Source organism: Rhea pennata, chromosome 31 (assembly GCF_028389875.1).
Source record: "Rhea pennata isolate bPtePen1 chromosome 31, bPtePen1.pri, whole genome shotgun sequence".
Lineage (NCBI taxonomy): Eukaryota > Metazoa > Chordata > Aves > Rheiformes > Rheidae > Rhea > Rhea pennata.
This window is the reverse complement of record NC_084693.1, coordinates 299,827-827,911: the sequence shown is the minus strand read 5'-3', so window position 1 is coordinate 827,911 and position 528,085 is coordinate 299,827. Positions and strand designations below refer to the sequence as shown.

Here is a 528,085-nt window from a genome sequence, read left to right as displayed (position 1 = left end):
CAAAAACTAAGTTTTCATGATCCAGCATAATCACATACCTTAGTCAACAACAGGACAATGCAAATTCAAACTAAAGGGAATGAACTGGAACAGGAGAGCTTTATAGAGTTTCAGGCTTCAGTTGTGAGCCACTACTGGAGAATTGAGGCTTCATTATCCCCTGACCACAGCCATTTTTATTGGCTACCCTTGGTTTCTGACATTTACACCTGACTCACTCATTTTTTTTACCATCTTCTCTCTTTTATATGATGATAAAGTTAATCCCATACATGATCAAAGATTTCTAAAGGCTTTGCCTAACTGTGGTCTGCATAAGACTTTGCAACAGGGTATTTATTGGTTCATTTTTGCACATTGTGATACTGAAGCACAGGTGCAAATGATCTGGTTCAAGGGATCCCAGTGAGTCAGTAGAGCATCACTCAGTTGTGCCTGATGTCTAATCCCACAATGCCATTCCACTGTTGAAACATCCTTGACTTTTATGTGAAAAGAAAATGTAATTGCTGGGTTAGACGGGCATGACCTGTAAGCAGACATGGGAAGGAAGACCAGAGTTCATCCATGATTCACAGGAAAATTCAGATTCAGAAACATCAACCTCTATGGCATTACACTGTTTTGTTTATGTTTTCTTGAACTACAACCCTATCTAATGCATGTTTCCAGAAAAGTTACAGAAACACTAGGACTGAATACTGAAATCAGGACAGCAGTATTAGGAGAGCTCTCCATCTCAGCTAATAGTCCAAATATTGGCTTCACGATAATGAAATTAGAGAGCCTAAACCTTACTCTGGAGGCAGACACATGGCCCATTTTTTTACAACCACACTGGCAAACATTTCAGAAGGGCATAAAGGAATGAGCTCCAGATATCATTTAACTGCTTCTGAAAAAGTAGTTACAATGAAAATAAGTCCTCTATGACCTGTTGTGTATTTGAGACTATTAGAGCATGAAATTTGCTTATGTATTTCCAAAACTATAAGAATACATGGACTTTATTATTAAAAATTCCTTCGCTTTTAAAGTAGACCTCTTCAAATGAAGTTAAAGATATACTTTATTTAAAATCTTGGGGAAAAAATGGGAATACCTTAAAGAAGGACAAAGGAAGAGGGGAGCTGAAAGGAATCTCACCTCTGGGAGGTCAAGCAGGCTCAAACCTTTCTGTTCCAGGATTTGATATTACTGTGATAAACACAATATTGCAAAATTAGATTAAAACAGCATCTTTTGCAGGAAAAAAGCAAATCTTTCATAGGACACTCTGTGCAGATAGGTGGAAATTATAAGCAAGGGACTTCTTGCAGCTAATGCCAAATCTCTCATTAAAATATCTAGTACCATTGAGCAATTCATTGAGATTATTCCTGCCATAAGCATCATCCACATGAGTTGCCATTAGTAATCTTTTTTCTTTCACACAGAAGTGTAATCACATTTAACTCTTGGTCCATGTGACATCCCCGCACAGCTTAAGGAACTGGTACTTCTGAATCACAAACATCTCTTCCACCTGATACTTGTCCGTGACTAGATCTGTTAATATCTTCGGTATTGGCGTCACTTTATGTGAAATAGGTGTACAAATACCTTCCAATCTTTTTCATAGAGACATAAAAGAATTAACATGCTATTAATAACCTGTGGAACAATTATAATGCTAAAAACACAGGGCATCAAAGGGAAAATGTCGGAAGCTGAATACAGCGGGTAGAAATGGGCTGGTACGTGTAATTAGGTTACACTTGCTGAGAGATGTCTCATGTCCTAGATAACCCTTTGAAACAGTATAAAAGGTCTCTCTTCCCAGTTTCCTTCATTCACTTCTCTGCACTTAGACGTATTCCTTCCTGTCGCTGAAGGGGTAAGTCCAATTCTTCTCTTTCTCTTGAGTGATGATCAGCTGCTTTCATACAAACTTTGGCAGTGTTGGAGAACGATAGTTCACTGCTTACTGCTGGATATTGCTCAACTATGAGACAAAGTCCTTGTAGATAAGCTATTTTATAACTGCAAATTACATGTGGGATATGTTCTTAATAGTCAGAGGCGCAGACCAAATAAGAACAGCAGAAAGACTTGAAGCTACAGAGAGAGAAGCACAGTCAGAGGATTTTATGGAGAAGACACTTCCACAGTTTTTGAGGAGAGGGGACAGGGAAGTCTAAGTCTCGGTGTGGGCAATGGATCTTTGGATCTTTTCTCTCAAAAGCAAATTGTATCTATAAAAAATCATGTTTTTAGTAGGAGATGTGGGTCATCTTCCAGTACCTAAGTAGCACTGAAATTGCCTTATCCTCAAAGAACTAGAAATCAACAAGAACAGAGAGCATCCTAGGAGTTCCACAGCAAATTAGAGAAGGCAACAGTAGTATGTCCATGCCAGGCTGACAGTCTCTCTGTTCCCAACAGCTTTGTCAGTACTCCAGAAGGATGTGCTCTCGTGGGACCTGCCATGACTATGAATCCTCCTGCCACAGCTCCCGGTCCTCGTGCCATGGTGCTCGGTCCTCCTGCCACGACTCGGGACCCTCCTGCCATTACACCATCCAGAGGCAACCCGTGCAGAAGTACACCTATGTGTCGCCGTGCTGCCCCCCCGCACAGCACTATTACCCCCCCATGCAGCGCTATTGCCCCCCGGTGAAGCAATACTGCCCCCCAGTCCCATGCAGTCCCCAGTACACCAAGAACATCTGCAAGCTGCCCCCACAGTGCCCCAAGTACTAGCAGCTGGATCCAGCCCTGAGCCCGGACGTGCTGGCTCCCTCCTCCCTTGGATGCTCTCAGTGCCAAAGTTTGGATCATCAGTTCTCTGATCTCATTTTTTTTTGCGTAAATCTTCAAACACCTCTTCTATGTTTCATCGAAATACGAATTTGATGTATTTAAATGTATTTAGCATGCAAGTCCAAGTTTATGTTCTTACTGTAAAAGTCTCTGGATGATTTCTTCTGGCAATGGTTTACATATGATGATTCTATGTCAGCCTCAAAGCATACATATAAGACAATAAAATTTCATTTCCAAAGGTAGCAAAAGTTCATGGTTTTTTGATTCATTGACCTCTGTAGTTGAAAATTATCTCTATTTCTGACTTCTTATTTATAACTTCTTTGTGCTTTGTTTCTCAAACATATCGTAAAAAACCCTCATCCTAAAGTTTCAAAATGAATGAAAACAGGTAAATCCAGATATATTTCTATGGCAGGTGAATGTATTTAAGTATAGCATATAGGGCGTTCATCTATACCTTTGTTATCCAAGGATTCTCATTTTCAGTTCCCTCATTCAGTAGTGCCACATACTTCATTTGTCAGGCTGACTCAGAAGTACAAAGGTATTGAGTTGTCTGATAAATGCAAATAGATGCCTAGAAGATTTTCTAACCCTCCTTGGGTTCAAATTACAAATCTTCAGATTACAGTTTTCATTGAAAATTGTGTATACTTAAAAACAGATCCTAAATCTCTCTCCTTTTTGCAACCTAATACAATCTCTCCAGCTGTCAGCCATCTAGCTAGGACATCTATTCTAGAACAGAATGACTCACTCACTTCTGCCAGTGCCTGCTCCTCTCCATTAGTTTTAGCAAGAGGTAGACAACTAGCTTAAATTTAAACAACTAACTTTTAGTGTCTAAAATAAGGTGAAATGAATACAACACTACAAGACAGAGAACTGACACAAGGGTCTTCCCAAAAAATAGCTTTTTAACAACCTGGAGGAAACATTTCTACACTGCTTGCATTTCTACGCTACTTAAAACTCCCGGGGCTATCAAAATGGTTGCAGATCAAATTTTCCTAAACTAGGGCTAATTTTAGGACTTCAATATTTTTTGTTGAATCATGGCCTTGCAAAATCAAGAAGAGCAACTAGAACATAAATACATGCTCTCCTAGCATGTGTTTTCAGAATCAGAATTTATTATCATTTCATAAAAATGCTGGCAAAGTAGCAGATTTATTTTTTCAAATTTAACATGAAAATAAGCCCTGAAAGATATGAAGACCATCTCTATGAGAGTAGCTCCTGACTTGTGAACTCAGCAAGTAGCTTTTAGGAATCTTTTAGTTCCATCACATGGAATTATGACCTGGATGAAGGGACAGAGTGTCTCCTCAGCAAGTTTGCTGATGATACGAGGAGTAGCTGATACACCAGAGGGCTGTGCTGCCATTCAGAGAAACCTGCACAGGCTGGAGAGCTGGGCGGAGAGGAACCTCATGAGGTTCAACAAGGGCAAGTGCAGAGTCCCGCACCTAGGGAAAAATAACCCTGGGCACCAGTACAAGCTGGGGGCTGACCTGCTGGAGAGCAGCTCTGCAGAGAAGGACCTGGGAGTGCTGGTGGATGACAAGGTGACCGTGAGCCAGCAATGTGCCCTTGTGGCCAGGAAGGCCAGTGGTCTCCTGGGGTGCATTAGGAAGAGTGTTGGCAGCAGGTTGAGGGAGGTGATCCTGCCCCTCTCCTCAGCCCTGGTGAGGCCCCATCTGAGTACTGTGTCCAGTTCTGGGCTTCCCAGTACAAGAGAGACATGGAGCTACTGGAGAGAGTCCAGCGTAGGGCTATGAGGATGATCAGAGGGCTGGAGCACCTGCCCTGTGAGGAACGGCCATGAGAGCCAGGCCTGTTTAGCCTGGGGGAGAGCAGACTGAGGGGGGATCTTATCAATGTGTACAAGTACCTGAAGGGAGGGTGTCAAGGGGTCAGGGACAAACTCTTTTCACTTGCCCCGTGTGACAGGACAAGAGGCAAGGGGAAAAAATTAACCACAGGAAGTTCCACCTGAATACGAGGAGGAATTTCTTGACGGTGAGAGTGACAGAGCACTGGAGTCTCCTTCTCTGGAGATCTTCAAGGCCCGCCTGGATGCAGCCCTGTCTAACATGCTCTAGGTGACCTTGCTTGAGCAGGGCGGTTGGACTAGGTGATCTCCAGAGGTCCCTTCCAACCTTACCCCTTCTGTGATTCTATGACATCGGGACTGACCTATGGAGCATTCCCAAAGAATTCCAGCAGCACCAGCCTGAATAAAAATCATGGGAAAAGAACAATTACACGTTGCATTATCCTAAAATAAAGACCCAGGCCACTGTAAGAGAAGCTCAGTAGTAGATAGTGAAACACCATGATGAGTAAAAATTATGAAAATGCTTAAGTAAATCAGGAGCTTGAAGTTACTAGTGATCTGAAAACAGGATCCTAATATACGACTGTTTCCAAGCCCAAATCATTTTTGCTTAGGATTTGAAGTCCTCTTATTCTAGAAAGAAAGTAAATAGAATAATGTTGAGGCACAAGAAAAAAAAAACACAGCTGATGGTGAACTCAGAAGTTTAATAAAAATCTTTCAAATGGGAACATCCTTCTCCTAACATCATCTCCAGTGTTGAGGCATTAAGTGTGTTGGAGCTAGTCAGCTAGATTTCCACCTCCAAGTACAATCCATGTTAATTGCAGTTCCTCGTGTTATGAAAAGACATATCAATCAAAATGTGAGCCTGCCACGCAAAGGGGCAGCATGCAGGATAGGAGTCAACACTTCTGAATTGTGAGTTGATGCAACACTGGTTGCCCAACGGCAAATCACTTAATAACTCTAGGGTTAGGTTCATTCTTAAGATGTAAATATGCAGCCACCTTCAAAATCTCCATGTAAAGCAGATTAGAAAATCCATTGGCTATTACCGTGTTATGGAAAAAAATCATAATTGCTTTTCCTGACTGTGTCAAATAGGAAATGCTAAAAATTAGACACGGAAGATAAACATTGATGTGGATATGTAATTAATTATCATCATTACCAGGAAATGCATAATTTCTTGGACAACCCTTTGGAAGCATATAAAAGTTCTCCATTCCCTGTTCCTCCTTCATTCGGCTTCACTTCTCTCTGCTGTTGCTTGCTCCAACAAGAGGTAAGTTGGATTATGTTGATATGTACTCTGCTCAGCAGCAGGAACTCACCTTTTGGCTGATTAGTTCTATGTTTGACCTTATATTTGTCTTAGAAAAATTTTGTTCTTGCTGTGAGAATGGATGCCTGTATATTTAAGCTATGCAAAGGACACTTGTGGTGTGCTCATGCAGATAGGATGACAGAAAAATGGGAATAATTGAAAGACTGGAACTGCAAAGACACAAAACCTTGGGGCCTATTTGGTGATGGAAAGCAAGAGAAAGATCTCAAGTGAACCAGTGCAAAGTTTTAAAAGAAAACTCTACCTAACAAAAGCAGTCAGCAGCATCTTGTTAGGGAAATTCCCATCAGAGTCAGACCATGCAAGAGAGGAATGTGGAATATGTCCCAAAAGACAAAGCAGCATCACTTTCAGCGTCATGATCTCCTACCTATATTACAAAGCAGAGGAAAATGAACTTCCATAGAACCTTACAAAAAAAAATGATGAGGAAATTGCAGGTTATAGTAGTTTCTATGCCAGGCTGACAGTCTCTCTGTTCCCAACAGCTTTGTCAGTACTCCAGAAGGATGTGCTCTCGTGGGACCTGCCATGACTATGAATCCTCCTGCCACAGCTCCCGGTCCTCGTGCCATGGTGCTCGGTCCTCCTGCCACGACTCGGGACCCTCCTGCCATTACACCATCCAGAGGCAACCCGTGCAGAAGTACACCTATGTGTCGCCGTGCTGCCCCCCAGTGAAGCAGTACTGCCCCCCTTTGCTGCAGTACTGCCCCCCGGTGAAGCAATACTGCCCCCCAGTCCCGTGCTGTCCCCAGTACACCAAGAACATCTGCAAGCTGCCCCCACAGTGCCCCAAGTACTAGCAGCTGGATCCAGCCCTGAGCCCGGACGTGCCGGCTCCCTCCTCCCTTGGATGCTACGGCCACAAATCATCTTATTCTACTGAAACCCTTGGGTGTCTGCAACGTACCTCACCACTCTTCTGGGTGAAGTGTTTCCCTAATTATCATTCAAGATGTCATTCTTTCTAATTATTCAGGAAATGTCCTTTCTAATTATTCAGTGCATAATTACTGTTAGGAATCTTTTTATGCATGCACTTCTGGTTTAGACTCGACTGGGCATGGGAAACAATAAAGCTTACGATTCCTGAGAGCTGCATTGTCTTTCAATTTATTTATTCACTCTTCTCTTTAGACATTATTTTTTCTGGGTTCTTCAGTCAAAGTTTCTTGTATTCTAGAAACACCCTAATACTTGTTAACCAGTAACAACAACAACATCATCCGTTTGTGAAGTACACAGACACATTAGTAGAGGGAAAAATTTCTCATGTACCAAAAATCTGCATGGATCTAAAAGGCTGAGCAGAAAAAAGCTTTCCCTGTTTACACCAGATGATGAGTTGATCTACAGAGATTTTTGCCTGTCATTTTGAAAAGAACAAAATCAAAAGCAATTGAATGTAAAGACTTGGTCTTCTTTTCTGGAGACAAGCTCATTAAATGAAAGGAGGATAAAAAGTTCACAGTTGCTAATACTCTTATTCAATATACTCAATAATTTAAACTCAGCTTCAGAACTTTAGAGCTTGAGCATATTTATATTTAGTCTGTGCCTCTGAAAAACAGAAGGCAAGAACTTCCATTTTGTATTCCAATGTTGCTGTATCACTAGCATATACTTTGGAATAGAGAAATGGGCTAGCCCAGAGAAGGTCTGTCTCATGTAAGACTCTGCAGCACTAGCGTAATACAAATACTAACACCATAATATATCATTATGGAGAGATCATAAACCAAAGAGTGTTGAATATAACCAAGCAAGTCCTGACCTATACATCTCAAAAAAATACATTTCATCATTGCGGACTGGGCTTTTCTTACTTACTCCTGCAAAAAACCTGCAAGTAATAGGTGAACTCTTTGGAGATCACATTTTTCTTAGGACAACCTGTATTTAAAAGATTTGGAAACATTTTTGAGTAGGTAGAATCTGATGACACCCCGATTTCTCAAGTCTGGTGAGGAGGTGGAATGGTTTAGCAGGAGCATCAGTGTGCACGTCCATCACAAAGCAACCAAGGAATGGAAATGAGAACCACCACTGCAGGACAGGCACGGAGACCAAACAAGCACCAATTTCACTGACTTGACAGCTACAGCCTATTTCGGTTTTTGACCCACAACTGAGTCATAAAATGTGCCTGAGGAATTCATGCAACCCTTCTGAGCTACACAAAATGCACCACAAGCAATTATAGCACCTCTAGCCTGAAGAAAAGCTGTAGGACACTCTTATTTTAGAGAGAGGGAAGAAGAGGTTCCTGTTAGCAGTTAGTGAATTAGTCTAATGGGTAACATTTTCCAAAGCTGCTGAGTTAAGAGCTTCAGTTTTTACACTTCAAAGACCAAGTCAGACAGGATTATAAATGCCATAATTTTGCCAGTAGTGTCAGAGCCCCAAATTTGCTCAAACTCCAGCTGAAATGCATGCTTCCTCTAAATCCGTGGCTTTCCATACATCTCTGCAGATGAGGTCAGGTGAAAAAATTTCAGCTATAAGGAATCAGAAAGCAGTGAAATTAAAAAGAAACCAAATAGGAACACTTAAATACATAGACCCCAAACAGAGCTCAGTGCCATTCCTCTTTCCCTGATCTTAAGGACTAAATGACTTTCAATATATGGGGAAAAAGCTGCTGGGGTCAGTAATGTCATCTGGCAAACTGAGAAGAAGATGAATAATCAGAAATATTTTAGTTTTGGTTACATCAGGGAACTTAAAAGATCTAGCTAGACTTCCCAGAATCATGACAAACCCATCTATTGCAGGTGGTTATCCCATTTCCTCTTGGTATTAAGCAACACGTAAATTAAAATCTGGAGCTGTCACTTGCACAGAATGCTAGGCCTACTCCAGGAGTCAGCATTTGTGACACAAAAAGACAATTCTGTCCCTGATGCAATCCCAGTTATCCACTGGAAAGCTAATTAACATCTCTGAGATTAGTGTCAGTCACCAGCAAATGAGAAAGAAATACCTTCCTAAAACCTTATAGGAAATTCATTAGGAATTAATATAGGATGAAATACTATGCGTCAAAGCGGAAGCACTAAAAATAGGATAGTATAAACATGCAATATTGAATGCGTAAATAATTAAATTGTCATTGCAAAGAGATGTCTCATATCCAAGATAAACTTTTGAAACCGTATAAAAGATCTCTCAGCCCAGTCCTCCTCAGTCACTCATCCTCGCTTCCAGACGTATCTCCCTGTGGCTGAAGAGGGTAAGACCAATTTTACCATTTCTGCTTATGATCAGAGAGAAGATATTTCCATTAGAAGTTTTTATTGCCGTAAATGTATTCTCCCTCCCTAGAGCTGAGATTTGGCTTGCTGTGGTCTGCCTGTGCATTCACAGTGCTCTAAAAGTCAGGGATGGTGGGCACAGGCAGAGGGACAGCGAAATCGTAGCGTCATAGAGTGGTAAGGTCGGAAGGGACCTCTGGAGATGATCCAGGGAAGCTGCAGGGGGATAACGCGAAACTGGCAACAAAAGCTCAGCCCCGTTTTGCAAGGGCTTGGGGCTGGGGCTGGAGTCTGGGAGTAACCTGGGCCTGTTACATCTGCCTGCCGGGGCAAAGCTAAGTGCACAAATTGACAGAGCAACCCCTGACGCTTAGGCAGAAACAAGAGTGCGTTCGGACCTGAACTGGGTCGGGCAGGTGAAAGAAATAAAGAAACAGTTCCTTGGGGAACTTCAGAGAAAAATAAAAGCTAAAAAGTAAGAAGCAAATATAGGGCTCGTTTCAACAGAATGATCTTTTGTTCCCAACAGCTTTGCTGATACTCCGGAAAAATGTGCTCCCGTGGGACCTGCCACGACTATGAGTCCTCCTGCCACAGCTCCCGGTCCTCGTGCCATGGTGCTCGGTCCTCCTGCCACGACTCGGGACCCTCCTGCCATTACACCATCCAGAGGCAACCCGTGCAGAAGTACACCTATGTGTCGCCGTGCTGCCCCCCAGTGAAGCAGTACTGCCCCCCTTTGCTGCAGTACTGCCCCCCGGTGAAGCAATACTGCCCCCCAGTCCCGTGCTGTCCCCAGTACACCAAGAACATCTGCAAGCTGCCCCCACAGTGCCCCAAGTACTAGCAGCTGGATCCAGCCCTGAGCCCGGACCTGCCGGCTCCCTTCTCCCTTGAGGCCTCCAGCTCCTCTCCTGTTTCATCACTTGCTGGCTGTACAGCTTCTCTGCAAGCAAACGCTTTTAAAACAGCTAGTGGGTCGCGCAGTGATTGGGTGAAGTATCTCAACTTAACTATCTTTGAGTTGTTTATGTCCTTTCTGCCAATGCTAAGTGTAATGCCTGCTGTTAACGGTTTCTGTCTTGCTTTTCTGCTTCTGTCTCCAGCAAGGCAATAAAAATTATGCTTCAAGACTCCCGTACAGTTCTGAGTGTACTTAGTTGTTGTTCTCTGATACCTACCTGCCTAGTGGCATCCTGGGCATGTTCTTCCTTGTGGTTAGACCTGTGCTTTAGTCAGTGATTACAATAGCTAAAATTCATGGAAAGCAGTGGAAAAGAAAGCTGCAGAAAATGCCAGCAGTACCTGTCAGTGGTTCCAGGAATATCTCTCCACCTGTGGAGGGCTGGGAAAACATGCCAGATGTGAAAACAGGGTGTGCAAGGAACTCAGCAGTTGCAGCACGGGTTCGCCAGATACAGCCAGAGGCCTGGCTTACACATTCATGTTCTTACTGTAAATATGATCTTTAAAAGCCATTGCTATATTTGGAAACAAAACAAAGCAAATCCTGCTGGTTTTTTGACCTGACTTGGAACAACTTCAATTAAAAAGATTTTATGGTGTATAATGAGAGAAAGTTCCCTGAGCATGATTCACCCATCCCAGCGCAGGCATGTGAAATAGGCTAGTTGGATGGAGCTCTGAAAGTCCCTAGTAAATAACCAGTTGGTAAGTACCTAATTGGAATTGCTTATTTATAAGTTATGGGGAAAATTGTCATTATAGAGGAGCAGCCTATTAAAGAGGAAAAGCTGAAAATGGCATATAGAGAGTAATTAAATAAAGACCTAATTTGTGTTGTTACTATTACTAAGAGATAGCTCATTTTCATGCAGCCTTTGGAACGCTATGTTTTCGTTGCTCATTCTTTGCCTGGGTGCTAGTGGGTGTTGAGTCAGTAAGTCTTTCAAGCCACAGGAGTAGTTTTGTCTTTTGTGTTTGCTCATTTTCCTGCACTTTCTATTCCTGCACCAGGTCTAGAGATCTCTATTCTGTGACTAATAGAGAATATTTTATTTCCTCTTCCTTTTTTAGTCCCACAAAATCAAAATGCTCAGAACCTCTGAGGTGGTAATGACATCCACTGTGCTTGGATATGAAGTTTCCATTAACTTCAGGAGCCTTGTGTTAGCTTTATGCAGTTTCCACAGAAACTGTACTGACCGAAGCCAGTAGGCTATAAGATCACAGAAATAGCATGGAAAGAAGAAAGAAGCCTTTGTCAATCCTGAAAAGGTTCACCATTCGGAACAGCAAGAATCAAAACCTTTACCTCATTAGAATAATTTTAAAAAAATCAAAGACCATAAAAATTTTGAAAGGGAAGAAGTCCTCCACATCTAATGCTCTGGATGGCCAAGAGGAACATTTCTGCTCTAGTGGATATGTGTTAAATAATGTAATAGTGGATTTCCACCACCAGGATAAACCATGAGCAACTCCCTAAGGTTTAATAACAGAATTTGCATTTGCTGCTTCCCAGCAAGGATTGCTTCACCACATATGTGATTCTCAAAACCAGATGGATAGCACAGTATTACTTTGGGCAGCTTATGGAGGCTTCAAGAGTTCATTTACTCCTCTAAAATTTTAACTGGGATCTTTTTCTGGACATGGCTGGAATCCTTCTTTCATAAACCTCCTCTGATAAAAATGGTAATGGGCTCTAAGCTGTCTGCGGACTGGATTTCTCTCACATGACTTTAGACATCACTAATTTGCATATCAAGCCCTAAGGACAACAGTATATTTTTTGACTCAGCAGGGCAATGGATGAAGCAACGCACAAGATCTGTACAAAGTCACATAGAAAACTGCCTCATTTGGACCAACATCTCCGCCTTTATCTCACTGCTCAGCACCCTCCAACATTTCTAATGTTGGAGTCTCTAGTCATTTCTCAATACGCTCCAGGCTCAGAAATCCCCTCCAGGCCATCCTCTAGGCGGGCATGGGCCTCCTTTACTATTAGCTAAGATGCATGCATTCAGCTGGTATAAATCTGTATCATTAATTAGATTTTAATGTGTGGCAGTAACCTGGTCTAACCAGGTCATTAGCACAAAGCTAGACAAACTCAGTAGGAAATTAAGCCCATGTTTCAATAGACAGGAAAACTAACCTTAGAAAGAGCTTGCCCAGAGATACAGCGAATTTTTGTATGCTTTTGAGGAAGGTGATTCAAGGTCCCTTCAGTGCTCTTGTACCACAGATATGCAGACCCAGAGCAGTGGGAGCAGCCCTCCATCCCAAAATGATCTCAGAAATGAAACATTTAATGATACACATCATGATCCTGGGTCTCGTGAATTCCCTCTGACTGGAGAGAGACAATTTTTAAAAAATACGTAGTTTAATTTGAAGTCCTAAAGATGCTCAGTGTATCAAGTGAGGCCCTCAGGCTTTCATCCAAAATAAATATTAACACCATTAATGAATAACTGCAACATGATCATTAGCATCAGCACTAATGACTGCCAATGAGTGACTGAGAACTGACCATAGAGTTTATTCCAAAAATGACATCCGCAGGTAGATCCTTACTTGAGGGCATATTAGAACTTAAAAAAACAGGTGCTTAAAAAAATAAGAACTTAAAAAAATAAAATTCGCAGATCAAATTATGCTAAGCAGAAACAGGAGGTAAAGGTTCCAGAAAAGTTTTGTATTTTGCTTTTATTTAAAGATGTCAGAAAGGCATTGAAAAAAATCTGGAATCTGATTTGACCCAAAACTCTGTTCCAAATTTGACAAATCTTCATTTAAAATTTCTCCTATTGGCAAAGCCTAGAGCATGTGTTTTCCCATGCCCTGAACAAGGAATGAGATGTCAAGAGCTTTCTGTTCCGTATTTGCTCTTCTGATGACCAGACCCCAAAGAAGGCCATCAGGCTTTGCCATTTCTGCATCTAAAAGCAAAACACGGGGCCATGGAATTACTCTTGCTGGAATTCTGTTTTAAAAATCATATCAAGGTGTGAGAGGCCTCCAAAAGGCCTCCACATGCCTCTGGAATACACCACGTCTCAGTGGTAATTAGGATTTTTATGCTAATCTAGCACTCACTGCCTCTGAACAAGCTACCTAACATCTCTGTGTAATGACATTACCATACATGAAATGAGCAGAAACACACCTTTTAAGCAGTTCACAAGAATTAACTTGACATTAAAAAAAATTGTAGAAAATTTACAGAACAAATTGGTAATAATGCCAAATTGAGAGGGTGGTCAAAAATAATGAGGCAAAGACTAATAGATGAGGGCACATTCAACGAATAAGTATAGGTTTGGTGGGTAAAGGATGAAGTCAGAATTGCTATGGGGTATCTCATTTCCGGCAGGCAGATTTCGGGCTAAATAAAAGGCCTCCCATCCTTTTGCTCCTCACTCAACTACACCACTCCGTTAACACGGTAAGTCTCACCTACTGGCAATGTGCTTTGTTAACAAGGGCTGTAATAGGGTTTTGGTCAAGCAAGGAGTCTAAAAGTGTCTTTTGTCTGATCTATAATTCTGCCTGATATCCAGGCTTTCCTAGCGTATTGGTCTATTGCTTATTGCAAAAGACAGTTAGCAGAAAGAGCTCAGGCTTTGGGAGTAGAAAACAAAGGTTTTGCATTGGGAATTCAGAGAGTGATGTTCATGGATTGGCATAGGAAAGGCAGTTCCCAGGATAGTGCAAAAGGTGTACAGATATCCCTGGGATAATGCCAGGTGGCTTGATAAACTTACAAAGATGGGGTGTATCTGAGAGTACGCTGTGTTTCAGGTCTTCATTCCATCCAGCTTTGCCTACACTACAACTACATAAAACATGTGCTTTAGCGGATGCTGCTCCTCTGGAAAGACGGTGTGCTGCAGCCAGTCGTGCCAGCAGTCCAGCTGCTGTGACCCATGCCAGAAGTCCAGCTGCTGTGCCAAGCCATGCCAGCAGTCCAGCTGCTGTGATCCATGCCAGAAGAGTAGCTGCTGTGATAAGCCATGCCAGCAGTCCAGTTGCTGTGACCCATGCCAGCAGTCCACCTGCTGTGATAAGCCATGCCAGCAGTCCACCAGCTGTGACCCATGCCAACAGTCCAGTTGCTGTGTCAAGCCATGCCAGCAGTCCACCTGCTGTGATAAGCCATGCCAGCAGTCCAGCTGCTGTGACCCATGCCAGCAGTCCACCTGCTGTGTCAAGCCATATCAGCAATCCACCTGCTGTGACCCATGCCAGCAGTCCACCAGCTGTGACCCATGCCAACAGTCCAGCTGCTGTGTCAAGCCATGCCAGCAATCCACCTGCTGTGACCCATGCCAGCAATCCAGCTGTTCCAATCCATGCCAGCAGTCCAGCTGCTGTGACCCATGCCAACAGTCCACCTGCTCTGTCAAGTCGTGCAAGAAGTCCACCTATTGCAGCACCCAGCAATGCCTACCATGCAGCCACTGTGGCTGCATCTCCTGCTGTTGTGGATCTCTGCCTTGCTGCTCAACTGTGGTGAAGAAAAGGCCTGTTGTCGTGTGTTGCAGCCCTGTGCGTTACTGCTCTCCCATGAGAAAGTACTGCATACCCACGCAGCAGTGCTGCTACTCAACCAAAAAGTGCTACTGACCCCACCTTGGGTAGGAAAAGCAGCTCTGCCTGCTGCCATCTCTTGAGTGCAACAAGATCAGGCATGAGGAGGTGACAACCTGCCATTATTTTTTGGTTCACATGATGATGGAGTAAATACTTGATGATTTTCTTCTTGTTTTGAAAATTAAGCTGCCTTATTCTTTCTCTCTGTTCTTCAGTTATTTGACTTCTGTAGTATACTTGAATATATCACACATTGTATAAGGCAAAGAAATTTTACATATAAGTATGTCTTCCTGGTGTATGGGACATGGGATATATTTGTTGTCAATGGGATCATGCTTCATTTTCACTCTTGATTTGTAGACAATAAAACTTATTCTTAAGCAAATCCTAAAATATCTTGTCATTCAGTTGTTCTTACAACCCTCTGCCCAGAATGCCTCCTCACTCTGGTGTCATTTTCTCTTTTCTGTCAGACTGCTCATAACTAAAGATATGCTCCCATATCATGTCAGAGCCTTCAGGAAACCTAAAGATCTGCTCGGCCATGCTTTCCATTGGCATAAACTAGGTCATATCTAAAGGCACCAAAACAGTGTGATACTTTTTTTGCACCCACTGACCTTCTACCTCAGAAACTCATCGTAATTTTGACTCTGAAGCTAAATGTTTATTTTAAAGAAAACTTAAGGAACACAGTGGGAGTGAAGCATGCATAGATCTACCACCTGAAAATTCACCACTCCCCAAGATGTACAGGAGCTCATCTCTGATGCTGGAAATGAGAATTTCAATATGTACTGAAAGAGGATTTCACTACTCATTGAATATCAGGTTCCATCTTGTTGCACTGCCATCTTCAAAAATAAAACTAAGAGAACACTTTAAAATCGTTAATTATTTTTATATTAGCAGATCTTTTCATGTCATGCATGCAGCATTCCTGGATTACAAGAGCCAGAATAAAACCCAGGTGCTAAAATACAACTTAAAAGGTCCATTCTTTAAATAGCATGTGCATGAGTCAACAAAGTCTCTTTACCTGCCTGGGACTTCCTTTATTATTAAAATTCAGGACATAGTTCTGAATTGCAGTCTGTGGAAAATGCCATGTGCACTCTCTTGATTGCTTCCCTCAAACGTTAGTTCAGAGCATATCCAAAGTCTGGATTTAGATAATCTTCTCTGCTATGTTAGATTCTCATGAAAAGATTATTCAGGTCTTTAGGAGTCTTTGATTAATAAGCAAATAAGTTTCACTACAGTGGCAGAAATGTACCCTATACCAGACTATAACAGGAGCATATTCTGTTAAGGAAGTCTTGTGAATATTAATTTCAGCTTATGCTGAAAGAGTAGGGATCACAGATTGCTCTCCTTCAAAAAATACTGACATTCCCAAATTCGCTTGATTGCTGTGGAAGTTTACAAAGACATAGCATGTTGTAGAAAAGGAATTTAATGTGTAAGATGTTGTTTTTGACACGGATAGACATTAAATTCTGGGATCTCCACAGCATCAGCATAAGACCCTGATCAGCAACAGTCTTGCAGGGTTCACATGCATTTCTATCCAGAGATCATCTTGCCCAATATTCTGATAATAAAGCCTGATAAATGACTTATTCAGTGGACAGCATATTTGAGGGTTTACACAAAGAGGACATTGTCTTCTGCAGGCAGGTATCTGCCTGTTAGTGCATGATCAGAACAATGTTCCCCTGTGGATAATTCCAGGAGAGATGCTCAATGCCATAGGAGACTATATTCACATCTTGGGAAGAAACTACGTGTCCCAGCCACCGTGGATGACCTGCCCCCATTCCAGGCTCACATTCAGAGTCTGCTGAACATGACCTTTAACTGGCATGAATAAATGCTGCATCAGTATCCTGAGAGTCTTTTCTTATATTGATACCCCCATCTTGTCAGATGAGAACTCCATCAACATCTCATTCTTCTCACACAGACCAGGCCTGGCTCAGCCGGTAGCCACAGTTCCATCCCCATCCTCAATGCAGATAAAAGCTGAAATTTGTGTACTGCTGCCTGGAAAGCTGTTTAATATAGACTCAATCCACCCCTTCTATGGATGAAAATGGAAAAAATCCTTAACAGCATAAAAGAAATAAAAAACATGGTTTTGATGACAAAGCACAACAGCGGGAGACCCAAGCACAAGCCTGAGAAAGGAGAAATTCTTCAATCTTAACCTCGGCCACACAACTACCTCTCAGAGGCAGGAAAAAAGAATTTGCATTTGCCAGTAGTTGCCCCCAAAATCCCAACCACGTGCAGAGAAGGCATGTGAGCAGTGACATTTCCAAGTTCCAGTCATGGTTCTCCCACTACTTCAGCACTGGCCTGCCCTAGGCAAATTGTTAAGTGTCTCAAGGTCATTCCTTAGGAAGTGGATACAAATATTTTACAGCTATTTCCAGTTCCCCATAATGAAAATCCATTAGAAAATTCACACTTGCTGTTTATGTGTAGAACTAATCATAGTGCAGAATGAGGTGATGAGCAAATAGAAAGAGGTAAAGATTAAATACCGGAAGAGATGTAAAATGCATATACTGAGTGATAAACGGTGAAGTCAGAATTTCCAAAGAATGTCTCATTTCCAGGAGAATGGTTTTGAAGCATATAAAAGGTTGCCCATCACAATGCTCTTCATTCGCTCATCTTGACTTCTCCCCACCTCTTCTCACTAGTCAATAGGGTAAGTCAGAGTTACTGTCTGCTATTCCTTTTGCACTATGCTGTATTTCTGTGTGCTTCTGCAGGAGGTCATCCATGATTTCCTATAGTGCCTGATTTGGGACAGATTTTGAAACACTTGGGTGACTTCTTTCTAATGGGACCAGTGCTGGAAAATATGTCAAATGCACCAGTAGGTAATGCTGAAACATGGAGAACTCAGGGACAAGTTGTCATGGGATACTAGACAGCAAGGACTTCCAAAGCCAGCTTGAGATGCACTTAGGGATAATCATGGTTTAACTTGTATAAACTACTCAGAAATTCAGATAGACAAAAAGTATACTCTAGAGAAAAAGTATACTCTGTATCACAAGGCCTGTCTCTGTCCCTTCCAGCTTTGCCTACACTACAAACATCATGTCCAACGGATGCTGCTCTGGTAGTAACAACTGCTGTGGTGGGAGCAGCTACTCTGTGTGCTGCTACGGCCAGAAGTCTTGCTGCAAGACACCGTGCTGCTCGCCCATACAGTACTGCTGCCCCGTGAGGACCTGCTGCGTGCCCACGCAGGTGTGCTGCTACACCACGAGCAATAACAACAGCAGCTGCTGCGGGGGCAACAACAGCTGCTGCTGATCCTGCTCAGCATGGGGCAGGCAGCGTGGTCGCCCCCTCTTCCACCGCGCTGCCTGCTGCTTCCCAGCCAGCCCGGACGGTGTCGGATGTGGATATGGATATGGCCCTATGCTCTTCCTCCTTTGCTTAGAGACTTTCTTTCCTCTTCTTTGCCTGCCTTTCATTACCAAGTGCCTGTAATGTGCTTTTGAAGTCGCTACGCACTCAACAGTGTAAGATGTGTCTTTGTAAGCCTACTGTTAATTTTCATCTTTTTGTGTAGGATGTTAAATTCTTTTCATCGCTCTTTTGATTCAATCTGTCTGAAAAATAATAAAATCTGTAATTCATGACACTGCAAAACTCTTGGTAGTTATTTGCTTGTTAACTGTTGCTTCCAGAGTGCATCACCATGCCTGTTGCGTTTTCATTCCTTTTTCTTCTGGTGATGGACATCCTCCCGTCTAAGAGATGTTAACTAGGGGATTTGGGCTTCATAAAGAAAATCAGGGCATCCCTGATGCCTGGACCAGTATTTCACCTTTCACTGTAAAACTACAAAGAAATCAGAAGAAAATAATACAGGAACATGTGAAGGACTTGGATTTCTTCTGGAACGCTTTGACACAGGTGCATCATGACTAGGAAAGCTCTGTGTATTTCAATCAGCTAACAGTCTTCTTCAGAACATAAAGACAGTCCCTACAAATAGTTTAACACTTAAGAAATAAAGCGGTCTTGGCTCTGCTTAAATGTCTGGGCTAGCAGATTTTGAGCTGAGACATTAGAACAAATGCTGAGAAGATTCCACGATCTTCAAGGAAGGATTGGGCCAGTAAGAGCCCAGGTTTGAGTTTGTACCAAAGCATAGTATGCAAGATCTGCACCACAGCCCTCTTTCTGTGTCTAATGCCCTTTACTGACTCTGCTCCCTGCTCTGCGTTATGATCTGTAGCCCCTTTACCAAAGATCATTTGAGTACCTAGGTTACATGCACATCCGGACACTACTATCATGAGCAGGATGTGCCCACTTGTATCATTTCTTCTTGCAATTGCAGGATTTGCAGATGAGAACTGCCCCTCTACAGGCAGGAGTGAAGGGTGTCCTTTTGTTTCTGCCCAATTAATTCCTTGCAAATTAATCAGTTTTCATGGGCAGGCAAGTGTATGCTTCCTCAGTACCTGCTGGAAAGGAAATACCATGGATGTTCTTCTACCTTCTCTGGAGAAGTTGCCATTACATGTTTTGCTTCTTCAGCATTTTACTCGAGGAATTAGTCTCCTTCCAGGAAAGCCTGGAAAGGAGCTGACTGGATTTACTGCAGGAGCAATGTGGCATTAAAGGGAAGGACTCAATCTGCTCCCCCTCACAGCACGCAGAAAGCAAACGGTCCTAGCTTGTGTCTTTCAGGGCTGGTAGCAGGTCACAGTGGTGCAGCCGGCTTCAGGATCCTGTAGGATGTTGGGCAGTAGACAGGGAACTTGCCAGGCAGGATCTGCCATCCTCTCATTAGGCAGCTCTCTTCTTAGGGTAATGTGATGTCTTCAAACAAGAGCCACAATTTTAGACCATGGAAAAAATTCCTCCCAAATACCCTGTGTTCCTGCCATAATTCAGCCCCACAGCAAAGAGCATCAGAGGCAGTGACAGGCATTAAACAAAAATTCATTCACCATGGCTCAGTTGCCTAAGGCCCTGCCTCACCTTGACCTTCCTCCCCTCCAGGAAAATGGTTCCACTCAGCAATGTCTCTCCCTGCATCACTTCTGTGTTCCTGCCTCCCACCTAGCTCCATGGCCACAGCTAGGACTTGTTCTCTGCCTGCATCTATCATAGCTCTTCTCCTGCTCTTGCTTCCTCAGCCTCCTTTCACTCTCTCGGTCAATGTGGGGTTGCTTCATTTATTGCTTCCAACAGCCCCAAACAGTCCTGCACAGCCTTCAACCCCACACTCCCAGAGTGTGCTGCCCCGAGAGCTGGGGCAGCGTGGTCCCAGGGGCACCTGGGCTCTGATATGCAATGGGATTTTAGCTGGATGCAAGGAGAGCTGCTGGGAGGAACGTTGTGACTTGCAAAGCATCACAGCCAGCCCCAGAGCCTTGCCTGTTCGCATTGCAATTTGCACAGCTAATGCTGCCCCTTGACTTTTTAATTAAAATGTGAAAGATGCTGAAGAGATGCTAATTCAGTTCAGAGGCTTAGAAAATGCTCCTAGGAAAGAAGTCCCAGCAAGGCAAAGCAGAACTGTAGCACTCTTGTCTGGCCTGTGTCCACACACAAATCTAATCCACCCAGGATGGAGGATCTGCAAAAGTCTAGACAAACCCAAGGGCAACGCAAAGGCACTCTTAGCACTCAGGAGGGGACAATGATCTAGCACAGAGTCACCTGCAGGTGACTGAGACCCAGGAACCAGCATGAGTCCCACCATGTCCTGGACTCATGATTTTCTTGCTCTGTCCTCATGTGCGTGTCCTGTGACCATGAACAAGCATACCTATTTTCATGAAATCTGCCAAATATTTGTCTCAAACACCAGTCCAGTGAAACAACCCCTCATGTATCTCAAAGACACAGTCCATGGGTTGCAGCCTTGGCTCTTAACACTGATTCAGCACTATCCACCTCTGAGTAAGTCCCTTAGCATCTTTAGCTGTCACTGTCCGCATTTTTCAAACAGATACAAGGATGCATTATTTTCCTCCCATGCAAGATTGCAGAGAGGACAAATTCATTAGTATTCATAGAAGCTCTTTGATTATCTGCAGGCTAAATAATTATGAGGTAAAACAAAGGTGGTGATCACAAATAATAAGGCAAAGTGTAAATACCAGAAGACACGTAAAGCTAAGAAGTATGGGTTTGGATGAATAAACAGGAAAGTTCAAATGGCCAATGTCTGTCTCACTTCCAGGAGGAAGGTGTATGGGACTATAAAAGGGCTCCTGACCCAGCTCACTTCATTCGCTCGTCTTCTCTTCCCTTCAACTGTCCTCACTGATCAACAGGGTAAGTAAGAACATCTAAATCTTCCTTCTCACAAAAGAAAAATGATATGCATATATTTTAACAATATCTAAAATATAGCTGTGTATCTGGACTGGGACTTTGGCTAGAGGTTACGAGCTGTGTAGTAGGGATTATGGGGAGAAGCTAGAGGTGTTAAAGGTTGGAGAGGCTATGGGAGTGTCAGCGGGCCATGCAGGACATCTTAGAAAGAGCCGAGACTATGTGCACTATGCTGTGCTGTTCTTGCTAAGACATTCAGGATGCCCTAATGCAAGTAGATGGGCATCTACATTTCAGGGAAAAAGAGAGAAGTGTTATGAGCATGATTTACTACAAAACAAGTCAACATTGGGTGTTGATTTCTTGAATCTCCAAATTTAGCATAAACAGAGCTTTGACTGAATTTTGCATTTCCAAACACATTATTGTACTCTATATCACAGACTGTCTCTGTCCCTTCCAGCTTTGCCTACACTACAAACATCATGTCCAACGGATGCTGCTCTGGTAGTAACAACTGCTGTGGTGGGAGCAGCTACACTGTGTGCTGCTACGGCCAGAAGTCTTGCTGCAAGACACCGTGCTGCTCGCCCATACAGTACTGCTGCCCCGTGAGGACCTGCTGCGTGCCCACGCAGGTGTGCTGCTACACCACGAGCAATAACAACAGCAGCTGCTGCGGGGGCAACAACAGCTGCTGCTGATCCTGCTCAGCATGGGGCAGGCAGCGTGGTCGCCCCCTCTTCCACCGCGCTGCCTGCTGCTTCCCAGCCAGCCCGGACGGTGTCGGATGTGGATATGGATATGGCCCTATGCTCTTCCTCCTTTGCTTAGAGACTTTCTCTCCTCTTCTTTGCCTGCCTTTCATTACCAAGTGCCTGTAATGTGCTTTTGAGGTCCCTACGCACTCAACAGTGTGAGATGCATCCTCGTAAGCCTTAGTCCTGCTGTTGATTTTCCTTTTGGTGTACGGGATGTTTAATGCTATCAAACTCCACATTCTTGCTTTAATTTCCAAGTAGTCATGAAGGACAATAAAAGTTACAGTTTATGATTTTGCAAACTTCCGGTATATGTTCATTCATTCATGGTTTTTTTTCTAACTGTATCTCTGAGCTGAGACTTTTTTAGAATTTTCCTGGTTTCTGATTACAACGTATTTTCAATTATCCATCGTGGTACAGATGACTGCACTGGAGGAGAGGCAGGGAACAGAAACTTTTGGGTCAGTCTGTCTTGTGGGGACAAGCAGTACATCCTAGTGTCTGCACGTTATCTAAGCGGCTGGAGTATTCTTTCAGACATGCAGCTCCCCACTAGGTTTCCTCTCCTTATCACTTTAAAGTACAGAGTCCGTAGTAGAAGCATCTGAATGGGCCTAAGGCCAGCTCTAAAGGCCTTTTTTTGTTGAAAGAAGTCTTCCCAGTTAATTGGCTCAGCTTTAAATCAAGCTTCTTGAAAGGCCTGATGGATTATCAGTAAGATTGAATAAGCAAGCAGGCATCTTATCAGAATATAGATGATGCAGGGAAAGAGTCATGGAAAGATGTGAAGATATAAGTTCAGCCTGAAGGATTCAGAAATGATGTCTAATTTCATCTGGAATCCTATTAAAATCTGGCAAATTTTAAGAGATGCGATTCAGAAGTGACATGTTTGCACTTTATGGTTTTAAAACCCTCTAGAGGTAAAATGATTCCAAAATATCTTTCTAGCATGAAAATCCAAATTATGTGAAAACAGCATAATTTTGGGACTACGTTAGGAGTCCAAAGCCCTAGTACACCCTAAGCAGATAGCAAGCTCTTTTCTGTCATTCTGCACAAGTCCTGTGGCTTTCCGCATGGCAATTACGGTTTGGCTGTAGCTGAAGAATAAATTATCTCCGTGGCAGCAAAGTCAGCCGATGCAGGCCAGTGCCCCAGATTCACACCCCTGAATTCTGCACATGCTTTTCTGGGTGATTCAAATCCGACTGCCACTGGACAAATCTCTGAGCATCTCTTACAGAGTCGCAGCTGCAGAGTGACCAGCAGGGGAAATACCTTCTGCACCCGCTGCCTGGGGCTGCTGCGAGAGATACTCTGCTGGTACTTAAAAAATACCTTGGTCATCTGCAGAAATGCAAAGTAGAGCAGCTACATGGAGAATGAGTCAAAGCACCAGTGTCAGGAGGCGGACATGGTCCTTGACAGAGCTTGAAACTGTTAATTAGTGAAGTCATCACTGCACTGTGGCATCCTCGTTCCAGCGGGAGGCATAAAAGGGCTTTCGATGTCGTTGCTGCTTGCTTGGCTGAGCTGCTCCTCACTTGGAAGGGAAGGAATTCTTTTGAACTGTATCTTTTTTCTTTCCCTTTTAATCCATGAACAACCATTGCCATTCCCACCCCCCTGCCCCACACATTAGCAACGAGGTGCCTGGGCATGGGGCTGGCTGCCAGGACGCCTGGGCCTGCTTGCTGCTTTCCCAGTGCCACGAGAGCCTCCTCTGGGCACATCACTCAGCATCACGGTATTCCAGGTATCCTTATCCCGGGATCCCATCTGACTAACGTTATGTAACTCACAGTGTATTTGAACGCAACCAATGGAAGAACTAATTAGATAATGGCCACTGCCTATGCAAAGGGTTACACTGACATTACATCAAGGTAGATGCTAATTGCAGCTGATTAGTCCAATAGCGAGTGCCAGGGAACATCGCTGCATGCAGAAGTGGCACTCAGAGCTCAGCTATTAATTCCCGCGGCATGCCTCACTTCCAAGGGAGCGCGGCCACGTATAAAAGCTTTCGGCCCGGTGCCGTCCGCGGGACTCAGACTCCCCGCTCAGCCCATCCGTCACAGCTCGCAGGGTGAGTCGGATTCTCTCAGCTGCCTCCGATTCCGAGTGGTTTTCACAGAAAAAGGAAAAGAGAAGTCCTTGGCTTTTCTCCCAGGGCTTTACCTCCTCTGCCGCCAGATGCAGTACCGCAAAGGCGAAGGCGACCAGGACTCGGTCTGCGTGGAGCAGGGCTCGAAGTGCCCCGAAAGCCCGGTGGGCGCCGGGCGCTCCTCCCCCTGCCACGACCCCGGCAGCCTCAGCCGCGACATCGAGGGCTCCTGCCAGAGCGAGCCGCGGGGCTGCCCGCCCGGCGAGCCCGCGGGGCCGGCGTGGAGCTGCTGCCCCGCGCCGCGGAGCTGCTGCCCCGCGCCGCAGAGCTGCTGCAGCAGCAGCAAGCCCCGGCGGCGGGTGGAGCTGCGCCCCGAGCAGCCCCTCTGCCCCCCCGAGAGAATCCGCCGCCGGCCGCTGCAGCAGTATCGCCCCCGGCTGCACCCCGGCGAGCCGGGCTGCTGCGACGCCGGCCGGCCCCGGCGGAGAGTGGAGCAGCGCCCCGAGCCGCCCGCCTGCCCGCCCCTGAAAATGCCCCCGCGGGCGCCGCAGCGGTGCTGCCCGCCCCGCCGCCCCGCCGCCCCGCCGTGCCCCTGCCAGCGCCGGCAGCCCGCCGCGCTGCCACCCTGCCTGCTGCAGAAGTAGCGCTGGGAGCGGCGCGGGCGAACCCCGCCGAGGGTGCTCGCGACCCCCGCTCCCCGCAAACGCTTCGCTTCGCAGCAAACTGATGCCGCTCTGCACGCCGGCCCGGGAGCAGCCAGTTCTCTGCTCTCGGGGAAAGCTGAGACGGCTGAACCGGGCGAAGGAGCCTGAGCAAGGACGTGCAAACGGCCTGCCGCGCATCCGCCTCCTCCCACGGCTCCTGCGCACCGCGATTTTATGGTTGTTTGAAAACAGAGACCAGGCTGTAACGAAAAATAACCGCAGGGGCATCGGAGACTCCTGCAGTTTTACTTTCTCCCTTTCTCCCTATGTGTTCAAAAATAAAGTTGATGAAATTTAGTTGAAGTTTGATTTTTCTTTTACCTCTGAACATCACCACAGTACATATTAAAAGTTATTAAAATTCTTGCAAGAAAACTTGCAAAGCTAAAAACAAAATGACCGTTTGCACTTGCACCTCCGGCTATAGCGTTTGCACCAGGCCGAACGCCGGCGGCGTGCAGCAAAGCCTCCTCCGCCACGGTCATCCACCCCGGGACCGACGTCGGGGCCTCACGCCGCCCTGGCACGTGCCCTGCCTGCGAGCGAGCTACTGCAAGCAGCTTGCTTGGGCACGTGCACCGTGCTCTCACGAGCGCGACGGCAGCATCGCGGCAGGAGGGCCTCTCTCATATAAAAATTAATCCTGGCAATTAAGCACGTGTCTCTGCACGGGAGGTGGGTCTGCGCGCCCGGAGTGCCTTGCGCGGGGCGCAGGGGGCAGCAGGTTGGCTGGTCCCAGCCACGAGTGGGAAATCCAAATTTCAACCCAAAGGAGATCTACCTTCATTGAAATTCAACTCCCGATTTTATTAGCTGCTTCCCTCCAAGCCTCTTCTCCCGTCAGCCCCTCGGGGGGGGCTCCCAGCCCCTCCGCGGCGCCCGCTGCCGCTTCCCGTCCCGCTTGGCTCCATCCGTCCCACAAAGCGGCTTCGCGGACGGACCCGTGCCCTGCGCCCCGCGCCCAGCGCCACGCCGGAGCCGCCCGCCCCGCGCCGCGCCGCGGCTCGTCCCCGTCCCCTTCCTGGCGCCTCGGGCGCCTGGAGATGCTCTCGAGGGGCCGGCGGAGGTGGGGACGTCAGCGCCAGGCGCACGGCCCGTCCCGCGCCCGTCCGCCTCCCCTGGTGAATAAGTTCGTTATTACCCGCCTCGTGTAGCTGATGTGTGCCCTAACGAGGCGAGTCCTTTGTGCGCCCTGCTCCGTAACTCCTTTGTAATTAAGAGATGCTTATCAGGAATAATGAGCCGAGCAGAACGTGCCAAGCGCTGGGAACAGCACCCGAACGGAGGGAATGTTTTGTCGATAAATAATTTAGTCCTCGTTCCTACGGCGTGTTTCATTTGCGAGGGGAAGGCCTGACGCCGTATAAAAGGCCTCCCTCTCCCAGGCCTCTCACAAGCTGCTCCCCTCGCCCTCGCCGCCTTCCCGCGCGGACCGGGTAGGAGGCGCCCGGCGGAGCTCGGCCGCCCTGGGGGGACGCGGGAGGTCGGGGGGCCCCGGGCGCCCGCGCTGGCCCCCGGGCGAAGGCGAGGGGCAGGCGGCCGGGGGCTCGGACGGGGCATCGCCGCCCGACGCCGCGCCCCGGGGTTGCTCCGTTTGCTGGGAAAAAAACGGCCGTGGGTCGGGTCAGAAGGAGGGTTCGGACCTAAGCCGGCCAGCGGCCGCGGGAACGGCCCTCGGAGCCCCGCGAGCGGGGCTGGCCGGGGCGCCGGCGGCCGAGGCAGCTCTGTGGGGAAGCAAGCGAACGTGGAGCGGGTGCAAACGCGAGACGTACCCTATCCGGCCACGTGTCTTTCAGGTCTTCCCCTGCAGCTCGAACATGATCTACTCCTCCGGAAGAGAGTCCTACTTCAACCTGAACTCGACGTGGTACGGTCCCTCGGGGTCGTGGCTGGACACCCGGCGCACGCCCTTCCGCTACGGCTACGGCTCCTGCTCAGGCTGCGAGGGCGAAGGCGTCGAGGGCATGAGCGGGCACGACTACCGGCACTACGGCTACCGGCAGCCGGTCTGCTCGGAGCGGTGCCGCGGCTACGCCGACGCTGGCTCCTGCCACGGAGGCGGCGGGTCGAGCTGCGTCCGGAGGCCCACGTACAGCTACGGGCCGTCGAGGGGATGCAACAGCTACGGGAGGTCGGTGTGCTCCGAGAGGTGCCACGGCTCGTCCGGGGGAGGCTGCCACGAGGCGGGCAGAGCCGCGGGCGCCGGGTCGTCGTCCTCGTGCCACGGCTCGGGGTACCCGGCGGGGAAGCCGAGCTACGGCGGAGCAGCGCGGCGCGTCCAGCAGTGCTGCCCGGTGCAAACGTACGCCCCCGCGACGCAGCGGGGCTGCGCGCCCGTGGCCAAGTGCTGCCCGAGCCAGCAGCAAAAGCAGGTCTGCAAAGTGCCAGCCCGGAAGATAAAGTAACGGGCTCGAGGAGTCGGGGCGAACGAAGAAACCTCATTCCCGGATTTCCCCTCTCGCTGTCCCCTGGGCTGTAGCATGCTTTGAAGGTGCAACCCACCGTCCCAGCGCGAAGAACCAAGTGCTGTTCCTCATCCTCCTGGGTAATGTCACGCTCAAGCACGCTACGCTGTGATAAATTCGCCTCCTGTATTTCCATCTCAGTGCAGATGTGGAGACAATAAAAAAATTACCGCTACCATCCCTGTGTATCAGTGTTTTCTACTTCCTCCCTTCGAACTGCTTCTGTGCCCTTGGGGGCTGACGCTGACACCCGCGGTGTCCCCAGTCGCCTCATGTCTAGGTCACTGGTCGATTCAGCCCAGTGTCGCCTTACTCCAGTGCTAGGTACACCGAAAAGAAGGAAATCTTTGCTCTGAAAGAACTAACACACAGACCGCGTACGCAACCCCCCAGGTAAACACTACTGTAAAATAACCACACGCTTCATCAGAGAGGTAAAATAGGAGGGTCTGCTTGGCACATCATTTCACCCGCTGATGGAGCAACTTGCATCACACCTCCAAAAAAAAAAAAGATAAAGAAAAGAAAAAGAAAAAGAAAAAGCAGGAAGAGGGCTCTGGAAAGGGAATGCCCTGGCTGGCACGGAGGGCAGAGGGGGGTGCTCTGCTCCAGGGCCTGCTGAGCCCTCGGGAGCGGGAGGCGCTGCCGCAGCTCCCGCGGCCCGGGAGGGTGCTCGGAGCCGCACAGTGCCGCACCGATGCTCCGAGACCTCTCGGAGCCCCAGAACTGCCTCGAGCTGGGGGGAAACAGGGCTCGTGGGGCCGGTAACACGTGCACGAGGGAAACCGGCAGCAGGTTTCCGCTCGGAAACTGCGACCGAGCCAACACGCGCGTGAGCCCCCTCCCGAGAGGCGTCTCCATCTCCCAGCGAGACGATAAACATGTTTGTCGTCGTCCGGGGTATAATTAGTGCCGTGCTGTGAGTAATAGTTTCACGCGGGTTTTCGTTCTGCTGCTGCTTGTGAAACATCCCCGGACAGGCTGGGATTTCCTCACGGCTCTCCCCCTTCCAGCGATTCAGCCCCATTGCTCAGCGATGAGTCTCGTTGACGCTGTTTTTCTCTATCTGAGCGCTGCTGTTCTTAATATTACAGTGGCCTCTAGAGTCCTGCCTGAGATCAGGAGTGAAAATCAACCGCAGGAGCTGAAAACCGCCGCCGGCAAAAATCTTTACGGCCCGACAGCCTCCAGGACACATTTCCCTAGTTCCTTTGGGCAAAGGGAAACAGAGCCGTAACGCGCCCCGGAGCACAGCTGGCTGCCCTGAAACCCAAATCAGCATTCAATTCTCCTGTCCTTAGCTTCTAGGTCTCGGACTTCTTGCTTTTATCCCTTAAATAAAGAGCTGCCTGTGTCCTTTATGGGTAACGCACCTTCGGGGAGAAGGTGCAGGGCAGACTGCTGAAGCAGGTAACTCCAGATGGGCTTTTCAGTACCTCAGCCTCGCTTCCCCATCTCTGTGATTCAGAGGATGGAAATACCTGCTCTTCGTCGACGAAGCTGGGCAGGCTGGGGAGCTGGGCAGAGAGGAACCTCATGAGGTTCAACAAGGGCAAGTGCAGAGTCCCGCACCTAGGGAAAAATAACCCCAGACACCAGTACAAGCTGGGGGCTGACCTGCTGGAGAGCAGCTCTGCAGAGAAGGGCCTGGGAGTGCTGGTGGATGACAAGGTGACCGTGAGCCAGCAATGTGCCCTTGTGGCCAAGGCCAGTGGTCTCCTGGGGTGCATTGGGCAGAGTCTTGCCATCAGGTGGAGGGAGGTGATCCTGCCCCTCTCCTCAGCCCTGGTGAGGCCTCATCTCGAGTACTGTGTCCAGTTCTGGGCTTCCCAGCACGAGAGAGACATGGAGCTACTGGAGAGAGTCCAGCATAGGGCTATGAGGATGATCAGAGGGCTGGAGCACCTGCCCTGTGAGGAACGGCCATGAGAGCCAGGCCTGTTTAGCCTGGGGGAGAGCAGACTGAGGGGGGATCTGATCAATGTGTACAAGTACCTGAAGGGAGGGTGTCAAGGGGACGGGGACAAACTCTTTTCACTTGCCCCGTGTGACAGGACAAAAGGCAATGGGCAAAAACTGAAGCACAGGAAGTTCCACCTGAACGTGTTGGGGAATTTCTTCCCTGTGAGAGTCACGGAGCACTGGCACAGGTTGCCCAGAGAAGTTGTGGAGTCTCCTTCTCTGGAGATCTTCAAGGCCCGCCTGGATGCAACCCTGTCTACCATGCTCTAGGTGACCCTGCTTGAGCAGGTGGGGGTTGGACTAGGTGATCTCCAGAGGTCCCTTCCAACCTTACCCATTCTGTGATTCTATGAAGCATTTGGGGCTTTGCTGCAAGCACCCGGAGAGCCGGTGTGGGCGCAGCGGGGCTCACAGAGCTCTCGGGGTGACTCAGGAGCATGTGCTGGCAGCTCAGGTGCCTTCTGGGGGAGACCCACAGCCCCAAGGCCATGCAGGAGAGAAAGACCGAAGCCCGGAGACACGCCAGAGCACCACGGCTTTGGTGCAGCCAGGGCAGAAGAGGCAGCAACTTTCTGCTCCTTTTTGCCAGGATTTTTCCTGGTTTATCCCAATAGCAGGGTTTAGACTCCATGAGCAAAGCCTCACGAGATGGGCCACGATTGCGCCCAGATTTCATTTAGCAAAACAAACCCCAAGCAGACGAGCCCTCGGAAACCTGGGCACCCACGGGTTTTCCCATTAAGAGCAGGTGAGGCCGGCAATTAGACATTTATGTGGCACAGGAAACAGATAAAAAAGGGATGATATCCATCGGCAGTGAGTCAGGCGAGCCGTGTAAACAGAGGGTGGTTGGATCAGGACCGGGTATTGCGTTAAGCGATCGCTCTGACGGAGAGCTGTCTCATTTCCGGAAGGGGGATCTGGGATCCATATAAAGCTGCCCCCATCCCGGCCGGCCGCACTCGCTTCTCCTCTCGGCTTCTCCCCCGAGCGCAGGTAAGCCCGACGACACCGTCCTGCTTTGCTCTGGGGACGTGATTCCTCCGCCGAGCGGCTGCTCCAAGGGTGCAGACCGCTGCTGGAGCCTGCGTGGCCGCGGGTGCTGCTCCCCGAGGTGCACGGCGCCGGGCACGCGGGGCAACGGGTGCATGGGGCGATGGGCACATGGGGCAACGGGCATGTGGGGTACAGGGCATGTGGGGCAATGGGCATGTAGGGCACCGGGTACACTGGGTGATGGGCACATGGGATGATGGGCATGTGGGGTGATGGGCGCATGGGGCAATGGGCACGCGGGGTGATGGGCATGTGGGGTGATGGGCGCATGGGGTGATGGGCACGTGGGGTGATGGGCACACGCGGCTTGGGCTCACCCAGCGGGCACCGACAGCTCCTCTCCCTGCCAGCAGGCCAGCAGACGTGCAAGGATGTGCTCCCGCCAGGACAAGGACCAGTGCCACAGGCAGGAGCGCTACACCCGGCAGAGCAGCGGCGGCTGCCACAGCAGCGGTGGCGGCTGCCACAGCAGCGGTGGCTCCGGGTGCCACAGCAGCAGTGGTTCAGGATGCCACAGCAGTGGTGGCAGCTCTGGATGCCACAGCAGCGGTGGCTCCGGGTGCCACAGCAGCGGTGGCTCCGGGTGCCACGGGAAGCCGCAGGTGCCCTGCCAGCAGCAGCAGCAGCAGCAGCAGCAGCAGCTCCCCCAGCTCCCTGCACAGAAGCTGAAGTGAGCAGGAGCCCCGGGGCCGGGGCCCCGCTCCTGCTCCAGGCTGCACCCCGTGAGGCACCTTGCAGCCAATAAAACTCTAATTTCCCGAGATCTCCCATGTGTCGCCGCTTCCTTGAACTCGCCTTTCCCGCTGCGCGCCCGTACCGGTGCCGGCGGCATCGCAGCCGGGCGAGCAGCGCGCTCGGTGCCGAGCGGCGCGGCGAAGCGCGGCCCCCGCGCTGCTCCCCGCGGCACCTCCCGCGTCCCGGCCCCGCGCCGCCCCGGCTCCCTCCGCCGCCAGCATCGGGCTCCCAGCGGCTCTCGTGTCCCACGGGGTCTCCTGGCAGTCAGGCAGGCTTCACGCGGACGCTTTCGTTGCTTTTTTAATTGCATTACAACCATTTATGTAACAAAGAGAAAAATAACCCTAAAAGCCTCGTCGCCGTGCGCAGTGCAGGAGCTCGCAGGCCGGGGCCGACGCAGGGCCCCTTCCAGGCGGCCAGCGGCCCCCGTCCCGCGATGGGAACCACCGCCGCAGGCAGCCCCAGCCTGCAGCGCGGCGATCAAGGGACGCCTTCCCAGGGACACGTCGGCGGCTTTACGCAAAGGTGCAGATGAGGGTGGAAGCACTGCAGAGCTGGTCACTACATGCAATATTTTTTTCTGGTGGAACACATGGTTTCTACCCTGTTTTAACCCTGTTTGCAGCCAAGAGTGCTGCTGGAGCTGAGCATGGCCAAGAAAAGCCATCCCATCTCCCTGTCCACTCTCAGGCAGGATTTCTATGTGCAACTGGATCACGCAAAGACACAGATAAAAGCTTTCCCAAAATAAAAGTAAGAGCTGAGTTTTTCTCTTTCTTTAATGGAGAAGAAACCAATACATCACCCCAGCTTCATTTATTAGACCGAAACACTCTTGTAAACGTTGGGATGCGTTTCTGCCCCCTTAATTCCATGGGAATTTTGTCCTAGACTTGGATAAGCTGGGAAGCGCGCCCGTGAGACCCCCTGGGAGCAGCGCAGTCGAGGGAGAGAGCTGCAGCAGGGCAGGGGGGGGACCGGGGCAGCGCCGCACGTCCCCGCAGAGCCGGGTCCGGCAGGGCGACCTCGCTCCTCTGCCCTCCCGGGGACGCGGGCATCTGGCAGGGCGGGAGGGCGAGCACCACGGCCTCAGCACACGCCGCTCTCCGGCCGGTTCATCGGCTCCGCGTCCGCCTCCGAGCTGGAGATGCAGCGGGACTTGACGGTGGGCGACCGCTGGGAGGGGAGGAGCGTCAGAGCTGCCCCCGGCCGAGCCCGGCGCTCGCGAGAACCGGGCTCGGGGGAGCGGGAGGCTGCAGCACCCCCGCTGTCACCCAGCACCCTCTCGCCCACCCACGTCTGCACCCTGCGCCCGCACGGCTACCTTGGCAGGCGCGAGCTCCTGCTGGATCAGCTTTTTGAACTCGCTCCTGCTGAACGGCTCGGGTTTCTTCCCCTTGCTGCCGCGGCCCTGGTAGCCGCCCATCGCGTCCGCGATGGCTTTGAGGAGCCTGGACATGCCGGAGCGCCGCGGGGGCCCGCAGGGAGCCAAGGCTGGGCGCGCGGCCCCGAGGCAGAGCAGAGCAGCAGCCGGGCAAGGCAGGCGCTTCCCGGCGGGGCTTTTACCCTTTCAAGCGTTTTTCCCAACCTGCATTGAGACAAAATGTTGAAACCCCATAGAATTAATTACACTGAATCGGTTCCCACAATTCAGAACTTTTGTGGTTCAGTTTCAACCTTTCTAAATTTTCTCACCAGAAAATGCCCATTTTCTGCGTGCTGAAATCCGGGCTGCCCCAGCAGCTCTCGGGACTGTGCCCTGAGCTCACCCCTTTCCTGCACTTTCTCCCCACGGAGGTGCCTAAATTAGAAGGAGCTTCGTCCCCGAAGCCACCGCAGACACTCGATGGGTTTAATGAATCAGCTCCCGGCGCCGGTGTAAGGGAGTCTGGGCGGTTTAACCCCGAGCTTGTGCCTTTGCTCCCTGCCCCCCGAGCCTGGCTGGAGAGCAGCGATTGCAGAACGGCGCTGGAAACGTAAAAGCTCGTTTCAAGCACAGAAAGAGACGGGGGAGACTCCCCCTGCTCACCTGCATCAGCCGGCCGGCGGGCGCAAATCGGGCTGGCCGGAGCAGCTCCGCGCGAGCTCGGCGGCGGCTGCCAGCGAGTAGGCGGAGGGCGAGGATTTCTTCCGGCCAGTCCTGTTCTCCAGCTGCCTCTCCGCGTTACTACGCTTCCCCGGAGGACCTCCCTGGGAGGGTGTTTCTCCGTGGGAAAGGCGAATGTGGGTCAGCGCGGGGCTCCGCTCCCCGCGGGGCTGGAGTGGGACCGGAGCGGGGCTGGAGCGGGGAGCCCCAGCCGCGAGCGCAAGCCGAGGGGCTGGAAGGGAGGGTCAGTCCAGGCTGTAAACTGAAGGTGTGAAAAATCAAATGCACGGTGTTCAGTTTCACCCATCTGCAGAGTTTGGGGTTTTTTTCTTTTTTAACCCCAGCTCAGGCAGGAAAACCTGACAAATTCGGTGCTGCCTATGGCACGTGCTGGCGGGCGAGCGTGGCCGGGCAGGGCACACCGGTGCCGGCGCGGGCTCAGGCGACTCAACAACCCCAGGACGGTGGCACATCGCAACTGCACCCGCGACGGCCAGACTCCTGCCCCGCCGCCCGGATTAGTGCCCGTCTGCGTGGGGAACGAGGGCAGTTAGGAGGAAAATTGCCCTGAATCATTCCCAACAATTTTCTTCCAGCGCCTACTCCCCGCCAGCCACCGCGGTGCCAGCACAGCTGTGTCGGCCGCCAAGGCCGCCAGCTCGGGCTCGGCTCGCTGAGCGCAGGTTTGCTGGCAGTGAGCCAGGCCGGGGCACTTGCAGCGCTGCAGCAAGGCAGGTGCCGGGTGCGTCCCAGGTGTGGGCCCAGCTTGGCCCAGCTGGATCCCATCCCCTCGTTTGGGGACAGTTCATAAAGCCCAGCACCATGGGCTGGGGTGGTTCTTGCACTGACCCAGTTGGAGGGCTTGGAGAGGAGGTCTGTGGAGCTGCCCTAAGGGCATTTTGCAAGGGTGAGGGGCAGGCAGGGGGATGCATGGGCATCCCCAGCTGTGGGGCAAGCAGGAGACCTGGCCTGTGCCTGCAGCAGGGCCCCGCTGCTTGGAGGGGGTGCGGAGGCAGGCACCGAGCCCCTCACCGCCCCGCTGGGGCGATGCCCAGGCACGACGGTGAGGGGTTCGGCACCCCCGAGGGCGCCTCGTGCGTTTGCCTGCCTCCACCTCGCTCCTGTGCGCTGCGCGTGGAGCTGCCTCTTGCTTTTGCTGCCCTCGTGAGTCAGAGAGGTGGAAAAACGCAGCAGCACCGGGGAAGGTCGGGTTTGCCAGCAGAGCTGCGAGGGCTGGGAGCAGCCCCGTCGGCGGCAAGGCGCTCGCAGCCGCCTCGTCCTCGGCTGGCGGGGCCGATCCTGGCTGGGGGCTGCCGAGCGTCGACAGCAGCGGGTCCGGCACCTTCCTGCGTGCATTGCCTTGGGCACCGCTCCAGTGGAGAGCTTGGCCGGGGGATACACGTGGGGGCCGCACGAGGACCCGGGGTCGCCCCCGCTCGCTCAGCCCCGCGGGTGCGGACTGCCACGTGCGCCTTGCGTGGCGTGTTTGCTGCCCGCTGCCTCGGCATCAGCACCGTGAGCTTCGGGGCTGCTTTCCACCTTTATCCCGGCAGAAGGAGCCTGGGACAACTCGCGGATGTGCGCGGCTTGGTGCGTGCTCAGCCCCTGCGAGGGGAGACCAAGCGCCCTCCGGGAGCCGCTCCGCCGCGGGATGCAGGCGCGTGGCCGCCGCGCGGCCCCTTCCCCCGTGCGAAGGCGTTTGAGACACTCCGTGTGTCAAAATCGCCTCCGAAGGAAGCTGAAGCAACCCCGTGGCCGCCGTGAAGCAAGCCTGCGGCGGTCTCCTGCGAAACGGGGCCGCTTGCTTCAGCGCCACCGCTTTTGGGAAGTTTGCAGCGAGTTTCTTCACAGACGGGGCGATTTCAGGATTTTGACTCACCCTTGGGAAATCACAACTGTTCCTTTTTCCTCGTCGAGAACACCTCTGCGCATCGGCAGCCGGGACGTCCTCCGGCCCGGCGCTGCCCCTTCCCGAAAGCTGGGCTTCGTAAGGCCATCCGGCCCCAAGACGTGCCACGTCCCGGCCGCCGCAGCCCGGCAGGCGCTGGCCAGCACGTGGTACCCGCGGTGCTGCCCACCCACCGCCCCAAGCGAGCGCTTGGGTCTCTTGTTCCTGCTTCATCCGACCCGTATTAAAAAGCACTGCCTGGCCAGGGTAAGAGCTTTGGCAGTTTTCCCTGGGTCCGGGCCAGGCTCGGCAGAAGCGGCGGCAGCGAGGTGCCGCCCGCGCTTCCTCTCCGCAGGGCGAAGCGCGCTGGGAGGAGGCTTCCAGCCCGAAACGAGGTCGTGGTTTGGGGAGGTCTCTGCACTTCCAGTTATCCCATCTCCCAGGACAGAGGCTTGCGCTGCGGGTGCCCCCGTGAGCAGCCCTGCTCCTCCCTCACTCGCTGTCCCCAAGCTCCCACCTTGCCCTTAGAAAACCACATCCTATATCAAGCCTCAATTTGCTCAATTTAAACCATGGGGGGGGGAGGAGGTGCAGGTCTTTTGCCTTGAGGGGAAAAACCATGCAGACGCACAGAATAGCTTTGACAGCCTCAGAGCAAATCTTTATTCATCAGCGGCAAAACCATCAGACCGAGAGGAGGGAAGGAGGGAGTGGGGAGGCGGAGCGGGGTGGTGGGAGCAGCCCAGGTTTGCGGCTCGGCGGGTGCCGGCAAGCGCGACCCATCTCAATGGTTGTGCTGGTGGTGGTGGTGGTGGTGCTGCTGCTGCTGGTCCTCACAGAAGTGGAGGTGCTCATGGGTGGCGATGGTCACCTTGATGATGAGGAGCATCACCTCACCAAAGCTGAGCTGATGGTCCTTGTTGATGTCCAGGTCCTTGAAGATCTGGTCGACGGAGACCTGGTTCTTCACATGCTGCAAAGGAAGGGCCAGAGGGAGGGTGAAACCCCATCAGTCACAGCTGGGTCCTGCTCAAAGGCCCCCCACACCATCAGCCATGAACTGCTTTTGCTGTGCCTCTCTGCTTGGAGACAGCTTAGAAAAGCTTCACCCTCTGCTTCGGGCTGTGACAAAACGAGCATCCCCCTTCAGCTCCGACGCCTGCACGTCTGGGTGGCAAAGCAGCAGCTGGGCAATTCGAGCCCTGCTTCGTTAACGGCGCGGGCAGCCGCCGGCGCTGCGCGGCTCTGCCCCGTCCCGTGGGCCCCGAGCACCGCGCCGGGGCTCGCGCCGGTCGGGGCCGCCGGCCCGGCGCATTTGGTGAGCAGCGGCGCAGCCCGTTCCCTCCCCGTGCGGGGCACGCGTGCCCGGCGCTGCCGCTCACCTTCAGGTAGTTCACGAGCTGCTTCTCGATGAGGAGCTTCAGCTCCCCTTTGGTCAGGGTATCTTTGTCCCCCTCCCGCCTCGAATACTGGTGGAAGACATCGATGATGGTATCGATGGAGGTTTCCAGGTCGGAGAGCCGTCCCTGGGGCGTCTGACAGGTCTGGAAGGAGAAGGATTACGCGGGATAGCTTGAGGAGCCCCGAGAGCCGGGAAGGTCTGCCGATGTAAACCAGCAAGGCTGCAGCAAACCGCCGGCGCTGCGCCGGGCAGCCTGGCTTTATTTACAGTCGTGCTGCTGGCAGGACGGATCTGAGCCGTTTGCTTTGGTGTGCCCTGGCCTCGGGGCCGAGGGAGGCTGCAGGGCTCCACGGTCCTAGCCTGCATCTGCCCCGGGATGTGCAGCTACAGGAAGCGTCCGAGAGCTGCTTTTCCGAACGTGCCTTCTGCCAGGCAGGGCCCGTTGGGAAGAGCCTCCAGCCAAACGGGCGCGGACGGAGCCGCCAGCATAGCTGGAGGCTCGGAAAAAACCTGAGCAGAGATGCAGGTGCCGAGCGCGCGATCGGCTGCCTGCGCGCTCCCAGGAAAGAGCGCCGAGACCGCCGCGGCCAGCAGCCCTTGGACTCACCTGGCTCATGTTGACGAAGCGGCGAGACGGACTCGGGCTGCAGCGGAGACGCCCGCAGAGCGGCAGCTTTTATAGCCTGGCTGGCCGCGCCGTGACCCGCTTGTGAAACGTCTCTGTTTCATCCAGTTCCAGTCCATGGTCACGACACACTCGTGCGTTGCTTAAGGCCTGGAGGTAGTTCCTTAAAAGGGGTCTCTGCGGCTTTTCCCGCAACGTCGGTGTGTCACGGCCCGGCGGACGTCACCGCTGCCCGGCGGGAGGTGGCCGGGCTGCAATCGTGCCACCTCCCGGCACGGATCCCCTCAGCCGCTGCTGTAATTTGGCCCGTTTTCTCTCGCTCTGATTTTGGGGGTGCTTTTCACGCCACGAAGCCAAGGGGACCTGCGGGTCACCTCCCTGTTTCTGCTGCTTGCCGCCAGCTGGTCGAAGCGCGAGTGGTGCGGGGCAGTTCCCAGGCTGGCCGGGCTCCAGGAACGCCGCCGCAGCTCCGGGAGGTAGCGGCGGCCGGCGCCAAAGTCGGGTTTTCCCCACCCAAGGTGTTCCTCCAAACCACAGAGGCCAGGTGGGGCCAAAAGGTGTATTTTTACCCTGCAAAAAGGCAGCGCCCCGGCTCCGCGCGGCCGCTCGCCCGTCTCGGCGCTGCGGAGAGCCACTGCGGACGGCTCGGCTCCGAGCGGCTCGCATCAAGAGAAAAACAAGAATTTCCAGCCGTTTTATTGAAGCGCCCCGCCTGCCGGCTCGGCCGCCCCGTGCAGCCCGGCCGCCGTTCGGGACACGGGCGCCCGGGACGGGACGGGGCGTTTTGCAACGGCGCTTCGGGCCCCGTCGCGGAGCTCTGTGGCAATTTCAGGAAGCTGCAGCTCGTGTCACCCAAGCGTCCCGGAGACGGAGCGGCGCTGCCCCGGGCAGGGGACGGGACGGGGCTCTGCAGACCCCCGTGGAACGGGGGCCCCAGTGCCCCACAGCCAGCCCCACTGCAGCTCTGGGGCCAGAATGTTTTACTGCTGGTAACCCCCAAAATGGGAAACGCGCTCCCTGGCCAGCAAGGGATGGAGGCGGGAGGGAGCATTCCCAGGAGCTTGGCCTCATGGAAAACTGTGTTTTGAGTTTTCACAGGGATCCAGGGGGGAAGAGTTTGAAATCTCAGTTTCCCACGGGGTGGAAACTCTTTCTCTGCACAGGAAAAGCTGCACGCAGACCTCGCTAAGCACCACGGGGCTCGTCCTCGTGGGGATTAACGCCTCTCCCTGCCCACGGGTGACTGTGCCCGAGAGACGCTTGGTGTGGACGAGGGAAAAGCAGGGCGAGGACGAGCCCTCTGCACGTCTCCCCCACCCTCCCGCACCCCGGGGGGACGGATGCGGAGGGAAGCGCCGGAGCAGGAAGGACTCGGTGAACTCCAGCAGATGCTTTATTGTCTCGTGAGCGGGAGAGATCGAAGCCGACAGGCAGCAGCGGGAGGCCGGGTCCCTCGGAAGCGGGGCCGGTCGGGGTTTCCGGCGCGGGTCGAGCGCTGCCGGGCTCAGTCCGCCTCCGGCCCGCAGCGCTGGCTCCCGTGGGTGATGCGGTGGGCGTCGTCGGTCACCTTGGCCAGGACGATGCAGAACTCCTCGAAGCTCAGCTGGCGGTCCTTGTTGATGTCAGTCTCATGGAAGAGTTTTTTCAGGTAGTCGCGCTGGTTCCTGTTCTGCAAGGGGGGGGAACAGGGACGCGTTAGCCGGCCTCCCCCCAGGCCGCGGACCCGCCGGTGGGAGCCAAGCCGGCTGCGCTCTCGCGCGCCCGGGGAAGCGCGTTTGGGAGCCCCTGAACTTTGCAGTTGGCTCCTGAACAGCCCCCCGTGCGGGGATGCTCCCACCCGGGCGCCCTCGGCAGCACGCACGCGCGCCAGCACGGACGCGCTGCTTCGGGGCACGGAGCCGGCCGCAGTCGCCCCGCGGGGACGCGTGCCGCTGCCCCAGCCCCGCACTCACGCAGGCCGCCAGGAAGGTGGGCGCCTGCTCGGTCAGCAGCGTCTGGAAGTCGTTGTAGCTGAGCAGGTCGAGCTCCCCCTCCCTGATGCTGTAGCGGTGGTAGACGTCCACGATGCCTTTCAGGGCCGCCTCCAGAGTGCAGTTTCCCGGGAATTGCCGGGGCTGGGAAAGGGTGCTGGCGGACATGGCTGGGCGCTCGGGATACCTGCGCAGAAACCTCGCGGCTGTCGGGTGCGGAGCGAAGCCCCTTCCCCAGGTGGGCGCTCCGGCCCCAGGCACCCGCCGGGGTGGATCCCCTCCCCGCAGCGGCCGCCGAGCCGCTGCCGGGGGCTGGAGCATTCCCCCGCTTCCCGCCGGCAGCACCCGCGAGCCGTTAGCAGCTCGATGCCAAGTGCATAATGAGCAGTTTGGAAATATCGCTGTTTTATGGCTTCGCTCAGCCGCCTCTAATTTTAGTTTCACCCAAGAAGCGGCTTATTCCTGCTAACCTGGAGGCATTTTACAGGCAAGTTGGACAAACCCGCCGGGCTGCAGTCGTACATCTACAATGTGCCACTGGCAGCAGGGGCGGCTGGAAGTTAAGGGAGCGAAGGCGGCTCGGGACAGGCTCTGCGCATCTCCGTCTCTCCCGTCCCTTTGGGCTGGAAACTCTCCCGTGCCGGGGACGCGCGCGCAGGGAGCCCCGGGCTGGGTGTCACCGCGCAGGTGGCACCCGCGAAGGGCGCTCGCCTCACCGGCAGCAGCACCGGCACCTCCACGAGACCCAGCATGGAAACACCACTGTTTTTTAATGGCAAAAAGCCTTGTTGAAGCCAAAACCGCCTCCTCCCCCTAGATGGGAAGCGCAGCCCTGAGACAAAAACAGGCACACCATGGCCTGATACGCAAAACTGCTTCTCCCTCATCCTCTAGCGAGTGCAAGAGGCTTTGCAAAGTCACTTACCCTGGTCTCAAGGAGAGTTTGCAGAGGACAGGTCAGCTGCAGGGACCCAAGAGCCTGGGCTGCCCTTTTATACACCTCTGAGGCCTCTTTCATCAGCGAGCATGACACACCTGCGGCAAGCAGCAGCTTGAGTTAGCATTTCCCGTACCTGGAAATTACCGGTGGGAGATTACGAACCCCTCCCTGGCTTAGCCCGCTGCACCTAGTTCCTGGTAGCACCCGCCGGGCCGCGGAGCGGCTCCGCTCGCTCGCGCCCGCCGCCCTCTCGGAGGGGCGCGGGCCAGGCACGCCCCGTCGCCCGTGGACTGCGGGAAACGCTGGACGTGCTTTTGTAACCTCAAAATGAGCAAGTGTGTTTGGACAAGACTTGCTAAACTTTGCAGGTTTTGTAACATTCTCAGAATTTTTGTCCTCTCTGGCCTTGAAGGGCGGCGGGCTGCGCTGGGGAGATGCGCGGATGGCTTTATCCTGCTGCTGCTCTTGCAGCACCAGCAACCGTGAAGGCTTATCTGCCTTTCAATCAGTTACTTTCCCCAGGTGATTTTCTAGCACATTGCTTGTGGCACTTGGTTCCCTTTTGCTCTGGAAGCATTGCAGAGGAAACTAGGCTCCAAACAAGAAGAAAACCTGCTGCTGGGGTCCTTGTGGCCATGTTACCTAGCAAGAGTTTTGCAACAGCAAGTCAATGCCGCCGGTCTTGCAGGACATTACTGGAAGCAGAACAGGTATTGAAAGAATGATAAAGACACCAAAGAGATATGAAAATAACACAATAGGTTTCAGAAAGAGGGTAGGGACAAAGAAAAACGAGAGGGTCACCATTCCTGTTTTGAGGGTGCTTCCACAAGTCCCCAGGGGAGCACGAAAGTCTGTTGCATGAGCTTTGTCCTGGTTTCCCTGACTCATCATCTCCTCTTTTCGTCAGGGACTGTCGGGAATCCAAAATTGCATCCTCATTCCTCAGCTGGGCTTGCAAAGCCGCAGCCGGGGCTCTTTGCCTGACAGCCTCTGCACCAGCACCTTCCCACTGCAGCGTGGGCGGCCGGCTGGCATGTGGGGCCACACTCCCCTCCGCCGGCATCTGGGGCCTGTGGCGAGGGGAGCGATGCCCAAATGGCCCCAGCCCTGGGGCCCACCCCCACCCAATGGTGCCGCTGCCCACCGGGAAGGTGCCTCGCGCAGGCAGGATGCCCGTTCCCACAAGGAGGTGGGGGGATCCTGAGGTTTCCCTGTGGGGAGAGAGCTGCTTCCCGGTGGTAAAATGCGGAGAGGCAGGTCACCGGGAGCAAATAACCTTGCATGAGCCCCGCGCTTGCTTTCATGCCGCAGCGTCTCGCAGATTGGGCTCCTGGTTTTGGCCAGCGACAGACCCTCCTGGGCTGCGGCTTTCCCACTTGGGTGGCTGGCAACCCCCCAGGGGCAGAGAGCCTCCCCTCCGCCTGGGCATCCCGTCCGCCACGGGGCTTGCAAGTGTGTCCCCATCCCCAACAACCTGCACCCGGCCCCCGTGCAAACCCTCCCCATCAGAGCACCATGGTCCTTGCTCCGCGAGGAGACACGGCAGTGGTGGGACAGGGTACCCTGGCTCTGCGGGGAGCAGGGTCCCCCTCGGCCGCCTTCCCTTCCCTGCATGAAGGGGAAGGCTCCATGGGCTGGGGCGAGGTGCACAGTGCCTTCTCCCCCTCCCCCTGGAGACAGCAGGACACAGATGTGTTTGGTGCTTGGAGAAAGAAATTTTATTTCAATACCGACAGCAGAAGCAAACAACAGAGTGGGAAGAGCACAAGCCCGCGGGCACGGTCACCCCGGGAACTGCTTCAGTGGCCGTGGTCATGGCCATGGACTTGGCCATGGACATGGCCATGGCCAGGCTCATCAGGATGCTGGTGGGACCTCTTATGGGCTTCAATGACTATGAGAGTCAACGTGGTCAGGAACTCGGTGAACTTCAGGCGACCGTCACGGTTGCGGTCAGCTTTGGCAAAGAGCTGGTCGATGTAGACATTGACGTCCAGGCCAGGCTGCAGTAGGAGAAACCCAAAAAAGAGCCAGGCTGAAGCACGGCGGGGCGCGGGATCGCCGCGCAGGCACCCCGCCAGCCCTCACCGGCGCGGGAGGCTGCTGCGCAGCTTGCGCGGTCTCACGAAAGCCCTAGCGATCCGCCGGCCCTGGGGCACCTCTCGGGCTCCGCGTGCACCCAGGAGCCGGCGGCCCCAGGGAGCTCGTGCCCGGCGGTGGCCTGCCGCACTCGGCTCCTACCGGCTTGGTGTTGGCGAGGAAGGGCTGGGCGCTCTCCGTCAGCAGCGCCCTGAACTCCCCGCTGTCCAGGTAGTCGTCCAGGGGCTTCTTGACGGCGTACTGGTGGTAGATGTTGATGGCGCACTCCAAGGCGAGCTCCAGGTCGGTCTTCATCTTGCTGTGCCTGGGGAGGAGAAGGCAGCAAAGCGCTCGGAGGGGCCGGAGGAGCGGCGGCCCCCGCGCTCTGCGCGTCCCGGGCCAGGAGCAGCGAGCGGCTGGTGCTTGGCGCCAGGGACCTACTTACCCTCGGCGCGGTGCAGCGCGGGGAGGTGTGCGGAGACGGCGGTGCACCGAGAGCTGCCGGCAGGAGCGGTGACTGCGCGGCGCGGGAGACCTGGCTTTTATACTCTCCCTGAGCTACGATCTGTGACACCCTCAAATTTCCCGCAGGGCGATAACGCCGGCGGTTGTGCAAGGCGGCGCGGCACGCAGCACGCCCAGCCGGCAATTTGTAGCCTGGCTCCGGGAAGCGATTTTTCCCGCAACTTAGCGAGGGAGGTACTGCAGGAAGCACGAAACTCATCAGGGCAAAACAAGGAAACGCAAAGACAGAGACCTGGGGGAGCCGCGCTGGCGGCGGGGCCCATCCTGCTTGGGGAGCTGAGGACGGGCGCGCTTTGCGGGAGTGGGGTTTCCCACCGGGAAGCGTTGTGTGCTCCGCGCCTGGCCCGCTGCTGGCCGCCGGGGCGATGGGGCTCATGCCTCTGGGGTGATGCTCCCAGCCACCGGCCAGCACTGTGCAGCAGCGCTTTCTCCACAACTCCTCCATGGGACCAAGCAAGACGGTGCCAATCAGGGCACGTCCGTGTGCCGGTGATCAGCCGGACGCCCATCCGGGGTTCCCAGCACCCGTTGTTGCTGCCTGATGGAAACCGAGGGCACAGGCAGCTGCCTCCCCATTCCCACCATGGGATCCCGCTGCTGGCCCGGTGCAGCTCCGACAGGCACATGGGCAGCCAGTGTGGGAGGGGGCTCGGCCGGGGCTCTTGGAGGAACCTTTCCACCCCCAGCAGCGATTTGCCGTGCAGAGCGACATTGCAGGCGCTGTCACCTCCGCCGTGATGCCAGCCCTGTCCTTGCCGTGCAGCCTCGTCCTGGAAGGGGTGGGAAGGAGCCAGCCGGGGGACGTGCCCGCGGTGGCATCTTGGAGCCAGCTCCGGCATCCGCGGGCACTTGGCTGCCAGGCAGGCTGCCAGGGAGGAACCGGGAAGGGACGTGGGTGCAGGGGCTGGGCAGGCGCGAACGGACGCATGTGCGCTGTCTTCGGATGTGCGAAAGGGGACGTGCGCGCTGCCACACAGGCGTGAACGGACGCGTGTGCCGCCGCTGGTCTTGGTGCTGCCATCTGCCGTCGGATGTGCCGGGCACATGGGGTGCCTGGGCGTGCCGGGAGCTCCCGGCATGGGCCCTGCTCCAGGCCCAGCCGCAGCATTCCCAACTCTGGCACCGGCCTTTTGCACCGGTGTGGCCCGAGGGCAAGGCGGGAAGGCAGCGACCAGGGTGCGGATCCGGATGCATGGGGGCAGCCCGGGGTACCCGTGAAAGCTGCCCCATTTCCACAGTCATTCCAGTCTCCGACATGCAAAAAATCACAGAGCAGGCACAAAAGAGGAACCAGAACTTGAAAGGCAGCTGCGGGGCAGGGAGGGAGGGAGGAGGAGGAGGAGGATCCCCTTCATCCCGGATTCTCTATGCCAGGATGTCACCAGGGCTTTCCCCGGGTTGGGGGGGGAGAGGGGGAAGGCGGAGAGGTTTTGCTTCCTGATGCCAATGGGGATGACTGGGTGTCGGTTGCATCCCGGCTGCTGGGGCTTCCGACCCAGCCCCTGCAGCCTCCGCGGGAGCAGGAAGGGCACGCAGAGCTGGGAAAGTTTTCCCAGTTCTCCAGCTGTAAATCAACCCCATCAGATCCCCTCCTTGCCCCACAACAGACTCTGCTCCCGAGGCCCCCCAGACCCCCTCCTGGCACCCCACGCAGCCCAGACCGGGAACTGCATCCCTACGTCCCGGGAAGGGGCAGGGCATCGCCAGCACCCGGATGGATCAGGCCTTTTGGGACACGAGCCCGGGCTGCTGCTCTGCCAGCCCCTCGCTAGCCGTCCACCCCATCCCTCCCGCTTGGGGCTCCGCACCTCCATGCCGCCCCCTCTGCCAGGTCCCTCCCGCTCCGGGTGTCCGTCCCTGCCCGGGGCCTCTGCGGAGGCGAGGCCACCAAAGCGGAGTGGAATGACAACCACGAGGTTATAATTTATTTTGGATTCAAAAACGACTCCAAACACAGTAGTGAAACGTTACAAAAAGGAATTTTATTGGCGGCCGGGGAGCCCCCGCGCAGCCCAGCTCTACTTCTTGCACTCCTGCAGCGCCTCGTTGTAGATCATGGCCAGGGCGCCCAGGAAGGTGACGTACTCCTGGAAGTTCACTTCCTGGTCCTGGTTGCGGTCCAGGTCTGCCATGAGCCCGACGATCTCGGCTTCCTGCAGCTTCTGGAGCACGGAGAAAAGCGCGGGGCTGTTGGCGGCCGCGGGGCGACGTCGGGGCCGCCGCGGCGGCGAGGTGCACTGCGGCTCTGGGAGGTGCCCGGGACCCCCCCAGCCCCCGGCGGCGGGTGGGGACCCCGCGCTCGCCCCGGCCCCCTTGCAAAGCGCCGGCGTCCGCGCCCGGACGGCTCCGGGACCGCCGCGACGGCTGCCCCTGCCCGCCCCGGCGCGGCCCCGGCGCTGCCAGGAGGAGGAGGAGGAGGAGGAGGAGGCGGCGGCGGCCGGCACTCACCGGCCCGATGGTCAGCTCCTTCTGGATGAGCTCCTTCAGCTCCCTCTTGCTCAGCGTGCTCTTGTCACCCTCCTTCCCCGCGTACTTGTGGAAAATGCACACGAGCAGCCCGATGGCCTGGTCCAGGGGGGCGGCCATGGCTGGCGGCTGTGGGGCGGCTGCGGGGCGGCTGCGGGGCTCAGCGGGGGCCGGGCACAGCCGGAGGGGCTCGGCCGCACCTCCGGAGCCCCCCGGGGCGGGGGGGAAGGGGCGGATTGGGGGGAGGAAATGGAAAGGCACTTACCGAGGGAAGCGGGGCGGCAGCGGCGGGGCCGCCCGGCTCCTCCTCGCTCTTATAGACGTGGCGCGGGCCCTCCCCCGACGGGGGGGCCGGGGGCCGCCCACGAGCCCATCCCCGCGCCGGGCGAGGCCGGGCCGGGCCGGCCCAGCGGCCGGGGCAGCTCGGGGGGGTGGGGGGGGGCGCCGCCGCAGCCGCGCTTGTGCCGCTGCGCAGCGCCGAGCACCGCGGGGCCGCGCTCCCCTCCAGCGGCCGGGGACCTGCTGGGCCCCTGAGCTATTAGGGCCCGTCCCCGCTATCCCTGTTCGCAGACGTGAATCCCGGTGCAAAGCCCGCAGCGAGCCCCGCGGGCTGATGAAGGTTGGCGCTGGCCGGGAGCGGCCGGGCGCCGCGGGGCAGGGCGCCGCCGGCACGGCGGGCTGACTCACGCCGGCGAGCAGGGCCGCAGGGCTCGGCTCCCGCGCGAGCTGCGCTGGCGGGAGCGAGGTGCCCCACGGCTCCGGCTCCCCGGGAGCAAACTCCAGCTCCAAAGTGGCACCGTCCGGCACCACCTGCTCCTGCAAACCGCAGGTGGAAGCGTGCAGGGACGCGGGGACGCGACGGGGTCCCAGCCCGCGTCCCCAGCCCAGAAAACCTGCTCGCAGAGGGCTTCGTTTGAAACAAGCTTTATTTAACCATTTGAGGGACACGGTGCGGGGGTGACAGCAGCGAGGGAGAGGCAGCGAGCGGCAAGCCGGCCGCGCTCACTTCTTCCGTGGCATCTTGTCCGTGTAGCCCTGGAAGAAGTCGTTGCACATCATGGCCGCGCAGGCCAGGAAGGTCACGTACTCCTGGAAGTCCACCTCGCTGTCCTTGTTGCTGTCCAGGTTGCTCATGAGCTTCTGGAAGCCGGCCTCATCGGTTTGTTTCTGCAGAGGGGAGAGATGGGGAAAATGGGGGGGGGGGGTTGCACTGAGGGCCCAGGCGTCCGGGAGCCCGGCGTCGCCCGTGGGAGGCGGCAGGGCCCCAGCAGCCACCGGCCCCCGCGGCGCCCAGCCCCACGCTTACACTGATGAAGCTGGGCAGCTCCTTGGTGAGCAGCTCCTTGAGCTCGTGCTTGCTGAGCTTGTACTTGTCGCCTTCCTTGCCCGAGTACTTGTGGAAGGTGGAGACCATCACGGCCAGCGCCTGCTCCAGCGGCCAAGCCATGGGCACGCCGGCGACTCTGCGGGCCCCAACAGCCGGAGCGGGTGAGGACGGAGTGGGGGAAACCCTGTACCAGGGCCCGCGGTGCCCCCCGGGCGCAGCCCCCCATGCAGAGCGCCCCAGGGCCCTGCTCCTGCCCGGCACCCCCCACCCGCCCCACACAGGGGATGCATCACCATCTCCTTCCCGAATTCGCCCGCCGGGCCACGCTCGCGCCGGCAGCCAGGCCGGGCGCCGCCGAGGAAAGCCAGCGGGGAGAAGGACGGCGGAGCCGCCTCGGCATCTGGAGGAACGGCGGGGAGAAGGACGCTGGAGCGTCGTAGGAAAAAACAACTCACCAGCAGCTCAACAAACCACGCGGGGGAGGCAGGGCAGGGTGGGAGCAGGGCAGGGGCGATGCCGCTGCATTTATAGCCCCGCCGGGATGCCCCCCCCCCCACTACGGGGATGGAGAGGGCCAATGCTGCTCCGGCGCCCGTCCGGACATTGGCTGGCAGGAGAAGAGAGGAAACCCCAGCGTGGCCCCTCCCCAGCCCTGCTTTGGGTTAAAAAGAGCAACATCTGGGCCCGGGGCGGGGGCACACCAGCCGAGGAGGATGCGGGGGGCACGGCCAGGGCCAGGGGCGGCACGGAGCGAGGTGCCGTGCACGGGGGCTTCGGCAGTGCCTCCGAGCCCCGGGAAATCCCAGGAAAACGCCACCCCCTGTGCCTCCGCAGGGGGAAACGCCGATGCCTTTGCAGCGAGCCATCGCCGCCCGCATGCTGCACGCGAATGCTTATTCCTCCTTCAGCCACGGAAATCACAACCAAAACAGAGGCAGCTCAGCCCCCGCTGCCAGGAAAGGCGCTGAGCCGGGTGCCACTGAGCCAGGCCAGTAATCCCTGCTCCGGCCGCGCAGACTCCCGCGGGTTTGTTCGTGGTGTTGGGGTTCGATTTCCTTTCTTCTCCCTCAGTTTTTAACTACCGCTGACCGCCGGCTGCGGCTGTCTGCTGCCTGCGGAGCCGCGCCGGGGAGCGGAGCGCTGGCCCAGCGTCCGCGCAGCCTCGGCGCTGGCCCGGAGCCGCGTGGGAAAGCCACCGCCAGCAAAGCCGCCCCGAGCCGGGCCAAGCCCGGTGCCCCACTCGGGAGAGAAAACCAGGGAAAACCCCCACAGGAAAAAGAGAGGCGCGGGCGCGGGCAGGGGTTTCTGCTATGAACACGGTGGCTCCAGCGCCCTGGGTCCCAGCTGGCTCCGGAGCCGGGAGAAGCCGTGTCCCCGGGGAAGCCACGTGTCCCCGGAGCTGCCCGCCCTGGGGAAGTGAGTCACGGGCTCCCGCGCCAGCCGGCTCCCACCGCCCTTCCCTGGTTCCCGGCTCCCGGAGCAGCGCTGGGTCCTGCGGGGACCCGTTGGGACCGCGGGAAAAGCCACGCTGTGCGCGCGGCAGTGAGGACCGGGGCTGTGTCTCTTGCACAAGGTGGCCAGGATCGGTCCCCCCCCAGGGGTGAAAGTGTCTTTATGGGACATTTAGGCCAAAAAAACCCCCAAGCCTGGTGCTCGTCTTCGTTAAGAAGCGGGCGCAAGCTGCTGCTGCGAATTCCTGGGGCAGGGGAAGAGGCTCCCGGGGGCCGGGCACCTTCGTGAGGAGCAGGAGGGAGGTGGGACGAGGTTGGAGCTGCTGCTGGGGGAGCAGGGAGATGCTCTGCAGGGGGGTGGGCTCAGCTGCGCCATGGGGCAGGAGCATCACGGGGGCGTTCCCGGCCCCAGGGCTTCGGGGCCGCCGCGCACGGCCCCCCGAGCGGCAGCGGCTGCAACGCTCCCCGCAGGCGAGCCCGGACCTGCCGGCAGCAGACGAGGCTGCGAGGGGTGAGCCACATCCTGCCCAGCCGGTATCGCAGGGCGACGGGCCCGGACGCCGCCGTTGCCCGCGGTGCCTGGGGGAGGCCGAGGCGGGCTGGGGGCTGGCTCCCACCCGGCACGGGCTCGTCCGCGCCCCGAGGGGGTGGTGGGGAAGGGTCTCCTGCAGCCGCCGGGGACGGCTGCCCCCCACCTGGGGCACGCTGCAGCCCTCGTGCTCTGCGCAAGCCTCGGTTTCCCCTCCGGTTCCTCCCCGTGACCTTCGGCCCCCCGAGCCGAGCCGGGCTCCGAGAAGCCCACGCGTTTCGAGTTAAGCGCGTGCTAAGGCTCTTCCCGCAGGGCTGCGTGCGTTGCTCAGAAACAGCTTTGAGCAGCTCTGCTCAAATTTTTTCCAGCAGCGTCTCCCAGCTCCAAGCTGCAGCATGGAAAATCCCAGGGAGGGGAGGGAAGAACCTGCTGGAGAAAGCCGTGAGTCACCCGGCCAGGCGCACGGCCCGGGCGCCAGCGCCGCCTCCGCGCTCGCTCCGGAGGAGCCCCTCGCAGACGCGCTCGAGGCTGTGCAAAGCTTTTTTATTAGGAGCCCGGCAGCGAGGCGGTGCCGAGGGCTGGGGGCTGCTCGGGGCTCACTTCTTGCGGGGCTGCTTGGAGGGGCAGTCCTTGAAGAACTCGTTGAAGCCCATGGCGATGCAGGCCATGAAGCAGGCGAACTCCTGGAAGTCCACCTCGCTGTCCTTGTTGTGGTCCAGGTCGTTCATGATCCTCCTGAACTCTCCCTCGTCCATTTGCTTCTGCACAGGAGGAGAGCGGGGGGGGGGGGGGGGGGTCAGTGGGGCCGGGGACACCACCCCACCCCACCCCAGTTTGGGGTGCAGGACGTGCTTTGGGGGCTGCAGAGCTGCAGCGCCGTGCCACCCGTGCCCGCGGCGGTCCCAGCCGTCTGCCCGGGCTCCCGAGCCCCCCGCTGCTCGGGGGTCCCTTCCCCATGGGCTGGGGGTGTTTTCTGGACACGGCTAGAGCAAACGTCGCACTCAATGGTGGAAAAAAAAAATCTCTGCTGGGAGGTTTCACCTCTCCCCTCCCAGTTTAAGCGGGAAACCACAAGGGGAAGTGCAAAGAAAAAGGGGGAAGATAAAAAAAACGAAATCAGAATGCAACTTTTTTTGCCAATCAAAATATTTCTATGACGATTTGTGGCCCTGAGAAGAGCCAAGTTTCCCTCCCATCGGAGCCAGGGCTGCCGCGGTCCTCCCGGCCTCCCCCCGCGGCTATCCCGGGTGGAAAGGGAGCGCCGCCGGAGCGCCGCGGCCACTTACGCTCCCGAAGACGGGCAGCTCCTTGTTCAGCAGCTCCTTGAGCTCGGCCTTGCTCAGCTTGTACTTGTCCCCTTCCCGGCCGGAGTACTTGTGGAAGGTGCAGACCATGGCGGTCAGCGCCTGCTCCAGGGACGTCGCCATCGCCAGCTCCTGCCGGGCAGAGCCGCGCTGCGCCGGGAAGCAGAGCCGCGCGGAGGGGCAGGCTCGCGGGGGCGGGCGCGACGGCGGGGGCTGCGGCGGGTGCTGCAGCCGGCGCGGCGCGTGGGCACTTATAGCCACCCGGGGCGGGCTGCCCCGCGCAGCCCCCGGGCTTTCCCAGCGCCTCCGCGCCAGCGGTTTCGCCCACGCCTCATTTTTGCCTAGCGGGCCGTGTGATCCGGTTAGCGAGGGCGGACGGTTTCGGGAGATGCCGGTGCAAACGGGCACCCAGGCGCCGCGCGGCCCAGGCAGCCGGTGGTCGCGGCCGGGCCGTGGGGGCGGAGGAGCCGGCGAAGCCGCCCGCGGCGCTGCCGAGCCCTCGCGTGCGTTTGCTCGGCCGCGAGGCTGTTTGCTTAGGAGGAGGTAGCTGGGGTAAATACTCGTATAAAGAAATCCAAGCCGGAGGGCAACCCCGGGGGCTCCGCGCGTCGCGGGAGGGCTCCCGCCCGGCGATTCGAGCTCTGGCAACTGCAGAGCAAGGGTGATTTCCTTCTCTGGAGGATGCAGCACCCAGAGAGCCTGCGGGGAGCCCGGACCTCTGGGCCCCTTCCGAACCCTCATGGCACCACGCGCCTGACGCGGCACCAGGGCTCGGGTGGGCAGCAGCCGGGGCGATGCTGGCAGGACGCGGGGCAGGAGCCAGGGGCTGGGCGCCCGAAACTGGGAGCAGCCGCGGAGCCTGGCGGCCCCATGCTCGTCCCCAGGGCCCTGCGGCCGTTCCTCGTGGAGCGCCTCAGGGCTTTTGGGGAGGAGCACCCAGGGGTGCAGCCGGGCACTGCTGGGAGCCGGGCACCTGCCCCACTGCCGCTGCCCCAGGCTGCAGGCAGGTGACGAGCCCTGCTCCCGGGTCTGCGGGGAAAGGTGCATCCTAAAACAGCTCTATTGAGGGGCTGCCCGCGCCATGCACCCATGGGGCTGAGGGGCACCGCGCACCATGGCACCAAGGGGCTCCCTGTGCTGTGCACCATAGGGTCGAGGGGCTCCCCACACCGTGGGGCCAAGGGGAACCATGCACCATGGCGCTAAGGGGCTCCCTGTGCTGTGCACCATAGGGTCGAGGGGCTCCCCATACCGTGGGGCCAAGGGGAACCGTGCACCATGGCGCTAAGGGGCTCCCTGTGCTGTGCACCATGGGGCTCCCCACACCGTGGGGCCAAGGGGAACCATGCACCATGGCACTAAGGGGCTCCCTGTGCTGTGCACCATGGGGCTCCCCACACCGTGGGGCCAAGGGGAACCATGCACCATGGCGCTAACGGGCTCCCTGTGCTGTGCACCATGGGGTCGATGGGCTCCCCATACCGTGGGGCCAAGGGGAACCGTGCACCATGGCACTAAGGGGCTCCCTGTGCTGTGCACCATGGGGTCGAGGGGCTCCCCATACCGTGGGGCCAAGGGGAACCGTGCACCATGGCACTAAGGGGCTCCCTGTGCTGTGCACCATGGGGCTCCCCACACCGTGGGGCCAAGGGGAACCATGCACCATGGCACTAAGGGGCTCCCTGTGCTGTGCACCATGGGGCTCCCCACACCGTGGGGCCAAGGGGAACCGTGCACCATGGCACTAAGGGGCTCCCTGTGCTGTGCACCATGGGGTCGAGGGGCTCCCCATACCGTGGGGCCAAGGGGAACCGTGCACCATGGCACTAAGGGGCTCCCTGTGCTGTGCACTCTAGGGCCCAGGGGCTCCCCACACTGTGGGGCCAAGGGGAACCATGGCACTGAGGGGCTGTGTGCTGAGGGGCTGAGAGACTCCCCATACCATAGGGCGAAGGGGCACCTTGCACCATGGCACTAAGGGGCTCCCCGTGCTGTGCACCCCAAGGCTGAGGGGCTCCCCACATCGTGCTCCGCAGGGCTGAGGGGCTCCCTGCACTGTGCACTGCGGCACTGAGGGGCTCCCCACACCATGCACCCCGGGGCTCAGGGGCTCCCCACCCCATGCACCCCACAGCCACACACCACGGCACCGTGCACGGGCGCTCCGCACGGGCGCACGAACCGCCTGCGCGCGCTCTCCACCCGGCCGCCCCGCTGACGCCCCGTCTCCTTCTCAGGCACCCGGAGCGGGGAACGACGGGCGCAGCCTCGAGCGAAACGGGCGCGGGGAGCTCCGCGGCTCCGCGCCCTGGGTCCCACGGGGAGCGTGCATGGGGCGGGGGGACGGTCACGCCGGGCGCGGGGAGCTCCGCGGCTCCGCGCCCTGGGTCCCACGGGGAGCGTGCACGGGGCGGGGGGACGGTCACGCCGCACCGGCGGAGCGGGATTCCTCCGGCGTGACTCAGCCGCGGCCCTGCCCGGCCGGGACGGCGCGGGCACCGCGGGGGAGCCGCCGGCGGAGGGCGGACGGGAGGGCGGGAGCAAGGGGGCTGCGGCGAGGCGGATGGGGGCCTGGCCCGAGCCCTGGCAAACCCCTTCCTGCCCCCGGAGTCTCCTCCCAGTGGAAAATCCCCGGGCGGCCGCGGCCGGGAGCGGGATGGCGAGGGGGCTGGGCCGCGCCGCCCCCTCGGGCCGGGGCGATGCCTGGGGGCTCCCGCGGCGCCCGCTCCTCCTCTGCACGCCGGTGATCCCTCGGGGCGGGGGGGCACCAGGGAGGCCAACCCCCGCCCCTGCCCCGCTCCTGCCCGGCCCGAGGCGGCGCTCGGGAGCCGCTGCCCCCCGGGGACCCCCGGCCGCGGCGGTGCCTGCCGACCGCCCGCGGCTCCGCGGCGGCAGCCGGGGCAGGGCCCCCCCACCCCGGGAAGGCAGAGCCTCGGCCCGACCCGCTGCTCCTCCACGCTTTATTGCTGCAATAAATAACGAGGCAAGCGGCAGCGCCGGGCGCGGAGCCCGGGGTGCCGCGGGCGGGAGGGAAAGGCGCCGTTTTCCCAGGGAGCCGGGAAGGGGCTAAAGCCTCCCGAGGGGAGCAGGGCGGGGAGGACGGGGGGCTCTGAGGCCGCGCAGCGCTCGTGTCCTAGGTTGGGGGGGGGGGCCGCCACACCATGCTGTGCTGCGCCGCGCCGTGCCAGGGAGCGCGGCGAGGATGCGGCCAGCAGCAGGAAGGGCACCGGGGGCCGGGCAGCGCCGCGGCGCCGGCGGCTACTTGGTGTGCTTGACGCTCTGCTCCTGCTGACGGATGATGTGGGCGATGGGGCTGGCGATGCCGCCTATCAAGGTCCAGTACTCCTCGAAGCTGATGCGCCCGTCCTTGTTCTCATCCAGGTCGCAGATGAGCTTGTCGGCCGCCCGCTTGTTCCCGGTGTCCTGCGGGGAGAGAGCGGAGCGGCTGGTGGCAGCAGCTCCCCGCTGGTGGCACCGGCTCCCCCCGCGTGCCCCTCGCGCCGCCGGCCTCACCGTCAGCATGTGGTTGAGCTCGCAGCTCAGCATCTTGCGGAAATCCTTCTTGCTGATGCGCCGGGGCTTGCGGCAGCAGCAGCAGCGGCTCGAGTACTTGTCGAAGTTCTTCACCAGCACCTGGATGGCCCACTCCAGCTCCGTGCCCTCCGCCATCGCCGCCCGCCGCCTGCAGGGAGGGGGCTGTGGGTGCCTCCGTGGAAAAGCCTTCCCTGCCCCAGTGGTGACGGCCCCAAGCCCCCTCCCGCGCCGTGCCGCGCCATGTTGCACCGCTCCGTGCTGCACCGCGCCGTGCCACACTGCACTGCACTGCGCCACCCTGGCTCCCGCACGGCACCCGCCCCGAGCCGGGCGCCCCACCTGCACCCCAGGCCGGCCACCCACGCGCGGGGGCTGCGGCCCCGGGTATGGCGCCAGCTCGCAGCGGCCCTTTCCCAGGGCTCATTAGCCAGGAATGGGGCCGGGAGAGCAGCCCCGGGTGCGAGGGCAGGAATTACCGGCCGGGCTCCTCCGGCGCCCTGGCAGCGCCGCGGGGTCTGGCCCTCGTCTGGAGGGGGTTACCTGCTCCCGTCTGCCAGCGCTGCGTGCTGAGCCGAGCGTCCCCCCACCGAGCCCCAAGCCCCGGGATAGGATCCTGTCAGCAAACAGGGACGTCCGAGCCTCCCTCCGCAGCCCCGCGCCAGGAAGCACTTTTCTATGGATGGGCGCAGCAGGATGGACCCCGTCACGGGGTCAGGCGCCTGCATCCTGGGCAGGATCCGTGCAGACGGGAAGGGGAACTGCGCGGAGTGGCCTGGCCTTGGCTCTTTCCTGCACCGGCCCCGGCAGGCACGGGGTGAGCTCCAGAGCACCATGCCAGCGCCACCAGCATCGGGGCACGACGTCGCTGGACAGAGGTCCTTTTGCATCCCAGTCTCCCGGTCGCAGTGCCCAGGGCAGGATCCCCATCTGGGGCAAGATCGCTCCACACCAGGGTCCCCTGTCCTGCCCCAGCACCCCAGGGCTGGCTCCTGCCCGTGCCCAGCCCGTCCCCGGGGCGTCCCGGCTCAGCTCCGCGACGCGGGTGTCTCCCTGTGGCGGGGGCGAAGCAGAGCAGCCGGGCAAGCCAGGGCTCGCCAGCAGCTCCGCATCCCGCCTGCCGCCCCCGGAGGCAAAGGCAGGACGCGGGGTGTCCGTGCCCAGCATTGCTCCTCTTCTCTCGCCTCTCTCCTTCCTTCCTTGCAAGCTCCGGTGGCTGGAGCCGGCCGCTGCCACGGCCCAGCATTGCCGCGGGAAAGCCGGGGACGCAGCAGTGGTGGCTGGTCCCCGTGGGTGAGCCGCGACATTCGCCGCATGTCGAGGCTCTTTGCGTGCAGGAGATGCTGATGGTCGTTGCAAGCCACCAGCGTGCGCCGCGTCGGCCCCTGCTCCCCCTCCGCCTCCTGCCCGGCACCCGGCTCCGGGGTATTCCCACCCGACCTGCTCCGGCACGTCCCGCTGCGCTGAAGGATGCCACGGCACGCGGCTTTTCCCTGCTAAATACTCACCCGAGGGGCAATTCCCATCCCGAGCCCGGGACCTTACCTAGCCTTGTCCGGGGGTCCCGCTCCGTGCGTCCGTGCCCTGCCGGCTCCCTCCGGGTTTGCAGCGCGGGCACGACGGGGGGCCGCTCTCTCCTCACCTTGCACCCATACCGCCGGGGCCCAGCCTGGCTTTTAAAGAGGCTCCCGCCCTTCCGGGAGCCGCTGACGTTCCCGGGGCGTTCCCAGGCTGGGGCTCACCTGGGAAGCAGCTCCAGCCGATTGCAACACCCGGCTGGGCTCGTGCACGGGATGCTCCGCCGGGGCGAGGGGCTCGCTCCCCGTTTCCCCCGGCGTGGTGCAACCCCACCGGTTTTGCCCCACATGCAACCCCCCGCCGCGGTCCCGCTGCCCTCGCCTGCCCTTTCTCAGCTGTTAAACGCCCCGACGTCGCTGCAGGGGCGGCGGCGCTGCCCCGGCTCCCCGGTGCCCCCGGCCAGGGCCATGGACACCATTTCTTTTAACCGAAAGCAGCCGCTCGAGGGGCAGCGCGGTGGGAAGGGCTGGCTGCGGCTCCTGCCGCGGTGGGAAGCAGGGGCACTGGCTGTGAGCAGGGCCCTTGCCAGACGCGCTGGGGCAGACGAGGCACTTTTTGGCTGGTGGCTGCGCTTGTAAACTTACATCCATAATTAATTGTCCCAGCAAATTGTATCCCTGCGTGTCTGCTAGAGCAATGGCACGGAGATCAGATGCCGAGATTAGATATGGGGATTATTTGGAGCTGCTTATTTACAGGTGCAAAATTGGAGGCGATATGCTGTGGACAGAAGCCGCCTGCACGGATGACCTGGGCTCGCTGGGGCCGGAGCGCAGGGAAAGCGCCGTGGTCGTCCCCGCTCCCAGCGACTTCTCGCTGGTCTCGGCCGGGAGGAAGCAAACCTGTCCGCGGCCGAGATGCTCCGGTGCCGTTGCTGCAACATCCCAGCAGGGTGGGAATCCCTCCCGGTCCCTGCGGGCAGACAGCTCACCTCTGAATCACCGGCTTTCGTTACCCTCCTGGAGCTGGCAGATGTCACAACCGCATCCAGGCCCTTATTTTTACGAGGCATCCAGGGCGTGTGCGTGCGCTCGGAGCGGCCGCGGCTGCTGCGAACCCGGCGCAGTGAGGGTTCCCGGCCGTTTCGATTGCATCGCGGCGCTTTCTTCGCCCTCCCCTGCTCCCAGCCCGCAGGGTCCCCAGTGCTTGGGCTTTTCGCGGGGGGAGGGGGATGTCTTGCTTTTGGGGACCTTTTGGGGGTTGCTGAGCCCGGCTCTGGCCGCCCGGCAGGGGCTGAGCTGTCCCCTCAGCTCCGAGGACTTCCCGGATACAACAGACACTTATCACGGGTGGCTCACGCCGTCGGAATTGCCGTCGCCCTGGGAGCAGTCGCCAAACCAGACCGAGGGCCCAGGAGTCCCCGGCCCACGGCCCGGCGCCCTGCCCAGAGCGGGCGCGAGAGCCGGGGAGTCCCAGCTCCCCTCTCCCCCTCCCGCCGCTCCAACCATTTGACACATTTCCTGTCTCTAATTAAATGCACACCACACCTCTCTGCTTAATTTCCATGTATTTATTTCCAAAGCAGGAACAATAAATAGTTATTCCCGTTGTGAAATCCACCCCAAGGTGAGCGGAGGCAGAAGACGTCCCGTGGCTCTCGGGGCTCTGTGCCGGTGCCGCGGACCCGCCGCCCCTCGCCTTGCCATCCCATCCTGTCGGGGTTTTGCTTTTCCCCTCTGCTTTTCTGCCCGCGAGCGCTGCCGCGCGCCAGCCCGACCCGGCCCGACGTGGCGCCTCCGGCCGGGGTCCCTTGCGAGCCCGGCTGCGCTGCGCGTCCCCGCGGCCGGAGCGCAACTGCCCCGCGCCGACGAGCCACCGCCGCGCCGGGGTTCTCCTTCGCCGCAGCGGCACCGAAACCCCTCGCACTCCTGGCCCCGCCACGGTTTCGCCGCTGCCCCCCGGCTCCTGGGCCCGGCACGCGGGGCACCCGGCAAGGTGCCGCTCGGCCCCGCCGGAGGGGACCCGCCGGCGGAGGGGCTGGGCGCCGCGCGCACCCGCGGCATCCCCGCAGCACCCTGTGCATCCCCGCAGCACCCTGTGCACCCCCACAGCACCCTGTGCACACCCACAGCGCCCTGTGCACACCCACAGAGCCCTGTGCACACCTGCAGCACCATGCACCCCCACAGCATCCCTGCACACCCACAGCACCCTGAGCACACCCACAGCACTGTGCACACCCATGGCATCCCTGCACACCCACAGCGCCCTGTACACACACACAGCACCATGCACACCCATGACATCCCTGCACACCCACAGCGCCCTGTACACACACACAGCACCATGCACACCCATAGCATCCCCACACACCCACAGCACCCTGTGCACACCTGCAGCATTCCTGCAGCACCCTTGCACACCCATCACTGCACACCTACAGCACCATGCACACCCACAGACCTCTGTGAACACCCGCAGCATCCTGTGCACACCCACAGCATCCCTACACACCTGCACACCTGTTACACTGCACACCTGCATTGCCATGCACACCCGCAGCATCCTGTGCACACCCACAGCACCCCTACACACCTGCACACCTGTTACACTGCACACCTGCATTGCCATGCACACCCACAGCACCCTGTGCACACTCAGAGCATGGTACACCCTGGCAGCGGCCTGTGCACACCCAGAGCACTGTGCACATTTGCAAGGTCCTGTGCACACCTGCAGCACCCTGCGCACACCCACAGCACCGTGCAGCCTCCCACTCTACGCAGGGGCAGTGTGGTGGTGAAGCCGGGCAGTGAGCGATGCTCAGAGCTGGGATGGCTGCAGTCTCCATCCCTCTGTGCTCCCCCCTCTCCCGCTCTCACGGAAGAGCACAAACAGCGCTGCCCAGCCCTGTCTTTTCCAGTGTTTTCCTTTATTAATTTATACAAAAAATGGTCGCAAGTGATGCAAGCTGGTAACAACCCGCCAGCCGGGGAGGCCACGGCGAGGGGCAGGCAGGGGAGCCCCGCAGAGGGAGCGCGCCCCGGCGTCGCGCCCCGAAGGCTCGCCGGCGCGGGGCAGCAGCAGCGAGGGTGCCCCAGCTCCCGGCCGGCGGCGAGGCCGGGCTGGCGCCGGAGGGGGGAAGGAGGCTCCCGGGCCGGGGACGTGGAGGAGAGGACGGAGACGGGCAGCCCCGGGGCCGGGAGCCCTTCATGCCGGAGCTGGCGACGGGAAGGACGTTTCCTGGCGGGAAGGAGAGGCGGCCGCGGGCAGGGAGGGAGCCGGGGCCGGGGGGGCGCAGGAGTCCCGGGAGAGGCAGCGCTGCGCCTTCCCGGGCGCTGCCCGGCGGGGCCGGCACCTTCCCGGTGCGGAGCCGGGGGCCTCGCGCCCCGTCCCGTCCCCAGCGCCCGCTACTTCCCCCGGCAGCCCTTGGCGGCGTCGCCCATCATGTCCCAGTACTCGCCGAACTCCAGCTTGGCCTCGTCGGGGTCGCCCATGCACTCGATCTTCTCGTCCAGCGGCCCCACGCACTGCGGGGCGGCGGAGAGGGCGTCAGGGCACCGCGGCCCCCGCGCTCGCCCGGCCCCTTTACCTTGCCTTTACCTTGCCCAGGTGCGGCAGCTTCTGCAGCACCAGCTCGCGCAGCTCGTTGGGCGTCAGGAACTCCTTCTGGCCCTTCACCGCGTAGCAGTGGAACTGGTTGATGACGGTCTCGATGGCCCGCTCCACGTCGGTGAGCTCCTGGCAGTCCTGCGCGGGGGGAGGCGGTGAGCCGGCACCGCCGGCGGACGGGGCAGCACCGCAGGCACGCGGCACCCGCCGGGCAGATGCGCCACCCCACCACGCGGACGTGCCGTCCTGCCATACAGCTGTGCCGTCCCACCAGACAGATGTGCCATCCCATCACACAGGTGTGCCATCCCTCCTTACGGGTGTGCCATCTCGCCAAATGGATGGCATCCCACCGCACGGACGTGCCATCCCACCGCACGGACGTACCATCCCTCCGTGCAGGCTCCACACAGCTGCAGTGCGCCCCATAGAAACGTGATACCCCCATCCAGATGCGATGCCCCTCCGTACAGCTGTGGTCCAGCCCATGCAGCTGTGGTGCCCCTCCATCCAGATGTGGCACCTCCTCATCTCTGCTCCCTCCCGCGAGGCCACTTGGCCCGGCGGGACCTGTCGCCCCGGCGTCCCCCGGGCGCTGCACCCACGGCGCTGGGGCAGTTTACAACTGGTTCTTCCTCTCCCCCGCACCGGCGGCGGGAGGCGTGAGTCAGTGCCCGGGACGGGGCCGCGGCCCGCGCCCTGCCATCCCGGCTCCCTCCCCGGTGCGGCCCTCAGCCCCGGCGCGCGGCTCGGCCAGGGCTCCCCGGCGCTCGTGCTAATTAGCCGAAGCCAGGCAGCAGTGATTCACTCGGCGCTGCGGTTTCCCCTCTAAACCCCATTAAACCGCACCAGGAGGTGCCCATTAGGAAGAAACCAGCAATCTTCGGCACCTCGTCCCGGAGCAAACGAGAGCGCCGGGGCGGCCAGCCGGGGCCGGACCCTGCGCCAGAGCCGGGGGGGCCGCGGCGCCCGTCGGCGCCTCCCCTTCGCAGGCAGAGGAGCGCGGGAGCCTCGCAGCCCTCCGGGCTCCGCGGAGCAGTCTGCAAGAGCGCGCTCGGCTCCGGGGGGACCGCGGCTGGCCGCAGAGCTTGCAAGCGGCCCCCGGCCCGGCGCCGGGGCGGCGGCGCCGGAGCCCCCACCCCGCGCCGGGGCATCGCGGCGGCGGCGCGCATTGACCTTGCGCTTCTTGCGGCAGTGGCACTGGCCCATGCTGCTCCTGCCCGGCTCGGTAGCTCCGCGGTGGCGGCGGCGACGTTCTCCGACGGATCCGCCCGGGGTCCTGGGGTCCAGCCGGGGTGGGGAGAGGGGAGAAAACCAGGCTTAGCGCTTTTTCCCCCCCCAGCAGCAGCGGGGAGCGAGCGGCAGCGAGGGCCGAGCGCGCGGCGAGCTGCCGGGACACGTCCCGGAGTCGGGAGCGTGCCGGGGGCGGCGGGGGGCGGGCGAGGGGCCGCTTACCTGCTCGGCGGGCGGCGGGGTGTGCGCGGGCTGCGCCGCGCCACGGTTTTATACGGCGGGAGGCGTGAGTGGGAGCTCCCTGCGCGCCGCCGGCTGCGGCGTGGGGCAAGGCGTCGCGTTTCGGAGCCTGGCGCCGGGCCAGCGTGCGGCCGAGGAACGCCTCCTTCCCGGCCCCATCGCCTGCTCCCCATGGAGCAGCGGTGGCACGGCACGGCACAGTACGGCATGGCACGGCACAGTACGGCATGGCACGGCACGGTGCGGTACAGTGCGGCACGGCATGGCACGGCATGGCACGGCACGGCACGGCACAGCATGGTGCAGCACGGCTTGGCGACGCGTGGGAACGGCCCTGATGCCCCCAGCCTGGGCTGCGATTTTGGAGTTTCCCATCCAGGGCTGCGCTGCTGCAGGATGGGGATGGGGATTCCCATGGGGAGCCGGACCGGCGCCCAGCCCACTTGGGAATGGGAGCGCGAATGGCACGGCACGGCACGGCACGGCATGGCCACACGTGGGAACAGCCCCAACGCCCTGGCCCGGGCTGTCGTTCTGGTGTTTCCCATCCAGAGCTGTGCTGCTGCAGGGCAGTGATAGGGGATTCCCACAGGGAACCAGATCAGCACCCGACCAGCTTGGGATGGGAGTGGGAATGGCACGGCATGGCATGGTACAGCCTCGCGTGGGAACGGCCCCGATGCCCCTGGCCCAAGCTGCAATTTTGGCCTTTCCCATCTAGGGTTGCGCTGCTGCAGGACGGGGATGGGGGATTCCCACGGGGAGCCAGACCGGCGCCCGGCCAGCTTGGGAAAGGGAGCGGGCACGGCGCTGCACGGCGCAAGCCCCCGGCCCATTAGCCCCCGCTAATAACCCACGCGATGGCCCGGCTCAGAGAAAGCTCGTTTACTGGCGCTGCCGTCACTCGGGCGTCCCCGCGCCGTCCCGGCGGACGCTCCTGGCCGCCTCGCCGAGGAGCCGCCAGTACTCGCCGAAGCTCAGCTCCCCGTCGCGGCTCGTGTCCAGCTCGCTCGTCCCGGCGTCCTGCGGGGAGGGCCGGGCCGGGGCTCAGCGCCGCAGCCGGACGCAAAGCGCTTTTGCTTCCTCCCCGCGCCGGCATGCAAACCCGGGAGCGCGGAGCGGCCTCGGGGCGCGGGAAGCGCGAGCCCCCCGGGGCCCCGCGCGTCACCTGCGAGAGCTCGGGCGGCTCGAGCCGCAGCAGCCGCCGGAGCCGGGCGGCCGTCAGCGCGCCGCCCCGGCCCTCCCTCGCCGCGTGCCTGCAGAAGACGGCGACGAGCGTCTCGATGGCCGTCTCCAGCTCCGTCCGCCGGGCCGCGGCCATGCCGGGATCGCGCCGGGGGGCTGCGGGGCGAGAGCAGCCGGCGGGGTCGGAGCCCAGGCGCGGCGAGTTTGCGAGGGCTCAGCCCAGCCCCGGCCCGGCGGGGCCCCGGGATCGTGCCGGGGGGCTGAGCCGAGCCGCGCAGGGGCTGCAAAGTGTGTGTGGGGGGTGGCCGGAGCCGTTCGGGGACGGGAGACCCCCGGGCAGCGGTTCCTACTCACCCCCCCGCTCGCCGGCAGGCAGAGCGCGGCGCTTTGTTCCCGGCCCGCAGCGCGGGTGCTTCCCGTGCCGGCCGGACGCACGGACGCCGCCCGGCAGCAGAGCCGGCCGGACACACGGACGCCGCCCCGCAGCGGAGCCACCCCCCCCCTCCCCGCACCGTCCCCTCCCCGCCGGCGCGGGTGGCAGCCGGAGGCCGCGGCGCTGCTGCAAACCACCAGCTCCCGCCTCGGCACCCGCCTCGCCGCAGCCAAAAGCCGCCGCTGGCCCCCGACCGGGACAGTTTTGGGGAGCACGCGAGCGCGGCCGGGGCTCTGCCCCACGCCCCGGCTCCCGCCGCCCGGCCTCGGCCTCGGCATCGCGCCGCCGCGGCCCGCGCCGAGTGAGAGTGGTGACTCAGCCGCCCGCTGACACCATCCCTATTAATAGTGGGCTTCGTAAAAAATTAATTAATACAAATTAATTAGGGGGTGGGAATTGCCCAAGCATTTCCCTTTAATTGTCATATATTTTTAACGCGGGAGCCCTGGCGCGGGAGCCGGAGCGAGTTCCCACGGGGGCCGCGGGACACGACAGGGGTCCCGGGAGCCCGGCGGGGCGGCTTTCGCTGAGCCCGGACGCGCTCGCTCCACTCGGGCACGGGGACAGGAGCATCCTGCTCCCCGCCCGTGGCACCAGCTCACGGGGCAGGAATCGGTTTCCTGCAGTCCCATCCGGCCCAGCCCTCCGCCCGAGGGGACGGCAGGGGACGGAGCCCCACGTCGGGGCACGGGGACCGGCTCCGGGCAAGCGCCGGGGTGAGTCAGGCCCGGCGGGGACAGGGATGGGGACGGGGACGGGATGGGGCTGAATCACCGGCCCTGGGTGCCAGGCGGGCCCGTGACTCGCCGGCACAGGAATTCAGGGTGCCGGGACGGGGCCCCGCGGGAGCAGCCGCTGCGGCTGCTCCGGGGTCCGCCGAGGTCGCCAGCACCGCGACGGAGCATCCCGCGGCCCCCTCCCTCCGAGCCCCTTCCCGGAGCCCGCGGCGCCTTCGGGAAGGCTCCCGGCGAGCCTCCTCCGCGCGCAGCCCGTGGGCCGGGGAGACAAGATGGGCCCAGCCCCGGCACCAGCAACCGGAGCAACTGGTTTAGCCGGGGAGCAAGGGAGCCGCGGAGGCTGGAAGCTGCTCCAAGGAGTGTGCAACCTCGCTGGCACGTCCCCCGCTGCTCCCGGTTTGGCAAGAGCTCGTCCGGGGCACCGCCAGCGTGGACATGTCGGGCGTGCTTCCCCCGCGGCGGCGCGCCCCGGGAAGCTCCGGTCGGAGGCCGGTGCAACGCGGCCGGCCAGCGCTCGCCTTCGCTGGAAGGGGCTTTTGCACCGCACGGAGGAGCCGCAGGGACGCGGGACGCACGGACACGCGCACCCGCGGCGCGAGCGCGGCTGGGCGCACGCCCCGAGCGGAGCCCGCTCCCCTCCGCTGCTTGCAAAACCTCGCGGGCTGCACGACGGCTGGGGGGGGCAGCGGGGCCGGCAGGACCCCCAGCGCCTCCCCCCTCCCCTCCATCCCCGCGTTCGCCTTCGGAAACGGCGGGATCTCTCCCGTTCGCCCCCATTGCACAACCGTGGGGACAGGAAGCCGGCCACCGCACGCATGGTGGAAAGAGGAGGCGGGACGGACGGAGCAGGATATAATTAGCTCCGAACGCGGATCGGAATCTGGGATAAAGATTCCGGCACCACCCGGCTGTTGTGAAAAGGCGAGGGCCCCGGCGCCCGATCCCGATCCCGATCCCGGCGTGGGCAGCACCCGCCCGGCCCCCCGGGGCGCCGGGGCGCGGGACCCGCTCCGGGGCCCTTCCCGCGGGGACGCTGGCCCGTAACGAGAGCCGGGATTATCGGCCCTGCCGATGCCAGACGGGGAATCCGGTTTCTTGGCCCTCGCGGTTGCTGCAGCAACCTTTCCTGCAGGGATAGTTGGGCTTTTTTTTTAATTTAACAAAAGGCCTTTCTGCGCGCGGGGGCCGGGCGGCCCCGAGGGGCTGGGGCTGCGTCACCCGATAGCCCCCGCCAGCCCCCCCCCGGCCGCGGCCGGCTCCGAGGACACCGGATACCCCAGGTGCCGGCGGCGACGGGGGCCGGCGGACGGGGGATCCCCGCCGGGCGCCGCGGGGGTCCGACCCATCCGGCGAAGCCGGCTGGCGGGGGGGCATCCAGGCTGCCCCCCGCGGCGTGCACGCACGGATGGGCCCCCCCCCCAACCCGCACCCAGCTCCTCGCTCCCGGCAGCACCCGGCTGCTCCCGATTCGGGCGCGGGGCGCAACTAGGGACGGAGGTTTAGCAGCGGGGTGGGGGGGGGACACGGAGCTCCCGGCGTCCGTGCCGCCAGATCCGCGGGGTGCAAACGCCGCCGGGGCCGGAGCGGGCGCCCCGTGCGCCGGCCCCCGCAGCGCTGGCGCGGAGCACCCCGGCGGTGCCAGCCGGGCTGCCCAGCCGCGGCCATCGGATCCTCCCGGAGGGAGGGGGCTTGGAGCTTATTTAAGGTGGCCGGGCGGCCCCGGGCGGGCGCACTCGGAGCCATGGCGTCGCAGCTGGAGGGGGCCATGGAGACGCTCATCAACGTCTTCCACCACTACTCGGGCAAGGAGGGCGACAAGTACAAGCTGAGCAAGAAGGAGCTCAAGGAGCTGCTGCAGAGCGAGCTGGGCTGCTTCCTGGAGGTAGGGGCCGGCGCGGGCCGCGGGGCTGCCGGGCGCCTGCCGCGGGGGCACCGAGCCCCGGCGCTCGCCCCCTGCCCCTTCCTCCGCAGACCCAGAAGGACGCGGGCGCCGTGGAGAAGATCATGCAGGACCTGGACGAGAACGGCGACGGCGAGGTGGATTTCCAGGAGTACGTGGTGCTGGTGGCCGCCCTCACCGTCGCCTGCAACACCTTCTTCTGGGAGAACGCCTGAGCCGCGCCGGCTCCCGCCGTCCGGCCGTCCGGCACCCCGAAAAGCGGAGCCGCCACCCCCTCCCCCCCCCGCGCCCCCTCGTTCCCGGAGCATCCCACTGGCATCCGGCTCCGCAATAAAGGCAGCGACCCAGCCGCCAGCGTGCCGTCACCTCCTTGGGATGCTGCGGGGGCGGCGTGGGGGGCACCAAGGCGGGATCGGGGCCGGGCGGGGAGGGAGCGTCCGTGGGTCGGGACGGCGGGGGGCTGGAGGAGCTGGTTGCCGTCCCCTCCGGCGCGCGGCCCCCACCATCGTCTGCCCGGCCACGCTTCCCCGCAGGGTCGGCGCGTCCCGGCGGAGCGTCGGCCAGCGGCGCCCGGCCCGGCTCACCCCCGGGTGTCACCCCCACGAACCCCCCCACCGAAGGCAAGGGGCGGCGCGGGGGGCGGGGGGCCGCCATGAGCATCCTTGGGGGCCTGCCCCCCGCGGGGGGCCGTGCCCGGCCCCTGGGGCGGCGGGGGCGGCAGGCAGGGCGCCCGGGACTCCCGCCCCGCACGTGCCGCGGCCGCAGAGGGGCGTGAAAACGGGCCCCGACCTCGACGGAGCGGAGCGGGCCGCGGGCCGCGCCCCCCTCCCCCCCCCCCGCGCCCCGCCGCCGCCCCGCCCACTACGGGCCACGCCCGCGCCACGCCCCCCTGCGCCACGCCCACTCCCCCCTCGGACTCCGCCCCCTGCTCCCCCTGCACCAATGGTCGAGGTGGGAGGCCCGCGCGTCACAGCTCGTCCCCCCGCCCCCCCGCCGGCAGGGGGCGTGGTCAGGCGCGCGGCCTGGCGCCTGCGCCCTCTGCGGCGCTGCGGCCATTTTGCCCGTCTCGGCGCGGGCGGTAGGGGGAAGAGGGAGGGTGCTGCCGCTGCGGCTGCTGCCGCCGCCATTTTGTCGCGGGTGTTCGAGTGCGGCGGGAGCGGGCGGAGGGGACCGGAGCGAGTCCCGCACCGCGCCCACCCACCTGTCAGCTATCCAGCCAGCCCCCACCGGAGACCTGGCGACCGTCTGCTTCGGTAAGGGCGGCCAGCTCTGGCCGAGGCCTCTGCGGCCGAACCCCGGGGTCGGCCGCCTCTCTGCGGGGTGGCCTCAGGCGATGGGTCCCCGCCGCGTGTGAGGGAAATAAGGCGCTTTCCCCTGAGCTCGTCCCCCACCCTCACCCCGGGGCACCTCAGGAGGTGGCTCGGCTGGGGCCGGACCGGCAGGGCCAGGCCTCGCCCTGCTCCCCGGGCCCAGTGCTCGGCGGGCGCCGTCCACCCCAGCTGCTCGGTGGGCTCCTGTCAGCGAGGTCTCCTTGCCAGCTATCGTGTGGAGTTCGCGTGGGCCGGGGAAAAACGCTTATTTTGAGATACTTTTATCTTCTCTGCCTTGGGAGGGGGAAGTGGTGCTGCACGCTATTAGCTCAATTTCTGAATGGACTGTAGAATCGTAAAAATGTTATTTGTTACTAGTAGCTTGAGGGTAAGTGCTTTTGCCAGTCATCTAAGCGCTAGATGCATTACTAATAAAAATGAGCCACAGTTAGCGGGTTTGAGCTGTGGTCTGTAACATTTTAAGTAGTAGTCATCACTGCTAAAACTGGCAGTCTGATCCAAAGATAATAGCAGCTGAGTTTAAATCCCTTTGCTGCTTTCATGAGCAATGTGACAACGTTTTGTATTAGAGAGCTGCATTGTGACCCCTGGTGAGTTGCCTATTAGATTATCACATTCTTAGAAGCTGAAGTAACTGTGCAAACATATGTAGGTTACCCCTGTCCTGCTCAGCTATGGCAATCAAAACATAGTAAGAGGGGGATGTGACTAATATTTTGAAAGTATATAGGTCTTCTGTAGGAAAAAGAAGTCTTTGAATAAGCTTCAGATTTTATCGCTGAATGTTTGGTATGCATCTGTTTAAGATGGAAACCTGATTCTGTGTTTTACTGATGTTAACTGCTTAGAAGCTGTAGAAGTGTCACTAGGCACAGTACTAAACAAGATGTTTGGGTGCCATCTTGGCTGCTGATGGACTATATTTCTGCAGTATTACTTCTACCAACAGGAAATCTTTGCTTTCTGAAAAGAAAACCATAAGAGATAGAATAACTTGTTAGTTTATTAAGCTTACTGTGTCATGATAATAGCCTGGGAAACTGGAGAAAAGCATCAATAGAGTATTATTTGCCAGGTTCTTGGCTCTTTCCAAAAAAAAAAAAAAAAGATGAAAAGGAATGCAAGTTTTTGAATGTTTAACCAAGTAAATGCAAGTTCTCCTGCTGCTTTTTAAATCAGGCTCCTGTGTTTTGCAGATTCTCTTGATCTGAAGATGGCTGCACAGTCAGCACCGAAGGTTGTGCTAAAGAGCACCACCAAGATGTCTCTGAACGAGCGGTGAGGAAGCCAACAGCAGCTTCAGCTCATAAGAATTTTTTTACTTAATTATCACTGTCTGGTTTCCAAAAACCAGCGTGGTTTCTGCCCTGTTTTAACCTCACTATAACAAGCAGATGGCTATGCACCTCTGTCTTAAACTGCAGCAAATGTGGTACTCAAGGTTAAAAGGGCAATTGTTGTGGAGAAATTTATCCATAGCAGTTAATATTATACTATTCAACACGTAAATATGGTGGGATGTGTTATAACAAAAAAGAGGAACCTCACACCCTCCCTTTTTCTTCCACATGTTTTTACATTTATATAGTTAATACTGCAGTATGGTAGCATGTTACCTAAGCTGCAGTAGGCTTGCTGCTTTGTCCAAGGCAGACACACGTGTATGTGGTCTGGCCTGTAAGAGGCATGCAGCAGGCCATTAAACAAGCCCAAAGGCCCTTTAACAGTGTTTTGGGCCTTGTAAGAGGCAAACGCTTTGCTACATCTCCATCTCTCTCTTTTCTTGGTGCTGATTTCTTTATTTCTTCTTTTGAATATCCTTCTGCTTTTCCATGCCATTAAGCTTTTGTGGTTCTGTAATGACAACTAACAGTGGTGCATCAGTTTTATTTCACTTTCTCACTAATCAGTCTCCAATTAACTATGTTAATATCATTAAGCCAGGGAAAAATGAATCATTTGTATGCAGTTCCTGTTCCAGCAAGCGCTGCAGTGAGATTTAGTTTGAACCAGTACTTGCCTTTTATCCTAGCAAAGAGGAATAGTGAGGTGCAGTGAATGCCTGCTTGCCTATTGTGGTTTGGTCAGTCCATATTATTCATTCTGTAGTGCTTTATTTTGCTGTCTTGAGTAGCTCCCAAGACCCAGTAGGAAGCTGATGGGTTGCTGCTAAGGAAGCTTACGATTCTGTTTTATGTTCTAGTCCCTATAGCTCATAAAGGCAGAAGGTTCTTCATGCACCAAAGAAATTGCCAGATGAACTGGTTTTTGTAAATGAATACACTCAGAGGGTGGTGTGTCTTACGGCACCACTTCCATGGTGTGCCAGAGACATACCAGTCTGTTCTCAGGGCAGTTTCTTTTATAAAGATGTCTTTTGGCATTGAGTCATTAAACGGTTTTCTAAACTTAAGGTTATTCTGGATTTTTCAGTCAGATTTCAGTTTGCTTTTCTACTGATTTGCAGTGTCCTTTCTTATCTGTCATGGTCATCTCTGCTTATTGCTTGTTTTCGTTCCTTCTTCCATTTCTAAAATCAGTAACCTAAAACTTTATCGCTTCTGAATTAATACACCACATCATTTCTAAGTTTCCAGTTCTTGCACATTTGTGGAAAACAAGGAATACGTAACTCACATATGATGTGACCCAAGTACCACTCTTTACATAAGGTTCATGGGATCTGGAGATCCAGTCTTGAGAACCATGAAATGCCAATAAATGTGTATAATAAAGCTTTATTTAAACACCCATTTTATTCGACCTTGAAGCTTTACTAACATGCTGAAGAACAAACAGCCGATGCCAGTGAATATTCGGGCTACCATGCAGCAGCAGCAGCAGCTAGCCAGTGCCAGAAACAGAAGACTGGCCCAGCAGATGGAGAATAGACCTTCTGTCCAGGCTGCTTTGAAACTTAAACAGGTGAGAGAAAGTATCATATTCTAGTGCAGCCAGTTGATGATGCCTGTTGCCAGGTGATGGTTTTTCAGGATATGGTGGATTTTGAAAAACGTCCATGAAAATTAAAAGATGAGAGACATAGAAGGGGCTAACAGAAGATGCCATGTTTCACTTAAGTAATGCTTTGTGACTTACAGTTAATATTACTGAGTTAATCATTTTTGTGTTGGCTGTTCATTTCTCCTCTCTATTTTTTCAGAGAAATGTTCTCATTTCTGAGTTTCTGGATCTGCTGAGTGCTTCATCTCTCAATCTAGCTGCAGTTGCAATTCCTGCAGATTGTTTCCAGTATTTACTATGAAGCTGAGGCTGGTTGCTCTCATCCCCAACACCACCCTCTCTTGGTGCACTCCCTTGATAGCAGCTGCCTGCAAGGAGCAGATGAAAAAACTCTGGTTTTGATTGCACGCACATACTAGAATTCAGGGCTTGCTTAAACTAAGAAATAGTGTAACATTCTCCTTATCATTCCATATTTGGTGATTAGTACTGTAGGTTACTGTGAGGCCCTCATTGGCTTTTGTCTGTAGGACAGAAGACAAATGCCTCTGGCTTCTCTGCTGTACTCAATGTGCTTATCCATAGCTCTGGACTTAGGGAAGATGGGGAGGGGATTGATGTGAGCAAAACCATGCAACAGCAGTAATTAAAAATAATGTACAGAAGAGACAATTAGCTATTTTACTAGAGTTTTTTCATTGTGAGACTGAAAGGATTATTGCAAATTGTAAACCTTTGGTTTAATTGGAAAAGCTGGAAAGATTCTCTGAAAATGTACGTGTAGGGCACAAACTTAAACCTGCAGGGAAGTGGTATGCAGCTGTGTACTGTGTTTAAATGGCAGCACTGCATGACTTGACTACAGTGGTAGTTAAATACAGTTTTCTACATTATCTAGCACACCAGGAGAAAGCCCTCAGAGGTTTTTAGCTGAGCTGCTTCATCAAATAGCTGGAATATTTAAATCTGCCATACAGCCAGCATTGGGAACTCTGGTAAAGAGGAATGTAACTGCATTCTAAGATCTTTTGAGATTTCTGTTGGAAAACCAGACTGCAGTGCCAGTTATTCTTACAGAGTTTGTAAACAAATGCTGTGTAAATGGGTAGTCTAAATGACTGTTTAAAAAAAAATGTTGAAATTTTAAGAAAAAATGTCACAAGTGGTAAGTTAAACTGGATTCATAATGTAAAGTGACTGCTTGCTAAAGTGAGGTGCTGTGGAAGAAAAGGAAAGAACTAACCATTGGACTTAGCTCTGCTACCTGTTTCATTTGTACATCTGGCATGGGTGCACTTTCAGGATCTTCTAGAATTAAATACTGCCCCAAATTCTTCATAATTGCAAGGGAGGACTATGGAAGGGCCTTGTGGGGAAATCCAGTTAGGTTGTTCTTTGAAGATTGCAAGTTGCTTTGGTGCATAGTTTGTTTTTCCACAAGTAATATGCATGCTATTGCCAGGAATGCTACTTTTTTTTTTTTTTTTCTCCTCCTTTTTCCCCTTTGGGTGTGCTATGTGCAGAAGGGTAGAGGAACATTGATTTCAGTGATGTCACCTGTGCTTCAGAAAAGTACTACTACAAATTGCTGTGGAGCATTGGTTGTGCTAGCTTTGTGGGTTTATTTTATGCATCTTCCACATCTGTGTGCATATGTGCTTACATATACCTGCTGTGTTTATCTAAAATCTTTTATACTTACTGTGGTTCTAGACGTGCATTTACTTAGTAGCTGGGGCAAACCAAGACGCTACCATGCTGAGCACTTCTAGTAAAGCAGAAAGGCAAGCGCTCTTAGGTTCTTTCAGTGCAAAGTCCAACAACGTATCTTAAACTGCTGTGGTAAGTGATGTAAACTTAAGAACTGGATGCACATACTTTCCAGTTTCATTCTGCCAGCTAAGCTGGGGAAAAGAGATGCCAATATCTTAGACTGCTGCAGCTGTTGGAAAAGTGAATTAATGTCTTAAGCTCTGAGGCGGTGAAACTTAAATCTTATTACAGCTACCGAAGATACTGTTCTTAGAGGAACCAGTTCAGCTGTTCACAGACTTGGGTCAACTAGGCTTGTAAAGCTGTCAAACAGTCAATTTAAGTGAGTTTGAAACCTATGGTAAAGACTGATCTGTGTAGCCCTAACTACTTTGGACCAAGAATTGTAAAGGTTCCTACATGCTTCAGGGGGAGCTCTTCGTGAGGTTCAGCAGTTGCTACAGAGACTATAGCCTGCCATGCGAAGACAGACCAGATTGTTGATACCGGTGTATGTTAACATACTGAGATTTAAATTGGCAGTTTAGGTATCCTCGCATCAATTCTGGTACAGGCAGTTGAGGACAGGAGCAGCTATGCTGTCCCAAGGTAAGCCAGCTCTGCCTGTGAGATGGAGCCTGTGGTGTCTGGCTGTGCAGGGCACTAAGCTCCACTGTAAAAGCTGTACAAGCCAAGATCGTTATTGTGCTGTTGCTTTTGTGAGGATGACTTCCTCCTATATAGAGTTTTCTCTTTAAAGTGTGTGGAAACGTTCATGTGTTTCCTAGCAGTCCATTAGTCTTTGTGGAAGCATAGCCAGGAAAGGATTGTAGCGGTAGGTCAGTAGAGATGATGTTATGGCATGAGGTTGTACAAAAACCTGTCTCTTCAGAGCAGGTGATAAAGCTTGTTGTATACTAGGGATGGTAGTTACTTTCTGTCTCAGAAGATTACTTGAACTAATTGCTGATACTGCAATATTAGGCTGCCTTGTGGATTAAGTGTCTACCTTGATTTGTGCTGGGCAGCACTGCTGAAAATGGAGAAAAATACTTCAAGTTGTAGACTTCTTCTGGGAAAGGTCTTTGTTCTCTGACCTTCACAAATTATCCCTTAAGCGAGTTTGATTGTTTCCCTTTCTAGACTTGAGTATATTGTGGAGAGGTGGTGGCTCTTTATGTGCGTGCACACACTACAGACTTATTGCTGATCTGTGACACTTCTAGCTATACTGTTTCACATTATAAGTTTGGGATTGCTGCATGACTTTCCTGTTCTTTAAAAATCTATTCCAGAAGAGCTTAAAGCAGCGCCTCGGTAAAAGTAACATCCAGGCACGGTTAGGCCGACCAGCAGGACCGCTTGCTCGTGGAGCCATGGGAGGAAGAGGAATATCTATGGGGCAGAGAGGCTTGCCACGAGGAGCCATGCGTGGTGGGCGTGGAGCAAGAGCCCTGCTAAGAGGAGGAATCCCACTCAGAGGTGAGTACTGAGCAATCACAATTCAGCTACATGTGTGAGCAGACACTGTTGCTGTCCTCCTTTACAGCTTGACTGATTCTTTTCTCTTCTGACCATTGCTTAATACAACATCTTACTCAATGTTAAAAAGTTCTTTGTCTGACTTGAATTCCTTTACTCTGTTGAAGGTCAGAGTCTGCTTCGGGGAGGACGTGGTATATCCCCAAGGATGGGCCTGAGAAGAGGTGGCATTAGAGGTCGTGGTGGCCCTGGAAGAGGTGGTCTAGGCAGAGGAGCCATGGGCCGTGGAGGTCTTGGTGGCAGAGGTTAGTGTGCACAAACTTCAGGAGTGAGGGCATTGCTGCTGAGTTAAGTCAGAATAAATTTTAGTTCTTACTTTCCTGTTTCAGGTTAGCATATGTAAGTACATCCAGACTTAAAACCTCTCCATTCTTGAAGTGGAAGTGTAGTACTAAAGGAGGGCTTCCTTTTCTGAAGTATTTTAGCAAGCATTGTGCCTAAATAAGGCTGTTTCACTGTTGCCAGAGGGGTTTTGAGGAGTGTCAGTGAAGTTGTCTGCTGCTGCAGATAGCACTGTAGCTGCTTAATGCTTTGAATGGTAGTAGAAACAGTATTTTCGTGATTTGAAGAAGACTGCACTGTCTTTTCACATTTGAAAGAGCAAATTATATCTAGCCTCTGTAAACCATAAGGCTTTTAATATAGCTACTGGGTGATGGGGAAGACTAATACAGGAGAAAACCTGAATTCCTACATGCCAGCGAACAGCTTCCTTGATGATTATTCAAATTCAGACTTCAAATTTAAGTTGTTGATATGAAGCAAGTCTTGGGTAAATAAACTCTTCACTGTCAACAACGGAGAAGGGTTGGAGTAAACTAGGCATATAGGAGGAAGTACAGAAGACAGCTGCTGATGGTAGGATTGTTACTGCTTTGCACAGATGTTTGTTTAGAACATTAGCCAAATGCTCTTTCTGTTAAGCAAAAGTCGTGTGACTGAGATTGCTGTAACTCCTAGAAATATTTGGCCAATCTTCAGGAACGTGCATTTTCCTTGACAATTTTAGTTTGTAGCTTTAGCTATATTTTTTAGCCTGATGAATGAATACTCACCAATGTGGTCTCTTGCTGTCCTGCTTCAGAAGTAGTCTGAAACTGGCTCTAAATTTGAAGTATTTGTAGTAAAATTTTGCTTGTAATACTTGGGAGCATTACCACTTTGCCAAAAACTTGTAGCTGTCTCACGGGTCTGTAGGCATTGGATGACAAGGATGACCAGAAAGAAAAACATGCAAAGTGTAGGTGGAAATGGAATACAAGCAGATGAGATGGTAGTATGAGCTGAGAGCGTAGCAGATAGTTGTGGATCAAATGTCCATTTGGGTTTATAGATTGAAACAGAAGCAGCCTGGAGAGCGACTTTAACTCAGCAAAAACTGCACTGCTCAGGCTTTGGAGACAGACTGGAGTAGCTCCTTAGGTGGTACTATGTATGACTTTAGCTTAGAGATGCTGAAGCAGCACTTGCAAGCGTGCTGTGCTGTCCAGGCTCTGAGGAGCGACTGCAGTAGCTCTTCTGGAGGAACACAACTGTGCCAGACCCTGAGGCTCTATGTGGTGTAGTATGTAACTGTCATCTTGTCTCATTGTAAGGTCGTGGCATGGCAGGCCGGGGAAGAGGGGGCTTTGGAGGTCGTGGCAGAGGCAGAGGACGAGGAAGAGGATCAGCACGTCCTGCGTTGACCAAGGAGCAGCTGGACAACCAATTAGATGCTTACATGTCTAAAACAAAAGGACACCTCGATGCTGAGCTGGATGCTTACATGGCTCAGACAGACCCAGAAACAAATGACTGAAGGTCATTCTGAGAGACTGTTGTCAAAGTTAGTGTGTATGTCAATACCCATAAGCTAAAAATGGAAACCCTGATTCATGCTGGAAGGACCCACAGGAATAGGGAGCAGCCCTGTTCTACCAAGAGATCAGATGTTAGTGTGTTCCTCTAACATTTTGATACTATGTGTTGTATGAAACTTTTTGATTGTTTCTTTTTTTTATATATTTTTTTTCCTAACTACTCCAAACAAGAATGTGACAGATCTGTTGCAGTTAATCCACTGACATCAATGCTGGCATGTGTTCAATACTCCAACCAAGCAGCACTGGTTACTAAGGTTCTTTTTAATGTGCATGAAGGGAAACACTGCATGCATGCCACAGTCTGTGCTGCTTTAGGTGAAGTGCTCATTGGTGCTGAATATAAGGTGTGGGATCTCGTGTTTGTGCCTCTTACACTTCATGGTTACGTTTTGGGATAGGCATTATCCCTTAGTGTGACTGAATGGTCAAGTCCTACACCTGCAGTTTTGTTTTGACCCTTCTGAAGCAAGCCTACCAAAACTCCTCCCAGCAGGGCTAACAGTTAAGTGAGGTTTTAGGTATAGTGCTCTTCTGTAGATATTGCCAAGCTTATTGTTTGTACCAAAAGTTCCTCTTTGTTGATAGCTAGCATTCTGTTAATAAGTAGTGCAGAGGACTTTCAGGCTGAAGGCTTTTTTTGGTTTGTTTGTTTTAGATAAAGTTTGAATTTCTGTTGTATCATGTTTTGAATGGATGGCACCAGTGGTTTCTGTATGCTGATCTGGAAAAGAACAGATCTTTATTTAAAGAAATTAGAAGCAGGAACATAAAATACACCTTGTGAAAGAAAATCATGGTAGAACTGTCTCTTTAAAACATGAGGTCCAAAATCCGTTTGTTAATGAATGCTGTTACCTTTCGGTGTAACTAAAACTGAATCTTCAAATCAGACCAACTCTGTGTGCACTTAACCCAGATTGGTTTTGGAAATTAAGAAGGGGTCTGCTCCTCCCCCTGTCCTGAAGTTTTAAGTTCAGCCATTCTGTGAACTGTTCCAGTTTCAATGGAATCTTGTATTTCTGGTTTGTTGTAACAAAGAAATAATTATAAAAATTATGTGGACTTTTTTTTTTCCTCTTCCCCCTTTCCCCCTTGAACTGTTGCAAATCAAAGTAGTGCCTTTTGCTGCTGGTCTCTGATCCGGTACCCTGGGATGAATCTGCTTTACAGGGAGCAAAAGGAAGCCAGTGAGTTTATGTCCTCCACTGCAAGACGAGACATCACAACCACTCTTTGGAATGTGCTCCGGAACAGAGCAGTCCCTAATCTGTGCCTTCATCTGCGCTGGCTGGGAGGTGGCAGAGCCTGGCTGCAACACGAAACCTCGGTTCTCCTGGGGTGGGAGTGGTCAGCCCTTGCTGCTTCACAGCGTCCGCATGCAGGATATTGCTCATCTGCTGCTCCTGGCACAGGGAATACAGTACAAAGGGCTGGTGAATAGCTGCTCGCTCCTCCTCGACAACCCCTTGCGTCTGGGTGTTGTAACCGCTCTAGCTGGCGGTGCTGTTGGTGCTGCAGACCTGCTTGTTTCCTTACCCTCTCGTGCACGCTGATGCAGCTCCCTGGGTGGAAGTGCAGGTCGCCTTCCAATCAGCTGTGCTCTCAGAGGGCTGTTCTGCTAAATGGCCCTATCTGAAAAGGCAGGGAGAGCCTCTGTGGTCGTCTCAAATTTTTTGCTTACAAAGATGAAAAGCTTCACGAGATACTTTTAATGTTGCCTGCTTAGGAGAGGAGCTTTTAGCATCTGCTGCTGGAGCTGAGGTGTGGAACCTTCCAAAATTATCAGGACACTTTCAAGGGATAAGAGTAGCTCCAGGGAGTCTATTTGCCAGGTGTGCTGGTGTGTCCACCTTTATGGTTACACTGTTCCCTACTCTAAGGAGGACCCTGAGCTGCTGATACTTCCCTGCATTTTCCTGAAATACCTGTTAACACTTTCACCAAAACACCATGTTTTGGTCTCTTTCCTGAATTACACTTCCTCAGCCAAGTCTTAATGTTTGTAGATGTGAGTGCTCCGAAGAAACTGGGTAGTTAAAAATGACGGGAAATGAGAGGTGGGGAAAGTACTTGGGGCAAAGGCAGAGCTCAAAAGCTTACGCAGAACGCTCGCGGTGCTCTGTGAATCTGACGTTGGCCGCTGGATGGTGCTTGATGCCTCGGAGCCCCGCAGCCGAGCATCTCCCAGGGCTCTTGGCTGCTTGCTGTGTTTATTTCATTAGGCGCTGCGGATGAAGGCATCTTCCTGGCTCTTGCAAGCGCCTGTGTCATGTTACTCTCCTGCGTGCTGGCTGCCGCGAGAGCCCCCGAGCCCGGGGAGCCTCGGGTCCTCCTCGGAGACCTTCAGCCGAGGCAGCAGGGCAGGTTTCAGCGGAGCAGTCCGCGCCGGGAGGGGGTGCGCTGTGCGGGGCCGTGCCCCGGCTTCGCCTGCTGGCAGCGGGCGGCGGGAAGGGGGGTGCCGGGCCGGGAGCGGGTCCCGCCGGGCGGCGCCGCGGCGGAGCCGGCCGCGCTGGGCCGCGGAGCCGGCGGGGCGGCGGCGGCGCCCGTCAGGGGGGGCGGGAAACGGCTCCGCGCGGGGAGCGGCCCCCGCCCTGCGAGCGCGGCCGCCATTGGCCGGCGGCGAGGCCGCCGCCTGTCACGGCGCCTCCCATTGGCTGCGGCGCGCCAGCGCCTCACGCGCTCCGGCTTCGCCTTTTGTTATTGTAGCGAACAAGTTGCGGAGCGGCGGCGGCCGGAGCGGGGGGTGCGGGAGCGGCGGCGGCGGGCCCGGCCCGGCTCGGCTCGGCTCGGCTCGGCTCGGCCCGGCGCGGCCCGGGCACCGCCGCGGCGCGGGCAGGGCAGGACGGGGCCGGGCCGGCGGGCGCCGGGGGCGCGGGCAGGATCGGGGGCGCGGGCAGGGCCGCGCCGGGCCGGGGCCGGGGCCGGGGCCGGGGGCGCGGGCAGGGCCGGGCAGGAGCGGGGCCGCGGGCGGCGGGCCGCGGCAGCCGGAGGAGATGCGCCGGGAGCCGGGCCCGGAGTGAGGAGAGACGGGCGGCGGAGGTGAGTAGGCGGCGCGGCCCGGGCGCGATGGGCTCCCCCGGCCGCGGCGCCGGAGGGAGGCGGGTAGCTCCTCGCCGCCGCTTGCAGCCCGGCCCCGGCCCCGGCCGAGCCCGGCCCGGCCCGGCGCGGGGAGGAGGCGCCTCGGCGGCCCCGGGGCTAGCCCCGAGGTGGGGCAGGCGAGGAGGGAGCCCTCGAGCCGCCGGGGCGGCCCCGGCCGGCGGGGACAAAAGCCCCTAGCGCGGAAATGCCGCTTCCCCCCCGGAGCGGGCGGACGAGGCGCCCGGTCCTTCCTCCGGCTGCGGCCCGTCCCCGCGCGGCGGAGGCCGACGGGCCCTCGGGTCGCTGGCGCGGGGGCTTCGCCCTGCCCGCGGCCCGGCAGAGGCTGCGGGGGGACCGACGCCTTCCCCGGGAGCCCCGAGGGTGCCCCAGGGCCCCCGACGGCTGGGGGCAGCTGGAGCCGTCTGCGGCCCCCGTCCGGTTTCTCCCAAACTGGCCTGCCCTGAGTTTCCCCGGGGGCTGGAGGGGCGGTGTGGCGGGGACGGTCGCTGGAAGGCGGCGCGGGGAATCGTCTCTGCCCCGAGCTGTCCGCCCCCTCCACCCCGGGGGGCTGCAGGGCCGCCCCGGGCATCGCCCCCGCCGGGGTTGGCAGTCCGCCCCGCCGGGGCTGGAGCCCCATGGCTCGCCCCAGCCCCGGGGAGTCCCAGCCGCCGGCTGGGCCCTGCTTTGGCCTCAGGAACAAGCGCGGTTCGCGAGCGCGCCCGGGGAGGCTGCGGGCAGGGACGTGGCCGCCGTCGGACTGGGCCGCCCTGCCCGGCGGAGCCCAGGCAGCGGCTCGCCCGGGGGTCCCAAGGCCTCGTCCTTGACTGCGCCCTGCCTCAGTTTCCCTCCCTCCCTCCCGCCACAATCCCCACTCTCAGCTCTTCAGGGGCCGGCAAGGAGGTGAGGCCACCGCAGCCCTAGGGCTCCCGCGCCGGGGGCTCTGCCAGGTCGAACGAGCCCTCGGGGCTTTGCATTTCCCACCCCATCACTGCCCCGGGCCCCTGCCTGGGCTGGGGTCAACCTGGCCTCCCCCGGCCCCACCACGGGGCTGCAGGCACGAACACCCTAGCAGCCTCCGGCTCTGCTGCGTCGCCAGTGGGCGGGGAGCCCAGCCAAGCGCCCGCCGCCCCGGGACACGGGGCCCGTGGCTCCGCGCCCACTCGGCGGGGACGAACCAGCAGCATTGGCAGGCCGGCCCAGCTCCCGCCGCGTGGATAAGCCGGGCTGAGCAAGGGTTAACAGTTTGTTGTGTCTGCCACCGGCCCAAGGATTTTCCCAGGCCCTGAGCACTGCGTCCGCCTGTGACTCAGAGCCGGGGCCAGCTGCCACCGCAGGGAAATGGCCCCAGAGCCAGGCGTGGAGGGAGCCGCGTGTCCCACCGGCCCGGGGGGCAGGAGGCTCGCGGGGCCCCGGCACGCGCCTGAGCCCCTGCCCTTGGCACGCGCCCGGGGAGGCAGGAAGGGGAGACATCCCGGAGCGGCCGAGGCAGCGAGGGGTTAAGGAGCGGCGCCAGCAGCTTGCGGCTCTGTTTAGTCTGGGCCCCCCCATGCAGGCTGCAGGGAGCCAGGGCCGGCAGCGCAGAGCGTGTGGCTGTCGCACCAGGCCTGTGCCTAGAGCAAACACACATGTGCATGTGCTGTTGCACGCTGCACACACGCAGGCACGCTCACTTCGCACAGCTGATGTGCACGCACCATTGCATGCTGTGCACACACAGGCACGCTCCCTTTGCATGGCCGGTGTGCATGCACCATTGCACAGTGCACACACGCAGGCACGCTCCCTTTGCGCAGTTGATGTGCATACACCATTGCACGCTGTGCACATGCAGGCACGCTCCCTTTGCACAGCTGGTGTGCATGCACCCTTGCACACTGTGTGCACGTAGGCATGCTCGATGTCACACAGCTGGCATGTGAGCACCATTGCACACTGCGCACACGCACAACTGGTAACGTAGCTGGTGCGTGCATGCCTTTGACCGTCATCCCTGCAAGCTCCCGGCTTCAGGCCAGATGCTGCTGCCTTCGGAGCCAAGGGCCGGCAGACGACTGGGGACACGCTGCAGGGCATGGGGAGCCCTTGGGACACCCCAGGTGTCCCGGACATCGCTGTGACCCCCGCTGTCTGCTGCTGTCCCGGCCAGGGAGTGGGAACACAGATGCAGGGCTGCGTCGCCTCCTGCCAGTGTCAGCCCGCTGTGGGCCCAACCGTGCCGCAACGCGGCTAATCCCCGTTCGGTGGCCCCCCGGCCACGGCGGCCGTGCAGGCGAGGCCAGGGGGACGGCGGCCCCCCGCCGCAGGTGACGGGCAGGGCCGTGCCGTGCCGTGCCTTGCAGGGCAGCAGCGCCATGTCCCTCGGCGCGCCCACCAGCAGCGACGCCTGCCTGAGCATCGTGCACAGCCTGATGTGCCACCGGCAGGGCGGGGAGAACGAGACCTTCGCCAAGCGGGCCATCGAGAGCCTCGTCAAGAAGCTCAAGGAGAAGAAGGACGAGCTGGACTCGCTCATCGCTGCCATCACCACCAACGGCGCCCACCCCAGCAAGTGTGTGACCATCCAGCGCACCTTGGACGGGCGGCTCCAGGTACCCACGCTGCGCCGGGACCCTCCCCCCCCTGGCCCGGCGCCGGCAAGGGCCCAGGCATCCGGGGCTGGAAGGGGAGGGGGCCGCCGGGCGCCCCGGGGGAGCCTGCGGCTCCGGGCCCGCGGCCACGCTGACTTCAGCGTCTGGGCTCGCGGCGGCCCGGCAAGCGCGAGCCCCCCTCGGGCGCCCCGGGCGGCTGCGCCCCGCCGGCCCCCGCGGCGCGGCCCCCCTCGCCGGCGTGAGTCACCGTCTGGCAGCCGCCGGGCCGGGGGGTTGTTATGTCTGCAGCCGGCGCGGCTCCTCGGGAAGCGCGGCAGGAGCCCCCCGGCCGCGCCAGGATCCCGGCCCGGCGCCAGACCCCTGGGTGGGGGCGGGGGGGTGCAGGCACTGCGGGAACCAGGAAGCGCAGGAACCGGGTCTGACCCCCCCCCCAACGTGGGAAGGTGGGTCCAAACCCCCGTGCGTGGGAAACAAGGTCCGAACCCCCCACGCGGGAACCTGGGTCCGAACCCCCCCCTCCCCACCGCGTGGGGAACCAGGTCCAAACCCCCCTGTGGGGGAGCTGGGTCCGAACCACCCCGCATGGGGAACCAGGTCCAAACCCCCTCCCTCCCGCCGCTCCTGCGGGAGAAGCCGGGTCGGAGCCCCCCCTCCCCCACGCGGAAACTGGGTCTGAACCCCCAGTGCAGGAACCGGCTCCAACACCCCCCCCCGGCCGCCGCAGGACCCGGGTCCGAACCCCCCTGTTCGCCTTGCAGGTGGCCGGCCGCAAGGGCTTCCCGCACGTCATCTACGCCCGGCTCTGGCGCTGGCCCGACCTGCACAAGAACGAGCTGAAGCACGTCAAGTTCTGCCAGTTCGCCTTCGACCTCAAGTACGACAGCGTCTGCGTCAACCCCTACCACTACGAGCGCGTGGTGTCCCCGGGCATCGGTGAGCCCCCGCCGCGGCACCCCGGGCGCCCGGTCCCCCGCGGCGGCCCCTCACCCCCGTCTCTCCCCCCCGGCAGGTCTCAGCATCCAGAGCACAGGTGAGAGCCGGGCTGGGGGGGGGAAGGGGGCGGGGGGCCGGCACGGGGCCCCCGCGGAGCCGCCAGCCCGGCCCCCAGCGGCTCCCCGCGCCCCCCATGCTCTGCGCTGTGCCCCCCCCCAGTGCCCCCCCCGCGCCTGGTGAAGGAGGAGTTTGTCCATGACTGTGTGCAGATGGAGCTGCCGCCCGGCCGGGAGCAGGGGGCCAAGCGGGCGCCGCGGCTGCCCCCCGCCGAGCCCTATCGGCAGCCGCTGCCCCCCCTGCGGCTGCCCGCGTCCCCCCGTGCCCCCGCCAGCCTCTACCCCACGCTGCCCATGTCACCCCCAGGTGAGCCCCACTGCGCGGCCGTCCATCCGTGTCTGTCCCCTGCCGTGGGGCAGGGGGCCGGGCTGAGCCACTACCCCCCAACCCACCCTGTCTCTGCCCCCCCCGCAGTGGCCCCCGGCGGTTCCCTGCTTTCGCTGCCCCCCGGTGAGGGGCTGCTGCAGCTCGCCTGCCCCACGCCGCCCCCGGCCGCCCCGGCACAACCCCCCCCGCACAACGGCTACCCCAAGCCGCCCTACCGCAGTGAGTACTGGCGCTGCTGTGCCATGTCCTCCCGCCGCTGCCCAGGGACCCCGCACTGGGACACCCCCCACCGCCCTCTCTGCCCCCCACCCAGGTTCGCCGGCAAGCTGGACCGGCGGCACCGTCTACGTGCCCGGCCTGGGGGGCCCACTGCCGCCGCCTGGCCCCCGGAGCCACCCGCAGCCCCCGCTGCACCACCCCAACCACTACTGTAGGTCTGGGGGGGAGAGCGGGGAAGGGGATGGGGGTACCAGGACCGGCCCCACGTGGCCGCCGCAGGTCCTGGCCCCCCCCTCCCGCCCCGGCCCACTGCGGCGCTGAGCCCGCTCTGCTCCATCCCCAGGGCCCCCCCACCATAGCTCCGGGCCCTACCCACAGCCAGTGTCCACCCACCCTGGTAAGTGCCCCCAACCCAGCTATCACCCCCCAGCAACCACCCACTCCTGCAGCCACGGGTACGCTGACCCTCCTCCGTCCCCCCCCAGGGCCGGAGTTTTGGTGCTCCATTGCCTACTTCGAGATGGACGTGCAGGTGGGTGAGATCTTCAAGGTGCCGTCCAGCTGCCCCGTGGTCACCGTGGACGGCTACGTGGACCCCTCGGGGGGCGACCGCTTCTGCCTGGGCCAGCTCTCCAACGTGCACCGCACCGACGCCAGCGAGCGGGCCCGGTGGGGCAGCCGGCGGGGATGCCGGGGCACACGGCGGGTGGAGCGGGATGCGGGGGCAATGCCGGATTGATGGCGCTGCAGGGAGAAAAAGCGGGAGTGTGGGGGGGGTGCTTGGGGCAAAAGTAGGATGGGTGGGGGATGCTTGGGGCAAGTGGGAGCTGCAGGGTTGATACACGGGGTAGATGGGGGTTACAGGGGGCAGATGGAGGCAAAAATGGGGCAGATTGGGGATGCTTGGGGCAAATAAGAGCTGCAGGGGGGCAAATGGAGCAAGAACAGGGCAGATTGGGGTGCATGGGGCTGATGCAGGAGGGTGGATGGGAGATGCCAGGGAAAATGCGGATGCAGAGGCGATGCGTGGGGCAGAATTGGGTTGCAGGGGAGCAGATGGGGTTGCAGGGGGGCAAAAATGAGGTGGATGGGGGATGCTTCGGGCAAATAGGGGCTGCAGGGGTGACGCACAGGGCAGATAGGGGTTTCAGGGGGCAGATGGGGTTGCAAGGGGGCAGGAGTGGGGCAGATGGGAGATGCTTGGGGCAAATAGAGCAAGGAAAGGGCAGATGGGGGTACACAGGGCAAATGCAGGGGCCGGATGGGAGATGCTCAGGGAAGCGGCGATGCGGGGGTGATGCGCGGGGCAGATTGGGGTTGCAGGGGGGCAGGCGGGGCAGCGCCGGGGTGACGTCCTGACCCCTCTCCCCCCACCCCACAGGCTGCACATCGGGAAGGGGGTGCAGCTGGAGTGCCGCGGCGAGGGCGACGTGTGGATGCGCTGCCTGAGCGACCACGCCGTCTTCGTGCAGAGCTACTACCTGGACCGGGAGGCCGGGCGGGCGCCCGGGGACGCCGTGCACAAGATCTACCCCGGCGCCTACATCAAGGTGAGGGCATCCTCCACCCCACCCCGCCCCGCCTGCCCGCCCGCCGCCCGGCTCAGGCTGCCCCCGCTTCGTCCCCAGGTGTTCGACCTGCGCCAGTGCCACCGCCAGATGCAGCAGCAAGCGGCCACGGCCCAGGCGGCCGCCGCGGCTCAGGCCGCCGCCGTGGCCGGGAGCATCCCGGGACCTGGCTCCGTGGGCGGCATCGCACCGGCTGTCGGTGAGCAGCACGGAGCGGGGGGCGTCGGGCCTTGGGGGGGCGGGGGGCAGGACGCCTGGGTCCCCTGCCCACGGCCGTGTGCCTGCGGCAGGGCTGTCGGCGGCGGCGGGGATCGGCGTGGACGACCTGCGGCGCCTCTGCATCCTGCGGCTGAGCTTCGTCAAGGGCTGGGGGCCCGACTACCCGCGGCAGAGCATCAAGCACACGCCGTGCTGGATCGAGGTGCACCTGCACCGGGCCCTGCAGCTGCTCGACGAGGTGCTGCACACCATGCCCATGGCCGACCCCGCGCCCCTCAACTAGCCGGGGCCCCCGGCACCCCCCCGGGCGCTGCCGGCCGGCGAGGGCGGCGGCCCCCGGCCGCGGGGGAGAGGCCCTGGGCCCCGGCCCCACCCTCCTCCCCTTGGAGGCCTTTTTCTTTTTTTAATTTAATTTTGTACGAAAAAGCCAAAAAAAAGTGTAACTACCAAAAACCAGGGGTTGGGGGCGCAGGGCCAAGACGGTGTAGCTCCTCTTCTCCTTTTTTTTTTTTTTTTTTTTTTCTTCTTTTTAACCGTTATTTAATGAACAGAGTTGGGTTTTTTGCTGCCTGTCTGTGTCTGCTCCTTGCGCCCGGGTGCTCGGCGCTGCGCGGGCGGCGGGCGGACTCCCTTTCCCGGCAGCCCCCGCGGCGGCCCCAGTTTCCCGGCGGCCCTCGCGGCAGCGTTGGGCGGACTCCCTTTCCCGGCAGCCCGCGCGGCGGCGGGCGGAAGCGGTGCCATTTCCCGACGCGCCGCGCGGTGGCGCCAAGATGGCGGCGGCAGCGGGGGGCGCGGGGCCGGCGACGGCGCGGGAGCTCTTCGCCGAGGGGCTGCTGCAGTTCCTGCGGCCCGCGGTGCGGCAGCTCGACGGGCACGTCCACGCCGTCAGGTCCGGGCGCCGAGCGGCCTCGGGGACGGGCAGGGGGCCCGGTGGGAGCCTGAGGTGGGCCGGAGGGGGCGGGTACCTTGGGGGGAGGCATTAGGGCCTGAGAGGGGCTATGGGGCAGGTACTTGGGGGGGTTAGGAGTGGCTGGGGGGTAGAGAAAGAGGTAGTTGGTTTGGGGGGCAGAGAGGATTTCTGTCTGGCAGAGATGGAGAAGTTCTTGGATTAGGGAGCATTAGGGGCACCTGGGGTGGGAGAGCAGCAAAGTGATAAGGGGATGGGGGGGTCAGAGGGGCTGATGAATAAGCAATAAGTAGGGGAGCAGGTAGCTAGACTGGGGGGGCATTAGGGGCAGGAGGTGGGTACCTGTGCTGCAGGGTGAGGCTAAGAGGTAGAGGAGCAATTAGGTGCACTGGGGGGAATTACAGAGGCAGGGTGCAGAGGAGCAGGTAACTAAATTGGTAGCAGAGCAAGCAAACTGTTGGGCTGGAGGGCAACTGGGGCAGCAGAGGGGCAAGTACCTGTGTTGGAGAGGGACTAGGGGTGGCTGTGGGGCAGCACAGGGGCAGGGGTGCCTGGGAGGGGGCGTGGGGCCAGGGGCGAGCTATGGCCACGTGCCACCGAGCCTGTCTCCTCCGCAGGGAGAGCCAGGTGGAGCTGCGGGAGCACATCGACAGCCTGGCCATAGGTGAGCCCGGGACTCGGGGGAAGCCGGGGCACAGCACGACGGGCTGGGCAAGAGGCCAGGGGTCTGGGCTGTCGATCCTGCTCTCACCCATCACCCTCTCCCTAGAGCTGTGCCGCATCAACGAGGACCAGAAGGTCGCCCTTGACCTCGACCCCTACGTGAAGAAGCTGCTGAACGCCCGGCGCAGGGTGGTGCTGGTCAACAACATCCTGCAGAACGCCCAGGTGAGCGCGGGGCGTGCCGCACCACGGGGTCTGCAGCTGGGTCCTGGGAAGCATCAACGGCTTCCCAGCGCATGTCCAGAGCCTGCCGGTGCCACACAGCAGCAGACTGGTCCCTTTGAGGCACTCGGCGCGGGCAAGGGGGGCGGAAGGGCTGGGGCGCGTGGAGGGATCGCAGCCCCGGGGCACGCGGAAGGCGAGTTGCGCCCTGTGTCCTGACGGCCACCGCTCCCCCGCGCAGGAACGGCTGCGGAGACTCAACCACAGCGTGGCCAAGGAGACCATGCGGAGAAGGGCGCTGTTGGAGGCGGCGGGCGGCTACCCCCAGGGCCTGCCTGGCAAGTGAGGCCCCTGCAGCAGCGCCAGGCTGGTTCTGCCTGCACGACCTCCTCGGGACACGGCTGTGCCAACGGTCCTGAGAGTTACGCCCTCCCCAGGTTGGCTGGGAGCTGGGTCGGAGCAGGAGCTGCCCTGGCCGGTGGCAGGCACAACCCAGCACCTGCTTTAGGACAGTGAACAGACTGAGCCACCACTGAGCAGAGCAGATTCCTGTTCGTAGCAATGCTTTTCTTAGCGTCCGCAGCACTGCAGCAGGGGGGAAGTCCTATAAAGCGAAAGCTGCAGCTTTTCGACTACAGTATAACAAACTGGAGGCAACTTCCTGTATTGTATTTTGAGGCTTGTGGGCACTGTAATAAAAGTGACTGCATATTGCTTACAAACTGAGTGAGGTACCGTGACTGTAACACCATTGCTGAGCTGCAGACACAGTTCTTGTCTGGCTCAGCCCTACAAGCCGTGGTGAAAGTGCAGCCAGGCAGTTGCTGCTGACAGAACAGCAGCCAGGGCTGAGCAGCCCCAGAACAGGGGGTGTTCTGAAGTCCAGATCTCCACCCCCACCATCAAGCCCCAACTGTCTGATTCTTTTCCAACCCTTTTTTATAATGGAGGTTCTTCCACCTGAAGAAATAGAACACATTCAAAACAGGGAGCAGTTTAATATCAACCTATAAAAAACAAGACAAATACAAGGAATGGATCACATCAGCTCATCATGTTCACTAAGTTCTTGGTGTGGTTCTTCACTTGCCTCAGCCAGCAATGTTCAGAGGTAGGGAGTCAAACTACAGGGGAGAGAACAGGGTGCTATGGTGGGAGCACTGCCCCAGGGCAAGGACAGCCCACACACTTCCATCCCCTGTCAGGCCAACACTGCAGCAGAGCTACTTTAGCAGCCACTGCCCTGGCACATGCCCAGCATGGGGGAAAGGCATATTCCTGGGGCTCCCTTCACCCATGGGTGCTGTTAAGATGCCCCCAAGCAGCAGCAGACAGACAACTGCCCAGCAGGCTTTACCTGGGCAAGTCACTCTTGAGTCTCCATACTTTCCTCCTCCTCGCCTGTAGCAGTTTCTTCTTGATTCTCTTCCTCCTCTTCTCCTTCTTTCTTCTCTGGGGGCTTTTCATAAGCCTTCTCGGAAGGCGTCACTATCACTCCGTCCCACGTGGACATTTCAGAAGCCAGATCTGCAGACAGTGGTAGTTAGCAGGCAGCTCACAGCCCCCAGGCACTATCGAGGTAAGGCTGGGCAGTACAGGCAAGCGCCGTTCCCAGGGTGTGCAGCTGTGGTAGCTGCTAGCAGGGGGAAGCACAACACCCTGCATCAACAGCTAGAAGCTACCCTGAAGCTAAGCAGCTGCTCCTACAACTGCTGCTTGCTGCAAACAGCCATTATGGCCCTTCAGGGCAAGGAATCATCTGCTTCCCAGCAGCACTAGCTCTCCTTTCGGGGCAGCAGCCTTCCCTTTGGGGTTGCACAGCTGCTTGCGGCAGAAACGGCCCCTCCACTCTGTATCTGCGCTTCAGTGAGCAACACAGGAAACCAGTCCCATTCTCCTTCCTGGAGCGCTCCCAGGCAGAAGTGTCGGTAAGTCTGCACGGAGGAAGAGCCACGCATTACCCAGACAGCACTTACAGCTGGCGTCACCCTCTTGGCCGAGGATTTTCCTGTAACCTCCGTGAGAGAGGATCCGGACGAGTGTCTGCGCTGTGTAGCACACCATGTCCTATGGTATGGGGATGGCAGAGTCAGAGGACAGGCAGCATCCCTTCCCAGCTCGCAACTTGGGAGGCCTGCTGCTGCAAGAGCTCTGAGCAGCACTGGACTCCCCCTCTTCATTTTTCCTTCTCTCCATGACACAAGGTCAGAGAAGCTGGTATTCTGTACTCATACTCTGAAAGACCTAGCCAGGTCTGAGTCCTTCAGCAGCAGAGCTCTACTTCAGGTAAGAAATCTGCGCTGCAGGGCTTTGGAATATCAGCTTATGAAAACTGCTGCTAGTCTCTCCAGTGATTCTCCCAATGCTTTTCCCCATACCCACAGAAACAACAAGCTTTCAACAAATTAAACCTACAGTTTCTCTGGAAATTTGTTTTGTACATAATAAGGATGCAAGATATTCCTAGATACAGTTATCTAGCAGGGAGTCCCACCTCCCACAGCAAACAAGGTAGCTCACCTGCTGTTCAAGGGTCATAACCGTGTGGACTCTGAAGTTCCCACTCTCACAGGGATCAGTGATACCAACAGACCCAGGGAGGAAGAGCCCCGCAGCTAGGATCTGAAGGCAGCGCCTGTGGACAAGACACTGCATGTTAGGAACTAGCCCATAGCTAGTGCAGTAACACAGCCTGAAGATCTGCAAAACGGGCTGTGAGACAGGAATCTGGCTCCTGCTGCTGGTGAAGGGAGTAGATCACAGACAGACTTCACAAGCAATGGTACCAAGTTTGCTTTGTCTCCAGTTCAGGTCTCCTCAAACTGTAAAGTCCTGAGATGATGATGCTTTATATTTGGTAATTTAAGATGACAACAGGAGTTCATAAAGGTGAAGCAAAGAGGGTAACAAACCTGTAAGCGATGTTCAGAGCCAGGGGCTGCCTGGTGGGATTGTTCATCACAGCATAGTGCCCCTGAAAGAGGAGGGAAAAAGAGAAAGAGGGTGTGAGGGCAAGAATGGCTTTATAAAATGGAAGCGTAAGCATCCCAAATCCTTCTGCTGCTGGAGCTACAAGAAACTGCTTCATGCTGGAGCCCAGGGATGTCAAGGCAGTTACAAAACAGCAGAGGAAGGAGAGGCCACGCAAGCAACTTGCAGGTACCCAAGAGGGGGAATCTGCAGGTCAGAAGTACAATGCATTTGGCAGAAAGAACATCGGTGTCCCTTTCGTGCACTCACCAGCAAGTCGAGAATCCATGGAGTGAGGGGCTCGAAACCAGGGAATCGAATTCTCAAGTCTTTCAGCAGCCGGATTAAGACCTTCACTCTGGAGAAGATTGCAACAAGTGTTTATAATGTGTCACCCAGAGTCCTGCTGCAGGAACAGGAGCTCTCCTTGCAGTGCAGCGAAAGCACTGCCCTTTCCCTGGCAGTTACTGCACTACGCAGCAGGTACCCAACAGTGCAGTTCAGCAAGACCCCGGCAGAACGGCTACCATGTGCAGTAAGTGTGGGAGGGGACTGATTTGGGACATCTGAGTCTATCAGCATCACCGCGTGGCACAGCTTTATCACTGGATTTAAGACTGCGCTTGTTCAGTCACCATCCAGTTTAAAAGGAGCCTTCAGTATCACTAATGTAGGATGAATTATTGGTAATGTTAGCTCAGATACTGAGGCATTGATGGTGGGGAGAGGTATAAGATTTTTTTATTCTTTGTAAAGATTATTTTCACCAGGCTTTAGAGCTACAGTTCCTGTTTAAGCTCTAACTCACGTGGACTGAGAAGCATTCTCTTCAAACCAGCGAGCATGTCTGATGGCAGCCAGAGCACTTTGCAGCACTTTGATATCCACTGAAAGAAGCAGCAGAAACATTCATTCCAACCAGAAAGTGATTAGCTGCAAGCCAGGGAGGCCAGCTGGCTCCCCTCTCCTGCTAAAGGTTCACATTCAATGTCTAGGGTGACTCAGTGATTGTCCCCACTCCAAAATGGATCTGCAAAAGCCCCTCCACCCCCACATAGAGCACAGAGCAAGCTAAGCTCTTACAGTGCAGTTCTGGATCCAGTTTGCGGAGATTGGGAGGCACTGTGGTGATAAGGATCTTCACTGTTGCATCAGCCGAGCTGATCTCAAAGCCAGTCTCATTGGTCAACATGGTCAGGACTAGGGGAAAAAAGGCAAGAATTTCTCATAAAGGGGCAGGAATACAGTCCCCACGCTGATTGGGAACAGCAATAATCATGTCAGTATCTGTCTTCCTCAACTCTGCCCCCTCTACCTCATATTATACAGAAGAGTGTCCCACCTTCACTGGGATCCTGTGCTCTCAGGCTTTCCACTACTTTGTTTCCCAAGGCTGCCACAGCTTCCACTAGGGAGAAGCAAAAGAGGTGGTTAGAGCAGAATTGACTTATGCTCAGTCAGTAGCACCAAAGTAAATAATACTCACGTGTGGGTAAGATCTTCAGAATCACAACCAGATCAGCCACATTGTGCCCGGTTGTCATGGTGCCCTTCTTGTAGGAGCCTACCTGGCGAACCTCCTCAATTTGCTGGTTGAGAGAGCAAAGCAAGAATTAATGCAGCTGATGCACATACTACTTCTCTGGAAGAAAGCATGAACTAAGCAATCAAAAAAGAGTCACAGTGACTGTACTTAGCACAGAGTTTGGTAGCTAGAACACCAGTATCCCCATGTGCTAAGATGTCTCCCCACGTAGCTTTTTTTCCAAGTAAAAAAGCTTAACTTACCACTTCAAAAGTTCCTGGTGCTACAATTAGATTATCAATCACGTTGTTTATTTTAGTTACCAGAGAAAGAATAGAAGCCTGAAAAGGAATGAGAGGGGTGGTAGTACCAGTCTATTGCTCAGTAAAACCACGATCTTGAGATAAAGATAATCCAATCTCACACAGCATAATGCAGACAGCCCCAATGTAATATAACTATTAAACAGATAAAAATAAGCATGTTTAGAAACCATTGTTCAAGAAATGCCACCCATATTTCTACTGCAGTACCTCTTTTGGGGGCAAATGTCTGCTCTTAGACTAGTAACTACTAATACTATATAAGCTATATTCTCTTATCTAAGGAATAGATAAGAGAATGCAGCATGGTTTCTCTAATGCTGCAGTTAACATCTGTCTAGGAGTATTTAATTTTAAACATAAAACAATACAGTTCTCTTAACCTGTTCAGCAGCAGTTGGAGCAAGGTCCTGGTTTCTCTTCAGCAAGGCTTCGCTGAACGCAGTCTCATCTGCGGCAGGTTTTACACGTGGGAAAGCCATTTCACACTGAAACAGGATCAGATATCAGACTGCAACGCCCAAGTGAAAAACAGGCATTGGTTCAACCCAATCATCAGCAAGATGATAAAACATTTCAATTTTGTAATTCTCAGATGCTTGTTAGTTACTGAACCAGCAGCTGTTTGCACTTTCAGTGAACTTCTCTACTCCAGCTAAGCTAAAAGCAGTTAAACCATTAAATTAAGATTAAATCAGCAAACAAGACTTTAAGACAGCATCTTTAAACAAACAAAAGTCCTACAGCTGTTGCCTGCAAACAGCTCTGTAGGATACAATTACTCACGACATAGAAATCAAAGGGGATGTGCGGCACAAAGGGCCGGAACCTAAAGGGGGGAAAAAAAAAGACAACTTTATTCTCTGTAGCAGTGTGTACCTGCTCGTGGTAGTTTGTGTCATCACCACCTCCCGCTACCCCCCTCAGTCACGGTTCTTTTAAGATTTGTCCCCAGAATGAAGGAAAGGCCCTACAGAAATAGGAAAGCTTTCTTCATAAGCCCTCTAGCAATACCTAGTGCCCCAACACCCTGGAGTGATCAGGCAGTGGCTGCACTCCAGGGTTTCCCTGCACCGGCAGCGGTGAAGAAACTGGCCTGGAGGTGCCAGTGCCCCCCCAAACCCACTCTACTCCTCACAGTAATCCTATACTACACTGCAAACTAGAGCCCCGGCCTCTGTAAGCCCCGACAGCTTGCTCCAGGAGCAGCTGCAACCCACCCCCTAAGCCTGCAACTCTAGAGAGCCACCCTCGCTAAAGCAGAAGCCAGACTCGCCCACTGCCAGGGCCTCCCCTGGAACCAAAGCGTCCGCCACGGCCTCTGCCTCGATCGCCCCTGCGCAAGAGAGGAGAAGGATCGTTTTAGGGCGCGAGAAAGACATTGAAGTGCGCTTCGTCCCGCGGCATATCCACGCAGGCCGCCCACCAGCGCTGGGTCCCCCTGCCAGCCCTCGTCCCCACCTGGGACAGCGCCCCCGGCCCGGCGCCCCCCGGCCCGGGACAGCGCCCCCAGGCCCGGCCCGGCCCGGCCCGGGACAGCGCCCCCAGGCCTGGCCCGGCCCGGCCCGGCCCGGGACAGCGCCCCCAGGCCTGGCCCGGCCCGGCCCGGCCCGGGACAGCGCCCCCAGGCCCGGCCCGGCCCCCCCTCCTGGGACAGCGCCCCCCGGCCCGGCCCGGCGCCCCCACCCGGGACAGCGCCCCCGGCCCGGCCCGGCCCGGCCCGGCCCGGGACAGCGCCCCCAGGCCCGGCCCGGCCCCCCCTCCTGGGACAGCGCCCCCAGGCCCGGCCCGGCCCCCCCTCCTGGGACAGCGCCCCCCGGCCCGGCCCGGCGCCCCCACCCGGGACAGCGCCCCCCGGCCCGGCCCGGCGCCCCCACCCGGGACAGCGCCCCCCGGCCCGGCTCGGCGCCCGCGCACCTCATGGCTCCGCCGGACCGAACAATGAACCCCGCCGCCGCCGAGGAGAACCCGCCGGGCTACGCTCCCGCACCCCGCAACAACCTGGCCGCCAACTGGCTCCCGCCGTTCGCAGGGGCCGTCCGTGGGAGAGCTCTGCTTCAGGCCATTGGCTCGACTAACCATCAGTCCAAGCCCGGGGGCGGGAGTGGCCAATCACATGCAGCTCCGGACAGGGGTGGGAGGGGGCCAGTGGAAACGCTGCGGTGCGCACGCGCTGAGCCGCTAGCGGCCACTGGAGGGGGTACAACGCCCATGAATGGAGCTGTTCGCAGGCGAAGTGCGCATGCGTGTATGCCAAATGAGCAGTTGTAATGTATTCATATAGCACCGAGAGGAGTTTTATTTCAGACAGCAGAGTGGCGCAGCGGAAGCGTGCTGGGCCCATAACCCAGAGGTCGATGGATCGAAACCATCCTCTGCTAGCTTTTTTTTTTTTTTTCCGGGGTTTTCCTCCTTCTCCCTTTCATTTTAATATTTTATTTTATTAATTAATTAATTATTTATTTACTCCCACCCCCTTTCTTCATTAGCCCTTTAGTTAACTGCATTAATTGCTGCCACCACCTCTGGTGCAGCACCTCTGGTTCACCTCCGGGCTAATCCTCTGCCCAGAGCTGCTGTTTGCCACCCAGCAAGACACCCACCCGGCGCTGCTGTGCCTGGCCACAGCGTGCAGCGATGGGTGCTGCAGCGTGCAGCGGCGGGTGCCGGCACAGCCCGGGACCGGGCGCGGTGGGCGCGCTGCGGTGCCCCGGTGTCCGCAGCAGCCGTGCTGGTGCACCCGTGGGCGCTGCGGGAGGTGCTGTCCGCGCTCCCGGCACGGCTGGGGCGCAGCTGGGGTGTCGTGCGTGCTCGTGGTGCACACGGGGCGGCCGGACACGGGGTGGCAGGACATGCCGTGCTTGACCCCAGGGTCGCCGGGACCATCCGTGTCCCCGGCTGGCCGCGGCCGTGCGTGTCCCCGAGGTGCACAGTTTTGTGCATGTCCCCGGGTGGCCGCAGCCGTGCGGGTCCTCGGGGTGCACAGTCCCGTGCGTGTCCCCGGGTGGCCGCAGCCGTGCGGGTCCCCGAGGTGCACAGTCCTGTGCATGTCCCCGGGTGGCCGCGGCCGTGCGTGTTCCTGTGGTGGCTGTGGCCGAGCGTGTCCCCGGGGTGCAGAGTCCCGAGCATGTCCGCGGGTCTCCGGGGCTGTGCGGGTCCCCGGGGCCGGGGCAAGCGGGTCCCCGGGGCTCGGGCCAGCGGCGCCGGGCGCGGGGGGTCCCCCGGCGCCCGTGCTCGGCGGTGCTGGCAGCCGCTGCGTGGTGCTGGGACCCCGCGGGACGCCCCCGGCCCGGCCCGGCGACCCCTCCGCCGCGCGGCGGGACCGGGCTGGGGTGGGGGGTCGGGGAGCGGCGGGACGGCGCCAGGCGGGGGCGGGGGCGGGGCCTTGCCCGCCCTCCCCGCGCATGCCGTGAGCGTGTCCGGTCTCAGCGCGCGGCGCGGGGGCGGCGCGGCGCCGCGCGCGCGTGTCGCCGCCGCCTCCCCGCGGCGGAGCCGCTCCGTGGGCGCGTCCCGCGCGGCCGCGCACGGGCCGGCGCGGCCGGCGGCGGCGCGGCCGCGGGGGGGCCCCGTCGGGGCGCGGGCAGGAAGGGGTTAAGCGCGGCGCACGATAACAGCCCTCCGCCGCCGAGGGGGGAAGGAAAGGCGCAGCCGGCGCCGCGGTGCCCAGAGCCGGCGGGCGCGACGGCGCGGGCCATGCTGGCGGCGCTGGCCCTGCTCAGCGCCCTGGTGGCCGCGGGCCGCGGCGCCGCGCTCACGCTGACGCTGGCGGTGGTGCTGCCCGAGCGCAACCTCACCTACGCGTGGGCCTGGCCGCGCGTGGGGCCGGCCGTGCGCCTGGCCGCCGCCGCCGTCAACGCCCGCGCCGACCTGCTGCCCGGCTACACCCTGCGCTGGGTCTTCGGCAGCAGCGAGGACCGGCACGGCGTCTGCTCCGAGATGGCCGCGCCGCTGGCCGCCGTGGACCTGCGGCTGGCCCACCACCCCGCCGCCTTCCTGGGGCCCGGCTGCGTGTACACGGCGGCGCCCGTGGCCCGCTTCACCAGCCACTGGCGGCTGCCGCTGGTGACGGCGGGCGCCGAGGCCCACGGCTTCGACGACAAGCGGGGGCAGTTCGGGCTCACCACCCGCGCCGGCCCCAGCCACCGCAAGCTGGGCGAGCTGGGCGTGCAGCTGCACCGCCGCTTCGGCTGGACCCGCCGCGCCCTCCTCGTCTACTGGGACGAGAAGATGGACGACCGGCCCTGCTTCTTCGCTGCCGAGGGGCTCTACGTGCAGCTGCCCACACTGCGCAACCTCACCGTCCTGGACGTGGTCTTCTGCGACAAGGGCAACTACTCCTTCATCATCCAGGAGATCAAGCTCAAGGGCCGGAGTAAGAGCCCCCGGGGGACGGCGGGGCGCTGGGAGCGGCGGGCAGCGCCCGGGGGGACGGAGCGCGTCCCTGGGTGTGCATGAGTGTGCACGAGTGTGCTCAGGTGTTCATGCGTGTGCACGGGTGTGCATGCGTGGCTGCATGTGTCTCTGCGTGCACACACACGTGTCACGCCCCAGCCCGGCCCCCTGCACCCCGAGCCCCGCCGTGCCCGGGACACCCGGGCGCTCCGCACCGGCCGGAGCCGCTCCGTCCCAGGCTGGCACCGGCCACCGGCCCCGCTGGGCACTGGCCAGGCCTGGAGCCCGGCCCGCGGCCGGTTATCTCGGCCCCGGGGCCGCGGCACTTCCCTCTTTCCGGCTGCTTTCCCGGGGCACCGCCTGCCCCGGGCTGGCACGGCCGCCACCGCCTGCGGGGCTGGAGCCGTCGGGGCGCCCTGCCGCCGCTGCCGGCGCGGAGCAGGAGCCGCTTCGTCCCGGGCGGTGGCACGGCCGAGCCCCCGGTTTGGCCGCTATTTCTGGGACGAGCCCCACGGCACCTGGTGGAGCCGGTGCCCAGCGCACGGCGGGCAGCTGCGAGCGGCTGCGCCGGCGGCTCCGTCCTGCGCCGGCAGCTCGGGGAGCCGGCACCCGGCAGCGGGGCTGGGCGGAGGGGCCGCGGCGGTCCCAGTCCCACCGGGAATAAATCACCGCCGGCGATGGGGGCCATGCGGAGGAGGAAACGGAGTCAGGAAAACAGGAAGCCTGGGCGCTGGCGGAGGGGCAGGGGCCCGCCGGCAGCACGCGGGGCAGAGCAGCGGCGTGGGGACCCCCAAGCCCATGGCACCCAGCGTGGCCCAGTCGCGCTCCAGGCGTCTGGCCTGGCAGCTCTCCCCCTGCCTGTCAGCCCCACTGCCCGATGGGGCGCACGGCACAGCCCCGATGCTTGTCCCCTCCTGCATTAACGATGGAGCCACGGGACCCGGGAACCCCCTGAATGTCCATCTCTGCCCTTGCCGTCCCAGTGCAATGGGATGTAAATGCTGCCCCAGGCTCAGGCGACATTCCCAGCTTTCCACGAGGGGTCTGCAGCCTGGCGTCGGGGTCCCGTGGGGGCCGGCGCCATGAGCTGTGTCACCCCGCGCAGTCGTCTACGTGTGCTGCGCCCCAGACACGCTGCGGGAGCTGATGCTGCAGGCCTGGCGCGAGGGGCTCACGCGTGGTGACTACGCCTTCTTCTACATCGACATCTTTGGGGCCAGCCTGCAGGGCACCCGCTTCCCCGAGCCCCAGCGGCCTTGGAAGCGTGGTGACCGCGACGATGCCAGCGCCCGGCAGGCCTTCGAGGTGAGCTTCCCGCTCACGGGTATGCACCCACACGCCCACAGGCATGCACATCCACATGCATGCGTGTGCCAGGGCACGCACACGTGTGCCTGAGCGTGTGCCCACAGGCATGCACATCCACATGCACACGTGTGCCAGGGCATGCACGCGTGTGCCTGAGCGTGTGCCCGCAGGCATGCACAACCGCATGCACGTGTGTGCCAAGGCATGCACGCGTGTGCCTGAGCATGCACCCATGTGCCCACAGGCATGCACATCCACAAGCACACGTGTGCCAGGGCATGCACATCCACATGCACACGTTACAGGGCATGCACCTGTGTGCCCGTGCATGCACCCGTGCACCCGTGCAGGCATCCATGTGCTTACAGGCTGCACACATGCCCTCTTCTCCCCCGCGCGAGCCAAGCCTCCCAGCTCCCGTGAGCGGAGCCTGGCGTGGAGCCGGGGTGGGCGCCGGAGCTGGCGGAGCCGGCCTCCCACGCTGGCCCTGCCCGTTCGCTCTCTGCTGCTGGCAGCTAACGAGGAGGAAGGAAGCGAGATTAATTTCCCCAGGTCCCAGCTCCAGCACTGCCTTGAACGGAGGCTATTAATAGGCTGGGCGGAAAGCCAGGCTTCCCCGGACCCTGGGGTGCAGGCGACCCCATCCCAGGGGGGTGCGGGCAGGGGGGGGCTGGGGCAGGGTCCCCGTCCCCTCCGCTCCCAGCCGCTGTCCTCCCAGGCCGTGACCATCATCACCTACAAGGAGCCCGAAAACCCCGAGTACCGGCCCTTCCTGGCACGGCTCAAGGAGGAGGCGCGCACCCACTTCAACTTCACCATGCGCGACGGCTTGGTAGGGCCGCAGTGGAGCTGGGGACGGGGGGATGCACGATGGAGCTGGGGGTGCCGGGGACATGGGATGGAGCTGGGGATGCCGAGGACGAGGGGGCGTGGGATGGAGCTGGAGATGGAGAGGACATGGCATGGCAGTGGGGACAAGGGGACATGGGATGAGGACTCCATCCTGAGCCATCTCCGTGTCCCCAGATGAACTACATCGCAGCGGCCTTCCACGACGGGGTGCTGCTCTACGCCCAGGCCGTGAACGAGACGCTGGAGCGGGGCGGCTCCATCACCAACGCCACCGCCATCACCCGCCAGATGTGGAACCGCACCTTCTACGGTGGGCACCCGGCCCCGTTCCCAGCCCCACAGCGGCCCGGCAGGGCTGGCTGCCGCCTGCCCGGCGCCCGCCCCCCTCCCGGGCTGGTATTTTGGGATCGGAGCCGTCAAGGCGGAGATTTACAGCCTGGGGAGCGCCGGCGCCGCCGTTCCCGCGGGCTGGCTCTGGGCCCCGGTGCGGGAATGGGGCCACAGCCGGGGACCCCCCAGCCGGGGTCTCCGCAGCCCCTCACATCTCTGTCCCCAGGTGTCACCGGCTTCTTGAAAATCGATGAGAATGGGGACCGGGAGAGCGACTACTCCCTGTGGGACATGGACCCTGCGCGGGGCGACTTCCAGGTGAGCCCTTGCCCCGGCGTGGGGACCCCCCAGTCCCCAGGGCTGCCCGGGGCCAGCGTCCCACCACCTCTCTCCCCCCGGCAGATCGTGGCCAACTACAACGGCACCACCAAGAAGATCCACATGGTGCCAGGGCAGGAGATCCGCTGGCCGGGCAGCGTGGTGCCGCCCGACGTGCCCCCCTGCGGCTTCGACAACAGCAACCCGCTGTGCCGCAAAGGTGAGCCCGGCGCCGGCGTCCAGCACCGCCGCGGTCCGGCACCGCCGCGGTCTGCACCGGGGTCCTGCACCGCTGGGGTCTGCCCAAGCCCCCCCAAGCAGGCATCGTGCCCGGCGCAGCTCCTCACCGCTCTCCTCCTGCCTTGCAGCCAACCTGTCCACCCTGGAGATCCTGTCCCTCGTGGTCAGCCTCATCCTCCTGGCCATCACCGTCACCTCCTTCTTCATCTACAGGTGTGGGGCGCAGCGCGGTGCCGGGGGGCGGCGGCAGGTCCCCGGGGGGCCGGCGGCGCCGGGGCCCTCACGCCGCCCTCCCGGCGCAGGAAGCTGCAGCTGGAGAAGGAGCTCGCGGCCGAGCTGTGGCGGGTCCGCTGGGAGGACCTGCAGATGAGCAGCCTGGAGAAGCACCTCCGCAGCGCCGGCAGCAAGCTCACCCTCTCGCTGGTGAGAGGCGGCCCCGGGGCCGGGGGCCGGCGCCCGGCAGGCGCCCAGCACCGCGGCCGGGGCGCCGGGCTCACGGCCGCTCGCTTCCCGCAGCGCGGCTCCAACTACGGCTCGCTGATGACGGCCGAGGGGCAGTTCCAGGTCTACGCCAAGACGGCGTATTACAAGGTGCGGGGCCGGGGGGGCGGCGCGGCAGCGACGCTGGGCGCCCACCGCCCCGCCGGGCACCCACCGCCCCGCGTCCCCCCCTCCCCACCCAGGGCAACCTGGTGGCCGTGAAGCACCTCAACCACAAGCGGATCGAGCTGACGCGCAAGGTCTTGTTCGAGCTGAAGCACGTAGGTGCACGCCGGCTCGCCGCCGCAGCGCGATGCACCCGGGGGCCGCCCTTCGCCTCCCCTTTTGCGGGGCCCGGACGCCTGGGCCCCTTCCCAGGGACGCTGGCAGGGGCATGGCATGGGGATGGGGACCGGGACACGTGCCACCCCCCCCCCGAGGGCTGGGGGTCCCGGTGCGGGGCAGAGCCCCACGCACCACCGCCGCCACCCTTAGATGCGGGACATCCAAAACGAGCACCTGACCCGCTTCATCGGCGCCTGCACCGACCCCCCCAACATCTGCATCCTCACCGAGTACTGCCCGCGCGGGAGCCTCCAGGTACCGGGCGCCCATCGCCCGGCGTCGGGGCTGCAGCGGGGGCCGGTGGCAGGGTGGGGGGTGGGGGGACGGGCGGCAGGTCACCCCCTGCACCCCCAGGACATCCTGGAGAACGAGAGCATCACGCTGGACTGGATGTTCCGGTACTCCCTCACCCACGACATCGTCAAGGTAAGGGGGGGACGGCGGCGGGGCGCCCGCGGCCCCCCGGCCCCCAGCACTGAGCCGTGCGCGGCCCCCCCAGGGGATGCAGTTCCTGCACAACGGCGTCATCGTGTCCCACGGAAACCTCAAGTCGTCCAACTGCGTGGTGGACAGCCGCTTCGTGCTGAAGATCACCGACTACGGGCTGGAGAGCTTCCGCCTGGCGCCCGACAGCGAGGACTCCCACGCGCTCTTCGCCAGTGAGCCCCCAGCACCCGCGTCGCGGGGACCCTCGCCCACACCCCAGCACCCATGGCGGGGGGATCCTGCCCACCCAGACCCCCAGCACCCATGGCGGGGGGGTATCTGCTTGCCCGAACCCCCAGGACTCACGTTGGGGGTGTCCCTGATCGCCCAGACCCTCAGCACCTGCGCCGGGGGGGTCCCTGCTCACCCAGACCCCCAGGACCTGCATCAGGGGGTCCCTGCTCGCCCGGGCCCCAGCACCCGCGCCGGGGGGGCGCTGACCCGCTGTCCGGCGCCGCAGAGAAGCTGTGGACGGCGCCGGAGCTGCTGCGGATGGAGGCGCCGCCGGCGCGGGGCACGCAGAAGGGCGACGTCTACAGCTTCGGCATCATCCTGCAAGAGATCGCCCTGCGCAACGGCGTCTTCTACGTGGAGGGGCTGGAGCTGAGCCCCAAGGGTGAGCGCGGGGCGCGGGGCGCGGGGCGCCGGCACCGGGCGCCGCTCACGGCCCCGCTCGGCGCCCCGCAGAGATCGTCGAGCGGGTGAAGAGCGGGGAGCGGCCCAGCTTCCGCCCCTCGGCCGGCGTGGGCTGCCACATGGAGGAGCTGGGCCAGCTCATGCAGCTCTGCTGGGCCGAGGACGCGCTGGAGCGCCCCGACTTCAGCCAGATCAAGGTCCAGATCCGCAAGCTCAACAGGTGCCGCCGCGTCCCGCACCGCCCGCGCCGAGCCCCGCGGAGGGGCAGCGCGCGGCCGCTCACCCCCTGCCCGCAGGGAGAGCAGCGGCAACATCCTGGACAACCTGCTGTCGCGCATGGAGCAGTACGCCAACAACCTGGAGGAGCTGGTGGAGGAGCGCACCCAGGCCTACCTGGAGGAGAAGCGCAAGGCGGAAGCCCTGCTCTACCAGATCCTGCCCCAGTGAGTGCCCCGCGCCGGCCCCCTCCCGGCACGGCACGGTGCAGCGCGGCACGGTGCAGCACAGCACGGCGCGGTGCAGCACGGCACGGCGTGGCACGGTGCAGCACGGCGCGGCACGGTGCAGCACGGCGTGGCACGGCACGGCACGGCGCGGCACGGCGCGGCATGGTGCAGCACGGCACGGCGCGGTGCAGCACGGCACGGCGTGGCACGGTGCAGCATGGCGCGGCACGGTGCAGCACGGCGTGGCACGGCACGGCACAGTGCAGCACGGCGCGGCATGGTGCAGCACGGCACGGCGCGGTGCAGCACGGCACGGTGCAGCACGGCGCGGCGCGGTGCAGCACGGCATGGTGCAGCACGGCACGGCGCGGTGCAGCACGGCACGGCATGGCACGGTGCAGCACGGCACGGCGCAGTGCAGCACGGCACGGCGTGGCACGGTGCAGCACGGCGCGGCACGGTGCAGCACGGCACGGTGCAGCACGGCACGGCGTGGCACGGTGCAGCACAGCGTGGCACAGCATGGCACGGTGCAGCGGGGCATGGTGCAGCATGGCGTGGCGCGGCACGGCACGGCACGCCGGCCGATCCCGCGCCCACCGCTGCCCCGTGCCCCCAGCTCGGTGGCGGAGCAGCTGAAGCGCGGGGAGACGGTGCAAGCTGAGGCCTTCGACAGCGTCACCATCTACTTCAGCGACATCGTGGGCTTCACGGCGCTGTCGGCCGAGAGCACGCCGATGCAGGTGAGCGCCGGGGCGGCGCGGGGCGGCGCAGGGCCGGCACCCGCGGCCTCACGCCGCCTCTCCGCCGGGCGCAGGTGGTGACGCTGCTCAACGACCTCTACACTTGCTTCGATGCCATCATCGACAACTTCGACGTCTACAAGGTGAGCGCACGTCCACAGCGCGTGCCTGTGCGCTGGGCACACGGGTGTGCTCCGTGCACACATTCACGTGCGTGCACTGCGCATCTGCGCACACGTGCACAACCCTGCACGTGTTCACGTCCATGCTCACGTGCGTCTGTGCAGACATGCACAGCCATGCACACGTTCAGATCCATGCACACGTTCACATTGGTGCACTGTGCATCCGTGCACATGTTCACATCCGTGCTCACATTCACACCCGTGCACACGTTCACGTCTGTGCGTGCAGGTGGCCACGCACACACGGAGGTGCGCAGATGGCGTTGCAGGCGCCTGCGTGTTCACGGATACGCACACGTGCATGTAGAGGGCCCAGAGCCGAGCTGTAGAGCCCCATAGCAGACGTGCAAGCGTGCAGCAGGTGCCCACGTGCGCGGAGGCACCTGCACAGGCGCAAAGCCCCGGTGTCTCCCCAGGTAGAGACCATCGGGGACGCCTACATGGTGGTGTCGGGGCTGCCGGTGCGCAACGGGAAGCTGCACGCCCGCGAGGTGGCCCGCATGTCCCTGGCGCTGCTGGACGCCGTCCGCTCCTTCAAGATCCGCCACCGCCCGCAGCAGCAGCTCAAGCTGCGCATTGGCATCCACACGGGTCAGCGGGGACGGGGGGCCGCCGGCGGGCGCCCGCCGGGGCGGGGGGCCCCCGCGGCGCCCCCGGCTCGGCTCACTGGGTGTCGCGCAGGGCCGGTGTGCGCCGGCGTGGTGGGGCTCAAGATGCCGCGGTACTGCCTCTTCGGGGACACGGTGAACACGGCCTCGCGCATGGAGTCCAACGGGGAAGGTGGGGGCGCGGGGCCGGGCGCGGGGCGGGCCGGGGGGGCCGGGCGCCCGCCGGCGCTGACGGCGCCGTGTCCGGCCAGCCCTGAAGATCCACATCTCGGCGGTGACCAAGGCCGTGCTGGAGGAGTTCGGCTGCTTCGAGGTGGAGCTGCGGGGCGACGTGGAGATGAAGGTGAGGCGTAGCCCGGGCACGGCCGCCCGCGGGCTCCTGCCCGCCCCGGCCGGGCCCCGGCGGCGCCTCCCCGGGGCGTCGGGGTCCCCAGCACCCCGGCTTCGCTGGACGTGGGGCTGCGCCGGGTCCCCGGGGGCATCGGGGTCCCCTGCACCCCGGCTTCACTGGACGTGGGGCTGCGCCGGGTCCCCGGGGGCATCGAGGTCCCCTGCACCCCGGCTTCGCTGGACGTGGGGCTGCACCGAGTCTCTCAGGGGCATCGGGGTCCCCTGCACCCCGGCTTCGCTGGACGTGGGGCTGCGCCGGGTCCCCGGGGGCATTGAGGTCCCCTGCACCCCGGCTTCACTGGACGTGGGGCTGCGCCGGGTCCCTCAGGGGGCATCGGGGTCCCCCGCACCCCGGCTTCGCTGGACGTGGGGCACCCGCTGCGCCGGGTCCCCGGGGGCGTTGGGGTCCCCCGCACCCCGGCTTCGCTGGATGTGGGGCTGCGCCGGGTCCCCGGGGGCATCGGGGTCCCCTGCACCCCGGCTTCGCTGGACATGGGGCTGCGCCGGGTCCCCGGGGGCATCGGGGTCCCCCGCACCCCGGCTTCGCTGGACGTGGGGCTGCGCCGGGTCCCTCAGGGGCATTGGGATCCCCTGCACCCCGGCTTCGCTGGACGTGGGGCTGCGCCGGGTCCCCGGGGGCATCGGGGTCCCCTGCACCCCGGCTTCGCTGGACGTGGGGCTGCGCCGGGTCCCCGGGGGCATCGGGGTCCCCCGCACCCCGGCTTCGCTGGACGTGGGGCTGCGCCGGGTCCCTCAGGGGCATTGGGATCCCCTGCACCCCGGCTTCGCTGGACGTGGGGCTGCGCCGGGTCCCCGGGGGCATCGGGGTCCCCTGCACCCCGGCTTCGCTGGACGTGGGGCTGCGCCGGGTCCCCGGGGGCATCGGGGTCCCCCGCACCCCGGCTTCGCTGGACGTGGGGCTGCGCCGGGTCCCTCAGGGGCATTGGGATCCCCTGCACCCCGGCTTCGCTGGACGTGGGGCTGCGCCGGGTCCCTCAGGGGCATCGGGATCCCCTGCACCCCGGCTTCGCTGGACGTGGGGCTGTGCCGGGTCCCTCAGGGGCATCGGGGTCCCCTGCACCCCGGCTTCGCTGGACGTGGGGCTGCGCCGGGTCCCTCAGGGGCATCGGGGTCCCCTGCACCCCGGCTTCGCTGGACGTGGGGCACCCGCTGCGCCGGGTCCCCGGGGTGTCGTGGTCCCCTGCACCCCGGCTTCGCTGGACGTGGGGCACCCGCTGCGCCGGGTCCCCGGGGCGTCGGGCCCCCCGCGGCGATCCCCAGCCCGCGGCGCCTCTCTCCCGCAGGGCAAGGGGAAGGTGAGGACGTTCTGGCTGCTGGGCGAGCGCGGGAGCAGCGCCCGGCGCTGACGCCCACCGCGGGGGTCCCCGGGCCGGGGCCGCGCGGCGGCTCCTCCTCGCGCACCCGCAGCCCCCCGGCTCCCGAGCAGCCCCGGGCCGGACCCCGGCCCTCCCCGGCGGGGGGATCTGGGCCCCGGAGCGCGGCCGCCGGACGCGGCCGGCCGGCGCGGAGCGAGCGGCACGGGGGGGGGCCGGGAAGGGCCCCCCCCCCCCCAGCGGAGGGGCCGGTGCTCCCGCCCGGCCGGGGGGCGCAGCGATACAGCTCTAATTTTTGTAATAAAGCTCGTGTACTGCACCCGGCGTGGGCTCCGCGTCCCTGGGGGGCGAGAGGGGACCGCCACGGCGCTGCGCTGGGGCACGGCCCTCTGCCCCCCTGCACGGCGCATGGGGCATGGGGCGCCCCCCGCCCACAGCCCTCTCGGGGGCCTGGGGTCCCCACGCAGCTGGGAGGCGGGGGCACTCTTGGGGGGGGGCAGCGCAGGGCAGTGCACACGGGGGGGGGGCAGCGCAGGACAGCGCACTCTCGGGGGGGCAGTGCACTCGGGGGGGCAGTGCAGAGCAGTGCACTCTCGGGGGGGGCAGTGCACTCTGGGGGGGCAGTGCAGAGCAGTGCACACGGGGGGGCATGCACTCGGGGGGGGCAGTGCAGAGCAGTGCACTCTCGGGGGGGGCAGTGCACTCTGGGGGGGCAGTGCAGAACGGTGCACTCTCGGGGGGGCAGTGCACTCTGGGGGGGCAGCGCAGAGCAGTGCACACGGGGGGGCATGCACTCTCGGGGGGGGCAGTGCACTCGGGGGGGCAGTGCACTCGGGGGGGCAGTGCACTCTGGGGGGGCAGTGCAGAACGGTGCACTCTCGGGGGGGCAGTGCACTCTGGGGGGGCAGTGCAGAGCAGTGCACTCTCGGGGGGGCAGTGCACTCGGGGGGGCAGTGCACTCTGGGGGGGCAGCGCAGAGCAGTGCACTCTCGGGGGGGGCAGTGCACTCTGGGGGGGCAGCGCAGAGCAGTGCACTCTCGGGGGGGGCAGTGCACTCGGGGGGGCAGTGCAGAACGGTGCACTCTCGGGGGGGCAGTGCACTCGGGGGGGCAGTGCACTCTGGGGGGGCAGTGCAGAGCAGTGCACACGGGGGGGCATGCACTCTCGGGGGGGGGCAGTGCACTCGGGGGGGGCAGCGCAGGGCAGTGCACGCGGGTGGGCAGTGCACGCGGGGGGGCAGCGCAGGGCCGAGGACCCGCGGTGCCTTTGCAGACAGCGCCAGCCCTGGGGGGGAGGTGCGGGGGGTCCCCATGGGGGGGGGGGTCCCCTTGGGGGGGGGCTCTGCAGGGGGCCCCGAGGGCCGCGCCGGGGGCGGAGCCGGCCGGGGGCGGGGGGAGGGCGCGCGCGGCGGGGGCGGGGCAGCCGAGGGGGCGGGGCAGCCGAGGGGGCGGGGCAGCCGCGAGCTAGTCCCCGCCCTCGCCTCACTATTGGCCCTCGCCGTCCACGAGTCCCCGCCCCCTCGGACAGCCGTTGGGAGGGGCCCGCGTCTCCCCGCCGCGCTGTCACTCAGGGGCGGACTTGGCTTCCATTGGTCGTCGGGCCCGAGGAGGGCGGGCGCTTCCGGCCTCGGGGCCGCTTCCTCTTCCCCCCTGGCCCTGCCGTCCCTCTCCCAGTGACTTCCGGTCGGCGGCGCTGGGTGGGGGGTGCGGAGCCCTCCGCTCCCCTCCCCCCGGCACCGAGACCCCCGCGCCGCCCCCCCCGCGCAGAATCCCGCCCGCGGCCCGCCCGCCGCCGAGCCCGCGCCGGGGGGCCTGTCACCCCCCGCCGCAGCCCCCCCCGAGCCCCTCTGCACGGCCCTCACCGCACCCCCAGGGCTCCGCTACCGCAGCCCCCCCCCCCCCCAGGGTCCCGCTGTAGGGCCCCCCCATAGCGCCCTCCCACAGCCCTCCCCGCCCCATAGCACGGGCCGCAGGCAGGGGCAGGCGCCTGCCCCAGTCAAAGAGCAGCCCCCCCCCGCCCCTTGCCAAGGCGAGGCAGGCCTCTCCCTATCCCCCTCCCCACCCCCTTCCCACCACTTATCCCGGAGTGCCCCCCCATACCCCCCAGCACCCCCCCCGTGCTGGGCTGAAGTCCCGGAAGAGCAGGCAGGGGTGCCCTTGATCCCCTCCACCTCATCACTTCCCCTTCCCCCCCCCCATCGAAGGGGCTGGGGGCGCCTCAGGAGTGAGACGAGGGGGGATTTCTCGAGCCCCCCTCCTTCCTCCAGCGAGGAAGAGCTGGGTGCAGGGGCATTGCCAAGCCTGCAAAGGGGGCAAAGAGGGGGGGCTCCCCTCAGGCCAAGCCCCCCCAGAGAGGGGCTGCCCTCCCTTCCCCTTCCCCCCCAGCCATGGAGATGCAGAAGGGGAAGGGGGGAACAGCAGGAGGAGGAGGAGGGAAGTTGCTGGTCTCCACTCTTCTGGATGCCAAGGATGAGTTGGAGGAGGTAGGTGCATGGGGCTTGGGCTGGGGAGGCTCTAGAAGGAGGGTTAGGGGCACCACCACGCTCGGGGGCCTGGGGAAGGCAGGGTGGGCACGTCCTCCTGGTGCCTGCGAAGAGGGAGCACTTCACAGACCTCCCGTCAGTACGTGCGTGTGTGTGTGTCAGGCTCCCTGGATCTGGTGCCGTGCTGCAGAGGGCCACTGGCCATGTCCTGACCTGCCTCTTCTGTGCGTTAGCCAGCTCGTCCTCTCAGCCTGGGTCCCTCTGCCTGCCTTGCTGTGGCTGGGCTTGGGTATACTGGAGGTGCAGACGTGTGCAACCTGAACGTTAAACAGAAGGTGTGGAACAGGACTGTGAAGCTTGGCTCATGCTCCAGCACTGACAGGGTTCATCTTTCTTATAGCTGGGAAACTTTTTCACCTGCTAGCTGTTTGTATTTACCATCGGAGTATTTCTCCGGCCTTATAGGCCCCAAATTATAAAACTGTACAGCTGCATTATCCTAGTTCCCATTTAGGTTTTCTCCCTGTGTGATAGAAAGAGAGCTTGTTCTGTGGCAGTTAGGGAGAGCTGGGATCTCCCCAGGATGACTGGGATCTGTTCTTGGTGCTGAGGAATTGTGGAAGAGAGTTAGCAGGGGCCTGGGGAGCTCCCTGGGTGCGGATGCATCGCTTGGTCTCCCCAGGCTGTTCTGTGACACTGGTTTACACCTGTCTCACAGGATAAATTAGTAAGATGTTCAGGGATCACGTAAAAGAAGCTATTGCAGAGCAAACTTTCCTTGTGTCACAGGGAGCAGCTGGGCTCTCCTGAGCTCCTAGACTTGTGGGAGAAACTGATTATTTACTGTGCGATGGAAACAGATGTATTTGGAGCTTTTGAAGCAGTGCAGACAAAAATCGTGCTGGATTTCAATTATAGAAGAAAAACAGGATGGTAACGGGAATAACTAGGTCTCAAGGTCTGGAAGCTGTCCTTTGCCATTTAGAGTGTATTTATATTCCTTCAAAGCTCTCAGCAGTCCCCGTGTGTGTTTTGGGTCCTGTCCAGGTCTGAACAGAACATTCCAAACTTCGGCCCTGCGTAACATCATGTGCCTGGCACAGCCAAGAGCTTCGCTTGGCTTGAAAGTTGGCCTAGGACTTCCAAAGTGGATCTTCTGGAATACGTGTAGCACTAATACGTAGTGTTCTGGGGGGGTTTTCTCTGGGGACAGCAGACCTGTTCAGCTATGACATCTGACAGATCTAGAACAGAATTGCATGACTCAGCAAGCAGGATGGAGTGATGGGCTGGTGGAGTTCATAAACTCGAGTATCAGGATGACAAAACTTTCTAGAAGAATCTAATTAATGTTTTTAATAGGCCTTCCTTCTTAAACAGCTAAAATATTGGAAAGCATCAAAAAGTCCGGTCAGATTGAAGAAAGTAGTTTAAAGTAGTTTCAGGTATTAGTTATGGTCCTGAGTGTTGTATGGGCTGATGGACTTATTGTCATAAGTTTCAGGCTCCTTGCTCACTTGATTGTGTAAGACTCTCACAAACAGGAAATAGCCTGTACACAGGAAAAACTGTACGTGTTCATTGTGCATTATGTTATTGAAGTAAACAGACTGCCATGCTCAGGAAAAAAGCTCTTCTGGTCATTCCCTCTAGCAGTGGTGAGTTGCTTGTGACAATAGGCTGAATGCATCTGTTTTGGGGGAGAAAGAGGTGACTGGAAGGACTGGATCTCATCAAAACATATAAAAGGTGTTAAGCTAAAACAAAAGTATAATCTTGATCTGCTGTGGGTTTAGATAGAGGGAAACAGAGAGCTTGTTACTGGAATAAGAGCTGTTAGAGTCACTTTTAGAGCAGTTTGAGGCATACTACTTTCAAATAAATTGCTTGCTTTGCAGTATTGAGTTTGTACCTTTCCCATTTATCCCTAGAAGGGAGTACCAAAAACTGATGTAGTAAGTCCATCAGCAGGTCTCAGGGCAAAGACATTATGTGATGAACTTCCTTGCAAAGCTCTTCTGGTGGTTAGTTGGCTGCATTGTCTGCCAACAAGTTGTGTTATTTCTCAGTGGAACTTTTCTAGCTCTATTTTTCAATTGCCAGATCTTGTCCTCCCTTTCAAGTAATTCGTCTGCCTTAGATTTGTGATTTTTCATGAATTTTGTTCTATTGCTCTTTAATAATGCTATTGCTCTGTCTTGAACAAAGCCTGTTTTACAAAGGCATTATCTCTGCATTACTGACCAGTACATCATCTTTCATATTGCCTGGAGGGGAGAACTGCTGACCCCTTTCTCAATAGCTTCTTCACTGCAGCCCCTTTGATATGTAAAGGAGTCACTAATCAGTTCCATAATCAGCATGATGTGTTTGCATTTTAATCAAGAAGTGACTCTGTAGAAATAACCTTCTTATAACCTGCTTATTGCCTGTCTTGGACTGCATTTGCTGCTTTTCCCTGGTGCAGATAGGTCACTCCACCATTAACAGTGAGCACTCTAGAAAAGCGAGGCCTTCTTTTATGGGCAGCGGGTGACCCTGTAGTCATTGCAGAGGCAGAAGTTTCCAGCCAGGTCTGCAGCTCTTGCGTGGCATTTCTGGCACAGGCGAAGAAGGACTGAGCAGCCAACAGGGCGCATCTCCCTTCCAAGGCAATGTACCTGTTTATGGAAGGGTTAAATTTAGACCAACATCTTGCTGTGTAAGTTGTAGTGTGAGAAGAAGATCCAAGAATTAAAGGAGCCCTGCAGCGTCAGGTCTGCAGTCACGTTGCTCTTGCACTGGCAGACTAGGAATGCTTTTTGCCCGTTTGCAGGCTCTCAGGTGCCATTGCTGCTTCCAGAGCCTGTGGCAAGCCTGTGTATCCGTACTGTGGGTCTGTCACTGCCCGTGCGATTGCACGCGAAGGCAGGAGAGGATGCGGCATTCCCATGTATTCATGGCACTTAATGGCCCCGAGTCACTCCAGGTCTGCTCGCGCTTCCGCGGGGCCAGAGTTAGTCAGGAGCTAGCGCCGGGGCCCTGCCCGCCTGTGGAGATAGCCCTTTCCGAGCGTGGCTGCCCATTCCTTATGTGAAGAGGTAGGTGACGGATAGTAAGCACTAGCCTGAGATAAACCTGCCTTCCTCAGCGTGATCCTGCCGTGCATGTTTCTGTCGATACAGGCGCAGACCACAGCTTTTATGCAGAAAGGGCAGCTAACCCCTCCTGTCTCCCCCATGTTCTCCCAAACAGTGTTTGTGGGAGCTGGAGCCATCTTCCTCCCACACAGGGAACCTCGTGGAAGTCATTAGTGAGGGGCTCAGCAGGTGCTGCAGGAGACAAGAGAGGGCCTGCAGCTCCGGTGCTGGGCTAGTCAGAAATGTTAGTCGGGTACAGCAACGTGTTGGGTTTGAGTGAAGTGTTGGTGTTCGCTGCTAAAATAGCCAAAGATGTCAGTTGATCCTATTGGAGAATTAATTTGAAAAAAATCTTTAAAAAAAAAAAACAAAACAAAACAAAACAAAAAAAAACCCTCTGGTTTCTCTCAAGCTGGAGGGAAGCTTTGGCCATTTGCTTTCCCAGTTTTTCACCCCTGTGTTCATGTACCTTGGCTAAACGGCAGAAGTAATCCCTGCAAGGGGCTTTGAATTTCCTTGCAGCTGAACGCTGTGACTGGCTGACTGATGGTGATGTTCACAATTTGCATGCCAAGGCTGAGTGCCCTAGGGTAAAAAAGGCCTCCAGAAGTATATAATAGGGCAGTCCTCCCTCAGCTGTGCTGTGGTACAGGGCTTTGCTGCTAGAAGAACGTGTCTTGCACCTTGGGACTAGGAACCCTACTAACATTACCCTTCAGGCACGAGCATCCTGGGAGATGCATTAGTCAAATTCTGATGTTCAAAGTTATGAAGGTTTTGGTTGTTTGGACTATCTGGGTTCTACCATGTGTGAGTTTTAACTTCGTGGCTCTTTTCATTATTTCATTACTAGGACTACTTGCATGAAAAAATCTGTTCCTGCTGTTTATTCTCAGCCAGAAGTTTGCTTAGATGCTAAGTAACTAGGACAGAAAGCTTCTAGGCTGTTACCCCATGTTCTCACCTCAGCCCAGGATTCTCACATGAATGGAAGTGATGGGTCTTGCAGCAAACCTTGGAGCTGTTGAATTACAGCATCAAGCTCCAGTTTGCCTGTCGTGGGAGAAGGACCCGACTCTGTGGCTCCCATTCAGAGAAAGCTCATCAGCTTGGAGTGCAGCTCTCCTCTCAGAATGAGGATTGACAACCCTGTTTCAAACCAACCTCTGTACAAACGCATCTTGGCTTTGTGTCCAAGCGACATCAATATTAGTATCACGGAATAATACCATATATATTTTTTGGCTCTTCAAGCAGTGTCAGCAGAGCATTAAAACCCAAACAAACATTTATGAGGCAGCAGCTTCTCCAACTGGCAGGAAGTTCGGGGGCTTTGACACAAGCTGAGAGAGTCTCTTGCATCACTGGATTTTTTCTGTCTGTTTAGGTGTTTGTGTGGGATGTTGTTATTGCCTTACTTGTAACTTTTTTGCTAACCAGTTTAGGGCTCTTCCATCACTCTATGTTAGCAAGAATAAATAGGGGCAAGATTTTTAAAACTGCTGAGTTATTTTAGGGGTTGTTAGCTATTGCTCAAACAGGTAAGGCTTCAAAGGAGCCTTGTTCTTCGAGAGCAGGTACCCAATACATCTGGAAAACTAGGCTCCCAAATTGGATCTCTGCCTCAAAGGATCCTGTGCTGTGTTTTGTGTCTGAGAGGATGCGCTTCAAGTCTGCAATCTTGGTTTTTGTTTCAGAGACTAGAAAGATGCGTAGGCATCGTGACTTCACTGACCAACGGGCTGTCAGAAAGAGAAGCTAATGATGCCCTGAACGCTCATGTAAGTGTCATCTCCCTGAGAAACAAGAAATCCTGACTGGAAGAAGTAATTCATGGTATTCTGTACCTGCACAGATTTCTCTCTGAGAGAGCAGGCATGTAAGCTACTAACAAGGCACAAAGAAGAGGCAGGTATTAAGAGGTTGGGGAATGGAGCCTGCTGGGTTCTCACTGTTCTGAACTTGTCAAGGATCCCCAGAGCTATTACAGTTAAAAGACAAAACAACACCACAGTTGTAATCCTTGTCTAGTAACATATTTGGAAGCCAACCTGCAGTGCAATTTCTTACTGAAATCTGGCTGAATGTGTCTCTTTCCCATTGCACGAGTACTCTGTGAAGGGGGGGGCTGTGCACATACATATGCGTGCATGTACACGTGGATCTTTGTCACTGTGCACATACTTCTGATGTTTACAGAGCGTATATGCATTTCTTATATGTTTTTGTACATTTTTGTGCATTGCTCAGCTTAACTGTTTCTTGGCCTCCAAACAGCCAGACTCCAGACCACTGGAACGGGCTGTTTCACTCTTTCTATTGAGAGATGCAGCATTTATTTCTAAGTCTGCAAAGTCTTAAAATACTTGCTAGTAAGCTGCTGACGTTACCGTATAAGGAAGACTGTCGGGTGACATCTTAATGGCCTTTCAGGCATGTTGGTTGCATTTTTTACTCCCCAGGACACCTTAGGCTGTTGTTGGAATCAGTGGTACAAGTTGCCTTTCCCTTAACAGGAAATGGAAGGCAAAGCAGGCTGGATTTCAAGGCTCTGAAGCTTGTGAACCTTTCCCATTTTGATGAACAACTTATAGAAAAATCTTTAACAATCCTAATGTGCGCTGTGTTTAGCAGAGCCTGGGCAGGTCCCCAGCAGGAGGAGAGGGCTCAGAGGTTCTGCTGGTGTTCTTGATCAACTTGTTTGGGGTTTAGATGCTCGTGAGTAATTAAATATCCTGAAATCATGCAACTAGAATCACTGGAATGTTCTCTGTCACTTTGGAGGATAGGCATTTCTCAAATTATGTCTTCTAAATACAAAATACTTGCCAACTAATCCCTGTGAGAGGTTTGCAGCAGCATGGATTTTGCAGATGAATAAAAATGTTAGGGAGGCCCTCTACATTTTCTGTATCCATTTGTGATCCTATTGTGAGTTCCTCTTGGTTGCTCTTTGCTCCATTAACCATTCATTTCAGAGGCTCAAGGAGGGTTTACCTCTCCAGATGTTTATTGACCTTCCTCTAACATCATCTCTCATCTGCTCATGGATGTACTTGCTTTCTCTCACTCAGATATGTAAAGGAACTCCCCAACATGAGGAAATTTGCCTGGGTCTTTTCACCCTGGTCTTGACTGAACCTGCCCAGGCACAGAAGGTAAGGCATATGTGTTCCTGTCAGCAAGTGTTGAAGGTTTGCTTCACAAGAGATTTTGCTCTCCAGGCAACACTGGGATTTGGAGAGATGCTTCTAACTGGATAGGCCTTTCAGTCTCATGCAGGCATTGAAAGCTGCCTGGCTGGAATCTGCAGCACTCTAAGCAATGTTTATTGTAGCAGGGCGATGACTTTGCTTGTACCATTTCTGTTTTTGTTATGTCCACGTGGCACAGGCACTGCAGCAGCTGCTGCTCAGGGGAATGCAGATACTGCCACCAGAGAGTGGAACTTGGCTGGATTCTTTCACATCCTTAGAATTAATTGTTTTTCATTATGGGAGGTAAATGCTGATTCCTAAAGAAACTGTAAGGCATTTCCCAGTTTCTGCCTTGGAGGCCCAGAATGGACTTGCATGCTGAGGGCCAGATGTATATGCCTACAGACATAATCATTTAGACTCTGGAGAAGAAACAGATCCAATTCCTAAACAAAATTGCATCTTCGCAGTTCATCTCTATTAACTTTGTAGGCTAGATCTAATTTTTAAATATCTCCTTTTAATGATGCTCTAAACTGTGATTTTAAAATAATAGTCACCTACGTGAAGATGAATGTTTATATTTTAAAAATCTTGGATATGGGTTTGGCACTTGTGCTACAAATAGTGCAGAGCTTGATAGGGAGTTGAAAATGTTTTATTTTAGAAACCAGACCCATTTGTTACAGCTAAAATGAAAAAGAAAAGCATGGTGGAAGTGCTGTGCTTGGAGAGTGATACCTAGGGGATGTGTGCGTGTGTGTGGGGGGGGGGTCCTTGTTTGGATGCATTTCAGGAGACAGGTGTTGCATAGAATTTAAAAGGGCTGAAGTGGAGTCTCTTGAAGCAGGAACTTGCCGGGGTCGGCTGCGAGTGTGACTGTGTGGCATGCTATTAGAGATGTGCTGTAAATCCTGGCACTGCCTTGGACTGAAGGTGACTCATGCAATATTCTTCTTGATTTAATCACTACTATAAGGGCAAAGCTCTCTGTACCAAAGCAATAGATCCACATTAACTCCCAGAACTCATAGCTGTCTTGGCATTGCTAGATGGGACAGTCCTTGTCAATGAAGTTACAGTTCTGTTCCCCAGAAATCACACCTTAAAAGCAGAACACATTTCCCTGTAGGTCTTTACACTTAACTGTTTGTTATGCTGATGTAAGTCAGTTTTTTCTTATATGGCCGTGTTTTGTTTCATCTCTGTTTGTTCAAGGCCTTCCCAAACCCTGTCCAGAGTCCTCAGCTCTGCAGCTGTCAGGCTCTGGCCTGATACTGCTTCATGCACTAAGTGCACTTCAGTGTTGAGCTTGGAAACCCAGACAGGCTGAATCTGAATGGGACGTAGAGCACTGGTGAACACCTCTTTCTTTCTGAGAAACTGCAGCACAGTGTAGGAGCCAAAGAATATTTCTTGTTGCTGAATAGCAGCACCCTGCAGGATGGTCTGTCTAAAGGCTTGTACTGCTCCATGAAGAATGAAAGGCTCTTCTCTTCTCTAGGATGCGGTGGAACACAGCTGGGATGTGATGAGGAATATTCAAACACCATTAACTGTGCACAGGTAGCAAAGGACTCGTGGGACAGGGACTTCCTTGCCTCGGAAACAGAGGTTGAGCGATCCCAGCAGTCTCCAGCCTTCAATCTGAACGGCTCTCTCTGGCCATCCTACTGCGAGGGGCTGAGCTAAACCTGCCCAGCTCATTCTCTCTTCTGTAGTGTTCTCTGGCAAGTGGAGCAAGGGGACGAATGGTCCAGCTCCCTTGAGGCTGAGCTGCTGACAGGCATTGATGCGTCTCTCAGATGGCAGGCTGGGGACATGCTTGCTGCTCATGGCCATGCTAATTAGACATGGCTGGTCTTCCTGCTCTTGTCAGATCTGCTCTTAGGAGCACGTTACTTTTCTTAGGGAGTAATTGCATCTGCCAGTCTGCTGGCCTCTGATGTCATCTGTTGTTGCCACCTGCCTTGTATCCAGACAGCAGGGACAGGAAGTCAGTCAGTGATTTTCTGCCAGGCTTTGAGGGTGGGTTACAACTTCTTTCCACAAGCAGGGAAGCAAAGAGGGTTAACACTTGACCACCTGATAAGGGGCCTCATGAAACACTGCAGAGAGCCTTGAAACATCACACAAAGGACAGAGCTCTCTATACGTCCACAAGCAAGTAGCCCGCAGCCATAAGTGGTCAGCAGCTACAGTTACCACCTCTGGTCACTGGTGAAGATGCACAACCTCTGCCTGGCTGACCATCAGCACAGGAGCGTAGAGTCAGATGTTCCCTGACACAATGAGGTTGGTCTGGAAGCGGGTTCTGGCAATGTGTGCCAGGAGCACATGCTGAATTGAGCATACCCCAAGGGCTTTGCTTTCCTCCTCAAGCCTGTCTTTTTGCAAAGAGCTGGCTGTTGTAGCTGAGCGGGGATGTGCAGCATGTGCTCTGATCCCCCAGCATGTCAGCAGAGGCATTTCAAGCCATCTGCTTGGTCATCTTGTGTTTCTTCAGTGGATGTCTGTGCTCTGCAAGCTGAGCTACCTCCTCTCGCACTGTGGCCTTGCTGTCCCCCAGCCACATTGCTGGAACAGCTGCTCAGGTAGGAGGTGGAGGCACCACAGCTTTGTTTTCCTCCAGGAGGGCTTGTTTACAACACGGCCCCTTCCCTTTCCCCACTTCAGGAGGGAGCCTGGAGCTGCCCCTAGTACCTTGCTGGTTGATGAAAGAAATCCTAGCACAACCCTCCCCTTGCAGACAGAGGATCAGCTGAAGCATGCAGGTCTCCTCCTCCTGCTGTGCTGCCTTGACTGTCCAGCCAGGAGAGATTATCTGTGCTAAACTTGTCCAGCTGTGAGGAGGGACACTTGACCGTGTTCAAATATCAAAGTGACAGCAACTGATCTGTCAGATCTCCCTCCTCCACTCGGCGACTCTCACTTTAATTAACACTCTGCTCTGGGATCAGAGTGCATGGAGCCCTCCCTGCAGATGAGTGCGACTGTTTCCCTGACATCTCCAGCAGCTGCCGTGTGCCTCTTCTGCCCTGGTGCTGGCAGGAGGGGCCTTGCTCCCCCACTCAATTGCTATTTTCTTTTCTTTTTTTCTTTTTTTTCCTCTTCCCTTATTTAAAGTGAACATTTATCCTTTGTTCCTTCCTGTTAATTAAATGGTCTGTGCGAGCAGTGGCTCCAATCTGCCAAGAGCAGGGAGGAGATGATGGATTGTTTGCAGCCTTGGCAATAATCAAGAAATTCAGGTTCTCTCCCCACCTCCCTCCCTGCTGGAGCCCTGGAGATTTCCTCAGAGCACCTTTCTTCAAATTATCACAACCATCCTTGTGCCAGAGGGTGTTAAGTAGGGGTCCAGTCTGACCTGTCTGGGCAACTAATTAGTGACACATGATACTTCAGTGACGCTGACAAAACGTGCTTGTTCTCTTCTGCCCAGTTGTGCTTTGGGCCAAGCATCAGCTGCATCAAGCATGTGGTTTGAGTTCTGGCTTTTGCAGTGTTTGTTTCTTGGATTTGAGGAAGTATGCAGTAAGCGAGGTGAAGAGCTGCCAAACTTCTCTTAGGTAATAGGATTAGGGTGTCCTGCCCCCTGGGACTTAAATCCTGAACCAAAAGCTAAATCCCTTAGTGTCTCTTCTAGCTGTTTGTTCCACCCCTTCTCCTGAGGATTCAGCTAGTAACTGTGAGAATCTGCACAGCCCGTTGGGAACTAATCCAGGCTCTCAGGACCATGTCACAAAACCTCTTTGTGGCTTTAAATGCAGATGTGGAAATGGCACACCTTACATATGTGACGGAGAAAACCAAGAGCCAGATGTTCCACCTAGGAAAGTGTGAATTCTTTTAATGCAGAGGCAGCTACTGACCACTCAGAAAAATCACTCAGATGAAGCATATTCATCTTTTTGCTATTCCTAAGGGTGCAGAAATGCACCTAGTTGTGAGGGGGAATGCCAGGGCAATGAATGGTAGTTCTGACTCTGTAATCGAGCACAGGAAGAGGTAGGATCCAGGCAACGTAAGGGTCTGACGACATCAGCATTTTCCAAAAAATTAGGTAAAACTTCACCTGAGTCTGGGCAGGCCACCAGGGAATTAGCAACCAGGATGCTTCCTGGTGTTCTGTGCCCTGGATCAGCAGGTCCCATGTGTCTTCCCATCATGGTGATGCATATGTTTCTTTTGAAAAGCTGATGCAGTGGAGTGAGGTGTTGAGTATGCTCAGCTTTCATTAAAGCTCACATGCTAGGGCATGTAGCAGTCTGTGTGGAGGCTTGGGGTCTGGCTCTGCTTTGTGGGTGCTCATTTAGCATTTTGTAAGCAATAAAAGACCCCCCCAAAGTATATACCTGTTGGGTTCTGCCTTTTTTTTTTTTTTTTTTTTTTTTTTAAAAAAAAAACGGTGCTACGTGAAAAAAAGAGGGAAGAGAGCCTGAGCACAGGGAGTCTAATCAAAGTGATCTTTCGAGGCCTCATTAACTCTCCAAAGGAGGATGCAGAGACCAGACCCCTGCTCCCTGGAATATCATGACATTTAATGGCACAAATTAACATTCATGCAGAACCACTTAGCAAATTACTTCCTAATCACCCTCCACCCCCTGCTGCTGTGACCAGAGGGGAAGGGAGAGTCAGCACCTTTGCTCTCTGGCCAGCATTATTCCTGGCAGACAGAAGTGGAGAAAGTCCTTCGCTTTGCTAAGATGTCTACAGTTCCCTCTTCCTACTGCAGAGCCCCGTCAGCTCTGCTGATCTAGACTGCAGGTGGGATGTCTGAATTTCTAACCTGAAACAAGCTGATGCAGTAGCTTGGTCTTGAAGGTCTCTGAATTCAGCCTCAGTTCACCTCAGAATTCTTGTGCTAACAGGCATGAGCAGGAGCAGGTGGCATGGGAACAATCTGCCTTCACTTCTGCATCTCCATGGAGTTCCCATGCAGTAATGTTTAACCAGCATTGTGTTGTGCTTCCATTCATTAACGCTGTGGGTGTCTTCAGTGAGGTTCCAGTTGTCACTGGTCGCAGAGAAATGGGAATGGGCAACAGCAGGAAGCTTAAGCAATCTGGATGTGACTGATCACTAACTGATATTTGCCTTCTCCCTCCCCGCCACAGGATTGAATAATCATTATCTCTCTTTTCTCTCTAGTATTGGTCTCTCCAGGACTGTGGCAGAGTTCAGGGAAGGCTGGGATGAGGGAACAGGGAATATTGTTCTATAGCCAACCAAGGGCATCTATACTGGAGCGAGAAATCTTTGGTTTCTGGGGCTAAATCCAGTGAATCCAATTGTCATTTGTAATGCCCTAAAAGATAGCTAGCTCCCCAAACCCAAGGGAGCAGGCCCTTCAACCTCTAACTTTGCCTGGGCCTGGGATGATGGTTCAGGTCACCCCCTGGAGTCTGATGGTCTTTATGTTCTTTCTCTGACGCTAATTTATTTGGTGTTATCTAGTCAGATTTGAAATATCATTGTGAGTTTTCTGCTACAGTCCTTTTGCTCCTACTGAGCCATCTGTAACTATCTACTGCTCATATTCTCTGCTGCAGTGCTACCGGGACTTGGCACTGGTGAGCCGAGACGGCATGAACATTGTTCTCAACAAGATCAATCAGATTCTCATGGAGAAATACTTGAAGCTGCAGGACACCTGTCGGACCCAGGTGAGGAGAGGGTCTTGTCCTCAGAATCAGAAACCTTACATGCCAACCTAGCAGAAGATGAGCAGAGGGCATTTGCTTGCTCAGGGCTGAGTATGAAAGGCTTAGGGGACAGTCAGTACCCTTGGAGTCCTTTGCTCTCATGCCAAGGACCCACGTCTGGAAAGAAAACTGCAGCAGGGGAAAGTGACAGTGTCGCCTTCAGAGGCAGCTGGAGTATTGCTGGAAGTCTGATTTGCAGTGGGAGAGGTGTCGTGGGTGGGTCTGTAACAAAAGCTGCACTGATCTCTCTGTGTGTCCAGCTGGTGTGGTTGCTGCGGGAGCTGGTGAAGAGCGGGGTGCTTGGAGCGGATGGTGTCTGCATGACATTCATGAAGCAGATTGCAGGTGAGTTCTGCCATAGGCAGCAGGAGGAAGCTCTGCCTGCACCTCTGTGCGTGCGCCAGCAGGCTGGGCGCTGTCTGTGGTGTAGTAGGGTTGGCTCACAGTGTGTTACACATGAGGTCTGAGCTGGGGCCTCCTGACTCCACGCAAAGAGTCTGGGTTGCTGTGCAGCCAGGTCCTGGCAGGCTTTCGGAGTCTCATAGTACCCAGCTGACACCAGGAAGAGCAGGTCTCACTGACAGGCACCAAGTGTGTCCCAACCTGTCTGATGAGGAAATCTCTCCAGGGAATAAGCCTTGAAGAGTCTGTTGCTCCCAACAGCCTCTACAAGGGGTGAGTCATCAGAGGGAGCTAGGAGGCTTCTGACAAATGCCACAGCATTGCTGGAACAGCCAGGAAGTATATTGGTTCCTGTTGCTGCCAGATTCTCCCCACGTAGCACTGCACAAGAGCACCAAGATCATCTTTAATCTCAGCTCTGACCTGTGGGCTAGGCACTGCCATGCTTACTGCTTTCCTCTGTAACTCATCAGCAAGAAGGGAGGCTGTTTCTCCCCACGTGGGGTCAGTAACTCCCCAAGGGAGCTGGGGCTCTGTTCGGTAGCCTGTAGTCTGCTTCCATGGCCATCAGTGTAAGTGCCCCACACCCGTGCGTGCACACACACATATGCTCACGCCTTTCCGGATTCACAGGAACGGTGCCTCTTCCGTGTTCTCTATTCAGTGCTAGTGCTGGTCACTGACGTCCACGAGGAGGAATTAATGTCCTACACTAAAACCTGACATTGTGCTTTCATTGTATACATCTGCGACATGGGGCTGGGCAGCTCAGATTGGAAATTGCCATGTCTGCTTTTCAGCAGAGGAAGAACGGGGAGGGAGGGGACAGAGTCCTGAGCGTGAGCCAAGCTGCCCTGGCCCTGTTGTCACATTGTAAACACAGAACATTTTTAAAACCGCTGGTGAAGGCATCCCTGTGGATTATTTCCCCTTGGTTACGCTTCCCTATTCAGGGCCCCTTCTGTTCTAGAAGGGTGCTGCTGTCTTGCTACTTACCACTTTTATGATGCCTTAATTGTTATGATCCTATTGTAATGGCTTGCCAGCCATAGCAGCTTTCTGTGCTCCTGTGAGGAGGAGTCCATCTCTGCTCCCAGTGATGTTAGCCAAAGCTTTCAGCTTCGTGCTGCAGGCCTTTGTGGAGAAGACCTGCTCCGTTTTGAGAATGGGGCCATTTGCAGACACTCCATCCCATTTTTAGGCTCGGCAGCTATGAATGTTAAACCGTTTCTCCTCTTGGATGTCTGCAGATCATGTATTTCTGCAAATGTGAGATATTGTATCATTAGAGGAAGGAGCTTGGCCAAGGTCATGTCATGGATCAGTGAGAGCAGGGACAGTACCGAGGAGTATTTTGATGCTCTGTTCTGCCCACAGCGTCACGTTGTTGTTTTCTGTATTTTCATGCTGGACTTGCTTCCTTTACTATCCCAGACATGTTTTAAAGCACTTGGGTTTTCCTTCTTCCAGCCGCTTTTCTAACTACTGAATCTCATCCCTTTCTGGCTTCTCCGTTGCTTTCCAGAAGGGTAATTATTGATTCCTTGTTCCAGATGATTACAGTTCTTTTCCAAAAGCGCTGTTGCAGCAAAGACCCTGTTGATCTCCTTTGTAACAGAAAAAACAGTCTTGCTACACTTATGCCTAGAAATATGCTAGCTGTATATCTAGGAACAACCAAGCATACGTAGCTGGCAGAATGGGGCCAGATACAAGTACGTGCTCTAGACGGGGAGCAAATTCTTTAATTAGCTTTGCTTTACAGGGGGCATGAGGATTTAAATGGTCAGTGGTTCAGATGAATCTGAGAACAGAGAAAACTGCACCTATTAATCTAACTAACTTTTCTCTCCCATATTGCACCTTTTTTCAGGTGGGGATGTGACAGCAAAGAATATCTGGTTGGCTGAGAATGTCCTTGAGATACTGACTGAGCAAAGGTATGGCTGGTTGGAAAGTACTGGTGGAGACTGATGCAGTGTTTGGAGAGAGCAGTGGCTTGGCATGCAATGAGAGAGAGGGTGCTCTGCCTGCCTGCTCTTGGGAAAAAGGAGGTGTTACTGCTCAGGTGCAAGAGGGACAAATTTCAGGGTGGTGTATTTGTGGCCACAGGCTTAGTAGGAGTGTGTTGATGGGGTTTCCCTTAAAAAAAAAAAAAAAAAAAAAAAAAAAAAAAAAAAAAAGACCTTTCTGTTCCCTTACTTCATTAACAAGTGTATTTTCAGGCTGTGGCACAAAATTCTCGCTCTCAAAACCTTTTTGCTGCAATCCACAGATTTAAGTAGCTGTCTGTGGGAGGGTGTCCTGAAGTCCCGCTGTTAGCAAGCCTCCTCTGCAGAGTTTGGAAAGGAGCTGCACTTCATGTCAAATCAGATTGTCTGCCTGGACCAGTATTTTTGTACTGTGTCCTCCTGTGCCTATTTTGTGTTGTACTGTCACATAACAGCTACACCTGGTAGGCAGTCAGAGGACCCTCTGTGACAATGAGAAGTGGTCACCTTGCGTCGCTGAGGAGCACACATGGCTCTGGACCAGCATCCTTGAAATATTTTCTTCCTGAGTTTCCCAAGCTGCGGGGGAGGTGTTCCTTTTGGAGGAGTAGGACAGAGTTAATTGCCCAAAAAGCTTCCTGTGTTTAAACAGCTCCTGCTTCATTGGGGCTGCAACTTTAATTTGTTGTGGACAGGCCATCTGGGAAGTATTGTCCTATGGGCTCAGCATTGTCCTTTGTTGGCAAAGCAGCCGCTAATTGATGATAAGCAAAATTCCTAGCTGTAACCCTCAGCTGGGCAGAGTCATTATTTTTAAATAGACTACAGTTTTTCACCAACTACTGTCTATAATAGCAGTGATTCTCCTAAAATCACTTACTGTTACTGTGGTTAACAATCAAGTTTTTAAAGCATTTATTTGGCCCTAGCTAACAACAGTCCTACCAGTGATTTTTCTCCCAGAATAACTGTGCTCGTGCATGCTGCTGTGGAGTGCCATCTAGTGCCCCTGCTGTATATGTTTGCTCTAGGAAGCATGAAGGAGAGCCCTTTGGAGATCTTCTGGGCTTATCTGACCTTTGGTTCTATGTACTATTTGCCCAGCTCCATTTGTGCTAAACTCCACTGCTCTGTTCCCAGACACATCCAAGCCTCATCAGCTCTCTTGATTTGGTCTGCCTGTATGTGGGTGCTACTTGCTTCTGCTACTCTTAGAGCATCTTTGATGCACTGCTCATCTTGCCAAAGCACGTTATGGTTTCTGTCTTGCAACCAAATAACTGCAAACAGCTGGACTGGGAGAAACAGCAGCTTCTCACTTGTGATCCAAAGCCACATCTGGCCTCAGGTCTGCAGAAGAAAGCCCAGTGCACTAAATCGCAGCTGAGCTTTGTCACTGGAGGAGAAGAGTTTGTCCGAGTGGCAGATGGGGAGGAAAGGCTCAGTCCTTGTTAAGAGGTATTGCTGGAGTGTCAGTGGTACTGTAGCAGCTGACAAAATGTCTGGGCATGAGAAGAGCTGGGGATGGGGAGTGAGCCCAACCTGCAGCTCTTTGCTGAGATTTATATGCTTTGATTAGGGAAGAGCCAAGGCTTTAATTAAAGCCAAGCATGTGAAGATCTGATTCCATGTTCAGAGTGTTGACTGCTTGGTTTAATTAAAAACAGCTACAACAAAGCTGCTCCCCAAGCACCTCTCACCTTGGAGAGGGGGCAAGTCCCTGATCTCTCCTAGGCCAGATGATATTTAGCTGCTCACTGCTAATGGCTGCATGAATGTGACTCTGCCTCTGAGTGTTTTCATTTTCTATGCCTGTCAGATCAATGAATCCTGTGGCTGTGGGTAGCTTTTGACCCCCTTTGACAGCATTTTTATTTTCTGCAAAGCTCTCATTGGGAAAAGGGGGAGATGCTGACCTGACAGCCCACCGGGATCCTGGCCTTAATTATTTCCACATCCTCCCTAGATGTAACCTCTGCACAGTGCCGTGTGCTGCCAGGCCAAACCACCCAGCCAGCTAATTAATCTGCTAGCATCTAGCTAGATGCAGTGTGGAGAGCTGGGGAAAGCAAACACTTGTCACATCTTCCCAGGCTCCCTCCAGTGATTTAGGGCAGCTGACTCATTTGCCACTGGGCTGTTGTCTCTTCAGGTGGCAGTGGCAGTACAGCTGCTGCACACCGCAGTGGCCCTTGTGTGGGGTTCTGATTTACAGCTTGCTGAGCTAAGAGAGGCTGTGGGTTATCCATCACACTAAAGGCACTGAGCAGGCCTGGCCTGTTCCCAGCACTCAGCGCAAAAAAAAACCCAAGCTGACTGGGTTCTTTTTAGGGACTGAGAATATTTACTGTTGTGCTTAGATAAGGGAGATAAGTGGCACACCCGGCAACCAGGGTGCTATCAGGAAAGCTGCCATGCAGAGCAGGAGCACCTTCCTCTGCAGCAGGTGAGCATAGGTAGGAGCACGAGACCAGCTACGGAGCAACGGAGGGAAATGCTTTGGTAATCTGCAGTGGACCCTGCTGCCCCAGGGGAATGGGGGCCGAAGCACCAATCTGTGCTCAGGAACCAAAGCCAGTTGGCTGAAAAATACCACATCTGCCTCTAGAAGGCCAGCCCCAAGTGGAGAGACCCTGCACTGCTCAGAGCGCTGCTGACCAGCTCAGCAAGCTGCGTTGCCCTCGGTGGCAGTGCCTGCACCACCTAGAATCAAAGCCAGTAGAGATTCGTGCAGGAGGAGGGACATGCTGGGTCCCCTAGCCCCCTCCTTCCCTGAGGTGGGACAGAGCCCTGCAGTATCCACTGCAGTGTCTCTCCTGACACAGCTTCCAGACTGCCTCTACATGGCTACATTTGACTCTCACAAATCTCCCTAGTATTCAGTCTCCTCTCAAGCACATCTGTTTCTCCCTAGTTCTTTCCATTTCCCTCCCTTTTGGCATTTCCAGCTTCCTGATATTCTTGACTGCGCTTTTCCTTCTGCCCTGCATGCTGTTGCCTTGTCAGGGCAGGGGCAGCTCTTCATCTCCCCCCAGCACTGAGGATTTCCCCAGTGCTGTGGAAATCAATGATTTTCTGCTGTGTCGTATGTCTTGGGCATATGATGGGTGTGTGCGAGGCACCTGCTTTGCGAGCTATTGAGCAAGGCAGGCTGCGTGGAGCTGCTGCTTGAAAGCTGCCACATCTCATTAACAGCTGCCGTGTGTGACCTGCTGCTCAGGATGCCACCGACGTCTGCTAGATTAATCCTCTTGGCAATGGCTGACTGGCAGCAACAGAGCATGAAAATACCTCTCGCACGGGTGCGTCTGAGAGCATTTTGGGCCTGACCGTATGTGAAAGATTCTCTTTAGCTTAGCTTGTCCTGTTGCAGTGTCTTGCTCAGTGCTGTTCCGACTGAGGGAACTGGTAAAGAGGCTCTTGTGACGCTCAGTGCTGGTGTCGAGGCCAAGTCTATTCGTGCAACAGCTGCTCCCTGCACTTGCTTTGGACATGTTATTGCTTGCAGTTGCAAATACCTTAGATTGTTGCCACAGTGAACATCTCTGTGACCCTGGAAATCCACCCAACACTTCACGTGAGCGTGTCTGCCACCTCACTAGAAATCTTGGGGTGCAAGAACCCCGATGGTAGCCTGTCCACAGAGGAGAAAGAGGTGGAACAAAACATAGCAGGCAGCTGACAGAGTAAAATGTGAAGCGGGGAATGGCCTCCAGATGAAGAGTCTCCAGAATGGAGCGTGAACAACGGGTTCGGAGTCCCTGCCGTTGCTCACTTTGTGTCCCTGTCTCTGTGCCTCAGTTTCTTCTGGCCTAGACCTCCGTGGTTATATCACTTTTTACTGTGATTCTCTCAGGGAGGTGGCTGAAAATGGTTTTGTTTTGTTTTGTTTTTGCTTCCTTTGCAGAGAATGGGTACTGAAAAGCAGTATCCTAATAGCCATGACTGTGTACACGTATCTGCGGCTCATTGTGGACCATCATGGCACATCTCAGCTCCAAGTGCTTCGTCAAAAGGAGGTGGATTTCTGCATCTCCCTTCTCCGAGAACGGGTAAGCAAATCTGGGGATGGCTGAAGAAAAAAGACGCTGCTTCCTAGGTAGCCTGTACCTGTGCATGTGATGACACTGCCTGCGTTCATCTTGCAGTATTTGTAAGAAAAGCTGCTAGTGAGAGACTTGCTGGTTTCTCTAAGTCGCTGCTCAGCTCGCACCATGCAGGCAGTAGTGACTTGTTCTCAGTGCAGGTTGTGAATGGCTGGTGTAAAATGGTTCAAAAGCTTCATACTGGCGAAGGGAAGAAAACTGTTTTGACTGGGCTGTCTCCTTTTGGTCTATTTCTTTTATTCAGGCCACAACTTTTGAAGCCATTACCTTTCCTGCCAGCGGTTGTGGTGCCTCAGTGCTTGTCGTGGCCAACACTCTGCTGGCCCATAGCTTCAAGAATATCAATTCCTCCTGCAGTTGGTGTCTTTGTCAGGCTGGAGGAGAACATGATAGCAGTTCTAGGCTGCTGTTCAGCCATCCCTGGTAGTAAAAGCCACCAAAACCAGGTCTAGGCAGGCATCTTTGGCTTCACTGCCCTAGCCCCACAGCCCACGATGGCTCTGTAGCAGATGCGGGCAGTGCTGCTCCCTGTCCAGCAGTCTAAGTGCTGCACACTCTCCCCTTCTTGCTGGGTAAGAAGGACCAAATGTCAAGTCCTAGCTCCAGAGACTGGCTGCAGTCCTGTAAGGAAAATGTCAGATTTATGATCTGATTGTTTGCTTTACAAGGGAGAGAACATTTTAAAATAGCCGCTGACCTTCCCGCCTGTCACCCCGCCTCTTAGAACCTGCTAGCTTCAAAAGAGGGGCAGGCTGCCAGGGGCAGGAGTTTAGATATTGTGCAAAGAGTGAATCATCTGGAGCCGGCTGTAAGGTTGAAGGACTGACTGTTCCTCCCTTCCACCCCATCCCCCTAGTGCCTTCTCCCTTCCCCCTACTCCGGAGCAGGTAAACAGTAAATGAGATTTTTCCTCTCCTTTCCCGAGTTCATGGACTGCTTCATGATTGGCCGGGACCTGGTGAGGCTCCTGCAAAACGTTGCCAGGATACCTGAGTTCGAGCAGCTCTGGAAGGACATCATCCACAACCCACAGGTCCTCAGCACGCAGTTCACAGGTAGGTGAGGCTGGAGAGGAAAGGGCGGCCAGCTCCTGTCCTGCCGTGCGTATACTCGGGGCGCCGCCTGTGTTGGGGTCCCCCAGCCACAGACGAGCCTTGTGCGCAGGCATGCCATCACACACCCTTGCAACCTGGCACAGGGGTCTGCACCACTGCACGTCCGTCCTTGATGCAAGCAGCATTGATGACTGCCTGCTCATGCCAGGGTCAGAGGGAGATGTGAAGTAAAAACTCAGTACTGCAGCTGCCGTTTTGATCATGTATGCCCAGTCTAGCCCCAAGAATCAGGGCCGTTCTGAAAGCAGAGAGACTCCATTATAGTCCTACCAAGGCAAAACAAATTGGGTGTGTGGGTTCTTTTCAGATCCTCTCTTAGAGGAGAGGAGGCAGACAACTATAATTATACCATGTGATCCCACCTCCATCAGCATTGAAGCCCACATGTCTGCTTCCAGAGCCTTTGTCATCACTAACTTGAAGGAGATGCCTCAAAATGGAACTTTTTGCAGCCTGCAGGGAGCTTAGGAATTGGGGGAGGGATGAGACCAGTCTCCCATGATCAAATTGGGTGCTTGGCAGCTTTTATCATTGCTTAAATGCTGCAGAGGCCTTGTTGGCTTCTGGGCTTTAAACTGTCCTGAAAAACAGATACATCAGGCAACTGTAATGACGTATCATGAGAATACAGCTGGGCCGCAACAGGGGTTATGGAATTCTATGGCTTGTTCTGGACTTAACGCTTCCATAATTGAGATTAATTTTTAATTACCTGATTTATAAGTTGAGTTGAAGTTGGAGCCCAAAAATGTAAACTGTCCGAGTTCTCCATACTCCCTAGAAAAGAGCTCTAGGAGATTGAGTAATTCTAAAGTAGAAAGACTGGAAGCTGCAGTAATTGACACTTTCTAAATGGGATTTTATTTCTCCCTGTAGCCTCACACACTTGGTGTGCAGTAACACTTAGCTATGGAGATCTCTGCACAAATCTGGGTTGAAATAGACTTGACTGAGAGAGTGATATATTTATAATTTTTATTGGTATGAATTATTCACTTCTCTAGGGGCTGTCATGCCATTATCTGTCCTCATCAATTCTAATGAGCCTTTGGAAGCAGGGATTTAGAGTGTCCTCCCTCCTCACAAATGTCTGCCCTCCTCTCAGGGGCTGTGTTAAAGTCACTTTAAAGATCTCAGATTATGCTCAGGGAAACTCACAACACATCATTTGATTAAATGCTTGTTAAGGTCTCTGGCTTCTTCTCCATCTTCAGAACCTCTCCTGTCATTGCTGGCCTCTGCTGAGACTTGCCAGCTGAAGGGCTGCAGGGACTGAGTTCCCCAGGAAGATCTGGGAATCCGTTGGCATGTGAGGCTTATGAAGGCATTTTGTCCTACAACCAAGGAAGGCTCAGGTTTCCAGGGCTCAGCCCTGTCTCTTCCCCCAGCTCTGAATTCACTAGAAGCTCTTCTAAGCTTTGTCTGGATCTTCACAGTTGAGTGCTGAGCTTTCACATTCATGCTTAGTGTGTCCTGAGCACCTAGCAAATGTCCCTCTGGTTTCACTTACTTCCCACATCAGTAGGGGAAGCCAGTCAGGGCTATTCTATGTTTTGTTACCAGTTTTAGCCAGAGTAACCCAACAAAATGTTAGCTAAGTTGAGGCTGGCATCCAGCTTTCCTCTTCTGTTGGGCATCACAAGTAGCAAGCGGTCTGTGGTGTTGCCCAGTGATTCATAAAGGTGAGAGGACATCTGGGTAGCGTGTGTACATACGCAAGTGTGATTTCACTGCAGTTTCAGCTGCAGAGTGCTGGAACAGGTGATGTTAATATGTGTCCCCATGGGACACCCCAGCACACACAGCTCTGCAGATCTCTGCAAAGAGAGGCAGTCTGTGTCCGATAGTTTAGAGGGAGCAATGTTGAGGTTTGTCATTCTTCTGTGTCCCACAGAGCTAGTTCTGGGGGCTGGAGGGGAGCACTCCAACCAAAAGTTGATCTGTCCAGGGGAGCCCTTGCTAGCACTTGTTCTTATGGAGCCTGCAAAGTCTCCTCCCTGAAATCATTTCCCCTGCAGTTGGCCTTTTTCATAAGACTTATTCTTTGCCCTCCTGCCTGCTGTTGAGAGCCTGTAATAACGGCTCTGCGAGGTGGCTGTTATCTCTAGCAGCTGCCAGTCCACGTGCTCTCAGGTTTGTATGGCTCTGTAACCACTGACCTAAGTCAGCCTTGTTGAGCTGCACGCTCCTGCGACCAAGGCCAGAGCCCAGCAGCACTGGCGGGGGGAGCAGAAACTGCAGCAGCAGGAGAGCAGAGGGGGACTCTTGAGCACAGGACCTGTCCTTCCCTTTGGACAGCTCCACTGCACTGGGAGCTTTTAACAAGCAAGGTGTTTTTGTGGCTCTTTCCCTGATGTGCAGTGTGCTCCACCCTCTCTGAGCTCCACAGGAGCTGGCATCTGTTCTTTCTGCTTTGAAGCTTCCCTCCTCCAGCTGTCCCCCAGGTGTGACCCTCTGGGTGTGTGACATAACAGGAACTTCTAAATGGCGAGAGAGCAAAGCACACCTTGTGCCTGCAGTGTCCCCGGTGCCTGCCTGTCTGCGTCAGAGCTGACTGCCCTGTAAATCCTTCAGCTCTTGTCAAGCAGCAGCAAAGCTTCTCTGCTCAGGTCATAAATTCCTCCTCTTCCAGCCATTTGTGACTGAGAGCAGCTTTTGCAACCTCCACTTCTCCTTTTCATTTTCCCTTCCCTATGTACACGTGCACATGTACAGTTTTAGTTTTGTCTGATATTCCTCTTCTCAATTGGGTGCTTTCATTCCAGGGGAGAGATTGAAGCTAAATGCTGGTAGAGCCCAGAATGTGTCCTGTTTATACGGGTCTGGTCTTCTAGAGCCCAGCCTGAGTGGTCCGTCTGAAACCCTTGTCTGCAGTGGGGCAAGGGGATTCACTGTAGCAGAGACAAGTCTAAGATCATCTTTGTGCCCCCTAGTGAATGGATGAGAGATGGGAAACGTGCTGAGTTGGTTACAGCTGGTGTCCAGACTTTCTCATTTCTCCTTCAGATCTTGTCACTGCCGTGCTGTGTAACCTCCCGATGTTTCTCTGGGCTCTCCTCCCTGGCATCCTTCGTGTGCTTATTAGTGATCACTGATAAAACTTTCTATGGGTAGGAGATGCTCTGGGAGACCTTTTTCAGGCAAAATCTTGATCGCTTTCCAATATCTGTAGCCTTGGGGCAAGGCAGCTTAATACTCCAAACCACAGACAAAGAAACTAAACTTGCTGAGGTTGTTGGTGAATTTCTGCCTGGATCCTGTTTGGTGCTGTGTCTCCCACGGGCCTGATGGGGCTGGGCGAGCACAGAGCTCTGTCTGTCTGCCTCTTCCTAGGTGTCCTGCAGCTCCTTCAGTCAAGGACTTCTCGCAAATTCCTGGCCTGTCGCCTCACTCCTGACATGGAAACCAAGCTCCTCTTCATGACCTCACGGGTAACTGCCTCGTGCTCTCTTGGTGTCCTGTGCCCACACAGGGGGAAGAGGGCACTTGTCTCTGACTGGTCTGTCATGCCCTTGTCTTGTTCCCACGATGGCACTCGACATGGTGAGGGGGGCAGAGCACTCACACCCACTGCTGCTGTCATTCAGCTGAAGTTTGCTATGGAGTTCTGTGATGGAAAATGCTGTAAGCAGCTAAACACCCCTGTCTGGGAGAAGAGCAGACCAACGGGCAGAGGGTAGCATGTTTTACTTGTACAAATAATCTCTGCTTCTGGCATATAATGGCAACAGGAGAGAGAAGGGCTGCCCAGCGAAAGCTGATGTAGATGGTCCCAGGACATCCCTGGTATTCATTAAAAGACACAAAATGGCTTTGCAGGGGAATATTGCTCCTGGCTGGCTGTTTTCCAAGGCAAGCACTGTTTCTAAAGGGCTGCGATGTGGTTGGTTATCAGAGCTCCGACAACAGCAGCAGTATTCAGGAGAGGCCAAGAACTGCACAGTAACAACACCAGGGTTAACTGTTATCTGTGTTCAAACACCAGGCAGAGCCCACTCCCCCCTCGCTCTGTCTCCTTCCCAGTGACTTGCTGAAGGTGGTTGCCGGGGTTGTGCTGTGCACCACGTGGGCGCAGTGCAGGCGGGGCGGGTGGTCCCCTTTGCCCTGCTGGAGACAGGCCCTCCGTGAGAACAGTGCACAATGGCCTTTTTGGTTCCTTGGTTTCTCTGAAGATGCTGCCAACCAGAGGCTGATGGGGAGCAGGGCACAAACCAGAGACTGCCAAAAAGAGGCAACTTTAGGGTGGCAGATGCTGGTTCTAACAGCCTTTCCGAAGCTTCCCTGTGTCAAATCAGATGCTTCTGTGCCTTGAGCAGAACCTCTGTCTTTTCGTTTTCCTGCAGGTCCGATTTGGCCAGCAGAAGCGGTACCAGGACTGGTTTCAGCGACAGTACCTGTCCACTCCCGACAGCCAGTCCTTGCGCTGTGACCTCATACGCTACATCTGTGGTGTGGTACACCCCTCCAACGAGGTGCTCAGCTCTGACATCCTCCCGCGCTGGGCCATCATTGGGTGGCTGCTCACCACCTGCACGGTGAGTCGTGATAGGCAGAGGTACCCTCAGCAGCTTGTGCTGCCTGATGGCTCAGGAAGCAACCCTGTAATGAGTGTCTAGTTCCAACAAGTGAATAGCCGTTACTCTGTAGTTCCCAAACTCAGGCCAAGTCTAAGAGGGAGTCACATAATTGCCTGGGAGATGTTCCCTTGCAGGGGAGTGGGTAACCTGCTGGTGCTAAAAGTTGCCAAGGAGCCTGGAATTAAGTATTTGTTGGCTAGGCTGAAGGAGAGAATTGCAGAGCAGTGGTTAGGACATCGGTCTTTGTTCTGTGCTTTGAATTTTAGTCCTGGCTCTGCTGCACGTTGAATCCTTTGGGATCTGCTTTTCCAGCGTAAACCTCACTTTCTCGCTTCCAAGTACTGTCCTGCCTTTTTTTTGTTTTGTTTTGTTTTATGTTTGTGGTCTGCATACAAGTCTTGAGGCCTCTCCTGTCCAAGTGAAGTGCAAGAGCATGTGCAATAAGAGGCTTCATTACAGCCTTGCTCTCACATCCACTGCCCCCTCCCAGCTGGTCATTCCTTATCCCACCCAGTGCTGCAGTCCACAGTAGTTATCAAACAGAACAGAGCAGAAGCTGGAGAGGAAATGACTGTTCATGTGCCCCTGCAAGCATAACAGATAATGGCAAGTGATATGCAGGGTTTGATTATAACCAGTTCAGAGCTGTAGTCAGGCCCTGCTTTGCAGAACACATGGCTTATGTCTCCCAGGCTTAGGGCTGCCTCGGCCTCTGCTGCTGTACATATTGCCTGGCTACTTTCAAAGCAGGCAGGTTTGCCCTAGAATTTTCCTCCATATTTGAAAATTCACCCCTGCTCAGCAGCAGCAGGTACCCATGAGATTGGTTGCCAGCTCTGCACTGCCCTGGTGATGGGAAGAGCATCACATGTGTCCATCCATTCTCTCCTCCGTCGCAGCTGCCAGCTGGGCTTTCTCTGTCCCATAAAAAGACAGTATCAGGATCCAGTATGTTGGGCATGTACAAGCAAACAATACTCAGATCTGTACTCAATAATTTAAATTATTTTTTTTCTTCTCTAGTCCAACGTTGCTGCTTCAAATGCCAAACTTGCTCTATTCTATGATTGGCTCTTCTTCAACCCTGAGAAGGACAGCATCATGAATATAGGTACTCCATGGGAAGCCTTTCCCTGAATGGGCAGGAGTCAAAAGACAGGGTTAATGGCTTCTAGAGCTGGTAGAGATAGTGGGATCTGATGGGGAAGCTGAATATGTTGTCTCCAAAGAGTATCTGTTCCTGCCCTGCGCTCCTTCTGGCAGTTGCAAGCTGGCAGGAGAGCTGTTTTGATGAAAACCACAGTTAAAAGTGTCTCCACCACTGAGGTAGCAGCAAGCATCTTCTTTGAGGTTGACCCCAGAGCATTCCCTTCCTGTGGACATGCAGGGTTGTGTGCTCCCATCGCAGGGCTCGGGGCTCATGAAAGAGGACTGATACAGCTGAGGTCATTACTAGTAGCTCCTACCTGCAGGAAGCCTGGCTCTGGCCATTGCTGGAAGCCTAAGTGTTATTTGAGAGTGAGGGGAGTTGGATGAGGGCAGGGTGTGTAGGAGCCAAAGGGGGTTCTTTCCAGTGCTTCGGAGGAAGAAGGCTGGGTCTGCAGGAGCAGAGGGGGTGCAGGAGGTGCAGGTGTGTCTGATGTGTTTAGCATGGTGCTCCTTGCTCTTTCTCTTCTAGAGCCTGCCATTCTTGTGATGCATCACTCCATGAAGCCTCACCCTGCCATCACCGCCACATTGCTGGATTTCATGTGCCGGGTGAGCTATCCCTTGCTCTCCAGAGAATTCCTTACATTGCCAAACTGGTTGCATGATTGAGGTGGAGGGATGAAGGCTGTGAAAGCAATTACTGGGGTTCACATGGTCCCTCTTGTCATCAGTGGGACTGAGAAACCCCTCAACAGTGTTGGCAGAGGACACTGTAGAGGAAAAAAGCCAAGCAGGCCATTTTCCAGGAGGTGCTCCCTTAAGGCCTGCAGCCAGAGCCTTCAGCCATGCTCTCTGAGCACTCTCATCACTGGTGCTCTAGTGCTTTGGTGAGGGTTGATTTCTTTCCCTCTATGCCCCGTAGCATTCATCAGGCTACATAGCCTGTTCCTGCAGGCTGTACCTTGTTTTGTGCTAGCTGGTCGTGAAGGCACCGATAACATATGCTCAGGCAAGACAGATGTCTTTGCGCTAAAAGTCTCTGGTGAGTAAAGGCAAGTTGCTGCTCCATCCCACAGCAAGGGAACTATGTAAATCCCTGGGGACAGTGATATTTGAGCACAAAAATAGTGTCACCTCATTACTCATTCTTTAGAGCAAGAAAAATGTTTTCCCTCCCTCCCCTTTTTTTTTCCACCTTCTTCAGTGCATCATCTGATCTGTTCTGCCTTGAGCCTATTGATTGCAAAATAGTCTGCAGAATAGCTCACTATCTCCCAGCAGCCTGAGACAGCCCTTTAAAACTCCCTTTACCTGGGCTGAATTGAGGAGGGATTTTCCCTTCATTGCTCTGCCAAGAGCATAGTCAGGCACACGGCTACAAACACCTGTCTAAACTCTTTGCCTCTTAAACCCAGACACCAAAGATTTTGATGATCTTGCTTGGTACCTTGATAAATCCAGGGCCATTTCTAGAGATCTGAACATTGGGCCCATGTGTCATTCATTAATGGGAATGCCACTGTGGGAACATGTATGAGACTTCCCAGCTCTGCAAATAAATCCTTCCAGAATTATGAGCATTAGTAGGAAAAGGGCTTTTGAATTGTTCCCTTTAGTACCTAATGAAATGCTTGGTCTTCATCCAATTTCATCCCCTGAGGGTAAACAGAATCTCATTGCAACAGTCCCTGCTTGGGGACGAGTCAGACTCATCTCCCTTTCAAAGGAAGGCCTTCCTAGGGCAGAGATCATGGGGAGCAGGGTTGGTTGTACCCCTTAGTCCTTAAAGCAGTGGTGCCAAGAGTTGCCGATTCCAGTAATTTGGTCTCAAGGAGGGCTGATGGAGTTCCTGGAAGCGGGGTCTTTTCATAGCATGAGTTTTGGAAGTGCTCTGAGTTGCATTACTTTACTCCCTCAGACACAGCATGCTTTCTGTCCCAGGACTGTGTGAGTCCAAAAGCTGCTGCTGGCTTCTTCTGGCAGAGGAAATGAGTGTAAGGTTCATGGGATGACCCAGATTCCAGGGAGGAGCTGTTTTAGTCCCTCCAAAAGCAAAAGACTATATGTGGACAGAGCTGAAGGGTGGGAAGCAGAGGAGAACGTTTTAAGGTGCCCATCTCTTATTTCCCCTACATTCCCTTTGAGACACAGTGGGGCAAGGTGCTGGAGGAGTCTATTTCCATTTCCAGGGTCCTCTTAAATAACAACACAACTGTGCAAGAAGCCCCAGCAGTTCCTGCAGCAATCACTGCTGTTTGGAACATGGCCCTGGCAAGTCCTTGGGCTTGTCACAGCTCACTAAGTAGCGTCATCTTGTTTTTCTAGTCTTTGAGAAATGTTGCGGGCTAGTTCTGGGGAGCAAGGAAGTCAGAGGCATGGGCTATCCCCCTTCTGTCAGCATCCCCTCAAGATGCTGCACTCAGAGAGCTCTTCTGCTGCTCTTCTTGGTCAAGCACAGCTGGGATGTGATACTCAAGTCAAGGGTGACCAGAGATTAGCAGACTGATGGCTTTAGCTAGCCCTGCCTATGTCCAAGAACACTACTGGCTGACACAGGCTCAAAGGTGGACAGGATTCGGTAATGTCACACTAACTTGATCTTTCCTTCTTTTTCAGATTATTCCCAATTTCTACCCTCCACTGGAAGCTCATGTCCGGCAAGGAGTGTTCAATTCTCTCACCCACATTGTGGAGAAGCGAGTCCTTGCGTAAGACAGCCCTAAATTTTACTGCATTTTTACAACTGCTGTGCACCAGGCTTCCTGGGGACCAGTCTCACTAGCCTAGCAAAAATGAACTCCAGACTCTGGAAGAGCTACAGAGGGCATTTGAATTATTTATGAACATAAGTATGTTCATACTTAAGACACAGCCGTGTATTTATGGTCCTGAGGCTTGTCATGAGAGCTGACATGAGAGCAAGAGGAAGGGTAGGATAAATAAACTACAGCTACTCCACATAAATAGGAATGTCCCCAAACCTTTCTGGTCACCAAGCTGTGAGCTGAACGAAGCAACCTTGTTCATGGTGCTTCAGCCCTGCAGACAACTCCTGCATCAGCGAAGTTCCCCTCTCCTGGTGAACCCTCTTCTCCTCTTCCCATGAGCCTTTTGGTGCCACAGGTCTCACTGGTGACAAAGTGAAGGAACTCCAGTTGATCTGCAGGAAGGGAGATGGGAACTCATAACTTGTAGACCATAATGCAAAACAAAGTCTTTGCTTAACTGAGGAAATTTCCTTGCTATGTGCCGGGAAAAACCTATGCTGGGCCCCAAACTGAGTCTTTTCTGGCCCATTGCATAGTAGGAAGTGTTTGTGGCTTGCCCTTCTTGGCAGTGAGAGGGCAGGTTTGGGACAAGAGGCTTTGTGGAGCCAGCATACCTTTTAGGCTGGCAGGGAAAAGCCAGATGAATGAGGCTGTAGAAATGGGAGAATGGCCTTTGGGGACTGCCAGAAGTGGAGAAAGGGAGGGCTTGTAAAGACTGTGCACTAGCTGGAGGGTCTTGTAGGTCTTGCTTTGAGTTTCCAGCTCTTTAGGGAAGATGCTACTACTGAGAAGCAGAGCTGGTTGGTCCAAGCAGAGCAATGCCTCCCAGCTGTTTCTCATCCCTTTCCCCCCCACAACAGACATCTGGCCCCTCTCTTCGACAACCCCAAGTTGGACAAAGAGCTCCGTGCCATGCTGAGGGAGAAATTCCCGGAGTTCTGCAGTTCACCCTCACCCCCCATCGAAGGTAGGAGTGGGGCAGGCGGCAAAGGGAGACTGCTACAGGTACTGTTTTCACAAAGACAAGGGCTTTCCCTGGCTCTCCCAAAGCATTGGTTGGTGTTCAGAGGGTGGCTGGGGTTCTAGCAGGAGAGAGGAGAGCTCTTTGCTGTGAGAGTGCTGTGCTCAAAGGCATTGAACAAATAAAAGGTTCAGTAGGGTGCCTGTCTGTGCCAGGGAGCATATGTGCTTGTAGTAAGTTGTCCGTATTTACCTGGTAACCACAGTGTTGGATCTCTACAGTATCACAAGCTCCAGGTCTGGAAGGTCTTGAAGTCCAGCTTTAGGCACTTGGTAGGAAATAGCCTGGTTTCCAAAGGTCCTGAGCACCAGCAGGGAAAAACACTGCCTCCCGCAGGGGTTCTGTCTCCTCCCCGTTGGGTGTGCCATGAGATCTTTTGTCTCGGCATCCCTGACTGGCTCCTGGTGCCCACAGTTTCTGCTCCTTTGGTGCAGTGAATAGAAGCTACCCAAAGAGCCTGGCTAGGCTGCCAGCACTTCTGTGAGGAGGAAGGCATCAGCTGCTACCTTGCTGTCCCCATGTGCCGCCTTATGTTCTGCTGGTGTGAAAGCACAAACTCTGCAGTGTGTGCTGGATTCTCCCCACTTGCACCAATGCTTTCCTGCGTGCTTTTGAGGCATGAGCTCTGTCTGGCATCACTAGAAAAAGCAAGAGTGTAGGATCAGAGGATGTTCTACAATCCCCTGTGCAAACAAAGGGAGTTCACTGCATGCTAAAAAATCTGGATGCTTGAATTTATGTGGTTGTGATCTCCCTTCACCTCAACCCTGCAGTACACTAAAGATGCAAACTACCTATTTCCCTCTGTGCTCCACAGGGGCTACTTACCCTTTCTTCTCTGTAGACTAATTGATTAACATAATGAGATTAAACAAAGAGCTAGCATTTCTAACCTGTATTTAACCATAAAGTGCTGCTGATTTGTCAGCCTTGCTGAAGGACTGTGCCTGTTTTTCTCATTGCATCAGCTGGTCCAGCAGAAGCCACCCATCTCTCCAACAAACCTTACATCTTCAACCCTGTCTGACAGAGCTGACAAAAGTGATGCTCTGCTCAAGGCCTCAGGCTGGTGTGGGTGAGGGGTGAAACAGGAAGGATGATGGCAGCTCAGACCTTTGCCACTGCCCTGACAAACTTTGCACCAAATGGGGATGATTAAATAGAGTAGCTGTAAGTGCCATTCCCCAGCATGATTTTCAGAGTTCCTCACTTGCCAAGACTCTCTTCCTCTTTGCAGAGCACTTTGTTCCCTCACTGGAGCCTGATTATCAGTAGATGCAACTTGTAGGTAGAGCCTGTCCTGCCCCAAGGCTGTGCCAGGAGCCATCGTAACCTCACTCCTGCTCTTACTCCTTTGCGTTCATTCTTGCAGTCAAAATTGAGGAGCCTGTTTCCATGGAAATGGACAATCACATGTCTGACAAGGATGACAGTTGCTATGACAATGCAGAGGCCGCATTTAGTGATGATGAAGAGGACTTGAACAGCAAAGGTGAGAGATCCAGTCAGCAGGGCACTAATGCTCTCAAGTACTTCTGTCTTGATGTAGTGTGAATTAGCTGCCTTTTGCCTTTGTGCAAGCCATTGTTTCACTCCTGGCTCATGGGCCCCTTCCTTTCCGTGATGAAGGATCCTCAGAGATCCTCAGCTGTAAGCACAATTAATTCTCTTAAAGCCCCTTTCTCACAAGCAGCAAGAATTAACTGCAGTCTGGGCAGACCCTGTTGTTGAGACCCAAACTTCTTTCTGCAAGAGAGGGTACTCACTCAAACGCTCTACTGTTTCCCAGGCTTCTGACCCCAATAGACAGACTGTGGAGCTGATACAGTGACCTAGGCTCAATGGAAAAGGCCTCTTTGGCCTTTTCTCCTTGGCTGGTTGTTCCTTAGAGCTTAGTAACCTTCGAACATGGCACTTTCTCCACTCTTGGGTCTTCGCTAACTGTCTGGCTTGTCTCAGAGCCCTGATGCACTGGGGTTGAGAATCCCTGTGACAGATGCGGACTGGATGGTTTATTTGGGAACAGGGTGTCTCTGTTCTCGGGCAGCTGCTAATGAGGCTCAGGCCTCTTAATTGCTAAGGCATGGGGTTTTCATTATGCGCACAGGAGGCCTCCACGAGTCCACATCTAAGCCACCAGGCTGACATGACTGCTGCACAGGGCCAGAATCCCCTCTGCTAGCTCTCTGGAGCCAGAGGCATCTCAAACTGTTCCTGGCCTTGGTGGAAGGACTATTGTGGGCTTCCTGCCACATTGGATGGGTTAACCCTGTGGTGGGGAGGGGCCGTGAGCCCAGGATGGGGTAGAGGAGTATGACGCTGTATACTGTAGCACTGTCTTAAATAGTCCCATCAGTGCCCTACTGGCTGCTCAGCTTGCTTGGGGCCCCCAAAAGGGGCACAGTCTCAACAGTCATGTGCAGAGGAGGAGAGGACTCTTGTAAAGGAGATCAGCCACTTGTCTGATCCTGTAATCACAGCTCCCTTGCTGGTGCTTCTGCACTGGCTGTAGCACTTCTGGATTCCACATTTTTTTGTGACCTGGAAGGAGTCTGAAGGACAGGAGTGCAGAAAAGCAGCTGGAGTATCTCAGTCCTGGAGTCCTGAACGTTTGCCTGCCTCTGGTGTAGGGAGACTTGTGAGCTCTAGCTATGCTGAGCATCTTGAAGGGCAGACAGAGCATCAGTTTTTGGACTGAACTGAACTGAACTGGAACCACAGCTCTGGACATCATCTGCATTTGGATCCAGGCCTGCCTTCCAGGGCATTGTGACCTGGACACATCTCCAAATGTTGAAGGGAAGATCTGAGACTGGATCCCGTAGCAGGGGCGTGCTGCTTGCCTGAGGTTGTGGCTGCCCCAGCAGCCCCATGTGACTCCTGCTACTAGGACAGAGATTGCCTGTAATACTTCCTAGATGTAGCTGCTTGGGAAAATAGTGGAAAACTATTCCACTGTTGCTTTCTTTGTTGCAGGGAAGAAGAGGGAGTTCAGGTTTCATCCGATCAAAGAAACCATTGTGGAGGAGCCTGTTGATATCACACCGTTCCTGGACCAACTGGATGAGTCACTGAAGGACAAAGTCCTGCAGCTGCAGAAGGGAAGGTTGGTGTTGTTTGGTAATGTTACATTTCATGCTGGTCTCTTCAGGGCAGCCGCACACAAAACCTTTCAGTACTGTCAGGAAATGCTCTTTGCTCCAAGGGTTATTCTCTCAAAGTTTATGGCATCTGTGGTCCGTCTGTCTTTAACATGGACAGCCTCTGTGGGAGTCCTTTGGGGTTACTGCTTCTTGGGTGTTTCAGTATCTCCTTGCGTGGATTCCCCAGGGATGGAGATGTCCCTGTTCCTGGTGTCTGCAGATTCTCTCTCTGGTCTTCCCCAACTCCACTCTTGATTTTACAGCAACCTTGGATTTTAACTCAATCTAAAGCAGGTTAAAAAGCTCTTGCTTTTCAGGCCTTGGCATAGTAGGCTGATTTAATTTATATCTTTATGGCTTTAAGTGCATTTAATCTTATACTTTTAGTCATTTAATTTGTTTGTCTTGCTGCAGTCTGCCTCAGGCATTTATGTAAGTAGATGCTGCAGCAATGCAGTCTATTCTTTCAGGGCTGTGTCTCTGCAGTGTGTAGTTAAGGGCCTTGCCTTCCTCTAGTCATGGCACCAGCGCAAAGCGGGGCTTCTCTCGCTCTCGGGTCCTGGGGACTCCCAAGCATAGCGAGCTCAGCACAAAGCCCCCTTGTCCCTACTGTCCATATCTTCCTTTGTGACTTGTATTTCCTCTTGTTTTTGTGCTCCAGCGATACGGAAGCTCAGTGTGAGGTCATGCAGGAAATCGTGGATCAAGTCCTGGAGGTAACTGCACAGACTCGGGAGCAGTGCTACTGTGTAACCATGAAACCAGAGCAGCTGGAGTGGTGCGGGCCAGCCAACTCTGAGCTTGCACAGCTCTTCTCAGAGAGGTGACAAGGCAGTGATTAAACTAGGGCACAGAAGGCTGAGGAAACTCAAAACATAAGTGAGTTCAAAATGGTACCAGACAGCTCCATCTGTGGTTGTTAAACACAGATGTTAATGTCACCTCCACCTCAGGATAGCTCAAACTGCTAACTACCAGAAGGGTTTAGCAGGAGAAGATCACACACCCCCCGCCTAAATATCCCCAGTAGTTGCTGCCAGAGGCAGGATACTGCGGGAGGTGTTCTCATGGTTTGACCTAGCATGGCTGCTGTAATGCCTGCGAAGCTCTCTGCAGGTACTGTGCAGCCAGGACTTTCCCTTATTTTTGACACAGGACATTGTGCTCAGGAGAGCACAGGGTTTGCTGTAGCAAACCCTGCCCAGTGGAGGAGTTGTCGGTGTTATCCAGCAGCTAAGCGTTTGAAGGGAGGCAACATCCCCTCCCTCTAATCGGCTCTCTTTGGAGTCAAGTGGCCTCTTAGCGTGTGAGGGCTGCTTCTCTCCATGGGAACACTGAGAACGGGGTGTAAATCCTCATTACCAAGTGCTCTTGGTCTCTGCTATCCCTTATGCAGAGGGAGAGCTGAGCTCAGTGGATTACTAGCTATTAGAGGAAAAGTGCATCACAGTGGTTTTAAGTGTTTCAGAGCTGGGCTTGTCTTGCTGGTGACCAGCTCTGGCAGCTCCTGTCACTGCAGTATAGCAGCAGAACAATTCCTATGCAGCTTGGGCCATTTTCCTAGCAGGAGTGACTCCATCTGGGTTCCTTCTAGACCAGACCTGTACTGGGCAGGCAGGGTTTGAGCTCGTGCTTTCTCTTCTCATTTCTTCCTTTCTCTTCACCAGGAGGACTTTGACTCAGAGCAGTTATCAGTGCTCGCATCCTGCCTCCAAGAGCTATTTAAGGCTCACTTCCGTGGTGAGGTTTTGCCAGAAGAAATCACAGAGGAGTAAGAATTTATTTTTTTCTGTCTCATCCTTTCACAATGGAACTTGGACTTTTCGCATTAAAAATTCCACTATTTTCAGAAATTTGCACTGAAGGCACCAGCTTCTCTTAGGGTTCCAGGGTTCATGAGCAGTCAGCATGGATTTGATCAATAGTTGTCATATACTGCACAAAATTGACCATATTTCTCCTTCCCACAAATGCAGGAAGAAACTGCTGCTACAGGTCCAGACGTCTAAGCTCAGTTTAGCTGATGCTTTGGGGGCCCCTGGCTGCTAAATACTTCATCTGTCCCTGCTATACTGACACAAATCAGCGCCATACAGTCTTCCTCCTGGGTTTTGTGTCCAGGGCTCAGTGTCAGAGCTCTTGGGTTCTGTTAGCAGGACTCTCTCTGTCTCTCTATTAGCTAGGGTTAATCCTTAAGGGCCCCAAGGACTGCAGCTGACAATGTGCAGGGTTTTTTTATTGCCATTTGTTGATGCACAGCAGAGGGCAGGTACACATAGCACTCTGACCATTGCATTTGTCCTGCAGGTCTCTGGAGGAGTCAGTGGGGAAGCCACTCTACCTAATATTTAGGTATGTCTGTTCTGGTATTTTTGAGAAGTCTAGGGCTTTTTCTTTTTCCTCACCACCACAATGAGTGAATGCTGCCGGTCTAATTCTGCCATCCCCCTGCTTGCCAGAGTGCTCCCCAGGATCCTAAAGCCAGAAGAGTTTATTGCCTCATTTTGCCTACATTGTGTTTTGTTTAGTAGAAACTCTTCAAACACAGGAAAATCACAGCTTATCTGGTTGTTTGTGGAAGCTCAGGATCCCTGGGGCCTTTCCTATGTAGTTGAAGTTTGCTGCGGGCTCCTGACCCCATCCAACTTGTTGCTGTATGTCCCATTGCACTCAGCAGCAGCCCCTGTGTCCATTTAGGAGAGCAGATCACTGGGACCACCTGGTACCTGGAGCTGTTAGCTGTGTTTCCCTGAGAACTGCTGGTCCTTGGCATTAGCAGAGAGTTCTTGTGCTACATCTCATGTAATTTGGCTGTTTCCCTGTCCTGCGCTCCCCAAGGAATCTCTGCCAGATGCAGGAAGATAACAGTGGTTTCTCACTGCTGCTGGATCTCCTATCAGAACTCTATCAGAAGCAACCCAAGATTGGCTACCACCTTCTATACTACTTGAAAGCCAGGTAGGCCAGAGGGAGTTGTGGGGAAGTGTCCAAGCTCTGACTTGGTCCATACTGCCTCCATGGAACAGCTTGGTGTCATACCAACGCTAGCTCAGCCTTTGCTGCAGCACAGGGCCTGCAGAGCTGCTCTCTCACCAGAGCACATCTCCTTCTAGCAAAGCTGCAGCAGGGAAGATGAACCTGTATGAGTCCTTTGCCCAGGCCACGCAGCTGGGGGACCTGCACACGTGCCTGATGATGGACATGAAGGCCTGCCAGGAAGATGATGTACGACTGCTTTGCTACCTCACTCCTTCCATTTACACAGAGGTAAGGCCCCTGCCAAGCACCAGGAATACCAGGGCTCTGCACTATTCCAGTCCATTCAAATCCCCTCAACTTCCTGAGAGCGCACTTTGCGCCAGAGCAGTGTGCTTCTGTGTTTCAGGCCTGTTATGCAGTAGCAGAGGGGCAAGCAAGCCCAGAGCCTCTTCCAGGCTAAACATAATACAGCCTCCATCCAGCCACTTAGCCCAGCTTAATGGAGGTCAATGTGCTGCCTTTGAGATAGAAATTCAGTTGTCATCCTGCCTGTTTATGTTCCCATTAAAACCTTGTTCTCTCTGTGGATGGGAAGGCACTAACCTTGCTGTTCTGGCTGTGTCCCTTGCACATGGTTAGCTCCAAGCACAGTGTTGTCTGCACTTGCTGGTTGAGGAGGTTTTGCTCTCTGCTTCTCCTCTTAGCTGGGCTGCTGGAGAGCAGCAGGTGGGGAAGACTGAGCAAAAGTCTTGCCCCAGAGTCTAGGGGAAGCAGTACTCAGCAGTGCTGCTGCCCACTCCAAACCCTTAGGTTTAATGAAACGGTTTGTTGCTTTCAGCACTCTGTGCTGAGGTGGAGCCAGCTGGACTTATCAAAGCAGTTGATAGCAGAGCTCATTTGGAACAGAGAGCCCAGCATCTGCCCCAGATAGGTCACAGCTCAGTCTCAATTCACACAGGCCGTCTGAGTCTTGGACAGAGCTGCTGTTACCTTCGCACTGCCAGGATGCTGCTGGGGCTGTCTGTCAGCTCTCAGCTCTGCAGGCTGCATTCATTTCTTTAAAATGGTCACAGGGTGGAGGCTGCTTCCAACAAGTGTCCATCAATCACTCAGCTTCAGGGAGTGGTGGTGTGTGCCTGGGGGTGGAGAGAGGGAGGGTAACATCACGCACTCTGAATAGATGGCGAGGTCACAGTTCTGTGTGTACTTTCTCATTCCCTGGGAGGAATGAACTGGCCTTCCTCCTCCCTCCTTTCTGGCTGGTTCAGTAGGAACATCTGCTGGACGTTCAGGCTGTCCAGCCCTGCTCCCCATGAGCACTTTCTATTGGAGAGAGGGGCACAGCTGAGGGCACAGAAACAGCCTGGGAAGAGGAGGAAAACCTGTGCACGTGTAGCAGCACGCAGCAGATTTCTCACCTTGTGGTGCTGCACCCCTTTTTGTTTCAGAGGGATCCTGACTTAGTGGATCAGCAGAATCTCCTGCCTGGTGCTTCAGGCACTGGTTTTAAACTGCCACCCCACCCTCACACCTCCACGTGGGGGTCAGATTGTTTCTGCTCCTGTGGGCGTATTGACCAGCGAAAGTCAGGCAGAATGTCTCAGGAGCGGCATTCCAGCTGAGGCTGCTGTCTGAGCAGCCAGATCTGAACTGTGTAGGAATAGTTTGCTGCTGCCAGTTTTCCTGGCCTTTTGCCCTATGTGTTGATTTTGATTTCCTTGCAGTTTTGCATAATGCACAAGGCCCCAGAGCTGTTAACAAAGCTTGCAAGTGTAGGGAAAATGGACAATTTTAACCATTCTGACCTGGCTGACTTCTGCCATCAGAAATTGAAGGAGCCTTGTTCCTCCTGCTGCTCTAGTCAGTCCAGATGACAAGCATTAGCTGCATATCACAGATGTGCTGGGCACATGCTCTCAGCAGCCTGCCAGCAGCCTGGCAGTGGTCTGCCTTGCAGCAGTTGGCCTGCTTTCACAGTGAATGAACCTGTCTGTTCCAGACGGCTTGCAGAAAGTGGCCTGTCAAACCTCCTGTACTTTGGCTCCTTTTCCCACTCAGTCACTTCCCTCATTGCATTTAGGAAGTATTTCTGGTTCTGATCTAGCTGCTGGTGAACCTATGGGTCAGGCTTGGCCATGCTACCTCTTGCAAGAAGTAACATATGCATGTGTCTGAGCCTGAACTGGATAGGAGCTTTCAGGTGGCCTCTTCCTCATGGCCTCTTCCTCATGCCCTTCCCTGAGCCCTGCCTTGCTTTTTAATTCTTCCAGTTCCCAGATGAGACCCTACGAAGTGGAGAGCTGCTGAACATGATTGTAGCTGTCATAGACTCAGCCCAGGTAAGGGGGTCCTGTGTGTAGGGTGGGAGACAGCACGTTCTGGAAATGGCAGCATTTGGCTTCTCTATACCCATGAGATTTAAACCTGAAATGACAAAGTGGCCTGTCCATCAGGGCAGTAGTCTCCATTTTTAGTCCTTCTTGCCCATGTTCTTGAGTGAGGCATAGAGCCAGCCTCAGACAACACACTGGGTTTGGCAAACAGGAGCTCTGAAACCTCTAGGTATCTCTTTAGCTTAAGAAATTGCAGCACACAGTGTCAGAAGGCTAAATCTAAGCTGCTTCATTCAAGGGATTTCCTAGGCCACAGAGCTGTGTCAGTAGTGCTGAGAGAGATTTGCCTGGATTTGCTGTGATCCCTGTCAGGTTACTGGCATGATGTAACACAAAGACCCATCTGGGTCTGAGATGCCTGTGATGGCCAGCATTGCTCCAGTGCTTGGCGCAAGCTGCCTGCCTGGAGGGGAGGAATAGGGGTGGGGGAGAGGCTGGAAATGGTCAGGAACTCCAGGCTGATCTCTTGGAATCAGTCCCTTAGCAGGGAGGTGCTTAGAGCTATGAGGGCCATGTTCCTGGCTGCCCACCTGATGGGCAAGTGTACAGGAGGAGGGAGCAGAGGAGCTCTCCTGCCCTGGGGAACAAGGAGAAGTGCAAAGAGCAGGAAGAAAGGTGCAAAGAGCAGGAACGTGTTTGCTGCTGCACTATGGCCCCATGGGGCTAAGCTCACACCTGGCTACTGTAATCTCTCCCTGTCCTGGTGGGAGATGCGCTGCAGCCTCAGCAGACAAGTGAGCAGAAAGCGGAGCCCTTGTTTAGACCCTCCTGGAAGGAACCTTTCCCCATGGTCACACTGAGTTGCCATGACGCCAGTTCAGAGCAACCCAAAAATAGTCACGGCGAAAGCTGGGGGCAGGGAGGTAGGCACTGGCAAGAATGCTGCACTGCATGTTTCTGCCGTCTAGGCTCGTCTGGAGCGTGATCTGCTGATAACCCTTTAACTCGCCCTATTTATACACCATTCCTGGCTAGTTGTGCTTTTCCCAGCTGTGCAGGGGCCAGAATGCATGACCAGCAAGTTTTGCTTGGCAGGCTCTTGATGGTTGGGTACAGGAAAAGTTTGAGTCATGATGCCCTGACCCCCCCAGTTCAGCCCTGCTCTTACTCCTCTGCTGCTGGGCTTCTCCATGCTCTGAAATGCATGCAGAGGTTTTGTTTTTCCCAGCAGAGGCCTGTAGTGTTTCCTCTCCCCTCCCTTGTCCAATTCGTTTGTTCTTTCCTGTTATTCTTCACTTGTTTCTCTGTGATGCTCTGTGCAGCTCACGTGGGGTCTGCAGACAGTGCCCTAGTAGAGTCCAGGCCTTGGCTGAGGCCACAGGAATTCAACTTTGCTTGGGCTCTGGATGCCTCCAGCACGCTCCATCCTGCCAGTGTGCAAAAAGGCTGCAGTGACTTGGACCCAGAGGCTGAGGATTAACATGGGGGAAGGAGAATAGGAGCTGAGCCAAGGTGCACTCTGCATCTGAGCTCATGGGCCCAGAAATGGGGAACAGTGTTCGCTAGCCCTGATCTCTGTCTGGCCTGGCAGGCTCCCTGTGTGTCCTGTCCTGGTGCCTTCTCTTCCTACTGTCCAGAGATGAAGTGGGTGAGTCAGCACAGGAAGCACCATGTGTCTGGGTAGTGTCAGCTACCTCCTCGCAGACCAGGGAAGGTGCAGGGCCCAGGACAGAGCAGTCTGGGTTTGTCACGCTTTTCTAGCAGGCTGCCAAGCGCTCCCCACTGCCAGCCTTAGGAGTGGGCTTTGGGCATCCGTCAGCAAACTTGAGTCTGCAGGCGCATGGAGGGAAGGGCTGAGAGCAGGGCCTGGGGACAGGCAGGAGGCATGGGAGCTGGGCAGTGCTTGTGCAGCAGCTCTCTCTGGCCCTGGCAACTGAGCTCTTCAAAGAGGGAGAGGGACTATCCTTGTGCAGGATCCTGCCCAGCCTGTGAGGATCTGCTGTCTGTCCTGCTTGACACTCCTGCACCTCAGCCTGGGTGTTGATGTGTGAAGCCATTAACCTCTCGTTATTTCCTTGCCTCTGCTGGTCTCCTCCAACAGCTGCATCTCCCTGGAGCTGCCTAAACCAGCTCTGATTTATGAGCCACCTGCAACTCATGGGGTTTCTGGGATTCCCTGCTGGATCCCTGCTCTTGCAGTGAGGCAGTGGGTGTGAGAGGCAGGCTATGCAAGGAGTTGTGTGTCAGTCTTTAGCCTCCGTGCTCTTGAGCCCAGCAAAGTAGCCCTCACTGTGCTTTCTGAGCTTCCTCAGGCCATGTGCCAGAGCTTGGCATCGTCCATCAGCCGAGCAGCAGCAGCTTCTCCACTTGCTCTCTAGGTCCAGAAGTCCCTGTGCAAGAGGACTTAAGCACAGCCTCTCCTGTGGTCCTGGCATCCCACTGACCCTGCTTGCTCTGTTGTGCAGTTGCAGGAGCTGGTGTGCCACGTGATGATGGGCAACCTGGTGATGTTCCGAAAAGACTCAGTGCTCAACATCCTGAGTGAGTAGCATATCCCACAGCCTGGAGCATTCACAAGCATGTCTTGCGGAGGGTGGGGGGTGAAAATGCAGCTGTAAGTGGTTCCCAGGCAGCCCTAAGCCTTCCTGCCATTTGGGCCCTCAATTTTGGAGAAGCCTGAGCTGAAGAGGACCAATCCCTGGAAAGGGGGAATGCTGCAGCCCTAGCCAAGGATTTGCCCTTTCTAATCAGAAGGTCTGTGGTCTGTGTCAAGCTGCACTAGATCAGTAAGGCTGTATGTGGCCACAACACCACAAGGAGAGACCTGCAGAGGTTAGCTGCTTGTACAGCATCGGTGGGTGGCTCCTGGGCTAGCTGTGTTATGCTAAGGTCTGGATTTCCTCATGATATTATTGCCACTGCTTAAAGGATCACTGCGCTAAACCGGATTGTTAGATTTAACTGTGTGATCCAAGCTGTGAACTCTGGTGAGTTTTACCAGGCTTGCAGGATGATGGGTTAGGAGCACTGGCTCTTTGCAGTGCCAGGCAATGCATAATCTGGAGACGACACCAAGTCTTGCAGGACTTACTGCCCAGTGCCTGCCGCAGGCTGGGGCTCCACACGCCCGCAGCCTGCCTGCCTCCAGCCCTGCCAGGGAAACTCAGAAAAAGAGAAAAGTTCTGAAATCTCCCACAGCTCTACATGGTCCCAGCTGCTCCAGGGTCTCCAGGGACCTGAACTCATCTGTCTGCAGCTAGTGCTGCACAGCACGCTGTGGCCTGTCTGTTTGCAGTCAGTTGTCATCTGCGATATAGCAGCTGATAAAGTGGTGCTGGAGGCCAGGCCTTTCTTGGCACTGTGGTAAACTCTTTTCTCAGTGCAACAAGGGGTAGAGAGTGGCTGGGAGGTGATGGTGAAAGGGGACCAGTGGTCAGAAAGGTTAGAATCAGGATTTCCTGTCATTTTCTGTTGACTGTGATGCCTCAATGGGTTCCTTGAGAGAAAGAGCAAAAAGGCCCTGGCTGCTGTTTTGTCTGGCTGTCAGTCCACCCCGAACTAATATTCCTGTGGAGGCCACAGTAAGTCTCTTGGATGAACACCCAGCCCCTTACTGGGACTGTGGTTCCCTTGGTGGCTGTACAGGCAAAAGGCTATTGTCCGTTACGTCTCCATAGGAGCATTTCTTGCCTTTCCCCCCAACATCACCACAGGGTGACTCAGATCTTGTTGTTTTTTAATTGAACTTTGACATCCTTGGAAGCATTTTGCTTCTCCATGACTGACATCTACATGATCTACACAAGCTACTGGTTTTATCAGAGTAGAAAGGCACTTAAAATTTCCAGTGAATATTGCATTTTGTCTGCATGTGCCCTGTGGGTCCTAAGCAGTTGGAGGATAAATGGATACCGTTGGCAGTCTGTCCTGCACCCCACAGTACCGGGAACTCTTCCCACCTGCACTTGCTCCCTGAGTGCCACTGTTCAGGCACACGTACTGAGCTGTCAGTGCTGGCTGAGATTGCACGTGGGCTGTGGGGTAGTTTTGAGCAGAGCCAGCATAGAGAGCTCTGTGCACAGGGCTATGGGTGCTTCCAGCGAGAACTCTCATCGCCCTGATTTGACAGCTGTTTAGATCCAGCTTTGGTGTTATACAAGCTGCAAGTAGCAGTCTAAGCCCATTAATTAAAGAGCCTCGTTAATTCTCTTCCTCTGAGCCATGAGCAGCTGCTTTAGTGACTTTGCAGTTCTGCCACCCAGTTCTGCCTGAGCCAACAGAACATACTCCAGTGCCACCTGGCAGCTGCTAGGTCCCAGAGCCCCTTGCTAGAGCACAGCAGGGCTTGCAATGCTGATCACCCTTCTGCTGAGAGGGAAGGACACAGCAGCCCCTTAATCTAGCTGTGCCTCATACCCAGAGGGGCATGACGCAGAATGCAACTGCCCTGGCACAGTGCAAATCCCGCTTACCCCAGCATACACACAGGCATCTCAGGCACTGAAGAGACATGGTTCTGCCCTTCTCCCACCTTAGAGCTCTGCTCTGGGCTTGAGGAACGTATGTAATATGTCAGGCAGGAGTAGCAATGTGCCTGGATGCAGCTGGACCTTACAGAGGGACTGTGGCCGAGCTGCACAGGGTGCATGGGGCGGCTCTGGTAGGTCTCTGCTCACTCCTCCAAGGGCCTCGCAGTTCCCTGGACCATGCTGTGCTTCCTTCTAGTTCAAAGCCTGGATTGGGAGACCTTTGAGCAGTACTGCACCTGGCAGCTCTTCCTTGCTCACAGCATTCCTCTGGAGACCATAATCCCCATCCTGCAACACCTCAAATACAAAGGTGAGCAGTCTCCATGTGTGGGAGAGGCACATTGCCATTGCCTCGTGCCAGTTCAGGGCTATGTAGCTGAGTTCCTGTGCTGAGGATGTGCTTTCCATTGCAGAACATCCGGAGGCATTATCCTGCCTGCTGCTACAGCTGAGGCGAGAGAAGTAAGTACCTGGCATGGCTGGGCACAGGGCTATGTGCCGCATGGTAGCGGGTTGTGTGGCAGAAGGGCAAGACTGCCGGATTGATGGGGATAAAAGGATACCACTGGCTCTGGCCATGAGCTCCATGCTGCCATTTGAGACCACCAGTAGCAGCTGATGCCCTAATTTATTTCTGAGCTCTTGTGCAAAGCGCGGTCTCAACAATAGTGGTGTGGTGCAGGAGTGAACCCAGAAGGAAGCTGGCTGGGCTCTTCCCAGCAGCCCAGGGAATTCCTACTCCCAGGAAAAGGGGAGCTGCTGCTTGTCTGCCCTGGAAGCACAGTCCGTGACTGTGACTTGGCTTCAGGAGCACCGTTTGCCAAGTGCTCAGCAGTCACTCACTCATTCTTCCGCTCGGCGAGCTTTCTAGCCTGCTTAGCCCAAGTGCTGATGGGCTGTTTGTCTTTCACCTTGCACGTCCTGAAGCCCATTACTTAATGGAGAGCAGGCTGTCACCTGCCTCCCGCAGGGTGCAATATTAGAACTGCCTTGGCATTGATCTATGTTGTCTCTGCCTGCTCAGATGGATTGGCCACATCCCGCCACTCTGAGTGAAGAGCACTTTATTTGTTTTCATTAATGCAGTGCATGGGGCTGGCTAATCTAATCCCAGCTCTGAATTGCGTTAGTGAAAAGTCAGTGATGGCGGAAAGCTCAGAGACAAGCTCAGGCTCTGAGCATGCAACAGCACCTTTTCCACAGGCAGGTAGGAAGAGCCAGAGCACCCATAGGGGTTGGCATGGGTGGGTGATGCAGTGTGAACAGGGAGCTCAGTGGCAGCTGGTCCCCAGGAGGATTATTTGGCAGCAGTCTTGAGAAAACAGAGGAGGGTGACAGCTGCCCAGTGCCGGGGATCCAGCGCTGCTAGGGGTGCTGAAAGGCACATGCAGGTCCCAGCAAGAATGACAAAGAATGGTGTTTGTGGAGGCAATGGGGTGAAACCCTGCACTTTTTCCCACCCAAAGCACAATTTGCTTGACCTCCTGGATGCCAGGTCCATTATGGCATAGCAACTCCACGGCCTACTGCAGACTCTAATGTTTAGGTTTGAAACTTTCCCTCCAGAGGCTCAGATGGGCAGTGGCTGCAGGCCAGGCACCTCCCCAAATGTTTAAGATACAAACTGCTCTTCCTTCCTTTTTACTTGCCATTTCTGGTTTGCCACAGGCCCAGCGAGGAAATGGTGAAGATGGTGCTGAGCCGGCCCTGCCATCCCGATGACCAGTTCACCACGAGTATCCTGCGGCACTGGTGCATCAAACACGATGACCTCCTGGCTGAGCACATCAAATCGCTGCTGATCAAGAACAACAGCCTACCGCGAAAACGCCAAAGGTGAGGGACAAGGGCCAGGCATTGCATCCCCTGATGCTTTCACTGGGGAGCAGCTCTGCTGCTAGGAAGACGAATGATAAATTCTGCTTTGCCTTTCCGAGACTGGCATGGAGTCATTGCCTGCAGGAAGGGGTTAGGAATGGATCTTCTTTGTTGGACTGTCTTTTGTAAATGGATCCTGGTGCAGAGCTGGGATAGGCACTGCGAGACCCATCAAACTCAGCTGCCTGGGTGGGCTCGGCACTGCGTGCACCCAGATGGGTGAGGAAGCTGCTCACCATCTTTTGCAAGCAAGGGGTCCATGAGACGTCGTGTGCCACCAGCACAGCTCAGGCCCAGCAGCCCCCCTCGGGGCTCTCACATGCTGGCAGTTACTCCATCAGTTTCTTGAGGCTGCGGCAGTGCCACTGCCCACCCACGTGCTAACATGCAGCCAGAGCCCCGAGCAAGCGCCTCAGCTTTGGAGTTGCGCGGGAGGCTGCTCTTTGATCTCGCCTGTGCTGACATCCAGCCGGCAGGCCCCTTTTATTCTGAGCCCATTACCAGGCTGTTTGGGGAAGAGCTTTGAGCTGCTTGTCTTAGCAGTGCCAAGCCTTGGCGCTCCCCTACTGTGTCAGCATCCAGGAAGGCCTCTCTGCTCAGGTCCTGCTGAGCCCGCCTGGGAGGTAGCTTGATGTTTCCAGAACATCTTCTGGTGCAAATCATCTTCTGGACATTGCTAACGGGGCTCACTTAATCTCTGCTGGCACATTGATGTCTCTGGGATTGATGGAGTGAGAGTCAATCCGTGCAGTGAAATGAGCCTGGCGACGTGGATGACGCAGCTGGGCTGGACCTTGGTGTGGTCTGCCCATGCAGAGTTGGCTGGGATGGCAGGCCAGGCAGGCAGGGGGCATGAGCAGGGCTTTAGGGAGCACTTCAGCCAGCAGAGGTTAAATCCCAGCTGCTTGGTGCGAGGTTCCCAGGCTCCTGCGCTTGGAGGGAAGGGGCAGATGGCTCATGGCAGAGCTCTGGGCACTGGAGGAGGCGGATGGCCCTCGCTGCCATGCAGCCTGTGGGAGGTGAGGGGCATGTGCTCCTTGGTGCACTGCTCAAGTAGGCGCAGGGCCCCCAACTCCCTACACCAGCCTCCTGCAGCTGCTGCTCCTGCGCAGGTTGGCACACTCACCCGGGGCATTTCCTGAGCCCAGAGACTTCCCTTGGGATGACTCTTCCTCCATGCCAAAGCCGAGATGCGTGGTGGGAGCTGTCTGCTGCATTCAGCTCTCCAAATAATCTCCCAACCTTTATCCATCCACAAACACCAAACCGAGAACGAGCCTGTTCCCTGCTTTGCAGAGCCTGCGCAGTGGCTGGGCAGGAGCCCTCTGCCAGGCGGAGAGGCCGCAGGGCGAGAGGCGCCCACTCTTGCCACCTGCTCAGCCCCTCTGCGGCACTGTGTAAGGGCAGCTCAGCCAGGACCAGTTCTGCCAGCAGCCCATTGGCGCCAGGGCTGGGTTAGAGAGGGAGGAGGGTGCCCTGATCCTCTGCGGCCCTTTCCAGACTGGGTCCATGCAGCCCTTTCCTGGAGTAGGAAGGACATCTAGTGTCCTGGGAAAGCAGAGCAGCCCCTCGCACCGAGCTCCCGCGGCGGCGAGGGCCACGCATCCCAAAGGACCCTGTTCCCAGCTCCGCACCAGCACAGCACTGAGCACCTTCTAGGCTCTGTTGCAGCCAGCAGGCTGGACAGGGCCCTGCGGGAAGCTTCGGCAGCGCCTGGATCTCAGGCCGTGGAGAGCTGGTGGCGGGGCTCGTGTTGGCCCTGCTGGGCTCTGCTGGGAGAGCCCCCGGGCACAGCCCCACCGCTCCGCACTGTGCTCTGGACCGCTGTCGCAGAGGTGGCTCCCGGTGCCAGCCCGGGCTCCGCGTGTTGGTCGTACACCGGCACCAGGCGAGCGGCCGGTCCTGCCAGCTTCTCGGCCACCTGTGGGCTCTCCCCTCTCAGAAGAGGCTGCTGGAGAAGTCTGTGTGCTCATCTGTTCCCTTCTGTTCCTCTGCGTTAATTAACAGCTTTCACAGCTGAACAACACAGCTATTTTCATTGCATTTCTGTTCCGAGATCCAAGAAGTATCCAGGTCTAATCCCCGTTAATTAACCGGCAGCCAGCTGAGGCCCCTGCCGTTCATAATGCCCCATGAGCTGGCACCGTGCACCGTCCTGCAGCCTCAGCTCCCGCCAGCTCGGCGCAGGACACAGGGCTCTTAGTGCCCCTCAAAGCCACCAGAGATGGAGGCAGTGAGCACCCTGAGCAGGATTTATCCCTCTAATCCCTGGGATAGAGCAGCACAAGCAGAGCAGCCTCAAGGGGACCCTTCAAGCGCTGGAGCCAAAAGATAGATCCCGCGCTGCTTCCCATGCCCGAGGATGGGGCTCGATCAGCCCCTGCTCCAGCCTCTGGATGCCAGGGGACACGCTGGCTGCCGGGCAGCACGTGGCAGCGCATGCGTGGGCCTGCTTAAAGGGCTCCTGCAACCTGCCTTTGGGGAGACAGACTGGGAGTGGCCTGGGGCAGGGCCTGCACCAAGGGGCATCATGCGTGCCCGTCGACCCCGCAGTGCTGATGGCGCCTGCCTCCTCTGCCCTCAGCCTGCGCAGCTCCAGCAGCAAACTGGCCCAGCTGACCCTGGAGCAGATCCTGGAGCACCTGGACAACCTCCGCCTCAACCTGACCAACACCAAACAGAACTGTATGTACCACCGCACGGCTGGGGCTGCAGCCTCTGCCCGCCTCCGTAGCCCTGGGGAGGTGCCCTGGGATGCGCATGCTTCCCAGGCGGGAGCGGGGATGCTGCCTCTGGAGGCTTTGGAGCCCCTTTGCCTGCAAAGCCCTCTGCATCCAGCCAGGGAGGCCAAACCTCATGGCAGGGCATGAGTGGCAGCAGGTCCCAGACCCAGCTGTGGGGGCCCTGGCACCCACCACCAGGTCTCTGACTCCCATTTCTGCTGGTTCCTTGACAGTTTTCAGCCAAACCCCGATCCTACAGGCCCTGCAGCACGTCCAGGCCAGCTGTGACGAAGCCCACAAGATGAAGTAAGTGCAGCCAAGCTCTTAACCCATCCTCCATCAGGGAAGGGTTGTCCTGGCACTGCCTGACACCGTCTGCACTTGGCCTTCTTGCAGGTTCAGTGACCTCTTCTCCCTGGCAGAGGAGTATGAAGACTCCTCCACCAAACCCCCAAAGAGCCGCCGAAAAGCCACGCTGTCAAGCCCCCGGAGCCGGAAGAACGCAGCGCAGCCTGCCAACAACGAGGAGGAGTCGGCCTCCAGCAGCGCCTCGGTAAGTGCAGCCCGTCGGGCGCATCGGCACCCCGAGGAGGAGGCGCCCGGCGGGTGCAGCCTTTGCGCCGCTGCAGCGCACGGTGCCCCCGTGGTCCTGACCAGCCGGTAATGACCACCACTTCCCACTATTCCTGCACAGGAGGAAGAAGACACCAAGCCCAAACCCACCAAACGGAAAAGGAAAGGCTCCTCGGCCGTGGGCTCGGACAGTGACTGAGGGCAGAGTCCTGCCGCCGGGCGCTGCCCGGGCCCTGCGCTGAGCTGCAGCAGCTCTCAGCATCCTGGCGCAGCCGCAGCAGCAGCTCTGCAACTGGACAGAAGCCATTGCCAGGAAGGACCTGAGAGCACGCGTCCCCTCTCCGTCTCTGCATCTGCGCCCCATCGTACGCCTCCGTGCCCCCAGGACGCAGGGCACCCCACTTCCCGCAGCGGGCGCTGCCCTTCCACATCCCCCCCTTCCCACTTTGACTTTTTAGCTCCTTTTTCTTGGCAGCTGGGGGTTGGAGCGTGCACCCCTCCAGACCACAGGACTGGCTCCAACCCATGCCGGCTCCAGGGGCAGCATGGACAGATGTCCCCAGGTGGGGACGCAGCAGCTGCCAGGGCCCAGGGTGCTGGCAGGGGACTCGGGGCGGGAAGCCCCTGGCTGTATATCACATGCCTCCTATTTTCATATAAGAAATGTAAATAAACAGTGCGAACCAGCTTGCTGCCCTGGGATGCTTCTGGTGGGGGGGGGGGCAAGGCACCAGCTCGCTGCTCACAGGTGCCCTAGGGCTGCAGCACCCATGGGCTGGAGGAGGCCGGTGCGGCCCCCTGCTCGGAGCAGAGAGCCGGGGACGGGGCTGTGTCTTGGCCAGTCCTGCTCCGGCACTGGGCTCGGCCCCTCCGCTGGGGTGGCAGCGGGTTCGGCGACTCCGGCAGCGCCGGCTCTGCCTGCTCCAGAGCTCCTCGTGTGCACGAGGAGGCGGAGATGCTTTTAATTTTTACCCCCAGAGATACTAGCGTTTCTAAGCGTTTTTAAAAAATAAAAACTCTCAAACGTTTTGTACAAAGTGCTGCTTCCACGTGTCTTGTCTTGGTACGGGGTGGGGGGGATGCAGCTGCCCCCAGCCGGCCGGGGCAGCTTGTCCGTCTCTTCCGCGCTGGGAAGGGGCTGAGGGGACCCTGGCACGGCCGGGCACCGCCAGCCCCCCCGGCCCCGGCCGGCCGGAGGGAATCTGGGACGCGGCCGGGCCGGGAGCACAATGCGGAGGCCGCGGCGAGGGGGGACGGGGGGACCCTGGCCGGGGGGGACGGAGCCGGCGGCACAGCGGGAGGGGGGCTGGGGACGCGCCAAGGCGGGATGTGGCCGGAGCAGGACAAGGAGGCGGTGGCGAAGGAGGGGGGGGGGGCAGGGCTGGCGCGGGGCGGGGTGGGGGGACACAGCGCTGGGTCCCCCGCGGGGGCGCAACGGGGCCGAGCAGAGCCGGGGCACGGCGGGGAGACCCCGGCGACGGGCAGCAGCAAGGGGCGGGGGTGATGGGGGCAAAGCGGCGGCCGGGGGGCGCGGCGCGGGGGGCGGCGCGGCTCCTCCCGCGGGCCGGGCCGCGCCGAGCCGCGCCGCGCCGAGCCGAGCCGAGCCGCGCCGGGGCGGGCAGGGCGGCGCGGAGCCATGGCGCTGGCGGCGGCGGCGGCGGCGGCGGCGGCGGCGCTGGCGGCGCTGGCGCTGCTGCAGCGGCTGCTCTGGCCGCACCTCTGGGCCGACGTGGCGTTCGCGGCGCGGGCGGCGCGGTGCCGGCGGCGGGCGGCGGGCGGCGGCGGCGGCAGCCTCGCGGCGCGGTTCCTGCGCGCGGCGCGGGCGGCCCCGGCGCGGCCCTTCCTGCGCGCGGCGGGCGCCGCGGTGCCGCTGGGGCGCGCGGCGCGGCGGGTCGCGCGCGTGGCCCACGCGCTGCGGCGGCGGCCGCTGCGCGGCGGCGGCGAGCTGGGGCCCGGCGTGGCCGTGGGGCTGCTGGCGGGCAACGAGCCGAGCTTCCTCTGGGGCTGGCTGGGGCTGGCGGCGCTGGGCGCCCGGCCCGCCTTCCTGGGCACCGCGCTGCGCCCCGCCGCCCTCCGCCACTGCCTGCGCGCCTGCGGGGCGCGGGCGCTGCTCGTGGCCCACGGTGAGCGCCGCCGCCGGGCGGGGCGGGAGAGTCGCCGGGAGTTGCAAAAGCTCCCGGGGGGGGGGGGGGGTTGTAGAGGGTCTTGGGGGAGGGGGGGGCACCGTGCGGGAGTTGCAAAGACTCCGGGGGCTGCAAAGGCTCCGGGGGTTGCAAAGTGTCTGGGGGCACCGGGGGTGAGGTGGGGGTTTGCAAAGACTCCATGGGGAAACCAGAGTTTGCAAATGCACTAGGGAGCTGCAAAAGATCGGGGGGGGGGGGGATGCCACTGAGGGAGATAGTGACCCCCCCACACACACCCCGAGGGTCCCGGGAGGCTGTTCCAGACCCAGGGGAGCGAGGAATGGGGGCAGCTCCAGCATGGAGGGAAGGACGCTTGCAGGGGGGATTTGGGCTGTTCCGGATCTCAATCCCCTGGGATTGGCCTGGGTTTGGGGAGGGGGTGGGGGATATCCAGAGCCTGCCCCCATGCCAGCCTGTGCCCCCAGACCTGTTTGCCACAGTGGAGCCCATCCTGCCCAGCCTGCAGGAGGAGGAGGGCATCACAGTGTGGGTGCTGGGCGCGGGACCCTACCCGCCTGGCGTCGTCGCCCTCCAGCCGCTCCTGGATGAGGCCTCCGAGGAGCTGGCTCCTGAGGACGTCTGGGAGCCCGAGGACATGGACGACACCTGCCTCTACATCTTCACCTCGGGCACCACCGGTGGGTGCCCAGCCGGGCGCCCGCATGAGCCAGGATGGGCAGGGTCCGGGGCTCGACGCCGTCTCCCCTCTCTCCCCCCCTCCACCTGCCAGGGCTGCCCAAAGCTGCCCGCATCAGCCACCGCAAGTGCATCATGTGCCTGAGCTTCTACGAGCTGGTGGGTGCCTGCAGCGAGGACGTGGTCTACATAGCGCTGCCCCTCTACCACATGGCCGGCTCGCTGCTGGGCGTCGTGGGCTGCATCGGCATTGGTGAGGGCGGCCGGGGGCCGCACGGGGCCGTGGGGGCAGCGGGACCGCAGCCTGACCGGTGCCTCCCCAGGGGCCACCTGCGTGCTGAAGCAGAAGTTCTCAGCAAGCCAGTTCTGGGACGACTGCCGCGCCGAGGGCGTCACCGTCTTCCAGTACATCGGGGAGCTCTGCCGCTACCTGGTCAACCAGCCGCAGGTGAGTGGGAGTGGGGCTGGGGCCGGGGGGGGGGGGGGGGGGATGGGTGTCCAGCAGCACTGACGTGGCCCCCGCAGCGCCCCGGGGAGCGGGAGCACGGGCTGCGGCTGGCGGTGGGCAGTGGGCTGCGCCCGGACGTGTGGCGAGCCTTCGTGCGCCGCTTCGGGGCCATCCGCATCGTGGAGACCTACGGCATGACCGAGGGCAACGTCACCCTCTTCAACTACACGGGGACGCCGGGCGCTGTGGGGCGCAGCAGCTTCATCTACAAGGTGCGTGGGTTTTTTTGGGGGGGGGGGAGGGGCGTGGGAGCAGCCTGACCCGACCTTGACCTCGACCCCCTCCCCCCCAAAGCTCTTCTCGCCCTTTGAGCTCGTGCGCTACGACGTGGCCGAGGGTGCCCCAGTGCGGGATGCGGCCGGGCGCTGCATCCGCGTGCGTCCTGGTGAGTAGCCTGGTGGCACCCGGCGGGCTCGGACACGTCCCCAGTGGCCGCCCGGTCACCCGTGCCCATCCCTGCAGGTGAGACAGGGCTGCTCATCGCCCCGGTGACGCCGCGAACCCCCTTCCTGGGCTACGCCGGCAGTCGGGAGCTCTCGGAGCAGAAGCTGCTCCGGGGGGTCTTCACCGAGGGCGACACCTACTTCAGCACCGGTGACCTCATGGAGCAGGATGCGGCCCAGTTCGTCCGCTTCCGTGACCGCACTGGGGACACCTACAGGTGCCACCTGCCCCCCCCCCCCCCCCCCCCCGGGTTCCTCTCTCCCTCCCCGCCCCGGCGCCTGCTCAGTTCCCCCCCCCCCCCCCCCCGACGTCCCCCCCCCCCAGGTGGAAAGGCGAGAACGTGGCCACCACCGAGGTGGCTGAGGCCCTGGTGGCCCACGCGGCCCTGCAAGAAGCCACCGTCTACGGCGTCAGTGTGCCAGGTACCGGCCCCCCCCCCCCCCCGCCCCCCAAAACCTCCCCCGGCCACGCCCGAGCCGGCCCCGCCAGCTCTGCCTCCTCCCCGCAGGCCACGAGGGCCGCGCCGGGATGGCGGCCGTGGTGCTGCGCCCCGGCTGCCGCCTGGACGGCGCCGGGCTCTACCGGCACCTGGAGGAGCTGCTGCCGCCCTACGCCCGGCCCCGCTTCCTCCGGCTGCAGGTACCGGCGGGGGCGCGGGGCGGCGCGGGGCGGCCGCGGGCGCGGGTGCTCCCAGCCCGCTCGGCCTCCGCAGGAGCGCCTGGCGATCACGGAGACCTTCAAGCAGCAGAAGGTGCGGCTGGCGCAGGAGGGCTTCGACCCGGCCCGCGTCCCCGACCCCCTCTTCCTGCTGGACGAGGCCGCCAAAGCCTACGTGCCCCTCGGCCCCGCGCGCTGGGAGGACGTCGTCGCCGGCCGCCTCCGCATCTAGGCTCTGCCGGGGGCCCGGCCCCGCGCCTGCCCCCCACCCCGGGGCGCCGGGACCCGCCGGCGCTGCGCCCTGCGCCCGCGGCCGCTCGCTGTCGGGCCGGAGGGCGAATAAAGACGGTTTTGTAGCAAGCGTCGCTGCCTGCGTCTCCTGGCCTCGGGGGTCCCCGGGGCGCCGCTGGCCGAGCCTGGGGGCGCCGGGCTGCGAGGGAGGGTGCAGGACCCCCCCCCCCAACCCCTTCTGCCCCCCCCCCAAAAAAAGGGCAACAATTCAGGGGGACCAATCTCGCGCCCCCCCCCGGGGCTTCCCGCTCCGCCACGGAGCATCCGCCTGGGAAGCGGCTTCTCCCCATGGAAAGTGCCAGGAAGCGGCCTGTCGTGCCCCCCGCCCCCCGGGCTGGGGCACCGTGTCCCGCCGGTCGGGCGCGTCTCGGCCCCAAAGCAGCACACCAGCCTCGGAAAAAGTTATAAATCATTCCTTTCTTTATTAAACATAGCTTGCAAGTGATAAATATTACAAAGTTTTTTTTTTTTTTAATCCTTTCTTCAAAAATTAGCTTATTATTTTTAATCAGTCACTGCATAATCAGTTGGCAGTATTTAAACAGTTTTTTTTTCTTTTTCCTTTTTAAACCAGATTCCAAACACAATGCAAAAAAAAAAAAAAAAAAAAAAAAAAAATCAAAGAAAACCCTTTAAGTTGTGCAAAAGGCCTGGTTTCCCGGGCCCCCCTCCCCAGCTAGCGCGGCTGCGGGCGTGCGGCCGGCCCCCGGCGGGAAGCTGGCGGCGGCGGCGGAGGATCCCAGCCAAGCGGGCGAGGGCTGGAGGGGGCCGAGGGCGGCAGCCCGGAGCGGCGCGGGCAGCCGGACCCTCGCAGGGGGCGATCGCAGGGGCCAGGGCCCCACCGCCCCCCCTCCCCCAGCACCCCGAACCCGCCCCAGCGGCGAGGAGGGGGCGGCGCGGGGCAAACGCGGCCGCCGGGGCAGCGGGCAGGGTGCCGGGGGCTGCGCGGGGCCGGGCAGAGCCCCCCCCGGGACGGGGGCGCCGGGCGCTCGCCGCGGCGGCGGCCGGGGAGACGCCGCGAGCCGTCGGGGGAACAGGAAGGAGCCGCACACCGCAGGTTGTTATAGATGTATATTGTATATATGCCAATGCAATAATAAAAACAGTGCAAATACAGTTACAGTTTATAATACTCGTCCCCACCCCGGCCCCGCTGCCCGGCGCGGCGGCCCCCGGCGCGGGGGCCCGTCCTGCCTCCGCTCCGCCGGGGGGGCGGGTGGCGCGCGGGCTCCTGGCTGAGTGTGTGGGAAAGGCACAGATTTGGGAGGTGGCAGCTGCCACCAGTGCATGGCCGCGGGCGAGGGGAGCCGGGCCGGGGGCCGCGCCACCCCGGCCCGCCGCGGCCGCCCGCTCCGCTCCCCGGCCGCCCCCACCCGCCGGAAACCACCCTTTTGCACGGTTCATGTCATACACAAGAGGTCACACTACAAAAAGGACGTAACAACTTCCACAATATCCATGGCTAGGCTGCTTTGTTTTTTGTTTTTTTTTTTCGTTTTCTACACAATGTACAGTTTTTTTTTAATGTGTCAAGAAATAGCTTATATACACGAATGAGTCCTTGTTATAACATCTCGGCAGCAATATCATAAGCTAATTAAGATCTGGTTGGGGTTGGGGGGAGATGATGGGGAGGTTAGAGAAGAGACGGGAAGGGACAGGTTATGGTGTTGGAGGGGAGGAGGGGAAAAAAAATCCAGTAAGCATTTTCACAAGCAGATCTACAACTAGCTGTAAAAGAAAAGCTAACAAAAGCAGAAAAAAATCCTTATTTTTGTATTAAAAAAAAAAAAAAAAAAAAAAAAAAGACGATTTTCTACCATACATCACATCTGTAGGGGAGGGGACACCACACGGGGAGGGAGCAGGGTGTTCACGCGCTGTAGTCAAAAGACAAGGAAAAAAAAAAAAAAAAAAGATTAACCTGTGCAGGTCACAGACACAGCAAGGAGCTCGGCTCCCCCGGGAGCTCGCGGGCACAGGCCACGGCCGCCCCAGCACGGCGCGGGAATGCCAGCGCCCACGTTCCCACGCTGCGCAGGGCTCCCGGGCGCAGCGGGGACACACGCAAAAGCCTTTCTCGTGGCAGGGACGGGGCGCGAGGGGCTCCGCTCCCTTCCCCAGGGCGCCTGGCGTAGCACCACGGAGTCGCCGACTCCTTCTCCTGCCGCTCGCCGCTTCCAGCGACCCTGGCAGGGGAGACTCAGCCTGAAGTATTGCACTTTTTTTTTTTCTCCAAAGTTTTAAACTTTAATCTCAACCAACGCACCCGGGTCACCTCGTACCTCTCGGCACCACCTGACTGGGGGAGAAATGGCACTTGAATGAGGTGGGGAGAGGGGTGGCAAATCCGCCTGGGCTGCGGCAAAAGGTGGCGGTGGTGGGGAGAGCTGGGGGGATGAAGAACAGGTGATAAAAACCACCACCAATAAAAACTTCTCAGGTTTATCCAAGAAACAATGAGTCCAAGTACGGCAGAGCAATAAAGGAGATGGACAGAGATTTTAAGAGAATCGCTATGTCACGGAGGGGGTGGAGGAGGGAAGCCGACCAGCTAAACAAGATTAAAACAAAAACACAAAAAATATATATAGTATATATATACGCCACTACGCTTCACTAGTTTCCAAAAATTAAAAAAAAAAAAAAAAATCCTTTTTCCTCTGGCGGGCCCCAGGAGGGAGGGACGGGGTGCCCCCCACCCCGTGGGTACTAAGTGCTCATTGAATGGAGGGGGCAGGCACGGGGGGCTGGGGCTGGCGGCTCCCGCAGCAGAGGCAGGGGCATGCGGGAAGCGACAGCGCCTGCTGCGCAGTGGCAGAGGCTTCTGGGCACCCCAATAAAAGCAACTCCACACGGGTGACTTAAGCACTTAAAATTGCACAAGTTTTTTTTTTTTGTTGTTTTTTTTGTTGTTTTTTTTTTAAACATCAGGAAAAAAAAAGAAAACAAACCAACACGAAACTCTCAGGAAACTCCTTCCAGCCACTTGCAGGGATCTGCTCCTCAGAAGCAGCAAACCACGGCGCGCTCGCCTTGCTTCGTACCCGCCGGGCTGCCCGTGGCACCAGCCAGTGCCCGCGGCAAGCGGAGCCGCCGCTGCTGCGCCGGGCCCTCTTCGGCACCCGGATTCCTGCTCTCTAAAGTTCTCGTCTGCAGAGGGCAAGGAGGAAGAGGAGGGCGTGGGGAGGAAGAGGTGGGGAGGGCCGGTTAGTGTGAAGGTTAAGTGCAAATAGAGCATTTCTCAGCCGACTCTCACCCCTTGTTCTTGCTTTGGGGTCGCTACCGCTGCTCGGACCCCAGCTCTTGCCTGGGGGGGCCAAGGAAGGCAGCTCCGACCCGCACCACTGCGGCACCGGCCCCATCGCCCGCGAGGACCCGCTGCGGTTTCACAACCGGTGGTGACCGAGAGCTGCTCTGGAGCACGTGGTGGGGAGAGGAGGGGACTCGCCAAGGCCGAGGCTGCCGTGCCCTTCGGTGGATCACAGTCTGCTCTAGGTCTTCCGCTTGCGAGCGCCGAGAAGTGCCATCGCTACGTCAAACCAACACGCGCTCCGGCCAGCGCCCAGCCGCGGCGCCGGGGGCTCTCCAGGCTGCATCCGGACCCCTCTGCGCCCTGCATAGCTTATCCAGTTGTTGCACTGCACCCGCGGAGCCGGCAGGGCTCCCGGCACTGTCCATCGCCAATGCCCGCGCCGCAGTTGGCGCACGTGGACACCAGCGCCTTTGCAAACCAGGCTCCCTTCCTCCGAGGTGACACGCACGAGCTAAGACGTTAGGGACCAACCCTCAGCTAGACGTAGGGCGTCTCCTCGCTACTCCTGCCAAGCCAAGGAACATGAGCACCCTACCAGCGGCAGAGGACAGTTGTCCAGGCTCAGCCCACTGCATTTCTTTGCCCCAGTTTCCCCGTGAGTCAGCACAAGCTGCCTTTTTTTTTTTTTTTTTTTTTTTTTTTTAAAAATGGTCACTATGTAGAGTGGATGCCCTTACAAGTCTCTGGAAAGGAAAAAAAAAGTTTAACCGTCCATTTAGCAAAGGAGGAAAAAAAAACACAACACAATTAAAAATTCTATGCTTTGTCATTACAAAAAAAATAGCATAAAACAAGCTTTAACACATGTATAGTGCTGATTTCAAGCAGACATTGTTCTGACCTCGGGCAAAGGAAGTGACCTCTCACTGCTATAGAAAACCAAAGTAGTTAAGGTTTGGAAAAGGACAGGTCGCTGAAGGTTTGAAATGTTTTTTTTTGTTTGCTTTTTGTGTATTTTTGTTTCTTTTTTTTTGTCTTTTTCCCCGTGTACGGTAGGCACCAGTACAGGCACTGCATGCGACGGAAGTGGGGAGGAAGGGGAACGGTCAATAGGCGTTATTTCTGTCCGCTGATGGACTGCGATATAGACCGGGGTGGGATCATATCTAAAAGGTATTCCCGCTGCCGGTCCGCCAAACTCGACGCTTTGTGGCCTCCAATCCCAGCATTCAGGTATGCAATGTTAACACCTAGAGAAGGGAGAGAAAAGCAGGTGGGGACTCCTCTAAGATGCGTGAAGCTGTACAAACTCCCCGGCACAACGCGACACAGGAGCAAAGAGCTGGGCTCGTCCCTTCTCTCGCGCACGGGGGAAGCGCCTCTGTTAGCAGCGGTGCCCGCTCTCTGCGCAGGCCAGCACTGTGCTCACCCTGCACCAAGAGAAAGGCGTCTGCCCGCTGCCGTGCCGGGAAGGGACTCCTCAGCCCCTCATGCAGAAGGCCTTCCAGTGCTCTTTTTAACTTCCCTCTCAGTTTTAGTCTCTGTTTTCAGTTTGTGCTTCTGCATGCCTTGGGCATGCTGACCTGGAGAGCACCCTCCTCCCAGGGCCCTGGGCAGCCTCTGCTGAGCCCAGCGGAGGCAGGGTGCAGCCACAAGGCTCTTCCTGCGGCGAGCTCAGGAGGGGCACCCGCCCCACACCATCCCGCCTCAACGTCACGCCTCAAGTCACAGGCAACGGCGCAGCTTGCTAGGAAGCGCCACCGGCCCAGCACACGCTCAGAGGGATGGGCACTGCAGAGGAACCATCGCCCTGGGCGTGAGGCTGCATTCAGAGGTCAGCCCTACACCCCCGTTACAGGCCCACCTTTTGAGACCAAGCCCAGTGACTGCAAGAGGCAGTGTACCAGAGTCCTCTCAGCTTCCACCTAGCAATAGCACTTTAATCAGAACCCGCTCTCCTTACGGAGGTCTGCAGTGCCTTTGGGGCACGGAAGTACCATGGTCTCAACCAGCCTATGCTAGTGACACTAGCCCCTGCAATCAAGCCACTCCAGACTGCACAGACTGACCTGTTGCACAGTGTCTGGCCTAAAGCCCCAATCCTCCCTCCACGCTAGCGAGGATCAGGATGTTACCTGGCATACCAAGAAGACCACCTGCCACAGACAGCTGGGGTGCCTGAGCAAAGTTGGAAAGCATCGAGCGGGCAGAAGTGGGGATGCCACGCTGCAGAGTACTCTGGGGCTGTGGAGCCTGAGAAAGGAGAGAACAAACAAGGAAGAAGTGAACATAGACCACTAGATACCCCATCTGCCTTCTCCTGGAGCAAGGACCCCAATCACACCGTCATGGCTGCAGAAACCAGATCGAACTACAGCTCCCACACACAGGCAAGTCAGGCAGCGTTCATTTTCTTGGCAACAGTCTAGAGTATAATTTTGGACTCTAACTCTGATAGATCAAAATTCAGGAAGATACCAAGATGGCCTGGCAGTCAGCAGTAAGCCTGGAAGCAAATGCTAACTGAGCTATGACACAGGCTGCAGAAGAGCAAAGAATCAACCATGGCCTTTGCCCGGTATGTGGAATACATTGTTTGCAGATCGCTCTCAGATATGCAACCAACTAACATGGTCCTGGGCTGTGCTTCGAGCTCCCCCACCAGATGACCTGGGAGTAAGAGGCAAGAATTTGAAGGCTGAAGCAGAGGACAAGGAGATAGCAGCAAGTACAGTCACTGTTAGTACTAAGAACTGAAGTAAACAAGTGGGAGAAATGGAGACTGTGCCGCAGAAGAAGGTAGATATTCAGATGCCATGCCTGCTACCTAGCAAGTATGCTACCCTGGGACAAGGTGGCTGGCCAGCTAGTTAGCCACTGAAGAGCATCTAATTAACACATTGCATAGACTAGTCCTACCAAAGGACTATGGTTAAAAGAAACCTTAAAATGCAGAGGAGAAAGTAAAGTGCCCAAACTTCGAAGAGCAGCCATACCCAAAACCTTCTTTGAGAACAGAGAGAAGGCACCTCTTCCAGCAGCTTAAGATGCTCAAAGCCTCCCTTCTCTGCACAGAGCTCTCACTGTGTCCATCCAGATCCGAACCAGAAGAATGCTTTTGGCCTACAAACAGGGCAACTCATGCTCCTGCCTTGGCTGGGAGCCTCAGTTAGGAGCGCACGCTGCTCACCTGCCGGAGCGTGTGGTGCCTCATGATGTTCTCCTGTTTGCTGACACTGGATACAGCAGGAGCTGCAGTGGGAGACAAGGCTGCCTGCTGCTGTAGCCTCTGCTCAATCTCCTGAAAGAAACAGATGCATTTTAGAGGTGCAAGCAGCAGAGTCTGGTTAGACCTCACTCCTCTGCTGTTAGAAACAGCCTTGCCCCAGAAATGACCACTTTCTCCTCCATATCCACAACCTTTCTGGTGAGATTCGAACTCCTGCAATAGCAATGCAGGGAGTTAGGAATCATACATCAATTCCCACCTGTACCAACCAGGTCGGAGCTGACCCCTCTGGTGCCATGAACAGACCAACAAGACACTGACACAGATTATAGCAGGTAGTATTTTAGGAGAAGGTGAAAGTAGGTTCCTCCCACAGCCTGTCCTACTCATACTGTGCAATCACTGGTTTATTTGAAGTCTTGATACCCACTTAAAACTCTGTTGCTTTTCCAAGGTGTTACTGGAATTGTGGTCTTGCTACAGCCAACATGAACAGCTTTTTATCTCTGCACTCTCTTGCTACATACAGCCCAAAGATAATGACTCTTCTTACTCCAAAACAGGCCTGTCCTATTTGCCAGCAGTCAGATTCCACTTCACATTTAGTTTTCATAGTTCACAAATGATGATTTTGGGTTTATTCCTGTGATATCCTACAGCTTCTGAACACCTTCTCCAACATCAATTTATCAGATTCCCCCAGTTTTACAGACAAGTGAACAGGCAGCAAGCGGTTAAGTGACTTCCTGAGAGTTCCAGGAAGTCCGTGGCAAAAGTAGGAACAGAAGCCAGCTGTCCTGACTCAGTTTTCAACCCACTCGGCCTCCTACTGCTGTCAATGGAATGAGTTACAAATCCAGCGGGGAAAACATACCACACACACAAAGGGAAAGGAGCAGCCACTCTTGCAATGCTTCACTCACCGCAGGAGCGAGCGCTGCTTGACAGTTAGCGCCAGCATTGCATCGCATCTGTTAAAAGCTTTACATGCTGTACCAAGGCTGGGCATCCTAATGGAGAACTGAAACTCCCTACACCAATGCAAGAGGAACCCAAATCACCACAGCATACTGAAGAGCTGCACACAGCTGTTTGGAGGCACCCAAAGGGACAGGAGCAGCAGATCTGGGAACCCACGTTCAGGCTGGCTCCTCTGGAGACTACCCAGGCTTTCCTGGAGCAAGCGTGTTCTGCCATGCAGCTGGAAGGGCTGTGTACTTGCCTGCTCCTGCTGCAAAGCTTTCACAAAGGCGTTCTTCAGTCGGTTGGTGTGCTCTGCCTTCAGTGCCTTCTTCTGATTGGAAGTCATGCATTGCTCACACAGGATCTTCCCATTTTTCTCCTGCTTCCAGTGAGGGGTGAAGTCAGTGCGGCACTGAGCACAGACAAAGGGCTCCACACGCAGGAGGGATGCACAGCTTTTCCCTGAAAGTCACCATAAAGCAGAGTTAAGGCCAACATATAAACAGATTCTCTCAGGACAGCTTCACTTCAATTCACTGTGGGCGAGAGCTGGAATAACACAGCTCTGTGTCTACGGAGAGAAACATGAGCAGTCCTACACCAGAGACAGAACAACCATGGGGTGCAGCAAAATCTGGGGACCAAGTAGATGGGGAGCAGCTCTACAAAAAAAGGAGCTGGGGGTCCTGCTAGTCAGGAGATAGGTCTGCAGTGCATGCCTGCAGCAGGGAAGGTTAACTACACAGTGGGCGGTATATCAGCAAGAGAGCACCAAACAATTAAGAGAAGAGATTATTCCCCTCTACTCAGCCCTTCTGAAGCTGTGCTTGGAGTGCTATGTCCAAGTTTGCACTCCCAGTACAAAAGGGATGTTTACAAACTGGAGAGAGGACACTGAAGGGCCACCGGGATGGCCAGAAAGCTGGGGCACATAACATACAAGGAGAGGCTGACAGCATTTCTTTAGCCCAAAGAAGAGAAGGTTAAAGGAAGAAGCTAACTGTGGTCTTCTGCAAGGTGTGGAGAAGACAGAGCCAGGCTCTTTTCAGAGCAACACGAAAGGACAAGCGAAAGGACAAGAGGCAGCAGCCACAAGCTGAAGCAAGGGAAATACCAACTGGATGCAAAAAACCCCAACCATTCACAAAGCATGGTTTGACACTGAGACTGGGGGGGAAGGAGGGAGAGCAGGCTCTCAGCAACCTGCCCCTTCCTTTGAAGATGGCCCTGCTTTGAGCATGGGATTGGACCAGAGATCCCTTCACCTCAATTATTCTGTGCTGGAATAAAAGTGAAAGAGCAGAGACTCAGTCCAGCTTAGCTGGGAGGTTACAATGCCAACAGAGCAGCAAGGTGAGCGCTGGTGGGGTTTCCAAGGGCTAAAATCCTCCAAAATCCAGCTGAGAGCTGTTAGCTCCACAGCAGTAGTTCAGCAGCAGTAACAGCAGCCACAGCGCAGCCCTGGCACGGTAAATCTCACTGGGGGACTGTTGTAAGGAGCCTCCTGTCCAGAGCACTGTTACCCTGGAAGCCTCATCCCTGGGCACCCACCACGGCTGCTTCACAGCCTCTCCTCCCTTCTCTGCGGGAGATGTTGTCCCCAAAATGCCACCGGGGAATTTACATAACCAAGTTCCTACAACTCGGCCACCGGCTACTCTTCCCGTTCCCATGGTAACGGGCGCCAGGGCGAGGTGCTGTTCAAACCGTGTTTCAGGAGGCGGCACTGCAGCAGGCAGGCTGCTCGCGAGAGCCCCTTTTGCAGGGGCAGGAGCAGCGGCCAGACAGGGCATCTCTGAGCAATCACGGCTCAGCAGGGCTTCCACAACTTTTGCATTTCAGCTCCAAAACATCCAGGGAGAGGGAGCTGCCCAAAGACCCCTCCCTAGGGCACAGCTCCAGCGAGGCAGGCTGTGCTGCCCCACGAGCCCCAGGGCACTGGCTGCTCCTGGAGCTGGCTGCAGGCTCCACACATCAAGGCTGCTGCTGGGAGAGGCTCTCCCCACGCTCCTAGCTGGCAGAGCCAGGCAGCACAGTGCCGTCAGACAGGCTCCATGCCCGCAGGGGTCGGCAGTCGCACAGCTCGCTCGTGGCAGAGATGACCATACTCTTAGATTAGAAAAAACTGCAGCAAGAAGGAAGAGTCCAGAGCTATGCAAGAGTAGAAACCATTCTCTTTACAGCCTGAGCCACAGATTTGAGTGTTTTGCAAAGCAACAGAGGGGATTCAAAAGAGATGACATGATATTGCATTGTCAGTGTCAAAACAGAACGCAGAGGTCTGACAGCAGGACTACGTGTGGTCTCAGCAGCAGAGAAAGCTCACCACTTCATCTCCCCAGAGCTTACCTTGGCTGTCGATAACACTTTGTACTACCTCCTCCAACCCCACCATGTAGATGAACTCGCTGTTGGCTGCGCTGGGCAGGAAGTGAAGCAGGGGTGCAGGCGGCTTTGGGGGTGGAATCTCCAGCAGTGTCTTTTCCAGCTGCTTGCGCAGGGCAAGCTTGGCAGCTGCCTGCGAATTGGCAGCATCATTCAGAGCACTGGGGCTGGGGAGTGGAGACGACACCCTGTTCACAGTGCCAGGCTGGATGTGAGAGGCAAGATTCATATAGATGGCTGAAGACGACGTACGCTGGCAAGGAACAGAAGAACTTGATTGCTGCAGAGAAAGAGGAGATGAGGATTAATACAAGTCTGACATCTATGCCAGAAGAGAGACTTGTGCTCAATATTGTCCCTTGCTATGGCTGAGATATGAAAGGTAGCTTGGAGAAGCCAGATAGCTTTCTTACAATCCCCCTTCTGCCCATGAACATTACCAAGGGGACTTAGGGAGACAGGAGCCATGCGAGGATCCAAGAGCAGGGAGTACGCCTCGGGCTCTACAATAAAGTCATCAGCAACACCGATGCCAGGGAGTCAAGGACCTGGGATGCAATAAAATCAGCACAGAAGAGACTCGGCATCCAGAGCAGCCAAAGGAGTTCAACAGTTAGGGAATGTGTGTACAGAGCCCAGCCTGGGCCGGCGCTCAGGACCCAGCGTCAGCCTCGTGTGGCGTGTAGGCAGCACCAAGCGCTGTGATTCACTTGCTGGCACCATTGTTCACTGTCAAGTTATGCTCCTCCACCTTTTGCTTCATTGATCTGGCACACACCCAAGCAGCATCCCCACTGCCAGATGGTGTCCATCCCCTCCCACACAGGTGCTCAGAATGTGCCAACTCCCTCCTCTTCCATTTCCAGTAGCTTTCTTCTGCATCCTCCGTTCGCTTGGATTCTCAGTCCCTGGATTCCTCTGGCACATGACAGTAACAAAGCACACAGACTTCTGCTGACCTGATGATGCAGCTTCCGTAGTCTTTTGTGAAACGAAGCCATCAGCCTGCAACCTATGTAAGCACCGACACGGCTGCTGCCTGCCTTTCATGTATCCTGCCTATTTCTTGGGGTATGAACATTTTAGTGCATGCAAAGGGGAAAATCCCAAACAGCCACAAATTCACTCAGCAATTCAAACAGTGTCAATTACCAAGGCTGAGGCGACAACCTCATGGTGATCAAGAACAATACATAAAAGATTAGAAAGTGGTGGTGGTGGGGGGAAACCTGACTGAATAGAATACTGCTAATGCTTTGCTAATTGGGAAGAAGAGGCAGACAACCAAACTAATCCTAAACCTGTTAACCTGACATAGGAGCAGGCAAAATAATGGCAGAGCTGATCAGGGGTAACTGATGCAGACTTAAACAAAAAGATGATAAATTAACACCAATGAACTTAAAAACAAGTGTATCAATCAAACATGTAATTAGATTTGTTTGATAGTTGCTTAGATGCAAGACTTCTGAATTGTTGTATAGTCCCGTTTATAATTTTGTGCTATACAGGTTCGTACAAGTTACAAGTTTGTACTATACCATTGTTGGGACAAATTAGCTAGCTCTTAAGCCATTTAACTAACCTTAACAGGAATCGACAGTGGTTGTTAACCTGGCCCTATGTGAACATGAGGCATCTCAGACAAACATTACAGCCTGGGACAAGGAACAAAGACTAACAGAGAAGAGGGAAACACATCCCAGGAAACAAGTCAGTATGCTCAGGCCCAGAAGCAAGCTCTCAGGACAGTAATGGGGCAACGGGGCAAGCACAATTCCTGGATGAACAAGCAACAGGAAAGAGTAATGCAAGAGAAAAATTTTATGGCTCTATGCAGCATTGAGGCGGCCAGTGCTAGAACTAGAAAACACTATTCCTCTCCATTCACAGTCTTAAATGGTCTGACTTTTGAAAGAATAGTTTTAAGTGTCCTGCTCCCAGATTGCAAGGAGTTTACTGCACACTTCTGTCAGAAGCATAAAAAGAAACCCCACAACTCATTACTGACACACTACTGACTACACACCTACAGAAAGAGCAACTAGACCTTCTCGTAACTATTCACCGCTTCACTAGGGTCTTCAGAACTGTCATTTCAGCAGGAGACTAGTCTTGTGTTTAGTTTTGATGAACAATCACTTTGGTAGCTGGCAGCTCCACAATAGGAAGTTTTTCATTTATTTATTGTTCCATTCTTTCAATGAACATTTGTCTTTGTCTACGCTTCAGATATATTTCCATCTGCAAGCTTCACTCTAATGTCTTTGTTCTGAGCTCTGAACATCTCCATAGGATTAATCAGACTCATAAGGCCCTTCCTCTTTTCCTTTCGTACCAACCCACCATGCAACTAAGACCAAAACTGGCAGCAGAAGTAACCTACCGGTTGGTAGTTGATGGCTGGATTCATGCTTGGAGTTGTAGTGCGGATGAGGCCAGGTTTAGGAGGAACACGCTGCCCTTGTAATTGGGCAGGGTTGGGAGCAATCACACGCTGTGACATAAGCATATGGGGCAGAGTCGTATTTGTGGCAGACCTAATGACACTGTGACCCTGTTAAGAAAGGAAACAAGAAATAGGAAAACAGAAAGAAAGTCTCGAGTCAAACCAGGATTTTTAGTTCCCTGATCTGGTTCTGCAACAACTGAGCATTTCCAATAATCTGTAATCCAAGTTACCTTGCAGCGTGGCCTACTGAGATACCACTTGAAGAACTGAACACAATTTTTCATCTAATTGTTATTCAAATAACCTTGTTCCATTTTGCCTGTAACAAGGGCTTCTCAGATTAACATACTCATATTTTTTGTAAAGAGGTTGGAATTTCATGCAATGATACTTGGAAACAATCACTTCCAAGTAGCCAACCAGCTTACTAGAAACAGGACCTCCATGGTCTAGGCTGAGAATTTTCATCTCCTGAAGCATCCCAAGACACACTTCCATGGCCTACATTTCAAACCCTCTGCATTAAAAACAAACCAAATTCATTTGATCAATATGTAAAAATGCAAGGAGAAGAGGAAGAGGAAAAAAAGGCAAAAAAAGGCAAGAAGAAGAAAAAAAAAGCAGGTAGTTTGCCAGCTACACAAAAGCTATTAAAAGATTAAAAGCAAGTGCTAGAATTCACAATGCTTGCAATGGTGCCTGAACTGAGAGCAAAACGATTAAAGACTTCCAACTAACAGGAAGATGGGTTTTGCCTTCAGTACAGGAACACAGAGATACATTATAAATCTTGAATTGCAGTGTGGAAATCACATAGTCAAAAATATGATACAATGATTACAGCCAACTGACCACAGGTTGAGACCAGGAGACCTGCCCATGCTTCACGTAATATACATGGCTCAGAACAAGTTCTTCACATTTCTGAACATCACCATAATGGTTCAAAAAGGAAAACATCAGGCAGAAAGACTAGAACTTTTTGTCAAAAAAATTTAAGATTTTAAACATCTCATGGCTGACAATTTTTTTCCTACTTGTTCTTCATGAAGGTCCTCATTGTCACACACAAGAGAACTTTCACAAAGACTGTGCAAACAATGTATTTCCTCCTTCATTAAAGCTCATTTCCTTTACCAGTCTGATCCCACTGCGAAGTCACAATAGACTTGACCCCAGAATCGTTGCCATAGCAAAGAAAACAAATGTCCCAAACAAGAGAGATGGTTAACAGGGGAGTAAATGATCAGTAAGATCAAAATGGAAGTCTTTAGCAAAAGCATGAGAGAAAGCTACAGGCATTTAGACGCTGGAGTATCACCTCGATTACTTCACACAATTCCCAGACACCATCTTCCTAGCTCTCTGCCAGCATGTGATGGATTGCTGCTTCCCAAGTGCATCCCTGGAACTTTGTATATTCTAACACACAATCAAAGAAAGGCAACTGCCAGTCTCCTGATAAAAGACTAAAGTGCATTTTGCAATGCTCTGGAGCTCTGCTTTTCCACTGAAGACATTCATTCAGGTTGAGAATCTTGCTAAGGCTCTGCCAAGGCAAACCACTACAGTTCATCTCCTGCTCAAGTCCAAACCTGAACCGGGTCTAACGACAGGGAACACACCACACTATCTCCAACCCAGTGCAGGCAAAGAGCAAAGTGCAACTTTGCAAATAGTTTTAGATCCTGTAGCTACTCAAGGTAACCCCAGTCTAAGGGCACTTTTTAAGCAGCTACCTTGACCAGGCTATGAGGAATGCATGCCTAGAGCAGCACGCAGGGCTTCCTCCTGAAGGAGCGTGCATTCAACCCAGATTCAAGAGCACCTCCAACAGAGCAGGGCTGTTTTGCCTGAAGTTATCAGCTAGCAAACAGGAATACTTGGGGAGGGGGTAGGAGAGAGAGCCTCAAGATGGCAAGGAACTCCATGCTTTACAGCAGAGCTGGATGAAGTGCCAAGAAAAAAAAAAATCTCTATCACTCATTAGCGTAAACACCGCACTCCACACACACACTGAGTGCCCTCCTTCCAGTGAGCTCATACTGTTGGCTTTTTGTTTATCTGTGCAACATTAAACAACTGTGACATCTAGAATTAGCATTCTTCCAGCACACATACAGAAAGGTATCCGTGTCAGACAGCACCCTGCTTTGTCTATAGTACTTTCCCAAAGAAGGTAAACACTTCAATTGCATGTTTTGTTTGCATTTTTCTTCACCATCTTCCTCTGGCCATCCTGCACTGTCTCAAAACACAGTTCTGCTGACCACTTGTTCTGCTGCTAAGTGCAAGCTAAAACTTTTCTTCCTGTAAGCCCACAACTGGCACTTTGTATGCATTATCAAGCAGCAGACAACTTTTTTCAGGGTTATCACCATCACCTTTTCAACAAATTAACCCCTTTCATCTCACGTGACCCTGCATTATTGACAGTATTAACCTCCAAACTTCTCTACTGAAAAGCTACCACTTCTGAAGTGGCAGAGTACCAACCAGACCACCACATTCACATCATGCATTATGAAACCAAAAGGGGAAAAATCTGGGACAGGCACAAAGTATCAAGGATATGCCTCAGTCTCAGATCATCAGCTTTGAAAACTACTTTACCTGTAAAGAGATTTTCCCATATCAACTGTAAAACATCAGGACTGCAGCCTAATCTAGTTATCTGGTCTCTAACAGTGGTCACTGCTTTTACTTCCGTGGCTTTGTGACCACACAAGACAGACTGTTCTATTTAGAGTATTGAGAATCACCAACTTTTATCTTCCTCTTGGAAAAAGGATCTCAGTCAGTTGGGACAACTGACTTCAATGCAACAGATGCATTCATTTCAATTGTGCAGACACAAATGTGCAGCATTATGCATGCACCAAGCAGAATTATAGTCCTTTAAACAAAAAGGCTGCATTAACAGAAAATAACATCAGGAAGGCTCACCTGTAATGTTCTTAAGTTCTGAGGCTCAACCCCCTGAGCTCCAGGCCTGGAGGGAAGCTTGGACAGTCCCTGCTGTCCCACATGAGCAGGAGATGGCTGGACAATAGACGCTGCATTCTGGACAACAGGAGTCTAGATTGGGAGAGAATGAATACCAGCATCAACACATAGTGCTCAGGAAAGAAATCCATTGACAGACCCAATGCTGACTAGCCTAATCAATGATAAATCAAATACTAATACTTCAGAGCTGCACAAATTTACCCTCTCAGCTGACCTCAAGGTCAGCAAGCTGGGCTAGGCTATGGATTTGCTACAGCCACACTACAGTAATATCACTCACTGGCATCAGAACAAGTGCCTACTAAAAACAATGGAGTAAAAGAAGGCCCAACACCAACAGAGCGAGTCTTTAGCATGGGTCTGCTAACAGCCTTTCACAAGCCTAAGTAGCTACCACCCACAGTCCAGCCCCAATGATGCTGCTCAGAGCTTCACCTTCTGCACCACATTCTCCTTTTGCAGCTGACTTTGCCTCAGTTTCTTCAGCAACACAAGTCTGGCCTCCTCCAGTCGTAATTCATCCCGAAGCTGTTTGATAAGCTGCTGTCGCTCCTCTATGCTTTTGCCCTGCAAACACCCAGAAAATCATTCAAAACTTACCAAACTGAAACATGCTGCCATGGATTGGTAGCAAGAGAGCATCAGGAAGCATCGAACGAGCCAGGAATTTGTACTACGTACAACTGGACCTTAATGGCTGGACCATCACGGTCAGAAGCCACTGTGTTGTTCAGAAAGCCCCCTTAGCACCCGAGTCCCTCGAAAGCACTCCCTTCACAGTGGAAGGGCTCCCCTCTGTAGCAACTATCACTCTTCCTGAGAGCAACTGAGAAATTCCTTACCTTAAACATTTCAAGATTTGCTGCCTTAAGTCTTTCTTCCATACGAGAGCTGGAACGGGGACTGGAGGCCTCATTATCAGAGAGGACAATTATATCTGGTGAAGGGGTTAATCGACCCCTGTCCTGGTCACTGCATAACAAAACAAAGAAAAAAGAATGAGCCACAACATCAAAGCATGAATAGCAAACCTTGGAGTTGGAAACTCCCCTCCACCACTGATCCACACTGGAGTTTGGCACTTCTATTTACATCTGCTGAGACGACAAACATGAGCGACCCCAACCCCCCCCCCAGCTTCAGAGAAGGAAAAGCTGCTCACAAGCAATCATAGCTGGAATGGAAAAAGCTCTTTCAAAATGTTTTCTTCACCAGGATAAAAGGTGGACTGCTCTAAGTGCAAGGTAATCAAACATGTGATACAAACCCTTTCTGAGACAGGTCTATCCATGTGTTAATAACAAGCTATATAGTAACCAAATAGGAAGAGACAACTGCAACCAGGTGCTGAGATAAGAGAGAACGGGCAAGCATAACTGCATGGATACTTTTGCCTGTTATTGTTTGTACCTACTCAAAGAGATCACCACTACTTGCACGATGCTTGAGATAAGAATGGTGTACGTTCTCAGTTTAACAAAAATGTAAATATTCCAAAACCATATTAACACAATTCTATTTCAAAAGGTCATCTGTAAAGGAAAAAATCCGAAAAAATATCCTGCACAGAGTCAAAAGATCCAATTGAACTGTGACCTAGAAATCAGTAGATGATAGGAGCAGCAGCTACAACAGCTCATCACTGGAAAATCAATGCTGTCATCCAGCAATATCCAAGCACTGCATCCTTCATTGTGGCATCATTCAGAGTAAGGAGACACTAATAGAAACCCTTTAACTATCACCAGTTTAACGCAGTAGTGCTTGGAGAGCCTTGGAAAAATGCTAAATAGCCCAGTATAAGCAGTAACCGTAGCTATAAAGGTATCAGGCATGTTGCCACAGAGGCAGACAGACTTATCGCTCTGCAGAGTAGCTGGAAGGTCTTTGGTTTGAGGCTGCAGGGGGAGGGAAGAGATGCACAGATTATCTTATCTGAAACTCCTAGCTTTGAAAACTCAGACGGAAGTACGAAGCTGGATCCAAATTCCCAGGCTTGACTACTCTGAAGGCTTTGAATTCAGACAGGACATTAAGAGCCAAACACATGGCTCACAGAGGCTTTTATGCAAAAGTTATAGAAAGCTCTGCCCCAAGCAAGAATCGCATCCCGCACAGCCAGCTGGCTTCGCAGAGCCCTTGGTGTAGCAGCAGTTCAGCAAGACCGCTCAGCAGCTTCAGCTTCTCACCACTGCAGCCGCCTTTGTAGGCCCTTCTGAGCATCAGTGTTGCTTAGCTGCCTCCTCCTCCCTGTCCCTACTGACCAGCTCACCCCTCATTTCTCATAAAGAACTTGTCAAAGGTGGCAGACAGTAAAGTTTAAGTTCTGTGTTAGCAGTACAGGCCTGACCGTCCTGAACAGCCAGAGCACAAAGTCCAGTCTGGGACAGGAGAAGACATTCAAGACTGGTTTGCTCTCACTCCTGCACATCTCCAATGCTGCTGGATGAGCAAGTTTGGAAGCAACCTTTGCTGCTCTGCATGCTACAGTCATGACAAGCGATGTCCACATGATTTACTGCGCTAAGACAAGCTCTCTGCCAGCTCCAACAGAGTTAATAAGCCCTGTAAGATGAGGGTGGTTTGTCCACTGCAAATTCCATTGGTGCAAAAGAGTCTGTGGGTGGCTGCTCATCCAGGGAAATGCCCCCAGCAACATGGTTCCAAAGCATCCACAAAAACTAAAACAACAACAAAAAAGCACAAAACCACTTTGCTCAGCCCAAAAGAACTGGGGACACTGCTCTGCATGATATTTCTACACATATTAGAGTCCTCAATAACCTCTTTGTGGGCCATTACAGACCTAAAGTGTCATATGAACATAGCATCTTTTGATCACTGGATATCCTCCTCTTTTATAAATCTTATTTCAGTACCCTAAGGACACTGCATACACGATCCAAACCAGGAGCTTCTGAACTGCTGCTCCCTCTGCGGAGCTGTGGGAACAATTCCTCAGCTCTGCAGAGGCAGGAGGAAAGCTGGTGCCTCCCAGAGAGGCAGAGGCCGTGGCCAACCCCAGCCTGAATGGTTGCCACTCGGCGAGCAGCACGGACAGACAGAAAGATGGGCCACGCCTCAGCAACCAAGGAGCTGGAGAGCTGTGCAGAGCAGGAGGACGTGTTTCACAATCTGCCTCCATATTTTATACGCGTTCAGTCACCTCGCGTAGCTAAGAACAAAGCTTCTGGTGTTCAAAACCTTGCGTGCTGCACGCGCCGCCTGCCCGGCTCATTCCTGCAATCTGTTTGTGCCTTATGGCTTGCCAGTCCCCCTCGGTTCCCCGCAGCTGGCCTGTCCAAGACGCCGTCTCTGGGTGCAAGCCTCGGGGCACACCTCTAAGCAAGGGACACTTGCTTCTGACAGCTCCTGACTGAATTTCTAGCTGGCTGCACAGCCCGTGCCCTAGCAGCACAGTTGGCAGAGAAGGCCCAGAACAGCCTATGCAGATAAAGTCAACGCAATCCAGACCAGGCAAACGAATCTGCATCGAGACTTTCACATTCAGCCAGCTGAGAACAAAAGCTCCTCCGTGACGAACGCGAGACAGCCCTCGAGTTGTCCATCCCCAATGGTGCTTTAGTGGGATCCTGCTCCTAGCTACCCCAAATGCCTACTTCCAAACGATTGCTTATGGTCCATCTATACACAAAACTGCTCTGAAACAAATTCACCCTCGCAATCAACCGAGTATCCCAGGGGATCTCACAGCGACCATTCCCCAGATCAGGTTTCAAGTGTCAATACTTGATGACCAAGGGTTTGGACAAGAGGCTCTGTGGTATTCCAAGTGTTATAGGTCAAAAATAAACCACGTCAGGCTTCTGCTAGCACCAAAGGTCCCTTCTCCCTTCACGGCCGATCGCGACTCACAACAGCCAGGGCTTTGCGCACAGCGCTGCATCACGCGGGGCAGTCGCTAGTAGGAAACGGCGTGTTTTGATGTGGATCTCGGACGTGCTTGCTTTGAGCGACAGCACCCAAAACTGCTACAAGACTTGGAAGAGACGGGCTAAAGCTGATTAAACACTGAGCTTTTTGTTGAGTAAAGCCACCGACACCTCAGACTCACCATGCCAATGCAGTGACCTGAACCTGACCAGAGCCCTTGCCGGACAAAACCTGCATGTTACCTGGCAGCCGCCAGTTCCAAGGCCACCTCTAGCACCTCGTTCAGCTCCAGCCACAGCTCCCTCTACGAGAGAAAACGCGGGCAGTGTGACACGTTGGGGAGCTGTTAAAGAGCCTATCCACACTTCATGGCTGCCTCCACCTACAACAGTTTTTCTTGCTCCTGGAGAGTCCCCTTCCATCTCTGGGCGCATCTCAAGTATGCCCAGAGCAATCAAGATCTGCATTTTAGTTCAGACCTTGCCTAAATGCAGGCTGCCACTACTGCTTCTAGTGAGTATTTTGGACAAGTATTGAGATAGGTCTGGGCTGTTTTATTTACATTCCGTTGACAAAAAAAGCCAACATTAAAGCCAGACAGGAGAAAACAGGGCCATCTGCAAAGAGCTGCTGGATATGTCAGCATTGTTTTATTTACTTTTGTCAAGGCAAGGGCATAATTACAACAAAACTACTGGAAGAAAAGCTACACTGATGATGCAGGAGGCAGACAAAGGTGAAAAGCACCTTCCCCAAGAGAGCTCCTCTAGCATAACGACCCCTTATCATATAAGATCAATATATTATCATATCATATAATGACTGCTTAGCAAAGTCAAATATTACCAAATCAAATTTCTATTGCTAGACACTTTCATGCTAAATTATTTCAAAACTTCTGGCAGTTTTCTTCTCCCTCTTCTTAAGGCTGATTGAATTGGAAACACCACTTATTTCTGAAGGCAGCCGTCTTCTCATGGTTACATCTTTCATCCCCAACTTTTCCTTGAAACAATATATATTATGAGAAATTCAGGATTTCAAGAATTTGACCCAAGGCAACATGGCTACCTTCCATGTGGCACGTATCTATGTCCAATTCCAGCGTCTGACTAGATTCTCTGCTTCTTGTACAACACTGAAGCAACTCAACTGAACAATTTTAGGCGTGATGTCAGCACACAGACAGTGCTCCTCCATGCCAGAGGCCTGCTCGTTATTTCTTCAGGAGGAAGAAAATCCATGTAGTAACTTACTCAGAGCCATCTCCATTCCTACCCCCATTTAACACCTCTAGCCTAAAAACATATGTGAAGTGACTGAATGTTACCTGCATTGCACACACTCAGTCTCACACAAAAGCTGCAAAGCAAGCGAGCCAGAGAGCTGCGACAGGAACTCGCGATTCCTGGGTCCACCTTCACCAGGCCACACTGGCCACCCTCGCCTTCGAACTACAGAACAACACTAACCTTAAGTGAACAGACCAGCTATGCGCAAAGGTGCAGCTTAGCAGGACAGCAAGACTGCGCAACACGCTCACATCTGGCCATTGCTCCTGCAGGGCTGCTTTGGAGAACTGCACTTTTAAAAAGTGCACCATCACAACATTACACTTGCAACAGGACATGAATAAACCTTGCATGCTCAAGAAGGGTGTTGCTTTTATCTGAATGCTTCCACGAGTGCACAAGTATCACACCCTGGAATACTACAACAATGTTTCCGCCTGACCACATACAGTTCATCATATTTTAAGAGGCTAAACCAATGGCACAGGCAACTGGACTGAGTTAAGCCACATATTTTCATTAAAAAAAAAAAATATAAGCGATATTCTCCTTCCCATTTCTGGAACTTCAGGTCTCTTCACCACTTCTGATTCTCTACAAGCCAGAATTTGACAAATAAGTAAGTGTCAATGAAGGCATTAATCCTCTATAACATACAATACGCTAGGATGTACCCACACACTGCAACAGCAGAAAATCTTTGCCTTCAAAGCCCCCTTCTACCACCTGCACAGTTAGGTAGGCTCCTTTCCAGTTAGGAAAGGAGCCCCCAGACATTCAGAAAGCACACTGTCTTTATCCAAAAGCTACCATCAACACACAAAAAAAAAAAACCCCATACAATATAGCAATCAAGACAACTTAAGTTTTCCAGAATCACAATACAGTTCCTTTCAACTTGAAGAAAAGAGACTGAGAACAAACAATGCTGGCAACACCTGTCCTTTCACTAAACAAGGCATCTTTAAAGGAGCTATGAAGAGGAATTAATCCTGCCCTAACATGTAAAGCATTTCTGCTAAAGAAGCCAACCTTCCAGACCACATGCAAAGATATATCCAGCCAGCTGGGACACTGGCATCTGACCGGCCTGCAAAAAATGCTTCTGTCACTGCAGGTTGCATCTCTGCAAAGGAACTACTACTGCCTCTTTTAAACACACTTCACTCCAAGTCACTGCAAGCACCTGGTTCCTCAAAGTGCTGTCATTCATTTAAAGTATCAAGAAAACACCACAGGAAGGTCCAACACTGTGCTTAGTTCAAGTAGGACTCCTCCGTTCAGTTGCTTAGCCTGTTTGCCAAGTCTAGATTGAGTCAGTATCCAAATCAAGTAGAAAAACAAAGTAATTTAACATTTGTTTCTTTCTCCCTTCAAAGAGAAGCAAAACAAAAACAAAGAGGCAGAACGCATTAATGCTGCATAGCACAAGTTCTCCTTATGGCTCTACAAACTTGCACTCCTTTGCACAGAACATGACTGCAGGTGTTGATTGAAGAAGTAGCTAGAGTTCACTCATGATAAAAATCAGGTGTGTGCACTGTGCATCAGATGGATGCAAATACAGAGAACACAAGGAATACCAATGCTTCTCCCAGAAACAGACATAACTCACTAGCACTTGGTAACTCAGGCAATTGCTTTTCATGAGCAGTCTCAAGCTCAGCAGGGAAAAATAATTACTTCTTCCTCTCAGAGTCACTAGCCCAGCCAGGGTCAGCTTTGAGAGCGATTGTCCATGCACTTGCATTAGGCTGCCAGCTAAATAAAGGACTTTAGCTGTCACTTTTGTAGATGTTAATAAAAACTTTTACTGGAGTGGGATGCCTCCTCCTTCGCACTCACTGGCAGGGGTTATGTTGCTACCACCCAACCATTTTAAACTTACCATACTAAACGCATGGATAAAGAAAGAGAAGAAACAACATCCATCTGTTTTGGGGGTAGAATAAGAACGATAGCAGAAGTAAAAACAATACAAGTACAGTGCTGAATGTTTCCAGAGAAACTCTATTGGGATAGCAGCCTCTGTTGGTCAGATTTCAGCCAGAGGCACCTCACAGACATCAAGATACCAGGAAGACTCTCCCGAGTCTCCAGGACCATGAAATGTTGATTTAATTTCTGACTTGGGATCTCACATCTGGCTGAAGAGAGGATTAATAATATGCTAGCTGCAAACTCTAGTGATCCAGTGCTTACCTTCTCCTTGCACTCATATCCACTGGCTCATCATTAATGTTTTCCTTCCCTGGCCTCCCTGCAGTTCTGCCATCTCCATGGGGCCTAAGGCTCCCATTCAGCTTTTCTTCATAGACTTTCACACCATCCTGTTTCACTGGGAGCTCATGGGGCACATCAATGCCTGAGAGGTCTTTCCTCTTCAGCAGTGCCAGCATCTTCAGGCGTTCCATCGCCTCATGTCCTTCCATTTTCAATCTTTTTGCCAGGACATCATCCCGGTCATCTGCTTGGTCCAAGCTCCGTTTTAAGAGGTTCAGGCGTAAAGCATCTTCTGTCATTCTGTCCATCCTGCAGGGCAGAGGTTAGCAAAAGAATAAAAATCAGTATCATGACAAACAGAAAGCAGCTGTAGCAGACCTGCTCTAACTCATACATCACATCTTGACAAAGAGCAGAGCTGTGCATGGGCATTCCCCATGCAGCTTCATCCCCCAGCCTGCGTGGACCTCTATGCTCTCCTTTCTCAGGAAGGGTGTACCACTGATGCGGCACCTGGAGCACTGACCTCCCACGCGTGTGCATGCATTAACCTGTTAACAGCACGTTGTGTGCTTTTGTTCCCAATCCTGAACCAGCCAGACAGGGAGTTTCCCAAGCAGTGTAGATTAACTGCACACACCGGAATGGTGAGAGCACCCTGGAGCCCCTGACAGCAGAGACACAATCCCTCAGTCGACATTAAAAGGCGGCTGGCTGCTGCACAGTAAGACTTACCAGAAAGAGAAGCTGAAAAACACTAAAATCATTCAGACACACAGCCTGTGCTGTGAAGGAAATCAGATTTTAGGGGGTTCTGGTGGTGGGGAGGGACAAAATGCTTTTTTCTTTGAAAAAAGCTCCTCAGATGAGGGCCAAATATTTCAAATCTTCCTCTAACGAGAGGCAGGCAGCCAACTTTTCCTCTTTAAACTAAAGAAAACCCCCTGCCATGCCATTTTTCTGTAGTCACCTGCTCTTCAGGTAAGCGATCCTGCTAGTCTGTAAGGAATGCAAGGCACCTTCTCACTACAGAGTTTCACACACCAAGAGGGTCCCCACCCACTCTTACCGCTTGCTCCCCCCACTGACAGCCTGCCCCTCCTCCAGGTGCAGCAGTGCCCCGCGGCTAACAGATGTGCAGGGTGGGGGGCGCGTCACAGGGCCTATCATAACCTCATCTCCCCGCGGCCAGGCTGGCAAGAAGCTAGTTCCGAGAAAGTCAAGAGATCTCCACCTGCCAACAGGGCCCGTTTCTGACGGGCTGCTCAGACCCCCCAGCTCAGGGGGGTCTTTGCTTACTGACGAACAGACTGGGGTGGGGGTGATGACAAACCACGCAGAGACTTAAAGCAAGTATAGAAAGAAGGAATGGTGAGAATAGTGACAGCTTTTTCCACCGAGTTCTGCATGCCAGCAGCTTACAGTGGTGCACAGCACACAGAAAGACGCAAGCTGCAGAGACAAACATTTTGCTAAATACACGAGACAGACAATAAAGAACGAGCTGAAGGTGTGCCCCCGAGGGTCCTCCTCGGTGCCAGGCTACAAACGCAGGCCTGAAGACTCAGACATTTTGAGATCTCTGGCAGCTGCCAGAGGGAGCCCAATTACTTGGGCACACTGTAACATGATGCCAAGGCAGCTATATACAGCGCAGGGAAAGAGATTAGTTCACACATTTAGTCTCATTTCCAATCACTTTATTATTAATGTTTGCACGCTCTGAACAAAAAGATGATGCCGAAGTACCCAAATCTCAGCCACCTCTGCTACTACATACTCTTTTAAGGTGGAGCTTACAGCCATTACTAAATCTGGCTTCAAGTAACTCACGATAAAAAACTCACAAAGCCAAATTTCTGCCAAGACGATATTGCTCTGGATCGGTTATAAAACCCCTATAATTATACGCAATTAAAAGTACAGCCCTCACACAAGTTCAGCTACAGCATCAAGGCAGTGATAGGGTTTCAGGGATACAAGCTGCGCCACAGAAGCATTACTCTTAACGATGGGGCATGGTCACCTTAGGCAGCAAGAAAACAAGTAAAAATCTGCAATACAATAGGAAAAAAAAATCCAGTCAACCCTCTGGCACTGGTCTGATCTCAAGACAGGTTGCCATATTAAGGGTCAACACCTTAGATGTCTTCCTACTCAACAGTCTAGTCTCTCTGCAAGGAGAATTCACGTATACTGTAACCAAACATAGAAAGGCAAGCACAGGCAAGCTCAGGAAGTGCTCTGGAAGACTCACAAAATGTGTCTCTGCTCTCCCATCCCCAACAATTGACCCCCAGGTTAAATTGAAGATGTGAGTGCTGGTGGGTTATTTAAAAACCACAGGATAGCAAGAACCCTCCTTGCACCCAGCACTACAGTTTGGAGCCAGCTGCTGGGAAAACACCTTGCTCCAATTAATGCGGCAACGAAAGGGCCTCCATGATAGTTTCCTCCACTTAACACTCTTGGGAGATGAAAGAAGGTAAGGAGTAAGAAGTCCAGATACTTGGCAGCCAAAGGCTGAAGCATAGAAAGGGAGCATACATACTTCCTAACCAGCTGTCACTTAGAGCTGCAGCCTTCACTATTTGCTTTAGGACATATTAAACAAGCTTCCCTAGATAATGACACAGCCAGCCATGAGTAAAGTCACTCTGCAGGCACTTTCCTATTGAAAAGCCCTATCATCTCTATTAAATGGGCTCCACATTGGCATGTAAACTGGATGTACTGTTAAAACACACACAGCATAGGAAAGTTGATACCACCTTAACTGACAAGCAATCTGAAGCAATTTCACTGAATTATGTCTTGGTACTCAAAAACCTTGCACTGCTTCATGCACATAGATATTTCATGTCACATGTTCTGGCACTAAGACAAATATAGCCATAATATTTGCTGGCAAGCAGAAAAATAAAACAATGCTAGAGTGCACAGAGGAGAGTCAGACTTCCTGAAGACACAAAGGTCTGTTTCTGGACATCAGAAGGGCAGCAAGACATACCTATGCAAGAAAAAAACCCACTGAAGTGTCGTAAGAAATCACCCATTAAAAAAAAAAAAAAAAAAGAAAGAAAAAAAAAAGTTTAAGGCCACGTCTGCACCTCGAGGTGTCTCTTTTCCATGATGTTGTCATAGACAGACACTTGATTGCTGTGGTCAAAAAGTGAGTTCTCCTGTTCTGCAGATTATAATTTTCGCTGTGCTTTGATGGTGTTTCAGAAAGAACAACAGCCCTTTGGAGATGGTTATTTAAGCAAGCTGAAGCACAGCCTTGAAACACTGGAAGAGCTGTTTGTTTCCTTTAAAGATCTACCTCAGACACTGTCAGTTTGAACTGCTACATGGGAAAACAGAATGAAATTACCTGTGAGTAACTGCTATTCTGGAGCTGCCTCCGTGCACCTTTAAGTATAAGGAAGTTGTAAAGCGCTGTCTGCAAGAGCACAGGAGGCGCGGAGCATACCACCTCTCACAAATCAAAGTCTGTGAATGAAACGAAGCCAGCAATGGAAGTACTGGGAGCACCTGTCCCAAACAGCACAGGTGCTCTCATGAGTTACAGCGCTCAAGCTAGGCTCGGCAGTGGCCAGACTCCAGTGCAGGTCTCAGGACGGGAAGGGTGGTTAGCATCCGTTCATCCCAGTGCTTGTGTCATGCAATGGAGGAAAGAGCCATGCTGCTGCAGCACAGCAGCCAGGTGTCTTCTCCAGAGCCTCCAGCTCAGCTGGAGCATGTGTCAAAAGCAATGCTGCCACCAGCAAGTCCACAAAGGGCACACAGTACCACTGTACAAGAACGACACTTTTCCTGAGCAAGTCAGGTCTCCTTTCCATCTCCTGTTCCCAAGAGGAAAGGGCTGGCCCAGGCAGCCTACCTTTTCCATCATTTCAGAGTTGGGCAAAGTGAGTTTTGGTGTACCTCTTTTACACAGATCTAATAATCCTGCTCTATCACAAGAGTGCTACCACATCCCCAAAACACGCAGCTTTCCTGTAATTTTCCAGCTTTGCTTTGACCCACTCTTGGAGTAACAGAAATAGCAGTTTACCTTTTGGCAAGTTAAGGAAACGCTGTGTCGTGGGACCTGGAACTCAGCTGGAACACCTCAGGAGTGGGAGATCAATGTTTTGGCGTACAAGCACTGAAATGAAACCCTATGGCCAACAGTCAGCTGCATTTTGACAGTATCAGTTACCACACAGACACCCACTTGCTATGGAAGGAAAGAAACTTAGCATGCCAGGAACAAACCCCTGCTTGCAAAGACGTGAGTAGACGGTATCTCAAGGGTTTCAAAAAGACCTCCTCTTTAAAATAAGTGGCTTCTTTACAAGAAAGAAATCAAAACCTCCATCATCAGAAACAGGTACTGTAACTATTTAATCCTTTCAAGAGGAGACGTACCAGGCTTGGTAAGGAGCATGCACTTTCAGCCGGATTCAATAAAAATTAAATTAGGCTTCAGATTCTTTATTGAATGGGGCCCTTCAGTGTTAACACTCGGTCGTGAGGATGGGATGTAGGGGGGGCAGAAACTGCAGCTTTACTAGAAGTCCTAGGAATTTCCAGAACATCTTCCCCTTTCCTTAATTGAACTGCAGAAAAGGGCAAGCCAGAAAAGAGTGCTTCACTTGATCCAAAATTAGCAGAAATCGATAGGAATTCTTTAAACCACTGGCTATTTAACAAGTCTGAAGGTCAGACAGTTAGGGACTTCAGTACTCGTCTGCTTTGTGTCAAAGTAACCCAAATTAAAAACAGAGATTAAACCTCTCCAGTTTGACTTATGAGTGATTTTGAATCCAAGGACTGGCTATTGAAGAGCTAGCTCTTTATCAGTAATCTGGAATTACAAACTACAGCAACAGCAGAATTCCTCCCCTCTGAACTTTAGAGGCCTTTCAAAAGAAATCAGCTAAGTTGGACAGGACCACTCTAAAGGGATGTACATGCAGATACTTCAAATCCCATTCAGCTGCATTAGACAACATGCTTGCATTCAAGTCACACCTGAATGACAAGAGGCAATGGAGCACATCTTCATCAACACAGTAACACAAACCGGATGATTCAGACCCAGCTCCTGCCACCTACTCTAGCAATCCTCCAATAAATCACTTCCAATAAATCACTTCCAGAGTTCTTGCACATCCAAAGAAGCAGGCTCTCCATTTCATTTTCCTAAACGAACTTTTGTATGAAAATAAATAAATAAATAAATAAAATTAAAAAAAGAAATCAAAACAAACTTCTCAAATGGTGGCAAAATCCCCAAGGGAAAACAAAAGCACTACAAGACATGTTTTGTTTCTGACTTGATACAGACTATAATTATCTCCAATTGCACCTCTGCAGGTGAACAGGCTTAGCAACTACCTAGAAAATGCCAGTGTCAGTTTAGAACCAACATTCAGAAGTTAAAGGACTCTTCAGGAGAAGGAGGCTAGAGGAGAAGACAAGGCACCATGCTCAGCTCAGGCTGCAAAGGCACAGGGCAGAAGTCTAGAGGCGTAGCAAGTACTGACAGCGAGTCTCACCTCTCGAGTCTACTCCTCCTGCTCACCATGACCCATTTGCTCTTTTTTTGCTTACCATCAATCCTCCTCCCAAGGCACCGACTACACTCCCTCCTCAAGAAAAACTACATGAAACACAACATCTTAAGTTGGAGAGCATGCAAAACAAGATTGGCCATGTCCTTCCCCCTCCCTGGAAGTTGAAGGAAAAATTGCTCCAAAAGGGCTTTTTGCTCAGATTCCTAGAAGGCAAACCTGGAAAACAAGCCTCACAAAACTGTAATGGCATCATCATCATTGTTCTCTACCTACTGTAACTTCCTTACATAAAGGCTTCAGGATCCCACATCTTACACTTCATTATATGCCAAATATTGTCACCCAGTGTAACTCCAGAACTACTTCTCCGCTCTGTTGTCATCTAGCACCAGCTGGTTTGCACAACCCTTCCTAGCTTATAAGCACAGGAGCCTTCCTCTCTGCATTCCCTGCCACCTTGAGCCTTAGCTTCACTCGTTTTCAGCCTCTACAACTCATCTAGCTTCTCACAGTGTCCCCACAAGTGCGTTAGATACCAAGCAGAATATTGCCTTGTTCTGCACGGCAGTTCAGTACAAAAACGCAATAGCAGCTGGCAGATTTATGGGTGAGGGGAGAAGCAGAAGGAGCCAAGCTAAGCAAATTCTGGCTGAAGCGCACATCCAGTGGCCTAGTACGCAGAGACCCACCAAGGAGCCAGCCTGTGCAGAGGTGCGGGTCATTCAGCTGTGTTCAGCACAGTAAGCGGCAAGGCAATCAGTTTCAGCATCATGTTCTCTTCTATACGTTCTTTTAGCTTTAGGCAGTTTCACTTCTCTGGTGCTAGAAATACAGGTTTTCCATGGTCAGACAAACAAAACAGCAGCCCAATTTACTATTTATATTTGATACAGCACCCACAATTGCACACACCATGCAAAAAGAAAAAAAAAAAAACACACACACAACACTATTTTAAAGGTTGGAACAAGTGAGTTCAGCTAAAAAACGAATATTATACTAGAGAAGCAACTGTATCTAGGGACTAGTTATACACAATTCTTAACGTGCAATCTATATAAGGCTGTACAGATTAAGTGTCATTCTTAGATTTACTTGATGAAGATTAGCAACAGAAAGTTGGCAGCAATAGCAAAAGTTAGCTTCAACTTCAGCTTATTCAGTGAAGCTGCAGCTCCAGGACACCACAACTCCATCACACACTCTTTTCAGGGCTCCTTCATTTTGTTAACTCACACCTTTGCTTTCCTTGAGTCCTTCATGACCAACCACATCATTATCCAAACTTCAGACTCTCTAGAACTAACTGATGGGCTCCAATTAATAAACTTACACACAAAGCTGAAAGAGAACCATGAAAACATCTGTGCTTGACAGCCCCTGTCATCCTGTCTACCAACAACACCCAGAAAGAAAACTTTACAAAAAGGCATGTGATCAATGATCTCCTGTAGGAACGAGCATTGCCCAACCTCTCTAAGGGCAGAGAGTGAAGCTTCAGATCAGTGTTTGCAGGCACAGAAAAAATAGGGAGTAATTTTCCAATTTATACCTTTGAATATGATCCAGACTGCAAGGAGCAACCTGCATTTCCTTCTTATCCAAGGGTCCACAAACTGGTAGAGAGAAGCTGAGGCCAAGGCCAGGACATCCAGAAGCCACAGCAGGAAGCTGAGACACCTTCCACTGCAGGACTTCGAGGTCTTGGCTTTCCACTCATCCAGATGCCCGTCAGCCATGCAGGACCATGAAGCATGCATCAGCCAAGATCGAGGCATTGCTGCAGGCAGGATGCTCTCTGCTGCTCCATCCCCAAGCTGAGCAAAGCAAATAATTTCCTCTTTCTTTTTTTTCCCTCTACCAACTCTACACTATGAGGAATCTCAAATTTGCCTCCTCTCTAAACTAGCACGGACGAAAGCCTTTGCTTTGCAGAGCACTCCAAAATACTTTTGGCAATGTTACTGGTGCGCCTTCCTGCAAAGCTGTTTATACTGGCCGCAGTCATGGGCATCAGAGGTAAGACGGACTCTCCAACAGACGAAGCATGACATTTTTTAAAGGAAAAAAATTCCCTGGCCACGTGTTTCCAGTGACACAAGGTCTCACCAGTCCCTCCCCCACCCAATAACAAGCAGTTTCCACCTCTCTTAGTCATCCTTACTCAAGCAGCACAAGGAGTTACTATGAGCAGAGCTGTCGCACAGACGTCGCCGCCAGCCCTCAAACAGCAGGGCTGCCTACCTGAACTCCTGCCTCCCAGGCAGGGAACGCGAGCATCCGTGACGGAGGATAAAAGCACAAACCAGAGGCTGGCCCTTGCACCGTTCCTCAGGAAGTCACCGATCTTCCATAGAGGGAAGCCGCAAGGCCTCGGCAACAAGCGCCACGTCACCGGCCGGGCAGCACGTCCACGGGACCCGTTTGCACTGCAACGCGGAGCCAAGGGAAATATGCTATATACAGATCTCACATTTATTTTTCCTGTTGTTCCTTTATCATTCAGGTAAGGAGTCACCTTTATAAGCAGCAGATGCACAGACAGGGTTAATGAGACAACTTTGGACAGCTGCATCACTGTGGATGCCCGGCCCTGGCAGCACCAGGCCAGGTAAGTGGAGAAGACAGTGCTTGGGCCTTCAAGAAGGTCAGCTGGGCCAGCGCCACAAGCACATCTTTCAGCCCTCCCCTGGTTCAGGGCACTTGCAGTGTTCCACAGGACACAAGGAGACCACTAATGCACACTGAATTGTCAGCTCTTACAAAGAGAGTGAGAGCAGTAGCAAGAAGTTGTTCTGGATAGTTTATCTACACAAATTACTTGTCCAGGAGGCTGGTTTGGGCTCTCATAACATCATACCACTAACCCCACTCCGCATGACAATGCAATAGTCAGACCCAGATAACACTGAACATTTTATGGAAGCGATGAGTATGTGTAAATGTATTATACACACACATTTATGAGTATGTATATGTCCATATACACATAGGAGCAAAAATCCACAAGCAAGCAGGTCATTATGGTTTGGTTGAACCTTCACGTAAAAGAGAAAGGGGATTAGTACCAGAAGAAACAGAGCAACACTCAAATGAGGAAAAAGTTTGTACAGTCCTTTGAAAACGTTATCTGAAAACTCTGAGTAGGAAGTGGTGGTAAAGGACAACTGCCAATGCCATTAATAGAGAAGTGAGAACAGAACGTAACTATAGACAGGACTCTACAGTAATTTCAGGAGACTGGAAGCATCTTAAACATTTTGAGAAGGAGTATTTTGTAAAAGATTGGTTTCTGCTCTTCCCAAGTGCAGTGAGCATAAATTCATCTACGTGCAAAGCCTACAACACCTTAACAATGCCTGGGAAGAACAGGGCACCTTTTTTTTTATTTTTTTTCTCCCAAGCGTAATACAGAAGAAAGCACAGAAACATACAGCAACATCACTTCCAAAAACTCAGGCACTGCTGACTGAGTGACACTGTTTGGAAGGGTAGAGAAGCCCCTAATTTCCAAATAGATGAGAACAGGTTTCAGTCACCAATCCTTCAGCCACTGACATACGTGTAGTAAACAAGACTGCAACATTCGGTAAATCCAAGTATTTTTGCTGCTTCACGCTATCGAAGCAGACTAAGCATGCAGCAGAGGCAACCCAGGGGAGGCAGAGCGAGACACCCCGTAGCAAAAGTCTCCCTTCTACCACTTGAGGAGTGCCAGACTCTCAGCCCAAATCAGTGTCTCCGCATTGCTTCCAACTTTAGCCTCTATTTCAGACTACAGCATACAAGACTTTGCTACAGTTCACCAACAGGAACTACACAGCCAAATGGATTAAACCCCACTGGGACCAGAGACTGCAGAAGCAATGCATGTGTACACACACACGCGCACACACACACACTCATATGGCCGATTAAATAAAACCCAAGGGAAAACAGACACTCCAAACACAATTCAGAAACATTTGGAGCTGCATTAGTTCAAAAAAAAAAAAAAAAAAAAAAAAAAAAAAAAAAAAAAAAGCAAACAAGCTGGATTACTAGAACAAATACATTTATAACATACAGGTTTGGGGGAAAAGAACGAACCCACTTTGCTCACATGCAAAAGATCTAACACTGTGCTATAGCAGCTTCTTGACTTGGCAACTTACATAGTTGCACCAACATTCAACTCAAAAACTGCATCTCCCCATTATCCGTGATATTTGCAGAGAAAGAAAACTAGAACTGTGCACCTACTCAAGGTATAGGCTGGAGAAAAGTGTTACGTTTTTCAATGGTGCACATCTAACTGATTATAGAAATACTGATCCAAGAAGGTCTGCCACCATCTTGGTAACTTGAAACAACAAAACAACAAAAATTGTGCTGTATCTTAATATATTTAAAAGTAGTATATCAATGGAATAAAAGTTGTTTAAATCTTCTGTTGAATTTGGCCTATTCTGGTAAGCTTAGGGAGCAAAAATCATATTTATACACACTAATGAGACAAGGTCCAACTTACCTTAATATGCTCCACTCTTGCTGTTCAAAAGCCACTTTTGCACATCCGACTTCCAATATTCCAGTTGCACACTTAAACAGAACAAGTCCATATGTAAACTAGAGATTTCACACATTTTGGCTTCTCATTCTGAACCTGCCGGGGCAGCTAACCAGCACCGTATGATGAAATCATTTGTCTAGAGGCTCACGAGAGCCTGACATATGCAACGCTACAACATCTTAACTTCCATCTAGGCTGAATACAAACCAACATCTATGTCGTAAAACGCATTTCAACACAGCACACACAAAATGGCTGGCTCCCAAGACGAGCATTTCCATACAATACTATAAAAAGGATAATAACCTAAAAAGGTAATTATGACTTAACGGCTAGGCAGTCTGAAGAGAGATCTGCAAGAACACTGATAAAAAACGCTATCAAATAAAAATGTGCTGCTCTTTGAATCCTGATGCTACAGATTGTAAGTTGTCAAGAAATACTACACTCCGTTTGTATTATTGTGTAAGCTGCAAAGAGAAATACTATGCTACAACTGCGTGGAGGAATTTTTTTCTACAGGTAAGAAAGAAAATACATAGGCCTATCACAAAGATTTGATCAAGAACAGAACATGCATGAGTTAAGAAACACATAATCCTAAACAGACCCTTAACAAAGAAAAATAACTGACAGATTCTTTAAAAATCACCAAGTGTTACAGAAAAAAAAAAGTCATTCATAAATTGGAGGTTTAAGTAAGGGTTTTTTCCACTCCTATTTAGATACACAAGAGTCAAAAATAAGACAAAGAAAATATTTTAGAAGACAAACCGTGAGGCTAGTTTTCAACAGAATCAGGGAGCTGTCTCCAGATTGCAGCAGACCATAAATTCTTATAGTCATTTCAGCGCAAACTCGTTAAACAGTTCTGCTGTTCTCCCTTCCTAACCAGCTCTTCAGATCTGAATGATTGGAGCAAATGTAAGTACTCGCATAAAGACAACAGTAACATTACAACACTTCTATTCATTAATGTGCATGCTTAATTCTCCTTTCTCCCACAAATTCAGGCTCTGAGAGATACAACACATCCAGAAAGCAAATAAAAATGAATGGACAGAATCACCATGGTCAGTAAGATAATATTATAACTTCCAAATCGGCTTGGTCTCACTGAGCAAAATGCCCCTAACTGCAGTGGTGTCTAGGAATTGCACGGCAGTTAACAACTAATGAAACACAACACCAGCCCCAGCAGAACGAACCCAAATCGGCCCCGTCCAGGCGCCTGGAAGCTCAGAACATGCTATAATTTTGCTGCCATGTGTTGACTTCTGTACAGTACGAACCTAACTGTGTGGAGCAGATGGTATGCAAAAAAGTGCTTCTTTTCCAATCATGACAACCATCAAGGAAAAGGAGAGGGAGCAAAAGACAATATTTACGCTCTTATCTGCCATTCCCAAGCTCTCATTTTTAGCAAGGCTGATTTATTAGCAAGAGTTCCAAGAGCTCAGGTAAGCAGAGCTGCTGCATCCACCGCGCCACTACTTAGCATCGCCCCTCCAGAACACCAGCCGATTTTGGCAGATATTGGGAGTGGAGATGGTTTTTACCCCCACCTCCAAGGGGGGGGACAAAAATATATATTCCTCCTGCTTCCCGAGGAATTTGGCTGCAATGGCACGTTTTGGGGAAAGCCAGCCCTGCAAGCTCGGAGACACCTCCCCACCCTCGACAAAACTCGCCACTGAAAAATAAACCGGGGCAAAACCGGGGGCACGGGGGGAGCGTTCTCCTTAATCCTCCTCCACCTCTACTCCCCATCCGTCAGCCTGAGCAAGCAGGGATGACGCAGGCTCCCTTATATAATAGCCCGTGATTTCCTCGACTGCAGGCCTTCCCTTTGTGCGCTGTGTACACTGCACACGCACACGCAGCTCCCCGCCTGGCGCCGGGCCAGCGCTCGCCGTCAGCTGGCTGCCTCCATTCACAGAGAGGGGCTGGAGCTGACATGGAAAGGGGGGGAAGGGGGGGAGCTATTACATCAAACCATCAGCACTACAGACAAAAGAATTTTTTTTTTTTAATACCCGAAATAAGCCTTCCCGTGCAGCTTTAGCCCGGGGAGGGTCACATTCAGTAACTGCACGCGAATACCGATGCTAGTGCCGAGGAACCTGAGCGGAGGTGGGATTTTTTTGCAGGGTAGGGGGAAAGGGGGGGAGGGAACCGCTCCAACAGCAAATACAAGCAACAGTGCTAGTTTTCTCCTTAAAATATTCTGTAAAGACATTACATTTAGCTTCCAAACTCACGTTAGAAAAAGAAAAAAAAAAAGAAAAAGAGAAAAAGCAGATCTGATAATCCATAAAGAGCCATTTGTCTGTTTTTTGGTTTTTTTTGTTTTTTTGTTTTTTTAAAAAAAAGGACAGTCTAAAGAATACTTACAGGTACAATATTCCTGCTGCTTCCTCTAGTTGTCAAGAAAATTAGAGACAGAGAGAAAAGAAGGGGGGAAAGAGAGCGGAGAGTGAGCCGGGGAGGGAGGGAGGGAGGGAGGCAGAGCCAGGGAGCGCTTTTTCCCGAGGAGCCCTCTCGGAAGAGCATGGGCGGCCCCGCGTGCCATCCCCCTCCAGGGACCTGCAGAAACCCTGTCTCAAAACGGGCACTTCCCTGCCAATCATGCGCTGTACTGTTATATTAAACAAAAGAAAAGGGGGATGCTTACTTTTACCCATGATGCCTAGCGGGGGCAGGGGAAAAGGAAAAAAGAAAAAAAAAAAAACCAGTTGCAGCCGGTTTGTAACCTCAGGACATGGAATTATCTCTTAAAAAAAAAAAAAAAATTAAGTCGTTTGTGGTATAAAAGTCAGTTAGCTGCCACCCCCTCCCCCACCGCGCCAGCAGCGCTGGCACCGTGCCAAACTTTGTCTTCATTCATGAGAGCTCTTCCCCTCCAATGTTATTTTAACTGTTTAGTTCCCAAAACAGTTTTCCCTTTTTTAAAAAACAAAAAGGAAGAGCTTCCACCACCATGGAGAATCGGTTTGCAGAGGCGCCGCCCCGGGAGCGGAGCGCGCCGCCCCGGCGGCTGGCTGGCACCCCTGGGCCCCGAGGCGGGGGGCAGCCGAAGCACCAAACCGCGGGAGGCGTCGAACCGCTCTCCCCACCGCGCAGCAGCGGCCAGGCTCTTCCCGGCAGGCCTCGGCGGCGGGGCGACGCCGAGCTCTGCCTGGCGCACCGGGGACCCGCCGGCCCCGGTGCCGGCCTCCCCTCGCGCGGGGCCTGGGGACCGCTCGCCTTGGCCAGTCTACCGCCGCATCCTCGAAACGCCGCCCGAAGGCGGGCTCTCCGCTCAGCGGGATCACACCGGCTCGGCCAGGTCCTAGCTGTGCTCCTTGAGCTCCTACGCAGCAGCACGCCGTGCTGCTCCTCCATGGTCCATCTCGCACGCCCGCAGCCTCCCTTCCCTCAACGCCCGTGCACGTCGGCAGAGCTCAGAAACCTCTGCCGAGCCACGACCGCCCAAGCCACGCAACCACGGTCCAAAGGTGAACTAGCAGCCCACACAGACACATTCCCACTTCTCAGAGAAGGCATCTCCCAGAACCAAGACAACAAATGCAGCGTAGTCTGGAGTCTAATCCTCCCAAACCTCCCCTGGGCACTCCACCAGCCACTCGCCGACTGTACTATCCTGAGTCACCTAGTTTCACACATACAGGTGGTTCCAAATATCCCAGTTGTGGGTTGAACTTGATTTTCCTTCTTATCCAGAAATAAATGATCCAGCCTCCTCCTAGGTGGTCTACATTCCTCTCTCATCAGAAGTCCACCACACCAAGCCTCAAGGCCCAAGGTCTCCCAGGTTAGGACTCTGGGACCTTAAAAGGCTTCAGCTCTGAAGTCTCACCATTTTGCTGCTGTGTCCTACCACCAACCCTTCTCCATTGGTCTCTCCCACAACTAGAGTAGAGTTTTAGCCAGCAGGCAGCTGTCTCCCCGCTTGTTCAAATTATTGTACAGGACCTCAGACACCCCTTTCCCCTCTCATCGGTTTTCACTGCACCAGTGGTTTTCAAGCACATAGCCATGACATGGTTACCTGCCAGTCTCATCTTCTGTGGTCCTCCCCAAAGAGCATCTAGACCCAAGCTTGTCATCTCCCTTTGAGCATTCTCTTACTCAGACTAACGCACACACGGAGATGCAAACAGATGGTACCTGTGGAGTCTGGAGCATCGCCCAGGGTATCTAGTGATGCCCAAGTCTTCATACTTCAAAGAAAACACATACAGGTACCACTCAACTCAGCCACTTTACCTGAGACTGGACTCCTACAGAGAAAGCAGATTTAATCAACCCTTAAGCTGAAGTACTACACGTGTGTAAAACTAAGTTTCAAAGACGACAAATTTCTGTAGCTCCTCGTATTGCGGCACACCTACACAATGCTTCGTATAGGGCTAAAGAAAAGCAAGATCCCTACTTCAGGGAAAACAATGCTCTGAATTCTACCGGTGGAAGCAAACGACTAAAGATGAAATGCAAGAAAGGAAGCGAACGGAACCAAAGGCCAGACGTGACCTCATAGAGAGCGACTGGATGCATGAGGCTGGTGAGAACTTCATGATTAGGAAGCAATGTAAAATCAGTGGGCATCTGAGGAACCTCATCATGACAATCTACTCAGTGGTGTAAAAAATAATAATAATAATATTACTAATAAAATAAATTTAAAAAGGGGCTGGGAGATTGAGAACTGTAAGCCGACTTCCTCCAGTCACCAAACACCCATAAACCCTGTTCTTACTGAGACCGTTTCACTACCAGAATAAAGCAAAGTCCTACAATTATTTCCTACAAAAATAGCAAGGTAGCAAAAGAATATTTAGCCACCACGAGGCAACACAGTGCAAACTACAGCAGACTTGTTCTCAACAGCTGTTCCCAGAAAACATCTGCTGAGAGCTTCAGCCTATCAAAACCCACTGTCCTAAAGCTGGATGCAAATTCAGCAACATGATTTAGTTAAGAGGACATTAGCTTATCCTACATTTATAACAAGTCTTCATCGCTTTCATGATAAATACTGTATTGGCACTTTCAGGTTAACATCTACCAACAGAGGTTAAATACACTCCTGACATCTCGATCCAAATCATTCTCCAGAGAAAGAACCACCCACCAACTCATTTAGTGTGAAGGACAGTGGCACTGGGGCACATTTATTTTCAAATACTGGTGCACAGCTGCTACTGATATCAAAACACAGTCTGCATATCCAGATGCAGAATGAGATTCACTGTATTTGATGCTTTAGCTACTCTTACTTGTAATACACAAATCCAGTAGATTATTTTTACTCTCTTTTGTTGCTGAATGGCATTTCCAAAGCAGTGTCCAAAAAAAAGCCACTTTAAGGTCAGCTAGGCAGTAGGTGAGACGAGAAGAAAAACCATGAAACCCTCAAACTAATTGCTCAACCTATTCAGTTACACCAGCAACAGTTGCTCACACTTCAGCTCACCAGCCTTCAATTCAGAAACCTGCAGAGATCGGTTTTGATCAATTTCTAAAGAGACATATACCATAAGAAAGAGACTTGCTCCACAATTTTCACTGAACAGCACAAAAAACAGAAGTCTGCATGTCCCACATTATGTACGGTTTACTTTAAATACTACCCCCCCCAAAAAAAAAATTAACAGGGGAAAAACTGCTGCTCAAATGTAAGTTTCCTTCCTTGCATCCACCTAAAGCAAATCCATCCTTTTGCTGTTGTAAGAAGAGTCTTCCATATAGCTTTAATAACGGCTATTTCCATTTTATTTGCAGCCTCACATATGAAATTGAGCTATGACTAGCAGCACCCACAAACTGCGTATAATCATTTCTAATAAGACATTTTGACCATTATGCTTTATAGATCTGTGCAATTGTGTTGTACTTGCCTGATCTAGCCTTACTGAAGTAAGGTAGCTGAGCAGCGAGTGCAATCCTGACAAGTTTGAGGCCTCATTAAAGGATTAACATATATTTTAAGTTTCCAGCACACCAAGCAGTTCCTTGGAAAACAACAAGGACAGAGACAGGTCATGTTTGTCTTAGTGCAACTTTGTTGACTAAGCCACAAACAACTTTTCATAATCAACTTAAAAAAAAAAAAAATTCAATGTTCGCATCAGTTCTGTTTAAGCCTACAGCAGAACTAAAGCCAATGTTGCCCATGCCTTTGCAAGCCAGAATGGAGAGCATGAATGAGCCAGCACCTGACGCGAGAGCAACGCAGAGCTGGGCCACGCTGCTGCTGAACACAAACCTGTACTTTTACACTTCCAGCAGGCATCGGTGATGGGTTAAAAGCACGTTTGGAACAGATTTTAAATGCACTTGTTGTTTCCATAATATATTTCAATACATTTTATCACTTATTCTTGAAGTTCCTATTCCAAGTTAAAGACTCAATGCTCACCAGTCTCTCCATGCTGCACCCTTTACTGCAAATGGACTTGTCCAAAATCCACTCCATTAATAAGTATGTTCAAGTACTTTCCAAAGCCAATGAACCAACAGATTACTTCAAAACCTAGCACAAAGTTTTGTTTGCAAAACACAAAATAGGAATCCAGTGTGTCAACAGTTTGGATAGAAATTGTTTGTGTTAACACACAGCCAAAATGCCTTGTAAAATGGGACATTTCATTTTTGGTTGCAAATTACAAGATTGTGATAATCAAAGGTTAACAAGAGTGCTATAGTATATTTGGAGAGACTCTCTGAATGTAATTAAGTATTGGTACTATATTTCATCTATTTGCGGAGCAAGCCTAAGCGACCAACTTACAAATTACATCTCTTTCAAGATAGCACACACAGGTTTCACTGGTTTTACATACTGAAAGCATTATCAAATCATCTTCTAAAAATAAACCTATTACACAGTGCACAAATAACCATGTAATCTATAATAACCAGTAACTATCATATATTTAGTCAACCTATGGGCTGCAGAGAATCTGGTAATTAAACCAGAGTTCCAACACCACAGTAAGCAATGGTACTATCTGAGTTTGCCTTATTAGATAAAATGGAACAATTTAGTTTACAAAGGGGGAAATAACCAATTAGGCTTTAATTACATGGTAGTTACCATAGATTTATAAACTAATGAGATGGTCACTTGGGCCCCAATAAAATTTATTTTCAGGTTGCATGTCCACTAAAAACACTGAACAGCAGACCAAGTGCCAGGTCACTGAAGAAAGAAGGGAGGAGTGAATCAAGAATAAGAAACCACCACTTTAGACAATCACAAATGTTATTTAGAACAGTTCAGAATCCTTCAGAAATCTTGACCAAGATTCATTGTTCTGCTTTTGAAGAAACTTTTGAAGAAACTGTATGTTTTGGGAGTCTAGTCCAAGAATATATCATAGTAGGAAGCCTCCCTCCCGCACAGAGCAAAGGCTTCTAGAAGAAACCCTCAGCCCCCAACAGATGCCATGGTTCAGAGTCATCACCCACCCATGAAGCCCATCTACCCGGAGATGGGCTATTTAGAGCCTGCTGGGTGACTTCTCCCATGGAGCTCTCTCTCGCCTTTCATCAGCTTTATATCTTGCAGCACCTGCAGGATGCCATCTAGCTAGCAAAGAGTGCTTCCTTGAAGTCTCCTCCTAATTATAAGCCCTTATCAAAACAAGGACCTCCTCCTCCTCCCAAAGCATGCTGCAGCCACGCCATGGCTGTTCCTAGACAAGTCCCCGGGGAAACCTTCATGGCAGTACCCAGAAAACACTTCTGAAGTTCAGCCGGCACCAGAGGCTACTAGCCCTTTCACTGGCATTGCTTCTCTCATACATCACTGCCCCAACTTTTCATTTCCCTCCACAGACCATCTTCACCTGCAACAGAGCACTGCTTGGGTCCAATTACAGAAAAAGTTGACTCTCTCCTCTGTTTAAACTCTGAACTGAGATGTTTTGCTGTCTCTAAACACTCATACCTAAGCAATGTATTTTCAGCTGAAAGCCTTCACATCTGAAATTTATTTCCCCAAAACTGAGTCTGTATTTGATGCTTGATGAACAAGTTATTTTTCCATCTCACCCCCAGCCAAGGCTTTCAAAGCTGGGTACTTCAAGCTCGAAGGCTAAGTAAAGGCAGCTTGATTTTTAGCTATAATGAACACACACAAATCCTAACATGTCCTTCTGGAAGCTGCCGCAACATAGGTGGTTAAAAGAGACTAACGTCAAGGACAAACAGCTTCAAGCTAAAAAAAGAAGTGATCTATCTTTTAATGGCTTGAACAGTTAGCATTGTGTCAATTTACATGCAAGACTGTTTTCATGTATTGCATATCTTAGCTCTGAGTTTACGTTAGGCACATTGTATAAACTGAAATAATGCTTAAGTTTAATATGGCCAGATGATCAATGCACCAGTTTCTCATCCTCTGAAAGTTTGTTCTCATACTGGTTCGCAATGATATACCAGTATTTACCTTGCTCTCAGCTGCAGGGAGAATCTCGGCCTAGTCTTGCATGTGCAGCTTTTTATTTCTTCGCTATGTCATGGAAAAAAAGGTGGTTGGTATCAAGAAGGCGATTACACTACCTTGAACAGTTCCCCCTAGAGAAATCTCCATCCTACACTTGAGTCTTCTTTATCTTACCTCTTCATCTACATCAACCACCAAAGCAGGAAGTTTCTTCAGCAGTTTTCCCTGTCCTCAGCCATTTCCATTCTCTGATTTTAAACCCTGTTTCACACTTTTCCATACTCACCTTCCTCCAGACCTTTGATCATTGTTTTAAGGCTTGCAGAGATTTAGAAAAGATAAAAAAAAATATTTTCCACAAATTGGGGTTGGCTAAGATGCTTTACATCTCTCCTACCATCCCCTCCTTTATCCTGCCCTTCCAAGGTTTCTGAAAGATCTTTATGACCAGGAGGGGAAAGGTACCAGTAAAACATCACTGGACTATTCATTTAATTGAATTTTGGGGTCCTTTCATAAGGACCCATCCTCTGGGTGCTTCTATTCCAACTATGAAAAGGCCTTTGACTAAGTCTGCAAAAGCACTAACAATAGCTGCTTTTATGAAGCTCTGTCTCCCGAACCCAATTCATTATCTGCAGGTGATCCATAGCTGAGAAATCTCTCCTGATTCCTGCTTGCTCTGCTGGGTGATTAGCCGAGAAGTCCATGAATTCTCTTCATTTATGCTTTTACGGTGATTCTTACATATAATACACAAAGGACAGGTGGCAAGGGTCTTTAGCGTGACAAGCCTTCAAGTTTTCCCAGGTAACTAATCAGAAAGGTAAGAAAGAGGTAGCTGATCAAAAGAGTAGGATATACTGGATGTGATCACTTAGAGTTAACTTATTGGGACTAAATACTAAAAAGTTTAATTTATACAGTCACTTTTCAGAGGACCAACCTCTCATTGCACACAAGTAACAGCAGGACAAGAGTTAGCTCAATCTGGACACTGTACACCAGCCCAGAAAACAACAATGATACTACAAAAATTAATTACAACATTGCTATTAAATTTTAAATTCAATCAGAACAAAATATCCAGCCATAGATAGCTGGAAAAAAAAAAGTGTGCTGGTGTTCTAAATATAGGAGTAATGGTAAATTCAGTAATTTGAAACAATATCATTGATGTTTCACTGAAGGACAGGTACATGTCTCAAACACAGCAGGATCCGAGCAGGACGGTTTTCTGCAGTAAAGCAATCAGTAAGAATGGCGTGCATTGCATGAGAACTCTTCTGTTCCCTTGTTGCTTATTCCCCACCTGAGGCATCCTGAGGTTATAAATCTCATTTGAGCTGCCTCTCTCTTCCAAAACAGAGGGATCCCAAACCCCACTCCTGCCTTTCCTCTTCTTCATGGTTTTTGGACTTTTTCCTTCCTTGTCATTAACTAATAACAAGCAAGTGATCATCATCATAATAATAATAATAATAATAATACAGCTTCAGACTTGAATTAAGTAATTTGAAAAATGTTTTGGTAAACTTGGAACACAACTACATGAGCATAGAAATTTTTTTAAACTAGAAACCTAAATTCCAATTCAATACAACTTCAAAGTCTGACAATCTCAAAGTAAAGGAAAGGTTTCACCAAACAAGGTTTCACCAGTAAACTTACATGAAGTGGAACAATGTTCAGCAGGAACAGATAGCAAGGATTGCCTCAGCATAATCAAAGTTATTTTACTCTGTAAGGGCTAGTCATCACAGGCATAACTCTTATTATTTCAGTTCAGTTCAGGTCTGGGATTAACTCCATGGAAATTATAGATACTCTCCAAAATACAACATAAATGAGGCTTAAATATGTCCTTTAACGTGCTTATCTCCTTCGAAATTTTCAGCATAATGCCAATGTTACTTCCCCTCACGCTCTTGGTTTTAATATCCATCGCAATTTTCACGGACTAGCAGCAGTCCACAACGACAAGAACTACTAGTAATGTAATATTTTCATAGCAGTGTTATCCCACAAGAAAATGAATGGACAGCAGTCCTATTTCTATCCTCACCACAGAGTGTGGGAAGTTGACAACATCCAGTAGCTGCTGACTTTTGAGCCCAGTTGTTTGCAGAAAGGGTCAGCGCTGAAATGTAAAACTAGTCACTGGTGCACAGAGCAACAACACGGGTCCACAAACTTTGGAGCAGCAGACTAAATGAGAGTAAAAACCACCAAGCATCATTAACAAAAACATAAATGTGAGAGTAAAGAAAAAAAAGACCTACCACATAATGAAAAACGCGTACAGGACAGAGAAAGCGAGACGTCCGACAGCTGCTGGTGGTCCAAATGAACCCTATTCACAAGCCATCGAGAAAGGCAACACTCCAGCACACCAAGAAGAACATCAGAAACTGCCATGTTGTGCCCAGCAATTTATTAAGACATCCTTGGTGGCTTACAACAAGCCTCCTAACCTAGCATTGCTTCAATCTATCCAGATCTCACCAAAATACACTGACTAAATATAGCTGAACCCAGAAAATTAGTAGTTTAGAACTGCGTTGCTAAACAGCAGACTTTCAGGATCTGACCTTCCGCTAAAGACATTCTTTTAAAAGCAAGTATATCAGCATCTTTCCCCTATTTCAGTGTAAAGGTATATTGTAATGGACACACATCCTCTCATGCCTCTGCTGCTTGTGTCATTACAGGGCTACTAAATATACAGCGTTACATTAAACCAAGAGGAATTCTAGAAATGATGCCTCTGAATTCAAAGCATAGATACTCCAGTGACTGTATTTGTGCATATTTAAGTACAGCTTTTTTCCATACGGCTGCCAGTTTGTTGAAATTGTTGCAAACCCCGAAACAATAAGCTATTGAAATGCCAATTCAAAATCACACTGCACTAGTAGGTATTTAAAATTGTCAAGTCTCCAAGATTAAATTAGAATCAGGGACTTTAATAACAAGCAAGTTCAGGAATGATTCATAGAGGGGGAAAATGCATTAGATTTGGACTTATTCAGCAAGGGACTATTACTAAGCAACCATTTTGAAACTCTCTGAAAGTCAGCATCTGTCTGATGAATTTCCTTTCACTCAAAATTTCCTGTTAAAAACAACAAAAAAAAAAATCTGAAGATCATCTCTCCTGCTGGGTTACCAGTGCAGGTAAGGGCACTCTCCCGCGCGCGCCGCTCAGATGTTTGTTTCACCGGCCGAGAGCATCGCTCCCGCGCGGGAGCAGTATCTCCACCCGCGCTGGCTGCACCCAGCACTTCAGCCACAGAGCCCGCCTGACCAGCGCAAGCCACCATTTAAAGACAACTTAAAACTAGGGGCCGCTCAGCTGATCTGCGAGCATATTTTCAGATCAAAGGCCCCACACCCCAGCCTCAAAGCCTCGATACGGACCTTCCCTGGGCTACATAACTAAGACAATGGGAAAACGGTCCAAGCTTAACATGCACATTACAGCATTTTTCTAAAATTTCCCTATGATTAGATAGCAAGTTACTGCAGCATAAAGGAAAAACTTTTTCATCAAGTATTTTAGTCCATTACTAAAAACACTCGATAGCCAGAGCATAAAACTGGAAAACTACAACTGTAGATATCTAAATACACCACAGACAGTCTCATTAACTTTATACAGTTTGTTTCTGGATACCTGCACACAGCCCTCATTAACTGGCAAAGCAAAAAATAAATTAAAAATAAATAAATAATAAAAAAAGCATTTTACATAGGTATGTATGTATAAATCATTTTTAAATGGCAAAGTGTTTAAATTAGATTACAAAAAAATCCAAAACATTATGATTGGCAGAGCATATGGGGCCTTCGAGATAATGTCCTGTCCCCTTCCTCCCTCAACTGCTCTCAGCAGCAAGAAGTTTCAGTTCTTTTGTCTTTTCAGAGACTAAGTTAATTTTATTCTACTCAAACAGTGACTCTGCTGCAGACAAAAGGAAAAATGAAGACCCACTGCAGTGAAACAAGTTTTATAATTCATTAAAGTGAATTATCTTTCTTCTCATACAAGCTGTGTTAGGCAGTCAAGAAAAGAAAAAAAGACAAGCAAACTGTTAAACCAAGAACTTGTCAGCAATAAAAATCTTGTCTCCAGGAGAATTTCAGGTTATCCATCTCACTTAATGTCTCCCATACTCCTCGAATGTAGGATTCAATACCAAAGTAGTGCAGAGCACCACACACAGCCAGCGTTTGTGCAGGATGTTAACGAGAGTTTTGCACATACACTGCAGGACAGAGAACCAATGTAAACTCTAGAGCACTTCACCGGGTTGAGCAGTTTGGGGGGAAAAGGACAGTCAACATCAGCCTCAGACAAGAGTCATTTTAAGCACAGCACACCCTCTTTTCTTGCAGCAGAGCTAAGAAGAAGAAAATATGACTCCATGCATTTCCTTGCTGGAAAAGGCACAACAAAAAGGTTTTCAGATGCATCAGGGGAAGAGGGATAAAAAGCAGCCCAACCCCAATACATTAGCTTGACATGACAGCAGAGAGAGTTCAGGCCTCTTTCCTCCAGGACACTACTTCCATAGTTTGCTTCTTGGAACATCTCTATGTTGGGGAGAGGACAGGGGGCATCCGTCTGCTCCCTAAAGAAAGGCTATAGGGACTTGTGTGGCTGGAAGGCTAGCACGTCCATCTGAGATCAAATTTAAGGCTCCACCAGTTGAACAGAGAAAAGCACCATTTCAAGATACCCTACAGAGAAGGGTATCTTACTCCCTTCCAGTTGCCTGCTTGAAAATACTCATCTTTATGCAGATTTGATAATGTGCTAGTTCAGCATCATGCATTACAAACATTACCTTTATTAACTGAATGAAATGTAGTATTTTAATGTTTTAGCTTAACATATGAAAAGATATAGGTGTTCTACTCTGATATTTAGTACAGGGCATTACCAGAAGTTGCAGTACAAGAGATGGAAAGCAAGTAATAAACAGTGGTTTTCTTTTTTCCGAGATGACAGGTCAGGTCCAGGTTTGGTCAAGGACCGTTTTCAAAGAACTGGGACTCATTCATTTTTCCAAGATTTCTGAGAAAGTGAGGCCTACACTCAGGATTCTATGAAAAAAACCCACTAGTTTAAGGAGATTTGGGCTTAGAATCACTTTACAACGTGCCCTAGAAGGTCTTGTTGAACCATGGTGGGCTCAGGAGAAGCAGCACTACTAGTGACTTCAAGGGGCATGAACTTCAGGTGGATATTAAAAATCCACAGTTTAAGGCATTTTAACTCTTCAGTTAAACTGAACAGGACATGACTACAAACTACTACCTCCTTTCCCCACCCAGAAGAACAGGCTGTGGCTGTACAGAGCTGCTATTTCGCCACCAGTGCCAAAAGCCATGGATGCACAGCTCCGGCAGCAAGCATGCTCAGAGGGAGCATGCACCAGTCACTCCACCTACAGTACAATGCATTTGCATATTCAACAGCAGCAATGTTTGCCTTTAAAGAAAAGGCATGAAAAATTTACACAGGAAAAGAACTGCTAGGAGAATGCCAACTGCTGTGATGAAAACCAATAAAAGCAAGGAAATGTGCAGTTAAAGGCAAATTCTCCCACAACTCCTCCAATACCTTGCGCACAACAGGACACCTTTCCTCCTTCCTCCCTGGGGCGCTGGGGTACGGCAGGAGACACAGTCCATTTCAGCCTTAACCGAGAATCCCTTTAGCTTTCATTTTCTGTCACAACCTTAATGTTCTTTTAATGCATTTCTCCCCTCTTGCCACTCTTTCAATCATCCGGCAGGGTGCTGCGACCTCGAGGAACGAGACGGGCCTCACGAACACTGCTCTGGGGTTGTAAGCGAGGGCTGTCTCTAATCTAGCATTGGGACTCTGCCGCTGGACAGTTTCAGGCTCACCCCAAAAAAAGAAGCACTCATATCTGGACGGTAATACCCTACATCCAGAGCAATACTATTAAGCCATTTACACGTTTAAAAGCTTGCCTTAGTAGGCACTACCTAGCTGGAAATACCTGCTACCACTTTAAAGCTGAAAGACTTCTCTTAAAATAAAACAAAATGGATGCAGCTCCACAGAACTTCTAGACTAAGCCGTAGGACCAATATGAAATGGTCATATTGACTCCCACTTTGCTAAGGCTGTGTGGAAAAAAAGCCCCTGAGGTTCTTTATAGATTCCTCTGCACTTCAGCACAGTTCTTCATTCTAATTTTAGACAGGAGGCTTGGAAGCTGCTCTTCTAACACCCTCACATTTATGGCACTTGAATTCCAAATACTGATGCTAGTCTTCAGAAGGATTTCAGACATATTCTGGATACCATGATCACAAATAACTAGATAATATTCCATGTTCAAGGGACAGAGTTACAAAACTAATTGCAATCTGAAGTTTACCATTAAGACAATGTGTTAAGAAAGGAGAGATAAATAAACCCTTTTTTTCCAAGGGCTTAGACTGAGCAATTATAAGTGATATGCCATGTTTGTAAGAAAATCAAGGAGAATGAAAAAGAATGAATCCTAACACTGTAGTCCCTTCTACAACATTCCTTACACATTCATTTCCCATTGATGGGGACAAGCTTTCCCAGGATGATGCATCTAATGAAGCCCTTGACAAAGCTAAAGCATTAAAAAACACTACCTGGGATAACCACTGCCTCTTTGTTGTTGTACTGTACAAGACTGAGACGAAAGGAGGGAATTATCAGTCACAATAAGGAAGCCCCTGTATCTCAGAACAGTACTATCAGCATACAGGCCAGAGCTCTACTTGAAAACATGACTTTGTTTTGTTACAAGTAGCACCAAGAGTTTTTAAAACAAAGAGGGGGAGAACCTTACTCTTCTGTGTGCTGTGTGCATTTGCGTAGAGCTCATCTCCCCATTTATATGGATCATACAGCAAGGGGCGGGTGGTGGGGAAAATCAGTAAGAATACAACCTGAAACTACTTCAATGCTCCTTGATTCTAGCGAATAAGATTTTAATGGCGTTCTTGAAGATTTTCAGCATCTGATTAGGAGACGGCAAAGGAAAAGGAATCCCTCCAAGGAAATACTTAATAGATGAAAAAGCAGACCAGCTCAGCTATGGCACCAACGCTCTCACTGAGCTTTCCATCATGCCCAGAACAAAAGCCCTCGGCGGCTCACCCTTCCCTCCTGACACCTCAGCAGCATCCCTCTCCCCGCAAGGATCCCAGCTGCGCACACTCGCCTGCTTTACTCCCCAGATGATACTCATTCCTCTGAACAGCCCATTGAATTAAGCCACAGAATTGGGCCTAGAAAATATTATTACATTGGGGTAATATCTACCCTCTGCCTAATTAACCAGGGAAATTATTCTGCTCCAAATCAGGTTTGATATATTTTTAACATGGCAATATTTGAAGTTTACTTTTCAGTTTAGCTTGAGATCCAGAAAAGAGCACAAAAATGAGCTTCTCAGCCTATGCATCCAACACATAAGTGACAGCTTCCAGGTACGCTGTATCCAGTTAGGAATGCTGGGCGAAAGGGGAGAATCATTATTAGCCTCAGGTACATTATAAATAGCCAGAGCACACCAGAACAGTCACCAGGTATGTAATTCTGGTTTAGGTTATCTAAGCATTATGCTCATTAACTTTCAGCTAACAAAACAAAACAAAACAAAAAAAAAAGAGAAAACATTCCATATCCCTGAAGCTTCCTCACCTTCTCTGCAGCGGACAGAGTGGTGGCTGGAAGATCTGCTGTCTCAGTGGGCCACCAGCATCCCTCCAGAAATGACGTTTTGTTGCTCCTGGCCCGGACTCACTGACAAACTTGAAATCTTACTCTCCTGCTTCCACTGTGTCAAAAGCAAGAAGGTGGAGCAGGAGATCCATTACAGCAGTCACTTAAGGAGAGCAAGGAGAGAGAAGCCTGAGCCAGCAGCAGTAAAAACAACTTTCCTGGAGAGACACCAGATCTCCAGAAACAGTGTTGTCACAGTAAAAATACAGTTGTCCACCCAAATTGCACTGAGTGAACTGTGGGCTTTAGACACCTGGAGAACACTGGCAACCTGGGATGTCTGACTCCACACCACCATCTTGGCCAGCTTCAAATGCACAATGCTGATTGCTACACTGTGCAGGTTTGAGTACTCTGAAAATGCATCGGAATCTTTCACTACACTACTTTAAAGTCCCAATTTCAAATTAATGATGTTCTTCAATAAGTATTTTCTTCAAATGACCCAGATACATTTCAACTCCACCTCTTATACTAAGAATGTACCATGTCAAAATATGCCTTTTCCTACCCAAATGTATCAGCTACCCTGATACCCTGTTTCAGAGGCTGACACTCACATTCTCTTAATGACTCGTTCACATTTGCGAAGAAAATGTCTGGTGCACCTTGACAACATTTATGATTTTTTTAATAGTAAAGTTACCTGAATTACTATATTGACACTTAAAATTGATCAGGAGAAACTACTTAAAGTTTAGTCGATAATAGTAAAGGAAAGAAATATGGAATCATTGCAACATCCTATTGCCTAGGCCCTATTGTTTTGTGTATTGCACCGAGATTATGTAAACTAAGTTATGGAATAGCAATACAACATCCCAGCTGTTACAAATAAAACCTGCAAACAAAAAATCACTTTAAATCAAACTCCAGTGATCTCTAACTGGGCTTCTCTGAACTATCTCAAGATTAAGAAATGTGTAATTCTGGCTATTGTCTCTCAGTACTTTTGGAGCTACCAAAAAATACTGCTTTCTGTGAAGGGATTGCTAGTTGCATTTAAGAGCTACAGAATTAGAAGCAGCAAATGGATCCTCAAACCGTGTTCACACTTTAAATGTACACAAAGAAGTGCCAGCAAGGTTTCAACACAAGAGAAAGCGTTACAGCTATGTGCAAAAGTAAGTTTCTTATGCATCTTTCAGTGGTTTATCCAATGCTATAAAACTGCAACAGCATGTGGCATTGTCTGATAGGTTGAATTTCTGTGAGCAAGAGGTGGGTAGCCTTACACTGGGATTAGATTTATAGCCTTTTTTTTTCACAACAGAAACATTTTGCTGTTGTGCTTCAATACAAACATTATGTGGAGCTGCAGATTCAGTACTTACACATGAGCAGCTTCAAATGGCACCTGGCAACTCTCAGAGTAGAACAGTACTTTCTGAACCAAATGCCCCTTTAAAAATCATCCTCCTTAGTGTAATAGACTGGGCTGTTTAAAAAATAAAGGGGGGGGGGGGGAGAGTTCCCCTATAGCCTTAGCTCTTTTTATAGCCAAAATGTTTTAAAAATCCAATAGCAGCAATTCTTACAAGTTAACATTGCTCAGGATGCTGTGCAACAGGACTCTTTCCAACCTGGGACCAGTGGGACTGCTTGCCAGACAAAGGCTCACATTCCTTATAAACTAGCTGCAAAAAAAAAGGAGTAAGTTATAAGGTATGCACGGACCTCAGTATAACAGCAAGCCTTAAACATCCCCCTCCCCGTAGAGATCAGTGCATCCATGAGCAGTTCATTGTGCTTTGTTCTGCCCCCCACCAAAGAGCTGGAACTAGCAAGGAGTCACACAAAAAAGCCTCAACGGTTGTTTTTGCTGAAATGCTGAAGGGACAAGTGAGTGATGAAAGAAACTAAGTGAATGAATCCGGGAAACACACCTCTAATTTTAAACCCTGTGCATATTCTAAAGTGGCTTATCATAAGTCTTGTGTCTCTTCCGCAGAAGAAAACATTGGCAGAAAAAACACTTTCAAGAGCATCTTAAGTTTAATTAACTCTGCTGAGTAGATATTTCTGCTCTCCCCCTCCCAGATGTGTTTGAAAGAAGACAGAGCAGTCTCTCCTTTGTGCGAGCAGTCGGAGCCTAGCGAGAAGCTGGTTGTTCCAAGCCAATTGTCAGAATTCACAGAAACCATTTAGACATCTAAACAGGAAGCCAGGCCATACTAGGTAAAGGCAAACCGCAGCCCTGCAAAGATGGATGCTCCCTGTCAGCTGCGTGTCACACACGGTTTCATACAGCCTCGTGATCAGGAAAAGCACTGAAGCTAAGGTTGCACCTAGGGCTGAAGACCTTAACTACTCAGAAAGCAGGTCACCAGTCCAAAGAGGCCTTTTAAGCTCCTAAAGCTTCCATTTTCCATCAGCAGATGATTAGTAACTCTTCTGTGACCAAGAGAAGGAATGCAACAAATTCCAAGCATGCTCCTAAATCAAAGCTAGACACACCGATTCCTACAGACATCTGTCCAAGAGGATATGAACTCTGCTATGTATAACGGGCTGCAAGGCTGCTTAGATACACTGAAGATGCAGCTTTAACCCGAGGGCAGACAGGGCCCAAACAGCACCGCTCCAGTGGCACAAACAGCACCCTTGGCCAGGCAGCACCCGAGGTGCTCAGAGACCGTACCAAGCGACACAGATGTCTACACACAGATGTTTAAGCTGAAGTAGTATTTGCCAGCAATGACAGAAGTAGCGTGTGGGCCATTTAAAAAATCAGTTACGTGAGCAACCATGGAACAGCACGTGCAGACTACCAGAATGCCAAGGGAAGGGGAGCACTCCCAACACACCTAGGCAGATCAAAAACTACAAGCAGCCCTTCACTCCCTGCGCAGTCAAAAGGAGGAACACACTCATTCACCTTTAGTCAACCATGCACAATCCTTTAAAACCACCGTCCGCTCGAACCGCCTGTTGTTGCAATCCTAACCCTCCCCCCCACCCCCAAGGAGCACGAGAAATAAGAGTCAAAACCTCCCACACCTTCTTCCACAAGGACGCAGTTCCCCACATAGACTCACCCCCCTTCCTCCTCCAGGTTGTCACTAGTCAAGACAGGCTCAAAAAGATTCCCTTTGGGGGGGTGGGGTGGGGATTTAAGCAAACAGAAGGCGAGGAAGGCAAGTCAGTTACAGCAAATCAATAAGATCGCATCCATATGCTGTCGCTCTTCCTCCCTGCTTTCAGCTACCCTCCGCTTGCCCAAACCACCATCACCTCCTCCTCCTCTTCCTGTCAAAGTCTCCCCCTCCCCCCATCAAAGAGACCCTTATTTCTAACCAGGAATAGAGAAGAAGGGAGAGCAATTTTAAACTGCTCAAACACCCTTATTTTGGGAAACTGAGGAAAGGAGAAAGAAACTGTGCCACCCAGATTTCCAAGAGCCTAGGAAGGGCCTATGCCTAGATCTCCCAAGCAGCAGCTTTTTTAGCACTGAAGCTATCCTCCCAGCTACAGTCAGATCCTGAAACGAACCCAGCACATCCTCCCCACCGCTCAGCTGCCCCCCTGCTCCATATCAACACAGGCAGGGGCACAGGCACGGCTCCTTACACTGCCCGCGTGGAAGGGGGCAGTGCACAGCCAGGGGAAGAGAACTAGACAGTTACTGGTCTCTCTTGCTTCATGTTAAAGCAGAGAAGTGAAAGTTTTCTTGGCTGTCCCTCTCCCATTTTTAATGTGGGGAACCAACATCTGGAAGGGTGCAAAGAAAGAAGGCAGAATCTCTCAGGACAGAAAACCTGGATTTCCCAAATGAGAGCAGACTGAAGCAGGGAAAGAATCACCCATTCCCATCACCATGATTAACGAGGGAATAGGAAAATGCCAAAACAATAACGCAGAAGCAAATAATAATTGTTCCTGAAGCTTGACAGAAGGGAAAGGAACAAAGAAGAATGAAGCATCCCCCTGGACGAGGAAGGGGAGCAGTCTGCCCCACGGCCTTCCACCACAAAGGGCAAAGATCCCCAGCTCTCCTGGCAGGGCTGGAGTATCAGCTCGCACAAACGCTCCCCACAGAAGCAGGCTCCACGGCAAGCACTGAAGTGACCGTACCCAGCCCCAAACCAGCAGGAAAAGGGGGGAACCCGCATCTGTGACCCCCAGCACTCACAGAGGTGATGTGACAGGAGCAGACTGCTGCTCCCACCCCATCCTGCCACTCCTTATTATTAGGAGCCACCCACCTCCCTGTCCCATCTCCCCCGGGGACCCCACGCACACACACGCAACGGGAGCCAGACAGACACGTCCCGTCCCTCCCCACACACACACACACGCTTCCTCCAGCCCAGACAGACCCCAGCAGGGCAAGGACCTGCCCCCCAGCCCCGGAGGAAGAGCCGACATCCCGTTGCACCGGATCCTGCTCACCCACTCCCAACGGCTGAGAGAGCCCCCCCAAATGCCTGCACCCTGCCCCCCAAACCCCTGCACGCTGCCCCCCCCCAAACCCCTGCACACTGCCCCACACACCTCGGCTCTGAGCACCCAACCCTCCCCCCCCCGGGTTCTGCACGGCGCTGCCACAACGCTCGGGCCCCCCCACAGCCTGGGCCCTGCCCCCCCCCCCCCCCAAACCTCCCCAGCTCCGGGCGCCGCCTCGCTCAACCTCCCCACACCACCGGGCTCGGGCTCCAAAGCACCCCGGGGTCCGTCTCCCACGAGAAAAGCTCCCCAGCCCCCTAGGCTCTGCCCCCGAACAGCCGCGGCCCTTCCCCCGAAGGCACGGCCGCCCTCCAACCGTCCGGGCTCGGCCCCCACGCACCGCGCTCGACGCCCCCACGCACCGCTGCCCCCAGCGCCGGGCCCGCACCACGGCCCGGCCCGGCCCGACACCCCCGGGCCGGCCCCCCCCGCCGCCGCGGCCGCCTCACCTCGCGCGGGGGCGCCGCCGGCCGCCCCGGGGGCGCCGCTCGCTGCCGGGGGCCGCGCCGGGCCGGGCCGCGCCGGGCGGGCGGAGCAGACGCGGCGCCGCAGCCACCAGCGGCAGCGGGAGCAGCAGCCGGCACCACCACAAACAATGCCGCTGATTGGGCAGCGGCCCCGCCGCGCACGCCCCGCCTCCCGACCCCAGCAACGACGCCCATTGGCACCGCGCGCCAACGGACGCGCCAACGCACCAATCGGCCGCAGCAGCCGCCCCGGAGGGCCCCCCTCCCGCCTCTGATTGGCGGGCGGCAGCGAGGATTGGCGTGCGGCGCATCCAATCGGTGGCCGACCAGCTTCCCCGCGGGGCGCCTTTAATGGGTCCCGGAGCCTGGACATCCGGGAACCCGCTTGGCCTCGTTATGTGTCGGCGGGCAAAAAGCAACCGCCTCCCCGCCCCGGGCCGCTTCCCCCCCACCCCGCCCGCGCTGCACACGCGGGAGTTTAGGCCCAAGGCGGCCGCCGTAGCCGCCCTGCCCGCGCGGGCCGGCCCACGTGGCGGCCCGGCCCCGGTGCACGTGGCCCAGCACGACGCGGGGGACGGGGGACCCCAGGCAGGGCCTGGGGCTGGGCAGGGCCGTGCTCCCGCCTCCCCCCAGCCGGGGCTGGGCAGGGCCCTGCCCGTCCCCCTCGCCGGAGCCCCGGCCAGGCCTGCGAGAGGGAGGCCGGCACCAACCCCCAGGCCTCCCCCGGCACCCAAGATGGCCGCCGGGGCCATGGCTAACACTCTGGCAGCTCTTCCCCCCCTCTCTATGGTTCCTTCCCGCTCATTGGTTGCCGAGCGACACTGGGGGGCGCTAAGCCCTGCACGCTCATTGGCTGGCTATCCGAGAGAGACGCGCCCCCCCGGCCAATGAGCCGCTGCCACTCCCTGCCAGCCACTCTGGGCTGCGGCCTCCTGGCCTCGCTGGTCTCCCAGGAGGCCCCGCGCTGTGCCTGCACTGAGCTGCCCGGGCTCAGCGCCGTGGGGTGCCTCACGCCGCGGGGGCTGCCCCACGCTGCAGGGTGGCCCTTGCCGCAGGGTGTCCACGCAGCAGGGGCTGCCCCACGCTGCAGGGTGGCCCTCGCCGCAGGGTGTCCACGCAGCAGGGGCTGCCCCACGCCGCAGGGTGGCCCTCGCCGCAGGGTGTCCACGCAGCAGGGGCTGCCCCACGCCGCAGGGTGCCCACGCAGCAGGGGCTGCCCCACGCCGCAGGGTGGCCCTTGCCGCAGGGTGTCCACGCAGCAGGGGCTGCCCCACGCTGCAGGGTGGCCCTCGCCGCAGGGTGTCCACGCAGCAGGGGCTGCCCCACGCCGCAGGGTGCCCACGCAGCAGGGGCTGCCCCACGCCGCAGGGTGGCCCTTGCCGCAGGGTGTCCACGCAGCAGGGGCTGCCCCACGCCGCAGGGTGCCCACGCCGCAGGGGCTGCCCCACGGCGCAGGGTGGCCCTTGCCGCAGGGTGTCCACGCAGCAGGGGCTGCCCCACGCCACAGGGCGTCCACGCAGCAGGGGCTGCCCCACGCCGCAGGGTGCCCACGCAGCAGGGGCTGCCCCACGCTGCAGGGTGGCTCTCGCCGCAGGGTGTCCACGCAGCAGGGGCTGCCCCACGCCACAGGGTGCCCACGCAGCAGGGGCTGCCCCACGCTGCAGGGTGGCCCTCGCCGCAGGGTGTCCACGCAGCAGGGGCTGCCCCACGCCGCAGGGTGCCCACGCCGCAGGGGCTGCCCCACGCCGCAGGGTGCCCACGCAGCAGGGGCTGCCCCACGCCGCAGGGTGCCCACGCAGCAGGGGCTGCCCCACGCCACAGGGTGCCCACGCAGCAGGGGCTGCCCCACGCTGCAGGGTGGCCCTCGCCGCAGGGTGTCCACGCAGCAGGGGCTGCCCCACGCCGCAGGGTGCCCACGCCGCAGGGGCTGCCCCACGCCGCGGGGTCCCCCGGGGCCAGCTGGCGCTGCCCAGCCCCTGCCAGCCTCACTAAAGGTCTCCTTTGTGAGCGGCCGCCCGGCGCCTGGAGCCGGGGGGGGGCCGGGGGCCAGTGCACAAGGGGGCAATTGTGCGTCCGGCCACGGCGGCGCTTCCTGCTGCAAACCACCCACGGGGAGAGGACCGGGCACGCCGGCGGGAGGGAGCCCCCCACGCGGACAAGGACGCAGCCCCGGCCCCAGCAAACCCTGGGGCTCTGGGAGCGGTAGAGCCCCCCCCCCCCGGCCTGAGACCCTGCCCCAGTTGCCCCTCCAGCCCCCCAGAAGCGATGGAGAACACGTTCGCTCCCCTCGCGCCAGTCCGGTCTGCGAGCATCGCTCAGGCTTGGGACCGGGGGCCGGTCCCACAGACCCTCCGCGACACCCCACAGGAAGGCAGCGAGGGAGCCCGGCGGAGAAAATACTGAAGCGGCTTTATTTACACACCCACCAAACCCAGCTGAACCCCGGGGCGAGGGGGGCTCCATATTGCACAGTGTGAACGCCGGGGCGGCCCCTGGCCCCCCTCCCCGCTGAGGCCCCAAATTGCCCCTTCCCAGCCACTAGCAGGGGGAGGAAGTTTCCAGTGTGGGAGCAAGCGGGCAGAAGGGCATGGAAGGCAACTGGGTTGGGGCATTTCTTCATGCCTCAGCGAGAAGGACGGACACCCAGGCCCAGGACAGCCGTGCGGGAGGACAAAACACCCCCGGGACATCCCAGGACAGGGGCTGAGCGCCCACTCATTGCCTGGCTCCATCCCAGCTCTCAGCACAAGCGAAAAGGGGGCTGGGGTGGGGGGGGGAAGCAGGAAAATAAATAAATAAAAATATATTAACACTGACATAAAAAAAGACCTTCGTGACCCCAGCCATCCCCTGCTATAGCAGAACTGGGTGCTGAATAGAGGAGCCAAGCAGACAGCAGCCACCAGCTTGGCCCCTCTGTTCCAGTGTCTGTGCCGCACGCACGGCTGGACAAAGTGCCACCGCAGCCAGTGCAGGGAGAGCGGCCGGGACACCCCCGTCCCCGCAGCTTCCTCCGCCAGGGCCGAGAGCTTGGGAGCGGGGAGAGCTGCCCCTTGCCTGGCCCAGGGAGGGCAAAGGTGCCCGGGCTGGTGCCGGAGCCTTCCCTCATAGCCAGGCAAAACTAAAGTGCGGCAGGGAGGAGAAAGGGCCCTGCTCCCCCCGGCCCCAAAACCGCAGAATGCGGGAGCCTCCCTCTCTGCTGCTGCGTGGCGCCAAATCCTACTGCCTGCCCTGCACAGGGCCGGCTCTAGCACTCCAGGGTGGCTCCGAAGCTCTTGCGGCAGTCAATGGCTTTGGAACTGGGGGGCTGAGCCCGCCGCCGGCGTAGCTCCTCTTTGCCCAGGCTTCCCGCCAGCTTGTTGTAGGCTGACTTGTACTTCTTGTCGAAGGCAGCTGCAGGGGGACTGGCTGTCAGCGCTGCCAGGGTCCCTGCCCCAGCCAGCAGAGCCTCCCCCACCGCCCCCACCTACCAATGTCCATGTGGTCCCGGCCCAGTGCCGCCAGCGTGAGGAAGAGGATCTCCCGGTAGATGCTCCTGGGGAGGGAGAGGGCGGAGGCAGAGGTGAGAGGGGCGAGGAGCCCCACGCGGGCGCCGGGGTGGGGGGCCGGGGTGGTACCTCTGCAGGTGCCGGGGGCTGCTCTGCGTGGCCAGCGTCTCGAGGAAAAGGGCGATGGCCTTGTGCACCTCGCTCAGCCCCACGTGGTTCAGCACGGCCTCCAGGAAGGCCAGCGAGAAGGGGTGGTTGTGGTGGCGCCAGGACTGCAGCCGGGTGGGGATGTTACCTAGGGCCGGGGGAAAAAGTGGAGGGGGTCAGCGCTGCCCCACAGGCGCAGCCCGCCTGCGGCCCCCTGCCCTCCCCACGCCACTCACTGTGAAGCCGCCAGAGCACATAAAGTGGGGGGCAGCTGTCCGGCTCGGGGGTGAGGACGTCCCAGAGCAGGCGCACGCACACCGACAGCGTGTCCGAGGGCTGAGCCTGCGAGAGACGGTGGTGAGCACCAGGACAGGCCCACAACCCCCATCGCGCCCTCGCCAGCTCCCCGGGTACCTGCAGGGGTGCCACGACGTGCTGCGAGCCCAGCAGCAGCCGGGGCAGGTTGCTGGGCAGCCCCAGGCGCTGGAAGTACCAGACCAGGTTCCAGTAGATGATAGGGTGGCTGTCAACCAGCTCAGGCTGCGCCAGGAACTCGCTGCCCTCGTTCTCCAGCAGGCTCTCGAGCTCCTTGCGCAGCACCAGCGGGCTCAGGTAGGCGAAGGCGACCCGCTCGGACTGCCGCGGAGGGCCCCGCAGCGCCTGCGGGCAGCGAGGACGGGGCGCTGGGACACAGGGCACCGCCTGGCCCCGGCCACGCTCCGGCTCCCAGCCGCACGCCCCCGCTGCGGCAGGGCTGCACCGCCCTGGCCTCGAGCCATCCCATACCGTGGAGTCCACGGAGCCATTGCAGAGCCCGGGGGCCGCCCCTGGCTCCGGCTCAGCCTCATCCAGGGCCAGGCACCGGTGGCGGTCGCTGAGCACGGGCCCCAGCCCGGCAGGAGGCAGCACGGAGCCGTCCGCAGGGACACTGCGCGGCAAGGAGGCGTTTAGAGACACCAAGGGCACCGGGGCGGGCTGGGACAGAGGGGAGCCGAGCGGAAAGCAGGACACGAGGGCAGCAGTCTTCCCTCGGAGGACGGAGGGACAGGGGGATGCCAGGGTGCAGGCGGGTCCACGGGAGCCTCGCTGGACACCTGGAGCTGTTCTCACCTCAGCTGCTGGAAGTCCTGGATCTCAATGCTGAGGAAGGGCACGAAGGAGCGGCCACAGAAGGGGCAGGTGGTGTTAAGGTTGGAGTCATCGGACGTCCAGCCGGCCATCACCTCCTCGTCATACACCAACGAGTCGCAGCCCTGGCACCGTGAGCAGCTGGACAGCAGGACCTGGGCAGCGGCAGCAGCGTCAGCCCCAGTCCCTGTCCTGTGCCACCCTGGAGCCCCCAGGCAGGGACGGGGACCCAGCGCTCACCTCCACGGCGGGCGGCTCATGTCCGGCCACGGCCTCAGTCAGCGGGTCAGAGGATTTGTGGAAGCCCACACTGCAGAGCGACGTATCCGACAGGTCGAACTCACTGCCCAGTGAGACGGAGCTCTGGGGGAAAATGTGCCGTGAGCAGGGGAGAAGCCACAGCCCCCGGCTCAGCCCCCACACACTGCCTGGTGCTGGGGAGGGCGGGAGGCAAAGCACAGCCCTGGGCACCACCAGCATCTCCACGGCCTAGGATGAAACCTGCAGGGAACTGGGGTGTTGGGAGCCCATTTGGGGAGGGGGGTACCTCGGAGGCGGTGGATTCGGGGCGCTCTCGGGGATGTAGCAGGGTCTCCATGGGGCTGCGGCGCGGTGGAGGCTCCCTATCCCGCTGCTCAGAAGCCCGGCGCAGGGAGCCGGCATCCCGCAGGCTGCCGGGGTGCTCCATGCTGGCCGTGTGCCGCAGCGAGGGCCGTTTGGCGGGTGACAGCAGCTGCTGCAGTTTGGCCGCCAGCCCCCGGCGCGGCGTGCTCCCTGCCAGGCTGTTGTGGTTCTCGTCCCGCCGGCAAGGTTTGGCCCCTGGTGCGGCCGGCCCCTCCTGGCCCTCGGCACCCAGCTGCCCGTCCGCACTGTCCAGCGTCAGCCGGTCGCTCTCATCTGTCATGAAGCTGACGTCGGACAGGCTCCCGTCCTCGGAGCTGGGTGCCGCATCCCGCAGCCCTCGCAGCCAGGGGGGCAGCACGGGCAGGGAGTCCGCGCCGGGCTCCAGCACGCCCAGAGCTTTGATCACTGCGGGCAAGAGGAGGGCAGTGAGAAGCTGCCGCAGCCCCTGCGTCCCCCGGCCCAGCCCTGCCCCACTCACTGTGGGCAACGCCGGCTTCCAGCGTGGTGGCCTCGCTGTGGGGGAAGCTGAGGCTGCCGCTCTTCACGAGCTGGGGGGCCGGGGGGATGTCCCGCAGGCTGCGCCCTGCCCAGGTGGTCTGGCGCTGCAGGCTTGCCCGGGGCCGGGGCACTGGGGCTGCGGGGGCTGGTCCGTCTGCCGGGGACGGAGGGGCCATCAGGGGCTGGGAGGGGGCCGTCCGCGGCCTCCTGGCCGGCCCCAGGCACTCCACGCACCTGGCAGCGTGGCGGCGCGGCGCTCCCTCTCCCGCTGCCGCAGGGGCTGCCGGAACTGGGCCGCCCCCAGCACCACGTTGCGGAGCTTGGCCCAGCGCAAGCGCCCGCCCTGCGTGCTCGTTGGCCACTTGCTCTCCAGCACCGCCTGCAAGGAGGAAAGAGCCGTGGCGGGGATGGGCCGGACGCACGAGGAGGGACCCCGCACACTGGCACCAGCTGCCTGCGTCCCCCTAGACTGGTACCTTGTTGTAGTAGCCATAGGTGATGGTGTTGGGCACAATGCCAGCGCGTTTCATCTCCAGCAGCACGCGCACCGAAAGCACCGGCTCCCCATACTGCCCGCACAGCTGCATCAGGATCCGGTAGCAGACCTGGGGGCACAGGGTGGGGCCAAGGGGTGGCCACGTCCTCTCACTTCCCCCACCGTGGCCGGGGGGGTGGGGGGCTGTGTCTCTTACCTCATCCGGCAGCACCACTTTGTGAGCCTCCATCTTCTTGAGCACCTCATAGGCCAGCTGGAGTGCCCGGACCTTGGAGGTGGCCGCACGCACATACGTGGGCAGGTAGATGAACCACAGGCCATAGCAGTGCCCCAGCAGGCATTTGGCCCACATGTCGGGCACCGAGGAGTATTTCTGTGCCACCCGCTGGGCCACCTTCATCTCCTGGGTACAGAGAGAGGAGCAGAGGGAAGCTGGGACATGCAGATGGGGCAGCAAGTTGTCCCCATCAGCAATGACTGCCTCAATGGCCTCCTGACCCACTCCAGCTGGCACTGCAGCTCCATGATTCCACATCCCTCTACGCTCCACCCTGCAAGCCTGGCTCTGGCTCCCTCCCCGTCCAGCTCAGCTAAGACCAGCTCACTCATCGCACCATCAGCCTGAGTGCCAGGCCTTTACCTGCTTAGTCCTGCGTGGGGCAGGGCTGCTGGGGGCACTGCTCTTGGCCTGGCAGAGCTGGGCCATGAGCTGGTCCTGGGAGCGCTCGAGGAGATCGATGCGCAGGGTGGGGAACCCATCGTAGCTGGGGGGAGAAAATGCTGAGCTGGGGGCCACAGGGGCCGCGAGGCCAGGCGCAGTGGCAGGGGCTCACCAGTAGCGTGCGGGCAGCTCAGCACCGTCAGGGCCTGTCGGCTCCTCAGGGGGCATGATGAACACAGTGTGCTCACTCCCGTGCGAGTCATCCAGCTCCATCAGGGGAACGTCCTCCGGCTTCTCCAGGTCCACCTGCACCTGCAGGGGAGCAGGGATGCTCCAGCATGGCTCCCCTGGTGCAGCCCTGCTCCCAGGAGGAGCAGCCAGGCTAGGACTGCAGTGGGGGCGACAGCAGGGCTGACCTTGTCCACGCAGGTGTCGAAGAACTCGAGGCAGGTGTAGCGGTCGCTGGCAAAGGAGCAGTCCTCGATGAACTGCGTGAAGAGCTGCGTGCGCAGCAGCTGCCCATAAAACCTCTGGTATGCCCGATCCCGGGACTTGAGAAAGCCTGCAAGGAGGGACAGAGGGGCAGGTCAGGCCACCACTGGGGTTGCCCCACTGCCCCTCTAGTCTCTGCCTGCCCAAGACTCACCCTGCAGGAAGAAGAGGTTGCTGGAGTCACGGGTCTTCTCCGAGGGGGCCTGGGTGATGGGCTGCAGGTAGGAGCGATAGCCTTTGAGCAAGCAGGCCATGAAGCGCAGGAAGGAGGCCTGGATCTCCAGCTCCAGCTGCTTGCGCCGACCATACACCAGGTCGTAATCCGTGAGCAGGAACTCCAGTGAGGCTTCCTCCACCGGCTTGTTGTACACTGGGAAAGGGAGCAAGCAGGGGACAGGGTCTGTCCAGCTCTTCTAGGCCGCTCCCCAGGCTCTGCTCATCCTCATGGCCCTCCACGAGCTCCCCACTGCCCCCCAGCTCCCACTCACTCTCATCCAGCTGCTGGAAGTGGCTGTGCAGCGAGGCCAGCAGCACCTTGCAGGGCCGGCGGGGCAGGGCCCGCGGCGACAGCAGCTTCCGCTCCTCGCTCCTGGGGACAGGCAGACAGGCACGAAGGAGGGCTGCTGGGTGCCAGCACCACGGCAGGCAGCGTCCCATGACCCCAGCACCCTGGCTCAGCACCGCGACGCAGGGCACGAGAGCTCATTTGTACCCACTAGGTCTCGGTGCTGCCTCTGCCTGGGCAGGGAAAGGCTGCCCGTAAGAGAGGCCCAGTTAGGGGCCACTTACTGGAAGATGGTGTTGGTGTCCAGGTCAACAAAGATGACATCTTTTGGGGGGTCGTAGAGGTCGAAATAGCTGGAGTGGATGCCTACAATGAAGGGCACGGGAGCACACAGCACGTCAGCCAGCGTGAGCGGGCACAGCGGGATGTAGGGGCACTGCCAGCGCAGGGGGAAGATCATCTGGGGATAGGACAGGGGCGGGGATCAGCACCGCGGGTTGGAGCGGCCCAGCCTGCCCCACGCCACGCTGCAGCCCCCCCGGCACTCACCGAGACCAGGGCTTCACCCACACTGGTGAGCACGTCAGGGCGCAGCGAGTGGATGAGCAGTTTCTGCTCCGTGAGCACAGCCACGAGCAGCGTCACGGCGTTCTCAGGGCCCAGGTTCTGCAGCAGCGTCAAGAAGCTGGCTCCGCTGCGGTGGGGGCACGTCACTCAGGGCTGCCACGGCGGCTCGGCCGCCCCTGCCGCATGGCACCCCAGGTCCACCCAGCCCTGTAGCTGCCCCCCACAGCTCTACCTGAGCGGCAGTGGGGAAGACACTGGCTGGCAGAGCAGCAGGTTATCGTATGGAGACATCTGAGAAGAGACACGAGGCATGTAGGCAGCTTGGGGGGCCAGCACAGGATCCCCACAAGGCCTCAGCGCACAGCCAGGAGCTCAGGGACTTACCTGCACCAGGATGCGTGGCCGCTGCGGCGACGGGAAGGGGACATTGTGCATGAAGTGGGAGATGTGCCTAGAGGAGGAAGAGCCCATTGGGGAAGGACGACGGCCCCGTCACCCTGCCGTTCTCCCCGTGGCTCTTCACCCTGTTCCTCCCAGAGGCTAGCTCCCCTCTGCCCACCCACCCCAGGGCCCGTCCTGTGCGGGGATGCCCATGTGCCCTCCCACCCCTGGGCCCGGCGCTCACGTCTCCAGGGGCAGCACGTGGGGCCCCGAGATGGAATAGCGGTAGATAAACATGAGGAACTTGCGGAAGACGTCGAAGAAGGGCCAGTGGGAGAGGACGCAGATGCTCTTGCGGGTCTGCACAGACTTGCTGGCGATGGGGCGCCGGTCCACCACGCTGAGCAGGCCCAGGCGCAGGCTCTGCTTCTCGGAGAGCCGCTCCCGTGGGTAGGCCTCGTGGAACTGGATGGCCGCGCCGTACACCTGCGCGGGATGGCCCGTCAGTGCGGCCAGCCCCCTCCGCTCCCCCTCTCCTCCCCGCCCCGCTGCCCCCGGCCCCTCCTGCCTTGTCGCCCGAGGCACCGGTCAACACAAAGGTAGAGAAGACAGGCAGCTGGTACTTGGTGTCCGCCGGCCAGCTCTCGATGGTGGCACCCATGGGCAGGCAGAAGACGGGCACCGACTCAGGGAGAGGGAAAGACTCAATGTCCTGCTCAGGGTAGCGGCCCAGGAGCCCTGGGAAGAGAGCAGGACGGTGTGCTGGAGCCCACTGAGCCCAGGGCAGCTGGGGCAGAGCTGGGAAGGACAGTTCATCGCCCTCCAAGGGTGAAGGCTTGCATGGGGGTACAGTGACGCAGCAGTACAGCGATGCAGCAGCTACAGGTCTGAGACAAGCCCTCAACCCCCTGCACAGCCCCAGTGACTGCGAAGAGCAAAAACCTCCTGAGCAGGGACGTGCCACCTCCAGGACCCTACCTGCTTCATACACCAGCGTGTTGGCCTTGGCCATTGCAATCTTGTAGCACAGGAACAATGCGGGGCCCCACTGCAAGGAGGGAGCAGAGTGGTCAGCACGGGTGGGCGCTGCGGCAGCCAGGGACTCCTACCCACCCATGGGAGGACATGGCCAGCACCCCAGCACCCACCATGCTGGTGTTGAGGTTCTTGTCCACCCGGCAGAAGGTGTGGGGGGTGCTCTCGCCCTTGCTGGGCATGACGAGGCAGATGTCGGTGACACCCAACGTGTTGTGGCCTTGTGACTCGGCCGCCCGCCGGTACACCAGGAAGGTGCGCTGGTGGCCCGGCCCGCCCGAGTTCAAGTTGGCCGAGCGGCTGTAGGGCGTTGTGTCCAAGATCTTGTAGCCTGGCTTCGGGCGGTCCTTCCCCTCATAGTGCACCCTGGGCAGAGAGCAGGAGTGAGATGGGCACCAGGGAGGTCGGTCCCCATCTGCTGCTGCTGGGGTGAGGGGGAGCCAGGCAGGAGGGATGCTCTGGTGGCCCCAGGACTCACCCCAGCTCGATGAGGGGCAGCTTGTCCCGGCCCCGCTTGTAGCATATGTACATCTGAGGGTTGTTGAGCAGCCCGGCATTGAGGTCCACGGGGTGGCCGGAGGTCGTGGTCTCGATGCAGGTGAAGCCATGGGGCACCTCCTCGCCTTGCGAGCGGATGATGACGGCCACGTCCGTGATGGGCTCGCTGGGCCGCGCCGGGCGGTGCTGCTGGCTCTCCTCCTCCAGGGGCTGCGAGGCGTCCGTCAGCCCCGCCACCACGAAGTAGTCCACCAGCTGCGGCGGCTTCTCGTCCGACATGGCCGCGGCTCACGGCATCTGGGGAGGCAGCGGGACAGGTCAGCGGGCGCTGGGCAGGGATGGCGGCCAGCCCCGGCAGCACACAGATCCCCCGGCGCCGGGATCCCCGGCTCGGCCCAGCGTGTGGGTGGCCGCCGAGCCACAACCGCCACCTCCCCCTGGCGCCTCACAGCCCCATCACCGTGCTCCCGTGATCCCCGGGAGGGGAGCCCAGGGCAGGAGGGGCGGTGTGGGGCTGCCCCCCAGCGGGACCACAGCCGTGGGGAGAGGCAGCAGCGCAGCCCAGGCGGCACAGCTGCCCGCGATCCGAGCTGACGGGGCAAAAGCACCGGGGACGGGAAGGGAGGAGGCTTCCTGTTTGCCGGTCACGCTGCGGAGCGCTGCCAAACGCCCGGGGACGCCGGGGACCCCCGGCCTCGGCGGCCACGGGGAGCCGTGCCCCCACCCCCGAACACGCCTCCTGGGCAGGGACGCCCCTGGGGCCAGCAGCTCTGCGGCACGACCCCCGGCACAGCAGGCAGGCCCCCGGCGCGGCTCCCTGCCAGCTCAGCGCGCTGCCCCCCAGCGCAGACCCCCGCCCCTCTGCCCTGACCCCCCAGTGCCCCCTGTCCCGGCCCCAGAGCCCCCCGCTTGCCCAGGCAGGCCGTGGGCGCAGAGCAACCGGTGCTGCACAGCTGTCGGGGAGCTGCACAGGGACGGCTGGAAAGGGGAAGGAAGCAGGCGAAGGAGCTGCAAACACCCGCACCGCGTCTCCAGCACCCGGCCGGGACTGCGCGGGCGAGCGCGGCGGGAGGCTTGGCCCAGCCCCGAACGCCGCCAGCGCATGGCAGAGCCCGGTGGGAGGGAGCCGGAGACATCGTCGTCTCCCAGCCCGGAGCCGCGGCCCCGGTTCACAGCCTGGAGGAGGAAATCCCGCGCGCGCCGGCACTGCCCCACGCCGACGAGCCCTAGCAGCCCCCGCGCCGGGGCAGAGCAGCGCAGCACAGCCGGGCTCGGCCCCGGCCCCAAACCCTGCACTGGGGCCAGGGACCCCCATCCCGCTTGTCCCACTCCCGGCCACTTCCTGGCCCCCCTGGAGCCCGGGGGGCCGCACGCGCGGCAAAATGCCACCCAGGCTATTTTTATCCCCACACCACGTGACGCCCGAGGCTGCGGAGACACGGACTTGTTCCCGATTTAGCTTCCCGTAACCTACCTCGAGCAGGGGAGAAACTGCCCCAGCACCCTCCATCACCCCAGGAAAGGGGGACAGGACCCTCCATGGCCCCCAGGTAAAGGGGACAGGACCCCCCATCACCCCCAGGAAAGGGGAACGGGACCCCCCCCGCATCACCCCCAGGAAACGCGGGACGGGACCCCTGGGGCCGGGGCATCAGGGGTTCCCCATCTCTCGCCTGCACCCCCCAAGCTGCCCCCCGAAAGCCCCTCTTGGAGGGGTCAGGGTCACACGGGGCACCCTATGGCCGGATCCCCTCCACAGTGGGGCAGACCCCCACAAACAGCAGGGAGGCTCCGCGCCTGGCTGGGCTCCCAGACAGCAGGGCCAAGGGTGCCACAGCCCCACAAGGCCCCACAACTGTGGGGCACGAGGGTCCCCCATGGCAGTGGGGATGCAGCGTTGCAGGGCTCCCTACATCCCCCCACAGCATCGCAGCACTTTCTACCCCAACCGCAGCGAGACTAGGAACCGGCCCCACTGCGGTGCTGAGAAAGAGGAAGCAGCGAGCACCCGGGGGGGGGAAGGGGGGCAGGACCCCCGCCCCCATCTCCGTCCCTGCCATGGGACATAGCGGGCATTGGCCAGGCCCTGGGGCAAGCTGGCCCCACAGCGATGGCCAGGGGCTCCTTGAAGCGCAGGAGAGGCATGGGGGGAGGGGGGGCGAGGCCACAGCAACCCGGCCGCCCCACTGTGTGTCCCCACCCTGCCCCACTGGCTGCCTCCCTCGCCCCACTGCATGTCCTGTGTGTCCCCTCCCTGCCCCACTGCATCTCCCCCCTGCCCCACTGTGTTCCCTGCATGTGTCCCCCTACCCCAGCACATGTTCTCCTCTGCCCTGCTGCATCTCCTGCGAGCCCCCCCACCCCACTCTCCCCCCACACTCCCCGCACAGACCTGCCCCCCAGCCTCAGATCTGAGCCCGCTGCGAGGTGGAAACTGTGGGGCGGAAATGCAGGCGGCAGGAAACATCACTGTGGCCACAGAGCTACTCACAGCCAGCCCCACAGACCCCACAGCCAGCCCCATAGAGACCCTACAGTCAGCCTCATAGACCCCTTAACCAGCCCCATAGAGACCCTTCAGCTGGCCCCATAGCCCGCCCCATGGAGACCCTACAGGCAGCCCCACAGAGACTCTACAGCTGGCCCCACACAGACCCTGGAACCAGCCCCACAAACACCACAGCTGGCTTCATACAGACCTTACAGCAAGCCCCACAGCCGGCCCCATAGACCCCACAGCCGGCCCCACGCAGAGCCCCATGCAGAGCCCCCCACACGCTCCAAAGCCGGCCCCATAGGCACCACACAGCCTGCCCCATACGGACCCCAGAGGAGGCCTCACAGCCCCCACGGCCAGCCGGCCCCACACAGACCCCCCATGACCCCTAGAGTCCGCCCCACGCAGGCCCCGCAGCCCCACGGCCCGCCCCACGCAGCCCCCGCGCCGCCCGGTACCGGCCCTGCGCCGCGCGGCCCCGCGGGCCCCGAACCGCCGCCGCGCCCGCCCGGAACCGGCCCCGCGCCGCGCCGCCCCGGCCCGGCCCCCCGCCGGCGCCCCGGGCCCGGCGCCGCTACCTGCCGCCGGGCCGCGGCCCCGCGCTGCGCCGCGCCGCGCTGCGCCGCGCCGCCGCCAGCGGCCCCTGCCGGCGCGGAGGACGCGCTGCACCGCCGCGGGGCGGGAGGGGGGGGGAGCGGGGCGGCCCGCCGCCCCCCAAATCAGCCACGCGCCGACGCACAGGGAGGGCTTTAATTAACATAGAATATATTTTAAAAAATAATAATAATAATAAATCACTCTGGCTTTCTCCTCCTCCGCAGCCGGGAGGCCGCGGGGCGGGGCGGGGCGGGGGGCGGGGGGGCCCGGCGCTGCCCCCCTGCCCCCCACCCCCGACCCCCGGCGCGGACGCGGCCTCACCACAGACGAGGGATCAAAGTTACAAGTGCTTTTATACAGGGCCCGCGCCCCGAGCGGGGCCCCCGGCGGCGCGGCGGCGCGGGGCCGGGGGCACGCGGCGTAGCGGGAAACGGGGGCGCGGGGAGGGATTTCTCCTTAAACATGATGATTAGCTGGAAAAAAACGGAACAGAAGAGAAGCAGCCCCCCCCCCTTCCCTCCCCTCCCCCGGCGGCGCGGAGGGGTCTCTAGCTACGGGACATATGTACAGGGAAGAGCCGCCGGGCGCGGGGCCCCCACCGCCTGCCGTGGGGCCGGGGCGCCCCGGCTGGCGCCCCCGGCGCTCCTCCGCGCACTGGCGGCCAGGGCTCGGCCCCGGGCCCGCGCCGGCCGCCCTCGCCCGGGGTGTTTTACCGTATGGAAACGAAAGTAAAAGGGGCTGGGGGGAGAGCGGGCAGGAGGGCGCCGGGCTGGCGCAGCCGCGGGGCCGGGGCCGCCGGCCCCGGGGCGCGCGGCGGTCTGGAAGCCGGGCTTGTTTGCGCTGCTCGCGGAGTCTCTCCTCGGCACCCGCTCACTGCAGCCGGTCCGTCCGGAAGGAGTCCTCCACGGCCGGGTCCGTGAGCAGGGCGTAGGGGTCGCTCAGCATGTTCAGTCCGTCCAAGGTGAGTGGTTCGATTTTGAGATCCTCCTCCAGGCCCAGGGTCGACGTGTCCACCTCGAAGCCGGGCACCCCGGCCAGCGCCGTCGCGATCTCCTTGGAGATGCCGGGCGGGGAGTCCCCTGGGGACAGAGAAGACGGTCAGGACCCGCCGCGGGCGCGACTGGCCCGGACGGGCACCCCCTCGGCGCCATCCTGCACCTCTCTCCATCCACGGGCACCAGAGCCCCCCTCCCTCTCCCCATCCCCTCCACGAGGCGCTCAGGGTTGATTCAAGTCCTGCAGGCTGTAACAACCCACCCCGTCGCGGTGGCCAGGGCAGCTCGGGACCGGCGACCCGGAGCGGGAGGCGCTGCCTCCCGGCCGCGGCACGCACCGCCAGCCCCTCCGCACCCACCTGTGAGGATGATGTTGGGGATGGGGCCATGGCGGCTGCAGTTGCTCAGGTTCTGCCGGTTCAGGACGTGGGGGTCGTAGGCGTTGTCTGCCTGGTGGTAGTTTAAGGCACCCAGGTCCTCGGAGAAGGTGTTGCTGTTGCCCGTGGGGCTTTCCCCCATGCCAAACTGGTCGAACTGCAGGACAGACGGGTCGGGCTGTTACTCGGGTGCCAGTGCGAGGAGCAGCAGCCCGGCTGCAGCCCCAGTCCCCCCCCCGCCGGAGCCTGGGCGGCGCTCCGGGCCCCACCGCCACCTCCCGGCCCCGTCGCCCCGGGAGCACTCACGCTGCCCAGGCCGAAGTCGCTCAGGGGCTGGCCGAGCTGCTGCGGCTGCAGGGAGGCGTTAGGCTGGTACGGCGAGGCGTAGGGGCGCTGCGGGGCCGTGCTCTGCGGCACGGGCTGCTGCGCCGGCTGCGCGGGCGGCCGCGCCGGCGGGGCGGGGGGCAGTGCTGGCTGCGGCGGGCTCTGCACCGCCTGGGGCAGGGGCTTCTGGCTCTGCTGCGGGTGGGACTGCAGGAGCAGGCCCGGCTGGCTGTAGGAGTACGGCGGGAGCCGCTGGTCGGCCGGCAGCTTGCTGGTGTCCAGGGGCACCCCCTGCAGACAGAGCAGAGCGAGGGGTTAGCTCGCACCCGCGCCAGGGCCGGCGGCATCCGACCCCACCACGCGGCTCAGGCCGCCGCATCGGCGCCCGCCTGGGCCGGGCCAGCACGGTCGGACCCGCTCCCCTTGCAGGCCCCAGCCAGCCCGCGGGTGCCCTCCGCTCCCCGGCACGTGCGTCACCGGCCGGAGCAGGGAGGGCACAAATCAGCTCCCGGGGCAGCCTCAGCAGAGCACCGCGGGGCAGCAGGTCCGCGGTTCCCAACCGCCCAGGAGACAGCACCAAAACTGAGACCTGCCAGCCCTGGCCCCGGCTGGCCCCTACCCCCTCTGGAGCAGCCCCTGCACCCAGCCCTGCCCCTGCCAGCACCCACCACGGGCCGGGGCTCCCCACTCCAGCCTCCAGAGAGGGATCCCAGGACACAGCCCTCGTGGAGCAGAGCGAGCCAGGCCCTGCTCCGGCCAGGACGTGGGGCATCCTCCGCCTCGGGGACTGGCCCCGAGCGCGCAGGGCTCCTGCGGGGCCAGGGCCCTGCCTGGCTCCCCTTCCTGCCCACCGGCACGCCGGGGCGGGGGAGACGGGATTCCCTGGCATGTGGCGGAGATGAGGATGGAAACGACACAACAGAAAGAACTCAAGGAGGAGACGGAGCCGAGCGCGCGGCGCAGGGGCCAGCGCGGGCGATGGATCATGCATACCTGGGTGATGGAGGACAATGTGGGTGACATTGTTGGTGAGAACTGTTTGGGGTGCTGCCTTCTGGAGTCGCCACCCATTGGGAGGGTGAGGGGGCTGAGCGGGACCCGTCGGCGGGGCGAGGTGTTTATGGACGCCTGCACCATGGGGGGGTAAGAGGAGCCGCTAAAGCTGGACTGCAGGCTGGGGTTGCTGGGGGAGGACTGCATGGACTGGCTGCGGGGGGACGTGGGGAGGGACGGGTTGCTGAGCGAGGAGGAGAGCGAGGAGGGCAGGGACTGGTTGGAGAGCGATGAGGGGATGGAGGAGCTGCTTTGCGAGGACTGCAGCGAGGGGTTGCTAAGGGAGGACTGGAGCGAGGGGCTTCGCAGGGAGGCCTGCAGGTTGGGGTTGCTAAGCGAGGACTGCAAGGACGGGTTACTCAGGGAGCTCTGCATAGGTGAGGTAAGTCCTGTGGGGACAAAAAAGAAGAGACACCACCGTTACCCACGGAAACACCACGCGCCCCAGGCTTTGTTCTCCCCGGACTGGGCCAGGCTGGGGCTCCCCGTCTGCCCTGGATGGGATGGAAGGTGGTGGAGACCAAAACGATGGAGACAGCAACAAAAACACACACACCCCAGAAATGAACCGGCTTTGGCACCAACCACGGCTCCTGGCTCGGCCCAGCGAGGCACCACAGGCACTGCATCCTCAGCGAGCGGAGAGCACCGGGGTGGGAGAGGAGCGGGCTCCCAGCCGGGACTGTGATCCCACAACCCTCCCGGGGAGATCGGCCGGGCTGCTCCTGTCTCCCGTGGCCTGAAGCCTCTCTCCTGGCTCCCTGCACCAGCCCCGTGCATCTCGGTAGTTGGTCTCAGCCACCTAAGCCAGGAACTGCTCAGCCCTGGGCCTTCCCGTGTCGGGACTCCGGCTCTGGCATCTCCCTGCCGCTGGCCATGGGACGGGTCCTTCCTCAGGACAGGGCCTGCCCCCGGGAGGACAGGGGCAGGGGGCAGCCCTCACCTGGTGAGTCGTAGCCTGTCCCCAGTCCCATGCTGCTGCTGATGCCCAGGTGCGTCATAGTGTTGGCCAGGTTGCTGGTGCTGTTCCCCCCGCTCAGGCTGGGGTAGGCAGTCTCATCCGGGTCGAGGGGAGTGGGCAGCGGGGAGGGGAAGTGCAAGTTGGTGAGGTCGGGAAGGGAGCCGCCCGTGTTCAGGGCCGAGGGGATCAGGGGGACGTTGGCAGGCTGATCTGGGGATGGAAATATACTGGGAAAAAGAGAGAGACAAGCCGCTCAGTGTGGGAGCACCGCTGCCCTCCCCAGCATCCCCCAGAGCAGGCAGCCAGCAGCTCAGTCCCCTGGGGTCCAGCCCAGTTCTGCAACCACCCGCTGATCAGCCGCCCGCCAAGAGCGGAGCCCACACCGCCGAGCCCAGTCCAGGACTTACTGGATCCCGGGAACTTCGCAGGACCGTGGACGGGCTGAGGACGACGAGAGCTGGGAAATCAGAGAGAGAGTGAACCGAGGCCATGGTATTTATCTCCACTCCCCCCCCTGGCTGGCAGCAGTTTGAGGGCAGGAAGGAGATCGACTGCCCTGGTGTTGCAACGCTCCAGAGGCAGGAAGCCGGCAACCTCAGCACGAGCAGGCCGCGGGGCAGGGGGATGTGTTGGTGACTTCCTCAAGGACCTTCCTGCCCTGCCTCCCCAGCGGTCTCCAGGTGGTGTATCGCAGCACGCACCCGCCCCGGAGAGACTTCCGCAGCCCATCCGTCCCCTGCTCCCACACCGCCTGGCACGCAGTGTGGGGCTCACTGCAATTCAGCACTCACCTTCTTGGTGTCCCAGGGCTTCAGTGAATGCTTGTTGTCGTCAAAGTTCTCTTCAATGGGAGGCACTTGGAAAAGAAACACTGGGAATGGGGGAGGAGAGGATCAGGGTGGTGCAGGGAGAGCAGCACAGGCACACAAGCCCTGTCCCAAATCCATCACAGGGCAGTTAACTGTGTCCAGCACAGTCAACCTAGGGACACCAGATCAGAGCTGCTGGTGCAGGGGGGCATCAAAGACCCTCCTGCCCCAGAAGGATCTGTCTGCTCTGCACTGCTGGGCAGCAGGGACGCCCACAGCCCTTGTCCTGCAGGAAACCGGGCGCTGCCTCCTGTATCCCACCCTTTGGCATCTGCCCCATCCTAATCCAATCGCCCTTTGAAGACCACAAGGGGGAACGGATTTGTGCTGGCCATGGGCTCCCACAGCTCAGTGCTAAGCCGAGGACTGTCAGGTGAGGTGGGCACAGGCAGGCATTTACCTTTGCTGTCTGTGTTCCCGTCCAGAAAACCTGCAAGAGAGCAGTCGATGGTCAGCAGCAGCACACGGGCCCTCGGACATCAGCCAGGAGCAAAGGCAGGAATGCGGCTGCTGTGTGACCCCCAGCAGATGGGCATGAGGGCACAGGGAAATTCAAGGTGCTCTCGACTGGCACTCCACATGCTTGTCACTTGCCATGAAGCATCCTGGAGGGCAGCCTCCTGGTGCAGCCACGGTCACAGGCACTGCAGGGCTGGGCCGCTGGGGTGCAGGGGCCCCACGAGGCAAGGCACAGAGTGGGACCCACTGGGGAAAGTGGGCTGCCAAAGGCCAGCAGCCCCAAGGCAAAGGGCTACTCACCGCTCCTGCGGCTGGGCGGCGGGGCACCCTGCGAGGGGCCCAGGTACGCATCCTGGGGGTTGGGATTCATCACGCTCGTGTGAAGCGCAGAATCAGAATTTGTTCTAATTGCAAAAGAGAAGAAGCCGGTCAGCCGGCCGGTCAGCCGGAGCGCCCGAGATGCAGCTCGTGCATCCCGGAGAGCCGCCAGCACGCACAGCAGCGAGGATGCAGCCCCTGTCCCCAGTTTGCAGCCTCCTGCTGCGGTGCAGCTTGGCGACAGCCCGGGGAAGCTGCTCACAGTCAGGACTGCCCCGGGACAGTGGGTGAGAGCAGGGCCAGGAGGAGAGCGGGGAGCTGCAGGCAGGGCTTGGGGACTGAGCTTGGCATAGGCCAGGCTCCAGCTGGGTGTTCACAAAGGGGAAGAGCAGGGGGGAAGGGAAGGAGAGCACAGGGGAGCGGAGGGTTTTGCTAGAGGAACAACCATATCTTTCAAAGCCTTCTGAAACTATTTCACATCCAACACTTGCAGCGCCCAGGGCCCAGGACAAGTCTGTGCAGTGCTGGAGCTGCAGAGAGGCAGATGCCAAGTCACTACATGGGGAGCTGGGCTCTGAACTCCATCCCCTTCTGTCAACCCCTCTTCCCACATGATACTCTTTAAGTGCGCGGCATGGTGTGAAGGCATCCTGGTCCATCACAGAGAGGTTTGCTTCAGCCCTGAGACGCCTGCTGGACCTCTCTCCTCCAAGGGAAAGCTGCTGCATACCCACGTGCAGGGGGCAGCTCTGCCCCTTGCAGCACCAGGCCCGGAGCCCTCGCCTCCTCCTGGCACAGGGCCTGCGGGGAGGACAGGCTCCTCCGGGACCCTTTTGTTCCCCGGGGCCCTGGAGGGGCTGGGGGCAGAGGGCCCCAGGATATTACAACCACTGTGTTCCCAATTAGTTGGTCTGAAGCAGACGAGTGTGAGGAGGGGCTGGGAAAAGACTGCTGCAGCTAATGACACGTCCTGGGACGGCACAAGGGGGATATTGTTCGGCTGCGGCACAGCTGAGGCAGCTCAGAGGCAGGAAGCTCCCCCCGCCGCCCATGGGAGACAGCCCCCTCCCGCACGGGGCCCGGCCTGGGAGCTGGCGAACGCTCGCAGGACTCACGGAGCAGCGAGGACCCCGGTGCCAGCGCTGAGCCCTGGCGAGTCCTGCAGGGTGCCAGCACTGCTGAGCACCATGCAGGATCAACCACGAGGAGATGGGATGGGGGCTGCTCCGAGCAGCCCCCAGGCCAGGTACCCCCGACAGGGCCAGCAGGTGCTGCAGTATCGCTGTCTCCATGCCTCACTGGCCCTGGGCCCAAACTTGCCCTGCCAAAACCCCACTGTGCCCCACAGAAGAGCAGTCCCCACACCAGACGATGGCCTGTGCCAGGGCCCAAGCCCTGCCCAGCGCTCATACCTGGCTGGGAGCTGGCCTAGGGGTCCTAGCCATGCTAGCCCAGGCACATCAGCCCGGCGAGGCAGGAGAGCAGTCAGGAGAGCCTCCTCCTTGTGCCCAAACCCACCCACTGCCAAGGGTTGAGACCCCATCAAAAACCTGCTGCTCTTTCCACCTTGCCGGGGATCAGGCCACATCCCGGGGAGGCCCAGGCTCCACTGGCTCCCCACCACAAGGCTCTGCTCCATGCAGCGATCAAGGACAGGGATAAAACTAAACAGCCACAGCACTGTACAGAACCCATTTACCATCCCCAAGAGCCAGTACAGAGCCAGGGCTCCCAGGGAGATCCTGGGCTATGTTGAGCCAGTCCTGCACCAACTTCCTCTGTAAAGTGCCCTTCTGCACCTATGGGGGATACCCTGCCCTGGGTCCAGAAGCTCAGTCTCCCCACAGTTGTCCTGCAGCAGCCATGTTCCTTGGGGAGCTCAGAGACGTTGCACGACAGGACCACCTCCTCCCTGGGGTGTCCCATTCTGTTGACGGGGCAGCCCAAAGACCCCTTCCCCTCTCCTGGGAGACCAGAACTGCCAGAATCAGAGCTGTGCCCACCCTGGGTGTCCTGGGGAAGGGCTGGAGCCCAGCTTACAGACAGGGAGAAAGAGAAAATGGAATAAAAAAATCATTCACCTGTTCAGAGCCGACGGCAGCCTAAACAAATGTCCTTTCTCCATAGGAAAGTTACCCCAGGGCATAGTCCTTTGTAACAAAAAACAGCAGGGTTACTTGGGGGGAAAGGGCCAGGGAGAAGGGTGGCGCTGCCCCACCAGGGTCATAGGGAGGGAGGGCTAGTGGCAGAGATAGGGAGGCTGAGGGGCAGTGGGAGGGGACAGGCAGGCTGCCTTGCATGGATGAGCTTTGCAAGATGAAAGCTGGGGCATCTCCACTAGCCTTGGGAACACCCCTGCAGAAAGGGGTCAGGGCTGGCCTGAGGTATCCTCACCCTCCTCCCCAACTCAGCCAATGGTCCAAGTTGAGTAGCAATGGGCAGCATGACTCTGCATTTATTTATGACTTGCAGCTCCTGGGAAGAAGGAGCAGATAAGATCCTTCCAGGTGAAAAAACCCCAAATTACCAAAACAAGCAATTCTGGGGATGCTCAGCTGGAGGGCCTCCATCCCTGACCCTTCTCCAGTGCAGAGGAACCCATACGCTGGAGATCATCCTCCCCTCAGCAGCCCCACACAGACGAGACAGGCATCTCTACTCCTGGAGCAGGAGATCACGTCATGCCCTCCCCAGAGCACTGAGGAAGCAATGCCGAGCTCCTGCCCTTGCACAGGCTGACAAAGACAGCTGGCATGTAGTGAAGCGTGCACCTGAACCTCCGGAGCCAGTGCTGGAGAGAACTGGGGAAGACTGCAGACCCCCCCACCCAAAAAAAAAAAAAAAAGGAGATGGAGGCAGCTCCATCCCAGGACTTTCAAAGGACTCCCTCCTTCTCTGTCCCCTTCCTCATCTTCTCAGCTGGGAGCAGAGGCAGATGCCAAGGGAATTTGATGGGGATTCAGGTGAGAGGCCAAGCGGACTGACTGTGCAAAGGAACCAAAGGCAACTGGAAGAGGAAAAAAGCCCGCTGAGCTTGGAGTGAGGAGTCAGCAGCAGGACCTGCAGCAAGACGCCCCTGGGGAGCCTGTCCCAGGGAAAAGCAGGGCTGCAAAGGGCCTGCACCACACCACTCTCAGGGTGCCCATGCACCCTGCCAGGTCTGCTGGGGCAGCCCCTGTGCACTGCTCAGGCAAGGGCTGGGCACACCAAAGGAAGCCAGGGTAGGGCTGGGGACACAGCTGACCTTCCACACCTTGAGTAGTAACGTGCTGGCAGCATTGGTGGATACCCTGGGGGACACTGAGTGAGGAAGTAAAGCCAGGGCTGTGTCACATAGGCAGGGATGTTCCCTGAGAGTGGCAACAGGCCACAGTCACCTCGGGCAGCATGGCCAGGGATGGCTCAGCATGAGTTAAACAGACCTCCCGCAATGGATGAACTCACCCCCACACAACAAGTGCAGATGGCTCCCAAGGGCTGCCTGGGAGGAATCTCTGCCAGAAACTGCCCACAGAGCCAGGCACCAGAGCTGGGACGGGCACACAGCTCCCCACGTGCTCTGCTCCTCAGCTCCGGCACAGCCTCCAACATCCATCCATCCAGCTGGGAGAGAGCCTGGGGCAGCCAAGGCACCGCGTCCCGGAGCCCAAGCCCAAACCCAAACCAGCCCCTGCAAGCAGGGCCACTGTGCTTGATACAGGTGATGCACCCAGGGCTGGGAATGGGGTGGAGAGATTTTGAAACTATGTTCCTCTTTCGGGAAAGAGCAGCAAAGGCTTTGCCCTGGAAGATTCGAAAGGACCGCAGAGAGGGCACCTGTCAGCTGCACTTGGACGCTGCGGGGTCGGGGGGTGCTAGGAGATGAGGCCATGGCCCTTGCACTCTGGACCGACCTGTGCCAAAGCTCACCGTGGGGGGCAAAGTGCAAGACACAACATTAACCTCCAGGCTTCAGCAGAGCCCCAGCACGCCACTGAACAGCACAACACAACCCCAACCTGTCATCTGGGACCTGCAATCTCAGGCCACCCCCATGCTGGAGAGGTGGGACAGCAAACTGCACAGCTCGCTTGGGCATCCAGCAGGCCAAAAAGGCGGCCCAGCTGCACCAGGCTTCGAGCCGCGGCACTGACACGGGCTTCCCTTGGCAGGAGCACCAGCAGCTCCTTGCAGACCCAGGGAGGAGCCAGTCACCTGGGGGAAATGCTTCTCGGGTCTGTGAAGGAGAGCTGTGCTATACACGGCACTTCAGAGGAAGGGTAAAGGCTCTTGAAAATAGAGCCCGGGAGCCCTGAGCGACCTCTGAAAGTACTGAGTCACTCTGAACAGAGCCCTGAAGGGGCCCCTCTGCGGAGCTGCCGCTCAAAGGGATGTCTGCGTCCCCCTGACCGGGACGAGTGCCAGAGGACATTCAGGGCAACCTTGGGCCTGGACCCATCCACAGGGTGACCCAGACTTGGCTGGGCTGGTCCTTGCCCTGCTCCGAGGGCCGAGGGACAGAGTACTCGGGAATTCAGCCACCCGGTGATTCACCTCAGACAAGATCCTTCTTCCAATAGCCATCACTGCCACAGCAGCCGAGGCAGGCAGACGTCTCTGCATGTGCCAGAGCTGGCTCTTTAGCAGAAAAAAAATCATTCTGCCTTAAAAATACTCATCTGTGTGGCTGTGTTCTGCCCAGAATAGGTGTGGGTAACACCTGCAATTATAAGAGAGAGATCAGTCTGGCTCTTCCAGACTCACTCTCTGCATCTCAGCATTTCTTTCTGCCCCCTATGCCTAGTTTCTCCCTCACGGATTGGCAGGGGAGGCTGGGTAAATCCCCCAAGGCATGTAACATGCTAAGCATGTCTGCCTGCTACAAGGAACTCTCCCAAACTGGGCTTCTGCCAGCCCGTCTGTTTCCAAACTTTCAGTGCTCTTTAACACAGAGCAGGCCGCAGACTCCAGCGCCAGCAGCCCTGCCGGCACGGGGAGGGAGAGGGCTGGAGATTGGCACTCGGCAGCCTGCGTGCTGAGAGCCAGCATTAGAGGAAACACGGGGTCTTTACCTCCTCCAGCTGGGCTCTGGTGGAGGTGACAGGTAGGTCGGTCCGTAGGGAGAGCTGTCAATGTGAAAAGCGTGTTAAGGGCCAAACAGAGAACCTGTGCAGAGGGAGGGCAGTGTGCAGGGCTGCAACAGCAGCTGTGGCAACTCTGCACGTGGGCCAGAGCACCACACTTTGATAAGGCTCTCTAATCCCAAACAGATGAGCACTGGGGACACTGGGATCAGGGCAGAAGCCCCAGTAGCAGGAGAAGAGTGTCTGCCCGTGCAGCTGGAGCGGGGAGGGACAGGTGCTGCTAAAGGATATCTGGCGCACGTATCGTCGAAGAGGGGACATCATCCGGCGTGGATCCCGCTGCACTCGCTCCACTAGGCCGTGGTGCCGGGTGCTGCGTGTGGAGTCCAGCGGTGAGTGCAAAGGGCCCTGCAGAGATGAGACACGAGACATCGGGGGTGAACAGACTGCCTGTCTGCTAGGAGGGGGAGTCTTGGAAGAAGCAGTGGGAAGAGACGCACCTCACAATCCCTGAAACCACCCCATCACAGTCCGTGGGTCACACTGGAGGTGACAGTGGCAGACCTGGCCTGGCAGGTGCCCCCACACAGCTCTGGGAAGCATCTGAACACGCTGAACAGGCTGTCAGTACTGCCGGTGGGGGGGGAATGGAGCTGGGACCGGGGAGGGGGATTACAAGGGAACATCCATTTGCCCCCATCTGCCCCGACAGCAGCCTGCCCTATGGCTCCTCACTCTCCCCTCAACATCTGCCGTTACAGAACCACCACAGCCCACGCTGAGTCCGCAGGTCCACTGTACAGTGCCCAATCCCCCACTCCTCCTGCGCAGAATAAGGCCCTTGTATCACCCAGCACCTTTGCCCCTGTGTGGGGCAGCCCCCCAAGCCCACAGCCGGAGGTGCTGCTCACCTGGAACTCGGAGACGCCGCTCCCGATCTGATTGACATTGGGCAGCGAGCCGCTGTAGTAGGGTCCGCGGCTGTGAGCCAGCCTCAGCTTCTGCGCCTGCAGCTGGGCCAGGAGAGGAGAGGAGAGGCGAGTCAGAGAGGCCAAGCAACGCAGGCCAATCGCCCCGCAGCCGAGGGAGGCCGAGGCACTAGGCCTCCTCTGAACTGGTGCTTTACACCTGAGATGTGTCCGCGCCCCACTGAGGGCGAGTCATACTCATGGTCGCCCTCCACGTGGCATCCCTCAGCCGAGCCCTAGGCACTTCAAAGGCACATTTGCCCCACAGGTAGCATCAAGCTTCTGAGTGCCCAGCTCCAACTCCACACCCCAAATCCAAAGGAGGAGGCAACCCACAGCCCTCACTCCCAGAACTCGGCCCCAGCCCCTGTGCCAGGCACGTCAGACCCTCCTGACCTCACACACGGCATACGCAGTCCTCATCTAGCCCGAAGACATACGGGAGCAGGGCAAGGAGGGACCTGCCTGCCTCCTTGCTGTGGTTCAAGACATGCAGGACTGACTTTAGGGCTTCTCCACTTCAAAGACACTTAATGCAGAGGAGGGCCCTACAAGGGACTTTCCTTTCTTGTGGGTGCAGGGCAGGAAGATTCAGACAAGCCAAAACCTAAGCAAGACGCTGAGCCCCAGCTTGTTCTGGAGGCCAGAGCAGGGAAAGGCACAGGTCACCCACACGCTGCAGTGCCCAAGTCTCCAGACCAGAGAGTGAGCTCGAGCCTGCTTCAGCCCAATAACTGAGCCCCCAGGGCCCAGCCAAGTGAGGCGGGAGGACTCTGGGCTCCCCAGTTCTGTATGTCACTGTGCATCGGCTGTCCATACTTCATCCTGTCCCCTTCAAGACAGGGATGCCCAGTTCTCTGGCAGGGACCTTGTACAGGACAGCCCCGGGCTGCCAGGGGTGCCAGCACCACAGAAGCTGGGGGAGATCCCGGGCTGGGGCTGGGGCTTTGGCAGAGCAAGCAGGAAGGGCTGCCCGCACGGCACCGCCCGCGAGGTGCCCACATCCCCGGCGCAGCTGCAGCAGGGTGGCAGCCAGCCCCACGGGAGAGCGTCTGCCTCCCTGGAAAAGGCCCCTGAGACTGGATGGCGACAACACGCCGGTGGAGGGAATAAACACAGCTTCTCAGAGCGCTCCAGGCAGCAGCCCCGGGGCTCAGAGATAACCAACTGGCCTTCGGGCTGGAGCGTGCAGGGCCCTGGGCAGCTGGAGCCTGCGGCCCCACCAGGGCTGGGCTCGGCCGCGCTGGCAGCCCTGCGCAGAGGACTCGGCCCAGCCCCATGCTCAGACCCCCAGCGAGGGGAGAGCTCAGCAGCCCACAAGGTACCGCTGGGCTCTGTGCCAGCGCAGGGGCTTTGGCTCGAGACAGGGCCCAGGCAAACCAGCAGGTCGGCATGCTCTTCGGAGCCGGCTGCCCTGCGGGGCCGGGGCTGCCTGCGCTGCCCTAGACGCCTGGCCCTGCTCAAGGCCAGGCTGGGGGAGACTGAAGGAAGGAGCCACTGCAAACCACAGGCAGGAGATAACTGAGCCTTGGCACCCTGTGGAGGGGAGCACCCGGCAGCACCCTCCCCCCCCCACCGTGTGCCGGGCCACAGGGATCGGCCAACCTGCTCCTGGGGTGGAGGAAACCCCACAGCACAGGAAAGATGCGTTAATGCATAACCACACGGCTTCCCGATCCTGGCTAGGGGCAGTGCCGGCACAGATCATCAGCAGGGGCAGTCCTGCAAGCCTCCAGCAGCACCTTGGCCCCCTTCTACAGCAGGGCAACAGGCCAGACCTAGCCCACGGTCCAGGAATGCCCCCAGCCCCAGAGGAAGCTGGCAGAGCAGCAAAGAGCTTGTGACCAGGAGCATGTCTGTGGCCTCCCCAGGGCTGAGCCCTCCTGCCAGCACAGACAGTCACCTGGGCAGGGGACACGCCAGCCTCTCATCCATCCCCTGCCCAAAGCCCACAGCTGACCCAGCTCCCAGGCTGGCCTTGGTGCCTTCCAGGTCCCACACCTGGCCCTCCCCACCAGGTCAGAGCATTGACCTGCCACGAGCAGAGCGGACATCCTCATCCTTCCCGCTGATATCGCGAGGGACAGGAAGACACTCTGCAACCCCCTTCCCGGGAAACAGACCAGTCCTGAGGCTCCGAGCACAGCAGAGCAGTGCAGAGAGGAGCACAGCAGCACCCTGCCCCGAGCATGGCCCCTGGCTCGGCGGCGAGCCCAGTCTGGGCTGGCACCATCACACCACTCTGTTGCGGGTGCAGGATGCTGTCCCCACCCCGCTGGGAAGAGCCCGGCGCAAGGCGAGCAGCCTGCAGACGATCTCCTTCAACAGCATCGAAGTGGGACTCAAAGCCAGTGCACATAAACCCACTCCACCGCTCGCCAGCTGTGGCCCAGCAGACTCCAACCCCTCCAGGACAGGGCAGGCCTTTCCCTCCCTCCGGGAATCCCACAAGGGAAGGACAGGTCTGCTGATTCCAGCCACCAGTGGCCACCACAGCTGGCACTGCCAAGACCACCTGCACCACAAATCAGCCTTTTGGTTAGATCCACCAGGTGCCAGAGCAGTCCCAGACAACAGCAAGTGCCAACGTGCACATCAGCTTTCTTACAAGCCCTGGGGAAAGAGCTGCCAAAACACAAAAAGCAGCTCAGAAATGGTTGCAGTTAGGAAACCTGCAATAGCAAATTCCCAAGCTTAAAACCAGCAAAATCCAGATCCAGGGGGAAAAAAAATGGGAGATTTAGTCAACAGCTGTCTGCGCTGGCACTACAGGATTAGAGCGAGGAGCTGCACTGGGGCTTAAGGTCCTGGGATCCTGCTCTGTTCTCCAAGCCAGGGTCCCTGCGGGAGCCAGCAGAGCCAGACGAGGCTGAAGTCAGGCAGGAGCCTGCAAGCAGCCATTCGCTGCAGTAAAACTCCTCCTGGAAACACAGGGCAAAGCTCGAGGGGCTGCCACACTCCGGAGGCAGGAGATGAGAGCAGGAACAGGGGATCCTCCTGCCCTCGGAGCTGAGCAGCAGACCCAACACACGCTGACAGGAGGTGGAAGCGTTTCCTCCAGGGAAGAGCCCTGCCATTCCCTTCCCGAGAAACCCGGCTGCAGCTAGTGAGGTCGAGACGGAGGTGCCCATATGGGGCACAAGCTGCCACGTGACAACCTGCGAGTTCCCATTGGGGAGCAGCCTGGTCTGGCAGGGCAGAGCTCCTGACGGCGACCAGCCCGCGACCACGCTGCAAACTCCTTGCCAGCAGCCCCAGCAGAGGCCATAGAGACCACATACGTCCCTCTTGGAGGGCAGCTGGCACAAACACCCCATTATCTCGGGGGCCTGCTGCCCACCCACAGCACTGGGTGCTTCGGGAGCAGTGCTGCCAGAGCCTGCAGCCCCGCTCTGTTGGTGGCAGGCATCCAGCCCTGGGCACACAGGTGACAATGGAGACGACCCACGAGACCAGCGGTCTCATTCCAGCACACCAGCCTCTGCAGCTCTTGGGATAAGGTCTCGTGCAGGGGATAGCAAGAGCAACAGCAGCTGGAAGACGTCCCCAGGCTGTGCTGCTCCGTGCCTCCCTGGGGCTGCCAAGCTCACGGGCAAGAACGAACTTCTCAATGAGCTGACCCTGCCTGGGGCGGGCCAGCCCCACGGGCAGAGATTAGCAAGGAGGACAGTCCTGCTGCCTCTCCGCCAGCTTTGCTGTACATTAACCAGCTGTTTACTGTGCAAACATGTTGTGGGAGGCTCCAGCCCACTCCCAAACTCACCAGCGATGCGCAGGCCACGGCTCCCGCCTGCCACAGCAGAGTGCCAGAGAGCCCCCGACAACAGCGGGGCCAAAACCACCCGCCGAGATATCCTACTCGGGAATCCTACCTGCCTGTCGGGGCACCAGGCTCCGTGCTGACGCTGGCACAGCAAGCTCGGCGTGGAGGGAAGAGCAGTACATCGCTCCCTCCGAACAGGACCAGAGCCTGCTCGCCAGCTGCGTCCAGCAGGACCCAGCCTCCAGAGCACGAGTCACCCTCCGTCCTCATCACCTTCCCCGCGCAGCTCCTCTGACCCTCTTTGCCTTGCTGCAGCCTCCGCTCCGTTGATGTCAGGTCACTGAGGTGCTGCTGCCTTGCAGGACCTGAGACACCAGCAAGGGCTCTCTGATCCCAACCCTCTTTTAAAAGCCTGGTGGACTTTGCTTTCCTGTTCCCTCTGTTCCACTAACTCCAGGGGTGACACAAGAGCTTCCCCTCCAACAGTCCAAGGCACCTGGAAGAGCCTCTCCGTGTCTCCAGCTCCCTTGTTTTCTGATCTCACTGCACATTCCTCTCCCCGCACTCACCCATCCCTCCCCCGTCCTGCATCTGCTCCGGGAAGGACGGCGCTTGCCCGCTGGACCCCGAGGCTGCCAAAGCAGCCCACGGCACTTGCTCCCGGCTGCGGGGGCAGAGACTGCAGAGTCCCGCTACCGGACTGCAGACTGGGTTGGCAGAATTCACGTCTCCGGCAGCTGAACTCTGGCCAAATCCTAATCCTGGCAACATTCACACAATCCCCACTGACTTCACAGGGCCAGTGCAGAGCAAAACACAAACCGGAGCCGACCATCTCTTCTAGATAGCTTCCCCGGGGTGGGAAACCATGTTTCTGGAGGTACGTGGCTGCATTTCTGGCCTCTCTTCTTCACCACCAGTCCCCAAGTATCCAAGAGCAGCACCACTCAGCTCCACTCCTATGTTCCCTTTGGCCCCGTTCTGGGAAGCCTTGGGTCAGTGCAAAATAGCAACACTCATTCTCCACCCCCAGAAGCTGCCAAATGGGGAAATCTTGGCCACTGCAGGCACAGATGAGGAGACCAGACACAGGCGCATCCTGCAAGCCCCTCTCAGCCTGCTCGCCCAAGCCAGTAGTGCTGCTCTCAACGCTGTATTTTCTCAGGCTTTGGCCAATCTAATTTTAAGTGTCTCTAGGGATGAAGCTTCCGCACTTCCCGTGGGAGCCAGCTGCATGATCCTACAGATCTCACAGGCGGGAGAGACTAACACAGTGCTCAACCTAAAGCTCCCAGTACACTGAGAATCCCCGATGCTCATGGAGAAGCCTCCCGAGTCCCGAAGCTTATGAAAGATCGCTCGGCAGAGGTGACTTGCAAATGGCAGTGTTGCTACTAGGACATCTAGCTTGGAAACCGTGTTCCCAAGACAGGGCTCTCCCAGCACCCAGAGCTGACTGAGACCTGGTGGGCACAACCAGAACCTGAAGGCAACTGCCCATCCCAGAACCACAGGCACAGGGACCCTTCCTCTCCCCCACAGCACTGGGAAGACAACTGCCAGTAAGAGCTCTCGCGAACCTGCCAAGCCTTAGTCACACGGACGCCACAGGCAGCAAGAGTCGCTTTTTCCATCTGATTGCCAGGACGTGAACTCAGCACACGGAAACAGAGGACGCGCAGGGTGCACACCAAGACCCACACACGGCAGCCACAGACCAGAACAAGCCACGTGCAAACCCGTGCAGAAAAACCCAACAGCAAAAAAAAAAGGAGAAAAAAAAAAAGAAAGAAGGAAAGAAAGGAAAAAAAAAGCAGGCAAGGAAAAGAAAGAAAAGGAGAACCGGAGCCCAGCCAGACATCGGGAAGCAAACGCTACTGGAACAAAGCTTTCTGTGGGGCACCTGGCCCCCTCTGCACCTCCCAGCCCCCCCCCCCAAAGAGGGGCAGGACTCTGCCCACCCCTGGGGGCAAAGCCCCAGAGCGATGCCCCATCCAGCCCCATTGCCTGCCTTGCTGGGCACTCATTGACAGTGCCCCCCACCTCGCCACATCAACCATCCTGTTGCAATACCCCCCAGCCTGCATCTCATCCCTCAGCAACCCTGCATAAACCTCCACCTCCTCTGCACCCCATTATGCCCCATCTGAACACCCAGCCCCCTGCACCCCCATATAACTTCCCCAGTCCTCTACACCTGCTGCCCCACATGAACCCCCAACTCCTCTGCCCAACCTCTCTTCATTTCTGACCCCCCTACCTGACCTGCACTCACTCTGCACCCCCCTATGCCCCCTGTCCTCGCCTGAACTCCCTAGATCCTCTGCACCCCCCCCTTGTCCCCATCTGGACCCCCAGGCCCTCTACACTCCCTTGTCCCTTCTGTCCCCACCCGGGCTCCCAGACCCTCTGCACCCCCAGGTCCCCTTGGCCCCGCCTGGACCCCCAGACCCGCTGCACCCCGCTGTCCCCCCTGGCCCCACCTGGACCGCGGTCCCTCCACACCCTGTTGTCCCCTCCGGACCCCCAGACCCGCTGCACCCCGCTGTCCCCCCTGGCCCACCTGGACCCCCAGACTCTCTGCACCCCCTTGTCCCGCCCCCCATCCCTGCCTGGACCCCCAGACCCTCCGCACCCCGCTGTCCCCCCTGCCCCACCTGGGCCTCCCGGAGCCTCTGGCCCCTCCGCACCCCCCTGCCCCCATCCCCGCCGCTCCCGCTTGCGCCCCCCCCTCCCACGCAGCCCCCTGCCCCCATCGCCTCCGCGCCCCTCCGCGCCCCCTCGGCGGCCCCAGCCCCAGCCCGGGGCGGCCCCGGCGATGCCCCGCCGCCCCCAGCGCCGCCGCGCATCCGGCGGCGGAGGCCGCGGCCGTGCCTGCTCACCCGGGTGGAGCAGATCTCCATCATCACCTCCTCGAAGGCCGCCGTCTCCTCCGCCTGCCGCTGCTTCTGCAGCGCGATCTTCTCGCTGAACTTGCGCGGGTTGGAGGCGCCGGCGCCGGCCGAGGAGCCCGCACCGGGCCCGGGCCCGGGCCCGGCCCCCGCGCCCGCCGCCGCCATCTTCCCTGCTCGGGCCGCTCCGGCCGCCGCCGCCGCCGCCGCTGCCGCCGCCGCCGCCGCGCGGGGCACGCTGGGGCGGGTAGTCCGCGTGCCGGGAGGTGCCGCGGCGCCGCCGAGGGTCCGCACTACAAACCCCGGCGGCCCCCGCGCCTCCGCCGCAAGGGGCGGCGGGAAATGGAGTCCCTGCCCGCTCCGAGGGCGCCCCCGCACTGCGCGGTGGGAGCGCGGCCCGACTACAACTCCCGGCGTGCACCGCGCCCGCCCCCTCCCCCGCGGAGGGGCAGCGCTGCGGGAGGGGGCACTTGGCGGGGCAAACCCGGGGGCGGCAGCAGGGGCAAAAACTGCACGAGCGGAGACTGGGGGCAGACCTGGGGGGCAAGGCACGGGTGTGGGGCAATATTTCACACTGCAGGGGCAAATCGGCGCGGGGGAGGGGGACAGCACGGGGGATGATACTGCCTGGGGGCGACACCGGGGGGAGCAAACTGAGCAACAGGCAATGCTGCGGGGGGAGAGGAGGCGGCTAAGAGTACAGGGGGGCAACGCTGCGGGGGAGGCAGCGCAGGGGGCTGATATTGCACGGGGCTAATGCTGCAAGGGGGCAACGCTGCTGGGGGTGCAACGCTCCAAAGGGGGGGGGATGGTGCTCCGGGGCGGCAGTTTTGCGGGGATGGGGGACATTGCACAGGAGGATCACACTGCACACGCATGCACGCAGCAGGGCAAGGGGCCCCCAGCACCCCCAACCAAGGCCCTGTGCAGCCCCCCACTGAGGAGCCGGCCACGCGCCCCCCCACACACCTCCAGCCCGCTGGCACGATGGAGCCGGGCACCACTATCACTTTGAGTCCTTTATTTGCTTTTTCCATCCAAAATCTCTCCCCACCCGCAGGCACCGAAGAGGAGGGCGGCTGGAGACGTGGGCGCTGCTGGGCCTTGCCAGCGCGCTAAGGGCACTTGTGGGCACAGGGCAGGTGGGGGGGACCGCAGAGCAGGGGGGAAGGCGCCTGCCGGCCCCACGGTCCCACCGGAAATAGCACCATTCCCCCTTCGCAGACGGGGGGACCAAGGCACAGGGAAGGGTCTCACCCTCGGAGTGGCAATTTGGCACTTGCACACAGGATGTAGGGGGCAGGAGGTCCTGCTGGGGAGCTCCCAGTTTCACCCGGTTCTGCTCTCAAAATGGGACACGTGGGGCTTCCCCTTCTCCCACCGCTTCCCGACCAGGGGGCGGCCTCAGATCTTGATGAAGAGGATGGCGGTGACGAGGGCGAAGCCGGCAATGAGCAGGATGACCTTGAGGATGCGGTGCTGGGGGCTGCCCAGCTCATGGGGCAGGATCTCCAGGAAGGTGATGTAGACGAAGGTGCCGGTGGCCAGGCCCTCGAGCACGCTGCGCCAGAGGCGCTGCAGGGCGCCGGCGCCCGCCGTCACCGCCACACCGAGCCCGATGCCCAGCGGCAACATGAGGGCGAAGAGCAGCAGGCAGGCGGCCACGGCGCGGGGGCGCAGCCGGCCCTGCAGCAGCTTCAGTGCCAGGCTGAAGGCCACCACACACTTGTGGATGAGCAGGGCCAGGCAGATCTCCAGCACCTTGGCCTCAGCCTCCTGCAGCCCCACGGCCAGCCCCTCGAACACCGAGTGCAGCGACAGCGAGAAGACCAGCAGGAAGGAGCGCACGGCCGAGTGGGCGTTGAAGTCGACGTGCAGGTGCGGGCGGGCGGGTCCGGGGGGCCCGGGCGGGTGCGCGGGGCCGTCGGGCCAGCGGGGACCCTGGATGGAGCCATCCGGCGCGGCGGCGGCCCCCAGCAGCGCCCGCGTCTCCTCCTCCAGCGAGCCCGCCTGGTCCTTGTAGGCCAGCACGATCTGCTCCATCACCAGCACCAGGAAGAAGCCCATGGCCAGGATGAACTCCTGCAGCGGGAACTGGAGCTGCGCGGCAGAGAGCGGCGCTGAGGCCCGCGGCTCCCCAGCCCCGGGACGGCAAGGGAAACGCAGCCGGCGGCTGCCGGGAAGCCGTGGGCCGCCGGGGGGCAGAGGCGGGGAGGATCTTTCCATGAGTCAGGCTGGTGCCTCCCCGCCGGCCCCGGCGCCGCTGCGGGGGTAGCGGCCCCCCGGGACGGGGGCGCAGCTCGGGGGTCCGACGCCGGGGAAGGGGCCGTCGCCCCCGCAGCGCGTCCCCACGGCGGGAAACCGCGGCTGGGGCCGAGGTGCCGCCGGCCCGCCGGGAAAGGGGGATCCCCGCGGGCGCTCACCGAGACCCGCAGCCCCTCCAGCGCCGCGTTGATGCCCGCCAGGTAGTCCGGGAGCAGGTCGAGCAGGCAGGTGGCCAGGAAGACGCCGCCGGCGAAGCAGCTCACGAGGCTGAGGACCTTCCCGCGCGTCTCTGCCCGGGAGAGGAGCGTGGGGCGGCCGCGGGCGGCACCCGCCGCCTCGGGGCGCCCGCTGCGCCCCGCCGGGGCCCGGGGCCGGGGCGGCCGTACCTGCCGAGGCGCCGGCGCTCGGCGGGCGCCGGAAGAAGCAGAGGGGCCCCAGGCCGCTGGCCAGGGTCAGCAGCAGCAGCGTCGCGAGCGAGCCCAGCTTCACCTCCAGGCCGGTCGGGGGGCGAAGCGCGGCCCGGCCGTCGCCGGGGCTCCAGGCCAGCGGCCCGGGCTGGGCCATGGCGCCGGCACCGCGCGGCTGCGCCTGCGGCACGGCGGCCTCAGGAGGCGCCTGGCCCGGCCCGGCCCGGCCCGGCCCGGCCCCGCCGGCTCCGGCTCCGGCTGCGGCCCGCGGACGTGGCCGCGGCGCCTCTCGGCCGCGGTGACTCACTGCCTCCGGCCCGGCCCGCGGCGGGGGGCGGGGAGGGAGCGGACGGGGCGCGCGGGGACCCCGGGGCAGGGCCCCCCCGGGGGCGGGGACGCCGGGACCCCCCGCCCAGCGGGGGCGGGGCCGGGCGGGGCGGGGGCGGAGCGAGGGGCGGGGCCGGGCGGGGCGGAGCGCGGGGCGGGGCCGATCAGGGCGAAGGGCGGGGCCGGGCGGGGCGGGGCGCGGGGCGGGGGCGGAGCGCGGGGCGGGGCGGGGCCGATCGGGGCGGAGGGCGGGGCGGGGCCAGGCGGGGCGGGGCGGAGCGCGGGGCGGGGGCGGGGTCCCGGTGCCGCCCCTCCCCTTCCCCCCGCTACATTGTAGCCGCGGGCTCCCGGCGTTCTAAGGGGCGGGGCCTGACCCGCGCCCCTTGGCCAATGGCGCCGCGCGGGGCCGGGGCGGGGCGGCTGAGTGACGCTGGGCGCAGCCAATGGGCAGCGAGCGGGTGGGGCAGGGCGAGGCGGCCCGGGGCGCGCCCACGTGGCCGGCGCCGGGCTAATTGCGACGGGTAATTGCCGGGGGCCTGGAGCCGCGCAGGCAGCGCCCCCCTCCCCCCCGTCCGCGGGCGAATTAGCCGTCGGGGAGCCCGGCCTGCGCCCCCCAGCCCCGCTGCCCGGGCGCGGGTCGGGGGGCTCGTTCCTCCGCAGACCCCCCCGGAGCTGCTCCCTGCTCCCCCGAGGCCGGAGCTCGAGGCCTCGGTGCCCGCTGGCGGCTCCCGGGCGGCCCCGGCCCCGCTGCAGCCCCCTCTGCAATCACACCTCGCGGGCCGGCAGCACCCCCGTGTCACGGGAAGGGGGGGGGGCGTTTAAACGCGCTAGCCGGGACCCGCTGCCAGCCCGGGGCCTGGGGCTGCGCCAGGCGCAGGGAGCCCGGCCCTTCGGGGCGGGACTTGGCTGGGTTTGCCCAGGATGCCGGAGATCCTGGAGCGCTGCGCCCGGCGCCGGATCTGACGGGAGCAGCGCCAGGGGCAGGTTCGCTGCGCAGCGCCAGCCCGGGGGGAGCTCGGGGGCTCGGAGGCAGGGAATCACCCGCGGCGGCACCGGGGCTGCAGCCCCCGCCTGCCCTCAGGCCAGGCGATGGAGCCGGGCGCCGCCGAGCTGCTGGAAGCTCTCCTGGCACAGCAGGACGAGCTGCTCCTCGGCACCGCGTTTGGCAGCCCTGAGCCCTCCCTCCCCGGCTCGGCCCACTCGCCCGGTGGCTCAGAGCCGCCCTCCGAGTGCTGGCCCCTCGCCGAAGACAGCGTGAGTATGGGCTGCCAGCCGGGCTCGGGGATCCGGAGCAGAGGGCTGCGAGCAGGGATCAGGGCGGCGGAGAACCCCGGGCGCCCTTGCACGTCCCCCCCGAACGTCTCTCTCCCGCAGGGGCAGGACGAGAGCCAGGCTGAGGAACTGCTGCGGCTGGCGGTGAACCCCGACGACGTGTGCAGCCTAGGCAGCTGCCACGGCACGGGGGACATCTGCCCCGGACCCTCCCAGACCCAAGCCGCCAGCCACCAGGTCCCCTGTGACCCACTGCCCACCCTGTGCAGCACCAGCGTCGCCATCCAGCTCGGTCAGTGGGGAGAACACGCAGCGCCTGCAGGGCTTGGCCATGGGGCCGTGTCCCGCCACCGTGCTGCAGGGCGGCGGGTGCAGCGGCCCCCGGGGCAGACGTAGCCTCTGCACTGCAAGGACATGCAGGACCCCACTGCCTCCCCCTTGCAGGCACCTGGCTGTGCCCCACGTTGCTCCCCGACACCTGCATCATGAGCGAGCTGCCTGCTGCGCCGCTGTCCTTGCCCAGCTCGGGGCCTTCCGCTGCGAGCGACCTGCCAGCACCCAGCGCCCTGGTAGGCGCAGCACTGCACCCCCTCTCCGCTTCCCCGTCCCGGGCTCTCCTCAGCTGTCGAGGGCACGGGAAGGGGCTCCCAAGCCCTCCAGTTCAGCCCGGCATGTCGCCGCCTCTCCCCACAGCTGCAGCTCCCAGGCCTGCTCCTGACGGAGGAGGAAAAGCGGCTGCTGTCGCAGGAGGGGGTGACGCTGCCCAGCTGCCTGCCCCTCACCAAGGTGTGTGGCCGTGGCGGGCAGGGGCAGCTGGTGTGGCACCGCGCCGCGCTCACCCCTCTGCCCTGCCAGGCTGAGGAGCGGATCCTGAAGAAGGTGAGGAGGAAGATCCGGAACAAGCAGTCGGCCCAGGACAGCCGGCGGAGGAAGAAGGAGTACCTGGACAGGCTGGAGAGCAGGTGGGTGCCAGCAGCACCCTGCAATGCCGTGCAAGTGAGGCTCAGCGAGGGCCCTCACTCATCCCTCCCTCTGCCTGGGCAGGGCAGCCACGTGCTCAGCTCAGAACCAGGAGCTGCAGGAAAAGGTGCTGGAGCTTGAGAAATGCAACGGGTGAGCACATCTGGGGGGCCACGGCCGACCCCGCAGCATCAGCAGAGCCCCAGGCCAGCCCCAGCTCGTGCCAGGCACGTGGGGCACTGGGCTGGGCGCTCACCGACCACCATCACCCTGCAGGTCGCTGCTGAGCCAGCTGCAGGCGCTGCAAGCGCTCATCAAACCAACGTCCACCAAGGCTGCCCAGACCAGCACCTGCATCCTGGTACCGCCGCGTGCCGGGGCGCACGCCCACTCCGAGCACACGCGTGCTCCCCAGCACATGGCACTCGCCCTGCGGCCACGGCCGCTGCACCCAGCTGTGCACACGTGCACCCAGCTGCTCTGTCTGGCACGGGAACCCTCCACACTGCGTAACTCCCTCTCATCCCCTGCAGATCCTGATCTTCTCCCTGGGACTCATCATCTTCCCCAGCTACAGCCCCTTCCGCCGCAGCCCCGGAGGCAGCCAGGACAGCCACGAGCCCATGGGAGGTAACGAGGCAGGAGAGCTCAGGGAGCCTGGGAGCTGCAGGGCCCAGAACTGAGCCCTGGCAGAAAGGGGACTGGGCAGCGACCGTCCCACCCCGGCGTGGAGCAACAAGCCCTGCCAGCCCCAGCGCTCCCTCATCCCCACAGTGATTTCCAGGAACATCCTGACCTGGGAGGAGCTGCTGGAGCCGGCTGAGGGCCCCGCCACCGGAGCGGCCCCGCTCCCGGAGCGGGGGCAGCCACGGAGGGAAGAGCCGGGACCCACAGCTGCAGCGGAGAACGGTGCCGAAGGGAGACCCAGGGACCGGAGATCCGCCCCTCGTGGGGAGCTGAGCACCAACTCCTCTGGCCAGGCGGGCCCAGACGCAGGGACTCAGCCTTGGCTGCAGCCAGCAGCTCCAGTCGGACCAGCCGCAGGGAGGGCGGCTGGCACGGACAGGGAGGTGGCAAAACGGGTGCACGGGGAGGAGATGTGAGAGAGTAGTGAGCAGCCCACAGCCCCGGGTGCCACCCTCCTGGGGATGCAGCACCTGCTCCAGGCACATCCCCACGCCACAGCACAGAGCCCAGCTGTGCATGGGGACGGCTCTGCACTGTGTAAGAAAGCTCTGAGCTTGCCGGGCATTTTCCAGCTAATAAACAGCTCATTTCTACCTGAACTTGTCTTTGGAGGGGAAGAAATGCAGTAAGAAAAGGGCAACAGGGCTGAGCCACCTCTGCCACAGGTAGCTCTAAGCCACCCAGACAGGTCTCCCTGCACCCCTAGCCTTGGGGCAGGGACCCCCCGCTCTCACCAGGGGGCTCAGAAATGGATCCAGGCTGGGCAGTTAGTCCGGGGGAGTAGCTAGGCTCATCCCTTAGGCAAGGGCCACACAGTTGCAGGCACCAGGATGCACCCCCCCCCACATACACCACGCTGTTTCCCCCCAGCTGCGGCTCCCCCACGAAGCTCTGGGCTGCTCCAGGCACCCTGCTGCACCGGCAGGGTGAGGGAAGCGCTGGACAGACACCAGCACGTCAAAGCGCTGCTCCAGCAACAACAATCAGGATTTATTTCATGGCATCAGCTCGTGGAAAACAGATGCTGCATTGGCCTGGACCACCATGAGCATGGTACAGCAGGACTCCCCATGTGCAGAATGACAGGAGAGGCCACAGGGCAGGTCCCCACGGGCCCCATACCAGCACAGTGTGTGCAAAAGACTCCTCAGCTGCTTTCACAGGACTCCCCAGTCATGTCTCGAGGCAGCAGCAGAGCACAGGGCAGCTCCCAGCAGAGCTCCGTGTTCACAGATTGAAAGCAGGCAGGCTGCCAGGGCAGGGCCCCAGACAAGTGTTTCCTCTCCCATCTCTTTTGGGAGCAACACAGGAGCAGAGTCTTCGCAGTCCAGGTGCTCCCGGCCCTGCCCCAGGCACACAGGGCCCTGCTCCAGGGCAGGCAGGCAGTGCTAAATGGACTCAATCTGCTTGCGGACCTTCTCAAGGGCTTTTCTGTCCAGCACTCGCTGGCGACACACAACCAGCACAGCAAAGACCGCAGCCACACACATCATCGTGCCCACAAACTTCCAGAAAACACGTGCTTCCATCACCGCCGAGCGGCAGCTGCGCCAAGGGAGAGACAGAGTTACAAGTCTGTCGGCAACAGCCCCAGACTCAGCCCTGCTCCCCAGAGCTCAGCACCCAGGGCCTGTCAGTAGGACAGCACCCCACAGAAACCCGCGATACTCTGTCTGGGGGACCTGCCACCTGCCCAGTTCCACCACAGGGGCTTTCCTCACCTCTTGAACTCATCCCTCCTGGAGGTAGCGCAGCTGATCTTCTCGATGAAGCCTGTTGGGCTGCACTCCGCTATCGTCTTCTGCAACCAGAACCACCCAGGTGAGAGGCTGCGCTGGAGCAGGCTGTGCCAATCTCCCCGAGCTGCCCTGACACCAGGCGTGCGCAGGGGGGACCTGGCATCGCAGGGAGGGGATGACCACGGCCTACTGGGCCCCACCGCCTGCACTCACCACCTGGAAGCTGGTGCACTGGGTGCACTCCTGCGCCACCACGAAGTCCTCCACCTGCCAGCACGCCGTGGCCGCCACAGGGCTCGCTGCGGGAGAGAGGCCGGGCAGGGTGACCGTGGGCCCAGCACCAAAACCGCCCCCCAGACCTGCCCCGGGGCCGGGACACCCCTCGGGCCTCCTCCCTTCCTAAGGCCAGGACCCCCCCGACCTCCTCCACTCCCGGTGCCAGGGCCCCCGGGACCGCCCCGGCCTCGCACCCACCCGAGCGCCGCTCGTCACTCGCCACCATCGCCGCCGCCAGCCTGTGGAGAGAGGAGAGACGCCGTGAGGGGCCGGGCCGGGCCGGGCCGGGCCGGGCCGGGCCGGGCCCGGCGGTCCTCGCCCGCCCGCCCGCCCGCTCACCGCAGGCCGCAGGCCAGGGCACCCAGAGCGGCGTAGAGAACGCAGCCGCGCGGCCGGGCCGGGCCGCGGGACCCCATCGGCGCGGCGGAGCTACCGGGCCGCGCCCGCCGCCTCCCGCGGCGCCGCCATCTTGAGGCGCAGGGACTTGTGGGAGAAGCGGGGAGCGACGGGAAGGGCGGAGCCAGCGGGGCGGAGCTTCCGCACAAGGGGTGGGGCTTGCGTGGAGGAGGAGGGGCTTGCGCGCGGGGGCGGAGCCCCGGGCGGGGCTGGGGCTTGTGGGCGGGGACTGCGCGGTAGGGGCGGGGCTTCCCCGCCCGGCGCCCCGCTCCTCGCTGGCCCCATCCTGTTCCCGGCCCGGCACGGCCCCATCGCTGTCCCTGCCCCTTCTCCATCCCCTCCTGCCCCCATCCCTGGCCCCACTCCGGCCCTGCAGGCCCGGTCAGGGGCTTCGTACCCTCCACCCTCCCCTTAACATCGTCCCCGCACCCTCGACCCCTCCCCAGCCCTGTCCCCTCCCTGCAGCCCCCGGCCCCACTGCGCTGCCCCATAGAGACACCAGACACGGGGCAAGGCACAAGCTGGGCTTTATAGCACCGAGATGCGGTGGCCGCGCAGCGCCCAGCCCTGCTCCCGGCACCGAGCACCACTGCCACCCCGGGCTGGCTGGCTCGGGACATTCTGCGCCCTGGCAGGCGCGGTGAGGTCCCCCGGCCTGGTGCAGCCCCAGTGCCCGGCCTCTGCTCCGGGGAGAGGTGCCCGCGCTGTCCTGCAGCAGGCGGAGGCTGGTGGAGAGGAGGGGAGGCCGGGACCGTTGCACCATGCTCCGCAGTGTGCCTTCTCTTACACCACGGAGCATTTACTGCTGCCCTTCTTCTGGGAGCCCAAGTCCAGGGAGGGCTTGTTGCTTTGACCCTGAGAAAATGAGACGAAGAGGTTAGTGGTGGCTGGGGAGGGGACATGGGGACCCCCTGCCACCCAGAGCCCACTCCCGCAGCTCAGTCCTGGCTCTCCCGCCACCTGCACTCACCGCTTTCCGGGAGGTTTTCAGCAGGATGTCCCGCGCCAGGGTGTTGAAGGCCTGGGGAGAGGAGGCAGCTCAACACCGGCACCCAGGGCGCTGGTAGCCCCCGCGGGGACCAGCCCCAGTGCAGGGGGATGCCCTGGGGACCAGGGTCTGCAATGCACCCTCATGGCGGTGACACAGCCCCGGGAGCCCCCCGGCCCCGGCACAGCCCAACCCGGTGCCTCGGGCCTCCTTTGGCAGCCCGCTGTCCTCACCTCTTCCACATTCATGCTGGACTTGGCACTGGTCTCGAAGAAGCGGATCCCATACTCCTTCGCCAGCTGGAGGACAAGAGAGACTCTGCAACAGGGGCGCCAGGGCCCCTGTGCTCCCTCCCCACACCAGTCTGCCCTGGCCCCGCACCAAGGACAGGAAGAGCCAGAGCTGGGCCCCTCTGCTGCCTACCTTCTCAGCATCCTCCCGCTGCACCTTTCGCTTGCTCTCCATGTCACACTTGTTGCCGATGAGGAGACGCTCAACCCCGGCTGATGCGTTCTGGAGGCCGGAGAGGACAGGAGATGGGTCAGCTTTCCCCACTGTCCCCCTCCATACCCCAGTCCCAACCCCTCCGACCGCCCACCCACCTCCTTGATGCTCTTCATCCAGTTCTGGATGTTCTCGAAGGACTTTTTGTCCGTGATGTCGTACACAAGGATGATGCCCTGCAAGGACCGGGACGGTCAGTGGGGCAGGCAGGTGCCACCTCCTCCTGCCCATGTGGGGGTCTCCTCCCCTCCTCCGCCTCCTCTGTGGCCCCGGCAGCCCTCGCCCGAACCCTGCCGCCCCTCCCCGCCACGTGGCGAGGGCCTACCATGGCTCCGCGGTAGTAGGCTGTTGTGATGGTTTTGAACCTCTCCTGCCCTGCTGTGTCCCTGCAAGAGAGCAGAGGAGGGAGGTGAGGGCTGCCGGAGCCAGCACAGCAGACACAGGACGGGGAGCTCCTGCCTGCACTCACCAGACCTGCAGTTTGATCTTCTTCCCTTCAATTTCCACTGTCCGGATTTTGAAGTCGATCCCTGGGAGGGGAGAAGAGAGACGGGCTGGTGTGCAGGGCCTGCACAGGCATGGGAGCGCGCCAGGGCAGGGTGTCAGGAGCAGGGACAGCAGCAACGGGGGCTGTGGGAGGGGGATGCCAGGGCCAGGCAAGGAGCCACCGGTCACAAATGGCTCCACTCCCAGCAACAACCAGGCACCCCAGGAGAGGGAGGGGGGCAAAGTCCAGTCCTGTTCCCGGCCCTTGTCTCTGCACAGGCTGCCGGGAGTGGGAGCACGGTCCCTGGTGTCCCTGGGAACCCATGCAGGCTGGCAGGGAGGGATGCTGCATTCCTGCAGGATGGCATCACCCCTCGCAACTGCCTGGGATGCTGCTCGTGGGGGGCGGGATAGATGGATAGGGCTGCCACAGCCCTGCCCCCTCCCTGAAACCTGCCCCTCCAAGGCACTCTGGGCACTTCCCCAGCTGGCCCCAGCCACCAAACAACACCATGGGACAGTGGCTGGAGCTCTCTGAAGCACAGGGCTGCATCATGTCCCCCACCCCAAGCAGGGCCCCCAGCCCAAAAGTCCCTCAGGCAGGGAGCAACCAGCACTCAGGGCTGGCAGATGCTGCCCCCCAGCCAGGCTTCCCCCTGTGCTCCCAAATTCCTGCCCCGCTTCCCCAGCTTGGCCCTGCCTGGCATCCCACTGGCCCCGTTTCAGAGCGCACATTTGTTACGGTCCTGCGAGTGTGAGGCTGGGAATGGCGGCGAGGAGGAGGAGGATGGGGGCAGCTTCCTGGTGGAATTCCCCGCTGGAGCGCGGATCCCAGCCCAGCTCCCAGCTGGCAGCCAGTGCACGGGCTGCTCACACGCAGGGCCGCCGGCTGCCGGCTGGGTTTATAGCGCTCTGCAAACATGGTGGGGCAGGGGCAGTCGCTCCAGGCGCAGGAAATGGTTTTAGCAGCTCAGAAATTCCGGGGCGGGAGGAGGAGGAGGGGGCGGCCGGACCCAGGCTGATCCCTGCCCACCACACCAGGCTCCCCAGCCCTTCCCTGGCCAGGGATAGCTCCAGGGTAGTAAGGAGCTGGCTGCAAGCCCCGGCTGGGACCCACCACGCAGTAATTGCTCTTCCCTGAAGCGGTGGGAACTTTCAGCACACTTCATGTAGCGAAACTGAGGCACACTGTGCAGGAATCTGCACGTCCTGCTCCGTGACATCAGCCTGCACCCCTGGGAACAGCCCCGGCCCCAGGTTCACCAGCTACAGGACCCAGAAGGCACAAGAGCCTCAAGGCAGAGGCGTGCCCCATCGCCAGCAAACCAGGCGGCTCCTGTGTCCCATGTCCGCCAGGAACCCCATCCCCAGCTGTGCCAGGAGTCGGCAGGAGCCAGGCAGTGACCCATGGATGCAGAGGAGCGGGGACCGTTGCAACGCCCCGTTGGCGGCGGGTGCCCGTGGCCTCGCTCTGCCCAGACACCCGCAGGCAGATCCCTCCCGCTGGGCACCCTTGGGCCAAGAGGCTCCAACCCGGCCATCCCAGCCCTGGGGCGCTCCACGAGGAAAACTGCGATTGCAAAACTGATGGGATTTTTTTTCCTGCTTGTGCAAGGAAAGCAGGAAAAAGCAAACCCTTAACCGCTGCGTGGGCTCCAGCTGCTGTGCAGGGGGCCAGGAAAGGGGTCTTGGGCAGGGCACGTGGGTGGGGGGCAAAGCCGCAGGTGCTGGGGAGGGTGGGAAGCAGAGCGCGGGGCAGAGGGGGAGCCAGAAGGGGGCAGGGGGCCTTGAAGAGGGGTCTGGGAGCCCCAAAGGGGTGCCCTGGCATGGGGGGGAGGGTCTGGGAACCCCAGGAGAGTCCAGAAACCCCGGGAGAGGTCCCCGCACTGGGGGGGTTCTGGAGCCCAGGGGGTGTCCGGGAGCCCCAGTGGGGATGTCCAGGAGCCCTGGGGGGGAGGCTGCGATGGGGGGTGTGTGGGAGCCCCGGGGGGGGTGTCCAGGAGCCCCGGGGCAGGGGTCCCCGCGATGGGGGGTGGTGTCCAGGAGCCCCGGGGGGGGTCTCCGCGATGGGGGGTGGTGTCCAGGAGCCCCGGGGGGGGTCTCCGCGATGGGGGGTGGTGTCCAGGAGCCCCGGGGGGGGTCTCCGCGATGGGGGGGGTGTCCAGGAGCCCCGGGGGGTGTCCAGGAGCCCCGGGGCGGGGGTCCCCGCGATGGGGGGGGTGTGGGAGCCCCGGGGGGGTGTCCAGGAGCCCCGGGGCGGGGGTCCCCGCGATGGGGGGGGTGTCCAGGAGCCCCGGGGGGTGTCCAGGAGCCCCGGGGCGGGGGTCCCCGCGATGGGGGGGGTGTGGGAGCCCCGGGGGGGGTGTCCAGGAGCCCCGGGGCGGGGGTCCCCGCGATGGGGGGGGTGTGGGAGCCCCGGGGGGGGGTGTCCAGGAGCCCCGGGGCGGGGGTCCCCGCGATGGGGGGGGTGTCCAGGAGCCCCGGGGGGGGTCTCCGCGATGGTGGGGTGTGGGAGCCCCGGGGGGGTGTCCGGGAGCCCCGGGGGCCGCACGCACCGATGGTGGAGATGTAGGTGCTGGTGAAGTTGTCCTCGGCGAAGCGGATGATGAGGCAGGTCTTGCCCACGCCGCTGTCGCCGATCAGCAGCAGCTTGAAGAGGTGGTCGTAGGCCTTGGCCATGGCCCCCGCCCGCCGGGCCGCTCTGCCCCGCGGCCGCGACGGCGGCCCCGGCCCGGCCCCGGCCCCGGCCCGCCCCCGGGCGGGGACTCGGCGGAGCCCGGCCGCGGCCGCGCCGCCCCCCCGGCCCTGCAGCTGCCCCCGCGGCCGCCGCGCCTCACAGCCACCATCGTCGCGGGCGTGACATCACCGCCCCGGCGATGACGCCACCGCGAGGCAACCCTGCCTGCTGACGTCACACACCCTCAGGCGGGCACGCGGGGACCCTCCCAAAATGGCGGCGAGGCCGCTCCCTCCGGCGGCGTTGCCGACCTCCCTAACATGGCCACGCCGCTGCGCGCGCCCCGCCCACCCCCGCGGGCCGGGCGCCCTTCCCGCCATGGCGCCGCCGCGGGCCCGCGCCTCACTTCCGCCCGTGCGGGGAACCCCGGAGCGGATATAGCGGCCGCCGTTTCCGGCCCGGCCCCTTTTCCGTCGCGGCTGCCCGCACGCGAACATGCCTGTGAGTGCGGCACCGGCACCAGCCCGCCCGCGGCCCGGCGCGCCGGCCTCCGGCACCGCGGCGGCGGCCCGCGGCCAGGCGCGGCGGCGGGCGGGGGCGCGCGGGCCGTGTCGGCGCCCCGGCGGGGACCGGTCCGCGGCGCGGGGTGGGCCCTGTCCGCCGCCATCTCCTCTGCGGCGGGCGGGCGATGGCGGGGGCCCAAGATGGCGGCGGCGGCGGGGCGGGGGCGCGGGGACCGGTGCTGGGGCCGGGCGGGCGCTGACCGGAGCTGTCCCCGCAGTTGGCCAAGGACCTGCTGCATCCCTCCCCCGAGGAGGAGAAGAGGAAGCACAAGAAGAAGCGCCTGGTGCAGAGCCCCAACTCCTACTTCATGGACGTGAAGTGCCCAGGTAGGGGCGGCGCAGCCCGCTCGCCGCCGGGGCCCCCTGCGCCGAGGGGCTCCCTGCGCCGAGGGGCCCCGCTCGGCCTCCCTGCCCGTCGGGTGGGTGCGCGCTCTCCGCGTTACCCCTCCCCAGGCGGTCTGTACAGTCACCACACGCCACGCGTGCTTCTCCCCTCCCTCGGCACAAGTGGACTTTGCCCACTGGTGCGACGTGTACGTGAAGGTGTCACCAGCTTTTTATTGCCCTAAGGGCAAAGATGCCCTCGGCCGCCTCCCCAGCGCTTGCCTCAAAGCTATTCCTCTCCCCTCAGGTTGCTATAAGATCACCACTGTATTCAGCCATGCTCAAACTGTCGTTCTGTGTGTGGGCTGCTCCACTGTGTTGTGCCAGCCCACTGGAGGAAAGGCAAGGCTTACAGAAGGTGGGTAGCAATGGAAAAAGGCAGCTTACAGTTATTTTGGTAGTGCCTTTTATCTGTACTCTTAGTCTTATACACTGATGTAAGCATCACAGTCTATGATACTTTAAGCATGGGTAGCTCTTGGATCAATCCTGGATTGCCAGTGAACTGCAGTATCATGAAGAAGCTTCCTGTGAGAGCTGGAGGCCAGGTAATTTGCTCAAAATAGACATTTTTAACCTCCTCCAAAATTCACGTGTGGTCAGCTATCCTGGAGCTATTGGAATGCTATTGCTAAATACACTATGATAAGTCGTTTGCAATAGGTCTCTGTTGAGATTGTTGTAGCCTGGATGAACCCGATAAAGATTTTGGAGATGGACTATCTCTAGGCTTTCTGGGGAGGAGGAGAATGCCATTCAATTGCTGGAAAATGCTATTGCTTTCTCTGCTCATCTTGTGTGGGTCTTGCACTTAGCCTTGTAGTATCAGGATGCTTTGCAAAAAGTAATGACAGAAGCTGATATATCTAGGCTCATGAGTCAGGGATGTTCCTGTTCAGAAGGGCCTATAAAGAGGCATTATATGTTGCATAATTAACACTGTAATAGTAAAATGTTTTTGAAAGACATTGAAATGCTGACTGAGTTGCTTACTGCTCTGCCTTTTTCTTTACCTAGGATGCTCCTTCAGACGAAAGCAGCATTAAACTAAAGGAATTTGAGATGGCTGGGACTACTTGCACAGATGGCTGCACAGATGAAGAACATGGGATCTGATTCAGGTGTGACCTGAATGCTTTAGCCACATGTCCTTGGAATGAAATGAGGAATGTGACTATCATACTGTCCCTGTAGCCCCACCCATCTCACTGTTAATAAATTTTGGATAAAATACAAGCAGAATAGTTTGCTTTTGATGTACTTGCCCTCTGATTCTTTCTGGCCTGTGGAAAAAAAAGCTGTTTTTGTCAGTACTCTGAAACCAAATTTGCAGCTACTTGCAGTTCTGAAATGTGCTGTACTGGGTCAGCTGCAGAAGTGAGCGTGTGTGCTGTGAGCCTACCATTAATCCTTAACAACTAAACTGTTCTGATCTTCCCTGTATAGTTAAATGTGAGAAATTTCAGGTGTTCTGCTGAACTATGGTAATCTGCTGATCTGAAACTCAAAGGCTAACTAAACACTTCCATTTATTTGGGTCAAAACCATAATGACCTGTTGCACTTCACGGCCTCCCACTGTTCCAGTGTTTAGGTCTTCAGTTGTAAAAATTTATCTCTGTACACTCCAGAGCCATGACTGAGTCCTGTTTCTTCCATGTGAGGAACTTGCAGGAGAATAGGAGTATCCTGAAAAGAAGGAAATAAAGGGAAACTGGTTTGAATATCCACACATTCCTAATTCTTCACAAGGGAAAGTATGTTTTCTAATCCCCTCAGTGTCCCATGCTTTTTGAAGCTCACTGTAACTATATTGAACTTCATCTCCCCCAGTGATAGATTCAGAGGAGAGTCTGCACAATAGTAACAAAACCAGTAATTAAGTCACTGAGCTGTACTGCTCGATGCTGAACTGTTGCATGACAGCAGTGTTTTTCACTAGCTGGGAATACTAGTATTAGCATTACGCAATGTGACAAAACTGGTATCTGCCCAAACTGTCCCAAAACAGCCCCTGGCTTACCTGTTTGAGATGCAGCAGAGGTAGGAATGTACACAATAGGCACTGTTTGCACTCTGGTCAGGAAAGCATTGTATGCTGACAAAATAATAACCTAGTTAGATTACGGAGTCTGTTTACAATGTGTGCAAGAATCCGTAGTTTGAACTTCAGGTTTTAACCTCTGAATCTTTTTTTCTGAAATGGTCTCAAGCTCTCATTCATTCTAGTTCTGGAATATCTTACGCTGTTCTGATGGTGGCATCCATCCCTCCACTGTGCTGGTACAGCTGTCCAGGGCTGCCTAGTAAAACTACTTTTGCAAGCGGCCCAGATTCTACCTGAGTCTCCTGTGCATTTTAGCCACATGTGGTATTACAAGTAGCTTTAACAATGTAGGAGCAGCCATGGCCACCTGAAGATAATCAAGTTGCATTCTGTTTGTCAAACTCACCAGGAAAACAGACTGCCTACAGTTAGACAATGTTTCAGCTTCTTTTTTTCCAATTACAGTAGCTGATCTATAGAACATCTTCCTCCATCCTCTTCAATTCTTAAAATTTACAGCTACCCTCAGCTACAGTGGTACTGTTGCATTTGGAAGGTTTTCCTTTGCTGTCACCCTCTTTCCTCTGTCTGAGTTTCAGACCAACCAATACCTAAAGGGGTGACTGCTTAACGCTTAAGAAAAATCAAAACCATTGCTGTTAGAATAGATCTAACCCAGGAAGATTTGACCTAAGAATGACATCAAATTTTTAACACTCAAAAAGAATACAGCAGTGTGAAAAGCAGAGATGTATAATTGGCTTTAAAGATTACAGAAAAAAGAAATACATATTCTTGTCTTTAAGCTTTGGTTATTAAACTGTAAATCTTTTTCACTTACTGAGGAAGATAACAGATGTTGACGCTAAAACAGCAAACAAAGTGAAGAGAAGAATCTGGTAAGAGCTCATTAGCTGTTGAACAATTCCTATGTCACTGCATTGACCTAAGGTTTAAAGGACAAAGTATTACATACTAGTAGGTTCCACATGTTTGTAGCAACTTCACAGAAAAAAGTAGCATCACTTAATTGCCTGGTAAGGACAGTTGGTGCCAAGGGATGTTTGATGCCCTTTGGAGCTGGGGAATGGAAGATGAATACTGTCTCAACTTATTTTGACAGCAGCGGTAACTCTTTTGGCAAATTTGAATCTTGTAGCTAGTGCAGGGCTTTGATACCTTTATTGCACCACATCAGGTATATGAAACCCACTCTGGCTACTTACCAAATGTAAGCTGCCCTGGGAGAACTCTCACTTCTACTGCTACTCTTTGGCCTGTGAGAGCACAAGAAATGTTGATGAAGGCTGGTGCTGGCATCTGCTGGAGGGAGGTGAAGTTGACCACAGTGATGGGGTAGGAGACAAGTCCAGGCATGCCAGGGGAATATTCAGGATACCTCACTATTATAGCAGGGGAACTGGGCTGAACCTTTCACAACAGACAAAAACCAGTGTTTTAAAATGAAAGCAGTAATATCTCTAATTCAGTATTACCATGTACACTGATACTACATATAATCAGGAAACAGTGAAACAAGTTATTATGAAGGAAGATTTCTAAAAGGTAGCTTTATCTTTACTCATTTTTTTTTGTAATGATAGAATGACGGAAAAATGCAGAAGTACCCTCACAACCCACTGCTTTCAAACACGGAAACTATTAAACAGTCTGTTCCCCAGTACCAGTATTTTTTCTTCCGGCTATCAAAAAACTGACAGCTAAGACAGAGCTAAGTGCATACAAGACCAGATTCTCTCCACCAATGCCTTCTGACAAGTATGTATTTCCATTCCCAGGGATATAGACAGAGAGAAAGCTTTTCACATACCTCCAGCTTTTCTAATACTTTTTCAGCTCCCAGCACTCTTAGCATGCCATTTAGTTGTTTGATACTAAAAACTAATTCTGACTGGTTGACATAAAATGCAGGGAGGAAAGGAACTAGGATTCTTTGCATTTCACCCGTGCTCTGTTCACTGGAGAAAGAGACCATCACAAACACAGAGGCATCAGCAAAACTCAGAGCCAGAAGGACTTCGTCAGGCTGGGGCTTGGCAGTGATTATACAGACATAAAGACCTAAATTCAAGACAGTGGAAAACCAGTGTAAACAGACAGCTTGTGTTTGAAAGGTTCTTGTAAGAGTTATTTGGTGAGGAATGCAGGAAAGATACATGACTGAAAGAGATAACTCATACATCCTTAGCACCAGTAAATCAGCATGAAGTGAGAATTTGGCACTGTTACTTACAGTCTAATAGTAAAATGAAGAAAAAAAACACGGGGGGGGGGGACATGAAAATTCTCTGTATTCCATTCAGATTTGAAATGTCATACCTACCTTTTTGGATGCTAAATTCTGACCGCACAAGAAAGACTTCATTTGCTGATACATCCAACACTTTATTGCTGAATTCAACTTGACATATCAAGCAAGACTCTGGGAGAAGGAGATTTGTGATTGCACTGAACTGAATAGAGTTGCAAGGACCTAAAGGAGAAAAACAGAAACAAATGAATCGTCATCTTTCAGTGGATATCTTAAACAAAACAAGGTGAAACTTCCCTAACACACAAAGTGGTTCAGTTGTCACTCTGTAATTGTCACTCATTTTTCCTCATCAGAAGCTTTTATTTCCCAACAGTAGTCCATGGTTTTGTGTTTACTGGGACTGGGTTGTAGCTCAGGTAATTTAGTGTTCAACAGGCTCAAATTACACTTTCTTAATAAACTAGTAGGTAACTGTAATATGAATTGCAATTCAGTTTCTCATTTATGCACTACTGCAGAATAAAAATATTTCTAAAGTGCACAGTATAAACTTTACTGCAGAAAACTTCAGCATGAATCAATAAAGATGAATTTACAAATAGAGGTCCTACCCTTGAGAGTTTCTCTTCCACTGCCTGTGGCAACAAGAACTTGGAATGCAGAAGAATCTGGAGCATTTGTTAAATAGTTTTTTTGACCAATCTGGAGATTTAATCTTGAAGAACCATTGACAATTATCTGAAATATTAGTAAGAATAGAATTCTGTGTCCAATACAGACAGTAGGGAATTTTGCTGCTTAGTTTTTCTTCTGCTATTCTACAAAACTTTCTTAACCGGATGTTTATCATTAAACATCAGTCTTACACTAGTGAGAACACTGAAAAGCATCTTTAATAAAAATGAGAACCAAGCCCTTACTGCTTTATCTAGCTCTTTACTTGCATATGACTTTTTCATGTCTGGGAACAGAGCTGAGGTACATAACCTCTCATGCATCAAATTACAGTAAAGGCTCTGTAGTCTTTTGCAGTAACAATTTCAAATCACTACACTAACAATGTCTACCTAAATGTGCAACAGATGTTCCTATAAGCAAAGGAGTCAGAGAGAAAAGCTGACCAATTCTTTTGGTGTAAAACATAGCATAAATATATATAAAAACAGTTCTTGGTATACAGTAACAAGCTGGTCTTCTCCCAAGTATTGTGACAAATACCTCTCTGTATGTTTTCACTATCCCTGGGATATCATAGAAGACTGTAGCCGTTCCAGTATTCTTCACAAATGCTGCTCCACTCATAGTGTCTATTTCAAGCATATCACTGGGGGAAATATGCCACATCCCAGAATCACCTACAAATATCAAGTTACAAGCTAGATTTTGCCAAGTGGTCTCTACTGGAGAGGACTAGAGACCACAGAGGAATCTCTAAGGAAAAGGATTCATTTAATATACAGGAAATAAACATCAACATATCCCTTTTCAGGCATGTGTAGGAGTTCATACGGTAAACTGAAATTCTCCTTTTAGACCTCTTAGAATGAATCATTTAATACTCACATTATATGAGTGAAGCCCCCTACCCACATTTCTCAGTGAAATACACTGAACTGCTTATTCTTCAGGATAGAGAGCTTGTAACTCATATTTACTTGAACAAATTAGGATCATAAACTCAAATCTTATTTGTGGGGTTCAGCGAGTAAAAAGAGTGCTCAAATGAGCTTTCATAGAATGGGAGAAAAATTTTTTACATTCTTTAGAAGACTCTCTGGTTACCTTTTATTTTAAAAATGCTATCAAAGACTTAATTTAACGCATAGTTCTGATTAGATAGTAGTAAAACTGTAGCAGCAGGACTTGTATATATAGAGTCTTTTAATACAGTTACAGAATGCTTTGTTAAGCACCAGTAAATTCCCTAAGCAACCTGTCCTCTTGAATGGCTATAAAATAGCCATTCTGAAGATAGGGACAAGGGCGGGGGGGGGGAAACACTCTTTTTGTGTCAAGATAAAAGACAACAAAACTGAGCCTGCACTTGAACTCTGAAAAGATAACAAAACAAGTCTTCCCATAAATAGTAGGCCTGGAGCCTTTAAAAAAAAAAAGATTTTCTATGCACACAGGAAGCACCTAATATCCTAATATGCTGGAACAGCAAGATGCTCCATGCTGAAGGGGTTTTGAGGTCTCAGTATTTGTAGAGGTCTCCCATTAAAATACTGCCAATCTGATTTTGTTCCACTTCTGAAATCTAACCAGACAATATAACAAATCTCATTGCTTAAAAGCCTACTCAGAGGCTATGAAAAGAGCATACAAACCATCTTGGTTTACAAGGAGTGAGCTGAAACAGATTACATCTCCTATGGCAATGGACTTCAAGAGATCTGGCTTGATGGCATACTCCACAGGCAAAGGGATATAGTCAGCCACACCTTGACGCTTCTCATCCTGGATTGTCAACAGCGTCACTCCTCTGTTCACAGCCTGAGCAATGTATGTGTAATTCTTATTCCCAGGTCTAATGAGTAGCAAGTCATCTCTGGAAAACAAAGATGTCTAATCAAGAGAAAATTGCTAAATTTCACACATCCAAAGTTATGTATTTGACATACAAAAATCCATGGGCTGCTCTGGCACTGGCAATCAAGTTAAACAGCTCCCAATTCTGACAGCTGTTTTCAAATGGATTTCAGGTTTGAGGTGCAATTTTCCATCTGTATTGTGGAGTTGTGGTGTAAAAATCTCCATGTGAGTTCTGATCTCTCTACTAGCCACATGCCAATACTCTCAAGACTGTACCTGTTCACAGCTAGGTAAAGCTGGGTGTTCTGGGCATGGAATTTCTCCCCGATATTGTTGTAGAACTGGACCGTAAGGGTTAATGACATTCCAAGGGGAAGTGCAATCAATGATATGCTGCTGGTCGTATACAGTTTAGGACTGACATTTATCCTTAAATAGGACACAGGTGCCACCTGTAAAAAACACATTTTCTTGTTTTTTTCTTTTTTAAGTAAAAAATATATTTGGTCTAAGTATTTGTCCTTATCTTATTTTTCTATAAATGACTGTTGATTTAGAACAATGACAGCTATCTCCTCAACCACAGTTTCATCTTCTGGAGCTCTTGGGTTTTTTCTTGAAAATGCTCTATCAAAGGGTCTACAGGTGCTCTTATAAACTGATAAAGCATACAATATATTTATGACAAGCTGGTTGATACGGTTCCTTAAGTATTAAAAAGTTATAAATAAAATACTTAGTACTTCCACATGGATTTCCATACAATAAACATTTTATCACTATGAAACCTCCTAACATCTTTTTACATTTTGTAGATTAACAAATTAAGGCTTGAACAAGTAATCTTACCCATATACAGGATCAAAAAATTAGTTAACAGCAAGATGAGAACAGAATCCAGAAACAACTTCTAGTACATGTCTTTTACCAATCATACTCCCTTTCTTTCCTAGAACCAGCAACAGAACTGAATGATCCTTAGCATCAGCCCTTACTCCCACTCCTAAGAGACAATGACCCTGATAAAAAGACTGATAAAATGAAGTCTCTTCACATCAGTATGTTTTCAGTGGGCTGAGAAATAAAAAACTGTTACAAGTTTTTGCTTGCAGAAACATTGGTATATGTCTGAAATCTCACCTGGACACCAGTTATGACTGTCTGATTGATTCCAAAGAGTTCTAAAGAAGTCACTTCCAACACTGCAGTGCCTGTGATGGCTCCAGCTCTCAGGAGTCCTTGATCATGCCCCTCAAGGACAGAAGAGTTGGGGTAACACTGCAAGATTTGAGTGCTCACAAATGCAGCCCCTTCCCTTAGCCAAGAACAAAGGTGAAGTTCATGAGACTTTGACAGGCTGGCAGTTTGTTTCACTTTAAATGATAGCCACTAAAGCAATAAGAAACATCACTAGCTAATGCTTCTTTCTGACAATGAACTACATGCCCAAGATGCTTTAAGTTCTTCTAGTTCAATATTACACTAAACTAATGACCAAAAAGGTTCAGTGGCAGCAGGAGATCAGAGTATGGACTTAAGGCTATGTTTCAGCATCATGCTAAAAATACGATGATATCATGAAGACATGTTATTCTTTAAATGATTTGTTAAACTGCACGTAATGCCCAGATGCAGCCCTACTCAGCAGTCACTCTAATATACATTTGCAGACAGTGGAGTACCCAAAGAGAATTCCCAGAAATGCACAATGTAAACCTACTAGAGAAAAAGATGTCTATGAGCAGGCACCTTCTAAGACCTACATAAATACAAGACATCTGCTTTTGTAGGTATGTAGTTCATTCTCTCAGATTAATCATGTTGCTACATTTGCTAATGCTCACTGGTGAAAATTTCACCACTACAAAGCTATTGTTCTCTGCTTTGTGGTGAACTACATTTAATACAGACTTGTAGACAAGAATTTTAAATTGAGCATGCCTCAAGTTCTCTATAATGTAATAGGAAGTCCGTGTTGAGTATCTTGAGAGGGGAAAAATAAGAAGCGGACAGACAGCTCCCTGCACTAACAGGAGAGAAACACATCGTAAACCGTCTTTATGTTCTGGATATTCCCTTCTTTGTTTAATACCTGTTTGTGTACAGCTTGAGTTGTGAATTTGTAGACATCAAAATCTGCTGAGTGGAAAAGGTCGGAGAGAATAGTAGCAGCTTATCAAATACCTACAGGCAGAAAAAATATTAAATGGAGTAACTAAAAAGAAAAAAAAAATAGATTAAATTAATGACAGCTATAAATCGGGATGACTAAAGAAAATCAGTTATTGATTAACAGAATATACAGACATGAACAAAAGAAGATGTAAACATCTTTAGGCAAGTATACCTGAAATGAAATTTGTTTGATGCATTTGTCCATGCACACTGCTCACATATTTGTATCCACTCTCAAAATATGCCTGCTTCTATGACGAGCATAACCAGTGGCACTTACCAGGATTTGCACTTCATCTGACAGTTCGGTAAGGTTTCCTTCAAACTGTCCAGCAGATGTGTTCAGACACTGCACTGTCACTTTAACAGTAGTTCTACCTGCTGCTTTTGTATATATGACCATAGCAAAATTATTCTCTGATGGAAGCTGAATGGAAACCTGGTAGAGATAAACCACAGTTTTCACAACAGATCATCCAGTCCTTGGGTTAAATGGCTAGTTTTAGTACAGAGATTTAAAAAAAATGCTATGTGTGGAAACAGAAAGATCTTTTTTTTTTTTTTTTTTTTTTCCCTTGGATTCTACTCCTAATGGCAAGAACTCCTGTCACAGATGTGATTCTGTCTGTTCCGACTTTGCTGCTCTTCATAAGGCATACAGAAATTTCTAATGGTACATAGTCTAAATCTGGACCATATACAGTAGGTAAAAGAATTTACAACAATATCATTACAGTTTCAGAAGGTTTTGCAGAAGATTTTGCATAAGGCTTCCATGCTTTGAAAAAGATTTTGAGAGAGAAAAGATGATAAGCCATTAGATGCTCTAGCTTAGTATACTAACTGAATTAGATTGAGAAGTTAGCACTTGAACCACACAGCATTCAAGGCAGTGCTCATCTGTTAAGAATTTTAAATGTCGCTTGCCCGATCTCCTGATGCTTTCAGGCACAGTACTAGCTCTTAAAAACATTCTTAGAGGTTTATTCTGTACCTCCGTATGTCGAGGAAGAAGGTCCAGAACATCCCTTTTGCTCACTGACCACTGGAATATCAGTTCTGGGTTAGCATTACTAAAGGAAAATGGATTCAGCATGTTGGTCAACCCCATGACGTAGACTGGCATCTGCAAAGGAAGAATACTGTCACTACAGAAATTTGAAGTCATCTTATGTTTTCTGTTATCTGTGCTTCTCATCTCAATCACATATGACCAGTAGACAAAGGATTAGGGGTCATTTTATACTGCTATAAATTAAAAGTGAATTCCTACAAATTGGCAGAAGGAAGGGAATTATATGTGTATCATGAACTTTAAACCTGCAGTAACTTAGATATCCCACAAGCCTATTAGAGTGAGAACACTATTCTCGACTTCTTGCCAACAGTAGTTTTTACTATCAACCAGACACCTACCTTGGTGGCTGTTATAAGTCTTGTGGCAGGAACATGAATTCTTACTGCTCTTAACTGAATTACTTCTAATTCCACTTGATCCTGCAAAATAAATCAGTGACTAAGCTTTGAGACATCTCACTAAACTGAAGAGTCACAAGTAGTCTATAACTCTATTTTTGAAATAAACAGTCTATATACCAGTCAAGGGCTAAGCTGACAGCTTTTTGCCAAGCAGGGAAGGTTTAGCTAGTATATCTCCAGCAGCCTCCAAATAGGTGGTCACGTTGGCATGCTGGCCTAACACGTCTAGAAACTGTCACCTCTACAATGCTGGTAACTTCCAACAATCCTAATTCAGTTTGGTTTCTTTTAAAGCTTTTTGATTCCTAGCTACTTTCATAGATTAAATACTGTCTTCATATCCCACTAGGGGCGCCAGAAAGCAAGAGAAAAAAAAAATCTACAAAGAGATACTAGCTTCCCATACAACTTGTGACAGCCTCCTCTCTTGTTTACTGTAAGAGATAAGTTAAACTGAAACAGCAACTTTACAACCGCCTCTTCTTCTAGGTCATTACAGTACAAGATCAAATTATGCTGTTAATGGAAGTTTTCTCCAAGGCCAAGTTGATATTTTCAAGATCAAGGCTACCAATATGATTAAAAAGCCTGATGAACCATTAACTTACTTTCTGAGCAGAATGGAAATGATGAGATGATAAAAAATATAATGAAATGGTACCTGTGAAAAAACAGTAACTCTTCCTGTGTCTTCACTAACTGCCTGAATGGCACCCTGTATCATGGCTGTTCCAACAGTCCTTGCTGTTACTTGTCCAAGCCGGTTAACCTCAGCCACAGAGTGGTTAGTGATAGAGAAGTGGATGATGGACTGTGGTTGGGGACCACCCTCAGACATCACCTGCAGTATATTTAAACAAACAATACAATGTTCACTGAGGAAAAGACACATACATATATTAGTGAATCTGAACACTGTGTTTTAGGGAATTGATGCTCATAGTTGTTTGCTCCTCAGCTCTCCTGAACATGCTTTAGCCACTTCAATTCAAAGTATAAACATTCAATTTAAATCCATCTTCACATGCATTTCAAGCTAAAAGAAACCATATACTGAAATAGCTCAGCAAGCAGCTCCAGAACAGTGGAAACAGACCTGACTCTAAAAGGTAGGGCCATACCTTACATGTCTGCACCGTCCCAACTCCCCTGCTTTAGGACTCATACGCTAGCAAAAGCAATTGGCTCAATGTAGGTCAAGACAGAAGACGATACAGGAGGGCTGTGAAATCTATTCGTCACCCTGCTGCAGTTTACTGCTGAGGTGAGATCTGGCCTCCACTGAATTACCACAAGCCAGGATTTGGGAATCTGACTGATAATAAGATTCAGAGCCTTTATTTCTAGTTTAATCAAGCTCTTTTCAACAAGATTAAATATACCAATAATGAAGGAGGAAAACGAAGACACAGGTAAAGGGCAAAGAAAAATATCCATTTCTTCAGAAGAAATAATGCTCACCTGCATCATATTGTGTGGGATAAGAGTAATTTTCTTTGGAATCAGTTTAAATGGAGCAAAGACCTAGAAAAAGAAAAGGAGAAAAAATAATTCTGCTGTAAAATGTTACACACATTTCTTTTTGTTTTACATCACTAGATAGAACACAAGGATGCTCTACACTGAATTATCATAAGAGCTTTGCTAAGCACATCTTGGCACATCTTTCTAGAAAACTTACTACAGAATACAGAGATTTCTAGTGAGCAACTTGATCCTGCCTACCAAACCTAAGTACTATGAGAAGCCTTAATGGACAGATTGCTAAAATACAGAAATGTTATCAATGCTCACTGTCAATTATTATTTATATGATCCTTTTTAGATCAATCTGAGTCATAAAACACCAGGCCTTTAGAGCAGCATCTTGTAAGTGGGCTTTTTTCTTCCCCCCCAAAGAACTTTGAACTTTGGGTCAAAAACATTCGAAGATAAGTAGCTTTAAAAGCTATGGATTCTTACCTCTACTTTCCGAGGAGGAGAAGTAAATCTTCTTCCCATTTTGTCCCAGGCTGTAGCCACCACAGTTGTCTGGCCGACAGCAACAGCTTGGAGCATGTAAACTTCAAAATATTCTCCCTCTTGTTCCATTTGCCTGTGAAGACCCTTCATCATGATTTCACTTTTATTTCCTCTATTCTAACTATAAGATAACTCAGGTAGGGACTGTCTAATAGGTTAGTTTGTGACTATTATAATATTGAGGCTTGTACTCCAAGATAGCTGAAGTTCTAAATTTATGATGCACAGAGCTCTGAATGGCAAAATACCATGCAATCAGTATGATAAAAGTGAAGGATTCAAACATTTTTTTGCATCACATTAAAGTTCTGTTTTTTTGCTTTCCCATGGAAATTAACATCTTTCTCCACCTGTATTTTCTTGCTAAAATACACACATCCTCATCTCCATAGCACTGTGCAAAGGTTTAAAATCTGTATTTAAGCATCCTTCATTTAATTTTCCATCATATGCAGTTGTATCAGTCAAAAATAAATTCATTTGTTTTCCACTACCTCCAAAGCAAATAGCATAAAACCAATACAAAATAGTCCAGTGAAAATTACTGCCACCACAAGAGAAGTTTATGCACTGAGCTATCATGTCTGAAATAATGCAGAAATATTTAACAGCATTTCAGATGCATTTAAGAGGCTCATGTAGTAATACAGAAGAACAGGCAGTAGGAAATGAAAAAACATTTTGACCTGCAACCAAGATTCTCAAAGAGCTTTACAAATACAAATTAGATTCCCCAGCCTGCCAAAAGAGATATTCTCCTGAGACCCCTCTGATAAAGCTGATACCTGCTCATGCACTCTACCAGCATTTATGCAATTAAACAGTGAATAGCTAGGAGACTGCAAATCGGTTTTGTTCTTTAATTGTCAGTTCTGTTTTTCAATACAGGATGAATATTATCATTCATATCATTATCATATTATCTTAAAAAAAGAGTGGTCCAGCCTGCCAGCTGTAATACTCACACAAGTGTAACAATAGGAGATGCTGCTTGCACGTTCAGCTTCATGTACTTGAAGTATTTACTCTGGAATGGAAGATGCTGAAAACCCAGGACTCTAACAGTAACAAGAAGAGACTTGCCAATCTCGAGCTAGATTAAAAAGAGAAGTGGGATGGAGGTGAAAGAGTACTTCATATATTCTTTCCTGAGGGCTATCCTGCTCCGGAAGCTTGATCCTAAGATTTATCTTTCAGTGCTTCCTCCTCTCTGTGGGCAAGGAAGTATTTCATAACACATGAAGCTTTAGAAACATTTGAGTTTCCCTAAAACTGCATCACCTTGTCAGTGAGATCCACCTCCAACTCATACATGTCAGACACACGCAGATAGGCTGTAACTGGTCCCAAAAATTCCAAACAGAGATCATAAATTTCCAGGCTTAAAAATCCAGGCATCAGAGGCATGACCTAAAAAGAAAATAAAGAGGCACAGTCGTAACAGCTGAAGAGCACACACGTGTAATAAGCATATCTGTTACAGAGAAGTTAGATATATCTAAGTGAGGTATTAGTTCTGCTCAAAAGCCATTGCTCAGAGCAACTGTTGACAGTCAGCAGGCAACTATGTTCATCTGACATAAGAAAAGCTTCCCTGGGTTCAGCCCACACAGTTCATCACAAGATTCTTTCCTGTAACGAACTGAGTAGTGCATTGTCCGGCATAATTTTAAATGTCCCAACAAATCAGGCTTCAAAACTATGCAGCAGTCAAAAGTTCAAAGTGTTTCCTCTCTGACAGCGAGATTAAATCTCTCTGAAACAAAACCTGACAAAGGTTTGATTTCTTACAAGTTAATCTTACTAACTTGTGCCCTGGGACATGAATGACAATCGAACTACATTTATTGCTAGAGGATATAGCAGCATAGAAGGAATTTTGAATGTAGGAATTTTGATATGAATGTAGGAATTTTGTATGAAGGAATTTTGATAAGGAAACTATATTAACTGAAAATTTCAGTCCATCCAGAATGTGGAAATCAGCTATGTTCCAACTAAGGAAAAAAGAGTACATACATATAATTAGCATGGAATATTTGCAGCAAGTATCAAAAGCTACCTTAATTTAATGCTCACTGAAGCAAACATCTGGCCTACATTACATAATTGCTTATGATGAAGTGTTCTGGGACACTAAAATGAAATATATATAACCAGCTGTAAGGACAAAAGTGACTGAGACAAGTAAAAGAAGAAAATCATTTATTTCTTCCTTTTTCCAGAGGCTGAACCTCTCTTCAAAATTCTGAAGCCAGATTTCTCCAGGGCAAACCATCTTGAATGCGATCACCTCAACGGCACTTTCCACCTCCAGATACGTCATGTTTACTATTCCATCCTGACTGCTGTTGACCAGAAAATATCCAGATCCTTCTACTAAATCAAATAGCTCCTGTCAATGAAAATAAAATGAAATGAAACATGAAAGCCTTCGGTTCTACACTATTTTGAAGTTTTGCTAAGGAAAGAGGAGATCACCACTGGCTTTGGACTACTGAAAATCTGAAGTCATTACCATCTTTTATTAGGCATCAGCAGGAGTCCTGCTCAACTGAAAACTGAGTAAAAACTAGAATAAAAAACTCAGCAACTGGCTCCTAAATGATGACATCACCAAAAAATCCAGTCCCAGTCCAGGAGGTTGTGACTCCTTCCTTCTCAGGTTAAAATGACAACCTAGTAAAGGCACGCATCTGAAAAATGATGAAAAAATATCATTCCTCTCAAACAATAAATATCACTTGCCTTATTAAATTAGCTTGGTCTGGTGGTCAGTATTTTACATGCAGTAAGAAAACTGCATTTCGTTTTCATTGACTAAGCATTATTCACTGACTAAGCAGGACAGTATTAGGAATGCCTTGAAAATACTCAATAGAAACATTTTCTAGTGCAATAAACTGTGATTCCTCGTTACTATTGTACTGTTTCTTCACTGAGATAGCTAACTTCATGTGGCATACTATGAAGTATAAATGTAGATTGGCTTTCTCAACAGTCTTCTGGAACAGCCACCTGCTTTCCAGAAGCCCTGTTGTCACAGCATACAAGCTGCATTTATTATCCAACAATACTCTGGATAATAAAAGAAAATAAAGAAGCTTACTGTTTGAGGAAACAAAGTGGAATGAGTTCATGAGTTTTATGAAAGAGCTGTTTGTTGCTTTCCAGAAATAGTAAGAAACATCTCTTGATCGTACAAGGCCACACAATTTATCAAAGAACGATAAGGTACAAAACAGCTTTGATACTAGTGTTCTTACCTTTACAGCAGGATGATCATATATAGTGACATTATCCGGCACAACTGTCACATCTTCCACCAGTAAGAACTCCACAGAAGCAGAGATAAGTAAGTTAGACACTTCCTAAATATGCAAACAAAATCAGAAAGAACTTACATTACTATTCCTTCAGGTCACAAAAGCACCACGTTCTTCTCTCTCTTATACAGAAAAAAATGATGACTGCAGAGATAGCAAATGAGCGTTCCTCCCAAATAGCTGCACGTTCCTCCCAAATAGCTGCATGCTCTAAAGTAGAAGTCTCCTTGTGAAACTGCAAAGATTGGTATTTAGAACCAAAAATAACAAACTGCAATACTGCACCAGAAATATCGGTCTAAAAGTAAGCAGTACCTATTCTGCCAATAGAAGGGGTTTTCACTACTCACTTTTGGACTACCTCTTGCTGCATACTTCACAAAGCTGACTCCAATCTGAACAGTTCCTTTAATTTGGTGTACTTCAAGAAGCTGATGCCCTACAAGCAACAGATTACAAAAAAAAGGGGGGGGAGGGGAAAGCCCTGATGTAAACAAGAATAACTCCTATTGATTCCACAGGAATCCAGCATACAAAACTGAGCAGTACCATGCAGCCTGGTCTGTCCAGTCCCACCATCTTTTGCCACCATCTTCATGACTGTAGGATCAGGAATGTGCGCAAGGGTTTCATTGGATGATTTCCACTCCAACACCAGAGAACTGAAGTTGTCAAACTTTCGCTGCTGTTGATCAAACACAGCCAACTCCAAAACTGTATTCCTCAAACTGGATATGGGGATCTACATCCAAAGTAACAGAACTTCTGTTAATAACTTAGTGCCCAACTTAAGAAGAAACACTTCCTCTTCCTAAAGAGGAACCAATCAAACTGTGATGGACAGGTCTCTATTTAACAGTGCATCATTTCTTTCATCTCAAATACAGCTTTATCACCCCAAAATATTACAGGGCTCAGTCTGCGAGGATTCCCTTTTGGTGTTTTCCTATTCAGAAAGTCAATTACTACCAAACTGCGCAGAATAGAGAAAACTGTCAGCAAAAGGACTAGGCTGACTAGGCTGACTTCAAGTAATTTGTTGTGACAAAGATTATTTCACTATTAGGTAATAACTTTTCCAGTAAAGAGCTCTATACTACTAATTAATAATGCACAGTATTTTTGCATAAGCACAAGAAGTACCCTATACATACTGGGTTCCCATGCACCCCCGAAATTAATGTAGGATTATTAGCTCATTTAAAGTCTTACCAGTTGTTTGCTGTGCTGTGGCAAGGGACAAGGTCGAATACCTGTAGCTACTTCATACACTGGAGTTACAGACATACTTGCAGGATGAGCACAAACGAATGTCACCTGGATCACGTCTACAGCAGGACTAGGGTTCAGGACTCCTGGGTGGTTACCTACTCGGAACGTGAGTACCTACAAGGATACACAAGATGGTTACCCAGAAAATTCTTCCACTCTGGCTCTGCATAAAATCGGTATGTTGAACAGTGTCTCAAAATGAGATTAAAGTAAAGAACTGAAATAAGCACAGGCCAATATCAAATTGTGGAAAAGATCTAGTCTGTATTCTTAAAAAACAGACTCAAAAACAGATGATCTGTCAGAAGTTTCTGCAGCCACAGAGTGTATGCGAAAAGGTTCCATTACATCTCTCTATGCATATGAGACAATCACCAGATGAAATAGGTTCCATGCTTCTTTTCTAAACACAAGTCTGATCAGAGTAGACAGAGTGAAATTATGAACCAACACGGATAAAAAGAGTGAAACACATCTTTGCTTAGCTAAGGCTAACACAAGTTATGTGCTCTCTAGTCAAGGGAAATGACATCTGTGAGACTAAACATGCAACTTTATCCATATCGTTTGCAGCTGCTTATTAAATTGCCAGATAGATTAGATGCTTCCTTTACCTGTTCCCCCAGCTCCAGGCATACAACTCGATAAACATACTGGTTCAGTTTCCTTTTTGCTGGAAGCCGGACTTGTATAACCTCAATTTTTTCCTCATGCTCCATAGTTAGTTCCAAAAAGAAACGAGATGGTTCCAAAATCCACGGTCCTGGCCCACCTTCAAATATCATTTCCTTTGCTGACTGCCAGGTCACAAGTGCCACCTCTACCGGGTTTACTGCCTGATCACATAACAGAAAACAGTTGAAATTGTTATTTTCAATACAATTTTCCAGTGAGACACAGAAGTGAAAATAGACATTAAAAAGAACTACTGAAACTGACTATCATTTAGAGTAAGACCTCGTCTTACTCTATAACATAATGCATGTTTAAGGTAGAATCAGCTGATATGCATCTTAATTTACAACACTTTTTCATGCTGGAGCAGTATATGGGGCCATTCTCACATAAGAGAAGCAAGAAACTACACATCATTATAAAATGCAATCATTTGTTCTTTTACATGCATTCTACATTCACTCATTCTAAGCTACCAGAGAAGTCTAATTTTATCGACACCAAGTGAAACAGCACAATTCAGATAGAAGAAATGAAGATCACCCCAAACACATCGCTGTTTTTTCCACAACAATTAAATCAATAGTCAAGTTGACTGTTAAACTGATTTACTTCTGTTGGTAGTCTGACAAAATGAGATATTCATGATTTTGCAGTGTCAGTTAATTCCCAGTTGCAAATTTGTTTCTCAGGAAAATGATTCAGGATTTAGCACTGTGCAATACAGTCACTTGCAAGCAACTTAATAATTCAAAGGGGAGGGGATGAGTTAGTGAACAGAGCACCTTCTCACCTTTAGAGGTTCATAAGCAGCAAACACAGCACTTGTTTCAAAATACTGCTTGTATACTGTAATACTTGCTGTCACTAATGTATGTCCCAAAGATTTTGCTTCTAACAGGAAGCTGGAGCAGAATGTCTGGCCAGGCTTCTGATTACCTACAAATTAAGAGCATCTTTGCAGCCGATCTTTGATCAGTGATAAGCTGAATTGTAATGGAATCTTTAACCTCACCCAGTTTTCTGAAAGGTTTCCCAGAATGTCCCATCTTCACAACAGCTGTGATCCCTTTAGTTGTTGGAATAGTCAATTAAAAAGTGCCACAACAGACATTTCAACACAATGACTTTCACAGATTTTGTTAACGACTCACAAAATCTCTGCAAATTGTAACTGGGGGTGACTTCATGGAAATCATTTAAAACATTACTATGCAAACAAATGTTCTGGAGCTAATCTATCATACCTTCTTCAGCAAGGACAAAGACTCCTTGCTTGTCCATGTTTATGTCCAAAAGTAAGAGGGAACAGTCTGTAAAAGCAACGTTCTCCCTTGTTTCCCTGTCTGTGAAATACATCTTGAGAGGAGCTTCCAAAACTTGGCCAATCTCAACGTCTGCATGAAACGGCAGAAGTTCCATCTTCGTCAGCTGCTCCACAAACACCTAGATTAGCAAAGTCCAGTGAAACAGTCTGTGAGAGCAGAAAGAGCTAGCACAATGCTGTCAGAATTATGCCATGACCCTAATATTAAAGGTTGGAGAAGCAAATACCACCTCCCCCCCCCAAAAAAAAAGGAAAAGAAAATGGCTTGACAATCTGTTTACAGATGCTTTTGCAGTTGTTGTACAATACTAATAAAATAATAATTGTGCTGTATTCAATAGCTAAATATTACTACCTTAAGAAATAGCTGGTACTCAACAAATAAAAAATACTAAAGATGCGAGACTACTCACTAACAGCAAGATAAATGGAAATAATTCCACCTATACAGAAAACTGCAATAAAAGTCACAGTAGAATCAAGTCCAATACTTCTAAGCAGGAGCCTAACAAACTTTGATATTCAAACAGAAACTTTCAATTTATAAGCCTGGACAACACAGCATTCCTAACAATAATTTGCTCAGAAAAATACTTCCCTGTATTTCACCATAATGAAAGGGGTTCTGTACATCTCTGGCCTGAACAGTGCAATGCCCCTGGATCAAACCTCCAGTCACTACTCCTTTTATGGTGACTGTGACCACAGTCTGATTAGAAGAAATCCATGAGAAATTGCCACTACCTCCTCCAACCTATTTAAAAAGATAGAAAAGGTAAATATTGTAAGTTAAAAATAAACAGTGTCCTGGAAGCAGAAGGAGGATCACATGCTGGTATCAAACGAGCATTACTGATATGGCAAAAATGTAAGTTTGCACTATTTAGCTAGGGAATAACAGGAAAAAAAAACTCAACCCCCAAAACCTGACAGCAGCACTACTGTAATTTTTTCAGCCAAGGATCTCAAAATACTTTTCCAATTTTTAGTAAGTCTCCCAATGTACTGCTAAAGTTCAAAAAAAAAAAAAAAAAAACAAAACAAAAGCCCACCTATTTTACAACTCAAGTAAAATCGAAAATACTCAATTTTCCCAATCAAGACACAAGGGTGCCATTTACCCCAGATAAATATCCCAAGACACCCTAACTACCAAAGCTAGCAAAAGAGTACAGGAAAAAATGTGTATCTATTGCCTCTTACAACACACTTTCAACCCAGTTCAAAAATCTAATTAAGTCAATGCTGTATAGCCACGTGAACAGCAAGAGACCTGGGAAAAATCTCTATTTACTGCAAGTTGTTAACTAACTTTTCTTCTGAAAAAGACTTATACCAAGGAGGTCTTCATGGTTTTCCGAGTTGTAGTCTACCTTACCTGAACCTTATATCGATATGAGACTTCTGTGGGATGATGAGGAAATGCAAGAAAAGAAGGTGTCAGCTTGATGGGAAGGTAAATCTTCACCTCCTGTTCATGTCGGACTGGTACAGGAAAGTAAGCCTCAGACCCATCCTATAAACAAGGGAAAGAAAGCAAATATTCTTTCAAGCAAAGTGGCTTACCATGAAAAGGAAAGACTCTCACTTTTGGCTGTCAGTAAAAGAAAGGCAATAGAATTTTATGGTTTATGCAAGCCTGGACAGGCCATTCTGTGAAGATCTGAATTGATTACATGCCTCTTGGACTGTTCACAATTGCAGAAACTACGGTGGGTATTGTTTACAAAGACTTAATATAGGATAACCTGCTACGGCAGGATAAACACAGTATAACTTGAATCACAGAATAGTTGATTTCACATAGCTATGAAGAGTATTATCCTATGACCCGTGGTATAGAACAAAAATTTTGGACAAAAAAAATTACTATCACCTTTGCATCCTACCTGTAGAAGTACCGAAACCAGTTCAGCTTTTATTTCTGTGATGCCATCTTTTAGGACCTGAACTATATGGTAAGAACCATTATCAGAAGACATGAACTCTTCAAAATATTCCTTATGGAACTGGTGAGTTATTCTCAAGTTCTGTAAATTGACAAAGATCAGTGAAAAGTACATCCCCTTCCTAGAAAAGCCTTATCCACTTTCCACAAATACCCACAGAATTGTGTACTTCCTTAAGAGATCTGTAGCACATTTAAGAAGATTAGTACAGACAAAGCATGTGTGTGCGTGTGTGTACATACATGTGTGCATGCACATGCGTGAAAACACTAGAGGAAACAATAGTGCATAGGTTAAAGGAAGGGCATATACTAATAATCAAGAGCAGGACTGACAGCAGTCAAACTGGTCAATACTGAGAAATGTATTACTTATACCAAGACCAGAAGACCTGCGCAGATGATCTGTCAGCATAAGACATATTCTCAATAGGAATACATTCTGGACATCTATCTTATTACAGTTTCTGCACTCAGTTCAATTTTCTAAATACAATTATCTATGACGTAAATACTGCTATATTCACCCTGATTTTAAGATATACTCTCATCCCCATCTGAATGAAAGAGAAACTAAGGTGAAGGGAGCAACTTTCCTGGGGTCACACTGCGAGCTGATGGCACAGATTCTAGCTTCCAGTCTCGTACCGTCATCAATTCATCACACTACCTTTCCACTTGTAAATACTACCCTGAATTTGAAGCTGATTTAAATACAAAGTTATAGAGGAAATTTGATGTATTAAGATCTGCAATTTCTTAACAATGGTTATAGTTTATATTTTAAAACTTACTCAGTTCTACTACTGTCACATTAAGCTGTCCAAAGATTATATTATGTATTAGGGCTAAATATTTGTATTAGAACTTAGAAAGGACGTGACTGTTGTATTCATTCCACACTCTGACAGGAAAACAGTATGTGGCATTCCCTTTGGCAACTGTGCTTGTTTTTAAACAAACATACTCACATCAGATAAATAAACTTTAGTGCTGTCTTTATCATAAACTTCTACAGTGACCACATACTCTCGCTTCACTTCTAGAATCCACCGGTCTCCTGGATAGACAGTAAAACCTGAAATAAAATAATCTGGTTTGCTTTTAAGAATTTTAAAACACTATCAGCAACAACCAGTGGTGGTAAAATGTGTTTCATTAATAGCTTTTAATAATGAAGTTCTTTTTTTAATCCAGTGTAAGTGAATTCATACGCAACTGTACTGCAAATTTATCTGCAAAGCCGCTGACTCCTATTCTAAATTGTTTTTAGAAAGCCAAACTTTGTTTTACATTTTGTTCCAGATCAGTAAGACTGCAACTGATTATAATTTTTGTAATGGAGACATCTTTCTGCTGCCAACAAATGGAGTATATTTTAGTGTAGAACAGAGAATGTCAGTCGTGAGGTAGGGATCACTTATGATCACCCTGAAAGTTCTCTGGATAAGAATCAGTGATTGAAGCACAGAAGCTCTCATTATCCATCCTCAAAAATAACCAATATCATTTATAAAAAATCTTTGAATTCAAAACACTCACTCTTCAGCAAAAATAGACAGTTCAGGAAACAGCACAAAGAGGTGGTTTGTTAGGCAACCATGACACACTTTTTGCCATAGCTCTGAGGCCCATTCTTTCTTGGTAATCTTTAATTTAGTTAATTATTCAGAGCAGCCCATCAAACAGAGTTAAGCCAATTTCAATTTTCAAATCAATGCACTTGAAAAGACACAAAGTCTGCTTCTGCCATAAGATTAAGATGCCTGCTGTCAACATAATGAATGCAGTTTTTTAAAAATAAGCAATATTTTCCTGATCAAAAAAATGAAATGTGAGGGTTTTACAATCAAACTTTCATTTTCTCATTACCTAAAAATCCAGCTTCTACAACATAGATAGTGCAATTTGGAAGCCCAGATGCAGCTCGCATGTGAATATCTTTGTTCTTGTATAGGAAGTCTTTAAGGATTTCATTTTATTAAAATAAAATACAGACATCCTTAGTAAGCTATAAACCTCTAAGCTGTTTAAATATAAAATAAGTATGGGAATCTGGGTCTTGATCCAATTTCCACTGACATCAAAGGGTGTCTTTCTGTTACTGTCAATGGGAACTACATCGTATAATTGGCTAGAGGGGTCCTTGTCAATGCAGAAGAACAAGAGATAAAGAAATCACAAAGAAATTGCAATTGCACAGACTACAAAGTGATCTCTTGCTTAATGACAACACAGAAACAGTAAGGAAGTTCTTAAAGAGAAATACTGAGCATATTGATATGCTTACGTGGCAGAACAGTGCAGAATGAAAAAGGAAAAAAAAATTAACCCAAGCAAAGTAAATACCCGATGAAGTTAAAGAATTCAGAGAAACTGAAGATAGGACCTCACAAAAATCCTTTTCTGCATCTTTTACTATAACTTGGCTTGGTCATGCTTGGGAATAAAAATGGCCACATATTACGACAAAAGCTGCAGTTCACATTCTAGTCAGAAGGATACTTTTATGAACAAAGACAAGATTACTCTGTCCTAATTGCACTGCTGTCACGGTGGCTGTCTTCACCTCCAGGCTGGCCACTGGAAGAAGGTCAGATCCACCAGGTGCAACAACTTGATCACGAAGTTCAAGCTCATAATGTTCAAGAGGCAATTCTACTTCTGCAAAAAGTTTACCTTACAAATTACAGTAATTTTATAATCGCCTACACTTCCCTATAAAACATTCTCCTCACAAAGGCACAAATTCAAGGATCTGACAACAATGATAGCAGACTAACAGTTTAGTAATGTAATAAGTTGACAGATCTTCTCCATGCTGGCAAGCCCATATGTTAACTCAGCTCTCTGGTATATGCATACAAGTTCTGGAAGCGTTAGAGTACAACTTTAATTCATGACCAATCTGCCACCATAAGAAAGTCCTGTCATTTCCTCTATTTCCAATCATGCATCCTCAATTACCCTCTTTAATCAGCACTAGTAAGACCTACATAGTCAGGTATTTACTGTTTAATGGCACATTTTCACCATCTCTATGGTAAACTTCTCTGCCAACTAAAACTGCAAACTGTTCATGTAATTTAGAAAAGACTGCAAAAGATATGGTGAAATACAGAGGAACTAAGACAAGAATTTACCTGTAATCTTTCCCTGTATGATTTTAGCTACTTGGTATTTAATATAAGCACCAACCAAGAGGCAAATGTCATGAGAGGGTATCAAGAATATATTCTCTAGAACCAGCAGACGTACCAATGCCGCAGATACTTTCTAATAGAAAAGGAATAAAAAAGTTTAGTACTAGTATTCCAGCTCTGCACAGAAATATATCTAATGACACTTTCCATACACCTTTACATGCTAAATACTCTACATTTACCCCATGTTCCCTTGACAATTTGGAATTTCTTCAGTTACATGCTTACTTTTATTTTTTCTATTGCTGTGTGCAAGATAACCATGGAAGATAACCAGTAAGGAGAAAAAAGATGCTCATCATATGCTCAATATTTAGGGAGAGAAAAACAGCAAAATTGAGAATCCAAATACTTCTGCTAAATGTGGTAATAAAAATATTTTTCCTCTATCCTGTTATTTATGGTAGTCTTAGCTGTGCCTATAATGCAACAGGAAGAAAACTGATCAGATACGCGACTTAAGTACCCTTTTAAACTCACTTACTAAAAAGTGGATATAAGCACTACAGGAATTGATGCGTACTCTTTTGAACTGAAAAGAATCAGAATGGTGTTGTTACCTACAGCTATGAAAGGTAAAACCAGAAAACATCAAATGCCATAAAAAGTGCATTTCATGGGAATGGGGCTAAAACTGCATTTTATCTAAAACAGTAGTTTTGAAATTATAAAGATGGAACTTCACAGTAATTATTCACCTTGTAAGTTGATTCCCGTATTCGGACTTTTATGACTGCTGCACCAGTTTTGATTCCTGACACCAGAATCCTGTCTCCCTGTTTTTCTGCTCTTTCCAGCTGAACAATGTAGTCTGGTGGAGAATACTCAGCTTCTGAGTACTTTAAAATCCTGACAACATCAAAGTAACCTTTGCTAGGTAGACAAAGATCTCCACAGTTATTTCAGAATCATTTATATAGATAATGCAGATGGACAAGCATCCTATGGTACACTGATCAAGAAATAATAATCATAGAATTACGGAAAAACAGGTGGAAAAGATCTCTGGAGATCTCTATTTCAATCCTTGGTTCAAAGCAGGTTTAACTTCAAAGGCAGATCGGGTTCTTCAGGACCTTGACCAGCTGAGTTTTGAAGACCTCCAAGAATGGAGTTCCAGTGCTTAATCAACCTCACTGTGGTATTTTTTGCCCTTCTAGTTGAAATTTTCATTGCTGCAACTTGTCAACACTGCCTTCTGTCCTTTCATTGTGTTACTCCAAGAAGAGGTTAACTTCATCTCCTCTACCATACAATGAAATCAAAACCCTCTTCCCCTTTTTCCAGGTTAAACCAATCCAGTTCCCATGTCACAGCTTCTCCTAATAGGTCTTGTGCTCCGGATTTTTAACCATCTTTACGGACCTCTGCTGGACACTCTTCAGTTTGTCAAGCTCTTTCTTGCACTTTAGGGCCCCAAAAATGTAGCTTCTGTATTGCTCTACCCACCTCAGCTGATCATTGTCTCAGAACTACTGTGCTCCCTTATGACAAATATGTTAGTCTATCACAAACTATTTTAAACTCTACAATGCTTGTAATTATATTCACATTCAAACAGAAAGCCTTCTTTCAGCAAACTGTCCCTAGTACTAATTTTACTCACAGACTAATCATATAAGGCTGAAACATAATATATAGTATTCCTACTCCCACTGGTGGTACAGTGACACATCCCATCTCTGTCCCAATTCACTCATGCAATTCCTACTCATTCTAGAACTATCCAATGATGAAGGTCAGTGCTAATTATTCATTAATCATTTTGAAGTTACCTTATTTTGTTTGAAAGCTCTAAACTTTCCATATTATCATCCTTTGCAATACTCCACTCAAAAGTCATTCCTGATAAGCTACTGAATGTGTTTCCTACAGACAAAAAGGAAAATCAATGCAGAGAGTGAAAATCACTATACGTTTTTTGTAATGGATTTTTTCTAGCTGACACAGTAAAATTGACCCTTGAGTAGGGGAAATGATCAAGCATCTCAACACTGCCTGAATTCCTAATATTCTGACCAGTAATATCAACAATAAATACATAAACAGTATCACTAAGTATGAAAAAAGTCAGTAAGAAGCATTTCTTTCTCAGGAATAAGAGTTAAACTTGGAGTTTTATCAGGAGAATTTGTCTCACAAGCAATACCTTCAACATCCAGAGCTCTCACAGCTAACTCCAAAGGAGAATCTTCCACATAGATCTCTCGAGTTCGGGAAATAATTTCAATACTATCTATCACATCAACAATGACATCACAACGAAGTAAGTGGCCTGTCACTATAACAATAGAATGAAAAATCTTTAATTCAGTACCTGCAAGTTTATATTGGCTTCGAATATTGTGAAAAGCTACTATTGGGGGAGGAGGGGAAAGAGAACAGAAAAGAATCCCCCTGTTCCACAGCACCAAAATAAGATGTTACCAGAAACTGTGGGTTCTTCAATAGGATAAGCTTGATCTGGAACTCTTGAGATACAGCTGCTGCAACCTCACATATTTTTGCAATATTTAGGACAATTCAATAATGTCTTCCTAAAAATGTATAATGATTGAGTTCCCTAAACAGTCTCACCTCCTGAATTACTTCCCGCTTTATTAATGTTTCCCTTTTCCACCTACCACGTTCTTCAGCTATCACAACGCTGCTTAGCTTTGTGGCTTGTGAAGACTGAGCAGACAGCAATGCTTTTTGTGAACAAGTGGTACTGTTTTCATAAATGGGTTCAACGGTGACTATATCATAATGCGTGGAGTACCTGAAAGAAAGGAAGATTTTTTTCCCCCTTCTCCAATCAGGGCATCTACAAATGTGTGTTAAAAAAAAAAAAAAAAAAAAAAAAAAAAAAAAAGTGGCAGATGAAGAAATGCAGCTTGGTATTACTCTCAAAGTACTCCTTTTCATACTCACTCCTATAGTAACCTCTTTAAATACACTACTCTTGTTGTCCCTTTCTGTTCTTTCTGTCTCAGGACAGACCCTTGTACTCCCCTTTTATTTCCCTAGCCCAGGAGAACATACCACTGTCCCCTTCTTTTTAAACCCTCCCTTAGTCCCTTCCACCTCCAATCCTGTAATCCCCAGAAGACTCCCACTTGCTCAGCGTTCCCTAGCTCCCATCCTGCTCCCTCAACACAGCAACCCTCTTACTAGGAGTAATAAACTCCTTAGCATCTCCCTTTCCTCACCAGGAGTAACAGCCACCCTCAGCCTCTAGTACAAAAGGAATACGGAGCTCTCGACTGAAGGGCAACAACACTTTGGGCACATTTAGCTTAAAGGCGTGGGTGGCCGCCAGGAGGAGCAGGAGAAAGAAGAGGATCAGAGACAACCGACCCGCCCTCATGCCGACAGAGCTAAGTCAAAATGGCGGCGGCGGCAGAATTGCGTTCCCGCCTTCCAGCACGCAGCAGCAATGCGCATGCGCAAAGGATCGCCACGCAGGCGCACTGCAGCAGGCCGCCGCCTGCCCGCCGCCCCCCCCCCCCCCCCCCGCCCACTGGGAAAGCACTGCAGTCAGACACCACTGTGGAGGGCTCGGTTTTATTTCAAAAGACAGTAAGACAATTGTTTTTTTTTTGTTTTTTTTTTTTCCCAAATTCAGTATCAAAACACTTGATATGGTTCTTTTCTCCAGATTGGCCCCTGACACTGCTACAACCAAGCAGCATGCTTGAACCACAAGCTACACAGCGAGCTTGGCACATCTCCACACTCACACCTCACGACAACTACGCACGAACGCACTGCAGGATGGCTTGTACCTCATTAAGACATTAGGAGCACTCCTGGCTGGGAGGGAAGGCCTGGCCTCCCCCCAGGGCAGGCAAAACTGCTCAGAGAAAACAAGACTTTTGTACTTAAGCTGTTAAATTGAACCCAGTGATGAGTGATAAAGCTTGGTACATCAGCACTTAGTGAAGGCAAATTTAACCCCTGTGTAGCAACAGGTTAGAGGGGCCGCGGCTTCTCTAAGCCTGCGGGGAAAGGAAGTGGCCGATGCCGCAGGGAGGGGAAGGGAAACACCCCTGTGAAGATTCAAATATTCAGATAACACACTTGGCTTAAAAAAAAAAAAAAAGTCTCCTCCTGCTCAAATTGCTTTTCCACAACAGTGTTACCTTTAAAGCTGAGAAACTGAACTGTGCTTTTGGCAAACAGCTCCTGGAGAGGAGTTCCAGCTCTAACAGGCCACAGGGGATGAGGCAGGAAGGTTTCCCTTCCTAGCCAGGCTACTTCAACTCAGCAGCCCACAGCTAGGAACCATCACACCCTCCTCATTCCCCTGCTAAAGCAGGGCAGCCCTACGCTGATTAACAAAAAGTTAATACCAAATTTTAAAGCAGAGAGCTTTGAAGTGTAGCTCATGAGCCTCAGTTATTTGGAATGTTTACAATGGTTGCTACAAAAAAAGGTAGTTACAAAATGTATACATCTCAAACATGCTCCCCAAACATTATTGCATTGTTTATTTCCCTTAAAAATGCTGTTTCAAGCTCTGCCCAACCTGATGACCTTTAACCCTGAGGTGAAGTGGAAGATTAATGTTTGGTCAAGTTGGCAACAGAAGGTAAACTGTGGTCCCCAAGGGTTAGAAGTCAGCAGTGGCTGGGCTGGCCCCCACTAGCATCATGTGGCAGAGGCAGTGGCAGGGATCCATTACATTTCATTCAGGTCTAGCAGGGTCTGGTCCAGCATTCTTTGCGTGCAGAGATGCTCCTCTTTGGTGGATTTCAGTTTATCTGGTGGAAAGCAAGAGTTATACAGTTACAAGCCAACTTAAGACAACTAAGAAACCTTTGCCAAAGAAAGCTTGCACTAGCCCAATTCCCAGCACACTGCCATAGCTAGGTTCTCAGTTTCTAGGTGCCTGGCTATTTGCAGCTACAAGCTCTGGAGTTACCTGGCTCATCTGTAGCCCTCGTCTCTTGCGTTGCTGGTGTTCTCAAGTGGCAAGGTCATGATGTACCTTTAGCTAGTGCTCTAGGCAGTAGTTTGCATGCAGGTGCATCAGACTGCAGCTAGTTTTCCCCAGGGCTTCCACACTTCCAGACAGCAGACCCCAGTGGCCCCGCAAGCCACCCAAGAGCAACTCAGATAAAATACACATAGAAGTCACCCCCCAGGATTACAACTGATTGTGCCCCCATTTCCCCTAGCACAGGATAGAGATGCCAAGCTGGTCACCAAGACCATATACCTAGCAGCAGGTAGCAGACAACCATGCCTCAATGACAGTAGGGAAGAGGCATTTTTCAGTGAATGGCAAGCAGTGAGCAAGTAGGAGCAAGGGTGCTGCAACTCTGCCCAAGACTAAAGGGAGCTTGCACAGTCAGTTCTCACATGTTCCTTAAGCCAGGAGGAGACCTCAGACCAGCAACTAGCACTCTAGGTAGGCTTTACTCCAAGGGACAGCCCACCCTTATCTCTGAAGAAATCCACACGCTGGGACACAGGATAGACAGGCTGTGAAAAGATGTTCTTTAGGTACAGGCAGTTTCTCCAAGATAACTCCCCAGCACCCCCCCTCCTGAGGTCAATGCTGAGGGTCTGACCAGCAGCTGTTTCACAGTTCAGAGAGGATGCACTAAGCAGAGAGTGAAAAGCAGCCTTCCTAGGGCACTAGCAACAGCAGCATTTAAAGACTCCCTGGAGGCACTCAAGAGCTTTATGCCATGTATTTTGTGACTGGCTTTCAAGATGTCCTTTGGTTTCCCATCCCATCGTGGGACTTCACACCTGCAGTGGGGTCAGGCCCCAGGAACAACCTCTTCTCTCAAACTTTCTAGATTAGAGCTCAACTGTATGAAAGTATTACAGATTTGCAGTATCTTACAGACCACAAGGTCAGTGATTTATTGTTAGAAGCCATCATTCCATGCAGCAGGAAATCCTACAGTCATTCAGCTAACAGTAAAGTCATAGCACTTGACAGGTATCTAACAGACATAGGCCTAACTCCACCCCACCATTCCGTTGGTGGGCACCATTCTGGTTCCACAAAGGAGCCAGACAGGCCCCACTGTACTAGCAAACAAGACTGTTCAAAGAACAGCCATGTCCTAGGGTTACTTCACCAAGAATAGAGGTTACCTTTTTATAGAAAGCTTTTAAATAAAGTACATTAGAGGATCAACTTGAACTGCCCCATTAAATAGCAGTAACTGCATAAAATTTGCAAGTCTGCCAGTCTTAAGAGTGATCAGATTTCACTGTGGTCCACAGCATTGGTGGTCGCAATAAGCTTGTTTAATGGCATTAGTGGGCCCCCTTCTCAGTCACACAGATCATGCAGCGTTAACTTCAGCTCGTTAGAGAGCAGGCGATTTTTCTCAAGCTGGCTGTACAGGCGCTCTGCAGCAGCAACAGGAGGATTAGGGGAAACAAGAGGAAAAGAGAAAGAGAGAAAGGGAAAGTTAGTAGAGTATCAAGATGAGCACATAAATATTTTGTCTCGGTAACACATGCCTTTAAGGATCAAGTCTAGGCTATTACATAGATGAAGACAGGGAGAACAAAGGTTTGTCTTATTCTAACTTGCTTTTCTGCTCAGGAAGATCACAGTGGGAGCCAAGTGCAGGCAGAAATGCAAGTGCTGCCAAGGGCTTATGAAGGCAGAGGAAGGAAGAGGAGAACACCAGAAAAGGAACCTGCAGGCTGGGCTGCGCTGTATCCAGGTAAGGAGAGAGTAAAGATGTGCTTTAAGCCTGTGCAGCATTTTGCAGAAGGAGGTAGTCCACATACAGCTGAACCAAGACTACCTTCCAGGATGAACAATACCACAGAAAAGCGGAACTGAGGGAGTTACAGCAATAACAGGGACCCAGAGGGCTCTAAGGACAGCATAACTGAGAATGACAGCTTCTCATGCCTGACTTGGAGGATACACCTGCAAGACATGACTTTCTACCACACTAACAACTCACCATTTCATTAGAACAACTGAAGGCAGCATATACTTTTGATACCGGACAGAGGAAGTTGTAGTAGCCATAAAATAGGAACCTGAGCTCCAGAACTACCAGATGGGCAGGGCACAGGCTGACACTGCATCCAACATTCTTCACCTCACACCTGGTACCTTCCCTCTCAGGGCTCTAGCAGCCACACTCTTCCCCAGTGCTGGTACTTGAGCACGTGTTTTATCAGCAACCCCAAGAGGGAACCAATCTGATCTTCTCCCAGGACAGGTCACCTCTCAGGGCTGGACAGCCATACTCCTGCCATGTGACTTGTCAGCCAGAGCCAGCCAGAACACTGTATAGAACCAATTTAGTATCCATTTTCCCCTCCTGGTGGGATAATGGTGTCCTCATGGCCAGACAACTTCAATTCCTATATTTGGGAAAATTCTAAGTGGTGAAAAATCCTAGTAGTTCTGACAGGCTGTAGTAATACCCACAGCATGTTGCTACTGCTTGATCAGTCAGCATAAAGCAGAGCAACTCACATTGACCTTAAGGCTTCTTCTCAAATCCTTCTCATACTATGAGCACCCTAAGCTTCTAGGGCAGCCTTTGAGGGAGATTTACACTACTCCTTGTTGCTTGCAACCTAGGCATGTTTTACTCTTGAGCAAGTCCTGGCTAGATGACATTCAGGACACAGAGTCAAGCTGCTCATATGATATGGGCCACAGTACACACCCTTCCAGAGAGGCTTAGCCCAGTCCCTCTAGCCTGACAGCCACACAAAGGAGAAAGCACACCTTCACCTAGCTACCCTCAGCACGTGCTCCAGCTATATGCCTCAGCATGTAGGACAGAGCACATTAAAATGCTGACTATCCCTTCTTTAAGGCCACTGAGGGACTAAACAGCAAGAGAAGCTGAGTTGCTGCCCACTACAATGTAACTGGGAAGCAGAAGGAAGTTGTGGTTTGGGAGACTAACATTCCATCCTGCCCTATACCTGTGCCTGCCTTGCATGTAGGCTACTATTGCTAGGGACTCTCTTGCCTCAGTGCTGGCTCTAAGCAGGCAGGCTGCGCACTCTGATGTCAGTCTACAGCCCTAGGTGACCAGGGCTAGTCCTGGATCTCTAGGATAGCACAGGATGGGAATGAACTATGATTAGTAGAAGCATGAGTGACTAGGTTGGTGCAACAGCTGATAGCCTCCAACTAAGTGCCACATATTACTGCTTGTGGACATAGGGACCTGATTCAGCTGCATGAGAGTAGATTGACTTAAGTAATTAGCATAACCCTTCCTAGACCTCAGGAATAGCCTCTCAGTATTGAGCATCTGCTCAGATCTGCTGGGACTGAGCTTCTCCCTTCCCCACCCAACCTGCAGGGCAACCTCAGAGGTCATGTTTGCATCTCCACAAGCTCCAAGACCTCCTGGTCAGTTTATCTGCATTTGCAGCACTCCTGAGCCAACAGCCCAGCTCCTGGTAACCAGCCTATACAAGCCTAGCAATCCAGTCAGACCAGAAGCCTTTCAAAACCTCCTAGGGCACAAGTTGCATCACCCACACATCCATCTACCATCTAGTATGGAATTCTATCAAAACTAGCATCGAGAGGGCTTGCCAAAGCCCAGCCTTTGATAACATCATTCTCAACACTGCTGTGCAGCAGCATAGCCACCTGCTCCCTGCAATTCAGTAATAAACCCTTGATTAATAAGACCTCCCAATGAGGAGTGAGGCTATTTCACAAGGGCAGGGAATGTGGTGCCACATCCCTCCCAGGAAGGGCTGGCAACTGAATGCTAAGCTGGAAGCCTCCATTCCTCTCAGTATTTGTGACAGAAATGCTGCCCCCCTCACATAGGATCTAGACCCCCTAGTTAAACTGCAGGTTTAGTTACTGAAGAGTTGCAGATTCTTGCTCTTGGTTACATGGCACAGAGCTATTTCTTATACCCCAGGAAAGCCAGACCACCATCTGCCAGAGCTTTCTAAACTGTTACCCCTTGAAACCCCTTGCAGGAGTGCTCCATCCTTTCCTGCTCAGATCTGCAATAGTGTCCAGCAGAGAGGGTACAGCCCTGATACAGAAGGCAGAGTGAGAAAAGGCTGAGGCAGTTGTGTGTTTGGACTATGCATACTGCTAGTGCCATTTGTGTGGGAGAACTGAATGCAAACAAACCTGAGGTTCAGGAAACCACAGGGGCTGTCCCATTTCACCAAAACTTGGCTCATGAAGGGCTCTTCGGGCCCTGTGGCAGACAAACCGATTCAGGAAGGAAGAAATATTTGACAAGCCACCATGAGGCAGCACAGTTATGTTAGGCTGATCAGTGCTTATGGTACCAAAACAACTAGTAATGGTCTCAAATCAGCAGTGAAGTGTGCTTGCAGCCTGCTACCAGCTGCAGTGCTCAGTGTAGTGCTCCATGCCATGCTCCTCAGAAGGACCCTGCCAGCCTCAGCCCCTGCATAGGGAGCTGGAGGATTCTTCCCAGCTTGCATTCCCTGGCACCGATGCCCTCAGTCCTGCTGTGATGTAATTCTCATTCCAGAAGCAAGGGCCTCAGACAGGCTCAGGTTACTGCAGCACCTCACACTCAGACAATCCTAACTAGAATTCAGCAAGAATTTGCTTGATATTTATTAGCTTTCACATCCTGCCAGTCACCTAGTGGCTATCATGTGTGTTAACTTCCCACTGCAAGCTAGCATTTGGCAACTGATACCAGTGAATGCTACAGAGCAATCAAGTGTGAGGAGTATCTTTAGCCAGACTGAAGCAGACACAGCTTGAAGACTTTCTGCTACAAATCGAGGCATCCTATTTGATCCTACAGAGCATGCTGTGCATTGAGGCACTGTTTGCAGAGCTGCAATTCACACGTGAGCCAATAAGACATCCAAAGGGTAAAATCCAGTGCATTAATGAAGTCTATGTATTCCACCATCATCAATAAAGATTACACTGATTTGAAGGCAACATTAAACAGTTACTCTAAAGCAGCAAAAGGTCACTAGAAATCCATTTCTCAACAGCACCAGCCGTTCCATTCAATTTATACAAGAGTTGTTTTTCCTTAAAAAAAAAGTGACATCATGCTCAAGCAAGAGGCAAGAGAAATACAAAAGGAGCTTTATGGTTCTACACAAGATATGCAGATGAGAACACAACATACTCCCAGCTACACCCAGACATTGAAAGGGCAGCTCCTTAGAGCACAGCAGTGTCTGGCACATCAGGTCAAACAGAGAGCGCTTTGTTTAGAAACGAGTGCAGTATGACTAGGGGCTGCTACTGCTGTCAAGTTTCAGCATCCTTATAGCATTCGTTCCCAGGGATGCCCTGCACACAGTAACTGGAAAAAGGTACTGAAATTCAGAGTGAGATGACGAGAGCATGAATGCAGGGTGCAGACGCAGAACAAGCCATCAAGCAGAGAGGCAAATCCAAAGTGGAGCTTGGAATCACAAGACTTATCTGTGTGAAACAGAAGGAGACACTAATTTTAAGAGAGGCTTAAATGTTTGTGCACAGCAAACTGTTCAGGGAGCTTTCAGATGCTAGCATTAAGGCTCTTCCTCTACGACACAAGTACCTGGCCTTTCCTTGGTTAGTGGCAAGGACTGTGCAGAGCAGCTGTTAGCAGAATCCACAGCAAATCTGAACAAAAAGCTAAGTAGCAAAGTTGCAGAAACACACGAGTTCAGCTACTTCCACAGATCAGTTCATGATCCACTCCATCTCAAGGCTGTTATGGTAATTCCTGAGGAATCCACTTGAGCACTATCCACAGCCTCTTCCAAGAGGAATCCTGAGACCATGGCCCATTGCTCTAGCAGGCAACTAAGCAGCATTACCTTAGGAAGCCTTTTCCAGTGGGATTGGGAATTGCATTCCTTAACGCAGATCAGTGAGTTCAAGTCAGAACCCTTTAAGGCCAGCACAGCACTCAGAATTACACATGCAGATCACAAGGACCTAGAGTTAGAATACAGCATGCTGCAAGGAAGTCTTCACAATCCTAGAAGCAGAGATCTGTAGAAGTAACCTAGACAGTGCCATTGATTCACTGGCTATGGAAATCACAGCAAACCAAGCAAGCTCTGGCGGTCTAGCCTGCTGAAGCAAGAGGCAAACACCAGCCAGCTCATATTTACATGGAAGTCATGTCATTCAGGGCGTGGTCCAGTTCCTCACTAATTGCTTTGTACTTCAGTTTCTGGGCATAGAGCTCATCTAGAAGAGGTTTAGGAGGAGAACAAAAGGGAAACAATGAGGGAAGGCAGAGTTCTTCCAACACCCTGGGGCAGGAAAAGCAGTATGGGATTCATGAACAGAAGAAAATGAAGTCAGATGTGGAGACATTACAACTCTATTAGTTCCTGAGCAATGAATGAGAGGGTTCTGACAGCTTGAGGACAGGCTTACCAGCAAGTGCCTTCCAGATTACAAGCCAGCTCTAAGGTGAGCAAAGCCAAGAACTGAAACCACATTAGCTTGTGAGAACAAGCTGCTCTGCTAGGTCAGCAGGAACCACTGACAGATGGAGTACCAGGGAAGGGCAACTCCACTTCTTAGGGAGATGATCTGATTGCTAAACCAAAGGAAGACAGATCAATTAAGTGCTTTGTTCTCACCTTCAGTTTCAATACAAAAACCTGTTTGGGAGAAGTCAGTTAAGTAATAGTCCTGGGCATCAGAGGGAATTCCCATTATGCACATAACACAGGTAGGCAGGATAAGCTGAACAGACAAGCCACACCTGTGTTCTCCATCAGATAGTGGAGCCAACTAGCAGGTCCCCTGCTTTCAGCAGAGGGAGCAGTCTTGAAACTTGTACTGGTGTACTCCTTTAGGATTGTGCAGAGCTGGCAGAGACTTCTCCCAACACTGACTGCCTAGGCTACAGCACAGCTGTTAATGTTAACTGTTTTGCAGAGCCCAGAGAACTTTGTCAATTGTCATAAACTAGGTCACTTCATCAACAGGACTGTAGACTGGAGCCAACTTTCCCAATCTGTGTGTTTCAAGGGTAGCATGCATGGACTTAAGAGTTTTTGCAGTTCCCAATAAAGGCTTGTCCTGGATCACAAATTGGCTCAGACTGCTGCTTGGCTGCAATTCTGGAACAGCTCAGCTGACACCATTGCTATTTCTAGATAAAACTCCTGAGCAACTCCAGATGAAACAATGCAGCTTGGAATCTCCAAGACCTAGCACTAAAAGACTACCAAGGCACATGCTGTGGTCAAGGCAGGGGGTCACTAAGGTTTTTGGCTCGCCAGCACCAGCACTTCATCTGCAGCTGTCTACCAAAGAATCAGCTACAGCCTCAGATCTAAAACAGGTAGCTGGAACCTTCTCTTCCCATCCTTTGGAGACAGGTAAGATTCTGTGAAGTCAGGCATCAGGAGTGTTTAAGTATTGCAAAACCAGGAACAGGAGGAGGAAAGAAACCCATCACTGGCAAAAAGCAGACATCACACCGCATGGATGGGGCTTCAGGTAATTTAATCTCCAATCAGGACTGATGCTGGGCAGTCTGAATCTTTGTGGGGGCTGGCTCATAACTCACTAACTACTGTCTGCAACTGACTTGCAGTAAAGCTGTCTGCAGCAGCCAGCCACATGCATGCAGTTCTGCAGAGAAGTATGTTATTGAGGCCAGTTCCTGTTGAGTTCAGGTGGCTTCTCCTACCCCACTTTTTAACTTTGGCTAAACTGGAGTATAGTAATCCAGTCACACTCCTGAGGACATCACAGCCAAGATTTACCATCCATGCTGTCTGTTACTATGAGTCAGATATGGCAACCTGTTTAGATCAAGAACTTTGTTTCCTGGCTGTGCCGTGGCAGGCCTCATTTTAAGAGCAGATACATTGGGCACAGTTATTGAGCCTAGAGGCTCCAACCTCACCTTGAAGGCTGATTTTGACTGTGCTCCAAGTGCAGAGCAATATCTCCATTCCCCAGCTATCTGGTAAAGAGCCTTCCTCAGCTCCCCACTCCTCACCACGTTTTTGCTTCCCCATCCCCAGAATGTACCTTCCAAATCATCAATGGTCTTCTCCAGCTTGGCTACAGATCGTTCAGCAAATTCAGCACGAGTCTCCGCCTGCCAGACAGGAGTGAGTGAGTCAGTGCAACAGCTTTCAAATGCAGCAAAGGATCAGCCTGAGGATGTGGCATCTCTCATTCTCCATGTTTCTCCCCAGGCAAACGGAGGACTGAATCTCCATGGGGCCAGCCCATGTGACTGGGCTATCCTGGCATGGTCACTCACCTCTTTGAGTTTATCAGTCAGGATCTTGATCTCTTCTTCATATTTATCCTCTTTTTGGGAGTACTGTGGAAAAGGAGGGAGAGTCAGCAGCCCTCAGCAACCCCAGATATCTCCCACTCCAGAGATCTTAGAGCTATAAGGGGAGACAAACTCCTTGCTGCATAATACATGCCCACAGGAACTGCCAACTGATGGTTATTCACACCCCATCCTAGTCCAACAGGACTGTGTCAAGCAGCAAGTCCCAAACCACACACACAGTATACAAAGCTGGGCACAGATAAGTCACATCCAAGCAGCATAAATATCTTGGGCTGCTCGCATCTGCCTCAAGGCAGGGAAGAGCAGTCAGACTTCCTGCACTCCCAGCTTCTGGAAGTCAACAGTAGCTCTGCACTCAAATCCGTTAATTCTCCAGGGAGAACAAGCACTACTCTCTGCACTTGCTTAAGGCTGCGGTTTCATCATTTCCATCCCAGTGGGTGCTCTGCAGTCACATACTTCTAGCAAAAGAAAGGTTTCTGGCCCTTCAAAAAGCAGCCCTACCTTCTCAGCCTGAGCCTCAAGAGACTTGAGATTGTTGGTGACATTCTTCAGCTCCTCCTCCAGCTCGGAACATTTACTGTGGATTTTTGTAAAGAAAGGAGGAAAAGAAGAAAAGAAGTGGGAAGGGAAGACAGGAGAGATGAGAAGTGAATCCATGTGCAGGGAAGACCAGAGTTTTTTTTAGGGAGGCAAAATGATCAGACTGGATGAGACCTTGCTTCAAGGCACTTCTGCAGGAAGCAAGTTCCCTTCCAGCCTCCAAGTCTGCATTTTAAATAGCCTACTGCCATGGGCACAGGGCACTGAATTGAGCAGCTGAGATGTGGACACAGATTTGTGCCAGACCTAGAGTCTTCAATTAGAAGTTGCATGTTTAGTTTGCTGTAAGGGGAAGTTGTTCTGATGGATAGCTGGACAGCTGCCATCCATTCAGACAAATATTTATGATCAGAGAGGACAGAGCATTTCAAGAGAGAAAAAGATGCAGTTCAGCTGAAGGAAAGAGTGTAACAGGATGACCACAAGAGCTTTGGTTTAATGGTTTGAGAAGGGAAAGGTTAGTACCTTTTCTTCGGCAACAGACAGACACTTCAAGTTCTGGTCCATCACTCTGATCTGCTCCTGCAGCTCCCGGCAACGACTGTTAGTGACGGTCACATGATGGCACAAGCCGGGTGGGGGCAAGGGTCAAAAAGGACCACAAACAACACAATAAAGCAGAGCAAAAAAGGGGGGAAGGGGAAAAAACAAAAGTCACAGTCATGACATGCATGTCTGGGCAGGAGGCACAGCGCTACTGCTGCATACACACTTTGTTAGACAAGGCCCAGAAGACTGAGGAAGGGCCCTGACCAACTCCTTAAGGGTTATTTAAAACATCCAGACAAATGAAAGGAGTCCAGACAATGCAATTTATTCCTCTGCCCTGAGCAGAGGAACTTTAGCTTGCTGCTCAGCAATGCAGTGCAAAAGTCTGTTGGTTACTGCAGACTTTTCAAGAGGCCAGAGACCAGCCTCAGCCACAGATCTGCCTTTGGACATTCCACATGCCACTTCAGCTGCCTGGCTCAGTAGGCCTTTGTAGTTTTAGGACAAGCATTGTGCACGCAAGTGCCCCACAGCAACGTGTAAGGAGCTAGTGACCATACAAAGCAGTGCTAGTGAATATTGAGTGGAGAAGAATCCTTTGGCCCTTACTGCCTAGGAAGTCACTCCATGCAAAGAGGCAGAACATCTCCGCTACAAGGCAAATCACACAGACTTTTATGCACACAAACTCAACAGTCTCAGTGGACTTAATCCAGTTCATGGCAGATTATTTCCAAATCTCTCATCTAAAGATCTAAACCCACCTCATACCATGGGCCTTGTGTAACAAGGTTAGAAATGCTCTGTTAGTGTTAGTTTCCATGCAAAGATAGATGTGCAAGTTGTGTGTGAACAGATACACTCACGACTCCGCAAGCTCGGCTCTCTCTTCAGTACGCTCCAAATCTCCTTCTATGATCACCAGTTTCCGAGCAACCTGGAAGGCAGAGTCAGAGTTAACAGGAAGGAAGGTATTTTGTAGTCACAGGCAGAGTCTCTTGGCAAGGGGTAATACTGGTGTAGCTCTGCTGAAAGCCAATTCCCCTCTCCCGTTTGCAGAGGAAAGCACTGTCTACAGGAAGAGGAGCCGCCTCTCCTGGCCAAGGCCAGCTGGATTAGAGCATCCAAGAGCCTCACCTCCTCATACTTCCTGTCTGCCTCCTCAGCAATGTGCTTGGCTTCCTTGAGCTGGATCTCCTGCAGTTCCATCTTCTCCTCATCCTTCAGAGCTCTGTTTTCAATGACTTTCATGCCTCTGCCCAAGAGAAATTACAGTGAGGGGAGATGTATAAACCAATCCTGTACAAGCCAGCAGGAGTATAATGCATTTCAGAGCATTAAGAGTGCTCCCACTGGAACAACATTGCTTCCCCACAAGCTGTAAGATCTCTCAGTGCAGAGGATACAGTAAGACAGATATTGTTGGACGGATACAAACAGAGCAATCTCAATTGCTCAGAATTAACTCTTTCCTGGAGCATTATTCCAGCAGCTCAGTGGACTCCTTGACCAAGGGAAACACGGTGCTGCTGAAAATGACAAGTCAGACTCTCAGAGGAATAAACAGTTGAACTGAGCACTTTTCAAGCTGAAATACAGAGAGCCAAGTTTGTCATTATTGCAGGACATAGCTGGGTCGGGCTACTCACTACAGCATATGCACTGATGAAGAACATCAGCCAACTGGAAATGCTTTGTTGGGACCACTCCCCTCTGAATCACACTCCCAGGTTAGCAAGAGACATCATCCAGAATGGAGGCTTCTGGCAGAAGCAGCAGGAAGAAAAGCTTATTCCACTCCCAGCGGTGATCTTTACCCAATAAATGGCTTCCCAAAACTCACTGATTTCTCTTCTGTCAGAGGTGGGGATGCAGGGCAACCCGTGGTACTTGCTTGCTACTTAGCCTCAGGTTCCAAGAACACTCAAGGCCACAGCGTTGTTTTAGAGGCTCTGCATAAGCAGCTGCTGACTTCCACATCCAGCCCTGATGTGGCATTAACTTCCCACCCTCCAGGAAGCCCAGAAGGTTGATGGCTTGGGACCCTCAGGAACACATTTGAATGTGAGCAAATCCAGCTCACCTTTCACTTTCATCTGCAGCCTTCTCTGCCTCTTCCAGCTTTTGCAGAGCTGTGGCAAGACGCTCCTGGGCTCGATCCAACTCCTCCTCTACCAGCTGGATACGGCGATTCAAAGATGCCACTTCTGCCTCAGCCTAGAGGGAGCAGATCAGAGTGACTTAGTCAGTAGCAGGTTTAACAGCTATTGCAGAGCAGCTGAAGTCTGCCTTTAAGTCAGTGACAGCACACTAGAAGCCAAATCAAAGACAAGGTGCTTTATCCACTTTCTTACACTGAGACAGCACTCCCCATATGCTTGAGTGTTAAGCCTTGCAAGATTTAACATACAGCTTAGCAAGTACGGCAGTCATTCCGCAGGTTTCTCACATGTCAGCTTGAGCTGACTTGACAGTTTAGCATAAGTCATCTGCTTAGTGTTTATGGCTTGATGCTTCTTCCTCCACAGCTGCTGTAACCCCACCAGGCCATCAATCACAATCCTATTTATCCACCACACCAGAGCTCCACAGCAGCCTACTACTTAGCATAAAGTCAGTTTGCCCATGTGATCTGGACATGAGTGTTGCTTGAAACAAGTTCTTAGTAGCAAAGTGAGAAAGATTAATAGCTTCAGGTTCAGAGGTCTGCCAAGCTGCGTCACAGTGCTGGCAGATCGGGCTTTCTACAGAGCTGCCACAGACCCAGGGCAGCAACATGGTTCAGCCAATAGCTTTAGTGTCTACAGTTCCAGTGACTCAAGCCATAAACAGCTAAAGATGCTCTAGGTTTCCTTTCTCCTAGAAATTTACTCTCTGGGTTATTAGTGAAAGTCTGATCCAATCTTGAGAAAAGCTAGGGAGGCTGTTCCCCAGCCAGCTCATTTCAGCCTCACTACTCAGGAGTAAGTGAAACTGCCGAGAGCCTGTGAGGTCTGCATTTGCTGAAAGGCAGTACCCAGAAGCATCACCACAGGAACGATCAAGGCTTTAGTGAAATCAGCAGAGATCAGAAACTATCACACACACCCAATCAGCCAGTGTCATACATCCTTGACCAGAACTGGATGGAAGCCTGAAAGCTTTCGAGACACTAAAGTCCCATCAGAGACATCCCGAAGGAACATGGCATCCTGTTCTTCAGCAGTGTTTGTATGCCATTACAGAGATCTCATGGGGCTACAGCCATTTCAGGACAGCATTTTGATCTGCTACAGAGACACTAGTGCACATGCCAAGCATACATGAAATAGCCCAGCTACTCGTAACAAAGCAGCCTACAAGGACATGCTGCTTTAAGCAAGACGGCTGATGCCCAACAAGGGAGGAGCAGAGCTATGAAAGAGGCTAGTGTTAGAATAGGGTTTAACGCAAATCAAGTTTGGCTCTCGGGGCAGCTGTCCAGGCTCTTCCCTCCCATGCCAGCTCATGAACATCACTTTGTGGTGCACTGGCTGGCAGCAAGGTGACTAGCAGCTCCCAACAGCAGGTTTCAAAATGAAGGTTGTGAGAATGCAACTTGCTTTAAGAAGAGCTCCCATGCTGGCACACCCTGCTTTTCACCATGGAAACCTGCAGCACTCTGATGCTCAAACAAGCCAGCACTACAGCATGCTGCCACAGACCCAGCCCTGCCAGAGCAGCCAGCACATTCCTCCGGAGGAGGAAGTGGTCTGCTAGAAGAGGAACAAAATGATATGTTAAACAGAACTGGAAAGGAGACTGTTTGACACACATGAATATAGCCTATTAAAGAGGCAAGAAGCTGTGAGCCTCCCCTTCTCCCAAGAGGTAGGGGCACACCAGCCCAGCAGGCCTGTTTCCTGACCTCCAGGACCTCATCACTTAACCCTGACTTCCTGTAGTCAGAGCTTGACTCACCCAAGAAAATCCCCTTGCTTTTAAGGAACTGCCTCTCTCCTCCTTAAGGGGGCCTGCAGAAGGGCCCTTATCCTTTATTCCTGCTTTTCTTCACTGGATACATCTGAAGCTAGCAGGCTTCCCTTGAACACTGGAATGACACTTCCAGAGAACCTCACTACTGAACAGCACATTCACATTACTCTTTACTTCCCACAGACTCAGGAAGACAGCCCTGAGTCAGAGAGCTACAAAGAGCTCTGCAAGCCATTGGCAGAACTCTCAGTGGCATTCATGGTTTCATATCACTTCCACAGGCCAGGGAGATCTGCTAAAAAGGAAATTTCTCAGAACCCAGCAGCACACAATGGCCAGGCCACACATTCTGGGGTGAGCACAAGATGCCACTACACTGTAAGCACAAATTCTCTCTCCACATAACAAGGCTCCAGCAAGCTGGCGTAGAAGCATGCATGTTCCCATGACAACACTGCTATTGCAAGAGAATTCCTTATGTGGCTGCAAATAAAGAGCAGAACTAACATTTGGGAGTGGCCTCATTTTATTGTACAGTAGAATCTTCTACTATCAGACTTAATAGTAAAGCCAGATCTGTTCCAGGAATCCCACAGAAGCAGTGACGCACTGCTCCTTACGGACATCATCCATGCCACACATTGAGCATTCTGGCTTTAAAAGCCTCAAGCCTCGTGATTTGAGCAGAATTGGTAGTAAAGTCACTACGCAAATTTGCAGAGAGCCTCACTCAGATCTGAGTGATCCGAAGAGCCTTCCATGTCCACACCCCCAAATTTTCCCTGTAAGGAGCACCAGCATCTGCCTGCCTTACTGGCTTGCTGTTCACGAGTTACCTCAGTCTCTTGGTCTGAAGGAACTGCAAGATTAGGGTGCTTGCCAGCTTAGGTTTTGATGTGGTTGCTCTTTCCTTCCCTTCAAGCAATTCCAGCCCAGTCACTATCTGTTCCCCTTCCCCCATACTTTCACAACAAGGACACAAGTATTCGAGGCATTCTGCCCTGAACAGTGGGGATCCCTGCTCATTAGCCAGTATTTTAGCAGGATACAGAGTCTAGGAGTTTTCCACTGAGCTCCTGCACTGGCAGCATCACAAGTGAGATCACTTCCATTTTATCAGCACATGCCAAGGCTACTTACACCTTTGTGCTTGCAACATTGGGCCAGACAAGATGGCTGGGTTCCTCCCCTTCCTCTTAAACAGCTCAGAATGAGCAAACAGCCAGGAAACCTGACCAGAGAGCAAGAACCCTCTTCAGCTCCTCCCCAACACCCTCAAGTCCCTGCAGGAGCCAGTTCAGTTCAAAGCTGGTTTGTGAGACAAGTAACAAAAAAATAATAACAACTCCATCAGTTCCCTCCAATTCCTGATGCTTTTCAGCTGGCAGTTCCCCAACATCTGCTGGGTGGGAGGCAGCTGTTTTGCCCAAGGTATGCCAGGGCTCAGAAGCAGACCTGAAACATGTTACTAATCCCTCCCAGAGCCTGTTGCAGGGAGAACAGTAAGCGAAACCCAGAGCTATTCTGCAGCAGCAAACAGACAGTAGCTTTTGTACTCTTGCAAATACCGTGGCCTAGATGTCAGTCCTCCTCTTCCAGCCGTATCAACACCAGGTTTCAGATTCAGGGAACCTCAGCAGGAACAAGCAAGCTGCCTTGCCAGATAAGTCACTGTACAAAAACTCACTTTGCCACTAGCTCAGAGAAGTTGAACCTTTCCTAAACAACAGACACCATTTCAAGTAGCTCATCTTGTAGATGGCTGTGTGCTGAGGTAATGCTTGTATTTACAAAAAGCCGCACTAAGCTTACACAGATGTTCCAACAGGCCTAGATTTCAAAGCATTGCTGCCCAGACCTGGCTTTCCTGAATGGTTATGCCACACATCTGACCACTAGCAGCTAGCTACTACTCCTGCCCGAAGCTGCTTCCTTAGCTCCTGTGGAGCCCAGCTCATCATAACAAGCAAAACAGATGGCCCAACGCAGGGAGCAAGAAGTCAGTGCTCCAGGTAAGACCCCGGAATAGCAGGGTGCATCCCACACAGCAGATACAGGCAAGCACTCAGCAAGATAGGAGGTCTGTACGACCACCAGAAAACAAGGCACTGGGCTCCCTCCGCAGACCTTCTCAGACAGCTGGGGACACACAAAGCCTCAGCAGCGAGCGATTCTTGAGGGGGGAAAAAAAACCCCTAGACCTTGTAAGCACTAAACCTGACAGGCAGATTTCGAGCAGACAGCAAGGCCCGTTTTAAGGCCGGCCGGGGGCCTGGCAGCCCCGCTGCCCCCAGACACGCAGTCCGCACCTCGGGCCGTAGCCTGGAGACCCTCGGCGGGGGGCAAAGCGCCCCCGCCGCGCAGCGGCCGGGAACGCGAGCGCGGCCCCGAGCCGAGGCCCCGGGCCGCCGGGGGGCCCGCGGGGGCTCCGCACCGCGCGGCAGCCCCGGAGCGGGGTGACAGGCGGCGGCGACGAAGCCGCTCCCGCAGCGCCGGGCCGGCGCGGGCGGCCGCGGCAGCTCAGCCTCTTCGTGCCGGCGCTGCCGGCCAGCACCGCCCGGGGCCGCGGAGCTGCACCGGAGACCGGGAAACCGCCCCCCGCCCGCCCCGGGGCACCGCCCGGGGCATCCGCCGCAAACCGGGCGCCAGCGCCGCCACCCGGGAGCGGCATCCCGGGGCTCCCGGGGGACCGGCGCCAGCGGGCAGAGCGGGGCCGCCCCGGCGGGGCCGCCGCCGCCGCCGCCGCCCTCGGGGCGCGCCGGTACCTGCTCGCGGTTGCGGCGCTCGGCCTCCACCTCGCGCTGCAGGCGGTCGGCGCGCTCCTCGGCGTCGTCCGCCTGCTGCTGCAGCACCTGGATCTTGCGCTTCACCGCCTCGATGGTGGTGGCCCCCGCCATGGCTCCGCGCCGCCGCCCCGCGCCGCCGCCCGGCCCCGCCCTGAAATACCGGAACCCGCCGCCCCGGCCCCGCCGCCGGGCGACCGGCGTCACTTCCGCCGCGCGCCTCCCGCCCGCCGCGGGGCCCGGATGTGCCGCGCCCCCGCCCCGCCCCCGCCCCGCGTCGCCATGGCGACGGGGCGCATCCAAGCGGCTGCGGCCGGGACCGCCCACGGGGGGCCGGGCCGACCCACGGGGGACATGGCCCTGCCCCACGGGGGACCGGGACCACCCACGGGAGACCAGGCTGCCCCAGGGGGGACATGGCCCTGCCCCACGGGGGACCGGAACCGCCCACGGGGGACCGGGCTGTCCCACGGGGGGCCGGGCCGCCCCACGGGGGACATGGCCCTGCCCCACAGGGGACCGGGACCACCCACGGGAGACCAGGCTGCCCCAGGGGGGACATGGCCCTGCCCCACGGGGGACCGGAACCACCCACAAGGGACTGGGCTGCCCCACGGGGGACCTGGCCCTGTCCCACCAGGGACCAGGATCACCCATGGGGTACCTGGACCTGCCCCACAGGGGACCGGGACCACCCACAGGAGACCAGGCTGCCCCATGGGGGATATGGCCCTGCCCCACAGGGGACCAGGACCAACCACCAGGGACCGGGACAGCCCCACAGGAGTCTGGGACCAACCATGGGGGACTGGGCTGCCCCATGGCGTACTAGGAACAACCACGGGAGACTGGGACCAACCATGGGGGACCAGGCTGCCCCACTGGGGACACAGCCCTGCCCCAGCGGGGACTGGGCTGCCCCACGGGGGACTGGGACCACCCATTGGGGACAACCTAGACTGCCTCACTGGGGACCAGTGCTGCCCTATGGCGGGTTCGGACTTGGCACTGCCCCATGAGAGCTGGGTGCTGCCCCACAGAGGGGCTGGCACATGACACTGCCCCACAGCCACCCAGCACTGCCCCACGGGGGCGAGGACTGCCCCACAAGGGACACGGCACCACCCTACATGGGGCCAGGACCCAGCACTGACCCATGGGAGACCTGGCACTGCCCCACAGGGGCTGGGACTGCCCCACGAGGGACATAGCATTGCCCTGTGGGGACCCAGCATTGCCCCACGGGGGACATGGCACTGCCCCACTGGGGCCAGGCCACTGCCCCACGGGTGACCCAGCACTGCCCCATGGAGGACCTGGCCCCGTCCTGTGTGAGCCCCTGCGCCAGCGCCCTGCCCCACGGCGCTGCCGTCCTGGACCTGGACCCCGCAGGCCCCGGCAGGGCGAGCGCACGGGGCACCGTTCCCATTCCCGCTCCCGCTCCCGCTCCCGTTCCTGCTCCCGTTCCTGCTCCCGCTCCCGTTCCTGCTCCCGTTCCCATTCCCGCTCCCGCTCCCGTTCCTGCTCCCATTCCTGCTCCCGCTCCCGCTCCCGCTCCTGCTCCTGTTCCCGTTCCCATTCCCGCTCCCGTTCTGTTCCCATTCCCGCTCCCGCTCCCGCTCCCGTTCCTGCTCCCGTTCCTGCTCCCGCTCCCGTTCCTGCTCCCGTTCCCATTCCCGCTCCCGCTCCCGTTCCTGCTCCCATTCCTGCTCCCGCTCCCGCTCCCGCTCCTGCTCCTGTTCCCGTTCCCATTCCCGCTCCCGTTCTGTTCCCATTCCCGTTCCCGCTCCCGTTCCTGCTCCCGCTCCTGTTCCCATTCCCGCTCCCGTTCTGTTCCCATTCCCGTTCCCGCTCCCATTCCTGCTCCCGCTCCCGTTCCCATTCCCGCTCCCGTTCTGTTCCCATTCCCGCTCCCGTTCCTGCTCCCGCTCCCGCTCCCGCTCCTGCTCCCGTTCCCGTTCCCATTCCCGCTCCCGTTCTGTTCCCATTCCCGTTCCCGCTCCCGTTCCTGCTCCTGCTCCCGCTCCTGTTCCCATTCCCGTTCTGTTCCCATTCACGTTCCCACTCCTGCTCCCGTTCCCATTCCTGTTCCTGCTCCCATTCCCGCTCCCGCTCCGGTTCCCGCTGCCGCTGCTGCGGCCGCTGCCGGGCTGAGCTCCGCCGGCCCCGCGGCCCCGGCCGCCGCCGTCGTGATTTTAAGGCGAGGGAGACGCGGTGCTGCCCGGAGCCTTGCCGCGGCCGCGCGGACCGGAGCGGGCGCTCCCGCTCGGAGCGGCCCGAGGCGCCGGCGGAGCCGCGGGAGCCGGTAAAGCGGGATGGCGAGGGGGCGCGGTTCCCCCTCCGCCTCGGAGCGCCAGCGGCCGCCGGACCGCTCGGGCAGCGAGGGAGGAGGATGCGGCGGAGGGAGGGCGCGGGAGGCGCCGCGTCCGGCACGTGCCCCGCGACGGAGGGAGGAGGACGGCGCCGGCATCGCCGCGGGGCTGGCTCCCGGCGCCCCGTACGTACGTCGGCCGCCTTCTTCTCCGCCAGCTCCAGCTTCTCCTGGGCGTCCTTCAGCGCCTCCGAGTATTTGTCCAGCTCGTCCTCCGTCCCCTTCAGCTTCTTCTGCATGGCGGCCAGCTCGTCCTCCAGCTGCAAGGGCAGAGCCGTCACGGCGGCGGAGGGGCCGCGGCGCGGTGCCGGCTCTGCCCCGCCGCCGCGCCGGCTCTGCCCCGCCGCCGGCGCCCGCCGCCCCCGCCGACCTGCTTGCTCCTCTCCTCCGCCTGCTTCTGCTCGGCCTCCGCCTGCTCGGCCCGGTCCAGGGCGTTCTCCTTGTCCAGCTTCAGCATCTGCATCTTCTTCTTGATGGCCTCCATGGCGGCGGCGCGCGTGCCGCCGGGCTCCCCGCGGCCCGTTTATCAGCGCGGCCCGGCCGCCGCCGCGGGGGGGGCTTTGCCTTTCTTGGGCCGAGCCGCTTCCCGGCGTTCCCAAAATGTCCCTGCTCGGGACCTATTGTCCGGGCGCGGGGGGGCCCGGCCGGCCGCGGCCTTATTTGGGCTCCGCCGGGACAGCTGGGGGGTTATAAAAAGCAGCGGCAGGGCTGCGAGCGGGGGTCCCGCATCGTCCCGCGCCCGCCGCCCCCTCCTGCGGGACCGCCCGGACGCCTGGGCCCCCCCCACTCGGGGTCCCCCCGCCCCGGGGCTCCGCTCGGCCGCGGCGGGACGGGGACCCCCGCGCCCCCCCCCCACCAGCCCCCAGCCCGCGGCACGGGGCGCCGCGGCCTGACTTTCACCCGCGCCCGGGGGCGGCGGGCGAGGGCCGAGCGCGGCGCGGGGCTATTTTCGGCGCAGGGGCTTAGCGGCGGCCCCCGGCCGCGGCTCGCGGCTCTCGGGGGGGTGGGGGGGGACACGGCCGCGGGGTCCCCCGGGGAGCCGGGGCGGGGGGAGGCTCCGCGGCGGCCCCCCGCGCGCCCTCCCGCCCGGCACGGCGCGTCTCGCGCATCCGCCGGCGTGCCGAGGGATCCCCGGAGCGCGGCCCCGGGCGCCTCGGCGCGTGCCGCGGAGCCGGGGGATTAGCGGCCTCCTTGGGCCGTCCCCAAGGCGCTGCCGGGGTCGGCAGCGGGCCAGGCCGGGGCCGGGCCGGGATCTTCCCGGGTGAGAGCCGACGCTGCCGCCCGGGGAGCCTCCGCGGCGGATTTTGGGAGCCGAGCGGGGCCGGATCCAGCCTCCCCCCGGGCCCCGGGGGGCAGAGCGGGCCCCGGGGCCGGGGTCCCCCCCCCGCCGCGCCCCCTCCCTCCGGGAGCCGCAAATAGCCGCCGGCGCCGGGCGGAGCGATGCCGGCGGTGGGCACGGGGCCACGCGCCTCCGCGGCCGGCTCATTCCAGGCGCGAGCCGCGAGGGACAGGTGGCAGCGCCGACCCCGCGGCCGCCCCGGCCGGGCGCCCGGGCCGTGCCGCGCCAAGCCGAGCCGAGCCGAGCCGAGCCGAGCCGAGCGAGCAGCGGGCCGGCGCCGGGGCTCCCTGCGTCCTGCCCCGCGGCGGGAGGGCACCGGCAGCATCCCGCCGGCTGGGCGCTGCGCAGCCCTGCCGCTGTAAGAATATGTTTGATATTTAGTTGGTTTTGCAATAAAACAACCTAATATCAAACATATCAGACAGAGGCAGGGGCAGGCGGTGGCGGCGGGTCCTGGGGCCGCAGCTCCCTGCAAGAGAAAGGAGAACTGAGCGCGGGCACCGGCCGCGTCCTGGCACCCCTCCCGCGGCTCCGTGCCGCGTCCCTCGCTGTCCCGCGCCAGGTGTCCCGTGCAGCCAGCCGTGAGCATCGCCCCGGGCTGGCTCGCGGCCCGCAGCAGCGCTGGGCACCCCACACGCCTGCACCCTGGACACCTCGTCTTTGGCATCCAGAGCCGGGCTGGGCGGCTGCACTGGCCCATCAGCTCCGGGGATCCTCTGGGGTCTGGCACAAGCCCCCAGGACCAGGCTTTGCCTCTGGGCAGGAGGCGGCCAGGGAGCGGGGCTGGGAGCAGCGCAGTGCTGGCGCAGGGCCCCGGCACGCTGCAGCATGGCACTGCATTGCACAGCACGGCACTGCACGGCCAGGCGCCGCGTGGCATTGCATTGCATTGCATTGCATTGCATGGCACGGCACGGCATGGCACGGCACGGTGGGCAGCGCTGCCGCCCCGTCCCTGCGTGTCCGGGGCCAAGCGGGGCCCCGCATCGGGCGCTGCCTTACCTGGGCCGGCTCGGGGGGCTCCTCGGCGGCTCTGGCTCGGGCGCCGGCGCAAGACGCCGTTTATAACGGCGCTCCGCTGCAGCCGCCGGGGGGGACGCGGCCGGCGAGCGCCCCGACCCCGCGCACGTGGCCTCGTTCCCATCAATTACCACCCATCGACGTCCCCCTGCCCCCTCCGCGGACCCCCGCGCCCTTGGCGCTGAGCGCGGCCGGTCGATGCAGGTCGATGGCCCCGCGCCGCCTGCTCCTGTCATTAGTGGGGCCGTCGATAGCGGGGCCGCGGGGGAGCCGGCCCTGTCCCCGTCCCCGTCGCCGTCCCCGTGCCCGTCCCGGGCTCGCTCGGCGCCGCGGCCGCTGCGCGTGACCCTGCCCAAGGACGAGCCGCGGGGCCGCGGCCCACGTCCCGCGGGGAGCCGCGGGGCGGCCGGGCCGGGGCGCGGGGAGGGCGGCCGCGGCGCCGCGGGCTGACGTGATGCGACCCGACAGAGGAGCTAATGAGGGGCCGCGGCGGGAGGGGGGGTCCGGCTCGCCGCCGCGGCCCTGTCGATACGCGGAGCGGGGGCAGGCGCTGATGGGCCCCGGGGCCGGGAGACGCCAAGGTCGGGCGCGGGCGGCGGGGACGGGCGCCGGCGCGGAGCGGGTCGGGGGCACGCGGCGCCGCCCGCTGCGCCCGGCCGGACCGGGACCCGCTCCCGGCACCGCACCGCGGCGGGCGCCCGCGCCGCTCCGCGCCGGCGCGCGTTGCCGGACCTTCGCCCCGCGGGGACGGCTGGGAGACGCCGCCGGAGCGCGAAGAGCCCGGCAGTGAGCGGGAGCCCGGCACCCCGACGCGGCGGCCGTGCTGCCATCTCCTGGCGCGGCCGCGGCCGGGCCGCGGCGACGCTCCGGCGGGGCGCCCCGTCCCCGCGCGCAGCCGACGCGGACCCGCCTGGCTCGGCTCGTTTATTCTCCGCCGGGCGGCCCCGCCGCTCACAGCCGCTCCACGTAGAAGGCCTTGCCGAGCCGCCGCAGCTCCCGCCGCTGCTGCAGGTGCTCGCGCTGGAGGAGCCGGCGCAGGGCGGCTCGCCGGACCTGCCGGGGCACCGTGAGCCGGCGGCGAAGCCCGGGGCGCCCGCCGCTGCCCCACGCCGCGGCCGTGCCCGCCGCGCGCCCGGGCTCACCACTGTGCGCTCCTCGCCGGCGAGGCGCAGCTCCGCGGCCACGCTCTCCCGCAGCGCCCCGAGGGTCCTGGCCCAGATCCCGGCCTCCCAGCGCGGCTGCTCCCAGCTGCGGGCGCACGGAGCGGAGCGGGGGGCACGGCCGGGCGCCTGCCCGAGGGGCCGAGCCCCCTCTCTCCCCCGTGGCGCCTCCCTTTGCCAACTCTACCTTTCCAGCACGTTTGCGCTACCGGCCGCCTCCTCCTGCCCCTGCAACCAGAGCAGCGCGGTTCGGATGGCCCCAGCCCGGGGCGCAGGGGTTTAACCTGCGCGAGGGGGATGCGAGCGGGCAACGGACCCAGCCGCGACCCTCCCGGTGCCCAAGGGAAATGTTTCCCTCCCCGGCAGAGCCCAACCGCCGCCCGGCCCTGCCTGGCTCCAGCCCATCGGCCACAACCGGCTGCAAACCGAGCTCAACCCCCCGCAGGCTCAGGGAGACAAGCGGCCGCGGCCCGTCCCACCTCCTCCTGCTGCAGCGAGGGCGCCTGCTTGCTCGGCGCTGCCCCTGCCGCTGCCATGGCCGCTGCCGCCCGTCCGCGCCGCCGGACGGCCGTTACCGGGCGTCCCCATCGCCGCGGCAGCCGCGCGTTCCGCTCCGCTCCGCTCGCTGCGGGGAGACAAACCCAGGGCTGGGCCGGGAGCCACGGCCAGGCCGACGTCTCCTTGGATCCCCGCGCCCCGGCAGGGAGGAGCAGCCGGCCCGGCTGGGAAAGGTCCTTCTGGTGGGTCCACAGCACACGTCCACGCTGGGGGAACTGTCATTTTATTAAACAGCAATTAAAAAGAGTGCAGAGGCCCAGGCAAGGGGCACCGTGCCCTGCCCAACACAGTACACGCCGTGGCAGCTGGCGAGCAGCAGGTGCTGCCTTCAGCCTTGCAGGATGCAGACGTCAAGCCAAGGGCTGAGAGCTTTTGCCCGGAGCTGAGCTGCCCCTGCTGCCACCAGCAGCCCTGTCCTCAGGGCTTGGGGGTGACTGGCAAACCAGGCGCTGGTGAGAGTGGGAGGAAACACCCCCTTGGCAGGGCAGACAGGATGTGTAAAGCTGGTATTTGTCTGCCCGAGACATCCCCAAATGCCCAGTTGTAGAAGAGAGTCGAAACCACAGCCCACAGAGGCAGCTCATCCACGGCTACTGAGAACTGGCCACCGAACTATTTACACCCAGTTCAGGCACCCTCACCCACAGCCCCAATGCAGAGGCAGGCTGAGCACGCCCAGCTGAGAGCAGCAGGCAGCGACGATGCCACACTCCTGCAGCCACAGGGAAAATGGGAACATTCACCCTTTGGAAAGCTCCTTAGAGAGCCTGAGACAGCTCCCGAGACAGGTGAGATAGATGGACAGAATCATCCCCGCTGGCCATCAGGGGAGAGAGGACAGGTGGAAGAGAGCGCTGGCTGGGATCGATGTCTTTTATAAATAAGCTAAAGCTAATCAGAGTCTATTCACAGGGCCAGGACTCCAAGAAGTTGTGGCCTCAAGGACAGAACAGGCCGGAAACATGTCCTCAAGCCTGACGTAGAGGGGGCCCAGGCAGGCCGATCCCCTCGGGGTTGAGCAGGCAGGCACGCTGCTTTGGAAAGGCCTCCAGGAGAGGGACGGGCTCCACCAGCCAAGACGGAGCCTCCGCTGAGCTATTATATCCAACATCGTGCAATAGAGAGACCCAAGAGTGCAGCTGCTTCCTCTCAACACTGCCCACGCTGAACTGCGGCCAAAACCCACCCAGGGCACTAGCTGCACCCATCAGTGGGCTCTGCTCGTGGCAGGTCCCCAGAGCAGTGCTCCCTGCGTGGCTCACAGGGTGCTCTCCAGCGTGTTGTAGTTGTCCTTGAAGCTCTTCAGCTCCAGGAAGTGTTTGGCACGTTTGCTCTTCTGGCTGGAAGGCAGGTAGGTGACCTGAATGGTGGCTGGGTTGGAAATTTCGGGAGAAAGAGTGAGATCCTTTGCTGCCGACTGGTGCTGCCTCTGGCTGCTGCCTCCCCGCGCCTTGGTCCTGCAGAGAGAGGGGTATTATCAAAGCAGGAGGAGGAGGTGCCACCCTCCCCCCACAGGAGCTGTTCCACCATCGGGTCTCTGTCCAACTGAGGCAGATCCGCCCTCAGGAGACGGTTCTTAATGCAGTTTTGAAAACGGAGACTGGCATTTCTACGGGTTCTAGGCCTGAAGAGCACTTGAAGCCCTCGACTCAAAGCAGACTGTGTAGATGGGAATGCAGACTGTGACCAAGCTAGTAACCAGCCCAAAAGATGCATAAACAGATGGGCTGTTAAGGATAAGCATACCTGGAGGGACAGACTGTCCTAAGCAGAAGGAGCCCACTTCTCAGAGGCTGGGTGTTTGCCCCAGAGCCCCTCTCTGTCCACATCTCCTACAGCCCCAGAAAACAACATCCCACACCAGCTGTGTACAGCCCAGTAGGAACACTTACATGTTTGCTAGCTCGTTCAGAGCATCCTGGTACTTCAGATATTCTGGCTTCCCAAAGACCTAGACACAAGCAAAAAAGACTCTAGAAACCCTGGCCTGGGTTATTCTGCTATCTCAGTCCTGCCATGAGGCTGGAGAGCAGCACCCTGTGCTGCTGCAGAGACTGGGCAATGGCAGCGCTGGCGCTTACCCCTGTGCCATAACGGGCACTCTCATACCCATCCAGCAAGGTATCAATCAAGCTTTTGCGGATGCCTTTGAAGGAAGTGCTGGAATTCCGCAGTTCCAGCAGGTAGGCACAGAAGTTCTTTCCTATCAAAGACTTCGGGTATCTGCCTTCTGCATGAAACGGTATTTCTGGAAAACAAAAAGGCAACAGAATCAGCACAGTTTAAATGCCTCTATTCACCCCACAGACCAAGCTAGAGGTCCACGACTGACTAACTTTCTGCCATTTCTGCTGTCTCAATTTGCCTGAGCCTAGACGGAGAGATGAACCCAATCCATGCGCATGAGTTCACTTTGTTTCTAAACCAGCTTTGCTGACTGCTTCCTATGAATTAACAAAGCCAACCCTCAGGCAGCCAGGGCCAACTCCTAGACGGGCTAACTGACTGCTGTACTCAGAAGAGGACTTTGTGCTATCTCAAGACTGTTCGTCAACACACTGAACCCTTATTTTATACACACATGGTCTCTCCCTCCACTCTTTCCTCCCAGTGCCCACAGTGTGCTGCCTTACCAGATGTTCTAATTGCATCCAGTGCCTTCATTCTGTACAAGTAGTTATAGCAGCCTAGAAGAGACAACGCACAAACTGAAAGCTCTGCACAACTTGGCAACAGGAGACACAGTCACACTAACCTGCTGGTGCAAAGTGGGGGTCAGATGTATGGGAGCAGGGGGCAGAGTGCAGAGAGACCATCTCATATTAACCAGCCAAACATGATGTTGCAACGTGACAGCCAATGAAAAAGGCCACCAGTGCAGCTCAGCACTGGGGGCATGAGAGTGAGACCTGAGCCTGCTACAGGGAGAAAAGCACTGGATGGTCTCTCTGGTGTCCCCTGACTCAGCTGTGTGTTTATCAAGAGAGAGTACATAGGCTACCTTGTGTCTCCAGCTGCAGAAGTCTGCTGTCATCCTCAGCTAACAGTCGGGGCTCATACTTGATGTCTTGCACCCTTGACAGTCGAATGTCAATCTCTTCCTTTAAGTCCTGTACAAACAAAAAAACCACTGTCTTGAATTTACAGAGTATTTGCTTTTTTAAAGCCATGAGCATGACAATAAGCCCCAAGTCCTGGGGGCTCTTTAGAGCCCGAGGGAAACCCATTCTCTCTCAAACCGGAGTGCCCCAAGGTGGAAGCACCCCATTTTGAAGCAAGCCTCCCACGCTAGCTGGCACGGACAGGTCTGGGGGCAGAGGTGAGGGGAAACATGTCCCCACCCGCGGGGCCGCACGCACCGACCTTGGGCGCGTGCTGTCCGACAGGCACGTGGGGGCCGCGGCGGGACTTCATGGCGAAGCGCATGATCTGGCGTTTCACGAAGATGAAAAGCAGCACAAAGACCTAGGACACCACAGCGGGGGCGGGTGGTCAGACACCGAGCTGCACCCACGGGGTCCCACGGGCACCTGGGACCCACAAGGGGCTCACCGCCAGCCCAGGCCCAGCCCCACGGCCACCCTGCGCCCAGCAACCAAAGAAACCTACAGTCACCCCAAATCCAGCAACTGCAGGACTCTGGGGGGCTCCTGAACCCCTCCCTGGCCCCACAGATGGCCTAAGCCCAGTCCCACGTTGCGCACTACAGACACCATAGTTCAGCCCCACGACTGCTTGACTCCGGGCGTGCGGGGGCCCACAGACACCCTGCACCCAGCCCCACGGGAGCTCCACGGACACCCCTGCCCCAGCCCCACGGGAACCCCACGGACACCGCGTCCCTGGCTCCACCGGAGCCCCACAGACACCCTGGGCACAGCCCCACGGGAGCCCCTGGGCACCTCGGGCCAACCCCACGAACACACCGGCCCCAGTCCCACGGGAGCCCCACGGAGACCTCGCGCCCCACCCACGGGCACCCCAGGCCAGGCCCCACGGAGGCCGCGGGGCTGAGCGGGGGGCGCGGCGGGGCCGGGGCGGCGGCGCTCACCAGGCTGCCGTAGGCCATCACCAGCACCACGTTGACCCCCGAGAGCCAGTTGCTGCCGGACCCCGCCATGCCCGGCCCGGCCCGGGGCCCCACAACATGGCGGCCGCCGAAGCCGCCCCGCGCCCCCGCCACGTGACAGCGGAGGGGGCGGTCTCGCGCCTGCGCGCGGCGCGGCGGCGGCGAGAGGCGAGCGAGGGAGCGGGGGCCGCACCCACGTGACGCGCCGCGCGCGCGTCACGGCACGGCACGGCACGTCACGCGCGCGGGCCGCCAGGAGGGCGCGTCCCCTCCCCTCGCAAGAGCGCGCGCGCGCGCGAGGGAGCCGGTGGGGGGGGGGGTGTCACGTGGTGGCGGCGGGGTGAAGCCGGCCCGGCCCCGCCCCCCGCGCCCGCATCACGTGATGGGGGCGGGCGCCGCTGGGTAGTTGTCAGTGTGGTGGAGACTCAGGTAAAGTTGGCTGCGCGGGGACGGCGGCGGCTCCGGTAATTGCGCGCGGCCCCTTTAAATCCCGCGCCCTCCCCCCGCCGCCGCCGGGCTCCCCTCCGCCCGCCCGCGCGCCGCCGCCGCCGCCGGCCCGGCCGAGCCCGGCCCCCGCCCCGCCGCCACCGCGCGCCGCCGGGCCCCGCCGCCGCCGCTGCCGGGCGCCGCGCGGCGGGAGGCTGCGGCGCGGCCTAGTGGGCCGGGCCGAAGCCGGGGGCTGGCGTAGCGCGCGCGGCCGCCGCAGGTGAGGGGCGCGCGAGGCGGGCGGCGCGGCGGGCCCGGGAGGCGGGGACGCGGCGCGGGGGGCAGGGAGGGAATGGCGGCCACGGCCATGAGGGCGGAAGAGGCCCAGCCGCCCCGGGGAGCGGGCCGGAGCCTGGGGCGCGCGGCCCCGGGGCGCGGCGGCGGCGCTGCCCGGCCCATTGTGCCGCAGCGCGGCGGCTCCGTCCGCTCCCGTCCCGCCGCCGTATTGTTCTCCGGCTCCTCGGGCCTCGCGCGATGAGCGCGGAAACTTCCCCGCGGTCCCGCGCAGCGGCGCCGCCGCCCGGCGGCCGGCCCGGGCCGAGCCTCCCCGCGGCGGAGCCGGGCGGGCCGCGCCGCGGCTTTGTGCTGCCCGGGTCCCGCAGCCGCGCCGGCCCCTTCCCGGCGGCACCGGGCAGCGCCCTGGCTTCGCGGCCGGGTCTCTGCGCGCTCCGGATCCTGCGAGCTGCCTCTGCGTCCGCGCCGGTTTGAGGCACTCTCCTCTCGTGTGCCCGTGTCCGCAGTCTGTCGAGCGGTCTGGCCAGACTTCCTTGATAACACAGCACGTCTTGGTGATAAACTCAGCTTCTGTAATGGCTTATCTTGGAACCTTCCAAAAAAAAAAAAAAAAAAAAAAAACACCACCAACAAAAAACCCCCCAAAACAGCAAACTTGTATTCTTGTGTTCCACACATGTGTGCGTTGCTTGATTTGCAGCTGCCATGCGTTTGCTCCTGGGCAAAACTTGCAATGCTGATAAACCATCCCGCTGGCTCTGTCTGTATCGGGCTCTTTCTGGTGCTTGTTGTCCCCCACAGTGCAGAATGGCCATTCTGAATGGTTTGTCCTCTCCAGTCCTTTCACTTAAAACCTGAGAGCCTTTTGCAAATGTTAATTAAGCTTTGGTGGAGGGGTGTGGAAATACCACTTTTCTGCTTTAACAGATAAGGGAAACTGAGGCTGGGCTGTGACTAGCATAGCATCACCTGGCAGGTCTAACAGAACTGGAAATAGCAAATGTCATTGACAAATCGTTGTTCTAAAATTGTAACTTACCTGAAATTTCTAATAAAACTAACATTTTTGTTATATTTCTGTATTACCTCTTTTTCTAAAGACTCCACATGGTGCTTAGTATTTTGTGTGGACAAGAATCTTTTCTACCTAGAAAGTGAAAAGCAAATAGTGATTTAGTACGAAAAGGCAAAGAGGTATCTATAAAATATGTTAAACTTACTTGCAGCTTCTTTGAAGAAAAGGTTTTGTAACCTGTAGCTGTGAAATTTCTTGTTTTTCCTAAATCGTGTACAAATGTGTTGCTTTACAGTTGTCTTCAAATATAAAAGTCGGCCTGGTGTAATGTTATTTCTCTAGTACGTTTCATTCAAGAACTCACTCTGATTCTCTAGAACTGCTCTTTTTATTATGTGTGTTTCTGTATATTTGTCTGTTTTTTACTTGTGTTTTTTTTTTTAGAGGATACATGTAAAACAGTTTTGGTAAATACTTGTTTGAGCCAGATGTTAAAATTGAATTATATTTCCTTCTGTGCAGTAGCAGTTCAGGTCTCAGAATAATCAGCTAGTATTTAAATGTTGCCCGTGAGCTGTACAGTTAAGGAATAAGTTATCAGTAGACAAGACTTCTTCCCTCAAAGAGGCTTGTGGGGCATTGCGTGGACATGCACACTTATGTTAGGAGGTGCCTATTTTTTTTTCTTTTTTACATGTTTAAAAAAAAATACTTTATTGTTACTAAAATGCAGCTGGGGCAGGAGCAGAATGTGGCAGCTGTTGAACAATGCCCAGCACAAAGGTTTAGGACAGCACACTAATAGAACTATATCCTATTGAAATTGCAGATTAAGTTACTGCAAACATGCAGTATTGCTTCCCTCTGGGCCTGCAATTCTGCTGCCAAATTGGTTTAATATGACAACTTGTTTGTATGTGAAATACTTAGAACTGGAAGAGAGGCAGCAATTGGGAGCAAGAATTAATACCACGGGGAAGAATCTCGTATCAAGTGTGGGAGGGTTCACTACGTGTCCTAAGAGGCTTTTTGTTTCCGACTTTGAACATTAAGGTTTGGTACTCTTCATTAAAATTATTCTTTGTTGCATGCACCTTATGCTCTTGTTGAATGGATAGGTAGCACAGATTAATTTCTAATGAGCAATTTCTAATTTTGAGTTGTAGAAAACTGTATTTTTAAACTGCCATGAGGCATGGGTAGCCCCAAAGGGTGAATGTTTGAGGCTTCGTGAGAAATTATAGGAGCAATTGCATTTGAAAATTTGAATACAAATGAACAATAGATGCTGATGCAAGCTGGAACAGCAAAATAGTGTTGTGTGTATCAAGCTGCAGTGCAGAGGTGATGTTAGGGTCTTCGTGCTCTAAAGGAGAGGCTTCTGAACCTTCACTAATCTTTCTGCTCATGAACTTTGAAAAGAAAGATTCCCCAGTTTGTACAGTGCTTTTTACTAATGCTGCTTTTTAGCCTTTCTCACCTTCTTCCTGCTGCACGCTGGATCTTGCTTTCTTCTACAATATTGATCTTTATAGGCAAAGTTTCAGATCATGTCCTGGCAACTGGGTCATCTTGCGCAGGTTTCCCTCGGCCTGCATCTCCCACCTACTCAAAGAATTCTGTATGCAGCACTAGCAACTGGAGTAGAACCTGTTGCTTTGGAGGAAGGTTTATTAGTCCTATTAACAAAATCATAAAATGTTAAGTTTGTAATTATTTAGTTTTCAGAGGCTCGTTAATATCAAGCCCTGCCTAGTGCCTTGGAACGTACCTGGCATGCCTTATTCTTGAGAAATTTTTGGGTAGGGTAAGATTATTTGCTGTCAAATTCATTTTAACTATCAGTATTGGAACTTCCTTGGTGTAAGGTTATAAAATTTCACTTGCTTATACTTTTCTGTGCCCTAAACTCTTATTAGGTTTTTTTTTTTTTGCATCAAACACATAACAATATTACTAGCTGATACTTCTTGTTGAAATCTACTTCATTTTTGTAGCACTTCTCTTCCACTCAATTTGGAGCATTTTAGAGTAAATTTAACATTTCTAGATCTGGTTAATAATTGAGATAAGCAGAAATATGTCTTTCCACATGGACAGTAGAATACTGTATCTCACGACATCCCATAAACCAGTAACTCTATTGTTAGAATGTTTTTGCTCCCCCTATCCTACTTTGAAGGTGAAGGAAGTAGGAAGGGAAAGAGAAAAGCAGTTAGAAGTTCAGTTGATAGGTTTTGAGGCTTTTGAGATGTTCTACTTTCCAAGTGAAGTTTCTTTGGGGCTTTTTAAAGTGTTTTGAAGTGTTCCTTGCTAGAGCTCATTGCTCTAACCTCTTATGGCCCCTTTCATGGCAAATTCGTGCCAGTTCATACACTTGCTTGTGTTTTTAGCAGTGAATCATTAAACCTTTAAGACAAAGTACTTCTGCTCTTAGATCCTGATTGCTGACATCTGGGTGCAGGTTGTGTAGGTAAGGTGGGGGAGATGAGGTGATAATGTTTTGTTTGCAATGCTCTACTTCTGAGATTGTGTGTTAGTGATGGAGATTTTTTTTTTGAAAAAAAAGACAGGTAGCCTTTTTATCCTGGATGCATGTGGAAATTTTATGTTGGCCAGCAGTGGTTTGGGGGAGGCAGAGGGGAGGGTGAGGCGGTGATGGCTTTACTTGCTGTCTCACCCGCTTTATTGTTCAGTCTTGGTGCTGCCTTTTGTTTTCAGTTTCTAACAATCTGTTCTCTCTTCTCCCCTGATCCACCACAGAGTTCTACCTTGTAAATACTGTTATTTGTATATACTGTAAATGATGACATCGGTGGGCACTAACCGAGCCCGGGGGAACTGGGAGCAGACACAGACGCAGAGCCAGACACAGCACAAGCAGCGGCCGCAGGTAAGGGGAGCGTCCATGGAAACCAGCTAGCTTGGAGGTGGAGCTCTTACCTGGCCCAAGCATTTGTGGCTAAGAGCTGGGCTTGGCCTAACGAACTCCTGGAACCACTTCCTATGTGCTGCAGGGTACTACTCTTAGAGCAGGTTAATTGGGCTGCCTCTGACATGGTGAGATTTCTGCATCAGTGTCTCCAGGTGGGAGCTGGTGCTGAAGCTTTTTTTTTTTTTCTTTTCTTTCCGCTATCTCACCATTCCATGTTTATTTTAATAAATGCAAGTGACTGAGAAGCTGTGTGCAGAGTTTGCCATGACATTTTGATGGTGTTAAGATCAGTCTCAACATAGAAAAATAGTTTAGGTTACAGAGAGGCTATCCAGTGGTATTTCACTTCTTCTAGATGTCCTCCACTTGTTCTTCTTTTGTCCAACCTTCTTTCTGAAGAGTTCTTCTTTCTGACCCACATTTGCACCTTTTTCTTCATCGTATTGATTCCTTTTCAGTGTTTCTTGAGAAGCTGCATGACCTTTGGAGGATGGTTGGTTTGAAATGTGCTACTCTAATGGTTCTCTTTTTTGCATTCGATCTCCTTAGGCCACTGCAGAACAGATTCGACTTGCACAGATGATTTCGGACCACAATGATGCTGACTTTGAGGAGAAGGTGAAACAAGTGAGTATGGAAAGTGGGAGCGAGCCCTACTGGGAAGGCAAGATCTGTGGCGAAAGTACAGTTAATGCTGGGGAAGGTAGTGGGAGGGAAAGAGGCTGCTATCTGTTTCTTGTATTTCCTGGGGTAGGCCTAATTTCCAGGGGCTGGAGGGTCTGCTGGCACTCTGAAACAAGGAGGTTATAGGTTAGACTGTGGTAAAACACAGTAACTCGGAAATTCCTACTCTTGGTTCTGCGGATTAACTTTTCGTTCTGGGGCGTAATTAAGCTAGGGTGGGTAGGGAGACTGCCAAACCCTGTTGTGTGTGTGTGGGGTTTTTTTTTTTTTTTTTTTTTGGTAGGATTTCTGTTTTGGGATTAAATTTGAAAGCCCTTTAAGAGATCTGTAGAGATCTGGTGCTTTGTTCCTTTGGAATGTGTTGACTGTATTGTCATCTTCTTTACAGCTGATTGACATCACAGGCAAAAACCAAGATGAGTGTGTGATTGCTCTGCATGATTGCAACGGGGATGTTAACAGAGCCATCAACGTGCTGCTGGAGGGCAATCCGGACACGGTAGGATTGGGTCCTATAAATCTGGTGAGGCCTAGTTCAGTGTAACTGCCTATTTGGAGACAAGACCTACAATAATGTCTAGACAACCAGAGCCAAAAGGACTTGTTAGTTTAACAAGTAGCATGCAAAGTGTGATCATGTCCTGGCTTCTTAATGTTGATGTTTGTAGTGTTGCACAAAATATGAACATAGCCAACAGGCCCAAAGGAATAGAGGGGAAAACAGAATAAATCATTTACTTCTATTCCTTTTGAATCCTAGCACTTTGACACAGTACAGTGGATCTGTTTTATAGCAACTGGCCATGTGCAAGCGGTCACACTGCTGTAAGTGTGAAGTAACCAATCTCTTTTTCTGTGAGGGCTAACTGACCTCAATTGACTTGTGCGTGTGCACATCCATGGTTCTTGCCTATTAGTGTTGGAGTAATGCAGTTATGTATCTCTGGCCCTGGATGTTCACTTCTGGTACTCAGTAGTGCACTGACTGACTTGTGTGCCATTGTACGCGCCATGGTTTCGTGGGCCCCTTTGCCCCTCATGTGCCTCTAGTGTTTTCTGCTGAGCTAGGCTTGACTGCTGTCATTCATACAACTGCCTTAGTCAAGCTCAAAGTTCTTGCTTGGAAGAAACCTTCCATATGACATATGGGATATCTTTTCTTTTTTTTGGCATAGGTAGCAGAGATGCAAATTCTGTTACAACCTAGTAAGAAGCTTGAGTAGAATTAACTATCAGATCCTTCCAAACTGTGCTGCTGATCAAACTGGTCTCCCCTGGCATGTTGAGATTGACTGACACCAACTGAACTCTGTCTGTAGAGCTGCGGCTCTAAATATCACTTCAGAATGTTATGTGTTAACCCTACCCCCTCACCTCCCTGATTATTAGCTATGCACTGAGACTGAGCTGTCCAGCTCTTCTGTCTACATTCTGTGTAATGCAGCTCCTTTCCATCGTCAGGCTCTGGTGTGCTTTGCTAGCTTTGGCACAGATTAAGTTCTGCACAGCATGTATAGGGATTGCTGCCTTGCCTTCAGAGAGCCATAAGTGTTTATGGAGCAGCCTTTTCCATTCATTACTGAACAAAATAACTATTGGTTATTTGTAAAATCCTTTTGGAAAAGGGAATGATATGAGTGTGACACTAGTTTCCTCAACAACCCTTGTAATCAAGAGCTTCTGGTTTAAATGACAAACCACTGCTGTCCTAGCAATTGCATTTCCTAGATGAACACATTTCTTGTGAAAATAACATTCATGACAGCGTGCAGTAAACAGCTGCAGTAGCAGCATCTCCTTTATTCAAGCAGTCGAAAGACTTGGAGGCATGAGATGCAGTTACTGCAGAAGATTTGTAGAGACAAACAGTGTTGACAGAGTAAAGCCCTCCCAGTGTCTGCCACTTCTTTAGTCTGCAGTGCCATGGGGGGCCTGCAGGTTGGTACCTGCAGCACTGGGCGTAGTCAGCTTCTGCACTGTAATTGGTCAAACTTCTTGAAGCTGCTCCTGGTCTGGGTTCAGCTTGTGCAGCAATCCTGTGAAAACAGATTGTGTGATGAAATGGACTTGTTAATGGCTCATGTACCTCTGTGCTAATGGCAACAACCAATCTGCCAAGCTAGTTACTTGTAATTCACCATATTTCAAGCAATAAAGGAGCTGCCATGATCTTAGTGTTGAGTTAGATTTGGCTTAACATTACAGTATTCAAAGTAAATATTTTCCTAAATTTCCTTCTGAGCCAGATACCTATGAAGAGAGACTCCAGAAGCCTTTGGTTTGAAAGGCCATTTGTGCCTGAAAGGTTTTTTGTTACTGTCTCTGCCTGTTACCTTTCAAAACCAGCTGTTTGCTTGTCTGCAAGTTATGTTTTCAGGTGTTTGTCAATGACTATTTTTAATTGTTCTAACAGTATGTAGCATTGGTTTAGTAAGAATGTGAAATCACTGCAGACTGTCGTAAAACAAAACTCATGTGGGACCATAGCAGTAAGCTGGAGAAGCATTTAGCTTTTTACAGTCGAACTTGGGATGACTTGAACTTGCCCACTGGATAAATTCTGAGATAACTTTCTCCCTATGATCAGCATATTCAAGGAATGGGTTCTGCCTCATAGAGCAGTGGTTTTCAAACTGATAAACATGCCTCTGTGATACTCAAGTTGCTTCAAAATGATACACTCCTCTGGCTGATTGGCCTCACATCTTTTGCATAAATATGTAGCCCAGGGATACTGGTGCTGTTGCACCTGCTGCCACTGGCTCATCTTACTCAAACTAAGCCTGAGGTTCTTGCCCTGAAATTGAAGTCTAAACAGATACTACTTCTAGGGTTCTTTTGTCCAAAAGTGAGGTATTCCCTTTTTTTCACTTGCAGTTCAAATATATTTATTTTGTTGTTTTTCAGCAATCCTCTAATCCTTTCTTCTCTGGCATATAGCACAGATACTTCTTGAAGCCTTGTGGTAGTGAAATGGAAATAATCCCTGGAGCCTTTACAAAAAGTCCTTCTGCTTTTGAGAGAATAGCTTATCCTTAAAAGTTGACTGCAGAACATCATGGGCCATTTACCTGGGTCATTTTGAGAGCTCCTCAAAACAGTGACCTATGTGAAATAGTTTTATTCCCACTACATAAGGTAAAGCTATCCACCCTTGAAACAATGAGTTATGTCTGCTCCAGTCTCAGAGGTTAAGTAGATTATTGCAAAAATGGAATAATCCATCTCTTCTTCCTTCAAACTGCCTGCCGGTTAACTGCAAGAAAGCTTTCCTTGAAGGAAAGAACTACAATAGGTGTATGCAGGCAGAAAGTTTTCTCTAATAAAATGAGACCAGAAACATTTTTTCCAGAGTCCCTCATTATATTCTTTGTAGAATGTTTAAGTTTGTATGTCTTTTGCATCTAGTATTGATCAAACTATGATTAACTACTTTCCCTTTTGCCAACCTTTAGCATTCCTGGGAAATGGTCGGGAAGAAGAAGGGTGTCTCGGGACAGAAGGACAGTGGACAGACAGAACCCAGTGAAGAAAGCAAAGAAAACCGGGAAAGGGATCGGGATTTCAGCAGACGACGCGGTGGGCCACCAAGGCGGGGGCGAGGTGCCAGCCGTGGAAGAGAGTGTATGGACCTGCCCTTTAATAGCAACTGTAACTGTGCAGTGCATTAGGTGCCTCAGTATGAATCGTGACAGATTAGCAGTAAAGCTTCTAGGACAGGCAAATGTTTTTAAGGAGAATCATCCTTCTGTGTGTGTATGTGGAGGCCCATTTAATGCTCTCCTATCTGAGTTGATTCCATGGGTGACGCAATCAATATCACCAACTCGGACAAAATAAGTTACAGAAGTGTTTGACAGCATGATCTCCTGCACGACCACTATATTTTAGAATTCAAGATCTGGCCTTATAGCCTTCCTAAAGCAGGATGAACGTTGAAACTGTCTTTGCATTGTTGTCTTTCAGTTCGGGGCCAGGAGAACGGACTAGATGGTGGTAAGAGTGGAGGATCTTCTGGAAGAGGCACAGAAAGAGGAAGACGGGGACGTGGCCGAGGCCGAGGTACACACAGGGTTTGAAGTCAGAGGGTTGGCAGGAGAAGGATTGGGTTGATATACCTCTCTCCATGAATTTTAACAGCCTCTTGTATGAGAGGGTTTGCCAAACTGAAAATCAATACTTGTTTTTTCTGTTCTTGTCATTATACTTCGTACACTACATGTTTCTTCCGTGTTTCGAGCAGGGCAGAAACAGTAACTACTTCCTACCTCCAACCCCCCCTGGAGTTGAACTGAATTTTAATCTCTCCTCATTGTAAAATAAAAATAACGCATAACGTGGCTATCTGGCAGGTGGGCAGATTGCCTGTTAGCAACAGAATCCATATCCTCCTAGTCCCTGGGCTCATGTCTCACAGCACCATTACTGTGCAGAACACTTGGTTTGGCTTTTAAATACTAAGGATTTCATTTTATCCATGAAGCCTCTGCTGCTCAGGAATTGCTGCTTAGGACACAGTACAGGAATCAGAACCTGGAGTCCAGTATTTATTCTTTGTGACAGCTGGAAACCTAATCTGAGTCTGGAATCATGCATCACTAATTACACCCTGAGCCAGCTGAGGTCATTTACATACCTGTAAAGATGATGCTGGAAGTCTCATCAGCTCAGGAAGATCCTCGTCACATTTATATTCTGGGCATCGGAGCTCCATATGTTGTTCTAATGTTTCTTTTTCCAGTGACACAGAGCCAACAGAGGTGCTCAGTGGTCCATATGTACATATTTTACAGGTGGCTCTGGAAGGCGGGGAGGAAGATTTTCTGCCCAAGGCATGGGGTAAGTTTCATTGACAAAGCGCAGGCGCACCCCTGCCACACACACACACACACACACACACACAAACACAAAAAGAAATCAAGTCTTCATGCACAGACAGTATTGTTTGCTTTGAGTGACCTGTGGATTCAGTCATCTGATTCTGCTTTTTTTTTTTTTTTTTTTTTTTTTTTTTTTTTTTTTTTGTTAATAATAGCAGAGCTGCATCACACTCACTTAAATTTTGAATGGTTAGTGTAGCTGAACCATCCCTCTACGGAAGGAGGGATGTCTCCTGGGAATCTTCTAGCTATGTCATGGTCTGAATGAAATCAGCTGTTTTTGAAATGCTTGGAAGGAGATTTTAAAATGCCCTTCCCCATATTTATGTTACAGAACTTTCAACCCAGCTGACTATGCTGAGCCAGCCAGCACGGATGAGAACTATGGGAATAGCAACAACAACACGTGGAATAACACTGGCAGCTTTGAGCCGGATGATGGCACAAGTAAGTGGTCTTCATGCTCTTGTTTGCTGTTCCGTATTTAGATACAAATTGATTTTGGGTCCCTTCAGTCTTACTGAGGAGGTTATGAGCAGTAATTCTTTGCTTGGGACTGACAAAATGGGTTGTTGGTTCAGAGATGAAATTCAGTGGCCTGTTTTTTTTTGCATACAGAGGTACCTTTCTATTGAGGAGTATCCAGTGTATATTTGAATTTATTGTAAAATAAATTTGAGATCAGTTTTAACTGTAAAGGCTGCATCGTGTGATCTGTTACGGAAACTGTATTGGAAATTTGGAGGTGGATGATTGTGGTGTGAACTTGTGCAGGCTGTTGCCCGACAGAGGCACAGAATCACTTGCTTCCAGTTCATTTTCCAGCAGAAACCATACTGCTTCTTTAGAAGAAGAGTTTTCTGTTTCATAAACAGTGGTGTGACTAACACCTGCAGGTTTTCCTGATATTCAGTGCATCCTCCTGAGGATGCTTTTTGAGTTCAGATATTGTCTTGATCTTGATTGGGGGTACTGGGAGCATTGTCCTTCCTTTCATGGTGGTCTTGCTCAAACTGAGATGAGACCTTCCTACAGAAAGCTAGCTGAAAAGAAACCTGTTTATTGCTTCCCTGTTTATACCAGAAGCCCCTTGTTCACTGGGCTGTCTATGAACACTAATCTGCCCTTGCACATTTTCTTGCACTGGAAAAAGGTATATTGTGGGTTTTTTAAGTACACACACAGTGATATAAATGAACTCAAGATTTTGCAGTGCAATAACTGGACAGTGTGTCATGGGACAATCTCAAGTTTTTTCAGTTACATGTTTTTAGGTGTTTGGGTGGGATTTTTCTTTTCTCTTGGGTGTAGTCTTGCATCACCATTTCTACATGCCTGTTCTTGACCATTCAAGTAAATACCAAGCTTTGGTTATAAGAAGCATTCACAACCGTGTGTTATGTTGCAATAAACCATTTCCCTATTTCTTGTATACAGTAACAAACTTTGATTGCTTTGGAAGAAAAGAGGAATAAAGTACTTTGCTCACTTGTCCTCAGTTTGTAAATCTGAAGAGATCTGTGAGATCTCTGTGAAGAGAATTCATCTGCCACAGATGAATTTTTACATATAACTTACAAATACTTTTAAGCAATAATTCCTTCTACTATGCACTGCCAAAGTAGACTTCCATCTTCTTCAGAAAATGGAGAACTTATTGATGACTTTGACAAATAGAGCCATTTAAATACCAGGAGGCTGGTTTAGACATATGCTTGTTAAGGGCGGTGGGTTCGTTTGTGTCCCGGGAGAAAAAAGGGATAGGAATGCATGAGCTCTATATACTGTAAGTTTATAACTGTCTGTTCTACATAGGCTTATGTATGTATCTAAGTGCTTTGCAGAAACAAAGCAACTTAAGTACTGGTTGGGGTGAAATGAAGGTTTTTCTTTTCTGATGGAGCTATATAAATTAGCTCTAGTGCTACAATGCACCCATAAAGTTTATAGTGAAACTGCACTGTTCACCTGTCATGCATGGTCGTTTTGTTTCCATTTTAGTAGCCTCAAGCATCTCTTTAAAAATATCCACAGGTACAATGTGACTGATATACATGGGGGCAATGAAACTCTCTTTCACTTCCTAAGTCAAAATTTCACTCGTTGTCTGTCTTGTCTTTTTTTTTTTTTTTGTTTCAGGACTTGATTTCATTGGGGGTGAGGGGTCAAATTATCCCCGAAAATTTGACACTGCTCCTGGTACGATATATCCAGGTGCACTAACTGCCCCGGATACCTTTACTTTATAGCTTTTTTTTTTTTTTTTAAAAAAAAGAAATATCTGTGGATATGTCGTTCTTTTCTCTCTTAATTTGTTTGTTTTTAAGGAATATTTGATGTTTGTTCTGACTATGCTTCTACTAATGCTGACACTTTAAATATATCTTGAGAGAAGTTAACCCATATATTTTTGCAAATTTTGACTTCAGCTACTGCTTATCAGCACCCATAGCAACCCTGTGTTCACAGCAGTGATGACAGAGTATCCTACCCAAGGGGAGGAAGTGTTAGGCAGCTCAGTCATATTCTGCTTGCCTCGCATTCAGAAAGTTATGACTTGCCTTTGTCCCAGTGCTGTTTTCTTGATAGTGTGCTGTCTGCAGCAGTCAACTAAACTGGCCTTTGTAGTATGTTTCTGCATAGGGTTTACAACACTGCTGCAAGGGTAATTGGTCTTGCTAAACTCTCTCAGCACTTCACCTCTGCTTTCTGCTATCTCTGGATGAGCAATGCAATTAATGTCTGCTTTGGCATGTTGTTACTGCACAGCTGCTTTTCTTCCTCTGAACAAATCTGTCCTGCAATTGAAAGTTACCATATAGTTCAAGATAACCAGGATGCTCGATGGCAGAGCTGTTCTGTACCTCACACCTTTTCTTTCCTTCTTTTATATATTTCTCTTTGAAGCCAAGAGAACCCATGAGATGATCCCATCTGCCTTACTAAGCCTACAAAATTCCTTCAGCATCCATAACAAGACTAAAAACTTGGTTGACTAACAGCTTCTCCAGAAGAGCCTTTAACATTGATATCTAGACTTCAGATAGATGGAGAACCTGCTGCTTTGCGCTTGAAAGTCAAGAATGAATGAGGACTGTTCAGATTGTAGTGTGTTTTTCAGGGTGAGGGTCCTGCAGGCACTTGAATGCAGGCTTGTTTTGTGTGTTAATTGTTTTGGAGCATCTCCATGTTCTTACCTCTAGGTTAATCTTTAACTCCCACAGGCAGCACAAGGCCATCTGCTAGAGTTCTGCCATTATGCTTTTGCCACACTTGTGATTTTTATTGGTTTTGTGTTCTTTTGAGGATGCTGAGCTGTATTTTGAGTCCCTCACCCAAAGAGTTGAGGGAGGAGCAAACTGATTTTATGCTGATTGTGCTCTTCTCCCAGTGTAAAATGAAGAAATTGTGTAGACGGTGCAGTGTTTGCAGCAAGTACAGTTCACCACAGTCTGTCAAGCAGCTAGCTGCTTTTTGTTGTGGCACAATATGTATCTAATAAATTACTTTACTCTTTTTCTGTTATTAGATAAGAGAGCACAAGCCAGGCTGAGTAGGTGCCCAGTACTGAAGTAGACTTACCAGGAGATGTTCTGAAACATAGGGAAAACCCCATTAACGGCTCTTCGTTTGCAGGATACGCTTCTGCTTTCCTTGCTGCTTTGGTTTTCTTTTTTCCACAAACCTACTTAAATGAGCAAAACTAGAACAGAGTCTTGAGCCCATATTCCTCGGTGCACAGACTCTTCTGCAGGAAACGCTCCTGGCTTGCAGCTCTCCTCTGCCAATCGCAACTGGCTAAGTACCTCCAGCTCCTGCTTCTTCCCTCTGGGTCGGGGACTGAGATAGTAAGATCTTTCTGGTCCATGAGACTCTGGAAAGGAGCCTTCCTATTACTGCTGTGGAGTCACAAACAAATGTAAGAAATAGTGGAGCCCAGCTTTTTTAAACGATGGATGTGTTGTGTGTAGAATGTATTGTACATTCCTCATGCTCCTTCCTGGGAAGGAAAGACTAAAGCAGTGTGCCTTGAGGTTTCCAGGACCCAAGAATGTTGTTGTATTAACATTTGTATCTCTAAATTGAATTAAAAAAAAAATCCAGGAAAAGTTCTTAGGTTAGTTCAATTTGTCAGGCAAAAACATGAATTTGCTGGTAGTACATTTATTTGATGAAGTAAAGCTCCCATTTCTAGATACACAATTGCTTCAGCTTTTTAGCTTCATAATTAAAGTACCTATGGGAAGTTCTGCTATGTTCAGTTTCCCCCAAAAGTCTTGTGTCTGATTGCTTCTCTTAAAGAAGAGTCCGAAATGTTCTTGTTCCACACACAGTATGTTTTCATATAGTAAAAGGCTTTATGCTGATAAAGGGGCTGGTGCTGGCTTGCTCTATCCTTGTAAACATCTACAGAATTAACCCCGTTGGCTGTGTCAGCTTTTCTTTTTTTTTTTTTTTTTGTTTTTTTTTTTTGTTTTTTTTTTGTTTGTTTGTATGGACTGAAAATGACTGGCACAAAACAGCAGGCTGTTTTTGCGCTGTGAATTCCTTGGACGTGAAATTCCTCTGCTCTTCCCACACCAAATTTTAAGTTGTCTAATGGACTTGAAGTCAATGTGTAAAATTCAAAGTCCTGAGGTTAAACTGGGATGCAAGTGAGAGACTGAACTGGTCAAAGAAGACATGGTCAGGCAAATTTTTTTAAGTAAAATTTGCTATCTTACAAGTTGCACTGTGATAGAATGTGGCTGAAAATCTTGTGCTTTTCTTACTGATATTTTAAGCTATGGATTTTGTGCATGTCTGATACTGGGCACAGAAATTCATGGATCAGTTGGTCCTATCAGTTTTCCTTTCAGATTTGCATGAAGCATGCAAATAGTTCAGTTATTCCTGGGTTTTATATAAGGCTTATTTAGGTAAAATGGAACTTTATGCTAAGCTTAACTTGTAGTGCCCTATGAAGCCAACTCATGTGCCTACAAGGTTTAACTGTGCAGTAACATCCTGCACAAGAGCTGGCCTCTGGAGCAGGCTTTGTCAGGAGGCCCACGAAGGAGGTGCTCTGTCAGAGTTGCTGGAGTAACACTAACTGCTTGTGCGTGCAGAAACTTGCAGCTACTGCGATAAGAGGGGAAATCGGGGGGAAAACGGATGCCTCTAGACAAGGAGGCTGGGGAAGATGCCAGGGCTTCCTTGCTGAGCTCAGCTTTCCTGTTTGGTGCTGGGGTATGTGCTTTGCCCTAATTGCAAGCCCAGTGGTCCCTTTGTTTCAACTTAGCCTGCCTGAGCAAGGCGGAGGGGATCTTGCCCCTGAATCTTGGATTGGGGGCTACTGCTTCAACTTGTCTGGCAAATAAAAATTTGCTCAGCTGCTTGCAAAGCTCCCCAGTGCTTCCCTGACTTCTGTTAAAAAGTAGAGCTTTGATACACAGTAACTTCTCTACATGTTGTTCTTTGTAGGTGCGTGGAGGGCTGCGACAGAAGAATGGGGAACGGAGGATTGGAATGAAGATGTGAGTACTCTCTAAACCCCTTCTCAGCATGCCTGCCAGCAGGGTGGTGTCCTGTTTGGATATACACAGCTAGAAGAGATGTATAAAGTCTGTCTTCTGCGGGTTATGGGCATAGTCCAAGGCAGGCTCACAGTTCCAGGAATTAAGAAGAATGACTTGAAGTAAATATTGGTGCTTCTGAAATGCATGGATAGTAGAACCTGTCATGGGAGCCTGAGATGGAAAGGAACTTCTGGGGCGTTGAGTCTGGTCCTCTTATCTTCTGCAGCTGCGTTAGTGAGTTCTCTTATGAACTGACCTGGCTCCACATAAGGATTCATGCTCCATTCCTCTGGCTAAGTGGCATCTTGTAAAAGTTTGCCTTTGATCCACAGTGCACATAGTGGAGGAGGCATGTCTTGGGCCTCCATTGCCAAACATTTGGATCAAACAGAAACTCTGTGCTTTACCTTCTGACTTAATCTTTGGCTTACCTCACTGCTTTCTATTCTATACCTGTAGTCTTTCAGGGGAGAATGGGGCACTGTTATCACCTGCTTTAGTGCTGATGTGTCCATTTCTTCTGAACTGTGCCTCAGTTCGACTGTTTAAATCAAAGGAGAATTTCTGTTCTTGCAGCTGGGAGCAGTGTTGGGGTTTACTATTATTAGTTTTGCGTGACTGTTTTAGCTAGGCCTACGGAACTGGTACAAAGGGAAAGAAAGCTTTTGCTCTCTAGACACTATGTGAAGGAAATAGTCCTACTCTGGAGACACAAGTGGCTTCTGTATCTACTTGAGTCAGGTCTGCTTGAAGAAAGTCTTGATATCCATTCTTGCCTTTGGTGTATGTAACATGCTCTCAAAGATTCCTCAAGGCTGTGGGTTTTCTTTCTTGTTGTTTTGTTTTTACTGTTGCAGTGTAGTTGCTTGGCAGCTCCTTAGTCTGGAATGAAAACTGTTCATGTTCAGATGTGTTCTGGGTTAAATTACAGGTGGTGGTTAAATCTCCTCTTCATTCCTTTTTGAGAAGAATTATTTTCCTCTCCATAGTTTAAGTAATCTGTTTTCAGGTGAAATCACCTAGGTGATATCAGGATCACTGGAAACTTAAATATCAGTCTGAAGCTTTTCTTTTTTTCTTTCACTTCTCCAGCTATGTTTTCATTTACCTATGGAGTGGGTTTTGCAGATCAGTACTGCATATCCTGAATTCCTGAATTTGGAGCATCTGATCTGGAGTATCTGTAAGGCCCCAGACACCCTTGTGCATTGTGAACCACTAGAAATTAGTGGAGGGTTTTTTTTTTTTTTTTTTTTTGAAAAAGACTGTCAAATGATTTGTGCACTTGGCAGGGAAGAAACAAGTGAAATAAAAGCTGATTCTTATGGGAGTAAATGATTCTTGTGGGAGTAGTTAAAGAAACAAAGTGTTCAGGTTTAATGTTTCTATGGCTGTTTATCTCAAACACCTGTGTGCTTTAGCTGGAGTCCCAACACACTGTTCTTATGTTTGGATTCTGTTTCCCTCTTTTGTCTTCCAGCTTTCTGAAACTAAGATTTTCACTGCCTCCAATGTGTCTTCAGTGCCTCTGCCTGCAGAGAATGTGACAATCACAGCTGGACAAAGGTGATAGCCTGTGGTGATACTGTTTATCTGGCAAAAGTGACACAAAAGTCCCAGAGTAATTCACCATCCCATACTAACCCTTGTCAATTAGGTAAAATGCAGCAGTTGTGAATAAGCCAATACAGATTTAAACAGAAACAATGAATTAAGAATTTCTGGGTCCCAATCTTGAATTTTGGTTTTACTCTGGGTTCTGCCACTGGTTCTTCAGATTTCTTTGTGAAGCTAGTTTGGGTCATGCTTCTGTGTTTAAAGTATGCTTTCTATGAATGTAAATGGAAGACCCTGTAGAGTCCTGCTTTGTCTCTCTTCTGAGGTTGCTAGTGGCAGTTGTGAAAGTGTTCCACAGATTCATTGGGATATGTAAGGCAGAAGGTATATATTGGGAGGCTGGAGGTAGAATGCAGCTGTGATGAAAATGAGCAATATGTCAGTTCCTATGTTAACCTCAGTGGATTCATCTTTCTTTCTTTCCAGAATTGATCTTGCAGTACTGCTGGGAAAGACACCCTCTTCTATGGAGAGTGAGTCAACAAACCTGGAGTCTTCCCAGGCTCCTTCCCTGGCCCAGCCGCTGGTATTCAGCAATTCCAAGCAGAGTGCTATATCCCAGCCTGCTTCTGGTAACACCTTCTCTCACCACAGCATGGTAAGGAAAACGCTGTTCTCTGCCAATGTGACATTTTCTTTAAATGTTGGTTTCTCTTATGTTCTTGATCTACGTTTGGACAATATACAAAATGTAGTTCTGACACCTGCTCTATTTCTTGTGGCATAGTCCTCCACTTGAATGATTTGTGAGTCTGGAACTCTTTAATTAGAAATAATTAGGATAATTCCTCCCCTATTACCCTTTTCCGACTTGTAAGATGTGCTCTTTCCTGCTTGGAGAAGACAAAACCTTTTGCGGTCTGGAGGCTTGCAAATCTTGCAGTTTCCAAGAAGTGGAACTGGTTAGGAGTTTGGTATGAGATAAAATGCTAGCAGCTCTGTAGTGAAGGGTGAAGAAGGGAGGTACTAAATCTGCATCAGAGATGGGCACAGAACTGGAAAGATGCTTTGTTGTATAACTTTGGCAAAAGAAATAAATTGTGTGTTTAATGGTGAACACACAGTTCAGGAAGGGTTTTGAAAACCACCTTACTTACTGAAAAGCTGAATTCTACTGATGTTTGTCTTTTTTTTTTTTTTAAGTGAGATAGGATGTGCGTGAATACTTTAGTAGCTCTTTAAAGATCCTGTGTGTTAACTTTCTTGGTGAACTTCAATGATATTTTACAATATGTAGATTAGGCAACAAATAAATGTATTTGTGTTCACACCTGATAAAGGGTGAGAGAAGTAAGAAGTTTCTTTGTTAGTGGTGTCTGTGTGCATGTGTACATTTTGCTCCAGGCTTAAACTGAAGCATCCAGTGAGAAGAAGCACATTACAGTACACTTCAGCTTATATTAAAAGGGAATGTTAAAATCTGTCCTTGGAACTAAATCTAAGCCAAGAGAGACATTGACTTTGTTCTTTCATTGCTGAAACTGCAGGTGAGCATGCTGGGGAAAGGATTTGGAGATGTTGGGGAGGCCAAAGGCAGCAGTACCACAGGTTCTCAGTTCCTGGAGCAGTTCAAGACAGCCCAGGCTCTGGCTCAGCTGGCTGCTCAGCATACCCAGCCCGGTGGGAGCACCACTGCCTCCTCTTGGGACATGGGATCCACTACGCAGACCTCTTCTCTTGTGCAGTATGGTAAGGAAAAGCAGTATGGTTTCCCAACAGGGAAAGTATTCTCCGAGATCTGCAGAAACATGCTGCAGTCAGTGTGATGGATTCAAATGGAGGGGCAGATCTTAAAGCCATTTGACTAAATGCTCCTCAAGTTCACAACCAAGTTAACTTTGCTGGAGAAACTAAAAGAATCGCAGGTATGAGTTTGTGGGAAGCATTTCCTGACTAGAGTAGAACAATACTAATATCAGAATCTGTCCTTGTTCCTTTTATACTTAGCGCAGTCAATTTCAGTCTGTCTCTTAGTCATTACAGCCAACTTTTGGGCCAGGGATCTGGTGTTTCCAAGTCCCATACAGTGTGTAGAGCTACTTCTGGGCATAAAGCTATGAAACAGGGAGGAGATCTGAGATTCTCTGCCTCCAGAGAATATTTTCTAAATTCAGACACTTACGAGTCTCATCTGACTGTTGACCTGATGTCTTTTGTAATGGAATGTGATTCTAGTGACTGTTAAACGCCAAGAAGTAACTCTACCTCTGAACTAGCATGAGGGAATAAGTGATTATTGAGAGGCTTCTGCTTTTTGAATGAAATGCTGAGTCCTAGCCGAGTACTGATCCTGTTTCTTTCAGCTTGTGCATTTTATGCACTAGGTGGCTCTAGTTCAGATTTAAGCTGAAGAAAAATTGAGCCCTGACCTATTAGCAGTCAGTGTTGGCAGCTCCTGATCTTTTCAGACAAGGAACCGCAGAGGAGAGCTGGAGAGCATAAGAGTTTTTAGTAAGCTGTGGTATTGAGTAGGCTTAGGCAAAGAGAGAGGATGGTGTGGGGTGCTGAGAATGGGCAGCCCTGAGTGGTGGTGTAGCTCCCAAGATACTCAGTGCTTGCAAGGAAAAGACCAGGCAATGAAATGCAGCAGTGTTGGTAGAAAAAGGGAAGGAAGCAGTGTCAGGCCTTGCAAGCAGGAGTCAGTCATGCAGTGCTCCACACAAGAGACTTTGATATTCAGTCTTCATAGGAGGATAAATGACTTCTGCTGTCCAAGCTCACTTTGGCCTGTAGAGATGGTAAAAAGCTGACAGGAGAAGGAATTAAAAGGCTCACGTTGGCAATTAGAGCAGAAGATTGGGAGTGGAAATGCTAGAGTTTTCTACTCTGCAGAACCATCGGTTTGCTTTGGCAGAACACTAATGTGCTAAATGATGCATGCAGTTTGATAATTCTGTTTCTCAATATCTGATTTTTAACAGGTACCAGGAGAAGACATAGTGTGAATCACTCTGTTTATCTTGATACTGAGAAATTTTAGAAATTACTTGAATTTTAAGGGGGGAAAAAATCCTGATAATTTGACTTTCTCCTTTGGTAGATCTAAAGAACCCAACAGACTCTTCTGTGCATAGTCCCTTCACCAAGCGTCAGGCCTTCACATCAACTTCCACCATGATAGAAGTGTTTATGCAGGAGAAACAACCTGTGGTGACTGCCTCCACAACAGTGCCGGCACCCCCTTCTTCACCGCTGCCCAGCAAAACCAATCCTGTTCCCCAGATGTCCCCGGGGTCCTCAGACAACCAGTCGTCCAGTCCCCAGCCAGCACAGCAGAAGCTGAAGCAGCAAAAGAAAAAAGCATCGTTAACATCAAAGGTGCAGATTGGGGAAGGAGGCATTGTATTGTGTGTTAGAACTGCAGCAAACTTCCCTTAAGCTGATGAGGGAGAGGCTGGACTTGGCTTTTCTGATACTAGCATCTATCTTTGGGGGGGGTGATAGGGAAAAGCTTCTCTTCCTGGGTTGAACAGAGGCAAGCGGAATAGTTCAGAAGATGCAAGCCTGTAACTACCATCATGTGGGAAATGAGGATGGATGCTAAAGCTATTTTTGAGAAGCTCAGGCTGTTTGAGGACTTTCTCTGTTCCTCTGCAGTGGAGTAAGATGCATATTCCAGCCTGACATCAAAGGGCCTGCCTGTTTCTGTGCTAGATTCTCTGCCTGATTTTGTCTGCCCTTGTTTGAAGTCTCTTTTTTTTTTTTTTCCTTCTGTGCTCATCCTGAGGAGAGATTGACCTTTTGCATTTTCTCTCCCTTGCAGATTCCTGCGCTTGCAGTAGAAATGCCTGGCTCAGCAGATATCTCAGGGCTAAACCTGCAGTTTGGGGCATTACAATTTGGTTCCGAGCCTGTTCTTTCGGAGTACGAATCGACGCCCACAACAAGCGCCGCTGTTAGCCAATCTCCAAGCAGCCTGTACACCAGCACTGCGAGGTGAGGACCAGGAATGAGGAAGAGAAGAGGGACATGCATCTATTGCGGGCAGAGACTGATTCCATGTGCCTCGGACCGTGAGGGAGCAGTGTAACTGAGATGGGTTTGTTCTTCAGCCCGTCTCTGGTCTGGTAAAATGTGGGGTGAGGAAGTGAGATATGAGGTAGAGAGATTCCCTGTTAGCAGGTAAATGAGACTGCTATGATTTAATTCAATCGATAGCTTTGGAAGGTAGCTTGTTTGTTGGGCTTTAGTTATGATGCATAACAGTAGACCCTTTCTGACTGTGCCTGTAGTCATAAAGGGGGGACAGTGTATGCAACAGTAAAGCATAAGTTGCCAGCAGACTCATTCAGGCAAATCTGTGACTGATTGGCCTGTGGTACTTGTACAGAAAGTGAGTGTTTCCTGATGTAGTTAAACTGTTTTGCTGAAAATACTGACGAGGAACCCCCAGGAAAACTCCTCTTCCTTCATGGTGAACAGATTCTGTATGCTTTGTCCTGTGCTTTGCCTAGCACACCAGAACATAGTGAAGTAGATGTATCTAAGGTGAGGATATTTAGCCAAAGCAAAGATTTCCTGTCTTCTGTTGGACTACCCTTGATATCTTGCCATTCCTTTGAGTGTTATGAACTGACTGGTGACAGCTTGTGTAACATCACCTAGAATATAGCATTTTGTGATGGAAGGCTGCAGGTAGATGCCAACGCTCTCCTGTAGTTGGGCTAGCCTTGTTCTAGGTATGTGTCTCTGCTTGGTTTGGTTGACTGCTTTGTTTGATGCCTTTATGCTGATGCTTGGAGATCTTCATTTTGAACATTTGAAATGGAGACCCTACAGTCTGGGTCAACAGCTTGCAGCAGGGATGCTTTGAGAAAAGTGAAAACTCCTTTTTTCCTTTGTAGCGAATCTTCATCCACAATTTCGTCCAATCAAAGCCAGGAGTCTGGTTACCAGAGTGGCACAATACAGACAGCAACGTTTACCTCCCAGAACAGTGCTCAGGGACCACTGTACGAACAGAGATCCACACAGACAAGGCGATATCCAAATTCCATCTCTTCCTCACCGCAGAAAGATCTGACCCAGGCCAAGGTAGGAAAATGGCTTTGCTCACCATTTGTGCTGATTAAGTGTGGTGTGAGAAGCACTGCCTTGGAAGGAGTGAGGAAAATGGGGGTGTTTCAGCTATGTTTCTGTGATCCTGTAGCCTCATTAAGTGGCTTCTGGGCTCTTGTGAGAGCTTTTCTCTGGCAGATACTAGAGCCAGTCTATATTTACTTGCCAGGGATTGGGCCAGTGGAAGCTGGTGCCAGTTGTGATCCTCCTGACCCTGGCCTGACTGTGTAGCGTTGAGTTAAATGTGAACAGTAGTTAAGTTGACTGCAGGCCATGTTTCATGCAATGTGTAATTACCCTCCTGCAGAGTGACATTCGGGCCAAGGATTTAATTTTGTTTTGAGCCTTGCATACTTGACAAACGTTCAGTGCTAGGAATAGTTACAGTAACATGAGTTTTGACTAATAAACGTGAGTTCAGGATTTTAAGCCAGTCTGAGTACCAGCGGTAGTGAGACTTCTTGCACTTTTTTCCAGCTCACACTGGGGACCAGCTATAGCATTGGACTAGTTGAGCTTGGGACCAGTCCTGAGGCTGTCTGATACTTGTTGATAGCATGCCTTTTTCATGATTTGGGAGGGAGTATGGAATGAATTTGACAAGTGTGCCTCTGAAAACAAGCAGCTGCAATGCCCAATCTTTTTTTTTCCCTTCCTTAGAATGGTTTCAGTTCCGTACAACCCACACCATTACAAAACACACAGGCTGTTGAAGGTAAGCGTTTGTGAGGGCATGGGTATCCCAAGTTTCTTGTACTCCTTGTATTCCTTGCTTTGGGTGAAAAGCATCATCTATGCTAATAAAAGTCCTTTCGCTGCTAGTCTGATTGCTGCCATTAACATTAATTTGCTTACCCTGAAGTGTTCACCTTTCTACTGATAGATCCATGATGAGTTGCTTTAACATCATCTCCGTGATGACAGTTTCTGATTTTTGTCTGGAAAAGGCATCTCATTTGCAGATCTTGAAGCTCTTGGCAGAGCCAGTGGCCCTGTGATATTGGTGGGTGTAAACTGGGGCATAGAGCATAGTGGCATAGTCTCAGCTATGGAACTGATCATCAGCAGCGAGGGAAGGTCCAGGTCTCCCAGCTCCTCCAAGAGCTGCTAGTAGTTGCCCCTAACACAAAGACCTTGTTCACAGGTGCTGCAGGCCCCACGGTGAAATCTGATTCCCCCTCTGCTCCCAGTATTACTCCTCTAAATGATGGGGTGTCTGCATCATCCTTGCTGACAACAGCCAGCCAACACTCATCAGCTCTGAGCAGCCTGAGCCACAGTGAGGAACTCCCCAGTACAACCACCACCCAACTCAGCAGGTGAGGTTGGCAGATGAATTTTTACAGAAGCAGATGCCAGGCTCTGCCTGGTTGCCTCTACAGTCTCCCTTCCCACTCAGGGTCCGTACTCTGATACAGCAGTAGGATTCAGTTTACCTAATCCCTGGGATCTAGTAGACGTCAAAGTCTGTGTCTCACGTAAGCTCTATGCAGCCAGGATGGGGAGATGCTCCCAGATACAACTCGTCCTATCCAGAGATACCTTCTTGAAGAGTACTGGGTCCATCTAGAGCTGCTTGGCTGTTGCTGCTGCCCTGATGACAAACTTCTAAATATCCAGAATTAGATGAGAGGAATACATATGCAGCTGGAGTGCTGGTGGAGCTCATCAAGCTGCCAGGCCCTCCTCCTCAGGGCAACATAGGTGCTCTGTCTGGGAAGCCTTGCCAGTTCAAGTCCTGGGTTGTGAGCTGTTAGATTTGTTATGATGCATTCCTACTGATTGGGCGTCTTGGTACAGTTAGGCCTGATGGATTTCTCAGACGTGATCAGTGTCTTCAGGTAATGGAGCTGTCCTTCTTTTCGTAGAGTAAGTGGAGAGCCAGAAGTGGCAGTGGGCTTGGTGTTACTGTTACAGGCTTTTGCACCTGCAATTGATAGTGTTTTTTCCTTCTTCCACAGTACATTACCCACTCAACAGAACAGTCTGTCCTCATCTACATCCTCTGGGCGAACATCAACTTCAACTCTTCTGGTGGGTCTTGGTGTGCTCTAGCACTGTGTAGCCCTATATTCTTGCTGAGCTCAGAGAGGTCTGCTGATGTTCCTTACCTTGGGTGTGCAACTGGCAGGGACATGCAACATGCAAGTGACAGGAATTGCCTGATCGCTGGTTAGTGAGTGTGCTCTGTCACACTGGAGAGTGCCACTTGTCCTAGTGGTGTCACAGAGGACTTTGTATGCTGTGTACAGAGGGGAGAGAGAGAGAGAGAGAGTTACTTCAAAATACAGTGTGTGAACCGCCAGCCTGAGGCTTTCTGGTGTGCAGCCTGCTTCAGACTTAACAGCAGCTATCTTTCTAGCTTGTAGTAGATGTTGAGAGAAAAGTGCCACAGAAAAGGCAGAGTTGCAAACAGATATCAAAACAGACTAGTAGCTGGTAGTGTCACCAAGCGTATTTTGGGCTGGAACTTCTACAGAATGGAGTCCAGTGTGCTGACCTCGGCATCAGAATGAATCTCCCCACTCTAATTGTCTGTTTAGTCCTGCTTCTCCCAGCAGACAGACATGTTAAGACAAAGCTGCATGAGTGGCTTGGAAGTGTTAAGGGTTGGCTGCTATCAGGACTTTGGACTTGAGCCAGATGCAAAGTAGGTTTCTTTGTAGCCTGCAGCAGCCAAGCTCATAGCAGGCTCTCAGGAATGTCCGGCTGCACAGACAGAGCCATGTTCTGCAGTGTTCTTGCAGAGACTGTGCTGCTCAAGCCCAGTCAGTTGTATCTGCCTGATCTCATAACTCTCTCTTCCTTCCGTAGCACACAAGTGTGGAGAGTGAAGCAAGCCTCCATTCTTCTGCTAGCACTTTCTCCACCTCCTCCAGCACGGTATCAGCTGCTCCACCAGTGGTGAGTGTTTCATCCAGTCTCAGCAGTGTCAGCAGCCTGGGCCTCAGCCTCAGCAGTAACTCCACAGTGACGGCCTCAACTCGCAGTTCGGTTGCAACAACATCAGGTACTTTCTTGGGTACTGCTAAACAGGAGGAGGGTGTGGGGGCTCAAAAAAACAGCTTCGGCTGTTTGTTTCACTTTTCAACTTTTCCTTCAGGAAAAGCCCCTCCCAATCTCCCTCCTGGAGTTCCACCATTGTTGCCTAACCCATACATCATGGCTCCAGGGTTACTACATGCCTATCCGGTGAGTGGGGTGACTGCCGGCTCTTTGCAGTGGTACGGCATGCCACTGGATCCTTCTAGCTCTGTCTTTAGCTAGGACAGAGGGGTGAAACATACCAGAAAAGCTCAAGTTGGCACCAGATGCAGTCAAGCAGATTTAATGTGGTTGACCTTGTAATATAAACATTTAACACTGGCCTGCTGGGGGCTGCCTGGAATAGGAAGAGTTTGGATGTCCGATCTGCCATAGAAGAGGGACGGGAGAAATCCATGTGCCCATGGAGATAAATGTCTGTAATGCTGTTCATTACAGAGAGGGTATTGTCTGCTCATTTTTATGTGACCTCCTAATCTTCTGGGGAGGAACAAGCCTTTGTCAGAGTATGGCTTATGAAAGTATAGAACTGCATCAGCAGCATGGTATGATAATGGCCAAACAGTCAGAACAAGGGAGGTGACTGCCTCAAAGTCTTGAGCTGCATTGCAGTTCGTCCTGAAGGTAAAACAGAACTTTCGATGTTGGAATGATTTCTAGAGGGAAGATTATCAAGTGCCATTGCTTTAAGCAGTGTGAAGCAGTGATGCTAAGCATTGGTGCTCACCATTCATTTGGGTGACTCAGTAAAAAAACTCCAGGCTGTCTGTCTTGCAATTGTGAATGCTGGCTGCCTGTGCTTAGATAATTGCATAGCCTCTGATCACTTGCTTCTGGCTTTATCTAACAATGTGATTGGAACATTCACAATCTGTGTTCCTAACCTTGCCTCCCGCTCCTTTTCTAGCCACAGGTGTATGGATATGATGACTTGCAAATGCTCCAGACGAGATTCCCATTGGTGAGTACTGAAGACTAATGTAGGTACTCTGCTGCTGCTAGTCCTGGCAACTAGTCTGTTCTGCATGCTTTGGGTACTTAGACGTGCCAGATTGTGAAGTAGTCCTGAAGAGCTGGCAAAATGGGATGCTAAAAGGATATACCTCTTTAGGAATAGTGATGAGTTAATCAGTTGCTCCTTTGCATGAGGGAATTAATAGCACTAGTTGTTCAGACAGCAGTATTGATGGTGGAGCTAGGGAATATATTATCTAATGTAGGCAAAGCTGTGTTTTCTGACAGTGCTGTGAGGAGTTCTTGCAAATATTTTTCTCTGATTACTTGAAAGAGGCAGTGACTAAATGCTCTTCTGAGAATGCTTTCCTTTTTTTAAGGAGTATGGTGAGTCTTCCCTGTGTTGTGATGTGCTGGGGAAAGAAAGTCCAGGCAGTTTAAGGACTGCATACCAGTAGACCTTATCTGGTTCTTCTCATAGCCAGATGAGGGGGATGGTGCATGCAATAAAAACCTGGAGTTGCTGCAAGCTATCATCAGCATTGGTGTGACTGATTGAAGTGCGATACTCCAAATATCTAGCGGTTGCATCCCACAAAACCTTGTTTTCCAAAAGATGCATCTTGACATTTGTGGATAGAGCTTATGGAATTTCTTATCTTTTTATCCTTTAGGATTACTACAGCATCCCATTCCCTACACCTACTACCCCGCTGACTGGAAGAGATGGCAGCCTGAGCAGCAATCCATACTCTGGTAGGGAAAAGGATCAATCTGATCACGTATTGAATCAAATGTTCTTCCTGAACACATTGCTGCTTATTTACTTTGCAGTTGTCCACTGGAATTATGTCTGCACCAGCTTCCTGTGCGTGCTTTAGTCTGTAGCGCTTTTCCCAGAAGCTAAGTTCTTGACTTCTCTTGGATCAATCTGGTCCTGTCTAGACATATTACCAGAAAGATATGGACAAATAGCAGCTGGAAAGGAAGTGAGGAAGGGCTGGAAGAATGCATAAGGCAGAAAACTGGAACTGTCTTTCAGGTCTTAGTGAGACAGGAGTTGAGCAGTGAGCACTACTCTGCAGGTGCTTTGAGTAAAAATGTAAAGAAAACGTAAAATCCATGTTGAATATCTGGATAAATGAAGTTTTTAAAACTCTGCAGCAATCTCATGGTTAAAGAAAGCAGGATGCTTAGAATCTTTGTCAAATTTAAATCAAATGTCCAGTAGCTGACCATTTATTTCATTGACCTTAGTGCCTTCTAGCTGCTGATTCAGAGTAAAGCACTGAAAACTGTGAGCAGCAGTTGCTCTAAGCTTTCCTGTGCTTCAGGAGTTGTTTCAGTTTGTGGCTCACAAAAACCTTGCTTGAAACCCCAAGCTCAGGATGATGGACTGTTGCATACATAATGTGCCAAGTTAACTTTGGTGATAATTAATGTTTATAGTTATCCTTGTCTTGCCTGTGAGCTGGAGCAGAATTGAGAAATTCAGTGCCTTACTGTGTGAGCTCTGAATAGGGAGAGTGTTTGAAAGAGCCAAGCAGGTGCTCCTAAAGAAGAGCAAATGGAGGCTTCCCCAAGCCATCAAGCCAAGCCCTTGCGTAGTGCCCAGACTGCTAGCTAGGAAGAGAGGAAGTGATTCTCTGAGGGCTGCTGGGCCTCTGCAGTGCATTTGAGTCGGTGCCACACTGCAAAGAAGAGGAGGGAGACGTGAGCAGCCCTGTAAGAAAGAGGCCATTCACATCTTCAGCTGGAAGATATTTGACTCTTATCTTCAATGAGGAGCTGTTTGCTGGTAGGACAGGGCCCCCAAGCTGCTGCCTCTGGTCTGGTTCTGGAGTGTGTTTTTAGGGTTGCTGTTGATGCACTGAGATGGCTTGGGGAGAACTCTAGCATCTGGTCTCCCTTCTTATGCAGGTCACCAGTGGCAAGATTTATCTCATGCTGGATCATGGACTGACATCAGGCTGCACATCACTGCAGCTTAGCTGTTGTGGCTTTCTTTTCTTCTCTAAAATTATCTACTTTTTGGTCCTTCAGTAGTGCAAGAGATGTACAGAATGGGAAAGCAGTTAACAGCTTACCTTTATGTAGTATCTACCTGGCACTTGCATGCAGGGATCTGAGGGCAAAGATTGCAAATACAGCAGTTGTTCGTAACTGGAGGAGGAGTTGGCACAGCTTTCGATCAACAGCAGCTTAACCACTTCTAGATTAAAACAGAACAAGGGCAAGTAGTTGATCTATATGTTCTTCAGTTTTCCTTCTCATATATTCCAGGTGACTTAACAAAGTTTGGTCGAGGTGATGCCTCTTCACCTGCTCCTGCAACAACGTTGGCCCAGCCTCAACAGAGCCAGACACAGACTCACCACACAACGCAGCAGACGTTCCTGAACCCAGCGCTGCCTCCTGGCTACAGTTACACCAGTCTGCCATACTATACAGGGGTACCAGGGCTCCCTAGCACCTTCCAGTATGGGCCCGCCGTGTTCCCTGTGAGTGTTCCAGAGGCAGGGCTGGGAATCTGGGTCAAGAGAGCTATGCAGCAAGAGCTCTTCTCACTCTGCTCCTCTCCATCCGTTAGGTTGCTCCTACCTCTTCCAAGCAGCATGGTGTGAATGTCAGCGTCAATGCATCAGCAACCCCTTTCCAGCAGCCCAGCGGCTATGGCTCTCATGGATACAGCACTGGTAAGAGGCCTGGCAGTGTTTCTCCTTGACAGTTGCTATTGGCAGTGGCAGGGCTTGTTCAGTCTCACTGACAGAATGGGGAGATTGTTTTCTTGGTGTCTCCAGCAGCATTCAAAATGTATTGCAAGGGAAAATACCTTGGTGCAACTTGCATGTCACTTGGTTCTCCTTGAAATGGCCCAGACTTCTCCTGTGTTAGCAGGTCTGATGTAATTTGAAGAGTACAGTGTTTCATACCCTCCTCTGAGAGCCACAGTTGGACAGCTGAGGCCTTGGACATTTGTGTTGCATCAGGGTTTAGAACAAGAAATTGCCACATAATTGTATCTTCTACTGCCTTTGTGTAATCAATAGATAAAATCATTCCATATTTGAGTCTGGAAACTTATCTGGCTGTCTGGCTTGTTTGGCAGATGCATGTTTTCTAGAAAAGTGTCTTGTTTTAATTCGGAGATACCAGAAAGTTGTGAACTTGCCACTTCTCATAGTATTGGGATTCGCTGGTTAATTTTTCTACTGATTTTATAAAGGGCCTACCTTTAGGTCCTGTTTCCAGCTTTTTGGTTCCTATCATACCTTTTTTTCACTGCGTTGGAGCCTTTGAGGACTTTTTTTTTTCTCTCTTCACAAAGATACTTCACTTTGTAGTAAGTTATCTTAATCATCTTCCTGAGAAACCAAACACTGAGTATTTCAAATCTCTCATCGCAACACTTTCCAGCCCTCAAATGATTGCTGAAGCTTTCTTCTATCCTGCTACCTGTAGAAATTGTGGGCATCAGAAATGTGGGCTGTTTGCCAATGTTGCCAGTGGTTGCACCAGCCATGCCAGCCTATGGAGCTGAGTCACATTTACATGGAATTCCCTGACTTGCGGCCAAGGAGCTCTTCAGCCCTTCTTGCTGCCACATCAGGCTGCGAGTTTGTGTTGTTATTTGCCTGCTACATCTCCTTGGCTCCTCTGAGTTGCTACTTTCTCTGTTTTTCAAGAACAAGTCTTGGTGGCAACAGGCATACGTGTTTGTTTCTGTAGGCATTCAGCAAAGTACTGTCATCCAGACCAGGAGACCCTCAACACGTGTAGGCACATTATGACTTGGCCTTACCCAGACCGTGCTCTCTCAGAAGATGACTGTCTCCAAGTGTTACTTGTCTGCTAGGCTGCTAGAGCTCTTTACCTATGATGCTGCTGGGAGAAGCTCCTGCTGAACTGGTGGCTGTTGCCTATTTCCTCATAGTTTCTTCCATGTTTCCTCCTTCCCAGGTGTATCTGTGACATCCAGTAATACAGGAGTGCCAGACATCTCGGGCTCTGTCTACTCCAAAACTCAGGTTAGTGTCTCTGGGAAGGTGTAGCTTCGCTGGTGGGTGGAACCTTGGCTCTAATGCAGCGTCCATGGGTGGTGAGGCTTCTTCCCCTTGGAGCAGCCAGACAGGGAGAATATAGAGCAAAATATATGGCCTTTCCCAGCCTGGAGCAATTCTGAACCCATGCAGGCTGGGGAGGGTCGTGGGCAGAGATTGCTTCCATTCTCTGCACTGCGCAGGCTCCCCTGCCCTGTCTGTGACTGGTGCTGTTACTTGTAGCGCTCAGAAGGGGCAGACCCTGCCTGAAAGAGGCAGGGGAGCACAGCCCAGGTGCCCAGCTCTTACTCTGCCATTGGTGCTTGCTTGTCAGCAATCCTTCGAGAAGCAGGGATTTCACACTGGAACCCCGGCAGCCTCCTTCAACTTGCCTTCAGCACTAGGCAGCGGTGGCCCCATCAACCCTGCGACGGCTGCGGCGTACCCTCCCACCCCGTTCATGCACATCCTGACCCCGCATCAGCAGCCCCATTCACAGATCCTCCATCACCACCTGCAGCAGGATGGGCAGGTAAGCGACCCCCTCCCTCCCTCCCCCAGGCCCTCGCTGGGTGTTTCCTAGGGCTCTTGCTCCCCTGGCCCCCCTCTCCCTCCCTCCCTCACGCCCCACAGCGGACACATGCAGACACGCGGTGACACGCACATGCTCACACCTGCACATACACACAGGGCCTGTAAGAGCAAGAGGTGAGGAAGGCCCGGGGTGCACTCAGCTGGGGGGTACTTGGCACAGCCCCATTGCTGCTGGGCTGTACCAGGTACGTTCGGGTAGTGCCCCTTCACGCAGACATACCTGGTACGTCCGGACCTCCCCGTTCCTCGGAATGGTGGCTTCACAGGCCAGCAGTAAAGGGGTTACTCGCCACCAGCCACAACCCCGCCGTAGCTTTCAGGTCTAACCGTGGATTTCTATTGTCATAGTTTGTCCCTTTATTTTACATATCCTGGTACTGCAACAGCTTCCATATTTGCAGATGATACTGTGCTGCCAACGCCAGCAGGAAGACCAGGTAATGAACCTCTCTGATAATGCATTGCACTTGCCCTGGGGTCTCTCCCCGCCCCTAAGGCCCCCCAGGCTCACGTAGCCCCTTCCTTCTCTCCCTGTGGTCCTGCCAGGCGAGGAGAGAGGCCCTCAGTCAGTATGTGCACCACACACACCCGCGCACACAGACACACACCCCCCCGTGCTCAACCCCTTCCCCCTCTTCCTCTCTCCCTGCCGCGCGGCGGAGCGGCACGCAGCAGCCCCCGCAGAGCTGTCGGGGGCCCTTGCTGCCTGCGGTGTTGGATGCAGTGCTGGCCTGGAGGAAGGCGCAGAGTGGCTTGTGCGGCGGGGGAGGCTCCGTGGCTGCGGGGGCGGCAGGCGGCGTTGCGCGAGGGTCACCCGCAGGCTGCGCTGGGCGCTCGGTGCAGGAGGCAGCCCGGGCCGCGCAGCCCCAGGCCTGGGGGAGCTTGCGCTGGGCTGAGGCGGGTCAGCGGAGCGCCGAGGAGCCGCGGCTCTGCGGGCCCTGCCGGCCGGAGCTGCTCTGTGGGGATGGTGCTGCCCGCGACCGAGCTCGAGCCGCCGCAGGCACCGCGCAGGCCGGGGCTGGGACCCCGGGACCGGGGCACCCGTTTCCCTCGTGGTAACAGTCTGCTTCCCCTTCTTGCCCCCTCCCTGCAGAGTGGCTCCGGGCAGCGCAGCCAAGGCAGCTCCATCCCCCAGAAATCCCAGGCCAACAAGTCTGCCTACAACAGCTACAGCTGGGGCACCAACTGAGGCCTGAGCGGCCCCTCGCCCGCCACTCGCTTCCAGAAGAGAAATCTCACTGAACCTGACGCTGAAGGATCCCCGGGGAGGAGAGCGCCCTGCCGCGGGGCAGCGCCCAGGCCCCACAGCCCCCTGGGCAGGGCAGGCCAGCAGGCGGCTCTGCGTTGTTTTCAGCCACCTTTCCTGTTGTATGTAATATAGAATTTGTATTTTTTCTTTTCTTTTTTTTTTTTTTTTTCTCTTCCCCCCTCTCTCTGCATTCAGATTCTGAATCGTTTGCCGTAGGGGCCTTTTTTGGTTTTTACTCCTTGCTCCCTTCTCCCATGCCTCCTCCCCATGCCTCCTGCTGCCCTAGAACCTCTTGGATCCAAAGGAGTGGAAGCTGCGAGTCGCCTACAGCAAACCCCCTTTATTAGGAATAAGAACAGTAATTGATATGAACAGCATTGTAAGATGAATTAGTTGAAGTGTTTTTTTGTACCGTGTTCTAAATTTAATGGATAAATGTGTCTTGTATATAAAAACAAAAACCCCACGCCGTCCTGTAGTTCTCTCATTTCCTCACCCACACTCCGCTGCTCTCTGCATCCAGCCCTGAGGAGCCATGGAGGGCACCCCGTTATTTTATGTTCTCCATCTGTGCCCCTTCCCTGTGGGCCCCGAGTGCAGGTCCAGCCCCTGCCCCCTTGCACGCTGTAAGTATCTTCTGCTTTTGGTTTATTTTTTGGTCTTTTTTTCTATGCAGTCCAGATCTTGTATTTTTCAGTTCAAACTGGTCACTTCAAATGAAGCCCCCGTGTGGGTTATTTACTAAAGAGAATAAAGATCACAAAGTGATGTGTGTATTTTTTAATACCTACCTTCTGAGCCTTGTTCAGTATTTTTGGTGCAGGGTACGGGGAGCCCGGGGCAGTGGGAGGTTGGTTCCCTGGAGGCCAGCAGAATCCCTCTCTCTCTCTCTCTTTTTATTTTTTATTTTTTATTTTTTTTTTCTTGCAGGTTTTATTATTATTTTTTCCCTCCCTTCAGCAGCCCCCTCTCCCCACAGCCGGCGGGGCGCGGGCTCCGCACGGGCACTGAGCCCCTCCTGCCGGGGCGGGCCGGGCCCGGGCGCCCGGGGCGGCGGGGATGCAGCGCCACCCCGGGACGGGCCGAGCCCCGGGGGCGGGGCGGGGGGGCCGGGACGGAGCCCCCGCGGCAGCCCCGGGCCCGGCGCAGCCCCCCCCCCCCCCCCCCCCCTCCGCCCCTCGCTCGGCGCCGCGCTGCCGCCGCCCGGCCCCGGCCCTTTGCGACAGTCGGCGGCGCTTGGCGGCGGCCGCGGCCCGCCTTACGGCAGCCGGGAGGAGGAAGGTCGCGGCGGCGGCGGCGCTTTCCGGCAGGAGCGGGATGAGCTTTTACGACATGTTCCGGGGCTTCTTCGGGTTCCCGGGGGCGCGCAGGTACCGGCCGCCGCTCCCCGCCGCCGCTCGGCCCAGCGGCCGTCGCGGCCTCCGGCGGGCCGGGCCCGGGACCCCGAGTCTGGTCCTCGCGGTGCCGCGGCCGCCCCCCGGCCCTGCGCCCCGGTGCCTCCCGCTGTGTGTCGCCCCCCCCCCCGGGCCCCGGTGCTCCCCTCGGTGCCCCCCCCCCCCCCCGTGCCCCGGTGCCTCCCGCTGTGTGCCGCCCCCCTCCCCCCCCCGTGCCCCGGTGCTCCCCTCGGTGCCCCCCCCGTGCCCCGGTGCCTCCCGCTGTGTGCCGCCCCCTCCCCCCCCCGTGCCCCGGTGCTCCCCTCGGTGCCCCCCCCCGTGCCCCGGTGCCTCCCGCTGTGTGCCGCCCCCCTCCCCCCCGTGCCCCGGTGCCTCCCGCCCGGGGGGCTCAGCGCTGTGGTCCCGCAGGCCCCGGGACCCGCTCTTCGGCGAGGCGGCGTGGGACGAGGAGGACGACGATGGCGACGGCGACAGCTGGGCCCCGCCGCGGCCCCCCGAGCACTTCGGCTTCGGCAGCTTCGAGGAGCTGCTGCGCGACATGGGCGACATCCTGGGCTCCCTCGGGGGTGCCTGGGCCAGCCCCCCCCAGCCCTTCGGTGGGGAGGGGCGCGGGGCTCCGGGGAGGGGGCGAGGGCAGTAACGGAGCCCCCGGCTCCGCAGTGCTGTGGGGTGCCCGGCCCTGACCCTCCGCTGCTCCCCAGGGCCCGCCCTGCCCGGCCCCAGCGAGGACGGCGTGGGGCGGCCGCTGCGGGACTCCATGCTGAAGCACCCGGACGGTCCAGCGCCCCCGGGAGGCCCCGGCGCCGCCCGCGAGCCACCCTGGAGACCCTTCGTGGGGGTGGGTGAGGGCTCTGCCTCGCCAGGCCGCCGCTGCCTTCCCCCCGCAGGCGCCCCGCCGCCGGGCCGCGCTCTGCCCCCTCCTCACTGCGCCTGGCTTTTCCTTGCAGCTGGAAGACCCTCAGCCGGCTGCTCCTGGCCTCAAGGAAGATCAAGGTCGGTGGTCGAGCAGGGGGCAGCTCTCGCCCCGGCACCGCCGGGGAGCGGGGCCGCATAGCACCGCTCTGGCCGCGGGCGCCGGTGTCTCCTCCGCCGTCCCCGCTGCAGCAGTTTGTCCCAGCTGGGACCATCCCCGGCGCCCCGCTCTCACGGGCTTGCGTCTTCCGTGCAGATCTGGACTCCCAGGTCTCCTCTGCGGGGCTGGGGACCATCCTGCGACCGGACGAGCCAAAGCCCCGCTCTTATTTCCGGAGCATCTCTGTCACCAAAGTGACGCTTCCTGATGGGGTGAGTGTCCCTTGCGCAGCGTGGGCGACGTGGCCCGCTGTCCCCAGCAGCGTTCCTGCATGGCACAAGGGTCCCTGGAAGCGTCCCCGGGACACGGGCTCATGTGCTCTGTGCGCAGGCGGTGGAGGAGCGCCGGACCGTGCAGGACAGCCAGGGCCGCCGGGAGACGACGGTGACGCGCCGCAGGGGCGACCAGGCCTTCATCACCACCACCACGGAGGACGGGGAGAGCAGAGACTACCACGAGGAGGTGGTCAACATGGACGACCGTGAGTGCTGGGCAGGGGCGGCGGGACGCGGGCGGCGGGCCAGGCCGCTCAGTGCGCCTTCGCTGCCCCCAGGGGAGCTGGCGCAGTTCGCAGGCACCTGGCAGCAGCGCGACGAGCTCCGCGCGCCCGGCCCGAGCAGCTCCTCGTCCCTGCTGAGCCGCCTCTTCCGACGCTGGTTCTCCGGCTCGTAGCTGCGCCCTCCCGCCGAGCGGTGCTGGGAGCCTCCGTGCGTACGGGGCAGGCCGCGGCGGGGCTGGGCAGCCCGCGGTCCCGCTCTGCCCCACGGACCTGCTCCGTCGGGGAAGGCCAGGGGCCGCGGGGATGTGCCTGGGGGGCAGCTGCGGTGGACTCGCGGCAGGCGGCCGGGGCCGTGTCCCCCCGAGCGGTCACGTTGGGGGCCAGGGCTGCCCTGTGGCACACCCCCGGCAGGGTGGCGGGATGTGGCCCCTCCTCACGGCCCGTTTTCATTGCAGACGTGTCCGAGCCGGCTGGGACCCGGCGCCGGGGCGGGGGCTGCCTTCCAGGGTGCCGCTGAGCCGCTGCCCCGCGTGGGGCTGAGCGTGTGCGCGCGCGTGTGCAGAACAATAAAGTCTATTTATGCTAACGGCTGCCTGCGAGGCTCCTTCGGGCGCTGAGGTGGATTTTGGGGCGCGGATGGCTGCAGGGCTCGTCTGCCCTGGCCTCGTGTCAGCACAGCTTTCCTCCTCTGTCCTGCTGCCTCCTGCAGCTCTGTGCTAACATATCCCCGGGCCGCGCTCCAGGGCCCAGTCTGGGAGCCTTTCCAAGGCCATTTCATTGGCACCAGCACCAGGGGATGCGGCAGGGAAGGGCGGGGGCTTGCCGGAGGGGAAACCTCTGCACTGAGTGACGTGGGGCACCTGCTCCCCTGAGCGAGAGCCCGGCCCTTCCCTAATCTCCTCCTCTGGCCGTGGGGTGGGAGCCGGGGCCCGGCCGCCCCGAGGTGCCGCGGCTCCGGGTGGGACTCCGGTCCCTGGTCCCACGAGGTGCCTTCCCGCGGTGGCGCACGGCCCGGATTGGTTTAAAGTCTGCGCGTTATCACCCACCCCAGACAGGGGCTCATAAAAACGCCGCCGCGCCGGGAAGGAGCCTCACTGCCTCCGCGCCCGGCCGGCCCCATGGTCTTCGCTCCCTTCTTGAAGAGGGCTCGGACCCTGCTCCGCGTCCGCAACCAGCTTGTGCGGGAGTGCCTGGCCGAGCTGCTGGCCGTCTTCGTGCTCATCGTGAGCGGGGCGTGCGGGGGCGAAGGGTGGCAGCGGGCAGGGACCGAAGGCTTTGGGGACCCCGCCGGGCTCCAGCAGCCCCCAGATGCTGGTGTTGCCCCATCTCTCATCCTGCCCTGCGGGTCTCTGTGGGGCGGGAGGAGGGTTGCCCTGTGCCGGGGGACACCCTGGCTGGGTGGGGGCTGTGCTGGGCGCCCCGTGTGACTGGGTGCTCACCTGAGCTCCCCCTTGGGCCCTGTTCCTGCGGCGTGATAAGGACGCGGTGCTGAGGGAGTGAAGGTGGCAAGACTTGTGCCTTGACACCCCCCGCCGTGATCCTCCCCAAATCAGGCAAAGGTTGGGGCTTGCGAGCCGCGTTTGGAGCACCACAGGAAGGATCCCACGCGGGTGGACATTGGCACCTGCTAGCAGCACATCTTCCCCCAGCTTCCCGGCATAAAAGCAGTATACTTAGTAACTGATAAATTTTTACCCTGTCGTCAAAAACCAGGAGCGAGACCAGCTGCTCCGCATGTTGCCCAGTAAGCACATCCCCACGTCTCCCGTCCTCAGCAGAGAGTGAGAGCCCAGGGCGTAGGATAACCCCTGTGCTCAACTGGACCCAAGCATAGAGACGGCGCAGGAAGAGGCACCAGAGTGGTCAAGCCTTTGCCATGGCTTGCTCTGGGCAGCCAGTGTCATGGGAGGCAGGTGAGGGGTGGCGGGCACCTGCACAGAGCCACCTCCCTCTTCGCAGCTCATCACCCTGGGGGGGTCGGCGCAGACGGTCACCAGCTTGGGCACCAAGGGCGACCTCCTCACCTCCCACCTGGCCGGGGCCCTGGGCGTTATGGTGGCGATTTACATGGCTGGCGGGGTCTCAGGTGAGGCTGGTGCCGTCCCTGCCCTCCCCACTGCCCCGGGCTCTGCTCTGCCCTCGCTCCTCGCCGTCTCCTGGCTGTTCCCAGGCACTGAGCAGGATCAGCCCTGGCCTTTGCCAGCTCTGCACCCTGTAGACCCTTTGGCCCACTTCCAGCTGCACATGCCACCTTGCTGCCCATCCCCTCTGCCCCAGTCTCCCCCCTGCCCTTCTTTGCGGCTCTCTTGCAGGCGCCCACCTGAACCCGGCTTTCTCCCTCGCCCTGTGCATGCTGGCGCGGTTCCCATGGTGGAAATTTCCCATCTTCCTCACCGTGCAGACCCTGGGAGCCTTCCTCTCCGCGGGCGCCGTCTACGCCCTCTATTATGGTAGGCAGGAGACCCCACGCTCCCTGCAGCCCTGGCACCCTCGTTGGGATGCATCCTGCTGCCCGGGTGCAGTGGGGCAGCCGCGGGTGCATGTGGCGAACGTGGTGGGGAGAATGCTCGGCGTGGGGCTTGGTGCCGGCACAGCGTGCCACAGGTGCTCCCCGCACCCATGGGGCCCTGGGGCTGCATCCTGCTCCCTGCACCCATGGGACCCGCGGGGTGCGTCTTGCTCCCGGAGGACCCTGCCGTTTGCACCGTGGGCCGCGGCGGGTGGCCCCGGCTTTCCCCCAGCTCTGCCTTGCCTCCGCAGACGCCATCCAGAACTACAGCAACGGCACCCTGGCCGTCTCCGGCCCCAGGGAAACCGCCTCCATCTTCGCCACCTACCCCGCTGACTACCTCTCGCTCCGCAACGGCTTCCTCGACCAGGTGGGCGGCGGGGCGGGCGGCTGCGGTGTGGGGCGGGCGGCCGGCGGCGGGCGCTGAGCTGCCGCCCGGCCCCGCAGGTGATGGGCACCGGGCTGCTGGTGGCCGGTGTCCTGGCCATCGGGGACCCCCGCAACAACGGCGTCCCCAGGGGCCTGGAGCCGGTGGCCGTGGCCCTGCTGGTCTTCTCCATCGAGCTCTCCATGGGCTCCAACTGCGGCAGCCCCATCAACCCCGCGCGGGATTTCGGGCCCCGGCTCTTCACCTACGTGGCGGGCTGGGGCACCGAGGTGTTCAGGTGGGTACGGGGCGGGCGGCGGGCGGCCGCCGCTGCGGCCCCGGCCCCGCCAAGCCCCGGGATCTGTCCCCAGCAGGGGCAACGGCTGGTGGTGGGTGCCCGTGGTGGCCCCGCTGCTGGGCGCCGTGGCCGGCTCGGCCCTTTACCAGCTCTTGGTGGCCTTTCACCACCCGGCGGAGGAGAGCGACAGCCCCGGCGTCGAGAGGAACATCATGATCCCCATCGCCACCAGGACGCCCTATGGGGACAAGTGACTTTTGCGCCACGGCCCCGGGGAGCAGGGCGGCGTGGAGGGGGGCGGGCGGCCCCCCCGGGCACCGGGCTCCCGTGGCACCAATAAAGGAGCCCCGAGGAGGCAGGAGGTGTCGCTGGCGCCGTGTCCGTGGACCTCCGCGTCCCTGTGTGCCGCGGGGATGGCGCCTGTCGGGGGGAGCTGGCTGCGGGGCAGTTTGGTGGGCTCCCTCTGGCTGCGCCCGGGGCCCCCACCCCGGCCCCCCAGCCGTGCGCTTCTCCCAGCTCCCTGCTCCCATGTGCCCCCCGCCAGGCATGCACCCATCTCCTTGCATCCATGTGCTCCCCCCCAGGCATGCACCCATCTCCTTGCACCCACGTGCCCTACCCCTAGGCATGCACCCTGCTCCCTGCACCCACGTGCCCTACCCCCAGGCATGCACCCTGCTCCCACGTGCCCCCCAGGCATGCACCCTGCTCCCTGCACCCACGTGCCCTCCCCCCAGGCATGCACCCTGCTCCCACGTGCCCCCCAAGGAATGCACCCTGCTCCCTGCACCCACGTGCCCTACCCCCAGGCATGCACCCTGCTCCCACGTGCCCCCCCCCAGGCATGCACCCTGCTCCCCGCACCCGCGGGGTCCCCCCCCAGGCATGCACCCTGCTCCCACGTGCCCCCCAGGCATGCACCCTGCTCCCTGCACCCACGTGCCCTACCCCCAGGCATGCACCCTGCTCCCACGTGCCCCCCAAGGAATGCACCCTGCTCCCTGCACCCACATGCCCCCCCCCAGGCATGCACCCTGCTCCCTGCACCCACGTGCCCTACCCCCAGGCATGCACCCTGCTCCCACGTGCCCCCCCAGGCATGCACCCTGCTTCCCGCACTCGCGGGGTCCCCCCCAGGCATGCACCCTGCTCCCACGTGCCCCCCCAGGCATGCACCCTGCTCCCACGTGCCCCCCCCAGGCATGCACCCTGCTTCCTGCACCCGCGGGGTCCCCCCCAGGCATGCACCCTGCTCCCACGTGCCCCCCCCCCCAGGCATGCACCCTGCTCCCCGCACCCGCGGGGTCCCCCCCAGGCATGCACCCTGCTCCCACGTGCCCCCCCAGGCATGCACCCTGCTCCCACGTGCCCCCCCCAGGCATGCACCCTGCTTCCTGCACCCGCGGGGTCCCCCCCAGGCATGCACCCTGCTCCCACGTGCCCCCCCCCCCAGGCATGCACCCTGCTCCCCGCACCCGCGGGGTCCCCCCCAGGCATGCACCCTGCTCCCACGTGCCCCCCCCAGGCATGCACCCTGCTCCCCGCACCCGCGGGGTCCCCCCCAGGCATGCACCCTGCTCCCACGTGCCCCCCCCCCCAGGCATGCACCCTGCTCCCCGCACCCACGGGGTCCGCCCTGTTGTGCTCCTCTGCACCCGTGGGATCCCTGGGGACGGTCCCGGCACCCCCGGATCCCCCGGGGATCCAGGCTGCTCCCTGCACCCGTAGCCCCCCCCCCCCCCCCCGGAGCTGCCCCCGCCGCCATCCCCGTCCCCCCCCGTCCCGTCGGGGCGGCGCTAGGGCGCCCCAGGCGGCGGCGGCGGCGGCGGCGGCGGCGCGGTAGATCCCCCCCCCCCCCCCCCCCGCATCACTTCCGCCGCCGCCCGCGAACCGGCGCGGCGGCGGCGCGGGCCGGGACGGGGCGCGGGGGCGGCGGCGCGGGCCGCGGGGGCTGCGCCGCGCTGCGCCGGGCCGGGCCGCGCCGCGCGCCGCGCCCATGGGCCGCGCCGGGGGCCATGGAGCCGTGCGCCGCCCGCCGGGCCCCAGGTAGCGGCGGCGGCGGCGGCGGGGCCGGAGGACGCGGGGGCCGGGGCGGCGGGGGCTCTTTGGGGGCAGGGCTGTGGGGTGCTGGGGGGCTGTGGGGGGCAGGGCTGTGGGGGGCCGGGGGGATGTGGGGGCAAGGGGAGGCTGGGGGCTGTTGGGGGGCAGGGATGTGGGGGGCTGGTGGGCTGTGGGGGGCAGGGCTGTGGGGGGCCGGGGGGCTGTGGGGGCAAGGGGAGGCGGGGGGCTGTTGGGGGCAGGGATGTGGGGGGCTGGGGGGCTGTGGGGGGCAGGGCTGTGGGGGGCCGGGGGGATGTGGGGGCAAGGGGAGGCGGGGGGGCTGTGGGGGGCAGGGATGTGGGGGGCCGGGGGGATGTGGGGGCAAGGGGAGGCTGGGGGCTGTTGGGGGGCAGGGATGTGGGAACGGGGGAGGCTGGGGGCTCTTTGGGGGCAGGGATGTGGGGTGCTGGGGGGCAAGGGGAGGCTGGGGGCTGTTGGGGGCAGGGATGTGGGGTGCTGGGGGGATGTGGGGGCAGGGGCAGGCTGGGGGCCCAGGGCAGGGGATATGGGGAGCAGATGATTGGGGCTTGGGAGCCTCTGGGATGCAGCGTGGGGAGGTTGGGGGCTCAGTGGCAGGCTCGGGGTCTGGGGCAGGGGAGGCCGGGGGGCAGCGAGGATGTGAAGGAGTGGGCCTGGGGTGATGGGATGTGGGGTGTGCGGGGACACAGTGTAGCTGGAGGGCTTGGGGGTGCAACCAAGCAGGGCCATGGGGCGCAGGCAAGGCGGGAGCCTGGGGCAGCAGGGCTGGGGCTGGGGGTGCGTGTGAGGCTGCAGAGGTGTGGGGCAGGGCTGGGGTACGGAGGGGTGGATCTGGGGGCACAGCAGGGCAGGCAGGGGCTCGGGAGGTGCAGTGGGGCAGGCTGGGGTGTGGAGGGGTGGGTCTGGGGGCGCAGTGGGGCAGGGCTGGAGGCTTCAGCCCATGGCGAAGGCACCTGGCCGCAGCTGCAGCCCCCGCGGCGCCGTGGGGCAGGGTGGCGGTCCGGTCCCCGCGGCGCCGTGGGGCAGGCCAGCGGCCCCGTCCCCATGGCGCTGTGGGGCTGACGGCGCGCTGTCGCAGAGGAGGAGAGGCGGGTGCGAGCCAACGCGCGGGAGTACAACGAGAAGTTCCAGTACGCGGTGAGTGGGGCGGCCCCGGCCCCGCTCCGTGGGGCTGCGTGGGGGGACGGGGCCCCGTGGGCCTCGCGGCCGGCGCGGGGGGCTACAGCTAAAACCGGCTGCCATCGCGCTGACGAGCCGCCGGCGCGGCGGGGGGCATGGGGGGCTGAGGGGTGCCGGCGGCCGCCCCCCAACCACCCCCGTCCCCTCCAGAGCAACTGCATCAAGACCTCCAAGTACAACGTTGTCACCTTCCTCCCGGTCAACCTCTTCGAGCAGTTCCAGGAAGTGGCCAACACCTATTTCCTCTTCCTCCTCATCCTGCAGGTGGGCCGGGGGGGCGCCGGGGGGGGGGCGAGGTCGCCCTGGGGGCTGGGGCCCCCCTCACCCCCGCTGCTGCTCCCCAGCTCATCCCACAGATCTCCTCGCTCTCCTGGTTCACCACCATCGTGCCTTTGGTCCTGGTGTTGACCATCACGGCCGTCAAGGACGCCACTGATGACTACGTGAGCGTCCCCGCGCCGTGGGGCTGGGGGTGGCCGTGGCCCTGGGGGTGGGGTGCTGCGGAGTCGGGACGGACGGACAGACAGATGGACGGCTGCTGGGCTGCGCCCCTGTGACGCCGCCGTCTCTCCCGCTCCGTGCCCAGTTCCGCCATAAGAGCGACAACCAGGTGAACAACCGGCAGTCGCAGGTGCTGCTCAGCGGAGTGTGAGTGTCGCCGGGACGGGGCGCGCGGGGCGCCGAGGGCGCCCGCCCCACGTGGGGACGCCGGAGCCGGCGCCGCCCGGTCCCCCGTGACGCCGCTCCGTCGCCCCGCAGCCTTCGGCAGGAGCAGTGGATGAACGTCCGCGTGGGAGACATCATCAAGCTGGAGAACAACCAGTTCGTGGCGGTGAGTCCGTGCCCCGCGAGGGACGCGGCGCGGCCCCCGCGGCACGCGGGCGCTGGGGGGGGCCCGGCGGAGCCCGGCGCCTGCTCAGCCCCTCAGCGCCTCTCTCCCGGCAGGCCGACCTCCTCCTCCTCTGCAGCAGCGAGCCCCACGGCTTGTGCTACATAGAGACCGCCGAGCTGGACGGGTAGGTGCCTCGCGCTCCGGGGTCCCGGCCCCGGCGGGTGCCCGCGCAGGCCCGCCCGGCCCCGCTAACCCCGCGCGGCGCCCCGCCGCCCGCAGGGAGACCAACATGAAAGTGCGTCAGGCCATCCCCGTGACCTCGGAGCTGGGCGACACCAGCCAGCTGGCCCGGTTCGACGGTGAGTAGCGGAGACTGGCGGGGGTCGGAGCTCTGCCACGGGGCGATCCCGGCTCTCCTCCTCCTTCGCCTGGCTTGGATCTGGCTCTGCTCCTGGAGAGACCAGGGCCACCCGTGTTGTGGTCCCATGGCTTGAACTGGGTCTCTGGGAACGGAGTTGAGGAGCTGGGATGGCTCTGGGGACCCAGTATGGAGCTGGGGACCGGGTACGGAGCTGGGGACCAGATACAGAGCTGGGGATGGAGCTGGGGACCCAGGATGGAGCTGGGGATGGAGCTGGGGACCTGGGACGGAGCTGGGCCCGGGCCTGGGGACCCGGGGAGCTGCCGTGGGCCCAGCTCCAGGCCCCACGCTCCGGCGCTGCTGGGAGGAGGCATGTTGCAGCCGAGCTGTCTGCTGTGCCCAGGCGAGGTGATCTGTGAACCCCCCAACAACAAGCTGGACAAGTTTGGGGGGACGCTGTACTGGAAGGAGAACAAGTATCCCCTGAGCAACCAGAACATGCTGCTGCGGGGCTGCGTCCTGCGCAACACCGAGTGGTGCTTCGGCCTCGTCATCTTCGCAGGTGGGCCGGGGCGAGCCGAGGGGCGGGCCTCGGCTCCGCGGTGCCCAGGAGGCGGCGGAGGGGGCAGGCCCCCCTGACCCGCTGCCCCCTCCCCAGGCCCCGACACGAAGCTGATGCAGAACAGCGGCCGGACCAAGTTCAAGCGGACGAGCATCGACCGGCTGATGAACACGCTGGTGCTCTGGGTACGCGGGGGGGGGGGGCGGCTCCGGGGAGCCCTGCTGCCGGCGGGCGCTGACGCCCCGCGTCCCCTCCCCAGATCTTCGGGTTCCTGGTGTGCATGGGCGTGATCCTGGCCATCGGCAACGCCGTCTGGGAGCACGAGGTGGGCGTTTGCTTCCAGATCTACCTGCCCTGGGACGAGGGGGTGCACAGTGCCTTCTTCTCTGGCTTCCTCTCCTTCTGGTCCTACATCATCATCCTCAACACCGTGGTGCCCATCTCGCTCTACGTGAGGTAGGGCATCGCCGAGCGGGGGCCGAGGGCTGGGCGGGGGTGCGCGGGGGGTGGGCGCCGGGGGGGCCGGGGCTGCAGACGCAGGGCCGGGGTGTGCGTGGGGGGCAGGGACGGGCCGCTCGCTGGGGGGGGGGCGGTGGGGTGCGTCCGCCTGTGGGGACGCCCCGAGACCCTGCGGGTCGCTGGGGGCCCCGGCTGCGTCTGTCTGTCCGCTCGTCGCTCCCCGCCCTGGCTGCATGCCGGTTGTTTTGCTCTGCCCTCCTGCGGCTCCCAGGCTCCCGCACTGTCCCCTTCTCTCTCTCTTTTAATTTCTCTCTCTTTTCGTTCCCCAGCATGGGTTCTCTCACCCTTAGCCCCGAGGTAAGAACGTGTCGCCCCCACCCCTGCCACTAGCTCGTTGCTGTCTGCCGGGGGGCCGGGGCGCGCGGGGGGTCTGCCCCCCGGGCCCACGGCGTGGGAAGGGCCCGGGAGGCGGCGCGGGGCGCCCCGGGGGCGGGCGGGGGGCCGTCGCCGGCTCCGGCGGGGCCGCGCTGCCCTGCTGACGCCCCGCCGCCCCCGCGCAGCGTGGAGGTGATCCGGCTCGGGCACAGCTACTTCATCAACTGGGACAAGAAGATGTACTGCGCCAAGCGCCGGACGCCGGCCGAGGCCCGCACCACCACCCTCAATGAGGAGCTGGGGCAGGTGGAGTACGTCTTCTCCGACAAGACGGGCACGCTCACGCAGAACATCATGGTGTTCAGCAAGTGCTCGGTGAACGGGCACAGCTACGGTGAGCGCGGGGCGGCGGCGGCGCCGGGGGCCGGCGGCGCCGCGCGGCCCCCCCTTGACTCCGCGCCCCGCTTCGCAGGCGACGCGCAGGACGTGTTGGGGCGCGAGGCCGAGCCGGGCGAGGTGAGGGAGCCGCGGGGCCGGTGCCCGGCTGCGCCCGGCGGGCTGCCGCCCGTGACCCCGTCTCTGCCCCGCCAGAGGCCCGAGCCGGTTGACTTCTCCTTCAACCCGCTGGCCGACCCGCGGTTCCGGTTCTGGGACGCCGGGCTGCTCGAAGCCGTCCAGCTGGGCGACCGCCACGTGCACGAGTTCTTCCGCCTGCTCTCGCTCTGCCACACCGTCATGTCCGAGGAGAAGAGCGGAGGTGGGCGAGCGGGCCGGGCCGCCCCGCGCGGGGGCCGCGGCAGGGGCGTCGCGGGCCGGCTCCGAGCCCCGCGCTGCCGCCCGTCCCCAGGGCAGCTCTACTACAAGGCCCAGTCGCCGGACGAGGGGGCGCTGGTCACGGCCGCCAGGAACTTCGGCTTCGTGTTCCGGTCCCGCACGCCCAAGACCATCACGGTGCACGAGCTGGGCCAAGCCATCACCTACCAGCTGCTGGCCATCCTGGACTTCAACAACATCCGCAAGCGCATGTCGGTCATCGGTGAGGTCCCGGGCACGGCGCGGGGGGATGCCGCGGGGCTGACGCGGCGCGCCGGGGACCGGCCCCGCGTGGAGGGTGACCTGGCCGGGGAGGTGTTGCGGGGCCGTGGCCCTGGACCCGCTGCTGCGCCCGTGCGCCAGGCGGCTTGTCCCTCGCTCCCTGCAGTGCGCAGTCCCGAGGGCAAGATCCGGCTGTACTGCAAAGGGGCCGACACGATCCTGCTGGAGCGCCTGCACCCCGCGAACCAGGACCTGACGAACGTCACCACCGACCACCTGAATGTGAGTGGGACCAGTCCTGCAGAGCGGGCTGGGGAGGGCGGGGGGCTCGCCCAGAAACGCTCAGCCTGGGTCGTGCCTGTCCTGGGGGGAATTCGAGGCCTGGGGACGCCCTCGGGGTCTGGCTCCGCACCCAGCGCCGGCTGCTCGCAGGAATACGCCGGCGAGGGGCTGCGGACGCTGGTGCTGGCCTACAAGGACCTGGAGGAGAGCTACTACGAGGACTGGTCCGAGCGGCTGCGCCGAGCCAGCGGTGCCCCCGAGGCCCGGGAGGATCGGCTGGCTCGGCTCTACGAGGAGGTGGAGCACGACATGATGGTGGGTGGGCTGGGAGCGCTGGGGCGGGCCGGGGGCGCTGGGCTGGGGGGCCCGGGGCAGACCCTGCTGCCCGCCGGCTGCCTGGGTCCCCCAGCTGCTGGGAGCCACGGCCATCGAGGACAAGCTGCAGCAGGGGGTGCCCGAAACCATCGCCATCCTCACGCTGGCCAACATCAAGATCTGGGTGCTGACGGGGGACAAGCAGGGTGAGCCGCCGCCGGGCTGGAGGGGTGGGGGCCGCGCCGGCTCAGAGACAGGGCCGTTTGCAGGCCGCATCCTGCACGCTCCCCCCCGCTGTGCCTGGCTCAGCTCCTGCCTCTCCTCCGCCAGAGACGGCTGTGAACATCGGCTACTCCTGCAAGATGCTGACGGATGACATGACGGAGGTGTTCGTGGTCACGGGCCACACCGTGCTGGAGGTGCGGGAGGAGCTCAGGTGAGGGTCGGGGGGCCAGGGCCAGACCCAGGACACCCCTGGGGCACTGTGGGGCATGGCCATGCTCAGGGGGAGTTGGGGCGTACAGAAAGGCCCTGAGTAGAGGCCTCCTGACCTCTCTCCTCTTCCTTAGGAAAGCCCGGGAGAAAATGATGGATGCGTCATGCTCCATGGGCAACGGCTTCTCCTGTCAGGAGAAACTCTCCTCCTCCAAGCTCACCTCGGTGCTAGAAGCCATCGCAGGCGAATATGCCCTGGTCATCAACGGGCACAGCCTGGTAGGGACCCATGGCCGCCGTGTGGGACGGGGCAGCCCATCGCGGCGGCGGGTCTCGCCCCATGGCGCTCTCCTCGCAGGCCCACGCGCTGGAGGCTGACATGGAGGTGGAGTTCCTGGAGACGGCGTGTGCCTGCAAGGCCGTGATCTGCTGCCGCGTCACGCCCTTGCAGAAGGCCCAGGTGGTGGAGCTGGTGAAGAAGTACAAGAAGGCCGTGACCCTGGCCATCGGCGATGGGGCCAACGACGTCAGCATGATCAAGAGTGAGTGCCGGGGGAGAGGGGTGTCCATCCTTGCCACGTCCCCGGGCCTTTGGGAGTCTCCGTCCCTGCCCCTCTGAGCCTGCAGGGACGTGACCTGCCTGGGGCAGGGGGAGCTGCTGTCCCTGTCCCCATGTTCGTGGCAGGGCCCTACTGACTCTGTGCGTCTCTTCCCTCCGCAGCCGCCCACATCGGTGTGGGCATCAGCGGGCAGGAGGGCATCCAGGCCGTGCTGGCCTCTGACTACTCCTTCTCGCAGTTCAAGTTCCTGCAGCGCCTCCTCCTCGTGCACGGGCGCTGGTCTTACCTGCGCATGTGCAAGTTCCTCTGCTACTTCTTCTACAAGAACTTTGCCTTCACCATGGTCCACTTCTGGTTCGGCTTCTTCTGCGGCTTCTCAGCGCAGGTGCGTCGCTGGGTCCGTGCGCTCCGCGGGCAGGAGTCGGGGCGGGCTGGCACGCAGAGGTCCCCCGGCGCCCTGCCCACACCCCTGGGCCCTGCCGGCACCAGCAGGTAGAGCCTGGGCTGCCGCTGGCCCCCGGCCCCAGCGAGGCGAGGCGCCCGTGCCGCGGGGGCTGCCACGCGGTGGCAGCAGCACCGTGCGCTCCGTGGCGCGGGCGCTGCTCCCTCCCGGCCGCTCCGGCGGCCCCGGCTACGGCCGGCGCCGCGCCGGGCTGGCGCCCCGCTGAGCGCTCCCTCCCGCGCAGACGGTGTACGACCAGTACTTCATCACGCTGTACAACATCGTCTACACCTCGCTGCCTGTGCTCGCCATGGGCGTCTTCGACCAGGTGCGCCGAGGCTCTCGCGCGGTGGGGCAGCGTGGGCGCGCGGGGCCGGCGCTGCCGCTCCGCCGGGGCGTGCGGGGGGGCTCCGGGAGCCCGTCCCGGCCCTGCGGGAGAAGGGCTGCTCCGACGCCCCGGCTGGGTTGTGCTCGTTGCTGGCGAACGCTGGCCCAGCCCCAGCGCCCAGGCTGCGCTCTCCGGGGCTGGAGGGACGTGCCCGGGCTGGCCGCGTCCTGATCTCGCCCGTGGCCCCAGGACGTGCCGGAGCAGCGGAGCATGGAGTACCCCAAGCTGTACGAGCCGGGGCAGCTGAACCTGCTCTTCAACAAGCGGGAGTTCTTCATCTGCATCGCCCAGGGCATCTACACCTCCGTGCTCATGTTTTTCATTCCCTATGGCGTCTTTGCTGATGCCACCCGTGACGACGGGGCCCAGCTGGCCGACTACCAGTCCTTCGCTGTCACCGTGGCCACCTCGCTGGTGATAGTTGTCAGCGTGCAGGTAGGGGCTCCGGTGCTGAGCACTGCTGAAGTGGCTGTAGCACAAAGGGTGTTTGGGGCTGGGGGTCCTATCCAGCCCCACGGCCTTGCTTCGGCGGGTGCCTTGAGCCCCTGCCTCCTCCTTCCCCTCTCCACCAGATTGGCCTGGACACCGGCTTCTGGACAGCCATCAACCACTTCTTTATCTGGGGCAGCCTGGCTGCTTACTTCGCCATCCTCTTCGCCATGCACAGCGACGGCCTCTTCCAGATGTTCCCCAACCAGTTCCGCTTTGTGGGTGAGCGCTGGGGGCCGCGAGTGCGACTCGGCCCCAGCCCCGCAGCCCCCGCAGCCCCTGCTCACGCCGCCTCTCCCCAGGTAACGCGCAGAACACGCTGGCCCAGCCCACGGTCTGGCTCACCATCGCCCTCACCACCGTGGTCTGCATCATGCCCGTGGTGGCCTTCCGCTTCCTCAAGCTGGACCTGAAGCCGGAGCTCTCGGACACGGTAAGGGCGCGGGGGGCCGCGGCGCCCGCCGGGGCGGCCGGGCGCTGACGGCACCTCCCCGTCCCAGGTGCGCTACACCCAGCTGGTGCGGAAGAAGCAGAAAGCCCAGCACCGGTGCATGCGGCGCGTGGGGCGCGCGGGCTCGCGCCGCTCCGGCTACGCCTTCTCCCACCAGGAGGGCTTCGGGGAGCTCATCATGTCGGGCAAGAACATGCGGCTCAGCTCCCTGGCGCTCTCCGGCTTCGCCGCCCGCCCCAGCGCCAGCTGGATCGAGACCCTGCGCAAGAAGAAGGGCAGCGAAGGCAGCGCCGCCGGCAGCCCCAGCGGTGGGGCCGACAGGACGCTCAAGGTCTGAGATCGGGGGGGTGTCCCTGCAGGGCCAGGCCCCTCCGGGGGTCCTGGGGGGGAGCCGGGGCCCCGCGGGCCCCGAGCTTTGGAGTAGGAGTCTGGACTGGCAGCGCATAACCAAAAAAAAAAGAACTGTTCCCTGTCCCTGGGCTGGATGCACGGAGCCCGGCCCGGGGCTGTGCCCCCCCCGGGGGCACTCGTCTATCAGTGTTCACCTCCACCGAGTGCAAATACCCCGAGCCGCACGCGAATGTATCATGCCAGAGCCACCGTCGGGGTCGGGGGCGACGGGGGGCTCAGACAGCACCTTGCCCCCTGCCCCGTTCCCCCACCCACCACCCACGTGTCTTCTTTTTTATATAAAAAACAAACCAGAAACAAACAAAAAAAAAAAACAACAAAAAGGAAGAAAAAACCCTCCAAGTTTACAGAACGCCTCTTTTCTATCTGTGTTGGCACAGCTGGTTCTGGAGGGAGCGTGGGGGGCCGGGCCGGCGCGGGGGTGGCGGGGGGCCGGAGCTGCCCCCAGGCAGGGCAGCGTTTGGCCTCAGCCTTGGTCCCTCGTTTGTGCATGGAGCTGGGTCCTTGCAGCCTGGCGGCACCAGGGCGGGCTGGCGCGGGGGGAGCCCGGAGCCCCCACCGCCCCCCGGGTCGTATCCAGGCGCTCCGTGCGAAAGGGGAACCGCTCATCCGGCACCTTCCTGATTTCTGTGGAAACGGGCTCGGGGGGAGCTGCGGGCGGCTGCGCGCTGCTGTGATTCAGTCCCGGGCTGGGGGCTTGCACAACGCGCCGGGCGCTGGGCTCCGCTTCCTCCTGCCTGGTGCCGGCGCACGGAGGAGGGAGCCCGGGCTGGGCGCAGGGGCCCCTCCGAGCCCGGGGCCGGGCTCTCCCGTGCAAAGCCCTCGGGCGTGGGGCCTCGTCCCTGCAGCGCTGGGGGAGCCGGCGGAGGGGCGCCGGACCCCTGCCACCCCCTCGGCCGGTGCCAGACGGCCCGTGGGGCTGCTTGCGCCCGGCGGCAGGGGGGGCGAGGGGTTGCCAGGACACCTGGGTCCCGCGGGTGGCCGCTGCCCGCTCGTGGGTCCCCTGGGCTGGGTTTGTTCCTTTTCGTCCTTCTGGGAAGGCGCCGGCAGCCGAGCGGGCAGTGCCGGGGTGCGCCGGCCCCCGGGGCTGCTCTGGCCTTTATACCAAAGAGGAAACAGTGCAGGACTGGCTTTGGTGTGTTCTAGAGTCTATTTTGGGGGGCGTTTGGTTTTTTTTCCCCTGTTCATTTGGAGCTGGGGAGAGGCAGTGATAAGCAAGGGTCAAGGAAGGTTGCATATAATTTATTACACATTTCTATACTTGCAGAATTGTATCATTTTATGGGTATACAGAGAAAAATAACCAGCTTTTTATAAAAAAAATGCCTTTCTGAGCAGCTTCTGCCTTGTCTCTGTTTTCCCAGCCTGATGCAGGAGGGAGCGAGCGGACTCTCCAGGCGCGGGAGGTAGCCGAGCCCCGGGTCGGGGCTGCGCGGCCGCGCCGTGGGGCTCAGGCCCCCGGCGCCCGCGGGCGCTGCGGCTCGGCGCAAGCTGCTCCCGGCCCTGGGGCTGCGCCGGTGGTTTCCACGGGGCCGGGGGCACGGCGGGGGGGCGAGCGGGGGATGTGGGGCAGCACCACCGCGTGGTGTAAAGGGGTCTGGGAGGGGGCAGCGCCGTCGGTGCCCGCGGTGCGGCGGGGGGGGGGGGGGGAGGAGGGGTCTGGGGCAGCCCTGGGGGCGCGGGGGAGGGGGGAGCACGGCCAGGGCAAAGACGGGGGTCCGGGCGGGGTAGCGCCAGGGGTGGGGGACGGGCAGCCCCGAGGGCGCGGTGAGGGGCGCCGGCGGGCCGGGCCGGGCCAGCCGCGGGGGGGCGCGGGCGCACGTGCCGCCGCCGCGGTCCCGCCCCGCCGCTTTCACAACCGCGGGCACCGGCCGCGCCGGGCGGTTCCGCAAATGTTTTCCTGCGCGGGGCTCGGCCGCGGCTCGCCCCGGCCGCATGGCTCGGCCGCCGGGGCCGCCGCTCCCGGCGCTGCTCCCGGCGCTGCTCCCGGCGCTGCTCCTCGCCGCCGCGCCGCCCCGGCGGCCCTGCGCCCCCACGGGTGAGTGCGGGCCGCGCGGGGGGGGGGCGCGGCGGGGACACGTGCGGCGGCCCCGGGGCCGGGAGCAGCGCCGGGGGGGCCGGGGCCGGGAGCCGGGGGGTCCCCGGGGTCCGCTCGGAGCAGGTGGGGGCCGAGGGGCGCCGTGTCCAACCGCGTCGGTGCCGAGCCCCGTTCCCCCTCGGAAGCCCTGGTTCTTCTGTGGGGCCGCGAGTGCCGTCGGACCCCCCCGGTCCCGGTCTCCGTCCCCCTCCCGGTGCCAGTAGCGGCCTCCGAGGAAGGTGGGGGGCAGGCCCGGACGCCTGGGCTCTCTCTCGCCTTGCCGAGGGGCGGGAACGGGGGGCGGGGGGGTGGTCTCGGCCGGGGTGACCGCGGGTCCGAGCCTGGTCCGGACCTGCCCCGGGCGCCCGGCCCCCTCCGGGCCTCCCCGTCGGCTCCGCAGCCCGGGCGCCCCAGGGCCGCTCCGGCAGGGAGACGCCACCGGCCCGAGGGGGCTGCCGGGGGCCGGGGCGCAGCACGGGCACCGCCAGCCTCCCCGCCGCGGTGCTGACGCGACCGGGATTAGCAGGTCCCCGAGAGCCCTCGCGGGCGCCCGGCTATTCCTGGCAGCCAGAGCAGAGCTGCAGGTCCCGCCTGGCTGTTGACCTTTGCAGCGATCCCAGGAAGGGGCGAGCTGCCGGAGCGTCCTGTCCTGTCCCGTCCTGTCCTGTCCCGTCCTGTCCTGCCAGCCCCCCCCCCCCGGCCTGGCCCCCAGCGCCGGCCTTGGCGCTTAACCCTTTGCGAGGCCCTGGGGCGCGAGCCCGGCTCCCGCGCGCCGCCCAGCAGCAGCTTCTCCGTGCTGGGAGCTCGGCTGCAGCCGACGCTCGCTCAGGCTTGGCACCTCCTGCAAATATTGACTCGGAGCAGCCCCTCAGCGGCAGGTCTCCCGGCGACCGCGCGGGAGCAGATGGGCCGGAGCGTCTCCCGGGGGCCGGATCTGGGGGGGACGCGTGCAGCCTGCCCCTGACGCCCCCGTCCCGCCACGGCGCAGGCCTCCCGCCGGACACGGTGCTGGGGCGCCCGGGAGCCAACGTCACGCTGAGCTGCCGGGCTGCGGGGCTGGCGAATGACACCGACCCCGTGTCCTGGGAGCTGGAGACGCGCCGGGGCCGGCGGCAGGCGCTGGGGGACGCGCTGCCGCTGCGCGGGCTGCAGCGGGACGACGCGGGCCGCTACAGCTGCCGCGCGGGCGGCCGCCCGCTGCGCACCCTGCGCCTGCTCGTCCAAGGTGGGTCCGGGCCGGGCGGGGGGCTTCTGCAGAGCGCCGCCTCGGCCGGCGGCCCCCCGGCCCCCCCGCGCCCTCCCAGCACCTCCCTGCCTTGCAGAGCCCCCCGAGGCGCCCCGCGTCTCCTGCTACCGGCGCAGCCACGACCGGGACGTGCTGTGCGAGTGGCCGCTGCGGGCGAAGCCGGCCCCCGGCACGCGGGCGACGCTGTGGGCGAAGCGGCGGTGAGCGCGGGCCGGGGGCTCCGCCGGGCGCACGGCGGGGCGGCCGCTCGGGCGCGCACGCGCCCCGGCCCCAGCCCCGGCTGAGCCGTGACCCCGCAGGTTCGCGGCGGAGAACGCCACGGAGCAGCAGTGCCGCTATTTCTCCAAGGCGCAGAAGTTCGTTTGCCGGCTGAAGGTGCCGCCCGGCACGGACGACAACCAGCCCCTCGTGGTGTCCACCTGCGTCCGCAACGGCGCCGGCAGCGCGGCCGGCGAGGACAAGATCATCACGCTCAGCGGCGTCCGTAAGTGCCGCCCGCGCCGGGGCCGCCCCGGGCGCCGCGGGGCCCCCGGCACCACCGCTGCCTCTCCGCTCGCCCGCAGTGAAGCCGGACCCGCCGCTCAACGTGACGGTGCAGGCGCTGGAGCGCTGGCCCCAGCGCCTGCGCGTCTCCTGGGCTTACCCGTCCTCCTGGGACCCCCGCTTCTACTGGCTCCGCTTCCAGGTGCGCTACCGCCCCGAGCCCGCCCGGACCTTCACGGAGGTGAGCGCGGCGCCGGCGCGGCGCGGGGGCGACGGCCGCCCCGCGGGGGGGGGGCCCTGTCGCCGGCGGCTCCCGCTGCCCCCCGTGCCCCGCAGGTGGACCAGGTGACGCAGACGTGGCTGGACATCGCGGACGCCTGGCGGGGCACCCGGCACGTGGTGCAGGTGCGGGCGCAGGAGGAGTTCGGCCACGGCGCCTGGAGCGAGTGGAGCCAGGAGGCGGTGGGCACCCCTTGGACAGGTACCGGGGGGGGGGTCTGGAGGGGGGCTGGGCTCGGCCCCCCGGGGCCGCGGCCGTGCTGGGGCCTCACAGACGCTCCCTCAACGCAGATCCCCGAGACCTCACCTCGGAGCTGGCGCCCTTCAGCTCGCAGGTAGGACGGGGGCGTGGGAGGCAGCGCCTGCGTGGGGGCCGTGGGGCCGCCCCCTCCCACCACCACTCTCTCCCACAGTTCCCGGAGGGGGATGATGGCGCCTATGGCTATGGGGCCACACTGCCCCCCGAGCTCTTTGGGGCAGAACCGGCCGAGGAGGCCGCCAGCGGTGAGCTGTGGGTCTGGGGGGGGGGGGTCGCCCGCGGGGGGGCCGGGCCGGGCCCCGCTGATGGCCCGGGGTCCCTATGCCGCAGGGGAGCTCCCGGGGGCCGGCGGCCGCGCCGGGGCGGCCCCCTTCACCTTCCTGGTGGCCGGCGGGAGCCTGCTCTTGGGGATCGCCCTCTTCGTCGGCATCGTGGCGAGGTGAGTGGCCAGGGCGGGGGGCTTGGGGCACCGGGGGGGCTCAGCTGTCCTGGCCCCTCTCTGACGCAGGGCTGCCGTCCCCTCCATCCTGCAGGTACCGGCGGCGGTGGGGGGCAGGTGGGCGGCGGGGGGCCAAGCCGGCTGGCGCAGGGCAGCACGCGCTGCTGCCCCTGGCCCCCCCCAGCCCCAGCTCCCCGCTGAGCGAGACCCCGCTGCTGCCGCCCGCCAGCCCCCCGGCCCCAGCGCCCTTCCACGTCACCAACCTGGACTATTTCTTCTCCGGCAAGTAGCCGGGCTGGATGCTCGCTGGGAGCAGCCCCGGGGTCCCTGCGGAGAGGGGCCGCAGGGAGCCCCAGCAGGGAGGAGGCAGCTCGGGGCCGGGGCTCCGCGTGCCAGCGCGGGCTGCAGCCGCCCCTGCCGGGAGCGTGGGAACGGGGCTGGGCTGGCGGCCCCCGCGGGAAGGGCTGAGCCCCGGCCCCGGTCCCGCGCGGGGCCGCCGGCGGGCAGCGACGGGAGGGCCTGGCTGGATCGACCGCATCCCGCCGTGGCGCAGAGAGTTTATTTTTACAGCACGTGTTGGGGAAACGTGACAAACCGCGTCTCCTAAATAAAAGCCTTTTATTTTTAAGGGAGCGTCGAGGTGCCCGTCGCTTGGGGCAGGCGGGCCGGCCGGGCGCCGCGGGAGCGGGGCTGGGGGCTCGGTTCCCGGCGGCCCCGACCGTGCCACGTTGTGCAACGCCCCAGGGAGCTGCAGCTGCAGGAAACCGCAGGGCCAGGGGAGCGGGCGCCCGGGCTCCCTGGGGACGCCGCGCTTCCCCCGGGGCCGGCCCCGCGCTATAAAAAGCGCAGCAGGATGCAGATGTGTGCGGGGGGCCAGCACGAGGCCGGGGCCGAGTCGCCCGCTTCCGTCCTCCCGAACGGCACGAGGTGCCGCGGGGCCGGGTAGCCCCAGGGCTGGTCCCAAAGCTGCCTGCCCCCCCCATACTGCTGCCCCGTGGGGGGTTCTGCTCTCGCCCTCCTGTGCGCCAAAGCGAGGGGTGGCTGGGGGCTTGCCGGGGGGGCGGGGAGGCTGCAGCAAGCATACGGGGATCCATGGCGCCAGCGCGGCCGGCGGCACCCTGCCCGCTCCGTGCATGCAAAGCCCCACACCCCCGTACCGCCCGGCTTCCCCGGGGCCTGCGTCGGCCGCGCTGCTTGTTTTTCCTCTCCAAAAATGGCCTTGTCCAGCTGGTGACGTGCAGCTCTAGCCACAAGGTGGCAGGGACCTGACGACCACGATGTCCTGAGCCGGCCACGAGCACACGCTGCTCAATGCAGGGTGCCCAATGCAGGGTGCTCAGTGCATGGCCCAGGGTGCTTGGTGCATGGCCCAGCACCCTGCGCTGCAGCCACCCGGGACAGGAGGACCCTGTGCTTTGACCCCCACAGCCGGAGCAGTGGTGGTGGTGGTGGTGGGGGGGTCTCCAGACCTTTCTGCACCGCCGCGCAGCACCCTCGCCACGGGGGCCTGCCTTGGTCCCCCCCCAGGGCAGCACCGATCCCAGCACGGCCCCCAGCCCGCGTCCTTTCAGTCAACACCTTTATTTTATTACTCAGTTACACGGCCCCACTGAGGGGCTGGAGCCGGCCGCGCCGCGGGGCAGGCGGGCTGCGTGCCGGCGGCACGGCCCTGCCGGAGTCCAGCCCCGCGGGGGCCCGCGGCTCGCCGGCCGCACGGGCGCTAGTGCAGCTTGCAGTGCACGGGGTAGAGCAGGGCCATGTGCTCGGCGCCCTTGAAGGGCAGCTTCTCGGTGGAGTAGTAGTGCACAACCTCGGGGATGCTGGCGAAGACGCCGCTGGTCTGGCTCAGCATGTACTTGTTGTCCTTGGTCTGGGCCACGATGATGTGGACGCAGCCCTGGCTGGTCCTGCGGCGGCGGCGGGCGTCAGCGGGGCCGGGCGCCGGTCCGGCCCCGGGGCCGCCCCGCTGCCCGATCCACCCTCTATTTGTTCCCTTTCCCCGCTCCGATTGTTTCGGCTCCAGGGGCTCCGCTTCCTCAGGAAGGAAACGCCGCCGGCGCTGCCGACAATGCCGCGGCGGGGAGGGGGCCGCCCTGGCGCCGCGGCCCCTGCGCGGGCAGCTCCCCGGGCCAGGACGCCTGGGCCCCCCTGCTCCGGGGCGCGATCCCCCCCCCCCCCCCCGGGACGCCAGCGCGGGTTGCAGATGGACCCCGCAGGGCCGGGACCCCCCCCCTCCCCCGGGGCTGGGACCCCCCCTCGCCCCGGCCACTCACTTGAGGGCGATGGAGTACTTGCCGCTGCCGGTCTCGCTGGTCCGCACCAGGTATCCGGCCTCCTTGCACGGCTGCAGCCGGCTCTCGGCCTCGGCGCGGGTGATGGCCCCGTGGTACCAGCTGAGGGGGAGCCGGGGCGGTGCTGAGCGGCGGTGGGGCGCTGCCGGCCCGGCCGCGGCTCGGGGCGCCCCGACCCCCTGCGCCCACCACTCACGGCTGCTTCTCCAGCGCCACGGCCGGATCCACCCGCTCGCCCTCGCTGGGCTCCGCCGCCGCCGGCTTCAGCATCCTGGGGGTCCAGCTCTTCTGGCGGAGATGCTGCCGCGGCGCCGGCACCTCCTCCCTGGGCCGCTCCGAGCCCTCGAACTGGGCTGGGGGGGGGGGAGGCGGCGTCAGCGCCCCGCGGCCGCCCCGCTGCCCCCGCCACCAGCCCCGGCGCTCACCCGACAGTGCCTTGACGATCTGCTCCTTCTTCCACTCCCAGGGCTGCTCGTACTCGGCCGCCGGGCGCTCGTCGTCCGCTGGCAGCCGCCCCTCGGCCGCCCGCACCGCCGCCGCCGCCTTGGGCCCCTCGCCGGGCTCGTAGGGGGTGTCGTAGAGCTGCGGGCCCTTCCCCGGCGCCGGGCGCCTGGCCGCCGGCTCCGGCTTGCCACCGGCCTCGCCGGCCTCGCCGGGGCCCTCCAGCAGCAGGATCGCCTTGACCAGCGGGTCCTTGGAGCCGCGGCGGCGGATTTCTGCGGGGTGGTGGGGTTTGCACACGCCGGGGTGCCGAGCACGGCCGCCCACCCCGAGCCGCCCCCGGCACCCGGCTCCCTGCTTGCACAAACAGCCCCTGGGCGCCCCGCACGGAAAAAAACCATCAGCAGCAAATCCTTTATTTCCAGCTTCCGGCCGACTCGCTTCCTGTTATTCTGCCCAGCTGTGCGGGTGGAGCGGGGGGTCGCGGCGGCGGCACGGCCCCGGCACGCCGGGCGGCACGGTCCCAGCACGCCGCGAGCGCCCCGGAGCCACCGCTGGCTCCCGCGGGACGTGGCGTGCCGCCCCGGCGCGTGCCCGCGGTGCACGGCCGGGCAGCAGCCCCCCGCGCGCTCGGCCGCTGCTTATCTCTGCCGTGCAGCGGCAGGAAACGGGAGAGCTGCTTTCCTGCTCCCGAGGCCCGCGCCGCGCCGGGCGGATCCGCCGCCGGCCACCCCGTCCCGCTGGCGCCGGGGAGGGCGAAGCTCCTGGCGGCTCCGGCTCGGCAAGCCGAAGCGGCCACCGGAATGGGATGATGGGGATGGCGGGACAGGGGGCTGGGCGGTGGGATGGAGGGGGCAGCGGAGACGGCGGGCCGGTGGGGACGGCGGGATGACCACCCACCTGTGATCATCTGCTGGGCGTCGTAGGGCTCCATGTAGCCGTCGTTCTCGCCCAGGCGCTCGGCCTCCCGCTGCCCCTTGGTGCGCTTGGCGTCGTAGGGGTCGGCGTAGTCCTCCAGGATGATGACCTGTGCGGGGCAAGGGAAGGGGCACGGTGCCACCGGATCACCGACCTGGCCGCGGCGGCTCCCCCGGTGCCGGGACGTGCAAAGCCCCCGCTCCCTCCGCAGTCGGTGCCATCTTCCCAGGAAAAGCTCAGAGCGGGGAGCAGGGATGGGCATCCCCCCTCCCCGATGAAGGGTGCTCGGAAAAGCGGCCGGGTGCAGTGCCGGGGTGGCCAGGCTAGCGAGGCGCCGTGCTGGCCGCGGCTAGAGGGGGCGGCGGGACGCCGCAGGGCCATCGCCCCCCGCCACCGCACGTCCCGTCCCCCCCCCCACCCGCTTACCGTCTCCGCCTTGGCACTCTTGCCCTTGTCCTGGTCGGGGGCCGGCGCGGGGCCGGCGCTGGGGTGGCCCTTGCCATTCTTCTCGTGGGCCTCCACCTTGATGAGGCGGTTGATGTAGGTGCCGCAGCCCTTGGTGGGGGGCTCCGGTGGGCCCCCATCCGCCCGCGAGTTCTTGCGCATCCTCCCGGCGGCGGCCTGCAGCAGTCCCTGCAGGTTGTCCCGTGACAAGCGGCCGCCGCCGTCCCGGCCGGGCCCCGGGGCGCCCCGGCAGCCCCCCAGCTCCGCCGCCGAGTTCTTGCGGTTCTTGCCTGGCGGGGCCCCCCCGGCCGGCTCGCCGGGGCCGGGGCTCCTGCGGGACGGGCTGCACAGCTTGCCCAGGCTACCGCTGCCCGGCCTGGCCCGCTCCGACACCGTCTTCAGGTTGGAGGGGAACTCCTTGAACCACTTGGCCGCCATGGGGCGGGGGCTGGCAGGGCGGCCCCCCCGCGGGCCCCCGGCGCCTCAGGGCCAGCACAGCCGCGGGGCCGCCCGGCTCCCCCCGGCCCCAGGAGCAGGGGGAGCAGGGCCCGCGGCGGCCGGGGGCCAGCCCGCCGCGCCGGCGCCTCTCCCGGGGGGCCGCGGCTGTGGCCCCCCCCGTCGTGGGGTGGGCGAGGGGTCTCCAGGCGTCCTCGGCTCCAGAGGGGGCAGCCCCGGTCCTTCGCCCCGGGGGCTCGCGCGCCCCGCCGGGGCCCTCCGAGGGTCCTTTGCCCCAGGGACGGGGCGCCGCGGCGTCCCAGCGCCTTCGCTCCGGTGGGGCGGCGGCTCGGGGCGGGCGCGGGGGTCCCAGCGCCGTCAGCCCGGGCTCTCTCCGCGGGCCCTTCGCCCGGGGGGGCCCGGAGTCCCGGCCCCCGGCGGCGCGTCCCAGCAGTCCTTGGCTGCGGCGGGTCCAGCCCGGGGCAGCGGCGGCTCCGGCGGCGCGGGGTGGCCCGCGGGGGCTCTGCCCCGGGGCGGGCGGCCGGGGGGGCCCGGCCCCGCGGCCGCTGCCGTCGCGGCTCCTCGGCGGCGCCCTCCTGCGGGGCGGCGGGGCGGCGGGGCGCTCAGGCCGGCCCGGGGGGCCCCATGCGGCGGCGGCGGCGGCGCTGGACGGCACGGAGCCGAGCGGGGCCGCGGCGGGCGGCGGGGCCGGCGCTCCCCGCCCAGATCCGGAGGGGGCGGTGCGGCCCCCGGGGACGCAGCGGCACCGGCCCGGCGGGCGTCTCTGCGGCCCGGCCCCGGGCGGCGCCCCGGCCCGACGGGGCGGCCCCGGCCGCGAGAGGCCCCCCCACCCCCGGCCCGTCGACACCGCGGCTTTCCTGCCTTGCCGTCGAGGCTCGGGGCGGGGAGGGGGGGTCCGGAGGGGGGGGGCTCTGCCTTGCCGCCTGCCGGGCTGGTTCAGTTTGAGGGTCCCTGTGGCCCCTGCCTGGCTGCAGCATGCCAGGCCGCCCCACGGGGCACAGCGCTCACGGGAAGGGGGAGGTCTTCCACTTGAGCCCCCCTCCCGGCTTGCAGGTGCTCGGGGCGCAGGGGCTGCTGGCGCCTCTGCCACCCCACTTGCAGCCGTGGCATGTGGCCAAGACCCAGTTCTGTGAATCTGCAGAGAGCAGATTTGTGTTTCCTGTACGGCTGGCGCCGTGTGTGTGTGGTGCTGGGGACGGGTACACCGGTACCTGACCCAGTTGCCCCATGGCGACCGGGGTGGGGGTGGGGAGAGGAGGTTGCAGCTAAAGGTGCTCAGCAGCCCCCCGGCCTGGGCTGGCTCGTGGCGGGACATGATCAGGCTCCGGGGACCGGCCCACAGGAACCGCTGCCTCTTGGTGGGGTGAGTGTGGGGCTGGGGCCAGGACGGGTCCTGAAGCTGGAGCAGGGCTCCAGGCCGAGGAGGCGCTGGAAGCATCCGGGGAGGGGGCACGACTAGTGTGGGGGGGGGGCACGGCTGGCGGCCCCCGGCCCTCCACGGCGCAGTTGCAGCGGTGGCTTAGGAAGTGGCGGTGATTTCCACCTCGGCGCTGCTCCACAGGATGCGACTTGTGGTCGCGAGGCGCCGCACCTAGGCTGGCGCCCGAAGCGGCTCCCACGGCGCTGGCTGCTCTTTGCTTCCTCAACTTGCCCCCCGACGGCCGGGGGAGCCGGGCTGAGCGCGGCGGGCCGGCCTCGCGGCTCTCTTGCTTGGAAACTGCCTGACCGCAGCTGCAAACTGCTGGTGGGTCAAGGCTAAATTAAAGCAGGAAGAACCACTTAATCTGCAGCTGCCCCGCGCCAGCCCCAGCGGCTCTAGGCCCGCTGCCGGCGCGTGCTGCGGCTGGGCAGAGCTGCCAGCCTCAAGCGCCTGTTCCTCGGAGCAGCTCGTGCTCAGCGCGCGTGGCGGGATCGCGGCTCACGGCGGCTCCGCTTGCTCCGGGCCAAGTAAAACTCCGGGGCCCCACTGGGAAGGTTATGAACTAGACTAGGGGAAAAGCTACTGGTTCCTGTTCTCGCCTTGGCCTCGCACCAGATTTAAATCCCCCACGGGGGAGGGCACAACAGCAGAAAAACCGAGCAAGCCGGGGGGGGGGGAGCGGAGGGCTTGGGGAGCCTCCTCATCGCCAAGATCCGTGGCTGAGCGGACGTGGCCCCAAGGACACCGGCCCTCAGCACCGCCTTGGGGATGCTGCGACCAGCTGCCTGCAGCCCGTGCTCCTCAGCACCAAAGCCAAGCAGCTTCTTTTTTAGAAAGTCTCTGCTGCAGCCCTATCTTCTGCCAGATCCTGAAGGGGAAGGTGGTAGGAACTTTTCCGACGGAGGTAACAGATGGTGCCGAGGGCTCGTTTCCCGAGAAGGCAAAACAAGACAACTGCAAAGCCAGCGCGGTGGTGACGAGCGCTGAACCCGTCTCTGGAGCGAGGTGGATCCTCCCGCTCGGTACGCGAGAACAGACGGGACACGCAGCAGCGTGAGGCGGACGAGTGCCAGACTCCAGCTCGTGCTGTTCCTGCCGTGCTTCCAGCCTCGCCGCCTCGTGTTCGCCGCCCAGCCGAGGAGCAGAAATGTCCCCGAGCCGCCTGTGGGGCGCAGGGGGTCCTGGGGGGGACACGCACTCCCGCGCCGGGGTGAGACAAGCGCTGGCCTGCGCGCACGTCTCTGGCCGGGGAAACGCGGTGTGCCGAAGGAAGGGGAGCAGGAGGGGACACCGTGCAGCTGGGGCTGCTGTCGGGTGGCAACGCTCCCACATCGGGGTTCAACATTTAGACTCGTCTACAGAGCCGCTGCTCTCGGGGTAACATCTCCCGCCGGAGGCCTTAGCACCTGCAGCCCTCAGTTAATGTTTAATCTTGCCCGGGTGCATTATTCAGAACCAGAAAGCCCTGCCAGCCCCGTCCCTGAAGTTACTGATCTACTCGGAGGGGAGGCTGGGGCAGAATTTAAATGGGAATGCAGGCTGCTGAGAAGCCCTCGTGTCCTTCGGCTGTCTTCTGAATAGAAAAACGGCAGAAGCAAGGAAAGTTGCATTCAAATAATACTTCTGGTACTGTTGTGCCATTCTCCTGCCTAACACAAGACATCCCCAAGCCCCCGAATCCAGTCAGGCCTGTTGGGAAAGTAGCTAGGACCTGGGAGTGAGTGCTGCTGTAAGCTACCCAGACCAATTTGAGAAGGAAAATAAACCCTAAGTGCCAGAGCAGTAAGGAAGGTTCAGCTCAGACATCCCCCATGTGAGCAAATAGCCTGGACCTAGAGGGACAGCAATGCCGCAAAGCTGGGCAGTGGGTTCATCCAGCCTTCATCAAACAGACTTAACACCCCTGCACAGCTGGTGCTTCTGACAGAGGGCGCGAAGGGAGCCAGGAGAGGGCGAGGACACCTCCGCCTCCACCAGCCCGGCACAGGGCCAGGAGCTGGAGCCCCACACGGCAGCCCCCGGCTCGCTCTGGTCCGGGGCACAGGAAAGCTGCTCCCTTATGTGTATGACAAACCCAGGAGCAGCCCTGACTTCCCCAGTCCTTCAGCAAGACCCTGAAATGGTCTTAGAGGCAGAAGCCTCCCCTGAAGCAAGCACTGAAAAGCTATCAGTAATCCCCTCGCATATAGCTTGTTTTTATTCCAAGGCTTGAAGCAGGGCAAAGCGTAATGAGCAGAACAGCTGCTGGATAAGATAATGGACTTCTTCTGAGTCCCTTTGATTTTCTAATAACTTTTATTTAAATACAATGAATTAATACTGATAGCTGGATTTGACACTGAGTGAGTCAGCTATGCCCTACAGCCTAGGACTTTACACCAAAAGTTAGAGCAACCATGGAACCAAAATCTCTTTCCAGCAACCTAAATACAGGGTTGGTGAGATGCAAGCAAGGAACAGGACCTGAGCAGTAGGGCATGACTGGAGCCCTCTGTACAAAGGCTTTCCATTAACTGCTGCAGCTTAGCCCTGTATCGCTGAGCAGAGCGGGAACAGCAGGCTCGGAAAGATAGCACAAGATTCATGAGGAAATAATAAATAAAATCTACAGAACTGGTGCCACTTGCTCCAGTCTGATATTGCAGGTCAGGAAGCTCCCAGAAGACAGTAAGAGGCAGCACAGGCACTAAGCCCTTCTGAGCAAGACCGGCCTCTGCGCAGCACGGAGCTGCGGTTTACACGCAGTGCTCCCGGCCCGAGCCTGGTGCCCACCTTCATTCAGTAGCTGTCGTTTATAGTACGGCACTGCAGGTACTGAGCCAAGGGCTGATCTCGCATAGCTGAGTGCACAGGGTTGTGCCAGCGAAGGAGATCCCACTTTAATGAAATGGAGTCAAGAGCTACAGGACACTGCTTGGTATCGTAATTAACCAGTTGCCATGCTCAACTCACCAGCACCACAGTGCAGAGGCATAAATACAGGCTTGTCTTCTATCATATTCAGCTTGCTCACCCGCCTTTCCCACCCCACGCATTTAGCAGGGTGAGACAGGCAAAAACTGCTGCAGCTTGCTCCAGGTTTATCACAATCGAGCCTCTGCTCATCTCTATCTCACTGCTTAGCAACACAGGACACTGAAGAGAACAGTTGGTGGTGAGAGCTGGCAGCCCTTAGATGCACGTACAAACCATTCATCCACAGCAGGGCACAGGTAACTTACAGATCTTTCCATCTCTGCTTCCCAAGGTGTAAAAGTCTGCAGTTTATAAAGAGAAAAGTCTGGAAGCCCTGCTCCTTTGTTGCTTGGAAAGAAGGGTTTCTTTCTTCCAAGAGAGTTTGTACCAGACTTTCCCACTTGGCTTGTCCATGAAAATCGCAGAAGTGTTGACACCAAGCAGGCTTTGGCTATTCCTTTACCCCCACCGCCAACACAGCCCCTTCACAGGCCCTCCACTCCGTTTACTGCCTCGCAACTGAACCAGCCCGATGCAGTGTTGAAGATGTAGCATGGCAAAGCCACTGCAAACTGGTTTGCTCCATGCTGCTGCCAGCAGAGGGTAGAATTGCACCCGACAGCAGCTTGGAAAAAATTAGTCAGACCAGCATCTTCAAATTAACAAACTGTAATTTTTCTCCAAAGATACATTTTCCATACACATCCATCATACACTGTAACAAAAAAAAGCAGTGTACATGAAATAAGAAAATAAATTAAATCCATAGCATAGGTAAGGAGGATGCTCTAGACTGGAGTAGAGTCAAAAGTTTCCAGCGATACAAGAGGCTCAAAAGTTTGTTTTAATAAGAATGCCTGCTAGCAAGGGTCCAGCAAGTGTTTTAGGTCAGTCCAACTGCTTAAACAGTTTCTTTAGAGTTTATAACAGCCATTATTGTCCTGCAACAGGCAGAGCTATTACATCCTGGGAGAAAGCCAAAGAGGCATCTTAAGATCCAAGTACAGCATTCAGAAGATAATCAAATTGGTCCTGCAGTATCCAAGTATCAGTGCTAGCCATCTTCCTTGGGCGGTGTGTACCAGCCTGAAACAAGAACGGAGATCCATGAGAGACAAAGCTGCACATGTATGCAAGTGCTGCACCTAAAAACACACAGCTAGAAAAGCTGCAGAAACTGGCAGCACAAACATGCTGTGTTCCACTTCCAAGGGGCCTGGTACAAAGTCTCCACCTCTCCAAGAGGGCCTCCCAGATTACTGGGCCTCTCTCTCCACATTACTTCTTGATATTGTCTGAATACTGACATAGTATCTCCAGTTATACCAGAGGGACCCGAGCACCAATCACCAGGGCCAGGGTGCTGCAGAGGGATTCTGTAACAACATTTTCTGTGTGATCTTGCTCCAGATAGGGCAGAAAAAACTCAAGTAGCTTGTCTGGATGCTTCTTCTAGAGGAGTCCCAGACTAGCAGGAAGAAAGGTCACCACATACAGACGTCCCCTCTCCCCAGGCCTTACCATTTTTCTCATGGATCTGAACCAGGGACTTGTAGGACTGCTGTGCTCTTGTCAGGCTGTACTGATTCTGCAAGGGAAGCCAGGTTGACAGTCAGTCCAGCTAGAACCTGACATAACAAGCAAGACATTTCACACACCTTCCCTACACAAAGTACGCTGCCAAAGAGCTGGTAGGTTTCTCCATCCATATCCATTCTACTAACTGCTTCCTAAGCTTGCTTACATGGTACAAAAATGCAGTTCCCAGATGCCTGCCCTTCTCAAGAAAAATTCCTTAGACTACAGCACAGTCATGACTTCAGAAACAATCTTTGTGTCAGGCTCTCACAACCCCAAACACCCAAGAGCTTTGCCTTGTCTTAGATCCACAAAGCAGCTTGTGCTTGCCCTGAGGGATGAGACCCTGCCTCAGCTGCCCCAGACCAGGTCCTACCTTATTGGCTCCAAATTGCACTCTCGCTTTCCCTTTCACCAGGGTGGCGCTGATCTGCATTATCACGGACTCGATGGAGTACGCACTGCTCCAGCCCTGCAGGACAGAGGTCAACACAGTGAGGCCAGAGCGAACCGCTACCCCGGGCTGCGTTCGTCAACAGCAAAGAAAGGGCTGTTCCAAGCACTGCACAGGCATCACAGAGCCATGCCGGGTTACAGCTGCGGGGAGGAGATGCAAGCAGCAGCGGGGGCAGGGTACCGCCGCCGGCAGGCCCCAAACAGCAGGAACAGCAGGAATACGAAACACAGCAGACAGCAGCTGCTATCCAGACCACACCGGCAGCTTAGGAGCCCTACGTCTTCACAGGGCAGCTCTCAATACCCACCTGCTTTGTAAGCAGCTCCATGCAGATGGCACCGCCACCCAGAACATACCTTGGGGAAGGGAACAGGCGAAGTTATGTTAGAGGGACACGGACTCACCCATCTTCTGCTCCACAGATAAGCAATCTCCTCACAGTCCCAGAGGAGATCTCAGTAAAATAAACAAACAACCCTCCCCCCCCAACAACTCCTGCCTATACTGCTTGAGAGCGCCCAACTGCATGGATTTCTGCAACTTTCATTTTTCAATACTTCTACAATCACATCTCTACGACAGGGTTACGCTTTGGACCCCTATTCCCTTCCCACAAGCACCACTGCCTGCAGCAATCAGAACAGGTACTATTGCAAGGAAGATGGGTCACTGTCTCCACTGGGATGGGCCAGTCACTTCACAGGCTATTGCAGACCCATATTATCAGGACTACAGGACTACGCAGCACTCCTCAATAGACAAACCTCAGGAACTGTCACTCCTTTATAGCAGATATAATATGCCATACTGAAACTGCACCAAGAGGCAGTGCAAGAGACCCTGACGAGCAGAGACGGGCAAGCAGTTACTTACCCCCCTGAGAGCACAGGGGACACAACCCTTACAAACGGTGGGTCAAAAGGAAAGTTATCCTGGAAGAAGATAAGGGAAGCAAAGCAATTAAGAAATGTCTTCTCTTATGACTCACTGAAGCAGGCAAGTCTCGAAGAGGGGGAGGTACAGAAAACCTTACTTTAAAGGAGAAGTTTAGGAGGATGAAATCTGTTCCTTCTTTCTCTTTGAGGATCTGGAGATCATTGTGCAAAGCGCTATCCTCGTCAACCCTGTCAAAGGAAAACCCCAGAGGGTCAGAGACAAGGTTGTGCACATGAAGTCAGCCACACACTGCCAATGAGCCCCAGAGCTACTGTACCTGCACAACCTGGCTGGCACGTGGGCCCTCAGGTTCACACCCAGAGGGCAGTGACAGCATGCGCTGTCAGCTCCTGGTTTGCAGAGAAGACCATCACACCCTTTGCATGCTGCCAGCTTAAAAATAAAGACTGTCTGGCCCAAGGAAGAGACAGTACTTGTTTCTGGAGGGTGTGAAATCTCGGGGTTTTGTCTGATGCACCTCTTCCAGGTCTCTAGGAACAGCAGACAGACTTGCAGAGCCCTAAGATTATCTAATTTCTCTGGAAATATCATCTCCTTTCTGATGTGGAGACAGCAAGCAGGCTCTCCATGAGACTTAGAAAAGCTAAGCTAAGCTCTGCCAGATGCTCCCCTGCCCTGGTCACTTCCCCCCTTGCTCACAGGGATGTTTTGGTCCCACCACCAAGATCCACAACAGTTGCATGTTCCAAAGCTGTGCCACCTACTTCAAGAGTTTGACGTTCCAATCGTACAGGCTGTCATTCACTAGTTCAACTGCATAGTATCCTGCAAAGCAGAGAAGAGGTACGTTAGCACAGGGGAGTCTGAACAGCAATCCAACCAGGGGTCTGCACTATCATCCAGATTTCAAATTCTCCTAGCTTTGTAGCACAAACTGGCATAGGCCCAGCCCAAAAAAGGAGGTCTTATCTGCTGCCATCCTGATGGCAGCAATTTTGACTGCTCCTCCTTGAATCCTAGCGCTCAGAAAAGGAATAGGAGCAACATTACCAACTAAGGCCAATACATACAGCAGAATGGCATGTGCAACAGACAAATGCATCAGAAAAAGTAGTTTCTGTCTTAGAAATCCTCCTGCTCACAGCATGCTCCTTGCTTCCATCCGGTACTGACAGGGAATGGAGAAGGCAGGGCAGTTTTGCTCACTCTTGAATGAGCCACAACAACTTAAGGCCTAAGATCTTCTCCCTCATGATACAGCTAAGCAAAACAGAACAATTCAGCTCTGGGGCCCATTAGGTACCACCCGGCATGACAAGGAAAACCCCTGCAAGAACAGCATGGTCATCAGCCCCCTCCCACAAGATCCTTGAAGTACTTACCGCCTTTGAAACTTGGTGATCGGTAAATATCCCTGAGCTCCTTCATTAGCCGGTCAGTGGCCTGCACAGACCCAGACACTGCACCCTAAGAAGAATTTGGGAGGAGGGAGAATTGCATTGTTACACTGCCCACGCGGTGGCCATTGCTATGTGAGGCTAAAGCCTGAGCTAGAAGTCCTGTCCCGGAATACCTGGCCTCCAGAGCAGACCTTACTGTGTCCCCCATTTCTCTGTTTTCCCCTTTCACCCTCCAGCAAGTCCCCTTGTTCCAAACAAATAAGCTACCCCAGGCAGTGCAGCTGCAGCAGAGATTCCTCCATGTCCTCTGAACTAACAGGCTGGCTAAAAGTCTCAGAGCAGGAGTATAAGCACAACACACCAGGCATCTCCAAGGCAAAACCCAGCTCCTGAGAGCAGGGAAGAAATCAAGATCTTGGTGCAGGAATACTGCCCTGCATAGCACCAATATTTCAGGGGCACAAGGCTCACCCGAATCCAGCACTTACTTCCATGAGCCATAGGGGCAGTTAACGGCCTTCTCTGTATTAGCCACGCCAGCCCCTGATGGCCTTCGCTGTACCTTTGGCTGGAGACTGCCCCTTTGATATAGGGCTAGCAGGTGTCTCCATCACTCCCTTGGGTCCCTCTGCTTCCCCAACCCTCCGGCCCTCCAGGTGACACGTACATTTAAGTAATCTTGCCTCTGGTTCTTTTTTATTTTCTCTAAAATGGCGAGATTTTCCTTCCCAATGCCTTCATCCTCTGTCTTTTTTCCATCTGCTGGCTCTTCCTCTTTCATTTCATAGTGGTCCAAGTCCTCAGTGTCCTGGGAAGGGGAGAAGAGAACTAGTATGACATCCGCTCTCAGTGTGAGACCCATCTGCTGGTATAAGATCCTCCCTGCTCTGAGCAACTGTAGGGACCAAATTGTCTCTCAACCAAGTAGCACTCCTAGTGCTAACTTTCCTCCCAAAGAAATCCCAAGGCTTGCTTCTAGACAAAAACATTGGGATGGAAAAGAATACACAAGACTTCAGCACAGAGAGGTTGTCTGGGCATGCTCGAGAAAGATTCTGTCCTATAAGCAAGTTTCAGGTATGGGACCCCTGCAGCCCCCCTGTGCCAAACCCAGCAGGCAAAGAGGCACATTTCCCTTTCCAGATTTAAACTGGGCTCATATAAGCTCTTTCTTCACTGGATTCTTCACTGCCAAGTCTCACGTCTATTTATGACTAGTCATTAATCTTACATACACTCCTCAATGAGCCTCATGCAACTGTGGGGCAGGGCATCTCAACACTGCACATGGCTTAAGCAGCCCTGTGCTTCATTTTTGGAGGGCTGCAACAAAGCACAGATACTTGATGCAGTATTGTTGAGCTGTATTATTCCCCCCTTTTGAACAAATACTCAACAAGAACACAGGTCACCAGCACAGAAAGAAGAGATTCTTTCATACACAAAATTCAGTGGCTCAGGACGTTTTCCCTGAAAGAGATGTCACATTTCACTGTGTGTCTGCAGGCTCTTCTTAGATCACTTCAGCTCTCCATCCACACAGCAAGCTGCTTAAGTTCTCCCTAACATGGTCAGAGGCTCAGCTCCTCATCCCTTCCACAATAACATCGATCAGGCTGGCACATGCAAGACAGCTGATGTTAATAACCAGCAAAAATAACAGTTACTGCAATACAGTGGCCACTGCAGACATCTTTTCTGCAGCACAGTGCCCACTGTCACTGTGGAAGGCTGCATGTCAACATACAGGGCTGAGCTACGTGGAAACTGCCTGCAAACAGCTACAGATACGCACAGCTCCAACGCTAGTATTAAATCCTCCGAGCAAGTGTTTACTTTAACCTCTCCAGGCTTGTTGTTGCTATTCTGGATGAGCATTTTGGGAAGTGCTTTGACATTTTTAGACCTTCGCACAGGAAAATAGATCCCGCTAGAAAATCCCTCGAGTGGATTAACCTGCATAATGCATCTCCTCACCAGGGCAGGGTTTGGCTGTTCTGCTCTTCAGACACTGCACAACAAATCCAGCTGCACAACAAGAAACCTTTGCTTTAAACTATTCTGTCAGCTGTACAACAATGCAAGGCATGAGGAGAAGGCATGAGAGGGAATACTGCTCTCTCATATGCAGCTTATCACTTGTAGCCACTCTGTTCCCAAGGATCTGTTTTCCAGCCCACAGGAACGTGAGGACTTGCACATCACAGATTTGCCATGAAACAGCAAGTTTGTAGATACACAGGGTTATCTGTGGTATCAGTTCAAGCTTCCACATTTTCTTTGAGGATCCTTGCAAAGACTGGCCTTGATTTAACAAGCTATTAACTTTGTTGAAAACCCAACTGCTGTGTGTGCGCTGCTAAGTGACCTGCCCCAAGTTCTGTCGTGCTTCTAACTAGGTGCATATGCCTCACACGCCCAAGGAGAAGTGCATCGCAAAATATCACCATGGAGATTCAAGATTATTCCACCCACTTCTAGAGATCGCTAAACCACAAACCAAACAACCAAAGCCTGTGGGTTTTACAGCATGATATTCTCAGCCTACAGTGAAGTATGGCTGCCTCTACCTTTCCTGCCAATTATCTTGCTTGCACACTGAGCAATCCTGCCTAATCCTCTCTGCAGAAGTCAAATTTTCACAGTGTGATTTCCCTGCCAGCAATGGCAACTCAGCTCTGCACACGCAGGAAATCAAATCGCTCACAAGTAAAATTCAGACTCCAGAGAACAGCAGCACAAACTGAGAGAGAAACTAGCTGAGGAGGTCCACTCTTAGCTCATTTTATACATCTTCAAAGGCTATGGCAATGCTTCTTACTGCTAGTCCTGTGCATTTTGCTTTGTATCACTCTGACCTGTGTCCAAGGCCAATTGCCACCTGCGGCCCCAGTAGGAAAAATGATGAAAACAATCAAGCTTTTGACCCAAATGGGGTCTTCAAAAATTTAGACTTCAAAAGCTACTTCCGAATAGGATCTCTGTGTCTTAGCACCTTTTATGAGACATTTCATAGCAACAGACTATGAGTCCCTGTGCTCAGCTGTCCAATGTACTTCCTCATACAGTGAAGAGGCTCTTACCTCTGGCATCTCTTCATCTTCCTCTTCAGAGGACACTTCTTCCTGTGTGCTCTAAGAGGACAAAAGGATAGAGACAGATTGCATCATTAGCTTCCTGTGGCAGAGCTCCTGGAGCATATGTCAGCTGAGCAACCAGGTTCTTGCAGCATGTGCCTAGTAACATCTTTCTTTTGTTGCAAACTGCTGTTAGATAGACCAGTAGCAGCTCCAAGGACTTGGCAGTCCTGTGTCCCACTGACTGCAGAGGGGCCCTAGATTTCTCTGCTGCCTTCCAACGTGCTTCTGAGGAAAGGTTAAAAAGGGATTTACAGGGAGAATCAAGCTAAAAGCAGGGTGAAACCAAAACCCTTTACAGGCAACTACACTAGGAGAACTAATGTAGCAATAAGGTCAGAGATGTAGTCAGGATAAGTCAAAGAAGCAACATCTGAGAAACTAGCGTGCGCAGGTCCAGAGAGACAAAAAACAGACCACCAAGCTGGCCACAAACAACAGTGCTGGGTACAACAGACCTGGCTGTCATTACCAAGGAGACAAAATAAATGCCTCATTGCTCAAGTTCAATGGGAAGAAAACCCAGCAATACTGGCCAAGGTTCAGCACAACACTAGATGCAGCGAAAGGGGCACATCACCACACAAGATGGCACATATAGCACACCAGGGTGAGAACACTGCTAGTTCATATGCTGTATGTGCCATCATGTGTGGTGACACGGTTAGGAAGCTTCAGCCTTCAAAGCAAAAACCTGAGAATTCATTTTGCAAACTTGGGAAATCTCATCCAACGTTACTCACCTGTTCTGCCGGCAGAGGCTGGTCCAGCATTTCAACATCTGGATGTTGGGGAAGGTTGTAGAGTTTGCACAGGTCTGAGATTATTCGCTTCAGGTGCTGCAAAAGCTGTTCAGAGAGTAGGTAAGTGTCACAGGAACACAGAGATCCCACATATGAAGCTAAGCTTCAGCTGTCCTCAGAACTGTAATCACTCTCCTCCACAAACAAGTAAGGCTCTCAGTGAAGGCCTAAAAGACATTCCTTTCTGCACAGCACCACTTCCCGCACCAGTGAGCGCACAAGGGAAAATCGTGTCCAGCATCAAGTAAGAGCATGTGTAAACTCAAGTCAGAGTTGCTCATTCCAAATTTCCAAGCCCCTTTACGACAGCAGAAGTACCCTCCCACCTCGGGCAGTTCCCTAAACACAGCAGGAATTTTGCTTTCAAGAAACAGCCTCTATTCACCCCTCCCCTTTCCCCATACAGTGCCCCCTCACCAGCGTATTTCCTTTCTTGACTTCCACCAGCCTCTCCAGGATAGCTGCCAGGTTTGGATCATCTGACTCCACAGACCATATTGGGGGAACAGCTGGATAAGACTCCTAGAGGAAAGGAGAAGGTGGTGTTTCAGCCACTGTTAACTGTCTCAGTCCCACCTACGCAGACTGAGGGGAGCAGAGCAGGCATCCAACCAGGACAGGGAGCTGCAGCCCTGTATCTCCCACAAACAGATCCCTTCAAACTGCACACATCAGCAGAACAACGTCCAAGCAAGTGCACTCCACCCACTAGACTAATCCCGGACGGAGGGCAAAACAAACAAAAGCTCTGACCACACTAATCTATCTCAGCTATGTGCTGCTTCTCTCCCCCAGCCCCTGGGAACTGGACGCAATAAGGGAGGTTATAACACTTTGATCATCCCTTCAGCTGTCTGGGCATGTGGGGCTGGAGAACGAGAAAGTAATTAATACAGAACACCAAGGGCATTTCAGGCTGCCACACAGGCCTCCCACGTCACTAGGTCTGGAGCAGAAACGCTGTTGGAGGAGATTACATATGCGTTACCACTGATGGCCACATCCAGCACCTATTCAGAAGCAGCACGAGGGGCCAAGCCGATGCCTTTTATTCACAGTAAAGCTGTCTGACAAGCTTTGTCAACTTTTCTTCTAAGTCACCCCTCTGGAAAATCCCAAACACATCAGTCCCATCTCATGGCTGTACACTTCTGCATTAGGGGTTTTCCAGATACTGCTGTTTCTTGTCTCAAGCTGCAATACCAGCTTTAACCTGCCTTGTGAGATCAGATCCCATCACACGTGCTGTTAACTTCACTGAGCTGGCTGCACACACACAGGTCATCCCGGAAGACTCTGGAGATGCCAGCACTGGCAAACTGATCCAAAACCAGGATCCTGCAAAATCCACCCCAGGACTAGTTAGAAGTCCCAGAAACATGCAATCCTTGCTATCATACTTTGTGTGTTTCACACTAGGCCAAACAAATGTTTGTTTTTTAAAAATGTCAACTCATTCTGGGCCACACGCAAAGATCCTGGGCAGAGAGACAGAATATGTGTGGGTGGTTGGTGAGAGGGCATGAATGTTATAAACATTAACTCCAGGAGCAATAATCTCTCCTGAGATACAGAGCAGCATAACAAGCCTTGAAATATCCAACACAATCTACCCAGGAATATCTCCTCTGGAGTTGCAGGAGAGGAAAGCTCAGGCTTTAAGAATTCACCTTGGTCAGGGACTGCAGCTACTTGTCACTTTCCCCTCCAACTTCAGAAATCCTAGAAGCATTTCCATTTAAGACAGCATCCACTCCACCAGCCCATCAAGCATATCTGCAGTCACATCCTGTTTACAGAGCAATGACCCAACTCATGCACCACATCCGTGAGCAGGCTGCTCTGGACCGCAGCTCGCCACCCCACTGCTGCTCCACGACCTGGTGGCACCCATGCATTCAACACATTTTTGCATCCATCCTCTCTGCGAAAAACAGAGCAGTGGGAGAAGATGCTGATGCTGTCAGGACACAGCAGGGCAACATGCAGAATGACCAATGCTCACGCGGGGAGATTCCCCCACTGCTCCATGGAACGAGGAGCTTGGCACCAGTGCTGCGGCCCAGAGGAGCACTGGGGGCCCCTCCTCCGGGTGGGAGCGCTGGTCCAGGCCGCCCAGGAAACCCCATGAACTGTGCGTGGCACGAGGGGCACGGAGACCCTCGCTGTAGCTAGGGAGGCAACGGGGTTTTGGGGAGCAACCTGTTCCGCCCAGCCAGTGCCACAAGGCGACCGCGATCCAGGCTCCGTGCACGCCTCAGCCAGCGCTCGAGGCTGAAGCCTAAAGGGTAGCGGCTGCCGGTCTTGCTCTGCCATCAGACGCTTTCCCTGATGTGGGCACAGGGCAGCGGGGCGGCTTCAGCCACTACTCGGACGGCCCGCACCGCCCTCCCGGAGGGGCTAAACGGGAAACGGGGACGCGCCAAGGGCGTATCGGGGCCGTCCGTCCCCGTCCCGAGCCCCGGCGCCGGGGACCCCGGGGCGCCCCGGGCCCGGCGCCGCCGCCCCGGCACCGCCCGCCGCGGGCGCCCCCCCGGCCCCGGGGCCCCGAGCGGGCCGGGCCTCACCGTGATGTTGCAGTGGATGCGGACGGGCCCCGGCGGCGGCCCCCGGGAGCCCGAGCCGCCGGCGCGGGCCCCGGCGGCTCCCGGCACGAACTCGCAGCTGATCTCGTCGGGGCAGGCGCTGCTGATGCGGAACCGCTCGTGGCCCCGGTGGAAGATGGACTCGAGCAGCCGCAGCTCCCGCCTCAGGAGCCGCCCGGCGGGGGCCGCCGCCACCCCGGCCCCGCTCCGCCCGGGCCCCCCCGCCGCCGCCTGCGACCCCGCCGCCTCCTCCGCCCCCGCCCGCTGCATCTTCCCATGGAGGGACCCGCTCCGCCGCCAACGGCTCCGGGCCCCGCCGCCGCCGCCGCCGCCGCAGCCCCCGGAGCCGGCCCAAGATGGCGGCCGGGACGGGCCCCGCTCTCCGGAAGTGACCCCTCCCGTCGCCAGGGGAAGGGGGCGGGGCCGCGCCGCGCCGGAAGCGCCCGCCCCGCCCCGCCCCGCCCCCTTCCCCCTTATCCCGCCGCCGCCGCCGCCGCCATTGTGGGTGGGGTGGGTTTCTCGCGGGAAGTGACGTATCCTGTAGCGCCCCGGAAGTGAAGGCGGGCTGGACCCGGCGCCTGGTCGCCTCCGGCGGCGGGAGGCCGGAACTTCCCCCCCCCCCCCCCCCATTCGACAGCGGGGGCGGGGCCTGAAGGGGAAACGGGGGGGGGCAGAGCCCGGGGGGGCCTCGGAGCCGCCGGGGGGCAGAGCCCGGGGGTCCCGAGCGACCGGGGGGTCCCGGGGGAGCGGGACTGGCGGGGCCTTGGGGGTCCCGAGCAGGCGGGGCCAGCAGGGCCCGGGGGGGTCCCGAGGGACCGGGGCCGGCAGGACTCGGGGGGTCCCGAGCGGACCGGGGCCGGCGGGGCCCGGGGGTCCCGAGCGGACCGGGACCGGCGGGGCCCGGGGGGTCCCGAGCGGACCGGGACCGGCGGGGCCCGGGGGTCCCAAGGGGAGCGGGACCGGCAGGGCCCGGGGGGTCCCGAGGGACCGGGGCCGGCGGGGCCCGGGGGTCCACAGCGGAGCGGGGTCGGCAGGGCCCGGGGGGTCCCGAGGGCCCGGGGCCGGCGGGGCCCGGGAGTTGGGCCTGTCCCGGGGGTCCCTCTGGCCTCGGCCTGGGGGCTCTGCGGGTCGCCGCGGGTGGGGCCTGGGGGTCCTGAGGGTCCCCACAGCCGGGGCCCTCCGCGGCCCCGGGGACCGAGCCCTGCCGGAGACCCGGCTTGTGCCGCCGGCCCTGGGCGCTCCGGTAAAGCGGAGCTGACGGCGCCCTGTGCGGGGACGACGGCGAGGCAGGAGGCGCCGCCGGGCAGCGGCCCGGGGAGCCAGGGCTGCCGCGGGCGGCGCGGAGCCGCTAGGCCGGGCCGCGGAGGCAGAGCCCGTCCTGCCGCCACGCGGGCCGCGGGGAGCCGACATTTCCCCGCGGGAGCCCTCCGCGCCCGCCTGGGGACGGTCCCCGGTGCCCCCCGGCCTCCCAGGCCGGCCTTCCTGCGGGGGGCCCGGGCAGCTGCCCCGGGGGCCGCGGGCCCTGCGGCAGCTCGGGGCCCCGCCCGCCCCGGCGAGGGCAGAAGCAGCCGGGATTTGCCCCGCCGGCCCCGGCCGCGCTGCCCGCCTCGGAGCCCCTCCCGGCCTCGCTTCGCCCGGCCGCGGATTGACCCCGCGCGGGGGCGAAGCCCCGGGACGCCACGGCGAGGAGCCCCGGCAGGAGCGGCCGGGCTGTCCCGCAGCGCCCCCGCCCCCCGGGCCCCTCTGCAGCCCTCGTTCCCTGGGCCCCCAGCGCCTCCGGACCCAAATCCCCTGGGCAGCCCTGGCACCCCCCCATCCCCCCCCCGGCACCCCGGGCTCCCCTAACCCCGCCCCGGAGCCCCCCAAGCCCCTCTGCAGCCCCCAGCCCCCTGCATCCCGGAGCCCCCAACCCCCCGCGCAGCCCCGGCTCCCCCCGGCTGCCGCCGGCCCCGCTCCTGCCGCTGCCCCGCCCCGCCGGTGCCGGTGGCCGGGGGGGGGGGGCGGGGGCGGCCGGGGCACTGACGGCGGCGCTGACGGCGGCGGAGCGGAGCGGGGCGGCCCCGGCGCAGCGCCCGGCACCGCCTCCCGCCCGGGCCGCCGCCGCCGCCGGCTCCAGCACCGCGGAGAGCGCGGGCAGCACCGGGGACAGCGCCCCGGGCACCGGCACCGGCACGGGCACCGGCACCGGGCCGCCCCCATGGCGCTGCTCCGCGTCCTCTGCCTGCTCGCCGCCCTGAGACGTGAGTGCCGCCGGGGGGCGGGCACCGGCACCGGCGCCGGCACCGGCGCCGCGGGGGGGCGGGGGGCGCTGCCGGGCCCGGGGCTGCGCCTGTTGCACGGCACCCGCCGGCGCTGCGGGGGCGGGAGGCTCCCGGTACCGGCCCGGCTCCCCCCCGCTACTGACCGGCCCCGCTCCCCGTACCGGCCCGGTACTCACCCGGCGTCCCCCGGTACCGGCTCGGTACCGGCCTGGCCCAGGCACCATCCAGGCTGGTCCGCAGCACCTGCCCGCCGCTGGTCCGATCCCCTCGCCCCGGGCCGGTGCCGGTGGCTGCCCCAGCCGCGCCAGCCGAGGGACCGGCCCCGCCGCTGCCCCCGGTCCTGCCGGGCTGGGCCGAGCCCCACCGTGCCCGGCCGCGCTCCCGGTGCTCCCAGCGCTGCCGGAGCTCCCGGTGTTCCCAGTGATCTTGGCACTGCCAGGACTGGGGCTGTCCTTGGGACTGCGGGAGGGCAGGGCCGGCAGGGACACCCGTGCACACGCGAGTGCACATGCATGTACCTGTGTGCACATGCATGCACACACACATGTACACACATGCACACACGTGTACATGCATGCACGCACACATGGAAGCAGAGCCCTGCTCTGCATGCATGCACGCATGCATGCATACTCAAGCACACACATGCGTGTACATGCACACATGCACACACATGTGCAGACACACACACACGCATACTCAAGCGCACACATGCATGTATACACACATGCACACGCATGCACCCATGGCCCTCACACTGCCCCAGGTCCTGCAGAGCTCACAGGGCTGGTGCAGGGCTGCAGCCTGGGGAGGTTGCAGCCCCCCCCCCCCAAGGGGAGCCCGGGCCAGGGGCACATGGGGTCTCATCCTGCCCTGGCGCCCCAGGGAGCCTGGGCACCGACACGGAGGAGCGGCTGGTCGAGTACCTGCTGGACCCGGCCCGCTACAACAAGCTGATCCGCCCAGCCACCAACGGCTCCGAGCTGGTGACCGTGCAGCTGATGGTGTCGCTGGCCCAGCTCATCAGCGTGGTGAGTTGCCCAGGGCTCTGCTTCCACGGGAAGCGTGCCGAGGCCGTGTCCACACAGCCGGCCCCGCACGCGCCGCCTCCGCGGCTAACCGGCTCCTGCTCTCTCCACAGCACGAGCGGGAGCAGATCATGACCACCAACGTGTGGCTGACTCAGGTGAGCCCCCGGCTGCACCGCTGCCTCCTGGCGCCGGGGCCACACGGCGCCCGCCCTCATCCCTGCCTCTCCGCAGGAGTGGGAGGATTACCGCCTCACCTGGAAGCCCGAGGACTTCGACAACATGAAGAAGGTCCGTCTGCCCTCCAAGCACATCTGGCTGCCGGACGTGGTGCTCTACAACAAGTAGGTGTCGGGGGGCTGCGCGCCCCCCAGGCCTTGCGGGGTATTGCGCAGCTGGGGCAGGGCCCAGCGGGCTCCACTGACGGTGCACCCCTCCGCCTCAGCGCCGACGGCATGTACGAGGTCTCCTTCTACTCCAACGCGGTGATCTCCTATGACGGCAGCATCTTCTGGCTGCCACCCGCAATCTACAAGAGCGCATGCAAGATCGAGGTGAAGCACTTCCCCTTCGACCAGCAGAACTGCACCATGAAGTTTCGCTCCTGGACCTACGACCGCACCGAGATTGACCTGGTGCTCAAGAGCGATGTGGCCAGCCTGGACGACTTCACACCCAGCGGTGAGTGGGACATCGTCGCACTGCCGGGGCGGCGCAACGAGAACCCCGATGACTCCACCTACGTGGACATCACTTACGACTTCATCATCCGGCGCAAGCCGCTCTTCTACACCATCAACCTCATCATCCCCTGCATCCTCATCACCTCTCTGGCCATCCTCGTCTTCTACCTCCCTTCTGACTGTGGCGAGAAGATGACGCTCTGCATCTCCGTCCTGCTCGCCCTCACCGTCTTCCTGCTGCTCATCTCCAAGATCGTGCCGCCCACCTCGCTGGACGTGCCGCTGGTGGGCAAATACCTCATGTTCACCATGGTGCTGGTGACCTTCTCCATCGTGACCAGCGTGTGCGTCCTCAACGTGCACCACCGCTCGCCCACCACGCACACCATGCCGCCCTGGGTCCGCACCCTCTTCCTCCGCAAGCTCCCAGCGCTGCTCTTCATGAAGCAGCCGCGGCAGAACTGCGCCCGGCAGCGCCTGCGCCAGCGCCGGCACACGCAGGAGCGCGCCGCCGCCAGCCTCCTCCTCCGCGCCGGCGCCCGCGCCTGCGCCTGCTACGCCGACCCCGGCGCCGCCAAGCCCGAGGGGCTCAACGGCTACCGGGAGCGGCAGGGGCAGGCGCCGGCCCCGGCGGCCCAGTGCTGCTGCGGGCTGGAGGAGGCGGTGGACGGCGTGCGCTTCATCGCCGACCACATGCGCAGCGAGGACGACGACCAGAGCGTGAGTCGGGGTGCGCGCGGCGGGAGGGAGGGTGCGGGCGGCGCGGCGGCCACGCGCCAGCTCCAGCCCTGCCGCCAGCCGCGCTCGGCGGCGGCCGCGCAGCCCCGAAGCGGCTCTCGGGAGAGCTGCCCCCGCGGCGGCTGCACCGCGAGGCTGCGGATTGCAGCAGAGCCGGGCTGCAGCGGGCGCAGGGCTCGCTCCCGCTGCTCGGCTCACGAGCGACACGAGCTCGCCGGGCTCGGCCGAGGGAGACCCAGGCTGCGCGCAGGGCGCGGAGGGGCGGCGGCGGCGGCGCGTCCTGCAGCCGGCGCAGCCGTTGCATCAGCGCCCCGACCTCGCGGCTCGGGCTCGCCGGCGAGGCGCCGCGGCCGACCGACCGTGCCTCCGCCCGGCCCCACGCAGGTCAGCGAGGACTGGAAGTACGTGGCCATGGTCATCGACCGCCTCTTCCTGTGGATCTTCGTCTTCGTCTGCGTCTTCGGCACCGTCGGCATGTTCCTGCAGCCGCTCTTCCAGAACTACGCCACCAACTCCCTGCTGCAGCTGGGCCAGGGCACCCCCACCGCCAAGTAGCCCCCGCCGCCGCCGGCACCGCCGCCGCGGACCACGACCGCCCCAGCCCTGGCACCGCCCGCGGGGCCAGGGGGGCCAGGGCCAGGCCCGGGTTTGGCCCCCTCCCCGGCAGTGGGGCCGCGGACGGGTCCGGCCGTCAGAGGCGCCACCCGGGCGAGCTGGACCGGGACCGCGACGCCGGGCAGCCGCTGCAAACCAATAAATGCTCACACCGGAGGGGGCTGCGTCACTCTGGTTTCATTGAATCCTGCACTGTTCCCCGCAGCCGGGGCTCCGGCTCCCTGCGGAGAGCCCGGGGGAGGAATCGTCCCGGTAAGAGAAAAGAGCAGAAGCGCCGAGGGAGGGAGCGCGGCCTCGCCGGGACGCGCCGGGCTGCCTCCCGCGTCCCTGTCGGCACCGTCCCCCGAAGGCATCTCCTCCGTGGGGACAGAGCCGGTGGCAGCACCGGGTCCCGGTGGGCAGTGCCGCGCTGGCGAAGCGGCGGCCGCCCGCCCGGCAGGCGCCGAGGTGAGAGCACCGGGCGGCCGGCTGCTGTTTTTGGGTCCCACCTGCGGGCAGCTCCGAGCACCGGTGGCCACTCCAAGCTCCAGTGGCTTGGCCGGCCCCTCTGTCACTGCAGGCTGGGCTCACTGGAGCCTAGAACAGCCATGAGACAAATTGCACGATGGAAATAATAATAATAATGAAAAGCAAATGCACGGCTCCAGCTGGAGGCTGGGGGAAACGCAGCCTGCTGTGCTGAGCAGCACTTGGTGCAGGCGAGCGGGAGCCGGGGCGCTGGGGCGGACGCCCCAGCTGATTGCTCAGCAGCAGCGGCGCTTCCCGTGCTGCCACCAGGCAGCAGTGGGCTTTGTCAGGGAAAATTTTAAAGCAAATGTTTTCTATAAATACCACCAACCCTCCGCGCTGAAGGGAGCAAGGAGCAGAGGGCGGCCGCCAGCATGCAGTGCGGCAGGAGGTCGTGCTCCAGAAACCAATTCAGCCGCTCACAAATTAAACTCGGGCACTTCAGCAGGTCAGAGAAGTCCCCAGGGCTCCCAGCTGCCTGCCCCCTTGCAGGCTGCGGCCCCACCACCTCCCCTGCCTTAGGAGCACGAGCTGCTCCTTAATTACTGACAGCCCTGATCCCCCTCCGACACAGCACCTGCGGCGGCCGGGTTCCCATCGCGCAAGGACGGCTCCTGCCTCCATCCTTGCGCTGCCAGCGTTGCACAGCCTCTGCTCCGCTCACGCACGGCCGCGGCACGGCGCTGGGCACGTGCTCTCCCTTTTGGCTCCACACTGCGCACGGCAGGCATGGGGCTGGGGCGCAGGATAGCCCGGGGCACCCCAGACTCTGCCAGTCCCTCCCCTGCCTCGTGGCGGGGCAGGTGCTCAGCCTCTCGGCACCGCACGTGCAGGGAGAAGCGCGAGCCTGAGGCGCAGCAGGAGCGAGGGGCTCGCTCCTGCTTCAGCTCCCCACGCTGGGCTCCCCCAGGCTCAGGCCCGTCTTCCTCTTCAGTCTGGGGTATGCTTCCACACTACCTGCGCTTCAGTGTCACTAGTGTCAAACTGTATCACCCCAGTACAGGCGGAACAAGCCGTGCTCTGCTCCAAAGGCAGGCTGTAGCTACTCTGGAAAGTATAATAAAACTGCTGTGAGATGGGGCTGCTGTCTTCATTTCTCACCTAGGAGTCTGATGTACTGCCAAACTCGGGTATGACGGAGCGCATGCCCACAGCAGCCCCAGTCGCTTCTAGCGCCGTGTACAATAAGCACCTCAGCAACCTCCACTGCGGCCAGGGCCTCCACTAAGTAGCTCGCTCCAGTGCCAGGGAGAACCCTGGACTTCTCATTTCAGAACAGTCAGGCTTCCTGAGGGCCTGATTTTTGCAACCAGTAACCCTCTGCTTAAGGCAGAAAGCAGAATTTACAACTGTCCCAGTGTCAGCAAATGACACCACAGCCCAACTGTGTAGTAAAGTAGATCATTCGTCAGGGCTTCATTTAGCAAATAACTCGTCTCCACTCCTCTCTGAAAATTCACCATCTCTAGCCAGGGAATACTCCTGTCAGTCTGCAGGAATTAAAACACTCCACTGAACAGACCATTTAACAATACAGAAAAAGTTTTATTAAAGTGGAATGTAATGCTGGCTGTCCTGCTGGCTGTCTAGTAGAGATCACATCAAGAATGTGCAGTCCTGTGTCCCAGACTAGATGGGCTGCCAGCCATCATCCGGGAGGGGGTGAAAGACGTACAGCCAGCCCATAAGCTTTCTCAAAAGAGAGAATTTGCCTCAAAACCTGCCAGAGGGATCTGCAGTGCATGGTCCAAACATTTTGAGCTTGCAATCCCGGAACCTCTCTGGTTTCTTGTGCCTTCTTTAAAAGAAAAAGAAAAAAAAAAAACACACGAGGAAGATAGAACGTAAAAGCAAAAGGCGACTGAGTCTGTTCTAGATAAAAAAAGACACAATGATTTTCATGCACATTTTAAAAAGGGAAAGGCCAGGGTCTCAAAGTAACAAGAGCTGCTCCAGCATCACCAGACATGGGTTCTTCAGAAGACACTCCAAAGGACTAAAGCAGAAACTGCTGCATAGTCCTGACTCCATCTGAAAAAGGTGGTAGTGAAAGATGGATGCACACACTCACCCACCCACACGCCTCTGCACACTCACCCACACACACAGGGCAGCACACTATGCATTTGAGAAAGAGAAATTATCTTCCTCTTGGGGTTTGCGGATCCAGCTGCCATAGCCCATCTCTTCTAGTGCTTTGAAGAAGTACTGCTTGGCTTCTTGGTATGCAGTGGCGGTCTCCTTAGCATCTGCATATGTAGAGAGGTTCTGTAAGTCTTTGCAGTTGTTCTTGGCACATAACTGCTGGAAAAGGGCAAACGTTTTCCTCTTGGACAGACGAGACACCTCCAGCTTTGGTCTGAAAAGCAAGATAAAGGCAGTAAGGAAAGCCCTGAAGACAGGACATAAAAAGAAGCAAATAGGAACAGGGGACACAGGGAAAATCATGCAATCAGATGCCTGTGAGATCTCTTGTGGGGCTCTGCTGTCAGGTCAGGGTTGTGAAGTATTTTGTTCCGCTTGAAGAGTGCCACTTTCGCTAACTGCTCTCTCCAAAACTCCCCACATATAAGGTGCTGTCACAGTGTATTAGTAACTTCAGAACTGATCCCCGCCTTCCCCAAATGGAAAAAGCAGTGTCATGAAAGGCTCTTCTTACCCATCTATTTTTCCTTTTGTGCCATCTAAGACTTCAACTTCGCTTTCATCAGCAAGACACCAATTCACTGAAGACTCCTTGGTCTTGCCTGTCTGCCTGGCAGAGTCGTATACACTGACTCTTCCAACCTGCACCAGAGATAAGAGGGTTTCTTAACATGAGTCTTGCTGCGTAAGCTCACACTGCTAAGCGGATCCTCCTGCCAGGGGACTGGGCATACTGTATCAGCTACTACGTGCTTGCCTACGTCAAAGCCTAGCATTTGTTTTACCAGATACTCAGGCTTCGCACACATTAAAATGCCTTCACCATGCTTAAGGTCCCCTGCTGCTGCTCCTTTAGAGAGCTGGTCACTCCATGTCTGACCTTATCTGGAAGGTGTGAAATCTGAGGAGTTTCCATCCCCTGCAGACAATGGTCGAGCTCATCCCAAACTCCTGAGAGCAGCAAGCATTAGATTCTTTCTTTCTAAAATAAAGTACTAAACCGAAGGCTAAGTGGGCACAGAACAGGCTTGGTCTCTTTGTTCCCATACCTAGCCATTATCAGTAACCCAAACATATTGTGGGATGATAAAAGAAGGCAGGATTACTGGCCATTAACCTTCTGACCCTGAGGGATAGCTGTCTGCAAGGTGACACTCCTACAGAACACCTTAGTGGAGCCTGAACCCATCGCAGAGATGGAAGAGGGGATGGAAACATGAAGAGGTGCCAAGGCCACAGTACCTCAGGATGGTTAATGCGATATGGAGCCTGGAGCTTTGCCTCCAGCGTGTTCCTGTCTCTTGCCATGCGACAGCAGATTGCACGTGTCAAATGACCCTGACTGTACAAGTAACCTGTGAAGACACACATGAAGGCATTAGGAAACAAAACTACACTGCTAATGGACAGGACAACACCTGAGAATTGCAGCACTTTTCACAAGCTCTAGAAACCCAGTAGCCATGTAGAACACAAACAGCAACTTTCTCATTGTTAGATGTCACCTAGATGTGAAAGATGAAGTTTTACAGATGGCAACATTTATTACCAAAGACGTACACAATTTTTGTTCCACCCTCTAGATCAGATGTGCCTCCTAAAAAAATCAAGAACCCTGCAGAAAACACCCACTCCACCTATTGCATGAAATCCAGATTCCCATTTCACTTCAAAACAGCACAACTCTACCAAGAGCAACATTTCAGTCTGTTACTCCTATGTCATCCACAAATAAGCTTTTCTATTCTTGCAGGAGGGAGGTTATTTGTTACTACAGCCCAGTTCTAAGGAACAGTGCAGCACCTCTACCGCAGTCCAGGAAAGACCATGGCTCTCATACCAAGTGTAACAGAGCTGAGATAAACTGGCTCTATGAAATGTGTCAGCAGTGCTCCTTGCAAGCCGAGTATGTTCCAGCGTAAGATTTTGTCACTGCAAGACATGGTGCGCAACCTCTCCCCATGCTGGATACCATCCCACGTTGGCACAATATCACTTGATTCCACAGGAATGGTACCTTCCCCTGCATGAGAGAAAAAGGTTTTCTGTGAAGTCAGATACAAAATAAATCTCAAAATGCCATCACCTACCCAGGGCACACGAAATTAACTTGCACGCCTTCAAGACAGAACAGGTACAGAATGGCCTCTGGAGGCAGTCCAGTCACCAGGTTCTGGGATCATTTTAGTACCAAATAAAAAAATGGGAACTCTATACTGATTAGAGACAGGTCATTTTTCACATGACTGTAACAAAATTAAATGGTGCTTGAAAGGGAGGTCAGAGCAAAATAAGCTTTGTAACAAACCTGCACTGTACTTTTGCCAATGCGGCAGTCAGACAGAAAGAATGGGGAAGTAAAAAGATTCCCTCTAATGCCCCCCATCCCTTTCACTCCTCTTGGTTTCAAATCCCATGACAGCACCACAGAGGGCTAGGAAAGGAAACTGTAGAGCTCTGGTGCTGGGAAAGGTTCAGATCAGAGGATTAGAGTCACCTCATCATATAAGGAGTGAATGCACTAACCATTCTCCACCTTCGTGCGCAGCTTGCCTTGTTTGGGGTTCTCAAAGAGAGGCTGATGCCGGGCTTCCGCTATCATGCTTGCCTGATCGCTGCAGGATTTGTCAAAAAGTGCCCCATCTCCACATGGTGCCGTGCTAGAAAACAGAAGTCCCCACATTAGCAAAAATCCCCAAACTAAACTAAAACAAACAAAATCACAGACAGCACCCAAGACCAGTGCAACAGTGCATTAGCCCACTTACATCTGCAGCACTGACCCTCATGCAAAGTAGATTTAGTATTAAAGTCAGCCCTTGTCTGGGCTCTTTCAGGCCGAACCACTGTTCTCCAGCAGGACTTTGTATACAGCTGTCAGAATTACAAGGCAGTCTGCTTGTCATAACATGCACATTGGGAAGATCAGGCCATACACAGTTGAGAAAGGAGGCTGTGATCTGACTTCTGGCTCTGTCATCACCTCCAAAAAGACAGGGGTGCTGCTGATACTGGCCACTCCTTGTGGATGGAGCCATAAGCCCATACAAACCTGACATATAGATGAAAGGTGATATTGCTCTTTATTCTGAGTCTCTTCCCTCCTGCTGGCTCAAAAATGCTCTCTTCCACAGAGGAAGGATTTGATGGGTCATACTTCAACAGCTCGCTATATAGAAACCTGAAAATGACAACGTAATGTCAAAAGGCTGTTCTGTTCCTCAGACAACACTGCCTCAATCCAACCATGGCCTGTGACCATGACAGGCAGTGCCCCAAGTGCTGCCTCTGTCGCACAGAGTCAGGAGCTCCTGGTCCTGACATGGGAGAGTGAAGGCCAAGAGTCACAGCTGAGACAACCTGGAACCCAATAAATAGCATCTGACACTACTGAAAGAGTAATGTAACAAAGCAAGTTTCCTGCTGTTCAAAGGAAGGGCAAGAGAAATTAAGTATTCTATCTGGTGAGCAGAGGGAAGCACTTGTAGGAGAAAGCAAGAAGCCTGTCTGGTTGCTGTTCGTGCATATCTGATCCGAGTGAAGAAGACCAAGGTTGCTAGCCTAGCACCTCTAGTCAGCACCAAGTTTGCATTAAGAGTAAACAGTCCCACAGGCAGCTGAATGCAGACGGTATTATTAGCACAAACACACGATCTGTTTACGATGACTAGGTTTTTGTTCAGATGCAGGAAAAAAAAACTTGAGCTTTTCAAAATACTGTCAAGGACTAAAGGAAAACTTCTGCTTCACAGAGACTCAAGCAGAGCCTGTACAAGGACTTACTTTATGAGAGAAGGCAAAGCTCACCACCCTCATTCCCAACAGACTCTGCTTTGTCAGAGTGACAGAGTGGCTCAGCAGCCGTGATTGTTAGGATTAACAGTCAAGGCAACCAGTAAGCATAGACACAATTCTCCAATTTTACGGGGGGGGGAGGGGGCAATTTGAGGGGCCTGCCCTCAACCTCCTAGTGCTTGGGAATATATGAAGTATAGTGGTAGCACACAAAGGCTTTAAAAAAGCACCTGGCTTTGCTGTTCGTAACTGGAAGGGTAGGCACAATACTACAGCTAGTCTGATTTCAGCTGATTATTTCACTTCAGCTAAAAAAAAAAAAAAAAAGTGCCATGCTAAATGTGTAAAAAGAGAACAGAAACAACATTTATGTGGTCTAGTTTGAGAAAGCCCTTCCCAGCTGATGAAAAAGGATTTCTCACTTAACATAAGCACATCTGCAATAAGTTTTCCTGAATGATGTCTTCTACACCTAGATCCAAAAAGGCTAAAATGGTGGGATTTGGCCTGCAGATTCCCCAGACTATCAGGCAGCACTCTACCTTGGCTCAGACAGGGCTGTGCTTAGACTGAAACAGTCCTCTGCATGCTGGCCAAGCAGCTTCTGCAGGATGCTTTATTTTAAGAACATCAGATGTGGCCCTTGGGCTCTTGGCAAGTCTCCAATTCAGTACTAATTCAGGCATCACTCAGGCATGGCCCTTTCTTACCAGAATCATCCCTCTATTCAACAAAATATGGATAAACTGTAGTGTTAGAGGATCTCTCAGCACAGCAGCCTCCAAAGAAACGGTCAAAACTACTTTCCCTTAGAATGGGTCAACATAGGGCAGCAGCACCTCCTGGCAGCCAACTCTCCCTCTCCTTGGGATTTGTTCTCATCTTACCTCACAAAGCCTCTTCGAGAAATGATTTCTGCATGACAGTCATTAACTGTTTCCCCTTTCAAGCTCAGCTCTTCTCCTTTCACACAACGGTTACCTGGTAAACAAGGAAAGCATCATATAATGCCAACACACAGCTCCACTGAAAGAGGGAGGGTTTCAGCTTATCTCCAGTTTTACTCCGAGTTTCTGAGCAGCACCCTGACTATTAGAAGGTTATCATCATGATCCAAGCAGTTAGGAAACTAAAGGGACAAAGAGCACACACTACTCTAGGGTCACCAGAGATCTAAATTGCCACAGGCTTAGGGCAAGTGCCTCCCCACTACTCTGAGGGGAAGCATTAGCAGCTATTTAGGAAGAGGGCTAAGGTATATAAAGCTGAGAGAAATTGGAGGATCCTGTGCTACATGATGTAAGGAAGAATCCATGCTCTGATGCACAGACTAATATGTTGCAATGCAAGCAAAGATTAGGAGCAATATAGCTGAAGGCATTTTCACTTTGTTCTCTCTCTGTAACTAGATCACTTGTGACACCATGTGAGCCCTGGGAATGTTTCTTGCCCTCCCTGAAGAAGCCCTCACAACAGCCATTTCCTATTCCTAACTGACTGGGAATCCAGTGGGGAAGTTGTTCATACCTGTTCCAATGCTAACCACAGCTCCCAGGCCTTTGCTTCCTCGTCGCATGATGATGGCAGCCAGGATCTTCCGTCCAAGCAGACTGTGTTGGATGCGAGCAGTGAGGGCGTTGAAGCGCTGGTGACTCAGCATAGCCATCTGATCATGTAGGGTACTGCCACTTACAGGGAGCTGAAAGAGGGACACAAAACCAGTACAGCTAAGAGATCCTGAGCAGGTCAGTGAACAAAACTATTCAAGAAGTAGCTAACCTGAAGCACAGCCATCCAAGCAGAAGCAGGAATGCAGCAAACGTGAACTACATGCACTAGAAGAGACCAGTGCAGTTTTGAATTGAATGCGTGGACACTATCCTGTCAAAGAGTGGGTAAAGTGTCTTTCATATATTTCTGGGAAAAATCCTGTTCAGTGTTTTGAGTTCTGCTTTAAGGACATCGTTAACAGACAGCAGCAAGCTGTCTTTCTGGCAGCAAGCTAAATGGGCTGAGGAATGGCCTCCTGTGATTGCCAGGGGAAACCCCCATTGCAGAAAACCAAAAACAATCCTGCCCATTTCGCTCAAAGATTCAGCCAAAGAAATCTGTTACTGGTTTTGGAGGAATTCCTTCTCTGGCTGGCTGTGAGGAGGCTGCACAGTTGCTCCCATCTCAAATGGGCACTTGCCTCTTCTAGCACAGCTCTGACTGACACATCCTCCCTGACGGCTTTTCTATTTAGAGCCACAGCTGCTGTGCTCAGCTGTGCAGCCTGGAACACAGCTTTTAAGGGATCACAGAACTCAGTGTGATTTAAAGTAGTATAGATTTGGGACTGCCATTCTGCCAGCACCAGCACTTTGTTCTTATTTGATGTACTGTTTCTTGAGTTGACATGTAATTTTAAAGCTGTACCAAGGAATCTGGAAGGGGAAGTCACAAAAGAAAAATGAGTGTGTTCCTGCTCCACCACAGGAGCATATTTCAGTAGCTCGTGGACGAATCTGAAGATAATTTAGCCCTAAAGCAGACACCAGTAGGAGAGAAGAGTACATGTGTACCCTGAGGAAATATCTAACCCATTTCAGGAAAGCATAAACGTAGCTACACCTTTAAAGAACAATGATCTCAGTTTAATCTTGGAAGTATGTTTCTGCTGGGCTGAAGGGCACAGAACAGAAAAGGCTACAAAAGCAGTCCCAGCTTTTGGGGAGGAGGATTTACCTCTGCGATATTCGTCCCTTCCATGCGCTCAGCCTTCTCCATTTCCCCAATAAGGACTCTGAGTGCTGCATCAGCTGCCTCCTGCTTGCCCTGCTTTTTGCTGTGTGCAGTTACAGCTGGGAACCAACGGCCTCCAACCTTCGCCTGATAGACGAACCTACAAAAATAGCATTGTACCACTGAGAAATTTAGAAACTAATGGATTTTACTCCGTTTTTTAAATTCTCTCAGTGAAGGTAGCTCACTGTCATCTGGACATAAGGTTTGGCAGAAGCAGCAGCTTGGTCTGTTGCCACCTCTAACTGCATCAAGAGTTCTGTGTTTTCTTCATGAACCTGCCCTTTCTCCTGGACAATAACAACAATGTGAATTTCCTCATGGACAGATAAGGAAAGCTACTTACTTTGGGTCATGGGGAGGTCCTGACTGATCAATAAGTTTGAACTCTGCAGCAAACCCATTGGTGCGGGCGTATTCCAGCAGGCCACTGACAGGATTGACATTAAGATATTTGATGAGCTCCCCAACACCTTTTGCTTTTGCTGCCTTGGATTCATCTGGAGTGGTGATCTGTGCTCCATAGTTTTCCACAGGCTGGTCATCCTGGGACTCCTTGATAGGCTAGAGCAGAGTTAGACAGGAGAAGGCTGTTAAATACTGAGCAGCTGGTAAACAGTTGGTAAGCAGGTAGGAAACCTGACAGAGCCAGCACATGATGTTGTGGGGTCCTATTCAATGGAATGCAAAATAAAAAGAACAATACACATGGATCTTATAAAGAAGCTCACTGTACCTGTTCATGCAGGACATGTGGTCCAGATTCTCCAGAAAGAATCTTCACAGCAACTTCTGCTGCCATTTGCTTTGCTCCCTTCTTGCTGTTGCCTACCACAGCAGGGAAAATTTGGTCACCCATTTTCACACAGAAGCTGAACCTGACAGGACATTACAGCATATGAAGAATGTTAAGCATAGATGCTTCAGTCTGTTTATTATCCCCTTCCCTCAGTTCAAGTTGGACCCTTCTGGGGAACTTTAAATTATCCAGTTTAAATCTATCAGGATGGCCCTGAACACTCCAAAATTTCAGTCAATACTATCAGGTTGGGTACAGGACTAGAACCTGTTCCTGGCTTCACAGAAGAAACAGCATCCTGCCTCTCTAAGAAAGGGCACTATTTTTGATCCCTCTCTGGAGACCAACATGCTGGAGGAGCCATGCCCAGATTTTCTGGATAAGAGAAACACTCAGCTAGGTCAGCGACAGTATATGAATGTAGGTAGCATGCTAAAGATAGGATAATAAAGAAAGAGTCTCTATTCTTCCTGAAGTTTACAATAATTTGCCATACTTAGGATCATGAGGTGGGCCTTCCTGAGAGAGTAGCTGGAATTCAATTGTGTTCCCCGATTTTTGTCCATATTCCATTAATATACTGACAGGGTTCTTCCCAGGAAGTAGGTGCAGGTGAGCTGGCACAGATGGCAACTCTGGTTCTGGGTGCAAACGCTATGGCAAGAAAACAGAGAAATTAATTTTAGCCTAACTCTGGTTGACCAACTGTAGAAATGAAGAATACAAGACTTACCAGTTCTGATTCAGAATTGTCCGAGGGAAACAGCTCTTCACATTTAATTTGGTGTCTTCCATCCTCTGCTTCATTCATCAGAATCTTCATAGCATTAGCTGCTGCCTCCTGCTTCGCCAGTTTTTTACTACCTGCTTCTGCTGGTGGGAATCGGCGTCCATTAATCACTGCCTGGAACTTAAATCTTTGAAAGAAAAGAGAAACCAAAAAAGGTTAATCAAGAGGTAAAAGCATGATCTGCTCATAGCAAGCAACTAATGCTGTTCTTGGAGTTCAAGTGAGAAGGAACAGCTAGCTCCTAAGTATGAAAGCAAACCTTGATCACATTGTGCAGAAAAGCCAAAAATATCAAAGTAGCCCTGAAAACTCTGCATCTGGACCTCATTTTAGTGTTTCACAGATGTCCATGACAGATACAGCAACTACAGATTTAGGTCCTAAATAACATGATGTCTTGCTCCACAGTTGCCTGGAACATGTAACGGCTGTTTGCAAAGACCCGTTCAGTTGTGTCTCCTGCACATAGATGAAGAAAGCTTAAAAGCTTGCATTACTGCACTCTGTGCTGTTCCATCTGCACCTGGTCATTCAGGGTCATTTGTCCCTCTGGCAGTGTTTTCTCCAACCATCTGGAAGTGCTTGTGAGCTTTCCAGCGTATTCTCACCATCTCAGAGATGCTGCCTCACTTAAAGCTCTTTTGCCTTTAATGCCTTTGTCCCTCCTGAGCTCCCAGTGAACTCTTAAAAAAAAAAAAAAAAAAAAAAAAAAAAGATGGCTTCTCTTCCAGCCCCCATAGCCCTACATAGAGAAAACCTGCTTCCAAAGAAAATGAATCAAACTGGATCTGGAGATGGATTGCTGGGGCTAAATCCATTCAGATCTCCCCTTATGAGAAAAGCCTGAGACTCTGTCTTTAGAAATTAGGCCAATTTTCCTGTCTAGCGGGTCTATTGACATATTCCAGCATGGCACACATGGTGCTTTTCACCGTCTCACTGGTGCTCAGGAATAGCCACAATTTGGCAAGGGGAGGCAGGATGCCCATGTTCACCCACAGGTGTCATGCTCACACAGAGGCTGCTCTGACCTGCCAAACCACACAGATGTTCAGTGTTCACCTCATCTAATCTGAGACGTTACAATTGACATATCTACACCTGAATAGTTTTGTTCTGGGCTACTTTAACACTTCCAGGGCGAGAACATCTTGACTGCATTTAAATAAGGTCAGAAGTGCCCTAGAAATACTAGTCTCACCCCACATGATATACATGAAAGTCAAGTGATTAAATCAGACAAGAGAGCTACTCAAATAGATGAATCCTGCCACTGCCCAGAATGAAGTGTGGGGTTGCCCAATCCAGGCTTCACGGGGTTAAATTTTAGCTGTGCAAATGGAGAGACTTGACAGTACAAAAAAAAGTTGTTGCAAGGAATCAACCATTTCTGGGCAGACACATCAGCATCTGTACACCTCTCTCAAAGGGAATGCATTCTTCAGCAGCTGACCTGGCATTTTATTTTTATCCCATTCCTCATAGCAGCAATTCCTGGAGTCAAAACGAGTTGCAAATAAACAGGCCAAAGCCTATCTGCTTCCTTCCAGTTTGCCAATTCCTTACATTGCTGGCCAGAGCAATGTCTGTCCGCAAATGCTAACTCCCACTCCTCCAGCCCTACAGCTGTACCCTTTTCCTTGACTCTGGCCCAAAGTATGTCCAGCAATGGGAAGTGGTAGGAAGAACAGAACAGTGCATTCCCTTTCTGCTCTGCTCTCCAGGGCTGCAATGTCTTCTTTTTGTAATCTGCACTTTCCTGTTTTAGTTAAGGCATGTACAAACCTTTGGGAATGGAAACTGTTTTTTTAGTGAAACCTAGGCTAATCATTCCAAAACAAAGGAAATATTAATGAGTAGGCCCTTCAAGACAAGGCTGAGTGAATGAAGCTAATGGAAGTCAGATCAGTTTGAACAAAAAGACAGCTCGGAAAACTTCTAAATTTTTCTTACCGTGGTTCATGAGAGGGTCCACTCTGCTCCAGCATGGCAAACTCACAGTGCTGGTAAGTGTACTGGGAATATTCAGTAAGGCCGCTCACTGGGTTCTTCTCCTGACAAGCAATCAGTTTCTCTTTGGGTGTACATGGGAAAGCAGTTTCAAACTGAGCAGTGTAACTGGGGGATGAGGGCGAATTCATGATACATCTTGATTCATCAGGCTGCTTGTTGATAGTGTTCAAGTTATCTGGGATATCATCTGTGGCCCACTTGCCATTTTCAGAGTTATCATAGTTAATGAAATTGAAGAATTCGGACTTAGTGTCGGGCAAGGCTGCTTCTGTGTCACTGGCATCACTCTGATCAGTTTGCCCCAATGACTGCTGCCCATTTTCTGTACTTTCTTCCTCTGATGTTGTTACTGCTGGTGAAGCTACTGTCATCTCCCGTGGTTCTGGAGGAAGAGAGGAACGTGGAAAATCTGACTCTGGTGTGCGATCTGCTGTTTTTGTTGCTGCACTGGCCTTCAACCTCATCTGCATCCGCTCGCGCTTCCTGTCTGTAAGAGACCATCGTGGGGGACTTGTGTTCTGTTTGCGGACATCTCCCAGCTTTTCCAAAGCACCAAGAAAGGCATTAACATCTTTGGCCCTTGAAAACCCAATGTTTTTGGCAAGGTTGAGTGCTGTTGTGTCTGCCACGCTGAACAAATAGTTGCAGATTTTATCCTTAGTCTCAGCCATTATGGGATCAATGTCTCCTGAGCCACTTGCTCTGCTTTCTTCTTTGATCTCAAAAGTTGGATGTGTGTAACAAACCCTGTGGTTAGCAGGGCTTCTTTCTCTCTCTGCAATTGGACAGGCAATCCTCCACAGTGGCGGTGTCTCTTCGCCTTTGTGCAGCTTGCCTTCTCTGAGCAGTTTATACAAAACACGATTGACTTCTTTCTTTTTAGTTTTAAGTTTACGTGCAAGATCATAAACTGTACAAGTCTTCCCCTGTCCAAGCTGTCTGAAAATAGTCAGAATTTCTTGTTCATGGCTTTGTCCAGCAAGAGACAATCTCTGGAAATTCAGCCTGATGATGTCAGAGTGACTTTCTGACTTCTGACAGTTGTACTGAGGATGGCAATAACGTGGTAAAGTTTCTACACACTGGCTCTTGTCGGAGGATCTAGGCCATCCTGCTTGGTTGCAGCTGACTTGCCATCTCTCTGTAGAAACTCTTGTCACAGTTTGAAAGCCTCTGGTGTGTGGTTCGTAGGGAAGCCTCTGCCCCTGAAGTAAATAGACAGGAGCTTCACTGACCTGGCCTGTAAGGAATTGCCTCTGCTGATTTAGAAAAGTTTCCCGATTGTTTCCTTGTGGGGCAAGAGGACGGTTAAAAAAACCTTGATTGATGTTGGGGCAGTTACGTCTTGAATGGGTAGAATATGAGCCTTTGCCTCGACCAATGCCTCTGTTCATAGCGCACTGCTGGAATGCAAGGATGAATTGGGCTACTTGCACACCAGAAGAAGGGCAGCTACGTTCACTCTTCACTCGCAGCTCCTGAGGACAGGCCTGCTAGAAAGGAAAAGCAGGAATTCAGAACCTAACCACACGATTACAGGAGTTCAGAAAAGCAATTTAACCAGCCTCCTTGCTACCAAGACATTTCAACCATCTCTGCCTCTTCAGTACTTTCCATTCTTCAACCAAGTCTAAATTATTCATATAAACATAAATGGCAAATTATGTGTCTGCCCTGCATAAAACAAACTGTCAGGAATCACAGATGAACTTAACTATAAGAAATAGCTTTAATAAGAGAGACTGACCTCCCGTTCCTATTGGAGTGAATTTCAAGCTAACTGCACAGAGCTGATTTTATTTGTCTTTTCACAATGCCTTCTCTCTAAGGGTCACAATGTGCTTCGAAAATGTAAAGGAGCTTTACATCTTAGCCCTCAGAGAGGCAAAAATCACGGCTCCATTTTGCAGACAGAGAAACAGAGACACAAGGAGATGGAGCAGCTTGCAGTCAGACAGAACTGAACAGAGCTGCAACAGGTTCAGAAATGATTTTAGACTCACGACCCAAAGTCTGAAACCCCAAATGTCCTTTCCTTCATGGACAGCACGTAACCTATAAAGCCTTCTGAGTGAGAGAAGTAAAGTGATAACATACAGAGAAACTGGATAGGTTTCCAATCGGTAATGGCATGAAAAGTCTTTCAGGACCAGAAACCCAATTTCTCTCACATAACGGACAGGTGTGCCACCTCCAGAACTACAGGGGTTAATGTATGAGTTTTCAAAGTTAATTTTCTTTTTTAAAAAATAGCAACGTATAGGATATATGCTAGCCTTTCAGCAACAACTGAATATGAAACTGAGTGGATACAAACATGCATCTGATACCTTCTTCTAGGCATCCTATCCTACTTTTTTCCAGGTGACCTGTTTAAGCCACCTATCTTCATAAAGAGATTACTGGAGAATGTAAAAGGAGCTTTGCAGCCAGATGCTAAGTGTGATCAATGGGTGAAAGGTAAGAGAACCAACAGTTAAACACTGAAAACAAGGAGAGAAATAAGGCAGGCTCTAAGGGAACAGCTAAGCACTGGAGCATCCCAAATGTCTGCAAATTCCACTCCGTATGCAGAATCAAACAAAGCTCAAGGCCAGCTTTAATTTCACTTTCAATAAAGCGGTCTACGGTCTCCAGTCGCGCAGCTCCCACCCCCGCGATGGGTTTTACCAGTCCGAACAGCAGCGATGCTGCGGCCGAGACGCCCAGCGCAGGGAGGGGGGAAGCCGCCCCCAGGCCCCTCCCAAGGGGCTCCAAAGCCAACCCCGAGCCAGGCGGAGGGCAAAGGCCCTCGGAGGCAGGGAGAGGGATTCTGCAGGGCGGCGCTCACCTCGGTTTTGTCCGTGGGGTTACGCGCAACCCGTTTATTTTACCGGAACCGGCGCAGAGCCTGGGCGGCACCGGGGGCAGGCGGCACCGGGGGCTGCGGGCAGATGGCTTCGAGCGCGGTTTCGGTTTCGCTTTCCGCAGGGCCGCGGCCGCCCGGGGCCGGCAGCAGAGGCCCCGCCTGGAGGCGGGCAGCCCCGGGGAGCGCGTCCCCGCCGCCGGCGGCGAAGGGGAAGGAGGGAGGGAGGCGCCCGGGCCGCCAGCTCCGGTACCGGCCCGGCGCCCCGCACCGGAGCCCGCGCCGGTCCCCCCCAACCCCCGGCCCGGCCCGGCCCGGCCCGGCCCGGGACCCCCTCCCCCCCCGCCCCGAGGCTGCTCCTTACCCCCTCGGCCGCTGCCGCTAATTGCGTCGCGCCCGGCGCAGACTGATGACGTGTGCGCCTGCGCACCGCGCTCCGGCAGTGCGCGGCAACCATCTTTGAGAAGGGCAGCGCGGGCCGTGTCCGCCCTGCGCCCGCGCATGCGCCCTGCGCGGCCCCGTCCCACGCGGCGCCGGGCCCCGACGGCCCCACCGGGGCGGGCGGTTTGGGGCGCCAGAAGCGCCCCCCGCGCCGCGGTTTCCGCGTGTTCTTTCCTGGGGGGCCTGGGAGCGCAGCAAACACCCGCCGCGGGCGGGAAGGCCGCTGGCAGGGCTGCAAAAGCCGAGGCCGGCCTCCCCGGCGCCGGTCAGCGGCGTTTCACGCCCGCTCCGTGGCAGCGCGGGCGGCTCCGCTCTCTGCCGCGGCTCCGCCGGCCTCAGCCCGCTCCTCGGCGTCGCTCCCGGTGGCTCTGAAGCCGTCACCGCGTCTCGCCGCCTTTCATTCGCGCTTGCCGTCCTCAAAGCAGAACCGCCGGCGGCAGAGCTGCCGCCGCCGCCCGCCCGCGGGGCCCGCTGCGACAGCCCAGCCCGTTTCCACGGCAACGCGACTCGGGACGCCGCAGACTGGCGGCCGCCGAGTCGCGATAGAGCAGCGCTGTCGCGTTCAGCGCCGCCGCGGAGCGGGAGCCCCGTCGGGGGGCCCTGCTCCTGCCCCCATCGCGGCGCCCCCCGTGCTCGGCGCCCCCATCCCGGCTCTCCCCCCCCTCCGCCCCGCCGGCCCCATCGCCCGTCGGAGCCGCCCGCTCCCCGCGCGGTGGCGGCATCGGCTCAGGCTCCAGCCCCGGCGCCGCCGGCGCCTGCTCTGTTTTCCTTTCTTCCCTTCTGGAATGAGCCGGGATGAGACGAGTCGCAGCGCGGCTCCCCCGCCCGACTCCCTGCTCCGCGCCAGCCCTTGCATCAGCCTCTTGTGCCACCGAGCCTCATTTCGCGCGACGTTGTATTAGACACTAAAATATCGCTTCCTTGCTCCTGGAGCCAGACTGTTCTTACGAGGCGGATAAAAGCTGGTGGCTCGGTTGCGAAGGGGACGTTTTGTTACTCTCCTAAATCAGCCGACTGCATTTTTTAATTGAATGTAGCCTGGGAGTGGGGTGTGTTATCAGCCTCGCTAGTGCCCGCTCCCTCCGCCCCAGAGGTGAGCTCTGCTTTCACACTGCTGAGACAAGAGGTACAACTAGTTTGGGACCTTTTTGCAGATGTGCTCGTAAAGCCCTCAAGGCCTCTTTTATGTAGAGCAAGGAACTGGGCCGAAGTCACCGATTCAGTTCCCGCGTGCTCCAAACATTGCCTCTTTATTGGGTCTGTCTGGGTGCAGGTGCAAAGCCGTGAACCAGCGTGGAAAATCTCCAAAAATCTTGCGCCTTCAGTTCACCTTTAAATTTTTTTCCCCAAGTATTTTTATTATAGCTATAAACACTGTGAAGGTAACTCGATAGGTCCACCCAGGAGCGTGTTTATGGTGCCACATTTTTAAACATGAGCTTGGGGCAATTAATCAGCCCGAAGAAGAACTATTATTAGTACATGCTTGTTCTAGCATCACGGGGCACACGCTGAACTCGGCGCGGACGAGCTGGTACACACTATTGGCCGGACCGCGCGGGCGCAAGCCTGTGCAGCTGCGTTCGGGGTAGGTTGTGCCTGGAACAGCCCCGGCTGGCCTGGTTTCCTCAAATAGGGAAAACACGGCCCCATCCTGCATCTAGGGCACTGCTCCTGGCACATCCTCACCAGGGCTCGAGTCCAGGCACTGGGGGAAGGTGCTGGTTCCTGCAAAGTGAGCTGTGCCCCCTCCAAGCCTGCTCCTGCCTCCAAGGGCTGGTTCCCAGGCTGGGAAAGCAGCAGCACTAGCCAGGGCATTGCATAAGCTTTTCCTTTGGAGGCGCCTCGCTGCTCAGCAACGGCCTGAACCTGAGCTCTCATAATGCCAAGGCAGCTGCCACGTCTGTTCTCAGCAGCAATTACTCATCCCAGGAGCTCAAGGTGTGCAGAGGAGGGGAATCGGGAAACTCCATGCCTCTCCCCACAGCGCTGCCGTCCACATGCTGCTCAGCCCCCGGCGCGTTGGCGGGCTCCTGCTCCAGCACCCCGTGACATTCCCACGCACGAGGAAACGTCCTCCGTGCGGCGTCGCTTTGCAGCGCGGCGCGGACAGGCAGGTGCGGACGGCACAGCTGCGCCGGGAGAAGGAGCCAGATCTGACTCCCGCAGCAGCTGCAGCGGTGGGAAGCGCCAGTTCTTCTCGCTGCTACCAAAGGCAGCGCAGAGCTTTGGAAAGAGGTGGCCGAGGAGTGAGCGCTGGGCAGGGGATGCCACGCGAGTGCAGCGCGCGGCCGCCCTCGCCACGAGCTCTTGCCCGCTAACGGTGCCGTCCGTCAGGTTTGCAAGCCATCCCGGCGCTCCCCTGCAGCTCTCCGCTCCCGGGCCTGGCGCTGCGACTGCCGCGGGGACAGCGCCGCCGCGGCAGAGCCCGGGCTCCTCCCGGGCAGCGGCAGGGCGAAACGCGCCCGCCGGGCCGCACGGGGCTCCTGGGCTGGTCTCTCGCTGCAGGAGCCGCCCGGCCGCTCCGGCTGAGCGGGTTCTTGGAGGGGGTCAGCAGTGGGTCAGCATCAGCCCGCTCCGGATTAGTGCCCGAATGCGGCAGCTCCCGCAGCGGGAGGCGGGGGCTGCAGACGGCGCTGCCCTACGTGCCGCCGGCGTTGGTCCCTGCCTGGAGGGCACGAAGCCGGCACCTGATCCGCACCCGCATCGCTTGCCCCGGAGCCCAGCCGAGTGGCCTCCCCGCTGCCCCTCGTCCCCAAGGTCGGCATGGCGCAAGCTTTGGGAGCCGCCTGGAGAGGCGGTGGGACCGACGACCCGCTGCTCCCAGCTCTGTTTCATTTTTGCAGCTACTGAGCACAGAGTGACTGCATGATGGATCGTCTAGCGAGGGGAAGACTGGCACAGCCGGGGCTCCGAAGGGCTTCCTCGCAAGGAGGACTGCTTTGTGCCTCCCACGGGATCCCATTACACCTTCTTCGCCGCTTATTCTTTATTCACTGTAGATTATTTTTTCACACAGCTCAAACCAACAGACAGAGCCAAGCACTGTAGATCAGTGGCGTGCATAGATGGATGGGCAGGAGGGTGGCTGCAGGGAATGGTAGATGGCACAGAAGATAGCTCTTTGCAAATCTCAGGGACATGTACAGTGCTTTAATTGCTTGGTCTGCACAGATTTCCTCATAAACAGCATTTTTTAATCTAAAAGAAAGCAAGAAACTGGAACGTGTCTTGTTTCTTTCATGACTTCCCTGGAGGCAGCAGCAGCACATTAAGGAAAAAAGAGAAGGAGGAGGAAAAAATAGTCAGAGGCACCAGGTGGCTGAATATCTTGCAGCCTAATTGATTCCTCTTTAATTAGTACAAAACCTGTTGCTCTCCAAAACATTCAGTGCAAGCTTTGGAGCAGGCAGCATCCTCCCCGGCCCCCTGCCAGCTGCGCTCAGTGCGGTCCAAGGAGGGAGGGGAGCAGCAGGGAGCAGGGCAGGGCTGGCAGTGCCTCTTCGGTACCTGCAAACGGGGGTTACGCTTGGCTTCTGCAGCCATCTGCCACGCAGCGAGCGCGGGCGGTGAGGCGAGGCGGCCACGTCGGTGCCAGGTGCGCGTTGCACGTGCTCAGCCCCACGAGCAAGGCTTGGATGCAACCACCTAGACCGACAGGATGCTGCAGAGGTTCCTGTCTCTGTGCCCAGGCCTGACCTCGTCTGGAAATCGCTCGCAAGTTATCATCCACAGTGCGGTTTTAATGGAAAAGCGCTTAACTTTGTTAAACAGTGTGTCAGACATATAGGGTTGCCGTAAATACAGTTTTCAGGCATGTGAGTGCTGTGCAGTCAGCAGCGGGGACAAGGGACCTGACTGTCCCCTGTGGACCACTTTAAGCACAGACACTGACATATAAGAGCTGAGAAGATACTTAACATTGAAGGTAATAGCTTCCTTTTTTGCACGTTACCGGAATGGGTGATGCTCACAGGCTCATTAAAATCTCAAGTCTAATTTTCAGTGAAGTTATTTTCCGTGTTTTCTCCCTCTTGACCCTCAGAAGGATGTTCAAGCACTCGCGTGGTTTTAAGAACAGGCCATGAGTCTGCACAGGCTGCTCTGCACAGGGCTTGTGCCGCTTTCGCTCTCCAGGGATAGGCGGTGACTTAGTAAAGCACATTAAAACTCAGCCCCTGCAAACCCCTGGCCAGACCACGAAGCACTTAAAAATAAAATTAAAAAAAAAAAAAAGGGGGTTTGATTCTTTGGTCTTTCTGATGCGTGCAATCGCTGCCATCGGTGCAGAGTGGGCGTGAGTGCTGCATTGTCACTGAGTGGCTTCTCCGCAGCAGCTCAGGAAGCAGACTCAGCTCCTAGACCTGGGCCTCCTGCTCTGTCTAAATATTATTGCAGAAGAGGCAACAGTTTGCTCAAAGGTTTTGCAGTGAAGCCCCCACCACTGGCCGGTTCGCAATGGTTGCCGTCACTTCAGCACGGTGCTTGCTACTCAGCAGGAAATTCAGAAATACCCATTTAGGTAGAAAAGTGTAATTTACCATTGCATTTTACAGCCTACCCCTGCTGAGCAACCCTTCTTATTGTGCAAGCGCCAGGCCAACAGACTGCGGGAAAAAAGATATAGCTCTTTCATTCTGACAACCGAAAACGGGACACAAACGCCATTAACACAAGCCTGGCGTCTTTGCAGGCAGATGCATCCCCCACGAGAGCTCCTGGGAATTACAGGCGAGTTTGGAGGAGAAGAGGAAGCTCGCAGGCAATGCTGGCCTGAGCAGGAGATCTGAACGGCGCAGAGATGTTGGAAGTGATGGAGCAGGAGGGAAGGGCTCGTTCCTCGCTGTCCGCAGGGCTCTCGAGGGAGCAGAGCAGTTTTCGCAGTGCTGAGCCCTTGGCTGGGGCTACACTGATCCCTCCTGCAGCAACGAACCACCCCACCAGCACCCAGAAACCCCAGACCGAGGGGATGAAGTTAGCAGCTAAACAGCCATGATTTTACCTGCAAAATGAGCATGTCCGTGATGGAAATAACTGCAGGGAGACAGGCCCTCGGCTCATTTTATTCCTGCAGCAGAGTGCAGCCTTAGCTGCAGGAGACTTTTCTGCCCCGGCTCAGGAGCCCCGGCCGGGCTCTGCCCAGCTGCTTCCCGTGTGCTGCCCAGCAGCTGTGTCGCCCACTTCCCTCGCCTCCTGCTGAACCCTCTGGAAAATGGAAAACTGCTTCCCAAAGGCTGCCTGCTCGGTGCCCTGCAGCAGGGAGGAAGGCTGCAGCTGGCGAGTCCGGAAAGCCGTGCCGCGCAGCAGCCGGGGCTCGGCACTGGGGCCCTTTCCCTGCTCGCTGCCAAAGCCCGACCGGGTCCTCGGGTGCCCCCTCGCCCGCGGGGCCTGCGAGCTGCCTCCCGTGCTCGCCTCCCTCCGAGCGCTGCTGCTGCTGCAACCAGCGCTCTGCAGAGCTCTTCCCTTCTTGTGCTTTTTCCTCCCCCTGTTGAAGGCCAGAAGTTCCCCAATCCCTCTGCTTCTAAGAAACTGCTGAGTGAACCAGTACGCAGCTTCCCGCTCCGCCAGCGCCAAGCACAGGGCATTGCCCCCGCGGGGATCACCACGTGTGCGGCACGTGGGGATGGAAACCCTGCCCCAGGCCCTCGCACCGGCACGCTGCCTCCTCCTCCAGCTGCAAAAGCAAAGTGCTGCAGGAGGCCAGAGATCCAGTACGGACGTTATTGTCTTTCTCCTTGGAGAATCCTCAGTCCAAAGCTGTTAATAAAAAACAGTTTTCACACCGCATGCAAAAGATTAAATAAACTTTACCTAATCTCAATGTGCAATTTCTAGCAGTGTCAGAAATGCAGCTGTGCTCATATATTAGGGCTCTGCTCTACTAAGCCACTAGTACTGGAAATACAGTTATACAGCTTTAATCTCCTCCTGAAGAGTCCCCCAGACTGCTGGAGGTATTTTTAGAATTTACAGATAATAACTCAAAAGCAAACCAACATTGATGCAGCCCTTGTCAACAGTCACTTCACCTGTGTTCCTCCTCCGCCGTCCCCACGGCACCCGCACCGGGGCTGGCCGCAGGCTCCCACTTGGCCGCTCGTTCGTGCCTGCCGGGGACCCAGCTGCAACCGAGCGCCTGGTTACGGGGCTGCTACTCCCGATTTCTAGGACTGCTGCTCTGGTGCCTGTTTGCTTAAGCGCTGAGCTGGAGCTGACAGTGCAGCTGCTCCCAGGCTGCAAACAAGGCTCTTGAGCCATCAGCTGGATTTAGCACCCTGCACTGGGTGGGAAAGGCTCCGACCTCCCCTTGTCTTCACCAGCAGGTTCCCTCTGTGAAGGGGCTTTTATCCCCATTTCTTTAGAAGTAAGGGAAGAACCAAGCCACTAGCTTAACTGGAGGGAACAGGCCAGGTCTGATGCACTCACTTTCTCTATTGCACTTAGGTAGGAGGGGAAGGTGGGACCTTCCCCAACTGTCCCTGACCCGCTTGCACCTTCCTCATTACCTGGAAAGCAGTTTGGCTTCACCTGCGGAGTCCCTGGCTCGCTCAGCGCCTCGCGCGGCAGAGCTCTCGCTGCACGTGAAGCGCCAGAGCACAGCGAGCCTCAGTGGAGCCGGAGGAAAGAGCGTTTCCAACACCGGCGCAGACCCGCTGAGCAGCATGGAAAGCCCCAAGCACCTGCAGAAGAAAATCCTTGTTCTTCTGGGAGCTGGTGGCTTGGAAATGCCTCAGGGCTGGCGCAAGAGAAAAGAGGGAGCTGGGGCTGGAGATCCCGAGGGAGCGGGGAGCACACGGGCTTTGCGGTGTGCTGAGGAGCTCCTGCGTGGCCGCTGCAGGCGGTCTGTGTGTCCCTGGACACGTCCCTCTCCTGCTTGCTCCCCTAGATCCCACGCGGAAGAGGCGAGCCGGGCTCGGATGGCAGCCGGGCGAGTGCAACCTCAGCTGCCGGGAAGCATCTGGCAGATGCAAGTGAAGCTGGTGCCTGGCAGTGTCGCGAGGAAGCAGCTCCCACTGCTCAAGGTCGAGGCGACCTGCCGGGAAGTTTTGTTTTTTCTGGGAAAGCGACAACTTCTGAAGTCACCAAGAAGCCGAGTGCTGGCGGTAGCCGGAGGTTAGTGGCTGGAGGAGAGCCGCGTCCCACCGGAGGCTCCTGCCGAGCCTCGCCAGCCGTCTCCGCCTCGGCAGACTGCACCCACGGTTTCCCTCTCCCTGCACCTCCCTGGAGGCTGCAAAGCACCTAGATGGACTGGGGTGGCCGGGCACGGCCCCGAGCACCCGGCAGGCGCAACGCGGCTCCCTGGGATGCCCGCCGGAGCTGCCGGAGCCGCTCCAGGGAGCATCACACGGGAAAACACCCCCCGCAGCAGGCACCCTGGGGCCGGCGCCGGAGGAGGCGGCAGCCCTCGCCCAGCCGGACCCGGCAGGCTGCCTGCTGCTTTCCTGCTCAGCCTGCAAGGCAAAACACCTCGTTCCTTCGTGTACAGAGCTCTCCCGCAGGAGAGCGCGAGCTGGCGCTCCCCTTGGGCACGGCTCCCGCGCGCCACGGACCGACCGCCTTCCCCGGCGGAAGAACAGAGCTCCGGAGACCAGCACAACAGAGGGTCTGAAGCTTTTATATAGGTACGTAGATATATATTTGTGTGTGTAACTATACATAGGTATTTGCATACTTACACACCCGCGCAGGTAAATATTTATAGATACTGACCTCTTCAGATTAAAGTCCAAGGCACTTTTTACAGTGAACAGGTTAAAGCCATAGTTTAAAACATGCCTGTTTCTGGGTACAGATCGGTTTTATGGCAATGCTGCGGGAGCGGTGGGCTCCCGCTCCCTTCGCCCCGTGCAGGGGCCCGGCCGCGCTCCCAGCGGCAGCAGGAGCCCGAGCCCGAGCCCGGGCCGGTCCTGCCCGCGTGGCTCCCGGCGGGGCTGGCGGCCGCGAGCCGGTGCACGCGGAGACCACGGCGGAGCCGAGCCCGGCCCGGCGGGAAGAACACTTTGGGCAGAAGCAGAGCACCGGGGCCGGGGGCGGCGCGCTGGAGACCTCCTGGCGCCCCATCGCCAGAGCCCGGGCAGCACGGGCCAGGCTCGGGACACAGCTCGTCGAGCAGGGAACAGCTAATCCCAACGAGCAGCTTTTCCTCCTCCCACAACAGCCTCTCCATGGCCCCGGAGCCCTCGGGATGCCTTCGGGCGAGGGGAAGATGGGGCTGCAGCCACAGCAGAGCCCGTCGGTGGCAGCAGCAGCAGCTTCCCCTCCCCTCCCCAAAGCGCCCGGGGCATCGCCCCCCGGGCAGCTCCCCACAGCAAACCGACCCGGCAGGTAGCGCCGGGCTCGGAGCCGGCAGGCAGCTGAGGGAGCCCTCGAAACCCCACTGCCCTCCGGAGAGCCGCGCAGAGCGGCAGCCCGGGCCTCCCGCCGGCTCCCGGCCCCGGACGCCCACCTCCGCCTCCCAAACCCGCCCGCGAGCGGGGCAAACGCGGCGGGCGCAGCACCCCGGCGGGGCAGGGGGACTCCCAGCCCCAGGCTATCGGCAGCCACCGTCTGAGCGAGCGCTCGAGCTTCACCTGCCTTCTCTGCACGTAACCGCTGCCCTTCTGGGCGGGAGGCAGCCAGCAGAGCCAGCCTGAGTGCCAAGGACTGGGCTGTGCAAAGGCAAACCCCGAGTTGTGGGAGCAGCTGCTTCCAGCAGCAGGATTTAATGCTCCCGATGCCGGCACGAAGCCATCGGAGCCTCGTGGGCAGAGCTCTGGGCGAGGTACAGCTGCTGGCTTGCGTTGCTGGTGGGGCCTGACTCTAAAGTCCTTTAATTGGCCTGGGAGGGTCAGGTCGGCACAACAGGGACAGTAATAGCAGTGATTAATAATAACAGCACAACAGCGATAACTATTCTAATATAGATGAGTCAGTGTAGGGGCTTTTACACACACGCTACTCTGGAAGAAAGCAGCAAGAATTGGTCCCATGTGCTCTGCTCGTTCCTGGCCATTACCACTAGCAAGGCCTCGCTGCACACAGGAAGACTAGCCAGGAACAAGAGTCAGGGCTGCAAAAGAAAATGTTAAGACTTATTTGCCCACTAATCTTGTCCTACACACAATGCAGATCAGCTCCAGCCAACCCAGGGGCTGGACATGAGGAAGAGATGCTCTCTGGGTACACGAGGCCATAAACGTCGAGTACGGGAAGGCTGAGACGGAGAAGCACCTGGAACCCTGCTGTGCCTCTCCCCCGCGTTTAGGGATACCCCTTTGCCATCCTACAGTCTCAGTCTCAGCCCAAAAGGAGTGAAGATGGGCCGGCCCGGGCTGCAGCTCTTTGGAGTGGGGTGCGCAGCCCCGTTCCTGGCCAGGTTCGCAGGACTAGCTCCTGCTCGGCCCCCCCAGCGCTGGCATGACCTGGGCATGGAGAGCTTTGTTCAGTGCAGAAACTCAGTGCAGCTCCTCACTGGTGCAAGCACTGCCAAAGAGGGAGCATGAGCTGCACTGACTCAAAGGATAGCACAAAAATTTCCAATTCCAAACATTACCCTATGACAGCAGACCTTACCTGCAGCTACACAGGTCACCCAAGCATGCATGTCCTACACCATCACCCAAGAAATTATATGTTGACCTGAGAGGAAAAAGAGAGAGCACTGTTTCTGCATATCTTCTTCCAAGCCACCTGCACAACTGGAAGTCTAGGGAGCAAAAGCACACAGGAACGATCCTTCCCTTGCAAGACCCCAGGCCAAAGGCAGAACAACGTATTGAAGCGGCAAGTGCGCAGTCGACCGGCTCTGTCGGAGATGTTCACAGCCTCCTGCTTTCTAGGCACAAGCGAGCCCTAGCTCTGAGCATATCTGGGTCCTATCTGTGTCACTTCGTACTGAGCCAAGTTTGATTATTCTCTACTAGAATAGCATTGACTATGCTGCAAGTCACATTTGAGGTGAGGAGAAGCACTCCTTCCACTGCTTATTCCACAAAAACCTCAATTCCAGTGGGAAAACATGATTTGCTGAATTGGAATTTCAGGTCTCATACAGTTTTCACCCAGTTTCACCCAGTGAGTTGGACCCCACCTTCAGCTAAAGAAGACACCTGAGGGAGGAGATGGCTTTCCAGAGACTGCTGGGAGGGCTTGTTGTCACCCTGGGGGAAAAGGAGGGCACACCTTTCGCTAGGAAGAAGCAAAGCTCCAGTACAATCAGGCTACATTGACTTTAGACCTGGTAAAGGCAGCCTAAAGATAGCTTCTAGGTAATGTGAATTAATACTCAAGAATTTAAAGGGTTAGAAGCATGTTTGCCTGCTTTCCAGATGAATTTCAGAAACTCTCAACTACTAACCCTTGCCTCGGTCCTCATGTGGAGCAATGACTGTACTCAGAAACAGACATTTTGGCAGTAGGCTGACATTGCTGCCTGCTGACAAACTAGTTTGATACAAAAACATAATTGAAAGTTACAATATCCTTTATAATATAGCAATATATTTCATAGTTAAAATAAACTATTATGCTTTCCCCTATTATTAAAAAAGAAGCGAGCAGTACAGAGGCAAGATGCAAATCCATGGTGAAGCTCATTGTTTTGAGTCTGGACAGAAACACTTCAGTTCATGAGTTTGCAGAGAGGATGTCGTATTTTTCTTGTGTTCTGCTTCTAGGACATTTCCTTGCAGGCAGTGCAGGGAAGAGGTTCGTGGAGCAAAAACTGAGGCTATGCCAAAAATGGGACTGGTTGTAGTTGGATGGGTTGTGTAGGGGCTTCAGGATGAAATCATCTCTCTGGCTGTAGCAGCTAGAGAATATATATATATATGTATATATTTTCCCCCCTTTCCTTATGTTGCAAAACCTGGGTGCTGGCTGTTTGGTCCGGTTGGCATGTGGTGCCTGACAGCTTCCTGGCTATGGAAGGTCAGCGTCTCTTTGGGTTTATAACTGTATGCTTGAGTTTTGTTCTTGTGCTTTTCCTCCACGGCTGTTGCTGGTCTCAGCTCTTCTCTCCACATGTCCTGATGCAGTTGGAGGGGTATCCTCTCAAGGCCCATGGCTGCAGGCTCCGAATGGACTTTCTCAGGTGTGTAAACAGTACCAGCTCGGGAGCATCCTGCCATGGGGAGAGGGAGACCATTCACTGGAGATCTGCCAACCAGCTGCTCGAAAGGGAAACTCCAGTTTGTGCTGGCATGTTGCAGTATGCATTGTGGCTGCTGTGCGTACCAAGGCTATTCAAAAGGTCTTCACTGAGATCCGCTTGCAGGGAGCAGGGCCGCGGCTCCCGCGGTGCTGGCCCACCCGAGCCCCGCGGCGTGCTGAGTGGCAACGTGGCTCGGGGCACCGGACCGCGCCCGGCCCTTGGCGTGGCGGGGACGCGCGGGGCCGAGCCGGCACCGCCGAGCCCGGCGGCGCTGGAGCCTCCTCGGGGCCCGGCGGCTCCGCGTCCCGGCGGCGGCGGGGCGGAGGGTCGGGGCCGCCCGCGGCGGCGGCGCCCGGCTGCTGTCCGCGGTGCTGAACGGCCGCCGCCGGCGGGTGCGAAGAGTATGGGGTGTGCAAGGTGGGGGGGCGTGCAAAGCGGGGGTGTGTGTGCAAGGCGGGCTGTGCAAGGGGATGATGAGAAAGGGGAGTGTAAGGTGGGGGTGTGTGCAAAGGGGGGATGGGAAAGGGGGATGTGTGCAAAGGGGAGTGCATGCAAACAGGGGTGTGCAAGGTAGGGGGACATGAAGGAGGAATATGAAAGGGGGGATGTGAAGGGAGTGTGTGTGCAAGGGGGAGTGCAAGGTAGGAGTGTGTGTAGGATGTGTGAGGAGGAGAGTGTGCAAGATAGGGGGTGTGGAGGGTAAGGAGTGCAGGGTGTGCACACCACGCAGGGTGTTGGGTGTGTAGGGGGTGAGGGTTGTGCAGGGTGTGCAGGATGCAGGGTCTGGGATGCAGACACAATACTAGGAGATCAGGGTGTGGGGTGGCAGCAAGTGGGGTGCAGGGTATGGAGCATATGGTGCAAGGCACGAAGGGCAGGGTGCCAGACAGGGGTGCAGGACTCAGCATAGGGCTGCAGGGCACGGGGTACAGATCATAGGGTGGAGGCTGTGGGGAGCAGGGCTGGGGCCGCAGCGGTGCTGCGAGCTGAGGACCCTGGCCCACACAGCAGGACACAGTCTGGCATGGCCAAGCTGCCCAGGCAGCACCGACACCAGCACGATGCCTCCCCAGCCCAGCCAGAAGCTCCTGTTGGGGCACTAATCAACTCTAATAAAATCACTCTGAATCAGACAGCCGTGCCTCTTGCACAGGTTGTGATACTGAAGCTTTCACCACTGGTATTTCATTCCCCTTCAGAGCCCCAAGTCCTTGCAATTTGACATTTGCTGGTCTTGTCTTACCCAGTTTGATTTACCAGAATTGATTACGAGCCAGTAAGGAGGACCCTGCTGGTGATATCGATTCTTGGGCATCAATACTTCCCTCAGTTAGCTAACGCTCTAGGAAACATTTCTGCATCTCTCACCACTGCTTAAACCACAAACCGAACACGAGTCCCCGCAGGACATGTTGTACATGGCAGTTTGTGCCTACACGAACCACAGGAGAGGCGTGAAAACGTTTTTCTCTGCTGGCTGCCTGGAGTGGAGGCTCTGTATTTTATGTTCATTCTTAGAACTTACAAAGTTTTCTTCATTTCCATGCTTGAAACCTCCTTACAAAGACCTGCAGAAGCTTCTCCATCCCCATGTTGTAAGAGGGGCAATAGGGCCAAGGGGTCTCTGTAGGCACACAGGGGTCAGCAGCAAGGCTAAGAAGAGACTTTGGGTTGCTGCCAAGGCAGTGACAGGACGGCAGGGTTGCTGCCAAGACACGACACTCTCCCAGCAGTCCTGCCCACTCGGCAATTATACTAATAAGATCTTCAAAAAGGGGAAGAGCAGCTCATTCACGGAAGCTGAGTAACTCCTGCTGGCCAAGGAATAGAAAATGCTGGCAGTGATCTCTGTGCACCTCCTCGCCTCCCTGAATGCAAAGCGCGCTACAGGAACAAACACATTTTGCTACCGTGCTACCAACAGGCTCAACGCGCAGCGCCAGGACCTCGCGCTGCCGAGCTCCTGCGGCGCCCGCCCGGGGCCGGCGGCGGAGGAGCCCTGCTCCTCCCCGGCGTGCGGACGGCGGGAGCCGGCGGGTGGGAGTGTTCCTCGCTCACTACTGCTTGTTTTCTACGTAATTTTAATTGTAGGGCATAAGGAGTAAAACACCTACCACCAGCAGTAAGTGGAGTTTCGCACAGAAATTCCTATGCATCAGGCTGATATGTCCCTGCCTACGTGCATATGAAATCCAGCGTTATTTATGGAAGTGAAAGAGTTACAAAGGAGAAGATTACAGGCTAAGTATACCTGGAGTAACACAGTGACTTTGATTACAATTACTGACACTGCTGGGTGATGTGTAATTAATATCACGGAGTAATTACATGGTTACTTCATCTGTTTAAAAATATATAAATATCCTCTGCTGAGTTTTCACTGAAAGCAGCAAACACCATCCCCAAAGCGCTAAGACACTAAGCTGGAGCCTTCCGGCAGCAGGAAGCTCCGAGCAAGGACCAGGCAGAACCAGGAAATCACGAAGGGGCCGAACGAAGAACTACGCAGGGGACCAGCGAAGGGAGGACAGACCACCGCCAGGAGCACCTCGGTGATGCCCAGGCACACGCTGCAAAGGTGAACACCAGCAAAAACCAGCCGCCCGCCGCTGCGGCGGGCTGCTCGCCGGCGCCCAGCTCCGCTGCCGGCGAGCGCGGCGCCGCCCCGGACGGTGCTGCTGTCCTCCACCAAACCCAGCAGGATCAGTGCGAACAAGACGGTCTTTGTTTTAAACAGATGAAGCATCCCACTCAGTGCTCGTCTTCCCCAGCACTACATCACTTTACAGTGAGCCCCGTTTGACCCAGGCGAATTCGGTGCTGTCAGCTCAGTTTGAACGCGTACATTCATGTTGCCAGAGAAGATGGTGTTTGCAGCTAATTTGATTTTTTCATCTGTCAGTTCTGAGGCCTCTTCAAAGAGCACCAGGACGGGAGATGTGCCCGGCTGCTTCCCGAAACGCGACGGCGGTCCTGGGCGGGTGGCGGAGCGGACGACTCGGGATCCATCGCGCGACCCGGTCTCCCCCGCGTGGCACCGCGGGCCGGGGCCGCTTCCCGGGGCCGCCCCCGCGGAGCGGGCGGCACCGGCACCTGGATCTTACGCTCGGCAGTTTGCACGCGGCTTCCCTCGAGCGGCGGCACCGGCCTCCGGGGCGCCACCAAACCGTGCCCACGGCGTCGGCTCGCGGCACGTTTCCTCGGGCACGAGGCGGGTGCCGGCTCCCGCGTGCCGCGCACCGCTCCGATCCCAGGGGACCGGCGTTCCCGCCTGCTTTAGGCACTGCTTTCTGGACTCCAGCACTTGGCTCCAGGCAGAATATCACACTGAGGGCCAAAAAGAAGAGCTGTCACTTGCTCTGCCTGAGCAGAAAACACTCACTACTCTGAAGAAACTCAGGCTAAAGTGAAACATCATCACCTACCCTGGAATGCAGCAGATGTATGCATGTGCTCGTGGGTATGTCTTGGCAAGGAGATGGGATGAGCATGGACATCTTAGGTCAGAGCCTGTGCAAGAAATTACGATATTGGCATCTGCCCGCCAGGGCTTTGCAGTTGCGAGCGGAGCAGAAGGCAAGGGGAGCTCTGCGTCTTGGCAAGCGACTGGTCCTCCCGCCCCAGGCGTCCCCACGAGGCGAGCGGGCTGGGAGGAGCGGGGCTGGCCGCAGCCCCGGCCCCGCGCGTGGTCCACACAGTGGAATACTCTCCCTCTGGTGTCTCCGTTGCTTCAGTGCTTCTGACGTGATTTTTTTTTTTTTTCAATGTGAAGACCTGAGATTGAGTGTGGATTTCTGTCCTCCACCGAACACTGCAGCACGGGCCTTGCCAGAGGCTTCGCCTCCTGTCCGCTTCCTTCACGACGTGTAGAGGCACCTAAACAGGGATTAGGTTTCCGACTCCAAGGCGTTATCAAACCCCGAGCATCAGCTCGGCAGCGCGCGCGGCACTGGCTTGGTCCGAGTGTTCCTGTGGCGGTCCGAGAACCAGGAGAAAGTCCGTGTAGACGGCGGGACCCACACGCACGCCGCTGCGCGTCCCGGGGAGGGGGGCTGAGGGGCTTGTTCTGCACTTTAGCAGCTGCTGGAGCTGGTGTAGGGGGTGGGGAAGGAGGTGGAGCTGACGCCGATGGGGCTCTCGGAGAGCGGGGTCTGCGGGGTGCCCGCGGCCGCGCTGCCCCCCCGGGCCTCCACGACGGCGGCGAGCAGGCGCTGCTGCTGCTGCCGCAGCATGTCGGCGATGAGCAGCGGGAGGGAGTTGAAGCTGGCGCTGAGCTGCTCCAGCTTGGACTCCAGGCTGCCGATCTGCTTCTCCAGGTCCTCGCTGCGGTCGTTGAGCTCGGTGATGAGGTCGTACATGACGTTCTGCATCTGCAGGGACAGGGTGGAGGGGTGAGCGCGCGGCCGCGGGCGAAGGCAGCCGGCGGGGCCACCTCCCTGCGCCGGCGGGCCAGCTCCCGCCACAGCCCCCGCCGCCGGGGCGGCCGCTCTATCGACCTGACCGGGGCCCCTTGGGGCTTTCCACCCCTTCCCGCCGACCGACCCTCCGCGCCCGGGGCCCCGAGAGCTCGCCCGTGCGGCCCAACGGAGGAGAACCATCAGCCGGCAGAGACGGGACGGGCGCTGGGACGAGCGGCGCGCAGGAAGGGTGCAGCGGGGGAAAGGAAAACGGGAGAACGCAGCTCAAGGGGAAACACAGCCAGGAGGGGAAGCGTGAACACCAGAACCAAGAAGTAAAATGAACTTTCTGCGCGTGGCCCAAGCGTCCTTCCCGCAGACACGGGAGCCGGGCGCAGACCCATCGCTGGCTCGTCCCGAGCGCCTCCGCGGGCGGCGACAATCCCTGCAGCTGTGTTCGTGCAACAGCAACAGAGCTACCGTAACATCTCTGCTTGCTCCTGCTAGCAGCAGCAGCAAAATGAGAGCGGGGAGCTGCGTTCTGGTCGCAGGCAGCTCCCAGCCCGTTCCTGGGACACGGGCAAGAGCAGGGATGGCAGCCCTGACCGACGTGCTGCAATCCGGGACGCTGCTGTCTGCCTCGCAGGATAATCCCCTCTGCCTGCCCGGTGCTTTAACCCGCTCCTGCCGGCACCGGCAGCCCGTGCCTCGCGGGCCACCCCGCTCCCGCCGCGCTCGGGGAGCGGAAGGGGCTGCCGCGCTCGCCGGCCGGCGGGACGTGGCGCGGCCACGCCGAGCTCCCGGGAAAATCCAGCCTGAGGCCGAAGCCGCGAGGGACAGCAAGCAGCGTCCGCTCACATCCGCGCGTCCGAGCACAGCCGGTGCCGAGGGCTGGCTCCGCAGGCCGGGAGCGTGCCGGAGGACACGCACCGCCACCGCGGCTTGGCTCGCCGGCTCTTCCGCCGCCAGGACATTAAAATGATGAAAACCTGCCTCTGTGCAACACAGGCAGAGGGAAGGGGAGAAAGGGGCTGCCAGGAATGTGCTGCCGAACAATGAGGATCGTCGGCTGGAGGCTTCCTGGTGGTGTCCAAGGGGCGTAAGAGCGCAGCGAAGGCAGACCCTTACAGGAAGCGAGGTGCCCCCCCTCCCCGGCTCGTGGTTTGTCTGCACTTTCCGCTCCTCCTCTGCAATCCCACGGCAGCTATTCCCAGCTGATTTTTCAGGGGCTGGTGCATTTTGCGGTCAGCCAGGTCTGCTTTTGGTTTTTGAAAGTGAAGAGAAACATTTCCGCAGCCTGGCTGGGCTGAGGGTCCATTGCAATGACTTGCCTTTGAGAGGTCAACCAGCGTGTTGGCCTGGTCGCTCAGCTTCCTCTGCTCCATCTTCACGCTCCGCAGCCTGTGAGAAGGAAACAGCAGTACGGATGCAGCCCCTCCCCAAGGCACGGTCACCGGCCGTGATCAGAAAATGCACCTAGAGACACTGCCCAGGAACTGCTGCTTCCCGGGAAACAGAAACAGTCCCTGCTCTGCGACCGGGGCTGGCTCGTCCCCCCGCCCCGGCTGGGCTCGGCAGGGCCCCCTCCCCGCTGCAGCCCCCCCGGCAGCGGCGGCCGGCGGCTCCACTTACTGGTGGATGGCTTGTAGGAACTTCCTCTGGTGCTTCCGGACTTTTGCATGGTCGATCTTTTTCAGCAGCTTGGTGTGCTTATAGATGAGCCACGTCTCCCGAAGGACGTTGGCGGCAGCATTCTTGATCTGTAAGAGAAGAGAAGCAGCCGCGGGTCACTTTCCCCACCTGGGCCAGCACATGGGACGTGTTATTTTGTGGAAACGATGGTTTGGCTTCGGCTTGTGCTGCTTGTCTGCCATCAGAAATAACTGCTGTTGCGAGAGCACTTGACTCACCCCCAGCTGGAAGCAACGCGCTCGCCTCCGAGCTCAGCGGCCGCCCTGGACGGCGCTTGCGCTCTGCGATTGCACAGGATCCTCCCTGGCCTGGAGGCAGCCGTAAGGGCTGCGCGGAGCGGAGCGGGCGCGGGGCAGAGCCCCCCGCGCCGAGCGGCAGCTCTCAGCCCTGCAGGACCCGCACCGCAAAAGAGCCGCGTCCCCGGCAGAAGCGCTCGGGGGATGCGGTGCCGGGGAGAGCTACGGCTGTTTCTTGCTCTCCTCCCGGCTCGTTAAGCTCTCCTAATGAAGCTTTCCACCTCAGGCGCCCCAAGACCAACCAGCGAGCCGGGCTGCCACGGCGGTTTTCCCTCGCATGCCTGGGGCAGCCGGAGCCGGAGCACGCACGCCTGGACCGTGGGGCTTTTCCCAATGCGCTTTCCTCTCTACAAGCGCATGTTCCTCCCCGCTTCGGCAGCGCGGGTGCAGGCGGCCGCCGCGGGGAAGGCTCTGACGGCCGACACGTGCCCGTTTGAGTGCTACCGCTGCTTTGCACAGTCTGTTTTCCATCCAGTCTTGCACAGGAGCGAGCAGACCGTCTCAGCACTGAATTCTCCTTTTTTTGCAGCCCGCAGCAGCGGCAGGATGGGTCCCCTCGCTGCGCAGTCATGTGTGTCCCCCTGCACCAGGACAGGTCCTCCCACTGCCAGCGCTGCCCCGCTGGGCATGGACACGTCGAGGGACAGCCTGTTCCCGGGGCCATGGGCCAGGGAAGCCTTTCCTCGCGCTCCCAGCACCGGGCTCCTTGCCCATGCGCGAAGCTTTACATTAAGCTAATGTCCTTGCATTGAAAAAAAAAAAAAAGAAGAAGAAGAAGGTTTTCTCACTTCCTGACTCAGAGCCTCGGCAGGAGGCGGCTCTCCGCGCGCAGCCACGCACCGGCGGGGCGGCGGAGCACGCCAGCGCCGCGTGGCTCAGCCCCGGCGCCTGTGCGGGAACGCGGCTCCGGCAGGTTCCCCGCTTCCACTGCGGCTCTGCTGCTCGCTTTGCAATTAATTGGCCCCAGGCTGCCTGGCAGCGAGCCGGCAGATCCATATCCCCAGGGGGAGGAGCAGGGCCAAGCGGCTGTTTGCTTTTCCAGCCTGGCCGCAAATGCTGTCGTGAGGCACCTGTGTCCCCGGCTCTGGCTCCTGCCGCCGCTTCCATGCGGGAGTTGCTGCTGGTGACCGAGTGGAGAAGGACACGTTCCCGCAGATCTCCCAAACATGCCCTGCACTGCGCAAGGGCTTGCGGGATCCTTGCCGTGAAAACAGGAAAGGGGTTTGGGATTTAACTCCCCGAGAACGAGGGGCTTTAAGGCAGTCACCAACGTGCTCGCGGTCCCCCGGCTGGCAGCCTGCTGCCCTGGAGCCGAGCAGCTCCCTCTGGATCAGGCTCCCTTCTTCAGGAGACATTCCCAGTGCACGCCCATCGGGGGCAAAGTCGGAATAAATATCATCTCCTCCAAGGAAACCCCCCGGGCGGCTCCTCTTGCCCCCACCCCGGGCTCCCGCCGAGCGCCCGGCTGCACCTTACCCGCTTCGTCAGCTGCGTGTCCATCATGAAGTTGTGGACGTGCTTCTCGGCTTTGGTGAGCTCCAGCTTTCTGGCCACCACGGCCACCACCAGGGCCGTGCAGCCGGCACCCTGCGTGGGGACAGCAGGGACCGGTCAGGCGGGGACGGGGCGCCGGGCCCGCGGGCACCCGGCCTGTGCAAAGCGCTACAAAACCTGGCTCCGCCGCCCTTACCATGATGCCGGTGAGCAGGCAGACGCCCTTCCCGCAGTAGGTGTGAGGCACCATGTCGCCGTAGCCGATGGAGAGGAAGGTGATGGAGATGAGCCACATGGCGCCCAGGAAGTTGCTGGTTACGTCCTGCTGGTCGTGGTACCTGCCGAGGGACGGACGTCAGCGCCGCGCCGGGACGCCCTGGCTGCGAGCGCCCCAGCGCCACGCTGGCTCCTGGGCACGAGGCCACGTACGGGCACGAGACCAGGGTGCAAAACAGGAATAAAGACGAATAACCCAACGGCATGTCAGCAATTTCACAACTTCCAGCTAAAAAAAACCCACATGCACCAAATCAGAGAGAAAGCTCAACAGAAAGTGCTTCTGCTTTTGGTCGGACAGGCCACCACGTCCCCATCCCACTGGCCACATCCACGGTGCCACGTGGCACAGCGCTGGGAGCTGCCGGAGAGGCCGGGCCGGCGGAGACCCACGCGGGCGGGTTTGCAGGGCTCCTCTGCCACGGCCGCCGCTGCCGGCTGGGAAGCGATCAGCTCCGGGCGAGCCTGGGCTCGTGCATCCCACCCGGCACCGTGGTCTCAGCGCCCCAGCGCCGCGCGAGCGCTGCCTCCTCGCAGAGCGCACTAGCGGTTTGCAACGCAAACCCGGCAGCGTCCGCTCCGCGCTGCGGCTTCCCTCCCGCGTTTCCCTGCTCCGTGCACGCTCGCACGCGAGCGTCCCTCCAGCCGCCGGCCACCCCTCCGCGGCTCCTGGCGCCCGGGACAGCGGCGCCGACGGGCTCCGCGGCAGGGATCCCGCCGAGGCTCCGGCTGTGCCGTGCGCAGAGCCCTGGCGCAGGGCTGCTGAGGACCGGCGGACTCATCACACGCTTAGAACCCAGCCTGGAGCTTCCGCCGGTTCAGCGATGCCGTGAACTCTGCACGGCCACGTCGCCGCTTTGGAACGCGCGAGCGGCAAAATCCGGCGCCGTTTCCTGTCCTGACAAGGTCGGCGGCCCCTGGCCGGCCCCGGCACCCAGCTGCGCCGCTCCGGCGGGGCGCAGCCGGGAGCCCCCGGAGCCGCCGTCCCGGCCGAGCGCAGCGCCGCGACGGCCCCCGCCGCCCCTCGGCAGCCCCCGGCCGCGCCGCGGCTCGCTCCCGCGGGGCCGGGCCGCCGCGCGGAGACGCGGATCAGGCGGGCGCCGCGGCCGCGTCGGCCAGCGCCGGCCGTCTCCGCCGAGGCGGGTTTCTCACAGCCTCCTCGTGAAATCATTAGAGGAAAAACAGATGGAGCTTTTGGCAATTCCCTGCAAATCAATTCGTCCAAGCTTCTCAACTCGTAATTCTCCGAGCAGTCGGGTTTTCTTCTCTTCCTAGTCTCCCCCCCGAGTAACTAGAGACTCATGAAGCGCTGCGGCGCGGCCAGAAACGCCGCGCTCCGGGCGGGACGGGGCGCAGCAGAGCGTCGCCCGCGGCGGGAGCGGAGCCCCGCGCCGCCGGCCCGGCCGAGCCCCCCGCCGCCGCCGCCTCCCGGCGCGAAGTGCCCCCGCGCCCGGCGGCTGCGGTTCCCTGGTGAGGGCCGGGGGCTGCCGCCGGAGCCGCGTGCCAGGGCGGCGGGAGGAAGGGGGCTACGGAGCGGCCGCGGGACCGGGGCTTCCTTCCCCAAGAAGCGCGGCAGGAGCTCGCGCATAGGAGCAGCTGGCAGGCGCCCCGGCTCGCGCGCGCCGGGGGAGCGGGGAGAGGGGCCGGCCGCGGGCGCCAAGGGCTGATGCAATTGTTTAGACCCGAGTACCGACCTCCCTCGCCCCCTCGGCCGCGTTCCCCGGGAGCGAGCAGGGCCCACGGGCACCAGGTGTCCCCAAACCTGGGGTGGGAGGGGGCGCAGCGCCAGCACACGTGCGTGTGCACGTGCGTGCGCCCGGCGCCGGGCCGCCAGCGATGCCGCTGCGCCGCAGCGCTCCGCGGCGCTGGGGAGAGCGTGCCGGGGTTGCTTAGCAACTCGCTGCCTTTTGGAGAGCTGCAGCCCACCCCGAGAGCGGGCGGGGGGACGGCGGGGAGCGGCGCTGGGGCTGCACGGCACCCGGGGACGAGGGCGAGGAGGGAAAGGCAGCGAGGAGGGACGGGCATCCCCCTGGTCCCAGCATCCCCCCCGCGTCCGTGCACCCCTCCACGTCCGTGCACCCCTCCACGTCCGTGCACCCCCGGGGTCCATGCACCTCTCCGGGGTCCAGGCACCCTTCCACGTTCGTGCATCCCCCAGGCCCACGCGCCCTGCCATGTCCACACAGCTCTCCGGGGTCCGTGCATCCCCGGGGTCCATGCACCCCCAAAGGTCCGTGCACTCCCCCCGGGGACCCTGCCTCTGACATAAGCCAGCTGGGAGCTGCCCGGGTTGACGCTTGCTGCTCCGCAGACGCACAGGGGAAGCGGCCGTTGACAGTAGCTCTTGTGCCTCTGAGCTGCAGTGGCTCATCGGCCTTCGTTGCCATTTTTCATTACTAATAGTTATTTATTTACATTGCACTTTTTAGCTTGAGCCCCTCCAGGTGCAGAACCATTCCCCTGGGAGCCTGTCAGCCCATCCCAGCCATTTCTCATTTCAGAAGTAAAAAGAAAAATCTCCCCAACACAATCAAGCCGCATACAACTATCCAGCACATTCTAATAGCATCATTAAGAGAAACAGGAACATAAATGCACCCTGTAAAAGCTCATAAAACCTAGCAGTTCCAGTCCACTTCCACGTTATTTAAAGCTGCTCTGCTGCCCCTCTGTGCAGCCTCAGAGACCCAGGCAAGGCCTGAGACGGCAATGCACGGTGGAGCGGCTGCCTCGCGGCGGTCCCAAACACAACGCCAAGGGCTCAGTGGGCCCGCGCGCCGTCACCCGAGCATCGTCCTTCCTCCCCCCCTTCCTTCGGTCTCACAAGGATGCAAAAGCAATCGAGGCGCCATGGAGCCAGAGGCGCTGGGCTGAGCCCCAGCGGTAAAAACTTGCACCTTGTTTCTAAAGACAGCAACAAACTGCTACAACAATTTAGAGGGATTTAATGCGATTTAGCTAATCCACTTAAAACAAATAATAACGTGCATTTGTTTCCTTGAGTGGCTTCCTGCAGACAAACCTGCATGGCCCCGGCTCCATCGCCCGCAGCCCGGACGGGAGGAGGAAAGGAGCCGCCGGCGTCGCAGCTCCTGGCAGCAGCAGCGCTCGCTCCGAGGGGCTGGAGCCCACGCGGGGGAGCGCGGCGGCGCGGAGACCCACGGGGCGAGCCGGGGGGGCCGGCGCTGTCGGCACCCGGGCGCTGGAGCCCTCGGGGACAGGATCCGGGCAAGGCTCAGCCCCGGAGGGCCTGAAAGCCGGCGCGTGATCCAGCAGCTCAGAGATGCGCCCGGGGGAGGAGGCGCGCAGCGGGAATTGGAGATCATCACCACTGCAGCAATCAGATCCTCGCTATTGCACTGGGGCCAGAGCACCAGGGCCCTGGGGCACCCCGCTCCCCAGAGGGACCGCGGCACCCCCGGCACGGGCGCGCTGCCCCCGCCGGGATGCCGTCCGGCAGCGGGCTGTCGCGGCAGTAGCTGTCAGCAGCGCGGGGAGCGGAGCCAGGCGCTGTGGCACCCCTGGGTTTTGGTGTCCCGAATCCCGCCGGGAGCAGAGGCGGGTCCAACCCCCCTGCCTGGAGCCAGCGCCTGGCCCCTGCCGCGGCGCAGCCCCTCTCACCTCTCGCACACCCGCACCGTCCAGGCGGCGATGATCCAGAGGGAAATGCTGAAGACCAGCAGCACCGTCCCAGGGCAGATGGTCATGAGGGTCTTCATGACGAAGCGGGTGTTGAAGTTGATCTTGTTGAGCGCCCCGATGCTGCGGGACGAGGCGTCGGTGAAGAGCTTGCTGTGCAGCAGCATCACCCGGGCGATCAGGTAGAGGCGCAGGAACATGGGGATGGACAGGATGATGTCCACGTCCGCCTCTGCCCGTGACGGCGTGTAGGAGAAAGCCAGACGGGCTGTCCAGAAAAATTTGTACTCCCCGGGGATGGGGTGTATGGCACAAACCAGCATCTCCAGGCTGATGTAGAGGATGCGCTCGTACGTCATCGCTATCCGCCAGTCATCGGCTCCGTTGTCGATCACGAAGAGCTGTCGGGATGCAAAACCACATGGTCACGGCCACCGGGAAGGGGCAGCGCCGCGGAGAGCCCGGACACGGGAGGGACCAACGCCAGAGCCCGCTCGGACAGGGATGCCGGGGAAGCGGCTCCAGGGGCCCGCGGGGACGGGGAGGGAATGGCAGGAACGGCACGTGCGCGCCCGGGAGCCCGCCGCCCCACTCCGGGCACGGCCGCGGGGCTCGGCGCCGCGGCAAAGGGCTGCAAGGGGCAGGCGCCAGCCGGGGCCACCGCGGCGGCCGACTCCGCGGAGCGCAGAATAACCCCGGCTCGTCCTCGGGGCTGGGAACTCCCCGGGCTTCTCCCGGCCGGGCGCAGCTGCGCGGGCGGAGGCCGTGGGCGGCAGCGCGGCACCAGCTGGCGTTGCTCGCTGGAAGAGCCCTCCGGCGCGGCGCTCCGGAGCCGCCCGCGAGACGGCACCCGGGCGCCGCGGCGAGGCTGCGCGCGCGGCGGCCCGCCGAGCCCACGCGCCCGCCCCGCGGCCGGCGAGACCCGCCGGCCGGCCGCCTCCCCTCGGGAAGGCGCCGCTGCTTTTAGCCGCTTTGTTTAAGCGACTGTTTATAAAAACGCTCGGAGCTGTCAAGGGAGATCCTCAGGCATTCAGCAAGCTGACAGCCCATCCCTTCCTGGAAAAGGGTGTTAAAAATAAACAAATTAGCAGGAGGGAAAAGGCAGGGAGCCTTCTGCCTGCAGGAGGGCGGCCAAGCCCGGGGAAGGGGGCGAGGAAGGTGGGGGTCCGGGCCGGCTCCCCCTCTGCCAGCCCCTTCCAGCGGCGGCTCCGAGCGGAGCGCGGGGCTGCTCCGCGGTTTCCATGGGAACCGCATCCCACCCGCGGTACCCACGGAGGCATCCCCAGACCGGCCTCGGCTCCGGCTGGGAAAGGAGCAGGTGCCGCGGGGGAAAGCGCCCGGCGGCTCCGGCCCCGGCAGGGCTCCGGCGGCTCCGGCCCCGGGCCCGGCGCGGCGCCCGGCCCTGCGCTCCGTCACGCGCCGTGCCCGCGTCACGGGCGCCAGCCGGCCGGATAAACACAGCGCTGCCGGGACGGCACGTCCCGCGCCGGCGGCCGCGGCTGCGCCCTGCCTCCGCGCCGGGACGCCCGGAGCCCCCCGCTCGGGCTCGTCCCAGCCGCGCGGGTGCAAAGTGCTGCAGCCGGGGAGGCCGCCGGGCACCAGATGCAACAGGAAAAGAAAGCAGCACCCCAGGCAGCTGCTCTCGCTCTCGCCCGGGTGCTGCTGAGCCTATAAATCCCGCAGAGGAAAACATCTCCGTGCTCTCCCTCCTGCTCAGGCCGAGCCCCCGGGCTGCTCCCGCGGCCTCCCAGGGAAACTGAGGCAAAGGGAGAGCCAGGAACGCTGCCGACGGGCTTGGCTGGAGCGACACGAGCCAAAGCTGCCACCGAGGCTTTCCTTGAGCCCCGGGGCTGGGAGGCGCCGCAGCAGGGTATCTGCAGCCCTGTGTGGGAGCAGCTGAGGATTTACGGCTCCGCCAGCCCCGCTTGCATCTCAGCAAAGATCCTGGACTAGATTATCCACAATCCCTTTATAAGTACCTAAAAGATAATAGGACGATAAACAGCCAGCACGGATTTGTCAAGAACAAATCAAGTCAAAGCAATCCAATTTCCTCCGCCGGCAGAGTAACCAGCCCAGCAGAGAAGGGGGAAGCAGTCGCTGCAACACCGCTGGACTGCGGCTTCGCTGCGCGGCCCAACGCCAACACGAGGCATTTGCAGGCCCACTCGGGAAACGCGTCGCCCCGGCCCCGCAGGGTGCACGGACCTGCCGCGGAGCAGCAGGATCAGTGCAAAACCGTCCGATGGCTCCAGCCCAAGAGGCGCCGTTCAGCGAAAGCAAGGGCAGAGCGGGACAGGACGCGGGACTCCGACGGGGCCTGGTGCTGAGCGCCGGCCGACGCCGGGACCCCGCTGCAAGGGAGGCAGAGCCCACGGCAGGCGGCGGCACGTGGAGGGTCGCGGGCAGCGCAGCGGAGGGAGTTATTTCACGTTGCTCATTGCTGCCAAGAGCTCGTATGAAATAACACATCCAGCTCTGTGCATCATGCGTCAACAGAGCAGGAGGACTGGAGAGGGCCCGGAGGGGGAGCTGCAAGGATGCGAAGACCTTGGGAGTCCACGGGAAGAGGTGGAAGCAACCGAGCTGTTTACTTGGCAACGAAGCCTCTCAGAGCCGGGGCCGTGTGGCCTGCGGCTCGGTGCGGCGACCGACCGCGAGACCTCGCTGGAGCGCTGCAAGCTACAAGCAACCTGCTGCAGCGGGCCCCATCCGCGCGCGGGTCTCCGCTCAGCACAGCGGCTGGAGCACGTCCTCGAGCGCCAGCCTGACACGGGGCCTGGATTAGCAGGCGCCGGGTGCTCGCAGACCATCAGGGTTCAGCTCCGGCTGCAGGCGGAGCAGGATGAGAGCGGTATAAAGCCCTGCGCCCGGGTCAGGGTGGACGCTGTGCTTGCAGAGCCTTCTACCAAGAACAACAACCAGAGGAAGCCAGAAAGAACAGGGGGTGCAGCTCGCCTTGCTGACCGCAAACAAAGCTGCCCCGGGGGTAAATATTATTCTAGCAAAAGCCTGAACTCTCAAATATTTGCTTTGAGCAGTCCGTCGCCCGTTGGCCAGCCCCTCCAGCTCCGAGGGCCAGGCAAGACCAGGGCATCGCCGCAGCAAGGGCGCCGCGGAGCTGGGGCAGAGCTTGGCTTTTCGGAGCCAGCCAGGCACGGGCACCGGTGCCTCCGCTCTGCTCAGACACCGGCGGCCCCGGGACGCGGCGCTTCCCGCGCCGGAGCGCCAAGGCCGCGCACTCAAGGCCGCGGGCTCCGGGCGTCCTTCCGCGAGCGCGCGGGGACGTAGGTGGCTTCCTGGCCCCGCTGCTCGGAGGCCGCCTTCCCAGGCGCCGCCTGGCCCTGAGCCCGGGCAGGAAGTTTGCTTTTCCAGTGGCCTTTCCTAGGTCTGTCGGAGGCGGCCGGGCAGCGGGACGGCCGGGGAGCGGGAGCCGGCGCCGTGCTCGCCGGCCGGGCAGCGGCCTCTCCGTGGCGAAGCCGGGCAGGCGGAGAGGAAGAGAGCGCGCAGAGGCTGGGGAAAGCGTTTCCCGGCGTTTCCCGGCGTTTCCCAGCATATCGGCTGCTCGGCAAAAGCGGAGCGGGCTCCAGCCCACGGCACGCTTCCCGCGCCCGGAGCGGCGGCACGGCCCCGCGCAGCCCGCGAGCCGGCCGCAACGACCCGCGGAGCCGCCGGCACCCACCTGCACCTCCCGCGTGTGGTAGGCGACGATGAGGCCCAGCAGGATGACGGTGGACAGGCTGATAAGGCATTTCAGGGCCAGGGAGAACATGGAGTCCTGCAAGGCAAAGGGCAGGGAGAGCGTCAGCAGGGCCGGGAGCGCGGGGGGCCGCGCCCCCGCCCGGGGGTCACCCCGTCGAGTTCGCTTCTGGAAAGGGCAGCGCTTCCCCCCCCCCCAAAAGAAAAGAAAAAGAATTTTTTTTAATCCAATTCTGCCAAATGTAATTACCAGCCTCCCCTCGGCTGGGATGAGTGACTCCAGCAATCTATCCACATTCACATTAGCCCAATATTGTGGCACCCTAATGGATGGTCTAATTAGATGCTCCTGCTAATTAGCTCTATGTAAATTAAACCAGCCCCTGATTCACTGGTGACTAAAGCAAATGCTCCCTGGCTCCCCATGGGAAGAGCCAGTTTCACCTTTCCCTCCCAGGGGCTCACGTCCGCGCCGGTGCCTGCTGCCGGCAAATCCCCGCTCCTCTCCACTGCCCCAGATCCTGCTCCGGGCCCGGGGCACCCCCTCGCCAGGGCTCCGGGACACCCGTTCAGCTGGGAGCGGACCTGGGGACGGAGCAGGGCAGCCAGGGCGGGGAGCAGCTCGTTCCCAGTGCCGCGAGATAGCGAGGGCGGCAGGAAAGGCAGCACTGCCGACAGACGAACAGACGCAGCGCCGGCACCTGGGAGGCTCCGCGGGACGGGACCGGCCCCTTCTCAGCACCTCTGAGACCCGGCACGCTCGTTGCACGTCGCCGCCATCCAGCAGCAACTCGCATTTCCTACAGCCCCGGCCTGGCTGCAACCTGTTGCTTGTCCCCTTTTCTTTCTCTAGGGAGATTTTCCTCCCAGCGCGGGCATTTAACAACGGCGAGAGGAAAATTTTCATAAAAATAGGCCGTTGGCACCGGAGAGGGACGCCGTGGGCGCAGCGAGCAGCATTGTTCCCCACAGCCCTGCGAGGCCGCACACTGTTAGCGGCTCCACAACTTGGCAGCGGCCTCCCAATTGTTTGGATATAATAGCTGGTGTTGAGAGAAGTGCCGGGGACCAAACAACGCTATTAATAGGCGGCTTCCAGAGCAGGGCTTGCGCCAAGGCTGCTGCCGCGGACCGGCCCTGCCGCTCGCCCGGCCCCGCAGCGCTGCCGCCGCCACCGTGCTCCGCTGGGAGAGCTCCCGGTGCATGCTATTTTTAGCGAGCCGGTGTCTCAGGGGAACACCAGGATTAATTGCAGCAAGATGTCACTTCTGCATCGGCTCTGGCATCCTTTAGGGCCAATTTCAGTTGCCGTCTAGACATCCTTAACCCTCCTCCTGCCAGGGAAGGCTGCAAGGCAGCCGGCTGGGAGCACGGGAGCTGTGGCCCTGGCATCACCCTGGGAAAAGCCCTGGGTGCAGCCAGACCACGGGCACGAAGCTTCAGCGTTGCCGGCACCCGGATATGCTCCGGGAACAGGTCCTGGCAAAGATGTGCCGTGGGCTGACAGCGCAGGGCACGCCAGGCTCAGCCAAGATGCCGGCGCACCTCAGACAGGCAGCAGAGCCAGGAAACCCCCGAATGTCCCTGCCTGCTCCGCGCTGCCACCCGGGCAAGCGGACGCAGACCCTGGTGCCGGCGCTGCCGGGTCCAACCGTCGGGAGCCGCAGGTGCCCTGCCCCGCACGTAGTGCGGCGTGCCCGGAGCGACCCGCAGCAAAGCCGGAGGGGAGCAGCCCCCGGGGCTGCCGGCGGCGCTGGGGAAAGGCTGCCGCACACCCACCGCGTTTATCGAGGGCTCCTGCCAACGGCGGCTCCGGAGGGGCCCGGCAGGAAGAGCCGCCGGCGCTCCCACGCTCACGACAAACAACAGTGCGGGGCCTGGGACACCGCGTCCAGAGCGGAGCAACGCCTCGGCCTCCCGGGACCCGGCGGCCGGGCGCGCCGGCCGGCCCCGGGCACCCAGGGAGCCCGCACCGGGCTGCTCCCCGGGCGCCATGCGAGCACCCGGCACCCTCACCGCGGGGGCGGCCCTGGAGCCGGGCCAGGGCCTGATGCCGGCGGAGGCACCCGGAGCGCCGAATTCCCCTGCTGCACGACAGCTGCCAGTCCCCGGCACTGGGGCTCCTTGGGCACGGCCGCGTCCCTGCCGGCGAGCTCCGGTTTCCTACCGGGGGGTATTTATAGCCAGGCACCTCGCCACTGCATCCCTGGGGCACAGCCCGAGCCGTGCCGGGTGGCACCGCGCAGCCCGAGCCGCAGGCGGTCGGGCGCCCCGAGGCAGTGCTGCCGCAGCCGCTGAGCCCCTGCGAGCCGGCGGGGGCGGGCGGCAGCCTCGCCACCCGGCCAGCAGAGCCGGCGGCTCCGCGGCGGCCAGCTCTGCCGCGGGCACGGCCGCGCCGCGCCGCCCGGGGACGGGGCTGCGGTCGCCAAGCGAAGCGGCATCCTCCCGCCCCGGAGGGACGCGCGGCTCGGGGCCGGAGCATCCCTGTGCCGCCAGCGGAGCGGCGAACGCTGCTGCCGACAGCGCCGTGCTCCGCGCGGGAGCCCCTCGCCCGGGAGTCTCCATGGGGACGGCGCGGGGTCCCGCACGCCCACGGGGCGCCCAGGCGCGTCCCTCCTCCGCCACCCGCCGTCAGCTCCAGTGTCGCCCCCGCCACCCCCCGGGCTGCGGGAAGCCGCCCGCGGCCCCTTTCCCGCGCGGCCCCGGCAGCGCGAGCCCCCGGCCAGGCCCTGAGCCCCCTCGCCATGCCACGCACGCCCTGCCAGCGCGGATGCCTGTTCGCTTCCCCTCGCTGGATAGGTATAAATAACATGACAGATGTCTATACAAAGAGTTATTCATATCGCTGCCAACGAGCGCAGCCAGGGAGCAGGAGCTGAAAGGGGCGTGTGGGGGGCGAGCTCTAAATAAAAGAGGCCGTCCCCCAAGAAAAGAGAAATGAAGCAGCACAAAGGGGTGTGGAGGAGGACGGAGGGCTTCTTGCACCGGCCAAGGGCACTGCTCCTCAAGGGTCCCCCCGGGACACCCCATCCAGGCCGGCGGGATGGGTGCTGCGTGCTGGAGGCAGGGGGGATGCGGGGGATCTGCCAGCCCCGGCGGGGACTGTGCCCAGGTTGGGTCTCGCCCCAGCTGGCCCTGGTGCCATGGCCCTGGCAGCAGGTGCCAGCCCTCATCTGGGGGTCAGGCGCGACCAGGGGGCTTGCGGGTGACAGGAGCCCATGAGGGGCCACGCAGGGGGCTCTGGGCAGGACAAGCCGCAGTAGGCACCATCGGGGCAGCTCGGCACCACACCTGACCCGGTGGCAGGCCTGGCCCCGGCATGCCACTTGATGCACAGCCTTGTGGCCACCAGCCCCATCAGCTCAAGATCCCTGTGAGGCCCCGGGTCTGCACTGTCAAAGCCCGGCCGGTGCACGCAGCCCTGCCCGGCACAGCCCTGCGCCTGCCCCGTCTGACGCTTTCTGGTGCAAATTGTCCCTTCCAGACACTGGCCGGCACAAAAGGCCTCGCGCTCACCTTGTTGGGCACCAGCGAGTGCAAACGCCCCACACCTGCACCCTCGGACAGCAGCTGGTGCAGACACCCCACTCCTGCATCGACAGCCCTGCACCTGCCCCGTCGGACATCAGCCAGTGCAAACGCCCTGCGCCATCAGACCCCGACCCACGCAAACGGCCCCACGCCCGCCCATCGGAGCCAGCCCCACACCCACCACGGAGGCCCCGTGCCGGCGGCCGCTACCTTGGAGTAGAGCCCCCAGGAGAGCTCGGTCTCGATGACCATGACGACGATGCCGAACATGCCGAAGATGAGCGCGTAGTCGCTGAGGCGCTTCCTCTTCTCGAAGAGCGCGCGGCGGTGGCCCAGGCGGTAGCCGATGTTCTGCGCCTTGCGCTTGGGCCCCTTGGCGAAGGCGGCGGGGGCCGGGCGGGCGTGGGGGCGGTCGGCGTGGGGGCCGCGGCGCGCAGGGGGCCGCGCGGGGGGCGCGTGGTTGTCCTCACGCGAGACCACGATCTCGGGGGGGCTGCCGGCACCGAAGAGCTGCAGCGGCTGCGCCTCGGGCTCCGCCTCGATGAGGTTCCTCCGGGAGGCACTTAGCCGGCTGAGGGGCTTCATCACCCCGCCGCTGTACTTGCAGGAGCTCATGGCGATCTCGGTGAAGGGGTTGCTGTCCCGGCGGTGCACCAGCGGGCTGGGCTGCCGGTGCTTGCCGCCGCCCGCCGCCGAGCCCGGCGAGTGGCCGGCCAAGTGGTCGCTGAGGTTGAGCTGGCTGCCGTGGCGGGAGGAAGGGTGGAGGGCGGCGGGGGCGGCGGGAGGAGGGGCCCGCAGCGACCCGGGCGACGAGTGCAACAGGCTGTGCTGGAGCGGCGGCAGCGCGGCGGGCGGCGGGCGCTCGTCCCCCGACGACGGGCAGGGGCAGCGGGGGTCCTCCTCCAGGTCCCCCACGCCCGAGTCGTGGAAGTGCCCCGACGTGTCCATGGCGGCGCCGCCTCACCGCCCGCCGCGCACCTGCCCCGCGGCGGCCGCGGGCACCGGCCCCAGCCCCAGCCCCGGCGCCGGCGGCGGCCCCGGCCGGGCGCGCCCCGCTCCGCTCCTGGGCGCCGCGGCCGCCGGCGGCAGCGGCAGCGGCCCCGGCCCCGGCGGCGGCCCCGGGGCGGCGGGCGCGCGGCTGCTCATGAATGGGCGCCGCGTCCCTCCGGCGCTGCGCGCTCGCCGCCGCCGCCCCCGCCGCCGCCGCTGGCCCGGCCCCGCCGCCAGCACGGCCGCGCCATTGGCCGCGCCGGGGCTCCCCGCAGGCTGACATCATTCCCCGCCCCGCTCCGCGCCCCCGGCCCCTGCGCCTGTGCGCGCCGCTCGGGACTTGTAGTCCGCCGGGGCGCCCCGGGGCCGCGAGCGGGCGCCGCGCCCGCCCCGACGGCGGCGGCACGGAGCCGCTGCGCCGCGCCCCGCCACCGGCCCCGGCCCGGGGGCCGCCTCCCCTCCCCTCCCCGCCGCGCCCGCCGGCGGCGGGGACGGACCCCGGGCCGGGGCGCGGCGGCGCCGTCGGAGGAGCAGCGGCGGGGCTGGGGCCGCCTGGCAGCACCCCCCGACGGGGCGGGGGAGCAGGAGCCGCCCCGGCACCGGGGGCTCCGCGGCCGCCAGCGCAGGAGGCTGAGCCGCCCAACGGGGGGGCCTGGGCACCCCCGGCGTCCTCGGCCCCCTCGAGGCTCCTCGCTGGCTGCCGTTATACAACGCTCCCGTAATCTCCTTACTGCCTCCCCCAAGGCCGGGGACCTCAAGCGAAGGCTGGAGATTAGGGGCAGCAGCTGGGGCTGGAAGCTGGCGGGGTCCCCGCCAATGCCAGGCCACCCGCTGCCCCCCACTGCAGACACCATTCCCCCAAGGAGCCTTCCCAGGCGGGGGCCCGGGGCTCGCACACCCCAGGCCTCCCCAGCTCCTTGCCCCAGCTATCACCTCTGCTCACGGCACGCTCAGCTCTGGGAGAGGGGCCGGGGCAGGCTCCCGGGCAAGCGCCTGCTCCTGGCACGACAAGCCCTTGGCTATTTTTCTGACAGCAGCTCACGTACAAAAGCGGGAGAGGGCTGAGCCTCCCCCCGTCCATCGTGGCTGCGCTGGCCCCTTTCACCTTGGGCTGCCCCCCAGGACTGTCCTCCCCCCTCCGCTCCCGTCCAGCTGCTGCAGGGGCTGAGCGCCCAGCAGGCAGGTATTAGGACAGGAGCCTTCTGCTTCGGAAGCAGATAATCCACAGGGAATTGGCCCCTGCAAGCCTATTAAAATACAACAGGAGACATCCAGCTGTCGGGCCCCCGCCCAAGGCGGCGCAGGAATTAAACTACACCTCACGCAAGCCCCAGCTGGAGAGGCCAGAACAGAGCAGGGGCCTGGAGAGACAAGACCCAGCCTGCGAGAAGCAAAGGGACGAACCCAGCCCCCCCTCGAGCCTCCCACCGGTCAATGAGCAGCAGACGCAGTGCAGCAACACGTCTCACCATCTGAGTTTATTCCTGGGGCAGCAAATGGCCAGCAGGAGGGCTGGAGCACGGCAGGGCGGCAGCAGCCCCCTCCCAGAATCGCCGAGCTGCTGGGCTGGGAGAGGGGTGCTGGCCGCCCCCAGCCACGGGCAGAGGGTCACCGAACGGCAGCGCCTTTCCTCGCGCGCTGTCCCCGCCTTCTCGCCTCTACCCGCTGCCGTGGCAGAGCCGGGAAGGCGCCGTGCCGTGCCGGGAGCCGCCGGGCAGGGCTCTGCGTCTGGTGGGGTTGACACTGGCCTTGGCGAGGGCTCGTGGGCGAGACAGCTTGGTCAGCGCCGGCCGCAGAGCGAGCCTGCGGGGGCCGTGAAGCAGTGCAGAGAGGAGCAGGGAGACGGGGCAGGCACCGCGTCGCCTGCTCCAGGGGTAAGGCACGTCCGCCCGCCCCGCGAGGGGCAGGGGGGTCTGGCCAAGGCAGAGGCGAGGTGCTCACACGTGACGGGGGGACCCGACCCCCTTCCCCTCCCCGGCGTGGAGGCGTGCTCCCACCAGCGGGGCTGGCTAACCGGGATGCTGTGGAGCGGCTGAGGAGGGGAGAGACGCTCGCCCACCGGCGGCACGAGCAGGGCCAGGCGCAGGCCGCGGGTGCCCTGCCCCCTGGCGGCACCGGGGGGGGGGACGGCCACGGCCACCGGGCCACGGGGCCACGGCCACCGGGCCCACGCTGCTCGCTCCTGCTCCAGGCTCTGCTCCCCAGCCCCACCGCGGCGGATGGGCACTGCCCGCACCCGGCCTCGCCGCAGCGCCCCCCGCACGGGGGTCGGAGCCAGGCTCAGCCCCCGCAGAAGGATTAGTCCCCTGCAACCAGCTGTTAGCAGCAGCTGCACCCCCCCCCAGCACCCCGCAGCCCTCTTTGGTCCACGTCCCGCTGCCACGGGCTCGCTCTGGCACCAGCGGTGCGGCTATAGCTGGCCACGGACGGACTGCAGCAGCGTCTCCAGCTGGCTGTCTAGGGACAGCTCGTCCCCATCATTGGTGATGACCCAGTCGAAGGCCAGCCCCTGGTCCAGGCCACACTCGGACTCCGCGTCGTCCACCCCTGGCGAGGAGCGGGGCACTGGGTGAGGTCCCCGGTGCGGGCCCGGCCGGAGCCCCCTCCCCTCGGTCAGCACGGCCGCGGTGGGGGCACGGCCGCGGGAGCCGCGGGAGCTACGGGGCTTTTCCTTAACCCAGGACGTGCCCCAGCAAGCCGAGCCCCTCAGGGACGTGCCACTCACCCACCACGAAGACCCAGTTCCTCCTCTTCCTCGTCTCCTCAGTGGCCACGACCCTGACGGTCCGCACCACGTCCCCATAGACGTCCCGGAACCACTCCACGTCCGAGAGGCGCCGCGTGTCGCTCACCACCTGTGAGCCGGGACCCGTCAGCGGCCGCCCCACGCGGCCCCCGCCCCGGGCCCGGCCCTGCTCACCCACACCGGCTGCACCGCTCCCTCCACCACGATCCTGCAGAAGAAGCCGGGGTCGGCGCGGCGCTTCTCCTCGCCCCAGCGGATCATGTCCTGCCGGTAGGTCTCCTTGTAGGCGCTGGCATCCAGGAGCCGCTGGAAGTCCAGGCCGTGCTCCTGCGGGGAGAGGGGGTGAGCGGGTGCCAGGCCCATGTGGCACGGCGCGGCACGGCACGGCACGGCACGGCGGTACCTTGGCGTACTGCTCCTTGAGGGGTCCGGACAGGCGGAGGATGGTGCACACGTCGGGGCCCAGCCTGCGGGAGCGCCGGCTCAGCGGGACGCGGACGGCCCCGGCCAAGCGGCCCCCGACCGGCCCCGCCGCCGCGTCCCACCCGGCACGGCCGGGCCGCTGGGACCCAACGGGCCGTTCATCGCCCTCCCCTGGACCCGGCACCAGCCAGACTCCAAATAAGTGCTCCCAGTACCAGCCCAGTTCCCCAGGACCAGCCCAGAACCAGCTCCCCAGTACCAGCCCGGGCCCAACTCCCCCAGTTCCCAGTACCAGCCCAGCCCTGGCCCTGCTCTGTCGGTACCGGTGCGGGCCTGCGCCCAGTGCCCCCAGGACCAGCCCCACTCCGCTGGTACCGGCCCAGCCCCGCCGGTACCGGTGCGGGCCCGCGCCCAGCGCCCCCAGTACCAGCCCCACTCCGCTGGTACCAGCCAAGCCCCGCTGGTTCCGGCCAGCCCCAGGCCCTGCTCCACCGGTACCGGTGCGGGCCCGCGCCCAGCGCCCCCAGGACCAGCCCCGCGCCCCGGTACCGGCTCTGGATCTCCTCGGCCACAAAGTCCTTGCCCGACTTCCTCTTGCCGCTGAGCAGCAGCACGGCGCGCGGCGCCGCCGCCATGGGCCCGGCGCGCACCGCCGCCGCCGCCGCCGCGCGGCCGGGGGCGCCCGGGGCGCCGGCTCGGGAGGGGCCGCGGCCCGGCCCGCGCGGCGCCGCCGTTCGGGGGCACCGGGGACTCCGGGCGGCGGAGGCGGTGCCCTGCTCCGGCGGGCAGCCCCCCCCCTTCCGAGGAGCGGGATGGTACGGCCCGGAGGGGGCGTGGCCAGAGGGCGCCGCTGGCTCCGCCCCCGCGCGGGCGCCCGCGCGATGCCGCCCCCTGCAGGGCGGGAGCGGGCGCAGCGCCGAGCCCCGATGGGGCGGCCCGGGGCGGCGGCGGCTCCCCGCGGCCCCGCCGGCGTTCGCCTCGGGGCCTCCAGCCTCTGCCCGCCCGCGGCCATCCCTGCCCCCGGTCCCCTCGGCCTTGACCCCTTTGGGCAGCCCCAGAACCTCCCCCACAGCCCGGTCCTTTGGGCAGCCCCAGTGCCCCCACGGCGCAGTTGCCCCTCAAGCAGCCCTTGTGCTCCCTGCCCCCCCCCCGCACGTCTCTGACCCCCCACGGCCCGGACCCCTCAGGCAGCACCAGCTACAGCCTTGACCAGCGGTGACTTTATTGCATCTACGGCAGTGCAGCATCACACAAGGTGCGGTAGTGCCTGGGCCCACAGCGCCCGGCCCAGCTGGGACGGGGTGGGGAGAGCCCAGAGCTGTGCGGCCTCGAGGCTGGAGGTGTACAACTGCATGTGGAGCAACCACAGCCCAGCCAGCCCCACTGACCCCCAACAACGGCTCTACTGGGGGCCACTGCCCCCCACACAGGCTGGGGGCCCGCGGAGCAGGACACAGTGCGTTAAACAGATACCTGCAACAAGCCCAGCTGCCCCCTACACACTATGGGGCCTGCCTGGCTCTACCCTCGTGGCCGGCCTTCATGGTCCTGCGTGACACTGGCCCTGCTGTGCTGCTGGGTGCCCTTCCTGTGGCGCTCCTTCTTGAGGACACTGCAAGAGAAGAGGGGCTGTGAGGGGGTCCAGGGGCTCTGGGACCCGTCCCTGCATGGCCCCCCAGTCCCGACTCACCTGCTATCCTCAGCATAGTGCCGCAGCACAAATTCCTCAAAGCCATCGGCTGCCTTCTTGTCGCCCTGCTCACGCCTCGCCAGGTCTTCCAGCAGCTCTTCCACGTCATCCACGAAGTCCACGAAGCGCAGGCGGTCGTGGGCGAAGGTGCCATCAGCCCCGAAGACGCCCTCCAGCAGCACGGCCAGCTCCGCAAAGTGCCTCCCCCAGCCCAGGCGCCCCATGAAGCCCTGCAGCAGCTGCAGGAACTGCGCCTTCTTCACCGGCTCCAGCGCGGCCCCCAACACCTCGCGGCCCTCCTTGTGGGCGCAGTCGGCCACCCCCGAGCAGCCCTGTGGCGCCCAGTACTGGCTCAGCGGGGGCAGCTCCCGCAGGCCACGCTGGGGCGCCCCGTGAGACGCCTTCCCCCAGGCCTTGCCAGCCTTGTGCTCCCGCGGGGGACGGGGGTCCTTCCTGTGCCCATGGGGCTTGCCTTGCTCCTTCTTCTCTCTGCCGCCCCCCTCGCCTAGCTCGTGAGGGGCCTCCCCAGCGCCGTGCCGCTTCTGCCGCTTACTTTCCCTCTTATCGGCTTTGAACGGCTTCTTCCAGTGCCTGGGGAAGGGTTCAGCCCCCTCCGCCTGCACCTCCTGGCCCAGATGCTCCTCCAGGGCGCTCAGCTCCTCCAAGAGCCGCTCAAGGTTCCCCGAGGCCCGGGCTCGCTCCAGCGCGCCTGCCAGCTCCTGCTGCACTGAGACCAGCAAGCTGCGCTGCCTGGCCACCTCCTGCCGTACCGCGGGCTCATCGCCGGCTGGCGTACCTGGGCCATGAGGCTGCCCAGCCTCCGGTGCCTGGGGCTGGGGGCTGCCCCGGGCCCCCGCACCGTGCAGGCGCTGCAGCTCAGTCTGGGCCGCCCGGAGCGCGGCGGCCTCCTGCTGCAGCGCTGCGCGGAGCTGCGCGTTCTCCGCTGCCAGGCTCTGCTGCTGGGCCCCGGCAACGGCCGCCTCGCCCTCTCTCTTCCGCAGCAGCGCCTGCAGCTCTTCCTTGTGCGCCTGCGGAGAGGGCGTGGAACTGTGGGCGCCGGGGCCACAGCACCAGCGCCACGTGGGGGGACCCAGGGTGCACGGCAAGGGAGAGAGCATGTGGGGGACCTCACAGTAGCAGCGCTGGGGCTGCAGCGCCCGGCTCTGCCTGCTCACCCACCTGCAGCTGAGCCTGCATGAGCCGGATGTCCTGGTTCTCCTTGGCCAGTCTGTCCAAGAGGAGGCTCATGGACTGCATGCTCTGGGGGTCCCCAGCATCTGATGGGGACTTCTGTGGTGAGTCCTGGGGGAGAGCCAGGATGCAACCCTGAGGGTGCTGAGGACAAAACTTCCCCTTTGCCCGCTCAGCAGGAGGGCATGGAGCCCCCCAGTCCCGCTTACTGTGCCATCAGCAGGCAGCGGCGACTCCTGCTCCCCTTCTGCAATGTCCCGGGTCACCACACTCTCCACGGGGCCTGGCAGAGACCAGGGACATCAGGCCACATCTGCGTGACAGGCTGCACCATGCCCGGGGCTGATGCCAGGCACGGCCCCATGGCAGAGCAGACCACGGTCCCCCTGTACTCACCATCTGGCAGGTCATAGATGCCGCCTAGGGAGAGGAGCAGGCAATGAGGGAGGCGTCGGGGGCCCCCTCCTGCCCCTGCCCAGGCTCCCTCACTCACCGGAGAGGAGCAGCAGCCCCACGGCCACCAGCGCCAAGGCGCCCAGCAGGTACTTGCTCATGTTGAACTCATCCTCGTTGTTGGCGTCCTGGGTCCCCCAGCGTGGGGCAGGCCCAGGGGGAGCAGGCCCAGGACGGGGTTCGTGGACCTGCCGCCTCCGAAGCCCCTCCACATCGTCATCACTGCTGGTGCAGCTCCCCTCCTCCGCCAGCGGCTCTGGGGAGGGACAGGGACCTCCAGGACTGCTGCACCCCTCAGCCCTGGCACCGAACCTCTGCCCGCAGGCCCTCCGGGCTGCACCAGCACAGACCCACCCCGGCTCTGGGCTGAGCTGACCCACTGCAAGGGACTGACCTGCTTTGCGGGCGTCAGGCCAGGGTCCCGGCTCAGCCTCGGCATCGGGCTCCTCCTGGGCGCAGCCATCCGGGGAGGCGCTGTCGGGGGTCTGCACGGGCACTGCCCCCGCTGTGGGGCCCGGATGCTCTTCCAAGTCCTGAGGAGACGGACACAGCGGGGCTGCCTCCGCCCTGCCCTGGCGCCACGGCCCAGGCCCCGCTGCGCGCCCGGCCCGCGCTCACCTCGAGCTCGCCCTCCTCCGGGCCCTGGCTCTGGCCCGGGGAGGAGGCCTCGCCACTCCCGCTGAGGGCGGCCACCGCTGCGGAGAGGCCAGGACCGGCTGCTGACGGGGACTCCTGGGATGCGGCCCACCCCTGGGATAACCGTGCGCCTGCCACTGTGTCTGCGGTGCTGTCCTCTTCCAGCTCCTCATCCTCCCGCGTGTGGGAGGCCAGTTCCTGCTCTGGGCCCATCGTTTCAACAGGCAAACCCTGGGAGCACGGGCAGCAGCTGATGTGGTTCCCGCTCGGGTCTCCAGGCACCTCTCTCCTCCCACCCAGCCCTGCGGGCGCTTCCCTCCGCACCAGGCTCCCGGAGAGGGCGAGGGAACCAGGCTGCAGCTGGGGAGCTGCCATGAGGCTCCCCCAGCACTGCCCCCCAGGGTCTCTCCAGCCAGGGCCACCCTCACCTCGGTGCCTGCCATCACCCAGCTGTTTTCTGAGTCCCGTGAGTCGGATTTCTCTGCCATTCCTGCTCCTGCTGGGGACATCCCAGAGCCCACCTGGGGGGACAGACAGACAGGCATTCACCCTGCGGCCCAGGCCTGTTCCCATCAGCGCACGGAGACCCAGGTGGGCACCAGCTGGCACAGAGGGCTCTGCCCTTTCCCCTGCCTGCCAGGATGTCCCCAGTACCAGGCTCAGGCTGGGCTGATTTGACTGGCAAAGTGACTTCGTGAGCTGGAACAAAGAGGAACACACGGGAGAGCTGCGGTCTCCGTGCGGTGCCAAGCCACAAGCACCAGGTGGTACCAGGAGCAGCGGCCAGACCCCAACCCCTGTCCGCCTGGCAGAGGGCCCTGGCGTCCAAGCTGCTCTGACCTTCACGGAAGGGTTGGGGTGGCAGTGCCAGCAGTACTAGCCCCAGAGCCAGGGAGAACAGCTCCGGCATCCTTTTAGTGCTCCCAAAATACTCTTCTTCCCTTGGGCAGACGTGCTGCCCCCGTGCTCCAGGCTGGCGGCACGGCTGCCTGCCGCAGGGGCGGGCCAGGGGCATTCCCAGAGGAGATGCCAAGTGCCGGGAATGGGAGCGGGGACAAGGCGAGACGCAGCACCCGGAGCCGGCTGCTTCCTGGGATTCTGCACATTCCCAGCGCAGCTGCGGAGGGGCCCAGCCCCCTCAGCCTGGCACTGGCCCAGCAGCGAAGGTGGGGGAAGAGCCCTGGGAGCTGCAGGGAGGAATCGGAGAAGCTCCCAAGGTGACAAACAGCAGGAAAGCCTGCACCCAGGCAGAGGCCTGGCCTGGGACCGTAGCCTTCGAGGGCCTCCACCGCAGCCTCATCCTCCCAACCCGGCCCTCCTCACACCCCTGGGGCAAGACCCCCCCGGGCAGCAACGCCAGTTGCCAGCGCAGGGCAGTGACCCTGGGCGATATTTTTAGCTGCCCGTGATGCAGCCCAGCAGGTGGGATGGGGAGGAGGTGGCGAGGCCCCAGCTCGCCCAGCAGCGCCCGGCCCGCTTAGCAGAGTGCAGCCCAGCTCGGGGCGCTGCGGCCGCTGTGGGCCCTGCAGGAAGGAAGCGGCTGGGTCTCGGCACACGGCCGCGCGCGGAGCTGCGCACGGGAAGCTCTCCCCCCTCGGAAGCCATGGCAACGGGCGATGGCAGAGCTGGCGCAGCCGCAACGGGAGCGCGACTGCGGGCAGCCCAGCACCCCGTGCCGGGGGCCAGCTCCCGCAGAGGGGCCGGAGGCCTCCTCCGTCCCTTCCAGCGGGGGCGGCGCCAGACACGAGGGTGCCGGCATCACCGGAGGGCGCCTGCCCAGGAGAGCCGCACCGTGCCCCGGTCCAAGCCCCTGCTCCAGGTCCCCGGCGGAGCCCGTCGAAGCCGCAGGGCCAGGGCACTCGCCCCCGGCAGCTCCCGCGCCGCGGCGCCCAGCGCTGCCGCCAGCCAGCCCGGCGGCGGGGCCCCCGCGCTGCCAGGGCCCGGTGGGCCGCGGCCGAGCCCCCACCCGCCCGGCCCGGGACGCTGCTGCCGGGGCACGGACACGGCGACACGTCGCGCCGGGCCGGGCGGGGCTGCTCCGGGCCGTCCGAACCGGGCTGAGGGGCGGAACCGCGCCCGGGGCAGCTGGGGCGAGCCGGCCGGCGTGCCGGGAGAGCCGAGGGCGAACGGGGCCGGGCGGGGAAGGGGGAGGGGGCCGGGGCGAACCGGGCCGGGCGGTACCTGGCGCCGCTCCCGGGGCGATGTCGCGTCCCGGCGCCTCGCGGCAACTTCGGACCCAACTCCGCAACTCGCTACATCGGCAACGGGGGCGCACGTGACGCGCGCGGCCAATGGCGGCGCGCGGCGCTGCGGCCGGGCCAATAGGACCGCCCCCGCCCGGGGGCACGTGGGGCCCCGCCCCCAGCATGCCCCGCCCCCGCCCGGCGGCACGTGGGGCCCCGCCCCCCGCCCGGGGGGGCACGTGGGGCCCCGCCCCCAGCATGCCCCGCCCCCGCCCCGGCGGCACGTGGGGCCCCGCCCCCCGCCCGGGGGGGGGCACGTGGGGCCCCGCCCCCCCGGGGGGCATCTGGCGGCCCCGGCCCCCGCAGGCCCCGCCCCGCGCCCGGACGGACACACGGACACGGCCGATTTCGGAGTTTTATAGCGACGATACAAAAGTTTCCGTTAACGCTCCGTTACAACGGGGGCGGCGGCGGCAGCGGCGCCCCCCGGCCCCGCACAGAGCTCCGGGACCGCGTTACAAAAGGGGGGAAGTCACCGAGCGGCGGCGGGAGGGGGGCGGGGGCCGCCGCGGCAGCGGGGCCCCCCCAGCGCTGCCCCCCGGCCCGACCGGCTCCTCCGGCGTCACCGCTCCGTGCCCAGGGGCGCCCACGGCGTCGGGCGCTCGCAGCTCAGGCGCCTCCCCGGGGCGGCCGGCGCCGAACACCGCGGCCGGCCCTGCTCGGGGTGGCCTGGGGCCGCCGCCGCTGCCCTCCTCCGCCAGCCCAGCCAGCGACAACGACCAGCAGCCTGAGCAGAGCAGAGCCAGGCGCACACGTTCGCTCCCGCCCTGCTTCGGCCCTTGCCACACGGACGCTAAAGGCAGGGAGACCAGGCAAGGGCAGCGCCTGGGAAGCAAAGGAAGCCCCTGCCCACAGCCCAGGCCAGCACCTCCTGCGCGGCTCAGTCCTGCGGCCAAAGGACTGCAACAGTAACGCGAGCGCAGCCAGGGCAGCTCCGAGCTCCAGAGAGCCCGTGCGGCCCAGAGCACGCGGCTGCACAGCCCGCACAGTGCCCAGGGCAGCCGGCTCCACGCACCGTGACGTCCCCACGCTCCTCTGCTTCCGCCTGCGCAGCTGTGCTGCCTCCAGGCTGGCGGGCTCTGGGGCACAGAGCAGAGGGTGCAGCTGCAGGAATCGCTCCGGAGCTGCGAGCTCCCGCCGTGCCCAGCGTCTGGGGTGGTCAGCGCCTGGCTGGGAGCAGCAGGGATGGGGAAGGAATGTCAAAGCCCAGGCTCACGTCTCTGTCTCGCTCGCGGGGGTAGGTGGCTACAAAAAGGGGTTTGGTCCTAAACCGAGCAGGGATCTGTACAAGGAGAAGGCAGCGCCACCAGTCCCGCGGGGCAGGAGCCCCTCAGCCATCATTGGCCGCCACTAGCTGTCCCATGCCCTCCCGGATGTACACCGACTGGATCTCCTTCGTCTTCAGGCAGTAGTCGCAGGCCCAGACAGCTGAGGCCTCCGTGGTGAGCAGCCCGTAGGCGTTCTCCGTCATGCCTGTGCACTCCCGGTGGAACCACTTCTGGCACGACGCCTCGCACAGGATGGCGTCCTGGTCGTCGTTGACCTCATTGCGGCAGGCCCCGCAGGGGTACACCAGGCCCGGGGGCGGCTGGTGCCCGGAGCTGCCGGCCGCCTTGCTGGAAGGCGGGAGGCTGTTGCCTTCAGGAGTGCCGCTGCTCCGGCTGCCGCTGTTCGGGGCGAAGCTGGGCTGAGCCCCATTGACAGCTGCCGGGGAGCCTGAGTGCTGCTCCTGGCTGAAGGTGCTGGGAGGGGGGTTCAGGTTCTTGCCCCCCTCCTCTGCACCAGCTGGAAAGCCGGAATCTGCCCCAGGGAACGGGCTGGTGTTTGGGGGCAGATTAGGCATGTTCTGGCTGGGCCGCTGCATGGGAGACTGTCCAAAGAGATTGCCAGGCTGGCTGAACCGCGGAGCCATGGCAGGACCCCCAGGGGGGTTGAGAGCAGGCCCCGGGCCCATGTCACCCCGGGGTGGCTGCCCCATGGTAGGGGAGATCATGGGCCCAAAGCCCCCGACCGGCCCCTGCATGAGCTGCCCCGTGGGAGGGCTGAAGTTCTGTCCGAGGGGCTGGCTGAAGGGCTGGCTGGGGAAGCTCATGCCACCAGGCTGAACGTAGCTGGGGTTCTGGGGGGGCATACTGAAGGCTGGGCCCATCTGGCTGGGGGCGAAGGGCGGGGGCTGCCTCCTTAGGGGCTGGGGCCCTCCGCCGTAGCCGGGGGGCACCTGGGGCGACATGCCGCCGCCCTGCACGCGGAAGCTGCTGAAGGGCACGGGGTTGCCCAGGAAGGGGGCGGCCGACGCCCCCACCTTCGGGGCGCCGAAGTCATCCTCGAAGGGGTTGGAGGCCACCAGGTGGTCCACCATGGGGGTGGGCGGCGGGGCGAACTCCGAGAGGTGGGAGTAGGCCGGGCCCTGCAAGGAGAAGGCGCGGCGGTGAGGCCCGGCCGGCGGCCGCCCCCGCGCCGGGCTCCCGGGGCGGCGGCGGGCGGGGGCCGCGGGACCCTACCTGGGTGTTGGATTTCCGCCGCTTCTTCTCGGGACTCTTCATCTGCAGACCTGCGGGGAGAAGCGGGGCCGCGTGAGCCCGGCGACGGCCGCCCGCGCCCGCCGACCCCTCGCCGCCGCCGCCACCCGGACTCACCTGCCTTCCCCTGCTTCCTGCCGGGCCCGCCGGCGGCGGCGCTGCCCGCGGGGTGCGGCGGCCCCGGCGGGGGCGGCGGCGCCGGGACGCCTCCCTCCAGCTTCTCGGCGTGCGGGGCCGCCATGGCCCGTCACAGCCGGCGCGGCCCTGGCTGCGCCATGGCCCGGCGCGGCTCCTCCCGCACGGCGCGGTGCACCGGAACCGGAACCCGCGCCCGCCGCCCGACCGGAAGCCGCGCGGGGGAGCCGCGGCGCCTGAGGGGGCGGGGCGAAGGCGCGGGGGCGGGGCGAAGGCGCGGGGGCGGGGCGAGGCCCAGCAGGGGGCGGGGCGAGGCAGCGCCGCAAGCGGAGCACACCATGTGCCGGCCGCGGAGGGGCGCGGGATGGACCATACGCCTGCGCGGGGGGGAGCAAGAGGAGGGACGGTGTCCCTGGCCCCGGGTGGCGGCGGGGGAACGCGGACAAACCCTGCGCAGGACCCCGGGGGAGGCCCGCGGTGCTCGGCCTCCCGCTCCCGGCCCCAGCACACGAGGCAGCCCCTAGAGAAATACCAACTTTAATACCAACCGCCGGTTCCTTTGGTATAGCAGGGCCCGGGGAAGGGGCCCCGGTGGCCCCCGGGCTGTGAGACGAGGCAGGGCTACGCTTTGGCTTCGGGGTATAACAACGTGCATGCAAGGGGGCTGCCGGGCTGGGGCTACCAGCGGGGCCCCACAGCTGCTGGGGCCGGCCGGGGCCCCGGGGGCACCCCAGGGATGTGTCCCCCAGGATGCAGGGGGCAGCAAGCAGGTGCGGAGCAACCTGAGGCTCCCAGCACGGCGGGGGCTGGTGCGAGAGGCCGCGCTTTCGCCCCCCAGCCCGGCTGCATTGCATAAGTTTGTTGGACCTGCGGGGGTCAAGGCACAGAGTTAACACATAAAGTGATCAGGTACATTTGGTGGGCGGCCAGCCGGGCCTTGTGCTTCAGGGGGCAGAGCACAGGGCCCAGCCCTGGCCCAGGCCCCCTGGCCAGAGCCCGCGGGGGTCCTGCTGCTCCTCTGCCGCTCCTCCACTGTGTCGGTTGTGTGCAGGCAGAGCCAGCTGGTTCCTGCAGCAACGCTGTACGGCTGCCCGTGCACGTGGGGCAGGCCCCACTGCACTGCCTCCCTTGGCTGAGGGGGAGGCGGGGGCAGCTGCTCAGCCATCATGGAGCACAGCTCCCCCAGCCCCAAGCGAGTGCAGCAGAAGAAGGTCTGCGCCCACGCAGGCAAGTGGGAGAGTGCCACACTGGAGTGACACTGCAGCCCAGGCACCAGCCAGGTTTTGGTAGTAGCTGAGCTGCTGCGCAAAGGCTGGAGCTGGGAGGAGAAAGGGGCTTTGGCAGGAGCAGCCCCCTCACCCTGCAGACAGCTCATGTCGTGCTGCCAACCCCCCACTGGCTTCACACGACAGAGGGGGACAGGCCCATGCCCAGCCAGTCCACACTCAGTCCTGGGCAGAGCATCTCCACCTGCCCCAGGAGGACAACTGAGAGTCCAAGGGCTCCCTGGAGCAGGGAGTGGGGCTGGGGGCAGCACACCCAGGCCCCCAGGTGCCTCACAGTCTCCTCTCCACTGGCTGCTGCAGGCACATCTCACTGCCAGCCGAGATGATGGGCAGGTGATTGTCCATGTGGTAGCTGATGAGGTGGCTGACACTCTCGAAGCGATGGTCTTTTGTCCGCACCTGTGGAGCCAGGGAAGCAGCACTCAGGAGGCAGCAGGACTGCAAACCTGCCTGCACCCCACACTGCATGGCACCCACTGCACCCTGCCCATGGGTGTGCGTGAACCAGAGCAGAGATGCCCACTAGGGGCCAAACCTTCAGTTTGGCTATGTACAGACCCACGGGGAGCAGCCCTCACCCCACTGCTCTGTGGGGCCCCCTCCTTCCCCCAAGCCCACTCAGTGGTGTCCCCAGAGGAGTGGCTAGATGCCCTGGTGGTGCCAGGCTCCTGTAATCCATCCTCATCCACAAGAACCCCGAGGCCAAGGCATGGCCGAAGACCCCTCAAGCTTTGCAAGGCCTTTCCCAAGGGTGTCAGGCAGACTCACCACTCCTTCGGGATCGACGAGCAGAAGGTGCTTGGGCTGCCCGCCCTGCAGGCCAGTCAGCACGTACTGGCCCGGGGTAGTGGTGCTCTCCCGCACCAGGAAGTCTCCATTCACCTTCAGCAGCTTCTCAGCCTCCTTGCGGTTCATCTTTCCGTGGTACCAGGGCTCCCGCCTCAGCTGCTCCTCCATGGAGGCCACCACCTGGGCAGGAGGCAGGCCCACAGGCACAGAGGGGGGAGCACGCAGGGCATCTTCAAAAGGCTCTAGGGGAAACAGAGGAGCAGGTCAGTCACTGGCTTCGCACTGACAGGCAGGCAAACAAGCCCCCAGGCCAGGATGAACCAGCTGCAGCCTGGGCACCGCTGCATGGCCAGTTTCCCACTTACTCATGTCAAAGAGGTCTCTCTGGGTGCTGCCGTTGGCAGTTGCTGGGGTGGCAGCAGCCGATACTTGGCGTGTCTTGTCCATGTTCTGCACGTTGACATAAGATGGGTCATCAAAGAGGTCTGTGCGGCCAGAGGCACCTGCTGCAGCAGGGTATTTCTCTCTCCCTGCTGGAGAAAGCACTGTGGTCAGCAGGGCCTGCCCTCCGAGCCACACATGCCAACCTCCAGCCCTCCAGGGTGGGCAGGCTGATCTGCCCAAAGCACAGCACGATTAACACAAGCCTCAGGGAACAGCACATCTGCCAGGCCTTTGGGGCAGCAGCAGCTACGGACAGTGCAACAAACAACTTGGTCCCTGAGACGCAGCCCAGGAGCAGCTACACCTGGCTCAAAGAGCCCTCCGCAGAGCGAGCTCAGAGCGATTTGGGATGGCCCGGTCCCCCCACCTCCCGCCAGGCCCACTGGACAGCCTAGGAGCACGCAGTGCCAGAGGCCCCATAGCTCGAGGCATGCAGATGGCAGAGTTGCTTCCATTACAATACCTTGGGCAGGACCAAGTTGCTTCCGTGGGTCGTATTCCCCTCCGGACATCTGGCCCACAGGCTGCGGAGAGAGGGGTATGGTGAGTAAATGCAACGGAGCCCACTGTGCTTCCCTGGCCCCCCCCTCCTTCCCACGCATGTCTGCCAGAGGTGCTAACAGCTCAGGCTCTCGTGCCCACCTTTGTGCTCGAAAAACTGCCGGCCCTGACAGCAGAGAGGGCCCAAAGCCTGCCCGGGTCTCTGCGCCTCTCCCCTCCCCCTAAGTGCCCTGGAGGGGCATGCCCATGGCCTTACCAGTGTGGCCCCCAAATGATTGGGGGTCTGAGCAGCCCCCTCCCGCAGCCGCATGTCCACTACTCCCCCAATGGGAGGCTCCTTGCCAGGGAAGTCATTGTAGTACTGGTGATCCGGGGCTGGTTCCTCCTCTTCCTCATCCCAGGCAGAGCCATCAAACCCAGCCATCCTAGGGGAACACAGCACAGATGAGCAGTCTTGGGGCTGGAGCCCGGGCACCTTGCTTCCTATCCCATCCTGCCCAGCTCTCAGCTGGGTGCATCCCTTCCTCTCCAAAAACAAGCAGTCTCAGACATCCCCACGTTCCCACACAGTCCTGCTATTACCTGTCATGGGGTGTCACCAGCTTTGGGGGGTTCTTCAGGTACTGCTTGAAGCGCAGCTCAAAGGCCTGGCCAATGGTGCTGATCACATCCTGGGCCAAGCCCTCAGGGCACTCCAGGATATGGCAGGCTGTGAAGGAAATAGGGATGGAAAAAAGGAACACCAGCACTAAGTTTCCAAGCCTGCCCACACACACCCACCTCCAGGCCCCAACGCAGTCCCTCCCTGCAAACACAAAGCTGCAAAGGGGGCTGTGAGGCAGCAGAGCAGCCACTCACTCTCCACCTAAGCATCCACGAAATGCAGCATAGAGCTCTGGAATTTGGGGCATTCAGCAACAGCAGACCTTACCTCTCTGGTTGACGGGGTCTTTGGCAACATAGGCGACGTACTCAGCTGTGTCCTGTGGGCAAGACACAGGCAATAAACTGGGCTGCCAGGGGAGTACAGTGCTGGAGACTGCAGGGAAAGGGCAGGCACACCCCTCAGGACAGGTACTTCTCCCCATCACAAACTCTCTTTCTTCAAGGAAGAAGGCTGGGGTGAATTTGGGGGAGGGCCTGGAGTGCCAGGAAGGGCACAACCAGGGCCAGGATGTCAAAGCAAGAGGCCCAAAGGCAATCTCCAGCACAAGCCAGGGCAATGCCTGGACACGGACCCTGTATACTCACCGGGTCTCCCCCAGAAGCGAAGGAGATGGACTGCATGTGATGGTTGGCGATGATCTGCAAGGCAGAGGCGTTGTTAGATGCAACCAGGGGCTCCTCTGTGCCCAGCAGGAGGTGGCACCTCCTGCCTGTCACATCCCTCCTGGGGCTAGAACTGCAGTGGGACTCACAAGCTTCTGGAGCCCTGGTTATGAGCCACGGGGCACTAGCAGAAGGGCTGGGACACAGACAGGACCACGGGGAGTTGGTTGAAAATCAGGAGACCTGGCTCCAGGCCAGGATACCTGGGTCTCACTGTCTGGAGGACAGGCCAGGCAAAGCACACGGGGTATTGCACAGATCTGCCGTCAGAGCTGTGCGCTCTTTGCCCTGCAGGAGGGAGAAGGCAAGCTGGTCTCTTCCTGGGGGACCAGGGCACTCGGGCAGAACATGCTGTGATTCTATGCAGCCCACCCCAGACAAATCCCTTATCGAGGCTGGGGGCACCCCATGGACATCCCAGGATACGGATTCCTGCTTCTTTCAGGCCCCCAGCCCTTCCACGCTCTCACCTGCTTGCAGTCAGAAGCCATGAGATTGAGGCTGCTGGTGGAAATGGTCAAGGTGATTGGCATGCCAGCAAACTTCAGGTTGCTCTTGCCCAGGATGGAGTTCAGGGAGCGGCCACAGGGCTGGGGGCAAATGGCAGCATTGAGAACAGGCTTCCCCCAGGCCCTGTGCCTGACCCAGCCCATGGTCCCTGGGGACAGGGGTGTCCTGCCTTCTTCTGTGGCAGGCCTGGGCAGTTTGCCCTCACCAAGGCTCCTGCCCAGCTCTGCTGGGCACAGACCCCAGCATGGCCTGGCTGAGCTCCTGGTGGAAGATTTCAGCCTGGCACCTTGAAAACCCTCCTGGTCCAGGTGGCAACTAGCTCAGGCGCTTCTGAGTCAGGGCCAGCACTGGCTGGACTCGCTTCTGGCTGTCGGCCACACACTGCCCAGACAAACAAGCCTGCTCCCACAGCTGCTGCCGGCAGCTCCCAGCCCTGCCCTCTCCCAGCCTCACCTTCCTCCTCCGCACGGCTCCCTTGGCACCGGGCACTGCCTCGCACACCAGGCCAATCGCCTCCCTGCAGGGAGCACAGCCGAGATGTCAGCTCTGGCCCAGGGGCTTCCCACTCCACCTGCCTTCCCAGATTCTCCCATAACCCCTGCCCTGGCACACGGACAAGGCTCCAGACCCCTGGATTGCCTGCTATGGGCTGGCTCTGCTAGCACTGCCACACTCACTGGTTACCTTGGGGCCAAGGACACAGGGACCAGTGCAGAACAGACAGGGTTACAGATCAAGGGAAAAAAAGGGGATCCCTCAGGCAGTACAGACTGGCTCCCAGACCCTAGCTAGGGCAGGCAAAATACTCTTCAAATAGGGGAAGAGCATTCCTGTTAATATTTGATAGAGCTGCAGGAGTGCTTCCTGTCTGGTCAAGCTAAGAAGCCCATTGACAGGTGCATTGATCTCCAAGGAAGCTTCCTCCACAGCTAGAGACAGCCTGGCCACCCCTTAAAGCCCCACATGCTGCTGGGGGCTTGCATGGGCCTCAGGCTCGCCTGCACAGCTCCAGGCTGCAAAATCCCCCCAGGCAGCCCCACACTCCCTGCCCCGGGGGGGGGGGGGTTGTCAGACCCACAAGCAGCAGCCCCTGCAGAGATGCAGCTTAGGTCACACAGAGCTCACCTGGTGACCTGAGTCCTGGTGTTGAAATCCAAAGCCCTCATGGACTGGAGGACTTCCACACAGCCCATGTACTGCAGGAGAGAGCAGGCAGGGATGTCAGTGCCCAGAGTGGGTCCAGCCCCTCTGGCGACCCCAGAGATTCAGTCCTGCCCCGGCACACAGATACCATGCACGCAGTCAGCCCAGTGCTAGCTCTGCTAGAGCCCCTTTCCCCCTGCTCCCTGGAGGTGAGCTGCCAGGCAGTTTGCTGCTGCAAGCTTCCAGCTGTCACCCCAGCTGCAGTGACTGCTTTGGCTGCGCAAGAACCACCAAACTTCCCCCTTAGCTTCCTCTAGCAACTACCCTAACCAAGGGAACAGAGGGCTGTTTCTGAAAAGAACTGCCTTTTCCGAGCAAAGCCAGCCCCAGCCATGTGTACCTGTGATTAGAGGTCTGCAGCAACACAAGAGCAGGTTGTCCACAGTCCACGTGAGGCTGCCTAGTCCTCCTGAGGTGCACGTATGCCAGGCAGCTCAGCCAGAGCCACCCCAAGATGTGCCACACACCCCTCCAGCACCAGCCCTAGTGTTAGGAAGCTGGGTGCTTCCTCCTGTCCCATCTCAGAACATTCTGAGTACTTTCTCGGAGCTCTTCTGCACTAGAGCTGTGATGTGCCACATGGACTGCAGTTAACAGGATAGCCTGATCCCAGCAAAGCCACCCAACAGGTTTGCAGGCCCAAGCTCCACTCAAACCACACACCCAACAGTGAACCTGCAGGCCCCAGACAGGCACCTTGGGGCACGGAAGGAACCTCTACGGAACAAACAAGTCTGGAAATGGAAGCAAAGCCAGGGAGACCCCATGGAATGTCCCAGGAAGTTTTCCCTTCCCTTGGGAAGACCATAAGCTAGCAGGCCAAATGCCAGTGGGCTCCTTCCATCCTAGACAGGAGAGAGCCCAGCTGCAGAGCCAGGCAGACCAGGCACCGCAGAGGTGCCTCCTACCCCGCAGAGTTTGCAAAGGTGAGCATAGAGGAGACAGCCCCAAGTGCGTCAGTTCTACAGAGGTGACCTCTCTGGGGATCCCCCCCCCCCACTCCATTATCCATGGAGCATTACAGAACCAGAGTTCCCAGAACAAACGTGCTCAGGAAGGCGATACCCCATGGGCCACAGCTCCCTTCTTGGCACTGGCTCTGCACAGGTCTCAAGAAGGGCAAGCTGCCTTGCAAGGAACACCCACAGAGCCACCCGGCACTCCCAAGACCCCTCCATACCCCTTCCTGGGGCACCCTGCGCCTCCCCTAAACACTCACCCTGACGTGGTAAGAGACTCCGGGGCCCATGACCTTGTCATCAGGGTGCAGCCAGCCACGGGTGGGCTTATTGACAAAACTGCCGTGGCGGGTCCATTCATCACCGCCAAGTTGGCCACCTTCCACCCGCGTCTTCTTCCCGCAGCTCAGCTTGTTCATATCCTGGGAACAGACAGCGACAGGCCCCGCTGAGTTGGGGCTGGCAGCCCCCCCCAAAGCCGGTGCAAGCGGCCCGCCCAGGACGGGCTCCCCTGGGCTCCCGGCCTCCTTGAGGCTGCCAGCCGAGAAGCCCCGCAGGCTGAGCAGGCTGGCGGGGTTAGAGAGCTTCAGGTTGGCCATTTTGGGGAAGAAGGAGCAGAGGGTGGTGGGGCTGTCCTCAGACTCAGACGAGAGCTCCCCAAGAGGCAGCATGGGGCTGAGGGAGGAGGATGACAGGGAGCCAGGCAGAGACTGCGTGCCTGCAAAGGACTCCTCTGGAGAGGCTGGGGCCCCCATGCCTCCCGCCGTCTCCTCCAGGGAGGAGACGGACTCGTCCCGCAGGTGGCTGTATTTGCTCTTCTGCAGAAGATCCATGCTGGAGAGGCTAGGAGGGCTGGGACATGCCAACTCAGCGCAGGAGCAGGGTGGAGGCAGCTGCCCAGTTCTTACAGAGGCCCCATCGAGAGTCCAAGAGCCGACAGCAGCCGGGACACCAGAGAGCAGAACTGCCCACACAAGCACAAGCCTCGGGCAAACTTGTTGCTGAGCCCTCGCCCGCCCAGCATGGCTCGAGGGCAGGAGAGCTGACCCCGGGGATCCACAGAGCTTCAGTGCGGACAGGACACCACGCAGTCAGGAGCCAGGAGGGTGTCGCAGGAGCAGCTCACGTGTGGGTGGCCGGAGCTCGTCTCCTAGCACTGCGCAGGGCTCTCCCACCCCTCCCGGCACGGCCGTGCAGGCGGGTCCGAGGGGCTGCCCAGCTCCGTGCCGTCGCAGCCGATCTATAGCAGTCAGCGTCAGTAGGGACGCACGGATCCAGCCAGATGGAGAGCGACCCCTGGTCCTTCCACAGCCCCCGCGCTCGGCAGAGAGGAAACGGGGCCGTGGCTACGCCCTGGTGCCGGGACGCTGCGCGGAGCAGCTGCGCTCGGGTGCTCCGTGTGCTCGGCTCCCAGCTTGGAGATCCTCAAGCCTTGCTGCCCCAAACTGCTCCCAAACTCAGCTGGCAATAAATCCCATCGTCTTCAGTCAGGGCCCGATCTGGCCCTCTCTGCCCCACAAACGGTTCAAGAGCTGCTGCCCTGCCGCCCCAGCTGGCTCACTCCAGCCCCTACGCTCCCAAGCACTCGCCACCAGCTAAGAGGAAATCAAAAGCATGAATATTTAAAGCCCTGAGACAAGGCAGCCACAGAGCACATCCAAGCCCAGCCCAGCCCTGCTCCAAGCACCGTCCAGGAGCAAACAAGGTCCTTCTGTGGTGGCCAGCGCTATGCAACCCACATGCCAGCTGCAGCCAGTTGCCGTTAGCTCCCCAGGCTTCGCAGGGGGCAGAGACGCCCAAGGATGGGGGGCAGCAATGCAGCTCGCCTCCAGTGCACGCAGCTGGTTGGGATGTCGGCACATCCAATCCTTCAGGAGCGCAGCACAGATCTAGCCCGGAAGATCGGCTGGGAGGAAGAGGAGGATCCCCGGGAGCAGGATACAGGTGGGCTGTCCGGGGTGGCTGCGGAGCCTTTGGGCGCAGCGAGGGCTCGGTGCAGGCTCCCCACTGCTGCAGCTGGGAACCGGGAGGAGAAGCGGCTGCTGCTGCTAATCGCTGCTGCTTCCCGCATCCCGGCCAGCGCTAAGTGACTGCACCTCCCGGGAGAGGAGAAGGGGCTGCTGCTAATCGGAAGGGCCGTGCTGACTCACAGGCACCGGAGCAGCATCTGCCTGCAGCACGGGGCTGCAAGCGGGGCTGGCGAGGCAGTGCAGGAGGGGCTCCCGCCGAGGGGTGGGGACCCAGCGCGGATCTGGAGCAGAAAAATCAAGGTCACAGGCGGAGCTAGCGGGAGCCCAGGGAGTGGACGCGGCAGCCTGCGGAGCACGGGGGCTCTGCTGGTGGTGCCGCTGGGCAAGGGCGAGAGCGTGCTGACTCGGAGCCGGGAGCAAAAGGCGGGTGTAATGCTCACGCCTGCCCCGCTCCTGGTGGGATGGGGGAGCGCCGGGAGCAAGGCTCACTGCCTCACTGTGCTCACACCTTCCACATCAGACCCTCTGATGCACCAGCACTCAAACAGGATCAGGCCAATGGGACCTCAGGCTGCCACAACTGCGCAGCACGCACCCTGGTTCCCGCATACGCCCGCTCCGCTGTGTTGAGCGGGCGTTGCTCTCTGCAGCCTCATGCTACGCACCCTACGTCTGCCCCGCTGCGAGGCAGGAGCCATTCCCTTCTACCTGCCGTGGCTGAAGCAGCGATCTCGGGCTGCCCCGCGGTTCCCTACCCCTCTGACCCACCGCTGGGCGCCCGCTCACTGCTGCTATACAGCACGGGGCGCTCCCAGGTGCCACGCGCTCTGCCGGGCTCTGAAAACAGGACACCAGGGGATCCGCCACCCAAAAACAGAGGAGTCCAGCCCAAGGGACAGGCACTCCCTGCTCGGACCCACCACAGGGCGATACTGGAGGAGAGCCCCAGCACAGCACCAGCTGCCTCCTGCCCGGCTTCCCAGCCGCCCTGCACACACTGGCACGCGGCCACAGGCACGGCGGAACGGACGCCAGGCCAGAGCTGGAAATAGTCTCCCGTGCGGAGCGCGGCGTCGCGAGGGGCTGCTGCTAACTATAGCAGGTCGGTTTAACCTGCCTCCTCCCGGAGCCCAGCAGCAGCAGGGCCGAGGCGCCCTGGGGCAGGAGCCTGCCCTCGCTGCTCCCCTGCCGCCCAGCGCCCCGGCTCCGCGAGTGCCGGCCCCCACCTTGGCTGCAGAGCGTCCCGCGGGCCCACGGAGACTCTGCCCGGCGTCCCGCGAAGCGCTTGTCCCTGCCTGGGGCCCCGCCGCCGCTCAGCGCTGTGACCTTCCCATGGCCTGCAGCACAACTGCTCTAAAGAAACGCAGGAAGCCAGGGGCCAGAGAGCCAGGAAGCAGGGACCCAGCAGCCCCGCCGTTCCCTGAGAAAGGAGCCCAGCTCCCCAGCGCAGCCACACGTTTCTGGCAGGGAAAGGCGGCGGAAGCCCTCCCCAAGGCCGGGTCGCGGCGCTGAACCCCCCGGGAAGGCCCTGCTGCCTCAGGATCTCTCCTGTCGCCTCTACCCCGCCGACAGGAAAGCTCAGCCCTTCCCCAACCAAAGGGCCGCTCCGCGGTGCCACGTGGGCCAGCCGCAGCCTGCTGCGGGGAGAGGAAGGGGCACAGGGCGGCCGGGCTGGCCTGCGAGGGCCAGCGCCGGTACGCAGCCGGCGGCCCCGCACCGAGCGAGGGCTCCTCCTCCTCCTCCTCCTCTGCGCCGCCAGCCCGCCAGCGCTGTTTATTGCCTGCCCGCCACCTCCCCAGGGCCCTGCAGCTTCCTCCAGCTCACGGACTGCTGCTCTCTGCCAGGATAAGGGCTGGTGGGAACGGCACAAGGGAAGGCTCGGCTTAACCCCTTCCCTCCCACCGTGCGCAGGCCCCAGCGGCGGCAGGAGGATCCAGCCCAGGCACCCAGGGCCCGGAGCAGCCGTTCCCAGACACGGCCACCACGCTGGCGCACCCCAGGAACGCGCTACGGCTGCGGCCCCCTGTTCAGACAGGCCCCTGCTTTTATAAGATATCATAATTTCTGATTTTATCAGAAGCTCCTGCACCAAGGCTGAGCCCGGATAACCCGCTCTGCACAGCCCACGTGACCCCTGCCAGCCGGCAGTGCCTATCCTGCAAGCCAACACAGGCACCGGACAGCGACAACACGTATCACCGCTTCCACTTTTCAAAGACAAAAAGCTCCCAGCATGAATAAAGAGGCTCACGGGAGCCCCTCTGAACAGCGCGGCTGCCATGGTCCCACCAGCCCAAGAGCCCACCCCGGGGAGTTACGGATAACCTCTCCCCTGCCACCCACGGCCTCGGACATACAGACCCACGGAACAGCAGCCCTGTCTGAACAAGCCACCCTGGAGCCCCATCCAGCACTCGGCAACCCTCTGCCTTGCCAGGCAAGCCGGCAGCAAGCTCCTGGCCCTGCAGCAGAGCACAAGTGGAGCAGCCAGAACAACTGCCCCTCAGGAGCTCCCAAGACGCGTCCCAGCTGAGCCGCTCCTTGTGCCCTGGAAGCCAGGGGAGGTGCTGGATCAGCCAGATCCTTCCAGCGCCCAGGGGAGACAGACGGATGCAGAACGCTTTCAGGTGCCTGCGGCTGGGACTTCGCGCACACTCCAGGCGAGGAAGAGGAGCGAAGGGAGGATGCAGCCTCCAGCACAAGCCTGCAGGGAGCCTGCAGCAAGGGTTGAGGCAAATTGGGACCCAGCCACATCCCTCTTCCCAGCACAGCACCACAGCCCTGCTGTTCTGTACAAAGCTCACCATGGAGCGCAGACCACATCCCCAGCGCATCGGTGGGAAACAAGTCTCCCTCCCGCCTGCCACAGCCAGAGGCTCAGACCACTCCAGGGAAGCGTGGGGTGATCCGGGGGCCTGCACGAGGGAGCGCGTCTTCTGTCTAGCCCAGGATGGCACAGCGGAGCCTGCTCTTTCCGCAGGCGCCAAGCAGAGCGGCTCTGCTCCGGGCCCCTACTGCTGGGCCAGTGCCCAACATCCTCCCAGGAAACACAAACTCAGGAGCTGAGTCAGAGATTTGGAACACGCGAGTGGTTTGGCAAGAAATCGCGCAGAGCAGAAAGGCGCAGGCAGCTGCGTGCACGCAGAAACGCGCGCAGGCAGACAGCCACTGCACGTCCGCACCTCGCCAGGCGTACGCGGCGCTCGCGCAGCCTTCTGCGTGCGAGGGCGTGCACAGGCTGCGGGAGGCTGAGGGAACTCCCACTCGGTCTGCACTGCCTGCCCGTTCCCCCACGCAGGGCCTGCTGCAGCCAGACGGACGGTGCTTTGGGGCCAGTAACAAGCAGAGAATGCAAGATCCAGCTCTGCGCCAGCAGCTGTTTCTCTGAAGCTACCCCATGTTCCCCCAGGACACGCAGCGCGAGCAGTGGAGGCAAACGCCCCTTCCCGCCCCAAGACCTCATGCGGAACTGGGTGCAAACCAAAGAGAAATGCTGGCAGTCACCCAGCAGCTGGGTTTTTTCCCAAACAGTGCAGGAAGAGTAGTCATCGCTACAATATCACTTGGCATCTATATGTTCCTGCGTGCTACCTCCTCCTCTGCAGCCCTGAACATCCCCTCCCAGAGGGGCAGGGAAGGCTGCTAGCTTGCAAAGCCACGGCTCAGCAGTCAGGAAGAGTACTCTGGAGAGGAGCCACCGTAGACCCCTCAGAAGAGAGGCAAGGAGAAGCCAGCGCAAACCAGGAGAGGAGGCTGGGCCCTGCCAGCGAAGGGAGAGAGGAGGCACGATCCATCACCAAAGCCACCTAGCCCTCCACCGAAGTCCCGAGAGCTGGCCGGCCTTACCACGTACTCCATTGCGGCGGGAGAGCAGGGCAGGCCCCAGGCAGGGAACAGAAACAGCCCCTCTCGTCTGGCAATCCAACCTGCGGTTCAGGGACAAACAGGGAGTTAGCCGGCCCTGCCCCAGCCTGCCAGGGAAGCGGCCCTCACACCAAGGGACAGACCCCACAGCGTCTGGCTGACCACATGCAAAAAGGGGCTGTGACAGACGAGAGACAGAGGAGACGGTGCTGCCAGCCCCCAGGAGCAAGACACTCAGGGACAGCCCCCTCCTTCCCCAGGGCCCGTGCTCCAGCGCCAGGTGGGAGGACGCGTGACACCATCCTGAGGAGTGCGAGAGCAGAGATGCTCTGGGGCACTTCTCACCTAGGCCAGGAGCACAAGACCAGCACATGGTGGGCCAGGGACAGATCCGGGCAAACAGTGCCAGGGACTCTCTGCCAGCCGAGCAGGCAACGCCACAAGCAACAGACCGAGAGCACCTTGTCTTTGGAGAAGCTACGACCAGAGACAGGCCCCGGAGCCAATCCCCGCCCCAGGCAGCTGCCAGGCCCCAGTAAACAGCGCCTGGAGGTGGACACACCCTGGGAGCGGGGGCAAACGGAGAGAGCAGAGGTGCTCCAGAGCCCTCTGCTCTTTCCCATGTGCCAAGTGCTGAGCCACCCCCTTTGCTGGCACCCCCACTTTGAAAGGATGCCCCAAGCCCCCACAGCACAGCCACCTTCTCCTCAAGGAAGCAGTCCAAAAGGAGCAGGAATGCAGCCACTGCCTCAAGCTCCACAGGAGCGTGCAAAACGGAGCCCAGTGCTAGGAAGGAGCAATGGGAAGAGGCTACAAAAGAGATGTGTGTAGAGCGAGGAGGGGCAGGAAGCTCAGGGAGTAGGGCAGCAGCTAAGGAAAAGGCAGGCAAGAGGAGCAGCTCCCTGGGAGCCCCTGCCCTTCCCACCCTGTCTCCCGCCTGCCCTGCCCTGCTCTGCTCCAACTCCCACTGCAGAGCAGACGTGGTTGGCTCGAAAACGTGCCAGCCAAGCAGAGCAGGGAGGCAAACATGATTTACTTCCTTGTAGCAATTGTGCCCTTATCTGGGGCCTGCAAAGCTAGCGCTGGAGCCCAGGCGGGAGCTAATGTGATTAGACCAGGAGGCAGCAAGATAAGGAAGGCCCCTTTGGCAAGCGCAGCATCGCAGACCTGCCCTAGGCAGGGCCAGTCTGCAAGCACCGCGCCAGGTCACTCACTGCAAAGGAAATGCAATAACAAGGCCTTTGTATTCCAGGAGCCACGATTATCGGCGGGGTCTGGCGGGAGGAGGGGAGGGAAGGCGAGGACGAAGGCAGCCTCACTGCAACTGGTGGGCAACACAAGGCTAAAAAGAGGTGGGGGTGACTGACCGAAACAGGGGACACAGTTGCCCTCAAGGACAGGGCAGCACAACATCCAGCTGGCATCACCACTGTCCCTGCCAGGACGCAGCAACCCTGCTTCAGCCTAGCTGGGCCAAGGGACCCCGAGAGGGCTCCCAGCCAGCAGGCAGCACAGCCACAACACAGCAACCATCATGCACAGCATGGACGGGGAAGAGCTCCCAGGCACAGAAAAAGGGGCCCTACGGGAGGGCATCGCCCCACCTGGGCGAGCGACGCACAGGGAGGCTGCGGCAGGATCAGGACGAGACACCACGTCACCCAGCTCCCAGACACAGTCCGTCCTGCCTCCAGCCACGCAGGAGCAAGCCTGCCAAGACTCCTGGATCCTTAGCGGAGCACCTGAGGCAACACAACTGCACCAGTCCTTCGGCTGAGAATGAACCATTGCCCCGTTCAGCCCCCAGGAACACGGGCTCTCCTGCAGCACAGGGTGTCCAGTCTGCGCTCTGGGAGCAGGCCGGCCAGCCCATGGCGCTCCTCCCAAAAGGCTGCTGGGGGGCAGCAGACCGCAGGCACGGCCAGGCAGAGCTGCAGGTTCTTAAGACAGTTACTGCTAAGCTGGGAACAGGCAGCGTTTTGTACAAGCCACGTGATGCAGGTCAAGCCTCAAAAATCTCTGCGGAGCGCTTGTGACCAGAACTGTCCTTTGCACAACCCCGTTAACCCATTGCACAGGACCAGGGTCACTTTTCCTCCATGCTCAAGCCTGTAAACGCAGCACAAACGACAGTTCATCAGAGCCGGGGCTGCCCCGGCGCAGCGCTGAGCTCCAGGGCGCCCTGTGGCCTAATTACAGGAGTCGGCTGGCGTTCTGGGAACGGCCCGGGAGGCAAGCACATGGCCGCAACGCGGAGCAACACCGCCGGGCACCGCCGGGCCGCAAAGGCAAAGCCCTGCGAGGAGCCGCAGCGGAAGGCAGCGCAGCGGGAGGCGCCGGGGCGGCTCGGGCGCCTCCGGACGCGCCTCGCTCAGGGCGGCGCCAGCTGCCGCCTGGGGACGGGGCCTCCCCGAGGCCGCGGCAGCACCGCTCCGGCCGGGGCTCGGCGGGCCGGCGGCGCAGCCGCGGGGGCCACGAGCGCGGGAGCTCCGCGGCGCTGCAGCCGCCCGGGAGACCCGCTCCGGCCCGCCGGGCGCCGCCGGGACGGGGCGGCCCCGCGACCCCCCGCCGGGGCCGGGCCCCGCACGCCCGGGGCCGCCGGGCCGCCGTCCCGCGCCGCGCCGCGCCGCGCCGCCCCTGGGGGCCGGGCCGGGCCGGGCCGCGCGCGCTCACCGGGGCACCATGGGTCTCGCGCCGGTCTCCTCCGCTGCCGGCGGCCGCGGCTCCGCCACCGCCTCGCCCCCGCCCTCCCGCCGCCACTCGCTTCCGGCCCCGCGGCCTCCGGCGCGGCCTCACCGCGCCCCCGTCACGTGACGCGCCGCGGCCGCCCGGCCCGCCAGGCGAGGGCGCCCGCCGGGCCAATGGGAGCGCAGCGGCCCCGCCCGGCCGCGCGGGCCACGGCCAACCCGCTCCCGCGCCGCCGCGTGACGCGCGGCCCGCCCCGCGGCGCGGGCCAATAGGCGCGCGGAGCGGCGGCGTTTGAAAGCGCCGGGGGCGGGGGGGGGGGGGGGGGTGCGTGAGCCCCAACGGCCCGGGCGGTGCGGTGCGGTGAGGAGCGGGGCGGGCGGGGGCTGCCGGGAAGGGGGCGGACCGCGGGTGTCATGGCGCACAAACAGATCTACTACTCCGACAAGTACGACGACGAGGAGTTCGAGTACCGGTGAGGCTGGGGGGGACGGGGGTGTTGGTGCCAGCCCTCCGGGAGGGAGGCCCGGCCCGGCCCGCTGTCCCGGTACCGGCTCCCCGGGAGGGAGGGCCCGAGGAGGCGTTGGGGGCGATCCCATTAGCGCCCCCCCCCCGGGAGGAAGGCTGGGGGGCAGCGTCCTGGCCGCAGGGCCTGCCGGGTGGGGTGCGCCCTGGCCGCGGGTACCTGCTGGAGACCCAGGGGGTGTCCTGGTGCGGGGCCCCGGGAGGGGCATTAGGGCGAGGGGTCCTGGTACCGCATCCCTGGTGAGGTGCCCGATGGGGACACTGCCTCACTGAACATCTCTGGCACACCAGGCACGTCATGCTGCCTAAGGACATCGCCAAGCTAGTGCCCAAGACGCACCTGATGTCGGAGTCAGAGTGGAGGAACCTGGGTGTGCAGCAGAGCCAGGGCTGGGTCCACTACATGATCCATGAGCCAGGTGAGACGTGCCTGGGCAGCTGCCAGGGTACCAGCCACAGGGACAGCCGGCCCCTACAGGAATGTGAGGGGAGGTGGCAGCATGCTCTGGCTGACACTGACCCTAATATGCACTTTTCATCCTTCCTGCAGAGCCTCACATCCTGTTGTTCCGAAGACCGCTGCCAAAGAAGCCTGAAAAGTGAGCCTCTCTGGACCAGGGCTGTACATAGACCTCCCTCTCCTACCTGTCTGAGTCTCTCTCTAAAAAAGCACCTCTCTCCTCTTCTTTCTTGGCTCTTACAACTCTGAGAAGTGTATCCACATGTGGCTGTGCTTGGAGATGTCTAGCAGGTGTGGCTGGTGGCAAAGGCTCTGCTTCGTGCTCTGTCCCCTGCGAACTTCCCGCCGCGCAGGAGCGGGCCGCTGTTTCTGTGGGATGTGCGAGGCCGGCTAGAAGGGACTGAGCTGGCAGTTACTCAAGCAGGCACCAGCTACCTGCGGCGTCGTCTGGGCGCGTAACAGCAGCCGCTTGTCCCTGGGCCGGCACCGCTCCTGCGGGCATTTCTCTGCTGCAACACCTGAGTTCTGTCCAAAGCTTCAATAAAAAGGACGTTTCAGAGATCCCTGCCTGCCCTCTCTCCTTGGGGTGCTGCCAGGGGACCGCGGTGGGCTGCGCGGCGGGGCCTGGGGGGCTCCCTGGGGGGATTCCCAGCGTGGCACGTGTCACCGCCCCCTACCGGCTGGGCGAACCCACGGCCGCGGGTGGGCGTCCTCTTCCCCCCCCCCCCGCCGCCTTAATGGTGCAGTCCGCCCGGCCACATGTCTCCTGGCCAACCGGCGCTCTGGCCGCGCCGTGACGGGCATCCCTGCCGGCCAACCGAGAGCGAGCGGGCGGAGCCCTCCGTGCGGCGGGCGCCCAATGAGCCGAACGCGCGGCGCGGCGCGGGCGGGGCGGCGCGGCGCGGGCGGCCGGGTCGCGTCGGGCAGGGTCCATGCGCGGGGCGGTGCGAGCGGGCGCGGCCCTGCGCGCTATGGCGGCCCGGCGCCCCGCCGCCACTGCCGGCATCATCGTCATCGGGGACGAGATCCTCAAGGTGCGCCCGGGGCCGGGACGGGGGGGGCCGGGCCCGAGGGGGAGCCGGGCTGGCGGGGGGGGGCGAAGGGGGGCCGGGCTGGCGGGGGGCCTGGGCCTGGGGGGGGCCTGGGCCCGAGGGGGGGGGCGGGCTGGCGGGGGAACTGGGCCTGGGGGGGGCCTGGGCCCGAGGGGGGGCCGGGCTGGCGGGGGAACTCGGCCTGGGGGGGGCCTGGGCCCGAGGGGGGGGCCGGGCTGGCGGGGGGACTGGGCCTGGGGGGGGCCTGGGCCCGAGGGGGGGCCGGGCTGGCGGGGGGACTGGACCTGGGGGGGGCCTGGGCCCGAGGGGGGGGCCGGGCTGGCGGGGGGACTGGGCCTGGGGGGGGCCTGGGCCCGAGGGGGGGCCGGGCTGGCGGGGGAACTCGGCCTGGGGGGGGCCTGGGCCCGAGGGGGGGGCCGGGCTGGCGGGGGAACTGGGCCTGGGGGGGGCCTGGGCCCGAGGGGGGGGCCGGGCTGGCGGGGGGCCTGGGCCTGGGCAGCAGCCGTGGCCAGGAGCTGGGCGGGGGGGGGGGGCAGGCCCGGGGGTGACGGTGTCTCTGCGCCCCCAGGGCCACACCCGCGACACGAACTCCTTCTTCATGTGCAAGCGGCTTCGCGCCCTGGGCGTGAGGGTGGCTCGTGTCTCTGTGGTGCCCGATGACGTGGAGACCATCGCTGGTGAGGTGGCCGCCTTCGCTGCCCGCTTCACCTACGTGCTCACCTCTGGCGGCATCGGCCCCACGCATGACGATGTCACCTTTGAGGCTGTGGCCAGGGCTTTCGGCGAGGCCCTCGCTCCCCACCCAGAGCTCGTTGCCCTGGTGCACAGGTTCTTCGGCAAGACAGATGCCTCATGCCCTGAGATGAAGCTGGCCCGCATCCCTGCCTCCTCCCGCCTCAACTACGGCACCGACCAGCGCACCGGCAGTGCCTTTAAATACCCGCTGGTCAGTGTGCACAACGTTTACATCTTCCCGGGCATCCCAGCGCTCATGGAGCGGGCCCTGGATGGGCTCTCACACCTCTTCCGCAATGAGCAGACCTGCTTCCACTCCCGTTCCATTTATGTGGCAGCCGATGAGATGCTTATTGCTCCCATCCTGGACCAGGCCAACACCAGCTTCCAGGGCCGTGTGAGCTTGGGCTCCTACCCAGACTGGGCCAGCAATTATTACCGCGTGAAGCTAACCCTGGACTCAGAATCAGAGGAACACCTGGAGGACGCATATCGCTTCCTGATGGAGAAGCTACCACCAGATGTGGTTGTGCCTTTGGTGACAGACCCTGTGTCACAGGCAGCCACGGATGTTTACGCCCTGGCTGAGTCAGGTACAGGCATGCTGGGAAAGCGAAGCTGCAGCAAGGCTCAATGCCTTCCTCCCTCAGAGACTCCACAGCCCAGGCCGGCAGAAGCAGTCCCAGAGGGGCAAGGAACTTGCTGCTCTCTGTAGGGGCTGGCCTGTCTCGTTCTGGGCCTGGCTTGTGCCCAGCAGACAGCAGAACTTCCAGTGGGAAGCGCCAGCTGGTGAGATGGGAGCTCACTCTCTGGGGACCTCTGGGGAATTCAGGCTTTGCTGGTACAAGAGCTGCAGTGGGTTTCATCCCACACTGGTGAAAACAGGAGCCTGTAACCCCTGTTGCGGCTGGCTTGGAGCAGTTCCTCCCCATAAGCGAGGGGAGGATACATTAGGATCAATGGTGGTGTGGTTCTGCCTCACTGCTGGGCCTGCTCCGCGGGTTCGCAGTCATGTCTACACTTAGATCTCTGGGTTGTGCAAGCTCCTGACTTCGGGGTGCGATGCCAGCGATGGCTCTCAACATGCTTTGAGGCACTCCCTGGAGACGAGACGTGCCTGGAAGGTGAGGAGCTGCAGGAGGGCTGGAGGCAAGGGCAGAGCAGTGCTCACAGCCCCCAGCCAGAGACACCTCCTCGCAGCTCCCCCTCTCCAGGGCTGCCCCCAGCCTGCAGGGAGCTGTGCCATGGGGCAGAGCCGAGGGAGCGCAGCCCTGAGCGGGCACAGCCGCCAGCAGCACTGATGGTCTCTTCCTGGCAGGCTCGGCCCTGGGACAGAAGGTGGCAGCAGCACTGCGGACCGTGGAGGAGGCTTTGAACCAGTACAGCCTGGACCAGCTCTGCGTGGGCTTCAACGGTGGCAAGGACTGCACAGCCCTGCTGCACCTCGTCCATGCTGCCGTGCAGAGGTACCCTGGCCCCAGGGCCCTGCCAGCACAGCTCAGGAAGGGCGGGAGCATCCTCCGTCCTGCAGAGCGGGTCGATCAAGCTAGCCTGGAGCAATGAGCAGGGTGCCAGGGTCTGCTCTGGCTCTAAGCAGCTCATGGGCTGTGTGCCCCACCAAACCTCCATCCGTGCGCTGCGGCTGAGCCTGTGACATATTTCTCCTCAGGCGGTACCCGGAGAGGCAGGAGAAGCTGAAGGTGCTCTACATCCGCATTGTGTCCCCCTTCCCCGAAATGGAGCAGTTCATCCAGGCGACCGTCCAGAGGTACAGGGTGCAGAGGGGCAGGCTGCTGGGCCGGGGGTGAGCAACTTGCCCTCGATGCTGCCCCGAGAGGTTCTCTGTGCTCCCTCTGTGGCTCCTCCAGGACTTGGCTGGTAGCAGCGAGCACACTGGGTGCTCTCTGTGGCAGAGCAGTGTCTTCTGCAGCCTGACTGGCAGCTGCTCGTTATGTGTGCGCAGGTACGACATCCAGCTCTGCACCGTGGAGGGCTCCATCCGAGAGGCCCTGGTCCACCTGAAGAAGCAGCAGCCCCAGCTGAAGGCTGTGCTGATGGGGACACGGAGGACAGACCCCTACTCGTGCACCCTGACGCCGATGTGCATGACTGACCCTGACTGGCCCCCGTACATGCGAGTGAACCCCTTGCTGGTAAGCTGTTTTGTCCGTCTCTGCCTGCTCTTGGGACAGGGCCAGGGTTCTCCCTGCTCGGCTTGGGGAGCGAGCGTAGCAGGTTAAACAACGGGGCCAGAAACCAGCCTTAAGCTGCCCTTCCCCTCAGGGGCTCTGTGTCCTGTTCCACCTCTCCCTAGGGCATCTCCTGCCTCCTTGTCTGGTCTCAGCAGGTTGCAGACCCTGCTCGACTCAGCCAATTGTCTGGTGCTTTCAGACATGGCTCAGTCTTCCCCCCTGCTCGCTTTTTCTGTGCCCAGGACCCTAGGGAGGCGCTACGGAGGACAGGTGTGGGGACAGTGCTGAAGCCATGGGGGCAGAGGTGGTGGTGGATTGCAGTAGGGACTAGCGGGCTCTCCCGTGTGCTCTTGGCTGGGGGCCAGCTGGCCTCCCTGCAGGACAGCAGGCAGTCGACACTAGCCTGCCTGGTGCTGCAGCGATCCCTGCCCAATTCTGCTTGCAGGACTGGACGTACCGGGACATCTGGGAGTTTCTGCGCAAGCTCTTTGTCCCCTACTGCATCCTTTACGACAAGGGGTGAGTGTCTGGTGCTGCTGTCACTGCTCAGCAGAATCTCGTACCCCTGAGTACAGCTTTGCTGCCTGTGCGGAGCAGCTTGGGGGCCCAGCTGGGGCAGGTCAAGGTGGGAGCTGAGCCATGAGCTGCCTTGCTCACAACTGCCTTGTCCCTTTGCAGCTACACGTCTCTGGGGAGCACAATCAACACGCTGAAGAACCCAGCACTGCGCTACACCAACGCACAGGGCCAGGAGAGCTACCGGCCTGCCTATGAGCTGGAAAACGAGGAGGACGAGCGCACCTCCCGCCAGTGAAGGCCTGGGGACCTGTCGCAAGCTATCCGAGGGCAGCCTGCACTCCAGGAGGCTGGGACTCTCCTGGCTGCAGGTCTCCAATGGATGGAGGGGAAACCCAACCCTGCCACCGTTTGCAAGAGACAGCACCAAATAAATCCGCTGCACTCGTTTGCATCTCTTGCTCTTGCTCGGCTGCACTGCTCCACAGGCACCTGGGCTCTGGGAGGGGACAGGCTGCCGCTAGGCAGAGGAAGGGAGCGAGGCCGGCTCTGCCAGAACAAAAGGCTGTGCTGTGCCAGCAGTGCCCCCTCCCCGGGGGTGTTTATTGTGGAAGCCTTTTGAAGCCAGAGAATGGAGCAGGTTCGAGCACTTGCATGGGGCCCCGGCTATGTCTGTGCTGCCTGCCACCCCACTGCTGCACAGTAGACGCTGCTGATCCCTTGGCCATGCACCTCCTCCGGACCACAGCAGCCCGGCAGGCCCAGGCATCGCGCTCCCCAAAGCGAGCAGTTCGAGCTGTGGCGCTGCCGGGACCTGCCAAGGCCTCTCTGGGGCTGCGCCTCGGCTACTGGCTCCTGCAGTTGCTGCGGGAGTGCGTGTACGTCCTGCTGTGCAGCTGGTGCATCAGGGAGCTGCTGGAGTAGGGCCGCAGCTTGCACCCAGGGATGTCCCCTCCCTCTCCCCACCACCCTGCGCCTGGTGGCCACCGATGGGGGTGAGTGTCCAGCTCTTGGCCATGGCCCTTCACTCTGCTCCAGGTGGGCTGATGGGATGCGGGGGCCAGGCATGGAGCTCGTGTGGGTGATGGGATGCGGAGTGGCAGGATATGGGGTGACAGGATGTGGGGGGCCAGCTGTGGGGCTCGCAGTGGGGATGGCGGGTTGTGGGGGGCCAGCAGTGGGGCTCGCAGTGGGGGTGTTGGGGTGCAGGGGGCTAGCCGCGGGGCTTGAAGGGGTTCCTCGCACCCCATGCCTCTCTTCCCTCCTCAGGGCTGCCTGTGCTCCTGCGATGGCTCTTCCCTGCCCGTCCCGGCCCTGCTGCTCCGGAGCTGACAGACCCCCAGCGCCGCGACCTGGCGTGACGCCTCTGGGCCCCCAGCACAGAGCCCCCAATAAACCTGGGTGACGCGTGACCGGCTGCGTGTGTCCAGGGAAGGGCTTGGGTCGGGCGGCCCTCCACGGGCTTGGCACCGCCAGAGCTGGGGGGCATCGCCCCAAATCTCCCTTCGCCTTACCTGCCACCCGCCCCGCGAGGGCCGCAGGCGTCTGCATCTTTGCAACATTGCTCAAGTTTATGCCCCGTTTGCCTCCCTTCCCATGGCCAGACCCCATTTCCAAGCAGGAGAATGCCAGCTGGGCAAAGGCTGATGGCAAAGGGGCTGGAGAAGGGGGTCCCGCTGGCCCCGTTCCAGCGAGCCCTGGGGAGGGGGCTGTGCCCCAGCCCAGCCCCTTCACCGGGGTTGGCGGTGAAGGGCAGGACCCGGGTGTCCGGGCTCTAACCGCCGGCTCTGGCTGCCCATCGTGCTGCCCCCCCTCCGCCAGGGTTTATCTATGTCTGTGACTCAGATCCTTGTTTAGAGAGCGCCTCTCGGCTTGTCTCCGCTCCAGGCCGTTTCCTGCCCCCGGCCCCGCGGTCCCCACCGTCGCCGTCTCTGCCAAGAGCCATCGGGAAGCGGCAGGAGCAAAATGTACCCAAAGGGCCCAGACTGGCTGGAGCTGCGGCAAAGGTCGCGGGCTGGCTGGCCGCCGCAGGGGCTCGCGGGGCGCTGCGGCTCCCCGCTGCAGCCCGTGGCGCCGGGTCCCGGAGCGGGCTGAGCCCGCCGTGCCTGGGACCGGCTGGCGCTGCCCCCGCCGGCGTGGAGCCCGGGCGGCGCACGCCGGAGCCTGGCTGGGCCGGGCGCCTGCCTGGGGCGGGGGGCCGCTGCAGCACCGTCCCCGGCGGCGGGGAAGCTGCTCTCGCCCGGCCGCGGCGGGAGCGCCTGGCGCCAGCGCGGCCTCCCTTATCTCGGTGGGAAGTTGGGAGCAGGAAGCGCGGCCCAGCGCGGGATAAGGGTCCCGTTTACATTAGCTGCTTTGTTGTGGAGCAGGCTCCTACCCCTGCGGGGGGGCCCGGCCTAGGCGCAAGCGGGGGGCCCCGGGAGCAGGGGGTCCCCGTGCTGGGGGTGCCAAGGGGGCTCGGTGGACACCGTGGCCCCCGGTGACCCAGCCAGCGGCTTGTGGCAGGCTGGGGCCGGGGGCTCGTGGGACCGTGCCCTGGAGCTGCACCTCGGGGCGCCCCTGGCCCGGCGCCACCGTGGCCCTTGCCCTGGGACACATGCCCTGGGGGCACGCAGCTCCTGCGGACCCTCGGAGCCGGCCCGGCGCCCTGCTGGCCGCCTGGGCCGTGCCAGGCTGGCTGGAGGGGCAGGTCGGCTCCGGCAGCCCCTGTGGGCATCCCTGCCCCGGCCGAGCCCCCGCGGCTGGCGGCTGGCGCCCGCCCTGCGCTGCCCGCCCCCAGCCCCGGCTGCAGCGCGGCCCGAGGTCTGGGCCACGCAAATCAATGAATTCCCCAAACGGGGAGGTCCGGGGGAGGGGAGAGTCGCCGCACAGGAAAAAGTCCTGGCTGCGGCGCGCCGTGGGCAGAGCGGTCCCGGCCGCCCGGAGAGCGCGTCCCCATGCGCAGCCCCAGCGCCTGGCGCCCAGCTCCGCCGCCCGCCGTGAGTGAGACCCCCCTCCCCGGGGCCCCTCTGCCAGCGCCGCGCCGGGGGGCTGCAGGCGCGCGCGCCCGGGACGGCGGCCCCACGCGTGTCTGTGCGAGTGTGTGAGCGTGCAGGTGAGTGTGCGCCGGTCACAGCTCCTGTGACCTCCCCGTGTGCTGTGTGTGTGCTGCGCGTGTGCACGCTGGTGCAAATGCAGCCCTTTCCCTCCCCTGCATGCTGCCCAGCACCGCTTGCGCTTGGCGGAGCACCCGGGATTACGTGCCGTGCGCTGGGGAGCCGGGACGCAGGCGGGTGCCTGCGGGGCGGGATGGTGCGGTGGGCAGAGGCACGCACGGCCGTGCCCTCCCCAGCGGGACAGGCCAGTTCCCTTGGCGCCTCTTTTGGGGCGACCAGACCCCGAGGCGGGCAGGCGTCCTCGGCTCGCGGTGTGGCATCCTCGCGTGAGCCCGGGCGCGGCGGGAGGGGACGGGCAGCCGCGGGCACCAGCAAACCAGGGCCGAGCAGGCCTCGCCGTGCCGGCCGGGGAGGGGGAGCGGGAGGACGTGCCGGCTGCCGCCGCGAGGGCGCCCGGCGCGTGACGCCTGCGCCCGTCCCGCAGGTCAGCCCCGCGGCCCCATGTTCCGCTCGCGCCGCGCCGGGCTGGTGCGGCGGCTCTGGAGGCAGCGCTGCGCGGCGCCGGGCCCCGAGGACGGGCACGGCGCCCTCAAGCCCGCCGCCCACGCCCTCTTCAAGAAGCTGAAGGACGAGGAGCTGGAGCTGCTGGTGCAGGCGGTGGAGAGCCGGGGCGCCCGGGAGGCGGGCTGCGTGTGGGTGGCGCGGGGCGAGCCGCGGGGGGCCAAGCAGGCGCTGCCCCCCCAGGTCCTGCTCTGCCGCCTCTACCGCTGGCCCGACCTGCGCCAGCCCCACGAGCTCAAGCACCTCAGCTACTGCCAGAGCGCCGGGGGCCGCGGGGGCTGCGGCGACACGGCCGCGCTCTGCTGCAACCCCCACCACTTCAGCCGCCTGGCTGCGCCCGGTGAGTGGCCCCGGGTCCCCGGCCCGCCGCCCGCCCCGGCGCGGTGCGGGGTGCCGTGGGCTCCCTCCTCACCCGCCGCTCTCCCCCCGCAGAGACCCCACCACCCCCCTACTCCAAGGCGTCCGGGGGTCCCTCCTGGCCGGCCGTGCCGCAGCTCCCGGAGTTCAGCTACAACCGCGCGGAGCGGCACGGTAAGGGTCCCGTGGGCGGGCGGGCGCGATGCTCCGGGCTGTGGCACAGGGCGTGCGGGACGGTGCGTGCAGAGCACAGGAACCTGTCGCTGGCTCCCGCCGAGGAAGAGCTGCCGGCGCGCGGGGCCAGGGGTTCCTGCCCGGGCAGCCAGCCCCCCCTCCAGCGGCTCCTGTTATTTTTGGCCGCGCCGGACTCCCCGCCGGAGGAAGCGCTGCCCACGGGGACACACACAATGTGCCTTGACGCACAAAGCCGCGGCTCCGGCCTGGCTGCCGGCCACGAGGCCGCTCCGCCGTGCGGCTCCACCTTCCACTGTCGGAGCCGGGGCCCCCTGCTTCGGGGTCCCCCTGCGCCGCAGCCCCCGGCGCCGGTGGCCGGGCTGCCCCGGGCCTACGTGCCGGCGTGCAGCAGCTCCCAGTGACTCACGGCCCATGCGCTCCGGGTGATCGTCCGGCCCTGCAGCCGGCGTCCCCGCCAGCCTGGGCTGCCCCGGGACATCCTGTGGGGCTGGGATGCAGGGCGCCGTGTCCGGCCGCCGCGGCGGCAGCCGGCTGCCCCGCATGTGAACCAGCCACTCTGGCCTCCCAGCAGCTGCCTGGGCTCTGCTCCCTGGGGAGCCTCCCCCCCCCCCCCCCACCGCCGGCGACCCCTGCCCAGGGCTTTGCCCCACTGCCTGCCGGGGCCAGCGCCTCCGGGCGCACCAGGCGGCCGTGCCGGCACGGGAGTCCTGCTGCTCCGCACGGTGCCAGCAGCTCTGCTCTGCTCCCGACAGACACCAGCCTCTCGCGGAGCACCGTTAAGGACGGCTACTGGTGCAAACTGGCCTACTGGGAACACCGGACGCGGGTGGGCCGCCTCTACGCCGTGCACGAGGCGTCGGTGAACGTGTTCTGCGAGCTGCCACAGGGCAGCGGCTTCTGCCTGGGGCAGCTGCGGGCTGCGAACCGCAGCGAGGCCGTGCGCCGGGCCCGCGGCAAGATCGGCCGGGGGCTGCTGCTGAGCCGGGAGCCCGGCGGCGTGTGGGCCTACAACCGCAGCGAGCACCCCATCTTCGTCAGCTCGCCCACGCTGGGCCCCCCCGGCACCCGCGGCCTCGCCGTGCACAAGGTGCTGCCTGGCTACTCCGCCAAGGTGTTCGACTACGAGCGGGCGGGCTGCCTGGCCGGCTGGCGGCACCCTGCAGACGGCCCCTGCGACCCCAACAGCGTCCGCATCAGCTTCGCCAAGGGCTGGGGGCCCTGCTACTCGCGGCAGTTCATCACCTCCTGCCCGTGCTGGCTGGAGATCCTGCTGAGCCAGCCGCGCTGAGGGGCCGTAGGCGCCCCGCGCCTGTCTGCACCCACTGCCCCGGGCCCACACTGACACAGGCCAACATTTAATCTCCTCTTTTTTTTTTGTAATGGTTAAATTTATTTTAAGTTATCTTATTTTTGTATAAAAAGAAAAGTAAAAAGGGGAGTGAGCCCCAGTAGAGGCAGGACGCCCAGCTCCGTGCTACAGGGAGGGCAGCGACAGCAGTAGTGGAGGTGCCGAGCCGTCTGCAAGGGAAGCAGGAGGGTGGGAAAGATGGGACGTCCCAGGACCATGCGGGGCCATGGACACTCAGCCAGGCTGCAGCAGGCAAGGGCGAGCATCAGAGCAGGTCAGCACAGCCAGGGTGAGTGTTGGAGCAGGTTAGCACAGATGATGTGAGCATTGGAAGAAGCCAGCACAGCAGGGATGAGCACTGGAGCAGGTTAGTGCAGTCAGGGTGAGAGTTGGAGCAGGTTAATGCAGTTAGGGCAAGCGCTGGAGCAGGTTAGCACAGCCAAGGCAAGTGTTGGAGCAGGTTAATGCAGTCAGGGTGAGCACTGGAGCAGGTTAGTGCAGCCAGGGCAAGCACTGGAGCAGGTTAAGGCAGCCAGGAAGAGCACTGGAGCAGGTTAGCGCATCTGGGATGCGCATTGGAGTACGTTAGCACAGCTGGGGTGAGCATCAGAGGAGATTAGAGCATCCACAATGCACATTGGGGCAGGTCAGCGCAGGCAGGGCGAGCATCGGGACAGATTAGTGTGGCTAGGAACGGGTTATTAGTATAGTGCAGTGAGAGCACAGAGCAGTAGGGATGTGAAGAGCTGGAAGCTGAGCTGTGGGGCTCGGGCAGGTCTAGCCCTTGGGGCCAGAGGGACGGTGTGAGGGTCTGATGTGGGCAGTCCCTAGGCCATGAGGACCCTGGCCCCTTCCTGCTGCCTGTGGTGGGCAAGGGGCTGCGCTGGTGCCCTGCAGGATGAGTGCAGCCCGGGGGGACCAGGCATTTCCTGGCCCCAGGGTGCCTGGGCTGTGTCCGTGTTTCCGTGTTATTTATATCTCCAATAAAGGGTGTCACCTGGCACCAAAGAACCTGCTGTGCCCAGATGTGTCCTGGTACTGCTCCCACTTGGGCGCCCGCGGAAGCTGCCCCTGCCGCGGCGCGTTTCGCCCCCCGAGGGCCGGGGCTGCGGCGGGGGTCGGTGCGGGCGGCAGGAGGCGGCTCGGCTCCGTGCGGCATCCCGCGGCCGCGGGCTCGGCGCCCGGGGCTCCCGGCCGGGGACCGGCAGTGCCCTCTGCAGGCGGCCGCCGCCGCGCCGCGATGACCGCCCGGTCCTTCCTGCCACGCTGCCGGCCCGGCTTGGACGGGCCCGGCGGCTCCCCGGCTCCGCCCGGCCCCGCCGCGCCCCCGCGGGCAGAAGGTGAGTGCGGGCCGCGCCGTCGGGGCCGGCAGCAGCGGGGCACCGCGGGCTTCGCCGCCGGCACCGTGCGCTGAAATACCATAGCAGCTAAAATAGCGCCGGGACCTGGAGCCCGCCGGGGAGCGGTGCGACATGCCCCCCCCCCCCCCGGGGCGCCGGAGGGCCGAGCCCGGCCGGGGGCTGCACCACCGGCTCCTTCTCCACCCGCGAGTCCCTCCCCAAAACCATTTCCCTTGCGGGGGCTATAAATAGGTGGCAGTGGCGGGTGCGATGTTAGGCCTGGTGCAGGGACTGTGGACCTGCAGCCCGGTTCGGTCCAGGAGCACTGGGCCCCGCTGGGAAGCGGAAGCCAGCGGCGTCGTGGGCGGCAGGTTTCAGGCTGGTGGGCGGTTGTGCTGAGGCCGGGTGCAAGCCAGCGCTGAGGGCCTGTGAACCGGTTTTGGTAGCAGCGCCTCAGAGGGGATTTTCAGTGGATTTCCCCCTTTGCTGCCGCCCCCGCGCCCTGAGCCCTGGCAGCTTTGTCCCCTCAGCACCCCGGGGGACCTGGCCCCACTGCGCAAGAAGCACCGGCTGCGTGGAGAGGCGGGTGGATGGAAAGGCGGAAGGGAAGCAGCCAGATGGCTGGATGGAGGTTATGGAAGGAGGTGACAGGGGTGGGGGTATGGATGGAGGTGAGGTGCCTGGCTGGATGATGAGATGGATGGATGGATGGAGGTGAGCTAGCTGGCTGGCTGGAGATGAAGCAGGTGCATCGATAGGGGTGAGCTGGATGGCTGGAGATGAAGAATGTGGATGGACCAATGGATGGGGGGTGAGGTGGATGGAGAGACGGAGTTCCTGGACCGAAGCCTGGGGCTTGGCTAAGCGGCAGCGCAAAAGGACAGGGTGTCTGAGTCGGTGCGGATGGACAGACTGACAGGCAGGCAGGCGGCGCCGGAGGCAGCGAAAGCACGGGCGCGGCCCAGGCGGCGGCTGGGCGGGCAGAGGCGGCGCGGCAGCTGGAAGAGGTGGAGCGGCGGTCGGCGGCGGGCGCCCCCCCGGGGGCGCAGGAGCGGGCCGGGGGGCGGCCCCGGCGCTGGACCGGTGCCCCCCGGCGCGGCCCGCGCCCGCCCGCTCCCCGCTGACATAACGTCTGCGCAGGGCGGCTGTTTGCCTTGGCAGCCCCCGGCGGCGGCTCACACTTTCCACCAGCGCCGGGCAGCGGCCGCGGCCGCGGCTCTGACTCAGGAGCGCGGCGGGGGGGCCGGGGTGAGGCGAGGTGAGCGCCGAGCCGCGCCGCCGCCGCCGCCTCCCCGGAGCCGCTGGTGGCCAAACAGGTTGTGCGGGGCCCCCGCCCAGGCACCTGCGCGGGGCCGCTCCGGGGGGCCGCCGCGCCCGGGCCGAGCGCGCCGGGGCTGCCGGGCCCCGCGGCGCTGCCCCGCCGCAGCCCCGGGCCCGGCGGGCGGGGCCGGGCGCGGAGCCCCGGCGTCCTGGCCGCCCGCCCCGGCCTCCCCCGGGCCGCGCCGCAGCCTGGCAGCCCCGGCCCAGCCCGCTGCCCTCCCGGTGCCCGGTTCTCCTCCCCGCGGCCGGTGTCCGCTCGACGCTGGTCCCCTCCCTCCGCGGCCCGAGCAGCGGAGCGGAGCGGAGCGGGGCGGGCCGGGAGCGCGGCCCGGCGGGCGGAGCGCGCTCGGCAGCGGGGCGCGGCGGCCGGGCCGCGCCGGGCTCCCGCCCCCCCCCCGCCCCGGGGCCGGTCCGAGCGGGCCCCGTTAATCATCCTTCCCAGCTGCGGCTCCTTCCTGCGCCTCTGACTCAGCTCTTCCTCCCCCCGCTGCCCGAGCCGGCCCCGCTGCCGGCGCCCCCCGCGCCCCCCGCGCCCGGGGGGGGGCCGCGCCGCCCCCCCCACCCCGCAGGGGTGTGCCCGGGGGGGTGAAGGGCGGCCCCCCCGCCAATGGGAGGCCGGGGATGCGGCCCGCGGCCCAATGAGCGCGGCGGGGGGCGGGCGCTTCCTGGCGGCGGCGGCGGCGGCGGCGGCGGCGGCGGGGGGGGGCGGCGCGGGCGGGGCCGGCGGCGGCAGGTGAAGGCGGCGGGGGGCGGCGCCGGGAGCGGCCGGCGCTGGGGCGCGGCGGCGGCGGCGGGGCGGGGCGCGGCGCGCAGGTGAGCGCGGCGCAGGTGAGCGGCGGCGCGGGCGGACGGACGGACGGACGGAGCGCGCGGACCGACGGGTCGCACTGAGGCACTGAGCGACAGCGGCCCCGGCGCGGCGCCCGTCTGCAGCCCGGCCCCGGTGAGTGGCGCGGCTCGGCTCGGCGCGGCTCGGCGGGGCGCCCGGCGGGACAGCGCCGGCTCCGCTCCCCGCGGCGGCCCCGCCGCAGGTGCGCGGGCAGGTGCGCCCGGCTGCTGGCGGCCCGCGGAGGCGCTCGCCGCCGCCGGCCGTGCCCGCTCGCTGCCCGCCCCGGCGCTGCGCGGGGGCTGGCGGACGTGGACACGTCGGCGGGCCGGGTGCCAGGCGGGGGAGGGCGGCCGGGAGCCGGGCACGCGTGGGCTGCTGGCGGCGGCCCGGGCACGGAGAGTGCAGCTGGGGCGCCGGGCGCGGCAGCCCCGGTGGGGAACAGTTCCCCGGCGGCCAGGGGGTGCGGGGCGCTGGTGACAGGGCTGGTCCCCACTACAACCCGTCCCCCCCCCCCCCCCGGCGGTGGTGGCCCTGCGGTGCTTGGTGCTGGGGCAGCTCGGCGGGGTGGTTCTGGGAGTGGGGCACCGGCCCGGCCCAGCTGGCTGCTGCTGCCATCGCCGGAGTGCCCCTCGGCCACATCCCCGGCGCATAGGCAGCGGGGAGGGGAGGGGATGGTCCTGACACGGCATTGAGGCTGCTCGGGAGCCCCTGCCCTGGGGCCAAGGCTGGGCCCGGCCGAGGGGGAGCAGCAGGCACCCTGTCCCCCTCCTTAGCCCTGGCACGGTGCTCCGTGCTGCAGGGCCTGCTGGGGACCTGCCCGGGCCTGGCATGTTGGCAGGCAGCCGTGGCGCCCGTGATTGTGATGGGGACAGGCCGCTGCTGCCCCAGGGAGCTGCACACCTCGATGTGTGCCTTGGCAGGGACTCCCCCTTGCCCACCCCTGGTGGGGCTCTGGGGAGGGGGAGCAGCCGGCCCTGCTGCCCGCCTGGGCGCTCCACGGCGCCCGCTGGGCGCTGGGGCTGCTGGACTCTGCCCCGCGCGCACCCAGCCCTGCTGTAATTGTTCCCACCCGGGCTGGCTGCCCCCAGCCTGGTGTTTGTCCAGGGGGCGGGGTGCGGTGTTTACCGTCCCGCCGCCCCGACCAGCGCCAGACGAGTGCTGCTGTATTGGGCTGAGCTTGCCCTTGACCCGGGGCTGCTCCTGTGGGGCGAGGGGACGTGGGGCTGGGTTTGGCGTGGGCCAGTGCACGGGACGCCCGGGCTCTCTCCCAGCAGCACACAGCAGCGAGGCCGGTGGTCTGGGTGCTCCCATTCCCTTGGGATTCGGTGTCTTGGGGTGAGTCTCTCCATGCCGCGCTTTCCCCACTCCTGCCTGCGTTCGGCAGGGCTGGCCCAGTGGGCTGCCGCTCGTAGGGGTAGGCTGGGACCCCCACACCACCAAGGCAGGGTATCAGCCAGCGTACGCCAGCTCCCGTGTCACGGCTGGCAGGGCCTGGCGGCTCGAGGCCGCGAGTGGTGACAGGCCAGGCATGGAGGGAGGGGCTCAGCTCAGGAACTTGAACTTGGTACAGGGAGAAGGGGAAGCTGTGGGGCTGGGGGAGGGGTGCAGGGCTGGGGGGTAGCAGGCACCTGACTGTGGTGCTGGTGCAGTGGCCTGGGGACCCGGTGCGTGCCGTGGGACTCGCCCGGCTGGGGGGTGCCCGGTGGGAGGGGAAGTAAAGCCTGGCCGGGCTGGGGGCGGTGGCTGGACAGTGGGGGCTGGGGGCAGCTGCGCGTGGCCCTGCCAGCTCCGCGTCCGAGGGAGCGCGGAGGCCGCTGGGGCAGGGCAGGGTGGCCCCCCTCCTCCCCCCCCCCCCCCCAGGGCCGCTGGTAGCGCCGCGGTGCCGAGCCGGAGGCTCTGGAAGTGCAGCTCTGCCAGCTGGTGCTTTGCACCCTCTGTGCACACGTGGCACCAGCGTGAGGGCCCCAGGCTGGGAGGGGGCGGGCAGCGGGTGCAGCTGGGGGTGCAGCTGGGGGCACGGGGGCAGCCCAGGCCCGCGTTCCGGCCCTCGAGGGGTGGCTGCTGCCCCATGCCGGGAGCAGGAACTTCTCCTTTGGGGCGGGTGGTGGATGATGAAACTGCAGAGAAATCTCTCCTGGCAGCGCTCTGGCTGCTCGCGGGAGCCCCCGGGAGTGTGTGCTCCCCCTGTGCTGTGGCCTTTCCATGGTAACCCCACCGCGGGAGCCAGCGGGGCGCTGGCGGGGCAGGCTGCCGCGCGGCGTTGGAGCCCGGCTCTCCTCTCTGCGCCCTCCTGGATCCCCGCGGCCGCACGTGCGTCCCCAACGTGCCCCAGGAGCCGCGTGTTCGTGCCCCGGGGCGGCTGGAGGACCCGGCGAGGGGCTGGGCTGAGACCCGTCAAACTCGCTCTGTGCCAGGGAGGTGACGCTTGGGTGGCCGCGAAGGCAGTGGGGGAGGCGGCCGTGCCGTGCCTGGTGCCTGAGCCGTCTCCTGCCCTCCAGCTGCGGCTGGTGACCTTCAGCGCGCGAGCGGGGCCCGGCTGCGCTGCGGGGCCCGGCAGCCCCTTGGCGTGCCCGGCCAGCCGCTCCGTGCGCCGCCGGCCCCCGGGAGCTGCTGGTGCCACTTGGCAGGGCTGTGGGCGGGCGGGGGGACTGAGCCGTGGCGAGGGAAAATGAAAGCAGGTGATGCGGAAGGAGAAGTAGGTCAGGCGAGCGCTGGCCTCTCCCGGCAGGCTCGGCTGTGCTGCGTGCTCAGTGAGCCCGGCTGTCCCCGCCGCTCAGCGCCGGCCCCATGGGCAGCGGCCGCAGGGGGCGGTGAGTAGGGGGCCGCATTGGGGTGGGGGGCCGGTGGGCCGTGGCTCCGGCGCCTTGGCACGAGTCCCCGCTCGCCCCGCACAGCGGCGCGGGCCAGGTGCCGGGGTGGCCGCTGTGCCGCGAGGGTGGGCAGGAGGCTGCTCCGTTCTCGGCCGGTGCCGGGGAGAGGAAGGGGATTCTCGTGGGTACGGGACCGTGCGGGGAGCGGACACGGGGGCCCGGCGCATCCCGCTGACCTGGCTGGGGCTCCCGCCACGTGCCGCGGCCCAGCTCCGCGCCTGGGTCGCCCCGGCGCTGCTGCGGAGAGGGGCCGCTGCCCTCCCCGGGGACAGGGGCGTTGCATGCGGGGAGGCCGTGCGGGGCCGGGCGGGGGGATTAGAGTCACCCGCCCCCTCCCCCCCGGCCTCGGCAGGATCATCCGTGGGCAGCGGGGAGCTGGCGGGCAGCTGCTGTGGGGGCGGAAGCCGGGCTATTTCGGTGGGCGGGGGGCGGAGGCTGTCCTTGCTGGTGACCCCCGCCGGGAGCAGTGCTGGGCCCATCCTGCGCTGGCTCCACAGCACTGCTGGGGCTCCATTCCCGGGGATGCTCCCGGGACAGGGTCCTGCGGCCCCCAGGCCATGTGGTGCGGTGGGACCTGGGGGTCTGGCTGGCTTCCCGGAGGCTCCTGCGGCCGGCAGGGAGCGAGCCGGGAGCTGAGCTGCTCGGCGCGACCGCCCCAGAGCTGGCGAGCCTGGCTAATGCCCGTGCTGCTCTGCGGCCGGGACTTGGCCTGCTGCACTCCCCGGCCGCTCCTCCCTGCGCGGGCCGGGTCTCGTGGCCGCCCGGCGAGGCGGGAGACGGGTTCCCGGAGAGCAGCAGGCCGCAGGCCATGCCGTGCCCTGCGCTGCCGGGGCGCAGGGGGCAGCTGGCTGCTTTGGGCACCCAAGGGTGAGGGGGGGTTCGCTCTGCTCCTGGGGTGATCAAATATAGGGTTTGCTGCTGACTGTTTCCTTCCTTTTTCCTCCCGCCGAGCTCCGTTTCAGTAACCTTCCTTCCTGCTGGCTCCTGTGCAGCCCCGCGCCCCCCGGCAGGGTGCACCTGGGGACAGCAGCCCCTCTCCGCCTGGCCCGGCCTCGTGCCTGCCCGGGGGGCCGCAGCGCTCAGAGCCGGGCGACCCGCAGAGGCCGCAAGCCCCTGGCCGCGTCCATCCCGCGGGGCCACCTGCCGCGATGCCGTGAGCCGGAGGGACGGCCATCCCTGCCGCGTGCCCCACAGCCGGGGTGGCCGTCCTGCCTGGCGGAGGCAGTGTGCTGAGCCCCGTGGGGCCCGGCTGTCCAGCATGCTCCTGGGGGATGGCCCTGTCCTGGCCGCCCGTGGGCTGGGGCTGTGCTGGCCCTGGGTCCCGGGCGCCTCTGGCCAAGGCAAGGACAGAGCGCGGAGGAGGATGGATGCGGGCCGGCGCCGCGGCAAGGCCTCCCCGCGGCCAGGAAGCCCGGGCTGCTCGGCTGGCTCCCGCGTGGCGGGCGGTTGGGGTGCCCTCCGTCCCCCCAGCTGGGGAAGAGGCAAAGCTTGCGGCCGGCTCTGGCGAGGGCGCGGGGGAGGTTGCAACACCCCCAGGGTGAGGGGACGTGGTGACTCACCCCGGCAGGGCCGGCCACCAGCGGGAGCCCTGAGTCAGGGCTGCGTGCCCGTGCCGTGCCCCTCCCTGCCCGCCTCGCCCACCTTATCTCCCGCCCTTGGCACCTGGCACACCTGGGCTGGGGGGGCTGGTGCCCTGCCCCTCCTTTATGGGGAGCAAAGGGCAGCGCGGGGCTGGCAGGAAGGTGCCGCGCTCCCTCCTCCCGGGGCCGCCGGTGTGGGACTGCCCATGCCACGCGGGGCCGGGCATCCCGGCGGCCGGGCGTCGCGGCGATGCTGCCGCACCCAGCGGCCGGGTGCCGTGAGCTGCTGCTGCGCTTGCCCGGCCCGGGGAGGCCGGTGTCCGCCTTTCGCCCTGTGCTGCGGCAGTGCCGGCGCACGGCTGGACCACTGCCCCACAGCTGTGGGACGCGGGCGTGCGTGTCCCTGCGGTGGGCGCGATGCTGGTGCCGCAACTGCCACCCCTGCGCGCCCTCCTGCCCACCCGTGTGGTCGGGCTCTTGCACAACGCGGCCCGTCTCTTTCCGCTAACGTTGCTGGGGCCCGAGGCCCCCTCCCTGCCCGCCCGGCCGGGGCGGCCGCGCGCCCCGCGCTCTTCCCCTTTCTGCCCTCGCTGCCGCGGCCCCGCGCGCATGCCCCGCTGTGGGCGGCCGGGCGGGTGCCGGTGCTGCCGGCGGGCGTGGGGAGTGCTCCTGGGGCTGTAATTGCAGATTAGCAGGGGATGCGCAGGGTAATTATGGGGGGATTGGGAGAGCCTCGAAGCTGCCCAGAGCGGGGGTCGCGGGGTGCTGCTGCCCGGTGCCGGGGCGATGCCGGCGGGCTGCGCTGGGGGCCGAGCGGGATGTGCGTGCGTGGGGCTGGGGGGCGGCCCCGGGGCCAGCCGGGCACGCTGCAGCGAGCGCAGGAGCTGTCCCGGCACGGCCACGGCCGGCACCCAGCGCCCTGCCGCAGGGCGGCGAGGGGCCGCAGCGGCGAGGGGCCGCGCGCCAGGCCCCAGCGCTGGGAATTTCCTGGTGCAGGAGGGGGCCGGGGCCGGGCCGGCTGCGGCAGCGCCCCGCGGCGCCGGCTGCACAAGAGTTAACGCCGTGTGTTCTGGGAAGCGGGGCTGGGAGGTGCGTGACCCGGGGTGTGGGCGTCAACTCCTTTTGAGGTGGGATCCGCGAAGCGCAGCGGGGAGCGGGGCCAAGTTCGCGCGGCGCCCTGCCTTCCCCTCGGTGCCGCGCGCGGGCCGCGGACCCAGCGCCAAGCCACGCGGCAGCGCGCGCCAGGTGAGCGGGAGGGCTCGGCCGCCCCCCCGGCGGGGCACCGCCGCGGCCCGGGGGGCACCGCCGCCCGCCACGGGACGGGGCGGGATGGGCGGTGAGGTCCGGGTCACTGGTGCAGCGAGGGCCGGGCCCAGCTGAGCGGTCCCCAGAGCCCCGGCTGCGCCCGCCGGGGGATCCGGGACCCGTTTGCGCATCGGCTTGGTGTCGGCAGCGGGGAGGGGGGGCCTGGGACCGGGAGCGCAGCTGGGTGAGCTGGGGCTGGTCCCGCTGCAGGCGAAGGGCGCGGGGCTGCGGGCGCTCCCGTGCCTCCCCGGCCGTGCCAGCCTCGGGCCCCGGGAGGGCTCCTGCGGTGGCCATGGCTGGGGCGCGGGGTCGCGGGAGGTTCCCAGGAGCGCCGGGTCCCCACCCCAAGGGTGCCCCCCCCAGCAAGGAGCCAGGCAGCCGCTGTGGGGCTGGCTCCTCATGGCCGCGGGATGGGTGGGTTCTGTTTCTCCTCTTTTTTCTCCCCCTTCAAACCATTTCCTTTCTCGGGTGCTTACTGTTTTCTTCCCTTGCCAAAAAGCGGGGCTGCTCCCCCCGCCATGTCCGGGCTGCTGCAGCGGGACCCCCTGCGCCCCCGGGCACGTGCCCCCCTCGGGGCGGTGAGCCCCCCGCCTGGCCAGCCCAGCCGCGGGTGCCCGTGCGGGCGCGGGGGCCGCTGCTCCCTGCTGCTCTCACCTTCCCTGGTGACTCATTCTCCCCGCACGGCTGTGAAGTCCCTCGACAGCGCCGGCGCCGCTTGCTCGCGGGAGCCGGGTGCAGGGGCTCCCCGGGGACACCGGGGGTCCCGGGGCTGGTGCGGCCCCCGGAGCGGGTGGGAGCAGGGGGGCAGGTGGCGCGGTTACGGCGGCGGCTGCCAGCCCCCGGCATCACCCCCGCTTTTCCCCGGCTGCGGAGGGCGAAGCGGGCCCGGCCGCAGGCATTGACGTAACCGAAACCGCCGTGGCACCGCCGACCCCCACCTGCGCGGTGGGTCCGGCGATGGGGTCCCGGCACAGCGCGGCCTTGGCAAGGGCTCAGCAAAGACAGGAGCCTCCGGCTGCACCGTGGGGCTGGGGGGGGGGTTCCGGCACCCTCACACCTGCCCCCCCCGTTTCCTTATCGCCGCTGCGATCGCCTCGATGGCAGCGCCCGCTCGGCATGTGACTGCGCTCCAGCGGGGAGGATGCGCAGGGGGTGGGGGTGTCGGGGAAGCGGCGGCAACGGGCGGTTGGGTGCGATGGAAAATCCCCCTGCTGCCGCCTCCTCGCCCCCGCCCGGCCCCGGCACGGGGCGCTCTCTCCGCAGACATCCGGCCCCACTGCTCCCGGGGGGTCCCGCCGCTCCCGGGGGGTCCCGCGGCCCAGCGGCTTCGCCTGGCGCCTCCGCCAAGCCCTACCGCAGGCAGGTGCGGGCACCGGGGCCTCGAGCATCCCCGGCTGCGGGCGCAGCGCAGCACCAGGCACCCAGCCCCGCTGCTGCACGCAGAAAGAGCTGCCGGAGCGCACCATGCCCGGATGTCCCGCAGGCCTGCTGCTGCCAGGGTTTTGCCGAAGAGGACTGTGCTGTGCAGCGTGCACCAGGGCAGGGAGCGTACGAGGGGGCTGTGCTGGCTGGCCCATCACTCGTGGCCCCTTGCGGTCCTGCTGCCCCGTGCCCTGCTTCGCTCCCCGGCGCAGCGCTGGTGGGAGGAGTTGCGGCTGCGTCACTGCTTGGAGCAGGGTGCCCGCTGCCACCGTGTCCCCAGACCGTCTGTGTCCTGGGTCCAGCAGCGTGCAGCGAGGCTGCCCGCTCCCCCGGTGCCCCCCGAGCCCCCGCGCAGGGCACTTGCCTCCCCTAATCCTGCCCCCACTGCTAATCCTGCCTAATCTCATCGGGGGCTGTCACTGCCTGTTGGCTCCCGGGGGCCTGATGGCTTAATCGTCCCTAATCCGCTCGCCCCCGGCCTTGCCCGGGCAGGCAGCGGGGACCCAGGCGTCCAAGGAGGGGCGCGGGCAGCGGGCCCCGGCGGCGCCGGCGTCCCGGGCGGTCGGCGCTGCCCAGCTCCCAGTTTCAGGGGCGGCTGCCGCCTGCCCTGCCGGTCGGGCCTGCTCGGCAGCGGCTGGGGCGGCTCCGCAGCCGGTTGCTCCGGGGCCGTTCCCAGCCGCCTGCCGAGGCAGCCCCAGCTGGCGGGCGCCCAAGCACAGGGAGCGGCCGGCGCGGGGATGGGCCCCTGCACCGGGGGCCGCGGCCGCGCCGCCCCTCCGCAGGCAAGAGGGGGCACGTCGCCCGCGCCGCCGCCGGCACAGCGCGGCTTGGCATGGTCCGGCTCGGCATGGATTGACCCTGCGCTGCTGTGCCGGCCTGGCCTGGCCGGGCACCGTCTGGCGCTGTCCCTTGCGGCACGGCACCAAGCACTTGGTGCGGCGGTGCCGCGCTGGCAGCTGTGGCTGTGCCAGCGCAGCAGCCCCAGCGGACGCTCCCGCCACCGGGCAGCACGGGCGAGTGCGGGGCCGGGCCGGGCGCCTGGGGCTGGGGAGGGAACGGGGCTCCCCTTTCCCATGGGCCGCCCTCTCCTTCAGGCCGCCCGGGCCTGCCTGTGCCGGAGCCAGGGGCGCGCGGCACGGCGGCTCCGCGCCGGGAGCCCGCGGCCCCTGACGCGGCGCCGGGCGAGGGCCCCGGGCGCCGGGGGCTGTGCTGCGCCGAGCTGGGCGCAGCCTGCCCCGGTGGTGCCGCCGGCCCGGGAGCCTCGGTGCCGGGTTTATGGCTCCGCTGACGCAAAGCGCTGCCAGCCGCAGCGTGGGAAAGGCCCTGCTCACGCAGGCAGGGCTTGGTGGGGCGCGGAGCGGCCCCGGGCTGGGGCAAAGCGGCAGGGAGGGGGCCGGGCCCCCGCTGCCAGCGGGGGCAGGAACCGGCGCTCGCACTGATCCTAATCTGCCGTGGCAGGAAGCGCGGCCTGCGTTCCCAGCCCGGCCGGGCTCCGTGGGGCGGCCCCGGCCCTCGGCGCCCTCTTCCCGGCACGCGCCGCCCACCCGCACCCGCCACCGGCACGGCCCGCGCTCCTGGGACACGGCGCCGGGAGCCGCCGGCTCTGGCCGTGGGGGGCGGCAGGGGGTGGAAGCGCTGCGCCTCGGCACGCTTCAAACACTCCGCGCTGAGATTTCCCCCTTTGCTGTGGTCGCGCCGGGGGCCCGCTGTGTGCGGCGCGGCTGGGTGCCGGCGGGAGAGGAAGCGCGGGCGCCTGCCGCGGGGCCCACCCACAGCAATCTCGGCACAGGGGGCACCAGCGCCTCTGGAAGGGCTCCGGCCGCTGCGCCCTGCCAGCTGCAGGGGCTGCAGGTGCGTCCCGCAGGGGCATCCTGCAAGAGCATCCCACGAGAGCATCCTGCAGGAGCATCCCGTGGGAACCCGGGGAGGGACGCAGCGCCCGGCCACCTGGGGTGGTGGGGACCCCAGCAGCAGCGTCCTCTGCTCCGGAGGCCAGTTCCCTTGCAGCCCGGCTCGCAGCAGCGTCGACGCTTCGGGCGCAGCCTCTCCCGGCAGGCAGCCTGCCTCCGAGGGGGCGGCAGCGCGGGGCAGTGACCGGCGCTCCTGGTTCCCGCAGGTGAGGACCATGACGAGCCCGGAGGACGACCTCATCGGCATCCCCTTCCCCGAGCACAGCAGTGAGCTGCTGAGCAGCCTCAACGAGCAGCGGCAGCTGGGAGTGCTCTGCGACGTGACCATCAGGACGCAGGGGCTGGAGTACCGCACGCACCGGGCCGTGCTGGCCGCCTGCAGCCGCTACTTCCAGAAGCTGTTTGCGGGGCCGGGGCCTGGGCAGGAGGTCTGCGAGCTGGACTTCGTGGGGCCCGAGGCACTGGGCGCGCTGCTGGAGTTCGCCTACACGGCCACGCTCACCATCAGCAGCGCCAACATGGGCGAGGTGCTGCAGGCCGCCCGGCTGCTGGAGATCCCCTGCGTCATCGCCGCCTGCGTGGAGATCCTGCAGGGCAGCGGGCTGGAGGCGCCCGGCCCCGACGCCGGCGACCGTGAGCGGGCCCGCCGCTACCTGGAGGCCTTCGCCGCCCTGCCCGACGGTGCCGCCGCCGCCGCGCCGCCCTCCCGCCCTGTCGCCCGCCGCAGCAAGAAGACCCGCAAGTTCCTGCAGGCCCACAGCGCCCGGCTCAAAAACCACGCCGAGGAGTTGCCCCCCGCGGCCACCGCCGAGGCGGGCGGCAGCCCCCCGCCAGCCCCCCAGCCGCCCTCGCCCCCGCTGCCGCCTGCGCCCCGGGTGCTGCTGCCCGCCTACGAGGGCTACGAGGCGCCCGAGGAGGAGGAGGAGCTGCCCCCGCACGCTTTCCCCTTCCCCTACCAGCCGCCGCTGTCCCCCGAGGAGGCCGCCTCCGATGAAGACGCCATCGACCCCCACCTCATGGCTTACCTGAGCTCGCTGCACCACGAGTCGCTGGCGCCCGGGCTGGACACCCCCGACAAGCTGGTGCGCAAGCGCCGCTCGCAGATGCCCCAGGAGTGCCCTGTCTGCCACAAGGTCATCCACGGCGCCGGCAAGCTCCCCCGGCACATGCGCACGCACACGGGCGAGAAACCCTTCGCCTGCGAGGTCTGCGGGGTGCGCTTCACGCGGTGAGTGCCCGGCCCCGGCCCCGCGCGCGTCCCGCTGCGCCCTGCCCGGGGTGCCTGGCTGCCCGGCAGGGATGCAGCCTCGTCCAACCCGTGCTGTCAGGGCACCCGGTGCATGCCCGGGACGTGTTCCCCCCACGCTGCTGGTGCACCCCAGCGGTGCCCTGGTCACGTCCTCCATGCACCCTGGCCAGGCAGGAGGGACACATCCCTCTGTGCTGCCGGAGCGCCTGTACCCGGTGTGTCCCTGCTGGGATGCCAGTGCTCCCCCAGTGCAGCCCTGCCCGGTGCACCCTCGGCTCCTGCTCCGGGGGGTGTTGGGGCTGCTCCCCTAGTGCTCTGCCATGCCCCGGTGCCCGCTGTGCTGGCTTGGGGTGCTGGCAGCCCCACTGACAGGTGTCTCCCCCAGGAACGACAAGCTGAAGATCCACATGCGCAAGCACACGGGCGAGCGGCCCTACTCCTGCCAGCACTGCAGCGCCCGCTTCCTGCACAGCTACGACCTGAAGAACCACATGCACCTGCACACGGGCGCCCGGCCCTACGAGTGCTACCGCTGCCACAAGGCCTTCGCCAAGGACGACCACCTCCAGCGGCACCTCAAGGGCCAGAACTGCCTGGAGGTGCGGACGCGCCGCCGCCGCCGCGACGAGCCACCGCCGCTGCCCACCGGGCCACCGGGGCTCGACCTGTCCAACGGGCAGCTTGAGGAGCTGCGCTTCTCCCTGGCCCGCTACTGGGGCCCGGCGCGGCCCGACGAGGAGGAGGAGGAGGCCGAGGCTGAGGCCGAGGCCGAGGCTGAAGCCGAGGACGGGGACGGACCGCAGCCGGACGGCGTCGTGTCCGTGGAGACAGCGTAGAGCCGGCCGGGGCCGCCCCGTCGGGAGGCGGCGCCAGGACGCCTGGGTCCCCCGCCGCCGCGCCTCCCGACGAGGTTTCTGTTCCTTTTTTCCGCGTCTCGGTTTGTTCTGAATTATGCAAGGGGGAAACTCCCCCCCGGCGGATTTGCACAAAGGGGCGGGGGGCCCCGCCGCGCCCCCCTCGGGCCCCAACGCCCCCGCGGGGCCGCGGCCCCGATGCCGGCCCCGCCCGGGGGCGGCCCCGCGCCCGCCCCGTCGGGGGGCGGCTCGGCGGGCTGCGGGGGGCGCCCGGAGCTGTACATAGCTTGTGCCGGGCCCTCGCGAGCAGCCCCTTCCCCGGCGAGCCGCCTCGCCCCTGCACTCCCGGCTGCTTTCTCTGGTTGCACTAGCTCGGGTGAGTCCCCCCGGGTGGGGGGCGCGGGCCGGCCCGGGCCCGCCGCCGCCCCCCCCGGCAGCCCTTCCCCGGGGCGCCCGGGCCCAGCGGGCCGCCCCCTCTGCCCTTTGCACACACCCCCCGCCCGCCCGGGAGGGCAGGGGATCGGCACTATTTGCCTAAAGTAAGAGTTTATCTATATTTAAAAAGATGATGTAATATATTCCCCCCATCCCATCCCATCCCATCCCGTCGCATCCCATCGCATCCCATCGCATCCCATCGCGTCCGGCCCCAGCCCCTCTGCTGCTGCCCGCCAGCGCTGCCTGTCCTCTGCGCGTCTGTCCCTTGCCGTGGGGTGACGGGAGGGTGATGGGGACAAGGGGCTGGCTCCTGTCACAGCTTTAAAGTGCCTTACGGTGAACTTGAAATCTGGCTACTTGAACCTCTCTGTTGTAAGAAACCAAACCAATAATCCGCGGGCGGCCACGCCCCCGCACTTCCAGGTTGCGTTTTTTGGTTTGTTTGTTTTTTTGTTCTGTTTTGTTTCATTTCGTTTTGTTTGTTTGTTTTTTTAAACGAAGGCTGCTTGATAATAAATGGAGAAGCAGGGACCCCCTGCGCCTGCTCTGTCCCTGGGGCTGGGGCACCGCGGGGACGGCGGCAACACGGGGAGGGGGTGCCCGAGGCGGGGGACACGGCGGGGCCGGCGCAGGCGCGGGACGCCAGCCCGGGGCAGCGGGATGCCGGCACAGCTGCTTTATTCGCCGCCCTCTGCCAGCTCCCAGCACAGCGGCTCTGGCTCTGGCGGCATCCCCACAGCAGAGCCGCCCGCCTGGCCGGGTCCCCGCTGTCACTGGGCGCTGCCCTCCTCGCCGGGCGGCCGCATCACCTTCACCTCCTCCAGCTCGCTCTCGCTGCCCTCAGGCTGCTCCTGGTAGCCGAAGTCCAGGCTGGCGGGGCAGAGCGGCGTCACGGCCCCGGGCCCCGCCACCGCCGCCGCCGCTGCCGCCGCCTCACCTGGAGCCTGAGCTGTCCTCGCCGGCAGCGCCGCAGCTCTCTCTGCTGCCCCCGTCGCTCTCCCCGCTGGCCTCCTCCCGCAGCCCAGCCCGCAGCCGGGCCGCCAGTGCAGGGGGCAGCCGCCGGCCCCCACCACCGCCCTGCAGCAGCTGCCGGACGCACCGCCGCAGCTGCCGGCCCTGCTCCCGGCGCGGGGCCTGCGGCTGCTGCCGCAGCGCCCGCAGCGCGCCCAGCCACAGCCCTGCTGCTTCATCGTCGCTGGAGTCCCTGCGGGCACAGGGTGGGCGCCTGGGGCTCGGTGCGGTGGCGGAGCGGTGCTGGTGCACGCTGCAGCACCGCGCATGTGGCCCCGCGGGCTCCCTGCGCGGGTGCTGCGCCGAGCCCTGCTCACAGCTCCTCATCGCCGGTGTCCTGCTGGCTCAGGGGGGCCATGCAGATGGAGCAGGCGTTGTTCAGCTCCCGGTAGCACTCGCTGCAGTAGAGCCCTGGTGGAGTGGGGCCGTGAGCGGCGCGGGGCGCCCACCTGCCCGCCTGCCGCCCCCGCCGGCGCCTACCTCTGCAGCCGGGCGTGATGCACGCTACGCACTCCTGCTCGCGGGCCGTCCCGCAGGCCAGGCAGCACCGCTGGCGCACGCCCAGGAGCCGAGCCAGCCGGGCGCAGATGGGCAGCCTGCGGGCGCCAAGGGGCTGGGCTGCAGGGCAGTGCTGCCACGGCGCTGCAGGGGCCCGGCTGCTCTCCGCCCCATGCGCCCTGGGCTTACCTGGAGGCAAGGATGAGGAGCGGGTTGGTGTGTCCGCCGTCGGCCGTGCGCTGCCTCACCGCCCGGTGCAGGGCGCGCGCCAGGCCGGTGCGCCGCACCAGGATGCTGTTGTAGAGGAAGCACGTCCGCTCCTGGGCAGAGCCGGGCAGGGCGTCAGCGCCGGCGGCTGCCGCGGGCCGCGTCGCTGGGGGCTCTCACCTGCTCGCGGCACGGGTAGTAGGCAGCGCACACCACCCGGCGCAGGCGACCCACGTAGCTGCCAAAGACAGCGATGAAGAGGCAGATGCCGTAGAGGATCCCTGCAAAGAGGCGGCAGGTCAGGCCATGCCGGTAGCCCTGCACGGCCGCCCTGCCACCGCGCTGCCGGTGCCTCGCGCCCCCCGGTCACCCATGGTGAGGTAGGTCTGGTAGTCGGGCTCCACAGGCTGCAGGCGGCACCGCTGCGACAGCACCGAGATGTTGCCCTGCTGCAGCGCGTCGAAGGCCGAGACCAGGTCCCGGAAGATCTCGCTGGTGTAGCCCGTGCCGTTCACGCTGATGCCCAGCACCGCTGGGGCTGTGGAGCCAGTGGTCAGCACTGGGGGCAGAGTGGGCCCCAGGAGCCCCACGCGCTGTCCCAGGGGTGCCAGCTCACCCCGGGCAACGACCTCCCCCTGGAGCTGGTGCCGGACCAGGTCGAGCAGCCAGAAGATGCTGTAGTCAGCCAGGATGAAGCTCAGCCCCAGCGCCACGTGCCGCAGGACGGCCACCAGCTCCAGCCCGTAACGGCGCCGCTCCTGCCGCGAGAACCACAGCCCGTCTGGGCGGGCGGGCGGGCGGTGAGGCCGGGCCACGGCAGCACCCCGCCGCCCCGCGCCAGCAGCGCTCACCGGGGCGGATGTAGCGGCAGCTCTCGCGGGCTCGCAGCGGCAGCACCGTGGGCTTGCCCTGCTCCGCCCGGCGCACGTCCAGCTCCACGAAGCGCCGCGTGATGTAGATGTTGTCGAAGGTGTCGTCCCGCAGGTACCGGTGGCGGTAGCGCAGTGCCCTGGGGAGGGGCGGCGGGAGCTGGGCACCAGGGCACCGGGCTCCCGGCCCCACGGCTCCGCAGTGCAGCCCACTCACTGGAGGTACATGTAGAGGATGGCACAGGAGGAGAAGTGCGCGAAGAGGCCCAGGACCTCACGGGTGGGCTCCAGGCACACGCGCACCCCCTCCATGATGTCCAGGGCCACCTCACCCAGGGTCTTGCTGGAGTTGAGGCTCACGTCGAAGTGGTGCACGGCCGAGATGTTGAACTCGAACTCACGGCGGACACGGTCCAGCGCGTTCCTGAGGGCTGTGGGGAGATGGGATGGGCAGAGCGGTGCCGGGGGCAGCAGCAGGAGAGCCAGGGCAGCCCCAAGCCCACTGCAGCACCGGGACACTCACGGACAGCAATTTGCTTCTTGAGGAAGGACTGGATGTACTGGGGGATGATGCAGAAGAGGAGGATAACTGTGGAGAGAGGTCTCCGTCAGCACGGGGCTGCATGCTGTGGGGCAGGGGTCTGCCCCACGGCGCCGCCCTCACCACCCATGTCCCCCCTCCACCCTGGGCCTTGAAGGAGAGGCCTGCTCAGCCGCCGGCTCCAGCCTCGGGCCCGATGCGGCTGCGCAGGGCCTGGGGCTGGTGGGCGCACGCACTGTTGGCCAGGCCGCAGAGCGGCTTGAAGGCGACGATGATGTAGCAGAGGAAGTAGAGGAAGGGCACGGCACGCTCGCAGTTGTCCTTAGCCTCGCTGAAGATGCCCAGGCAGCGGCGGTATGGGGTGCCCAGCTCCCGGTTGCACAGCTTGCCCACGCTTGCCAGCCAGATCCACACGTTTCGCAGGGCTCGGGCTGCGGGCAGGGACCCAGGCAGGTCTTTGGGGGCTGGGGCAGGTGATGGAGCAGGGACAGATCGAAAGCACGCTGGGGGCTGCTGGCATTGGGGATGGCAGGGGACAGGCTCGGCAGTCCCCACTCACCCACGTGGCTCACAGAGTCCATGATGGAGTGGAAGAACTTGCGGACGCGGTCACCCACCACCTTGGCTTTCTGTGCGATGTCCTTGATTTTGGCCAGCACATCTGCGGGGGGCGAGGGGGGGGCGTCACTGTACCGCACAGGCAGGGGCAGCCCGGGGCTGGCTCAGAGCATTGTGCATCTCCTCCCATTCCAGCAGCTCCCCCGGCACCCGCAGCCCCCCGGCCAGGGACCCCCACCCGCGCCACCAGCCCCGGTGCCCCCTTGCCCCGTCTCACTCAGCAGCGGCTGGCGGGCGCGCTGCAGCCGCTCAGCTGTCTGGTTGAGGGCGAGCTCGGCCCCGCAGGATATGGACTCGGCGGCCCGGGAGAAGTTGTGCAGGATGTTGGTGCAGGGCCCCTGCGTGGCCATGCCCAGCGCCAGCAGCAGCAGTAGCATCTTGCCCTCCTCTGCAGGGATAGCCGGGGCAAGGGGTGGCCCGGGCCTGCCGGTGAGGGGCACGCGGGGAGCTGCCCTCGCTGTGCAGTCGGCCGTGGGAGCGACGGGTGCTTACTGGTGAAGACGTGTGGCAGTGTGAGCAGCACCGTGACGCGCACCTTGATAGAGAAGGCCATGCCCAGCCCCAGCGCGGCGCCCAGGCTGATGGTGGTCACCAGACAGTACCAGACGTTGTGGCTCTGCGCCAGCAGGACCAGGGCCCCGTACAGGCTGGCCAGGGCCATGCCCAGCATGAACCCAGCGGTGCTGCGGGCCACTTCCCGAACTTGGCTCTCCTCCTCCAGCCAGGCCTCCTGCCGGAGCCACCAGCCCCAGGCCCCTGGTGGCCAGCTCTTCCCCCAGCCCCAGAGGGCTCTGCCCAGCCCCGACACCAGCCCCATGCTGGCCACGGCGCAGGGAATGGGTCTCCAGGCCTCCTCGCCGTTGTGGCTCTCGGGACGTTCCGGGTGGAACCGCGGCGGCTGGGTCACAATGAGCCAGATCCGCATCTGTGGTGCCGCCCTGGGTGCCGGAGCCATGGAGCCACAGGCGGGCACCACGCAGGAGCACCCGGCGGGAACAGAGGCGCCCAAGAGGCAGAAGCCCCCCAACACAAGTGAGCCCCCCCCCATGCCTGGCTTGCAGCCGGGGTCCCGGTGAGCAGCCCCATGGGCACCGGCAGGGTGACGGACCGGCCTCTGCCCCTGCAGCCCTGCAGCGCCTGGCTGTCCAGCTGCTGCCAGCCTCATGCAGCCGGTTCCTCTGGAGCCCACCAGACCAGCACCGCTGCAGCAAGCTGCTCCTGGGTGCTGGCACCGGCAGCCTCCTTGGCCTTGGTGAGCACTTCCCGGCACTGGCTGTGGTAGAGATGAGGCAGCCAGTGGCGCTGGGGACTCAGGACACAGGCGGGTGTTTCAGGGCTCTGCCAGCTCCTCATCGTGCCCATGAACATCCCAGAGGCGCGCAAGGTGCAGCTGATGTGCGGGCTGGCAGGTGAGGCCAGGGCTCGGGGAGGCGGTGGGGGCCCCTCCTCGGGATGGCTGCAGCTCCCTGCTTGCCGCAGGAGCCACCGCCCTGGGCTGGGCCACGTCGCCACACTTCCGCTGCGCCAGCCTGCTCGTGGCCCCCAAGTTCGTGGGCAAGGAGGGCCGGGTCTACGCGCTCTCCTACGCCCTCGCCGCCATCTACAATGGTAGGGCCCCCCCTCCTGCCCGCCCCCACAGTGTCCTGGCCATGGGACCGGGCCTGAGCCAGTGCTGCACGTGCCAGGGCCTGTGGCCAACGTGCGGCACAACCTGGACGAGGTGATTCGCTCGGTGGGCTGCGTCACGGAGCTGCAGGTCAACCACAGCCGCCAGCTCTGGCAGGTGTCGATGGCCCCGCTGCGCGCCATGATGGAGGACATGCTGGTGAGGCCACGGGGCCGGGGCGGGCTGGCCGTGGGGGCAGCCCCGGCGGGGCCGCCTCGGGGGCTGAGCTGAGCCAGCCACCCCTGCCCCAGCGGAGCGGGCGGACGCTCAACGCCGAGACGCAGAACATCTCACGTGCCTTCGTGGGGCTCAATGAGGAGGTGGCCAGCGAGGCAGGCTACGAGCTGCGCCAGGGCCGGCACGCAGCCCCCCCGCAAGCCCTCAGCACCCAGAAGCTGTATGAGATGAAGACCAAACTGCGCTGCAAATGTGAGCGGGGAGCAGCTGAGCTGCAGCAGCGGTGGTGCATGGGAGGGATGGTGCACGCAACAGGCAATACACAGGAGGGAAGGTGCATGTGCTTGGCATTGCATGGGAGGGATGGTGCACGTGCCAGGCATTGCCACGGCCCTGTGCAAGCCCCCGTGCCTAGTGCGAGCAAGCTGTAGGATGGGGCAGCTGCATGGCAAGCTGCACGCTCCAGCCTGAGGGCCCTCAACCTCCCAGATGTGATCGACTTGGCCATGCAGCGGTGCAGGGACTGGTTCAGCACGAAGCACCAGGCCTGCATGGAGCAGATCGTTGTGCCCCTCATCAGCCACCTCCTCTGCCTGCCCATGAAGTTCAAGTTCCTCTGCCACATCGTCAAGGGTGGGTCATGTGTGGAGCACCAGGGTGGCTGTGGGCCCAGGAGCCAAAGCCCGGTGCCCCCACAGTGCTGCAGCTCTGGCTCAGAGCAGCCCAGGGCGGGGGCCTCCAGCGCTCTCATGGCCTCAGGAAGGTGGCCACACTGTGATGGGATGATGCCCAGGAGGTCCCAGCTCCCTCCAGCATGCTCCCCTCCCCGGCCCCACAGTCATGCATGCCTGGTGCTGGGAAAAGATCCCTGTGGAGGGCAACTTTGGGAAGATGTACGACATGGTGAATGGATCTGTCAACAACCTCAGCCAGGACTTCAGTGCCCAGATGGTCTTCCAGGTGGGCGCCCATCCCATCCTATCCCCCCAGGGCTAGGTGCCTGGGGCAGGCATGGGCACTGCCCAGCACTCATGGCCTTGCTGCCCCAGGAGGAGCACCGTGATATGCTGCTCGGCGCCAACGTCTCGCGGGAGCAGCTCGTGGAGGAGGTGGCCTCGCACGTACGGCAGCATAGCGCCCAGCTGGGCAGGGCTGTCTCCTTCTTCCGCCTGCTGCTCTCCTGCACCTTCCTCCTTGTCTTCTTCTCGTGAGTGCAGGCCAGGCCCATGGGGCCAGGGAGGGATGAGAGGGTGCTGTGCTGGCTGTAGGGCACAGAGCTTGGCAGTAGCACGGGGGTCTGGGGTGATGCACCCCACCCCTTGCCACCCTGGACACCCTTTCTTCCAAGGGCCTTCTCCTACACTAAGCGCTACAACCAGGACTTCTCCTTTGACAACGTCTACATCACCACCTACTTCCGCCAAATTGACGCCCGCCGCAGGAAGCAGGTGAGGAGGGAGAGGGGCAGAAGGTGGCCCAGGCATGCGGGATCCCTGGGGGCTGCACTGAGCCGCCCTGCTCCCCCCACCAGAACAAGCGGACGCTGCTGCCGCTGCGCCGCGCAGAGGTCTCCGCTGTGATCTTCCCCAGCCGTGTGGCCATGCAGCCACCAGAGCTGCAGAACATGGTGAGGGCAAAGGTGGGCGCTGCCGGGCTCCTCACGGGGCTGGGCATGGGGCCGGGTGCTCCAGGGAACGCCACCATGGAGCCCGGTTCCCGCAGGTGGTGGAGCTGCTGGAATGCATCCCGCCCCTGCTGTTCCTGCTCCTCACCTGGGGGCTGGACCGTGTGCTCTTCACCATGCTCAGCATCATCCGGCAGCACTCCTTCGTGCAGTACTCCTTCCGCAGTGAGCGCCTGGCCCCACAGCACCACCAGTGGGCAGTGCCGGCCCCACAGCATCGCCCTCCGCAGCTCACCAGCAGGGCTGGCATCGGCTCAGCTAGTTACCAGCCTCGCCGGAGCCCAGCCCCACCGCGCCGGGCTGCCCACGCACTCTTCTCACAGGCAGCCACCACCTGGAGGTCCAGGTTATGGGCACCTCGCTGATGGCTCGGCTCCTGCGAAGCACCATCGGCGCCTTGAACACATCCTCCTACACGGAACTAGAGTCGTCCAACTTTGGTGAGCCCCTCCAAGCTGCTGGCAGAGCTTGTTCCCCAGCACAAGGCGCCTGGCTGCCCCTGCCAAAAAAATGTTCCGGGTGGTTTCCTCCTGCCCCACTGCAGACAGCCGTTCCCCAGGGCACTGGGGGACCAGTGCCAGGGGCACTGAGCACCTCTGCCCACATCCCCAGCCTGCCTGCCACAGCCCCAGGGCATGACGACCGACGACTACCTGGCCAGCGGCCTGCCGCTGGGCGTGCTGGCGCTGCTGTGCCTGGCCCAGGTCTACACGTACCGCCTGCGCCGCGTCATCGCCGCCTTCTACTTCCCCAAGGTGAGCTGCCTGCAGCCCCTGCACCAGCCGCGCGGTGGGTTCCCGGGCTGTGGGATGCAGATCCTGACAGCCAGCGCCTGCGCAGCGCGAGAAGAGGCGCGTGCTCTTCCTCTACAACAAGCTGCTGCGCCGGCGGCAATGCTTCGTTGAGCTGCAGCGGCGGCGCGTCGCCCGTCGGGCACGCCAGCGCTGGGCCCTGGTGAGCGGGGATGGGGCATAGCGGAGGCCTGCGTGAGGCCCTGGCTGCTCTGCCCCTGTCTGGGAGGTCCAGCCCAAACCAGGGGTCTGACCCCTGTGGGGCTGCCTGTCCTCCCCATGGGGCTGGCCCTGTCCCCGCTGCAGGGGATGGCCCTGCTGGAGCGGTGCTGCCTGCGCTGGCCACGCCTGCGCAGGTTCCTGCGCCGGCGCTGCGTGGTGTGCGGGGAGCCCGAGGCGCCACGGAGCCGGCTCTGCCCGGTGCCCACCTGCAGCTCCATGTACTGCGGGCCGTGCTGGAGGGACGTGGGATACGCGTGCCTGGCCTGCAGCCCCGGCGACCCCGGCCTCTCGGAGGAGAGCAGCGATGAGCACGTGGTGTACGTGGCCTGAGCACTGCGCACCATGCAATAAAGACTGCTGCCTTGGATGTATGGGGTGGCCAAGGCGAGGGTCTGCAGGGGCACAGGGTGGGAAGGCGGGGGGTGTCTGGTGCACTGGCAGCCAAGGCGGGGGTCTGCTATGGACAGGGTGGCAAAGGCAGGGTCTCAGGTGCACCCTGTGGCAAAGGTGGGGTCGTGGGCCCAGCGGGTGGCAAAACCTGGAGGTCTCGGGCACAGCAGAAGGTGAAGGCAGTGCCCCCGGGTGCACAGGGCAGCAGAGGCAGGGTCTGGGGTGCTCCGGACAGTGAAAGCGGGGTCCTGGGTGCACCGGGTGGCCAAGGCAGGGATCTCCGGTGTGCACCGGGTGGCAGAGGCAGCGGTCCCGGGCGGTAACTCAGGGGTCGGGCGCGGTGCCGCCGCTGCGCGGAGCCGCCCGGCCCCGGCGGGGCGCCGCGGGCGGAGCGGCGGCGGCGGGCGGAGCCGGCGGCGGCCGGGCAGGAAGTTCCTCCTCCCGGGCCGGGCCGGGCCGGGCCGGGCGCTGGCGGCGGGGGCGGCGGCGGTGCGATGCGCGCCGGCGGGGGCGGCCGCGGCGGGTCAGCTCGGGAGCCGCCTGCCCGGGGCCGCGGCGCCCCGCGCCGGCTGCGGGAGGGCGATGGCGCGGGCGCTGCTCTGCGCCCTGGCGCTGCTGCTGCTGGCGGCGCCGGGGCCCCGCGGCGCCGCCGGCCCCGGGAGGCGCGCACGCGGCGCAGGTGAGCGGCGGCGGCGGAGCGGGGCCGGGCGGCGGAGCGGGGCCGGGCGGCGGCGGGCGGCGGGCGGTGGCCGGTGCCCTCGCCGGGCCCCGGGCCGCCTCGGGGGCGGCGGGTCCCTGCGTGCCGCCGGCGGGGCCCGCGCTGCCCCGGAGCGGAGGGGCCTCTCCCGGCCGGGCCTCGCTGGGCTGCGGGCAGCAGCAGGTCGCTGCCCCGAGGAGAGCGTGGGGAGGCGGCGGTGTGCGGAGCCCGTCCCGCCTGGTGCTGCGTGCCGCTGCGGAGAGGGAAGGGCAGAGGAACCGGGCAGGGTCCGTCCCCAGGGACGGCGCTGGAGGCTGCAGCAGCGCTCGGGGATGGCCGGTGGCAGCGGGCCCTGGGCGCGAGGGGGCTGCGGCAGGGCTGAGAGGGGCTTGCGTGGGGCGTTTGGCGTCAGGACCAGTGCGGGGCGATTTGGCAGACGCAACCTGGGGGTTTCTTGGTGCCTTCGGCTGGGCTGGGGGTGGCATTTTGGCCCAGCTGCAGGGTCCAGCCCTGCCCTGTCCCAGGGAGGGAGGCTCTCCCTGCAGACGCCCAGCGTCAGGGCCCTGGGCAGGGGTTTCTGCTAGTGTCCAGCCGCAGCCCCGGCTGCTCCAGCATCCTCCCAGCCCTCGGCTGTGCCGGGAGCTCTTGTGGGGAGGTGTCCCAGAGAGCCGGGAAAAAGGATGGGCTGCAGGGGCGGTGGGAGGCTGAGTCAGCTGGGCTGGGCTCCTGGCCCTGCCTTGGTCCTGAGCTGGTTGCGCTGGACTGTCCGTCTCCGGACGCGGGTGTGTCAGGGCCTGGCAGAGGACCGCTGCTATGCCGGCCACCTTGGGGGTCCTCAGAGAGTGTGGAGGGATGTGGCCCCAGACCAGGTGGTGCTGCCAGGCCTAGCAGCCCTGTGGGATGGGACTGCGGAGTACATCCCGGGTCGGGGAGGGAGCCGAGCCTGCGCCCAGAAACCTACCCCACCGGCCTGGCCTGGGGCACGGGAGCTGTGGCTGCATGCCAGCAGCAGGTGCCACATCCAGGGCTTTTCTGAGGCTTTACTGGAAGCCAGTGCCCTGATTCCTCACGTCTGGTGACACTCTGGACTTTCCCTAGCAGCAGCCCTGGAAGTGCCAGGAATGAACGCAGGAATCTTGGTTCCTGCTTCCCAACCGCTGGGCCAAGCTCCCTTCCCAAACGCAGGATCTCCTCCTGCCCTGCCCCTAGGGCACTGTGCTGGCAGGGCAGGACAGTGAGGAAGGGATGCTCGGCTCCTGGGGCTCGCTCATTCCTGAATGTGGCCACAGGTGCAGGGGGAGAGCGGCGCTGACCGAGCTGTTCTGGCCCTGTGCAGGTGACAGCGTGCAGCAGCGCCATGCGGAGTGGGGACACTCCTGGCATGTGACCCCGCAGGTCCTGCAGGGCGATCGGAGGCTCAGCCTGGCAGAGGCTGTGCAGGTGAGCCCCCGGCCCGTACACGCTGCCCCGGGGCTGTGCTGTGGCCCTGCCACGTGAGGGCTCGCGGGGACAGCCCGCAGCCCGCCAGTGCTCCCCACACCTTTCCCGGTGCCAGAAACCTGGCATCTGGGTTCCCCGTTCCCTGCAGGGACCAAACACCTGGAGCTTCTGGCTGCCCCCTACCCAGCCCAAGTGTGAATAGGGAGGGGGTGGCTGGATACTGGGTGCCCCTGGTGGCTTCCCCTTCCCCTCGGTGCCCCGGCCAGGTCCCCCACCCTGCCCAGGGCGAGCTGGCGCCTGGCGGAAGGGCCCAGCCCGCCCTGCGGCCGTTGGGAGTCTCTCCAGGGTTTCCGGCCACGCTGCACCGGGCAGGAAGCGCGGGGGGAGCGGCGGGGGGGCCGCCGGCTCTGCGCGACACCCCCTTCCCCGGCACAATGTGCCGGTGAGGGAGGGACGCTTCCTGTGGGCGTGAGGAGGGGATCCCTTCCGCCCCCTCCCACCTGGGCACGTGCTGGGTGGGCCCCCCAGAGCCCAGGCAGGGGCCCTGGGGATGGGGTGCAAGGGGCCCTCCCATGACCTGCTCCTGTCCCAGGGGGGGTTCCCTGCCTGGCTGCATGTCGCCCTGGAGCTGGAGGGAACACAACTGGTGGTGGAGCTGGAGCAAAACTGGTGAGTCTGCGGCTGGGGTGCAGGGGGCTGGGGCAGAGCCGGGCCAGTTCCGCACCCCACCGGCACTGATCCGTGGGGCACTTGGAGTGGGCTGAGCCAGGGGCCCGTGCATCTCTCTTGCAGGGAGCTGGTGCTGGGCACTGGGGCGCTGCTGTACTACCTGCCTGACGGCACGCGGGTGGTGCGGGAGGCCAGTGAGCAGGTAGGGCTGCGGGGCGAGGAGGAGGCTGCCCCAGCGTGGGGCAGGCTGCTGAGCCCCCTCTCTGCTGCAGGAACACTGCTGCTACCGTGGGAGTGTGCAGGGCTTCCCCGGCTCCCGGGCCAGCCTCTGCGCCTGCTCCGGGCTCAGGTAAGCCCAGACCCCACGGCCTCTGTGCCTGGTGCCTGCTGTGCCGCTCACCCCTCCCGTCCCTTTCCGTAGCGGCCACCTCTGGGTGTCGGAGAACAGGAGCTACGGGCTGGAGCCGGACGTCGGTGGTCCCCCGGGCAGGCATGTGGCATACCGGCCCCGGGACGCCCGGCTGGCGCCGCGGGCCTGTGGGCCAGCCCCCACGGCCTCCCCGGAGGCAGAGACGGAGCCACCCCGGCCACAGAGGGTGGGTATCACCCGGTCCTGCCCGGCGGCCCCTCGGCGGCCCCCTGACCTGCTCTCGTCCCCAGGGCAAGCGGGCAGCGGCGGAGCAGCGCTTCGTGGAGCTGGTGATGGTGGTGGACCACGCTGCGGTGAGTGCCAGCCAGGGGCCTGCCGGGGGCTGGACTCCCGGCTCTGCCCCTGCCGTAACGCCCTTCCCTGCCCTCTGCAGTTCCAGAACTACCCTGACCTGCAGCGCGTCCACACCCGGACCCTGGAAATTGCCAACCAGGTGGACACGGTGAGGCACCACCAGGTCCTGCGGGGGCTCGGCGGCGCTGGTGCTGCCGATCCGGCCCCACTGCAGCGCGTGGGGTCCCTGACCCCCTGTGCCCGCCCCAGTTCTTCCAGCCGCTGGGGGTCCGGGTGGCCCTGCTGGCCGTGGAGGTCTGGAGCCAAGGCGACAAGTTCAAGGTGGGCCACAGCGGCCGGGAGGCACTGGAGCAGTTCCTGCAGTGGCGTCGCAAGGAGCTGCTGCCCCGGCTGCCCCACGACAACGCGCAGCTGCTGACGTGAGCACGGGCGGCGGGGTGGGCCGGGCCCCCGCGCCGGCGCCGCCTCACACTCCCGCTCTCCGCAGGGGCTCCCGCTTCGAGGACGTCATGGTGGGGATGTCGACGCAGGACTCCATGTGCTCGCCGGCGCGCTCCGGGGGTGTCAGCAGGGTGTGTGCCGCCTGCCCCCACCGTGCCCACCACCCGACCCCCCTGCTGACCCCCGCCTCCCCTGCAGGACCACTCGGTCAGCGTGCTGGTGGTGGCCACCACCGTGGCCCACCAACTGGGGCACAACTTAGGCATGAGCCACGACGGCGCCGGGCACCGCTGCCGCTGCAGCAACCTCTACCAGGACCGTGGCTGCATCATGGACTTACCCACGGGGTGAGGGCGGTTGGGGCAGTGGGGGCACCAGGGGGGTGGCGCTGGCCAGCCCAACCTCACCACCCCATTGCCATCCCCACAGGCTCACACCTGGCTTGAGCTTCAGCAACTGCAGCCGGCAGGACCTGGAGCGCAGCCTGCAGCAGGGCCGGGGCTGGTGCCTCTCCAATGTGCCCGAGCCTCAGAGACTGGCCGGGAGCCCCCGCTGTGGAAACGGCTTCCTGGAGGCCGGCGAGGGCTGCGACTGCGGCCTCAGCATTGTACGTTGGTGCAGGCGTGGGGCTGCGGCTGTGCCTTTCCCTGCCGGAGCCAAAGGGCTCGAGCTGAACAGACGCCGGTGCAAGCAGGCACCTTGCTCCAGCACCTTGCCACAGGCTCTGGATGAGGGACCTGGCCCAGCCGCTGTCCTCGTCGGTGCCTGCTGCATGGCCCCCGTCTTGGCCTCGGCCACAGCCCCACTGCGGGGTTTGCGGGTTCCCAACCGCTCACCGCAGCCCTCTGCCCACAGGAGTGCACCGACCCCTGCTGCAACAGCAGCAGCTGCCAGCTGGTGCCCGGAGCCGAGTGCGCCACGGGGGATGCCTGCTGCCAGGACTGCAAGGTGCGCAGGGGCGATGGGGAGCCGGCGCGGGCTGCCGCCCTAGCGGGGCCGGGTCGGGGAGCTGGATTGCTGCTCGGCTGACGTTGCCCCTGCAGCTGCGCCGTGCTGGGCACCTGTGCCGGGAGCCGCTGGGCGAGTGCGACCTGCCTGAGTACTGCGACGGGCTCTCACCACGTTGCCCGCCCAACGCCTACCTGCAGGACGGGCAGCCCTGCAGCAGCGGGCGGGCGTATTGCTACGGCGGGGCCTGTGCCACCCTCGAGGGACAGTGCCAGCAACTGCTGGGGGCAGGTACGGTGGGGGCCGGTGCTGGGGCAGTGGCAGCACTGCAGTGCTCTGCTCACTGCTCCCCGGCGCAGGCGCCAGCCCCGTCTCCGGCTCCTGCATGGCCGCCCTGAACACGAAAGGGGACGAGCACGGACACTGCGGGTGGCTCCCCAATGGCTCCTACGTCGCCTGTGCCCAGCGGTGAGTGCCAGGCCGCCCTCGTGGGCCCCTGCGGCCCGCCAGCCCCTGACCCCCTCCCACCTCTGCAGGGACGCTGGCTGTGGGCGGCTGCAGTGCCAGCGCGGCAGCGCCCGGGAGAGCCGGCCGGCAGCCTCCTGCCAGGGGACCCTGCTGCCGGGGGGCGAGGACGTGAGTGACCCGGCCATGGTGCTGCCTGGCACTGCCTGCGGCCCCGGCAAGGTGAGCGGGGTGGGGGGTTAGGGTGCTGCGGGAGCCGGTGCTGGTGGCGGCAGGGCTCTGACTCACCGCCACTGCCGCAGGTGTGTCTGCAGCACCAGTGCCAGGACATCTCTACGTTGGAGGATCAGCAGTGCAGCAGCAAGTGCCACGGGCGCGGGGTGAGCTGGGGGGCTGAGGGCAGGCACCCGCTGGCAGCAGCCGGGCTCTGAGCTGTGTCCCCTGCCCAGGTATGCAACAACCACGGGCACTGTCACTGCGAGCGGGGCTGGGCTCCCCCCAGCTGCGCCAGCCCTGGCGCGGGGGGCAGCGAGGACAGCGGCCCCATGGCCCCGGAGCGAGGTGAGCCTGCGGCTTGTCTCCGGCCGCACCGGGAGGAGAATGGGGCTTTGTGTGCGCGGCCGGCGGCGGCCGTGGGGCGCAGCTGCAGGGTGCTGACGTGCCGCTCTCTGCAGGAGGGAGTGCGCTGCCCACGGCTCTGCTGCTCAGCGCCCTGCTGATGCTGGCCCTGCTGCTGGGGCTGTACTGCGTGCGCCGCTCAGGGCTGCGCAAGCACCTCTGCCAGCTCAGCAAAGGGACGTCCTGCCAGTACAGGTAACTGTGCACGTGTGTGTGTGCACCCGCAGGCGTGCATGTGTGTCGCATGCGTGTGTGCGTGCATGCTTGTATGTCCTGTAACAGGAAACTGAGCTGCCCACAGGCGTGTGGGCACATGTTTGTGTTCCGTGGCAGGTAAGCTAGCCACGTGTGTGCGTGCATGCCTGTGCACGTGTGTCCCATGGCAAGTAACCAGCTACATGCATACATGTGTGCATGCATCCCCATGCAACAACTGAGCTGTGTGCATGTGTGTGCATTCCCGCCAGTGCAGGCAACGGGCCCCGTCATGCTCCATCCCTCCCGTGTAGCTGCAGTTCCTCCCGCCATGCTGATACCCCTGTCCCTCTCCATCCCTGGGCAGGGCTCCGTCGCAGCAATGCCCCAGGCGTGCTCTGGCCCCCGAGCTCTGGGCTGAGACGCTGACTCTGTTCTCCCCACAGTGCTGAGACCCAGGCCCGATTCCTGGGTCCAGAAGCCTCAGACAGCTGGAGCGGGTAACGTCACTGCTGGAGCCTGGGCGTGGGGCTGTCCCTGAGCCATCCTGCTTCGCAAAGCCTCCAGCGCCGCGATCTTCCCTTGGCAGTGCCCTTAGGGTGTGGGGAGAGCCCTGTTCTCTGGGGCGCAGGGCACCGCGTCTCCTGGTGTTCAGAGGGGTTCGTTTCTCTTGGGCTTCTGCTGGTGCCGGTGTCGCTCGGTTGCCATGTGGGGTCCCCCGACTGCCGGAAGCGACCAGGGCCTCATCCTGCCTCCCTCCTGCAGGATCTCGCAGCCGGAGACCCGATCGTCAAGCCAGGGCCCCCCTGAGCGGCCCCGACCCCCGCAGTGGCGTCAGGGCACCGAGCTCCAGGTCATGCACAGCAGCAAGGTGAGAGCCCGGCAGCCAAGGGCCGGGGCTGCGCCGCGCTTGGGGGCGATCCCCCTCTCGGGTACCGGGAGGGAGCCGCTGCTGGAGGCGATGCCGTTGCTGTGGTTACGGGCCGGGTTGCCACGTGTGGTGCCGTTGCCATGGGTACCAGGATTTGGTGCCATAGTTGCAGAGGAGACGCCCCCAGAGACCTGCTCCGAGCGTCCCCCTCACCGGGCTCCCTGGTGCGGCGCCCGGCTCTCCGTCGCCTGGGCCCGGAGCGGTTGGCGCCGCCTTGGCCCACGGCCATGCCCGCCTGGGCCCATGGGGGGCCCTGCGTCCCTTGCTGCGTCCATGCATCCCTGCACGTTGTGCCTCGTACTCGCTGTTCCTCTCCTGGTGCCTCCGGGGCTGGAGCCTGACCAGGGTGCTGCGGTGGCTGCCCAAGTCGGGGCTGCCGAAGCGGCCGTGGAGCCGGGGCTGGAGCCCAGAGCTGCCAGCTGCGGGGGGGGGGGTCTCTGCTTCAGGGGGGTCTCCGCATGCTGCATGGCTTGCACGAGTCGCTCACTGCTGCATGGCGCGCGCCTGTCCTCCTCCTGCCTCTCCATCTCTCTGCAGCCGTCTGCCCTCGGCTCGGCCAGGCCCGATCCGCCCTCCAAGCCTCTCCCGCCTGACCCTCTTCCCAAGAGCTCCCAGGTAAAGCCCCGGGCACCGGGTGGGAGGTCCCGGGGCAGCACCTCCTCTCTGAGCTCCAGTCACTGCTGCATGCCTGTCTGCGCACGAGCTCGCAGGGGTCCCCGCGGGCTCAGCCGGAGGCGCGGGGCTGGGCTCAGCTCTGCCTCTGCTCCTGGAGACGCCGGCCGAGCAGGCAGCACCGGCTGCTGCGGCGGAGCTCTGCGCCCCTGGAAGGACACCCTCCCTCCTGCAGCCCCGGAGCCCGGGGTCCCCGCGGTGCGGCGCTCTCACTGTCCCTGCTCTCTCCGCCCAGGCGGTGCCCTCGGCCCGGCCGCCCCCCCCCACGCGCCCGCTGCCCGCCGACCCCGTGCCGCGCGGCGCTCAGGTAACGGCGGCGGGCGGCCCCGGCGGGCGGGCCAGGCAGCGCAGGGACGGCGGGCGGCTGCGCGCCGCTGGGACCCTGCTCCCCCCGGGGCAGGGGTGCGGCTTGGGGCTGCAGGAACCAGAGGTGCCCCCCAGCCCCATGCAGCCGGTTTGACACCACCGTTTCTCCGCAGCCTCCAGGCCCGGCCAAGCCCCCCCCGCCTCAGCGGCCGCTGCCCTCAGACCCCCTGGGGCCTTCGCTGCCCCCCAGCCAACCCTCTGTCACAGTGATTCCCTCCAGGTGGGTGCCTGGATGGGGGCTGCGGGGTGCCCAGATGGGGACTGCAGGGTGCCAGGGTGGGGGCCGTGGGGGCTGAGTGCGGTAGGGGAGCAGTGCTGGTGGTTCCAGAGTGAGTGTGTGTGGGGGGGGGGCAGAGCTGGATGCTGGGAGGGGCTAGAGCCAGGACAGGGTTAGGACCTGAGCGGCTTGTGGCAGGTGCTGGGATGGAGGGCTGGGTCCATAGGGTGCCCAGGCTGTTGGTCTGTGGGGTGCCGGATGCTCTAGGAGTCCAGGACTGGGGGGGGAGGTCTATAGGGGGCCATGATCAGGCCCAGCTCCCCCAACACTACAGCCTCTCTCCTCCCCTAGGCCTGCTCCCCCACCACCCGCTGGCGCCCCCGCTACGCCCTAGCCCGCAGGCACCGGGACCACCGCCACGCCGGAGCTGCTGGCCCACCTGGGGCCCTCGTTGGAGCAGGGGGGTGGGGGGGCTCGCGGCACAGCGCCGCTCGCTTCCCCACCCCCAATAAAACAGTTCTAAACTGCCTCCGCGCTGCCTCTGGGGGGGGGGGGGGGGGAGGTAGGGACCCAGGCGTCCGGGGGGGGGGGGATTAAAACCGCCCAGGGCCGCCGCCGGGGAACTACAACTCCCAGCAGCACTTGCGCCCCGCCCGCCCCCTGCGCGGGTTGCGCGCGCAGCCGCCCCCGCGGCGGGGGGAACCCACGGGGCGACCGACGAGGGGGGAACCCGCGTGCCTGCGCTGCCCCCCGGCTCCGGCGGGGACCCAGGCGTCCTGCCCCCCCCCCCCCACCTTGCTCCTCACGGTGCGGTGCGGGAGGATCCGGGAGTCCGGGCCCCTCCGCACTCGCTCCCTCTCCGCGGCGTGGAGAGGACCCAGGCGTCCCGGCGGGCGCTGCCCGGCCGCCGCCGCCGCGCTGCCCTGCCCGTGGGGCGGGGGCCCGGGCGGTGGGGGCCCCGCCCGCCCCGCAGCACCCCGGGGTGCCCCCACCCCGCCCGAGAACAAAGCGCCTTTGTGCAGCCGGCTGCACCTTGCGCCGCGCCCCGGCGGCGCGGGCTGCGGCGCGCCGGGGTGGCCCCGCGGTGGCCCGCGGCGTCCCCGCAGGACCGGGGATGCCCCTAGGGTGGTGAGGGCGGGGCGGGAGGCGGGGGCCAAGCAGGGCCTGGCGCGGGCGGGGCCCGCGGGCCCGGCGAGGTCTGTGCCGCGGGGGCGCCCCGGGGCTGGCGCGCCGGAGCGGTGCCGCAGACGGGCGCCGGGCCCGACGCCCCCGGGCCGGGCGCTAACTCCGCGCGTCGCCGTGCGGCCATGGGGCTGTCTGTGACCCACAGGGCACCTGCCTGAGTCCCCGCAGGGTCCCCCGGGCCCTGGGGCGCCGGTGGCCCGCAGGGGCCCATCAGTGCTGGGCAGATGCCAGGGTACACAGGGGTGCCCGGCTGGTACCGGTGCCAGCGGTGCCCGTCGGAGCTGGGGGCCCAGCCCGTGCCGGTACCGGCTGCCTGGCAGATGATGATGGTACCAGGACTGAGCACTAATTGGTGCCGAGTATACCGGTACCGGCTACCCAGTGGTGCCAGTCCAGGTGCTCGGTGGATGCTGATCACAGATGCTCGGTGGATGGTCGGTGCTGGGCTGCCGATCCCGGGTGCCCGGCCGGTCCCGGGGTGCCGGTCCGAGGTAGGGGGTGCCGGTCGTGGGTGCTGGTGGAGCCTGGTCAGTCCTGTGGGTGCTAGTCAGCCCCTCGGTGCCGGTCGCGGGCGGGGGATGCCGGTCGCGGGTGTAGAGGGGGCCCAGTCGGTCCCGTGGGTGCCGGTCGCGGTGCCGGCCGGGCCGCCCCAAAGGGTTAATGGGACTCAGGAAAGTTGCCGGGCGGAGGCGCGGCGGGGATTGGCCCGAAGTTGGCGGGGCGGGGCGCGCTCGGGCCGGGCCGGGCCGCCCCCGGCCCCCGCCCCGGCCCCGGCCCGCCGCCGCCCCCCGCCCCGCTGCCGGCGGAGCCATGCGCCCCGCGCCGCTGCTCGGGCTCCTGCTCTGGGCGCCGCTGCTCTGGGCGCCACCGCCGCCGGTGCGCGGCCTCCGACACGGCGTCCACTGGAACGGGAGCAACCCCAGGTAGCGCCCGCCGCACCGGGGCCGGCACGGGGGCCGCCTCCGGGCCGCGCCGCCGCCTCCGTGCGCGCCGCGCCGCTCCGCCCCGCGCCCGGGGCCGGCGGGACCGCGGGCCGAGCCCCCCGGGCGGCTCGGGGCCGTGCTTCAGCGGCGGCGGGAGCCCCGCGGAGGCGACGCCGCTGGTGCTCGGTACCTGGGCACCGGCCACCCAGCCCCGGGGAATCCACCGGGCCTGTGGGGAGGGTCTGGGGCACCGAGCTGGGGGGGCTCCCTGGGGCGAGGCTGAACCGGAGGGCACCAAGCTGCTGGGCACCCCTGGGGGCTCTGACCCAGGGACTCTGAGCTGCTGGACACCCCTGAGTACAACTGACCAGGGTGCTCTGAGCTACTGGACTGGGCACCCCTAGGTGACACTGACCAGGAGGCTCTGAGCCAATGGGCACCCCGGGTGGCACCAAACCAGCAGGTACTGAGCTGCTGGGCATCCCAGGTGCCACCAAGCCAGCCAGCACCACTGGATGACATGGGGCTGGTGAGCACCGAGCTGGTGGGCACCAGAGCACTGAGCCCATGGGCATCCAGCCAATGGCCACCCCTGGGTGGCATCAAGCTTGTGGGCATCCCTAGCTGAGGTGGCACTCCCAGGGCTGTGGGTCCCTGCGGGCAGCACTGAGCACCCACAGGCCATGGGTCAGGATGCCCTGGTGTTAGCCAGGGACCGCTTCTGCATGGGCCAATGCCCTTGTACTGGTGGTGGGCAAGAAGCCATGGGGGATGGCTAGCTGGGGAGGGAGTTGGGAGCTGAAGGCTCCAGATTCTGTGGCTGCTGTCTCTGTGGGATCATTCTCCCATTCAGCCTTCAGCATGCCCAGGGGTTTGGGGATCCCCAATGTGATGTGCACGACATGGTCCCAGTGCGTTGCTTGGTCACGGGGTGCCGGCTGCAGCCTTTGTCTTCCCCCACGGGCAGGTGTCTGGTTCCTGTGCTTGCCTCCAAACCGTCCCTCTTTGCCTCCTCCATTTTAGGCCTCCAGTTGTCCTTGGTGCTGCCCTGGGCCTCAGGCTCCTGCAGGCACTGGGCAGGAGGGAGGGGGCTCCGTGGATGTGGGCTCAGGAGAGTTATGGCTGCTGGGGATCCTGGGGCTCACCCATGGGGTCTCTTGTGCCTGAGGACTGTCAGAGCCAGGCTGGAACAGAAGAGCACGCACCTGGGCAGGGCTCGGGGTGCTGATGCTGGGTCGTTCCCTGGGACAGAGCTGGTTCATCGGGAAGCAGAAAGCCATGGACACAGGACACAGGTCCCCCTGCTCAAAGGTGTCCTGGGAATGCGGCAGTGCCGGTGCTCGGCCCCGGGCCGGGGTGCTGCCTGCCCCTTCACGGGGTCAGGGTGTGGGCCCTGGCCCCCTGGGCCCCGGAGCCCTCAGCCGTGCCCAGACCCATCCCGGGCAGTGTAGCCCTGCGGGAACAGCCTGGCCAATGCTCTGACTCAGCAGGGAGCCTGCGCCTGGTCCTGTCCTTGAAGAGCCCCTGGGTTGGGGGGGGGCTCAGCTAGGCCTGAGCCTCGGCGTCTCCCCAGTGCTGACAGCGCTGCCGGCCAAGTGATTAATGCACCGGCCTCTGCAGCAGCTGCCAGAAATCTGCGCCTGGTGTAAACACTGGCTCTCCGTGCACCAGAGCACAAGCGGGGAGGAAGGGGCTGGGGCTGGCGGCCCCCCCTCCCCAGCTGGGGGCCTCCACATCAGTCTCTACCCAGGCCCCGATGGGACGGCAGCATCGCTGCGAGCTGAGCCGGGGAAGTGGCCAAAGGGCAAGCTGGGCCCTTGCTGCACGTTCCTACCTGGGCAGCCATGAGGGACAAGGGCAGCGAGGGGCGGCTGGGGCAGGCGTGGGGTCAGGCTCAGTGTGGAGGGGCTTCCACACCCAGAGACCTCTGCACCCAGCGATGGGGGCAGCCCCTGCACTGGTGGATGGTCAGAGCTGCGGAGCTGTGCCAGACTCCTCCGCGTCTGCCCCATCACACTCGGCTGTGTCTGTGGTGCAGCTCATGGCATGGAAAGGCGACGGGTGGCAGCTTCTGGATACCCTAGCCCCATGGGCCGTGCTGGGAACAAGGCTGCTTACAGCTGGGATCTGGCGCTGGCGCTCTGGGCTCGGCCAGGCTCTGCCCGTCCAGCTGCGGCGCTGCTGGCAGGGAGCAGGGGGCTCTGCTGGAGGCCAGGGCACGGGGCAGGGGGAGCACCACAGGGCTGCTCTGGGGCTGGCGTGTGCCTGGGCTGCAGCCGGATCCAGCTGGAGTCACTGCTGGCCTGGGAGAAGCCTGGCACGAGGCAAAGGTCCCCACCCTGCCGGGATGGGGAGTGGTGGAAGAGGGGCTGATGCTCCTGCACAAGCGTGCCTGGCCTGGGAGAGCCGAACTGCGGGGCTGCAGCAGCGCTGGGGCTGTGTGCTGCACAGCTGGGTGCTGGTGCCTGCCCCGCTCCCCCCACCGAGGCAGTACCGCCGCCTCCCCGGTGCAGAAGCCCCCAGGCTGCTCCCGGGCTGCGCGCCCTCCCTGTCCCACCACCGGCGCGGAGGCCCTGCGTCGGCTGGGGGGCAGAGCGTGTGCGTGTGTGCTTGTCTGCAGAGGTGTCTGCTCCGCCCCAGCCTGGCTGGGCGCCCTGTTTGCACAGGCGTGAGCTCACCCTGGCCCAGCAGCAGCATGCTGTGCCCGTGCAGGTGCCCAGGCTTGGCCCCGCGCCACAGGGGACCATCCCCCCTGCCCCGGCCGAACCCTCTGCGGGTGCCAGCTGCACCCTATATGCCTGCGTGGGGCAGCGTGCGGCCGGCCCCGTCCTCGCCCCCTGCCCGGGCGTCTCTGCTCATCAGCCCCACAGCTGCGGGGCCAGTGCCCAGCCGAGGGGCTCGGTGCCCCCGGCCCGCGCGGCTGGCCCCAGCCCCCTGCCGCTGCTGCCGAGCCCATTCAGCTCCAGTGGGCTGCGGCTAATCGGAGCCGATGCCTGTTTGTTTGGAGAGGCCGGGTGCCCGGTAGCTGTTTCAACAAAGGGCCGGAGCCAGCGCTCCTGGGGAGCCAGCGACCACCCGGCCTGCTGCGCCGGGGGCCGCGCTGGGGGCCGCGGAGGGTGCACGAGCGCGGCCGTGCCCGCCCTCCCGGCAGGGCACCCCGGCTCCCTGGCTACCCCCTGCCCGGCAGGTTCCTGCGGGACGACTACACCATCCAGGTGGCCATCAATGACTACCTGGACATCTACTGCCCACACTACGAGGGGCCGGTGCCCGCCGGCCAGGCAGAGACCTTCACGCTGTTCATGGTGGACCACGAGGGCTATCGTAGCTGCTACGAGACCCCTGGGGCCTTCAAGCGCTGGGAGTGCAACCGGCCCTACGCGCCCTTCGGGCCTGTCCGCTTCTCAGAGAAGATCCAGCGCTTCACGCCCTTCTCGCTCGGCTTCGAGTTCCAGCCTGGGGAGACCTACTACTACATCTGTGAGTGCATGGGCTGCAGCGTGGGCACCTGGGTGTGGGGGTCTGCAGGCACTGGGGGTCCAGGCACTTGGGGGGCCTGCATGCCCCCCAAGGGTCCAGGCAAACGGGGGGTCTGTGTGCAAGGGGTCTGGAGGCTCCAGGGGTCTGAGTGCACCGGGGGTCTGGGCATGCCAGGGAGTCCAGGAGTCTGGGCATGCTGTGGCCCGGATGCACTGAGGTCCAGATACACCTGGGGTCCGGGCGCCCCGGGTCTGGATGTATCAAGGGTCTGGATACGCTGGGGGTCTGGGCATCCTGGGGGCCAGATGCCCGGGGGTCCGAGCGCCGCGCGGGTGCCGGCGCCGTCCCGCCGCCCCCGGCGCCCTGCAATCTGCCGGGCAGCCAGGAGGGGGCGCCCCTCGCCCAGCCCTGGGCTGGCGCCCGGCGCCCGATGCCGGCGGGGTCGTCCGGGCCGGGGGTGCGGACGGGCAGAGTGCGGCAGAGCCGAGCCGGGGCCAGCAGAGGCCTGGCCAGCTCGGTGCACCTGTGGCGCGGCCCGCCCTGACGTGTCGCCTCTGGCCCAGCTGTGCCCAGCCCCGAGAGCGCCGGGCGGTGCCTGAAGCTGCGAGTCTCCGTCTGCTGCAAGGCCACGAGTGAGTGCGGCGCTGCGGGATGCGCGGGGTCCCCCGCGGGGTGGCTCTGCTGGCCAGGAGCACCCTGAAAATTGCGGTGCTTCGTGGGAGCGTGCCCTTCTCCTGCCTCAGGGGAGCCGCTGGAAGTGGGGTGTTCCCAGCGAGGGGGCTGGGGGTGATGCCAGCTCCCTGGGGTAAGCCAGGCCTGGACACCTCTGGGTTTTGTTTCAGCACTGAAGCCAGTGACGGAGGTTCCCAACTCTCAGCCTCGCGGGCGAGGGGGGCCGGAGAGTGAGTATGGGGCCGGAAGGGTTGGTGGGCTGTGGGGGAATAACTCTCCGTAAGCTCTGCTCCTGTTCTCACAGGTGTGGTGCCGCCTGGGCGTAGCACGGCCCCAGCCTCGCTCCAGCCTCACGCCCCGTGCCTGGCTCCCGTCCTCCTCGCCCTGCTCTGGATCTGACCCCCTGGCGCCTGCGGTCAGCGGACGGCTCCTCCGCAATACCAGACACTTGCAAACATTCCTGTGACCCCACCGAGAGGCTGAGCCCGGCCCCCCTGGGCCATGACTCACCTGCTGGACCCCATGGAGCCCGGCCGGGGCCAGGAGCTCCTGGCGGGAAGGTGAGCAGAGTCCACGATGACTCCAGGCTAGCCTGGGTGTGCTTGGCTTGCGGGGCTGGAGCTGGTCCCCTGTGCCATGCTGCAGCGTCCCCTGACAGGTCCCTCTCTCCTAGGGACATTGTTTCATTGCCGACGTTCCCGAGCGCTGGCCCCGACGGCTGCCCTGCCCCGGCACTGGGCGCCTGCAGCTCCTGCGGTGCCTGCACTGCTCCTGGGGCTGCCACCTCAGCTCGTGCCTTCCCCTGCGGACGCCCTGCTCTGCGGGGCCCCGATGGGACCTGCAAGCCCTGACGGACACCGACCAAATCTTGTCCCTGAGGATGGAGCCTGGCCCCAGCAGCCCTGCGCACCCTCACCTCGTCCTCCAGCGAGGACACTGATCTGTCTTCCGCGAAGACGCTCCCCTCTTTGTGCTGTTTACCTGTTCGTACGGTTTGGTTTTGATCCCTGTTAGTGACTGATCCAAGCAATATAGAGTTTGCAAGATGGCCTTGCCCCTGGGCCGTGCAGCCCCAGCCCTGGTGGGTGCCCTGGGGGGAGCAGGCACAGGGGGGTGTGCTGAGGGATCACCACTCTCGCTGTGACCTTTGAGGCTGGGGCTTTAATTGCAGCGATTGATATTGAGACATCAGCTCATGTCGCAGGGAGAGCTTTAATTACAGATCATCTGCCAGCAATTAGCTTGCGGCGGCAGTGCTGAGAGCTGTCCACTGGCGCCAGCACCTGCGGAGGGGCCAGGGCGAAGGCGGAGGCGCCGGCGGGACCCTCTCCCTGGGGTGTCCAGGATGCCTCCTCCCTCATCAGGGCTCAGGCTGGCCACAGCACAGTGGTCCGCAACCCGCTGCCCTTCCTGCATCACCCGGCTCTGCCTGGCCCGCGGCCAGCAATCGATGAGGACCCAGTGCTGCCACAGCACCCGGCGATGCTAACAGTGCCTTACGGCTGGCGGGAGCTGGGGGGCTGTGCAGGGCCAGGCGGCATGTGCCGGGCTCGAGCTGTGCTGGAGCAGCCTTGTGGGCCCGGCCGCCCACCTGTGGCTGCAGGTGCGGGGCTACAGGGAGCTGGGCCAGTGCCCCCGCCGGAGGGGGGAGCCAGCACGGTGGCAGTGATGCCCCCAGCAGTGCCCACCCCCGTCTTTTCCCCGCAGCGCCCAGGTGCCTGCTCCCCATGCCAGCAGCTGTACAAAGCTGTGAAGAGGGTTTATCCCCAGGAGCTGGTGGCCCCCCCGGAGCATAGCAGCCTCCCCAGCCCTGCGCAATCGGCCTGCACCACGCCAGCCAGAGCTGCAGGAGCCTTAGCACTGCCATAAAGCACCGCAACAGCCCACCCACAAGCGTCATCCATCTGCGGCAGCCAGGCCCCAACTCCCTGCTCCGTGCCCTTGGCTGAGGGAGTGCCTGGCTGCCACCACGTGCTAGTGCCACGGTGCTCAGCACGTGGCAAAGGTGTGAAGTCGGAATGGGAGAGGAGAGGCACTGGGATCTCCTGGAGCTGCCGGGGTGATGGCTCCGCTGCCGGAGCGGGAAGGTGCCAAGAGCAGCATGCCTGCCCTGGGGGCTTGGGCTTTTCCTGCCACCAGGAAAGATTCTCGAGGCTTGCAGAGCAGGAGGCCAGGAGGCAGGATGTGGGTCCACTTCCCCATGCAGCAGCGCAGCCTTGGGCATAGCACATGCCCCTGCATCCCTCCTCCGGGCCGGGCCAGGCCAAGCCTCCCGCGCGGGGCGGCATGGCACAGCGTGTTGGCGCCCGGCTCCGCGGCAGGCGGCCCCCTCCCCGCGCAGGCGTTCCCGCCGCCTGCTGCAGTGGTGCTCGGCACGTCAGACAGGTTTTATGGCTTCGCCGGAGAAACTGCTCAGCGAGGGGCCGAGCAAATCATCAGCCGCAGCAGCAGCCCTCCCCCTCGCCGCCGGGTGCCTGGCCCTCCCCAGCCTCTGCAGCCCAGCCGTGCGTGGGGCAGGGGGTCCTGGGGGCCCCATGTCCCTGGACTAGGGCCCGATGCAGGGATGCTTTGGGGATGGTGCCCCATGCATGCGGGGCAATGCCAAGGCTGCGCCGTGTGGGGTGGCCCCCGGCCCCTGGCCCCTGCCCCGATGCAGTGAGGCACCCGCGGCCCCCAAGGAGCCCTCACGGCACATCTCACGTCCCAGAGCGGCCCCGGGGAGTGGGGGTTGAGAGGGGGTTGCTTGGTATGCTGGAGCCGATGCCGGCTTCAAATCCCATAGACTTCCAATGAGCAATGCCATCAATAAAAGCTAATTGATGGCACGGCCATTCCAAATCAGATTCCCCATCCCCTGAATCGAATTGATGGCTCCGCGCCCCACAGCCAGCCGCGGCAGAAATTGAATCTATTAAAGGAATAGGCTCCATTATCCCTTCCTTTCTGTCTCACAGTCTCCCTGCCTTGGGGCTTCCTCCAAATGCCAGCTCCCTCCCGGTTTCCCGCAGCCCCAGCGTGAGCCCAGCCGCGGCCTCTGTCAGCTCCCAGGGTGCGGGGTGCTGGGACACCTGGCTGCTCCTGCTGGCCCCAGCAAACTCTGGGTGCTGGGCACTTGCTGCCAGGTCTGCACGGTGGGGAGGGTGCCCAGGGATGAGTGGGACCGTGGCAGAGTCTGCCATCAGCCCGAGCGCTGTGCTGCGTGCGCTGTGCCCAGGAGGGCACCAGCACTGTGGGGGCCCTGCTTGGAGGTGACCCTGACTCCACTGCACCATGGGTCCTGGGCAGCCCCAGGTCTGGCAGCTGCATGGGCAGTGGGGGGTTAAACCCTCAGAGCTTGGAAAGTAAAAATTTATTGCCAGGAACAGAAAATGATGCGAAACAGTAATATGCAGCCATGAGATTAACACGGGGATAAAGAGGCAGCAGGCTGTGCTGACAACCCAGGAAATACGGCATCGATGCTGCTGCAGGGATGTGCGTCGGGGCTACGCCGAGCCCAGCGCCCAGCTCCTGCCCAGATGGGCGGCCGTGGCACCGGGCCTGGCCTTGCCTCCGTGCCGCTGCTCCCCACGTGCCTGGGTGGCTGCTCCGGCTCCCCACGCTGTCCGGCTCCGCGCTGACCTACAAAGAGCAGCAGGAGCTCGGCAAAGCGCCGGCTCCTGCTGCGCTGAGTCAGCGGGTTCCTGTGCTGCCGTGGCCACCGCGGCGCTCGCTCCCGGCGCTGAGCGCACGTGGGGAGGGGGGCCTGCCCTCCGCCTCGGTACAGGGCAGCGCCTGCGCTGGGCCGCACCGGGGCCAGATCCTGCCATCCTCAAGCGCAGGGAAGGGCAGGGAGCGCCCCAAGCCCCTCGCTGCCCCCTGCTCCGCGTGCCGTGCGGGTCGTAGCACAGCAGGGCAGACTCTGCTTCGAGTGGGCATTTGGGACTGGCGTGCAACATCCTGCTCCCAGCGTCCCCATCCCGAGCCAGCAATGCTCGGACATGGGGTGCAGCACGTGCCTGTTCACAACACCAGGAAGAACCAGCCATGACCTGTCCAAGCAGTCCCTGCCCATGGTCCCCCACGCACGGAGCTGCTCGGGCTCCCCATGCGCAGAGATGCTTGTGTCCCCCATGCACGGAGCTGCTCGGGCTCCCCCATTCGCAGAGATGCTTGTGTCCCCCATGCACGGAGCTGCTCGGGCTCCCCATGCGCAGAGATGCTTGTGTCCCCCATGCACAGAGCTGCTCGGGCTCCCCATTCGCAGAGATGCTTGTGTCCCCCACGCACGGAGCTGCTCAGGCTCCCCATGCACAGATGCTTGTGTCCCCCATGCACAGAGCTGTCCCGCACACAAGGGGCAGGATGTGGCCACCCCCCGCAGCCCCTTTTGTGTCCCAGTGGCTGGGCCCGGCTGTCAGGGCGAGTTTTCCACCCCCGCCCTGAGCCCCTTCGCCCACCAGGCTAGAACACGGCACTTTATCAGGGAATTAATGCCCCTCGCTGAGGCCTTTTCTCCCGACTGAGATGGGAGCTGGCAGGTCAGCAAGAGGCCGCGGCCCCGCCGGAGCCCCGGTGCTCCCGCTGTGTGGTGCTGAGGACCACAGCTTGGCCCTCGTGCCGGGGTGAGAGCAGGGTCTGGAGGGGCCGTCCAGCACCCCACAGGGCCGGGAGTGGGCGATGCTGCGGGAGGAGGTTGCCACTCGCACGGTGCCCAGGACCCTGTTGCGGGTGGCTGCTATCGCTCAGCCCCATGGCTGGCGAGGGGGAGGCTGAGCCGCGCCGGAGCATCCGCCGGGAGACGGGGAAATGGCGCCGTGTCACTATGGAAACGGCTCCAGCACCGTCACTGCTGAGGGGGAGAGGCACGTGCTGAGCGAGGGGGGAGTGGGGCGCCAGGGCGAACCCCTGCCCCACGCGCGCTGCCCTGGTCGGCCACCGCGGCCCCCTCGCCCGCCCGCTGCTCCCGCCCTGCCGAACCCCCTGGCACCGGAGCCGGCTTTGCACCGAGCCCCGAGGGTCCCTGCCTTCCCTGGGCACCGGAGAGCCCTGGGATGAGGCCTGGGGCAGGAGGCAGCACCCAGGATGCCCCACACCACAGTGCCTAGGATGCCCCATGCCACAACATCCAGGATGTCCCATGCCACAACATCCAGGACACCCCATGCCACAGCGCTTGGGGTGCCCCACACCTTAACGCCTGGGATGGCCCATGCTGCAGCGCCTGGGACACCGCACACTGCAGCACCTGGGATGCCCCACGCCATGACATCCAGGACACCCCACGCCACGATGTCCGGGATGCCCCATGCCATGGCACCCGGGATGCCCCACATTGAGGCACCCAGAATGCCCCACACTGTGGCACCCAGGACGCCCCACGCCATGGTGCCTGGGATGCCCCAGGCCGGCTCTCGCCCAGGTCACCAGCATCGCAGGGCGTGGCGCTGCCCGGCTGCTCAGCTCTGCACCGGTGCAGCTGGCATGAGGTTGGAGCCGGCGCTTCCCCGAGCCGCTGTCTGATGATGCGCATTGTCAAGGTTATAATTTAGCAAGACGCTCAGCAGGGGCTTTGGAGGGAGCCGGCCCGCGCCAGCTAATTATACCGAGCCGCACGCACCAAGCCCATGCCTGTCATAGCAATGAGGGCGCGCGGCGGGACGGAGGGCAGGCGTGTGCGCTGGCCGCGGCGCACGCGTGCACCCGCGCAGAGGAAGGGCCACTGCCGCCGCGGGTGTGCACAGCCCAGGTCCCCCGGCACAGGCAGCGAGTGTGGCCCCAGACGGCCCCGCTTCCCCCCGCCGTGACCTTCTTGCTCAGACCAGCAGCCCCCATCCGGAGCCACCATGGGGCAGTGCACTGAGGGGCTCCACCGTGCTCGGTGCTGCCCCGGCCCCGTCCTTCGCCCTGCGCGAGCACACGGTCCCGCAACCGCTCAGCGAGCTTCCCTCCCCGCCGCCACCAGCCGATTCCTGCTGATGCGGCCAGCGCAGAGGGCACCGCTGCTTATCTCCACTGGCCCGGGGCCAGGCCACCGCCAGCGCGGCCAGGGAGAGCCGTGTGCGCGGGGGGCGCGTGCTCGCCAGCCCGTGCACCCATGGGACGGTGCCCCCGGGGCTGCGTGAGCCCGGCCACCTCTGTGCGGGCGAGCACAGTGTGCGGGCGGCCCACCTCCAGCCTGTGCCGTGCCTGTGTCTGCCCGCGCGCCGGCCCCGCGCGTGCCTGGGGGCCGTGATGCCCCCCCCCACCGCCCGTGCTAATCCTGATGGACAATAATCCTGCTGTGCCAGAGTCGGGCGAGCGGGAGCTGCCCTTGCGGCTGCAGAGCGATTCAGCTGGCGGATTTGCCGGTGCCTGCCTGCACCTGCTGCATACTAAGGGCCCGTGGTGCCGGAGCCACCTCTGCCCAGCACCCAGTCCCCATAGCCAGCAGGGCTCACCCCGCACCGCAGGGAGTGCAGCCAGCGCCGCCGGACCTGCTCCGGGTGTGAGGGCAGGGCCCGGCTGGCACACACCCCAGGTGCTGCCGGCAGGGCAGGGCTCGATGGGGCTGCTGCACCCCCAGTACGCAGTACCAGGGCACAGGCAGCCCCCCGGCAGTGCCACGGGACCTGGCAGGCACGCCTGACCCTGGCGCGATAGCTCAGGGTGATGGGCACAGTACATGAGCACGGGCAGGGGGCACAGGGCATGGGGCGCACGGCATGGGGCAGGGCTCACACCTGTGGCTCATGCCTGCTTTTAAGCATCCCCGTCCTTCACCCCTAATTGGTTTTAAATGGAGCAGAGTCCATCCTGGGAATCTCTGGCTGGCATGTGCCCAGCTGGCAGGAGGACAGCAGAGCTGCAGCTCAGCCCCTGGTGCTCAGCAACGCAGCAGGGAGGAAGATTAGGAAAATAATGGGTTGGTGCAAACGATACAGAGTTAACCCTTGTTGTGCTGTGCTCCCCATGCCCACAGCCGGGCTCCAGGGGGTGATGCCAGGGCGGGGTGCAGCCACTGCCGCCAGGCTGCATCCCGCACCTCAGCGCAGCGCCTTCCCGTGCCCGGACACCCGGCTTCCCTGCGGCCCTGGGGAGGTTGTGAAGCATAGTACCCCAGCACAGGTGCCCCAGGGCATCCCCCATCTGCCCAGCCAGGCTGCATGGGGTGCCCCGGGGCCCATGCAGGTGCTCCACAGCATCCCCGTGCCAGCTCCCTGCTCGTGCTGGTCTGCTCCCCCGTGCCTTTGATCATCCCAAGCAGCGGGGGCTGCTAATGAGCTTCCAGGGCAGAGCCCTCGTTAGCCACACAAGAGCCTGCCACTGCCCGGGTGGCACCTGGCACGTGGGGCAGGGCCTGGAGCCGCCGCAGCTCCCCGGGCTCCCAGCGAGGGACAGCACACCCGGCCAGCCTGCGGCCAGTGGCGCTTGCGGCAGGAAGTGGATCAATGTGCTAAATTATTTAGCAAGGTGGCCGTGGCAGCAACGTCGCGGCATGACCGTGGCAGGCACAGGGGCCCCGCTGCAGCCCCCAACCGGGTGCCACCTGTCCCGGGGTAGTGTCACCCCACCGGACCCAGGTACCACGGCAGAGCCCTGGAGCCCCACCGGCTGCTCCGGCTCTGCTCCGCAGCCCGCAGGCTGTCAGCTTTGGCCCGTGCCCTGCCAGGGCGCAGTGTTCATTAGGCGAGTGCCCACCCCTCACCGCCCTGCTCTCTGCGCAGCCCTCACCAAAGCCTTTTATAAGCGATGCATTATTAAAAATAACCCGCGCCACCACTCACGGCCGGCGTGTCTCTGAATGCGGCACGGGCGCCGCATCAAACCTGATGAATATTTCAGACCCTGAAATCTCCCCATGCCTTTATTTTCCATCCCAGCTGCTCCCAAGCACCCCCACCACCCTCCAAACTGCTCAGCGCCGGGGCTCCCCACGCTTGTGCCCAGCGCATGGGGCACGGGGCCGCCGGCCATGGGAAGGTGCTGCGAGGGCTGCGTGGGGCGCTGGACTGGGACACCAGGGCTCTTCCCTGGGCTCCGTCCCCCCCCCCAACTCTGCCTCAATTTCCCTCCCTGGCTGCGGGGGAGGCTGCTCCCCCCAAGCCGGTGGATTAAGGCACTAGTGCAGCTCTTTGGAGATGAAAAAGACCATGTAACCACAGCACATTTCCATCTCAATGCAGCTCCTCCCTCCACTGCTGTGGGCTTCCCCCCCCCCCCCCCCCCCCCCGGCCACTCGGCCCCCCCTCCCTGAGCCTGGCTGTGGGATGGCACTGGGAGCTGCCCCAGACAGGGGCAAGGTGCCCCGGCACCGGGCTCAGTGCAGCGCCAGTCGCTCCAGCACCCCGCGACGCCTGTGCCCAGCTCCAGCCCCACGTACTCCCACCATGATGAGGGCTTCCCGCTCCATCACTGCTGCCCGCAGGAAGCAGGGCGTGGGGTGAGGACATGGCCCAGTGCCCCCACAGCCCTGGCCCGGTGCCCTCCCTTGCCGCCAACCTCTGCCTCCACCAGCACTGGCGGCGGCGGATGCTAATTGCAGCGTGATCTATGTACGGCGGGAGCGGGATATTGATGCTGCCTGTCACCCCTCTATTGGATTAACGTCACTTAGGCACCAGTAATGGGCAGCTCATGGATCCACAGTGGGGCTGTGCTGCGCTGCCCGGCGCAAGGCTCCAGGTGCACGCCAGCACCGTCTGGGTGCACACTGGCACTGCCTGGGTGCACACCTGCACTGTCTGGGTGCACACCAGCACCGCCTGGGTGCACACCGGCACCATCTGGGTGCACACCAGCACCGCCTGGGTGCATGCCAGCACTGTCTGGGTGCACACCTGTGCCATCTGGGTGCACACCAGCACTGTCTGGGTGCACACCCATGCCGTCTGGATGCACATCGGCACCGTCTGGGTGCACACCCGTGCCGTCTGGATGCACACCGGCACTGTCTGGGTGCACACCAGCACTGTCTAGATGTGTGCTGGCACTGTCCGGGTGCACGCTGCCGGGCCGCCCAGGCCTTCGTGCCAGGTGAGTGCTGGCATTTGCCCCCAGGCCAGCACAGAGGCCGGGCCAATGGCCAGCCTTGGCCTCGTGCCCACTGCTCCCACAGAGTTCCTGCAGCTGATGAATGCTGTGGCAACAGCTCTGTCGCTCTCCCTGCCTCGACTGGCACTTCTGGTGTAGCTCAATGTCCTCGTCCCATCCCCAGGGCTGTTGCCCCACAGCAGTGCCATGCACCAGCCTCTGCTGTGTGCACCTTGCCCTGGCAAAGCACCCAGGGAAGCTCGTCCTCATGCAGCAACAGCATCCACACTGTGGCCCTGCCGGAGGAGCTGGTCACAGGCTGGGGCTGCTGCTGGCAGATGATATTGGAGTGATCTTGAGGCTGGGAAGGGAGAGGAGAGTAGAGGAGCTGGCTGAGTCACCCGGTGCTGGCTGCTGAGCCAGGCGCTTGCTGCCAGGTAGCCCCCGTCTCGGCATGCTGAGCAGCAGCTGCTGTGGCCCCGGGGTGCCGGGACCCGTATGTGGCTGCTGTCAACCACCAGAAGCATGGGGCTCCCCTGGCTGGGGCCAGGGCCCTGCAATGGCAGGAGCCGGCCGCCACGGGAGCTGCTCTGCATGTGCACGCACCATGGGGTGCCCGTTCCCAACGCACGGTGCCCCAGGGCGGATGGGGCACTGCAGCGCCTGTGCTGGAGCCAAGCTTCCTGCGAGCCAGCGGCCGGGGCAGGGAGCCTGCTGGGAGCCCCGTGAGAAACCTCTGGGGCTGGCACGCTCCGCAGCCAGGAAGGTATGCATGACTTAATCCCCGCGACTTCTCGAGGAAGCTGATTTCCTCTGACAGCCCAGCTCTACGCTGCCACGGCTGCCCAGCTCAGACACCCACATGGGCGGCCGCTGCTAGAGTGGCGGGGCCGCCCGTTGCTTTTTTGCACCAGTAATTAACCCTCCTGCACGACTCTGTGCCATCGTGTTCCCCGCCAATTAACTCAAGCCATTGAGATACTAATTAACAAATCACCCCTATGTTTGTCTCTGCAGTGGAGCTCACCTCCGGCCACCCACCGTGCAGGCCGGCCCGTCTCTGCTGCGTGCCCAGCCGCGACGTGGCCAGCAGCAGCTGTGCCCTGCACTGTGCCAGACCGGCACATCCCAATGGGCTTGGGGGCTGCAGCACGTGTGGGGTGCACCTGGCCCGTTCATGGGTGGGACAGGCTGCGGGGTGCCACGTCCTTGGGTTTAGAGCTCGCTGGCCATCGCCAGTCCTGACCCTGCATCAGCTCTCTCCAAAACCCAGCTCCTGGCTGGCATCTCAGCAGCCAGCGCACGGGCCAGAGGGGCTCCGTGTTTGCAACCTGCCTGCAAACAGCTCCCGTGTGCGAGATGGATTTGGGGCTTTCCGCCGCCCCCGGGCCAGGGTGCCCACAACCACGGGCGTGCTGACACCCCCGGCTCTCGCTGGGAGCCGAGCCGGCCACGAGCTCCTGGAGACGCTGACGCGGCGCGACCATCCGTGAGGCCTTCATTCAAATTTAAAGACTGGCACGTGGATAGAAAAGGAAGCGGGAGGCGAGAACCGTGGTGGTGGCTGCCGAGCCCGGCGTGCCTGGCGCGGGCCACAGGAGCAGCGGTGTGCGGGAGGTGTGCGAGCCGGCGGGCGGGGGGGGCCGTTGTGCAAGCAGCCCCGTGGCGTGCACGAGCGCTGCTGCTGCTGCCTGCTCGCGTGCGAGGGGCTGCCCGCTTTGCACAGGCCGGCGCTGCCGGTAGCTGCTGTCACACGCCGGTCGCTGCCCGGCTCTCCAGCCGCCCGCGCGTTCCCGAGTGCCAGTGCCACGCCAGCGTCCCCATGCCCAGCCCTGGCTGCCGGCGCTGTGTGCAATTAGCATGTTCTTGCCATGTCCGTCTAGACACGTGCCGGCGCCTGGCTCCTCCCTGGCGGATTGGGAGCCCTGAGCTCAGCGTGTTCGGGGACGTGTAGGTGTGGCTGGTGAATATTTCATGCCCTCGTTCGCTGAGCCCGTTCTTGGTTACACGGCTGCCTCCTCCTTGCGCTCCCGCCATGTTTATTTATTTAATGAATTATTTATCGGCTCCCCCTCTCGCTCGGCTGGTCGCTGTGCTGCCGCCGGCGCCCCCCCGCTCCCGCCCCTCGGTTCCTGGCCCAGCGCGATGATTTATTGAATGCTGGCTCTGCTTTGCGGTTGCGACATGCTGTCATAGGAAGCCGCGGTTAAATATTAACCAGAGCAGGCGGAGCGGGTTCCCTTGCCCCGGCGGCAGGCACCTACGGCAGCGCCAGGCCCAGTGCCCGCGGTGAGGACCAGCCTGGGCGCTGCCCTTGGGGGGGCTGCATCCCGCCTCGGCCCTCCCAGGGTGGCCGGAGGAGGTGAAGGCCGCTTGCGTCCTCCCGAGGATGGAGGTGCCCGGCTGGCGGTGGCCCCAGCGCCTGCCGGCCTTGGCCTGGCCGAGGCATCGCCCGCCACGCGCGGGGGAGCGGGAGCCCTCCTGCGCGGGGACCGGGGCCGCCCGCCACCGGCGCAGGGAGGTGACTCAGAGCGCCGGTGACAAACAGCCGCCCGCGGTGCTCCGCGCCCGTGCCGGCGGGGCCTCCGCGGCGCTGGCGGCCCTCGGGATGCTCCCGCGCCCCGCCGGGCCGGGCGCCCGGCTCCCCGGGCACGTGCAGCGGCGGCCCGCAGCGCGCGCGGTCCTGCGCGGGGTGCTGCCGCGCAGGAGCGCCCGTCGCCGCGTGCGGGGGTTTCCATGTGGAGGTGTGTGTTGCCATGGGCTTGCCGAGCGAAGCGTTTCCATGGCGGCAGGCGCCGTGCCGGTTTCCGTCCCTTCCAGGAGGAGCGATGCCCGGCCAGAGCGGTGGGAAGGCCGCAGCCACCGCGGTGCATGGGGGCTGCCGGGGAACCCAGGCTGCGCAGCCGGCCCTGTGCCCCGCCAGCCGCGACATGGAGCCTCCTGTGCCCGTGTCCTCGCCACCAGCCCTGGCCCCCAGCCCCTCCACGCGCCTCCCCCCCCCCGCCTCGGCCATCCAGGGCCCTTTTCCACATGTCGTGTTTTCTCCACTTCACTTCCCTAAATGAATAATTAAAAGATGCTTTTTTGGTCCACCGTGTGCTTTTGCTGGCCCCTTCCCCCTTGCACCCATGGGTGCCTGGCCCCTGGGGCCGCCGGTGTGTGGTGGGTGCCAGGCAGAGCCCCCGCCTGGCCCCATGGCTCTGGCACGTGTTGAGCTGTGAGGGAGTCGTGCATGCCCGGCACGAAGCCGTGCCATGGGGACAGGGGCTGAGAGCCAGCCGGGGCTGTGGTCCCGAAGGCCTGGGACCTGCAGCTCGCTGGGCGCCATCCGTGCCAGCAGTGCGGGCACACACCCAGGTGCGAGCGTGCAGCAGGCAGGTATGCACACGCTCGCCTGTGTGTGCACATGTGTGTTTGGGCATAGAGCGTCTGGTGCGCGGGGACCTCGGGGCAGTGCAGCGCAGGCGGCAGTTGCTACGGGAAATTGCCAGTGCAGGGAGGTGGGTGCCGGCGCCCAGCCTGTCGCACCGGACCCCTTCCCGGCAGCCCTGGGGCAGCAGCGCCTGGAGAGTGCCCGCCTGGCCGCGTCTGCCCTGGGCGCCCCACAGACCCTCCCCAGGACATGGGGGGACCGAGGCAGCACTGCGGGGTGGGC

The 528,085-nt window shown here is 58.5% G+C and overlaps 53 protein-coding genes and 3 non-coding genes across 125 annotated transcripts; 28 read left to right on the top strand and 28 right to left on the bottom strand.

The window, feature by feature from the left end:
- Nucleotides 1–9,806: 9,806 nt before the first annotated feature.
- On the top strand, nt 9,807–10,103 carry SPRR5 (small proline rich protein 5). Its single transcript, XM_062598135.1, has one exon. It carries the CDS (start codon nt 9,807–9,809, stop codon nt 10,101–10,103), a length of 297 nt encoding a protein of 98 aa, XP_062454119.1.
- Nucleotides 10,104–14,074: 3,971 nt separating this feature from the next.
- On the top strand, nt 14,075–21,855 carry LOC134152329 (keratin-associated protein 9-1-like). Its single transcript, XM_062597596.1, has 3 exons — nt 14,075–14,844; nt 17,920–18,094; nt 21,595–21,855. The coding sequence occupies exons 1-3, from the start codon at nt 14,075–14,077 to the stop codon at nt 21,853–21,855; spliced, it is 1,206 nt and encodes a 401-aa protein (XP_062453580.1).
- A 4,691-nt stretch (nt 21,856–26,546) lies between these two features.
- LOC134152328 (loricrin-like) lies at nt 26,547–27,134 on the top strand. The gene has a single exon (XM_062597595.1). The coding sequence runs from the start codon at nt 26,547–26,549 to the stop codon at nt 27,132–27,134; it is 588 nt and encodes a 195-aa protein (XP_062453579.1).
- An 8,422-nt stretch (nt 27,135–35,556) lies between these two features.
- Nucleotides 35,557–36,975, bottom strand: LOC134152454 (protein MRP-126-like). The gene is made up of 3 exons (XM_062597831.1): nt 36,931–36,975; nt 36,304–36,465; nt 35,557–35,894 (listed from the first exon to the last, which is right to left on the bottom strand). Exons 1-3 carry the CDS (start codon nt 36,937–36,939, stop codon nt 35,706–35,708), a joined length of 360 nt encoding a protein of 119 aa, XP_062453815.1. The 5' UTR covers nt 36,940–36,975; the 3' UTR covers nt 35,557–35,705.
- Nucleotides 36,976–38,452: 1,477 nt separating this feature from the next.
- Nucleotides 38,453–39,086, bottom strand: LOC134152456 (protein S100-A7-like). Its single transcript, XM_062597833.1, has 2 exons — nt 38,901–39,086; nt 38,453–38,617 (listed from the first exon to the last, which is right to left on the bottom strand). The coding sequence occupies exons 1-2, from the start codon at nt 39,084–39,086 to the stop codon at nt 38,453–38,455; spliced, it is 351 nt and encodes a 116-aa protein (XP_062453817.1).
- A 2,574-nt stretch (nt 39,087–41,660) lies between these two features.
- On the bottom strand, nt 41,661–42,411 carry LOC134152455 (protein S100-A12-like). The gene is made up of 3 exons (XM_062597832.1): nt 42,386–42,411; nt 42,103–42,265; nt 41,661–41,864 (listed from the first exon to the last, which is right to left on the bottom strand). The coding sequence occupies exons 2-3, from the start codon at nt 42,253–42,255 to the stop codon at nt 41,661–41,663; spliced, it is 357 nt and encodes a 118-aa protein (XP_062453816.1). The 5' UTR covers nt 42,256–42,265; nt 42,386–42,411.
- Nucleotides 42,412–44,425: 2,014 nt separating this feature from the next.
- LOC134152457 (protein S100-A6-like) lies at nt 44,426–45,288 on the bottom strand. Of its 2 annotated transcripts, XM_062597835.1 has the most exons (3): nt 45,197–45,288; nt 44,914–45,071; nt 44,426–44,627 (listed from the first exon to the last, which is right to left on the bottom strand). In XM_062597835.1, exons 2-3 carry the CDS (start codon nt 45,049–45,051, stop codon nt 44,484–44,486), a joined length of 282 nt encoding a protein of 93 aa, XP_062453819.1. In that variant the 5' UTR covers nt 45,052–45,071; nt 45,197–45,288; the 3' UTR covers nt 44,426–44,483. The 2 variants fall into 2 exon arrangements, with proteins under 2 accessions (XP_062453819.1, XP_062453818.1); XM_062597834.1 differs by lacking the exon at nt 45,197–45,288 and having other exon boundaries at nt 44,914–45,190.
- A 551-nt stretch (nt 45,289–45,839) lies between these two features.
- On the bottom strand, nt 45,840–46,820 carry LOC134152436 (protein S100-A4-like). Of its 2 annotated transcripts, none has more exons than XM_062597795.1 (3): nt 46,714–46,820; nt 46,238–46,394; nt 45,840–46,098 (listed from the first exon to the last, which is right to left on the bottom strand). In XM_062597795.1, exons 2-3 carry the CDS (start codon nt 46,376–46,378, stop codon nt 45,934–45,936), a joined length of 306 nt encoding a protein of 101 aa, XP_062453779.1. In that variant the 5' UTR covers nt 46,379–46,394; nt 46,714–46,820; the 3' UTR covers nt 45,840–45,933. The 2 variants fall into 2 exon arrangements, with proteins under 2 accessions (XP_062453779.1, XP_062453780.1); XM_062597796.1 differs by lacking the exon at nt 46,714–46,820 and adding an exon at nt 46,552–46,642.
- Nucleotides 46,821–48,834: 2,014 nt separating this feature from the next.
- Nucleotides 48,835–49,733, bottom strand: LOC134152438 (protein S100-A4-like). 2 transcript variants are annotated; one of them, XM_062597797.1, is made up of 2 exons: nt 49,525–49,733; nt 48,835–48,999 (listed from the first exon to the last, which is right to left on the bottom strand). In XM_062597797.1, the coding sequence occupies exons 1-2, from the start codon at nt 49,663–49,665 to the stop codon at nt 48,835–48,837; spliced, it is 306 nt and encodes a 101-aa protein (XP_062453781.1). In that variant the 5' UTR covers nt 49,666–49,733. The 2 variants fall into 2 exon arrangements, with proteins under 2 accessions (XP_062453781.1, XP_062453782.1); XM_062597798.1 differs by having other exon boundaries at nt 48,835–48,996.
- A 2,755-nt stretch (nt 49,734–52,488) lies between these two features.
- Nucleotides 52,489–54,710, bottom strand: S100A16 (S100 calcium binding protein A16). 2 transcript variants are annotated; one of them, XM_062597933.1, is made up of 3 exons: nt 54,619–54,710; nt 53,056–53,224; nt 52,489–52,965 (listed from the first exon to the last, which is right to left on the bottom strand). In XM_062597933.1, exons 2-3 carry the CDS (start codon nt 53,209–53,211, stop codon nt 52,801–52,803), a joined length of 321 nt encoding a protein of 106 aa, XP_062453917.1. In that variant the 5' UTR covers nt 53,212–53,224; nt 54,619–54,710; the 3' UTR covers nt 52,489–52,800. The 2 variants fall into 2 exon arrangements, with proteins under 2 accessions (XP_062453917.1, XP_062453916.1); XM_062597932.1 differs by lacking the exon at nt 54,619–54,710 and adding an exon at nt 53,617–53,746.
- A 2,805-nt stretch (nt 54,711–57,515) lies between these two features.
- On the bottom strand, nt 57,516–60,512 carry LOC134152469 (uncharacterized). Its single transcript, XM_062597882.1, has 4 exons — nt 59,659–60,512; nt 59,380–59,482; nt 58,195–58,341; nt 57,516–58,121 (listed from the first exon to the last, which is right to left on the bottom strand). The coding sequence occupies exons 1-4, from the start codon at nt 60,510–60,512 to the stop codon at nt 58,002–58,004; spliced, it is 1,224 nt and encodes a 407-aa protein (XP_062453866.1). The 3' UTR covers nt 57,516–58,001.
- S100A13 (S100 calcium binding protein A13) lies at nt 59,981–61,320 on the bottom strand. Of its 2 annotated transcripts, XM_062597884.1 has the most exons (4): nt 61,216–61,320; nt 60,845–61,017; nt 60,566–60,699; nt 59,981–60,065 (listed from the first exon to the last, which is right to left on the bottom strand). In XM_062597884.1, the coding sequence occupies exons 2-3, from the start codon at nt 60,995–60,997 to the stop codon at nt 60,577–60,579; spliced, it is 276 nt and encodes a 91-aa protein (XP_062453868.1). In that variant the 5' UTR covers nt 60,998–61,017; nt 61,216–61,320; the 3' UTR covers nt 59,981–60,065; nt 60,566–60,576. The 2 variants fall into 2 exon arrangements, with proteins under 2 accessions (XP_062453868.1, XP_062453867.1); XM_062597883.1 differs by lacking the exon at nt 59,981–60,065 and having other exon boundaries at nt 60,547–60,699.
- Nucleotides 61,321–62,089: 769 nt separating this feature from the next.
- Nucleotides 62,090–64,280, top strand: S100A1 (S100 calcium binding protein A1). Its single transcript, XM_062597893.1, has 2 exons — nt 62,090–63,913; nt 64,003–64,280. Exons 1-2 carry the CDS (start codon nt 63,773–63,775, stop codon nt 64,144–64,146), a joined length of 285 nt encoding a protein of 94 aa, XP_062453877.1. The 5' UTR covers nt 62,090–63,772; the 3' UTR covers nt 64,147–64,280.
- Nucleotides 64,281–64,989: 709 nt separating this feature from the next.
- On the top strand, nt 64,990–74,438 carry CHTOP (chromatin target of PRMT1). Of its 2 annotated transcripts, none has more exons than XM_062597815.1 (6): nt 64,990–65,184; nt 66,459–66,540; nt 68,034–68,187; nt 71,277–71,460; nt 71,628–71,765; nt 73,116–74,438. In XM_062597815.1, the coding sequence occupies exons 2-6, from the start codon at nt 66,476–66,478 to the stop codon at nt 73,316–73,318; spliced, it is 744 nt and encodes a 247-aa protein (XP_062453799.1). In that variant the 5' UTR covers nt 64,990–65,184; nt 66,459–66,475; the 3' UTR covers nt 73,319–74,438. The 2 variants fall into 2 exon arrangements, with proteins under 2 accessions (XP_062453799.1, XP_062453798.1); XM_062597814.1 differs by having other exon boundaries at nt 64,992–65,184; nt 71,274–71,460.
- Nucleotides 74,439–76,312: 1,874 nt separating this feature from the next.
- LOC134152450 (mothers against decapentaplegic homolog 4-like) lies at nt 76,313–83,001 on the top strand. 3 transcript variants are annotated; one of them, XM_062597825.1, is made up of 12 exons: nt 76,313–76,421; nt 78,800–79,048; nt 79,807–79,981; nt 80,058–80,078; nt 80,201–80,404; nt 80,513–80,644; nt 80,739–80,855; nt 80,988–81,041; nt 81,130–81,313; nt 82,026–82,194; nt 82,273–82,411; nt 82,503–83,001. In XM_062597825.1, the coding sequence occupies exons 2-12, from the start codon at nt 78,812–78,814 to the stop codon at nt 82,712–82,714; spliced, it is 1,644 nt and encodes a 547-aa protein (XP_062453809.1). In that variant the 5' UTR covers nt 76,313–76,421; nt 78,800–78,811; the 3' UTR covers nt 82,715–83,001. The 3 variants fall into 3 exon arrangements, with proteins under 3 accessions (XP_062453809.1, XP_062453807.1, XP_062453808.1); XM_062597823.1 differs by lacking the exon at nt 80,058–80,078 and having other exon boundaries at nt 76,340–76,421; XM_062597824.1 differs by lacking the exons at nt 80,739–80,855; nt 80,988–81,041 and having other exon boundaries at nt 76,340–76,421.
- Nucleotides 83,002–83,054: 53 nt separating this feature from the next.
- On the top strand, nt 83,055–84,945 carry SNAPIN (SNAP associated protein). Of its 2 annotated transcripts, none has more exons than XM_062597829.1 (4): nt 83,055–83,374; nt 83,956–84,002; nt 84,108–84,226; nt 84,465–84,945. In XM_062597829.1, the coding sequence occupies exons 1-4, from the start codon at nt 83,202–83,204 to the stop codon at nt 84,567–84,569; spliced, it is 444 nt and encodes a 147-aa protein (XP_062453813.1). In that variant the 5' UTR covers nt 83,055–83,201; the 3' UTR covers nt 84,570–84,945. The 2 variants fall into 2 exon arrangements, with proteins under 2 accessions (XP_062453813.1, XP_062453814.1); XM_062597830.1 differs by having other exon boundaries at nt 83,064–83,320.
- Nucleotides 84,946–85,201: 256 nt separating this feature from the next.
- ILF2 (interleukin enhancer binding factor 2) lies at nt 85,202–91,052 on the bottom strand. 3 transcript variants are annotated; one of them, XM_062597826.1, is made up of 15 exons: nt 90,959–91,052; nt 90,318–90,377; nt 89,828–89,870; nt 89,425–89,529; nt 88,982–89,059; nt 88,680–88,782; nt 88,536–88,601; nt 88,277–88,393; nt 88,002–88,080; nt 87,464–87,551; nt 87,136–87,197; nt 86,744–86,858; nt 86,200–86,290; nt 85,581–85,750; nt 85,202–85,347 (listed from the first exon to the last, which is right to left on the bottom strand). In XM_062597826.1, the coding sequence occupies exons 1-14, from the start codon at nt 90,961–90,963 to the stop codon at nt 85,590–85,592; spliced, it is 1,173 nt and encodes a 390-aa protein (XP_062453810.1). In that variant the 5' UTR covers nt 90,964–91,052; the 3' UTR covers nt 85,202–85,347; nt 85,581–85,589. The 3 variants fall into 3 exon arrangements, with proteins under 3 accessions (XP_062453810.1, XP_062453811.1, XP_062453812.1); XM_062597827.1 differs by having other exon boundaries at nt 89,828–89,872; nt 90,338–90,377; XM_062597828.1 differs by lacking the exon at nt 90,959–91,052 and having other exon boundaries at nt 89,828–89,871; nt 90,336–90,351.
- Nucleotides 91,053–91,350: 298 nt separating this feature from the next.
- Nucleotides 91,351–91,422, top strand: TRNAM-CAU (transfer RNA methionine (anticodon CAU)). The gene has a single exon. It is a non-coding gene; the product is annotated as a tRNA-Met (tRNA).
- Nucleotides 91,423–92,722: 1,300 nt separating this feature from the next.
- On the top strand, nt 92,723–102,263 carry NPR1 (natriuretic peptide receptor 1). 4 transcript variants are annotated; one of them, XM_062597820.1, is made up of 22 exons: nt 92,723–93,413; nt 94,539–94,738; nt 95,460–95,573; nt 95,768–95,903; nt 96,150–96,241; nt 96,326–96,461; nt 96,610–96,694; nt 96,784–96,904; nt 96,998–97,072; nt 97,165–97,242; nt 97,457–97,561; nt 97,661–97,732; nt 97,806–97,965; nt 98,253–98,408; nt 98,480–98,648; nt 98,725–98,871; nt 99,569–99,617; nt 99,692–99,760; nt 100,219–100,393; nt 100,484–100,582; nt 100,662–100,753; nt 102,105–102,263. In XM_062597820.1, the coding sequence occupies exons 1-22, from the start codon at nt 92,735–92,737 to the stop codon at nt 102,165–102,167; spliced, it is 3,072 nt and encodes a 1,023-aa protein (XP_062453804.1). In that variant the 5' UTR covers nt 92,723–92,734; the 3' UTR covers nt 102,168–102,263. The 4 variants fall into 4 exon arrangements, with proteins under 4 accessions (XP_062453804.1, XP_062453803.1, XP_062453805.1 ...); XM_062597819.1 differs by having other exon boundaries at nt 99,494–99,617; XM_062597821.1 differs by lacking the exon at nt 97,457–97,561 and having other exon boundaries at nt 99,494–99,617.
- Nucleotides 102,264–104,136: 1,873 nt separating this feature from the next.
- Nucleotides 104,137–152,964, top strand: INTS3 (integrator complex subunit 3). 2 transcript variants are annotated; one of them, XM_062598087.1, is made up of 30 exons: nt 104,137–104,616; nt 109,433–109,516; nt 110,810–110,893; nt 116,488–116,601; nt 116,901–116,985; nt 118,916–118,982; nt 122,941–123,085; nt 124,065–124,194; nt 127,588–127,685; nt 128,598–128,789; nt 129,855–129,942; nt 130,510–130,589; nt 132,597–132,688; nt 133,609–133,715; nt 135,142–135,261; nt 136,746–136,875; nt 137,574–137,628; nt 138,580–138,683; nt 139,220–139,264; nt 139,751–139,870; nt 140,026–140,179; nt 142,162–142,230; nt 144,690–144,765; nt 146,950–147,063; nt 147,167–147,215; nt 148,422–148,589; nt 151,216–151,316; nt 151,588–151,660; nt 151,751–151,907; nt 152,049–152,964. In XM_062598087.1, exons 1-30 carry the CDS (start codon nt 104,521–104,523, stop codon nt 152,124–152,126), a joined length of 3,075 nt encoding a protein of 1,024 aa, XP_062454071.1. In that variant the 5' UTR covers nt 104,137–104,520; the 3' UTR covers nt 152,127–152,964. The 2 variants fall into 2 exon arrangements, with proteins under 2 accessions (XP_062454071.1, XP_062454072.1); XM_062598088.1 differs by lacking the exon at nt 139,220–139,264.
- Nucleotides 152,473–157,100, top strand: SLC27A3 (solute carrier family 27 member 3). Its single transcript, XM_062597594.1, has 11 exons — nt 152,473–152,490; nt 153,873–154,050; nt 154,536–154,748; nt 154,841–154,999; nt 155,070–155,194; nt 155,272–155,466; nt 155,549–155,639; nt 155,717–155,915; nt 156,023–156,120; nt 156,207–156,337; nt 156,411–157,100. The coding sequence occupies exons 1-11, from the start codon at nt 152,473–152,475 to the stop codon at nt 156,585–156,587; spliced, it is 1,584 nt and encodes a 527-aa protein (XP_062453578.1). The 3' UTR covers nt 156,588–157,100.
- Nucleotides 157,101–157,704: 604 nt separating this feature from the next.
- GATAD2B (GATA zinc finger domain containing 2B) lies at nt 157,705–210,665 on the bottom strand. 4 transcript variants are annotated; one of them, XM_062597806.1, is made up of 11 exons: nt 210,620–210,665; nt 179,329–179,658; nt 172,783–172,912; nt 172,376–172,507; nt 171,878–172,009; nt 168,866–169,036; nt 166,444–166,759; nt 164,354–164,556; nt 163,093–163,203; nt 162,038–162,155; nt 157,705–161,152 (listed from the first exon to the last, which is right to left on the bottom strand). In XM_062597806.1, exons 2-11 carry the CDS (start codon nt 179,655–179,657, stop codon nt 161,019–161,021), a joined length of 1,776 nt encoding a protein of 591 aa, XP_062453790.1. In that variant the 5' UTR covers nt 179,658; nt 210,620–210,665; the 3' UTR covers nt 157,705–161,018. The 4 variants fall into 4 exon arrangements, with proteins under 4 accessions (XP_062453790.1, XP_062453791.1, XP_062453792.1 ...); XM_062597807.1 differs by lacking the exon at nt 210,620–210,665 and adding an exon at nt 207,263–207,339; XM_062597808.1 differs by lacking the exon at nt 210,620–210,665 and adding an exon at nt 189,424–189,455.
- A 2,362-nt stretch (nt 210,666–213,027) lies between these two features.
- DENND4B (DENN domain containing 4B) lies at nt 213,028–221,978 on the bottom strand. The gene is made up of 27 exons (XM_062598118.1): nt 221,138–221,978; nt 220,773–221,025; nt 220,603–220,672; nt 220,193–220,362; nt 219,869–220,110; nt 219,628–219,694; nt 219,476–219,534; nt 219,226–219,370; nt 218,961–219,136; nt 218,660–218,760; nt 218,326–218,541; nt 218,096–218,241; nt 217,852–217,991; nt 217,659–217,782; nt 217,215–217,421; nt 216,999–217,127; nt 216,757–216,901; nt 216,503–216,676; nt 215,948–216,429; nt 215,641–215,763; nt 215,383–215,555; nt 215,059–215,200; nt 214,687–214,932; nt 214,509–214,614; nt 214,255–214,420; nt 214,108–214,172; nt 213,028–214,030 (listed from the first exon to the last, which is right to left on the bottom strand). Exons 1-27 carry the CDS (start codon nt 221,434–221,436, stop codon nt 213,885–213,887), a joined length of 4,512 nt encoding a protein of 1,503 aa, XP_062454102.1. The 5' UTR covers nt 221,437–221,978; the 3' UTR covers nt 213,028–213,884.
- Nucleotides 221,979–224,530: 2,552 nt separating this feature from the next.
- On the bottom strand, nt 224,531–242,418 carry CRTC2 (CREB regulated transcription coactivator 2; the record flags this gene model as incomplete). The annotated part of the gene is made up of 14 exons (XM_062598119.1): nt 224,531–225,330; nt 225,606–225,780; nt 225,930–226,238; nt 226,941–227,389; nt 227,944–228,188; nt 228,369–228,418; nt 228,753–228,832; nt 229,231–229,260; nt 229,590–229,693; nt 231,689–231,757; nt 234,659–234,720; nt 234,962–235,078; nt 235,582–235,683; nt 242,284–242,418. Coding segments are annotated over 14 exons (2,136 nt in total), but the record flags the coding sequence as incomplete, so codon positions are not given.
- An 880-nt stretch (nt 242,419–243,298) lies between these two features.
- SLC39A1 (solute carrier family 39 member 1) lies at nt 243,299–245,140 on the bottom strand. Its single transcript, XM_062597818.1, has 3 exons — nt 244,944–245,140; nt 244,716–244,846; nt 243,299–244,392 (listed from the first exon to the last, which is right to left on the bottom strand). Exons 1-3 carry the CDS (start codon nt 245,119–245,121, stop codon nt 243,697–243,699), a joined length of 1,005 nt encoding a protein of 334 aa, XP_062453802.1. The 5' UTR covers nt 245,122–245,140; the 3' UTR covers nt 243,299–243,696.
- A 596-nt stretch (nt 245,141–245,736) lies between these two features.
- CREB3L4 (cAMP responsive element binding protein 3 like 4) lies at nt 245,737–248,809 on the top strand. Of its 2 annotated transcripts, none has more exons than XM_062597975.1 (9): nt 245,737–246,545; nt 246,666–246,855; nt 247,008–247,132; nt 247,257–247,349; nt 247,419–247,525; nt 247,608–247,676; nt 247,800–247,884; nt 248,057–248,153; nt 248,298–248,809. In XM_062597975.1, exons 1-9 carry the CDS (start codon nt 246,381–246,383, stop codon nt 248,624–248,626), a joined length of 1,260 nt encoding a protein of 419 aa, XP_062453959.1. In that variant the 5' UTR covers nt 245,737–246,380; the 3' UTR covers nt 248,627–248,809. The 2 variants fall into 2 exon arrangements, with proteins under 2 accessions (XP_062453959.1, XP_062453960.1); XM_062597976.1 differs by having other exon boundaries at nt 248,308–248,400.
- A 370-nt stretch (nt 248,810–249,179) lies between these two features.
- On the bottom strand, nt 249,180–250,917 carry JTB (jumping translocation breakpoint). Its single transcript, XM_062597961.1, has 5 exons — nt 250,565–250,917; nt 250,424–250,464; nt 250,163–250,248; nt 249,932–250,011; nt 249,180–249,755 (listed from the first exon to the last, which is right to left on the bottom strand). Exons 1-5 carry the CDS (start codon nt 250,639–250,641, stop codon nt 249,599–249,601), a joined length of 441 nt encoding a protein of 146 aa, XP_062453945.1. The 5' UTR covers nt 250,642–250,917; the 3' UTR covers nt 249,180–249,598.
- Nucleotides 250,918–251,131: 214 nt separating this feature from the next.
- On the bottom strand, nt 251,132–255,335 carry RAB13 (RAB13, member RAS oncogene family). 2 transcript variants are annotated; one of them, XM_062597663.1, is made up of 8 exons: nt 255,155–255,335; nt 252,583–252,643; nt 252,439–252,499; nt 252,212–252,289; nt 252,033–252,122; nt 251,843–251,908; nt 251,592–251,642; nt 251,132–251,476 (listed from the first exon to the last, which is right to left on the bottom strand). In XM_062597663.1, exons 1-8 carry the CDS (start codon nt 255,276–255,278, stop codon nt 251,405–251,407), a joined length of 603 nt encoding a protein of 200 aa, XP_062453647.1. In that variant the 5' UTR covers nt 255,279–255,335; the 3' UTR covers nt 251,132–251,404. The 2 variants fall into 2 exon arrangements, with proteins under 2 accessions (XP_062453647.1, XP_062453648.1); XM_062597664.1 differs by lacking the exon at nt 252,212–252,289.
- A 334-nt stretch (nt 255,336–255,669) lies between these two features.
- Nucleotides 255,670–257,459, top strand: RPS27 (ribosomal protein S27). Of its 2 annotated transcripts, XM_062597876.1 has the most exons (5): nt 255,670–255,777; nt 256,058–256,166; nt 256,471–256,581; nt 256,690–256,771; nt 257,241–257,459. In XM_062597876.1, the coding sequence occupies exons 1-4, from the start codon at nt 255,772–255,774 to the stop codon at nt 256,725–256,727; spliced, it is 264 nt and encodes an 87-aa protein (XP_062453860.1). In that variant the 5' UTR covers nt 255,670–255,771; the 3' UTR covers nt 256,728–256,771; nt 257,241–257,459. The 2 variants fall into 2 exon arrangements, with proteins under 2 accessions (XP_062453860.1, XP_062453861.1); XM_062597877.1 differs by lacking the exon at nt 256,690–256,771 and having other exon boundaries at nt 255,671–255,777.
- Nucleotides 257,460–257,834: 375 nt separating this feature from the next.
- Nucleotides 257,835–283,855, bottom strand: NUP210L (nucleoporin 210 like). Its single transcript, XM_062597593.1, has 40 exons — nt 283,698–283,855; nt 283,131–283,267; nt 282,656–282,787; nt 282,282–282,375; nt 281,205–281,355; nt 280,447–280,579; nt 279,809–279,967; nt 279,176–279,244; nt 278,275–278,381; nt 277,245–277,385; nt 276,734–276,871; nt 275,956–276,109; nt 275,276–275,476; nt 274,822–274,967; nt 273,968–274,189; nt 273,294–273,467; nt 272,631–272,823; nt 272,432–272,520; nt 272,022–272,126; nt 271,049–271,150; nt 270,037–270,165; nt 269,721–269,848; nt 268,696–268,828; nt 268,195–268,257; nt 267,395–267,574; nt 266,671–266,751; nt 266,249–266,380; nt 265,535–265,693; nt 265,172–265,263; nt 264,220–264,394; nt 263,356–263,531; nt 262,875–263,095; nt 261,763–261,899; nt 261,156–261,282; nt 260,614–260,763; nt 260,101–260,351; nt 259,496–259,700; nt 259,111–259,215; nt 258,246–258,320; nt 257,835–257,911 (listed from the first exon to the last, which is right to left on the bottom strand). Exons 1-40 carry the CDS (start codon nt 283,853–283,855, stop codon nt 257,835–257,837), a joined length of 5,601 nt encoding a protein of 1,866 aa, XP_062453577.1.
- A 183-nt stretch (nt 283,856–284,038) lies between these two features.
- TPM3 (tropomyosin 3) lies at nt 284,039–304,437 on the bottom strand. 20 transcript variants are annotated; one of them, XM_062598010.1, is made up of 12 exons: nt 304,324–304,437; nt 304,088–304,213; nt 296,929–297,062; nt 295,983–296,100; nt 295,712–295,782; nt 294,822–294,897; nt 293,712–293,774; nt 293,474–293,543; nt 291,586–291,664; nt 289,607–289,676; nt 285,853–285,975; nt 285,162–285,251 (listed from the first exon to the last, which is right to left on the bottom strand). In XM_062598010.1, exons 1-11 carry the CDS (start codon nt 304,435–304,437, stop codon nt 285,898–285,900), a joined length of 999 nt encoding a protein of 332 aa, XP_062453994.1. In that variant the 3' UTR covers nt 285,162–285,251; nt 285,853–285,897. The 20 variants fall into 20 exon arrangements, 18 of the variants coding, with proteins under 18 accessions (XP_062453995.1, XP_062453999.1, XP_062454000.1 ...); XM_062598009.1 differs by lacking the exon at nt 294,822–294,897 and adding an exon at nt 294,258–294,333; XM_062598011.1 differs by lacking the exons at nt 285,853–285,975; nt 294,822–294,897 and adding an exon at nt 294,258–294,333 and having other exon boundaries at nt 284,039–285,251.
- Nucleotides 304,438–309,200: 4,763 nt separating this feature from the next.
- On the bottom strand, nt 309,201–312,224 carry C31H1orf43 (chromosome 31 C1orf43 homolog). Its single transcript, XM_062597800.1, has 7 exons — nt 312,082–312,224; nt 311,394–311,495; nt 311,032–311,140; nt 310,664–310,717; nt 310,112–310,278; nt 309,923–309,981; nt 309,201–309,487 (listed from the first exon to the last, which is right to left on the bottom strand). The coding sequence occupies exons 1-7, from the start codon at nt 312,148–312,150 to the stop codon at nt 309,289–309,291; spliced, it is 759 nt and encodes a 252-aa protein (XP_062453784.1). The 5' UTR covers nt 312,151–312,224; the 3' UTR covers nt 309,201–309,288.
- Nucleotides 312,225–312,476: 252 nt separating this feature from the next.
- Nucleotides 312,477–345,238, top strand: UBAP2L (ubiquitin associated protein 2 like). 12 transcript variants are annotated; one of them, XM_062597666.1, is made up of 29 exons: nt 312,477–312,528; nt 316,598–316,727; nt 317,319–317,396; nt 317,842–317,976; nt 320,909–321,077; nt 321,420–321,515; nt 322,247–322,292; nt 322,668–322,780; nt 324,473–324,532; nt 327,797–327,849; nt 329,372–329,457; nt 329,935–330,106; nt 330,996–331,197; nt 332,549–332,826; nt 333,272–333,444; nt 334,353–334,542; nt 335,227–335,281; nt 335,711–335,885; nt 336,528–336,600; nt 337,381–337,576; nt 337,670–337,758; nt 338,519–338,572; nt 339,240–339,321; nt 340,849–341,066; nt 341,156–341,261; nt 342,526–342,593; nt 342,940–343,137; nt 343,586–343,636; nt 344,293–345,238. In XM_062597666.1, the coding sequence occupies exons 2-29, from the start codon at nt 316,638–316,640 to the stop codon at nt 344,386–344,388; spliced, it is 3,402 nt and encodes a 1,133-aa protein (XP_062453650.1). In that variant the 5' UTR covers nt 312,477–312,528; nt 316,598–316,637; the 3' UTR covers nt 344,389–345,238. The 12 variants fall into 12 exon arrangements, with proteins under 12 accessions (XP_062453650.1, XP_062453660.1, XP_062453651.1 ...); XM_062597667.1 differs by lacking the exon at nt 312,477–312,528 and adding an exon at nt 312,541–312,563 and having other exon boundaries at nt 338,525–338,572; XM_062597668.1 differs by lacking the exon at nt 312,477–312,528 and adding an exon at nt 312,541–312,563 and having other exon boundaries at nt 343,601–343,636.
- LOC134152618 (small nucleolar RNA SNORA58) lies at nt 333,704–333,840 on the top strand. The gene has a single exon (XR_009961045.1). It is a non-coding gene; the product is annotated as a small nucleolar RNA SNORA58 (small nucleolar RNA).
- LOC134152617 (small nucleolar RNA SNORA58) lies at nt 339,010–339,145 on the top strand. Its single transcript, XR_009961044.1, has one exon. It is a non-coding gene; the product is annotated as a small nucleolar RNA SNORA58 (small nucleolar RNA).
- Nucleotides 345,239–345,706: 468 nt separating the features above from the next.
- HAX1 (HCLS1 associated protein X-1) lies at nt 345,707–347,999 on the top strand. Of its 2 annotated transcripts, XM_062597938.1 has the most exons (8): nt 345,707–345,818; nt 346,251–346,438; nt 346,544–346,680; nt 346,790–346,835; nt 347,011–347,126; nt 347,245–347,395; nt 347,468–347,621; nt 347,869–347,999. In XM_062597938.1, exons 1-7 carry the CDS (start codon nt 345,766–345,768, stop codon nt 347,584–347,586), a joined length of 810 nt encoding a protein of 269 aa, XP_062453922.1. In that variant the 5' UTR covers nt 345,707–345,765; the 3' UTR covers nt 347,587–347,621; nt 347,869–347,999. The 2 variants fall into 2 exon arrangements, with proteins under 2 accessions (XP_062453922.1, XP_062453921.1); XM_062597937.1 differs by having other exon boundaries at nt 347,468–347,999.
- A 532-nt stretch (nt 348,000–348,531) lies between these two features.
- AQP10 (aquaporin 10) lies at nt 348,532–350,841 on the top strand. The gene is made up of 6 exons (XM_062597591.1): nt 348,532–348,636; nt 349,373–349,499; nt 349,726–349,863; nt 350,174–350,292; nt 350,370–350,587; nt 350,661–350,841. The coding sequence occupies exons 1-6, from the start codon at nt 348,532–348,534 to the stop codon at nt 350,839–350,841; spliced, it is 888 nt and encodes a 295-aa protein (XP_062453575.1).
- Nucleotides 350,842–352,566: 1,725 nt separating this feature from the next.
- ATP8B2 (ATPase phospholipid transporting 8B2) lies at nt 352,567–362,579 on the top strand. Its single transcript, XM_062598117.1, has 27 exons — nt 352,567–352,633; nt 353,745–353,803; nt 353,996–354,109; nt 354,190–354,288; nt 354,432–354,493; nt 354,605–354,677; nt 354,791–354,861; nt 354,957–355,036; nt 355,442–355,600; nt 355,697–355,785; nt 355,860–356,056; nt 356,620–356,828; nt 356,907–356,950; nt 357,026–357,191; nt 357,282–357,470; nt 357,636–357,751; nt 357,902–358,066; nt 358,161–358,272; nt 358,397–358,502; nt 358,636–358,780; nt 358,860–359,043; nt 359,223–359,446; nt 359,748–359,831; nt 360,081–360,326; nt 360,464–360,602; nt 360,683–360,813; nt 360,881–362,579. The coding sequence occupies exons 1-27, from the start codon at nt 352,603–352,605 to the stop codon at nt 361,166–361,168; spliced, it is 3,582 nt and encodes a 1,193-aa protein (XP_062454101.1). The 5' UTR covers nt 352,567–352,602; the 3' UTR covers nt 361,169–362,579.
- Nucleotides 362,580–363,112: 533 nt separating this feature from the next.
- Nucleotides 363,113–366,653, top strand: IL6R (interleukin 6 receptor). Of its 2 annotated transcripts, XM_062598115.1 has the most exons (10): nt 363,113–363,280; nt 364,308–364,544; nt 364,642–364,765; nt 364,865–365,049; nt 365,129–365,289; nt 365,385–365,529; nt 365,619–365,662; nt 365,741–365,831; nt 365,917–366,025; nt 366,120–366,653. In XM_062598115.1, exons 1-10 carry the CDS (start codon nt 363,178–363,180, stop codon nt 366,313–366,315), a joined length of 1,395 nt encoding a protein of 464 aa, XP_062454099.1. In that variant the 5' UTR covers nt 363,113–363,177; the 3' UTR covers nt 366,316–366,653. The 2 variants fall into 2 exon arrangements, with proteins under 2 accessions (XP_062454099.1, XP_062454098.1); XM_062598114.1 differs by having other exon boundaries at nt 365,619–365,831.
- Nucleotides 366,654–367,590: 937 nt separating this feature from the next.
- On the bottom strand, nt 367,591–371,073 carry SHE (Src homology 2 domain containing E). The gene is made up of 6 exons (XM_062598116.1): nt 370,102–371,073; nt 369,658–369,784; nt 368,742–369,032; nt 368,513–368,669; nt 368,299–368,418; nt 367,591–367,932 (listed from the first exon to the last, which is right to left on the bottom strand). Exons 1-6 carry the CDS (start codon nt 370,555–370,557, stop codon nt 367,746–367,748), a joined length of 1,338 nt encoding a protein of 445 aa, XP_062454100.1. The 5' UTR covers nt 370,558–371,073; the 3' UTR covers nt 367,591–367,745.
- A 3,198-nt stretch (nt 371,074–374,271) lies between these two features.
- Nucleotides 374,272–386,195, bottom strand: UBE2Q1 (ubiquitin conjugating enzyme E2 Q1). The gene is made up of 13 exons (XM_062597908.1): nt 385,790–386,195; nt 383,640–383,744; nt 383,163–383,267; nt 382,366–382,416; nt 379,950–380,090; nt 379,265–379,349; nt 378,647–378,707; nt 378,019–378,109; nt 377,859–377,917; nt 377,293–377,341; nt 376,905–377,000; nt 376,472–376,538; nt 374,272–376,036 (listed from the first exon to the last, which is right to left on the bottom strand). Exons 1-13 carry the CDS (start codon nt 386,075–386,077, stop codon nt 376,005–376,007), a joined length of 1,230 nt encoding a protein of 409 aa, XP_062453892.1. The 5' UTR covers nt 386,078–386,195; the 3' UTR covers nt 374,272–376,004.
- A 1,809-nt stretch (nt 386,196–388,004) lies between these two features.
- Nucleotides 388,005–391,250, top strand: CHRNB2 (cholinergic receptor nicotinic beta 2 subunit). The gene is made up of 6 exons (XM_062597723.1): nt 388,005–388,047; nt 388,954–389,099; nt 389,210–389,254; nt 389,331–389,440; nt 389,542–390,499; nt 390,902–391,250. The coding sequence occupies exons 1-6, from the start codon at nt 388,005–388,007 to the stop codon at nt 391,070–391,072; spliced, it is 1,473 nt and encodes a 490-aa protein (XP_062453707.1). The 3' UTR covers nt 391,073–391,250.
- Nucleotides 391,251–393,163: 1,913 nt separating this feature from the next.
- Nucleotides 393,164–407,081, bottom strand: ADAR (adenosine deaminase RNA specific). Of its 3 annotated transcripts, XM_062598071.1 has the most exons (16): nt 406,796–407,081; nt 403,906–405,458; nt 401,896–402,079; nt 401,659–401,816; nt 401,100–401,241; nt 400,710–400,927; nt 400,307–400,463; nt 399,107–399,278; nt 398,467–398,560; nt 396,837–396,965; nt 396,311–396,444; nt 395,625–395,807; nt 395,027–395,139; nt 394,299–394,426; nt 393,737–393,998; nt 393,164–393,437 (listed from the first exon to the last, which is right to left on the bottom strand). In XM_062598071.1, the coding sequence occupies exons 2-15, from the start codon at nt 405,357–405,359 to the stop codon at nt 393,758–393,760; spliced, it is 3,507 nt and encodes a 1,168-aa protein (XP_062454055.1). In that variant the 5' UTR covers nt 405,360–405,458; nt 406,796–407,081; the 3' UTR covers nt 393,164–393,437; nt 393,737–393,757. The 3 variants fall into 3 exon arrangements, with proteins under 3 accessions (XP_062454055.1, XP_062454053.1, XP_062454054.1); XM_062598069.1 differs by having other exon boundaries at nt 393,164–393,998; XM_062598070.1 differs by having other exon boundaries at nt 393,164–393,998; nt 403,906–405,455.
- A 13,549-nt stretch (nt 407,082–420,630) lies between these two features.
- Nucleotides 420,631–438,354, bottom strand: KCNN3 (potassium calcium-activated channel subfamily N member 3). Of its 3 annotated transcripts, XR_009961001.1 has the most exons (9): nt 437,617–438,354; nt 433,859–433,954; nt 430,159–430,577; nt 426,458–426,599; nt 426,244–426,354; nt 424,412–424,539; nt 424,111–424,180; nt 421,808–422,752; nt 420,631–421,709 (listed from the first exon to the last, which is right to left on the bottom strand). XR_009961001.1 is itself a non-coding variant. In XM_062597763.1 (8 exons), the coding sequence occupies exons 1-8, from the start codon at nt 438,352–438,354 to the stop codon at nt 422,456–422,458; spliced, it is 2,001 nt and encodes a 666-aa protein (XP_062453747.1). In that variant the 3' UTR covers nt 420,631–422,455. The 3 variants fall into 3 exon arrangements, 2 of the variants coding, with proteins under 2 accessions (XP_062453747.1, XP_062453748.1); XM_062597763.1 differs by having other exon boundaries at nt 420,631–422,752; XM_062597764.1 differs by lacking the exons at nt 433,859–433,954; nt 437,617–438,354 and adding an exon at nt 431,449–431,517 and having other exon boundaries at nt 420,631–422,752.
- Nucleotides 438,355–439,859: 1,505 nt separating this feature from the next.
- PMVK (phosphomevalonate kinase) lies at nt 439,860–442,210 on the bottom strand. The gene is made up of 5 exons (XM_062597898.1): nt 442,115–442,210; nt 441,546–441,609; nt 441,317–441,469; nt 441,122–441,251; nt 439,860–440,943 (listed from the first exon to the last, which is right to left on the bottom strand). The coding sequence occupies exons 1-5, from the start codon at nt 442,198–442,200 to the stop codon at nt 440,807–440,809; spliced, it is 570 nt and encodes a 189-aa protein (XP_062453882.1). The 5' UTR covers nt 442,201–442,210; the 3' UTR covers nt 439,860–440,806.
- Nucleotides 442,211–442,770: 560 nt separating this feature from the next.
- Nucleotides 442,771–447,795, bottom strand: PBXIP1 (PBX homeobox interacting protein 1). Its single transcript, XM_062597762.1, has 10 exons — nt 447,717–447,795; nt 445,964–446,056; nt 445,518–445,766; nt 445,294–445,432; nt 444,940–445,155; nt 444,843–444,866; nt 444,656–444,729; nt 444,435–444,557; nt 443,256–444,283; nt 442,771–443,177 (listed from the first exon to the last, which is right to left on the bottom strand). The coding sequence occupies exons 2-10, from the start codon at nt 446,042–446,044 to the stop codon at nt 443,087–443,089; spliced, it is 2,025 nt and encodes a 674-aa protein (XP_062453746.1). The 5' UTR covers nt 446,045–446,056; nt 447,717–447,795; the 3' UTR covers nt 442,771–443,086.
- A 324-nt stretch (nt 447,796–448,119) lies between these two features.
- Nucleotides 448,120–450,588, bottom strand: PYGO2 (pygopus family PHD finger 2). Its single transcript, XM_062597912.1, has 3 exons — nt 450,415–450,588; nt 450,280–450,329; nt 448,120–450,185 (listed from the first exon to the last, which is right to left on the bottom strand). The coding sequence occupies exons 1-3, from the start codon at nt 450,536–450,538 to the stop codon at nt 449,109–449,111; spliced, it is 1,251 nt and encodes a 416-aa protein (XP_062453896.1). The 5' UTR covers nt 450,539–450,588; the 3' UTR covers nt 448,120–449,108.
- A 365-nt stretch (nt 450,589–450,953) lies between these two features.
- Nucleotides 450,954–466,029, bottom strand: SHC1 (SHC adaptor protein 1). Of its 4 annotated transcripts, none has more exons than XM_062597686.1 (13): nt 465,961–466,029; nt 457,714–457,875; nt 456,417–456,487; nt 455,745–455,808; nt 455,252–455,371; nt 454,704–454,757; nt 454,384–454,435; nt 454,035–454,161; nt 453,709–453,877; nt 453,415–453,475; nt 452,873–453,040; nt 452,487–452,749; nt 450,954–452,117 (listed from the first exon to the last, which is right to left on the bottom strand). In XM_062597686.1, the coding sequence occupies exons 2-13, from the start codon at nt 457,870–457,872 to the stop codon at nt 451,989–451,991; spliced, it is 1,437 nt and encodes a 478-aa protein (XP_062453670.1). In that variant the 5' UTR covers nt 457,873–457,875; nt 465,961–466,029; the 3' UTR covers nt 450,954–451,988. The 4 variants fall into 4 exon arrangements, with proteins under 4 accessions (XP_062453670.1, XP_062453671.1, XP_062453668.1 ...); XM_062597687.1 differs by lacking the exon at nt 465,961–466,029 and adding an exon at nt 460,650–461,402; XM_062597684.1 differs by lacking the exon at nt 465,961–466,029 and having other exon boundaries at nt 457,714–458,535.
- Nucleotides 466,030–466,374: 345 nt separating this feature from the next.
- CKS1B (CDC28 protein kinase regulatory subunit 1B) lies at nt 466,375–467,514 on the top strand. 2 transcript variants are annotated; one of them, XM_062597962.1, is made up of 4 exons: nt 466,375–466,447; nt 466,789–466,916; nt 467,048–467,096; nt 467,211–467,514. In XM_062597962.1, exons 1-4 carry the CDS (start codon nt 466,389–466,391, stop codon nt 467,359–467,361), a joined length of 387 nt encoding a protein of 128 aa, XP_062453946.1. In that variant the 5' UTR covers nt 466,375–466,388; the 3' UTR covers nt 467,362–467,514. The 2 variants fall into 2 exon arrangements, with proteins under 2 accessions (XP_062453946.1, XP_062453948.1); XM_062597964.1 differs by having other exon boundaries at nt 467,048–467,302.
- Nucleotides 467,515–467,871: 357 nt separating this feature from the next.
- On the top strand, nt 467,872–472,864 carry FLAD1 (flavin adenine dinucleotide synthetase 1). Of its 2 annotated transcripts, none has more exons than XM_062597879.1 (8): nt 467,872–467,991; nt 468,578–469,337; nt 470,063–470,210; nt 470,414–470,512; nt 470,708–470,897; nt 471,382–471,455; nt 471,615–471,823; nt 472,722–472,864. In XM_062597879.1, exons 1-7 carry the CDS (start codon nt 467,890–467,892, stop codon nt 471,748–471,750), a joined length of 1,509 nt encoding a protein of 502 aa, XP_062453863.1. In that variant the 5' UTR covers nt 467,872–467,889; the 3' UTR covers nt 471,751–471,823; nt 472,722–472,864. The 2 variants fall into 2 exon arrangements, with proteins under 2 accessions (XP_062453863.1, XP_062453862.1); XM_062597878.1 differs by having other exon boundaries at nt 471,615–472,447.
- Nucleotides 472,865–474,367: 1,503 nt separating this feature from the next.
- Nucleotides 474,368–478,021, top strand: LOC134152428 (mothers against decapentaplegic homolog 6-like). The gene is made up of 4 exons (XM_062597771.1): nt 474,368–474,427; nt 475,029–475,445; nt 475,538–475,636; nt 476,410–478,021. The coding sequence occupies exons 2-4, from the start codon at nt 475,046–475,048 to the stop codon at nt 476,943–476,945; spliced, it is 1,035 nt and encodes a 344-aa protein (XP_062453755.1). The 5' UTR covers nt 474,368–474,427; nt 475,029–475,045; the 3' UTR covers nt 476,946–478,021.
- Nucleotides 478,022–480,552: 2,531 nt separating this feature from the next.
- Nucleotides 480,553–491,887, top strand: ZBTB7B (zinc finger and BTB domain containing 7B). The gene is made up of 3 exons (XM_062597970.1): nt 480,553–480,608; nt 489,788–490,809; nt 491,216–491,887. The coding sequence occupies exons 2-3, from the start codon at nt 489,797–489,799 to the stop codon at nt 491,664–491,666; spliced, it is 1,464 nt and encodes a 487-aa protein (XP_062453954.1). The 5' UTR covers nt 480,553–480,608; nt 489,788–489,796; the 3' UTR covers nt 491,667–491,887.
- A 973-nt stretch (nt 491,888–492,860) lies between these two features.
- Nucleotides 492,861–496,791, bottom strand: DCST2 (DC-STAMP domain containing 2). The gene is made up of 15 exons (XM_062597590.1): nt 496,359–496,791; nt 496,084–496,254; nt 495,808–495,909; nt 495,485–495,679; nt 495,231–495,296; nt 494,925–495,138; nt 494,690–494,847; nt 494,455–494,619; nt 494,209–494,376; nt 494,019–494,119; nt 493,821–493,951; nt 493,614–493,729; nt 493,451–493,544; nt 493,060–493,326; nt 492,861–492,992 (listed from the first exon to the last, which is right to left on the bottom strand). Exons 1-15 carry the CDS (start codon nt 496,789–496,791, stop codon nt 492,893–492,895), a joined length of 2,481 nt encoding a protein of 826 aa, XP_062453574.1. The 3' UTR covers nt 492,861–492,892.
- A 28-nt stretch (nt 496,792–496,819) lies between these two features.
- DCST1 (DC-STAMP domain containing 1) lies at nt 496,820–500,736 on the top strand. The gene is made up of 16 exons (XM_062597589.1): nt 496,820–496,898; nt 496,993–497,118; nt 497,201–497,275; nt 497,346–497,474; nt 497,552–497,691; nt 497,784–497,961; nt 498,199–498,342; nt 498,548–498,669; nt 498,759–498,916; nt 499,058–499,157; nt 499,241–499,336; nt 499,432–499,558; nt 499,717–499,833; nt 500,006–500,148; nt 500,234–500,347; nt 500,491–500,736. Exons 1-16 carry the CDS (start codon nt 496,820–496,822, stop codon nt 500,734–500,736), a joined length of 2,094 nt encoding a protein of 697 aa, XP_062453573.1.
- Nucleotides 500,737–501,363: 627 nt separating this feature from the next.
- Nucleotides 501,364–509,707, top strand: ADAM15 (ADAM metallopeptidase domain 15). 8 transcript variants are annotated; one of them, XM_062597950.1, is made up of 25 exons: nt 501,364–501,475; nt 502,830–502,933; nt 503,526–503,602; nt 503,726–503,804; nt 503,875–503,951; nt 504,024–504,198; nt 504,263–504,325; nt 504,406–504,474; nt 504,576–504,745; nt 504,814–504,898; nt 504,966–505,114; nt 505,197–505,374; nt 505,623–505,715; nt 505,811–506,006; nt 506,075–506,183; nt 506,252–506,402; nt 506,483–506,560; nt 506,630–506,741; nt 506,855–506,993; nt 507,440–507,493; nt 507,759–507,864; nt 508,462–508,539; nt 508,832–508,903; nt 509,076–509,182; nt 509,531–509,707. In XM_062597950.1, exons 1-25 carry the CDS (start codon nt 501,379–501,381, stop codon nt 509,571–509,573), a joined length of 2,661 nt encoding a protein of 886 aa, XP_062453934.1. In that variant the 5' UTR covers nt 501,364–501,378; the 3' UTR covers nt 509,574–509,707. The 8 variants fall into 8 exon arrangements, 5 of the variants coding, with proteins under 5 accessions (XP_062453934.1, XP_062453929.1, XP_062453932.1 ...); XM_062597945.1 differs by lacking the exon at nt 507,440–507,493; XR_009961029.1 differs by lacking the exons at nt 508,462–508,539; nt 508,832–508,903; nt 509,531–509,707 and adding an exon at nt 507,583–507,652 and having other exon boundaries at nt 509,076–509,163.
- A 1,467-nt stretch (nt 509,708–511,174) lies between these two features.
- EFNA4 (ephrin A4) lies at nt 511,175–516,573 on the top strand. The gene is made up of 6 exons (XM_062597588.1): nt 511,175–511,287; nt 514,475–514,767; nt 515,331–515,399; nt 515,610–515,669; nt 515,744–515,999; nt 516,113–516,573. Exons 1-5 carry the CDS (start codon nt 511,175–511,177, stop codon nt 515,836–515,838), a joined length of 630 nt encoding a protein of 209 aa, XP_062453572.1. The 3' UTR covers nt 515,839–515,999; nt 516,113–516,573.
- The last annotated feature ends 11,512 nt before the right edge of the window (nt 516,574–528,085 follow it).

Bases quoted from the DNA above. Each gene is read 5' to 3' on its own strand.
- SPRR5 (XM_062598135.1), top strand. From the start codon at position 9,807: ATGTGCTCCCGTGGGACCTGCCACGACTATGAGTCCTCCTGCCACAGC.
- LOC134152329 (XM_062597596.1), top strand. From the start codon at position 14,075: ATGTGCTTTAGCGGATGCTGCTCCTCTGGAAAGACGGTGTGCTGCAGC. The intron at 14,845-17,919 runs GTGCTACTGACC...TGTCCCTTCCAG, and splicing joins TGCTGCTACTCAACCAAAAA to CTTTGCCTACACTACAAACA. The intron at 18,095-21,594 runs GTGTGCTGCTAC...TCTATATCACAG, and splicing joins CCTGCTGCGTGCCCACGCAG to ACTGTCTCTGTCCCTTCCAG.
- LOC134152328 (XM_062597595.1), top strand. From the start codon at position 26,547: ATGATCTACTCCTCCGGAAGAGAGTCCTACTTCAACCTGAACTCGACG.
- LOC134152454 (XM_062597831.1), bottom strand. The intron at 35,895-36,303 runs GTGAGCGGCAGC...CTTCCTTTGCAG, and splicing joins AGCTCGTGAACTACCTGAAG to CATGTGAAGAACCAGGTCTC.
- LOC134152456 (XM_062597833.1), bottom strand. From the start codon at position 39,086: ATGTCCGCCAGCACCCTTTCCCAGCCCCGGCAATTCCCGGGAAACTGC. The intron at 38,618-38,900 runs GTGAGTGCGGGG...CCCCCCTTGCAG, and splicing joins CCACCTTCCTGGCGGCCTGC to AACAGGAACCAGCGCGACTA.
- LOC134152455 (XM_062597832.1), bottom strand. From the start codon at position 42,255: ATGAAGACCGACCTGGAGCTCGCCTTGGAGTGCGCCATCAACATCTAC. The intron at 41,865-42,102 runs GTAGGAGCCGAG...CTCCTACTGCAG, and splicing joins TCCTCGCCAACACCAAGCCG to CCTGGCCTGGACGTCAATGT.
- LOC134152457 (XM_062597835.1), bottom strand. From the start codon at position 45,051: ATGGCCGCCCCCCTGGACCAGGCCATCGGGCTGCTCGTGTGCATTTTC. The intron at 44,628-44,913 runs GTGAGTGCCGGC...TCCGTGCTCCAG, and splicing joins AGGAGCTGACCATCGGGCCG to AAGCTGCAGGAAGCCGAGAT.
- LOC134152436 (XM_062597795.1), bottom strand. From the start codon at position 46,378: ATGGCTTGGCCGCTGGAGCAGGCGCTGGCCGTGATGGTCTCCACCTTC. The intron at 46,099-46,237 runs GTAAGCGTGGGG...TCCCCTCTGCAG, and splicing joins AGCTGCCCAGCTTCATCAGT to AAACAAACCGATGAGGCCGG.
- LOC134152438 (XM_062597797.1), bottom strand. From the start codon at position 49,665: ATGGCGACGTCCCTGGAGCAGGCGCTGACCGCCATGGTCTGCACCTTC. The intron at 49,000-49,524 runs GTAAGTGGCCGC...CCTCCTGTGCAG, and splicing joins AGCTGCCCGTCTTCGGGAGC to AAGCAAATGGACGAGGGAGA.
- S100A16 (XM_062597933.1), bottom strand. From the start codon at position 53,211: ATGGCGGAGGGCACGGAGCTGGAGTGGGCCATCCAGGTGCTGGTGAAG. The intron at 52,966-53,055 runs GTGAGGCCGGCG...CTCTCCCCGCAG, and splicing joins AGCTCAACCACATGCTGACG to GACACCGGGAACAAGCGGGC.
- LOC134152469 (XM_062597882.1), bottom strand. From the start codon at position 60,512: ATGGGCCGGGGGCTTGCGCCGTGCAGCGCCGTGCCCGCTCCCTTTCCC. The intron at 59,483-59,658 runs GTAAGCGGCCCC...GCTGGACCCCAG, and splicing joins CCCCGCCGCCCGCCGAGCAG to GACCCCGGGCGGATCCGTCG. The intron at 58,122-58,194 runs GTAAAGGCAAGG...GCCGCCCCGCAG, and splicing joins AGCTGCCGCACCTGGGCAAG to TGCGTGGGGCCGCTGGACGA.
- S100A13 (XM_062597884.1), bottom strand. From the start codon at position 60,997: ATGGCCGCGGCCCGGCGGACGGAGCTGGAGACGGCCATCGAGACGCTC. The intron at 60,700-60,844 runs GTGACGCGCGGG...CCCTCCCCGCAG, and splicing joins AGCCGCCCGAGCTCTCGCAG to GACGCCGGGACGAGCGAGCT.
- S100A1 (XM_062597893.1), top strand. From the start codon at position 63,773: ATGGCGTCGCAGCTGGAGGGGGCCATGGAGACGCTCATCAACGTCTTC. The intron at 63,914-64,002 runs GTAGGGGCCGGC...CTTCCTCCGCAG, and splicing joins AGCTGGGCTGCTTCCTGGAG to ACCCAGAAGGACGCGGGCGC.
- CHTOP (XM_062597814.1), top strand. From the start codon at position 66,476: ATGGCTGCACAGTCAGCACCGAAGGTTGTGCTAAAGAGCACCACCAAG. The intron at 71,461-71,627 runs GTGAGTACTGAG...ACTCTGTTGAAG, and splicing joins AGGAGGAATCCCACTCAGAG to GTCAGAGTCTGCTTCGGGGA. The intron at 71,766-73,115 runs GTTAGTGTGCAC...TCTCATTGTAAG, and splicing joins TGGAGGTCTTGGTGGCAGAG to GTCGTGGCATGGCAGGCCGG.
- LOC134152450 (XM_062597825.1), top strand. From the start codon at position 78,812: ATGTCCCTCGGCGCGCCCACCAGCAGCGACGCCTGCCTGAGCATCGTG. The intron at 80,645-80,738 runs GTGAGTACTGGC...CCCCCCACCCAG, and splicing joins CCCCAAGCCGCCCTACCGCA to GTTCGCCGGCAAGCTGGACC. The intron at 80,856-80,987 runs GTAGGTCTGGGG...CTCCATCCCCAG, and splicing joins GCACCACCCCAACCACTACT to GGCCCCCCCACCATAGCTCC.
- SNAPIN (XM_062597829.1), top strand. From the start codon at position 83,202: ATGGCGGCGGCAGCGGGGGGCGCGGGGCCGGCGACGGCGCGGGAGCTC. The intron at 83,375-83,955 runs GTGGGCCGGAGG...TCTCCTCCGCAG, and splicing joins GGGCCCGGTGGGAGCCTGAG to GGAGAGCCAGGTGGAGCTGC. The intron at 84,227-84,464 runs GTGAGCGCGGGG...TCCCCCGCGCAG, and splicing joins ACATCCTGCAGAACGCCCAG to GAACGGCTGCGGAGACTCAA.
- ILF2 (XM_062597826.1), bottom strand. The intron at 88,081-88,276 runs GTAAGAGCTTAG...TGCTTCTTTCAG, and splicing joins ACTGGATCCAGAACTGCACT to TGGATATCAAAGTGCTGCAA. The intron at 87,552-88,001 runs GTGAGTTAGAGC...AATCTTCTCCAG, and splicing joins GAGAATGCTTCTCAGTCCAC to AGTGAAGGTCTTAATCCGGC.
- NPR1 (XM_062597819.1), top strand. From the start codon at position 92,735: ATGCTGGCGGCGCTGGCCCTGCTCAGCGCCCTGGTGGCCGCGGGCCGC. The intron at 93,414-94,538 runs GTAAGAGCCCCC...CACCCCGCGCAG, and splicing joins GATCAAGCTCAAGGGCCGGA to TCGTCTACGTGTGCTGCGCC. The intron at 98,409-98,479 runs GTGAGCGCGGGG...GGCGCCCCGCAG, and splicing joins GCTGGAGCTGAGCCCCAAGG to AGATCGTCGAGCGGGTGAAG.
- INTS3 (XM_062598087.1), top strand. From the start codon at position 104,521: ATGGAGATGCAGAAGGGGAAGGGGGGAACAGCAGGAGGAGGAGGAGGG. The intron at 110,894-116,487 runs GTAAGGCATATG...TCTCTGCTGCAG, and splicing joins AACCTGCCCAGGCACAGAAG to TGCTACCGGGACTTGGCACT. The intron at 151,661-151,750 runs GTAAGTGCAGCC...GCCTTCTTGCAG, and splicing joins GACGAAGCCCACAAGATGAA to GTTCAGTGACCTCTTCTCCC.
- SLC27A3 (XM_062597594.1), top strand. The intron at 155,467-155,548 runs GTGCGTGGGTTT...TCCCCCCCAAAG, and splicing joins GCAGCAGCTTCATCTACAAG to CTCTTCTCGCCCTTTGAGCT. The intron at 156,121-156,206 runs GTACCGGCCCCC...TCCTCCCCGCAG, and splicing joins CTACGGCGTCAGTGTGCCAG to GCCACGAGGGCCGCGCCGGG.
- GATAD2B (XM_062597806.1), bottom strand. From the start codon at position 179,657: ATGGACAGAATGACAGAAGATGCTTTACGCCTGAACCTCTTAAAACGG. The intron at 172,913-179,328 runs GTAAGCACTGGA...TTTGTTATGCAG, and splicing joins GATATGAGTGCAAGGAGAAG to TGACCAGGACAGGGGTCGAT. The intron at 169,037-171,877 runs GTGAGCCTTCCT...CTTTCTTAACAG, and splicing joins AGAACTTAAGAACATTACAG to GGTCACAGTGTCATTAGGTC.
- DENND4B (XM_062598118.1), bottom strand. From the start codon at position 221,436: ATGTCGGACGAGAAGCCGCCGCAGCTGGTGGACTACTTCGTGGTGGCG. The intron at 220,111-220,192 runs GCAGGAGGGGCC...CATCCCGCGCAG, and splicing joins CCGGTGCCTCGGGCGACAAG to GTGTACGGCGCGGCCATCCA. The intron at 217,422-217,658 runs GTAAAGGCCTGG...CTCTGTACCCAG, and splicing joins CCCCACGCAGGACTAAGCAG to GAGATGAAGGTGGCCCAGCG.
- SLC39A1 (XM_062597818.1), bottom strand. From the start codon at position 245,121: ATGGCCCAGCCCGGGCCGCTGGCCTGGAGCCCCGGCGACGGCCGGGCC. The intron at 244,847-244,943 runs GTACGGCCGCCC...TCTCCCGGGCAG, and splicing joins GAGCGCCGGCGCCTCGGCAG to AGACGCGCGGGAAGGTCCTC. The intron at 244,393-244,715 runs GTGAGCGCCCGC...TCTGCCGCGCAG, and splicing joins TGGAGGGGCTGCGGGTCTCG to CTCCAGTTCCCGCTGCAGGA.
- CREB3L4 (XM_062597975.1), top strand. From the start codon at position 246,381: ATGGAGCCGGGCGCCGCCGAGCTGCTGGAAGCTCTCCTGGCACAGCAG. The intron at 247,133-247,256 runs GTAGGCGCAGCA...CTCTCCCCACAG, and splicing joins TGCCAGCACCCAGCGCCCTG to CTGCAGCTCCCAGGCCTGCT. The intron at 247,677-247,799 runs GTGAGCACATCT...ATCACCCTGCAG, and splicing joins GAGCTTGAGAAATGCAACGG to GTCGCTGCTGAGCCAGCTGC.
- JTB (XM_062597961.1), bottom strand. From the start codon at position 250,641: ATGGGGTCCCGCGGCCCGGCCCGGCCGCGCGGCTGCGTTCTCTACGCC. The intron at 250,249-250,423 runs GTGGGTGCGAGG...TCTCTCCCGCAG, and splicing joins GAGTGACGAGCGGCGCTCGG to CGAGCCCTGTGGCGGCCACG. The intron at 249,756-249,931 runs GTGAGGAAAGCC...CCCTTGGCGCAG, and splicing joins AGGAGGGATGAGTTCAAGAG to CTGCCGCTCGGCGGTGATGG.
- RAB13 (XM_062597663.1), bottom strand. From the start codon at position 255,278: ATGGCCAAGGCCTACGACCACCTCTTCAAGCTGCTGCTGATCGGCGAC. The intron at 252,500-252,582 runs GTGAGTGCAGGC...GCTCTCTTGCAG, and splicing joins AAGATCAAACTGCAGGTCTG to GGACACAGCAGGGCAGGAGA. The intron at 251,909-252,032 runs GTAGGCAGCAGA...CTTGTCCTCCAG, and splicing joins AGCGGGAGGATGCTGAGAAG to CTGGCGAAGGAGTATGGGAT.
- RPS27 (XM_062597876.1), top strand. The intron at 256,167-256,470 runs GTAGGGGCGGCG...CTCTCCCCTCAG, and splicing joins CATGGACGTGAAGTGCCCAG to GTTGCTATAAGATCACCACT. The intron at 256,582-256,689 runs GTGGGTAGCAAT...TGATACTTTAAG, and splicing joins AAAGGCAAGGCTTACAGAAG to CATGGGTAGCTCTTGGATCA.
- NUP210L (XM_062597593.1), bottom strand. From the start codon at position 283,855: ATGAGGGCGGGTCGGTTGTCTCTGATCCTCTTCTTTCTCCTGCTCCTC. The intron at 268,258-268,695 runs GTAAGAATCCAT...TTCTTTTTCTAG, and splicing joins CTCCTCCTCGGAAAGTAGAG to GTCTTTGCTCCATTTAAACT. The intron at 258,321-259,110 runs GTAAGTGAAAAA...TTATTTTGTCAG, and splicing joins AACATCTGTTATCTTCCTCA to CATACAATGCTTTCCTGACC.
- TPM3 (XM_062598010.1), bottom strand. From the start codon at position 304,437: ATGGAGGCCATCAAGAAGAAGATGCAGATGCTGAAGCTGGACAAGGAG. The intron at 296,101-296,928 runs GTGAGCTGGATT...TCTCTTGGGCAG, and splicing joins GCTGCAGATGAAAGTGAAAG to AGGCATGAAAGTCATTGAAA. The intron at 285,976-289,606 runs GTTTGTTTGCAT...ATCTTTTCACAG, and splicing joins TGTGGTTTCCTGAACCTCAG to CCTGTCTATCCTGTGTCCCA.
- C31H1orf43 (XM_062597800.1), bottom strand. From the start codon at position 312,150: ATGGCGGGGTCCGGCAGCAACTGGCTCTCGGGGGTCAACGTGGTGCTG. The intron at 310,718-311,031 runs GTAGCCTATGTA...TGTCTCTTCTAG, and splicing joins TCTGCAGCTGGAGACACAAG to GCTGCTATAACTACTTGTAC. The intron at 310,279-310,663 runs GTAAGGCAGCAC...TTTGTTTTCCAG, and splicing joins GGATGCAATTAGAACATCTG to AAATACCGTTTCATGCAGAA.
- UBAP2L (XM_062597666.1), top strand. From the start codon at position 316,638: ATGATGACATCGGTGGGCACTAACCGAGCCCGGGGGAACTGGGAGCAG. The intron at 342,594-342,939 runs GTTAGTGTCTCT...CTTGCTTGTCAG, and splicing joins CTGTCTACTCCAAAACTCAG to CAATCCTTCGAGAAGCAGGG. The intron at 343,637-344,292 runs GTAATGAACCTC...CCCTCCCTGCAG, and splicing joins AACGCCAGCAGGAAGACCAG to AGTGGCTCCGGGCAGCGCAG.
- HAX1 (XM_062597938.1), top strand. From the start codon at position 345,766: ATGAGCTTTTACGACATGTTCCGGGGCTTCTTCGGGTTCCCGGGGGCG. The intron at 345,819-346,250 runs GTACCGGCCGCC...GTGGTCCCGCAG, and splicing joins GGGTTCCCGGGGGCGCGCAG to GCCCCGGGACCCGCTCTTCG. The intron at 347,127-347,244 runs GTGAGTGTCCCT...CTCTGTGCGCAG, and splicing joins AAGTGACGCTTCCTGATGGG to GCGGTGGAGGAGCGCCGGAC.
- AQP10 (XM_062597591.1), top strand. From the start codon at position 348,532: ATGGTCTTCGCTCCCTTCTTGAAGAGGGCTCGGACCCTGCTCCGCGTC. The intron at 348,637-349,372 runs GTGAGCGGGGCG...CCCTCTTCGCAG, and splicing joins TGGCCGTCTTCGTGCTCATC to CTCATCACCCTGGGGGGGTC. The intron at 350,588-350,660 runs GTGGGTACGGGG...ATCTGTCCCCAG, and splicing joins TGGGGCACCGAGGTGTTCAG to CAGGGGCAACGGCTGGTGGT.
- ATP8B2 (XM_062598117.1), top strand. From the start codon at position 352,603: ATGGAGCCGTGCGCCGCCCGCCGGGCCCCAG. The intron at 353,804-353,995 runs GTGAGTGGGGCG...CGTCCCCTCCAG, and splicing joins ACGAGAAGTTCCAGTACGCG to AGCAACTGCATCAAGACCTC. The intron at 360,603-360,682 runs GTGAGCGCTGGG...GCCTCTCCCCAG, and splicing joins CAACCAGTTCCGCTTTGTGG to GTAACGCGCAGAACACGCTG.
- IL6R (XM_062598114.1), top strand. From the start codon at position 363,178: ATGGCTCGGCCGCCGGGGCCGCCGCTCCCGGCGCTGCTCCCGGCGCTG. The intron at 363,281-364,307 runs GTGAGTGCGGGC...GCCACGGCGCAG, and splicing joins GCGGCCCTGCGCCCCCACGG to GCCTCCCGCCGGACACGGTG. The intron at 364,766-364,864 runs GTGAGCGCGGGC...GTGACCCCGCAG, and splicing joins ACGCTGTGGGCGAAGCGGCG to GTTCGCGGCGGAGAACGCCA.
- SHE (XM_062598116.1), bottom strand. From the start codon at position 370,557: ATGGCGGCCAAGTGGTTCAAGGAGTTCCCCTCCAACCTGAAGACGGTG. The intron at 369,033-369,657 runs GTGGGTGGTCAT...ACCACCCCGCAG, and splicing joins CGCCCAGCAGATGATCACAG to AAATCCGCCGCCGCGGCTCC. The intron at 368,419-368,512 runs GTGAGTGGTGGG...GCTCCCCCTCAG, and splicing joins GTGGCGCTGGAGAAGCAGCC to CTGGTACCACGGGGCCATCA.
- UBE2Q1 (XM_062597908.1), bottom strand. From the start codon at position 386,077: ATGCAGCGGGCGGGGGCGGAGGAGGCGGCGGGGTCGCAGGCGGCGGCG. The intron at 377,918-378,018 runs GTAAGGTTTTCT...ATCTTCTTCCAG, and splicing joins TCCTAAACTTCTCCTTTAAA to GATAACTTTCCTTTTGACCC. The intron at 376,037-376,471 runs GTAAGGCCTGGG...TTCTTGTTTCAG, and splicing joins TCAGATCCATGAGAAAAATG to GCTGGTACACACCGCCCAAG.
- CHRNB2 (XM_062597723.1), top strand. From the start codon at position 388,005: ATGGCGCTGCTCCGCGTCCTCTGCCTGCTCGCCGCCCTGAGAC. The intron at 389,100-389,209 runs GTGAGTTGCCCA...CTCTCTCCACAG, and splicing joins TGGCCCAGCTCATCAGCGTG to CACGAGCGGGAGCAGATCAT. The intron at 390,500-390,901 runs GTGAGTCGGGGT...GGCCCCACGCAG, and splicing joins GCGAGGACGACGACCAGAGC to GTCAGCGAGGACTGGAAGTA.
- ADAR (XM_062598069.1), bottom strand. From the start codon at position 405,359: ATGAACAGAGGCATTGGTCGAGGCAAAGGCTCATATTCTACCCATTCA. The intron at 395,140-395,624 runs GTATGAGAGCCA...GTGTCTTCACAG, and splicing joins TCTCAGCTCTGTTACACTTG to GTTACTTGTACAGTCAGGGT. The intron at 393,999-394,298 runs GTAAGAAGAGCC...CTTGCTTTTCAG, and splicing joins ACAAAAGGAAAAATAGATGG to ACCAAAGCTGGAGGTGTCTC.
- KCNN3 (XM_062597763.1), bottom strand. From the start codon at position 438,354: ATGGACACGTCGGGGCACTTCCACGACTCGGGCGTGGGGGACCTGGAG. The intron at 426,355-426,457 runs GTAAGGGCGGCG...GTCCCCACGCAG, and splicing joins GCCTGCTCACCGGCATCATG to GGTGCCGGCTGCACGGCCCT. The intron at 422,753-424,110 runs GCAAGTCATTGC...CTGTCCCTGCAG, and splicing joins CGCTGGTTGACCTCTCAAAG to ATGCAGAACGTCATGTACGA.
- PMVK (XM_062597898.1), bottom strand. From the start codon at position 442,200: ATGGCGGCGGCGCCGCGCGCCGTGCTGCTGCTCAGCGGCAAGAGGAAG. The intron at 441,470-441,545 runs GTACCGCCGTGC...CTCTCCCCGCAG, and splicing joins TCAAGGAGCAGTACGCCAAG to GAGCACGGCCTGGACTTCCA. The intron at 441,252-441,316 runs GTGAGCAGGGCC...CCCGGCTCACAG, and splicing joins GAGCGGTGCAGCCGGTGTGG to GTGGTGAGCGACACGCGGCG.
- PBXIP1 (XM_062597762.1), bottom strand. From the start codon at position 446,044: ATGTCCCCAGCAGGAGCAGGAATGGCAGAGAAATCCGACTCACGGGAC. The intron at 444,867-444,939 runs GTGAGTGAGGGA...TCCTCTCCCTAG, and splicing joins GGGGCTGCTGCTCCTCTCCG to GCGGCATCTATGACCTGCCA. The intron at 444,730-444,842 runs GTGAGTACAGGG...GGTCTCTGCCAG, and splicing joins CATCTATGACCTGCCAGATG to GCCCCGTGGAGAGTGTGGTG.
- PYGO2 (XM_062597912.1), bottom strand. From the start codon at position 450,538: ATGGCGGCCCCGCACGCCGAGAAGCTGGAGGGAGGCGTCCCGGCGCCG. The intron at 450,330-450,414 runs GTGAGTCCGGGT...TTCTCCCCGCAG, and splicing joins CAGGAAGCAGGGGAAGGCAG to GTCTGCAGATGAAGAGTCCC. The intron at 450,186-450,279 runs GTAGGGTCCCGC...TTCTCCTTGCAG, and splicing joins GGCGGAAATCCAACACCCAG to GGCCCGGCCTACTCCCACCT.
- SHC1 (XM_062597684.1), bottom strand. From the start codon at position 458,286: ATGGATCTTCTGCAGAAGAGCAAATACAGCCACCTGCGGGACGAGTCC. The intron at 454,436-454,703 runs GTGAGTATACAG...TCTTGCCCACAG, and splicing joins TCGCTTCTGGGGGAGACCCG to GACACAGCTGAGTACGTCGC. The intron at 454,162-454,383 runs GTAAGGTCTGCT...TTTCCTTCACAG, and splicing joins AGACCCCGTCAACCAGAGAG to CCTGCCATATCCTGGAGTGC.
- CKS1B (XM_062597962.1), top strand. From the start codon at position 466,389: ATGGCGCACAAACAGATCTACTACTCCGACAAGTACGACGACGAGGAG. The intron at 466,448-466,788 runs GTGAGGCTGGGG...CTGGCACACCAG, and splicing joins GACGAGGAGTTCGAGTACCG to GCACGTCATGCTGCCTAAGG. The intron at 466,917-467,047 runs GTGAGACGTGCC...TCCTTCCTGCAG, and splicing joins CTACATGATCCATGAGCCAG to AGCCTCACATCCTGTTGTTC.
- FLAD1 (XM_062597879.1), top strand. From the start codon at position 467,890: ATGCGCGGGGCGGTGCGAGCGGGCGCGGCCCTGCGCGCTATGGCGGCC. The intron at 470,513-470,707 runs GTACAGGGTGCA...ATGTGTGCGCAG, and splicing joins ATCCAGGCGACCGTCCAGAG to GTACGACATCCAGCTCTGCA. The intron at 471,456-471,614 runs GTGAGTGTCTGG...GTCCCTTTGCAG, and splicing joins TGCATCCTTTACGACAAGGG to CTACACGTCTCTGGGGAGCA.
- LOC134152428 (XM_062597771.1), top strand. From the start codon at position 475,046: ATGTTCCGCTCGCGCCGCGCCGGGCTGGTGCGGCGGCTCTGGAGGCAG. The intron at 475,446-475,537 runs GTGAGTGGCCCC...CTCCCCCCGCAG, and splicing joins CAGCCGCCTGGCTGCGCCCG to AGACCCCACCACCCCCCTAC. The intron at 475,637-476,409 runs GTAAGGGTCCCG...TGCTCCCGACAG, and splicing joins CAACCGCGCGGAGCGGCACG to ACACCAGCCTCTCGCGGAGC.
- ZBTB7B (XM_062597970.1), top strand. From the start codon at position 489,797: ATGACGAGCCCGGAGGACGACCTCATCGGCATCCCCTTCCCCGAGCAC. The intron at 490,810-491,215 runs GTGAGTGCCCGG...TGTCTCCCCCAG, and splicing joins TGCGGGGTGCGCTTCACGCG to GAACGACAAGCTGAAGATCC.
- DCST2 (XM_062597590.1), bottom strand. From the start codon at position 496,791: ATGCGGATCTGGCTCATTGTGACCCAGCCGCCGCGGTTCCACCCGGAA. The intron at 494,120-494,208 runs GTGACCGGGGGG...GCCTCTTTGCAG, and splicing joins CCAGACCTACCTCACCATGG to GGATCCTCTACGGCATCTGC. The intron at 493,730-493,820 runs GTAAGCCCAGGG...TGGCGCCCGCAG, and splicing joins CTCCTCATCCTTGCCTCCAG to GCTGCCCATCTGCGCCCGGC.
- DCST1 (XM_062597589.1), top strand. From the start codon at position 496,820: ATGGAGCCACAGGCGGGCACCACGCAGGAGCACCCGGCGGGAACAGAG. The intron at 497,119-497,200 runs GTGAGCACTTCC...CGGGTGTTTCAG, and splicing joins CGGCAGCCTCCTTGGCCTTG to GGCTCTGCCAGCTCCTCATC. The intron at 497,692-497,783 runs GTGAGGCCACGG...CCCCTGCCCCAG, and splicing joins CCATGATGGAGGACATGCTG to CGGAGCGGGCGGACGCTCAA.
- ADAM15 (XM_062597950.1), top strand. From the start codon at position 501,379: ATGGCGCGGGCGCTGCTCTGCGCCCTGGCGCTGCTGCTGCTGGCGGCG. The intron at 504,199-504,262 runs GTGGGTATCACC...TCTCGTCCCCAG, and splicing joins AGCCACCCCGGCCACAGAGG to GGCAAGCGGGCAGCGGCGGA. The intron at 508,904-509,075 runs GTAACGGCGGCG...GTTTCTCCGCAG, and splicing joins CCGTGCCGCGCGGCGCTCAG to CCTCCAGGCCCGGCCAAGCC.
- EFNA4 (XM_062597588.1), top strand. From the start codon at position 511,175: ATGCGCCCCGCGCCGCTGCTCGGGCTCCTGCTCTGGGCGCCGCTGCTC. The intron at 515,400-515,609 runs GTGAGTGCGGCG...GTTTTGTTTCAG, and splicing joins CGTCTGCTGCAAGGCCACGA to CACTGAAGCCAGTGACGGAG. The intron at 515,670-515,743 runs GTGAGTATGGGG...CTGTTCTCACAG, and splicing joins CGGGCGAGGGGGGCCGGAGA to GTGTGGTGCCGCCTGGGCGT.